The sequence below is a fragment of the Podarcis raffonei genome, chromosome 14, assembly GCF_027172205.1.
Source record: "Podarcis raffonei isolate rPodRaf1 chromosome 14, rPodRaf1.pri, whole genome shotgun sequence".
Taxonomy (NCBI): domain Eukaryota; kingdom Metazoa; phylum Chordata; class Lepidosauria; order Squamata; family Lacertidae; genus Podarcis; species Podarcis raffonei.
The window spans coordinates 20,429-575,152 of record NC_070615.1 but is presented as its reverse complement, the minus strand read 5'-3'; the positions used below and the strand labels follow the sequence as shown (position 1 = coordinate 575,152).

At 45.4% G+C, this 554,724-nt stretch overlaps 8 protein-coding genes and 1 long non-coding RNA gene across 36 annotated transcripts; 4 read left to right on the top strand and 5 right to left on the bottom strand.

The window, feature by feature from the left end:
- The first annotated feature begins 11,243 nt into the window (after positions 1–11,243).
- Positions 11,244–32,537, top strand: DNAJA4 (DnaJ heat shock protein family (Hsp40) member A4). 5 transcript variants are annotated; one of them, XM_053365304.1, is made up of 9 exons: positions 11,244–11,441; positions 13,051–13,233; positions 20,018–20,158; positions 21,032–21,212; positions 22,557–22,661; positions 25,069–25,296; positions 26,863–27,093; positions 29,044–29,144; positions 29,863–30,424. In XM_053365304.1, the coding sequence occupies exons 2-9, from the start codon at positions 13,075–13,077 to the stop codon at positions 30,076–30,078; spliced, it is 1,362 nt and encodes a 453-aa protein (XP_053221279.1). In that variant the 5' UTR covers positions 11,244–11,441; positions 13,051–13,074; the 3' UTR covers positions 30,079–30,424. The 5 variants fall into 5 exon arrangements, with proteins under 5 accessions (XP_053221279.1, XP_053221280.1, XP_053221278.1 ...); XM_053365305.1 differs by lacking the exons at positions 11,244–11,441; positions 13,051–13,233; positions 29,863–30,424 and adding exons at positions 17,141–17,291; positions 32,151–32,537; XM_053365303.1 differs by lacking the exons at positions 11,244–11,441; positions 13,051–13,233 and adding an exon at positions 17,142–17,291.
- On the bottom strand, positions 30,637–53,395 carry SKIC8 (SKI8 subunit of superkiller complex). 4 transcript variants are annotated; one of them, XM_053365308.1, is made up of 10 exons: positions 53,043–53,395; positions 52,931–52,958; positions 51,491–51,596; positions 50,711–50,883; positions 46,590–46,738; positions 38,540–38,633; positions 38,198–38,291; positions 34,786–34,878; positions 31,842–31,920; positions 30,637–31,041 (listed from the first exon to the last, which is right to left on the bottom strand). In XM_053365308.1, the coding sequence occupies exons 1-10, from the start codon at positions 53,052–53,054 to the stop codon at positions 30,952–30,954; spliced, it is 918 nt and encodes a 305-aa protein (XP_053221283.1). In that variant the 5' UTR covers positions 53,055–53,395; the 3' UTR covers positions 30,637–30,951. The 4 variants fall into 4 exon arrangements, with proteins under 4 accessions (XP_053221283.1, XP_053221285.1, XP_053221286.1 ...); XM_053365310.1 differs by having other exon boundaries at positions 52,931–52,953; positions 53,043–53,394; XM_053365311.1 differs by lacking the exon at positions 52,931–52,958.
- A 20,815-nt stretch (positions 53,396–74,210) lies between these two features.
- CRABP1 (cellular retinoic acid binding protein 1) lies at positions 74,211–84,354 on the top strand. 2 transcript variants are annotated; one of them, XM_053365314.1, is made up of 4 exons: positions 74,211–74,394; positions 76,190–76,368; positions 79,390–79,503; positions 83,990–84,354. In XM_053365314.1, exons 1-4 carry the CDS (start codon positions 74,325–74,327, stop codon positions 84,038–84,040), a joined length of 414 nt encoding a protein of 137 aa, XP_053221289.1. In that variant the 5' UTR covers positions 74,211–74,324; the 3' UTR covers positions 84,041–84,354. The 2 variants fall into 2 exon arrangements, with proteins under 2 accessions (XP_053221289.1, XP_053221288.1); XM_053365313.1 differs by having other exon boundaries at positions 76,157–76,368.
- A 9,180-nt stretch (positions 84,355–93,534) lies between these two features.
- SIN3A (SIN3 transcription regulator family member A) lies at positions 93,535–152,675 on the bottom strand. 5 transcript variants are annotated; one of them, XM_053365298.1, is made up of 21 exons: positions 152,608–152,675; positions 127,539–127,760; positions 126,772–126,948; positions 124,199–124,305; positions 122,306–122,594; positions 121,374–121,622; positions 120,573–120,725; positions 119,873–120,031; positions 118,771–118,854; positions 117,927–118,045; positions 117,279–117,489; positions 107,875–107,991; positions 106,922–107,160; positions 104,912–105,095; positions 103,758–104,322; positions 102,289–102,458; positions 101,681–101,854; positions 100,013–100,105; positions 98,232–98,326; positions 97,028–97,340; positions 93,535–96,577 (listed from the first exon to the last, which is right to left on the bottom strand). In XM_053365298.1, the coding sequence occupies exons 2-21, from the start codon at positions 127,725–127,727 to the stop codon at positions 96,347–96,349; spliced, it is 3,918 nt and encodes a 1,305-aa protein (XP_053221273.1). In that variant the 5' UTR covers positions 127,728–127,760; positions 152,608–152,675; the 3' UTR covers positions 93,535–96,346. The 5 variants fall into 5 exon arrangements, with proteins under 5 accessions (XP_053221273.1, XP_053221272.1, XP_053221274.1 ...); XM_053365297.1 differs by lacking the exon at positions 152,608–152,675 and adding an exon at positions 143,488–143,767; XM_053365299.1 differs by lacking the exon at positions 152,608–152,675 and adding an exon at positions 143,488–143,766 and having other exon boundaries at positions 97,028–97,253.
- Positions 152,676–172,082: 19,407 nt separating this feature from the next.
- Positions 172,083–266,356, bottom strand: PTPN9 (protein tyrosine phosphatase non-receptor type 9). Of its 7 annotated transcripts, none has more exons than XM_053364487.1 (20): positions 266,143–266,355; positions 264,110–264,272; positions 258,824–258,986; positions 255,019–255,123; positions 252,403–252,499; positions 250,566–250,663; positions 249,533–249,610; positions 244,986–245,066; positions 212,456–212,599; positions 211,577–211,666; positions 209,383–209,507; positions 208,025–208,130; positions 203,156–203,266; positions 201,593–201,921; positions 197,030–197,123; positions 194,912–194,981; positions 192,123–192,201; positions 190,493–190,643; positions 188,614–188,821; positions 172,083–173,912 (listed from the first exon to the last, which is right to left on the bottom strand). In XM_053364487.1, the coding sequence occupies exons 2-20, from the start codon at positions 264,265–264,267 to the stop codon at positions 173,698–173,700; spliced, it is 2,502 nt and encodes an 833-aa protein (XP_053220462.1). In that variant the 5' UTR covers positions 264,268–264,272; positions 266,143–266,355; the 3' UTR covers positions 172,083–173,697. The 7 variants fall into 7 exon arrangements, with proteins under 7 accessions (XP_053220462.1, XP_053220463.1, XP_053220465.1 ...); XM_053364488.1 differs by having other exon boundaries at positions 266,196–266,355; XM_053364490.1 differs by lacking the exon at positions 258,824–258,986 and having other exon boundaries at positions 266,143–266,356.
- A 2,606-nt stretch (positions 266,357–268,962) lies between these two features.
- On the top strand, positions 268,963–358,688 carry SNX33 (sorting nexin 33). 7 transcript variants are annotated; one of them, XR_008327473.1, is made up of 3 exons: positions 268,963–271,843; positions 278,221–278,278; positions 301,543–301,621. XR_008327473.1 is itself a non-coding variant. In XM_053364483.1 (2 exons), the coding sequence occupies exons 1-2, from the start codon at positions 270,415–270,417 to the stop codon at positions 358,621–358,623; spliced, it is 1,452 nt and encodes a 483-aa protein (XP_053220458.1). In that variant the 5' UTR covers positions 268,963–270,414; the 3' UTR covers positions 358,624–358,688. The 7 variants fall into 7 exon arrangements, 6 of the variants coding, with proteins under 6 accessions (XP_053220458.1, XP_053220452.1, XP_053220454.1 ...); XM_053364483.1 differs by lacking the exons at positions 278,221–278,278; positions 301,543–301,621 and adding an exon at positions 358,601–358,688; XM_053364477.1 differs by lacking the exons at positions 278,221–278,278; positions 301,543–301,621 and adding an exon at positions 311,668–312,155.
- CSPG4 (chondroitin sulfate proteoglycan 4) lies at positions 355,403–479,040 on the bottom strand. Of its 3 annotated transcripts, XM_053364474.1 has the most exons (10): positions 478,781–479,027; positions 384,024–384,187; positions 378,640–382,215; positions 374,932–375,411; positions 372,903–373,079; positions 360,372–360,570; positions 359,931–360,065; positions 359,362–359,528; positions 358,585–358,765; positions 355,403–358,161 (listed from the first exon to the last, which is right to left on the bottom strand). In XM_053364474.1, exons 1-10 carry the CDS (start codon positions 478,875–478,877, stop codon positions 356,201–356,203), a joined length of 7,137 nt encoding a protein of 2,378 aa, XP_053220449.1. In that variant the 5' UTR covers positions 478,878–479,027; the 3' UTR covers positions 355,403–356,200. The 3 variants fall into 3 exon arrangements, with proteins under 3 accessions (XP_053220449.1, XP_053220450.1, XP_053220451.1); XM_053364475.1 differs by lacking the exon at positions 384,024–384,187 and having other exon boundaries at positions 478,781–479,026; XM_053364476.1 differs by lacking the exon at positions 358,585–358,765 and having other exon boundaries at positions 358,005–358,161; positions 478,781–479,040.
- Positions 479,041–524,489: 45,449 nt separating this feature from the next.
- ODF3L1 (outer dense fiber of sperm tails 3 like 1) lies at positions 524,490–549,654 on the top strand. 2 transcript variants are annotated; one of them, XM_053364484.1, is made up of 5 exons: positions 524,490–524,628; positions 537,294–537,463; positions 545,243–545,353; positions 545,993–546,106; positions 548,516–549,654. In XM_053364484.1, the coding sequence occupies exons 1-5, from the start codon at positions 524,516–524,518 to the stop codon at positions 548,998–549,000; spliced, it is 993 nt and encodes a 330-aa protein (XP_053220459.1). In that variant the 5' UTR covers positions 524,490–524,515; the 3' UTR covers positions 549,001–549,654. The 2 variants fall into 2 exon arrangements, with proteins under 2 accessions (XP_053220459.1, XP_053220460.1); XM_053364485.1 differs by having other exon boundaries at positions 524,525–524,666.
- Positions 544,518–553,346, bottom strand: LOC128401436 (uncharacterized). The gene is made up of 2 exons (XR_008327474.1): positions 553,185–553,346; positions 544,518–546,226 (listed from the first exon to the last, which is right to left on the bottom strand). It is a non-coding gene; the product is annotated as an uncharacterized LOC128401436 (long non-coding RNA).
- Positions 553,347–554,724: the final 1,378 nt, after the last annotated feature.

The following is a 554,724-nucleotide window of genomic DNA, read 5'->3' as shown; positions in this document are numbered from 1 at the left end:
ACTGTAATTCCAAGGTCATCTGCATATGCCTCTATGTCTTTTTCCCCACCGTAATTCCTCTAATGGTTTCATCTGCCCTGATGTTTCTTGTCAGGACTTCTAGAATCAAAATAAATTATAAAGGTGATAATGGACATTCCTGTCTTGTTCCTTTCTCTATCTTACAATTATCTGTTACCACCTGATTTACAATTAGTTTGGCTTTTTGATCAGAGTAAATTGCTTGAATCCCTTTCCTAAAGTTTTCTCCAAAATTCATTTCTTCGGGGACTTTTTTTCATAAATTCACATGAAACATTATCAAACACTTTTTCAGCATCTATAAACATCAACGCTGCCTGTTTTTCATTTCTTACTTCCAGGTATTCTATCACATCTATGATATTTCTTATATTATCCTTAATTTGTCTCCCCGGAAGAAAACCTGCCTGATCATGATGTATAAATTCCTTCAATATTGTTTTCATCCTATTAGCCAATATATTGGCAAACAGTTTATAATCGTTATTTAATAGCGAAATCGGTCTATAATTTTTTATTGAGGTCAAGTCTGTCTCTTGTTTTGGGATTAGGGTTATATACTCCTCTCTCTTTCATTCAAAATGAATGAAAATTTCATTCATTGTAGCTTGTAATGGTGCTAATAATTGTTTATTTATTTTTAAATAATATTTGGCTGATATTCCATCCAGTCCTGGCGATTTCCCTGTTTTTGCCCGACTAATTACTTCCAATACCTCTGAAGTTGTTATTGGGGCATTTAGAATTACTAATTTCTCATCTGTTATTTTTGGTAATTTGCTTGCTCTCATATATTCCTCTATTTCAATCTTCTTTTCTAGTCCTGTCCTATATAGATCTGTGAAATTTTTGAAAAATTATTTCCTAATCTCCTTTGAGTTATCTATAAGTTTTTCCTTAACTTTAATTTTACTTATAGTATTTTTCATCTCATTTTTATTTAATTGCCATGCCAACAACTTCCCTGGTTTGTTAGCATTCTCAAAATATTTTTGTTTCTTTTTTAATTTTCCAGTCTAATTCTTTACTAATGATCATTGAATATTGTGTTTGTAATAATTTAATAGCTTGCTTTGTACTCTCTTTATTTGGTTTGTTTATTAACTCTTTCCATTTTTATCAGAGCCTCTAAAATTTCCCTTTTCTTCTGTTCCCTCACCTTCTTTTGGTATGCATTTTGTTGAATAAAAAACCTCTCATCACAGCCTTACTGGCATCCCTAACAATCTGAAGGTCTGTTCCTTTTTTTAAAATTTAGCTCAGAATAATCCCCTAATGTTTTCTCTGTTTTCTCTAACAGATTCTGATTGTCTAACAAATCTTCATTCAATCTCCATCTCAGAGTGGAATGTTTTTCATTTTGCAATTCTAAAATTAATGGATTGTGTTCTTGGCATTATTTCTTTTTCTTTTCTTTTCTCTTAATTCCAATTCTTTAGAGAGCCACATTGCATGACTTCTTGCACTACTTTCGTAGACATGTGAAAAGACTGTAAACTCTCTATCTAATGCAGGGGTCAGCAAGGTTTACTGGCCATGGGCCAAATCACTCTCACGGAGATCATCCGTGGGCCAGACTGGTGCAGCACGAATGCAAAAATTGCATTTGCGCATGTCCGCGGCGGCGGAAATCAATTCTGCGCATGCCCAGACGCCAAAAATTGTGCCTGTGCGGAAGCAATTTTTGGTGTCTGGACATGCACAGATGCGATTTCCGGTATCTGTGCATGCACAGGCACGATTTCTGGCACCGCTTGGTGAGTCCCTGTGCCGCACTGTACTGGTTTAGCGAAGCGCGCGGGAGACTCGCCAAGCAGGCAGCTCGGTTCAGGGGCGGCTCATGGGCCGGTAAAATGGTCTTCGTGGGCGGCATCCAGCCCATGGGCTGCATGTTGCTGACCCCCGATCTATTTTCCCCCCCAATTTTTTTATTGATTTTCCAAAATTTTAAACAGACAAACAAACATAGATCTTAACTGTACTTGATCCAATCTTAGTAACATTGTTAAGTGACTTCCTCAAATCCCCCTGGCTGAATTTCAGTGTATATCATTGTAACAGTTTTACAAAACCAATTTTTCTCAGAAAATTAACTTAATCACTTAACATCTTTCTTTTCTTTTCATTTTAACTTTAAACATATTATTCTCTAACATCACATATTTAAATCCTAAGCCTATCTGATATTTGCAAGTTTTTCCAATTAAATTATCTTAGCATATTTAAGTAAATAGTCTTTGAATTTCATCCATTCCTCCTGGTACTCCTCCTCCTTCTGGTCGCAGATTCTTCCAGTCAGGTCGGCTAGCTCCAAAAAGTCCATCATCTTCATCTGCCATTCCTCTACTGCTAGGACTTCTTGTGATTTCCAATTCTTGGCTAACAAAATTCTAGCTGCAGTTGTGGCATACAAAAACAATCTAACATCTTTTTTGGGCAATTCCATACCTGTTATTCCAATAAGAAAGGCCTCTGGTTTCTTAATAAATGTATATTTCAACATTTTTTTCAATTCATTATAAATCTTCTCCCAGAAGTCTTTCACCTTGGTGCAGGTCTACCACATATGATAAAAGGTACCCTCTTTTTCTTTACATTTCCAGCATAGATTATTACTATAATGATATATCTTTGCTAGTTTTACAGGGGTTAAGTACCATCTATACATCATTTTCACAATATTTTCCTTTAACACCATACATGCAGTGAACTTGACTCCCTTCCTCCACAACTGGGCCAAAAGAGAACTGGGCCAAAACAAACAAGATGAATTTTAAGAGGGAGAAATGTCAAGTATTGCACTTGGGCAAAAAAAATGAGAGGCACAAATACAAGATGGGTGACACCTGGCTTGAGAGCAGTACATGTGAAAAGGATCTAGGAGTCTTGGTTGACCACAAACTTGACATGAGCCAACAGTGTGACGCGGCAGCTAAAAAAGCCAATGCAATTCTGGGCTGCATCAATAGGAGTATAGCATCTAGATCAAGGGAAGTAATAGTGCCACTGTATTCTGCTCTGGTTAGACCTCACCTGGAGTACTGTGTCCAGTTCTGGGCACCACAGTTCAAGAAGGACACTGACAAACTGGAACGTGTCCAGAGGAGGGCAACCAAAATGGTCAAAGGCCTGGAAACGATGCCTTATAGAATCATAGAATCATAGAGTTGGAAGAGACCACAAGGGCCATCGAGTCCAACCCCCTGCCAAGCAGGAAACACCATCAGAGCACTCCTGACATATGGTTGTCAAGCCTCTGCTTAAAGACCTCCAAAGAAGGAGACTCCACCACACTCCTTGGCAGCAAATTCCACTGTCGAACAGCTCTTACTGTCAGGAAGTTCTTCCTAATGTTTAGGTGGAATCTTCTTTCTTGTAGTTTGGATCCATTGCTCCGTGTCCGCTTCTCTGGAGCAGCAGAAAACAACCTTTCTCCCTCCTCTATGTGACATCCTTTTATATATTTGAACATGGCTATCATATCACCCCTTAACCTCCTCTTCTCCAGGCTAAACATGCCCAGCTCCCTTAGCTGTTCCTCATAAGGCATCGTTTCCAGGCCTTTGACCATTTTGGTTGCCCTCCTCTGGACACGTTCCAGTTTGTCAATGTCCTTCTTGAACTGTGGTGCCCAGAACTGGACACAGTACTCCAGGTGAGGTCTGACCAGAGCAGAATACAGTGGCACTATTACTTCCCTTGATCTAGATGCTATACTCCTATTGATGCAGCCCAGAATTGCATTGGCTTTTTTAGCTGCCGCGTCACACTGTTGGCTCATGTCAAGTTTGTGGTCAACCAAGACTCCTAGATCCTTTTCACATGTAGTGCTCTCAAGCCAGGTGTCACCCATCTTGTATTTGTGCCTCTCATTTTTTTTGCCCAAGTGCAATACTTTACATTTCTCCCTGTTAAAATTCATCTTGTTTGTTTTGGCCCAGTTCTCTAATCTGTCAAGGTCGTTTTGAAGTGTGATCCTGTCCTCTGGGGTGTTAGCCACCCCTCCCAGTTTGGTGTCATCTGCAAATTTGATCAGGATGCCCTTGAGTCCATCATCCAAGTCGTTGATAAAGATGTTGAATAAGACCGGGCCCAAGACAGAACCCTGTGGCACCCCACTAGTCACTCTTCTCCAGGATGAAGAGGAACCATTGATGAGCACCCTTTGGGTTCGGTCAGTCAGCCAGTTACAAATCCACTGAGTGGTAGCATAGTCAAGACCGCATTTAACCAGCTTCTTTACAAGAATATCATGGGGCACCTTGTCAAATGCCTTGCTGAAATCAAGGTAGGCTACATCCACTGCGTTCCCTTCATCTACCAGGCTTGTAATTCTGTCAAAAAACGAGATCAGGTTAGTCTGACATGACTTATTTTTCAGAAATCCATGCTGACTATTGGTGATCACAGCATTCCTTTCTAGGTGCTCACAGACTGTTTGCTTAATGATCTGCTCCAGAATCTTCCCTGGTATTGATGTCAGACTGACTGGGCGGTAATTATTTGGGTCCTCTCTTTTCCCCTTTTTGAAAATAGGGACAACATTTGCCCTCCTCCAGTCTGCCGGGACTTCGCCTGTTCTCCAGGAATTCTCAAAGATGACTGCCAGTGGTTCTGAAATCACATCTGCCAGTTCTTTTAATACTCTTGGATGCAGTTCATCTGGCCCTGGAGACTTGAATACATCTAGACTAGCCAAGTATTCTTGTACTATCTCCTTAGTTATTCTGGGCTGTGTTTCCTCTGCTGAATCATTTGCTCCAAATTCTTCAGGTCGGGCATTGTTTTCTTTATCGGAGAAGACTGAGGCAAAGAAGGCATTGAGGAGTTCAGCCCTTTCTGTGTCCCCTGTTTGCATTTCACCATCTTCTCCTCTGAGTGACCCCACTGTTTCTTTGTTCTTCCTTTTGCTACGAACATACCCATAAAAGCCTTTTTTGTTGCTTTTAACCTCTCTAGCAAGCCTGAGTTCATTCTGTGCTTTAGCTTTTCTGACTTTGTGTCTACACGTGCTGGCTATTTGTTTGAATTCCTCTTTGGTGGTTTCCCCCCTTTTCCATTTTTTGTACACATCCTTTTTTAATCTTAACTCAGTTAAAAGTTCTTTAGATAGCCACCCTGGCTTCTTTAGGCACCTTCCATGTTTCCGTCTCATTGGTATTGCCTGAAGTTGTGCTTTTACTATCTCCCTCTTAACAAACTCCCAGCCATCATGAACTCCCTTTCCTTTTAGTATTACTGTCCATGGGATCTCACCAAGCACTTCCCTAAGTTTTATGAAGTTTTATGAGGAACGGCTAAGGGAGCTGGGCATGTTTAGCCTGGAGAAGAGGAGGTTAAGGGGTGATATGATAGCCATGTTCAAATATATAAAAGGATGTCACATAGAGGAGGGAGAAAGGTTGTTTTCTGCTGCTCCAGAGAAGTGGACACAGAGCAATGGTTCCAAACTACAAGAAAGAAGATTCCACCTAAACATTAGGAAGAACTTCCTGACAGTAAGAGCTGTTCGACAGTGGAATTTGCTGCCAAGGAGTGTGGTGGAGTCTCCTTCTTTGGAGGCCTTTAAGCAGAGGCTTGACAACCATATGTCAGGAGTGCTCTCATGGTGTTTCCTGCTTGGCAGGGGGTTGGACTCGATGGCCCTTGTGGTCTCTTCCAACTCTATGATTCTATGATTCTAACCTTTCCCAATCTTCAAACATTATATTATGTCCCACATCTCTTGCCCAATCTATCATCACAGATTTAACTTGTTTATCCTTTGTATGCCACTCCAACAGTAAATTATACATTTTAGACCAATTTTTAACTTTAGAGTCCAACAACTCCGTTTTCAACTTAGTTTTTTCTGAAGCAAAACCATTTTTCTTATCTAATTTGTACAGTTCATTGATCTGGTGGTTGTGTAGCCAATTTATGTTATCTTTAATTTGATCAAATGGTTTTAATTTGTATCCTTTATCTTCCAATAACAGATCAGAGTATTTCAACCACTTGGTTTCCATATTTAACTTTTTCTGGGCCTTTGCCTCCATTGGCGAAAGCCATCTGGGTGTTTTCCTCTCTAAAAGATCTTTGTATTTCATAATAATAATAATAATAAATTTTATTTATATCCCGCCCTCCCCAGCCGAAGCCGGGCTCAGGGCGGCTAACAACAATAAAATAGTGCAACATTCTAAAAACATTTCATTATAAAAGTTAATTCAAATCAAACCGATGGCAACCATTGGGCCAGAGCTCCACGAAGATTGCCAAAGGAGGGAGTCAGGCTGTGCCCTGGCCAAAGGCCTGGCGGAACAGCTCTGTCTTGCAGGCCCTGCGGAAAGATGTCAAGTCCCGCAGGGCCCTAGTCTCTTGTGACAGAACGTTCCACCAGATTGGACCACAGCCGAAAAAGCCCTGGCTCTTGTTGAGGCCAGACGAACCTCTCTGTGGCCTGGGACCTTCAGGATGTTTTTATTTGCAGACCGTAGGTTCCTCTGTGGGGCATACCAGGAGAGGCGGTCCCGTAGGTACGAGGGTCCTAAGCCGTATAGGGCTTTAAAAGTTAAAACCAGCACCTTAAACCTGATCCTGTACTCCACCGGGAGCCAGTGCAACTGGTATAGCACCAGGTAAATGTGATCTCGCAGCGAAGACCCCGTAAGGAGTCTCGCCGCGGCATTCTGCACCCGCTGGAGTTTCTGGGTCAGTCTCAAGGGCAGCCCCACGTAGAGCGAGTTACAATAATCCAGTCTGGAGATGACCGTCGCGTGGATCACAGTGGCTAGGTCAGGGCGAGAAAGGTAAGGAGCCAACTGCTTAGCTTGGCGGAGATGAAAAAATGCCACCTTTGTTATAGCTGTAATCTGCGCCTCCATGGAGAGGGAGGTGTCGAAGATTGCACCCAAACTCTTAACGGACGGTGCTTGCACTAATTGCACCCCCGCAAGAGATGGGAGTTGCCCCCTCAATCCCATATCATCCTGTTCCAGCCAGAGGACCTCTGTCTTCAAAGGATTTAACTTCAACCGGCTCCTACGTAACCATCCAGCCACAGCTTCCAAACATCTGATCAGTGTGTCTGGGGCCGAGTCAGGATGGCCATCTATCAACAGATAGAGTTGGGTGTCATCAGCATACTGATGTCAACCCAGCCCAAAACTCCGGACAAGCTGGGCGAGGGGGCGCATAAAGATGTTAAAAAGCATCGGAGAGAGTATCGCACCCCGAGGCACTCCACACACCAAGGAGTGGCGCGATGACAATTCCCCCCCAAGCGCCACCCTCTGTCCCCGACCAGAGAGAAACGAGCGCAGCCATTGAAGGACTGTGTCCTGGATCCCCACATCGGCAAGGCGGCAAAGCTTCTGGGGGGGGTTTGTTAAATTTTCTAATTTATTGCACATTTCTGTGACCATTTTAGTATTTTTTCCCAATTCCACTACCATCATTTCAGACTGTTTCTGCATTTCTTTCAACATGTCTTTTTAAATTCTGCCAGAAAATCTGCCATTTCTGGAGAGACATGTCTGTCTGGTGTCTCCTGCATAGATCCCCTTCTGCCTGCAGCAGCCTGTTTTCTGATGTTGTCATTCTAAGTTAGTTTACACTGTTTCTATACTAGCCAGTCTTCTGGTTTATTCTCAAAACAATAATTCTTTCAGCTCAGTCTTATCACTCCTTCAAGGCCACAAGTCACCCCTTGGTTGTTCTCACCACCCAGCCTTAGTTGGGAGCAAGCAAAATAGAAAGCAAAATATCAGACAAAGGAATAGGAGCAATTCGGAAATGGAAATACCCTAAATTAACAAAGACAGTTCCATAAAATAATGACAGAAAATAAAGCTAATAAAGTGGGGAAAGTTAACAAAATGATACTGTTTACAATGTCTAGATGGTATGCAGTGGTTGTTAATTAGTTCTCTCAACATCAATCCAGAACCGTCGGTTGAAGGAAAAGGCCGCAAGGACAAAGAGAAACATTCCCCAAGTCCAATTAAATGTAGTCTACTTTCTTTTTGTGATCAATTATTATTTCCTTTCAAAGTTCCAAATACTCTGGTCTTCACCAATCACTTTATTTGGCCTGATTAGTTGCTCAACCTCCAGCTATTTCCAGGCTTTTCCATGGACTTTTTTGTCCAAAGTTAGATGAGTGTTCCCCTCCGTAGGTTTGGGTTTGATTGTGAAGTTCCAGGTAGTTCCAAATAATTCCAAATAGTTCAGTAAGGTATTTTCCAAATCAGAAACTGTGCAAGTTTAAGTTAAAGATCAAAATTATATCCAATATTCCAGTAAGATAGATATGCTAATGAAGCTCAAAAAAAGGATTTCTTACCAGAGCGATTGAAGTGGCTTGTCAATCTTCCACTTACAAATCTTTCCCCAGCAGTTGGAAAGTAGCCAGAAAATGGAAGTTGACTTCCTTTCTAGTTTCCGTTTTCACTGAATTGAAAGAAAGAAATTTCAAACATTTACAGAAATCTTCTTACTGATATTTTTCGGCTTTATAATGTTGGTATGAAAATCCCCTGCTTACAGTGGCAGATTGAGGCTTTGACCCACAGGTTCGCGATGCAGCCATGAGCGCTCTAGACCACTCTTTCCCCGCTACTTGCCTTTCGGTGGTGTTTTTCAGGGGCAGGAGATCGGCGCTCTGCCGGACTTCTCAATGTTCCACAACATAGCGGAACTTGCGGGGGGGGGGCTTGCCTTGGAGCTCTCCCCTCTTTCCCCTGCAGGTCTCTGATCGGACGATCAGATCCACGCTCCCTTCCCGATCGGCAGGAAACCAGAAGAGCAGGTTTTTCATACAGTTCCTAAAAAACTTTAGTTCCCCCAAACCATTGCTGGCCACCTCATGCCTAACCCCTTGCCAGCTGGCTGCAAGTTTTTAAGGCTCAGGCAGCACATCTTTAACCCTCCAACCAGGGTTTCTTTGCAGCCAGAACGCACCATAGCTCTGTTCTGGCACCTCTCAGTGGGTTCCATCACCTTCCAGGTGGCCACTATTACCATTCTGAGAGAAAGAGGGAGGTGTTCATGGTGAGTTCTGGCATCTCTTTTTTTGGAAAAATAGCACTGCCTTCAACATTCCTCTGATGAAAATAGGGACATCCTAAGGAAAAGCAGGATATTCCAGGATCAAATCAGAATCCAGGACAGCTTTTGTAAATCTGGGGCTTTCCCTGGAAAACAGGGACACTTGGAGGGGCTGAGAGCCCATATGGAATTGCCCAGATGTTGTTAGCTACAGCCAACAGTCAGCAGAGATGGGGTGGTAGTCCTGTGCTGCCGGCCACGGCAGAGCTCAGTGGGGGGAGAGGCCAGCCAACCAGCCGAGTCTCAGGGGAGAGGTTGCCTGACAGCAGAGTCCATATACAGTAGGACCTCGGTTTAAGAACAGCCCTGTTTATGAACTATTTGGTATATGAACTCCGCAAAACCGGAAGTAGTGTTCCGGTTAGCAAACTTTACCTCAGTCTACGAACGGAAGCCGAACAGTGGAAGGGGCACCTGTGGTGGGAGGCCTTATTAGGGAAAGCACACCTCGGTTTAAGAACGGCTTTGGTTTAAGAACAGACTTCTGGAATGGATTAAGTTCATAAACCGAGGTACCACTGTACAAGGTCCAGTCCAGTCCTAAGTTCAGGAGTATCTCAGTTCACATAGTCAGACGATCCGGGGGTCAAGAAAGCCGAGGGTCCAACGTCACAAGAAGCATGAAGCAGCAAGAGTCTGGTCAGGAATTATGAATGTTGTTTCAGCAACTCACTGAGACTGGAAACCCTGCTTAAGAAAGCTGGAGCCAGCTGGTTCTCATCAAGAGCAAGAAGGTTGATCAGCAGCAGGTAGAGCCACTTCATCTTCTGCTCCTTCAGGCTGCTGCTCAGCAGGTGAAGCCAACTTCTGGCCATGACAGATGGGAGTTGCATTCCAACAGAATCTGGAGGGCTCCAGGATGGCTCTTCCTGCTCCAAGGCTTTAATTCTGTGCATGTCTTCTTGGAAGCAAACCCCACAAAGCTCACTGGGATTTACTCCCAGATAAGGGTGTTTAGGATTCTATTCCAAGTCTGTATTAGAATGGTGTGTGCCCCCATCAATCTGATTTGGGGCCCAATCCAGCACATGAGAGTGGGGACCTGAAATGATCTGAGCCAACCCAGCCAGGGTCTGAAACCATTGCAGTGGCCTTGTCCGGTGTTCCATAGGGACTTCACACCCACGCTGGCCCACCCATGAGGCAAGGGGAGGCGACCACCGCAGGTGGCAGGATCCACAGGGGCAGCAGATCTGGCCTCCAAGCAATGTATCACCACTGCTGCTGTGGCAGCAACAGCTGCAATGCACTTGCTGGAGGTCAAATAGAGGTGCTGCTGGTCTCTTCCCAATGTTGTTCCCAACATAGATTTTTATTCCCCACCCCACGCCCTGTTCCCGCTGTAGATCATCACTCACCCCTTCTTCCCTGGTGGGGAGAGGGCATCATTTGATAGCCATATGATATGATAGCCATGTTCAAATATATAAAAGGATGTCACATAGAGGAGGGAGAAAGGTTGTTTTCTGCTGCTCCAGAGAAGCGGACACAGAGCAATGGATCCAAACTACAAGAAAGAAGATTCCCCCTAAACATTAGGAAGAACTTCCTGACAGTAAGAGCTGTTCGACAGTGGAATTTGCTGCCAAGGAGTGTGGTGGAGTCTCCTTCTTTGGAGGTCTTTAAGCAGAGTGCTCTGATGGTGTTTCCTGCTTGGCAGGGGGTTGGACTCGATGGCCCTTGTGGTCTCTTCCAACTCTATGATTCTATGATACTATGATTTCGTGGTTTGCCTCAGGTGTCCAAGTGTCTTGGGCCAGTTCAAATTTCTGTGGCTCAAATTTGCATCTCCATCTCCCCCCAAATCACTCTCTCTCTCATCACTTGCACAGGCATTTTTACTATTGAAGTTGTTTTAATAAATTGTGGCTTTGCTACATAGATTTTTTTGGGGGGGACACACTTTTGCTGTGGCAGAGTAATTTGTTCTGCATTAAGTCACTAGACAAGGCAGTATGGAAATATTTTAAACACATAAAACAGACCTCACTCTTTTAAAAAGTCCATGTACACACACACAAACACACATATTTTTAGAGGGTAAAGGAAGCAGCAAATCAGGAGCAACTGTGTTCCTAAGCGACCATAAAGGTCAAAGGGGGAAACATTCCATTCATTCCATTTGACAGTTGGCCAGAGGAAAGGCTGCTGGTGGTATTGTTCAGTGGTCTCTGAAAGGACGGGATGTTTCTAAGCTCTCTGTTGTTTTTGTTTTTCTCAAGCAGATCTTCCGTTGTTTACACCTGCCACAGCTGAATCTCCTATCTGCACATTTGGACAAGATGTCTTCAAGCATTACATTTGTTAGATGAATTCTTACGTAAATACAGGTATGTCCTGTCCTGGGCACCTCTTCAACAAAAGATTACAGCTTACGATTGTTATAATAATAATAATTCAGTCCATAGGAGCCACCTCCTAGGCACTGAGGTCCCTTCAGCCCCCCAAAGTTCATGGGCATTGCCATTCATATGGTATGGGTGTGCCATGTCATGTGATTGATTATGCGGGGTGGGGCTTACCTCTCCCCCCACAATATTTTATTCAGGTTGGCACCCCTGATTCAGTCCCTATACTTAAAAACTGGACATTTTAAAGGACATTTCAGATTACAAGTCAATGCTCAGTCAATGTTCAAGCTCGAAAGTGTGCAAAGGAGGGTGACTAAGGTGATAAAAGGGTCTGGAAGCCAAGCCTGATGAGAAGCAGTTGAGGGAGTTGGGTAGGTTTAGCCTGGAGAAGAGGATATGAAAGCCATCTTCAAATATCTGAAGGGCTGTCACATGGAAGATGGAGCAAACTCATTTTCTGCTGCTCCAGAGGGTGGGATCTGAACTAATCGATTCAGATTACAATAAAGGAGATTCCAACTAAACAGTCTGATTATAAGAGCTGTCCGACAGTGGAACAGACTCCCATGGAAGGTGGTGAATTCTCCTTCCTTGCAGGTTTTCAGCCAGAGGTTGGATGGCCACCTGTCATGAATGCCTTAGCTGAGATTCCTGAATTGAAGGGGGTTGGACTAGATGAGCCTTGGAGTCTCTTCCAACTCGACAAAATGATGGTAAATGATGCTCAGTGCAAGCACTAGTGATGGGCAACTCACTTTCCCTTCAGTCTAGGTTGGAGTAGCTCAGAAATCCCCCTCATCCCAAAATAAGTTTGGTGTATTTTTGAGTCCAGTCTTCTTTTGGAAGTACATCTTAGGAAAGCTACATTACTCAGGTGCCTTTTTGTGCTATCAGTGCAGTATGATGAATGAAAGATGAATCAGCTGACAATTCTTCCTGGGCGCAGATTTGAATCCAAGCCAGAGAAGAATTTAGGAACACATGATAGGACTTGATCCCATATAAGTGTGTATATTAATATTATTTAACACTCCTAAAGCACCTTATTTTTTCTATGCACTCTACATATATTAAAAGACAAAGAAAAAGGAATGCAGAGGGAAGAATGCAACCCTGTGCATGCTTTCCTGGGAGTTAGTCCCAATCAATTGAGTGGGACTTACTTCTGAGAAAACAGGCTTGACTTTAGGCCTGAAATCCTACACCCACTACCCCAAGGGTATGTACAACTGACCTCCATGGGAAACACTGAGGAAACATGCATAATTTTGCTTTAAGATTGCAAAGAACTGTGCACTTATTTGACAGTGAAGATCCAAGTATGTGTTATGTTAGCTATGAATCTGTGTCCTAAAGTGCAAGGTTGTTGTTTTTGTTTCCACAAATTGTCAGCAGGAATAGTGGTGCTGATCCAGATTGGGACCCTGTTGTGGAGGATGGGTTTTTAAAGTGTTTTTTTAAAAAGGTTTATGTGTACTGTGTTCCCAAAATGGATCATGGGCAAGGGGGACACACTTGCAATTTGCATTTGGGGAATAGGTACTTTCATATCTCATCATTTCTGAATGTTTTCCCCAATCTACTTCAGCATATCTAAACAAAGGAACCTGAAATGGAGCCTAAAGAGGACAAAAAACCCAACGGGCAGCCCTCAGAGGAGAAGAAGGCTAATGGGCAGCCAGCAGAGGACAAGGCATCCAGTGCCAATTCTGCAGAGAAGCAGCAAGTGGATGGACAAGCAACCGAGGACAAACAAGCTGATGGAAATGCAGTAAGACAACCTCCTTATATTCCATGCATATTCCTTCCTATAAATCAAAGTTATCCAAGATACTATTTTATAACATGTCAGCACACTTTCAGAAAACTACTTCTAAACTGCCAGGTCATTCTAGCACAAAAGCTCTCCAGATGTTTGATATGAATTGCATTTCACTCCCTCGTGGAAGCCTTTCCTAAATTTCAGATCTGTGCATTCTTGCTCTCTGCTTACTGGGCCAGTTTGAACGGACCTCTCTGCCAAGACAGGCTGCCTGTCACCCGGGCACATGGATCCTATCTCCAAGCTCACCACTGGAGAGCCCTGTGCGGATGTAATGGCAGGAATGCAATGTGGCTCTGAGATGGCTTCATCGCTGCAAGCATTTCTTTGGACTAAACAGAACCATCTCCCCTCTCCTACTCCCTCCCATGCACTGTTTTCGGGGTTCTCTTGACCCCCCAGAGCAGGCCTGGGGAAGACACATGGGACACATGGGAAGGGGGCAGGAGAGTTGCACCAGCAGCAGTCCTTGTGCTGGCTTCCACTAGCAGAACAATGTACCCCAGTAGGTTGTATTCGGCAAAGTGTTACTCAGAGTAGACCCATTGAAATCAATGTACCTGAATAATTTTTATTTAGTTTACATTCTTCCCAAAGGAGCCTACAGTGGCAATTTTGAAATTAGTCATGTTCTTTGATTTCAAGGGGTCTGCTCGGAGTACGACTGACTTTGGAGACATCCCAATATTTCTGAAGGATTTGCACACATAACATCCAGTCAGCCTCCCCCCTCAACACACCACTAACACCCTGCAGATATTTTGAGTACAACCCCCATTTATTTATTTTAACTATTAAATTCATATACTGCCCATCCAAAGATCACAGGGCAGATTACAACATAAAACAAAAATTAAAAACTGTTGTTGTTAGCATCTGTCTGTCTCGGGAGACAATGGAGGACTGCATTTTCAGAGCTAAAGTCAAACCAATGGAGAGTTACAGTGCCTGCTGTGGGTATAGAGGAGGAGACAGGTTTTGTTGCAGCTGGGGAAGAGGAAGGCTGCTGCAGATGCACCTTGGCACTTCTTCTTCTCTCTGCACTCCTCCCAGCGCTCATTCCTCCTCTAGTCCCTGCTGTGGATACGCAGCCTGACCGATTGTCTCCAGGCACTGCGATTAAATCATAACAAAAAAGCAATTCCCCTCCCTGCAAACACATCTTAAAGGCTGTAGATGGTTTAATCAGCCATCAGCTCCAGCTGTTGTCCCAAAACATCTGGAGGGCACCAAGTTGAGGAAGGCTCGTCCTAACAATGCAATTTGTTTCCAAATTGTGTGTCATGAGCTTTGGATTTACATGCATTTGGTGCTGCATGCACAAAACCTTTCCATTGGTTTTCATCCACTGATCTGACCCCTTCTGGTCAGGGCAGTGACCTTCTTGCCCCATTGTCTTCTTGAGGTGGCTCAGAAGTGACAGTCCTCACTCAGCCCTGAAAACTGGGAAGATGCCCAGGACAATGCTCAAAAAAGCCTTCTGTGTGCAAGGGGGTCCAGCTTTAAACTGCAGTCCTATGCTCTCACTTGTCCATCAAACCTGACGGGAATTACTTCTGAGTAGGCATGGGTACGATTGCATTGTAAGGCTGCAGTCCTTTCTCAATGGGGCTTGCTTCTGATTAAACACATCTATAATTGCATTGCAAAAGAAGAGGGAGGGGTGATGTGTATTGCTGATTTGTAGTTTTGGCCACTGCTGCTTTCAAGGAAACCTTTATTTTGTATCATGGATATTTTTAGTTTTATTATTCTGAAGTGTATATATTTCCACTCTGGAACCTTCAGGTAAAGGGCAGATCATTAATCAACCCTTTTCAGGCTTACTCAGTCATAAGCCTTGCTTAACTTCACAAGATGTACTCCTAAGTAACTGCGGGAGGGGGGTGTTTGTTTGTTTTTTAACTGTTTTACCTATTTATTTATTTCCAATGGTCAGCTTCCTTGGATATCTCTTGTTGAGATATCCAACAAAATATTGGATATATCAATATATCCAATATAGAGAACAAATGTTTAATACATTTTAAAATATGAATGTTTGCTTGGAATTGCATCTCATGGAGCTCAATGGAGTTGACTCTCATCTCGAATTTTGTTTTAATTTGCTTATTTATTATGTTTGCATCTGACCCTTTCTCCAAGGAGCTCCGGGTGGCCTACATGGTACCCCCTTCCCAATTTTACCTTCACAACCACAGGGCTGTGAGGTAGATTAAGCTGAGAGGCAGAGAGTGACCCAAGCTCTCCAAGCAAGTATCACAGCCGAGTGGGGATTGGAATTCGGTTTTATCCACCCCTTGTTATCCGTGCAATTCTATATCTGACCTATGTGGGGTGGTGAGAGTGTCAGGTGAGGACCTGGGAGACCCCCCCCCCAGCTATGGGTGACCTTGGGCTGCTTCTCTGCCTAGCCAACCTCACAGGGTTGTTGTGGGGATTAAATGAGGAGGGGAGGACCATGGACTCCACCTGGAGCTCCATGGAGAAAAAAAGGGCAAGATAAATGCATTAAAATAAACCAACCAGCAAATTTTTTTGGCCTGGCTTTCCAGATCCTTATGGTAGTGTAGCCTTTTTAGCCTCGGGTGAGAAGAGCTTTGCGCCCGGGACGGGGAAATGGGAGTCAACAGACACTCAAGGAATAGTTTCAGAGAAAAAGCTTTATTTCGACCATCCGGGCTGGTAGAAGGAGCAAGCGTGATAGATTCACAAAGCAAGCACGAGTTCACAGCCATTTGCACAGAGCATATATTCCCCTTCCAGTTCCCTCCCCTTTCCCATGACGAGTTTCCTGAGCATGAACAGAAAGCTCCTGTCTTGGGACTCTTTTGGACTCTTGGCGCCCTTCCCAGGAAAAGGGGATGAGAAGCCTTGCGTTCAGCGTGTCCAAGATAGGTTTCTTTTGTCTTGCTCTATTGGCACAGTTCCCGGAAAGAAAAGTTTCAAGTTGAATGTACTTTTTGGCAAGGTCAGCTAGCCTGAGAAGCAAAAAGGCATTGTTCTATTCAGCTACCTTTGTTACAGCAGAGCGAAATGCTCCAGACTACTGAGAAAGTAATTTTGGAAAAAATATTGAGGCTTGAGGCCTGATTTGAGGGGGAGGGTGACTTCGGGCCTAGGTGGGGCACCTGTCCTCACCGCCTTCAGTAGGGGGGTGGGGGTGGGGTGACAGCTTTAGCAAGCGAGTGGGACGATTACATCTTCTGATGTAATTATGACACCAGGTGATTGACACCTGCCAGAGGTTGCAGGTCAACCACGTGAGCCTAGGGCCTAGCTTGCAAGCCGCTATGCCTTGGGCCATAACAGGAGACTAATACATTTAATAAATAAATGGTAAGAAATAAGCGGGGCAGTCTCCTGCCGGAGCCCCGGGGGACCAGCCGGCGCGCCCCGCCGGGGCAGGTTCCCTCTCCAGCCAGTCCCACGCGGGAGGCCCCGGGGCTTCAGCTCCTCCGAGAGGAATCACAGCTTGGTGGGATCGGAAGGGACCCCGCGGGGGGAGGCGGAAAGAGAAGGACGAATTGCAAGGCAGCTGTGCAAAACGGGAACTCCTTAGAGCAGCGCTGCTGCCGTCCTCCTGGGCGGAGACTGCGCACTGGGGCGCCCAGAAGCAACGAGAAAGCGGCAGAATCCGGGAAGCGCTCGGCCGCCGGCTGCCATATTAGGCAAGAGGCGGGGGCCTAATGCTCCGCCCTCCTCGCGCACGGCACCGGCCCGATTGCGGCTGCCGTCGCTTAGCAACTCCGCGCGGCCGAGGCGCCCTTTCCGTCCTCGTCTCCCCTCTGAATGGGCGCGGAAAGGAGGGGGCGGAGCCTCCGCCCTCCCGGCGCTCGCCGATTGGTCCCGCTAGGTTTGTCGAGGCTTTAGTCGTGACGTCGTGGCGGCGTCGTTCCAGAAAGTTCGCGGCGGCGGCGGAGCCTATAAAAGGCTCTCGGTCGAGGCGCCGCTCGCCTGGTCGGAGCGCGCGAGGGAGACGCGAGAGAAGCGCCGGCGAGGCTGAGGTGCGGGCGCGGGATGAAAATGCGGGCGGAGGGCGGGCCGACGCGGCTCGCGAGGAAGGACTCGCCGCCGCCAACGCCTTCAGAGCTGCAGGCGCAGCAAAGGGCCTGGGGGGTGGGCTGGATGATCCCTGGGGGCCCCTTCCCCGCTCTCGGCGGTGCCCTGCTCTGGCGCCGGGCCGCGCCGTCCCTCCGGGGCTCGGCGGGGCCTCTCGCCCCCTGCCTCCTCAGGCGTCGCTCTGTGCTGGAAACGGAGAGGGGGAATGGAAACGGTTTAAGCGAGGCATTTATTTGCGTTGTGGATGCCAATAGGCGCAAACTGTTTTTCGTGGTGAAGAGTATTATAAAAATACAGATGAATGAAGAAACAAGAATTGTATCAAGTAGAGCTTGCTATTGGTACAATACGATAATTTCTAATATGCATTTTGGAAATGTTGGGGGAACATTGTGTTTCCGTTGTGTTTTTGAGTGTTCAGAGGGCTTTCTGTAAGTTGCCTTGTAGTAGTTAAGGCAAACACTGTGAGGTAGGGGGGTCCACGCTGTTAACCTCCTGTGGCGGCACTGGGGTTAAAAGAGGACACCTGGAGCCGTCTTGGTATTGCCTTGCATTTACATCAGATATATATATATATTTGACAACCCAGCGAGGTAGGTCAGTACTAATGTGACAAATGGGGACTGAGGAAGAACGAACTGGTGGCTATAGGGATAGTCAAACTGGAGACCTTCAGTTTTTATCTCCCATCTCTAGGAGATGGAGAACAACCGTGGCCCATTTCTAATGTTCAAGAGTGCTTCATTTTTGTTACCATGTCATAATTTATTTTAGCTTACGGCCTTGCAGTTCTCTGTGCAAGCTAGGCCAGCATTGTCGTCCCCATTTGCGGGTTGAGTGAAGTGGCTGAAGCCAAGTGTCTCATCTAAGGCCTTCTAGAAAACTCCAGGCTGAGACTTGAGACATGATCTGAAGAAGCTGCCTTGCAGCAAGTCAGCCCATGAGTCCATCTAGGGCAGTACATTGACTGGCATCAGTTTTCCAGGGTTTCAGACGGCAGTCTTTCCATAACACCAGCTGGAGATGCCCAGGGTTGGAGAATTAAGGACTCTGCAGGCAAAAACAAGCTCTGTCATTGACCTAAAGGCCTCAGTGTCTTAGATACTAGAATACTCTTTAAAAAAGGAGAGCAGCAAACTGATTTTGTCATTTTTAGGTAGTTTCTGTGTCTAGTGGTGTGGGCCTTCTGTTGGATTTTTTCTGCTCTAAGTTGATGCTAATTTGTTTTTCCATAGTTATTTAACCTATAAACAAAACTTTAAAAATCTGTGCTGTGTTGCTATTATGTTCTCTTATCAATGTTTGAAAAAAAAATTTTCCAGTTCCCTCATGATACGGAAGCGGGGGGCATGTCTTCTTCACCTTCTTCTTCGCTACAATATATCCATTTATTTCCAATTGTCAATGTCAAAAGGGACTAAAATCTATAAAATTTATAGAAAATCAACGTGCCAATTTGCTCAATTTCTCTAGGACTCCATGACACCTTCCCTGTCCTCCATAATCCCTCAAGCAAGGTGTCAAGACCCTATTCCTGTCAAATCACTCTGCCAAGCCTTTCCTCCAGGCAATGCCAGGTGGCAGACTATGCGTACATGGACCATTGTCTTCTCATCACCGGTACTCAGGATGTGCTTATCTGCGCATATCTCCAGCTCTGCATATTCCCCCCTCCCTCCTCCGTATGTTATACCTGTGTAACCCAACCTCTTCTTAATGTATTCATTAAATACTGGGATGTATTTTGCACTGTATTCTGGGACATGGAGGGAAGTTTCAAAAGTTCATGTCACCCCTTTCTCGCTGTTCAATCTCGCCTTGAACCTGTTGCGCAATAAACTTGGATCTTCTGCAGTTTGCTCCTGTCTCCGGCTGAGCTTATTTTCCTCCGCAGGGACCCGCGGACTTAGTCCGACGAGCTGGGTGGCAGAGCAGCCTCGCACCCAGATTTTACCGTAACACTCAAGTAGATGAAATGAAATAATGCATTAGATGAAGATGCCGAAATATTTTTAACGTGACTGAAAACAGCATGCAAAATGCATAGTCGCATAGCAACAGCCAATAACCCTGTCAGTGGACTTCCCCTTCTCTGTTCCCCCACCATCCTCAAACCTGCAGGAGAGGTTCTCCCACCATCCTAAGCAGAGTTTGGGGGGGGCCTGCAGGGAGGAGGAGTGGAAGGGTGAATCCTGTTGTACCAGAGGATATCTGTTCTGATAATTGAAAAAAGTAAGGACTGTCTGGGACAATTTTTGTGCTTGTTTAATGTGTTCATTCATTTGCGTTCATTTTGGATTAATTTGTTAAAAGTATACATTTACATAATACAGTAGTTCTGAAGAAAGCATGCTTTGTGTTTAGACAATGAAATGTATGTAGAAAATAATGAAGCATTTACTTTGTGTGTAAGGAAAGAGCATACCTCTTCTAAAATGATTCTTGCCATTTGTATTTTTACAAGTTCTTCTGTCTTAAACCCCAGCTTAAAAAGGGAACATTTGATTAATTGGCAGTATCCAGTTCTGGTTTTTACCATATACAAAGCTTTCTTAGTGCCTTCAAACATATTTGATGACAACCTGCATTCCAGGATGGGAAATTCTTTAGCAAAATGAGGGAAATTTGATGAGTGCTGTCTTCATTCCTTCTGTTTCTTTCATCCTCTCAGGCTGCTGCCATGGTGAAGGAAACGGGCTACTATGATACGCTGGGGGTGAAGCCAAGTGCCACCTCGGATGAGATCAAGCGGGCCTACCGCAAGTTAGCCCTGAAGTTCCATCCGGACAAGAATCCCAGCGAGGGCGAGCGGGTATGGACTTCGGTTGGAGAGGGTGAAGTGGGGGTCTTAGGGAGGCAACTGCAGGTGGGCCAGTTGAGACACCAGCTAGGAGGCACATGTTTTATTATTTAGTTCATGAAAGCAAGTGGCTGGTCTTTTGCAGAAGGAAGTAAACCACTGTGCTTAGTTATTGTAGTGGGAATGACCAACATTTGACACTTACTACTCCTAAAACGAAGACAGGAGTGCCTGACGTGCTCTGGTCCATGGGGTCACAAAGAGTTGGGCACAACTAAACGACTAAACAACAGTCCTAAAACAGGTACTCTATGCACAGGAGTACAGTGGGTGTCCATACAGAGTACACACACACACACACACACACACACACACACACACACACTGTATTCCGGAGATCCTTGCAATATAGATTACATTTTATCCGTCAAAATGATTGGCATTTTGCTAGTAATTTCTTGGGTTCCATCTGAACCCAGGGATGGGAATTCTTGCAAGCAATAGAGCATTTTCCTCAGTGAGTAATGCTGTATATCTGTTTTATTTTCCGTGGCATACTGTGAACATTTCTTATGCTGATCAATATATTATATTATATTATATTATATTATATTATATTATATTATATTATATTATATTATATTATATTATATTATATTGATATAATTTCCTTTACAGCATTTATTTTGGCCTGGCTTTTTCTTATATTAACCACTGCAGGGGGGGGGGGAATACTCTAAAATAGGTGGACGACTGCTTTTGCTGGGTATATATTTACTGAATAGTCTCTTGATGGATGTTCAGGAGTTTTCTTAATCACTTGTATGAAACTTAACTATTGTTGTCTGCTAGCCAGCTATTTAGAGGGTCTCTTTCTCTTCTTAGTTTAAACTCATATCCCAGGCTTATGAAGTTCTGTCAGACCCAAAGAAAAGAGACCTCTATGACCAGGGTGGGGAGCAAGCTATTAAAGAAGGAGGCCTAAGTGGCGGCAATTTCTCTTCACCCATGGACATCTTTGACATGTTCTTTGGTGGTGGAGGCAGAATGAATAGAGAAAGAAGAGGTATGCATGTGTGTTTTAAATACTGCATCAGTTAAAATCTAGTGTGTGAGACCAAAATGTAGAATGCTACTGTAGTATTGTGTCCAAAGCGTAAAATACTTACACTGGTACCTTGGTTCTCGAATGTAATCCGTTCCGGAAGTCTGTTCAACTTCCGAAACATTCGAAAACCAAGGCTTTGCTTCTGATTGGCGTGGGTGCCCTGAAAACAATAGCTGACAGCCGCATCTGATGTTCGGCTTCCGAAAAAGAGTTCAAAAACCAGAACACTTACTTCCGGGCTTTCAGTGTTTGGGAGCTGAAATGCTTGAGTACCTAGGTGTTGGAGAACCAAGGTTCCACTGTAGTTACCAATGGGAACTGCAACTGAAGGTTTCATTCATGAGGCAGCTCTCTTGGCCTTACTGTAAGGCAAAGCTACTATTATTAATGATTGACTTTTGTTGGCCCTGTTGCACCTGTTTTTTCCATTCTGGGAATATGGCAACAATATCTTACTTAGCATTACTGCAGAAATGGCAGCGTGGTTTATCTGAAGCACTGTAACATGAGGTTATCTTTGGAAATGCTTAGATTCAGGTGATAGACCTCAGAACCAAATAATTTGGGGGGTGGGGTTGAACAAAAAAAATGCAAAATTCAAACCAGGATAGTTTAATCAGTTCTTTGGTTTCATATCCAGGAAACATAATAATTTTGAGAGTTTCCCCTTGGGTTTTTTTTGGGGGGGGAGGGTTTGTTCTGCACTTAGAATAGTGTTTAGAATTTGAGGGCTATAGCTATTAATACAATGCATTTGAAAACTGGTTGGTTTAGGGATACATATTTCAACACTGCCCAGTAGTGTCTAAACAAGTGGATAGAGGTAAGTTGTCCAGGGGACCAACTTTATTCTGGTCAATAGCCTCTGCTCAACCTTCCCAAGTACAATTTTTTAAATTATAGCTTGCCATGGTTGCTGGCAGCCCTGGCTGTTTTTTCAAGAAAATTGCCTTTGAGAGGGAGGAACTGCCATGGCCTTCTTCTTTGCCTAGGATGCATATATGATAAAGCCAGATGAGGGGAATTTCATCTTGGTTTTGTCCATGTGTGGCATTACAGATAAGTTAAAAAGAAAAAAAAATTAAATAGCTATATAGGAAGCTAACTTTACAAAATTCTGAAAAGCTAAGCCATATTGCAGAAACAGAGCTGCTGTGTTCCAGAAGCAGTTTCCTCTTAGTAAAAGGTACACATTCCATTCTGGAGGATTGTTAGGCTTGCAGGGAGGTAGGATAAAAAGCTTAAAATGAACATTGGAAATGGGGATCTTGTGTTAAGCATCTGACCTTCATTTTCATTAAGGAAAGAACGTTGTCCATCAGTTGAGTATATCCCTTGAAGACTTGTACAATGGAGCCACAAGAAAGCTGGCGCTTCAGAAGAATGTAATTTGTGATAAGTGCAAAGGTAATGACTCCGTGAACTTGAATATAGAAGTTGGGCTGTGCCCAAAAAGTGTTCTAAAGGCCACTCCTGTAACCTCAAGTGAAAATGCTGAACATTATATGCAGGGATATTTGAAGGCACCAGCTGCCTTGAATACATTAAAGTCAGACACAGAATCATTTTGTGGGTGTGATTACTCAGGAAGTACTTGCGGTGCTCACCAAACCATTCTTAAATCTAAAATCAAGAATGTGCCATTACGTTCTTTCAAATTCACAAACCTTTATTGACGTTTACACAAGATTCCAGTATGGTTCAGTACAATAAAATCACTCTTCAGAAACCTGCATCTAACACTTGAGTTAACATTGTACAGTGGTACCTCGGGTTAAGTACCGAATTTTTCGCTCTATAGGACACACTTTTCCCCCTCCATAAATGAAGGGGAAATGTTTGTGCGTCCTATGGAGCGAATGCAGGGGGGAGGCAGGAAGGAAAAGCCCCCAAAAGCCGCACACAAGCTCCGCGTGGCTCCTGAGGGCTTTTCCTCGGGAGGGACAAGGGACTGACGTGGCCAGTCACTCCCTTCTCCCTCCTTGTAGAAAAGCCCACAGGAGCCGCGCGCTCCTTAAAGGGTGCGCAGTTCCTGTGGGAGGTGGGGTATTGCCATAGCCGCGCACCACCTCACCAGCCGGGAGAGGTGACGCGCAGCTAGGGCAGCAGCTTCTTTATCCGCTCGCCACCTCACCAGCCGGGAGAGCATGCGTGGGGCTAAAGTAGCCATAGCCCTGGGCTTCCCCGGCAGCCCCGAGAAGCTCGCGGAGCAACGGGAAGGCTGCGCACCTTTCCGCTGCTCCCCAACCTGCTCTTTGGGGCTGGCGGTGGGCTTCCCCCCACCAGCCCCAAAGAGCAGGTCGAAAGCAACCTGAAACCTGAAGCCCGACCCCTCTTGCTCTCCAGGCTTCCAAGGTAGCCGCCTGAAGGCGGCTGAATGCACCTTGAACGACACCTTGTTTTAGAGGGGGGGAAAACAAGGGGGGGATATTCTCCTCCTCTCTGCGCAGCGCCTCCTGCCGCTTCACTGGAGGGGCGCTGGGCAGAGAGGGGGAGATTTTTTTTTCTTGTTCTCCCCCCTCTAAAACAAGGTGCGTCCTATAGAGCGAAAAATACGGTACTTAATTTGTTCTGGAGGTCTGTTCTTAACCCGAAACTGTTCTTAACCTGAAGCACCACTTTAGCTAATGGGGCCTCCTGCTACCACTGTGCCACCAGAGCACAATTTCTGTTCTCATCCTGAAGCAAAGTTCTTAACCTGAGGTACTATTTCTGGGTTAGTGGAGTCTGTAACCTGAAGCATATGTAACCCAAAGTACCACTGTATAAGCATTCATGAGTCCTCATTGCATGGTGCAGAAACCTGGCTACTATCTCCATCTTATCCCCATCCTGAGTAAACATAAAGAAGGCTACATTAAATCCATGTGAATACCACTCCCTACTAACAACCAACCGATTATGCGCAGCAGATTCTATTTGTCTGTGCACAGAGGCATAGTCTTTCTAGAAGTGGTATTTTCTAGAATTTCCCTTTTCTTGACCTTAAAGGAACATTTGACTCTATCTCTAGAAATCACTTTTGGGACAAACTTCTGAGGAAGGGAATGGAGAAAAATATACTTTACCTAATTAAGAAGCTTGTATTCTTCTACAAGCTGCCAAGTTAAATTCACTCCCCAAGGGAACTTAAGATCCAAAATCTCAATCCACAAAGGGGTGAAACGGGAAACTTTCTGTTTCAGACGTTTTTGCCTCTGAAACAGGCAAACGGCTAATTTTCGTAACAGCAAACATTCTTTTTAATGACAAAACAAGAATGATTGCTATAAAAAAAAAAAATGAGTCCATAGTAAAAGTGGCCATGATCCTCTTTAAAAAGGTGTTCATCTCTGGTCGATGATACAGGTCAGTTGTGGATTGATAAGTGTATATCACGTAAATTGTGAACTGATGGGATTCCAACTGATCTCCACTTCTCAAGGCTATTGTCAAATATTTGGCAGTCTTATGAAAAGTCATGAGAAGTGAACAGATTGTTCTGTTCAAAGAGTGCACTGGAAACTGTTGAGCAGCCTAGCAATGTTTGCGGACTTAATCAAATAGTTTCCTTGCTGTTGTCCAAACTGTACATAAATATGCTTAGACTTGTTCATTATTTTGAATAATTATGCCAGACCCAGGGAGACGCAGAGCTCAGAGGGAGTAATGTTTGGCACTGAATTCGTAGATAAGATGTAGTCAAAGCCCTGTTTGCTTGGTACGAGAGCTATACACGGATGTTGAGATTGGTAATGAGAGCTTGGTGAGTTGCTGTCTGCCATCAGGGAACTTTAGGAGTTACTGTGTGTGTGCTTATGTATTTCCTTCCAAGGCCTCGGTGGAAAGAAAGGTGCTGTGGAAAAGTGTCCTACATGCAAAGGAAGAGGAGTGCAGGTGCTTGTTCAGCAGATCGCACCTGGAATGGTGCAGCAAATCCAGACTGTTTGTCCAGACTGTAAAGGCCAAGGGGAACGAATAAATCCCAAAGACAGATGCACCACCTGCAATGGCAACAAGGTGGTTAGAGAGAAAAAAATAATAGAAATACACATTGACAAAGGTAAGGATTTCATCACACCCAACCTTCCCAGGCAGCTAGCTACCCAAATTGGCAGCTCACGAGGGAATATCTCTTTGCTCATACCCAAAGCCTGGCCCTCCTGCACATGCCCATTGCTTCCTTTTTCAAGCACGACATTCATGGCAAGGCTTCACTGCCACAAGGCACTAAGGTATCCTAGTGATCTTTGAGGACTGGAATTTCATTGCTCAAGTAACTACATAGTGATGAAAGGAAGGCAGACACATAGGCATGCAATAATTTTTATCTTGCTGTTTGCCCCGTAGGGAACCCACAGCAGATTAAAATAATGTCAGGACTGGTCGTTGTCCTCTTCAGATCACCACACAAATGCTTCTTGTTCTTTTATAACTTTTTATTGTGTATTAACAAAATAATCTTATAAACAGTTCTTAACTATTATTCCTCAGAGTCACTTATTTCAGATACCTTCTGAGCTCTGCTTCTCCGTGACCAGCCACTCTCAAAATGGCGAAGGCGCCCTTCCCTTCGCTTTCCCGCTCTTTTTCCTCCCCTCCTGACTAGAGCTGGCTTGTATCTCCCCTCCTCCGAATCTGAGCTAGAACTTAACCCTTGCCTTTCCTGGGAACAGCCGGTCCCTCCCTGTTGTTCCTCTTGCTCCCTTCTATTAGGTTCACTGCTCTCCTTCCCCCCTTGGGGAATGCTTTCTCCCTCTGATAAACTGAAAACTTCTAACTCCTCCCTGACAAATAAGTCATAAACAGTATCTCAAATATTAGATACAGGTAGGTAGCCGTGTTGGTCTGCCTAGTTTAAACAAACAAAAAATCCTTCCAGTAGCACCTTAGAGAACAACTAAGTTTGTCATTGGTATGAACTTTCGTGTATCTGAAGATAGCTGAAGTGTGCATGAACACGAAAGCTCATACCAATGACAAACTTAGTTGGTCTCTAAGGTGCCCACTGGAAGGATTTTTTAAATTTTGTTTCAAATATTAGAGATACTTTCAAAATTGTCAGTTTTGGAATTTTGATCCTATACAGTATGTTTCAGTTGTTTCAGAAGGCAGTAGTAGAATAGCATGGCACTAAGCGATGGATGGATTTCCCGTTCCTCCACATTTTGAAGCTTTGCTGTGCTTTGTTGCTTAAGTTACAACTTAAGTAGGATAATTAATCCCAGTGTATATAGTTGGCTGCATTTTAGAGTTAATTTGCAGCACACCCTCTTCCTCACACACATTTATAAACACACTGCAGATTAAGCAGTCTTCATGTAATCATACTTAACATTGCATTGTGATTGTGCTAGGATTGTAGTGGTTTTTATCAATACGTATGATTTGTTATAAGGGAAAAGAAGCAAAAGGACAAGGCTGTTGAAACCCTTGGTCAGAAACTTAAAAAGAAGCATTCCTAATGCATCAGTTTTACTTTGGAAATAAGGCCACATAATTTGGAACTTTTGGAAGTATTCCTAACTTGCCATAGGCTAGAAGTTACAGGATATCCATTAATCAGGTTGCTGGCACTGTTTTGACAAATCTTCTGAATGTGATTTCTTTTATGTGTGTTGCTTCATAGGTATGAAAGATGGTCAGAAAATAATATTTCACGGAGAAGGTGACCAGGAACCTGATTTGGAGCCTGGAGATGTCATCATTGTGCTAGATCAGAAAGACCACCCAGTGTTTCAGAGAAGAGGCAACGACTTAATTATGAAAATGAAAATTCAGCTCACAGAAGCCTTGTGTGGCTTCAAAAAGACAATTGATACCTTGGATGACAGAGTCCTTGTAATAACTTCCAAAGCAGGTAGGTGTTGAGTGTCTGGAAGCGGTTGGAGGATGGATGGCGGCTAACAGATTGAGGTTGAATCCTGACAAGACAGAAGTACTGTTTTGGGCGGACAGGAGGCGGGCAGGTGTGGAGGATTCCCTGGTCCTGAATGGGGTAACTGTGCCCCTGAAGGACCAGGTGCGCAGCCTGGGAGTCATTTTGGACTCACAGCTGTCCATGGAGGCACAGGTCAAATCTGTATCCAGGGCAGCTGTTTACCAGCTCCATCTGGTACGTAGGCTGAGACCCTATCTGCCTGCAGACTGTCTCACCAGAGTGGTACATGCTCTGGTTATCTCCCGCTTGGACTACTGCAATGCGCTCTACGTGGGGCTACCTTTGAAGGTGACCCGGAAACTACAACTAATCCAGAATGCGGCAGCTAGACTGGTGACTGGGAGCAGCCGCCGAGACCATATAACACCGGTCTTGAAAGACCTACATTGGCTCCCAGTACGTTTCCGAGCACAATTCAAAGTGTTGGTGCTGACCATTAAAGCCCTAAATGGCCTCGGTCCAGTATATCTGAAGGAGCGTCTCCTCCCCCATCGTTCTGCCCGGACACTGAGGTCCAGCTCCGAGGGCCTTCTGGCGCGGTTCCCTCACTGCGAGAGGCCAAGTTACAGGGAACAAAGCAGAGGGCCTTCTCGGTAGTGGCGCCCGCCCTGTGGAAGCGATAATCATCTACTTGACATTCAGAAGACATCTGAAGGCAGCCCTGTTCAGGGAAGTTTTTAATATGTGACATTTTAGTGTATCTTTCATCTTTGTTGGAAGCCGCCCAGAGTGGCTGGGGAAACCCAGCCAGATGGGCGGGGTACAAATAATAAATTATTATTATTATTATTATTATAGTTGCATCTACCTTGTTAAAGAAAAAAATGCTTAGCAAATGCTATTTAATTAGCAGCTTGCATGTTTCCATTAAGATACTGATTTTAATGAGTTTCTGCTGCAAACCAGTTTAGATCATCCACTGGAGCTGATGATTGGAGACAGAGGATGGACAAAAAGACGAGCTGGTTTCCATGAGATGTGATGCCCACAAACTTAGATGGCTTTAAAAGGGATTGTCTCTCAGAACCCATTGCAGGGAACAACAGTGGGAAAGGGCTATGGCTCCTCATGTTCTGCTTTTGTTTTTTTGTGGTTTTTTAAAATAATTTTTATTAAGTTTACATTTTACTATGATCACAATCCATTAAATAATCTCATCACCAAAAACATTTCTCAAACTGAGCTTCGACTTCCCCCCCATCCCACTCTCTGGCTTTCATAAATATTCACTTACATCTTTGCATTTCTATAACCGCCTATTTACCTTCTTTCTATCTTAATAAAACTTACCTTATTTATTGTAAACCAGCTTCAAATATTAGCATTACAAAATATTTTAACTCAAACCTACAAACATTTTCAGATGTTTACAGTGTTCTTTCATATATTGTATAAATATACTCCATTTTCTGCTTTTGAGCTTTCCAAATATCTGATTGGCTGTGTGGAAGTAGAATGCTGAACCACGCTGAGCTTTTTAGCCCAAAGGGCCAAATTGTCTCCCCTACCCACCCATCTTGAGCAAAGTTGGACAGGAGAGCAGAGTCAATCACCTGTCAGGTACCTGATGTCACAATGACATCTTGCCCGTTTTTTTTGTTTTGTTTTGTCCAGATTGTCAGAAGCCCTTTTCAAAACGTTATTCTCTACAGAGCTTTGAAAGGCTCAAAGCCTGCAACACACTTTGAGCTGAGACAGAACCTACCTAATTAGGCCAGTGGGCCTCAGGTTCCTCACCACTGAGATAGAGACCCTTGTCTGACCCAGTAGGGTTTCATGTATCATTTTGCTGTTGGGAACCTCTCTGCAAGGAAAAAGGGGTTTCGGAAAGCTAACGAACTTAACTGTGTGTAATCACTATTCAAACAGGTGAAGTGATAAAGCATGGAGATGTCAAATGCATCATAAATGAGGGAATGCCAATTTACAAGTCACCATTGGAAAAAGGTTCCCTAATAATTCAGTTCTTGGTAAGTAAGTTAGTTGCTTTTAAACAGTTGTTTGAATCTATCTGCCTACAAGCTGGATGAAGTGCATTTCCAACTGAATGGGCAGTTGTAAAGTCAGTTGTAAAGTAGGTGCCACACAAGCAGCAAAGCGTTCTTGAAACACACTGAACTGCAAGCTCATGAGGCACCTCAACTGTCCCTTCCTGCTTCCTGCTTCAGGGTTTGTGCACATGAAGCAGTAGAAGATTTGTAAAAATGGGAGGGATGTGCCAAAATGTGTTGTTCCGAGGTGAGGTAGGGAGGTGCACAAAGGAATTCCCTCTCCAGCCAGTCATTGTTCAGTGTCAAATGAGCATCACCCTGTTTTCTTGTTTTAATGGCATCTGGGATCCTTTGAATAGCTTTTTAGCAAAGTTTTCACCTAGCTCTGCCACTTAATCTGCTCTTATTTTGGGATTGCTGGCTTGTTTTATATTGTAAGCTATCTTGAGAAAGCCAAGGTGTGTCATCTTGGTAGAAAGCTGAGGAACAAAACGAGAGAGTGCTGGATTTTGTCTGACCCCTCCACACACCAGATTGCCTACCCTGCCATCTATGCAAGACAGTGGCAATAATTCCTGATGGTAGTTAACAAAATCAGCCTTAAGGTATTTGCTTGTGTTCAAGGAGCTGCTGTTCCAAATGCAGGATGTGAGCATAGCTCCACACTAGTTACATTAATGCTGCCTTTTTATTATAGGTTGCATTCCCAGAGCATCAGTGGCTTTCCAAGGAACAGCTACCCTTGTTAGAAGCTCTGCTTCCTCCAAGAGAAGAAGTAATGATTTCAGAAGACATGGATCAAGTTGATCTTGTTGAATTTGATCCAAGAGAGCGAGCTTTCCGTAATCATGGGGAAGCCTATGAGGAGGATGATGAAGGTCCTAGAACTGGTGTGCAGTGTCAGACATCTTGAACTGGAGGTGTAACTGGACTGCTAGTGACAGATTCAAAAATTGGCTTTTGAAGCCACTTGTCATGTTCAGCACAGAGATGCTGAGTATCATTTTTGTAACTATATATTTAAGCGTTCATGCAAAAAAACAACAACCCCACACCAAAAAAATCCCTCTGTAGCAAGACTTGAGTATACTGCAACTTGGTTGAATAAGCACTTCCAGTTTCTCTAAAAATCCCTAATGTAGAAATAATTTTCAGAACACTATTTACATAAAACAGCTATAGTTTCAGCTTAATGGGCTGTTCTCTAAACCTGTTTGCTGTAAAACTGAATTATTGCTTCAAATAAAACAGGACCATTCTGTGTGGTGTGAGGACTCTTAACCAAGAAGGCAACTCTCTCACTCCATCCCTCTGGAATGGGAACTAAATGCTTTCTTGGCTTAGGGAGCTAGGACATACAATAGAAATTCACCAGCTAAAAGCTTAAGAACTTGCATGCAAGCAGCATCTTTTTCTGATTTTTTTTATGCTTGGGTGCCCCCTGCTGGAAAGAAACTCTTTGTATATTGCATATATTTGCAAATTGCAGGGCTCCCCTGAGCACATGCACAGCCTTTATTCTTGTTTGTAGTCACATCTGTGCCGTCCATGACAAGCACTGCCACCCCTAAAACAGAAAAATGTCTAATAGGGGAAATGATACTCCAGTAGCCCAGTTGGCAAATTAAGTAATTTAAAGTAACAAATACATTTATAAACATAAATAGCAAAATCCATACAAACTTAGATATATTTTGATTTGCATTTGTCAAAATCTAAAGGTTTTCTTGACACCTTTTGAAAGTTCCACAGCTTTCAAAAGGAACCCAAATTGATTTAGGTACATTTAAATTGGACAGTCATAAATATGGATTTCTTGATCATCACCAACTGATACAATTTTAGAACCATTTCCGTTGTATTGCACTCCCCAGACCTGTGAACAAACCAAAAATCTGTTAAGATTGATTGCATAGAGTTAGGCAATAGCTTATAACAGACATTTAAAAAATTATAATGATCACAAGTCCTTTTCTTTAAAGGTAATTTATATATGCTGTGTACCGCCCACTGCACAAGAGAAAACCAACCCAATGGGCCCTCAGATGTTGGGCTGCAACTCCACTGTGCCTGACTATGGCTGATAGGAGTCAAACAGTGACAATCGTAAAACTGAAACACAAGAAGCTGCCTCATGTTGAGTAGCAGCAACTCATAGTCTGAGGCAGAGCTTACCTATCGCTTGCTCCTTGATGTGGAGATGCCAAGCATTGGACCTGCATTCTTTGCATGCCAGGCATATACTGCCACCAAGCTATGGCCCCTCTGCCAGCAAAAGCACACTCATTCTGCTAAAAAGGCAGGCCAATGGGATTGTACTTTCAGTCTCTCACACCCCTGTTACCAGCACTTTGCACAGAGGCAAGCTGAGTGGTTCAAGCATCTTGAATTAAAATGCCAGTTTTATTTGGGGGTGGGTGGAAATCTTCCGTTTCAGGTGTTAAGAGAACTCAGTAGACAGCACTAATAGACAATTAATTGGACACACTTCACATTTATTTTATGGAACAAAATTTATATACTACTTTTGTAAGAAAACTCCACATATATAGCAGGAAGTAACCCTTCAAATTTTGGAACATCTCAAGACTAGTTCTATGCAGCCTGAACTAAAGGTTTTAATGTAAGGAAAGTTCCCTAGGCTGCCACAACCGACAGCCACAAAGTTCTATATACCTGATCTTGATGATCAAAGAAGGTATGAGCACAGGTCTTGGAAGGTACATCCCACACTTTCACAGTTTTGTCTGATGAACTGGAAAAGAACAATGATCAACAATTTTGTTCCCTGTTAATACCAACCCACCAGAAATAGGAAATGGCCTCTGCTTCCTGGAATCATCACCATTTGTGCAGTCCACTGGTGTGAGCCTCCAACCCTGAGCTCGCCCTTCCCTCTTTGGGGAATTAAAAAATTGCAAGTCACATCTCTCACTTCATCCCTCCTGAAGCCACGGTACTCACTATTTTGCCATGTTTATTTAGGATATTTCATTGAAAAGTTCCAGGCCTGGTGTACAAAAGTGTGACTAACACCTCCAACCCCAAAGAAAAGCAGAACAGAGCAAGCAAAAACAAAACCACCATCTGAATTGTCTGGGCAAAAAGGTCTTCCCCTGGTATTGAAAAAGGTGCCAGTGTTGGCACCAGACGTGTCCCTTGAGCGGATGCAGAAAAGGTCCTCTTTTAAGAGTGTAGCATACTAAAGAAGATGCTTGGAGCAGGGACTCTGCAGAAAATCTGAAGACTGGCATTAGAATTGTTTTTGTTTCCCTAAGTGTTTATTTGCCATGCATAATGTGTTGTCCATGTGTTGTGCAAGACAGCACAAAGCAGAAGCTGCCATGCTACATAAAGATAAAGGACCCCTGACAGTTAAGTCCAGTTGCGAATGACTCTGGGGTTGTGGCACTCATCTCGCTTTACTGGCTGAGGGAGCAGACATTTGTCCGCAGACAGTTTTTCTGGGTCGTGTGGCTAGCATGACTAAGTCACTTCTGGTGAAACCACAGCAGTGCACAGAAACGCTGTTTACCTTCCCACCGGAGCAGTACCTATTTATCTACTTGCACTTTGACGTGCTTTTGAACTGCTAGGTTGGCAGGAGCAGGGACCGAGCAACGGGAGCTCACCTTGTTGTGGGGATTTGAACTGCCGACCTTCCGATCGGCAAGCCCAAGGCTCAGGTGGTTTACACCACAGCACCACAAAAACTAAGCAGATGAGTAAAGAGTAACTAACTGACCTTAGCAATACAAGATTAAAGACTGCAGTGCATTTAGTTTCCAACCGAGACCAAACTTGCAGAACTCACTGGCCTGACCCAACAAGGCAACTGAAAGTTCAAGCATCCATGTTCCTTCACCACAGCAAAATGCAGTTCACACATTCCACTCGCTGTACACTTCATGACCGGCAGCTATCCAGTTACCAAACAACATGCAAGAAAGTGAGCCCACAGCTTGCAACTGTCTAATGCAGAACCTTGCTCAGTGGCGCAGCATCTGACTTCAGTCCCCAGCACTTGCAGAAAGGGCTGCCAGTCAGTGTAGGGAACCCTAAGCTAAGATAGATCAATGGTGTGAGTCAGCGTAAGGCAATTCCTTTGTCCTGCACAACCCTGCAAGACAAGTGTGGCTCAATGCAGCTGTCAGAAAAATTCTGCATGGCTCATACCCCTGCAATAGATGCCCCTCATTTTGCCATGCTTGAAGCTGACACCAACAGTTATCTTCCACTCACACAAACAAACCCAGGAGAACAAGGGCAAGAGCTTAGGCATGCTGCTAACACCTTGCTGTTTATGGGGAAAGCCACACACTGAAGTACATTGCAGCAGAGTAGAGCAAACCCACACTCAGTAGAGCAAGATCAGCAAGGTAAAGAAACGGAATGCCTCATACATGTTTCTCTGGGCAGCAGACCCCATTTGAGAATTTTTCCTTAGGAATTCTTTGTCATTTATCCCAATACACTCTTAATCAGACTTCTTTTAACGTCAACACATATTTTTCCGTGTAGAAGATGATGTTTTTTTAGTGGGTCGTCTTAAACACGGATAGGGCAGAGGGGGGATGGGCAATTGGTTGCAGGTGCGAGTAGGAGATTGCCAGTGGCGATTGGGTGGGTGATTGGTGGCTGCTGGCAATTGGGAGTGTTGGTCAGGCGGGGGAGCGATTGTTGGCAACCCCCCACCCCAAAAAAGCTGAACAACTCTGGGCAACCCCCCCCCAAATAATACAGTATATTCATTTGTGAAAAACTCATCTTAAAAATAGGGGAAGCAGTTGCATAGGTTGTATTCAACTAACTTTTACTCAATAGTAGACCTATGATTGTAATTAACTGGCCATGACTTAGGTCCATAATTTTTAAGGAGTCTATCTGAGTATAAGTTAGTTGAATACAATCCTACAGTTACTTGGCACCTTTTGAAAATAAGGCTGCTAATTCTTAGTTCTGCCCAATTAAGAAAATCATGCACTCAGTTTTACAACTATGTGAATTTTACTCTATGAAGCTCCATTTATAAACAGGCCTTCCTCTCCACATCCCATCCACATAAATGAACGGTGATGCTGTAACGTCATAGGTTCAGGGAGCAAGTTCAAATCCACACTGAGCCTTGAAGTTCACCAGATGACGAGGGACCAGAGTCTATCTCAGCCTAGCCTGCTTTACAAGGGTGCTCTGCTTACCTCTGTTGTAATTCTGGGGATTCCTCTCATGTGTTATGTGTTTGTAGTCTTGCCCCTTATAAAATTAGTGATTTAAAAAGAATGGCTTGGGGGGGAGGCAGAAGAGAGTAAACCCAGCATAGGCCTGCAGCAGGCAACAATTCCCTCTGCTGGGGGCCACATACAAGCAACAGGCGTGGAAAGGTCAAAGCCCAGTGTGGGTCACCACTTCTCTCTCTCTCTCTCTCTCTCTCTCTCTCTGCACCGCCTCCTTTCCCCTCCATTTCCCCCTCTCCTTGCTACCCATATGAAATTAGGCTAAGTGCTGCTCAACAATGAACCCACCAGTGACATACTCCTTTCTAGAGTTCCATGAAGAAAGTGCAAGATGAACATGTAACGCATAACCCAACCAAATCAGGTCATGTCAACATTCTACATACCTAGAAACGAAATGGGTGTCATCAGGACAAAACGCTACATTTAGCACCCAAGATGCGTGGCCGCTCAGGGTGCCTGCCAGGTTCGCATGCTGCCTGCAGAATTCAAAAACAGGCTCCAGTTTAGAAATACACCCTAACAACAGGCTCTTCAAAATAATATTCCAGGGAACTTCTGAGTTTCTTCAGATGTTTATCAGAGGATTCTCAGTGAAAAGTTGGAGCAATTGTGGACAAGTGTGACAAAACGGTTGCTTCTCATGAATCTTCCTTGCAATTCTCAGCTACCTGGGAGTGATGGGTCCGTTTTACCACATTCTTCATTCAAGGTCCAAGAGATTAGCATTCCGAAAGAATAAAACATATGTGCTAGACTGCATCCCATATTTCCTGCCATGTGAAAGGGTTCACACTTCATGGAGACACAAGCAACATCACTTAGCAGGATATGACTTATCCCTTAATTGAACCTTCCCCAACCTGGTGCCCTCCAGATGTCTGGCTCCAACCCCCATCATCTCTAACTAGTTGCCATGCAGCCTAGGGCTTATGGGAGATGGGGTTCAACAGCCGCTAGAGGGTAAGAGGCTGGGGAAGGCTGCCTTTATCAGTCACATTAATTACAACCTTCGTCTTCCAAAGGAAAAGGGCAAACAACATCAAAAGATGCTTCTTTGCAGAAGCCAAATGGATGAAGGTAAATATTTTTATGGTGGTCCAGGGGGAAAATGGACTCGATGAACCAATACCACCTGGTATAAAGGCAGCTTCCTAGGGGCTGATGGCCGGATGGGAACAAAACAAATCCAAGGAAAAAGAGGCTTTTTGTAGCTATTAGACATGTCAACCAAATAGAACTTCCACATTCAGACATTGAAGGCTGCTCTTGCAGGATACCCAAAGGCATCTGGGTGGCCACCAGTGTTTGAAACTAACTGGGCACCAGGCACCTTCTGTAACAGAGAATGGGCTGATTGTGAGGAATTTCTTATGTCTTGTCGCCGTGTATTGCAACTAATTTAAATTGCTGGCGCTTCTAAGAGGCTGTTGCCTGTTGCTGGCTGCTGCTTGTATCTACTTGCACACGTGAATGCTAATGCCACCCTACATTAGAAAGACATGAGAAAGAAGAAGAAGAGAAGGAGTTTGGATTTGATATCCTGCTTTATCACTACCCGAAGGAGTCTCAAATCAGCTAACATTCTCCTTTCCCTTCCTCCCCCACAACAAACACTCTGTGAGGTGAGTGGGGCTGAGAGACTTCATCGAAGTGTGACTGGCCCAAGGTCACTCAGCAGCTGCAGGTGGAGGAGCGGAGACGCGAACCTGGTTCCCCAGATTACGAGACTACCGCTCTTAACCACTACACCAGAGAAGAGAGAGAAGGCGGCTGCCTGCTGCTGGTGTGTCTCTGCTGCTCAGCTGCATTTGAGTGTGTTTCTCCACCAGACACAGGAGGCTGAGAAAGAACAAGCAAGGGTGGGAGGGTGCCATAGGGGAGGCTTTTATTCAGGATTAAATCTGCACTTCAGAGAGCCTGTCTGAGTGCTGGGAGGGAAGGAGCCACCACTGTGGGAGGAGGGACGGAGGTTGAGATCTCTCCGACGGCAGAGGGAGGGAGAAGAGGTATGCATGTGTGTGCCATTTGGAGAAAAGGGTTGTTTCCATCCCGGATCTGGTGTTTGTCTTCTACTTGCAACAGAACTCCATGGGGCTTCTTCCAAAGTAAAACGTGCATGGGTTGCCTGTGTTTGAATGGCTGAAGCCGTGTGTGACTGTGTGTGACTGTTAAGGCTGGAGTGAACATATGAAGGTACCGTCTCCTCCAGGGTCAGTGCTGCCTGGCCGGCTAGGGGTTGTGTATGTTTTAAAGTATACCATGTTCACTCTACTGCCTCCTGCAGTTTATCTTGCCCACTCACCACCCCACCGTTTCTGCCTTTGGGGAGGAATCCCAGCTTTCTCATGACCTCTTCCTCCCCCCGCCCCACCGGATCATTCTCCTTTTCATTGTCTGGATATTTCCCCCATTTCTTCCCTTCTGACCACCCAGACCCCTTCTAAAGGGACAGTGTTCTGTGTTTGAATCCTGTCTCTGCAGGCTCCATTCTGCTCTCCTCCTTCCTTCCTCCTTTATCTTAAAATGCAATGGCCCCTTTTTTCCCCTCATCTCCCCAACTCTTGTAAGATCCTTCCCATTTTCTTTCAAATCTAGGCCACCAAACCTACCCTATCATGGTGATGGCCTATTTCGTTTTTCTTTCTTTCTTTTTGACTTTTCTGCACCCTAAATTTGGCCTGGCCAGCTTTGTAGGTGAAAATTTAACACAGCCTTTCTTTAGTGGAGGAAGCCATGGGAAGCATGCAGATTTCCTTGCCATTGCCATCGCTATCTAACAATCTGAAGAATGGCCCGCTTCCATATCGATTCTATTGATACTTGTTTTATTTGGTAGTTTTTCTGATGATGTTCTGGCTCACTTATAATTGTTTGTCTCAATTGTAAACTAACTTGTGAATCCATTGGATTAAAAAGCTAGCAAGCAATACATGCACATACACATGCATGCATTGGGCCTCTCTGCCATCAGTTGCGTAGGCTGTAATAAGTGGTGTTGTTGGATAGAACAGAATCAGGAAATGGTAGTTACTCTGGATTTATTTGCCCAAAACACAAAGGTGTGGTCTGGGGTGCTCATTTTATTTTTGATGCTTTCTTTTTAGAATGGTTAATTGCTTCCATTGTTCAAAAGGCCACAAAAGACACCTGGAATAACCCAAAGGAATCAAAACAGCAGCAAAAAGGTGGGGAACCACCACTGTTAAATTTGATTCTGCTTGATGATATACACAATTCATTTTCAGCTTTGTAATTTGGGGGGGGGGGTGGCTAGACTTTCTATTGTTGTGATCATAACCTAGGCATAAGGTGCCATGTGATGCCTAGTTTGTATATCTGAGTTTCTAATCTGTTGGCCACTGTAAGAAACTGGTAACACTAGATTAGGGTTGTCTTCTGGGGCTGTTTGCTCTTTTCTATGAAAGCCAAAGTTTGTCACTGACGTAAGTGATTCAGACAGCCTTCCTCATCCTGGCCTTCCAGATGTTGTTGGATTACAACTCCCACTGGTCCTGACCATTGGCCTTGCAGGCCGGCGCTGACACAGGAATTGGAGTCCAACAACCTCTGAAGGACATGCTATCAACATACATCCTGGCAAGTTTGGAAACTTCCTGTTGGTTTGGGAAACTGAGGAGCAGTTAAGAGGAGATACAAGGAGGTAGAAAGGTGTACAAGAGTCAAGGGAAAATTGACTTTTTTATCTCCAAAAGGTAAAATTTTACCATTACATTACCACTGAATCAGTTTTGAGAGACATTGCCATGCTCTGGACAGAGAAGGATTAGCACTTACACGTCATAAATCTTGATGTAGCCATCATCTGAAGCTGTGACAAGTAATTGGGAGTCTGGGGAGAATGTCAAGGAACGGATTGGCATAGCGTGCCCTGAAATATAAAAGAATCCCACTTTCATCCATGAAGGCCTGAAGGAATCACATCTTGTACTGCCCCCACCCCTGCAACCCTGTTTGACCAGCTCCTTTCCTGAACTGTTTCTGGAAGCATGGGCAGGAGAAGCTCTGCTGGGAACCTGAAAACGAGGGAAGAAAGCAAAGCACAGCCTCTATATTTGGAGGCTTCAGACCACTTCCCAGAGATGGAGAGCAATCTGCTACAAGCATTCCATGCCTTACCTTCCAACGTGTGAAGAAGTTTTCCAGTCGCAATATCAAAGATATTGATAATTCCATCTATAGCTCCACTGGCAAGATATTTTCCATCCGGGCTCTGCAAATAACAGAGAATTTGCTATTTTTTAAAAAAATGCTATCTTCCTCCATCCCCAAGTGCAATCAGGCATAAAGGGAAAACATATTCTATTTAGAGAAATTTACAGACCACCTAATCAAAACAACCACCACTAAGTTGAAATAAAAAGTTTTTTGAAAGCATCTAGAACAGCATAGAAAAGATGCCTGCCTGTGTTAATGTTAGGAAGGTTGCTCCAAAGCATAGACTGGATGAGTCCAAACAGATGAGGAATGAACATTATGTGGCATTTTGTGAAAGTGCAAGTTCCACAGATCAAAGTGGTCAAGTACGCATGTAAGGGGTAAGATGATCTTTCATGTAAACTGGTCTGAAGTTCTCAACAGCTTTATGTAATAAGAGTAAACCTTGAACTTGTCTGAGTAACAAACTGGCACCCAGTGCAAATCTTGAGCTATAATATGCTGCTCTCAACAACTGCAGTATTCAAACCAATGGCAAGGACCCCCCGCCCCGAGTTCTTTGCAGTAATCCAACCTTGAAGTCACCAATGCCTTGAATACTGTGGTCACGTTATAAGAACATTACGTCAAAAGAGCACAGTTGCATCAGGCCACAGTCTAATCAAGTCCAGCATCTTGTTCTGACAATGGCCCATCAGGTGCCTATGGGAAGCCCGAGAGCAGCAGCACTCTCCCCAGCAACAGGGGTTCAGGGGACTTCCGGTCAGCGCCAGCGCTTAATGGCGGATTTCTCCCGGAGCTCCCGGGAGAGATCTGCTTCGTGGGTTCGGGTCCGGCAGCCACGGCGGAGCGAGGACCCTCAAAAATCACAGGCGCGTAGCCTGTGAACCGGAGACTCGGCGGGCACCTTTGCGCCCCCCCGACGTTGTGAAATAGCCTTTTTAAAGGCTACGGAACAGCGGAGGGTGTGTGGAGCGGTGCTGAGAGTCGCTTTCACCCAGCCTGCGAAGTGAAGCCGCGTCGCCATTAGCGGAGAGCGCTGATTTCTTCCGGTGAATTTGGACTAAAAAGAACAACTTTCCGTGAGTAGGATTGAACTTTTAAATCTAATCGGACGCTAAAATTAAGGAAATTGGGCACCGAGACGGACAAGCACTAAAAAGGAAGTCTGCTTTCCGTTCTGTAGCAAGATCAAAGCGAAAGGCATTCAAACTGTAACTTTTTGAAAGGAGAGTTGTGGGAACTAAGAAATCCACCACCAAAGCAAAGAACTCCCTCCCCGAAGGCAGGGGGGGGGGAAAGAAGATTTTACAGTATTTTCCTGCCTGTTTAAAAAGAAATTGAACTGTTTACCGCTGCTCTTAAACCTGGGGATCGGACTGCCGGAGAAAAGGAACCGGCTAAGGACTGTCGTTACAAGAAGGTAAAAAAGTAACTGAAATATTGACTTTGGCTACTCTCAACTTAGAAATACTTTACTTTGTTGCACTGCAAAGTTATATGCAGGACACTATTGATCTGGATCTTTAAAAAAAAAAAAAAGAATATTTGAAAGGGACTTGGAGGGCTCTTGTTTGTTTTTTGGAAAGTGTGGGACCGACTTGAAGGCAAAGAATTTGTTTTACGCCCTCTAGAGGACTTGTGAATAGTTTCAGCAACAAGTGGAATTTAAAACTTGAGAACTTTTGTTTGACAGCTTAAGAGTGTGGGAATGACCTTGAGTGAAAGATTTTGTTATGGCAGATGGTAAAGAGAAAGAGGACTCACAAGAAACAACTTTGAGATCTGGCAGACAATACAAAGTCGATCTTTCTATGCAAAGAAGGGCTTCTGTATCAGGAGCCTCTGGAACCACAGCTGTCCCAAAGGCAAAAGTGAAAACAATGTTTTCAGAAGAAGCACTTGCTAAGGTATTGGGGAAAATAAATGATTCTTTGGAAGAACTAAAAAAGCAAGGTGCAGAAACTAAAGTACAAGTTGCTGAAACAAATAAGAAAATTGAAGAAATCTCTGGGAAAATTGATTTAAATACAAAAAGTATAACTGACCTTGGGAACAAAGTGAACTCCAATGCAGAAGCAATTGGGAGACTACTGGAGGACTCATCTACAACACGAAAGATAGCTGAGGAAGCTAAAGAAATTGCAACTGCTGCCGAGGAAAAGTTCCCACCGGTGTACAGGAAACTAGATGAACATGAGCTGGCACTCTCTATGCAGGATATGCAACGCAAGGAGAGGAACTTAAGGATCAGACTTGTGCCGGAAAAGGAAGGAGACAACTTGGTGGATTACTTGACAAAAGAATTCTCTGACTTTTGGAAGCAGGAGCTGGATAAGGAAGAATTTAAGATAGAGAGTGCATTCAGACTGGGAACAAGGCAGAGGAAGAACAGACCCAGAGATTGCTTAATAACTTTAAGATCAAAGGAGGAGAGAGATAAAATACTGAACCTGCACTACCAAACAACCCTTCAAATTGAAGATTTTCATATTGAGATTTTTAAAGATATTCCTAAAAGTATTTTAGATGCAAGAGGTTTTTACAAGGAATTGGTGACACTGCTGAAAAGGAACTACATACCATTCAGGTGGGAGTTTCCTCAAGGCTTGTCTTTTAAATACAAGGGGAAGAAAAGAAGAATAAAGACAGTGAGTGATAAAGACAAGTTTTTAGGAGAACACGAAGAAGACCTACAGAAAGAGGCGTTTCCAGGACAAGGGCATCCTTCAAGCAAGGGACCATTAGACACGGATACGGAATCACCGACAAAAGAGGAACAACAACTGGGAGCTGTAGGAGGAAAGAGTAAATAGCCCCATCATGGCTCTGCAACTTTTAACCTGGAATTGTAACGGATTAAATATTCCCAGAAAAAGAAAAAATATATTTCATGCTTTAAAGAAAGACCAATTGGACTTGATTTGTTTACAAGAGACCCACGTGACAAGAGCACATAGAAAATTATTAATAAATAAAAGATTGGGACAAGAATTTATATCTTCAGACAGAGTAAAAAAGAGAGGAGTGGTGATCTATGCAAAGGAAAGTTTGCAACCGAAACAAATTTTTAAAGATGATCAAGGAAGATATTTGGCAATTGAAATTCAATTTCAAGGAGAAAAGTTTTTGATAGTGGGAATTTATGCACCAAATGAAGGGAAAGCTGAATTCTTTAAGAAGTTGCATGAGACTTTGATGGACTACATGGATTACAATTTAATTATGATGGGAGACATGAATGGAGTAGTTTCAACAAATATGGACAAAGCACAAAGACAGGTAGTTACAAAAGACGGAAGACTACCAAAAACTTTCTTTGAAATGACTGACAATATGGACTTGATTGACATCTGGAGAACAAAACACCCATTAGAAAGAGAGGGAACCTTCTTTTCTGAAGCCAAAATGACATGGACATGGATTGACCAAATTTGGGTGACTAGCAGTATGGCGTCGAATATAAAGAAAGTGGAAATCTGCCCAAAAACCTTCTCCGACCATAATGCAGTAAATATGGTGATGAAGCAAACAACAACTGGTTCCTTCAGATGGAGAATGAACGACACCTTACTTAGAGATGAGGAGATCTGTAAGAGGGCCCAAAAAACTTTGAAAGATTATTTTGAAATCAACTTAAGGACTAAAGTAGAAAAAAGAATAGTATGGGACGCAAGTAAAGCCGTGATGAGAGGGTTTTTGATACAACAAAATACATTAAAGAAAAGAAAGCAAAATGAGAGGAAAGAGAAAATCTTGGAAAAGATAAAAGAAGGGGAAAGGAAACTAAGATTGAAGCCAAAATCGCAAGAGATTTTAAGAGAAATTAAATTATATCAAACACAATTTATGGAACTGATGAATCAAGAAATAGAATGGAAAATTAAACAAATGAGACAAAAGACTTTTGAATCTGCAGATAAATGTGGCAAGTTATTGGCTTGGCAAATAAAGAAGAGACAAAAACTCAACACGGTAACAAACATAGAAGTGGAAGGAAAGAACATATTTAACCCAGTGGAGATTAGGAATTGTTTTCAGAGCTACTTTAGACAACTGTATACACAAGGGCCGCAGAAAGAAATGGATATACAACAATTCCTCGAGAAAAATGGGCTGAAAAAGATTTCGCAGGAAAGTAAGACAATTTTGAATCAGGAGATATCAGCACAAGAAATAGAAGGTGCCATCCAAAACATGACGTTGGGCAAATCTCCTGGACCGGATGGACTGACTTCCAAATATTACAAAGTTTTGAAGGAAGGGTTGACACAACCCTTGAAGGAAGTCTGTAACGAGATTATGGAGGGGAGAAGGGCACCCGACACGTGGAGGGAGGCCTACATCACGCTTATACCAAAGACAGAGACTGAAAAGACCCAACTTAAGAACTACCGACCCATCTCGTTACTAAATGTGGATTACAAAATCTTTGCTGATATTTTAGCAAAGAGATTGAAAAGAGTTTTGATGGAGGAGATTCATGGGGACCAAGCGGGCTTTCTCCCGAAAAGGCATTTGTCGGACAACGTAAGGAATATAATTGACATTTTGGAGAAGTTGGAAGTGAATATAAACACTAAGGCTGTTTTGATATTTCTGGACGCCGAGAAAGCCTTTGACAACATATATTGGAGTTTTATGTTGAAGAACCTCCGGGGGATGGGGGTAGGCCAAGGGTTTGAAAATGGTATAGGCGCAATATACTCTGAACAGAAAGCAAAATTAATTGTAAATAATGTGGTTACAGAAGAGTTCAAGATTGAAAAAGGGACACGTCAGGGGTGCCCGATCTCCCCACTACTTTTTATATCGGTCCTGGAGGTCTTGCTTAATATGATTAGGAGGGACCAGTTGGTTAAAGGGATTCAGGTCGGAGCTAAACAATATAAATTGAGAGCATTTGCAGATGACCTAGTACTTACATTACAAGAGCCAGAAGCTAGCACGAAAAGAGTTTTGGAAATAATTCAAGAGTTTGGTCAAATGGCAGGATTTAAATTGAATAAGTTAAAGACTAAGGTATTGGAGAAAAATTCAACACAGTTTGAAAAAGAAAGGTTTCAGAATGAGACAGGGTTGACTGTGGTTAAAAAAGTGAAATACTTGGGTATAAATATGACAGCTAAGAATGTGAATTTATTTAAAGATAATTATGAAAAAACTTGGACAGAAGTGAAAAAAGATTTGGAGATTTGGTCAAACTTGAAGCTTTCCTTGTTGGGTCGAATTGCAGTTATAAAAATGAATGTATTGCCAAGAATGTTGTTTTTGTTCCAAGCATTACAAATAATGGATAAGATGGATTGTTTCAAGAAGTGGCAAAAAGATATATCTAAATTTGTCTGGCAGGGCAAGAAGCCCAGAATTAAATTTAAGATATCAACGGATTCAAAGGAAAGAGGGGGATTTGCCCTGCCAGACTTTAAACTGTACTATGAAGCGGCAGCATTCTGCTGGCTAAGAGATTGGCTGCTTCTTGAAAATACAGATATTTTGGATTTGGAAGGTTTTAACAATATTTTTGGGTGGCATGCATATTTGTGGTATGACAAGGTTAAAGCACATAAAGGTTTCAAAAACCATATTGTCAGAAAAGCACTGTTAAATGTCTGGATTAGATATAAAGATTTGCTGGAAAACAAAACCCCAAGGTGGCTGTCGCCAATGGAAGCTAAGGCAGTTAAAAAGTTAAATATAGAGTCGAAGTGGCCAAGATATTGGGAAATTTTGGAAAAGGAAGGGGACAAACTGAGATTGCAGAGTTTTGAGAAACTAAAAGGGAAGGTGAGAGATTGGTTGCACTATCACCAAATAAATGAAGTGTTTAAATTGGACAGTAAAATTGGCTTCCAGGTGGAAAAATCAAAATTGGAGACTGAATTGTTAGAATCCAGTACTAAGAATTTGTCAAAAATGTACAATTTGCTGCTGAAATGGAATACACAAGATGAAACGGTTAAATCAAGTATGATTAAATGGGCTCAGGACATTGGTCATAACATCTTGTTTGCTGATTGGGAAAAGTTGTGGACCACCGGGATGAAATTTACGGCATGTAATGCCTTAAGAGAAAATATTATGAAAATGATCTATAGGTGGTACATAACCCCAGTCAAGCTTGCAAAGATTTACCATTTGCCTGATAATAAATGTTGGAAATGTAAAGAAAAGGAAGGCACATTCTTTCACCTTTGGTGGACGTGCCCGAAGATTAAGGCATTCTGGGAAATGATCTATAACGAACTGAAAAAGGTATTTAAATATACCTTCCCTAAGAAACCAGAGGCCTTTCTCTTGGGTATTGTCGGCCAAGGGGTGTTAAAGACGGATATAACTTTTTTCATGTATGCTACAACAGCAGCTAGAATACTTATTGCGAAGTACTGGAAGACACAAGATCTACCCACTCTGGAAGAATGGCAGATGAAGGTGATTGACTACATGGGCTTGGCAGAAATGACGAGCAGAATCCGAAACCAGGGAAGAGAAGCAGCGGAAGAAGAATGGAAAAAGTTTAAGGACTATTTAAAGAAATACTATAAAATTAATGAAAGTTAGAATGATGTTGGATTGGAAAGTAAACGGTTACTATTAGTAATGGTTAAGACAAGGAGAATAAGGAAGATTAAATCAAATTTAAATTAAAATAAGGGAAGATTTGCTGAATAATTGATTAGAATCTGGAATACAGAAAAGGGAAGCATGAGGAAGTCGGGGAAGAAAGGCATAAGAAATTAAGATATGAAACTGTACTTGTTTCTTGTTCTGTTTTTGTTTTTGTTTGTTTATGTATCTGTTGTGTTTATGTTATGTTTTTGTCGTTATAAAAACTTCTTAATAAAAAATATTTAAAAAAATAAAAGCAACAGGGGTTCAGACCAGAGGTTGTGGAACCCAGAAAAAGTCAGCTATACCTAAGCCTCGCCAACATCAGCCAATTTCTTTCTGGGACAAAGATGAGAAAGGCAGCCCTCTCTGCACAAAGATTAAATATGCCTGTGGGTATATCAAGCAGATCCAGTGATGGGAAAGGCTTCAACCTGCAGCTTGACATTGCAGGTCTCTTACAAATCATCCTGCTTGGGGCTAGTTTGGCAGCATTAGGCAAGTCTGCAGAGCACTAGATGCTTTGCAGTACTGGTCTACACTCCACCAGAGGATATCAGACTCACTTCAACAAGGCACTGATTTTCCTGCAAGAAAACCCAGAGGTGGATCCCTAATCCCTAATCAAGTGCACCAATTGGTCCGGGGCATAAAATGTGCCAACTGCTGATTTCAGGCTATATCACAAGGGTGGTGAACCTTTTTGGCGGTATGGGCCAGATCCTTATCAAGATCAGCCTCACTGGGCTGCCCATACGCCAATCACATGTCATCAAAATGACATAACGTACAAAGTGCTGTTAAAAGGAAGGCCCCCCCCCCCACTTCTGTTTCAGTTAGGGTTCCATGCAAAGCCCTTGAATCAGGAATTTGGGGAAACAGCCTTGGCCAGCTTAGAGTCTTTGGTGGGCAACGACTGGCTGGCAAGACAAAGGCTCCCCACCAGAACATATTCTAGGATCAGCTAGTGGGGACACACCTATAAATCCCATGAAAAAACAAACACTGATTGTTGACAAGTACAGTTATATTCTTGTCACATTCCATTTATCTGGGCCTGTGTTTTAATGTCTCTGGGCACCCATACAATTTTCCTACTGTGGGCCAGATATAGTGTGAAAGCATAGCATTTTATCTGGCTTAGATTTGCACACACAGCCTTGGGAAGAAGAAAACGGAGTAAGAGGTGCTGGATTTGAAAATCTTCTTAAGCAGCACTTATTGATCAGCATTTTGAAACCATTAATGACCTAGCACAGCGGAGGTCTGGGGCCTGGTCATCTCTCCCTTGGCACCACTTTTTAAATGCTAGCAAAACACAGGGCATTCAGGACAAATTAGTAAGTGGTGGAGATAGTAAAAGAGATTGCACCAAAGGCCAATTAAAAGACAGGATTCTTACATATGCAATACTCAGGATGAATTTGCCTCTTGTATCCAAGGAATATTCTTTTTTTCCAGTCTCGACACCAAAAATGTTCACTTTCCCTATGTGGCTTCCTGTTGCAACATACTGGGAGTCAGGCGAAAAAGCGAGTGACCAGGCATCCACTGTGAGAGGAGAAGGAGGGAAAAGTTAATGCTCTAAACTCCAGATTAAATATCCAACACTGATTGAACTGTTCTTATAAGTGCACAGCAATGTTGATGTATGACTAGCTGTGCATGAAAGCAGATATTAGAAGGTACATCCCATTGCAAGCCATTATCATCGTTCACATGCTATTGTGCTCAATATCCTGGTGATGATGTTGAAGATGATATCTGTGTAATGGTTTGAATCATTCAAAATGATTTATATTAATTTTTTAACAACAACTTATTATTATTTATATAATAATATAAATAATATTATTATTTATACCCTGCCCATCTGGCTGGGTTTCTCTAGTCACTCTGGGCAGCTCCCAACTGAATATTAAAAATACAATACAGCATTAAACATTAAAAACTTCCTTAAACAGGGCTGCCTTCAGATGCCTTTTAAAAGTAAGATACAGTGGTACCTCCAGTTGCAGACAGGATGCGTTCTGGAGCTCCAGTTGTATGCTGAGGTTTTCACAACCGGAGGTGCCTGCTCTGTGCATGTGCACATGGCGAAACCTGGGAAAATACTTCCGGGTTTGCCACGTGCGTAACCCTAGGATTCGTATCCAGAGGTGCACGCAACTAGAGGTACCACTGTAGTTGCTCACTTTCTTGACATCTGGCAGGAGGGCGTTCCACAGGGCCGGCGCCACTACCGAGAAGGCCCTCTGCCTGGTTTCCTATAACCTCACTTCTTGCAAGGCGGGAACCACCAGAAGGCCCTGGGAGCTGGACCTCAGTGTCCAGGCAGAAGGAGACAGGGATACAGGACCAAGGCCATTTAGAGCTTTAAAGGTCAGCACCAACACTTTGAATTCTGCTCGGAAACGACTGGGAACCAATGTAGGTCTTTCAGGACCAGTGTTATGTGGTCTTGTTGGCCACTCCCAGTCACCAGTCTAGCTGCAGTCTAGCCGCATTCTGGATTAATTGCAGTTTCCGAGTCACCTTCAAAGGTAGCCCCACGTAGAGCACATTTGTAGTAGTCCAAGCGGGAGATAACTAGAGCATGCACCACTCTGGCAAGACAGTCCACAGGCAGGTAGGGTCTCAGCCTGCGTACCAGATGGAGCTTGTAATCCTTACAAACAATCCAATAAGGTGAGTCAGGATTAGTGATGCTAAATTCTTGAGAATAATCTTTTGGAGAATATTCTCAAGAATATTCTTGATTAATGAGAATATTAGAGAATTTTCATTTAAAATAGAATATTCATTATAATTAAAGTTAAACCATTCTAAGGTGATGGCACCAGTAATGGTCATGTTAAGGTTTGGTATAAGGAAACTCAGTAGTTAAATCATATTTTATTCTTCCATTAGAACATGTATTGTATGTTACTGGACTAGTCAAAAAATCCAATTGGCATGTTAAGGTTTAATACAAGCAAATTCAGTAATAGGCTATCTTGTGCTTCTAATAGCTCTAACACTTAATAACTGTTTTGGTGACTAAAACACAGCTTGATAAACAAAACTATATGCATACATATAAAAATGATAATATATTTCAGTATGTCAATCCCTGGTAAATGGCACCTTGTACCATTGAATGGCACTGCAAAAACCAGTTACTGGCACTAAATAAAAATATAGAAACACCAACTGTTTAAATCAAAGCCACCTCACATGCTGTTACACATAATTGTATAAGCCTAGGTACTTTTAAGTGTATGAAGCATTAAAGCTACTTTCTGTAAAAAAAATAACACTGTATGGCCAAGGGTACAGAATTGTTAAGAATAAGGTCACACCAAAATAGAAAAAAAGGCTATTACATGTAGTTGAAATGCATGTGAATTAAAATGCACATCAGATTAAATGAATAGCATTTTTAAAACTAAAAAATAAATAAAAAATGCTCACATTTCAGAACTGCCAGTGGTGAATGACACAATGCCCAGTAATGTAACTGGATCAAAAAAATCATTATTCATTACTTACACTGGCTTGACTATTTACTAGATTTTTTAAATGTGGGTTGTAAAACTGGTTCTTACATTCAAATTTATAATTTGAGGAGAATATTCTTCAGAGAATTTTCTAGCAGAGAATACAGTGGTACCTTGGGTTAAGTACTTAATTCATTCCGGAGGTCCGTTCTTAACCTGAAGCACCACTTTAGCTAATGGGGCCTCCCACTGCCGCCGCAGCATGATTTCTGTTCTCATCCTGAAGCAAAGTTCTTAACCCAAGGTAATATTTCTGGGTTAGCGGAGTCTGTAACCTGAAGCGTCTTTAACCTGAAGCGTCTGTAACCCGAGGTACCACTGTATTCTCATTCTCGATAATATTCTCCGGAGAATATTCTCACCTCACATCACTAGTCAGGATTACTATCCTCCATTCTGAAGATGGAGAAAAAGAAGCTAAGAAGTGGCTTACCTGAAATTCAGCTAGTGAACTTCATCACAGTGACAAGGTTAAAACTGGGGCCCCTTACTGAATCATCACCAGCTCAGTCACCTTGGAACTGTCCCAATGAACAAACCATCTGAGCAAACATGCAGAGCTCTACTTCCTAATGGAACAAATCACTAACTAACTCCCCATTGACTTCTATGGGATCCACAGCCTGATCCTGTGTCAAGTTATTCAGAAGTCAGTCCTGAAGAGTTTAATGTGATGAACTACAGTCAGCATGCATATGATTGCAGTTAGTTGTGACTAGATTTTTATGGAACATATGACCCTTAAGGTCTTCAACACCAAAATTATAGCTCAATTGCTCTATGAAATTCCAATCTGGCTGCTAGGGTTTACCCAGATGGTTGAGCAAGTGCAGGCAGCTTTCCTTTTTAAGATTTTGCTGTCCCACGCTGTGTACCCTATGCAGCCTTGTGTCTAGAGGGAGGTCAACACAAGGTAGAGACTGTTGCCTGGACGAGATTTCTTCTATGCTGGTTAAATATCTGCCTCACAACAGATAAAGATCCTCTCCTTAGTGAAGTGTTGCTAGATCCCTTTCTTTCCCCAGGGCTACAACAGTTTAACACAAAGGTACAGCAACTTGGGCTGTCAATGGAACTTCTGCATTCAATGTCCCTACCATCTGCCAAGGCTAGGTTGTGGGACAATGAAAGCCAGATCTAACAGTAGCAGCACAAAAAACATGCTCCCCTCTTTACTTTCTTGGGCACATGAAACTAACCACAACTATCTCAAATTTTTGTTTAACCCTCAAGAAAGAAGGGCATTTTCGCTGGCCAGGTTCAACTCAAACCCATCAAACCTCCTTTGGAGAAACGTTCTCGGGCAAGGCGGAGTGAGGTAGAATCTGCCCATGTGATGACCACCTGGTGGAAACTCTTACTTATATGGTTCTTAAATGTAAACTATATGCTGATCTCCACCAGCAATTCCTAGAGCAACTCTGCATCCCCAAATAGAAACCAGAGTCAGTGGTCATACACTTTCTACTATTGGGGAATGACCAGGAGCTCACCAAGTTAGTAGCCAAATATCTTTATCTGGTATTCTGTTGTTGAAACACATTGCAGACGACTGATCTCCCTGGAGATCTAGAGATGTGACAATAGTCTGCTCTGCCTCTCCTTTTTTTTTGGTAAATGTTTTGTGCCACGGGGGAAGTGGTAACTCTGTACTGTTATGTTATGGATGTTTGTATGTGATTCCAACAAAAGGTTTGATGATGATATGTTCACCTTGTAATCCGCCACAAGGTCCTCTTTTATGAAAATAGCAAATACATACATAAAGCTTTAGTTAATGTTTTAAATTAAATATCAACAATAAATCAATAACCTATTAATTACCTTCCTCTCAAAGGGTTCAGAGCAATGTATAACTCTCATATAAATTTCATAACACAAATACTAGAAACAGTATGCTAAAAATAAATATTAACTACTCATTAGAACACTTGCAGCCCTTGAACCGTATATTCTTAGTAGTCAGAGAACTTTTGAACTTTACCAGGTCCAGCATCTATTGACTTGATCTGTTTGCCAGTGTCTAAATCCCAAATACGAATGTGAGCATCTAAAGAACTTGACGCAGCAATGGTACCCGTGTGACTAATATCCACCGAAACTACACCCAGCTGATGACCTTCTAATGTCCACTTGAGATCCAGCTTCTCTCCGTTCCTTTGCAAAATAAAAGGAAACTAAAATTTAAAAACAATACATGTTTCTTCATATGGCACACCTATCACCACATTCTGAAATTCTGTTCTGCATATTTTTCCATTTCCATATTAATTTTGGTTTTCACAATCCATTGCCCTCCCCAAATTTCAGTCTTCCACATGAAAAGGAGATGAAATAATTATGCACATAGAAGTCCCAAGAAAGTCAATGGGAAAGGCCTTAGCTCAGTGGCAAGGATCCCACATTCAATCCCTGGCATTTCCAGGAAGGAAACACCCTTGTCTGAAACCCACTGTCAACACTTTCGAAACCACAAGTTACTAACAGCACAATGAAAACAATTTTTTGCAAGGCTTGCTTGGGTAAATCAAAGCACAGCTTAAAAATCAAATCTGAATTTGTGTTGAACTACAGCGTGTATACACAGGAAACCAAATTATATCAGAGCTAAAAGAAAAAGGATTAGACAAGTTCACAGAAGTTATATCAGCAGCAACTAGCTATGATGCCAAACAGACCAGCACATGTTTACATCATGCTCCTGGCTTCTTGAGAATTCAGTTTAACCAATTCTTTTTTTCTTTCTTTCTTTTTTGGAACTCACCATTTCCAGACTTTCACCATGTCATCCAAAGAGCCTGAGATGACTGTTTCTGAGCCATCGTTTCTATTCTTCCCCCAGGCCACTGACCAGATGGCGTCGTCATGTGCTGGGAAAGAAAATAACTGATTGAAAGATGAATGCAAGATGATTCCAAAAAGGAATGCAGTTTAACAGCTGTGGTTATCTTAAGTTTTACTGGATAACAGCAAGGTGTCACAGATAGTATCAATTCTGCCCTAATATCCATTCGTCCACTCTGGACACAATTTTAGAAGTAGATATATTTCTCCTTTGTTTTACTCAGCTAGTGAGGTGGGGTAGGGGTGGATGGAGTAACAGAAAATCTGGCTCCATATCCAAAGTGTCTTTAAGTTAACATCTTACATTAAAAACCTGATAGTACCAAATTATCGAAGGCTTTTCACCAAAGCCAGACTTTCCTTCTGCAGTGTTGGATGGCAGGTTGAGAGGAGTTCCCTACCAGGACAGACTTTGCTCGTGTGCTCAAGACATCAATTCCATAAAACATATTTTGTTGCACTGTGCAAAATATGAGCAAGCCAGGGCTGAACTGATATTACCCTTGCTGGTACCTTTCCTGGGAAAATCAGAGGCTTACTATATCAGGTTCCTATTGGAAGATTGGACAAACGCTAGAACATTAGCAGTGGCAAAGTTTTTATCGGTGGTTGCAAGAACCAATGATCCCTATATTCTGAACAAAATGCTTGTTTAACTTGGAGGTAGGCTGTATGAATTGTGTATTGCCTTGTAACAATTTGTTGAGTCTCTGGACTGTAATAAAGGTTGATGATGATATCCAAAGTGACTAGGTCTGACACACTATCATTGCTCTAGGAAACTGGTTCCATTGTCAAACTGCTCCTTCTCAAGAACGGTACAACCAAAATCTACTCTCCTGCAATTTAAGCCCATTAGATCTAATCATGTCCTCTTGAACAGCAGAGTTTAAGCCTTTGCCAGCTTTTATTTAGGAAGCCATTTGAAGAGTGTTAGGATGTCTCTCCCACCACCCCGTTTGTCTCTTCTCAAGACTGTACATAACTTCTCCAACCTAGAGACTCCCATCATCCTGACCAGTGACCATGCTGACTGGGACTGAAGGGAATTGGAGCCCAAGAACATGTGATGGGCCAAAGGTACCCTATCCCTATGGTATCAGAAATTATGACAGCTGGATACAAATTGGATTCATTTTTCACACTTTTCCCTTTTCTGATCCTTAATTTTGTGTCTTCATATTTCAAACATACCAGAAATCACGACAACTAGAACATTTCTTTCATAAATTCTTTCTTTCTTTCTTTCTTTGAACAGTTAAGATGGAATTCATAACTTATGTTAAAAGTCTATACCTTTCTCATACATTCAATTTGCCAGCTTTTGTTAATCAGGCACAAAGTAGGATTATTTCCTCACCTTGTTCTTGCTTGAAGAGAATACTGTACTAGGGGAGAAAAAGGAATATCCCTGTTATAAAGTAATAAAATTTAAATCATAAAATTAAAAGTTGTGGCTCTGATACACTTACTTGCGTAGTCATTTCTTCATACAAACTGAGGACACACAGAACTGGTCTGGGGAAGGAAAGAGGGGTAGTCAAACCAAGGTAGAAACATTCCCAGTGAAGAAATAAATGTGCGTAAGATCAAGTTACAAGGAAAGCAATAAAATAATAAACAATGTAGAGAGCAAGAAAACAAGCTACATGTTCTAATTTCACCTCTGCCATAAATTCACTAGGTCATGATTTCCAAGTCCTAAAAGGTTGGTGCTGTGATGTTTTTACTATAATGATCTGTATGTTCTTATATATCAGATAGAGAGATAGATAGCTTCAATTTTATTGTTTAATTGCTTTTTAATGGCTCTTCCCACCCACCCCTCTTTATTTTCAGCTGTTTCTATTTTATCTGTAAGCCGCCTGGAGTTCCTGTCATGGAAAAAAGGCGAGTCCAAAGAAATATAAAAATAGCAGCCGAGGGAGCCGCCGCCGAGGTCGCCCTCTCCCCGAGGTGGCGGAAGGGGAGGCCTTTCCCCTCGGCTTCCCATCCCAGCCAATGGCCCAAAGTTTGCCCCAAGGCGCCCGAGGCAGCAGCGCAAGGGCGGCCGCATCCAGCGCCTCCCCGGGCAAGAGGCCCACCCTGAGGGGGGGAGACCCCCTTCCTCGCTCTGCAGAGGGAGCCCCCGAGGGAGGCGAAAGGGATGTTGCTATGGAAACGCGGCCTAGCAAACCCCGCCCCCCACGGCCGCCCCCTCCCTCGCCTTCCCCGCGCGACCCCCACGCAGTGCTCGCCTCTAATTCAGAGATCTTTGTCTCGACGGATATAGCGATAGTTCAATTCGTCTCCAAGGCTCCCCGCAACACGTCCGGCGCCTCCTGGTGACGCAGACGATGACGCGCCGCCCGCCGCCAGGAGGTCGTGGAGGAGGGCGGGGAAGTCCTGGCAGGCCCCGAGAGGGGCTTCTCTGCCGCCACCTGGTGGGCAGGAGGCCGTTTGCCGGGCGGCGTCCTTTGCGCTTTCCGCTCGCTGCTGCCCCTTGTGGCTGCGGAGAGGGCGTAGGGCTGCTGGCGCCCCGGGGCGCGCGGGGGCTCCGTCGCCAAGCAACTCTTGGCGGGGGGGCGGGCAGCGCGCTTCTGCAAACACAAAAAGGAATATGGGGGCCTCACACGTCCCATATCCTTTTGCACTGACTTTGCTAAGACCATCAAACGTGGTTTTCACCCTCCTTTCGTTTCATTGCCTTCCTGGGAACTTCCAAAACTCCAACCATCAGCCACTCTTTTCCTTTCTTTTCTGCGCAACCGCTAAGCTGAAAAGGTTTGGGGGACAAGCGTCCTACTTTATTTCCAAACACTGCATATTCTGTAGCTTCACACACTTCTCGTGCATGCCCCCCACCCCCTCCCAAAAATGAATGCTGGGAACTGTAGTTTGCCAAGGGTGGTGTTTCTGCAGCCCTCGTGCTAAAAAGCCCACAAAGCTGCCGAGGGAACCTATGGTTCCCAGGATTCTTTGGAAAAAGTCACATGTTTCCCTCTCAGAGCTACAAATCTCAGCACCCTTAACCAAAGACAGTTCTCAAGATTATTGGGGGTGGGGATCATATGGCTTAACTGTTTGTTGGGTGTGCATTAAATGTACAGTTGTGATCTGCCCTTAATGTCAGTTGCTGTGATTTCCTGAAGGCATAAGTATTGTCTTATTAACAAATCAATTCATATCTTAGTTTTCTTAGGAGAAAGAAAGAGGGCGATGCTCCTAATACGGGACTGGCAATTCTCCCCACAAAATATATGAGTGATAGCCAACTAAGTCGGGGAGGGGCAACCTGCTCCCCTCCCAATACTGTTAGACCCCAACTCCTCTTGTCCCTAAGCAGTGGACATGCTGGCAGAGGCGGATGGACACTGGGCTCCAACAACATTGAGAGGGCCAGAGTTTTCCTGCCCCTAAATGAAGACATACTCAGAATAAAACCATTTAAATCAAGGCACTGAATAAGTGCATTTAATTTGGATATATGTTTCTGTGTGTACACTTGTGAACTTGCTAACCCTGGCACAGTTTAGCTCTTCCCTGGACGCTGCAAGTGGGAAGCCCAAGAGTGCAGACTGATACTCCAGCTCAGTCACTGAGGACATCTGCAGAAGCTTCTTTGGTCATTTCCCAAGTTGGTGAGGCTCCTTTGACAACATCAAAAAACTGAGCCTTTAGTGTCACTGGCCCAGTCCTGTGGAACTCTCTGCCACTAGAGATTCAGTAGGTGCTTTCTGTGCTAACTTTAAAATGCTTGCTGAAAACTTTTTTTATTCTGCCACACCCATGCAGAGAATTACAAATACATCCTTCCACAATAGTTAATTGATGTCTGCTTTTAACTGTTTGTAGGTTGTATTGTATGCTTTTATGTCTATATTACTGTAAACCACTTTGATATCTTTTAAAATGATGTACTGGTTTGACTTCACCCTATGTGCACCCACTCTCACACACACTAACACACTTGCTGTCATCAGTCTTTGTTTGGTGTTTTGTTTTCCCCTATGGAAACTTTAGCCTTAAAAGTAGTTCATCATTGTGTTTTGGGATGTGCTGAGTGAGAGCGGAGATGTTCCTACATCTTTTATGACTCAGTTCATCTTTCAGAGTTCCTGAGAAGCCAGGCTTAATTTCATCCCACCCAGAGGGCAGCGAGGTGCCAGGCAGGGGGAGGCAGCGTCTCAGGGGCCAAACATCTGCTCTGCACACAGAAAGCGCAATCCCTGCATCTCCCAGTAAGGCTGGGGATATCCTCTGTCTGAAACCTTCTGTGCTAAGAGCAATAAGGGATCATTGGATTGAGGGCCTCACTTAGGATGGGTTGCTTCCTCCTTGTGCAGTGGATCAGACCTGGAGGACATGAACTGGGAACAAGGAAGGGCGTTTTGCAGGGCCTTGGCTCAAGCAAGCAGAGCTCAGCCCCTCGACTCCAGCATCCGGCTCTCGCAGTGGCCGACCACATCCTCTCCAAAGAACCTGTGTGAGGCTTGATAGGCCAAGGCTGAGCCTCTGAAGCGGGGGGGGGGGGAGTCCTGCGCTTGAGCAGGCCTGATATACCCCCAGGACAAGCTGCTGTAGAAGGCAAAGCCGTCGCCGTGTGGAAAAGCCCCAGAAGCACTTAGCTCCACTTTTCCAGGTCATTTCAACACATCCAAAGAAGGCCCAGCTAGGAATCAGGAGGCACTACCCTTGTGGTTCTGAAAGCAGGTACATTGGCTGCATCCACACCAGGCAGCAAAAGCACTATGATGCCACTTTAAACAGTCAGGGCTTCCCCCAGAGAATTCTGGGAGCCACAGTTTGTTCAAGATTCTGAACGTTCTTAAAGGTAAAGGGACCCCTGTCCATTAGGTCCAGTCGTGGCTGACTCGGGGGTTGCGGCGCTCATCTCGCTTTATTGGCCAAGGGGGCCGGTGTACAGCTTCAGGGTCATGTGGCCAGCATGAGTAAGCCGCTTCTGGCGAACCAGAGCAGCACACGGAAACACCGTTTACCTTCCCGCCGGAGCGGTACCTATTTATCTACTTGCATTTTGACGTGCTTTCGAACTGCTAAGTTGGAAGGAGCAGGGACCGAGCAACGGGAGCTCACCCCATCACAGGGATTCGAACCGCCAACCTTCTGATCGGCAAGTCCTAGCCTCTGTGGTTTAATCCACAGCGCCACCTGCATCCCTTCTTAGGAAGCCCCTGTTCCCTCTCACAGAGCTGTTTAACCATCAATCTCTCTTCCTAGGGAATGGCAGCTCTGTGAGAGGGAATAGGGGCTTCCTAAGAATGCTCCGCCCCTTCATGGATCACTGCCTTGCAGTGGTGAAGGGGCTTGAATAACTCAGAGAAGCTATGAGCTATGCCGTGCAGGGCCACCCAAGATGGACAGGTCATAGTGGAGAGTTTTGACCAAACGTGATCCACCTGGAGCAGGAACCGGCAAGCCACTCCAGTATCCCTGCCAAGAAAACTCCATGGACAAAGACAACAGGCATATGAAAGTTATGACGCTGGAAGACGAGATGCTTGGACAGTGTTCTCGAAGCCACAAACATGAGTCTGACCAAACCGCGGGAGGCAGTGGAAGATAGGAGTGCCTGGCGTGCTCTGGTCCATGGGGTCACGAAGAGTCGGACACGACTAAACGACTAAACAACAACAACAAGAATGCTCCGCACCCTTAACAGCCTAACAGCTGATGTACAGCATAGCGCAGCAGCCACAGCGGCCCTTTTCCTGCACATCCTCCAGCCGACTCCAGAGCTTCAACTCCAGTTGTGTGGAGAGAGAGAGAGCAGGGGAGAGAGCTGGAGAGCAGGGTTAAAATGGGTGTTTGGAGGCTTTTTAGAGGGTGCTCCCCACTTACATGATTTTTGCTTCTGCTTGGGGGCCCAGAATGTGACCCCTGTGTCAGTGGGGGGGGTGCTTGTATCCCAAACAAATAACATGGTGTGGTGTCTGCAGTTTACAGCTCCTCTATTCCAAGTTATGAGGGCGCTCATGATCCTGGGTGGGTGGCTGTTCCTTGTGGTGTTCCTCAGGCAAGCAGCAAAATCCTACACGTTTGCTCAGAAATTGGTCTCCCTGAGCAGAATGGAGCTTGCTTCCTAGTCAACATGTTTAGGATCACAGCTAAAATTGTTTGCTGTGGCTGAATAGGGGGAAAGGTACTGCTGAGTTTTGAAGCTGAATGTTTGGAGATTCAGGACACATAAAAGGAAGCCCTTCTTCATGCAGCACATAACTAAACGAGGGAACTTACTCCCCAGGAGGCAGGGGTGGCCACCAACCTAGGTGGCTTTAAAGGAGAATTAGACCAATTCATGGCTGACAAGAGGGCTATTGATGGCCACTAGCCAGGATGGCTCTGCTCTGCTTCCAATGTTGGAAGCATCAATGCTTCTGAATTTCAGTTGCTGGAAACCATGGCATGGGTGAGAGTGCTCTTGTGCCCAGGGGGTCCCATTGGGGTATCTGGCTGGCCACTGCGAGAACAGGAGCTGGACTAGATGGGCCACTGGCTGGATCCAGCAGGCTCTTTTTGTGCTGTTATGTTCTTATGAGTTTGTCAACATGACCCAGTTTCCCTCAGCCGCAGACTTTGCAGACGCTGCATGAAGCCATGCAGAGCGACCTCGCTGGGATGACACCTGGGGATTTTCAGAAGCCAAAGGATCCAAAATAAGCCATGCATCAAGCCTCCTTTGGCATGAAAGCAAAACAAAAATAGACAACCTCTAAGCAGAAAAATCAACAGTGAACTTTATGCAACCTCTCAGAAATGCACGCAATGTTATCCTCAAGAGTAACAGAACCATTTTTAGAAGACTTACTCCTTCTCCTCACACCCCAAATGTCATTTATTACTTTTCCCCCATGCTTTCTCCAAGGACCTCCAGGCAGCAGACGTTCCTCTTCCCTGCCCTGCTAAAATACTCACAACAACCCTGCAAGCTAGATTAGGCTGAGAAATGCTAGGCCATATCTGGAGTTCTTGGTCCATGACATAGGAATCCAATGCAACAGTTACTCTAGTGGAAGTCTGCTGCCCAACAGCTATCCCTTGGTGTGGTATCAGTTGCCCAGCCATCTTCTGGAATGTGCTTGTCTTTACTTTTGTACCACAATGGTCCACTAGTGCAACAACTATACTGCTAAATGACTTGAAAGTAGTGCTACACAGAATGCAATCCAGTGATCAATCCAGAGTCACCCGCTGAGCTTTAAGACTGACTGGGGATTTGAACTCAGTCTTTCGCAACCTGGTGCCATTCAGAAGTTGTTGGATGCCAGGTTACAGCAGCCTCAGCAGCCAGTGTGGCCAATGGTCAGAAATGAAGGGAGCTGTGAAAGCTGCTCTAACCACTGGGCAGTCTCAACTATGTTTTAACACAAAATTATGCTTTGGTGTTGTCTGAGTGACCATATCCTCCCAGGCTCACCTTCTCCTCCTCTTCTCTCCATTTCCTGTACAGCAAGGAGGAGGAGTTTGGAAGCTTAATTCACAATTTTTTGTTTCATCTAAACCACAGTTCCTTGAGTTTGGCATAACAAGGAACTGTGGTTAGTTCAAACTCAGGAGTGTGAACTGTTGATTCCCTCCTTGCACAAAGAAGAAGAAAGGAAGCTTGAAATCTAAGAATCAAGGTTGGTTTGCATGCAATGGGTTCCATAGTTTAGCAATAACTATAGCTAGTTTCACCAAGTCAGCTCCATGATGCCTGATTTGAAACTGGCTTGTTTTGAAACTACCCAAAGCTCCTGTTAAATGATGATCCCCAGTTTGGATGAAAATGACAAGATGCATTTAAGGGAAAGCAAACCCCAAACCTTCCAAACTCCCCTTCCAAGTCAGGTGGGAGAGAGAGCAGAGAGGGGAGCCCAGCAAAGGGTCATTCATTCACATACTACTAAACTCAGGTAACGTTCCTTGTAAATAAGTTGGGAATTGGGAGGAGGCCCTTCAGATGTTGGTGGACCATCACTTTCATCAGCCCCAGTCAGCCTGGGACCAGGGAGAATGAGAGGGCACCACACGGCCTGCCTCTGGCGAGAGGTGAATAGAATATGATGTCTCTGGAAGAGCACTTGCTTTGCCTGCACAAGCTCCCATGTTCAATCTTTGGCATCTTCAGGTAGGTCTGGAACTGTCCCTTTCCTGAGACCCTGGAGAGATGCTGCCAGTCAGTGTAGACGATACAGAGTTGGGTGGGGCAATGGTGTGGCTCAGTTTAAGCCAGCCCCCTTTGTTGCTACCTGAAAATAATCCATCCATTCACTTCCCATGCCTCAGCAAGGTAGGCAGCTTTGCACAGCAAACTTACATTTCTATTTCTGCTTAACGTGTTGGAGCAGACCTTGCTTTAGGAGGCAACAGACGGCATTTTCCTTTCTGAGTCATGTCACATTATGACGTTGCCATCCAACCTGATGCGACAAGTCCCAGAGTTGCTGCATGCTCTGCCAGAGCCATCTCTTCCCTTGAAGGAATTAAATCATATGGAAAATTATTTCTTCCACCATTTGAGTATGCTTCAACACCTGAATTTTCAGCAGTGTCAGAAAGATAATCTGGATGCATTTGCTTTCATTTCATCCCATTCCCCAGCTAATGGCCCAGTTTACACTGGTTTTCCATTGTAAAAACAAGCTAATGTGAGCTTAGACACTTCAAGTATGCAAGAAAAAGATTGGAACATTCTGCTTTTGAACTAACCACCATACCCTGTTACATCATATTTCAAGGAACTGTGATTATTTAAAACAAGCTAGGATCAAACCATGGTGTGATATTCTAGTTTGTTAACTAATTATGGTTGGAACAAACCACAGTTCCTCAAGCTTGGATGTAACAGGGAACTGGGCCAATGACCTGTCTGGCTATAAGTCCAAGACTCAGGGCAAGTTCATTACTGTGATGTAGATGATGTAGCTACCTCTTGCATCGGAAATGGCCAGATGTGTTGAGCTGCTTTGGTAGCCAGTATCTGCATTTCTATCATTCTGCCATTGAATGGTTTTGAAATGCCCCCCTTTTCTTTATTGTAAGCAGCTTTGAGCATGTTTGTTTTGTGGGAAAGTGGCATACAAATAAAATGGTTAGGTTGGTGGGTGAATTAGAGGATTAGTCCCCTGGAGTACCTCAGTCTCTCCAGCCTTGCAAAGCCAAAGACTGAAAATGATGTGAAGACCCTTTAGCCTGGTGTAATATGCGGTTACTGACTCCTACTTGCCTGCATAAACAGACTTAACCTGAACCCTGAGTTCATGCTGCTAGTGAGGGTGGCCTAACTGGTTTCCAGTAGCTTTTACCTCTTTGCCCTTTTCCCCTGTTTGTGCTTCCTAGAACAAGCAAGGAGTCAGGCGGCCGATGACTCCCAGCTGCAAGAAAAGCCAAGTGAACAGAACTCCCCAAATGGAGATTTTAAAGCCTGTATCTTTGCCAACCCGAAGATGGCACGATCCTTTTTGTAAGGAAACCAAACTTTTCTTTTTAAGTCATTTAGAACCTGTTTCCATCCTTGTTATACTGCCAGCAGATGGAGACTTGTTTGCTGTAACTTCTGGAAACTATCTGATTAAAGCATTCACTTATTTGCAAAACTAAGTGTCTGTGATGTGCATTCTAGCCCAAGTATTTTCATGGGGAACATTAGTTTCAAGGTGGGTGAGGGCAGATGTAAATCTAAGTTTTCATATGCTTGGAACAATCACCATTGTGCTTAACTCTGCAAATGGAGAGTAGGGATCTGTCTTCCAAGCCTCTCTCTCCAACATTGCCACCTAGGCAGCTCTTCCAGGACGGTGGAGTCCAGCCCCTCTAGGTCTGGACAGTGCGCTCAAGGCTTTTGTTGCCTCTAGATCACTGCAGAGGAAACAGCTCTGGCAGATGCCTCTGGCAGGGTCCCTTTGAGCTGTCCAAGGTCCTGCACCTGCATGCTCTCCTCTTGACTTTGACTTCCTTGAGAGCTCACAGAACACTCACAGAGCTCTACTTTAAATGGTTTGGCTTTTGAACGAAGGAAAGGCTTATAAGACACACCAGTAAGTAGAGACAAGAACTTTTCTCTCTTAAGCAAGGACAGAACAGCCACAGAAAACTCCTGGCTTCATCCAAGCTCTGTGCCTTCAGGAAGGACTGAAGCTCAATGGTTGAGGGCTTGCTGTCCACACAGAAGGTCCCAGGTTCAAGTTCCAGCATCTCCAGGTAGGACTGGAAAAGGCTTCTGCCTGAACCCTGGAGTGCCACTGCCAGTCAGTGTAGACAATGCTGGACTAGATAGGCAGATTAATAGTCTTAGACAGCTTCCCGTGTTCCCATTAGTGACTAAGCCATATAAGGACTCTGTCCACACACCTATGGGAGGCATCTTACCATTTCTAAGGTCAAAATAAAGCTATGCAAAATAATTCAGAAGTGTAGAGTTTGTGCATCTAAATGTCAAGCATGCCCCCCCCCCCCGATTGCAGGGAAAGAGACAAGGACCAGCTTCAGACTAAATTCTACATTCTGAGCGTCTTAATCAAGTCATCCAGGATAATGGTGCCTCTTTTCCTCCACTTCCAGGCTGGAGGATGCATCCGGATCCTGTTTTTGTATAGCCAGGGGCAAAAGCTCTGTAGGAGGCCTGCTAACCAGATAAGCTACTTTGCATCTCTTTGTTGCTCCTCTCCCTTTCTCCCACCCACCCAGCACAGCTGCTGCATTTCCAGTGGCTAATTGTAGTCATTCATGATAATAGCAGGGCTGTCTTCAAAAATGAGCATTAACGAGCTGTTCATTAATTGTCATTGACAAGAGTCACAGCAGCCGCTGCAGCCCTCATGAAGCAGCTGAACACAAGAGGTTATTACAAGACGCCATTCTTGCTGCATGAAGACGGTCCCATGGCGACCGTGGTCGGTCTTGGCTTCAATGAAGTTGCAGCTGAAGTCCTCTGGCTGGGGATGGGGGCGGGGGGAGACATATGTGACCATTTCATTGGTCTTTGCTCTCCTGCAATTTCATGCACCTCAACGGTCCTGTGGACCACAGACTGCCCCATGTTCTGCTCCCTGGGCCAAAAGGAAGGGCCATGAATCAGAGAATAAGAGAATTGTACAGTTGGAAGGTGACTAAAGGGTCTTCCCTGCAATGCCAAGTTCAAAGTGTTGCTACTTGCATACCAAGCGCTTAACAACTGGGGACCAGTTCACCTGTGAGACCCCCTTGCCCCATACAGGCCCTCTCAGCTGAAGTGACACAGGTGCATTTGTAAGAAATCAATATTTTAGTATGGTGATACCTGTGCTTTGGAACTCCCTGCCTAATGACATTGCTGTGTTCTTCTCAATGCCTGTTTAGATGAGCTGACCCAGAACAGTTTATTGCTGGTTTTACTATTCTGAATGTTTTAATTGTTTTCACTAATAGTTTTATTGTTTTCTTCATTTTGCAAACTGCTTTGAGGGGGGGTTAAATAAAAAAAAAATACTCAAGCGGTATATAAATTTTATGAAATAAATAAAATTAAAATAAACAGGCATAGCCAAGCCCTGGGTCTTTTATGGAATATAATGTCTAAGAAAAAAATGTGATCCATTTTCACATGCTAAATTGGCTTTCTGGGGAAACTCAACTTTAAAAATTAGGAAAAGATGGGAATATTTAAAAATTGGATGCAAGCGGGCAAAATGAGGAAGATGAATTTTATACGCAGAGTGGTTTAAGAGACAACTATCTATCAGATGCATCCCAATGGCAATATCTGCAGTTACAACATGTTGTAACAACAATGTTTGGACTGGCAGCTTTTTCAGCCTCTGAGACACCAGAGATATTAGAACAATTGATAAAATCATTTTGAACCAAAAAACCAACTATCGTTTTTATAGATATTTGTTATTAATAAATTAGTTCGATATGCAGACTTTGCAAAATGACTGGAATGAAGAATTGATTGTTCCTAGAGTACCTGAGACAGTGTTCCACTGCCAAGGTAGTATTGTTGTTGTTTGTTGTTGTTTAGTCGTTATTTGTGTCCGCCTCTTTGTGACCTCTGGTCCATGGGGTCACAAAGAGTAGGAAACGACTAAACGACTAAACAACAACAAACCTTGGCAGTGGGACACTGTCTCAGCTTCGATAGCAGAGATATTAATGGATCTAAAACTAAGACTTATGCAACAGAAAATAATATTTAGAATCTATTGGATTCCATTATGTTTGTATAAAAAAGGAGTGTCTGGTGTATGTAGCTCTTTATTGGAGATGGAATAAGGATAATGTCTCTTTGAAACATATGTTCTTACAGTGTCCTATTCTCACCAGGTTTTGGGAGAAAGTGTTGGACTGTATAAATTTGAGTGTATGGGAAAACTTAAATGTTTCAGAGGAAAATATTATTTTGAATTATATACCTATTATATGGAAATTGGAAACAGAACAACAAAAATGGATGCTATGCACCCTAACTGTAGCCGAAAGCCTGGTACTGATGAACTGGAAGTACAAAACTATGATTCCCTTTAACCAGTGGTTTAGAGACCACAGCTCTACCCACAGCTCTTTTACAGAATACAGTTGGTTATTATATAGGCATTAGCATATATTGTACCTTCTTCTCTCTTCTTTCATTATATTTTGCACAAACTTTTAAAAACTTTAAAATAACAATAATAAAAAGTCCTGCAAGTACAAACAGGCGACTCTTGATTTCCTGTGTCCCACTCCAAAGGGCATTAGACATCAGAATGTAGGAGCAACCCTGTCAAAATTGCTCTTTTCAGAATATCACAGCCTCTTTGATATTGGAAACCACTCATTGGTTGGTTGGTTGGTTGGTTGGTTTATACTCTGCATTTTTCCTGATGGGACACAAGGTAGCTTATAGATAAGAACAAGACCTGTTAGAAAAGCATAGAAAAATCAATCATTAAAATACAATTAAACATTGATAGAATGAAAACTATATACATCTATAAAGGTAAAGGTACCCCTGATCATTAAGTCCAGTTGCGGACGACTCTGGGGTTGCAGCACTCATCTCGCTCTATAGGCCGAGGGAACTGCCATTTGTCCTCAGACAGCTTCCAAGTCATGTGGCGAACCAGAGCAACACACGGAAACGCCGTTTACCTTCCTGCCGGAGCAGTACCTATTTATCTACTTGCACTTTGTAGTGCTTTCGAACTGCTAGGTGGGCAGGAGCAGGGACCGAGCAACGGGAGCTCATCCCGTTGCGGGGATTTGAACCGCCGACCTTCTGATCGGCAAGCCCTAGGCTCTGTGGTTTAACCCACAGCGCCACCCGCGTCCCTATATAAAAATGTGTTTAAAACATACCAATAATTACAGTAAAAAATATAAAACAGGGATTAGAGATGGACAAATGTGTCAATTTTGGTTTCTTTCAGGTTTTCATTCTTCCAATATGAAATTCAGTTATACCCATTTCTTTTTTAAAAAATGAATTTTATTAGAATGTATAAAGTAAAATCAAGAAGCAAAAAAGATAGAGAAAGTCGGGGGGCAAAGAAAGAAGGAAAGAGGAAGAGATAAAGGAAAGGGAATAGAAAGAAAAATGGAAGGAGGGAGAGAGAGGGAGAGAGAGAGAGAGAGAGAGAGAGAGAGAGAGAGAGAGAGAGAGAAGAGAAAAGGGTGGGGGAGAGAAAAAAGTTAAGAAGCTAAAGAACTTCCAATTCTTCATCTGTCTGCTATATATAAACATTATTCACTTCACCCTCTCCAGTATAACACCTAATAAAGCTACTTTCTAGAAACCATTACCTTCAATTCTCAAATCCAAATGTCATCTTTTCCGCCCACATAGTTCTACCCATTTCCTGATTGTCATGATCAATAGAATTTTTAAAAATTGCAAATCATGCTGAGTTTACAGAGGAATGCCCCATCGCGCTTGTCTTATTACGCACTGAACATGGATGCTTAAATCTGTGCAATTCAAATTGCTTCTAACAACTGAGTTGGTTGGGTTATTATGATTAATTTTTAAGACATTCCTCCCTCCCTGTGGGGATGCAGCAGATCTTTCCAAATGCACAATAATTGAGATAATTGGCTGATGTGGTTTCTAATTAGGATGGGACAATCAGCTAACCTTTCACTGACAAACCTCATTTATGGAGCTCAAACATGAAGGGGCGCTTGGCATTAGATCTGCTTTTTATAGTAGATTATCCTGTTTCATATCTGCATTCTGTTTGTGCCTGGGCTCCAGAAGACAAAATTATTATTTATTAATATTTATTAAATTTCCATACCACCCTTCATCCGAGAATCACAGCACAGTTTACAATATAATAACAGAAAAATGCACAACATAGTAACAAACAAAAACAATGCCCCCTCCCCAGTTTAAAATGCCATAGATTGCTTAATTAGCCAAAGGTCTGGGAGAAGAGGAATGTTTTTGCCTGGCACCTAAAGGCACCCACCCCTAGTTTGGAATGTCACTCCAGAAGGATACCATGGTCGATGGTATTGAAAGCCACTGAGAGCTCAAGGAGAATTAACAAGGGCACATTTCCCCTCTTTCTCTCCTGACAAAGGTCACCAAATAGGATGACCAAAGCAGTTTCTGCACTAAAACTGGACCTAAATCCTGATTGAAATGCATCTAGAAAATTGGTTTCCTCCAAGAGGGCCTGCAAAGATTTCCAGCACTTGATCTGATCTCCATCTCCGCCCCCCCACCTGCTGGACCTGTGGCCTCAAGTGGACTTCCAGACCAGGACCTGCCTGCAGCTGTGCAAGTAGGGCAGGAACCAACACCCTGGGCGGGTAGCCAGCATTGGAAACACCTGCCTGCCTGCCCAAGGTTGGGGCTGCCCCGAAGGAGTTGTCCCTTTGGGGGCTGCCCTTTGGGGGTGGGATGGGGGGTGTTGTTTTATTGAGGATGGGGTTGTTTTAAATTGTTGTTAAATGTTATATGTTAATTTGGATTTTGTATCTGGATTTCACATTAAACATTTTTTAAAAACTTCCCTATACAGGATTGCCTTCAGACAGCTTGGAGGTCAGATAACTCCATACCCTCCAACATTTCTCCAATAAAAATAAGGACATCCTAAGGAAAAGTGGGACATTCCAGGATCAAATCAGAAACCAGGACTGCTTCTCTAAATCAGGGCTGTCCCTGGAAAACAGGGAGACTTGGAGAGCCTGGTATTTGTGGGCTGGGGTATTGTTATTTAGGGGCTTTGCTGGGGAATGGTTTTGGGGTTTTTTGTATATATTAGTATTGTTAACTGTTTTAATAATTTTTATTATGCACCTTGTCCTTTTTACATTGTACTTTACGTTGTGAACCACCCTGAGACCTATGCGTATAGGGTGGTATATAAATTCAGTAAATAATACTATGGTATAAAGGTGGCTTTCGTTGTTTGACCTTCAGTTGTTCTCAAATATTTTGAGGCCACTCCTCCTTTGGTTCCATAAATTCAATCCCTGTGCCCACTCCCCTATCCTATAAAAAACATGAACCAGAATAGCATGTTGCATGACCCACTAAGGAACATAATAACATCATGAAATTCCAAACAGTAACAATTGCATATTGATTCAAAATCCAAATAAATCTATTCAGTTGAATTAATTCAAAAAAACTGATGAACTTGCCCCAGTGACACCAGCTTTTCAAAGCCTGGTAGTCATTTATACCTCCAGCCCTCCTGCTACCCCTTTGCCTCTTAGCAGCCCCCTAGGGACACCACTCACCCGTGCAGTGCTGCTCCTACCTACTTAACTAAATGTCTTCAGGGATATTGAAGGAAGAAGTGCAGTATAATGGTTAGAGCGTTGGGCTTTGACCTGGGAGACCAGGATTCGAATCCCTACTCAGCAAGGAAGCTCACTTGAGGTGAACTTGGGCCAGTCGCTGCTTCTTAGCCTTGCCTGTACACCACCTGGACCTCCTTGAAGAAACCTGTCCTAGCATAGTCTGCAAATTTTTCTTCCCCTAGAAAAGTGGATTCCATGTTTCCACCTCATTCTCAGGGCACTTAAGTTTTTTGTTAGCACTTATTCATATTTCCAGAGAGTGCAAGATCACGCTTCCTTTCACACAGTCCAGAGTCCAGGGATGGTCTGCATGGATGGATGAATCAGCCCCTTCCAGTTTCTCACCATTTCTCATTTTCCTAATCTTAAGCCTTCCTTCCCCACATTTCCAAATCAGTTTGGGTTCATTATTATCATTATCACCCTCATCCTCATTAAAAGCACTCATGAAAATTCATCAGCATTTTAGTGCTAACTTCCTGTAATCTACATGCTTTTATATGCAGATTTGTCTAATATAGCGAAGCTATATTTGTCCAAATAGCAAAGCTATTTCCCCAACTGTAATCTTTATCTTCTCAAATGTTATCTTCTCAAATATATGCATTTTCATGCACACCTAGTCTGAGCATTTTTGTACACACAAAATTCAGAGGAGTGTGAGGTTTGATGTATGTATGTGCTGTAGTCTGCATGTCTTTTTCTGAACGTATAGATTAGGTAGGTTGGCCTTTGGATGCAAACTTATTCAAATTTCTCCACCACCTGCTAGTAGTCTGGGTTCATTTTTTGTTCCTATGGGAGGGTCAGCTGGCAGCATGCTCAGCCAGGCAATGTTGCAGCCTAAATGGCCCGCTCCAAGCCCAGAGCTTTGGCCTGATGAACTGCTGGAAAGAGGCAAATGGAATCCCACTCCAAGGTTGCCTTCCTCTGTACATGTTCCTGGATGAAAGCCTCAATGAACACGGTGGGACTTAGCCCCTGAGTAAACATGCATAGGATTGTGTTGCGAATCTGGAAACGAGAGGATGCAATTTGTTCTTTTTTGTTTTCTCTCTCTTTCTCTCTGTGTGGTTATTTATGACATCAAATGGGAGGGTTAATAATGAAAATAAAACAAGCAAACAAACAGAAAATAAGAATGGGGGAAATGTGCTTTGCAAACAAAAGAGGGAAACTGGGGCATTTGGGTGATGTTCTTTTCCACAGATGTCCCCTGAATGTGTTTTGTGACCAGTGAACCATATGCAAGATCAGAGTAGGATGTTGCACATTGGAAAAGAGAGAGACGAGTCACCTTCCTTCCTCCCCTCCCCTCCTCCTTGCCTGCGACCTTCCAGTCAATTTTGGGAAGTCTCAAGACACAGCATTAAGGGTAGTCAGTTCCGTTTAAACATAGACAGTGTCCTTTATGTTCCCCCAGCCCTGAAGGAGGCAGCAGAATGGTCCCATTTCCTCATGGATTTGTTTTAGGAATACTGGGGTCACTTCTTTCCTTACGGGAAGAGGAGATGGGAAGGTGGGGGCAGGGGCATTACCATATTTGGCATCATCTGAGCCAAATGAAAAAGTAGGGTCTGCCTCCCTCGCTCTGAGATTTCTTCTCCCCCAATTTAGTTTCTGTTGCGCCATTTTTAACAGATGAACAAAGCATTCCTGATGAATAAAATATATGCAGAAGCATTGCAATTTATTTATTTATTATTATCACCTTTACAAGATCACACATAGGAAGATTCGCAGATTCTGGGCGGGGTTGGCTAACGCTTTCTCTGGTGCTTTGAGCGCAGGGCCCCCTGCTCTGCCTGATGCCCCAAATGCAAAACCTAATGATGCGGTGACATTTTAATGAGTGTCTAATAGACCATATGAAGCATGAGTGTGGCTATGCTCTTCCTTCCTCTCCCATCGGGTTACATTTCACCCATTGTCACGTAGGGAGACCCACCGTCAATTTAATTTGGCAGCTAAATTTACAACAGCCATTTGCTTTCCAGATGTATAATTTATTTGTGTCACAGGCTATTTATTAAAATTCTCCTCCAGAAACCCCACCCCCGGCAGCCTTTGCACCTTAATAACTTACACATGCTGTTTTCTTCTGACCCTGCCTCCCCTTCCAGCACGCACACGCACGGGCACACAGCCATCTTAGGCAGTTCCGGGATGGTCAGTCAATAGACACAGGGGGATACTTGGGGTCCCATTATTGGCCGCTGATTTGGATGGATGATGGAGTGTCCCTGGCTCCATCTGTACATATGCTCCTTTCCTTTGTCTTTGAGACACTTTTGGGAAGATGGATGAGATCCATCTGTGGAGGAAAAGGATGGCCTGAGGGGATTCAGGTGAATAAAGAATGGCAGGGAAGGGATAATTTGTGGAAAGCAGAGTGTTCCTAGGGAAAGTGGAAGGGAGGCCATTTGGTGGCCCTCAGAGAGACCAGTATCCAACAGTGGGCATCTTGATAAAGATATAGCTAAAAATTAGATAAATGTCCTCACGCTCCTGAAGAATGGCTCAATGCATTGGTTAGAGGTGGGGGGGAGTAGTGAGAAAGGAACTCGATCCAGTTCACATATAAAAGCAAATCAACCTAATTTGCACCTTCCCAAACAAAATCCTGCAAAATCTGCACTTTTGCAATGCCTTTCTCCAGCCAAGTAATGAGTATAAAAATGCATATACTAGGGGTAAAAGTGGGCCCTTTTAGTGAAAATAATAGAGAGACAATCATTATATTAGGGGACATATAACTGTTAGGTACTGTTATAACTGTTATAACTGTTAGGGACGCGGGTGGTGCTGTGGGTAAAACCTCAGTGCCTAGGACTTGCCGATCGTATGGTCGGCGGTTCGAATCCCCGCAACGGGGTGAGCTCCCGTCGTTCGGTTCCTGCTCCTGCCCACCTAGCAGTTCGAAAGCACTCTTAAGTGCAAGTAGATAAATAGGTACCGCTTTATAGCGGGAAGGTAAACGGCGTTTCCGTGTGCTGCACTGGTGCTGGCTCGCCAGCTGCAGCTTCGTCACACTGGCCACGTGACCCGGAAGTGTCTTCGGATGGCGCTGGCCCCCGGCCTCTTGAGCAAGATGAGCGCACAACCCTAGAGTCGGACACGACTGGCCCGTACAGGCAGGGGTACCTTTACCTTTACTAACTGTTAGGTAAATATGCTTTGCAAAAATACATATAGTAGACAGAACTGCATACAAAAACCTGCAATCAGGAGAAATTTGCACTAAAATGATGATGAATTTTCAAGTGAACTTAAAAAAGCTCATGTGGAAATGTGAACCAAACTTAAGATTTCAAACATGAGAAACAGAGAGAACGCAAAATTGACAGCTTTACTCATTTCTAGTGTTGGTGCAGGGAGAAAGCAGCTCTCTGTGCCAAAACTTCCAAGGGGGAGGAGCGGTTCCATCCTTGATTGACAGCACAATGGTATCAACCGCTATGGCTAAAGTTTCTTTCTTTCTTTCTTTCTTTCTTTCTTTCTTTCTTTCTTCTTTCTTCTTTCTTTTCATAATTACTACCCACAGATCTTGAAGAGGTTTGCAGTAAGGAAAATCTAAGTATGTTATAAAAAATGCTCTTCAAGGGCAGCCCCAGGAAGAGTGCATTGTAGTAATCTAGCTGGGAAGAAAACCTAAGAGAAAACAAGCTTCTGGAAGTCATTAGCACTGGGAGGTTGTTTGGACAGTTGCTGCTGCATTGGTCCAAAGAAAGTAGAGGCCTGTAACACTGTGGAACAGAGCATGGAGATTTGGCTGTGGGTCAGTAACTAACGTCTCCCCTCTGTCATGGATCCAGGCCTGATTGGCACATGTTTCTTGCCTGCTGACTTCATTACTGCCTTTTCCTGTGCGTTGCTCTGCTCTATCCCAACCGCCGCCACCATCATCTCTGCATATATTCTGACTTTCAGAGGATGTCCTATTTAATTAATGGTAATTTCACAGTCAACGGCTTTTGCGTTCTGCATGAACAGGGATAAGCATTGCCAGGCCATTGGGGGGGGCTCTTTCATTATGGTCAATAAGGACATTCATTAGTCATGGAATCATGATTCTATCATCAGATGCTAGGCCTTTGATGCGTGCTTCATATTATGCTCAAGCAAACCCTCTCTTTGTGAAATTCATTTCCCTCTCCACCCAAATCTGTTAGCAATGTTTAGAAAACCAATTAGAGCCATCTTTGTTCTTCTCTCATGCTGCATTACAACTATTTGGCTCAAAGAGGCAGTAAATCTTGACTTGTTGATGAAATGTCCATGCAAAATGCTCTGGTATTTTCCGGGACCTCATATAAGGAACAGACAGATCTCAATCTTGATGTGTGCAGATGATTTAGTGCTCTTCTCTCTTTCCCAATTGGACCTCAAAAATCTTTTGGAGATGTCCAGCAAATACTGTAAACAGGAAAGCCTATCTATAAATTGCTCTATGACAAAGTTCTTCATTTTTGGCAGACATGGATCAGCAGCCTATAGAATAAATTCACTCATTTAAATAACTGGGTGTACTCTTTAATCAATGCCTCTCTGGGAAGTGTTATACGGAGGCAGTGGAAGTCAAAGCACAGAAAACCATAGGAGCTTTCCATAACTGCTTTCCATAACTGAACTCTGCCTTGCTCTTGAATAAATGTCAACTAAGGTATTGGCTCTTCTGGATAGAATCCAGATGGAACCTGTAACTAAACAGAAACATCCAATTTCCCCCCATGTTATCCATTATTGAGAGTATTTTGGAGCTAGTTATCTGACCAAACTCTCAGCTGCTTCCTTAAGAAATGCCTTTATTGAGTTGTGCTTCCAAGTCATGCCTATTGCAGTCTTGGATGGTTTCTACAAGAAGGTTCCATATGCAGGCAGACATTGCATTTGTGGTCAACCTCAGGTGGAACACATCACTCAACATCTGTTAGCCTGACCCAAGAGATTGCTTTCTGAAACCTATGTTCACAGAAGCAAGCGGGTACACCCTGGCAGAAATGGTCCATTTTCTTTTGAGTGACAATAATAGCTTCATAACACAGAGAATGGCCCTCTAAGCACTGACTGCAAAAAAACAAAAAACAAAAAAACAGGAAAAAGGAGTTAGGTAAAATCACTATATATTGTGGTGGTGGTTCAGAGGTTTCATTTATTTGAGTTTGTTGGTGTCTCTGGCAACCTCTGTCTTACATCCTGGATGTTGGCTCATATTATGGATATATCATGATCTATATTTTTTGGTGTGTTAGGGGACGGGCAGTATCTCTGACATTGTGCTCATTCTTGGGGTAGTTTGTCCACCTTTGGCTCCTACCCTGCACTTAGCTCACCTGTGGCTCCTAAAGCTGTCAGCAGCCACACCCTGGGAAACGGCGTTGACTGGCTGACTAATCCAGGTGAGGGGAGCTGATGGGTCTCAGACCTTCAGTGATGTAAGGGCTTCCTTTGTGCGTGAAGACAGGCTCCAGGGGATTGATGGAAGGAGACCATTGGTGGACCCAATGGTCAAGCAGGCGGTTTCTGCCCATGCTGTAGAGGGAAGAGAGGGGCAGAAGGAAAACTTTGATCCTAAACCTCTGCTGCCTTGCAGCTATACTCATTCATGAGAAAGGCTTTGGGAGTAAACCCAAGGAAAAATCTGCACCTGCTGCTTGGCAGGAGATCTTCAGGAGAAGAAAAGCCTAAGGAGTAAACCCTGTGAAATCTGGAGTGGAGTCCCTAAGAAGGTTGGATGGTGCCTTGTACGCTTCCTTCCAGCAACTCCTGCAGCCAAGCGGGTGCCCAACATCTTGCTCTGCTTTCCTTTGGACAGTGAGCCTGGCGGGAGGGTCTGGTGGCCTGGGGAGGTCACTCTGGTGCTGCACACGCTGCAAAAACAACAGAAAAAACAGTGCAGGAGGCAGCACTCACGAGGTTGTTTTATTAGTACTGGTGTTGTGTATTTGTCATGGCCTTTGGCTAGAACAATAAACTGATAATGTAGGTTTGGCAATCCACCCCTATAGCCTTCTATGGGAAGAGCCCTGCTGGATCAGAGCGGGCCAAGGAGCAGGACCTGAGCGAAAGGGCAGCTCCACAGTCGCCATTCACAGCACCTGATCTTCAGAAGTATACACTAACTTTACTTTTATTTTATTTATATACCGCCCTTCATCACAAGATCTCAGGGCGCTTCACAGAATAAAATACAAGGTTAAAACACAAGTGAATAGTTAAAACGAAAACAACAAAACAACAAGCCTCCCACAAACACGTTGAAAAGCCCGCTGAATATGAATCCGCCCAAGGCTTCCGACAGCCAAGGCGGCCCAGAGCCACCAGGGCTAGGAAGCCCCCTTCTGCCCTCTCCTCTGCGGAAAGGCCGTCGAAGTTCGTGGCATCTCTCGGCATCCATGGTCCAGTCCTTGGGGAGGGGGAGGGCAGACACCCACCTCTCCTGCCCCTCCTGGATAGTGGCTTCCCCTCGGCTCCCGAACCTCCCTGCCTCGGTCTCCCAGCTGCAAAGGCAGCCACGATTGGCGGGGGGGGGGCGGGTGCTGGAGAGGAGCGAGCGACTCTCCTTTCGGGGAACCCCCAGGCGGCAGCTCCCGCGCGCAGGCTGCCTGCCCGAATGGCGAGGGGCAAGGGATGATGGATGGGGTGGGTGCTTCTGGGAACGGAGGAGGAAGGCTGCGGGTGGGTAGGTGGGTGATGGATGGGCGGGTGAGGGGAGAGAAGAGGCAGATGGATGGGTGGACGGGAGGCTCCCTGGGGGGGAGCGGGGGGGTGGGCAGAGCGGAGAGGCGGGGAAAGCGCAGAGACACTTGGCCACCTCGCAAGGTGCCTGCACAGAAGAGGGAGAGAGGCAGAGAGAGAAGGAGGCAGAGAGAGGGAGACACTCAGACAGACACAGAGAGAGAAGCGCCCGACGCTGCCTGCCTGCCTGCCTGCCTCGCTCGCCTGCCCTTCCCCTCCTTCGTCGTCGGGTCTCCGGGGCAGCTTCTTCCCCAGCGATGCCCAACTTCTCCGGCACTTGGAAGATGAAGAACAGCGAGAATTTCGACGAGCTCCTCAAAGTCTTGGGTGAGCAAGGAAGTGCAGCCTTGGCCGCTGCGCCCGGCGCTCCGGCAGCGCTTGGAGGGGCCGGGGGGGCCGGGAGAGGCTTGGCCGGGGGACTCCAGGGGGCGGAGGGGTTCACCCATTCCCCCCACCCCCAGAACACCGCCCCCAGGCGGACCCTCGTGCACACGTTTACACGGGAGTCAGCGGCGCATTGGAGAGCGGGACGCGACTGGAGTCCCTCGTGGCCGCCGGGTTCCGGGTCTCCCCGCGTCCGGGAGCGCGGCATCGGATCCGGACTATCTCGCTCCCGGGTCGGGGAGAGTAGCTGCCACGCCCCGTGGGGCTTTACTCCCAGGTAGAAGGTGAACGCGGTGGGTTGAGGCGAGTTTACTCAGAAGGATCGCCGCTGTGCTCACCGGGGCTTACTCTCAAGTAAATGAGCGCGGGGAGGGGCTCAGGGGGGAAATCAGCGCGGGGGGATTCTCTCTCCCTCTCTCTCTTTGGGGATCGTTTTAGAAAGGGGGGGCAGGCTGAGCCTGTGTTCCTGCAACGTTTACATGAACACTTACTTACTCCTTACTTACTCCTGCGAATGGACGGATCTGACAATTTTTGTTTCTCTCGGTTTTTCCACTCTTAACTTCACATTTCCACATTTTTTTAAAAAAAAGTCGTCTTGAAAATTCATCCTTTTTTTACTGTGACTTTCTCCTAGTATACTCATGACTCTACGCTATTCTTGCAAAGCAATTTCCCTTAATACAATGCCTTTTTGTATATTAGATACCTGAATACATGCCTTTTTTACACACACTGGACTCTGGGATTCACCGCTTTGGGTTCAAATCCCCAGTCCAGAGAACCACAGTGCAGATTCCCAAGGATTGCTTGTGTTGTGGTTCTTGTATTGTTTCGGGAAATGGGAATTAAGGCGGTTGGCCTTAACAGGTGGACTGAATTACATATCTGCCCCATCCCCACTTTCCCCAACCCCCATGTCCACAGCCTCTGCTGGCAAGCCATTGGGGAAGGGCCCTAGTTAAGCCTTAAAGTACCTGCCTGGCAGGCAGAAGTTTGCAGGCTCAGTCCCCAGCATCACCAGAGAGGGCGACGAGAGACTTCCTGCCTGGAACCCCAGAGAGCTGCTGCCAGTCAATACATGCAGTACTGAGCAAGATGAACCAGGGGTCTGACAGGGTCGGAAGCAGCGGTGCTTCTGGATGCCAGCAGCTGGAAACCACAGGGGAGGAGAGCGCACTCTTGTGGGTTTCCCCCAGAGAGGCATCTGGCTGGCCTCTGTGTAGGGTTGAGGAGGAACAGCCAAGGGTCATCTAGTCCAACCCCCTTCAATGCAGGAATCATAACTAAAGAATTCCTAGCAGATGCCCCAACCCCTGTTTGAAAACCTCCAAGGAAGGAGAGCCCCCCACTTTCCCAGGGAGTCCATTCCATTGTCAAACAGCTTTTATTGTCAGAAAGTTCTTTCTGATGTTCAGTTGGGATCTCCTTCCTTGTCATTTGAATCCATTGGTTTGGGTCCTCCCCTCCAGAGCAGGAGAAAACAAGCTTGCTCCTTCTTCTGTGTGACAGGACTTCAGATATTTGAGGCTGGCTATCCTGTCACTTCTCAGTCTCCTCTCCTCTGAGCTAAACACACCCAACTCCCTCAACCATTCCTCATAAGGCCTGGTGTCAAGACCCTTGATCATCTGGGTTGCCCTCCTGACCCAGCAGGCTCTTCGTGGTCGTCTTATGTCCTTTCGGCAGTTAACTTTGTGTTCAGCATCATGGTTCCTCCTCCTTGGTTTTTGCCCAGGGGTCAACGCCATGCTCAGGAAAGTAGCCGTAGCTGCTGCCTCGAAACCACATGTGGAGATCCGCCAGGAGGGGGACCAGTTCTACATTAAGACCTCCACCACTGTCCGCACCACCGAGATCAACTTCAAAGTCGGTGAGAGCTTCGAGGAAGAAACCGTGGACAGGAGGAAGTGTCGGGTAATAAATAACCGCTGTGTGTTACTGCCTTATTCATTTAAGGATTTTGTACTCTGTTTCCCCACTCTATCAATTTATTTCACTATAAAAGTATTCCTATACCACCATCTCATAAAACTTCAGGGCAGTGTGCAACAATCAAAAACACTATTAAAAACACAAATGATTATTCAATGGTTGATTTAGCAGCAGCCTAGGACTCAAAGCGGCTTGCAGGTAAGAAAAAAAACCATGCAAAGCACACCATTTAAAACAGGTTAAAACTTCAGAGAATAGACATGCTGAAACAATAGTCACAGGGCAAAACCCACCTGAAATCGAGCCATTTCCACCTCACCAGAGCTGGCCCACCCCTGAGGTGGGTGTGAAGCTCCTCCGTCAGGCAGCGGAGGCACCAGAGGAGCCCAACCCTTGGGGTGTTGCTGCTCATCTCCCCTCCCCTGGGGCAGAGAAGGCAAGCGGCAGTGCCTTGCAGAACAGACTGGCAAGGGTGGGTGTGTTCTGGTGACAACAAAAGTGGGGGTGAGGGGGGGCACGGGGGCACATTCCCCTTTCGCCTCAGGTGGCCAAACAGGATGGGCCGGCCCTCCTCTGAACATCTGGAACTCAGCAGGGACAATGCCTTCCTGATTTGTAACAGGAGGCGGTTCCACAGAGTTGGGCCCACTGCCCAGGAGGCAGGATACTCTGCTATTCATTTATTCGTTATCACATTCTTATCCCACCTTACCTCCAAGGACCTCAAGGTGGTATACGTGGTTGTTGCCACTCCCCATTTTACCCTCACAACAACCCTGTGATGTAGGTTAGGCTGAGCTCCCAGCAGGACACTCAAACAACAATCCCACCTTAGAATTGTAGTGTTGGGAGGTACCCCAAGGTCTATGATTTTATGACTCAAATGTCATGTATTAATGTATAAACAGAGATGCAATTCTGAGCTGGCTTTCAGAGGTGGAAAACAAGCTCTGGCTCTTTCCATCAGGGCTTACTCTGAGTTGTGGGGTGCTGACGTGATTTTCTGGGCCTAATGCATTAATCGTGTTCCCAGCAGACTAGTAGAGACTGCTCACTGCCTCTTTGCTAACCTACCTCACAGGGTTATTGTGGGGGTCAAATGAAGAGGGGGAGAACCAGGCACACCACCTGGGAGGAAAGATGACATATATGCAAAGCTGAGAGGCGTCTTGTCATCTGGGCAGTCCAGGACCTCCAGACACCCTGCCCAGGCTTGCACCCCACCTTCAGTGCTGCTAAGGCAGAGATTTGACTTCACCCTCGGAGATGCCCTCCTTTGCCTCTTGAGACAGACCGATGCCAACAAGAGTTGGCATGCAGTCCAACACTATGCTGCCCAAATCAATCAACATCATCATGGGGGGAGGACTAGATGACCCTTGGGGTCCCTTCCAACCCTAATCCAGGGGTTCCTTGCTCTTGCCATCAGCCACATAAGATGGGTCCTTTAGAGAGTTGGGACAGATTTCTGAGAGATCATCCTGATTCCAGGGGCAATTAAGGACCATAAAGGCATTGCTGATTGGGATCTCTCCAGTCCAGAGCATTTCTTATTCTAGAAAAGTATTACATCCTCAGGCTGCTACATTTTGATGTGCCGGGATGTGTTTTATCTGTTTGTCACTCAGGGGTGCCAACTTGAATAAAATATTGTGGGGACCAGGTAAGGTCCACCCCACATAATGGATGGTATGAGACAGCACTTGAATGGCAATGAACGTCAGCTTTGAGGGGGCCCAGCCCCCTAAAATATTTTGTTGGGGGAGGCAAGTCCCCACAGCCCCACTTTCTCTTTTGTGTTGCGGGGGGGGGGGAGGAGAACATCCTGTTATCTTTTATAGCCTTGAATTGATGAGCCTGGATCACACCGCCCTGCATTTTGTTCTAGTTTCCTCAGCAGCAAAGTGTCCCATGAATATTAGGACAAAGGCATTGCTACCCCCGGCCCCCCCCCCGCCTCGCCCCTCCCATTGTTGTCTCTTGTTTGTTAATCAGAAATTCCTTTCCTTCTGGTGTTAGCCTTTCGTGGAGTCAAGTTGAGAGGTACAAAATAGTGACAATAATAGCCGTTAGGGAAAGTGGATGGCTCCTCATGGATCCTGACATACAAGAGGCCATTTGCTACCATTTCTCAGCTTCGGCTGTTTACACAAAGAAATTTTGCCTGGTTTTTGGGACTGTTTGGGACCACTTTGAATTGCTGGCTGTCTAGTGGTTTGAGTAGCGTGAGGTGACTGGTGGGTTTTAGGGCAGGGAAAGACAACCTCCAGGCTGCTGCACTTGGGGGCTTCCTAGCTGACCCCCAAGCCTCTTCTTCTGGGCTCTGCCCCTCCTCAATTTCCACCTTGGTTGGGGTGTATATGTGTGTGAATAGTTTTGGAAGGCTGATTAGGACCCTACCCTGGCAAGCGGGTGGGTAGAGGGGTCCAATCCAGTTTGGCCCCATGCACCTACCAATTGCACTACCAAAGGAAAAAATAGTTAAATGGATCAGGAGTGCCCTCTGTGACCAATCTGCTGCACTGCTTGGGAAGGGAAGTCCTGGCAAGTGAAGCCTTTTCCTTGCTCTGTTCACTCTCACCTGCATGCATAGCACAGGTGAACCGTAGCAAGGAGGAAGAACAGCTCTAGGATATGGGCAGTGGGTCCCTTGCTCTGGTGTGGGCCTGGCCAGGTGACCTTCACACCTGCAAACATATCAAACCAAAGCCCACCCCAAATCTGTTTCATTCAGCTGGTAGTGGCGCCTCTGTCACTCTCTGACTGAGCAGATGGAAGGCCGCAGAACTGTTTTGGCATCACAAATGAGCAACTATGAAATGGATGACATCCAGTTTCTGTGAGGGAAGGTAGCATTGAGACTTTGATGGGGGCAAGATGAAGATTGAGAAGACAATGCTGTTTAATCTGGATTCTTTAGGCTTGTCATGAAATAATGCAGCTAATCCCTCCCCCCCCCCCGGATGTGCGGATTGTGTGTGGGGGGGTACTCTTTGCTTGCAGAGTTTAGCCACTTGGGAGACTGAAAACAAGATCCATTGCAAACAAACTCTTCTGGAGGGAGAAGGCCCCAAAACATACTGGACGAGAGAACTGGCTGGAGAGGAGCTGATTTTGGTAAGAAATTTTAATTTTACAAGGTTGGGTCTCGATGGTAAGGGTGGGCTTTCCTGGTACATAGAGAAGCCCCCTTTCCCCTGTTGTACTCATGCACTGATGGGAAATGTGTGACCCTCCAGATGCTGGTGGACCCCAATTCCCATCAGCCCCAGCCAGCATGACTAATGGTCAGGGGTAATGGAAGTTGGAGTCCAACAAAATTGAAAGGGCATCATAATGTCTTGGAGCAATACTGCATTTTTGGGGGGGGCAATTAACATGAAAGTCTTTTGCCAAGGGACCCACCAAACCCAGGGTCAGCCCAGTAGGGAGTGGCGGGAGTCCCGCTCCCCTCACCTACAGAATACCCTTTGTTGTAAAAAACCAGACCCAGAACCCTCTGCATTAGAAGTGGCTCCATCATGTCTCTCAAGATCTTCAGTCCTAACCTCCACTTTATTTATTTACTTAAAATATTTACAAGCCTCACTTTCATAAAAAATATAACAAGGCAGAGTACAGCATTCAGACACAATACAACAGCCATAAAAACATCAGAAATACAGCAAGGGGGGGAGGTTGGTTAAAAAGTTAGATTGCAAAAAAAAATATTTTAAAAATTGTCTGCACAGTTGTTGATAAAAGATTCCAAAATGAAAAGCAGGGCTGACTCCTGCTGGACGGGAGTTTCACAGGACAGACAAAGTTTGGTCTTTGGTAAAAGCCAAAGGAACCTCAGCCTACACACACACACACACACACACACACACACACACACCCCGCCACAAGTGCTGCATCAGAAAAATGCTGTGGTTGAGGAGGAGCAAAAGGACTCAGGCGAACCTCCAAGGTCCTTGGAAGCTCTGCTCTTGCAACTTCTGTGTCAGCCATAGAAATCTAAAACCTTTGGGAGAGGGAGTTTTTGCGGATTTTTATTTATTTATTTCATAAAAGTTATATGCCACTTGACTGAAAAGAAAAACACCCTTAAAACAATCTACACTAAAAACAAGAGCAATTTACAACAATAAAACATACCAAAAGTTTTAATATGAAAACATTAAAATTCACACCAGCATTTCTAAGCACCTAAACAAGCATCAGCAGGCAAGTGCCAAAAAGAATACAGTGAAGGTGCCTGCCTAAAATCAATAGGCAGGGAGTTCCAATGTGTAGGCGCTGCCACAATAAAAGATTCGCAGTATTATGTGGCACCTGCAGGAATGCTAATGCCACTGACTGAAGCAGCTGAGAGGGCAAATGTGGGGGCAAGGCCACCTTGTAGGTAAATTGGTCTCAAGTGGCACAGATTTTGGAACACTCTCCCCCCCCCCCACACCCTCCGAACTCTACTATGACCCATTTTCACAGGAAAGAAACTACCACAGGTTGCCAGGTATTTGAATATTGAATGTTTCCTTAGATAAATTACGAATAAGTTCTCCTTCCCCACCCACTACACACACAGACTTTACTTTCCTGATGAAAGCAGCCTGAAGCCAAATTTTGCAGAGTTTGTTCATTTTTAAAAAAAATAGTTTTATTAATTTCCAATATATAACAACCACAAAAAAGAGGCGGCGGGGGGGAATACAAAAACAAAATCCCAACTCTCCCCACTTCTCCCTTCAGAATGGATCGATTTAGTTAAATTTTGCCAAAGTCTAATCTGTGATTTTGGTAGTTGCTATTCTTCAGGGTTATCAGTAAGGTGTTTTATAAAAGAATGCCAATTGTCTACATAATTTGTATTATTCAGTGCATGTAATCTCTTTGTTAATTTTTCCAATACAGCAATAATGAGAGATACAGAGATGGTTCAATCCTTTCCAATTCTGTGCCTCTAGTAGGCGTGCCGCTATTAAAAGAAAAATAATTAGTTCTTCATAACAAAGTTCAGATTGCCCTTTAAAAAATAGTTAACAATCCCAAACTTGAAGTACATTCCACATGTTACAGCTTATTTCTGTAAATCCCCTCTGCCAGGAGGGCTTTCTGTGTTCACACATCCACCACATGTGAAGTGTGGTACCTATACTACTGCAGCCTCTCCAGCACAATGGTGGGGTAGTTTTATTAATATAACTACACCATAATGGTGTAGTAATTTAAATGTATCCAAGTTGAAACTGATTTAGCCCACAAATTATACCAATCCACCTCTGCAATCTCTTTCCCTGGATCAGATTCCCTTTGTTGTTTCACGGAGTTGCATCCTCCAATTGCTAACTCATTAATTATTTGATAGAGTATACATACATACATACATACATACATACATATATAAAATAAAAAAATTCAAAGGATGTTAAAGGTCTTGTGGCATGCGCTTTAATTTTGGTTTGATATGAAATACTTTATTCATTGACCATAAAGCTGTTCCCATTTTTCTCGTTGTTTGTTAGCTGAAGCATTTTCAAATAAATAAATTAGTCAATAAAGGTCTTTCTCTCTCCATTTCTGAATAACAGTCTTTTCCTGTTGTATCAAAATTGGGTGCAGTACAAAAGGTATCAATGGAGAGACTGAGGGAGTTAATGAAGGTGCCCACATCTTCTTGCTTTCAGAGCTGACTTTGTGCATGGATTTATTAGAGAATCAAAAATGTTTTTATTATGTATTAAACACGGTAGACTCAGTACTCTATATATTTCTATCAAACTCCATTTGCTGCCATAGTTTCTCATTTGTGTTGTGTATTATTCCAATTGCATTTTGAATATGACATTTTTATAAATGAGGTAGAGCAAGCTCCCTACCCCCACCCCAGACTGCAGATAGATCACAGCTAATTGTAATCTGGGTCTTTTACCCTGGTGTACAAAGTTTACTATCATCTTTTGCCTTTTAAAAAAATTCTCAGTTGAAATACAGATGGGTATAGTCTGAAACAAAAAGAAAAATTTTGGTAGAACCATCATTTTCACTGAGGACCTTCTTCTCATCCTTTACTTTCCTGATGAAAGCAGCCTGAAGAGAAATTTTGCATAGTTCACAGATCACACCAAGGGGGAAGAAAAGTATCTCCAAATCAATTATCATCCAAATCCAGAGGCTTTTGAGCAGTTTGAAAGAAAGATTCATAAGCCCCCTCCTCTCTCTCTCCCTGAGGGGGAAAAACCATGCCTCAGCTGATTAAAGCCAGTGAGCTGTGGGGCACGGATGAATGAGTGAACATTTTTATAAATGGCATTGCAGAATTGTGAAATTGAACACGGCTGGTGAGAAGGTTCAACACACAGTTTAGAAGCTTTGATCTCTAGTGGCTGTGACTTTTCAGACTTTGTCTCAGCTGAGCCCAACCCTAATCCCTTGAACATTTCCACACCCACCCACCCACAACAATCTTAAGGATGATATAAAAAGCAGAAGTAGCCATGCTGGCAAATTGAAAAATCCATATTCAGGCAACACGTTATCCCAGATCCACATCAATGCAATACCTTTATTAGGTCACTCAAAACATTACAAAATAGGGTGTCGGCTTCGGGGTCCCTGAGAACTCTTCTTGATGTAGCAGCCATGGAGTGTGCTGGCATCTAGCCAATCTTAAGAACTTCCGATGGTCGTTTTCCAGGCACCTGACTTCAGTGGGCCCTTGTCAGGGGCCAAGTCTTTCATGTGGCAGGTCTGCCCTGTGGAACTCCTTGCCAAGTGGGAATCTTCCCTGCTTCCTTTTAAAAACTGTGCTCTTCAGAGAGGCCTTGGGGGTTTGCACTTGTTTTTAACAAGTTTGCTAATATGCTGTTGATGCTTTCACTGATATTGTTGTAGTGCTGTGTTTTCACAGCACCATTATTTTTCTATGAAAGACAGAAAGAAATAAAGGGAGGAGGAAGGAGTTTCAAGTTGCCCTCAAGATGACTGAGAAAAACACACAGTAGTAGCTGGTCCATGCCTGAAAATTCTGGGTGGCATTCAACTAAATTTTACTCAGTCACCCTACTTAAATTAATGGACCCAACCTAGCCATCTTCTTTAATTGCAATTGGTCTACTCTGAGTAAAACTTAAGTTGAATACTGCCCATTAAACCCAGGTGTTAGTCAGATCTCTCTAAGAGGTCCTAATTCTATGGGTTAGCTCAGTATTAACATGGGTGTAGCATTTAGTGACGCGGGTGGCGCTGTGGTCTAAACCACTGAGCCTCTTGGGCTTGCTGATCAGAAGATTGGCGGTTCGAATGAGTGCCCAAGCCCAGAGTCGTTCGCAACTAGACGTAACTGTCAGGGGTCCTTTACTTTTACCTAGCATTTGGTGAAAAGTGCTTGTGTTTTTCTAATGGGGAGCAGACAATGATGATGCTATCATTCCTTGCCCTTTCTGAGCCCCCTTTTCCTCATTGCTCTTGCCTATCCTTGTGCCCCAGTCCCTCTGGGCCCAATCCATGTCACTACCCAAAGCAAGAGAGCAACACCCTGCCACTTCCTGGCAACAGAGGGAGTCTTGCACCCTTTCTGCTGTCTGATTTGCTTGGAAGTGTCTCTTTTTCTGTTCCCCTCCAGACTTTTGGTGCGGATGATGTCGTATGCACAAGAATTTACGTAAGAGAGTGAAAAGTACCAGCCACCATCGAGCGGGTGGGGGATGAAGAGATGGATTAACAAGCAGATGTTGTGTAAGAGAAATCCTGTGCAGTAAACATCCCTGTGTGTGGCCTACAGAGCAGCCTCGTACGTGACCATACATGTCATCTTGAATCCCAGTCGACCAGCCCATGCCTTGGGCTTTTCACTCTGATTACAAACCCTAGTCCCATTAGAATTGTGTCTCTCTGTGTGCTCCTCATCTCTTTCCCATTCTTTTACTTTGTGTTTTGTAGTTTACAAATTTGTATGATTTGAGCAGTAATTAAATTTATTGAACATAATGCCCAATGCTTTGAAAGGGTTCCCCTCCTCTTCTTTTCCCTCAGCACAAGGAGCACAGCATTCCAGCTAGCCAACGGGATGTCGTGGTTATTGTGGATGAGGGTGGCCCCAAGGCTCAGGCCTCTCCTTGAGCTGGAGACCCCTCAAACCTGCAGGGTTTCTGAGCAAGAAAATGAACTGATCAGTCCTAGGAAGCTCTTAGACTGAGTCAGGCCAATGGTCTCCCTAGGATCAGCATTGCCTACTCTGACTGGCAGCTGCTCGCCAGAGTTTCAGGCTGGGCTTTTCCCCAGCCCTGCCTGGAGATGCTGGGGATTGAACGTGGGGCCTTCTGCATGCCAAGCAGATGCTCTGCCACTGAGCCAAGGTCTGCCTCTTGTCCGAAGGCTTTCAGTTCCCTCCAGCAATGAAAACTTCCAGAGTGAACTCTGCAGGGCTTTATCAATAGAGAGGCTAGTGGCACCTTAGAGCAAAGGGTGCCAATGTGGAAACCTCCAGATGCTGCTGGACTCTTCTTCTTAGGCGATTACTCGTAGCTGAGTAAGATTGCCTTCCATAAACACGGTTTTAACAATGAGTCTGTGACTTTGGAGGCCAATTCTGGACCCGCACGTCCTTCCAGTGGGGACTACAACTCCCATCAACCCCAGCCAGCAGGGCCAGGGCTCAGGGATGATGGGAGCTGTAGTGCAGCAACATCTGGATGGCCACAGGCTTCCCATCCCTAGGTTTACCTTGGGCTCCTCCAAACCCTTTGGCTCTGCAACACTTCAGGCATGCTCTACCCCAAACGAGAGACCAGAGTAGCTTATCATAGCCCAGCTGGGTCAGATTGAATGTCCCTCTGGTCCAGCATCCTTGACCCAAAGAGTGTCCAATCAGATTCCTTCCTGGAAACCCACAAGCAAGGAAGGCAACATCTCTCATCACTGACTTCAGCCTCCTACGTCCAGGGAGCTATCACAGCCAACATCATTGACAGACCTACCCTGAAGCGGCCTACTTCCCCATTTCAGAGGCATCTCTGACAGCAGCCATTGCCCCATCTAATGCTGAGCTAATTGTGCCTTGGATGGAAACAGGGTTGGGAACCTGCAGCCCACCAACGCTCACCTTGGGCCTGCAACTGGGGCAGATGGGAGTTGGGAATCCAGCCACGCCTGCTTCCCATCACCGAGGAAGTCTTTCTTTGCACAGTCCACAATTAACTTAAGGAATTTGTTGTCAAAAGGCAGTGCTGGAAACCTGTGGTCCCTACAGACAAGATAATATTTTTCATCCCTGTTGCCTAGAAGATTACAGCTCAGCATTTAGAGTTTGAGAGCATTTAAGGACAAAGCACACTGCTCATGCAGTCACTGTACTTGCCAGGGAGCAGCAGCACACAAGCTTTTTCTGATAGATCCACTTGCTTTTTTCCATGGATTACCAGCTGCTCAATTGTGCTTAATCTCCACAGCTTAGTTCTTGAAAATAACTAAGATGCAATCCTGAGGAGGTAAACTTTAGTCAGCAGCTGGGGGCTTGACACAACAGACAGCCCTGCCATATGAAAATTAAACAAATCCCTGCATGTAGAAATCTATCCCATGAAGAAGCAGCATCCTATGTGTCATGTCAAGAAGCATCCAAGCATCACTGTCTCTCTCACACAGTCTTTTCTCTGGGAATCTCATTAGTGGTACCATGGCAGAGCATTTGGTCGATTTAACAGCAATGTGAAAATGACTATGCAAATGTGAAATGATGTGAATATCTAGAATCATAACATACTTGTTCCCATCCACTGAAACCTTTGCACCTCTCCATGGATACAAAACATACATTTAATCTGTTATCAGTTTCAAAGCCATCCAAAACGTATGCCTCATGAAACAAAATGAAGGAGAGGGAATGGTTTCCTTGGGTAGTTACCCCACCCAAACCCATTTTGTTAAGTGTATTTTATTACTTTTATACATGTGCTAAACATCATTTAAAATACAACAAACAAGAGCAGCTAATCTGTCATCTCTTGAAAGAAGGTGTAATAAATAGCAGCTTAAAGTTGGAACCATACTGAGATCCAGTTTATAATGCACGTTAGAGGCTCTGATCCAGCAGGTCTGGAGAGGTGATTTAGAAACTCACTTTGATGTAGGAGGGCAGGGCACAGCCTTCTGCAGACCATTGTGGCCATCTAGTTCAGTACTGTCTGCACTGACTGGCAGCAGCTCTCCAGGATTTCAAGCAGGGTTCTCCCCCAGCCCCCATAATGGATGCGGGGGTCCAAACCTGGGACCTTCTGCATTCAAAGCAGGTGCTCTGCACTGAGTTGTGCCACTTTCCCACTGTGTGAAAATTGCTGCACAGCTCCTTAAACCGTTTGACATTTTCTCTTGTTAGGGCAAACTGCTGCCTCATCTACTTTTGACCCTGATCCCTTATGCAAGGGGAAGTGCTTCTCCACTAATTCCAAACAATGCTGCATACTAAAACACTCACAATAGGAGTACTGGCCTGTTAAATTAAGTTTGAATTCATTCAGAGTATGTTAATTTATGAATACTTCAGAGACAGCAATTATTAGGGTTTCCCCTCTTTCTTTTTTGCCCAATGCTTGCTGTTAGGATGTCAGCATAATTAGGGGCTAGAAGCAAGCAGCTAATCTTCAAGCATGCTGGAAAGAGGATTGTTTGATGAAGTGCTGTGTAATCGGGCACAGCTCCTAAAAATGCCTAACACCTAACGAGTTTAAGGACTTAGGATACTCGCTGAAAACCACTGCCTGTAATACCCCAACTGCGAAGCACAATGGGACACAGGAAGATGCTGGCTGAGGCAAAGCAGGCAAGGTTTGGCTAGAGTTGCAGCTCTCAGACTTGAATAACATGCTGACAAAAGGCATCTCTTTTTTAACACACAGCACAGAAACAACACAATAAGCCAGGGGTCCCCAAACTAAGGCCCGCGGGCAGGATAAGGTCCAAGGGGCTTGTTTATCCGGCCCGCAGCGACCCCGGCCACCCACTCTTACTGGCGCTGCGCTGTGTGGCTGCCCACTTCCGGGTCAGAGGAGCACTGGAAATAGCTTGTGCGCATGTGCAAGCATTGTGCACATCCGGGTTGGAGGCCCATTTCTGGTGCACATCTGGGTTGGAGGCCCATGCACATGCACACAAGCTATTTCCGGTGCTCCTCCGACCTGGAAGTGCACCAGAAATAGCGTGTGCATATGGGCACGCGCTCCCCCACCCTCCGTGCAATTGGCGCTGGAGACACAATCGCTTTGAGGTCACAATGAAATACACAATCGCTTTGAGGTCCTCTCCCCTAGCATGGAAGACGAAGAGCAGACTCCATTTGAGGATCCCTCCCTCATTACAGTCGATCAGGTATATGAAGACGAGCAGCAAAGTCAGTCCTCAGGGAATGTGCAGGCGACCTTGGAACGGACAGCTCACGGAAGAACCCCAACCAAACCTAAGAGGAGGCGTGTAGTGGTGATAGGGGATTCCCTACTGAGGGGAACAGAAGCAGTGATCTGTGGGCCTGACAAGATGTCTCGGGAAGTGTGCTGTCTCCCCGGGGCTAAGATCCAAGATGTAACTGAACGACTGTGTCAGGGAACTGTCGCACAGGGAGAGTAGGCGGCCACTAGGCGTCAAAGAGCTTCTTTGCTGGAAGAAGTTCAAGAAACGCCCACTGACGGATTCTGCCAGCAATTGAGACAGCCACGGGTGAGTGGCTGTCCGGACAGAAAGGGTTCATTCAGGCAACCCAGCCAGGTGTGGTGCCGATTTACGCACGAGCAACCCCTAGAACCATTACAGACTGCAAGGAATCATAAAACCCACTGACAAATACCCCTTCCTCTTGGTTCATGTGGGAACCAATGACACTGCAAGCAATAGCCTCCAGAAGATCAAAAGAGACGAGGCTCTGGGCAGGAAATTGAAGCAATTAAATGCACAAATTGTCATCTCATCTGTCCTCCCAGTTGAACGACGTGGCCCAGGGAGAGAGGGAAAAATAGTGGAAGTGAACAGCTGGCTTCGCAAATGGTGTAAACAGGAACGGTTTGGATTCTTAGATCATGGACTGCAGTTTCTTGAAGATGGACTTCTGGCAAGCGATGGGCTGCACCTCACAACGGTTGGGAGGAATGTTTTTGCCAAAAATCTCAGAAACCTCATCAGGAGGGCTTTAAACTGACTAATGTGGGGGAGGGAGACAGTGCTCCTGAAGGTAGGAGTCTATCAATTGATGAAGATGATCATCCAAATGTCATAGACCAAATGGAGCTAACAGCACGCAGACCTAGTGGTGGGAGGAAAAAATCCTTAAATAAGAGACACGGGGGAATGATTAATGGACTTCAATGTCTGTACACTAATGCGCAAAGCATGGGAAATAAACAAGATGAGCTTGAGCTCTTGGTACAGCAAACTAAATATGACATAATAGGCATCACTGAAACCTGGTGGGATAAGTCCCACGATTGGAATGTAATAATGGAGGGATACAATCTATTTCAGAGAAACAGACCAGACTAGAAAGGAGGAGTGGTGTTATATGTCAGGGATGTGTATACCTGTGAAGAGATCCAAGATTTAGAACCTCAAAGCCAAAGTGAGAGCATTTGGGTCAAAATTAAGGGAGAGAAGAATAACAGTGACATCATTGTGGGAGTTTACTATAGATCCCCAAGCCAAATGGAGGACATAGATGATGCCTTCCTGGAACAGATGGCCAAGCATGCAAAAGGAAGGGAGATAGTAGTAATGGGGGATTTCAATTACCTGGATATTTGTTGGATGTCAAACTCAGCCAAGAGCATAAGGTCAAACAGATTCCTCACTGGCCTTGCAGACAACTTCATTGTCCAGAAAGTGGGAGAAGCAACAAGAGGAACAGCCATTTTAGATCTGGTCCTAACCAATGTTGATGACCTGGTTAGTGGGGTAGAAGTGGAAGGATCATTAGGCGCGAGTGATCATGCACTTCTGAAGTTTACTATACAGCGGAAAGGAGCAGCCAAGCATACTAGGACTCAATTTCTTGACTTTAAGAAAGCCGACTTCATAAAACTTAGGGAAGTGCTGGGTGAGATCCCATGGACAGTAATACTAAAAGGAAAGGGAGTTCATGATGGCTGGGAGTTTGTTAAGAGGGAGATAGTAAAAGCACAACTTCAGGCAATACCAATGAGACGGAAACATGGAAGGTGCCTAAAGAAGCCAGGGTGGCTATCTAAAGAACTTTTAACTAAGTTAAGATTAAAAAAGGATGTGTACAAAAAATGGAAAAGGGGGGAAACCACCAAAGAGGAATTCAAACAAATAGCCAGCACGTGTAGACACAAAGTCAGAAAAGCTAAAGCACAGAATGAACTCAGGCTTGCTAGAGAGGTTAAACGCAACAAAAAAGGCTTTTATGGGTATGTTCGTAGCAAAAGGAAGAACAAAGAAACAGTGGGGTCACTCAGAGGAGAAGATGGTGAAATGCAAACAGGGGACACAGAAAGGGCTGAACTCCTCAATGCCTTCTTTGCCTCAGTCTTCTCCGATAAAGAAAACAATGCCCGACCTGAAGAATTTGGAGCAAATGATTCAGCAGAGGAAACATAGCCCAGAATAACTAAGGAGATAGTACAAGAATACTTGGCTAGTTTAGATGTATTCAAGTCTCCAGGGCCAGATGAAATGCATCCAAGAGTATTAAAAGAACTGGCAGATGTGATCTCAGAACCACTGGCAGTCATCTTTGAGAATTCCTGGAGAACAGGCAAAGTCCCAGCAGACTGGAGGAGGGCAAATGTTGTCCCTATTTTCAAAAAGGGGAAAAGAGAGGACCCAAATAATTACCGCCCAGTCAGTCTGACATCAATACCAGGGAAGATTCTGGAGCAGATCATTAAGCAAACAGTCTGTGAGCACCTAGAAAGGAATGCTGTGATCACCAATAGTCAGCATGGATGAAAAATAAGTCATGTCAGACTAACCTGATCTCGTTTTTTGACAGAATTACAAGCCTGGTAGATGAAGGGAACGCAGTGGATGTAGCCTACCTTGATCTCAGCAAGGCATTTGACAAGGTGCCCCATGATATTCTTGTAAAGAAGCTGGTAAAATGCGGTCTTGACTATGCTACCACTCAGTGGATTTGTAACTGGCTGACTGACCGAACCCAAAGGGTGCTTATCAATGGTTCCTCTTCATCCTGGAGAAGAGTGACTAGTGGGGTGCCACAGGGTTCTGTCTTGGGCCCGGTCTTATTCAACATCTTTATCAACGACTTGGATGATGGACTCAAGGGCATCCTGATCAAAGTAGCAGATGACACCAAACTGGGAGGGGTGGCTAACACCCCAGAGGACAGGATCACACTTCAAAACGACCTTGACAGATTAGAGAACTGGGCCAAAACAAACAAGATGAATTTTAACAGGGAGAAATGTAAAGTATTGCACTTGGGCAAAAAAAATGAGAGGCACAAATACAGTGACACCTGGCTTTAGAGCAGTACATGTGAAAAGGATCTAGGAGTCTTGGTTGACCACAAACTTGACATGAGCCAACAGTGTGACGCGGCAGCTAAAAAAGCCAATGCAATTCTGGGCTGCATCAATAGGAGTATAGCATCTAGATCAAGGGAAGTAATAGTGCCACTGTATTCTGCTCTGGTCAGACCTCACCTGGAGTACTGTGTCCAGTTCTGGGCACCACAGTTCAAGAAGGACACTGACAAACTGGAACGTGTCCAGAGGAGGGCAACCAAAATGGTCAAAGGCCTGGAAACGATGCCTTATGAAGAACGGCTAAGGGAGCTGGGCATGTTTAGCCTGGAGAAGAGGAGGTTAAGGGGTGATATGATAGCCATGTTCAAATATATAAAAGGATGTCACATAGAGGAGGGAGAAAGGTTGTTTTCTGCTGCTCCAGAGAAGCGGACACGGAGCAATGGTTCCAAACTACAAGAAAGAAGATTCCACCTAAACATTAGGAAGAACTTCTTGACAGTAAGAGCTGTTCGACAGTGGAATTTGCTGCCAAGGAGTGTGGTGGAGTCTCCTTCTTTGGAGGTCTTTAAGCAGAGGCTTGACAACCATATGTCAGGAGTGCTCTGATGGTGTTTCCTGCTTGGCAGGGGGTTGGACTCGATGGCCCTTGTGGTCTCTTCCAACTCTATGATTCTATGATTCTATGACACCGGCCCGAGGCACGGTAAGTTTGCTGACCCCTGCAATAAGCTGCCTTGGAAGAAGGGAGCAATCTCTTCTCCCACGTTAAGCAGCCTCATCATGCATCAGCTGGGGTGACATTCCAAAAGGTCTGTCAGCTCCCACTTTCCATGCTGGCTACGATGAAGAGCAGGCATTGAGGAATGTGAGGTCCTTGGTGTATAAAGGGGGGGTGCTGGTTCCTCAGGGAAACCTGTTCAGGGGGTTCCATATTTGAAGGGAGTCATAAGCTTGGAAAGCTGTCTCAAGAGGCTCCTGACTAAGTGACTCCATCTCAGACTTGGCTTTGGGACCAGAGTTCAGAGTCTCTGTGACTTGCAACTTTGCTCTTGCTGAGCCATCCGGCCTTTCCTCCTCCATGTCACAGTCTTGGCTCACAGTTGGTGTCATGACCCAGGTATGTAAAGTGAGAAACACCCATAACATGAAGTGTGAGAGGGAGCAACAACAAAAACAGGGAAAGCAAAATACTGATTATCAAATATTGCATTTTTTAGATTGTGCACAAATGATTTCACCATAAGAGAAGCAGCATCTATAGACAGAGTCTGGCTTAAAACAAATTGGAAACTTACAACTGAGCACAATCCCTCTTGCTCCCTCCTTTCCAGCTGTTGGGGGCCCTCTGCTGACAGTCTGAAAATCTGCAATAATGAGCATATCCCAGCCCAGTCATTTCCATCCTTGCCGAATATGGAGTCAAGATGGTGACCAGCTTAGTGATGAGGTGCAACAGGGAGAGTAAATGGCTATTATGTGCTGCTTGCTGAATATTAAACCTTTCCATCTAGGAGCGGACACTTTGGACACAAGAGACAGCAGACTTGTTTGTGCTGTGCCAGAAAACTTCCCAGATAAATCTGCCTGGCTGCTACTGAAAACGATGGACCAGAAAATCCTGGTCTAGTACCAAGGGAGGGGGTGGGGAAGAGAGATCTTATGAGTTGAACTGCCCTATGACAGCACCTCCCTATTCCAAATTTTAATCTAGACTAGACAACTACTTTTAATATTTGCAGCTATGGGACCTCCACGTTAGAAAAAACAGGCTAAGAGTGCTGCACTGGAGTGAGAATCTTCCACAGGCTACTTTGTACCTCCAGTAACGAGATTCTACCTTTCAGCACAGCACGTAGCACATCTACACAGATCTCCATTTAGTTGTCTTTTAAGGACGTGAAAGCCAAGTGTCCAAGCTAAAGGCTCAAAAGGGTGGGAAGGGATCTGACTGGGGAGGGACTGCGGAGAAATTCTTCAGGAACCTGTTTCGGTTGCACTTCCTGATTCAATACGCAAACCAAAACACAGTTAATATTTGAAATCTGAACTTCTTCCAATTTTGCAATGCAGTTCCTCCAACCAAAAAAGAAAATTTGTACAAAAAGGGTACATTTGGGGAAAGTGCATACAAAGAGAAAGTCAGTGAAAATAATGTACACAATGCATTTTAGATGGGAAAATTGCTTGCAAAAATGCATGTATTAGGCAAAATCATGTACAGTCAACCATACATCAGGAGAAATGCACACAATTTTGTGTGTGAACTTCCTAAAAAAATAATTACAAAACAAATGTAGAAATGGAACAAACGGAACTTTGAAAAATGAGAAACAGACTGAAACTGAAAATTGCAATTTGCCAATCTGTACTTAGATGAGGCCATACTTCCAATTCTAAAGGGGACAGGCCCCTATCAAACTTCTTCAAATCAGAATCAAGTATACCAGCACCTTTGTACCATATCTGACAAAAGGGAATTACAATCCCAACAACCGAAAACATTTTTGCTCACTGTTGCGCTTGTCTATTGAAGAGAACCAACCCGCTTTGAGCAGTTTTGCACACCAGAGGCAAATGCATGCAAGTCAAGAGCCCAAACAGCACTTTTCAAGTTCACCCAATCAAGACCTCACCAATGTTTTTGGCCAAGTTTGATCAGGAAGGACCACCAAATCTGTACACGAGTAGCCCTGATATTTTAATGGAAATACTGCACTACAGTCAAGTTTACAACATCTGTATAGAAATCACATGAATAGGTGGCAAAAAGGTTCACATTACAGAATACAAAAAGCAATTTAAAATAAGAACGAAAGTATTTTGCTATTTGTACAGGCCAGGACTAGGAGCTTGGAGCTCAGATGTCAGACATCAGGGTTGGGAGGGTCAGGGGGTGGGGAGAGAGAAATGCTGAATTCTGAAATCCTGCTACAGGAAGGGCAGTGGCCTCCTTTATTTTGCAGCTGCAGGGGTTTTTCTTACCCTCAAAAACACTGGGTGAGAAAAAAATCCCACCCTGCTCTACCTGTCTTGTTCAAAATGACACTTGGGCAAAGTGTTTTATCTTCTAACTTGGTAAAAAGGTCTAAACTGATAGTTTAAATATACACAGAAGAGGTACATCTGAGAGGCTGTCGAGAGTGAGGAGCAGGGGAGCAGCACAAGCAAAATGGAACAGGACACAGTAGTGTTGTCATCCCCCTCTTTTAAAAGGGCAAGGGAAGGAGACATGGGTAAGTTAGCTTATTGCTGGCATACCATAAGAACTCCCCAGCTGGGCTCCACTCCTTGCTTTTACCGCTGCAGGTCACATTCCCCTGTGCAAACCTGCCTCTTACTGCAGAGGCCCAACCTGCGCCTCTACACTGTTCTCTTAAGCTACAGGGAAGAGAGAGATACTTGCACAGGTCCTCTTTTTCTCCTCTCTAATTTCTTTGCCTTGGACCGTGACAACACTGTTCTGAGAGTGTGGACAGCTACTTGCTGGGATACCTGGAGAGATGTAAGTTTGGCAGATTTGGGGAGAAGACAAATACCAGCAAGCCATATTTTTAAAGGTCTCTTGGTTTTGTCACTTTGTACAAGCAACCAATGCCTCCTTGGAGGAGTGCACAAATATTAGCTTCATTGCCATCTACAAAACCCACAGCAACTTTTGTTAAAGAGAGACCTTAATATCTTCAGTTTTTGTTCGTGCCATCTATAGTAAAAAAAAATGTCCCTGCTTGTGTATGTTACTGGTGAAACCACAAAAGGCCACCCCTCTTTTTTCCTATGGTCTTGCATGTGCGCTCTCTCTCTCTCTCTCTCTCTCTCTCTCACACACACACACACACACACACACACACACAACACTCTCTCTTCTCTCTCTCTTGAGCAGCTCTATCAAATACTGGTTTGGTATTTAGGATATTTTCTTCAACAATGAGAAGAATCACACAAGAAAGCACAATCAACCCCAAACTAGGGAGCTCAGCAACACTTTCAAAAAGTGCAAATTCTCTGAGCTGGAAGACTAGGTGGATAATAAAAAAACTACCCAGCAAAACAATCTCCCCAAAACAAACAAACAAAAAGAATTTAAAAATTCTGATATATATTATCATTCATATATCACATAGGCTGCTTAAAATACGAGTCATGTAATCCCACTACACACACATTCTCATTCTCTCTCACACGCATATCCTTTTTTCCCTTTCCATGAAGAATTTTTTTTGTTGGGTTGGATGCCTCCCTGCCCGCAATTGGTAGCCATACATCTCTCAGAACAGAGTGAGGGAACCAGCAAGAACACATCTTTCTCTGGTAAGAACCAAGATGTATTATTATTATTATTATTAATAATAATAATAATAATAATAATATTTTTGTATTTTTGTATTTATTTATTTTTTACAAAAAGGAACAAGTTTCCACACAAAGCACTACAATGATAACTCCCTTTGGTAGAAAGTGTAATAAAAATGTCTCTGTCACTCTCATCTGTAGGTACTAAAACCTGAACCTGAAGCCACCTGGTACTAAGGTACACAAGAAGCTAGTATAGTTATACTAGCACATCAAGCATACTTTTTCTTTAATAAAAAACAAAAAATTTTTGACAAGTATGTACATTTATTTACAAAAAAGAGGGGGGAAACCAGTTTAATATAGGTTGTTGCTATTGTGAAAGCTTGTGTTGTCTGTATAGGGGTACTGTGTAGGTGAGAGGAAGTGTTTGTGTGAAAAGCTGGTGCATGGCACTAAGAGAGACTAGTAAACAAGCAGGTTCAAAAAAACAAAAAAAACAAACCCCAAACAAAACGATCGTTCCACTGGCACTGGAAAGGACTGACCGATCTTAAATGGTTTGTGTTAAGTCAGGCACCCAGATAGCAAGGAAGGAACTGGAGAGAAAAGAGAAGGGGGCAGCAAACTCAAGAGCCAATGTTTCCGCCATCTGGACTGCTGAGCCCTGAGAGCCGATGGAAGGTTCCAGAAAGTCTGCTGCCTACTCCTGTTGAAGCTGGGGACTGGGCATTTTGGAGATTCCCAACCAAGATACTCTGGCTGCAAGACTTTTTTTCCTTTTTCTTCTTGGGGAGGGGGTGTTCAAACGCACCACATCTTGTCAGGCTATTCAAAGCCCCCAGTTGTCACTGATGCCCATGTGGCTGGGAGAACGCTGCTGGTGTGTGTACAGGAAAGATGGGCTTCTCTACAGCGACTTGGACACCTCAGCGCCCCTCATGGCATGGAGCATGTGTGTGATCTCAGCCTCTGGGCAGCAGTTCCAGCTTCCGTTTCTCAGGATGGACATTTCCAAAAGTGCCCCCCCGGGGCAACGAGATGTACCAGCTATGAATTAGTCCAGAAGTGGCTGTTGTTATGGAGATAACAGCGAGGGGCTGGGGAGGAGGCGGGAGGAAGGCATCTTCCTTGTTTTCCTTGATGAACCTGCACAAAATGTGCACCCACAACTCGACCTTTTCCTATCCCCCAGGAGTTTAGGGCGTCTTGAATATTGTGCCATATTTGACGCGGTACTTGTTAATGCTCACGAAGTGCAGGTCCTCTGCGTCGCAGGTAGTGGTGCAAGGCACCAAGCCTTCCAAGCCCTCCCCCATTAGCCACTTGCTAGTTTCAGCTGCCATTTCACGGGTCACGTGCTCCTTGGTCCACCTGTCAACCCAGGCCTGGAATCGCTGGTGCAGCCTTTTGCTCACCCTTTCATGGGACTACAAGGAAGGGAGAAAACAAGAGAAAGCTTTAGTGACTGGCATTATGCAGTGAGGCCTTGGTCAGACATGCATGCCTGCTTAGCACATGTACAACCCTCTTTTCCCTCCATGTCACAATCTGCATATAGTCTAATGGACACAGGTTTTCTGCCAGGAAAAGTGGCTCCCATTACACATACTAAGTGTACCATTGAAGTGATCCCCCTTTACTGGCAACAAGGCAAGCCAGTGTATGCAGAATACAGTGAGTTCCCAGTTGATCTCCCAGTAAGATACGGACCAGACCCTGACACCTCTGGTCATAAACACAGTTGCTTTGATGAACAGTGATGCAAGCAGAGGGCTGCAGGGGGAATGAACCAAAACACCACTGTATCCTGGCTGCCTGCAGCTTTCCCTTGAGGAGAAGCCACAGCTGCTCACCCCACCCGCTTTGCTCAGGCCTACCTGATGGGCACGCAACAGAGCAGTCCTCCTGTACATGTAATCCTCCGATTTGATCACGTACACCATCTTGTAGGAGTTGAGCTTGAATTTGCACTCCAGTTTGTCCAAGCTCTCCACGTTCTCCAAGGGCTTCTTGCTGATACCCTCCTTCCCGTCCTTCTCCTGCTGCTCCCGACCCCGCTGACACTTGCGGATCCGCCTCAAGTTCCTGTAAAGCAGAGAGCCCCTGCTGGAATTAGCACCCGCCTCCCTCATCGGGCTGGACGTTGTGGCTCGCGGGGCCTGCTCCTCAAAATCCATCACACTGCTCGTGCTGAATGACGATAAGAGCGTAAGGGATGATTAACACATTTAACGTTGCCGTGGTTGCCTGCATCCTCCTCCACTTGCTGAAAAACTGCTGGGGAAAGGAGCAAATCCCCTCGCAGCAGAGTTCAGCCCAAGCTGAGAGGGGAAGGGTGATTCCCAGGCACTGGCTAAATTGGTGCTTGACCTGCACTGCGGAGGAGAAACTCCTGTTATACATAACCATCCTTTTTTCCTGACCAAAAAAGTGATCTTTGATATGCTACCAAGGCACATTCATTCAAAGAATTGCCACAAAAGCTCATGATGACATTTGCTGGCTAGTTTTTCCTCCTCAGTACAGGCAAGCATTAGATCAACCAGTCCTTGTAACCCACTCCTTTCCTCTTTGCTTGTGCCAAGCACTCGGTGAAGGGCCTTCCACCACAAGGAGAGGGAGACATAGACAGACAGCTACGGCTATTTTTAATGTGTGGATCAGCACTTAGCCACAACCATGGGAGAGCTTCAAAGCTGTTTACAGAGTCTGTGCACAGTGCAACTGCATGAAGCTGAAGCAGGGTTGTCCAAGTACATATTAGTGACCACCCCGATCTGAAACATTTCCTATTTCTGCTTTGTTGGGTTTTTTTTTGGGGGGGGGAGAGCAGCTAAAGTCACAAGAGCAGAGGTCTACAAGGAACTCTCAGACTATTATTATTATTATTATTATTATTATTATTATTATTATTATTAGCAGCAGCAGCAGCAGCAGCAGCACACAACTGCCACCATGTTCTTTCCAGCTGCCAGTTTCCTACAGTGACCCTAGGCAATGGGGCTATGATCTCCAGAGGAAATGCATGCCTCAAAATGACCCATTAGTTCTTAGAGTAATGCGCAGTATCATTTCACTCACCTTGGCAGAAATACTGGCTTCTGGGCCAGCTGTTCCCGTAGTTCAGGAGAGGTAGAATCAGAATTGACATACCGATCCACATAGTCGGTCCAACGCTGAAATAGAACACAGAATAAAGAGATGCACCAATGAGCTCCCTTTAACAGAGGAAGCTTTCCTACGCTGGTACCCAAGGATGAAGGACCATGCACGCAGCCCCACTTCCGAGGAGCTTCCATTCCCCTTCTGTGTCCAGGGCAGCTGCCTACCAGCTTCATCTGGCTGAGACCCTACCTGCCTGCAGACTGTCTCGCCAGAGTGGTGCATGCTCTAGTTATCTCCCGCTTGGACTACTGCCATGCACTCTACTTTGAAGGTGACCTGGAAACTACAACTAATCCAGAATGCGGCAGCTAGACTGGTGACTGGGAGTGGCTGCCGAGACCACATAACACCGGTCCTGAAAGGCCTACATTGGCTCCCAGTACATTTCTGAGCACAGTTCAAAGTGTTGGTGCTGACCCTTTAAAGCCCTAAATGGCCTCAGTCCAGTATACCTGAAGGAGCGTCTCCACCCCCATCATTCAGCCTGGACACTGAGGTCCAGCTCTGAGGGCCTTCTGGCGATTCCCTCCCTGTGAGAAGTGAGGTTACAGGGAACCAGGCAGGGAATGGCTGGGGAAATAATAAATTATTATTATTGTTATTATTGTTATTATTGTTATTATTATTATTGATGCGACACTCATTATTTGTAAAAACAGAGCTGGGGAAACCCTGTCTTATTTGTTTTAGAACAGCAGAGGTATGTGCCACTTGGACTTTAAAGCAGGGATAGAATAATCTGCTTAAAATTACTGTTCAATGGCACAAATGTTACAACATTTATAAGTGGCAACTCACTGATCTTGGTAAGCCAAGATTTTATAGAATTTTGCTAGTGCAAATGCATCTGTAACTTTCAGGATCAAACTTTTGAAGTTTAGTTCCATTTTTTAAAGAACTCACACTCCTTTCCCCTACATTGGTCACAATGAAAGCAGCCTGAACCATTTCATGTTAAGGACAATATATTGCTCTTTCACTTGTATTGCTAAAAATATTGCACTACTCACCCCAAACTTGAGGGACAAAGGGCTATAAAAAGAAATAAAATTAGACCCTTCTGGCTTTGGCAGTGATCTTTGGCAATGCACAACAGTATCTTCTATGAGTAGCCTTGGCACTGAATAATTATGTTGTGTGAACCTAAATATTTTGGAAGGACTTTTTGTTTGCTTTCAAGCCTAAGAATGCATGCAGTCATTGTTCCGCATGAAGACGTCATAGAAAAGCACTGGGCAACTCCAACTAAATATTGGAAATTGTTTGAGGTTCACCTTGTCTTGTTGTTTGTATGTAATGCTTCAAAATGCAATGTTTGGAATTAGGCACCTACCATGGCTAATGTTTTCAGCTTGCTTTTAAAAAATCAGTTATCTAGCGGTCACAAATGTTTCTGACCTGATCAGATGAAGCCTGAATATACTGACTTGCTTGCCTTTGTAAGGAGTTGTGCACACATATAATCTACTCACATTCTGAAGATAAACAGCAGCATCTGCTTATTACTATACACAGAAAAACTATACATGTTAAAATCTGAAAAAATCCACATAATAGAACCTGGACCTATTTTTACTGCACCTGAAGCGCTTTAGTAAAAATGTTCCTTTGTATATGTTCCTTTGATAGTTCCTTAGTATATGTTCCTTTGATAGCTGAAATTAAGAACCACCAACCAACAGCAGTCCTTTTCTTACCTCAGCCTCAACAGGGTCATCAGAGTTCTCCTCTTCTGTGTCAAGCAACTCAATAGTTAGCTGAACATGGTCTCTGCTCTGAACAAACATCAACTGCACAACAGAAGACAGTACTTCAGTAAGGAGCTCAATAATCCTCAGAGTTTTTATTAGGTACCCAAAGCCATATACATGCTATACAGGCTGAACTTGGCCCAGCAATGTAAAGCCACCTTGTTAGAGATCGAAGAAGGTTCAGATAAGCAGAGAGCTCACTTGAAAAGTTCTCTGCTGGAAGTCTACAGATGAGTCAGCCATCTTCACCATAGCAACCATGAATTTTCTTTAGGCTAGCAGCCTCCATCAAGAAACTGCATTATTTTGCCCTTAAGGTGAAAGTGAGGGAATTGCCCTCCCGGCTGCTAAGCCATGCTGCAAGACCAGGCTGGACTGCTGAGTCACTAATCCTGCAAGTCCTTCGATTCACTGAGCAGGGGGGCTGGGCATTGCATTTTTAAATTAGTTCTGTGGCTACACTTTTCTGCTTCTCACTACCCCAGCTGTCTTTCTTCAGTTTCTGCTTGTTTCCCAGACTTGCTGACTACAGCAGGAAGCACTTCAGCTACAAATGATGGAGCTGAGTCCATCACCTGCTTCTCTTCCTCCAACCCACAATTTTGGGTTTGAGGGGGAAAAAGAGAAACCAAAAGCTTTATATCAACTTGCTCCAGCCTGTAGGGACAATTTTTTTTAAAAGGGGGGGGGCATGGAAACTGCTGCAGGGAAGCAATGGGAACACAGAGCGAACTTCAGTGGAAGGAAACATTATATTTAACAGCATTTTGATCTCAGGTGCAAATGAAGCTCTGGGTAGTGTGAGTGCAACTAAAGAATGTCCATGTGCAAGGGAACTAGAGAGTTGTAGAGGAGAAAAATAATTGTGAAGAACTGGTGGAAAAAACTGGGACTTTGGTGGGGCCGCCTGTGTATCTGTAAGGGAGGTGGGGGACAACATTTACTTAATAGAAAGAAAAGTGTAAGGGATCAGGACTATAGTTAAGCCATGCTTAAGTCTGTCTAGTGTAGCATTTGGGAAAGTGATGAAGGTGGGGGAGAAGTGAAAGGCACTCTACTGACACCCAAGAAACCAAAATGAAAATGCTAAGAATAGCAATTCAGGGAAATGGAAGCCTCTGCCCGCACACAGGTGAGGCAGCCACCTTCTTTCTATGCTTGTTCAAAACAGAAAGAGCAGCTAATTGGGATCTGACTAAATACTGCTTCTGCCAGCTTGCGTCAAATGTACTATAAATCATTAGAAAAACAACTACATATATTTCACTAGTTAGGTGCTTGTTTGACGGAGCACAACAGCTTACCTGCATGTGGCCAAGAGCATCATTAAGCAACCACTGCTGCATACAAGCCTATAGCACCTTTTGCGATTTGTCTCTATGGCACTGGAACTGGTAGGTGGTTACGCCAATTGTGGTTGCAAGGGGCGATGGCAGAAGCCAGGTGAAATACCTGGTGAATTGCTCAGTAAGCATAATGCAATTTGGAAACGTGCACATCCTTGGATGTTTTGCTAGCGACAAAGAAGATCGTCCCCATTCCGTTACCCCCACTCTAAGTACATCAGGATCTCTCTTCCTAGCTTTGTAAAGACTCCAAGACTTTTTTTTTTACCTTAAAGCAGTTCTCATCTTGCATTAGCTGCTCAGCTTTGCGCTGGTATGCTGTCTCTACAAGGGACCGAGATGACTGTGATGACAGCAGGCCTCCGGTAGCTCCATTTCTGTTCTCAGCCAGGTACAGTTCTGTCACCTGTACACAGAGTTCGTCGCTCACAATGTGCTGAAGCTGTTGATATATCATATACAGGAGACATTACAATGCTTTCTGGTAACCAAAATTATCAAGTGCAAAAAACCCACATAAAATTGCAGCCTAAATCGTGCCAGAGAGAGAATTAACTACAGCTCACAAATGGCACATCATCCAATAGCAATTCCTTCTACGGGTAACAAGTGTGGGTACAAGTTAATTTTTGTGTAACTTGATAAACCACTTATAGAGGCCTACTTTGGCATTAAGTGCTATATAAATCAATCACTCGCTCAAAATAGTTAAGACAAAAAGGTAACACAACCTCCTGGATTTCTCATCCCCATCTCCTCTGGTAGACAGATGAGGTTCAGCAGTAAGTGACTGAGCCCTGAACTGGTTTTCTAGAGCACAGCACTGACAAGGCCTGTTCTTTCTTGAAAGCCCCAGATCCCCTGTCCCCTCCTCACCTGTCTAACAATACTCTGAATCAGCTTGTCCATGGTGAAGGCAATGTAGGCATGGATGGTGAACATCTCGCGAAGAGAGTCCTCATATTGCGAAGAGTCCATGTTGCCGTCCAGCAGGTTCCGCACCATGTCTAGGAAAGCTGGGTAGTAATCTTCCACATCGATATCCACTAAAAGGGGAAAGAAGGATGCTCCACGTGAGACCTGCTTCTCCCTCCCTCTCACCACCTGGCCATTAAATGTTGATATGGGCTAGTAGGAAGGTGGGAGATTATATTGGAGTTTGAGAAAAAGATTTGGAGGGAGAGACTGTGATGGAGTTTGGCCAATTTTGGGCAGAGTTTGGCTTTTAGATAGTGTTCCCCACTCTACGCAATCACATGTATACATGGAGCATACCCAGGAACTAAGATGGAGACACCTGTCATTACTTAAAAATGCTTGAAGGGGGGTGGCTGGGATCTATCTATCTATCTATCTATCTATCTATCTATCTATCCATGCATGCCAGTCCTCTCTTGGCCACCTATACAGTCATACCTCGGCTCCCGAACGCCGAGCTTCCTGCAGCCAATCAGAAGCCGAATGGACTTCCAGAACAGATTCTGTTTGACTTCCGAGGTACGACTGTATGTGTTTGGGATGTCATATCTTCCTTCCTTATCAGGTAGATGCAGAAGCCCATTTCCTTCTCTTCCCTAATGAGATATCTATTACTCACTGCTTGCTAGCAATGAGTTACCAAGATTTGAATCTTTCCATGTAACTGCTGAAACTTGCATTTTTTTTATATATAAAAAATACTTTGTCCAGTTTTATTCAGTACCCTTTTAACTTTATTCTTGTCTGGGTCCTTCACTGGACTTAGCATTATATCCTCTATTTCTTATCTCTCAACTTAAAAAATAAACAATAGTTTGAACCATTTATTGTTGCTTGGGTTATAATCATTAACCCATCCGGTTGAAATTTTGGGGACATCAATCTCTGGCAGCAGAGGCAAACAAGCAACAGGGAAAGGAGAAGAGCAAGAGAATAGGAGTTATCCCTCTTGACTGCAGAGGAAGACCTATCCAGCATTCTGCTTGCAGACGGTTCAGGAAAGCTTACTGGCTGGACAGAAAAGTTGCAGTCCCTTCCATTCCTTGCTCCCAGAGCTTGGCATTCAGAGCTATACACCTACTGCATCTGGAGCCTCCACATAGCTATAGTAGCTGATAGCCACTGGTGGATAAATTCATTGAGCGCAGAGCTAACACTCATTCTAAAGCCCCTTAAGTTATTGCCATCACTCTAGGTTGTAGCAGTTGACAAGGGCCTTTCTTGGCTGGAGCAAAAGCCAAACTGTGCTGATGGGAAGGAAGATGGCTCTTTACAACAGAAAGCGGCCCCACCACTTCTGCCTTGGCGACCATTGTCAAAGACCAGCACCTGCCACACTAGCCCCAGCCAAGTATGGGTGTACTCACTTGGCTCTTTCAACCGCAGCTGGATGGCAGGGCTGTCACTCTTGTCACGCTTGACACCCAGCACATCCCGCTCCCACTCCCTTTCCCGATTCTCCTCTTCAATCTGCCGTTCGGCCTGGTTGTATATTCGCAGCAACCGCAAGCAGAGGATCTGGTGGAGACGGAGGAAAATGTACCAGTTGTTGTTGACATAGAACAAGTTGTAGACTTCATCCATTCCACGCAGCTTCTGGGCTGCCGTGTTGCTGAAGAGCAGCTTGGCTTTAGGAGGGCTACTACCCCCCACACCATTGTGCTTTTTCACAGCCCCTGAGCCTTCGTCCACATCCATCTCTTCCTCTTCCTCCTCCTCCACATCAGACAGCTCGCCTCGCTGAGCAAAGAGCAGGTCTGGGATGAAGTGATACATGATCTGCTTGATTTTGTATTTGTCCTCTTTCTGGATGCCTGTCTGCCGCTTCACGTGGTGGATAATTAGAGAGGCAGCGTCATCCAGGATCTGTTTATCTTCGTAGGCCAAGGACAGGTGAGGGCCAATGTTATCTTCAGAAGTCTGCTCCTGCCTCTGAAAATCAGGAGAGAAAGAGCATGAAATCCATCTCCACATGGCTCTCTTCTCTCATCAGCTGAAAATCACTGCCTGGGCTGGACAGGAAAGTGCTCTACCCCAGTAAGAATAAAAAGATCTGCGCAACTAATTAAGTTTATACCAGGGGTGACCAACTTCCAAGAGACTGCGATCTGCTCCCACTATAAATAAACTGGCAGTGATCTACCCACTGGATTGGCCAAAGTTGCTGAGCTTTTTTTTAGGGGGAAAGGCCAGAGTTGTTTTCATGTGATCAACCAGGATCAACCCACGATTGACCAGCAGCTCGCAATCGACCACTTGGACAGCTCTAGTTTATACAAAGCCACTCATCTGGAGGCCAGAGCAGACTTCATGGCACCCAAAAGGACCAGTTTCCTTGAAAGCTTTCCCACCATCGGTGCAGCTATTTCTCCTCTCTATCTGAAACCCTTTTGCCCACCTCAGATTATAGTACAGTGGTACCTCGTGTTACAAATGCTTCGGGTTACACAACATCCTTTCCATCAATTGTCAATCAGGATGAAATAAGGTTGAAACAGAGAGGGCAAAGCCTCCAACCTACCTCATCGTAAATAGTCTCAATCTCGCTAAGAAGGCTCTTTGATCTTAAGACCTTGGTGTCATTTTGTTTAAAGTTGATGCCCTGGTGGTCAAGGGACTTCAGGTAGTATTTCTCATTCTGTTCCCGCCATACTTTGTTGAATCCTCTCTGGGCTTCTCTCCACTCCTCCTCTTTCATTTTTAACCTTAACAGAAAGAAAGGCAACATGGCCTGAGAGATGAGTACAGCCACAAGGACTAGCAGGAATAAAGCATCCTGCCTTTGACAGACTTTAACATTCAAGGGATATTCAAGGCATTCGTGATTTGACCACATTCAGCATGGGAGAACACGAGCAGAAGGTGATGTAACACAGAAAATGGGCTACTTTGGTCTTGATCTCTACAGTCATACCTTGGGTTACAGACACTTCAGGTTGCGCGTTTTCGGGATACGGAGTGCCAAAACCCGGAAGTACCGGAACGGATTACTTCCGGGTTTTGGCGCATGTGCATACGCAAAAGTACTGAATCGCAACCCGTGCGTGTGCAGACGTGGTGCTGCGGGTTGCGGACGCTGTGGGTTGTGAACGTGCCCCCCGCATGGATCAGTTCGCAACCCGAGAGTCCACTGTATTATAATTCATGACTAGATCAGAACATTCCAGATTAATCACCATTGTGGATCTTTCCCTGTTTAAAAAAACATTCTCTGCCATGAACGGAAGTTTACCATCCACTCTCCTGTAGCAGCTGCTTTGCTGTAACTTCATTCGAATCCACAGCTAGCATGATGGACTTGGGTGCAGGAGATCCATGTTCCAAACCTCACTCAACTGTGCAGCTCACCACATGCTCTTGGTCTAACCTATGTCACAAGGCTTTTGTGAGGATAAAGCGAGCTAAACCCCATCCATGTATGCCACTTTGAGCTCAGTGGGGGGCGAGATACAAATGTGAGTGGTCACCAGCATTGAGCTTCTCTGGGCCATAAGCAACGTGATGCAAGGGAGGCTGCCTTTGAGAATGGCCTGGAACTTGAGTGACTTTTGAATACAAACTGCAAGCTGGGGCTGAGTGCCCTGACTGCTGCACAGGCTCCTGGTCCACTCCTGGTCCAATTCAAAGTCTTAGCTTTGACTTTATATTTCTTTACAGATTGTGACCAGGTTACCTTGTAAGGACTGCTCTTTTGCATATACCTACCCAGCCAGAGATCTTTGTATGTGACCCTCAACTATGAACTCCTGTCAACATGACAGATGGCATTTTCCTTGCCTAGCTTTGGAATGTCCTCCCTGGAGAAGCTGACCTGGTGCCTTCTTTGGCATCTCTTTGGCACCGGGCCTTTTAATTTATTGTATTGATTAAGTTTTTGTCTCTGTTGTGGAATTTGAGGCTGTGCATATATAAGAAAGAGCTCTTTGACATTGGAATGGTCTCACCTGGGGGGCTGTGGACTCTCATTTCTTGGAAGTTTTTTAGCAGAGGTTGGATGGTCATCTGCCATGGATGCTTTAGCTGGGATTCCTGCACTGCAGGCGGTTCCAGCTCTAAGCTTCTATGATTCTATAATTCTATATATAGTACACACACTCACTTAATGGATATGTATTTTTATATTGCCTTTTAAATTACAGGCAGCCTCCCTTCACACTTGTTCAATATGTGTGCAACCTTATGCTCGTGAATTGTGCCAAACACAGAAGGGACCCTAAAACATCATAAAGATGTCACTGAAACTTCACTAAAAGGGTGGAACGCGGGGTGGGGCATTGCAGGCTTTTTCAATGTGTTTCAATTATATACAGTTTTAACTGGTATTTGCAGTGCCTTGGAATGTAACTCCCACGTAGGCAAGGGTCTACCTGAAATTGCTTTTTAAATTGTGCAATGAATCATCAGTCACACTGAGAACCTTGCTAAATGACAGGACAAAAATGCCACCCAAAAAACCATCATTAAAAAGCAGCACTTGGGGAAACTGAAAAAGGAGGGGGATGAGGGTGCTCCACCTGCATTTCCCAGTTACCTTTTCAACACAATAGGGACTGCGACGGCTGGATTCTTCCTAAGCCCATCAATGATGTCAGCTGCCTTGTCAGCATATATCCTCTGCAATGCCTTGCGATGAATAACTTCTGAGGAGCCGCCCAAAGTGTTGTCCAGCCGGAATTTGGCCTGCTCCTCAGCTGATAAGCGTGAGAGTTTCTTCTGTATCATCTCTAGGACTCTGATGGTCGCTAGGTTGGTCTCCAAGACAACATCCAGCTGAAATGGAGAGCATGCATCAGCCATGGCTTATAGCAATAAACTATAAAAACTATAAAAAATAAACAAATTCTGGCATATGTGGGAATGGGGTTTTTACATATAGTACAAAAGGCTTTTCAACACTGTGTAAGATGGTGGAAACTGAGATGAAAAGCAGAGCAATAGATCCAAACAAAACCCTTATTCACATCCAATAGTCTTTAAATCTAATTTTTTGGTGGGTGGAGGGTGCTATTGTAATAGGTAATTTAATTTCTATGTGAAGCAAAACATCAAACCTATGAGCCTGCAGCTACTCACTTTCAGGAGATGCACATGGCAGCAAGCAAAGTTTTGACAAGTATTACATCTGGGAGGGTAAGATAGGAAGACTATAGCAAACCACCATGATATTACTATTGTGCATTTATACAGCACTGAGTGCTCAAAGCACCTCACATACACAACCATAGTCAATCCTTACAACAACCTTGCAAGGAATGCTGGTATTATTACCCCATATTACAGAAGCAGAGGTGAGTCTTTTAGGCTCCTACTCTGTTTGTTGTGGGAGCAAGGTTCAAATTGGTGGCCTTCCTTCTCACAACCCACACTCTTGGTTAGTGCTTTACACCAAAGCTATCAAGAACTATTCATTCATCAAAGCAGATATTAGGTCAACCTAACATAGTATCACAAGCTTCCCATGACATTAAGCTCTGATATAGCTACCTCAAATCGTTCATCCTCACACCGGTAGATGTGCTCTTCATACTGAGTCTTCTTGGAGCTCACAAACGTGGAATCTTCAGACCAGGATGGAAAGGAGACCCAGGTGTCATTCAAAACCTTAGGAGGAGAGAGAAGCATCTCATTTAAGAGTAGCCAGATACCGATAATTCTAGCTCCTACATAAAGTAAATTCTTACAGATTTTTGGGAACTGTCATAGATGTACAAGAAAGGGCAACAACAAAAGATTTTCTGAATTTTTGATCCATTGGTCAGTTTAGTTGTAAGATTAAAAGTAATAGAAACCATCATGCTTTGAGCAAAACTCAATAGGAGCGCTTGAGCTCCACCTGCAGGACCACAGTAACAGTCATTTCTATTTCTGCCTAACACACTATAACGTGCCTTGGATTTTAAGAGGACTAGAATTTGCAATCCACACATAAAATCACATGACAGTACCTCAGAGTGGCTCTACACTTTATGAGGTGAGCACAGTTGCTATGGATGTATCGGCACTGACACTGGTGTTTCACAAAGTAAATATGCAAAGTGTAGATAACATGCACAGGCCTTTAAACCCAAGTGTGCCCATGCCTGCACTTTATGCACGTTCTATAGAAACCACTCAAGTAACACCAGTAGACACACAACAATAAAATAAGCTTTACTGTACTTGCCAAAGGCCATGACAAAATCATACCAACACTGTGAGGAAAAAGAAGTATCTATATAATTATATATAAAAAGCAGAGCCACTGCCTGAACCATCAAGATCACAAAATGCAAATGCTCGTGTAGAATGGGGGTGTCACACAGCTTGCGAGAGTTTCCTATTTAGGCCTCTGAATCTCCCTTACAGTTTACTGCAATTTTGTCCAGGTTTTTCTTACCGATCTTTCTTGCCACCAGCGCGAAGAGGGCCACGTTATAAGTCACTGGAGCATTAGCATCCCTGAGCAGCCATAGACCCCTCTCTGCCAGGGAGAGACAGCTTTCCTGGACAACCAAGGGATTTAGAAAGTGTCTCCTAGGTTCTGAGTATAGTGGGTACTGTAATAAATAATGCTGGGTGTCCTCCACTCGCAATTGCCCACAAATAAAATATCTATCTGTGTATGGAACCCTATTATAATGTCCATACAGGACAGCAGAGGGATTCCTTGGAAACACAGCTCAGCAAAGGAAGATCCTAATGAAGCTGGCCAAAGTTTAGACAGGGAGTTGGCTCTCAAATGCACCGTTTATAAGAGTAGAAACCACAGGGAACTTCTGAGGATTTGATTACTTGAAAATCCTGTTGAGATTCTGTCCAGTAACACCAGTCCCTTAGTTGACACTTGTCTATGATCATGATCTCATTTAGCTCGTGGAAATGATAGTAATTCAAGTTACACTGAATGTTTGATTTCCACCAAAGTTAAATGTGGGACCATGTCATTGATATAGAAATAAAAAAGTGTACAAATTTGTTTTACTCCACTGGTCAATTTAAAGGGCTTAGACAAGAAATATGCACACAGACAGAAATTAATTTTTGCAACTTGAAGAAAGGTGCATACAGTTTAAGTTGCATAAGGCTGACCAGATTTGCAGTGCAAAGAATTCCTGATTTGGAGGCCTAAAATGAGACACATGTTTTTCTTATCTTAAAGCACTATGTAGATATCAACCCAGAGAAAATAACCTAATAATGATGCATTTTATTGGTCTCCATGCTCAACTCTAACATTCTTTCTAACCTCAATATAGGCCATGTCAAACTTTTTTTTTAAAGGACCCAGTACAGGTAAGATAAAGGTAAAGGACCTTTGGACAGTTTAAGTCCAGTCAAATTCAACTATGGGGTGCAGCGCTCATCTTGCTTCAGGCCGAGGGAGCCGGTGTTTGTCCGCAGCTTGGTCTCTTGAAAATGGGCACCATCTTGCCAGGGTGAGTTTTTAGGTGCATGTAGGCTCTTGACACGATGGAGACCCCTGCCATAATGCCATTTCAGACACGCCCTTGACATCATATGACTTATCTTTCTTTTCCCCAAAAATTTTGTATTGGGTTTTCACAAAATTAAAACACACACACACAAACAAACAAACAAACATATATCATATCCTTATTAAAACTTATCTTCTTAACATTGTTAACTGACGTCCTCATGTCCCCCTAGTTGGGTTTCAATGCAAATCATTTTAACGGTTTTCCAAATAAAAATTCTTAAAATCTTAACTTAATCCCTTAACATCAGTCAATCTTCCCAATTCAGCATTAAACATAATAATTCCTCACATTACTTATTTAAATCCTAGGCCTAGTTGGTAATTGCAAGCTTTTTCCAATTATTTTAACTTGATGTATTTAGCTAAATAGTCATTGAATTTCTTCCATTCTTCCTGATACTCCTCCTCATTCTGATCGCAGACTCTTCCGGTCAGGTCAGCTAGCTCTGAAAAGTTCATCATCTTCATCTGCCATTCTTCCACAGTTGGTAGTTCTTGCGTTTTCCACTTCTTAGCTAATAGTATTTGAGCAGTAGTTGTGGCATACAAAAATAATTTAACATCTTTCTTGGGCAATTCCAAACCTGTTATTCCAAGAAGAAACGCCTCAGGTTTCTTTATAAATGTATATTCCAACTTTTTTTTCAATTCTTTATAAATCTTTTCCCAGAAGTCTTTCACCTTGGGGCAGGTCCACCACGTGATAAAATGTTCCTTCTTTTTCTTTACATTTCCAACATAGATTATCATAGTTATGATAAATCTTTGCTAGTTTAACAGGGGTCAAATACCATCTATACATCATTTTCATTATATTCTCCTTTAACATTGTACATGCGGTGAAGGTGAACCTGACCCCTTTCTTCCACAGTCTTTCCCAATTCTTGAACATTATGTTGTGTCCTACATCTCTTGTCCAATCTATCATTACTGATTTAACTTGTTCATCCTTTGTATGCCACTCCAACAGTAACTTATACATTTTAGACAGATTTTTAGCTTTAGAATCCAACAACTCCGTCTCCAACTTAGATTTTTCCGAGGCAAAACCATTTTTCTTGTCTATTTTATACAATTCATTAATCTGGTGGTAATGTAACCAATTTAACTTATCTTTAACTTGATCAAATGGTTTTAGTTTGTTATCTTCCAATAATAAATCTGAATATCTCAAGCATTTTATTTCCATATTTAACTTTTTCTGGGCCTTCGCCTCCATTGGTGAAAGCCATCTGGGCATCTTCCTTTCTAATAGATCTTTGTCTTTTATCCAAACATTGTACAACGATTTCCTAATTACATGATTTTTAAATGCATTATCGGCCTTTACCTTATCATACCATAAATATGCATGCCATCCAAATACATTATCAAATCCCTCCAAATCTAATACATCTGTATCTTCTAATTGTATCCATTCTTTAATCCAACAAAGCGCTGCTGCCTGAAAATAGATTTTCAAATCTGGCAGGGAAAATCCCCCTCTTTCTTTAGAATCCGTAAGTAATTTCTATTTTATTCTGGGTTTTTCCCCCTGCCAGATAAATCTAGATAAAGCTTTCTGCCATTCTTTAAAACATTTCACATTATCTATAATTGGGAGAGCTTGAAACAAAAAAATCATCTTTGGCAACACATTCATCTTAACTACTGAGTTCCGGCCCATTAATGACAATATTAGCTTTGACCATATCTCCAAATCGCTCTTTATTTCATTCCATAATTTCTCATAATTATCTTTGTACAAGTTCAGATTTTTCCCAGACAGGTTCACCCCCAAATATTTAACTTTTTTCACAAAATCTAGGCCTGCCTTTTCTTGTAAAGTTTTCTTTCATCATTGTCTAGATTTTTCTCTAATACTTTGGTTTTCCTCTTGTTTAACTTAAATCCCGCTACCTGCCAAATTCTTGTATCAGCTCCAGAGCTTTTACTGCACTGGAGTCTGGATCTTGTAATGTCAATACTAAGTCATCAGCAAAGGCTTTTAATTTATATTGTTTGGATCCTACTGTAATACCTTTAATTTGTTCATCTTTTCTAATCATACTTAGCAAGACCTCTAGGACCGAAATAAACAGCAGAGGGGAAAGTGGGCACCCTTGCCTGGTTCCCTTCTCTATTCTAATTTCCTCCGATACCACATTATTTACAATAATTTTAGCTTTTTGTTCTTGATAGAGCGCTTTAATACCATTTAAAAAGTCTTGACCAACCCCCATGTTATCAAAATTATGTAAATAAAACTCCAAGATACATTGTCAAAGGCCTTCTCTGCATCGATATACATTAACATTGCTTTACAGCTCTTTCTTGCTTCCAATTTTTCCAAAATATCCACAACATTTCTAATATTATCTTTCATATGCCTTCCAGGCAGAAATTCTGCCTTGTCCTTGTGGATATACTTAGATAAAACTTTCTTTAGCCTGTTGGCCAATATATTTGCAAAAAATTTGTAATCCACATTAAGTAGGGAAATTGGTCTGTAGTTCTTGACATTGGATCTATCTTGACCCTGCTTGGGAATCAGAGTAACATATGCTTCCTTCCAGGTTTCAGGTGCTTTGCCCCCTCGTACAATCAGATTACATAATTCTACCAGAGGTTGGATAAGCCAGTCTTTCAATATCTTATAGTATTTCGCTGATAGACCATCTGGTCCCGGTGCCTTGCCAAGTTGCATTGAGTTTATTGCCTGTTCCACTTCCTGTCTTGTGATTAGACCCTTTAGTAGGATCTTTTTATCTTCTGGAATCTTCTGCAAACCATTAATCTTAATAAATTGCTCAATTTTTACCAAGCCCTCTTTATCCTTTTTATACAGTTGTTTATAATTTTTATAAAAACATTTCTTATGTCTGCAGGGTTCTCTACAGATTTTCCGTCTGTTAGAATATTTGTGATAGTACTTTGCTTTTGTCTCTTCTTTAATTGCCAGGCCATTAGTTTCCCACATTTATTTGTGGATTCAAAATTTCTTTGTCTCATCCTTCTCAACGTCTATTCTATTTCTATTTACTAACTGTGAATATTGAACCTGTAAGGCCTTAATTCCTTTTTGTATCTGCAGATTCTTTGGATTTCCTCTGAGCTTCTTCTCTTTATCTTTTAATTGGTCCATAATTATATCTTTTCTCTCATTCTGTAACTTTCTCCTAACTGAATTTTGTTGTATCAGAAACCCTCTCATTACTGCCTTGCTAGCGTCCCAAATAACCCTTGTTTCCGTTCCCTGGTTCATATTAAGTTCAAAATAATCCTTTAGGGTTTTTTGGCCTTATTAACAATTGATGTACTTCTCAACAAATCATCATTCATTCTCCACCTGAAGGAACCCTGTACAAACATTTTCAGGTCCATAAAAACTGCATTGTGATCAGAGCAAGTTTTAGGGCAAATTTCCGTTTTTGTTACTTTAGGAACCAAGTCTCTGGATATCTATAAGTAGTCTATTCTCGAAAATACTTGATTTGCATCTGAAAAAAAGGGGAAGTCTTTTTCCATTGGATTTCTGATTCTCCATATATCTGACAAATCAAATTTATCAGTTAAGTCAAAAAAAGTCTTGGGTAATCTGCCAGAATTTTATACCTTTGATCTCTGAGTCCTATCCATCAAAGTAGATGCAACTCCATTCAAGTCCCCAATCAATATTAATTTGTAATCCATATATTCCAAAAGACTTGTTTCCAAATTCATGAAAAAGTCCGCTTTGCCATCATTAGGTGCGTAGATTGCTAGTAACAAATATTTCTCGCCTTGTGCTGTAATTTCAACTGCTACGTGTCTTCCTTCCTCATCTTTAAATGCCAATTTTGGATTCCATTTTTCCTTAATATAGAAAACCACTCCTCTTTTTTTAACTTTGTCAGAAGAAATAAATTATTGTCCCAATCTTTTGTTTATTAACATTTTTCTATGTAGTCTTGTGATGTGGGTTTCCTGTAAAAAATTATATCCAAATTCTGTTTTTCCAAAACATGATAAATTTGTCTCCTTTTCTGAGGAGAGTTCAAACCATTTACGTTCCATGAATAAATTCTCAGCGCCATGATGTCAAATTAAGAGGGTGTAGTCTCCGCTCCAAACAGCAGTGGGCTCTGTAATCCAAGTTCCACCAAGTGCTTTTGCAAGAATCTGTCCTTTTCTCCAACAGTCTTTATCTTTTGCTTTCTTCCTTCAAATTTGAAGGATAGGCCCTCTGGAAATTCCCACCTAAAAAAGATGTTCATCCTCCTCAAGATGTTTGTCAAATCCGTATATTGGGATCTCAGGTTCGAAAATTGGCGTGGGATCTCTTTAAAGAACACCACAGATTTATCCTGGATTTTTAGGCCTTTTCTGTAGTGGTGTCCCAGAATGATATCCCTTTGCTCCTTGGTCTTAAAGACCACTATACAATCATAAGTTATTTTAGTATCCTTTTTGGGTCCGAATCTATAAGCTTTCTCTACCCAAGCTTCCACTTCCTCTTTTTTGAGGTCCCAGCATTCCACAAAAAAACCTATCAGAGACTCCTTGAGTTTTTCCTCTTCCAAAAAAGGGACCCCCCCCCTCAATCTCAAATGCGATTCTTTTCCCTTCAACTGCAGAAAGGCAATTGCATTGGCATTTTCATATCGCATCTGTTCCAAATCTGGCACTCTGTCTCCAGCTGTGCCATCCTTGTGTCATGCGTGGTTATCTCATCTTTTACTTCCTTTAAGTCAGTGCTTAAAAGCTCAATTCTTTTATCCAATTTATCAATACTTGCTGTATTACGATTTAAACCTTCTCTAATGCCACTCAAGATTGCAATCACTGACTCCTCAAATTGCTGGGCTTTAGAGCCACGTCTTGTTTTTTCTGGGCGCATAATAGCTTAGGAATGTCAAGGTCAGTCCCACAGTCTGGCGCAGTGGTGGAAAATAACAATTTCCCTCCACCAGTCCCACTGCAGCTAGCCCAGAGGCTGTGTCCCTGTTCTTTCAAACAGGCTGGAAACCAAAAGCCAGGGTGGCAGAAAGAAAAATCTCTGGAGTTCCCCTTTATTCTGAGGGAAGAAGACACTTTTTATCAATTTAAAGTATAGCCAGGCAGCTCCGGAAAGTTTGTAACAAAATCAGTGGAAATGGAGATTGAATGCTTTCTCTTCCATTGTGAGATCACAATGGAGACTAGTCTTCCCTCCTGGGTGGTCCGCTGCAGAATGGGGAAGTCTCAATCAAATTCACAATCTTCCTAGGTTAAAGTCTGAAACACAAATACCCCCTCTACCCTCGAGGAGGGGGAGTAAAATTGCTTGCAAAGTTTTAAAAACTTTTCACTTCATTAGGGCTTTGGTCTTTGCACACCAATTCTCTCTTTCTCCAACAAAATGGGACCGACCTCCATTTTTAAGTCTCCCTTCTCTTCCAAATTCTTTTCAAATTATTTATTGTAGTTACTTACAGTTCCAAATTTTTAAATCTTTTTTTTCCCCCTGAAGGAATTGGCCGCTCACGATCGCCAGTCTCGGAGCTTCGCTGCTTTGAAGGAAGCGGTCGTTTCCGCTGTGCCACGTCTCCGAATCCGCTTGCTTTCAGGGCTCTTACGAGTTTACCGGGGAGCAGGGGAGTGGCTGGAAGGCACCCGCCGGAACACCAGGTCCTCAGAACGCTTGATCTGAGGTTTTTAATGGGGAACCACAACGCTCTCGTGGTCTCCCCAATTTCAAAACGCTGGGGCTCTTTCAGCCGAAAGAGCCCCCGACTGCCATTATTGGGCGACCAACCAGAAGTGACATCATATGATTTATCAACTCTGAGGTGTAACTCTTGAGGCATTTGTCACTACAGTACCCTTTGAGCGAGTGAAGACTACAATGGTACCTCAGGTTACAGACACTTCAGGTTACAGACTCTGCTAACCCAGAAATAGTACCTCGGGGTAAGAAATTTGCTTCAGGATGAGAACAGAAATCGTGTGGCAGTGGCGGGAGGCCCCATTAGCTAAAGTGGTACCTCAGGTTAAGAACGGACCTCTGGAACGAACTAAGTTCTTAACCTGAGGTACCACTGTATTTAAGGCAGGGAGGGTTGCTATTTGTGGGATAACAACTCCCATTGCCTCAGACTTTTGGGAGCCAGCATGATGTGCTGGTTAGTGTGGAGGACACTAGTTCAGAGCATGATGGGAGTTGCAATCCAAATTCTAGAGGGCCACCGGTTCACGGCTCCTGGCATCAGGGACCGTATACAATATATTCCCCATTTGAGCCTGCTCACATCCTGGGTGCTTGAAATAATGTACAGCTGACTCCCAAGTTGAGTAGTGACCATGAGAGCTTATCTCAAAGATCAGGGAGACTTGGATGGAGAATATAGGGGGCAGAAAAGGCAAATGCATCCCTCAAACACTCTGGTGGTACCAGGGTGGCAAATTATGCCACAAGCACTGTTTGCTCCCTCTCCCTGCCAGAGTCAAAGGACTCTGATACAAGCAGGAGAGGCAAGGGGTGGATGGACATCTCTGCTGACTCCACTGCTGAAAAGCCTCAGAAGCGAACATGTAAGCAGCTGGCTTCCTTATAAATTTGATTAATTTGGCTTAAAGCAGAAGGCACTCTTGTCCATGTGGGAGGTGACAGCAAAAGAAGAGATCTAATGAGAAATCTTTTGTGGAAGAATGAGATCCTTATTTGGACAATTTGGGAAATATCATAGTTAAATGGAATTGCAGGCAGGATTAAAATATGAGCAGAAGAAGATGAATGATAAATTTGTAATGAAGGGAATGTGGAATAGATAAAGGTATAATTGCTGCAGGAATGGGTGGGAATACAAACACCACGGAAGAAGGGTGAGGAGTCAACTTTTAAAATGTGTAGAAATTTGGTGTAAAATTTGATGTTAATTTGTTAAAATTGTGAAAATTAAAATGGAATTAATTGGAAAAGAAATTATGTACATTTTATAATAATCTGGATATTTATTCGGACATATGGACTGCCTACATTAATTTATACATTTAAGTCAGGATTGACAGAATACTTTAATTGTTGGTGCTAGCTGCTGTTTCTTCTTTTCCTGTTATTTTTGCAAAAAGAAAGAAAGCTTACGACTTCAGTCACTTTGGCCAAAGTTGCGCCATTTTCCTCCTGCCTACTTAAGTCTCAGGGTACTGTCATTCCAAGGGCTCTTCCTCTGAACCTCATCCAAGGAAAGAACGACAGCCCAGTGGTAGCACACATGGCTTAAAGGAATGTCCCAGGCACCTCCAATTTATTATGCTGCAGCAAATGATGGGAAAGATCTTTCCCTGAGACGATAGAGAGCCACTGCCATACAGAGCAGACTCTCCTGGGCTAGGCAACTGTCCAAGCTGATGCACAGCACCTTCGTATTTTCCACTAGCATCATTTACTTCAGTATGAAGAATGCTGCCTTACCTCCTTACACAACGGAGTCCGACCAGTGCACTTGGGCTGCTGGTAGCTCTTCGGCAAGGCTCTGTAGCTAGAGCCAAGTCTCTTACAAGAAGCGTAGTCTATTTCCATTGCTATCCCTTCTGTAGCCCGTTCCTTAGGGAAAGTCTCCATGTGTGCAGACTCTTTGTAGCCCAGAAAGTTTTTAAACCAAGTGAACAGCTCTGGGAATTTCCTAAAAAGAGGGGGGGAAATGGGAGAGGAAAGAGAAAAGATTATAGAACTCAGTGGTTGCAGGAAGATTATCTAAGTCTTTTGTCTAAATGATTTACACATTTAGGACACAAAAAAGGACAAACTGCATTGCCATAACTTATTCTTGTTCGGAATTGTGGTTTAAGCATGCCACATTCTGCTGTGTGGATTCAGCACCACAACTATGGTTTGCAACCAACTAGAAGCAGAAGCATCTAATCTCTTCGCCTTGCAATTGGAGGAAGAAGGAAAGCAGGGGAGGGAGCAAGTGAGCCCAATGTTCACTGCAGCTAATTCCCAACTTTCCAAATCAAGTTGACTCAATGCAGCCAGTAAATTCATCTCCTTTGTCAAGCACCCCAATGTACAAACAGCTGGCAATGAATCATGCAGCCAAGTATCATTTATTTCACTTACCCCAAAAATGGAGAAACTAACTGCACAAGCTCAGCTCGGGATATCACCTCCTGATTAAAAATGACCAGGCAACGGAGGAAATTCTCATATGCTTCTGTGCTTCGCAGAGCTTTCCGAACCTTGTGGGAGAAGGAAAAATATGATTAGCAAATTGTTGAGAAAAATGAATGACAACACCGTCAATACACTGTACTTAACACCATCTCTTTGGGATGCAACATGGGAAACAATTCATAAATGGAATAAACACCTATATAAAATTTTACTGATTTAAGAGCTAATGCTCCAATTTAAACAAGCCTTGAATCCACTTTGGTAGACTATTATTATGCTGTTTTAAAGCTGGTTAATCTTAGTATCTGACAAATGAAAATGTTGTTCAGTTGCATCTGAAATTGTTTTTAAACATGAAACTCTTTTTAATAGTTGCAATTGTTTTCATTGCTGAAAATTATAATGCAAAGCCGCCTAGTTCACTGCTACTTTTGTACAGAAGGGTACTTTTTTCAAAATTTGCTGGGGTTTTGCAAATTTTCAAAATGTCATTTAGTCTCTGAAACAGTGGCTTCAAAAGGTATCTAGAAATCAGAGATCTCACCTAGTCAGGAGAAATATACAGCCGGCTGAGGTGTGAAAAGTGGCAGTGATGCAGAAGTTGTGTGAGAAGATCAAAAGCCCCCCCCCCCCATGTTAGATGCTGAGACTGACAGACAGGTAACATCTGGGAGGCTTAAGGCTGCTTTCCTAATGCACACTGATCTGGGAGTAGGACTCAAATAAAAGAAAGCGCTAGGGCTGTTTGAAAACCAATGGCTGCTTCAGCAGATGTCATCCAAAGCCTCACCTTGTCAAAGAACAGAGACTCTGTCCCATGTTTTCCAGCTTCTACCACTGAAGGGTCCTTCAAACTGAGCAGCTTTGGTTTCTTCTGCAGAAAGAGAGAATGAGCCGCAAAAGAGTTGCAAAAACTAGAGTCAAAAGATAATACTTGGGCTGATGCCTATTGCAAAATATTTTAGTTTTGCTAAGCTGCTGCAGAGAAGCCAGAGAAGTGGAGAATGGTATACATTACTGTTGTTTTGGTAGGGTTAAACAATGGTTACTGAAGTCATATGAAGTAGGCATGTAAGAAAACCAGTCAGTAGATACATACTACTAACTCTTCCCTGGGTTTTCATTATCAGCTTGGAAAGGCAAAGCATTAAAATAAGAATGGTGAATTACAAACACTGTTTCATTTGCAACAAGTTAATTGATCAACAAGAGTTCAACAACCTTCCTTATTTGCTGGCATCCGATCCCAGGTCTCAGAAAAGATTATATGACTGCCTCCTCCTCACCCAGGACCTCAACCTTTTCTTGCAGACCTCACACAAGGGCTCCCAGATGCCATGGGACACCTTTACTGGCTGTTCCCTCACTCTCACCAAGGTCAACTCCCTGCTTAAGAGTATTTTCTCCTAGAGCAGCACAGCCCCTCCATTCCCTTCAGAAGAATTTGCATCCTGAAATGTTATTGTAATAAATAAATATTAGGAAGACAATGATTCAAAAGCTCTGATAGGCTCTGATGAACAAATGATTTTCCAGCTAAAATGAGCCCATTTGTAACTTACAACTAAGCATACAGTCAATCAGGGACCGCTGTCCCACTAACAGCTCACTCTGTTCTTGCTTTAGGCTTTATGCAGAAATGCAGCAGACCTTCTGTGACCTTCTTCATGGTCTCCTCCTCCAGCCCAATCCTACTGTTTTCAAACATAAATATGTGCATCTACCAACTAATGAAACACCTTAATGCATCTGATCCAGTGGCCTCTAGTCCACAGAAGCTTAGGCCACAATACAACATTTAAGGGTCACAAGGGACTCTGTTGCTTTCATTGCAACAGACCATTGCAGTATCTGGTATCAGCCTATTGATGAAGATGATGATCAATGCTCACCTTCACTGGAGGAGTTGTCCCAGTTGCGGCATGCCGCCGGATCTGACAGCCATTCTGATTAGGTCTTTGCTGCTTGCTGTTAAGTTGGGGCTTCTTGACTGTGCCCCCATGGTCATTTCTTACAGACTCCACTTTCTCTGCAGTTGTCTTGCTTAAAAGCTTGTTTAAACAACAATGTACAAACACATTTATTGATCCCAGTATCCCATACAGGCAAATGTATTTAATTGTAATCACCCAGGCAAAGCTCGTGAGCTCAAGGAACTTGATATTAAAATGGCCTTGTTAACTGGGGGGGGGGGCAGGGAGGGCGGGCGTAGAGAACAGGACTCAGCTCACATCACGCAAGTATATCCTTTCCAGAAAGGAAACTAAGAAAATTGGCTCTTTGCCTGTGATCCTCTAAAAGGGAATCATAAGACAATTTGTTGTTTAGTCGTGTCCGACTCTTCGTGACCCCATGGACCAGAGCACACTAGGCACTCCTGTCTTCAACAGAAACCCAAATTAGGAACTCTTGCTCTGAAGTCCAATCTATTTTGTTTATTTAATTATTATAATTAAATATCCCCACCTCATTAATTAATCCCTATCCCAGTACTTCAAAAGTTACACTATGCCATAAGGAGTAAGCAGAACAGGATAAGCAATGCTCTCCTTCAAGGTGCCCCGTAAGTAACAACGTTAGGAGCAAACTCACCACAGAGCTGTTTGCATCTGGCAGGAACTGCCCAAACTCCGAGAGCAGATCTTCCTGGTTCTTGAAAAGACGGGCCACCTGGGCATAGACCTCCTGCTCAGTCAGTGCCGGTGTGTAGTTGCCTCCTGCTTCCTTGGCATTCCGCTGCTCTTTCTGTCATGAGATGGAAGAGAAAGGAAGAGCTCAGAGCAGCTGTTCTAACCAGTTTCATTCTCCTGGTTCTTTAAAGAAAATCCACAACACCTAGCATGAGAGCTCAAGAGAAAAGCATCAGATGACAAGATAAAAAGGACACTGGAGAAGTTTCCTTCCTGCCCCTGGAAGGATTCCACGGAGGGCCAGACACTTGAGAGGCACATCTGGCTGTTCTACAAGTGTTGCACCCTTTGTATGACTCATCTCCATTAATGATGGCTTTTAAACAGCATCTCTGGAGAAAATTTCCTGCTCTGCAGGTAGGAACCTTGAAGGTTTGAAGCAGGTAGGTTTGAAGCAAAACTGAGCTAGTGTCAACTGGCTGGGGATTTACTACTTGTTATGCTTCACCCAGTCAGGGCTTTTTTTAGGCAGAACTTGCCGGAACTGAGTTCTGGCACCTCTCAGGTGGGCGCCATTGCCATTATAAGAGAACAAGGGAGGTGTTCAGGGTGAGTTCCGGTACCTCTTTTTCTAGAAAAATAGCACTGCACCCAGTAATCATCTTTTCCTGCTTTGCTTGACAAGCCACTCTTTTCTTCTATATAAAAGTGAATATTGAAAAGGAAAAGGGTGTCATTAAGACTTGTGCAGTTGCCCACTCACCTGATAGGTATGGAGGATCTCCAAGAAAGCCTTGTAAATGTCTGGCTGTCCCTGGAAACGATTCTTGATCTTATTGACGTAGTTGATTGCATGATTAAACTCAACCGGCTGGTTATTCTGGAGGGATGGTGTGGATCCAAGAGAGATTGTCACAGGTGCATGGGGCTGGACTGGTGGAGAGCGAGGGGATGCATAGGGGATTGGGGGAGTCTGCTGGCTGGTTGGTGTATGTGTCTGTAGCTGGGATGGCTGGGAATGAAAAGCAGACACTGGGTTACACTGGTTCCTGAACAGCCACGTATTGAGTGAGCCCTTAGTGAGCCCTCCAGAGTGCTGCTTGACTGTGCTCAAAAGCAAAACAAACGGCAAAACTTATTATTACCTCAGGATGATACAGAGCTTGCCCAGAATAACCATGCAGCAATATAGAGATGAAAGGACCGAGACGCTCATCTACTTCAACTCCTTTCCCAAAGGCAGTGCTATTCCCTTGTGAATCCACCTAGCTAGATCATTTTGTTGTTGTTGTTTAGTCGTTTAGTCGTGTCCGACTCCTCGTGACCCCATGGACCAGAGCACGCCAGGCACCCCTGTCCTCCACTACCTCCCGCAGTTTGGTCAAAAGCTAGATCATTTACACAACACCAACTATGGTATGCTAACAAAACAGAGCTGCAGAAGCTTGGTTGGCCCAGAAATTTTTGTGTCTGAAGAGGGAAATTCCAAACAGATATTGTGCTCGTGCAGTGATTCTTGCACAGATTGTGCCCCAAAGGTCAGCTATCTGTCTCTGACTCTCCACTTTGGCAACATGCCTCCTTGACAAAACCCCAAATCAACCTCACTTTGTCCCTTGAGAGGGCCTTCTCTGTCCGGAAACCACAGGTGTCCCTACTTCTAAGCTAGAGACTACCTGTTTCATTTGAGGTTACCTTGCTGATCTTGGCAGGTGTCGGCTGTGGTGCTGGCTGTGCTGGGGCTGGGGCAGACTGTGCTGATGGCTGAGACTGATGCTGGGGCTGGGGCTGGGGCTGAGGCTGGGGCTGGAGGCCGTGGGTCGGGATCTGATGAACCTGCCCTGGTGTCGTTACATTCACCATGTCATTAGTCTGCACTTCAATTTTGTAGCCAGGAGGCAAGAAAGTGTTGAAACCCATAATCAAATCAGGATGGCCTTTGAACAGCTGAGACACTCGGCTAATCACTCCTGGAGTATCAATGCTGTGAAATCAAAAGACAAGGAGGAAGAGAGAGATCAGGTCTCCTCTGTGGATTTGACACATTTCAGACATGCATAGCACTACATTTAGAGAATGTTGTTAACACACATCCCCCATTATAGCTACTAGCAGAAAATAAGGCAGGCAAGCTGCCAACAAAACATGCTGCTTGGGGAAATAAAAGTAACCAAATTCTTGAACAAGCACCTCTTTCCTTTCCAGCCTGCCCACGCCTGAAGAACTTCTGGAATGGTTCTGCTTCAACTACCCTCTTTAGCAGAAATATGTCATGCTTCTATAAAGAAGAGTGCCTTACCTATGGTGTCACCTCAACTGTGGAATGCCCCTCATCAGGAGGCCCACCTGGCATGACATCACAAGCTGTCAGAGCCTGATGAAGACCGTCCTATTTGTCCAGGCATTTATACTGTAGATGGGTTTTGGAATTGTTTGTTCTGTTTTTAGCTTTTTAAGAATTTATTTTAATGCTTATTTGCTGGTTACAAATTGAATTTATTTGTTTTATGAATTGATTTTATTAACACTTTGGAATTTTTTTAATGAGAGGCAGATAATATTTAATATAAATAAAGAAAATATATAGGCATGGGCATTTCACAATAAGCAAAAAGGTGAACAGGACAAATTTGTCTGATAATCTATTGCTAAAACTCAAGATTCTAAATCTCATGGGGGAGGGGGTGAGAAAGAAGAGTTCTCAGGGATTGTGTTTTCTTTTTCTGCCCCCCAAAAGCACCTACTTCTTTCCCCTTCCCCCAAGAAACAATCTTTATACAAGTATCAAATCTGCAATGATAAGTTAAGTGGCTGTTGGTAGTATTTATCATTTCCTTTTTATTTTGATACTTTGGCAACTCCTGTTTGCTTTATTTTTCTTTGGGTATATTAAAAAATCTAATAAAAATTCATTTTTTTTCTTTTTAAAGTGCAACACCAGAAAGTAAATCATGGACTTCTTAATTTTGTTACGTGCATTTCTTCCACAGTGGAAGTCGATGAGACAGGTTCCAAGTGAGTCTTCAAAAGCAAAAAAGGCAGCTGCAGAAGTGAACATGAAGCATAAAAGCCTCTCCCTGAAAGAGGAGTTTTCTCAAAATACATGAGAACCATATCTAGTGATGCAGCCACTTTTTCACATTTTACTGGTGTTGTCCTATGGCTGCTATTGATTCTCTTCCTATGTATTCAGACAGCCTCCTATCAAGACACTAAGCATGCTCAGGCCCTACCAGTTTCAGCAACTTTGCTATATCAAGCCCATCCAGACTATGATTTGGACCTTGGATAAGGCATACTTAAGAGCAAACTTTGCTTTTTTGGGGCCCACTATAGATGGGGGTGTTAGGCATGAGGGGTTCTAACCAGATCAGGGGCTAAAAAAGGAAGTTTGGCTGCGAGTAGAATTATGAAAACAAGCACAAGAAAAAAACAGCAGGCAAGATAGGACTGTGGTGAATTTAGGGCAGACAAAGGGAAAGATTCAAATGTGTGATATTGTCAGGTATTTGATTTTGACCTTACTAGTGAAATACTACATGGCCCAAAGAAGCATCTGTTAAAATAAAGCACACAGCAGGTTCGCACCTTTGAGATTTAAACTCCTTCATGATGTCCAAGAAGTCGTTGTAGACTTGAGGCTGGCTGCCAAATTGCAGCTTCACTTGGTCAAGGTAGGAGAGGGCATCTTCCACCTAGGACCAACAAAAGCAACTTAGGAACATGTCTTTCTGTCACCATTTTATCTCCATTCTTGCACATGCACAGGGAATGCAACCCCTGAGATACAAAAAAGCAGTTAAGCAAAACTTATTCTTCCACCAGAAAGCAATTCTGCACTGTGTATAGCTCTCTCTTCTGTGAAGCCCAGCCGTACATAAGAGATATAAAGGCCTGGGGGAAAACAGAGAACTGGGAAGAGTGGAGGAGAATAGTCTGTCCCGCACTTCTACCATTTTTTTGGGGGGGGGTGGCCTTTCTGGAGCTTCACATCTCTTGTCATGCAACACAACAGTCCTCTCAAGAAGTGAATAGTGCTACTGCAGCCCAAGGCAAAGTTCCAAGGAGGGGCACAGTAAGGGACCTGACACTACTTTCTTGTTTTACGTTGTGATCGGTGTGGCCGTTTTGTGATGTGCATTTTGCTTTTGCTTTCTGGGGAAATTTACAAATTACAAAGGGTTGGATAAGAGCGCCCAGAAGAGTGATGGATCCAGGGCTTCCAAGCAGGCTTTTAAAACAAATGTCTAGTGGACAAGCCTGAAATTGCAAACCCTTCATAAGCAGGGTGCTGTGCAGAAAAACAATATACTGTACCACAGCCACTCTTCAGGCTGGTTATTTAAGCAATATTTCAGCCTGAGTGAAAACCTGTTTTTTAAAAAGTTTTTTTTCCTGCAACAGCTGGGCTATGCATGTGCTCTTTCCTCAGACTTACGTAACAGTTTTCCTGAGTTCAATGATAGAAACTTTTGTTCACTTTTTTGTTCGACAACCAAGGCACAATTGCTGGTTGGCAAATTCCTTTTAAAAAATGGAGAAACACGCCTCAGAGGGCTTCTCTCCCCGCCCCCCGCAGGCCATTTCTTGGCCGCAGCCAAGAGCTATACCAGAGATACTTTCACAAAGTAATACTCACTGAGCCTGACAGTGGCAACAGCACATGCTGCAGCAGAAAACAAGTACAGGACAAAGAAACACCCCCCAAAAGTAGATATTTACATACATATAAGAAATAGGATGTATGTAAAGTCAGCCTTACTCAGAATAAAAGTTAATGAAAAGGACTGTCTTAAGTTCATTAATTTCAGAGGGTTTACTTTGAGTAGGACTAGTATTGAATACAGCATAACAAAACAACCTATAGAAGAGATGATCAGAGGCTATCAGAGTTCACACATCCCCTTGTCAGGGACATGCCCTCCTTGGCCAAGGACGACAACCATAAAGCTCCCTGGGAGACCTTGGGCCCAACACCATCTCCTAACCTAACCTAACCTACCTCACAGGGTTGTTGTGAGGGTGAAATAGGGAGGCAGAAAACCATGTACACCACCTTGAGCTTGTTGAAAGAAAAATGTGGTATATAAATACAATAATTTGTCCAGGTGAACACGCAAGAAATCAAAACGTCCTAGGCCTGCACAAAATTTTAGTGGGACAGCAAGTGGCCTTAACCAAAAGATTGGGTACCTGTGGCCATCCAATTGTTTCTGACATACAACTCCCATTATGCCTGACCACTAGTGTGGTGACTAAGGCTGATGTGAACCGGAGTCCAACAAGAACTTGGGGGAGGGAGTGTCACAGCCCCTCCATCACTGACTTAAATGCTGTTTGACTTCTGCCTCCCCCTCTGTTGCTGACCTTTATGTAGGGGTGGCAGTGGGAAAGAAACCTTTTAACACCCAAGATATGAGATCCATGCAGTTAGATTAACATCAATGTAAGAAGAAGAGAGAAAACCATAACAGTACAGTTGAAGTTCTTCAGTGTTACTAAACTATTGATAAAACAGGGTATGTATCTTATTTCTGCTATTCCTCAATGTACACCACTATAGCTTATCTGGTCAGGTTTGCAGCAAGGCACAAAAACAAACCTTGACTAGTTATTCCAAAAGCTGCTAGCAAAGACTCATACAAAAACTGCATACCATCCCCTAGATAAAACCAGGATTCTCCTACTTCATGGGTAGGCAAACTAAGGCCCGGGGCCCAGATCCGGCCCAATCGCATTCTAAATCTGGCCCACGGACGGTCCAGGAATCAGCGTGTTTTTACATGAGTAGAATGTGTGCTTTTATTTAAAATGCATCTCTGGGTTATTTTTGGGCCATGGGAATTTGTTCATTTCCCTCCTCAAAATACAGTCCGGCCCCCCACAAGGTCTAAGGGACAGTGGACCAGCCCCCTGCTGAAAAAGTTTGCTGACCCCTGACCTAAAAGTTCTAAATGCCTGAAGCCATACAACACTTTATTTTATATATTTATACAATATGTTAATTGCTTTATGTTACCAACGGCAACCCAAAGCAACTTGCAACCAAGTAAGTGGATATCCACTTGAGCTAACAGCGTAACTTTCTCATTTCCCCAAGCAGTCTGTGCTTCTCTGAAGAAAGGTTAAATGAAACCAAGTTAATCTACCTCAGACCTTACCTTCAGCCTCTGGAACTGTTGCTGCCCCTGCACTGGTGGTGCAGGGGGAGTTGGGTGAGCATGACTCTGCACCACTTGGCTGCCATGAGGCTGGGGTGGGTTGGGATGGTGATGCCCACTATGGGCAGTTGCGAGAGTGGGCCCATGACTGCTGGAGCTCTGCGGCACAGTGGACACCTGGAAAGGAGAGAATAAAGACAAGCCACTAGGGTTAAGCCTTATGCCAGCATGGGTATCTCCAAACAATTGCTCTGGAGGTCACCTGGGAATGATGACTCCAAATAACTTCCATCAAAGCAACATCTGTGGCAAACAATGAACTCATATTGCTGAAGCATCTTTGGTTGTCCAGCCTAGAGCTTTGCTTTCAAGTGCTCCTTTGAGAAAACTAAGCCTGGCCTGGAGTGACATGTCTGAACAACAATGATGCATCCCTGTGCAGAGTCCCCACAGTTGGGCACAGGAAGAGCATGGCTAGAACCCTGTCACCTATTTAAACTGATACACCCATCCCCATTACTGACAGTACCAGCTTGACCAAGAGATTTACTTCCAAACGAACATGCTGAGGATTGCACTGTTAAATGATGGGCCTCAAGACTGTATCTACTTCCAAGGGCAAGGAGGCTCGAGTCTCACACACTGGGAGGTGGAGGAGAGAGAAAACATGCTCTTTATTGTTATGTTATTGTTTGCCCACAGAGCAATGAAGATTGATGAACTTCCTGAGAGGACATAAGCTTAAAAAAACATGACAGCAATTCTACCTGGTAGCTGGGTGTTACAGAGTACTGTATCCCAGTAGCAGATTGCATGGTCTCCGAAACAGATTCATATACAGGAGGTGCTGGAGCAAGAACACGATGCTGGTGTTGGAATGGTTCTGTGTTGCTGGCGATACGTCTCTGCTGTGACGCATACACAGGTGACTCCTGTTCATCCAATCGCCGCTTCATTCTGAATTCATGCTCAGGAAAGCACTATAAAACCTGTTAGAAAGAGGAATGGACAAATAGAAGCAACAAATTGTCAACCTTAACAGTAAAAATTGTATTTCAAAATCAAGGAGACAAAACAACAAAGATTCTAGTTATGCATTTAAACAAAGGCTGCTCTTTGTAGGAATTTAGAGCAGTGTTTCCCAAACTTGGGTCTCAGCTGTTTTTAGACTACAACTCTCATCATCCCTCACGAGCAGGACCAGTGGGGTCAGGGTTGGTGGGAATTGTAGTCCCAACACAGCTGGAGACCAAAGTTTGGGAAACACGAGTTTAGAGGGTATAATGTGACTAGACTGAAGATTTATAGGTGGACAAACATTACATTTTAGTTTCACCTTAAATGTATCATGATAAACTTGACAGAAACTGGATGGCTTCATGAGTGCAGTTATGCCAAACTATAGAACTAAAGCACCATATACAAGATAAATGCTACCATATCTGCTTGTGCAGATCCTAATCCACCCCCACCCCACCCCACCCCACCGGAAGAAAGACCAGTTTCAATCCAAGCTGAGTTAGCAAAGTTCTTCTGAATGGCCTTTGGCAGACCACTCTTTTAGCCTAACCTATTTCTCAGGTTAACCTGCTTTTTAAAAGTTTCCTTAAGTGTTTTTGTTTGCAAATATTAATCTACTTCACAAGGGTTGTCTGCAGTGTTAGAAACTGAGATATAAAAGCTAGGAGCCATAGCAAAACAGATCATACAGAGAGCACAGTGGGACTGAAATTTAGGCACGTGTGGGACAATAACAACTAGTGAATTTCATGGCTGAGTGAGGATTTGAATTTCAACATCATAATATCCTTTAAGAGTTGTGGTAACCAGGATTGTACACAGTATTTCAAGTGCAGCTGCACCATAGGCTTGTATAAGGCCATTGTGATATTTCCAGTTCTGTTTCCAATCCTTTCCCTGATGATCCCAAAAATATAATTCCCCATTTTTACCGCTGCCACAACCTGGGTCAACATCTTCATTGGGCCCTATGACCCTATAATGGTAGGACACCACCAGCTCAGCCCTCAATAGCATATATGTAATGTTAGGATATGTTGCCCCTTGCGTGCATCCCCTTACACTTATTAACACTGCATCAGATTTATAATTTTAATACTCATTCACCCAGTTTGCAGAGATCCCTTTGGAGCGATTTACAGCCTCTTTTTGTTCAAAACTACCCTGAACAACTTGGTGTCATCAGCAAACTTTGCTAACTCATCTCCAGGAAGGAATAGAAAGGCGTTCTGCCTCATGCTGCAGAGCTGGGTTCAAAAAGCAGGTAAATCTCACTCACTGTCACAGGACCAGAACCAAGAACAAGACAAAAATGGTTCTCATATCTATTTCAAGATATAAGAATATTTATTCTACTTGGACTCAGCGTTCAAAATTAGCCAGGCGCTGGTTACATTTTGCGACTGACAACCGGCCTTTAACGAGTCAGTGGAGATGTCCAGGCGCCATTGTTTGGTGCCTAACATCTCCACCTGACTGGTGTAGCTGCAATGCCACGTCAGTCAGTTGGTCTGCGGGGCAGCAGCGCACCAAAAGATACGCCTCTTTTGCTGCTGCACTGCTCTGCGAATCACCTGGTCCGCAGGGTAACATGGCACCAGAAGTGCTGCACAAGCCAAGTGATTCCCCACATCCAGCCAGCCAGTCCAGCTCACTGGGCTTTAGCAGCTCCGCAAAGGCCACCTGGGTCCAGTTTTGTTGGGGCCAAGGCAGTGACTTTTGAGCCCTGGAAGTAGAGGGCTGCGTCCAGCGGGATGCGGACGGTTGCAGCAAGAGGGTGCAGACACCCGAGATTGCACTGCTGGGGATGCTGCTGAGGAGCCTTTGGGGGCTGTTGCCTGGAGCCCCACCAGCGCTGCAAATGCAGACCTAGCTGCTCGTTTTGCTGCTCCAACTTCTTAAGCAGCTCCTGCAGCTTCCAAACATTGGTGTCAGTGCTACCGCACCTCCAAAGAACCCTGTACCCCTCTCGCCCCACAAGGCAGCTCCAGGAGTGCTCCAGTTGCCGCCTACTCCTCCTATTCTCCCTGTGTCAGGTGAAGCTTCCCCCTCCACCCCCTTATCCCCCTTCCCCAACACAACCTGGCCGTGTAGAGGGGGCCCACCTTCCTTAGGCCAGCTCTGCTCTCCCCACCCCCATGCTCAATATGCATTCCTAGAAAAGAAAAGGATGCAGCAGAATCCAAATAAAGGGGGCAAACCTTCCAAGCAAGCCAGCAAAAATATTATTATGGGAAAAAATGAAAGGCAAAGCAATAAAAAAGGCACTCTTAACTGCTAGAGTCATTTCACTTCTGAGAAGCAAGATCACCATTAGAAACTCCTTAAATAATCAGCCAGCTCAGGAATCAGCAGCAGAAGCCCCACAATAAAAACCAGTCCTTTTTCTGTCAAGGGTATGCAGTACAAGCACCTTTTCTCCCCTAGAAAAAAGGCACTGGTTAAAAGCGTGGCACTTGCTTTAACAGCTTCATGGCACCTTTTTTCTAAGGCCCTGAGTAAAACCCATTTAACTGTCCATAACTTGCAGTCTCACAGAAAGGCTGAAGGGGTGGGGTGAAAATCGGCCAGCTCTCCCTTTCTGCCCCCCCCCCCAAGAGAAGCAATCTATTTAACTGTGTGAAAGAGCTTCTTATGCAAATTGTACAACAATGGAAAAGACATCAACAAGCGTCCTGGAAGGCATCTCCTGCCCAGCCAGAAGAGTTCTCTGCACCATGTGCAAACCATGTGACTGCAAATCTCAACTTGGCCACAATGGAGCACTCCTGAGTTGCAGAAAGCGACTGGCAACTGGTTAATTTCGAACACTGGTTGCCTGGGAAAAGGAAAATATGTTCACAAGGCAACTAGTCCACAGAACCATTGTAGTCTGCTATCCACATGATGCCCAGCTAGCCATTCTGGCTCTGAAAGGCACAGAGGACCAACTTTTTTTTACACCTCCCTTACCTGCTAGTCTAAATGAGATTGTTTCTTCCCAAGGATGACCAGATTATGTGGCTACTTATAAACATCAGTGAGGAATGAATTGTTATCCAGACAAAAACTTTGAAAAGGAAAATGAAGAAAAAGAGAATGCGACAAATTAAAAAAACAAAAATAGCCATACAACGATAAAGGTTAGGGCCAGAGGCCCAACTGGACCGCAGTAGTGGATACTTGGAGCTGTCTCCTAGCTACTTTTTCCAACAATGTGAATGCTGAATGTTGACTGTGACATCCTTTTCACAACAACGCCATACAATAGTTCACTCCAGGGATCTAAATTCTCCCCCTTATCATACCCCAGGTGTCACCTGTGGATCATTTAGGCAGTTTAAGGCAGGCTTGCAGAATAATACAGCTTTATTTCAAAGAGCTTCACATGCATTACCTCCCTGATCCTTACCACAATCCTGTAAGGTAGGCAAATGCCAGTCTTCTCATATGGGAGATGTGGGGCTGAGGTGAAGAGAATGTTGGCTTGCCTAAGACCACCTAAGAGGGTTCCACCAACTGGGAATGTCCCAGGCTTCCCCATTCAATAACTGTGCTACACTAGCCACTTCAGCTATACATACACTCAGGTAACAAAGTAGAGATGTTTTTACAAAAGCTGGGTGCTTTTAGTTTTTTTGCCTTAAAGCCACTAATGACAAGTTAAATATGATAGCTTTGCACCTTTTAAGAATTATTTGCAAGGGTGCTCTAAGGCTACCTAATATTTCATGGTATTTCAGAAAGGCAATAAAAAGACTCATTCATGGTTGTGAGCTATTATATCAGTGAGTCAACATATCAGTTCTGTTGAGTGACACTTGAAAGGAATCTTCCCCAAACTGGTGCCCTCTGGATGGTTTGGGCAACATCAGGCCCAGCCAGCACAGAAAGGAAGTGGTGGACATAAAACACAGTGATGATGTCCATCTTTTAATATCTTGCCTTCTGCAACAAATCTGTCCCCAAAAATGATGGGATGTGTATCATGTGCAAGGCAGAACCACAAAAACCAGAGATCCTCTAGTTTGTTGCCTAACCTATGGATGATGATTAAATAAGTCATCAGAAATAACATACAGTGGTACCTCGGGTTAAGTACTTAATCCGTTCCGGAGGTCCGTTCTTAACCTGAAACTGTTCTTAACCTGAAGCACCACTTTAGCTAATGGGGACTCCTGGTACCGCTGCACCGCCAGAGCATGATTTCTGTTCTCATCCTGAAGCAAAGTTCTTGACCTGAAGCACTATTTCTGGATTAGCGGAGTCTGTAACCTGAAGCGTATGTAACCTGAAGTGTATTTAACCCGAGGTACCACTGTATTCTACCCTATTTTTTAAAAGCTTTCCACAATGGAGATTTCAGTTTCCATAATTAATTTTCCTCTTGAAAATATTTATGAACGTTTGTTTTTCTTTCTACACAATCTCCCTAAATGACAAAAATTAGAGACAATATTCACTCCGTTATGGAATAAATTTATTCTCTTTGATTCTTGTCTATTGGAGTTCTATTGGAATTGTCTATTCTACTAGAACTTCATTTGATCAAGCTCTGCAGTTCATACCTGCAGTTCTCAATATCATACCTTTTCGATTTGGGAGACTTGGTCCAGGGATGTTATGTCAGTGAGGGGATATCATTTCTTTACAGGGGAGGCTAGCGTGGGGGCTGGGATTGCCACCATCGAAGGGCATGGGAGGAATGGCGGTGGGGGGTAGATATTATCGGCGAAGGGTTTTGAGATGCGGTGATCCTCGAACCCCTTCCAATCTATGCCCCATCCCAAGGGACGTGGGTAGGGTGAGCAGGGATTACCCACTTCCGTCATTGGCCATAGGCAATAAAACCACCACCTTGCGAGACTTCTTTATCTCGCAAGGGGTTGACGTGGCGTGCGTGACGGAGACCTGGGTGTGCGAAGGTGAAGTAGTCACCTTGCATGAAATGACACCACCAGGTTTCTCCGTCCTCCACCAATCGCGGACTGTGGGTCGGGGGGGAGGGGTAGCGTTGTTAATCCGGGAGGATCGCTCTTTCAGGGCTGTACCATCACCTCCAATCTCCAGCATTGAATGTGTTGGCCTAGTGTGGGGCACCAAGGAGAGCTTGGCTGTCTGGCTGGTGTACCGACCACCTAGCACACCAGCAGCCACCCTGTCAGGCCTGTTAGATGTGGCAGCATGCTGGGCCTTGAAGTTCCTTAACCTACTGGTTTTGGGTGACTTCAACGTCCATACTGATGCCACCCCCTCCTCACGGGCTCTGGACCTGGTGTCTTCCATGGCGACACTAGGGCTCTCCCAGTTTGTTTTGGGTCCCACACCAACAGGCCACACGCTGGATTTGATTTTTGGTGCGGGTATAGATGTGATCACGTCCTCACATGTGGAAGTGCCATGGTCTGATCACTATGCTCTGAAAGCCAGGATTGACTTCCCGCCCCCACCCCGCTTGAGTGGTGAGCCTATTTGGGCTCAGCCGCGAAAACTGATGGATCCTGATGGATTTCGTCAGGCCTTGCGGGACCCTGCTCCCCCAGCGGCTCACTAGACGAGCTTGTCGAGAACTAGAATAACTGGCTCTTGGTGGCCATCAATGAGTTCGCACCTAAGTGCCCTCTGTGACCCCGCTGAATCCCCCTGGTTTGAGGAGCTCCGGAAAATGAAGCGGGACCTCAGACGGCTAGAGTGAGTATGGCGGCGTGCTTGCGACAGAGTCTCAAGAACATCTTATAGGACGCTTATGAAAGCCTATGAGATGGCAGTGAAAGCTGCAAAGATGTTTTACTTCTCAGCTTCCATCCACTAGCTCTCGCCAGGCGCAACTTTTTAGAATAATTAGGTCTTTAACAACCCTAGAGGAACAGCCAAATATAAATACGAATTTGACCCATAGCTGTGAGGCATTTGCGAGCTTTTTTGCGGTGAAAGTCTTGCTGCTCCGCCGTGACCTCCCTGCCAATTTGGATACAGTAACAGAACTGGAGGCCCCTCGACTGTCCCCAGGTCCAATATTGGACCACTTTGATCGGATACTCCCTGCCGATGTAGACAGATTCCTTCGAGCTGGAAGGCCCACCACTTGCCCTGTGCCCATCCTGGCTGATTAGAGCGTGTCCAGACGAGGTGCGGGCCCACCTGGGTGAGATCATCAATCAGTCCCAATCAGGGGACTTTCCCAGGTGAGTTGAAGGAAGCAGTGTTGCATCCGCTCTTAAAGAAAACATCTCTAGATCCTTTAGATCTATCCAATTACCTCCTGGTTTTGAATCTTCCGTACCTGGTAATTGAGAGAGAGGTTGCCGAACAGTTTGGTAGGTTTCTGGATGAAACATCGGCTCTGGACCCATTTCAGTCCAGCTTTCGCCCTGGTTACGGGACCGAGACGGCTTTGGTTGCCCTAACAGATGATCTCCGTAAATAGCTGGATTGAGGCGGGTCAGGACTGCTGATTCTCTTAAGACCTGTCAGCAGCCTTCGACATGGTCGATCACAAACTTTTGGATCACCGCCTTGCCAACATGGAGATTCAGAGCACAGTCCGACAATGGCTGCGCTCCTTTATCTCAGGTCAGGGAGAGAGGGTGGCGCTAGGAAGGGAGTTGTTACCGCGGCACTCCTTGGTGTGTGGAGTCCCACAGGGTGCAATCCTTTCCCTGATGCTTTTCAATATCCTTGCCTAGATTGTCCGGAGCTTTGGGCTGGGTTGTCATCAATATGCTGATAACACCCAGCTTTATCTGTTGATGGACAGCCACCCTGACTCTGCCCCGGACACACTGACCTGATGCTTGGAAGCTGTGGCTGGATAAGCTGCATGGGAGCCAGTTGAAGTTAAATCCTTCAAAGACGGAAGTCCTCTGGCTGGGTCGGGACGACATGGGGTTGGGGGGCCAACTTCCATCTCTTGTGGGGGCTCAATTAGTACCAGTGCCTTCTGTCAAGAGATTGGGTGTAACCTTCGATGCCTGCCTTTCCATGGCGGCGCAGGTTGCGGCCACAGCAAAGGTGGCATTTTCCCATCTCCGCCGTATTAAGCATTGGTCCCTTACCTTTCTCGCCCTGATCTGGCCACAGTGATCCATGCGACGGTCACCTCCAGGCTTGATTATTGTAACTCACCCTACGCGGGGCTGCCCTTGAAGCTGACCCAGAAACTCCAGTGGGTGCAGAATGCTGTGGCGAGGCTCCTTACGGAGTCCTTTCCATGGGATCACATTCATCCAGTGCTTTACCAACTGCACTGGCTCCCGGTGGTGTACAGGGTGCTGGTTTTGACCTACAGGACCGCCTCTTCTGGTATGCCCCGCAGAGGACCTTAAGGTCCACAAATGACAACATTTTGGAGGTCCTAAGTCGCAAGGTGGTTAGATTGGGCTCAACTAGGGCCAGGACCTTTTCAGTACTGGCCCCAACTCGGTGGAACGCTCTGTCACAAGAGACTAGGGACCTGCTGGACTTGACATCTTTCCGCAGGGCCCGCAAGACAGAGCTGTTCTGCCTAGCCTTTGGTTTGGACTCAGTCTGACCCTTATGTTTCCCTCCCCTTACGGTTTTGATCTATGGGCTATTATTAAAATGAAGCTGCATTTTAAATTGTATTTTTAACCTGTATTTTAAATTGTTGCGTCCCCCTCTCCCCCCCCCCGTTTTTATTGTAATTTTACTGGTGTTAGCTGCCCTGAGCCTGGCTCTGGCCGGGGAGGGTGGGGTATAAATGAAAATTTACTATTATACAGCTTCCTACTCAAACATATACTGGTCTTGTCAAGAATTCTTTACACGTTATTATTACTTCCTGTGCAGATCGTAATTGTTAAGGAGAAAAAGAATGCCACTATCTGAGCCCTACATAGGGAGGTTCAGAGAGAGCAAATATCAAATGCTGACAAAAACATAATCACCTTCCTCCAGATGATCTGGTTGTGCTGTACTGGTCTCTGCAAACGTCTTCACTTTAGCCAATTTATCTTGTTTACATATAATCCGCTTGAACATTTCAACAATGCAAAGTGGCTTATCTCTGGAAAGTGATATGCTTTACATTTTAAAATAAAAGGGCATATCCTCTTTATTTTCCTTTTTCAACCAAAGTGCCAATGAGAATTTGAGCCAATGTAATAGGGGGGTTTAAAATTAAAACAAGCTTTTTAGTACGACAATAACATCAAAGTAGCCCAGTGTGTGGCTGAGAGTTGAACTACCATTCCATGAACTAAAGGCTGCCTTTTGTTCACCAATAGAACTGGGATTCAGTAGCAGTGCATTCTGCATTGTTCACGAATTACCTCTCATGCAGCTCTGGGGAATCTCCTAACCCTCTGGAGCAATTTTTCAAGAGGCAAAGGGGCTACCAAGGAAGGGATAGAAAAATGCTGCTGTCCCAAAAGCAGAACTCACAGGATTCATCCACCAGTGGCACCATAATCAGAACCTACAAGCTCAACACTAAGAATGCTAAGCTTCGCATATGCTAAATATTCCTGTTTCTCATTCCAGATCCCTTCAAGCAACTGAAACAATTTTGTCCTAATCTGCATGGTCTAAGCCTCAGGAGGCTAAAGGAAACTATTGACATACATAACCTTCCATTAACTCTGAAGATACATACATGTCAGTTGATAGTGCTAATTAGATTTAGGTCACTTAACTATAGGAAGTGATGCTCCTATGTATTGCTCCCCAAGACACACACTCTCTCTCTCCTTCTGCATCCATTAGAACACATGCTGTTGATTTGCCCAGAGGTTAGGCAAGGTCAGACAGCTGCTGTAATAGTCACCATTCAGAAGTAGATCCCAAACTTGTAACAGGGATTTGGGAATTGCTTGAAAATGAAAAAAGCAAGCAAGCAAGCAAGCAAGCAAGCAAGCAAGCAAGCAAACAAACAAACAAACAAACCACCAACTGTGTTTTTCAAAGGAACAACACAAATTTCTAGTTAAGACAACAAAGAGTAAAATTTCACCCAGAAGATTAAGTACCATAATTTTAAAAATATCAACTTCTAATACTTAAAATGTAGAGATAGAGATAAGGCACACAGTTATAGAACAACGTAGTATATCCAGCATCATTTGCAATACAACTCACCCCAACCTTAGCATGGAAAAGAATTGTAGCATCAGCAATTAGCAGGTGGAATTAGCTTAAATTCAAATGTCATCATTACACAAATCAAACCTTTTTCATCAGCCAAAAGCAGATTTTTTCCATTCCCCATTGCATATTGTCAGCGCTGCCCAAGGTCCCAGCTCACACAAGACCAACGCTGCTTCTTGCTCAAGTTAAAAAGTCTTTATTGAAGTTCAGTCTCATTTCCAGACGCGCAGCGCGCAACGCTACATCTATCCATCAGACCGTAGAAGTCCCATCTGAATCTCCTCCCCCCTGACACCAGCTTAAGATTCTAGCCTTACTCCACCTCTTCCTCTGTTCCTTCTTTCTCTGGGTCCTTCTGCTAGTCGGAGTCTCAGCCCTCCGAGATTCTTCTGACGCTGATTCTCCCGACTCCTCCCCCCCCCCTCTTTCGGGCTTTAGGACCTGGCTCCCAATCCGGGTTTTCTGCTGTCCCGCGCTCCTCCACATTTGAACTTGGCGCGCGCGCGCAGCCTCCCACTTTCCTTCTGACCGTTACACTTGTGTCACTGCTCCCCCTTTCGGGGAGGCTAGCTGGACCTGGCCTTCCCTCCATCTCCCCACTCCCCGATGGAGGAGAAGCTGGTCCTGACTCACGTGACTCTTCCCCCCCACTGTGCTCTGGTGGGGAAACTGGCCCTACTCCTCCGCTACTCCTTTGAGACTCCCCTCTGGTTCCTTGTTTATGGATCGTCCCTCCTGGGATTCGCCTCGCCCTTACCATAGGCGCCCCCTCCTGGGAATCTTCTGATTCGCTGGAGAAGCTCATGGAATCTCTCGGTCCACTGTCATATTCCCCTACGCTCCCCTCTGATTCCTCTCCTCCGCTCTCTATTTGCTCTCTCCCCTGCTCTTCTGCTCCTGAGCCTCTGACACATATGATTTGCACTCACTAGAAAGAATGAACTTTATCCACTGATTTCAAACCACTACTCAGGAAGAAAGATATGTAAGAAATGGAAAGGGGAAAAGGACAGTTTTAAGAGGACACCATAGTCTGGCAAAGTACAGTAGCACATATGAGGCACACTCCCTGATCAGGCTCCTCACAGGGTCCCTGCCATGGGAGCATATTCACCCACTGCTTTTCCAGCTGCACTGGCTCCCAGTGGAGTACAGGGTCAGATTTAAGGTGCTGCTTTTGACCTTTAAAGCCCTTCACGGCCTAGGACCCTCGTACCTACGGGACCGCCTCTCCCAGTATGCCCCACGGAAAGCCTCAAGGTCGATAAATAGCAACACCCTAGTGGTCCCGGGCCCTAAGGAAGTTAGATTAGCTTCAACCAGAGCCAGGGCCTTTTCAACTCTGGCTCCGGCCTGGTGGAACGCTCTGCCTCATGAGACCAGGGCCCTGCAGGATCTGATTTCTTTCCGCAGGGCCTGTAAGACAGAGTTGTTCCACCTGGCCTTTGGCTAGGAGCCAATTTGATTCCCTCCCCCTTTCTTTTCCTTTCTCCTCCTGTGATGAGGCTGCAGTTTAATGTTTCAATATTTTAATGTTGTATTTTAATGTTGTTTTTAAGTTTGTATTCATTCAGCTTGTTTTTATTATTACTTGTTAGCTGCCCTGAGCCTGGCCTTGGCTGGGGAGGGCAGGGTATAAATAAAAACTATTATTATTATTATTATTATTATTATTATTATTATTATTATTAAAAATGACCATTTCCCTAACAGGCATTTCAGACTGATCCAAATATAAGGGCACAAACATTTACAAATTAATCAAGGGCAATGTCCTCCTACTCAAAAGATATACACCAGGGTTTTACAGGTGCAGGTGCCAGATTGCCCTCTTCCTGGCAACTGCATTTGCCTATGTCTGTGAAGTGAGAGGCCACTCTCCTCCACCAAATAATGTGCTTCATGCCACGTAGGGGAGAAAAACAGCTATAAACCTGTATGGTGAAGTGTCAGGTTCAAGCCACTCAGATATAAAGCTCAATAGGTGACATTAACCTAATTCCCTGACAGGGTTGTTGGGAAGATTAAGATTAAGTTGGTGGTGGCGGGAAAATAACCGTGTACCTGAGATTTTTGGAGGAAGGGCGCAACAGAAACATAATAAAATTAAATAACATTCTGAATCTTGTCCTCTGACACAGGCAAAAGAATCAAGAAAAGGGAGGAGTCAGCACCATCCTTTGCCACCCTTAGGCTAAGAGACATGCAATGGCTGCTCGCAGCATGCTTGTGAGTAGCTCCAGTGCTAAGAAGGATCCCACAATTTGCCTAAGTTCCAAAGGGCAGCAAGGAGGGGAAAGGGCTCTTTTTTCACTCTGCACTAGGTTTTGAGAGCAGTCAGTAGCAGTAATACACCTTCTGCCCAGTATGAAGACAACCAGCCTCAATCCCAGGGGTCAGCAACCTTTTTCAGCTGTGGGCTGGTCCACCATCCCTCAGACCATGTGGTGGGCCAGACTATATGGGGGGGGGGCAGGATGAACGATTCCTATGCCCACAAATAACCCAGAGATGCATTTTAAAGAAAAGGAAACATTCTACTCATGTAAAAACACGCTGATTGAGAAGGCAATTGGGCCACATCCGGCCCACGGGCCTTAGTTTGCCTATCCCTGTTCTATCCTGAAGCTCCAGTTGTGAAGCCTCCTGGAAAGTCTAAGAATCACTATCTCCCCTGCAAACTACAGCAGAAGGTTGTCGTTAAAAGGATAAAATGTCACTGTGGAATCCTTGAAGGAAGAAATTGATAATAAGCAATTCATCAGCAATTACCTTATCCCCTCTTGGATATGACCAAAGTAAAGGCAAGAGGCAACATACCAATTTTTTATAACCATTTCACTCATTTATAACTGTGGAATACAGTGGTACCTCGGTTTTCGAACGTCTCCATTGCTGAATATTTCGGTTTTCAAATGCCATAAACCCAGAAGTAAATGCTTTGGTTTTCAAACACGCTTTGAAAGTCGAACATGCCACGCAGCTTCCACTGGGTGTAAGATCCTGAGGCCTAGCTGTCAGCTATTGAGTTTTCGGTTTTTGAACGTTTCAGAATTTGAAAGGTCTTCTGGAATGGATTACATTCAAAAACTGAGGTACCACTGTATGGCTATACTGAAGTAAAATCTGAATTTTTTAAATTTTAAAAATGTAAAGTTTTAATTTAATTTTTAAAAATCTAATTACTTTTAAGTAGACAAAACCAACTTATGTAGGCTGTGGGTCCCAATGCATTTTAGAACACAGTTTTTCCAAATACCGTGGTACCTTGATTTAAGAACAGCTTAGTTTATGAACAACTTGGATTAAGAACGCTGAAAACCTGGAAGTAGGTGTTTTGGTTTGTGAACTTTGCTTTGGAATAAGAACATGTTTCGCTTCCTGTTGAGTGTGTTCCATTTGTAAATTGAGTCCCCCGCTGCTATGGGAAAACACGCCTTGGTTTAAGAATGCTTTGGTTTAAGAACCGACTTCCACAATGGATTAAGTTCGTAAACCAAAGCACCACTGTAATAATTTTTAAAAATTGCGGGAATTTTCAGAGATACAGAAGTCCCCAGCTTCATAGTTGCCGTCCACAAGTTGATGACAGGATGGGGGGCATGAAGCTAGCATGCTCATTCCCATCAGTCTCCCTTGGGTGATTAATAGACCGGGCAATAGGCTGCCTGAATAGGGCTATTGAGAATGAATTATCAGTAAAGAACTTCAGATTTCTGCATGATAAAGTCACAAGTACATATTCAGAGGTCTAAATCCTAGCCTTTTGCACTAGGAGTCAGCAAGTTTGTTTATAAAGCACAAACCCTGTTATATTAATGCAGCTGCACTGAAGTACTTTTACAATCAATATCACTCATAGCAACAAACCACTCTAGATTTCATTAATGCAGATAGAGGCATGAGATTTACAAATCAGAAGCATCAACATACAGTAAGAAATTTATTTCCTGTTTCCAATAAAACTATGTTTGTATGTTTTTGGTGATATTGTAGCACACCATTTGTGTAACTGACCACATAACGGCCAGTAGTAATTTCACATGCTCCCTGATCTAAACCGCCTATAACATCACTCCCCTATATTTTTTTATTATAAAGTCCTAAGACTTTATGTTATTGTTATTGCTTTGTTATAAGCCCACTCAAGCATGGAAGTGAAGTAAACATAAAATATGGCTATGCAGAACTTAGGTCAACATGAAAATGATATTCTATGCCCAACTATCCTGTATGTGCCTACTCAGAAGGCCAACTGAGCTCAGTGGAGCTTCCTCCCAGCGGATTACTCCCAGCCAGTGTGGTGGAGTGGTCAGAGTGTAGGACAGGACTGGACAGACCCAGTTTCAAACCCCAATTCAGCTGTAAAGTTCAAGAGGTGACTACGGACTTGTCGTTTTCACTCAGCCTAACTTACCTCATAGGGACGTTCTGAAGGAAAGACAAGGGAAACTGTATGCTAAATTGAGCTCCTTGAAGAAGGCAAGATGCAGTTTTAATAAAATGAATGAGTATAACACGTATGTAGATTTGAGTTGAGAAGTTTAATATCCTGACCCTATGCTGACCTATCCCTCCATCCCCCACAAAACCAAACCGATAGTAACTAATGACAAAATGCTTTTGGCAGGGATGGAGAACCTGTGGCCCTCCAGATGTTGCACTGCAACTCCTATTAGCCTCAGTTGGCATGGTTAAGAACATCTAGAGATCCACAGGTTCTCCATCCCTGTAAATGAAGCACAAAACCACTCTGCCCTGAAACCATAGCATAGAATACGATGGAACCTTTAAGAGAACTAGTATGATCTATTTCTATAACTGCACTTCAAGTGGAGAGACATGGTTGTATCCATGACAGCAAAAAACTGAATAAATAAATTAAATTCAATAACATTGCACACAACATGTAAAATATTTACACAAGGTTTGAAGAAATCTAGAAACTTACACAGCAATTTTTTCAAAGTGAAAAACAGTCACTTTAAAAAAATCATTTTAATAGTTATGTATTATTTATAACCAACTCTTCTAGATATCCAATTGCATTCCTAAAATAGAGGAAAGTAACTGCCAGCTGGCTGCTCTCTAAATTCCACAACACAAACACCATTATTTTTAAACAGCCACGCTTAAAAATTGCACACTTTCTATTTAAAGAGCATATTTAATGGCAGTGAACCCCATTTAAGCACAACCCAGTGTCTGGAAAAGCAAAATGTGCTGCCTCTGTTCACACTCGGGCATCTGAGGACAAAAGGCATCAGTGTAAGAACTGAGTGATTAAGGAAGGATTCAAAGTGATTGGTTGCATTACAAGGGGCCTCCAGGGTCTGTCACCATCCGCTCTTCTGGCAACAGCCCAACTTCACCCTGATGACCTCGGATAAGGTCCTTTAAAGGGGGCTTTTACGACTGCCATAGCTCTCGCCTGGAAAGCCATGAGGTGGTGCCCAGGCAGCTACTACTTCCTGCAGCTGCTTCTCAGGCACGTGGAATGAGAGGATGGCTGTTCCTGCGCTCCCGAGCTGCTAGCCAGGTTTTTTACCAGCCACACATTGAAGAGCTTTGTGCCCACACTGACAAGAAGAAAAAGCAAATACATCCATTCATTTAGCCACGCTTCCTCATCCACTCAAGCTTTCCCTGCCTTCCATTCCTGAGCACTGGAGCTGAAGTGAAAGTGAGCCATCAGGATAGCGACATTCCTGGGATGTTCTCCCCAGGGAGGTTCGTCTGGCATTTTCATTATACTTAGGTGAAAAAGTTCCCCTTCAAAAAGGCCTTTGGCTGGCTAGCATCCTATATTCTTTTAAATGTGCTTGCAGGAAGGGAGGGGGGATTATTGTTTTGTTCTGTTCTATTTCTTAAAGCATTTTGTGTTTTTATCTACCCGAGATCTACGGATGAAGGGCGGTATACAAATTTAATAAATGGTAATGATAATAATAACAATGAGTCCTCTTGGTCTTACTCCCAAGTAATCGGGGCTAGGCTTGCAGGACAAGCAGCTCTCCTCCTCTTCGTCGTGAAAGTGAAGCAGAATTCCAGGAAGAGTGATAATTTTTGATTTTATTTTATTTTTAAAGGACCCAAACTCCCGACTGCAGCGACCACGGCCCGCAAGAGGGGCCGCATCACCCTAGGCGAAACTACCGAGGGGGGAAGGGGAACAGAGGCGGCGCCGGCGGCCGCGGAAGCGCCACCGGAGAGAGAGAGGGAGGCCCCGCCCACCCGGCGGCGCCCCCCGCCCCCCTCCCCGAGGGGGCGGAGCCACAATGCATCGCGAATAAGCAGGGTGGGGGGAGACTGAAGAGAGCCGGCCGGGAAAGGGAAACTTGGGGGCGGGCCAGGCAGCCAGAACCGCCTAGGATTGGCGGCGCGGGAACAAGAATAGGGGCCGACACCGCCTTAGTGCCGATGACCGAACGAATCGCTTCCACTCCCTCCATCCTCCCTCCCTCTCCCGCTTTCAACGGATGGCGCGCGCGACACAGGCGCGAAGCCACGCCCCTCCACACACTGCGCGCGCACCACGCTCCCCTTCGCCCGCCCGCCACGGGTCTTGTCAGCGCGCGTGCGCGCGCCCAGCCGCTCGCGCCTTCTGCTCACCTCAGCGCCGCCGCCGCCTCGTACTTGCCGTCCTCCTCGCGCTCAAGGCGCCCGCCGCCTCTCGCTCCCCGCCGTTGCCGCTTTCTCCTCAGGCGGCGGGGCTGGGAGCCTCGTCAGGAGCCGAAGGCCAAGCCAGGCCTCCGTCTGCCCGCCCCGCGTCCCCCACACCGAGCAGGGCGGCGAGGCAGCTCGCGGCGGGGGCGCCGCTCGAAGGGAAGCGGGCGAAGGGAAGCGAAGGCAGCAGCAAGGGAGCAGGTTGCCCAGACCAACCGCCTCAGGACGGCCGCCGCCGCCGAGCACTGCCCGCTTCTCTGTTCCTTGGGAAATCCCGCCTCTCCCCTGCCCCCGGGGCGGCCTCCCGCACGGCCATTGGGCGGCGCTGACGCCGCTCGGCCTCCGCGCCAATTGCCGCGCGGCGCTGGCCAGCTTCCGCTGCCTCGATTGGGCGACGGTTCCCAGGAAGGGGATGCGAAAGGAGGGTTGTAGGAGGAAGGGGGAGAAGGCTAAAAAAAATTCCGTATCGGAATCAAAGGCCCGCCCTTCCCGTTCGCCCATTGGATGGCGAAGCACGGCCCCAGGCCCGCTGGTGGCGGAGGAAGCCGTCGCTCGAGTAGGCGGAGAGGCAGCCCCGCCCACCTGGGTGGCTGCAGGAGCCCTTTTGTGGAATGTTTACATCGCGGCTCGTGGCGGCCAAAGCGGCGCAGCGGCCTCGGCAAAGGGCGGCCAGGCGCGCGCGGGCCCCGGCCGGGAACGCGGCGCCGCCAACACGCCGCAGCGGGGCGCGCTTCGAGGACCCCCGGCTGACGCCGCCGCGCGCCAGACAAACGCAGGCGAGCAGCGCCACAGCGCGCGCTCTCGGGAGGAAGGCGGGCGGCCCCGGGGCAACAGGTTGCCAGAGCTACCATACGGCCGCGAAGTAGAAATGCCCGCGAAAAACAGTCGCCGGGAATAATTTCTGAAAATATTGGTGCGCAGAAGGTCCGACAGCTTGGGGTTAGGAAGAACATTTATCAAGTCCCCCTTGTGTTTACGGGGATTTCCAAAGGATTGTTAGCATTCAAGTTTCTAGCCTCTGGCAATAAAGAACTGTTGCAATCCTATGCATTCTTACCTCGGAATAACTCCTGCTCTGTTCAGTGGTCCTTACTTCCAAGGAAACATGTATAGACTTGTACCACCTATTTAAGTCAGTCACAGAATTTAAACTTCACAGAGTTTGATACCCTGAGAATACTCAAATGGATCTCCTGACTGTTTTCATTGTCACAGGCAACAAACCCCAGAAAATATTGAATTCTTAAAAACATTCAGGACACCTTGTCAGCATCATGAGAGCCAATTCCCAAAGAATTGTCCCAAACCAAGTACTGTACACACAAGACCAGTTGAACACAGCAAGCTGCAGTGTTACATACAAATTCAGTCCTCACAATGATCGCTATACATCTGCAGACCAAAAACAAAAACTACTTTGCTTGCTATCTGTCCTCTTTTTAATATATACACTGGGGAAGCACATTTTTAAGCAAAAAGAGAGCCCAGCCACCAAAACAACGCTAAGTATGTTTTAAAAATGTGTATAGTTAGCTTGCAAATGCTCTCCCCCACCCCCAAACTTTAATGCTGGTGCATCATCACACAAGAGATTTATGTACACAATGACTGGTTTGGGAAATTGCAGTCTTAGAAAACTCATTTGCTCTTACATCAGCTTTGCTTTTTTCCGGAGGTAAGACACCTGCCCATCCTAAACCTACATTCATGTACACTCACACCTGAACATCCAGTTTAAAGGGTAGCAACACAACCTGCCTCTCCAAGTCAATGATGTATGTCTTGAGTCGCAGTTCTGATCAAATGAAACACATTATAGAATTGTAGAGTTGGATGGGTCCATGGCGGACTTCTAGTCCAGCCCCTGCAATGCAGGAATCTTTTTGTCCAATGTGAGGCTTGAACCCATAACCCTGAGAGCAAGAGTCTCATGCTCTACCAGCTGAGCTACCCAGGCTCTGACATGTAGGAGTCCATTCCAAACCTTCAGGTGGCATGAGTTTATAGGCTGCTTTTGTAACAAAAACAACTTCCAGAACAGCAAAATTCTGTAAAGTACAGTTTATCTCTCCGTGTATGTATTATTTATTTATTTATTACATTTATATACCACCTTCTTCTTCCAAGGAGCTCAAGGTGGTGTATGAAGTTTGTAACCACTGCATTAAACTAATGATTTTCCAGCTAGGAACTCCTTAGAAGAGGGCATAATGTTTCTGATGCTCCCAGTGCCATGAAAATATACTCAGAACTGTGTGTGAGTGAAAGTATCAAAAGACGGGGCTCAATATGTGTGTTTGTCTACAAAAAAAGAGCACAGGTGCAGCAAAATGCACAGACCACCAGTCACTGGTACGATGAACATTCTCTCCTGCTGTGTGGGTCTGGTTCCATGTCTTAATGCATCCTCTTGCCTATTTATGTATACATATACACACTACAGATGCAAAAGAAAACAGCCCATCTACATTATGGAATGGCAGAAACCACAGAGCAACAAGAAGAAATGGAATTAGGCAGCTCACTACATCCATAAGCCAGACACTTGGCCCACCAAGCTCAGTCCTGTCCACGGACGAGCAGCAGCTCTCCAGGGTTTCAGGCAGGGAGATGCCAGGGACTGAACCTGGTGTCTTCTGTGTGCAAAAACAGCAGCTCTATTGCTGAGCTATGGTCCTTCCACATTTGCATGCTCCCCAAAAAATTATTCTTGCAACTGCATCTTGTAGGGACTTGTTGAGCTGCTTGACATAGAATGGTCAGAAGCAATGTTTTTTCTGGGGGTACTCAAGGATATGCAGTACTGTCACCTATTTTCTTTTTTAAAAAGCACTGGTCAGAAGGGAAATGGGCTAGCACCCAAATCAGGGAGAAGCCTCTCCCACATGTGATTTCATGCAAAGCTTTGGTCTGAGAGAACCAAGGTACAGCTGTAATGGAATGGAGTATCCCGAGAGAAGGCATGGCTGGCTAGAACACTGAATACAAGCACTCCACAAGGCACAATTACATTACAGTTCCTGCTTAAAAACAAGAAGTGATTGTTTACTCCCCTAACCTAATGCTGTGGACATAGCGTATCTTGATTTTAGTAAGGCTTTTGACAAAGTCCCCCATGATGTTTTTGCAAGGAAGCTGGTACAATGTGGGTTGAAAGAAGTATCTGTTAGGGGCATTTGTAGCTGCTGACCAAACCCGAAGAGTACTCCTTGTCATCCTGGGAAAAAGTAACAAGAGCTGTTTGACAGTGGCACAGACTTCCTCAGGGGTTATGGACTCTCCTTCCTTGGAGGTTTTTAAGCAGAAGTTGGATGACCGCCTGTCATAGATGTTTTTGCTAAGATTCCTGCATTGCAGGAGGTTGGACTAGATGACTCTTGGGGTCCCTTCCAACTCTGCAATTCTAGGATTCCACCCAGCTGTCACCAGTAGTTACATATTAAACTCACCCACTCCTTCCAACAATGATATCTGGGCCAGATCAAAGGGCAGGAAGGTGACACAGTCTCTGCTTATGCCCAAGTTCATCACAGCATACATGAGAGGAGGCTGCTTCTTGGATTTCAGATCCACTATTTGGGAGCATGATTTTATCCTGGAAGCAGCAAACACAAGCATTGCCCAAGAAGCTCCAAAGTGGTGCATCATCACCCAACAAATCCCATAATTGTGAAGATGGCAGCCACACATGCTCAGAGCATTGCTTGTCCACACATTTTCCCACATGGATAAAGCTACTAGCAATTAAGCCGCTTCCGTCACCAGGAACACCTCCGACTTGCAGCTGCTGCACAGCAGACGTTCACATTAGCCTGACTCTTTAAAAAAAAGAAGTAAAAATAAATCAGCCAACATGACTGGGCTTGAATTAATAGAAACTCTGTCCCTCAGAAGACGGCGCCTAAGCTAAATGTGGGGAAATAATTATATTCACTTAGCTGGAAACCTCTAGGATTTGATTCAGTGTGATGGCTTTAAAAAGGTAGAGAAAAGTGGACTAATTCATGGATAACCAAGTCTGCCATCAGTGATTGGCCACATTAGCTACATAAAACCTCCACATCTAAAAGCACCTGTGAGTATCAGCTCCTGAGGAGGACCACTGCCTTCATGCCCTTCTCATAAACATGACAGAAAAAGCAGATCGACCCAGTGTTTGAAATTAGCCAGGCACATTTTGCACCTGGCTTTCAACCGCTTGCAACCAAGTGAAGATGCCTGGGCGCCAGGATGGCACCTGTCATCTTAGTCATCTAGGGATCATTGGCTCTGAACTGTTTTCACACACTAATATCCCATTTTGTAGAATTCCGTTTTATCTGCAAAATCAGAATGAATTTCTGGAACCAAATTGCTTTTTCTGTTCTGCCTGAACAGGGCGGAATAGGCCAATATATATGCAGACTGTCCCTCAATCAAGTGACTTTTCTTCTTTAAGTTCTCCAAGCTCTTAACCTAGCTCAAGGTTGGCAGTGAACTAGCCAGATGGTTAACTGAGAATCATAGCCAGCCCATCATATGAAAAATAGGAAAAATGGCAACTATACATTCCGTTTTGGTGACCACAACCTTGGTTTAAGGCAGTGGTTTTTCAGCAAGTGTGCCATGGCACCCTGGGGTGCCTTGATTAACAGTCAGACGTGCCGTGGGCAACACTGCCCTCTGTCCCTCCCTCCTCTGATGCCCTTTCATGTCTCTGCTGCCCAAAGGCTTGCACAGCTGTTTGTTGCAGCAGCCCTGGCTGTTTGACACCTTGGTTATCTATCTAACACTATTGAAAACGCTGGTCCAATTCTGTGGGGGGGTTTCTCCCAAAAGCTGTGTTCTAGACCAGAGCTTTCAAAACTTTTCATGTTGGTGACACATTTTTTAGACATGCATCATTTTGTGACACGGTAATTCAGTTTTACTAGCAAACCGGAGGTTAAACTAACCTCTTTCCAGCCCCGGGAGGAGCGCAGGGAGCATTCGTGATACACACCTACACACTGCAGCCAACACAATGTGTCATGACACACACTTTGGAAAGCTCTGCGCCAGACAGTTGGGATCCAGACTGAGAAAACCTGCATCCAAATCCTTACACAACCATGAAATTCACTGGGTGTTACCTCAGCCTGCAATGGCATCGTCACACAACAGCTATCATAAAGTTACGAAGGTAGGGAAGACACGGATGAAATAATATTGTCCCACTGAAGCTTGTTTAGTTCTCCTAAGTAACTTTTGCCCCAAGCCCTTGATGTTTTATTGCCTCCCTGCACTGTATCGGTTCTGACACCCCAACACCACCAAGAGGAAAAGGAGATCCTTCAAAATTTTGCAGGCAGCAAAAGAAAAATGCTGAAGTCTGAAAGAGAGAAAGAGTTACGTATGATTGTCAAAGACCAGTGGAGCAAGAGTAAAAACCACTTCCTGTTGAGATCAAGGAGTTAAAAAACAACTTGAAACCTACCACTTGAACTTAACAGGGTTGGATTTGACTCCTCATAAAACAGTCCTCTGCTTTGATTTACAGACTGAACTCCAGGAGAATTTACTGCCCCTAAAGACTAGAAAAGATTGCTTTGAAGAACAGAAGACACGCCGTGTTGGATCAGGCCAAAGGCCCATCCTGTCTAGCATCTTGTCCTCCTCGCAAGAGCCACCCAGATGCCCATCAGGGGAAGCCCACCAAAAGGGCATGAGGAGCACTCTGTTCACCTGCAAATCCAGGTAACTGATATTCAGGAGATGCCGCCTCCAAGAGGGTCATTGTAATGGTCATTGTGGCTACTAGCTACTGAGAGCCTGCTCTTCCCCGAGTTTGTTTAAACCCCTTTCCTTTGCAAAGCCTCCATCCAAGTTGGTGGCCACAACCCCCCACTCAGCCACAAAGCTCCCTGGGTGACCTTGGGCCAGTCACCTTCCTCACTAGGTTGTTGTATGGATCAAATTAGGAAGATAACCATGTACAACCACCTTGAGCTCATAGGAAGATAAAGGTGGCATATAAATGCAGTACATAAATAAACAAAGTGTGCTGTGTGAAAAAGTCCTCTGTCTATCCTGAATCCTCCAACCTTTGGCTTCATGGCACAACCCCACTGGGTTCCACTTTCTCCATGAGTTGCATAATTTCATATACAATCGTACCTCGGCTCCCAAACGCCTTGGGAGTCTAACGTTCTGGCTCCCGAACGACTGAAAACCAGAAGTGAGTGTTTCAGCTTTCGAACGTTCTTTCGGAATCCGAACGTCCGCTGGGGCTTCTGCAGCTTCCTGCAGCCAATCAGAAGCCGTGCTTTGGAAGCTGAACATTTCAGAATTAGAACAGACTTCTGGAACAGATTCTGTTCCACTTCCGAGGTACGACTGTACCTCTATAATATGCTCCCTAATACTCACCTTCCCCCACAAACCCCCAAATGTTGCAACCCTCCCCCATATGGGAGTTATCTGCCAGGCTTCGTATTATTATTGTTGTTTTAAAGCAGCCTTATGGGTGAAGACATGCCTCACCTAGGAGCAAAGGATGACAGAGACTCATCAAGTGCCTTCTCAGGGGTCCTGGAGCTGGTGAGGAAACACGGGCAGGCAGGACAAACACTGAGGGGGAAATGAAAGGCGCCCACAGCATTCAAAGGTATTTGGCATTCAAGTCATGATGGAAGAAGGGAACAGAGCAACCAGCAAAGCTGCCTTACATTAAGTCAGACTGTGGGTCCACCAAGCTCAGCAGCTCCTCAAGCATCTCTCCCTGCCCTTCCAGCAGATGCCAAGGATGGGACCTGGCCCTTCTGCATGCAAAGCAACTGTTCTCTCCAGGAACAACTTTTAAACCAGAGCCCCCAAGACACACAGACAGAAGCCACAATGCTGGCTGTTCAACAGCCTCCACCCCTTTTTCTTGTACAAGGAGGAAGATGTGTCCTAGCCCTCCCTGAGGTTCTGCACAAGGCAGGATGGAGAGATGAGCTTTGTTGTGGCAGCTCTTGCAGGAAGGTGGCAGAGAGTCCCAGATTCCTCTTTTGAAAGGCAAAAGCGCCAGGAGCTCTGCTCCATCCCACCCCAAGCCCATCCGTCTCTGGGCATCCCACAAGCTTTCTCCCTGGCCTCTGGGGTTCCTATACCTGCCCTAAATCTGGGTGCTTCCTATCTTTGCGACAGTCAATAGTGAATCTTCCATGGCTCTAACTAACCCCCACCCATACCATTTCTACTCCAATGGGCAAAGAGAGACGCTATTTGAGCCAATGGTATAGCAGAACTGATGGCGAGAGAAACCGGCTCTGCTTCTACCTAGCCTTCGCCAACCTGGCGCCCTCCAGATGCACTGAACTATAACTCCCACATAGTTCCATCTGGAGGGTGCCAGATTGAGGAAGGCTGAAGTACCTGCGATTCCACAGGTCGGATGTTCCCTTTCTGTTTCCTAGAGGCACAAGAGCAGCCCTGCAGGATCAGCCACTGCACCGGACGCCGGGCAGCCAGATTCCTCTGCAGATGTACTGCTTCTGCACATGGAGGACTCAACGGCCTTTAGCGCACCGACCCCTCGTGCAACTCAAGCCTGCCGAAATGTCGCGAGGGAGCACGATCCCTGGGACCGGCTCCTTAGATCGCTCTTATTCTACTCCTCCCCTGCAACCGAATTTCAGTTTCACTTCCGGGATGCTTTCAAACAGCCGTCACCTCCCCCCCCGCCTCTCCGCCCCCCAACCATAACAGGGAAGGAGGCGGAGCCCGTTTTCCGCCCTGCCCCAATCCGCTTCAAGGAGAAAGGCGCGCTCCCTCGCCGCTCCCCTCGGAAATTACGAGTCACATTCCTGACCAACGGCACGATCCGAATTGCGGCGGCGCCTCCCCCGCCCTGGAAGCTCGGCCCTCTTCGACGAGATGGCAGCGGTAGGGGCCATCCTGGCGAGAGCGCGGCGTCCCGCCTCCAAATCCACGCACTTCGGGGGGGGGGGGAGCTGCCCGTCAAAGCTGCGCCGTAAACAACGGAGGCCGCCGTCCCTCTTCCTGCCCAGCCCCGCGAAACGCAGCGCCGTCTACTCCCGAGCAAACGGGCGCGAGGGGAGGGGAGAGAAAGACCTCCGAATGGGCCGCCCTCCCGCCCGCTTCTCTGCCCGTTGCCTTGTTTTCCCAGCACCCCGTTCACACGCACACCCAAAAAGCAGCCAAGCCCCGCGTATGATTTAAGTGATTAAAAAAATAATACGGAGATCCCCTCGGCAATCGCACGCCAGCCAGGTTTTTGTGGGAGGTTTTGCGCCTCCTCTCGTTGTGGGAAAATCGGGACGCCACGTTAAAGAGACTCCCCCCCCCCGTGGGAGCGGGAGAGTTAATGCGAAGGCGGCCGGCGGATCTGGCAAGCGAGCCACCCAGAAGCCAGCCGCGCGAGGAGGAGACGAAGTGCCACAACTCCGCGTTAGTTGCAAGGAGGGCGCCCGCCAGCCAGGCGAGCGAGGCGCGCCATCCCGGCACAGGCGCCACCGGGGGAACCCTCGCCCGCCCGGCAGCGAGCGAGGATGGAGCGCGGCGGAAAACGAAATCGGAAGCGAGACTTCCCCGCGGGGGGGAGGGAGCAGCCGCGGATCCCCAGACACGCGACACACGCGCGATTCGGCCACAGAATGACGCTCCCCGGCTAGTAACAGCCGTCCTCCCGCCCCGCCAGGAAAAGGGGCGGAGGGAGCAGCGTCGAGACCACATCCGGCCCGGGAGCCGGTGCGCGGCGGGCTTCCAACTCTCCCCGCCGGCCCGAGGCCAGAAGCGGGCGCTGCAAGCCCGCCCTCGCCCCTCTGTCCCCCGGCAGCGCTTCTGCTTCGGGGGAAAGAGGGGCGAGGGGGCGCCGAGAGGCGGAGGGTCCCTCGCTCCTCCCTCGGCCGCTTTGGGACAGAGCGGAATCCGGAGCCGCGCCGGAGAGAAGGCGCCGCGCCCGGCGGGCAGGCAGGCAGGCGAGCGAGCCAAGCAACTTCCCCTCCCCACCTCGCGGCCCGGCTCCGCAGCCCCTCCCCCGCCAGCCCCCCGCTTTCCAAAGGGCACCTCGGGGGGACGCGCTGGGAAGCAGCTGTTACATACCCTCCAAGCCGGACGAGGAATCCTGAATGGGAGGGAACGCCCCCCGAAGCGGATTGGCTGCTGGCGGAAGAATCGCGGTGGTTGGGGCGGGGACTGACCCGACACAGTTAGGCCACGCCCCCCGGAGCGCCCGGGCTCCGCGCGGGAAGGCGGCTTCCGGCCGGTGAGCGGCCGAAGGAACTCCGGGAGGCCCCTGGGCTGCAGAAGCGCTTTCCCGCCTGCTGCAAGGGCGTCCAGCTGGGCTCCCCGAGAACAGGAGCGGAGCGGCTGCCGGATCCTCTGCCCACCGCGGCCAAGCAGATGCCCCCGGGGCAACCCGCCGGCAGGATGCCGCCCAAGAGCCCCCTCCCGCCCCGCCAGCAGCCTCTTCCGCCAGTTCGTCGGTGGGGAAAGTGCTGCACTTTCTCTGTCCTGAATCTTTCACCGTTCAGCCTCGTTGGGTGTCCCTGAGTCTGAGTATTGTGAGAGACGGAGAGCAACGTTTCTCGATCCACTTTCTCTGTACCATGCATAACTTTATAAACTCTAGGACTGCAATATCTGATTTTCAACATGATGATATATCACCAATCAAACACCATGATATACTGATATATCATGATGTCTGAAATAATGGAGCTATGTAGAGGCATTGGCTGGTTTCACGGTTTCCCCCACATCATGATTTTTGCATAGCACACCATGATTCACAACATTGCCAACTCAAAAATTATAAAACTAATATTACAATATAGACTTTGAACCAGTTCTGGACAATAGATTGCCCAGTCCTAACACACATTAGGAGGGACGCGGGTAGCGCTGTGGGTAAAACCTCAGCGCCTTGGTCTTGCCAATCGCATGGTCGGCGGTTCGAATCCCCGCGGCGGGGTGAGCTCCCGTCATTCGGTCCCAGCTCCTGCCCACCTAGCAGTTCGAAAGCACCCTTAAAGTGCAAGTAGATAAATAGGTACTGCTTTATAGCGGGAAGGTAAACGGCATTCCGTGTGCTGCTCTGGTGCCGGTTCGCCGGAGCAGCTTTGTCACGCTGGCCACGTGACCCGGAAGTGTCTGTGGACAGCGCTGGCTCCCGGCCTCTAGAGTGAGATGAGCGCACAACCCTAGAGTCTGTCAAGACTGGCCCATACGGGCAGGGGTACCTTTACCTTTAACACCCATTATTATTTTATCACTATTAAATTTGTATGTCGCCCTATACCTACAGGACTCAAGGTGGATCACACTCATTTGTTGTTGTTTAATCATGTCCGACTCTTCATGACCCCATGGACCAGAGCACGCCAGGCACTCCTGTCTTCCACTGCCTCCCACAGTTAGGTCAAACTCATGCTGCTGGCTTCGAGAACACTATCCAACCATCTCGTCCTCTGTCGTCCCCTTCTCCTTGTGCCCTCCATCTTTCCCAACATCAGGGTCTTTTCCAGGGAGTCTTCTCATGAGGTGGCCAAAGTATTGGAGCCTCAGCTTCAGAATCTATCCTTCCAGCGAGCTGGGCTGATTTCCTTAAGAATGGAGAGGTTTGATCTTCTTGCAGTCCATGGGACTCTCAAGAGTCTCCTCCAGCACCATAATTCAAAAGCATCAATTCTTCGGATATCAGCCTTCTTTATGGTCCAGCTCTCACTTCCATACATCACTACAGGGAAAACCATAGCTTTAACTATACAGACCTTTGTCAGCAAGGCAATATCTCTACTTTTTAAGATGCTGTCTAGGTTTGTCATTGCTTTTCTCCCAAGAAGCAGGCGTCTTTTAACTTTGTGACTGCTGTCACCATCTGCAGTGATCATGGAGCCCAAGAAAGTAAAATCTCTCACTGTCTCCATTTCTTTCCCTTCTATTTGCCAGGAGGTGATGGGACCAATGGCCATGATCTTCATTTTTTTGATGTTGAGCTTCAGACCATATTTTGCGCTCTCCTCTTTCACCCTCATTAAAAGGTTCTTTAATTCCTCCTCACTTTCTGCCATCAAGGTTGTGTCATCTGCATATCTGAGGTTGTTGATATTTCTTCTGGCAATCTTAATTCCGGCTAGGGATTCATCCAGCCCAGCCTTTCGCATGATGACTTCTGCATATAAGTTAAATAAGCAGGGAGACAATATACAGCCTTGTCGTACTCCTTTCCCAATTTTGAACCAATCCGTTGTTCCATATCCAGTTCTAACTGTAGCTCCTTGTCCCACATAGAGATTTCTCAGGAGACAGATGAGGTGATCAGGCACTCCCATTTCTTTAAGAACTTGCCACAGTTTGCTGTGGTTGACACAGTCAAAGGCTTTTGCATAGTCAATGAAGCAGAAGTACCGTAGATGTCTTTCTGGAACTCTCTAGCTTTCTCCGTAATCCAGCGCATGTTTGCAATTTGGTCTCTGGTTCCTCTGCCTCTTCTAAATCCAGCTTGCACTTCTGGGAGTTCTAGGTCCACAAACAGCTTGAGTCTACCTTGTAGAATTTTAAGCATAACCTTGCTAGCGTGTGAAATGAGTGCAATTGTGCAATTGTGTAGTTGGAGCATTCTTTGGCACTGCCCTTCTTTGGGATTGGGATGTAGACTGATCTTCTCCAATCCTCTGGCCACTGCTGAGTTTTCCAAACTTGCTGGCATATTGAGTGTAGCACCTTAACAGCATCATCTTTTAAAATTTTAAATAGTTCAGCTGGAATATCATCACTTCCACTGGCCTTTTTATTAGCAGTGCTTTCTAAGGCCCATTTGACTTCACTCTCCAGGATGTCTGGCTCAAGGTCAGCAACCACACCACCTGGGGTGTATAAGACATCCATATCTTTATGGTATAATTCCTCTGTGTATTCTTGCCACCTCTTCTTGATGTCTTCTGCTTCTGTTAGGTCCTTACCACTTTTGTCCTTTATTATGGAAATCTTTGTACGAAATGTTCCTTTCATATCTCCAATTTTCTTGAACAGATCTCTGGTTCTTCCCATTCTGTTGTTTTCCTCTATTTCTTTGCATTGCTCGTTTAAGAAGGCCTTCTTGTCTCTCCCTGCTGTTTTTTGGAAATCTGCATTCAATTTCCTGTATCTTTCTCTATCTCCCTCGCATTTTGCTTGCCTTCTCTCCCACGGTATTTGTAAGGCCTCATTGGACAGCCACTTTGCTTTCTTGCATTTCCTTTTCATTGGGATGGTTTTCGTTGCTGCCTCCTGTATAATGTTGCGAGCCTCCATCCATAGTTCTTCAGGCACTCTGTCCACCAAATCTAATCCTTAAACCTGTTCCTCACTTCCACTGTGTATTCATAAGGGATTTGATTTAGATTGTATCTTACCGGCCCAGTGGTTTTTCCTACTTTCTTCAGTTTAAGCTTGAATTTTGCTATAAGAAGCTGATGATCTGAGCCACAGTCAGTTCCAGGTCTTGTTTTTGCTGACTGTATAGAGCTTCTCCATCTTTGGCTGCAGAGAATATAATCAATCTGATTTTGATGCTGCCCATCTGGTGATGTCCATGTGTAGAGTCGTCTCTTGTGTTGTTGGAAAAGCATGTTTGTGATGACCAGCTTGTTCTCTTGACAGAACTCTATTAGCCTTTGCCCTGCTTCGTTTTGATCTCCAAGGCCAAACTTGCCAGTTGTTCCTTTTATCTCTTGATTCCCTACTTTAGCATTCCAATCCCCTATGAGAAGAACATCCTTCTTTGGTGTCACTTCTATAAGGTGTTGTAAATCTTCATAGAATTGGTCAATTTCAGTTTCTTCAGCACCAGTAGTTGGTGCATAAACTTGGATTACTGTGATGTTAAAAGGTCTGCCTTGGATTCGTATCGAGATCATTCTATCATTTTTGAGATTGCATCCCAGCATAGCTTTCGCCACTCTTTCATTGACTATGAGGGCCACTTCATTTCTTTTACGGGTTTCTTGCCCACAGTAGTAGATATGATGGTCATCCGAACTGAATTCGCCCATTCCTGTCCATTTTAGTTCACTGATGCCCAGGATGTCAATATTTATTCTTGCCATCTCATTTTTGACCACATCCAACTTACTCAGGTTCATGGTTCTTACATTCCAGGTTCCTATGCAATATTTTTCATTACAGCATTGGACTTTCCTTTCGCTTCCAGGCATATCCGCAACTGAGCGACCTTTCGGCTTTGGCCCAGCCGCTTCATCAGTTCTGAATCTACTTGTACTTGTCCTCCGCTCTTCCTCAGTAGCATGTTGAATGCCTTCTGACCTGAGGGGCTCATCTTCCAGCGTCATAATTTTTATATGCCTGTTGTCTTTGTCCATGGAATTTTCTTGGCAGGGATACTGGAGTGGATTGCCAGTTCCTGTTCCAGGTGGATCATGTTTGGTCAAAACTCTCCACTATGACCTGTCCATCTCGGGTGGCCCTGCACGGCATAGTTCATAGCTTCTCTGAGTTATTCAAGCCCCTTCGCCATGGCAAGGCAGTGATCCATGAAGGGGCTCACACTCATAACAAATAGCAAAGGTCCCCAAAATACTGGCAGACTCTAGAAATGTTTCAGCACAGATATTAGCATCTTTCCCAGAACCCATATCTGAAAATGAACAATAAAATTAGTTCAAACAATTGTTTTACTAACTAAGCAAATAAAGGCATATATTTTCATTGGAAAAATGGATCAATGCAGCTCAAAGCATTGCAGGGTTGGGGAGGAACACAGCTAGAAGTGTGCACAGCTTTAATTTAACGTTTGTGTCTATGTCCAAAAACAATTCTTCCAAATTAACCTGCTGAAAGAAAGGTTGGTTTTTATACAAGCATCTATACGTGAACACTACAATCTAAAACCTCTTTAATTACTTATTAATTGTTGTGCCTAAAAGACTTCAATATACAGCAACCATACTCAAATTGTCAAAATATAACAGTGAAAACTCTAATCAATGTTTTAGATATTAGGCAACTTCCAGAGGGAAAAGCCATTGCAGTTGCAACATGAAATAAGAGTCTTGTGATATCTTAAAGGCTAACAGATTTATTGTGGCACAGGTTTGCAGATAAATGAAGTGTTATCCTCAGCTGGCAAACAGATTAGAGTAGATAAGAGAGAGAAAGTATAAAGAATAACATCATGATTTGCGATATATTGCCAGGTCAAAAATTATGAATTTTTTTAAAAATTATTTAATCATTTTTTCGATACAAACAACAACTGCAAAAGACACTTCAACAAAAACCATAATATCAATAATAACACAATTTGACAATTCAGATTTAAATACACTGATATACCTATGACTGCACCTTTTAAACAATATTTTCCCACCTCTCTCTCCTCCCCCCACTTCCCCCCACTATCCGCCTTATCGCTTAAATATTCATTCCAGATTTCTTCATATTTATCCATTCTTGATTTGCGTTGACATGCAATTCGTTCACATGTAGCTAATCTGTCCATATTATCAATCCATGTGCTCAATGGAATCGTTTTGCGGCTCTTCCAATTCATCAAAAAAGTTTTTTTGCTTCTAATATAGCACGATACACCCATTTTTTTGACCCCTTGAAATCTCCCACGTTTCCAGAATATAATTTAAAATTAAATTCAATTCCCCTAAATAACAATTTCTTTTTATTACTCTTACTATAAGTATCCTCACGTCGCACCAAAATGATCCTATCATCAGGCGGTTAATCTTCTTAGAATCATAGAATCATAGAGCTGGAAGAGACCACAAGGGCCATCGAGTCCAACCCCCTGCCAAGCAGGAAACACCATCAGAGCACTCCTGACATATGGTACTAAGTACTATGGTACTAAGTAGTACTAAGTAGTATAGTACTAAGTACCATGGTACTCTGATGTACTAAGTTCACATTTTTACTCCCACATCTCCAGCAGTTGTCTGCACTTGTTATTTTCTTCTGCTATAGTTTTGCTGGAGTCTAGTGGACTCTGAATATTATTTTCTGCTGAATAAGTCTTAGTCTTAGATCCATAGAGGCTAGTTCTGTTGATTTTATACTTGACTCCAATATATCATTTGTTATATGTACCCCTAACTCTTCACTCCATTTTTGTCTATCATATTCTAAATCATATTTCTTCCTGTTGAGTAGGGTTTTATTTAGTGCAAGTCTAGAGTTTTTTGTTTTTGTTGCAGGGATTAAATCTTGTAGCAGCATGGGTGTTTCCAATGCTGCTATAGCCAAACTGCCTTTCCAACATATGTTTCAATTGGATGTATTGCCATTGTGTTTCACTGGTTAATCCACACTTTACTTGTAAAGTCTTATATTCCACAAATTTGTAATTTTCATCAATTAATTGATTCAATGTCAAAATACGTTTTTTCATCCAATTTTGCCAAATTATTACTTTATTTCCAATTTTTAATTTTGGGCTGGCCCATATTGTTAATTTCTCATGCTGATAGGGGTCATCTTTATTATTTTTATTTATATTCATCCAAATTTTTATAGGTGCTTTAATAGTCTCCAGGATAATAGGATATTTCATAAAATTGGAGCCAAGTTTAGTCCACCCTATAAGAGGTTCAAAGAAACTATACTCGAGGGTAGCCCAACTGGGATTCCTGCTAGTCCTCCAGTCATTGGTCTTACTCAGCAGGTAGGCCTCGTGATACAGTTCCCGATTTGGGAGACCAAAGCCGCCCTCCTTAGTTGGCAGTTGCATTTTATGTAGTGATATTTTTGGTGGCTTTGTACCCCACAGGCACAATCTAAATAGTTGATTTATTTTTTGGAAATAAAATTTGGGAATATGTATTGGTAATCCTCTAAGAATGTATAAAAGCTTTGGAACAACATTCATTCTGAGGACGTTAACCTTTCCCCAAAGGGAGAGGTTTAGAGGTCCCCACCTTTATATATCAAAAGAAATCTCATTTATAATTTGATTCAAATTTAAATTTACAATTTGGTCTATATCTGATGAAATCATTATACCCAAGTATTTGATAAAGTCTTTGCACATCCGAAATTGATGGTTTCTATACAATGTAGCCCTTGGCCCAATTGGTAAAATCTCTGATTTTGTCCAGTTTATAGAATATCCCGATATTCTGCCAAAGGTTTTTATTTTCTTCATAATTTTTGGAATTGTATCTTCTGGTTTTGTAATAAATAAAAGGTTATCATCCGCAAATAATAGAATTTTGTAATTATGTTTGTTGTGTTTTACACCCTTGATATGCTCATCCTGAATTATTGCTCTTGTTAATGGTTCCAAGCAGAGATTAAATAGTAATGGGGAAAGAGGACATCCTTGTCTCATTCCTTTATTTATACTAATTAAATTTGAAATTCTTCCATTTGTCCAGAACATTGGGTTTTTCTAAATCATTTTAATCCAATTACAGTATTCTATAGGGAAACCAAATTTATGTAACACAAACCCTATGAATTTTTGTGAATCAAAAGAAGTGCCATGGTCAGATCACTTCCTGGTGCAACTGGACTTCTCTGCGACCCATCCCCTCTGCAGGGAGGTGGGACCAATTCGGATGGTCCGCCCCCGCCACTTAATGGATCCAAATGGTTTCCAGAGAGTGGCAGGGGATGCTTTATCCCATGTTGATGGCCTTTCAGCTGATTCCCTGGTGGCCCGCTGGAATGCGGAGTTAACCAGGGCTATTGACTGTCTGGCTCCGAAGCGCCCTCTCCAATTGCATGGAGCCCGGACAGCCCCATGGTTTTCTTCGGAGCTGAGGGCAATGAAACAATCGCTGAGACGGCTAGAGCGTCGGTGGCAGAAAACTCATTCTGAATCAGACCGGACACAGGTTAGAGCTCAATGTCGAGCCTACCAAGTGGCGATAGCAATGGTGAAGAAGACTTTCTTCACCGCCTCTATTGCATCTGCAGAAAATAGTAGCAGGAGACTCTTTCAGGTGGTCCGCAATTTAACTGAACCACCTTTACCACCGAGGCCTTGTAAAGACCCCAAGATCTCCTGCAACGATTTTGCAAAGTTTTTTGCAGATAAAATCACTCATATTCGGAAGGAGCTAGACACCACTGTGGGAGCAGGGCTGGGGTGGGAGAGTGCTAGAGCCCTGTCTGGTCAAGTTGCATGGAATCAATTTCAATCCATTACCCCCGAGGATGTGGACAGGCTGCTTGGACGCGTGAAACCAACTACCTGTCTCCTTGATCCTTGCCCATCCTGGCTAATAAAAGCAAGCCGGGAAGGGCTGGGTGATGGGCTCTGCGGGGTGGTGAATGCCTCCCTCTGTGAGGGAACATTCCCAGATCCGCTGAAAGAGGCGGTCATTAAACTGCTTCTTAAAAAAACATCTTTAGACCCAGCCAGTATGGCCAACTATCGCCCAGTCTCAAATCTTCCATTCTTGGGCAAGGTGATTGAGCAGGTGGTTGCTGAACAACTCCAGGCACGCCTGGAGGATGCGGACCATTTGGATCCCTTCCAATCGGGATTCAGGCCTCATAATGGGACTGAAACTGCCTTGGTCGCGCTGGTCGATGATCTCCAGCGAGCTAGGGACAAAGGTGAGAGCTGTTTCCTAGTTCTGCTGGATCTCTCAGCAGCCTTTGATACAATCGACCATAACATCCTTCTGGACCGTCTAGAGGGGCTGGGAGCTGGGGCCACTGTTATACAGTGGTTCCGCTCCTTCCTCCTGGGCCATGTTCAGAAAGTGGTGGGGGGGATGAGTGTTCAGACCCCTGGGCCCTCACTTGTGGGGTGCCTCAGGATTCTGTCCTCTCCCCCATTTTTTTAACATCTATATGAAGCCGCTGGGAGATATCATCAAGGGGGTTGGACTGGGTGTCCATCAATATGCAGATGATACCCAGCTCTACCTCTCTTTCAAATCAGAACCAGTGAAGGCGGTGAAGGTCCTGTGTGAGTGCCTGGAGGTGGTTGGAAGATGGATGGCGGCTAATGGATTGAGGTTGAATCCTGACAAGACAGAAGTACTGTTTTTGGGGGACAGGGGGCGGGCAGGTGTGGAGGACTCCCTGGTCCTGAATGGGGTAACTGTGCCCCTGAAGGAATCATAGAATCATAGAGTTGGAATAGACCACAAGGGCCATCGAGTCCAACCCCCTGCCAGGCAGGAAACACCATCAGAGCACTCCTGACATATGGTTGTCAAGCCTCTGCTTAAAGACCTCCAAAGAAGGAGACTCCACCACACTCCTTGGCAGCAAATTCACTGTCGAACAGCTCTTACTGTCAGGAAGTTCTTCCTAATGTTTAGGTGGAATCTTCTTTCTTGTAGTTTGGATCCATTGCTCCGTGTCCGCTTCTCTGGAGCAGCAGAAAACAACCTTTCTCCCTCCTCTATATGACATCCTTTTATATATTTGAACATGGCTATCATATCACCCCTTAACTTCCTCTTCTCCAGGCTAAACATGCCCAGCTCCCTTAGCCGTTCCTCATAAGGCATCGTTTCCAGGCCTTTGACCATTTTGGTTGCCCTCCTCTGGACACGTTCCAGTTTGTCAGTGTCCTTCTTGAACTGTGGTGCGCAGAACTGGACACAGTACTCCAGGTGAGGTCTGACCAGAGCAGAATACAGTGGCACTATTACTTCCCTTGATCTAGATGCTATACTCCTATTGATGCAGCCCAGAATTGCATTGGCTTTTTTAGCTGCCGTGTCACACTGTTGGCTCATGTCAAGTTTGTGGTCAACCAAGACTCCTAGATCCTTTTCACATGTAGTGCTCTCAAGCCAGGTGTCACCCATCTTGTATTTGTGCCTCTCATTTTTTTTGCCCAAGTGCAATACTTTACATTTCTCCCTGTTAAAATTCAACTTGTTTGTTTTGCCCAGTTCTCTAATCTGTCAAGGTCGTTTTGAAGTGTGATCCTGTCCTTTGGGGTGTTAGCCACCCCTCCCAGTTTGGTGTCATCTGCAAATTTGATCAGGATGCCCTTGAGTCCATCATCCAAGTCGTTGATAAAGATGTTGAATAAGACCGGGCCCAAGACAGAACCCTGTGGCACCCCACTAGTCACTCTTCTCCAGGATGAAGAGGAACCATTGATGAGCACCCTTTGGGTTCGGTCAGTCAGCCAGTGGTAGCATAGTCAAGACCGCATTTTACCAGCTTCTTTACAAGAATATCATGGGGCACCTTGTCAAATGCCTTGCTGAAATCAAGGTAGGTGTCAGCGCTGCCCAAGGTCCCAGCTCACACGAGACCAACGCTGCTTCTTCCTCAAGTTAAAAAGTCTTTATTGAAGTTCAGTTTCATTTCCAGACGCGCAGCGCGCAACGCTACGTCTATGCCTCAGACCGTAGAAGTCCCATCTGAATCTCCTCCCCCCTGACACCAGCTTAAGATTCTAGCCTTACTCCACCTCTTCCTCTGTTCCTTCTTTCTCTGGGTCCTCCTGCTAGTCGGAGTCTCAGCCCTCCTCGATTCTTCTGACGCTGAGTCTGCCGACTCTTCTCCCCCCCTCCTTCGGGCCTTAGGACCTGGCTCCCAATCCGGGTTTTCTGCTCCACATTTGAACTTGGCGCGCGCGCGCAGCCTCCCACTTTCCTTCTGACCGTTACGCTTGTGTCACTGCTCCCTCTTTCGGGGAGGCTAGCTGGACCTGGCCTTCCCTCCGTTTCCCCACTCCCCGATGGAGGAGAAGCTGGTCCTGACTCATGTGACTCTTCCCCCCCACTGTGCTCTGGTGGGGGAACTGGTCCTAATCCTCCGCTACTCCTTTGGGACTCCCCTCTGGTTCCTTGTTTATGGATCGTCCCCCCTGGGACTCGCCTCGCCCTTACCATAGGCGCCCCCTCCTGGGAATCTTCTGATTCGCTGGAGAAGCTCATGGAATCTCTCGGGCCACTGTCATATTCCCCTACGCTCCCCTCTGATTCCTCTCCTCCGCTCTCTATTTGCTCTCTCCCCTGCTCTTCTGCTCCTGAGCCTCTGACAGTAGGCTACATCCACTGCGTTCCCTTCATGTACCAGGCTTGTAATTCTGTCAAAAAACGAGATCAGGTTAGTCTGACATGACTTATTTTTCAGAAATCCATGCTGATTATTGGTGATCACAGCATTCCTTTCTAGGTGCTCACAGACTGTTTGCTTAATGATCTGCTCCAGAATCTTCCCTGGTATTGATGTCAGACTGACTGGGCGGTAATTATTTGGGTCCTCTCTTTTCCCCTTTTTGAAAATAGGGACAAAATTTGCCCTCCTCCAGTCTGCTGGGACTTTGCCTGTTCTCCAGGAATTCTCAAAGATGACTGCCAGTGGTTCTGAGATCACATCTGCCAGTTCTTTTAATACTCTTGAATGCAGTTCATCTGGCCCTGGAGACTTGAATACATCTAAACTAGCCAAGTATTCTTGTACTATCTCCTTAGTTATTCTGGGCTGTGTTTCCTCTGCTGAATCATTTGCTCCAAATTCTTCAGGTCGGGCATTGTTTTCTTTATCGGAGAAGACTGAGGCAAAGAAGGCATTGAGGAATTCAGCCCTTTCTGTGTCCCCTGTTTGCATTTCACCATCTTCTCCTCTGAGTGACCCCACTGTTTCTTTGTTCTTCCTTTTGCTACGAACATACCCATAAAAGCCTTTTTTGTTGCTTTTAACCTCTCTAGTAAGCCTGAGTTCATTCTGTGCTTTAGCTTTTCTGACTTTGTGTCTACACGTGCTGGCTATTTGTTTGAATTCCTCTTTGGTGGTTTCCCCCCTTTTCCATTTTTTGTACACATCCTTTTTTAATCTTAACTCAGTTAAAAGTTCTTTAGATAGCCACCCTGGCTTCTTTAGGCACCTTCCATGTTTCTGTCTCATTGGTATTGCCTGAAGTTGTGCTTTTACTATCTCCCTCTTAACAAACTCCCAGCCATCATGAACTCCCTTTCCTTTTAGTATTACTGTCCATGGGATCTCACCCAGCACTTCCCTAAGTTTTATGAAGTCGGCTTTCTTAAAGTCAAGAAATTGAGTCCTAGTATGCTTGGCTGCTCCTTTCCGCTGTATAGTAAACTTCAGAAGAGCATGATCACTCGCGCCTAATGATCCTTCCACTTCTACCCCACTAACCAGGTCATCAACATTGGACCAGGTGCGCAGCCTGGGAGTCATTTTAGACTCACAGCTGTCCATGGAGGCGCAGGTCAATTCTGTGTCCAGGGCAGCTGTTTACCAACTCCACCTGGTACGCAGGCTGAGACCCTACCTGCCTGCGGACTGTCTCGACAGAGTGGTGCATGCTCTAGTTATCTCCCGCTTGGACTACTGCAATGCGCTCTACGTGGGGCTACCTTTGCAGGTGACCCAGAAACTGCAATTAATCCAGAATGTGGCAGCTAGACTGGTGCCTGGGGGCGGCCGCCAAGACCACATAACACCAGTCTTGAAAGACCTACATTGGCTCCCAGTACGTTTCCGAGCACAATTCAAAGTGTTGGTGTTGACCTTTAAAGCCCTAAACGGCCTCGGCCCAGTATACCTGAAGGAGCGTCTCCACCCCCATCGTTCTGCCCGGACGCTGAGGTCCAGCGCCGAGGGCCTTCTGGCGGTTCCCTCATTGCGAGAAGTGAGGTTACAGGGAACCAGACAGAGGGCCTTCTCAGTAGTGGCACCCGCCCTGTGGAACATCCTCCCATCAGATGTCAAAGCGATAAACAACTACCTGACATTCAGAAGACATCTTAAGGCAGCCCTGTTCAGGGAAGTTTTTAATGCGCGGCATTTTAGTGTATTTTTGGTCTCTGTGGAAGCTGCCCAGAGTGGCTGGGGAAGCCCAGCCAGATGGGCAGGGTACAAATAATAAATTATTATTATTATTATTAATTCTTTCAAAAGCCTTTTCTGCATCTAATGACAATATCATAAACTCCTCTTCATCAAATCTTTGTTAATCTGATATTATCTGTAGCTTGTCTTGTTTTTATAAAACCTGATTGATTATTAGGTATCAAGTCTTGAATAATTTTTTGTAATTTTGCCGCCAATATTGCATTCAAAATCTTTGCATCAACATTCATTAGTGATATTGGTCTATAATTTGCACATTTAGTAGGGTCTTTGTTAGGTTTTGGAATAATTATTATTAAAGCTTCATGGAATGTTGTAGCAGATATACCTTTATGAGCTATTTCCTCATAGAAGTCTGGGAACTAGTAGATTTTTGAATATTTTATACCATTCTATAGGAAAACCATCTGGTCCAGGCGATTCCCCACTCCCCATTGTTTCTATTACATTCTCAATATCTGATATATTTAGGGGTGCTGATAGCATATCTTTTTGATATTCTTCAATAGTTGGTATTTTAATATATTGAAAGAAGTTCTCCACCTCATCCTTTGATATATTTTCTGGCCCTAAATATAATTTTTTTGTAGAATTAAAAAAATTCATTATTGATATCTATTGATGAGGTCGCTGCGATATTATTTCATTTCTTATTAAGGGTATTATTTGGTTCACTTTCTTTTATTTTAGACAATTAGCTAGAATTTTTGTCGGTCTTTCTCCCTGTTCCCAATATATTTGTCGTAGACTTAGTAGGCTGAACTCAATCTTTTGAGCTAGTATATTATTCAGTTCTAATGTTAGTTGTTGTATTCTTTCATATGTACCCGTAGATGGGTCATTTGCCATGGGTTGCCATAGTGTTTTTAAAGAAATTTTAATATTATTTTCTTTTAATCTTTGCAGCTTAGCATTGTTGGCAGAGAAGGATATTATCTTCCCTCTGATGTAAGCTTCTGATGTACCTCAGGTTACATACGCTTCAGGTTACACACTCCGCTAACCCAGAAATAGTGCTTCATTTTATGAACTTTGCTTCAGGATGAGAACAAAAATTGGGCTCCGGCGGCGCAGAAGCAGCGGGAGGCCCCATTAGCTAAAGTGGTGCTTCAGGTTAAGAACAGTTTCAGGTTAAGAACAGACCTCCGGAACGAATTAAGTTCTTAACCTGAGGTACCACTGTATATCCTTCCCATTCCATCAGTCTTGACGTTGAAGATTTGGAGTTATTTTTAAAATATATTTGTGTTTCTTGGGTTATATTTTGAATGAAGTTCTTTTTCATTTAGTAATGATATATTAAGATACCATATCCTCATACCTTCCTGGGTTTTAGATAAATTATATTCCAGTATTACCGCTGAGTGATCAGCTATCATGGGAATGTCAGTGTCACATTGGCTACTAAAGGGATGTAATGATGCTGATGTTAGGGGGGGGGGGAATCAATTCTATGCTGGGTATTATGAATTCTTGCAAAATATGTACAGTATATGATTTTTCCTTAGGATGATGCAGTCTCCATGAATCCACTAAATTCCACTGTATCATATATTTATTAATTGTCGCTCTAACCTTTGTCCTTTTTTTCCTGGCTACTGAGGTGATATCCATCTGTGGATCTAAAATTTCATTAAAGTCTCCACCCATTATCAAGTGCTGATAGGATAGAAGGCTTAATCTCTTAAAGCAGTTGTGAATAAACTTATGGTCATCAGTGTTAAAAATTATGAAATTATGATTACCACAATATGGACTTCAAACTGGTTTTGGACATTAGATTGATATATTGCCCAGCCCTAGTTGTGTCTCCTCTTCCTTGCCTTTTCTCTAAACTAAAAAGGCCTCAAACTTCAAACTTTCTTCACTGGGGGGTTCACCATCCCCTTGGTCATTTTGGTGGCCCTTTTCTTAACCTTTTCCAACTCTATAGTATCCTTTTTGAGGAGAGGTGACCAGAACTGTGCACAGTACTCCAAATGTAGTCATACCATAATTGATATAATGACATTATGATATTATTGGCAGTTGTATTTTCAATTCATTTTCTAATGATTCCTAGCAGGCAATGTGCCTTTTTCACATCTGCTGCACACTGGATCAGCATCTTCATTGAGATATCCACTGCAACCCCAAGGTCTTGTTCCGGGTCTGTCTCCTCCAGTTTAGACCCCATGAGCCCCCCAAAATTAAGATTTTTTTGCTCCAACATCCATCACTTTACACTTGTTTACATTGATTTGCATGTGCCATTTTGCAGCCTCTTCACTCAGTTTGGAGAGGTCCTTTTGGAGCTCTTTGCAATCTCTGTTTTAATGACTCTAAACAATTCAGTGTCGTCAGCAAGCCTGGCCACTTTACTGCTCCCTCCTAGTGTGAGATCATTTATGAACAAGTTAAAAAGCACAGGTGCCAATACTGATCCTTGGGTAACTCCACTTTCTACTTCTCTCCATTCAGAGAACTATTGATTTCTTCCTGATCTTTGCAATTTAACCGGTTCCTGTTCCATAATAAGACCTCTCCTCTTAAGGCGTTGCTGAGAGGGGGAACGCTCATCCTCAAAGCAAGAAGCTCCCCCCCCCCCCATTTCTGAACTGCTGTCAGTACATGCTCTTACTTTTTTATTTCTTGCTCGCCCAAAACTATATCCCCACCATTTTTCCCCTCTCGGGTGCCAACACTTCACCTATTTGTTCCTAAACCTGCTTTGCTAGGGATTAAAACCCATTGAGTTTAAAGAGTCCTGCTTCTGAGTAAACACATTAATGATTACACATTTTTTTAACATATACTTATATATGTAAGGGGTGTGTTGAACCGTGACCTGGGAGACCAGGGTTCAAATTCCCACTCAGCAGTGAAGTTCACTGGGTGCCCTTGAGCCAGTCACTGGGGTCCAATTTGGCAAAGGAGGCCATTTCCCCAAACCATGGCCACCTGCCTCTCACCTGAGCACATGGGTCAGGTTGAGCCATGACTGGATCAGCTGTGCAAAGCGAGTTCCCTGTGGGGAGGGCGCAGCCAATCCCTGCAGAAAGTGAAGCCACCTGCCATCAATGGCGAGGCTGAGGTGGGCCACCCTGGCCACCTGCCACAAGGGGTAGGGAAGAATGGTATCTGGCCTGATGCTTAGATGAGTTCCCTTAACCTTAGTTTACAATGAATGGCAGCAGTTCTCTAGGATTTAATAGACTCATAGACCTGTAGAGTTGGGAGAGACCCAATAGGTCCCCTAGTCCCTCCCCCACCTGGAGGTGCAGGCTGTACTTCTGCCTGCACCCAGATGCGTGTGTTGCAGCTCTTTGCAGAGACGGAGACAAACCAACAAAAGACATTGGGATTGCACATGGCACCCCAAGGGCACGTGGAGGTGCGGAGGGGGCAGAGATGAGCCAGCACAACCAGAAATGGTGCTCCTCAATTGCTTCCCTGCCTTACTTCAGGAGGTTGCCGGTCTGGAGAAGGGCTTTGGGCAAACATCTCCATGCAAGCAGGAGGAAATCTACTTTGTATGCAGAAGGTCCCAGGCTCAGCCCCTGCATCTCCATGGAAGGCAGAGACCGTCCATGCCTGAAGCCCTGGAGAGCCTCTGCCAGTCCATGTAAACAGTAGTTAAGCTCAATGGAGCAATAGCTTGATTCTGTGTGTGGCACCTTCCAATCGTTATATTTAAACCATCCCTCTATTTAGAACCACAAGAACCAGGATCTTGATTTATTTTTATGGCAGGAGCCAAAGTTCCCAACGCAGAGGAGGATCCCAGGTTCAGGCCCCTGCCAACTGCAGGTCCAGGGGGGACAACGGCTCCCACTGGAAACCTTGGAGAGTTGCTGTTGGCCATTGTAAGCCAGGAGGGGGAACCTTCGTTGATCTCCATAACAGTTGCTGGAACCTTCAGGAGGGGAGGGTGGTCTTGTGCTTGAATCCTGCTTGCAGGTTTCCCACAGAATGCTGGACCAGAAGGGCCATTGACCTGATCCAGCAGGCGCTTTTATATCCATCTCCTCTGACCTTGACTACGCTGTCTGGGGCTGATGTGGAAGGATGTCCAGCAACATCTGGGAGGGCCATAGGTTCCCTATCCCTGGTTCACATTGACTAACAGGTGGAGCAGAGGTCTGATTTAGTAAATTATTATTACATTCATACAGCACCTTTATCTTCCAAGGATCTCAAGGTGGTGTACATAGTTCCCCTCCTTCCCATTTCATCCTCACAACAACCCAGTGAGATAGGTTAGGCTTCTAGCCTAAGGTCACCCAGTGAGCTCCATGGCTGAGTGGGGATTTCCCTCCCAGGTCCTTGTCCAACACTCTAGCCATTATGCCACATAGTTTCTCACGTCCATCCATATTCCTGGGTTCTAAGGCATATAAGAAGAAGAAGAAGAAGAGTTTGGATTTGATATCCCGCCTTTCACTCCCCTTCAGGAGTCTCAAAGCGGCTAACATTCTCCTTTCCCTTCCTCCCCCACAACAAACACTCTGTGAGGTAAGTGGGGCTGAGAGACTTCAAAGAAGTGTGACTAGCCCAAGGTCACCCAGCAGCTGCATGTGGAGGAGCGGAGACTCGAACCCGGTTCCCCAGATTACAAGACTACCGCTCTTAACCACTACACCACACTGGCTCTCATAGGATTGTAAAGCTAAACACTTGAATTGTGGTTGGAAATGGAAGTGTTTAATTCATTTTTTAGGAAGGTGGAGGGGGAAATCACAGGTACTGAGATCTGGGATTCCATGCCGAGTTATTGATTTCACTTCACAGGCTGGTAAGATGTGGAGGCAACTGGGAAACCCTCTGTGCTGTCAAGAGACAGACGTATTTCATCTTTTGCCATTGCTATTTCACTGCCCCCGACTTGTAGCCATGGGCCAAAGAACTCGGTGGGTGTTTTGGTTTCAGTAATTATGACTGTGATGTAGAGAAAAAAAAGGGCTGCCTCTTTCCTTGCAACAAAGGCAGCAACTAAATATTGGACAAATATAACAATCCTTAATGGAGCTCAGTCAAAGGTGCTGCCAAAGACAGGTAGGTCACAGGATTTGCACGAAGCAGAAGAGTGAGTCATTTTATTGCCAACAAAATGCCTGCAATTTTGAGCTGAGCTTTAACCACCCAATTACCTTGATTTCTTTCTTTTTCTTAAAAGAAAGAAAATATAATCAAGTAAAGAATAGGAGAAACCAGAATCAATGATCCTCTTTCCACTCCAGCAAAGGTGGTGTCTAGTAGGTCTCAATAAATGAGATAAATTGCTTATGTTTAAAGGGCTTTTTGTTGTGGTGCGACGGGTGGGGTGAAATGCCAGTTTGTGAAGGACTTAAAGAAAAGAAGCTGGACTGATACTAGCTACTGCCAAGTAACTCTTGTATGAGAGGAATTTATCTGTTATAAATTTTGGAAAGTTGTTTCTGTATTTGCTATGCATTTGGACTCCTCTTAGCTTTTGTAACCCAATTTTACCTGCTCCCAAGGAGCAGGTTTTTGTATTTTGCTTGGGTACAATTGGATGCCATTTTTAATCAATATGGCAGACTGAACTTTCCAAAAGTGCAATGATTTTGTTTGGCTTCTTAGAAAGCCCGAGCACTGCTGGCAGAGCATTTCCTTTGCATGTAACAGGTTCCAGGTTCAATCTCCAGCAACCGCAGAAAGGGCTGGGAGAGATCCCTTCGGACATCCTAGAGAACTTCTGCCATGGTTTGACTCCTATAAACAGCTTCCCACTTTCCCATCTTCTGTGAGCTGCTTGTAGCACAGTGGGTTTGTAGGAAATGAGGTATGTAAATGATCTGACTGCTTCTTGGCCTTTCAGCTAGGATCATGCAAAAACATTATCTATGCTAATTCATCGGTTCTTACCAGATCCAATACAAATCCAATACAGCCTGGATTTGAGGACTATATATTAACTGGATTTTTGGAACTCGGAGATGGAATAGGGGCTTCCTCCATCTGCTCCACGCATCAATCCAGTACAGTGGTACCTTGGGTTAAGAACTTAATTCGTTCTGGAGATCCGTTCTTAACCTGAAACTGTTCTCAACCTGAAGCATCACTTTAGCTAATGTGGTCTCCCGCTGCAGCCGCACTGCCGGAGCACGATTTCTGTTCTCATCCTGAAGCAAAGTTCTTAACCCGAGGTACTATTTCTGGGTTATTGGAGTCTGTAACCTGAAGCGTCTGTAACCTGAAGCGTCTGTAACCCAAGGTACCAGTGTATTGCAGTACACCTCCAAGAATGGCTCACCAAAAATAAACAAATCAACTATTTTTGAGAGATGTTCAGTGCAAAACTGAAATTGGGAAAGAAACCACGACAGTTTAAGCTGGTACCAGAAACTGACCCACACCAGGAATCTCCCAGTCATTCACATGCTTTAACTGAGGGCCAAGTAATGTTTTTCCAGCTTGAGGAGCATACACTCTCATCAGTTTTTGGAAAGCTGTATGCCAGGCTGGGTGGGGCCAGAGGCAAAGGGGGTGGAGCAAACAGATGCAACTCGGAACTTGCTATGGAAGCCAGGCCAAAGCACTAGAGGAGTCTCCAACTCTCCGCACCCTGCTTCATACAGGAAAGCAGGAAGCACTATCACAGCTCAAGGGCCTGTTCCTGTCAGGCAAAACCAGCGCCGGAAGTATGAGAATGGAGGGGGCCTGGGGAAGAGTCCTAACAGGCAGGCTGACTGGCCCCTGGGGCTTGACTTTCATCACCTCTGCTTTAAACCAACACAACAAATGAGACGGCAGTGAAGGTGTGGGTTGTAGGTATATTTATTTGCAAATACAAGAGAGAGAGGGAGGGAGGGAGAGAAAGAAATCGCCATACAATAGCAAATAGGAACATTTACAGTTATCTCCAATTCGGACTTGATCAAGTTAATGTTAAATACAAAACTGAGAAAGAGAGGGAGAGAAAGAAAGAAAAAGGGGTTGTAAAAAATAAAAAATATGCGCATTCAAAAGAGCTTATTCCAGTATAAAGTTACTGAGGGCAGCTCAGATGCCACCCTCCTCCTCTCCAAGCAGAAATTGGGGTGGAGGGTGGCTGTCAGCCTGCTTTAAGAAAACAGGAGCTCCCAGTCTTGTCACTGGCAGGCTGCGCAAGGAGAAAGAACTGGATGTAGAGAGCAAGAATTTCCCCACTTAAACAAAATTGGCTTTCAAGGTTTTGTCGGAGAGGAGGGGCTGTGGAAGAGAACAGATCTGAGGCCCGATATCAAGTCTCCTTCCTCTACCTCCCTTCTCCCAGATGTTTGGGGGTTAAGCCCCACTTATTTGGCCACTCACATCCACACTGTCCCCTGCTGAGTCCTTCGTACCAACAACTGCCTAGCATTCCTGGCTAGCAGCAAAACTGCAAGTGGGTTCCACATGCCCCACCCCACATCGCAGGAAAAGAGACCCACAGATCTGCACCCCAGCTAATAACCTTTTCTGCAGGCTCAAAATACAGTCACAGGCAAGAAAGGTGAAGGCAGGGGAGAAGAATCCCACTGGGATGTGGCACGGAGGATCCTTGCAGGTTAAGGGTGCATCCTGCTGTGGCAACATCACATGGACACACACACACACCAGGCACTGCGGCATTTGTGTGATATGACATCACAACTTGCACGCAACCTGTACGCCTCTGCACAACAGGTGTGCCCTTGCAAGTGTGTGTATGTTGAAGCTACATCAGTGGGTGAACTGGGATGGCACAGTGGGCAAGACCAACCTTGGGCAGGCTGGGCAGACAAGAACCATTAACATAATTCATAACACTGATGCTGCCACTCAATACAAAAGGTCCCTGTAAGATATTAGGACTCTGCATCGTATTTATGCAAAGAGAATACTGGCTACATCTTTGAACGAGGAGTGTGTATTAAGTACATACAGACAAGGAAACACCTAGATTCAGTGGTGGGCAAGACAGAAATCTTCTTCTATCCTGGCCTTGGATATAACTGGAAAGGGTCCCCTTCTGCATCAGAACCAGGAAAGCAGCACCCCCGCTGTCTCCAGAAGGTGGAGGACACTGACATGGCAAGGAGTTCCATCTTCTCCCTGTTTGCCTCCAGTGGCAAGTCAGGGCCGGAAGTTTGGTTTGTTCTTTTTTTAATAAGGCACAGTTCAATCAAGGGTGCTAGTCTTGGAGAATGCAAGCCTTAATAGCCCATGGCTACTAGTTGTGACTTGAGCTAGCCAGCTAGTCAAACAGAAAGTTTCTGATAGCCTCAGCGGCAGAAAAATTGACTCAAATCAGTGTTCTGGGCAAAGCTGCATCTGAAGATGCTGACAAATCTGGTTTGGTCAAGAGGGAGGAAGGGAGGAAACAGGGTTTGGCCTGGTCCCTGCTGCTCTGTGGCCACTGGGCCAGGATTCCTATTAGCTCTTCTCCTTCCCTGCCCAGGCGTAGGAGGAAGGCAGCAGGTTCTCTCTCTGCGCATGCTCAATAATGGCCAAGTAGCAGAAGTAGTACTGCTCGGGGGTCTGGATGCTGAAAGCTCGCTGCGTCCTCATCCGCACCACTGTCTGCTGCACGTTCAGCGTGCCCACGTCCTGCAGTTGAGACAGGCAGATGTCCAGAGCACAGAAGGTACCTGGGGGAAGAAGATCACCGTAAGCCATACCCAAGCCAGGACCCCTTGGACACTCCACATCCACCTTCCCCCACATCCTGGGGCCCTTGAGGTATTGTTGGACTCCAGCTTCCCCCAGCCTCAGTCGGCATGGACCAATGGTCAGGGAGGGTGGTCCTGCAACACATAATGGCCCTGCTCTGCCTCCACAGCTGGTGGCTCTGAATACCAGTTGCTGGAAACTGCAGGAGGAGAAAGGGTTCCTTTGCTTGGGTCCTGCTTGCCAGTTTCCCTCGGGCATCTAGTTGGCCACTATGAGACCAGGATGCTGGACTGGATGGGCCCGTAGCCAGGGACCACATCCAGCAAGCTCTTCTTTTTATGTTCTTAACACCGGGAGGGCCACAGGTTCCCCACGTTTTGGTTCCCCACCCATGTTCTTCAAACCCTATGACTGATTTCAGCCAAATGTTCATTCATTCATTGTGGGTTTTATCCAATGAAGTGCTAATTTAAAGTAACAAAGGTATACTTGTTCTGCAGCCGAAACGTTTTGCACCAGCAGAACACGGTGATGCAAGAGAAAGATCAAGCAGTTTGCTGCCACGTTTGCCCTGCAACAGAAGCAACAGTCTACTGTCCAATGAGCTTCTGCGAATGCAGCTGCTGAACTGGATTCCTCCACTGTGCAAAACTGAAACTCGCCCATCCACTAGTGCAAGAGCCCTTGCACTCACGGACAGAAAACTCTGGATATAGTCCACTGTCCTGAAAAATATCACACGTATACACAAATAGGAATAAGGAAGCCCTGGCTGCCTCACAAATTTCTTTTTGTCTGATTATTATTATTAATTATTATTATTATTTATTGAATTTCTATACCCGGAGGTCTCAGGGCGGTTCACATAAAAAGATCACAGTATATAAAATAAAAATAAAACCAATAACCCAATAAAAACCCTGAAAAAAAGCCACTACTGAGAAATCCCCATTCTTGTGTTGCCACCCTCCAAACCTCTTGAGGAGGCACACAAAGAAGGGCCTCAGAAGATGATCACAGGGTCCGGGAAGGTTCATATGGAAAGAGGTGGTTCACGAAGTACAGGTGAAACTTGGAAAATTAGAATATCATGGAAAAGTTCATTTATTTCAGTAATTCAACTTAAAAGGTGAAACTAATATATGAGATAGACTCATGACATGCAAAGCAAGATATGCCAAGCCTTTATTTGTTATAATTCTGATGATTATGGGGGTACAGCTGATAAAAACCCCAAATTAACAATCACAGAAAATTAGAATATTGTGAAAAGGTGCAGTAGCTATTCAATCCATAACACCTGCAATGGGTTCAGTAGGAAGCACAATCATGGGGAAGGCTGCTGACCTGACAGTTGTGCAGAAAGCCATCATTGAGACCCTCCAAAAGGAGGGAAAGCCTCAAACGGTGATTGCAGAAGAAGTTGGATGTTTCCAAAGTGTTGTATCAAATCACATCAATGGAAAGTTATGCAGAAGGGGAAAGTGTGGAAGAAAAAGGTGCTCAACAGCAGGGATGACCACAGCCTGGAGAGGATTGTCGGGAAAAGACCATTCAAATGTGTTGGAGACTTTCGCAAGGAGTGGACTGAGGCTGGAGTTAGTGCATCAAGAGCCACCACACAGAGACGGATCCTGGAGATAGGCTTCAAATGTTGTATTCCTCTTGTCAAGCCGCTCCTGAACAAGAAACAACGTCAGAAGAATCTTTCCTAGGCTAAAGAAAGAAAAAAAAGAACTAGTCTGTTGCTCAGTGGTCCCAAGTCCTCTTTTCTAATGAGAGCAACTTTTGCATCTCATTTGGAAACCAAGGACCCAGAGTCTGGAGGAAGAATGGGGAGGCACACAATGCCAGATGCTTGAAGTCCAGTGTGAAGTTTCCAATGCCAAATGCTTGAAGTCCAGTATGAAGGGTTGATTTGGGGAGACATGCCATCAGCTGGTGTTGGTCCACTGTGCTTCATTAAGTCCAGGGTCAACGCAGCTGTCTACCAGGAGATTTTGGAGCACTTCATGCTTCCTTCCGCAGACGAGCTTTATGGGGATTCTGCTTTCTTTTTCCAGAAGGACTTTGTCACCTGCCCACACTGTCAAAAGTAACCAAAACCTGGTTCAATGCCCATGGGATTACTGTGCTTGATTGGCCAGCAAACTCACCTGACCTGAACCCCATAGAGAATCTATGGGGCATTGCCAAGAGAAAGATGAGAGACATGAGACCGAGCAATGCAGAAGAGCTGAAGGCTGCTATTGAAGCTTCCTGGTCTTCCATAACACCTCAGCAGTGCCACAGGCTGATAGCATCCATGCCATGTCGCATTGAGGCAGTAATTGATGCAAAAGGGGCCCAAACCAAGTACTGAGTACATATGCATGCTTCTACTTTTCAGAGGTCCAATATTGCTCTATTTGCAGTCCTTGTTTTGCTGATTTCATTTAATATTCTAATTTTCTGAGATTGTTAATTTGGGGTTTTCATCAGCTGTACACCATGATTATCACAATTATAACAAATAAAGGCTTGACATATCTTCCTTTGCATGTCACGAGTCTATCTCATATATTAGTTTCACCTTTTAAGTTGAATTACTGGAATAAATGAACTTTTCCACGATATTCTAATTTTCTGAGTTTCACCTGTATTACGGTCCTGAGCCGTTTAAGGCTTTATAGGTCAAAACAAGGACTTCCGGTTGACTGCACAGTTATGGCAGTCAAGACCTCTTTCAGCTGAAAGAGCCCTTGCGCTTTGAAGTTGGGGAGACCGTGAGAGCGTTGCGCTTCCCCGAAAAAAAACTCAGATCGGGCATTCTGAGGACCTGGTGTTCCAGCGGGTGCACTTTAGCGACTCCCCTGCTCCCCGGTAAGCTCATTAGAGCCCCAAGAGTGAGCGGGGTGGGAGACACAGCATAGCAGAAACGAGTGTTTCCTTCAAAGCAGCGAAGCTCTGAGACTGGCTAGCTTGAGTGGCCAATTCCTTCATTAAAAAAGAGACTGAAAGTTGGAACTGTAAGTACTTAAAAACTTGATTTGGAAAATTGGGAAGAAAAGGGAGACTTATAAACGGGGGTCGGTCCCCTTTGTGGAACAAAGTAAAAATCGATGCGCTAAGACCAAAGCCTAAAAGGAAAGGAAAACTTTTAAAACTCCGCAAGCAATTTAGCGCCCCCCCCCCGAGGAAAGGGGGCTTTGGATAATTTGTGCTATTTTGGAAATCTATTAATAAGTCTGAGATATCCTCTTTCGGTACCGGACCACCCAGGAGGGAAGTCTAGTCTCCATTGTGACGTCACAATGGAAGTGGAAACATTCAATCCCCGTCTCTACTGAGTTGGTTATAAACTTTCCTGCGATGCCTGGCAACATTTTAAAGTGGATTAAAAGTGTCTTCGGATTCCCTCAGAGCAAGGGGAGCCTTGGAAAATTTTCTCTTTGCCATTTTTGTCATTGGGATTTAATGAGTTTTAAAGATTAAGGAAGCTGCTCCTGATCCGGCTGCAGTGGGATTGGTGGAGGGAACTTGTTTTTCTCCCTTATTGTACCAGACTGTGTGACTGACCTTGACATTCTTTAGCTATGAGTTCAGAAAGAGAAAGGCTGAGACGTGGTTCTAAAGCAGCACCACAATTTGAGGAGTCGGTGATGTCAATGTTAAATGATATTAAAGAAGGATTAGATCGTAACACAGCTTCTATAAATAAGTTGGGGAAATAGATTGAACATTTAAGTATCAACATGAAAGATGTGGACTTCCAGGTTAGCGCCTCCGGTAATGGCTGAATTCCTCTGATCGGGAGGAATTTGCTTCGTGGAAATTAGGGTCTGGCTGCCACGGCGAAGGCGGGGACCCATAAAAAATCACAGGCGGGAGAAGCCTGTGAACGTGGGATTCGGCTGGCACCTTTTGCGCCTCCCCTACTCACGGGAAAACCCGGTTTCGGGGATCCGGAGCGATGTGGGGTGAGTGGCGCGGTGCTTCGAATTGACTGCTTCTTTCATGGAGTCAAGCCGCATTGCTGTTGCCAGAGAGCGCTGACTTTTTCCTGTGGACAATTTGATCTTAAAACAACTACCCGTGAGTAGAACGGAAAATTGGATTTTTAAACGTCTTAATTTGGCACCGAAACGGGGAGGTTTCAAACAGGATGTCCGCCTTCCCCTTTTGTAAATAGACTGAAGCAAAGAGGCTGCAAGCTAAAGTCTTGGAAAGCCTTCCGTAAAGGATTAAACTTCCATCGGCTAAAATCATCAAACCCCCCTTGGAAGCAGGAGAAGAGGGGGAAAATTTTGGATCGTGTAAGCCTGCAGGAGAGAGTGAAGAAAGTCAAATTACCACCGCTCTGAACCTGGAAACGGGCTGCTAGTAAGACTGACGTTTTGGAAATGCTCATTGACTGTGAATAGATCGTTTGTTGACAGCTAGTTAAATAAGAGAAATACATTGTTTCCATTGTCTCCTTCTGCGTTTAAAAAGGAGTAAAAGTAACTGAAAAGTGAAACTAACTTTATTGCTTGAACTGTGCTTAAAAGGATTGATACAAATAGAAATTGTTTCCCCCTAGAGGAAGCCTTTGAAATTGTTACATGAGCTGAGCTGGGGGAATTTCCAACTGCAAGATAAAAAACTGTGAGAATCTGGGATTGACCTTGGAGCGTTAAGAATGTTGACAGAAGAAGCCTTAGTGGTTGCATTATGTAAGATAAATGATTCACTGGAACAGCTCCATAAGAAGACGGATGCGATGACTATAAAAATTGGAACAAAAAGTGACTAATTTGGGACAAAAAGTGAATATTAATACAGAAACTATTCAGGAATCGATACAGGGATCTACTTTGACATGGCAAATTGTGGAGAAGGCGGGGAAGAAAGTTGTTGTTGTTGAACCTAAAGTAGCACAAGTGGAGAGGGAGAGAGCCCCAGCCTTACAGATGCAATTTGATGAATATAAGCTGATGCTTTTTATGATTGAATTTAGAGAAAGTCAGATTTTGAGGATTGGAGCCCCGCTTGGACTGGAGAAGGAAAGTTGGATAGATCCCTTCATGCAGGGATTTACTGACCTTTGGGACCTGGACTTGGGTCAGGAGGAGACTGGAGTTGTGGGGACCACCAGATTTGGAGGAACTTTGAAATACGTCCTGAAATATCTTCTGAATCTTAGTTTTAACTATGGAGATTTGGCTGACTTGTCGAGAAGGAATAAAAACATTGCTAGGTGGGAATTTCCCCGAGATCCACTCTTCAGCATCAAAGGAAGGAAAATAAGAACAAGATCAGGAGAAGACAAAGTAAAGTGCATTTATAAATATGAAGAAGACTTGCAGAAGGGACTTGGAAAAGAGTTAAGAGCCTCGGACAGAAGATCACCAGGTTGATGGACTATATGGAATTGATGGAAATGACTGGCAGAATCCGAGACCAGGGAGAAGAGACGGTGGAAGAATATTGGAAAAAGTTTATATATGGAAATAATGTAAAGTTAATGAGTGTTAGAAAAATGTTGGAATGGAATTATACGGCTGTAGTAGAAATGTTATAAGGAATTAAGCATAAATAAGTACTATAGTATTAATGGAAAATAAGGTTAAAATATGTTAAGATAACCATCTGACAGAAAATAGAGAAAGATGGAAAGGATTTGCTGAAATAATTAATAGAAATGGAATACAAAAAGGGAGGTGAGAGGAGGTCGATGAAACAAGGGAATGAAAGAGAGGGTATTGAGATGGTATGATGTGTGTTTTTTTGAATTGTTTTTGCTCTCGTTTTGTTTAATGTATTAATGTTGTGTTGTGTATTGTTTATATATTGTACTGTATTGTTTTTTCTTTCTTTTGCTTTTTCTTTTTTTCTTTTATTTTCTCCTTTTTGTAAGGTTTAAAAGTAATAAATATTATTTTTTAAAAAAAGAAAGATGTGAAAGATGAGATAAACACACATGATGCAAGGTTGACACAGCTGGAGAATGTTAGAGTGCAGGATCTGGAACGCTTGCAGTACGAAAATGCAAATTCAATCGCTTTTCTCCAATTGAGTGTGAAAGAATCACATCTGAGATTGAGAGGGGTCCCTTTTCTGGAAGAAGATAAACTCAGAGAATCTTTGATAGGATTTTTTATGGATTTCTGGGATCTGAAAAAAGAGGAAGTGGAAGATTGGGTAGAGAAAGCTTACAGATTTGGCCCTAAAAAAGAGACCAAAACAGCTTACGATAGTATTGTGGTCTTTAAGACCAAGGAACAAAGAGATATCATTTGGGGACATCATTATAAAAAAGGCCTTAAAATTCCTGACAAATCGGTGGTGCTCTTTAAAGAAATTCCACGGCAATTTTTGAACCTGAGATCTCAGTACAGGGACCTGACTGACAGAAAGAACATCTTTTTTAGGTGGGAATTTCCAGAGGGGCTATCTTTCAAATTTGAAGGAAGACAGCAGAAGATAAAGACTCTTGAGGAGGACAGATTTATGCAAAAGCACTTGGTAGAACTTGGATTACAAACCTCACAGCCGCTGGGAGCAGAGGCAGCATCCCCATAAGTAGACAATATGGCATTGAGAATCTATTCATGGAACGTAAATGGCTTGAACTTACCCCGAAAAAGGGGGGGAAATTACCATATTTTGGAAAAACAAAATTTGGATATAATTTGCTTACAGTAAACCCACATTACAAGACTACATAGAAAAACTCTAATAAATAAAAGATTGGGCCAAGAATTTATTTCTTCTGACAAAGTTTAAAAAAGAGGAGTGGTTTTCTACATTAAGGAAAAATGGAATCCAAAATTTGCTTTTAAAGATGAGGAAGGAAGACACATAGCAGTTGAAATTACAGCACAAGGCGAGAAATATTTGTTATTAGGAATCTATGCACCTAGTGATGGCAAAGTGGAATTTTTTAAGAACTTGGAAACAAGTCTGTTGGAATACATAGATTATAAAATTATATTGATGGGGGACTTGAATGGAGTTGCATCTACTTTGATGGATAGAACTCAGAGATCAAAGGCTACGAATTCTGGCAGACTACCTAAGACTTTTTTTGACCTAACTGAAAAATTTGATTTGTCAGATATATGGAGAATAAAATACAATGGAAAGAGACTTTACTTTTTTCTCAGATGCAAACCAAGTATTTTCGAGAATGGACTATTTATGGATATCCAGAGACTTGGTTCCTAAAGTAATAAAAACAGAAATTTGCCCTAAAACTTGCTCGGATCATAATGCAGTTTTTATGGATTTGAAAATGTTTGTTCAGGGTTCCTTCAGATGGCGAATGATGATTTGTTGAGAAGTACATCAATTGTTATTAAGGCCAAAAACCCCTAAAGGATTATTTTGAACTTAGTATGAATCAAGGAACGGAAACAAGGGTTATTTGGGGGGCCAGCAAAGCTGTAATGAAAGGGTTTCTGATACAACAAAACTCAATTAGGAAAAAGTCACAGAATGAGAGAAAATATAAAATTATGGAACAACTAAAAGACAAAGAGAAGAAGCTTAGAGGAAACCCAAAGAATTTGCAGATTCAAAAAGAAATTGAAGCTTTACAGGTTCAATATTCACAGTTAGTAAATCAATAAATTGAACGGAAGATAAGAAGGATGAGACAAAGAAATTTTGAATCTGCAAATAAATGTGGGAAATTATTAGCCTGGCAATTAAAGAAGAGACAAAAACATATAGAGAACCCTGCAGACATTAGAAAATGCTTTTATAAATATTATAAACAACTGTATAAAAAGGATAAAGAGGATATGGGAAAAATCGAGCAATTTATAAAGATTAATGGTTTGCAGCAGATTCCGGAGGATAAAAAGAACCTACTAAAAGGTTTAATTACAAATCAGGAAATGGAACAGGCAATAAATTCAATGCAACTTGGCAAGATACCAGGACCTGATGGTCTATCAGCAAAATATTATAAGACACTGAAAGGCTGGCTCATCCAAACTCTGGTAGAAGTATCTAATTCAATTCTGCAAGGGGGCAAAGCACCTGAAACCTGGAAGGAAGCTTATATTACTCTGATTCCTAAACAGGGTCAAGATAGATCCAATGTTAAAAACTACAGACCAATCTCCTTACTCAATGTGGATTACAATTTTTTTGCAAATATATTGGCCAACCGGCTAAAGAAGGTTTTATCTAAGTACATTCACAAAGACCAGGCAAGATTTCTGCCTGGAAGACATATGAAAGATAACATTAGAAATTATGTGGATATTTTGGAAAAGTTAGAAGCAAGAAAGAGTTGTAAAGCAATGTTAATGTTTATTGATGCAGAGAAAGCCTTTGACAATGTATCTTGGAGTTTTATGTTACATTATTTAGAGAATATGGGGATAGGCCATGATTTTTTAAATGGTACTAAAGCGATCTATCTAGAACAAAGAGCCAAAATTATTGTAAATAATGTGGTTTCAGAGGAAATTAGAATTGAGAAGGGAACCAGGCAAGGGTGCCCACTTTCCCCTCTGTTGTTTATTTCAGTCCTGGAGGTCTTGCTAAGTATGATTAGAAAGGATGAACAAGTCAAAGGTATCACAGTAGGTTCGAAACAATACAAATTAAAAACCTTTGCTGATGATCTAGTAGTGACATTATAAGATCCAGACTCCAGTGCAGTTAAAGCACTGGAGCTGATACAAGAGTTTGGTCTGGTAGCAGGATTTAAATTAAACAAGAGCAAAACCAAAGTAATAGAGAAAAATCTGGATAATGAGGAAAGAAAATTATTACAAGAAAAAACGGGCCTAGATTTTGTGGAAAAAGTTAAATATTTGGGGGTGAACCTGTCCGGGAAAAATCTGAATTTATACAAAGATAATTATGAGAAATTATGGTATGAAATTAAAAGAGATTTGGCGATATGGTCAAATTTAAAACTGTCATTAATGGGCTGGATTTCTGTGATTAAGATGAATGTGCTGCCAAAGATGCTTTTTTAGTTTCAAGCCCTCCCAATTATAGATAATGTGAAATGTTTTAAAGAATGGCAGAAAGCATTATCTAGATTTATCTGGCAGGGGAAGAAACCCAGAATTAAATATAAATTACTTATGGGCTCTAAAGAAAGAGGGGGATTTTCCCTGCCAGATTTAAAAATTTATTTTGAAGCTGCTGCACTTTGCTGGACTAAAAAATGGATGCAATTAGAAGATACAGATCTATTAGATTTGGAAGGATTCGACAATGTGTTTGGTTGGTATGCATATTTATGGAATGACAAGGTAAAGGCCCATAATGCATTTAAAAACCATGTAATTAGGTGCAAATGGGGGAAATTGTGTTTCAAGGGGAAAAGTTGATACTTGTTGGGATTTACGCACCAAATGAAAAGAAAGCAGAATTTTATGGCAAACTAAATGAAATAATGTTAGAATACTTAGATCAGAAAGTGTTATTAATAGGAGATCAACACAATACACTTGAATCAAAAAGCAAAACTCATTATTAACAACAATTTATTATTGGAACTAGAGGGTTGGGACAAAATATACGGCTGGCATGGCTATTTATTTTATGACAAAAAAGAACAACATAAAAAAATTACAAATCACATAGTAAGAAAGGCTCTATTGCATGTCTGGGAAAGAACAAAAGGAAAAATTATTGAGAAAACTCCCCAATGGGTTTCACCAGTGGAGGCAACTACAACATTAAAGAGTAATGCAAAAGAGACTTGGCCAACATATAGGGAAATATTAGAAGATGCAGACAGAAATATTAAATTAAAAACTTACGAACAATTACAAACATTTGGAATAATTTGGTTACAATATTATCAATTAAAAGCAACATATGAAAAAGACATAAAAGGGGGGGATTTGAAAATAAAACCTCAAAATTAGAAAAGGAAATATTGCAAAGCGATCAAAAAATACTTGCAAAAATGTATAGATTATTAATGAAAACCACCTCAGAACAAGAGACAAAAGGGGAAAACATGTTAAAGTGGGAGCACGATTTGGGATATGAGATAGATCTGGAAAGATGTAAAACTTTTTGGGAGAAAAACATAAATTTTACTGCGTGTGATTCATTAAGGGAGAATTTCAGAAAAATTCACCACAGATGGTACCTAACCCCTGACAGATTGTCAAAAATAAATAAAAGGAACAACGACAAATGCTGGAAATGTAACAGAACAAAAGGTACGTTATACCACATGTGGTGGACTTGCCCAAAGATTAAAACCTTTTGGGACATGATCCACGACGAAATAAAAAAATTGATAAGGATATCACACACAAAAAAGGCAGAGGCATATCTACTAGGAATTCTAGATAAAGATATCCCAAAAGATTGTTGTTGTTTAGTCCTCATGGACCAGAGCACGCCAGGCACTTCTGTCTTCCACTGTCTCCCGAAGTTTGGTCAGACTCATGCTGGTAGCTTCGAGAACACTATCCAACCATCTTGTCCTCTGTCATCCCCTTCTCCTTGCGCCCTCCATCTTTCCCACCATCAGGGTCTTTTCCAGGGAGTCTTCTCTTCTCATGAGGTGGCCAAAGTATTGGAGCCTCAGCTTCACGATCTGTCCTTCCAGTGAGCACTCAGGGCTGATTTCCTTAAGAATGGATAGGTTTGATCTTTTTCCAGTCCATGGGACTCTCAAGAGTCTTCTCCAGCACCATAATTCAAAAGCATCAATTCTTCGGCGATCAGCCTTCTTTATGGTCCAGCTCTCACTTCCATACATCACTACAGGGAAAACCATAGCTTTAACTATACGGACCTTTGTTGGCAAGGTGATATCTCTTCTTTTTTAGATGCTCTCTAGGTTTGTCATTGCTTTTCTCCCAAGAAGCAGGCATCTTTTAATTTCGTGGCTGCTGACACCATCTGCAGTGATCATGGAGCCCAAGAAAGTAAAATCTGTCACTCTCTCACTGCCTCCATTTCTTCCCCTTCTATTTGCCAGGAGGTGATGGGCCCAGTGGCCATGATCTTTGTTTTTTTGATGTTGAGCTTCAGACCATATTTTGCGCTCTCCTCTTTCACCCTCATTAAAAGGTTCTTTAATTCCTCCTCATTTTCTGCCATCAAGGTTGTGTCATCTGCATATCTGAGGTTGTTGATATTTCTTCCGGCAATCTTAATTCCGGCTAGGGATTCATCCAGTCCAGCCTTTCGCATGATGACTTCTGCATATAAGTTAAATAAGCAGGGAGACAATATACAGCCTTGCCGTACTCCTTTCCCAATTTTGAACCAATCAGTTGTTCCATATCCAGTTCTAACTGTAGCTTCCTATCACATATAGAGATTTCTCAGGAGACAGATGAGGTGATCAGGCACTCCCATTTCTTTAAGAACTTGCCATAGTTTGCTGTGGTTGACACAGTCAAAGGCTTTTGCATAGTCAATGAAGCAGAAGTAGATGTCTTTCTGGAACTCTCTAGCTTTCTGTATAATCCAGCACGTTTGCAATTTGGTCTCTGGTTCCTCTGCTTCTTCTAAATCCAGCTTGCACTTCTGGGAGTTCTCGGTCCACCTACTGCTTGAGCCTTCCTTGTAGAATTTTAAGCATAACCTTGCTAGCGTGTGATAAAACTAACTTATTTCTATACGCGACAACAGCAGCAAGAATTTTGATTGCTAGCTATTGGAAAGAAGACAGCATCCCAACAAAAAGAGAATGGTTGGGGAAACTTTGCGAGTACCTGGAACTAGAAAAACTGACGGATATAATAAGGAGAAAATCCAAAACTATGGTTATGAAGCAATGGGAGTTCTTAAATCATAAATGATTATTTATTTACAAAACCAGGGCTCGGCTGGTTGTGTTTAGAATAATCTTGTGTGTAATATAAAAAATACAAAGTGAGACATTAAGGAAATCCAAAGGGAAAATATGAGGAACAGAGGATCTGACGAACGGATTATTAAAAACGCGTGAGGCAAATGGTGGAAGTCTTTTAAAAAAAACACTTTATTTAAGGTAGATAAGGACAAGATGAAATTATACAATTGAATATAAATATAGATGGGAAATGGCTATGTATAGTGAATACTTATCTACTTTTAAAAATTTTCACTTATGATTTTTTTCTTTTTCTTTCTTTTTTTCTTTGTTCTTTTTTATTTTTTCTGATATCTTATCTTTCATTTCACTCCTTTATTGTGAATAGCATTTTATAGAGGTATAAATAACTGTAAATATGAAAAGAGACCAAGTATTCTCTATTTTTTTCCCTTGGTTATATGTATTTTCTTTTTCTTTTGTATTTTCTTTTGTTGTAAATATGTATGTTTTCTAATTTGTACTTAATAAATAAATATATATAAAAAAGAAGAGATGTAGGACATAATACAATGTTTGAGGATTGGGAAAGATTGTGGAAGAAAGGGGTCAAGTTCAGTGCATGTACTGTGTTAAAGGAAAATATAATGAAAATGATGTACAGATAGTATTTGACTCCTGTAAAATTAGCAAAGATATATCATAACTGTGATAATCTATGCTGGAAATGTAAAGAAAAGGAAGAAACCTTTTAAAATATGTGGTGGACCTGTCCCTTCTGGGAAAAGATTTATAATGAATTGAACAAAATGTTGAAATATACATTTATAAAGAAACCAGAGGCCTTTCTTCTTGGAATAACAGGTTTGGAATTGCCCAAGAAAGATGTTAAATTATTTTTGTATGCTACAACTGCTGCTCGAATTTTACTAGCCAAAAAGTGGAAAATGCAAGATTTACCAACGGTGGAAGAATGGCAGATGAAGAGGATGGATTTTTCAGAGCTAGCTGACCTAACCGGAAGAGTCCGCGACCAGAAGAGTCCGCGACCAGAAGGAGGAGGAGTATCAGGAAGATTAAATTAGTTAAATATGTTAAGTTAAATTAACTGGAAACAGCTTGCAGATATTTAATTGGCTTAGGATTCTATTTAAGTGATGAATTAATATGTTTAATTTCACTTTGAATTGGGCCTGGACACTAATCAGTAGCCAGTGCAGTCGGACCAGGATCGGTGTAATATGCTCAAACCGTCTTGCTCCGGAAAGCAACCTGGCTGCTGAATTTTGCACTAGCTGAAGTTTCCGAACCGTCTTCAGAGGCAGCCCTACATAGAACGCATTGCAGTAATCTAACCTTGAGGATACCAGAGCATAGACAACAGTAGTTATGCTCTCCCTGTCCAGATAGGGACATAGATGGGCCACCAGCCAAAGCTGATGGAAGGCACTCTGGGCCACTGAGACCACCTAAGCCTTGAGCGACAGCAAAGGATCCAGGAGGACCCCCAGGCTATGAATCTGCTCCTTCAGAGGAAACGTAACCCCATCAAGAGCAGGCGACCTCCCACCTATCTGGTCTAGGGAACCTCCCACCAACAGAGCCTCAGTCTTATTTGGATTGGGCTTCTGTTTCTTGGCTCTCATCCAGTCCACTACCAAGACTGGTCCAGCACTTCCACTGCCTCACCTGCAGATGTCAAGGAGAAATAGAGCTGAGTGTCATCAGCGTACTGCTGACAATGTACTCCAAACCTCCGGATAACCCCACCCAGTGGTTTCATGGAGATGTTACACAACATGGGGGATAGAACTGAGCCCTGCAGAAGCCTACATTGAAGGTTCAACAGGGCTGAAAAGCACTCCCCAAGTAACACCCTCTGGGAACGACCATCCAAGTAGGACTGGAACCACTGCAAAGCGGTGCCACCCCTCCCTAGTTCAGAGAGTCGCTCCAGATACCATGGTCAATGGTACTGAAAGCTGCTGAGAGGTCAAGAAGAATTAACACGGACATGTTTCCCTTGTCTGTCTCTCAATAGACGTCATCATACAGGGTGACCAAAGCAGTTTCTGTGACAAAACCAGGCCAAACCCCAATTGAAATGGATCCAGAAAATCAATTTCTTCCCAAAGTGCCTGGATCTGGTCTGCGACCACTCACTCCAGAACCTTGCCCAGGAAAGGGAGATTAGCAACTGGCCAGTGTTATGGTGTTATGTTCCATTTTTGGCCTTAATTGTTTAAAAACAATTAAGAACATCTAAAAACAGCCACACAGCCTTAAGATTAATTTCCAGGTTGCTGGAGGAACAGTACCTGCTGCCGTCAAATGCCTGGGTGAACAGGAATGCTTTGAAATCCTGGCTGAATGTTAATAAGGAAAAAGCTGGGACACACCGTGCCTGGGAAAGCCTCATTCCACAAATGAGGAGCCACCACGGAAAAGGCCCCATCACTGGTCAACGTCAACCAGTCACTAAGGCTGCAGGCAGATTTCTTTCTCCACCTTTCCATTAAAAAAAGCTAAAGCTAAAGGACCCCTGACAAGTCAAGTCCAGTCGCAGACGACTCTGGGGTTGTGGCGCTCATCTCGCTTTATAGGCCAAGGGAGCTGCGTTTGTCCGCAGACAGTTTTTCCAGGTCATGTGGCCAGCATGACTAAGCCACTTCTGGCAAACCAGAGCAGCTCATGGAAACGCCATTTACCTTCCCGCCGGAGTGGTACCTATTTAGCTACTTGCACTTTGATGTGCTTTCGAACAGCTAGATGGGCAGGAACTGGGACTGGGCAACGGGAGCTCACCCTGTCGCAGGGATTCGAATCATCGACCTTCTGATCGGCAAGCCCAAGAGGCTCAGTGGTTTAAACCACAGCGCCACCCGCGTCCACTGAAAGCTTCTTTGTCTTGGCATCCTTACCTGTCCTGCCAATGCCAGCACTGCAATGCACCACAATAGGTGGCCCACCAGGATGGCCTTTGTAGCGTGGCCCCAAGGCACTGACAGCCACCCTCTGCTGATGTTTGACAGCCCCCAGGAAGTCGATGAGAGTTGCTGCTGAGGACGGGACACCATAGTCAGGCCAGCTCACATACTGGAAGTGGGTCACCAGTCGCCTTTCGCGGCTCTGTGGATGGAAGAATGGCGGAAAGGGGAGAAAGGAATGGACCCCACTCTTGCCTGTCCTTTCTCTTATGCCTGTCCCTTTACCTGGACATGCCCCCCCCCATTTCTCACCCCTCTTCTCCTTAGATCAGCAGTGATTGCTTCCTGGAAGGGTCACAATTACTTCACAGGTTGACATAAGCAACAGGCCCCAACTGTATACGCATAATGGGAACCCCAAGTAAATATATTTGAAAGTGTTTGTTTGTTTGTTTATTATTTATTTTAATGCATTCCTATCCCACCTTTTCCTCCAAGGAGTTCAAGGTGGCATACATGGTTCTCCCTCTCCTCATTTAACCCCCACAACAACCCTGTGAGGCAGGTTAGGCTGAAAGTGAGTGACTGGCCCAAGGTCACCCAGTGAGATTAATTGCAGAGCGGGGATTTGAACCCGCGTCTTCCAAGTCTTAGAGCAGCACTCTAACTGCTAAGTCACACTGACTCTCTATGGAGACAATGGCTGCTGAGCAATCAGGGCTCTATTAAATGTTCTCTGTGCACTCAGGCAAAGGCTCTTGTGCTGGCTGACTAAGGAGTTGCAATGTTGCACAACAGTTTAATCAAATGCAAGAGCAGCACTGGGGAAAACTATTTTGTGCAACAGATTGCACAATCTGTTGTGCCACAAAGTTGCCAGCAAGCCACTTACACATTGTCTTGCGAAACAACGTTCCACTGGCAAGTATGCACTATTGCCACATGAATTTAACTCAACACTAAAGAGGGGATGAGTGCCGCACCCCATAGTCAAATTCGACTGGACTTAACTGTCCAGGGGTCCTTTACCTTACCTTTACATTGGCTACAGCCCAAAGAAACACAAAATGTAACTATCAAGATTTCCAGACACTGGAGACTCAGTTCTGCATAGCTTCTGGTCACCACAGAAAAGGCAGAATCAAAGGTGCAAAATAAGTGAAAGCACCCAACTTTTCAGTATTTATTCAGAATGCAGAACCTGGCCTTCCTTGCTGCTGAATTCAGGCTAATTTGGCCCAGAATTCTGAGAGGCCTTGCATAAAGTGCGTATGCTGTGCCCTCGGCCTCCCAGTGACACTTGCGAGTAGGCCCAACAGTTGACTGTCCACAAGGCGTTTTACTCTGCTTTATCAGTAGGAATATTCTCCAGCTGGATACACTGCAGATTCACTGATCAACATATCTAATGTTCACAATGTCCAACATGAATCAGACATTACACACATTGTCCATTTATAGAGTTCCCTGTGTCTGTATTAGGAACACAAACATTCTCAGGATAGTCTGTCCAGGATTCCAGGCAGGGAGGAGTCTCTCCCAACCCTGCCTGGAGTGATTGAACCTGGGAGCTTTTGCTTGCAAAACAGATGCTCTGCCACTCAGCTATGGCCCTTCTCACCAGGAGCAAGTTGCTCCCTAGCAGCCCGCCTTGGTGCTGGGACAACCGACCTGCCTTGTCTTGTGGGGCTCTTCCTCAGGACCAGAACACAATACTGCCTTAGGCAGTGTTTCTCAAACTTGGGTCTCCAGCTGTTGTTGTACTACCATCATCCCTGACCACTGGTGCTGCTAGCTAGGGATCATGGGAGTTGTAGTGTAACAATAGCTGAAGACTCAAGTTTGAGAAATACTTAGAGAAATTTGTGGTTACCTCAAAGTTGTAGATCTCCAGAATGGTTTTCTTGTAATGGTTGAGGTTCTCTATTCCCAGATTGCTGACCGTCAGGTTTCCATAGCAAGTCTGGAAGTCTTTCTCCAATGGCCAGTATTGGCCACACTTCCGTCTGCCTCCTTCTTCCAGCCTTGAACACAAGAAAGGGAAGTTGAAGGGCTAACCGATATAATCAGAAGTCCACACTGAAGAAAGACTCCATGTTTCCTGTGAATGACATCTGCATATCTACCAGGCCAAGTTCAAGCAGTTTGCAGAGGGTCCCTTCCAACTTTACAGTTCAAGGATTTGAATGGTTCTATGGAATTTGTGTGTGTGCTTTTGAGTAATCCTGGTGTATATTTTGCTCTAGGAGGCTTAGTTTGGTCATAATCGAGTGTACATGTCAGGGAAGAGTTAGAGTTAGAAGATTCCAGTTTCCCAGAGGGAGAAAGCATTCCCCAAGGAGGGGAGGAGAGCAGTGTATTGAAGAGAAGAGAGCAACAGGAACAACAGGGAGGGACCGGCTGTTCCCAGGAAAGGCAAGGGTTAAGTTCTAGCTCAGATTCGGAGGAGGGAAGATACAAGCCAGCTCTAGCCAGGAGGTTAGAAAAAAGAGCGGGAAAACGAAGGGAAAGGCGCCTTCGCCATTTTGAAGGTGGTTGGTCATGGAGAAGCAGAGCTCAGAAGGTATCTGAAAGAAGTGACTCTGAGGAATAATATTTAAGAACCGTTTATAAGAATGTTTTGTTAATACGCAATAAAAAGTTTTATAAAAGAACAAGAAGCATTTGTGTGGTGATCTGAAGAGGACAACGACCAGTCCTGACAGTACACTTCTAGAGTTAATGCTAAATACTTTGCTTCTGGTCAAGGAGCCACCATGAACATTTCTGTCCTGGGCTTTTTAGCCTTGTCTACCCATGTCCTATGGGACGCGGGTGGTGCTGTGGGTTAAACCACAGAGCCTAGGACTTGCCGATCAGAAGGTCAGCGGTTCGAATCCCCACAACGGGGTGAGCTCCTGTTGCTCGGTCCCTGCTCCTGCCCACCTAGCAGTTCAAAAGCACGTCAAAGTGCAAGTAGATAAATAGGTACCGCTCCGGCGTTTTTGTGCACTGCTCTGGTTCGCCAGAAGCGGCTTAGTCATGCTGGCCACATGACCCAGAAGCTGTACGCTGGCTCCCTGGGCCAGCAAAGCGAGATGAGTGCCGAAACCCCAGAGTCGGTCACAACTGGACCTAATGGTCAGGGGTCCCCTTTACCTTTACCTACCCATGTCCTATCTGAAGCCAAAGGGGCACATTGGTTGCCAGATGTGAATTTTTTTCAGTTCTCCCACCCATTACTTAGTTTATTGTAGATTTTGATTCCTGAATGTTTTAAAGCATCCTTTTTTACTGATGACTTTCTTGTTTTTTCTCTTTGTAAACCGCTCTGAGGATTTTCTTTCTTTTCTTTTTAACAATCAAGCCATGTATATACTTCATGAAATAAATAAGTAAGTGGGCACCTGAACCTCTGAGCCCACAAATGGCAGGTGGTCAGTTAGTGGGGCACCTGTGCCTCTCCCAGTTCCAAGGCAGAGTGCAGGTGCAGAAAGAAGGTGTGGCTCTGCCTGAACACTCACCTCGTAGTCATGACTATCACCAGCACATTTTGCTCCCACACCATGCGCCAGAAGTCACCATATGTGTTCTCTAACGGCCCTGAAGAGAAGCAGCAGCACAGACAGACACAGATTAAGAAGGGAAAGGAACTGAAGGCCTCCTATTTCTCCTCCGAGGAGTTCCAGGTGATGCAGATGTTCTCCCTCCCCTCATTCATCTTCCCAGCAGCCCTGTGAGGTAGACGAGGCTGAGAGAAGATGGCTGGCCCAAGGTCTTCTGCCAGGCTCCATGGTTGTGTGGGGATGCAAACCATGGTTTCCCAGGTCCCATCTAAAGCCACTAGACCTCATTTAAAGGTTTAACGTAAGGATTCATTCTCCCTGGCATTTCCCCTTCAAAGGACTCTCAGCTCATGAAGCTTTGCTGCCAGCCAGAGAGCCCTGGACTGGGCGGAACAACAGCCTGGCTTGCTAAAACCCAGCTTCAGACAACTCCTCAACCCATGGTTAACTTGCTAAATGCATTCCCACCAAATAAGTACCGTAAGATGTGGTGAGAAAACTGCGGCAACAGTCATCGTCTTAGGGGTCTTTTCCAAAGTATTCCAAGAAGCCCATGGGCAAAAGGGTGCCCTGCTGGAATCCTTGAACTCCAGCTCCCATCACCCCCAGCCCACACGACCTATGATGGGATGATGGGCGTTGTAGTCCAGCAACATCTGGAGGCCCGCAGCTTCCCCAACCTCTGGTTCAAGCCCATTGGCCAAGAGAGCTAAAACTGAAGCTCTCACCTTGGGAGGTCCTGGATGGTGATGGGACAGGGGGGACCTGTGGCCCTCCAAATGTCACTGGACTACAGCTCTCATCATCCCTGACCGCTGGCCATGTTGGTTTGGTGCTAATGGGAGTTGGAAGTGTTGAATGGTTTATTTAAATATTAAGGTTCATTATTGTTTCACAAGATGTGTATCTCTTTAAAGGCCAGAGTAAATATCATGACCTAGTTTTATAGCTGTGAAGCAGTATAGCAGGTGCTGTTAAGTTGTGTTAACTACCCTGGTGAATGGGTCATACTTACAGATTTAATGTAAGAGGAGTTTTTGTTTTTGTAATTAAAGCCAAGCAAAATATATTTTTGCATTTCTTCATTGTTTCCTGAACGTGTGGTCTCCCCAGCACACTTTCTGCAGTGCAATTAATCTGCTAAATATGCAACAGGAAGTTCAACCACATCTGGAGGGCCACATGTTCCCTATCTCTGCATTGAGATGCTGGGGGCACAGCTAGCTCCATTGAGGAGCTGGACAGGGGAGTGGTGGGCTGGGTAGTGCTGCCTGTCCTGGAATACCAGTTACTGGGGATCCCAAGCACACGAGGAAGTGCTGGATCAGCTCCAGGGCCCATCTAACCCAGCACCCTGTTCTCCCAGAATCCTCTGGGAAACCTGCAAGCAGGATTGGAGCACAAGAGCCCTCTCCCCCTCCTGAGGTTTCCAGCAACTGGATCCAAAAACATTATTCCCTCTGGCCAGGGCAGCAGAGCAGAGCACCTCTTCCATGAATTTGTCCAACCCCCTTTTGAAGCCAGCTGGCGAGGGGGTCATCACTGCCTTCTGCAGCAGTAAGTTCCCACAGGTTACCTATGCACTGTATGAAGAAGGACTTTATCTTACCTGTCCTTAATTTTCTAACATTCAGATTTCTTTGTTGTCTATGAGTGTTACAAGAGAGGAGAGGGGGGAAATTCTCTATTCACTTTCTCTATGCCATGCCTCATTTTATAAGCTTCTCTCGCAACACCTCTTACTGGCCTTTCTTCTAAACTAAGAAGTCCCAAATGCTGCCAGCTTTCCTCATGGTGGAGTCACTCCATCTCATGATCCTTTCACTTGCCCTCTTCTGCATGTCTCCAAACTCCACAATATCCATTTTTAGGTGGCGTGACCAGAACTGTACACAGCAAAGCTCTGAACACCTTGGAGTGGGGGGCAGAACTCACTGGAAAGGCACCCTAGGAAGGTGCAGAGAGGCCTCACCTCAGAAGGGATATTGTAGGGATGGAAAAGGTTCAGCAAAGGGCCGCCAAAAAGATCAAGGAGAATGGAGAAATCCCTTTGAGAAGAAAGATTACATCTGGGACATTTTAGTTCAGGAAAAATTCTGAGCAAGGTATACAATGGCAGGTGCATAAGGTTATGCATGGGGAAAGCAGAAAAATAGTTTATTTATCCTAATGTTAGAACTTGGAGGCAGCCAATGAAGCTGAACGATGGAAGCACAGTGCCAAACCATGGAATTCCATGAAATGATGTTGGATTATTGTTTATCTCTTCAAAAATTCTATAAATAAAATTAATAATAAAAAGGAATTCGCTCTCACAAGAGGCCGTGATGGCCCCCAACTTGGGTGGTTTTAAAAGGCGATCAGACAGATTCATGGAAGAGAACAGCAATCAGTGGCTCCTGTCTGCAAAGCCTTCTGCTGCCTCCATGGTCAAAAGGAACAGGCCTCTGCGTGCCGGTTCCTGGGACTCACCAGCCAGGAGAGTGATGTTGCACTCCAGTCCTGCTCCTGAGCTTCCAAGGGGCATCTGGTCGGCCACCATGAGAAGCAGGACACTGGATTAGGCGGGACTTTCGTCTGATCCAGCCAGGCTCTTCTAATTTGAATCTCAGCTTGTGATGGAAAGTGCCACCACTGCTTCCTCTGCAACACGGTCTCTGCAGGAATGCAGTGGCTGCCCGCCCACCCACCCTGCTCCCCTGGCCAGATCACCACCCCAAACACCGATGTGCCCAGGGCCTCCCTACCTTGGGTGCCAATGTATGCATTCCTCTGCTTGTAGCCATCCATGAAACTGGCGTTGATGTAATCTGTCAGCTGGAGAGACGCAACAGGAAAGGTCACCCTGACAGATAGGCCAAAGCAGTGACACCCAAGCAGAGGCACACCATAACACCCTTGGGGGGCGCATGAGTATGTGCAGGGGAGAAAAGGGGGGGGCAACAGCCCATGGCTTTCCTCCTGCACCACTGCATGCCAAAGGCTAAATTGGGCCCAATTCTACGCAGGAAGGAGAAATGCTCCAGAGGGAGGGTTGGAGGGAAACCCGCAGCGATTTAGGGGGTACCCAGGGAAAGGAGAGGGAGGAGAAGTTTTGTTGCACCATCTAAAATGCTTTTGCTAGTGGAGCTGCTTGGTTCGAGACAGTCTGTTGTCTATGAATACATGAACTGGATTAAAAAGCTGCCTTCTTTCAGGCAGAACCTGGTTGGCCCTGTAACCAAGGGCACTTGACTCAGACTGGCAGCGGCTGTTGAGGAAGAGAACATCTTTCGTCTCACCTGATGGTTCTTCTATCTGGAGATGCTGGGGATTGAACCTGGGACCTTTTGCATGCAAAGCAGCTGCTCTACCACTAAGCTCTGAGCCCTTGCCCTAAGCTGTTGTTGGTGTAGCACAATATCATCTCTCTGAATGACAGCCCTTCCCCATTAGCTACTTCCTGACTCTGCATACTGCTTCTGGAGGGTTGCCTGGAAATGTAGAACTCATGTAAATGAACATGAGAGCGGTGAGACCTGGCTGAATTCCCCACTCAGTCACAAAGCTCACAAGGCGATCTTGGGCTCATTGCTGTTCATCTGCTTTACCATCCTGACAGAGTATAATGGCGGTGGAACCAAACACTAAGTAAGCTGTCCAGAATTCCTTGGACAACACAAACGTGGAAGAGAAATGTCTTTAAAAAACAGGGGTGCCATTTCCACAAATGTCATCTGCTCACATTGATTGCAAGCACAGAATTTGTGGGAGGGTTTTTTGGGGGTGGGAAGCATGGCACAAGAACCCCAATTTCTGGCTTGCATTTACTTTGAATAATGATATGCATTTTTCGAACTTTCTGCATGAAGAAACTGACCTCTCTGCTCTGAGTCAGTGCAGACAATAGCACTCTCCCAAACTTGGTGCCCCCCAGATGATCTTTGGTTCCAGCTCCCATCAGCCCCAGCCAGCAGGACCACTTAGGAAGCATGATGGGAGTTGTAGCCCAGCATCCTGTCCTATTGGAATGTGTTCTATGTGGGGCTACCTTTGAAGGTGGCTTGGAAACTGCAGTTGGTGCAAAAATTGGGGGCCAGGCTGCTCACTGGAGCACAAAATATAATAAATAATAATAATAATAATAATAATAATAATAATAAATATTATTTATACCCCACACATCTGGCTGGGTCTCTTCAGCCACTCTGGGCAGCTTCCAACAAAATATTAAACTTTTATTAGTAGTCCATCAAACATTAAAAGCTTCCCTAAACAGGGCTACCTTCAGATGTGTTCTAAAAATCTGGTAGTTGTTTATATCTTTGACATCTGATGGGAGGGTGTTCCACAGGGCAGGTGCCACTACCGAGAACGCCCCCTGCAACTTGGTTTCTCCCAGTGAGGGAAACGCCAGAAGGCCCTCGGCGCTGGACCTCAGTGTCCGGGCAGAATGATGGGGGTGGAGATGCTCCTTCAACCCAAGCCTGACTGCACTGGCTCCCAATTCAGAGTGCTGGTTTTGACCTATGGAGCCTTCTGCTGCTCATGAACCCAATACCTCCAAGACTGATTCTCCCCCTATGAACTGGCCCAGACCTTGGGATCATTATGCAAGGCCCTTCTTCACCTTCAATCTCTGGCCTCCTTTACTTTGTAGGCCGTTTGAATTCTATGTTTTAAAATCAGGATTGACCTTTACTATTGTGCGTTTTATTCATTTAGATTTTGTAAGTTAGTTTGAGTTACCCTTGGGGGAAAAAGAGTGATCAATAAATATAGCCAATAAATACCAGAGGGAACCAGATTGTGGAAGGCTGAGCTAGACCGACAGTCCGATTCAATACAAGTCAGCTTTGCAGAGCCAAAACTCTCAGCCAGCTTACCTCTGGATAGCTGAATTGCTTGGACAGCTTCACCCTCGTTTGGTCAAGGCACGGCACATCCCCATATCTGTTCTTCTCCTGGTTGAAGGGAGACCTGTGGCAAGCAAGAGCAGGCACAGTGAGTACAACACAAGGAGATGGGGAACCTGGCCTTGTGGGGCCTCTGGATTAAAGAAGACACACACACACAAACTCAGGGACATACAAGGAAGCTGAGTGTTGGAAGATTTAGGACGGATAAAAGGGAAGTCCTTCCTCAGGCAAGAGGCAGTGGAGGCCGTCTGTCTAGGCAGCTTTAAAAGAGGATTTGACAAATCCTTGGAGGAGAGGCTATTGGGGGCCACAGTGGCTCTGCCCCGCCTCCGCAAGGCTTCTCAATGGCAGTTGCTGAAGACCACAGGAGGGGAGGGCTGCTCTTGGGCTCAAATCCTGCTTGTGGGTTTCCCCCAGAGAGGCATCTGGCTGGACACTGTGAGAACAGGAGGCTGGACGTGATGGGCCGTGGAGCTGAACCGACAGGCTCCTCTTATGTTCTTCAATATGGATCTCTTGGAGAGCTTAATTCCTGTGCACATTGCCGCATGGGATAAATTTCCCCAGTGTACCTGAAAAATGACAGGATACACCCTGACACTGACCACAGTCAAGAGCTGGTTTGATTGTTCTCTGAGCCAACCACCTGGTGCTCTGCAGGCCACAAACAAGGCTACAAGTGATTGCCAAAGATATTTTTTTTATATATGACTGACAATATGGACTTAGTTGATATTTGGAGAATTAGAAACCCTATGGGAAGAGAGGGAACCTTCTTCTCTGAGGCCAAAATGACATGGACAAGAATTGACCAAATTTGGGTAACTAGAGGGCTGGTTCCAAAGACCAGAAAGGTGGAAATCTGCCCTAAAATCTGCTCCGACCATAATGCTATGAAGATGGAAATGAAACTAACACCATCTGGTTCCTTCAGATGGAGGATGAATGACACATTGTTTAGGAATGAAGAAGTGACTAAGAAGGCCCAAAAAACTTTGAGAGACTATTTTGAGATAAATATGAATACCACAGTAGAAAAAAGAGCAATTTGGGATGCAAGTAAAGCGGTCATGAGAGGATTTTTGATACAACAGAATGTGATCCAAAAAAGAGCCCAAAATGAGAAAAAAGATAAGATCTTGGAGAAAATAAAGGAAGGAGAGAAGAAACTGAGAGCGAAGCCAAAATTGCAGGAGATTCTGAAAGAGATAAAGTTACATCAAGTACAATATATGAAAATGATAAATCAGGAAATAGAATGGAAAATTAAACAGATGAGACAAAAGACATTTGAATCGGCAAATAAATGTGGAAAACTATTGGCTTGGCAAATGAAAAAAAGACAGAAACTTATCACTATTACAAATTTGGAAGTAGAAGGGAAGAATATACTGAATCCAGTGGAGATTAGAAAATGTTTTCAGAGGTATTTTAAACAACTATATACACAGGAAACTCAAATGGACATAGACAGTTTTTTGAAAATAAATGGGCTACAAAAAATCTCTCAAGAAAACAAGTTAATGTTGAATTACAAAATAGCCGAGCAAGAGATAGAAGGGGCCATCCAGAATATGCAATTGGGTAAATCCCCAGGACCGGACGGTTTGACTTCAAGATACTACAGAACCTTGAAAGAATGGATAATACAGCCTTTAAAGGAAGTGTGTAATGAAATATTGGAAGGGGAAAAGGCACCAGAGTCGTGGAAGGAAGCTTATATTACACTTATACCGAAAACAGAGTCTGAGAAGACACAGCTTAAGAATTACCGCCCCATATCTTTGCTTAACGTGGATTATAAAATTTTTGCAGACATTTTGGCTAAGAGACTAAAAAAGGTATTAGTAGAAGAAATTCATAAAGACCAAGCTGGCTTTCTCCCGGGTAGACACTTATCTGACAACACGAGGAACATAATTAATATTTTAGAAAAGTTACAAGTGAATATTAATACTAAAGCAGTTTTGATATTTGTGGACGCGGAGAAAGCCTTTGATAATATTTCCTAGAGTTTTATGAAGAAAAATTTACAGGGGATGGGGGTTGGTCAAGGGTTTGAAAACGGTATAGGGGCAATTTATTCAGAACAAAAGGCTAAATTAATTGTGAATAATGTAGTGACGGAAGAATTTAAGATAGAGAAAGGAACACGACAAGGTTGCCCAATCTCTCCATTGCTTTTTATATCGGTCCTGGAAGTTCTTTTAAACATGATTAGAAGGGACCAAACAGTTAAAGGAATACAAGTTGGGGCTAAACAGTACAAACTGAAAGCATTTGCTGATGATTTGGTATTGACACTACAGGAGCCAGAATCTAGTACTAAAAGGGTACTGGAATTGATTCAAGAATTTGGACATGTAGCAGGATTTAAGTTGAATAAGATGAAAACCAAAGTCCTAGAGAAAAATTTAACAGTGATGGAGAGAGAAAGGTTTCAGAAGGAGACAGGGTTAACATTGGTTAAGAAAGTTAAATACCTAGGGGTTATTTATGACTGTCAAGAATGTGAAACTGTTTAAGGATAACTATGAAAAATGTTGGATGGAAGTGAAAAAGGATTTAGAAATATGGTCAAACTTGAAGCTATCATTGCTAGGCCGAATTGCTGCGATAAAGATGAATGTATTGCCAAGGATGTTGTTTTTGTTTCAAACACTGCAAATATTAGATAAAATGGAGTGTTTCAAGAAGTGGCAGAGAGATATCTCTAGATTTGTCTGGCAGGGCAAGAAACCTCGAATAAAATTTAAGATATTAACTGACGCTAAGGAAAGAGGTGGATTTGCCCTGCCAGACTTAAAACTTTATTATGAATCAGCCGCTTTTTGCTGGCTGAGAGAATGGATGCTTCTTGAGAACACTGATGTGTTGCACTTAGAAGGCTTTAATAATGTCTTTGGGTGGCATGCGTATCTGTGGTATGATAAGGTCAAAGCACATAAAGCGTTTAAAAACCATATTGTCAGAAAAGCACTGTTTAATGTTTGGATAAGATATAAGGATTTGCTTGAGAATAAAACCCCAAGGTGGCTGTCACCAATGGAAGCGAAGGCTCAGAAAAAGCTCAATATGGAGGCTAAATGGCCGAAATAATTGGGAAATTTTGGAACAAGAGGGAGACAGATTAAAACTGCAGAGTTTTGAAAAATTAAAAAATAGAGTGCGAGATTGGCTTCATTATTATCAGATAATGGAGGCATATAATTTGGATAAAAAAATTGGCTTCCAGGTGGAAAAATCAAAATTGGAAACAGAACTGTTAAGACTCCAAAACTAAGAATTTGTCAAGAATGTATAATTTGCTGTTGAAATGGAATACTCAGGATGAAACGGTGAAATCTGTTATGATTAAATGGGCACAAGATGTTGGACATAACATTATGATGGCTGACTGGGAACAGTTATGGACCACAGGTATGAAGTTCACGGCATGTAATGCCTTAAGAGAGAATATAATGAAAATGATATACAGGTGGTACATGACACCAGTCAAGCTTGCGAAAATTTATCACTTGCCCGATAATAAATGTTGGAAATGTAAAGAGACTGACGGTACATTCTTTCACCTTTGGTGGACATGCCCAAGGATTAAGGCTTTCTGGGAGATGATCTATAACGAAATGAAAAAGGTATTTAAATATACCTTTCTGAAGAAACCAGAGGCCTTTCTCCTGGGCATGGTCGGCCAATTGGTGCAAAAGAAGGACAGAACTTTCTTTATGTATGCCACAACAGCAGCAAGAATACTTATTGCAAAGTATTGGAAGACACAAGATCTACCCACTCTGGAAGAATGGCAGATGAAGGTGAGAGACTATATGGAACTGGCGGAAATGACTGGCAGAATCCGAGACCAGGGAGAAGAGTCGGTGGAGGAAGATTGGAAGAAATTTAAAGACTATCTACAGAAACACTGTAAAATTAATGAATGTTAGAATGATGTTGGAATGAATCTATGTGATTTTAGCAAAAATGTAACAAAGATTTAAGAAAAATAGACTGTTAATTGGTGAAAGGAGGGAAAGTAAACTTATATTAAGATCAAGATAAATTTTCAGGATAAAAATTTGAAGAGAGGGAAAGGATTTGCTGAAATGGATAATTGACTTAGAATACAAAAAAGGGAGGTGTGAGGAGGTCAGGGAAACAAGCAAATGAAAGACAAGTTATGGGAAGGTTCGATTTGTTTTTTTTCCTTTCTTCTTTTTTTTAATTGTTTCTATTTTTCTGTTTTTTATTGTGATGTGTTGTTTTGCTATTGTTTAATCTGGTGTTTCTTCTTTTTTCTTTTTGTAACCTTAAAACTTCAATAAATACTATTTCTTTAAAAAAATACAAGTGAAGACCTAAGAAATGTTGCAGAAATTGGATGAAACTGGACATTGGGTGGGGCAAGGAAAGGGGAGTTTCTCTTCCCAAGACTGCGGAATCCTATGGGTGCTCCCCTGGCAAGGGGCACCAGGAGCAATCACCCTCCCCCTTCTGCCACACCTCTTGCCCCCAGTGCCACACTTGAACCCTTACAAGGAGAAGGCAAATGTTCCTGCCGGGCTCCTGCGCCGGATGCCTTCGTACTCCTCATAGATGCCCCGCTTCTGCTTCTGGGTGACGTGCTCCAGCACCTCCTGCACCGTCATGGCCTTTGGCCCCGGCGTGTGCACCGAGCCGTTGTCCCGGGGGGATGCCAGTGGCACCAGAATCAGCTCATCAAGGGGGTCCGGGTGGCCGTTCTGCTGTGGGAGGAACCTGCAGTTCCAGCTGAGGGGATCTAGTTTGAGGGATCCGCCCAGGTACTCGGGGAGACACTCTTGGGGCAGGTGCTCCTTCAGCTCAGACATCTTCACCATCTGGACCTACAAGAGAGGGGGCAGGTGGAAAGGGAGGCACAGCAAAACATGAAGCCTCCGCTGCACTCTGTGTGGGGCTGCCCTGGAAGGTGAGTTGGACACAACTAAACAACAACAACAAAATGCAGCAGTCAGGTGATGGCATTGCTTGCCAGTTTGTTTCCAGGCCCAATTCAAGGTGCTCAGGTGGGTGTTTAAAGCCATAAATTACTCAGCCCCCCTGCCCCCCCGCATACCTGAAAACTGCCTCCTCCCCCACAAAACCTCCTACAAGGTGCTGAGATTGACAGAGGGGGCCCTTCTAGTTGTTTCCTCATCCTCACAGGCACGGTGGGGAGGGGAGACTGGGAGAGAGCCTTCTCTGAGGTGGCCCCTAAGTTGTGGGAGACCCTTCCCACAGAGGTGCACCTGGCACCTTCATTACATACCACATTTTTGGCTCCATAAGACAAACTTTTTCCCTCCTAAAAAGTAAGGGGAAATGTGTGGGCGTCTTATGGAGCGAATGCAGGCAGGAGGCTCTGCTCAGCGCTCCCTTTAAAGAGCCGCGTGGAGCGTTTGTTTAAAAGCCCCCAAGATCCACACACACGCTCCGCGTGGCTCTATAAAGGGAGTGCGGCTCTTGGGGGCTTTTCCCTGAGGAGGGAGAAGGAACTGACAGACTGTCCTCTGTCCCTTCCCACACCTCCCGGAAAAGCCAGCAAGAGCCGCTGCCAGGCTCTGCTCAACGCTTCCTTGTAAGGGCTCCCTTTCGTCCCTCATCCCGCTTTGCTGGGAGGCAGCAGAAGAGGCGCTGCACAGCTCTTGCTCTTGCTCTGCTGGCTTCCCAGTGAAGCGGGAGGAGGGACGGAAGGGTTTAAAGCAAGAAAAGCGAGAGCCGCTTACATGCTCTGCGCAGAATATATTTTTTTCTTGCTTTCCCTCTCTAAAAACTAGGTGTGTCTTATGGAGCGAAAAATACGGTAGCTTCCGGCGAACATTGAAGATGCACCTCTTTATCTTGGCTTGTGACACTTGAGGTGCATATTTTTGGATCCCACCTTATTTCAGCTATTGCAAGTTGTTTTAAACTGTTTTTAATACTGTGTTTTGATTGTTGCAACTTGCCCTAGGAGCTTAGGGGAAAGGGCGGACAATAACTAATAACAACAGTAATAGTAACAACAGTAGCAGTAGGAAGAAGGAGGAGGAGGAGGAGGAGCAGCACGATGGAGATGGTGAACGGTGGAGGCCCACTCACCCTTTCCCGGAGTTTCTCTTTAAGCAGCAGGCTGATGATGGAGTATGGAACTCGGAACCACATAGGAGCACCCACAATGAATACCTTCTTGAGACGGGCTGGGAAGGCTCCCTGAGAAGAGGCAGGGAAGAACAGTTTGGAGGAGGAAATTTATGTTTCTGAATCGCTATCAGCATTATCCATGACAGGGAGCCACTTGACGCACACACGAGGTTTCTGGAGAAGCCTATTGATGGCTATGGCCCAACAGCTCTGCCCTGCCTGACCTATAGACAGAGAAAGTGATGCCTGTGAGGACCAGCTGCTGAGCATCGCAAGGGGACAGAATTGTGATCTTGCGCTCCAGCCCTGCTTGCGGACTTCCCCCAGAGAGGCATCTGGCTGGCCACTGGATGGGCCACAGGGACCTGATCCAGCAGGTGCTTCTTATGAGGCAGAGGCCAATTGTTTATGTTTTTTTCCAGAGTCAGCCCAAGACATCTGGCTGCCTCAGGCAAAGGACCAAATCAAATCTGCCTGCCATGTGCAGAATCTGAAACTTACCTCAGGTGTATCCTCTAGCACACCTGAGGGGAGCAGGCCGCTTTACCGAGGGGAGGGGGCCAACAAGCCGCACCACCATACGACTCTGTCTTCCCAAGGAGATGGATTGCCGGGGGCTCAGCTGCTCCCCTCCAGCAGCTGCTGCCTGAAGTGTCAAAGGCTCACTCAGCCTTATTGCAGGACTATAACTCACTCTAGTCTGACTTGAGAGTAAGCCCACTGAAATTAATGGGCACAACTTAGTCTCCTTAACTGCAATCGGTCTACCCTGAGAAGAACTTAGTTGGAGACAGCCATATAACATTTCAGCCAATGCCTCAAAGTGCTGGTCCAAGAGGAAGGATTTCCACAGGTGTCTCGGAAAGTCGGGCAACTGGCTTGAGCGCCAGCAGCCAAACGGGAATCAATCTGGATTGTGAGCAAGACAGCAACACCCTCTTGCCAACCTTTTTGCTTTCTCCTCCTGTGGCCAACAGAGGGAGACCCAAGTATATGCAAAGATGGCAAAGTGAGGTTTCAGGGCTCCACAGAAGATGAAGAGAAACCTGGAAGGCAATTTTGCAGTCCCTTTGCAACTCCTCCCTCCCTGGCAAACCAACAAGAGAATTTTGTTGGGGGGAGGTTGTGGTTATTGTCACTGCTTTACATGCAGAGAAAAGTTCCCTCCCCAACAGCATTTCCAGGTGTGGCCGGGAGAGAGTCCAGTCTGAAACCCTGGAAAGCTGCTGTCGGTCAGTGTAGGCAATACTGAGCTAGATGGAACAATGGTTTGACTCAGTAAAAGGCCGTTGCTCTTTGCATTTTTGTTGTGAAACAATGAACTAAATAAAAAGGAGTCCTAACAGGGGGTGGGGAGAGAACACATTTCCGCTGCACGGTCTTCCTATTCGGGCTTAAGGGACAGAGAGAGTTTCCATGACATAGGCTCCGATTGCGAACAAGCACTCCACTGCTCCAGGGTAATTAACTGACTCACTTTTAATTGGATGAACATATTTATGGAACCTCAAATGCTCTTTTTTATTTATATTAGTTTAATTTTGGGTTTTTTTGTTTTTTAAAAAAGGTCAATTAAGTAGAGGAAATGGTTGCTTCTGACTTTTCTGGGAAATGGCTTCAAATGCCTTGACTGAACCGCAGGGACTGCTGTCATCCTGTCCAAGGTGATGACCTCTTTGGTTCTGCATTTGTGTTCCATATCTGTGATTTGCCAATTCACCAGCATCTCATCAGCCAGTTGGTGGATTGTGTTCCATGTTAGCCCCACTCAGACTAGACCCATTTAAAAATGACAGGCATGACTGTTCAATAGGCCTAGTCTGGGTACAGCCTTTATTGGATACATCCCCAGTGCTTTAGGCCTTAGTGGATAAACTTGCTTAAATTAAGTACAGTGGTACCTTGGTTCTCGAACTTAATCCATTCCGAAGTCCATTCGACTCCCAAAATGGTTTGAAAACCAAGATGAGGCTTCCGATTGACTGCAGGAGCTTCCTGCACTCAATTGGAAGCCATGGAAGCCACATTGGATGCTCGGCTTCTGAAAAACGTTCACAAACCAGAGCACTCACTTCCGGGTTTGAGGTGTTCGGGAGCCGATTTGTTTAGCAGCCTAGCTGTTCGACTACCAAGGTACCATTGTATGTCCCTTTCTCCAGTTTATGAGGGACCATCCAAAAGGCATGACTAGGTATCTTGGTATTCCAGTGCAGGTGAAAACATCCTCTGCACCACACTGATGTCACTGGGCAAGAGAGGAGAGCTCTCCCACTTCAAAAGTGAAATACCAACAGGATTTTTTTTAAAAAGTAGGCACCTTCTAAGAGTAACATGCTTAAGAGTGTAAATCAACAAGGAAATGTTGCACCATTTGGGACTTTTTAGTCCCAAGAGAAAAGGGAGGTAAGGGAGGCAACATGAGAGAAGTCTATAAAAAGATCAATGACAGGGAGAAAGAGCAGAGAGAAAAGTTTTTCTCCCTCTCCCATAACATTAAAACATGTGGACAGCCAATACATCTTAAGGTTGGAAGATTCAGGGGGCATTAAAAAAGAACTTGGGACAGCTTTAAAAAAGTATTAGACCCATTCATGGAGGAGCAGGCTCTCAATGGCTACTAGCCAGGAGGGTTCTGCTCCTTCTCCTGGCCAGAGGGAATAATGCTTCTGAATGCTGATTGCTGGAGACCACAGGCGGGGAGGGGGCTCTTGGGCCTGGGTCCTGCTTGTGCGTTTCCTGCAGCCATCTGATGGCTGCTGTGGGAACAAGATGCTAGATGGGATGGGCCATGGGCCTCATCCAGAAGGCTCTCCTTATGTTCTTAATCATACAGAATCTTTGATACCTTACCTCTTGGCATAGCTGTCAACTGTCCCTTATTTGGCGGGAAACTCCCTTATCCCAGTGCCGTGTCCCGCTGCTGTCCCTTATTTATGATGTCCCTTAAATTTCCCGGGTTTCAAAGGAAGCAGCTCTTCTCCCTCTCTCCCTCCCTGCCGGCCAGGGAGGAGGGAGGCTCCAACTGTGTTGCTTGGCTGCTCGGCTCGCCCCCCTCCAGCCTCCTCTCACCAGCCTCGGCCCCCGGGAGCCCCGGGCCCTTCTGCCGCCATCCTCCTTGCAGCTGCCAAACTGAGTGTCTCTGCCTGGGGCCTCCCCTCTGCCTGTCGCCGCCACTGCTCCCGCTAGGCTGTACTGCGGCTGTGCCACCGAAGGACCCGGATGAGATGGGCAGCCTGGTGTGCCCTATGAATTGCTGAGGAGCCTTGAAAGGAGAGCGAGGGCAACCATAGAGAAAGCAGTTCAGAGAGAGGAGAAGGAGGAGGAGGTGGAGGCACGGGCAGGTGTTCCAAGGGCTAACCATAGAGGGGGAAAGCGGAGGAAGGACCGCAAGCGCTTCTCCCATAGATTTGTAGTGGTAGACTAGCATAGATGGTCTGATCTGCGGGTTTACTTCGGGCGCTATTTCCCCCCCCCTTCCTCCTGCCCCGCCTGATGGAACTGAGAGCTGCAGATGGAGCACGAGAGAAAAGATACAGAACTGCAGCAGCATCTTCGTAGCTTGGACTTTGTTTTGTGCAAAAAGTGGTTGCTGCTTGTAGTTATTTAATTGCAGTGTTTCATCAGCTGGTGTCTTGAGCAGCAACCTCTGGAAACGAAGGGCTAAAAACCGGCGCTGCTCTCCAAAATTATTTTGCCCCTTTTAACTTTGCATTTCAGCTGGCTGACTAAAATCCCTTATTTTGGCTGCTGATCCCTTATTTTTAAGGCTGCTGGCCCCTTATTTTTGAGGCTGCCGGTCCCTTATTTTCAAATCTGTAAGTTGACAGCTATGCCTCTTGGCTGCTACTATTATGGCTCTTCCTGCCACCATTATCCACATTTATAGCCCACCTTTACTCTAAAGAACTGATGGTGGCACACCAGGTTCCCTGCCCCTCCCAACAACCCTGTGAGGTAGGTTAGGCTGTGAGGCTGCGACTGCCCCAAGGTCACCCAGGGAGCTCTCTGATCGAGCAGGTATTTGAACCCTGGTCTCCCAGGTCTTTATCCAATGGTCTAACCACTAGACATGCTGGCTACTGACAGAAGGACCACCCGACTCCCAGGCCCATCACCCTTTAAGCCTTTAAGAGCAGCATCACAGCCTTCCTCCAGCTGCTTCCCCCTCCCAAGGTAGGCAAGGGGGAGGCCAGAGACAAGGTCAGTCCGGCCCATCCGGGTGGCCTCCAGTTGCTGTTGGACCACAGCTCCCATCAGCCACATCCAGCATGACCACTGCAAAGGCTGATGGGACTTGTAGTGCAACAACGTCTGGAGGGACATCGCAGGCTGAGGAAGACCCAATCCTCGTGGCTACTTTGCCATCTTTCCGAGCCAAGAGCCACCTTGACAGCTACCCCATTTATTTACTCCGTAAAATGCCCCATTCCTGATGCCTCCCCTCATGCCATAATGTTAGGCAAACCAAGGGGAACCTCCGCAATGAGAGGGAGGACAGAACTCCAAGCGACTCCAGGATCCATCCAGGATCCATCCTTGGCCTCCTTCCCACAGCCCTTGACAAGCAATTGCTTAAGGCTTCTGGGCAGGGAGCCAGCGAGAATGAGAGAGGGGAAAGGGGGGTGACAGAAAGAGAAGGGGGGCAGGACAGAGAGAGAGAGAGAGAAGGGGGTCCTGCCTACTGGGGTGGGTGACCCAGTCCACCACTGGTTTCATCCCTGCCCATAGCCAGCACACAGCCGCTGGTAGGGATCAACCCCACAGGAGTGCAGCCCTTGGCAGAAACAGAGGTTGCCCCCCCCCGACACCAATGGCCCTTCCTTTTACCTTCAGAAGGTTCAGGATTTTCTTGCTGAGATCCAGCTCAAAGTTGGTATAGTGGGAGCCTGCCATGTCATATATAAATACCAGGCCATTTCGCTGAGTTTCGAAGCTGGCAGGGGGTAGAAAAGAGAAAGTGTGCACAAATTAGGACTTTGGTAACAGCCCAACAGCATATCCATTGTATAGGAATGAGGACAGAAATGGAAAAATCAGCAGAACCTGAGATGTTTAGGGTGCTGCTTATAGGTTTCTAAAATGACACCTGGTGAATAGGGAGATGTTCTCCCACTCTCATTCCATGAGAGCTCAGGGTCCTCCCATGTTTGGCAGAGAGAAAAGGAAGTATTTCTGCAAACAGCCCAGGATTAATTGATAGGAATCTTCATTGCCAGAGGTTAAGGTGAGGGCAACCAACTCAGAAGGCTTTAAAAGGAGGTAAGACCAATCCATGAAGGAGGAGAGGTCTGTCATTGGCCATTAAGTCATGATTACTACATTGAACCTCCAGGATCAGAGGCAGCAGATGACTGAATACCCTTTGGAGGAAAGTAACAGGGAGAGATCGCTGATGAATCATGTCCTGCTTGTGGCCTTCGCAAGAAGCATCTTGTTGGCCACCATGAGAGACAGGACAAGATGGGCTTTTGGTCCTTGTGATCCTTGAGATCATAAACCAGTCAATGTTAAGTATTTTAATTTAACAGGATAAAGTATGTGCTTAACTATTTGACTGAAGTTATCCAGAATTAACATGCACTCTTCTTCATGACAGAAGTTTATAAAATTATGCATTGCAAGGAGAAAGGGATGGAGGAAAGTTTCTCTCTCTCTCTTATAACATTGAAATTTGTGGGCTTCCAGCTGAATGTTGGGAGATTCAGGGCAGATAGAAGAAAGTCCTTCTTCACACAGCACAGAGCTGAACTATGGAACTCCCTCCTGCAGGGGGCAGTGATGGCCACCAAGGATTAGACAGCTTCATGGAGGAGAGGACTCTCTGTGGTTACGAGCCCTGAGGGCTCTGCTCTGCCTCCACAACTGAAGGCAGTAAGCTCTTCTGAAGACCCGTTGCTGGAAGCCGAAGGAAGGGAGAGGACTCTTGCACTCAGGTCCTCTTTACAGGTTTCCCAGGGGCATCTGTTTGGCCCCTGTGAGAACAGGACGCTGGACTAGATGGGCCACTGGCCAGATCCACAAGGCTTTGCTTGTATTCTTATATGGATCTCATTCTGGGTCAGATGAGAAGGCAACGCTGCAAAAAAAGCTGCACACAGGATGCCAAAGGGGAAAACACACACATTATTGAAGTGTGGTCATCTGAAAGAAGCAAACCTCACAGGGATGGAAAGTCTTCTACTCACCTCTCCACAGCTCTGTCCAGCAAGTAAAAGAGCGCTTGGAGGACCACATGTTGGATGCTTTTGTTGGGATGGTGCAACTTGGCAGTGAAGAGGGCAATCGATGCTCCAGTGGGATCTCGTACGCTCTGCAAAAATGCCAGAGATAAAAGATCAGCAATGAAGCAGAAGAGGGGCAGATCAGTCTCTGCAGAGGCATAAAAAGTCAAAATCCGTTCAAAGCCACTTTGGAATTCTGGCTGTTGCATGACCAAATCCTAGAATCCTAGAACTATAGAGTGGGAAGGAACCATCTAGTCCACCCCCTGCAATGCCCAACATGGGGCTGAACCCGTGGCTGAGATTAAAGAGTCTCATGCTCTACCAACTGAGCTATCCCAGCAGAAGCCCGTGGCACCTGGTGTTCCCAGGGGGGTCCCATCCAGGTACTAAACAGGCCTGACCTTGCTTAGCTTTCGGATCAGATGAGATTGCGCATGTTTTCTACCTGATGGCATGGAACGTTGAGGCAAAGCAGGGGTTGCCAGCCTACCTCACAGGGTTGCTGCAAGGATAAAAAATGTCGACAGGCAGAAGTGATCTACAGGGCCTGAACCTCCTTGGAGGAAAACAAAGGAGATAAACCTAATAAAACAAACATTGCCTTCTTTGATTTTACACTTCCAGCAGGCCTTATTTCCTGTTTTGTACATTTTTCCTAATTTTGCTGGTGTGATGTACCACCTAGACATCATCTTTTCCAAATTTTCTCTGAGTGTGACGCATGCTGTGAATTTCATTCCATTTCTCCATAATTTCGACCACTTTTCATATTCTATATTGTATCCCAAGTCCATTGCCCATTTTGTCATGACCTCCTTTATTTCTTCGTCTTTAGTATCCCATTCCAATAATATATCAGGTGGATCAGGGGAATTTGGTGGACATAGTGTAACTTGACTTCAGTAACGTTTTTGACAAAGTCCCCATGATATTCTTGCAAGGGAGCTGGTAAAACGTGGGTTGAACAAGATAACAGTTAGGTAGATTTGTGACTTGTTGACTGACCAAACCCAAAGAGTAAAAGAGTACTCATTAATGGTTCTTCATCATCCTGGAAAAAAGTGACAAGTGGGGTACCACAGTGTTGTGTCCCAGGCTCATTGTTGTTCAATGTGTTTATAAATGACTTGGATGAAGGAATTGAAGGGATGCTCATCAAATTTGCAGAAGACACCAATCTGGGAAGGGTAGCTGATGCCACAAAAGACAGAATCAGGAATCAAGATGACCTTAACAGATTGGAGAACTGAGCTCAAGCTAACAAAATGAATTTCAACAGGGAGAAATGTAAGGTTCTGCACTTAGGCAGGAAGAACCAGATGCACAAGTATAAGATGGGGGGGACACCTGGTTTACTAGTAGTACATGTGAAATGCATCTAGGGGTCTTAGTGGACCACAAGCTTAATATAAGTCAACAGTGTGATGCAGCAGCAAACAAGTTAATGCTATTCTGAATCAACAGAAGGAAGTCTAGTGTTCAGATCAAGGGAAGTCAAATTCTTGCTCTATTCTGCCTTACTCAGACCACACTTGGAATACATACTATGTCCATTTCTGGGCACCACAATTTAAGAAGGGTGTTGACAAGCTGGAAGGTGTGCAAAGGAGGGCAACCAAGATGATGAAGGGTCTGGAGATGAAGCCTTATGAGGAGCAGTTGAAGGAGCTGGGTATGTTTAGCCTGGAAAAGAGGAGACTAAGAGGAGATATGATAACCATCTTCAAATATCTTAAGGGCTGTCATGCGGAAGATGGAACAAGCTTGTTTTCTCCTGCTCTGGAGGGTAGGACTCAAACCCATGGCTTCAAGTTACAAGAAAGGAGATTCTGACTCAACATCAGGAAGAACTTTCTGATGGTAAAAGCTGTTCAACAGTAGGATGGACACTCTTGGGAGGTGGTGGACTCTCCTTCCTTGGAGTTTTTCAAGCAGAGGTTGGATGGCCATCTGTCATGGACGCTTCAGCTGTAATTCCTGCATTGCAGGGGGTTGGACTAGATGACCCTTGGGGTCCCTTCCAACTCTACAATTTTATGATTCTATGATCTAAAACCACACTATGGAGACATGTGTCCCCTGCCTCCGCAAACAGGAAGCCCAACTTCCACACTTATCCACAGCTCTGTCTGCCCAAGCAAAGCACCTTACTCACCAGGATGGTGAACTTTCCACTAAGCAGCTCTGAGCGGAGAGGTTCCTCATGAGGCTTCAGCTTCACGATCCCTTCCTTCAGCCTGGTTTCCTAGGAGGAAAGAAAACACTCTGTTATTGTCTGCAACCAAGGTGGGGATCCTTCGTCCGCTCAGACCAGTAGCCCTCTGGGTGGGGCTGAGTGGAGCTGGAGTCCAGCAGCACCTGCTGAAAACATTTTTGTTTAGACAGGCCTCCCCAGATGCTTTGAAATGCTGACAGAAATTTTAATCTTTTTTAGTACAGGCAACTCCCCACATGTTCTGGCACATAAGTGAAAATCACGTAAGTGGAAGCACCCTCTAGATACCCTTTAAATCAGGGGTCAGTAACCTTTTTCAGCAGGGGGCTGGTCCACCATCCCTCAGACCATGTGGGGGGCTGGACTATATTTTTTGGGGGGGTGGATATGAACGAATTCCTATGCCCCACAAATAACCCAGAGATGCATTTTAAATAAAAGGACACATTCTACTCATGTAAAAACACGCTGATTCCTGGACTGTTCGCAGGCCGGATTGAGAAGGCGATTGGGCCACATCTGGCCCACGGGCCTCAGGTTGCCTACCCCTGCTTTAAATGCACTCTCTCTGCAAGCCAGATTAAAAATATTGTACCCAAAATAACCGCAATTGGAACTGAAGCTCTGGGACGTGAAAAGTGGCAGCTGCCAAGTAACCCTTCACATCAGCTGTTAGGCAGGGAGGCTGAGCAGCCTCCACAAAGCCCTCTCCTCCGCCCTCCCTGAAGTCCCTTTGGGCTCCTGGAAGGGTCTCCTCATGAGCCATGAGGTCTCTCCAGCTCTCTCCCTCCATTTCTGGGGAGGAATTGATCCCCTTACCCTGTAGGAATGGAAGAGCTCGATCGCTCGCAGGACATCGAATTTCCTGGCCATGAGGAATTTGACTGCCACATTCCAAGAGAGGGGAGACACATTGTATTGGACTGTCCACTTGTTAATCTCTTCAAGGAATTGCTTGGTTGCCTGTTCCGGAGAGAAGAGAAAAGAAAAAGACACCGTTAATTAAAATCATCATCACGGTCCTTCATGCTGAGGTCCCAGGGCAAGCTACAACAATTTTTTTAAAAAATGTGTTGTTAGTTTTAAAAATAAAACAAAACAAGTACAAAACAAAAGGCAATGATCAACAAAAGGCAATCCAAAATCAACCCTCATTACAAAAAAAGAAAAGATTGAATTCACACATCAGAAATTCCGACATGACTTCCAGTCCCCCCATTGTGGTTCCTAAATTACAGTACAACTGCACACTTAACTTTATCTCTCATAGGTTGTTCAGTTGTGTTAATTTTGTAAAATTATCTTATTTCATGCAGAAGTCAATTCAGGCCTGCGAAATAATGTAGATTATTACACTTATTATTACAGATTTCTTGTAGATATTCTCTGTAAATATTCCACTCTTTATTAAATATTTGATCGGTATGGTCTCGGAATCTTGCTAGCTCTGCATATTATAACATTTTATTATGCCAGTCTAATTTTGAGGGAGTAGAATCTCCTTTCCATACTTTAACAACCACAATTCTTGCTGCTGCTACTGCAAAAATAAATTTTTTCCTTACCTTTTTTGGAATTTCATTGCTCATTATAGCTAACAGGAAGGCTTAAGGCTTCTTAGGAAAGGAACATTTAAACATTTTAAAGAGTTAGTTATATAGAGTTCCCCAAAATTCCTTTTTTTTTTTTTTTGCAGTTCCACCACATGTGGGTCATAGTGCCTCCAGCAGATGTTTGACCTAGATTTATACATTTTGGCCAGTTTTACAGGTGTTAAGTACCATCTGTAGAGCATTTTCATGAAATTCTCTTTCTCCCTCCACAACCTTTCCCATGATTCCATTTGGATGTTGTAGCCAAAATCTCTGGTCCATTGTACCTTAACAGATTTTACTTCTTCCTCTTTGACCTCCCAGTCAAGGAGAAATCTGTACATTTTAGAGAGCGACTTTTTTTGTGTTTGTATTAGGTCTTTCTCAAGTCTTGAAATTTCTGTGGAGAAGCCTTTCACAAAATATAAAGCAAAGGAAAGCGTGGAAATATAGGCTGTTGGACCTTTTAAAATATGCCCTTGTGAGTTCCTTCCAAAGTTTTCCTCTTCCCCCAGCACATAAAAAGACCACACATAGCAAGTTATGTGTGGAAAAAGTTGCACAGGCAGTAAAACTTACTTAGTTACAGAGCAGTGAAAGTTCCTAAAGTATTGGTATAGGAACTCAAGAGTGGCTTCTGAGAGCCATGTGGTCTGAGCTGAAGCAAGCAGCTGAGCCTCTTCACACAATGAGCTTCTCAGGTAATAATAATAATAATTTTTATTTATACCCCGCTCTCCCCAGCCAAGGACAGGCTCAGGGCGGCTAACAAGCAATAATAAAAACAAGTTGAATGAATGAAGGTAGACTGAAAGGGGAGCAAAGGTTTAATTACCTAGTTCCTCCAGAGGCAAGCTCACTGCCTTGCCCCCATGACTGACGGGGCCGGGGCCATGCAGTGTCAGTATGCTGTGTGTGCATGCCGCAGGGCATGCTGACGTGTTGTGAGAATGTCTTGTGGCTAGCGCACGTGATGTGACCACACCTTGTGGCATGTGCACATGGCCACTGGGAAATTTTGAGGGCCCTGAAAATCGAGGGGGGCCTCAATCCCCCCAGATGGTGCACCTGTCCCAAGGCGAGGGAAAGTGGACTTAGCTGAGCTTGGCAGGACAGCTTACTCTATGGTATTAACCCCTTCATGCATTGATTAGACTTAAGTATGTTGGTTATATGCTGCGGATTATCCCACACAATTCGCACCAGGCGTTCCTTGAAAATACTTTGTTTAAAAGCAACCAGCAGCTTAAAAAGCTTAAGGCTTAAAGAAGAAAACCCACAGCTCCCAGAGCTTTCCTGTTATCTGTGCATCCTGCAAACACAGAAACCTTTCATTAAGGTCTTGGCAGGTGAACATGAAGGCTAAATGGAACCTTTCCATTCCAGCTGGTCATTCAAATGCTCTCTTTGTAGCCAGTGCTCTAGTTTTCTTTTCTCCCCCTGCCCTCCTCCCTCCCCAACCCCATTTCCTTTTGTGTTCTGTCTTGTATACTTTAAGCCTGAAGGCAGTAGCCATCTTACCAACACCTATATGCCGCTGCACTGGGGGCCCTTTTTATGGGGGTTGCTGAGAAGGGGGCTTGACTGTTTGACTTGTGTGCAAAATGATTTATTTCATTTATTTCCTGCCTTTCCTCCAATGAACTTGACAATATACATGGTCGTTCTTCCACAACAGCCCTGCAGTGCAGCTTAGATTGAGAGATGGTGAGCAGCCCAAGGTCACCCCAGTAAACTGCAGGGCTGAGCATGTATCTGAATCTGGATCCCCTCCCAGTCCCAGTTAAGCACAGAACCACTGTTGGGAGAGCCAGTACCAAAAAGTTGTTGCATCCAAAAAAAATTATGAGCTTCCTGCAGGCAATTGACCGGCCACTGTGGAAAGCAAGAAGGTGATCAAAGTGGCTCTTGTTATGTGCTGGCATGAAAACACAGGGAACTTCCAACAAAAGATCTTCAGCCAGTGAAAACAGAAGTCTAATGTCTGGATTAAAGGAAGTAACAGTACTGTTCTATTCTGTATTGGTCTGACAATACTGGGAGTCCTGTGTCCAATTATGGGCACCACAATTTAAGAAGGATGTTGACAAATTGGAACATGTGCAGAGGGCAGCCAAGATGATCAGGGGTCTGGAAACCAAGCCTTATGAAGAATGGTTGAGAGAGCTGGAGATGTTTAGAGGAGGAGACTGAGAGGAGATATGATAGCCATCTTCCAATATCTGAAGGGCTACCACACGAAAGAGGAACAAGCTTGTTTTCTCCTGCTCTGGAGGGTAGGACTCAAACCAATGTCTTCAAGTTACAAGAAAGGAGATTCTGACTAAACATCAGACTAAACATCAGACTAAACAACTTTCTGACAGTAAGAGCTGTTAAGCAGTGGAACACTCTCCCTTGGGAGGTGGTGGACTAAGCAGAGGTTGGGTGGCCATCTGTCAGGGATGCTTTAGCTGAGTTTCCTGCATTGCAGGGGGTTGGACTAGATGACCCTTGGCAGGGTGGATAAAAATCAATGATTTTTAAATATATATATAATAAAAAATCACATTTTTTAATTTAAATTGGATTTTTAAAATAAAATGCTTTTGGAGGGAAAATCTTTCTAAGGATAGTTTTCTATTTAAGTTACATTATAGTCCTCATCAGGAAATAAGGATTTGCTTTAAGTTTTTCATGTGTGCTAAAATTCAGTCTAAGGTGTGTTTTTTTTAAAAAAAATCATTTAATCAGTTAACAAACATTGATACATATGCTATAATGTTATTGTTTTATTTAAATAAATTGTTTAAATTGTTATTAAGGAAATGATTGTTTTTCTCCTTCCAATAAAGTACAGCAGAAAAGTTGTCCAAATAAAAACAGTTAACTTATTAAACCTCACAATAATTTCATAATTATCTGTCAATGTATTTCTAATAGTGTAACCAAATCCGTAATTTTTGATATAACTGTAAAAACTACTCTGAAAATTTATTATTCCAAAAATTAAACCTTCATCTGTTTGTAAATATTAAGATTATAAAAGCAATTATGTGTCTTTCTGTAAAAAAAAAAAAAAAATTAAATCAAGTCTTAGTGACTAGTGATTTAAATCGTTATTTAATCATACTTTAAATAGATTTGATTTAAATCAAATCCACCCTGACCTTTGCGGTCCCTTCTAACTCCACAATTCTGTGTCTCTGTGATTCTACTTTGCTGCCTCCATTGCATCCTCATTATGTCATCTGGCAGAGCTTTTCCGGGCCTTTTACAGGCTGGCCCAAAGGAGGTGGGAGAACCAAGAGTAGCTCGCTGTGACTCATTTGCAAGGCATTTTGAGGATAAGATCACTTGCATCCACCAAGACCTTGACTCTGCTGTTATAGCAGATGAATCTCATGGGGTGTCCAGAGCACAGTCTAGTCCTGTTGTGTTGGCTGAGTTTCAGTTGTGGCCGAGTTTCAAGGATATGGCCAAGGTGCTCGGATCAGTCAGGGCGATCACTTGCGCTCTAGGCCCTTGCCCCTCTTGGCTGATAAAAACCAGCAGGGAGGGAACAGCTGGCTGGGTCAGGGAGGTGATCAGTGCCTCTTTACAAGACGGGGTGGTCCCCACCTGTTTGAAGGAGGCAGTGGTAAAACCACTCCTTAAGAAACCTTGCCTGGATTCAGAAAAACTAACTACTGGCCAGTTGCTAATCTCCCTTTCCTGGGCAAGGTTCTGGAGCGAGTGGTTGCAGACCAGATCCACACACTTTTGGAAGAAACTGATTTTCTGAATCCATTTCAATTGGGATTTAGGCCCGGTTTTGGCACAGAAATTGCTTTGGTTGCCCTGTATGGTGACCTCTGTCAAGAGAGAGACAAGGGAAACATGTCCCTGTTCATTGTTCTTGACCTCTCAGCGGCTTTTGATAACAGCAACCATGGCATCCTTCTGGAGCGACACCCCTAACTAAGGATGGGTGGCATCACTTTGCGGTGGTTCCAGTCCTACTTGGATGGTTGTTCCTAGAGGGTGTTACTTGGGGAATGTTTTTCAGCCCCATGGAGCCTTCAGTGTGGGGTTCCTCAGGGCTCAATCCTATCCCCCACGTTGTTTAACACATCTACATGAAACCGCTGGGTGGGGTTATCCGCAGGATTGGAGTACGTTGTCAGCAGTACGCTGATGACACTTTTGTCACAGAAACTGCTTTGGTCACCCTGTATGATGACGTCTATTGAGAGACAGACAAGGGAAACATGTCCGTGTTAATTCTTCTTGACCTCTCAGCAGCTTTCAGTACCATTGACCATGGTATCTGGAGCGACTCTCTGAACTAGGGGGGGTGGCACCGCTTTGCAGTGGTTCCAGTCCTACTTGGATGGTCGTTCCCAGAGGGTGTTACTTGGGGAGTGCTTTTCAGCCCTGTTGAACCTTCAATGTAGGCTTCTGCAGGGCTCAGTCCTATCCCCCATGTTGTGTAACATCTCCATGAAACCACTGGGTGGGGTTATCCGGAGGTTTGGAGTACATTGTCAGCAGTACGCTGATGACACTCAGCTCTATTTCTCCTTGACATCTGCAGGTGAGGCAGTGGAAGTGCTGGACCAGTCTTGGTAGTGGACTGGATGAGAGCCAAGAAACAGAAGCCCAATCCAAATAAGACTGAGGCTCTGTTGGTGGGGGGTTCCGTAGACCAGATGGGTGGGAGGTCGCCTGCTCTTGATGGGGTTACGTTTCCTCTGAAGGAGCAGATTCATAGCCTGGGGGTCCTCCTGGATCCTTTGCTGTCGCTCAAGGCTTAGGTGGTCTCAGTGGCCCAGAGTGCCTTCCATCAGCTTTGGCTGGTGGCCCATCTATGTCCCTATCTGGACAGGGAGAGCATAACTACTGTTCTCTACACTCTGGTAATCTGAAGGTTAGACTACTGCAGTGTGTTGTACGTAGGGCTGCCTCTGAAGATAGTTAAGAAACTTCAGCTAGTGCAGAATTCAGCGGCCAGGTTGCTCACCGGAGCAAGACGGTTTGAGCATATTACACCGATCCTGGTCTGACTGCACTGGCTACTGATTAGTGTCCAGGCCCAATTCAAAGTGCTTGTTTTGACCTATAAAGCCTCAAACGGCTCAGGACCACAATACTTTGTGAACCACCTCTTTCCATATGAACCTTCCCGGACCCTGTGATCATCTTCTGAGGCCCTTCTTTGTGTGCCTCCTCAAGAGGTTTGGAGGGTGGCAACATAAGAATGGGGATTTCTCAGTAGTGGCTCCCCATCTATGGAATGCTCTCCCCAGGGAAGTTCACCTGGCGCCTTCATTATACACCTTTATTCGCCAGGCAAAAACATTCCTCTTTAACCAGGCCTTTGGCTGATTAACATCCAATGTAATTTTAAAAGTTGTTGGGGATTTTTTGGGGGGGTGTTTATGTTGTTTTCGTTTGCAGGGGGCCTTCTCAGTAGTGGCACCCACCCTATGGAACACCCTTCCATCAGATGTTAAGGAGATGAGTAATTATATAACATTTAGGAAACATCTGAAGGCAGCCCTGTATAGGGAAGCTTTTTAAGGTTTTACTATGTTTTTACATACGCTGGAAGCTGCACAGAGTGGCTGCGGCAACCCAGTCATATAGGTGAGGTACAATAAATTATTATTATTATTAATTATTATTATTATTATTATTATTTTTATTTTTATTATGTTTTTGTATTGTGATTTTATGTTGCAACTGCCCTGAGACCTGCGGGTATAAGGCAGTATACAAATTTAATAGCAACAACAACAGCAACCCTGCCTGAAAACCTGGAGAGTTGCTGCCAGTCAGTGTAGACAACACTGGGATAGATGGCCCAGTGGTCTGACTCAAGACAAAGCAGTTTCTTATGCTCCTAAATGTTCTCTTTTGGCACAACAATCCTTCCCTAAAAATGCCTATTTCTGGGTAAACAGGGAAAGGTATGTAAAGATGAATGACCCCTGGGTAAGCCAAGACTTCAGGCTTCTATGTGACCCATCTTCTGCAATGCCTCAAAACAACTAGGTTAGTGTTGTCACTACAAAAACATACTTCCTGGGGTGTGATGCTCACATAGTACCAACCTGCTGGGCTTGGGTGCCCTTGTATTGATCACATCTCGGTCATGTTCACACCATACACTGAAAGCACCCTAATGCTATGTCAGTGGTCATGGCTCCCCCCCCCCAAAGAATGCTGGGAACTGTAGCTCTGTGAGGGGTCTCCTGACAGCCCATGGGACACTTAACAAACTACAATTCCCATGACTCACTGGGGAAAACCATGACATGACATGGTGACTGAACAATGGCGCTATCATCCAGGTTCAAAATCCCACTTCTGGCACAAGCTTGCCTTAGGCAAACCTTGGTCTCAGCCCCCATCTTCAACACAGAGGTGCTGATGTCAGCCTACCTTTAAGGTTGCTGTAAGGATTAAAATAATGCACACAAAGCACTCTGAACACTTAAAAGTGCTATACAAATACTAACAAATATCATCAATAAGTTTACTGTACTAGCCAAAAGCTATGAAACATTATCCAGAGAAGTGGGATCGGTAGCAAAATAGTGGTGGTGAGTGTCATGCCCTTTTGCAGAATACTCCATTACATCTGCACGCAAAAAAATCCCTCAGCATTCCATGGTCACCAAGCAAGTTCAGTCCTCACTGAACCACTGGGGATGGCGGGGGTGGGTGAGTGGGAGAGACAATGACTTGGCTTCCTTCTTCTAGACTTCTTTCCCCATCTTTCCACAAACTTCGCACATTTCCCCCAGACCTGCTGCTCCCTCCCTCCTGTGCGTGAGTGAGGCCATTTTGGTTCTATAAGGAATAGCACTCATGGCCTGAACATTGCAAATAGATGGAATCCTGACTGGAAAGGCATGTGGGAACCAGGGCAAGCAAGGACAGAAGAAGAGGGAAAAGGCAACAGAAAAATGGAATGAAAAACAACATGGATAAATTTGCTATGCATGCCAAGCAATGCTGAACATGGGGAGGTGTCTTTAACACTTGAAATCATGCAATGAGGCTAGGCGTTTTTGCTCAGCTCTCATTCTACTAAATGAAGAAAGACATCTAGAAGGTGGAGAAGAAGGTGCCTCTTGCTCCATCAACCAGAAGGTTTCTTCCTAGGAAGAGCCCTTCAATTCCTCTAAAAAGTGTTTGGGACTTTTTAGTTAGAGAAAAGGTGAGCAAAAGGAGTCATGACAGAAGCAGAAACTCACGATATATAAGCGAGGCACCAAATGGCTCCTTAAACCAGGGTTAGTCACCAAAATGGAATGTCTAGTTGCCATTTGGAGGCCAGATCGCTCGAAAGCCGTATTTTTCAATACAAACTTTTGGTTCCTGAAATTCATTCAGGTTGTGCAGATAAAATATCACAGATACAATTCTACAGGATGTGCTGCTAGTGTGTGAAAGCAGTCCAGATGCAAGGATCCCCAGGGATGCACCTTCAGATGGAGAAGACGCCAGACACCATCCTAGTGCCCAGGCATCTTCACTTGGTTGCAAGTGGCCAACAGCCAGGTGCAAAATGTGCCTGGAAAATTTTGAACGCTGGACAGGAGATTATAAAATTTTGCATGGCATGGAGAAAATGAGTAAATAAAAGTTTTTCTCCCTCTCTCATAATGCTAGAACTTATGAACATCTAATGAGGCTGAAGGCTGGAAGCTTCAAGCAAGTCCTTCTTTGTGCAGCACATAGTCCAACTACGGAGGCAGTGATGCTCCCAAAGCTAGATGGCTTTAAAAGAGGGGTAGACAAATTTATGGAGGAGAGGGAGTGGGAAGGCTCCTACTCAGGAGTTGCCGGCAATAATGCTTCTGGATATCACAGAAGGGCAGGCATGAGCGTCGGAGTCTCACACTGATCAGAGGCTACAAAACCATTCCAGATTTGTTTTGTGGGGAGGGAAATGCAGGGAAGACAAAACAAACACACAACTAAAACATGGCCTTGATCCTGACAGCAATGATTGACTGTGGATTTCACTCCCTACACTGACCTTGCCACCAAGCAGATATTGAGAAAACATGCTTTGGGAAAGAGGGAGCCATTTTGCAGCCTGTCATGGCTAGTTTCTCTTGTCAGGGTCAACATAGTCTAGATTCACATCTCCTCCCTCACTGTAAGAAAAGTGGAAATCAGTGAAAAGAAGAATGGTATGATGTCACTGATTCATGGCAGGAAAAAGGCGCCCCCCCAAAAAAGCTCAACAACTTTGACCTGCCCCCCGAATGGGTAGATCACTGTCTTTTTTTTCTCGGAGTCTCTTGCGAGTTGGACACCCCTGGAATAGAACAAGGCATCCTTCCATCTTTACTGGGTGCCTCATTAGTATTAGTAATAATAATGATTAATAACAATTAATATTAATGATATATGTAACATTTACAGCACTCTGATCATTCAATATGTATCACATAATACAAATATGAAATCACTCCGCTAAGGGCTCTCATCTCAACTATCACATCTGCCTAGTGTCACTTTCCTCCTGCTTCCTTCCTTGTGTCTTCCACTGGGTCCTCTAAACCCCTCCCCTCTCTCCTCCTCCCCAATTATCTCATCTGGTCTCTTTGATTAAACTGCAGGGGGGAGGGGCGCCTCCAAAACAGGTGCCAAGTGTCACAGTCAAATGCTCTTAACAATGCAGGCACATCCGGTTCCTTGCAGTTGGTGTGTGGTCTGGGAGTCCAGGGCCCCAGCTGTGTGGCAAAGAGAAGGGAGGAAAGGGGGGGCTGCTTTGACACAATTGCACATCATAAATCTTGATTGAGAAAAGGCATCACAACCAAGACCTGTGGAAGTGAGCCCCAGTGCTTCAATGGGGGGGGCACTTTCTGAGTGTACAGGCCTCAGTGGGAGTCCTTTCATTCATTAATAAGCCTTTGCAATTCTGTTTAACTAAAGACAGAGCACCGTTTTGCCTACAGCAGTTTACTTATGAGGTGGGCTGGCCCACTCATAAGGCAAGGTGAGGTGACCGCCTCAGGCAGCAGGATCCACAGGGGCAGCAAATCTCCTCATTTTTCAGCAGGAGAATGAAGGGAACTGTCAGCAGAAGAAGTCTTGGCCCCCATGGCCAGATCACTGGGTTTCTTTTCCATGAATTGGGAAAGGAGACCTCTCCACACAGAAACCAATTTGAGAAAGGAGGGAAAGGAGAGCTAGCACATGTGTGAGAGAGACAGCGCACACATGTGGGAATCTGTGCATGTGTGAAAGTGTGCATGACAGCATGCATGTGAGTTTGCACATGTGAGTGTGAGAGTGTATGTGTGCATTTGTGTGTGGCTGGGCGTGTGTGTGTGTGTGTGTGTGTGTGTGAGAGAGAGAGAGAGAGAGAGAGAGAGAATTAATGTGTGTGTTGGGTCAACTCACTTTGCACGTGCAGCCCTAGACCACTTTCCTCCACAAAAATTCAGCTTGGGGTTGGGGGTGAATGATTGTCCATCCCTATTCTAAGCTGCTTGGTGCCAACTCTGACATGAACCTGCCCAATTATTAAGATCCCCCCCCAACTTGAGGAGGAGTGGATAGAAACCAAAGGCATCTCCTTTCCAAAGGTAGCTCAGTTGTGCAGTTCTCCCCCCACTCCCAAATCTTCACTCCATATCCTTCTAAATGACTTTTAGGTACCAGTTCAAAATGTTGTGTTCACGCAAGTTTTTAATGGAGTTGAGTATTGTTTCAGCATTCTTCTTACTGAGTCCGGATACATTTTAACACTTTCTGCAGTATCTATTTTGTTTGCACCTTTGCTGTTTTGTTCTTACCATTGATCTGTTTTGGGGGGAGGAGGGGGGGTTTAGGAGGCATGCACTTTAAAATTTGTTGCAAGCTACCTTGAAAACTAAGATGAAGCAGCAGCATATAAATAAATGCTGGGGAAAAATAATTAAAAATATAAAAACCACATCCCAATGGAATGCTTTCCTAGAAATGGAATGCATTTGGGGGCGGGGGCAAGCTGATATCTTTCTCCCACTCCGCTTTCCTTTCATATCCTCTCAAGAATGGCAACTTGTCAAGAATGGCAACTTGTGGCACCCAAAGCCAACTGCCAGGCCCTTTGGAATGCACAAAGGGAAGGTCACAGGGAGGGGGAGGCAGAGAGAAGGAGCAACAGAGTTTTCAGGAGTAGAAGAGGACAACAGAAGAAGACAGCAGGGCATGGGAAAGGGGCAGAGTCCAGGAAGCACAGCTAGGATCTCAAAAGGTCTGAAGAATTCAGAGAAAGATAAATTGCTGGGAGAATTTTGACTAAGGGACCCGGAAGTTATTTATTTATTTATTTATTTATTTATTTATTTATTTATTTATTGTGATGCAGGTGGTGGAATTTTTCCCGAGTGATTCATTTTCCACTGGAATTTTTTTCCAGTTTCATGAGTTCTTTAGTAACTATGAATGGATGTCAATTGCAAATACACGTTGCTTGGCTTCAAAAAATTTAGCTTCATTAACAATAATACAAGTAAATATATGCACACTAAATTAGATCTCTCTTTAGGGTGTCAGAAAAATGTCCTGATGCAACCCCCCCCCCACTCCAATACAAACCACCCTAATTTGCATAGTGTAATTGCACTGGAACTTATCCTAATTTGCATAGAAAAGTTTTTTGGGAAAAACGTCTGGGAATTTTCCAGTGCAATTTTTTTTGGGGGAAACCCCAAAACACAATTAACAACATAACACAACACTCTTTCCCAGGTGGTTCTCTGCCTCATGTTGGTCGGTTGGGGCATCTGTAGCCGGCCCTCCAAAGAGGATCTCAAGGTTTGGGGAATTCAGTGTTTCAGGTAGGCTGATGCCAAGCCATTTAGGGCCTTAAAGGTTAAAAGCAGCAATTGAAGCTGAGCCTGGGAACCAAAGGAAGCCACTTCATCCAACAAAGCCCAGGCCTCGTGAGGCCCAACCACCCTCTGCTAGTCACTTGCCTTGAATCCCTGCTCTGGAGCAATATGGAATTAGTTTACAAGGCAAAAAAGCAACACATGATTTAATTTGCTAGAAGCAGCCAGGATGCTAACAAGAAAATCCAGGAAACATATTACTGCATTTCTGTATTTGACTAGTTAGTGTTTGGGCTTTGGAGGATATACTGAAATTAACATAAGTAATAACAACTTTCAGAAGCTAAGAAATATGTGGCGGTTTAAATCTAGGGCATGTACCTGTTCACTTTTCCAGGATGGAGTAATAATATATGTACATATGTAATATATGTACAATGCAAGTGAAACGAAGCACATTGGTCAGGGTCTGGTCAATGCTTAGATAGCAGATACTAGCAAATAACAGACTTCCTAGTCCAGGGGTTTGCAAACTAAGGGCTGTGGGCTGGATCAGGCCCAATTGCCTTCAGGATCCGGCCCACAGACTGTCTGTGGATCATCGGCGTGGGGATTCTGTTCATTCAGGCTGCACCATTTTCCCCCTGCACCATTCCATTCCCCCCCACACACCGTGGCAGTGCCTCCTCCCTCCCTCCTCCTGGTTTCTCTGCACCCTGCCTAGAGGAGGAAGGGGGCTGAGTGCCATTTTAAGCAGCCCCTCTCTGGAGCCAGCCCCTTCACGCCGCTCATCTTCCCTCTGCCGCTGCCGCCCTGGTGCTCCTGTGGGCCAGGGGGCAGAGCGGACGAGCTCCCTCTGCCTACCCACGAGAAGCAGCGGTGGTGGCGGCAGCCCCTGGGAAGGTAAGCACAGCAGCTAGGCTGGGGAGGAGGACTACTTGCCCCCCTCACCTCTTCTTCCAGCTCCCCCCCCCCCGGTGCCGCTTCTCCAGCCCGCCACAAGGTCTGAGGGACAGTGGACTGGCCCACGGCTAAAAAAAATTGCCGCCCCCTGTCCTAGTCCATGCCACCAAGACTAGATGGCGGTCTCCTCGGGGGGGGGGGGGACCTGCCCTCTTCTACTCTGCAAAGTACTGAGCCTTATGATCAGAAGCAGGGACCTTCCTATCTGGCGCATCCTTAGTCAAGAAATTATCAATGGGGACAGGGTGCCAACGTGAATGAAATTTTGGGAGGTCCAGGTAGGCCCCCCACACCACCACTTGAATGGCAAAGCCCACCAACTTTGGGGGTGCCTGGCCCCCTCAAAAATTTTATGGGGGGGGGTTGAAGAGACCTTGGCCCCTAGGAGAAAATCTGCTCTTTTTCTGGATAACATCTGAAAGACATTCTCCATTTGGAAAGCGTTTTCTGGCTGCTGCTTTTATTGTTTTTTTGTGGGGGGTGGGCAGTTATTGCTGCTCTATGCTTTTTAAAAATATTACATGATTTTACACTGCTGTTGTACATTGCTGGTTTTTAAGATGCTTTGGGAAATTCGCTTGAAAAGCATGGAAGACATTCTTTAAGAAACCTAAACAAAGCCACCTGCAATCGGATGGAGTAATAGCAACAATGTATGCCGCCTTCAGTTCTATCCAAGACAGGCTATAGAAACGCAAGATTAAAAAAACTCCCACAGACCATTTTATTTAAATAAAAGGGTTACATTTATTAGTATAGTATCTTTTTCTCTGCCAGGACGGACAACGTTCACTTTTTCTGCTACAAGTTAGGAGTGTGAAAACTTTAACGGAGAAGAGACGCTCCCGACCGGGGTTTGTGCCTCCCGGCCTTCGCGGGGGTCGCGGACCCCTTTCTGGGGCGCCTCCCGAAGGGATGAGCAACATCCACCTCGCAGGACTCAAGCGCAGCCGCGGCGCGACAAAGGAGGGCCGGATCCTTCCCGGGGGAGAAAGTGAAAAGGGCCAGAAGCAGAAAACGGCGAAGGGCAAAGGGCGAGGCGGAAGCGAGAAGTCCCTGCGAGCGGCGCGGCGGGGAGAGAAGCCCCGAGGGAGCCGCGCGGAGCCCCGGGCAGAGGCGCAGGCGCGCTCTCGGGAAGAAGGGCGAGCCCAGCCCGGCTCCCCGGCTGCCCCGCCCGGGCAGAAAGCGGCCGCGGATCCTGCGCGCTTGCCGGCCTTTCCCCTCCGCGGCACTTCCGCTCCATGTCGCGCTTCTCTCTCTGGCCTCACAGCTTTTATAAAAGGGGTGGGGAATCTAGTCCCCCCCCCCGAAAAAAGAAAACATCACACACACAAACACGGGGCGGGGGGGGGGAAGGATTAGAAGAGAAAAACCAGCTAATGAATGAGGCGTCAATTAATGGGGGCGGCTACCCCCCAAGAGACAACCTTCCCCCTCCTCAAAAGGCACCCCGAGACCAAGAGCGAGTGTGTCCTTGCAGCCCCCACCCAAAGAAGCGAATTTCCTCGCTTGTTAACAACAACTCCTCTTTTATCGGAGGATCCTAGCGGGAGGGGAGGGGGCGCCCCACGGCCCCGCCAGGCTCCTTCTCCGACTAGGCCGCATCTCAGCCCCCCCCGCAGCGCTTCTGATCTCCATGGAAACCTCCCCAGGGGGCCCCACTTCCGCCCCTCCCCTTGAGGTGGGGGTGGCGGGACTTGGGGGGACGCAGCTCCCCCCGCCTACCAAGAACGGATTTCACCCCCGGGAAGAAGAGGGGAGGGGATGCAGGGGCAAGACGGAGCACAGACCTTGGCCCTGGGTTCCCCTCAGTCGGGAGACGGGGGGGGGCGCTGCTTCGCTTCCAGGAATGAGACGACCCCAAAACAGATGGGTACGCAGCATTACTCTAGGCAAATAAATACTATTTATGCATCTCCTTACTCTTTCCCCTCGCGATCCGCGTTGTTGCGAAGCCGCTTAAAAGAGCGCAGCCCAGAGGCCCGAGAGGCTCCCATCGCAGCCCAAGACCTGGGAAGGAGCCCCGCCATCCCGGCCGCCCCGCCCTCCTCCCTGGCCGCGGTCCCCCCAAGCTCTGGGGCCCGGCGAGCTCCTACCTGCTCCTCTTCGGGGCTCAGCTCCGCCGCCATCCTGCCCTCGGGGCGCTCCCAGGACTCGACGCCGGCCAGAGAGCAGGAGATCGTGCAAGTTTTCCACAGCTACCACCCCACAAACATTTCCCAAAGCAGCTCGTCTCCTTTTTCCTCCTCCTCCCACGTTTTTCGGGGGGTCGCTCAGCTCGGGTCGCTCCCAAAGTTGGAGGGTCGCATTCTTCGCCGTCGTTGTTGTCTTCCCTCCCTTTTATGATGCGCTTTTGTAGATATATAGATATATGCAAGTATTTTTCGAAAAGGGCGGTGGGAGCACGGAGGGGAGCGCCCGATTATTAGTATTCGGTGGGTGGGTGTTTTTTGCGCCCCTCTCTCCTTTTCACTGTAACAGGGACGGCGACAACGAGAACTTCGACAAAAAAAGTTCCATTAAAAAGAAAGGTCCTGGAAAACAAAAAACCTCTCCCTTGATAAAATAAGAATGCCAAGTCTGATTCAGCCGCGGTGAATGTCTTCGGGCATTAAACACGCCTACATATGGATCGGAAGGCAAAGGGGCTTAACGGGAAGGGAAGAAGGGGCAGAAAATGGCAAAACTTCCCAGCCCTCAAAGCTTAAAATCCTCTCCAGATTGTGCCGAGATATTCACCCTGCAAAGATCCCTCCTCCTGCTGCTTTCTGGGAGAAAAAGGAGGGAGGGAGGGAGGGAGGAGGAAGAGGAAGAGAGAATCAGTAGGAAGCAACTTCCTTTATATATACTGTATCAGAGGAGGAAGCTTTCACCCCCCGCACCCGTCCTGTGGCCTGGAGGGGGGGTCGTGGGGCCTCCTCCCTCCCTCTCCTTTCTGCAGTGCTTGTTCCTCAAAAGCAGCAGGCAGAGCACAGGGAGGGAGGGAGGAAGTAAGCCCAGCTGACCCGCCCCCCCCCGTCGCAGACCAATCCTGCTTCCTTTGCTGCTTCCTTTCGCTGCCAAGCCTCCCTCCCCCTCTGCTTGCTCCATTCAGAAATTGAATCTCATTCACAAACAGCAGCAGCGGCAACAGCAAGCCGAGGACGAGCCGGGATGGAGGGCTCCCAAGGGGGCGGGGGGAGAGAGAGCCCTAAAAGGCATCGGCAGCAGACAGACAAGAAACGAATACCCACGCAGCAACCTGCCCTGGCAACTCCTAAAAATCAAGGTGGCAACTCCATGCACAAAAGGAGAAAATCCCATTGAAGCCAATAGAAACCTGCTTTTGAGTCAATGTGCTGTAAGAGACACCTTCTTCGCCGTGTGAATCCTACACTGGCTTTGCCTCTTTAGATAAGCTTTTCCTATGAGGTCCTGATCTAAACTTCCCAGCGCCCATGAGAATGCTCTGGCATTGGGAAGGTATCTCCCCGTGGCCCCTTTGTAACTAGACCCAGCTACAAATCCAAGACAGGTTCAAGGTGTTGCTATTAGTAAACGAAGCTCTACCAGATCGCCTTAGCCAATAGATGCCCTCTGGACCACTTCAGTCTGTGGAACTGACCCACATTACAGGTGCCACATAATACCCCTTCCACATTTGTAAACAACCTACCTTTCAGTGTGGCTGCACCTACACTTGGGGACTCCCTGCCTATCAGGTGAGCATCTTCACTGCATTTTTTCCAGCACCTGCTAAAAACATATTTGTTTAAGTAGCCCTACCTAGACTGTCAATGTAGAATGTCAATGTTTTTAGTTTGTTGCTGATTTTCTTTTCTTTTTGAATGTTTCCAAGAGTAATTTTAACTGTTTTTACTTATAATTTTATTGTTTTATTCTTTGTAAACCACTTTGAGGGTTTTTTGGCTTTTCTTTTACAATCAAGTGGTGGAAAAAATCACTTGAAATAAATAATGTGAGCATCACATGAATAGCATAAGCGGGAGCAGATCCTGAGCCCCCTCTGCATCCTGGGCCATTTTGACACATGGGTGGTAGCACCAAACAACGTGACAGGGCTTGAGCTGTGTCTGCAGAGGAAGACCATCTGCATTACCTGCTTGAAATCATTCTAACTATGCCTTGAAGGCTCCCTGTATCTGGCATCAAACATGGCAAAAGAGGGTGGCGTTTGCCCTAAACAGTCTGGCAAGCAAGCAGGGGGGACAGTGTTGTATAGTGGTTTGAGTGTTGGACTAGGACCTGGGAGAGATAAACCGCACCGGGTGACCTTTGGCCAGTCACCGCCTCTGAGCTTAAGCTATCTCACATGGTTGCTAAGGGGGTTAAATGAGGAAGGAGAGAACCATGTACTCCTTGGAGGAAAAGGTGATATGTGTTATAAAATGAATGAAAAGAACGCCTCTGAGGCCTGGCACGCCTAATTAGCCATGAGGGCTGAAGGTTCCCCACCTCCGTAGTACAAGAGACAGAAGCTGCCATAGACCATGTCAGACTGTTTGTCAATCAAGCCCAGCACTGCCCGCTCTGACAGGCAGCAGCTCTCTCTGGTCTCAGGGGTCTTTCCCAGCAGGCAGCACACAGTTGAACCATGGAACTCCCTGCCACAGCACAACCTAGATGGCTTTAAAAGAGGATTAGACAAATTCATGGAGGAGGAGAGGGCTGTCGATGGCTCGTAGCCACGATGACTATGTTCTGCTTCTGCCGTTGGGGCAGCAATGCCAGTTGCTGGAAATCATGGGGGAGGCGAGAAGCTCTTGTGCTCGAATCCTGCTTGCTGGTTTCCCACAGGCTTCTGCTCAGCCGCTGTGAGAACAGGATGCTGGGCTAGAGGGGCCACTGCCTTGATCTAGAAGGCTCTTCTGTTATGAAACCCCTAAGCTGAAGGCACACAATTTCCCATCAGGCCTGCAGCCTGTTCCCTAGAAGGAAGCCTTGCTACGATGTTACGCTGCCTGGCTTTAACTACACGTGTTGCAAATACAGAGCTTGAACAATTCACCAAACGTGCAACATGCCTGCCTTGCAGCATCACAGAGAATTATGGGGTCCGACCACAGCCATTAACTCAATAATGTGCTGAAGTCACCCATCCCAGCAGCGCAGGAGGAGTGTCTGGCTGAATAAAAGGATCTTAGGGGGTTTTAGCAGATCACCAGCTTAACGTAAACTAACAGTGTGATGGTTACAGAAAGGTAGCCGTGTTGGTCTGCCATAGTCAAAACAAAAATTTTTTTCCCTTCCAGTAGCACCTTAAAGACCAACTAAGTTAGTTCTTGGTATGAGCTTTCGTGTGCATGCACACTTCTTCAGATACGAAGGTATCTGAAGAAGTGTGCATGCACACGAAAGCTCATATCAAGAACTAACTTAGTTGGTCTTTAAGGTGCTACTGGAAGGAAATTTTTTGTTTGTTTTAACAGTGTGATGCAGCAGCAAAAAAAGCTAATGCACTTGTAGGCTGAATCGACAGAGGTGTAGTGTTCAGATCAAGGGAAGTCATAGCCCCACTCTATTCTGCCTCACAGACCCCACCTGGAGTATTAACTGACCATACATTTGCTAATATATCTTTGCATTCAAAGGCTAGACATTTTTATTTTTAAAAAACACTGGATACTGAGGTCCTGAGGAAGCTGGATCCTGCAAGGCAGATTCTGCAATTACAGTCATACCTCATGTTATGTTTGCTTCATGTTACGTTTTTTCAGGTTGTGTCCTGTGGCGACCCGGAAGTACCGGAAAGGGTTACTTCTGGTTTCGCCGCTCACGCATGCGCATAAGCGCCAAATCGCGATACGGCACTTCAGGTTGCGGGCTTTACATGTTGCGAATGGGCCTCTGGAATGGATCCCATTCGCAACCAGAGGTACCACTGTATTCTGATCCCACCCACTTTAGTCTACAGACAAAAGCATGCATTTAGTACTCACAGACACATTGACTCTCACATGTACTCTTCACATCCAATAGTTTCCTTTTTGCTGCATGGACAGCTCTGTGTTCTCTCCACACATGTTGACTGATTTGGACCAATTAATTAATAACCCTGTTCTTTCTCAATATTTTTTCCAAAAGTGCTTCTATTACCTGCAATTTTCCCAGCGGATTTTCAATTGTTAGCAAGGTGTCATCTGCAAATAACCTTCTTTTCTCTTTTTCTTTATTGCTTATTCCTTTTATATTTCCATCTTCTCTAATTACATTGGCCAGAGTTTTAATGACCAATACAAATAAAATTGGGGGAAGGGGGCATTTTTGTCTTGTACCTTGGGCTAGTGTTATTTGTTATGTTATACCATTGTTCACTAAGTTATATGCCTTGTTCCTCAAGCATAATTGATTTATTAATCCATTAAATCGTTCTCCAAATCATAAACTTTCTATAATCATTTTTTAATGCCAGCCATTCTACTCAGTCAAAAGCCTTAAAGATATCCAATGCTACTATACCAGTTTTCAATTTATTTCTTCTTATTATATGTATTTTATTCAACACTCTTCCTATTAAACTAGACATCTGTTTTCCTACTAGAAAGGCTCATTGGTTTTTATTTATATATTTATACATGAAATTAGTCATCCTTTTCCCCTACTGATGAGAGAACGGAATGAGTTCACCAACAGAAGCCTCTGAACGGGACGGCTCCACATATTGCTCCACAGTTTTAATTCTTTTAAACAAGCCCTGCTGCTAGCAATTAGGATTTACATCTCAGGCCTCAGCTAAATAACTTGCAACGCCTGGAGAATTATTATGGAAGTGGACATCCTTCTACCCAAAGTACTGTCAAAACAGCTGCTCCCATGTTAAGTTTCTTTTGCTCTCCTCCTGAAGATGGAAAAGCAGCCACCCCAGGCTACCTATCAATTCTCCATCTTGCTCGCAGAGTCCCTCAGAGCCGAGGGAAAGCCTTCTGCTTTTGGTGTAGACAAGTGTTCCAGTTCATAGCGGCCGTCCTGGGGGGCTGTGCTGACACTGGAAGAATCCTCCTTGGCGGCCTGCTGTAGGCTCCTCTTACGCTCCACGATCTGCTGCAGCTGGAGTCCCGCGTAGTCTGGCTTGGCCGTCAGTGGGCAGAGGGGGACAGGTATGCCCAGGATGTCTGGCACCATGTACGGACGGAGCCAGCCCACTAATGGGGTGCTACCAGGGTTGTAATGAGTTTCCTTGTGATAGAAGAGGAGCCCGTCCACCTAGGAAAGAGAACAGAGAGAAACCAGGTAGGCTATACAGTCTATACAGTCCATGGCCTTACATGAGGCCTTACCTGAGCCCGGTCTTGGCTGGGATATAAATAAAATTTATTATTATTATTATTATTATTATTATTATTATTATTATTATTACAGGATGGTCCAGGGGTAACCTGCCTTTTGAAAAATGGGAGAAAGTGCTGTGGGCATCCCACCTCACCTCCTGTTCTATTGGTTAGAAGGAAATGCTTCTTTCAAGCTTAAATCCAACAGGAGAAGAGGGGACCCTATGGGTATGCCTTTGGTGACAATTGGGATATTTTGTGGATTCAAAGCACACCCCTTTTGCTGTGGGAATCAGCTATAGCCTCTTTTAAAATAATGGCAATTTTCTTCTTTTAAAAAAGCCTACACCTTTTTAAAATTTCCACCTTTATTTTATGGAAGTAAATCACACAAACCAACAGAATAAAAATGACAGAAGTACATAAAAACAGTGCAGTATAGCTAGGAGAGACTGCCTATTAGGTTAGTAAAGAACTTAAGACCCTCAGGAAAGGCCAAATTTCACAGTGTACTATGGAGAGGGAGTTCTGTGAGTCTGTCTTTCCTGTATATAAGATAAAATCCCACCAAACGGCACAGAATTTTTCAGGGTCCTCCAGCCCCTGGCAATATATACTGTAATTTACTAACTGCAGCTCCAATTCTACGGAGGCCAGCTTACTGTGCGGCACCGTTGGAAGGACAAGGTGTGATGATAGGCACCTTGCAGACCTTGATACCTTGAGCTCCTTGGATGGGAAACGATAACAGAATCTGAATCAAGTCCTACTGAACTCAGTGGGACTTGCCTGTGAGTAGGCATGAATAGAGCTGCACCGGTTGAACTGAAATCCAATGTGCATTTACCTGGAAGTCTGTCCCACTGAGCAAATATGTTAAAGGTTGTGCTTGTGGAGCAGAAAACATTCTTTCAAGCCAGGGGTGGGCAACCCGTGTTCTCCCAGATGCTGCTGCGCTACAGCCCCCGTTTTCCCAGAGTATTGGCTGGGGGCTGATGGGAGTCAGATGTCCAGCAGGAGCTGGAGGACCCCAGGTTCCCTCCCGCCATCCTAAACTGAAAACTGCTTTGAGCACTTTGGCACAGCATGTAAGTGTTACCAAATAAATAATATGAAAAATGAGGTGCATTGATAGGGTAGCCAAGTAAAAAGAGGATGTGGTGGTGGTGGTGGTGGTGAATCCCCTCTTCTCTACAACTATTACAGCTGCAGAAGCCCCGTCTTTTTCTTTTAATCACCAGGCCACTGTAAGGTGCAATACAGATGTATAACTCTCTTGTGTACGCCATCACATGAGTGGCTTTTCATCAACTAGCCAAAAGTCTCTCTGTAAAAAGCTCCACCCCCACCCCCACACTTGGGTTATTTTTTAAATAGATACATGATTGGGTTTTGTATTTGCAAATCTAACAGCTTAAGGAGAAGATACCTGGATATCTAGTGCTGCTTAGTAATTAAAGCTGCCTGCATAATCCTGCTGGCATGTCCATCTGGCAAGGTCCCCATTGGTTGGGATGTAATGAGAAAACAAAAAAACATTTGCCTCCTTACTTACTTACTTCACCAAACCTTTATTAGACATTACAAATATAGGCCATCATCAAACATCCATATTTTAAAAATATACAAATAAACAGCCATGTAAAATATGTAATAACAAGGGTTTTCATTGGAGTTTCTTCCTACTAAATAGTGCTATTCACCACTCTGAAATACTATTGACAAAAAACTCAGCCACCTTTGCAGTTACTTCCGGGTTAATGTCAGACAGATTGAATCTGATATTTTCACCATGCCGTGATGTTAGACTACCCAAAAAGGGGGATAGCACACATTTGCGTAGCTGATTGTACAATGGACAGTAGAAAAGAATATGTTTTACAGGATCTAGCACATTCAAAGAACATCCACAATGTCTATTATTTCTGGGGATGTTTGAATATCTGCCCTTGACAAAAGCTGAGGGGAAAACGTTCAGTTGGGCTAACATAAAGGCCCTGTGTTGGACTGGAATTATTAATTGTGAAATATAAGTGACCCTGTTATCTGTTGTATTTAAACCATAGAACTTGGGGGAGCAAATTTTATTTACAGCTGACTTGATGTTTCATTTTTCAATGACCCTTAATCTGGATTGACTATTGTGATATATTGCTCACTTGAATTATACATGAGTTCCAAGTCAGTGCCAATAGATCTGATTTTGTTATGTAAGAGTTAGAACCATTTGGATTTATAAAAGTCCTTAAGTCAGAGAGCAGACTCAAGGGTTGGCAACGGAAATGGCAACGCAACCAGTGTTTTCCAGTGCTAGCCCACACCCAATATTCCATTGTGTGTATACCTAGTTCTGCACACATCATCTCATACTTGATTGAACTTGGGAGCCCCAGGATACGTCTCAAGAAACTTAAGTGTATCTTATTTAAATCACTATTATATGCTTGTATCCATATTGGGATCCCAAAAAGTATCTGGGACGACACTTTGGTTTGAAAAATCTGAATATCAGCTGGTATAAATTGGTTAGCTTTCTGAAAAGAAAAGCGAGCTACTGTTGAGGAGGTAAACTTTGCCTGTTTCATAGCACTTACATGATGGCTTGACCAACCTGAGTTGCTCTGGAATAAAATTCTGAGATATCTTTGAATCTTTACTTTACTTGGATTTCTTGTCCTCTAATTTTCCATTTCTCTAATTTCCAGGAATTAGAGAAGATCAGAAATTTTGTCTTCTCATAATTTATTGAAAATGTATTGCTTTCATAATAGGAAACCAGGGAAAGTAAAAGATGTTTCAGACCTATCGTCAGTGATAATAAGGCCACATCATCCGCATACAGTAACAATGGGACCGGGTTTTGATTGATTTTGGGGGCATGTGATTCTACTTTTTCAATGTGCTCTGGAAGATCTGATAAAAATAAATTAAAAAGAAAAGAGGCAAGAATACACCCTTGTTTTACACCTTTCGTATTCGGGATGTTGGAATAAAGCTGACCTTTGGCATTGAGTTTGATTTGGCAAATGTTAAAGGAATATAAATTCTGTATTAAGATCAGCAAATGATGATCAATTCCTAATTCCACAAGCATCTGCCACAATATATTTGCCATTGGGGCAGAGTTGCCTGCAGAACAAGATTAGCTATGCTATTGCTTCTGTCCAATATGGAGACACCATTAGGCATTTCCCAGGCAATAATGCTTATGTGAGATTTAAAAAGCAAGGTCCTATTAAGTCCAATTTTAAAGATTTAGTACCCTACTTTGTTGACCATTGGGTCTACAAAGCCTTTGCCGAAGCCCCATCAGTGCAGTCATTGTGGAATGAGAAAACAGCAACATTGAAATTAATTTTTTAATCCATCACTTTGCTTCTATGTTGTTCAAGACAGTTCTTAAATGCAAAGCTAACTTATGGAATTTCACTGCAATAAGGTGCAATGGTGGCCACTAAGTTCGCGGTTTTTAAAAGGGGATAGGACAATTTTTGTGACATGGGCTGTGGTCTAAACCACTGAGTCTCTTGGGCTTGTCGATCAGAAGGTCCTTGCAATGGGGTGAGCTCCCGTTGCTTGGTCCCAGCTCCTGCCAACCTAGTAGTTTGAAAGTACACCCCCCCAAAAAAGTGCAAGTAGATCAATAGGTACTGCTCTGGTGGGAAGGTGAATGGTGTTTCCGTGTGCTGCTCTAGTTTCACCAGAAGCGGCTTAGTCATGCTGGCCACATGACCCGAAAAAACTGCCTGCGGACAAACGTCGGCTCCCTTGGCCTGTAAAGCGAGATGAGTGCCACAACCCCAGAGTCGTCTGTGGCTGGACTTAACTATTAGAGGTCCTTTACCTTTTAGGACAATTTTATGGAGCAAGTTACTAGCCATAACGGTTCCATAGAACCTCCTGGTTCAGAGGCAGTATACCTCCAAACACCAGCTGCTGAGGGGGCAAAGGGAGATGATGTAGACCCTTGTTGGATGCTTGATGGAGGCATCTAGCTTTCTATTGTGGAAAACAGGATGCTGGACTGGATGAGCCTTTCATCTGAACTGGTAAAGCTCTTACATTTAATAAACAATCAACATTTCCACATCATTTTCAAGTGTTCAAAGCACTTCATATGCAAATCCCCTGCTGTAGCTTCCTCTGGGGGATGTCCCCATTTCTAAAAGTGCATTGTTTCATGAAAATAATACCAGCCAGACTGGTTAGTCTCAAATGTTCTAACTATCATTTTCAGAGGCAGCACCTAGGAAATACTTCTAAGTATCTAACAAATGGCATTTGGGGCACACTAAATTAGAACGCAAAAGTTCTGCAATTCTTGTATCCCTTGAAACTGAAACAATGTCAGGGAAGTGCATGCTGCTGAGTGACCAAATCTTCTAATAAAAATGGAAGGGACAAGTCAAGCCTTGCACTGGCTTGAATGCAACCTTAAACATGCATTTAATAATAATTTAAATAATAATAATTTAAATAATTTAAAGTGTGCTTCCTTGGATGCAAATACTTCCATTCCATTGAGATTCCAGGAGGGTGGGGGTGGGAATTGAGATTTGCATTCCAATGAATTTAGAATGTGAAAAATAGTTGCTGGTACCTCCAGCTTCATAAGGGTGGGGAGGGAGGGGAGAGTGACTGTGTTTTGTATCTTCCTGCTTGCTCAGGCTGAAGAAATCCTTAACATTCCCAGGATCCTCCTCTCCTCTGACAATCAATGTGAATTAAGAGCATCCTGTGCTTTAACAAGCCTTAACTCTTTCCATCATTTCCTCTTGCTGCAATACTGCAGCTGGCGAATACTCCACACCCCTCCTGCTAGTCCCATCTACATACATTCCCCCTTTGGCAGTAAAAAAAGAAAAGAAAAGATTTTTCTATTACCCCTATGTTCAGCTCCCCAAGGGGAACAGAATTTTACAGATAACCTGCTGTGGAGTTTCCTAAGATTTGAGCTTTTGCTACTTTCAGCTAAATTGGCCTGTGCTTTTAAAAGGCAATTTGTGTGCAGGGAAGTGATGACTCTGGAAAAAGGAGCAGCGGAAGCTGGGAAGAAGTTGGGGGGGGGGAATGATGACAAAAGACACAAACTCTCTGCAAGCATTTCTGGCCGGTAAGGGGGGCTCCTCATTCCCGCTCCAGCATTGTCTTTCCTTAAGAGCTCTAGCTCGAAAGAAACAGCTTTGATCAATGCCGCCAAAGCCAGCAGCATCAACCTTAGAATCACAGAATCACGGAGTTGGAAGGGACACCAAGGATCATCTAATCCCAGCCCTTGCAATGCAGGAAGCCTGCCCACACTGTCTCTGGGGGGGCTCCAGCCACCAACCTTCTGGTTAACAGCCAGACCCACTGACACACTGCGTTGGATGGGGGCCCTTGGCAAACCACAGCTTCCCAGGGACCACAGCCAAGACCCTTCCGAGAGACGTCATGGGTAATACCTTGGATTTTGTAAAAAGAAAATGCCCTGTTAGATCAGCTCAGAAGCCTGTTTACCGGGTATCCTGTTTCCCGAAGTGGTCCAACCAGATGCCTCTGGGAAGCCCACAAGCAGAATCTGAGCACAACAACACACTCCCCACTTGCAACTTCCAGCAAGTGGCACTCAGAAGCTTGTTGCCTCCACCAGTGGAGGGAGAGCAGAGTCATCAGGGCCAGCAGCCATCCAAGTCAGTGGCCATCACATTCCTTCCTTCCTTCCTTCACTCAATACCTCCTGTGGAAGCACATCCCGCAGTTTAACTATGAGCTGGGGGGGGGGGATACGTTCCTTTGACTGTCCTGACTCTTTCAACATTCAGCTTCACTGGATGAATACAAAGCTTGTAGCATCATTACAAAGGTTTGGTGTGCATGCTTTAAAGTATGTGTATCAGAACATATGGCGGGGGTGGGGGGTGGCACCTGGCCTGACAGCAACACATGAAAAAAAGATCTAAGGCTCTTAGTAGACCACAAGCTAAACATGAGTTCACACAGGGTTGCAGCAGCAAAAAAAGCTAATGCTATTCTAGGGTGCATCAACAGAAATCTAGTGTCCAGATCAAGGGAAGTCACAGTCCCACTCTCTTCTGCCTTGGTTAGACCACACCTGGAATACTGTGTACAATTCTGGACAACACAATTTAGGAAGGATGTTGACAAGCTGGAACATGTGCAGAGGGCAAGCAAGATGGTCAGGGGTCTGGAAACCAAGCCTTATGAGAAATGGTTGAAGGAACTGGGCATATTTAGCCTGGAAAAGAGGAGACTGAGAGAAGATACTATCAGAAGGCCTCTTCTTGCTTGGAGGTTTTTAAGCAGAGGTTGGGTGGCCATATGTTGGGGTCACTTCCAACTCTAAGATTCTATGTGCATGTAACATACAGTATGTGTTACACCCACACATTCACCACAACACCCATCAACCAGGGTTTAGCACCTCACTCCCTCTGTATCCCTGGCACTCAGTTCTCACGGGATTGTCGGGTTCCATTGTCCCTTTGCACCTTTTAAATTGGATGCTGAGAGTTTTTCTTGCACAAAACAACCTTCATTTAGTCATTTATTTTAAAAAAGCTCAGAACATGTGGCCCAAACAAGGTTAATTGTTTTGGCATCTTATTTCCCATCTGTTTTTGGAGACTTTGGAAAAATACTGCCTTGTATGTACACAATTCAACCAGAGGGGCAAAGGAAGTATTGTCACCCCCTAACCCCCTCTCAAAAAACACACTGTTTCTGTTTGCTACTTTAAAAACTAAAATACTTACAAGAATTCAGTACCTGCACCCCTTAGGTCAAAACTATACAGCTATGTCTTAAGGCAGCCTTCCCCAGCTGGCGCCCTCCAGCTCTTGGACTCTGATGCTCCCCAGCCCATGCTGGTTGCAGTCCAAAACTAAAGGGGACAGTTGTTTAATGCCTGCATGGTTATCCTGCATCCCCCATATGGAACGGAAGATGGTATAGACATGAGGTTGTTCATATTGCCAGCCCTTCTCCAGTTCAGACACTGGCCAGACCAAAATCTGCTTGCTTTCAGGATGGGGGCTGGCTGTACCATGCGCTTTTGGACCTTGCCCAACCACAGCCTTCTCCAACCAACATTTCACACTGGACCTCCCAACAGCTGGAGCCAGCTGGCTTGGCTGATGAGAATTACCAGGATGGACACTTTCAACCCTTCTAAGTGCATAAATCAGTTTCATACTATTTATACTGTTTGGGACACAAACAAAGAAAAACGCTTCCCAAAGTGGGGAATGCCTGCTCTCTCCTAGCTTTTTTAAAAAAAGAAGACTGAAGGGTTTCCCACTTGGTCACTCCAAAAGGAAGAGGATCAAACCACACTCTCCCGCCTCAGTGCCCCCCCAAGATCAAGGCATTTAGGGAAAGTCCCCGGAGAGCAGCAGACTCTAGAGGCTCAAAGGCACTGCCTTTGTTAATAGCCTCTCCACTTTTCAGTAGCCCAGATTATTCCATCCTGTGAAGCTGCTCGTGTTTATTTAATGCACCGTCTGCCTCCTTCCCACTGACTCACGGCACTGACGCCAGCTGAATCAGGAAGGATGGATGAAGTTACTGTTTGTCTAAAAGCCTGGGGTCTGACCGGCAAGGAGTAGCATCAGCACTTTGCTCTCTGGACAGCCAGAGGTTCCAGACTCTCTAGATGAGACAGAAGCAGCTGAGCTGCGAACTGGGGCAGCAAAATGGCCATGCGTGAGGCATGCTTAGAGCCAGACATGATGCTGGTCTCAAACCAAGGAACTGTGGGTGGGGGTGCTTTTGTTTTAAAAAGGGGCTCCTCAGAGACACATTTCCATCGCCACAAGCCATGCAAGTAGGGATGTGGCAGTGTGTGTGGGGGGGTGTCCATGGCCCCTTCAGTTGTTGTTGGACTGTAGCTCCCATCCTCCCTGACGGTTGACCATGCTGGCTGAAGCTCATGGGAGTTGGAGTCCAACACGATTTGGAGGGTCCCCTATGCCTGCCTTACACCACCTAGGTTGCAGTACAATATGGAGCTCAGTCAGCTGACACTCTCAGCTGATTCCCAGGGGCCAATCAGGTTCCACCAAGCATTATAAAGCCACAGCCTCAGCCCTTGCCTTGCTGTCTTTCCGCCAGCGGCTTGCCTTGCTGGCAAGGACTTTGCCTGGCTGAGCAACAGCTCCCTTTGGACCCTGGGCTACACTCTGTGCCTCAGCCCCTCCCTCTGCAAAATGGGGAATACTACTGTATTAATGGGAGCAAAAGAGGACGGGCATCTAGTACTGCTGAGGTGTTCTGGGAAAAGGTTCCAGAATTTTGGATGGCTCAGGGCAACCGACACAGGGCAGTAAACGCTGCAAGAGGACACGAGAAGAGTTCTGCCAGATATGAGACGAGAGGCCCATCACGTCCACCTTCAGGAAGCCTCCAAACTGGACATGAGGGGGAAAGTCCCTTCTTGCTGTTGCTCACTAAGCCACAGGTATTTCAGTGGTACAATGCCTCTGGATAGGGAGGCTCCATTTTGCCTCCATGCGCAGGGACCTAATTTACTCTGGAAACAGCCCTGTTTCTCTGTGTTTACTTTAGTCTGTTTCTCATGTTTGTGTTAACATTGTTTTTTTCTTTTTGCAGAGAGAAAAATCAAACACATAGTAACACAATCATACACTGAACAATAATCATCATTGGAAATTAGAAGTTTCCAAAATGATAGAGAAGGGGGGAAAGTAGGATAAATAACCTAATTATCTGTATTATCCTAATTATATGCACTGCACAACTCTTAATAAACTAAAGGGCTGAGTATTATCCTGTACCTATTTTTGGTGCATCATGAACATGGAGCATTTCTCTACAAAACTGATGCATTGACTTGTTACATGCAATACTCTGGAAAAGTCACAGCTTTTCCCCAACCTACAGATTGCTGTGAGATCATAACTCCTAGCAGCTCTGACCACCATGGCCAATGCTCAGGGGATGATGGGGCTTGTAGTCTACAATGCTTGTTTTACTGTCTGTGTTTAAAAATATCTGCAAGCTTCAACATTACTGCACACCCCAGATCCCACTCATCCAATTTCTCAGTGATGGCAGGTCCCTCTGTTTCCACTTATGGCCAATCGCCCGCCTGGCTGCCGTTAGTAACAAATCATCATCTGTCCATCATCCATGAGTACTTTCTTTCTTACACTGCCAAACAATGCAAACAGCAGGCCGAATGACATGTTATAGCCTGGAATTTCCCAGCTATGACCCCACACCTTTTCTTACTAATTACACATTCCCGAAAGAGACGTACCAAGCTTATTTCTCGTTAACAAAGAAGTCAGGGATCTAATTTGTTCTCATGCAAATGGTGCTGAGTTTGTTCAGATGCAGAAGACACCAGGCAGTTCCTATCACAGGAGGGAGGTATGGCTTGGCTGCGACGGAACGGGCTCTCTCCAGTGGAACATAATCATTCCTAAACTAACTGGAGCTAGAGATTACCAGCATTCATACAACATACGAAGCACCTGCTGGATCAGGCCAATGGCTCACCTGTTTCCAGCATCCTGTCTCCAGTGGCTGACCAGATGCCTGTGGGAAATCTGCAAGGAGAACCTGAGTGTAAGAGCCCCCCCCCCCCCGTGGTTTCCAGCAACTGGCATTCAGAAGCATTCCTGCCTGACAGGGGAGGCAGAGCAGAGGCATTATGGCCAGGAGGCATGGATAGTCTTCTCTTCCATGAATTTGCCCAAACCTCTCTGAAAGCCACCCAACTTGCCTCCTGTGGGAGTGAGTGCCATAGCTTAACCATGTTCTGTGTGAAGAAGTCCTTTTATCTGGCCAGAACTGTCAGTATGTCTTGAACCGTCTGAATCTCCAGCTAGAGCTTAGGACAATGCTAGTCTGAAACTGCTAGTCTGCATGAAGACAATACTTTATCCTGATGTTAAATGGACAAATGGTCTATTCATCAGGATAAAGCAGCTTCTTTCTATGTTCCACTGAGCCAACAAGTGCACGTGCCCCAAGGAAAAGGAAGGGGCAGAGCCCACTTGAGCTTGCAGGAAATCCCAGATCACCAAACCATGCTTTGCAGGTTGGGCAGTGCTGTGATGTCCAACATCTATAAGTCACCCACACAGCCAAGTGTAGCATCATATTACTGAATCAAGTCATTAACAAAAAGGGAGCCTTTGCTCCCAAGCTAGGCTTAGCTGCACTAAACTTAAATGAGGAAGAACGGAGTCTCCGTTTGTGTGTGTGGTCAAAATGGGCTTCCATTGGCCAAGTTCTGCTGGCACAGCTGCATTTCAGTTAGAACATGCAAGGGACTCCTCAGCAGTTTCCTTGGATCCTGGCCAGCAACTCCGGCGCCTCCCTTGGTCCCAGGATGGCTTGGAAAGCGGGGACCTGCCAAATACTGCTCAAATCCAGCTACTGCTACACCAGCCTGGTCAGAATCTGCAATGTTCAATAGCTGGGGCTGGAGACTCTCCACTTGGATTTGGAGGATCATTCTGATCTGAGCTCTGCCAGTTGCTGGAGCCATTGAGGGCTCCATTCTACATGGAAGTACATGGAAGCAGCACACAGTTAAACTATGGAACTCCCACAGGAGCAGTGATGGCTACCAAACTGGATAGTTTTAAAAAAGAATGAGGCAGAAAGGGGAAGATTGATGGTCCAGGTTCTTGAGCTCATTGGCCAGTCAGTGAGTCTCTCTGTGAGTCGGCGTCTGCGCTACGTCTTGAAGCTGGAGCAACAGGGAGACCACAGGAGGGGAGAGGGCTGCTCTTGTGCTCAAATCCCGCTTGCAGGTTTCCTTGGGGGCATCCGGTTGGCCACTGTGAGAACAGGAGGCTGGACCAGCTGGACCCCTTTGGCCGGATCCAGCAGATGCTCTGCTTTGGTTCTTAAGAGAGCTGCATCTCTTATTGCTTCACTTTCTTTCACTAGCAGCAGCAGCAGCAGCAGCAGCAGCAGCAGCAGCAGCAGCAGGAAAATAGGCTTCCTCCTGCTTGCCTCGCCTTGCAAGCAAGAGGGGAGGGAAAGGGTGTTTGATTCCCTGAGACTCAGTCAGAAAGGAAGAATGTGATCTGAAGGGAGGGAGCTGGAGGACAGGCAGACTTGGAACGTCTGGTTCCAACATGTGGCACAAACAAGTTGTTAAGCCCTCTTGCACAACAACAGCATGGAGTCTGTAAGCAAATCCAACACATTTCCACTTCCTAACCTGATGCCTCTGGGAAGCCTGTCAGGGCAACGGCCCTCTTCACCTGAGGTCCCCACAGACTGGTATCCAGAGCCTGCTCCCTCTGAGTGCTGGAAGATTCAGGACAGATAAAAGGAAGTCCATCTGTGCACAGTGCAGAGTTAAACCATGGAACTCACTCCCACAAAATGCAGTGATGACCACCAACTTGCCTGGTTAAAAGAGGACTAGATAAATTCATGGAGAGAGCTGACGATGGCTCCTAGCCACCATGGCTATGTTCTGCCTCCATGGTCGGAGGCAGCCATGCTTCTGGATTTTTATTTTATTTATATACCACCCTATACCTGGAGGTCTTAGGGTGGTGAATGCCATTTGGTAGAGATCATACGAGGGGAGGGGGCTCAAGTGCTTGAATCCCACTTGCAGGTTCCCCACAGACATCTGGCTGGCCACTGTGGGAACAGGATACTGGCCTAGAGGGGCCCCCATGGACCGGATCCAGCAGGCTCCTCTTAGTGCTTCTGTCCTCTAAACCTGGACGTGGCATAGAACCATCATGACAGCAGCGACTGATGGCCTTATTTACTCATTTGCTTAGAGAACTGTTTTACTCACTCTTAAGCCCCCCAAAGGCTCTCATGACAGCAGCTAAGTAATCCCCAACAGAAGAGCACTCAACCTCTTTTTAAAAACCTCCAATAAAGAAGAGTTCACCACCTTCTGAAGTAGTCTGTTCCACTGCCAAACAGCTGTTACCATCAGAAAGTTCTTTCTAATGCTTCTTAACAGTTTGGTCCAGTGGAGAGAATGAGTGCTTCTAGAGGGCAACAACATAAAAACCACCTCCTGAGCTGTAGCCGATGCCTGTGCCAGCCCCAGCCATGTTCGCGAGTGACTGACAGCTGCCATCTGCTCCCCATCCACATGGTACTGGCCCATTTCTCTTCCTTCCTGCTAATCCGAATATTTGTGGCACACACATTCTCTGCTCCCTCAAAAGGACAGGGTCAGATCTTTGGGGCTTAAGTTAAAGGAAGGCAATTTCAGCAGAACATTGGACAAAACTCTGAAACCGTAACAGCAGCAGGACATCAGAGCCGACTCCCCTTGGGGGCAGGCTGGCTCTCCCTCGCTTGGACGGTCAAGCACAGGCCGGAAGCCATACTTGGGGGTGCCCAATCACAGCTCTGAGCTGTCTGCATCAAGCAAGGGGTTGAGGGCTTTTTCAGTCCAAGGCCTGCAGTCCCTCCCGGGTAATCTTTTGCATCCTCCTTAAAGCCATCCAAATTGGTGGCCATCACTGCCTTCTGTGGGAGTAAGTTCCATTGCTTAACTATGTGCTGCATGAAGAAATACTTTTTTATTGATCCTAAAAACTTTATTAATTTGGGGCAGTAAGCAGTATTGCTTAGCTGGAACCTGTTGCCCCTGGGGCTCCTACTCTCCAGGTTCTTTGGGGGGTCTTCTCCACCAGGAATACAAGTCTTGGGGTTGAAAGAGACAGAGCTGTGGTGCCAACAGATGACTGCTTACCTCAAAGGGGAAATCTGTGGCCAGAACCTTGCACAGGCTTTCCGGTGTGCAGGAATAACTCTGCAGTCCCACAAATTTAAACTGAAAGGGAAGAAAAAGAAAAAAAATAAAGATCAGAACTACAAGTCCTCACATCTGAGCCTCTCCCATTCATCTCTCAATGGCTGAATGGAACCTCCAGATTCAGAGGCAGTGTATCTCTGAATCCCAGTTGCTGAGAAGCTGCTACCCACAAGGAAAGGGCTATGCTCCCCTCACTGGAGGAATCCTCTTTGGTGGGTGACCTGGAGCTCCCACAGCAAAGCACCTTAGAGGAGCAGCCTGTGTTGAAGAACCAGGGGGCATGCCAGAGGGACCCAGCTCTCCCACTGGAGAGCCTTCTGATAACCTGTGGCTGAGCCATGGGCTATGTGGCTGGAGGGCCACAGGTTCCCCATCCAGATGGGCTTGGACTCCCACTCCCACCAGCCCAGCCAGCATTATGATGGTTATTATTGTTGTTGTTGCTATTATTATTATTAATAATAATTTAATTTATACACTGCTATAAAATAAATAGATGGTGAAGATGGGTGTTAGACACAGAACATACACATGGAGTTGGGGACCCACATTCCTTTCTTCAACAAGCCTTTAAACGGTGTTCAGCTCTCCAAAGTTTCCCAGAGAAGCAGTCAGCTGGCAGTGGAGAGGAAAATCCCAAGAGCCATTTCTGAAATCTTTCCAGACCAGAAGCCCTGTGTGGTTACAAGGGGGAAACCGTATCTTTGTGTGTGTAAACCAGAGAAAAGTGGGGGTTGGAGTGTCCAAGAAAGAGCATAGCTGGCAGGAATCCTGAAGAGGAGCACCCTATGCTGCAGCATTTTGTTGCAGCAATTAGTCCAGGGGTCAGCAAACTTTTTCAGCAGGGGGCCAGTCCACTGCCCCTCAGATCTTATGGGGGGCTGGACTATATTTTGGAGGGGGGAAATGAATGAATTCCTATGCCCCACAAATAACCCAGAGATGCATTTTCAATAAAAGGACACATTCTACTCATGTAAAAACATGCTGATTCCCGGACCATCCGCAGGCCGGATTGAGAAGGCAATTGGGCTGGATCCGGCCCCTGGGCCTTAGTTTGCCTACCCATGAGTTAGTCCTTCAAACATAAAAGTCATCCACCTGAGACTAATGTTCTAAGGGGCTCTTTAGCACACTGTGGGTCAAATCAAGCAGTGTTCCTTTTCTTCATCAAAGCCTTCTACAAACTGAAACCTGGAGAGATGTGCTATTTGCTAAAGTTTCCCTGTACAGAAGGCAGACAGATTCTGCCCCTGCCAGCTTCTCCTGCCCACAGTATAGGCACCAGGAGAATGCCCCCCCCCCAAAGAAGGTAGGTGGTTTCTGTTTACATCTGCCTTTGTAACAGGGAGATTAAAAGCAGGGATGAAGTCAGCTAATACCCAAATAGTAAGGAAGGAGGCACACACAATTTAATCTTCCGGAAGGTTTGCCTTATGCCCAGAAGGTGATATTTCACCATTGGGAGATGTTACTGTGTCCAAGATTGGCAGGTCCAGGATAAGCAATTCTTTACTGAATTGATCTACGTCATATACACTGGGGTGGGGAACCTCAGGCAGGGGGCCAAATCCTTCCCAGACCTGTAGCCAGAGGAGCTGCTTTATAGATGTTTAATTTCTTCTTTGCAATGAGAAGAGAACAAAATTGTATACCTTGCAACTAGGCTGCTGCATTGCTGGCTGGCAGCTGCTTAGCAACTGGAAATAATACTACTACTAGTAATAAACATTTAGACCTCCTGCCTGGCCCCCGGAAGTCCCCCCAGGCCATTCCCCTCACTGTTTCTGCTTTGTACCCAGAGTGTTTTTTCCTGGCTGCAATGTGTCCTTGAACTCTGATCCCGCCTCTTGCTTGTCTGGATGAATGATGATAATGATGATGATGATAATAATAATAATAATAATAATAATAATAATAATAATAATAATAATATATTATTTATACCCCGCCCATCTGGCTGGGCTTCCCCAGCCACTCTGGGCGGCTTCCGTTTAGGGCTTTAAAGGTCAGCACCAACACTTTGAATTGTGCTCGGAAACGTACTGGGAGCCAATGAAGGTCTTTCAAGACCAGTGTTATATGGTCTTGGCGGCCACTTCCAGTCACCTGTCTAGCTGCCACATTCTGGATTAGTTGTAGTTTCCGGGTCACTTTCAAAGGTAGCCCCACGTAGAGCGCATTGCAGTAGTCCAAGCGGGAGATAACCAGAGCATGCACCACTCTGGCAAGGCAGTCTGCGGGCAGATAGGGTCTCAGCCTGCATACCAGATGGAGCTGGTAAACAGCTGCCCTGTACACAGAATTGACCTGCGCCTCCATGGACAGCTGTGAGTCCAAAACAACTCCGAGGCTGCGCACCTGGTCCTTCAGGAGCACAGTTACCCCATTCAAGACCAGGGAGTCCTCCACACCCGCCCGCCTCCTGTCCCCCCAAAACAGTACTTCTGTCTTGTCAGGATTCAACCTCAATCTATTAGCTGCCATCCATCCTCCAACCGCCTCCAGACACTCACACAGGACCTTCACTGCCGTCACTGGTTCTTATTTGAAAGAGAAGTAGAGCTGGGTATCATCCGCATATTGATGAACACCCAATACAAACCCCCTGATGATCTCTCCCTGCAGCTGCATGTAGATGTTGAAAAGCATGGGGGGAGAGGACAGAATCCTGAGGCACCCCACAAGTGAGAGCCCAGGGGTCTGAACACTCATCCCCCAACACCACTTTCTGGACACAGCCCAGGAGGCAGGCACGGAACCACTGTATAACAGTGCCCCCAGCTCCCAGCCCCTGTAGACGATCCAGAAGGATGTTATGGTCGATGGTATCAAATGCCGCTGAGAGATCCAGCAGAACTAGGAAACAGCTCTCACTTTTGTCCCTAGCCTGCCTCTGGAGATCATCGACCAGTGCGACCAAGGCAGTTTCAATCCCATGATGAGGCCTGATTCCCAACTGGAAGGGATCCAAATGGTCCACTTCTTCCAGGCGTGCCTGGAGTTGTTCAGCAACCACTCACTCAATCACCTTGCCCAAGAATGGAAGATTTGAGACTGGGCGATAGTTGGCTATATTGGCCGCATCTAAAGATGGTTTTTTAAGAAGGGGTTTAATAACCACCTCTTTCAGCAGATCTGGGAAGGCTCCCTCACAGAGAGAAGCATTCACCACCCCACGAAGCCCATCACCCAGCCCTTCCCAGCTAGCTTTTATAAGCCAGGATGGGCAAGGATCAAGGAGACAGGTGGTTGGTTTGACTCGTCCAAGCAGCCTGTCCACATCCTCGGGGGTAACAGATTGGAATTGATCCCACACAACTTGACTAGACAGGACTCTAGCACTCTCCCGCCCCGGCCCTGCTCCCACAGTGGAGTCTACTTCCCGAATCTGAGCAACTTTATCTGCAAAAAAACTTTGCAAAATCATTGCAGGAAATCTTGTGGCCCGTACTGGGCCCTGATGTAGCAGGTGGTTCCGCTAAATTGCGAACCACCTGAAAGAGTCTCCTGCTGCTGTTTTCTGCAGATGCAATAGAGGCGGTGAAGAAAGCCTTCTTCGCCGTCGCTACCGCCACTTGGTAGGCTCGACATTGAGCTCTAACCCGTGTCTGGTCAGCTTCAGAATGAGTTATCTGCCACCAGCACTCTTGCCATCACAGCGATTGTTTCATTGCCCTCAAATCTGTGGAAAACCACGGGCTGTCTGGGCTCCATGCAATCAGAGAGGGTGCTTCGGAGCCAAACAGTCAATAGCCCCGGTTAACTCCACATTCCAGCAGGCCACCAGGGAATCAGCTGAAAGGCCATCAACATGGGATAAAGCATCCCCTGCCACTCTCTGGAAACCATTTGGCTCCATTAAGTGGTGAGGGCGGACCATCCGAATCGGTCCCACCTCCCTGCAGAGGGGAAGGGTCGCGGATGACAAAGAAGGGTGGATGATCCTGTGTAGAAGCTAGCACACGGTGCAAAAGCAAAGTCTATAGCTTTGTTCTCTGCACACTGTTGCCTCTGGCCCTGCCCACCAGCAGCATGTGGCCCTCAGAAAGCTGCCCAGAAGGGAATGTGGCCCTTGACCTGAGAAAGTTTCCCCTCTGATATATTGCCACAGCAAACTCTATTCTCCATGTGCCTGCCAGCCCTTGCGCATCCAAAACCAACCGCACCCAAGCACAAGGAGAAGGCATCAGCGAGTTTGCGGGTAAACCCAAAGGTATGCAGAAGCACCCACATAAAAAATAATAATTAAAAAATATTTAGGGAAGAACACCCTGCACCGCAAAAAAAGAAAAAAAGCAGATTGAAGGCTGAACATGCTGGCTGGTGGCAGGGGGAACAGGACAGAACACCAGGGATGGGGAGGGTAAATGGAATAGAGTATCCTGTAAGGGGGCCCTGAACAGGAAGACTTCACAGCAGATTATTTCCTTGCAGGTCTCACTTGTCTAGAACATCCACACTTCTGGGCAAAAAGGACTTACTGGATTAAGACGGCTTTTCTTTCCCAGGCCATCCTCTTCCTGCATTTTTGAATGCAGCCAATAGAACCTGAAGTCTGTCTGGGGGGGGAAAGAGAGGAGGAGAAGGAGTTTGGACTTGATATCCCACCTTTCACTCCCCTTAAGGAGTCTCAAAGCAGCTAACAATCTCCTTTCGCTTCCTCCCCTACAACAAACACTCTGTGAGGTGAGAGACTTCAGAGAAGTGTGACTGGACCAAGGTCAGCCAGCAGCTGCATGTGGAGGAGCGGGGAAGCAAACCCGGTTCACCAGATTACGAGTCCACCGCTCTTAACCACTACACCATGCTGGCCAGGAGGGTCATGTTAGGGGACTAAATGATAAGCAGCAGCCTCAAGAGCTCTGCCCTGAATATGGGAAATCCATCTGAATTTCTATGAGCTCCGCATGGAACAACCCCAAAAGGAGGCAACACAGAAGCTTTGTAGAAGCAGAGCAACTGCTTCTGCTCTGGATTGTGAAGCAAACTATCATGACTTCAATAGAATCCCTTATCTTGCTAAGCTCTTTTGTTGGTTATAGATTAAAAGAAAGTATATGGAGAGGTGGCCAAGACAAACAGGGATCCACTATTTAGGGCTAGTCTTGGTCGCCATGCCAAAAACCGCAGTCAGCTGAACATCGGAAGCTGCAACCAGCGCAGAATGCTGCAGCATGGTTGCTGACAGGAGCGAGGCCCTGTCAGCGTATTAACACCTCTGCTCAGAGATCTGCACTGGCTGCCAATTTGTTACTGGGCCATGTTCAAGGTGTCACTATTAGTATTTAAGTCCCATAATGGCTTGGGTCTACTTTGCTCCCAGAATTGTTTTACCTCTTATATGCCCCCCATTAAATAAAAAAAAATAAAATTTAACTATGGGGCAACATCTCCAAAAACACCATTACAGGTGAGCTTTAGCAGAATCCAGGAAGTGTCTCAGAAAGGGAACAGAGAGGAGGAAACAGCTGCCAGGGATGCAAGCCAGTGGCAGGACCAGAGGCAAAAAGGTACCTGGCAGTCGTACACAGGGTGTCCCCGCCAACACATCACATCGAGGATGTAGTACATCTGCTGGGCCTCGCTGTAGATGCAGTCCAGGATTGTGTATTCTTCACACAACAAGAGGCAAGAGATTAATCTCGGCCAGTGGTTCCCGAACTTCTTTGGGCCACTGTCCCTTGCTTCCATACACTTATCCCCAGTGCTCCCTACCCTATAACAGGCATTATTCAGAATAGTTGTTTGCACAACCACTAAAGAAGAGAATTACACAATAAAATTCAAAATAGGAACGAATAATTGCACATTTAAAATCCAGTTAAAACTATTTGCTTTAGTTAATTCAGCCAAACTAAGGAAAGTGATCCTGAAGTTGCAAGAAAACAATGTTATAACAATGAACAATACAAATATGAAGAAACTTTGATCAAATTTACTCTAAGCTGTATAAAGCTCAAACAATCTTTGGGGGGGGCAGGGTCGGATAGATGATTACTTGCAAAAACAACATCCAGCAAAAATCTCAGACTCTCCCAAAAATAGATAAATAAAAATCAATGGCCCTTTAACAATTCAGGTGTTATGCGATGCTATTAAAAAATCCAAGAAAGAAAAGGTACAGCGGCCAGCTGCTAAATATCAAATTTTTGAAGAACTTCTACAACCCTTACAACAAGGACAATGAATAATATACTCATATACCAGATAGCTAAAAGAGGCCAATATCCCACTTATACCTAAAGAGGGACAAGATTTGACCTCAGTAAAAAAATATCAGCCAATCTTATTACTGAACAGTGACTATAAATTATTTGGAGTGATTTTGGCAGCAAGATTTTTTTATTTTTTACAAGACTGGTCATGATGTATAATTTTTTTATATATTTATTTATAGATTTTTACCTAAAAGACAGTTAAGAGACAATGTCAGAAATATGTTAGATATTTTGGAGTATTTGAACTGTCAGAACAAGAAGCTGTATTGATTTTTTGGGATACAGAAAAAGCTTTTGACATTGTGAACTGGGAATTTCTGTTTAGAGCTTTGCAAGAAATGAACTTTGGAGATTTCATTAAATGGGTGAAATTGATTTATTAAGCAGAAGACAGCTCACATAATTGTTAAAGGAGAATTAACAAAACCTTGTGAGATACAGAAGGGAAGAAGGCAAGGGTGCAACTGTCACCATTGCTTTTCATCTTGGCTTTGGAAGTCTTGCTTAGAGATATTAGACAAGATGAGATAATTAAGGGGATAAAGATTAAAAAGGGAAACTACGTTAGGAGTTTTGCAGATGATCTGATGATAGTTCTGGAAAACCCATTACAGGGAGTGGAAACTCTTATGAATAAATTAAAGGATTTTGGCATGCTAGCAAGTTTTAAGGTTAATCATTAGAAAATGAACATTTTAATAAAGAATATGACTACAGAAGAACAAGACTTTGACAGAGAAAACTGAATTTCAAATTGACAAAAAGTAAAGTACTTAGGTATTAACCATAAGAAATTTGAATTGTATGTTGTTTCAAAATAATTATGTTAAGACGTGGGTGGAAATTTAAAAAGAGATGTTAAGATGGAATAAATTATAACTGTCCTTGTTGGGTAGAATTTCTGCGATAAAGATTAATATATTGCCCAGAATGATGTTCTTGTTCTAAACAATACCTGTTATAGCTAATGACTTATCGCTCAAGCAATGGCAAAAAGAAAAGAAAAAACCCATGGAAGGTGGGTAATGAATGGTACACGAAAGTTGGTTTTGAGTAAGGACCTGGAGTGTCTCTTTCAAGCAGATCTTTGCCCATTGGGAGATTGCAAAAAGGGAGGGGAATCAAGAAGTTACCTTTCCCTGTTGCTGAAGTACGGCGACTCCCACCTGGCAAAAGAGAAGGGAATCGGTTGACACAGAAACCGCTTTTGGTGTAAGCTGCAGTGGAGCCCTGGAAGGAGAGAAGAGAGGGAGGAGGAGGAAGGGATCAAGAACAAACAAGAGTGATTTCCCCCCCCACTGTAAAATGACTTCCTAAATTGTATACTCCAAGTAGAGCAGGGGGGAGGCCCCCAAACCCCACATATATTTTATTATGTTTATATCCTTCCTTTTCTTCCATTGTGGAGCCCAAGGCAGTATTGCATGTGGTAGTAGTAGTAGTACTACTAATAATAGTAACAACAACAAGAATAATTGTACCCCACCCATCTGACTGGGTTGCTGCAGGCACTATGGGTTGCTTCTAACATATATAAAAACATACCGTATTTTTCGCACCATAGGACGCACTTTTTCCCTCCTAAAAAGCAAGGGAAAATGTGTGTGCGTCCTATGGAGTGAATGCAGGCTTTCGCTGAAGCCTGGAGAGTGAGAGGGGTCGGTGCGCACCGACCCCTCTCGCTCGCCAGGCTTCAGGAAGCTATCCGCTAGCCGTGGGAGACCCAGCTCTCCCACGGCTAGCGGAGCGCTGCATTAATCCCGAAGCTTGGGGCGTGCGGAGCTCAGTGCGCCCCAAGCTTCTGGGTGCCGGCAAGGTCTCCGCTAGACGACTAGACCTTGCTGGCACCCAGAAGCTTGGGGCGCGCTGAGCTCCGCAGCCCCAAGCTTCGGGATTAGCGCTCCGCTAGCCGTGTCTAGGCTGCGGATAGCAGCTTGCTTCCCGGAGCGTCGGGCGCCCTGAAAGCAGAGCGCCCGGCGCTTCGGGAAGACATCCGCAGCCTAGGCAACCCTGCGGGAGGTCCCGCAGGGATGTCTAGGCTGCGGATAGCAGCCTGCTTCCCGGAGCGTCGGGCGCCCTGAAAGCAGAGCGCCTGGTGCTTCGGGAAGACATCCGCAGCCTAGGCAACCCTGCGGGAGATTCCGCAGGGATGTCTAGGCTGCGGATAGCAGCCTGCTTCCCGGAGCGTCGGGCGCCCTGAAAGCAGAGCGCCCGGCGCTTCGGGAAGACATCCGCAGCGTGGGGAGCCTTGCAGGAGTTCCCCGCAGGTCTCCCCACGCTGCGGATAGCAGCCTGCCGCCCGGCGCGAGGGGCGCCCTGAAGCAGAGTGCCCCTCGCGCCAGGCAGACATCAGCCAGCCCCACAAGCTCGGGGGACAGCAGGGAGGCGCAGCGCCACTATCCCGCTGTTCCTCGACCTGGTTCGGTTTCCCTGACCTGCTTTGGGGGGGGAAATAAAGGGAAAATTTTTTTCCTTTATTTCCCCCCCAAAAAACTAGGTGCGCCCTATGGTCCGGTGCGTCCAATCGTGCGAAAAATACGGTAACAAAACATTACACATCAAAAGGCTTTCCTATACAGGGCTGCCTTCGGATGTCTTCTATAAGCCAGATAGTTGCTTATCTCCTTGACATCTGGTGGGAGGGCATTCCACAGGGCAGGCATGACTCCCAAGAAGGCCCTCTGCCTGGTTCCCTGTAGCTTCGCTTCTCGCGCGGTGAGGGAACTGCCAGAAAGCCCTCGGCGCTGGATCTCAGTGTCCAGGCTGAATGATGGGGGTGGAGACGCTCCTTCAGGTTTTCAGACAACCGCCTGTTCAGACCCAGAACTGCTTAGCTTTAGCCTCATGTGCCCTTAGACCAGCTAGCTTCAACCTTTTCACACTCAGGACCCACTTTCAACCCAAATATGCATTTGGGGACCCATTTCTTAATCTTTTTACCATATATTTGCATGGTGGTAGTACTCCTATTGCGACCCACTTTGGATCAGGCTGTAACCCACTAGTGGCTCCTTCCCCACCAGTTGAAGACCATTACTTGAGACTGTACCTTGGAACTGTATTACTGTTGGAACTCATTGCAGCGATGGCTGCTCTCATTTCTTTTTTAAAAAAGAAACATATTAATAGAAAATTATGGTTTTTTTAACAGCAGGAGTGGGGGACCTCAAGCCCATGGGCCAGCTCTGGCCTGCCAGGCCATTCCTGGCAAGCCATGCCAACAGAGGCCAAGTGGATGCTGGAGGAAGGATGGAGAGATTGGCTCCTCCCTCCGCCAGCTTGCTGACTCACCTATATGGAATTCTTTGTCACCTACAGTGATCATGCAAGTTGTTAAAAACAAGGCTGGGATCACAAAAATGTTAAAGGCCACAAACACAATGCACAATTAAACAAACCTATCAACAAAACAGTAGATAAGAAGCAGCAGGGAAAACAAGTTCTTAGAAATCATCAAAATACTTTTTAAAATGGAGTGTGTTTTTTTAAAATAAAAAAAATGCTCTGTCAAGCCCTGTTAAAATGCAGCCTGTTCAGATGGGGCGAGATGGAACAGATCCATTTCGTAGTCTTGGAGGAGTTTCACATGCAATAAGCCTTTGGACATGGATGCGAGAGTTGCCTGATTTCAAAGGTTCCTCAACCCCAGCTTGCCAAGCTATTAGAATGCGGCAGGAAGACAATTTACAAAGCAGCAAAATAAAAACTCTTCCTTGGTTTGGCTTGTGGTAGAAGCCACGGTCTCTTACCTGAGATGCCACAATAAGAGCCCTCTTCCCCACAGGGCACACCACCAGCAGCCACTCCTGCACCAAATCTGGGGGCACGTCAATCAGCCATTCAGACAGCATCAGCTACAAAGGCAGTAAAGAAAATTGTTCACTTGTAGCACTGGGGAAAACAGCAAATGTCACAGCCTTCCCTGGCCTGGTGCCTGCCAGACACTGTAGGACTACCACTCCCATCAGCCCCAAGCAGCATGGCCAATGGTCAGGGATGATGGGAGATGCAGCTGGAAAAAAGTGGAGGCACCAGGCTGGGAAAGCATGGCGCAGAAGGAGAAATGCAACCAGAAAACTTACTGGTTAAAGCCAGGCCTGAACAGCTGTCAAGGCTATGAGATGGCCATAACCCAGCGGCAGAGCACTTGCTTAGCATGCAGGAGGCCTCAGGTTCATTCTCCCCTGGAAAGGACTTCCGCCCAAGAGCCTGGCAACCCAGTCAGTACTGAGCCAGCACTGGATTGATGATCTGAGGATACCTTCTCTGTTCCTCTTTATTTTTATTAATCCTGGCCCAAAGAGCCACTAGATGCAGCAAACCGCAGAGCTGCCACAATGAAGCAAACCGCAGAGCTCTAGGCACCTCTTGGGGTTTGAGATGGAGGAAGCTGCTGTGGTCAGGAGTGTTGAAGTTTCAAATTCCAAGAATGAGGGGTGCTAAAAAGTTGCAATGTGGCTCAGGAATTCTAAAGATACTTTGGTAAAACTGATTGGTAAGATTCATTGATTGATTGATTGATTGATAAGATTGACTGCTTGATAAGTAAAATATGTGTAAAATTGCATAGAAAACAAAAAAACGATCGCCAAGTGCTTGAAGTTTTATTATTCATTATTATTGTTGTTATTATTAATCACTTTTCAGAAGGTAAAAGTAAAAGTCTTTCATTTTCTGAAAGCTGTTTATATGCTTCTTAATCAAAGGTAGACTTACTAAGCTAAATGTTTTCCAATCACAAAAATAATTGCAAGTGTGAACTCACACCCAAAATCATATTTTTAAGATCCCTCACTGAAGAAATGTGCAAAAATTAAGTTTCTCCCCCTAAAATGACAATTCCTGCCTACTGGTGTAGCTCTAAGCCAGGATTCCTCAAACTCAGCCCACCAGAGACTACAATTCCCATCATCCCAGACCACTGGTTCTGCTACCTAGGGATCATGGGAGTTGTAGGCCAATAACATCTGGAGGGCTGAATTTGAGGAAGGCTGCTCTAAGCCACTTCCTTGGCTGGCTGGCAAGAAGGGAGAAAGAGAAAGCTTATCGCTCAGCAAAGGCTGATAAGAAAGGCCTCCTTTTGCAGAGAAAGTCATAACAAGCTGGCACCTGCTTATGGACAGCGTTGAAACAGAAGGTGCTTCCCAAACCAGTGGAATTAGGGTAGAAAACTTAAAGAACCCTGGCTGCATTTGTCCCTAGAAAACTAAGCAAACAAAGTAAGTCGAAGGCCCTCAACAGCCCTCAAGCCAACCAAGGCTTCCCTTTCGCCTTCACCCCAAGGGCTCACTGAGTAAGCCCTGCACTGGCAATTATGAAGGACTCTTCAAATTTAAAATGCTTTGTTGCTTCAAAGTTGCCATGAAACTTCAGCATCCCAGGAACTCTTATGTTGCAGGGCTAGAGGGATTTGAGGATGGAACCATCCGTAGGTGGAGACTAGCTTTGTCCTCGTGGTTTGTGGGCTTTTGCTATCATTTTCATATGGCTTTTTAAAAAGTCCTTTCCTATTTATTACACTGAGTATTATATCATTCCCTTTTTGTGGTTCTTTCTTGCTAAATTACTTCAGAACTCACAGAAATGATTAGGATAATTTAAAATGCAGGGTTTGATTTTCATTTTAGTTTTAAAAAAGCAAACAACCCTGCATTTTTGTAAGTCATCTGGAGACTATTTTTTATTAGGAGACTCATAAATGAAATAAAATCAATAAATGAGAGATAGTCACATTAATATCACATAAGGGTCATCCCTCAAGTAGTTTATTGTTTATGTTTATTTCCCCACTTTTCCTAGGTTGACCATTGTACATGAGTAAACTCTTTAATTAAGCATAGAACTGTAGAGTTGAAAGGGTCCTCAGGGTCATCTAGTCCAACCCTTGCAATGCAGAAATCTCAACTGGATCTCAGTTTCAGTTACAACTTTCAAGCTGTATAAACACCATACATTTAAAGAACATCCCCCTTAACTCCAAAAAGAACAATGGGAAATGTAGTTTGCTAAAGGTCCTAGGAGTTCTGTGAAAGGCAAACTACAGTTCCCAGGGTTTTAAATGTATGGTGTGTACATAGCCTGAATCTGTGGCCCTCTGCGGTTCCACTTTCTCTTTCTATAATGCTCCCAGATGACCATAATTCCATTGCTTGTACTCAAAGCCACAGAGGAGAAAAATCAAATAAGGTTGTAGTCAACCAAGTTCTACTCAGAGGAGATCCACTGACATGAATGTACTCAAGTTAGTCATGTCCATTAATTTCAATGGATTTCTTCCAAGTATTCTTAGGATTCGATATAACCCAAAATCTATTAACATTGTACCAACTATACAAAAAAACAACAACAACCCACTCTCTTAATGGTGGTTATTATTTCTTAGATTTATAATCAGTCAGACAAACTTATTTGCTAAAAAAAGCTTGATCACTACAAAATACCAGATTGAGAAAGTTATAGTCTAGCACATGTGACCCCAATATACTAGAATTTTTTGTCTGATTTTCAGGGCACCTAGAGCAAACAGAGCACAATTTATCCCTAACAATCAATACTTAGCAAATTTCTTTCCAGCAATTCAAAAAGAAAACTGTCCAAAAATCCTATTTAAAACCCTACGGTAGTTATATACAAGGAGCAATATAACAGTATATTAACAGTATATTCCAGTATATTCCACCTCTGCTTGGTCACAAACACATTAAATGGTGCTGGATTTATAGTCATTCATCAATAAACATTTCCTGGAGAGCTTACAACACAATATAGAATAGCATTAAAAACCAATGGCAAATGACATGAAAATATTTCTTTCCCTAAAGAAAGGAAAAATTGTTCACAACCTGGATTTAAAATATAGTGTGAAAGTCTATGCTGACTATATGAATGCACCTAACATATTAATTAGGACCGTATCAGCAAATAATAGAGGAACTGAAACCATGCATTGTCCAAGAGAGGTACAAATCTAGTTCATTCCAATACCAAACTAATTGGTTTGATTGGGATTGTAAAAAGTCTCCATCAGTTGCAAATATGCCAGAAAAGTCAAGACAAATCACTCTCCAAAGATTATCAAGGAATTTATAAATAAGAAACACAGGAAGCAAATTAGGGATAAGAAAAGCGCTTTTCAGAGACACTTTTGGCTTAGCTCCTCTCTCTCTCAATATATATAACTCAACCTTTTGGGGGGGAATTAATTTATAATTGTTTGAACAGAGATAATTTTTTATTAAGTTCCCAGTTTGTCAGATTAGATTGGGGGAAGTATTTGTACCTCATCTTTTTAATTCTGACCCTCTTCCTCAGGTAGATCAACCATTAGGTTCTGCTCTCAGAACCACAAGTCTACAGCCTCCTGCCTCTACTCTAAAGAGCCAGAAACTTGAATTCACATTTTGCTAACAAATAAGGCTCTGGGGAAAATTATGTCCCAGGAGGGAAATAATCAGAATGATACCTCATATAAACAAAAGCAACAAGGGCTGGCTTCTATTTGGAGCCCAGTTTTCCCCTTGCTCAGTTTTCCTCTCTGCTACCAGTCCCCCTCACCTGGTTGGCGTAGCGTTTTGGTAGCTTCGTCCCGACTTCCATCTCCATGTCTGCACTGTCTGCACCTGCCCTCTCCTCGTCCTCCTCCTCCTCCTCCTCCTCGGTGCCTGTCCAATCATCCTCTGCCAGCCTCCTAGCATGGTTGACATAATCCAATCGCTTACTTGTCAGGAGAAAGAAAAAGAAGGAAAGATTTGAAATTTCCCACCAACTTAGATAGGAAAGAAAATTCTTTATATCCTTTTCCTGCTGCCCAGTAACAATAGCTTTCGGGGTGACATACAAACAAAACAGTAATATTTTATTTAAAATATATATACAAAAATAAAAAAATCCAATAATACAAGGGTAAAAGACAAAACAAAACAAAATCAGTAAACAATGCAACTACTGTATTAGAACAAACCACCATTCCAAAGCAGAGATAGTAAGGAAAATGTCACAGAACAATAAATTAAGGAAGAAATGCAATAGCCCTAAAGCGATCAATTCCATAGTTAAAACCATTATACTAAATCCACTGTGCAGCTTTTGTATGGTAGCATCCTGCCTTCATAAGTCTGCCTGTCAGGCTGACACTTTCTGTCTCATCTGAACTTTTCATTAACATAGGATTGCCATATTTCAAAAAGTGAAAATTCAGACAGAAAAGTTGATCAGCTTTTTTTTTCTTTCAAAATCTTGAAATTTTTTTTAATTTTTTTTGCAATCCTAATTAACACTGATTTTGATGTCTTGCTATGGTCTGTTGGTTTCAATCTGAGCTGACCAATTTTATTCCATGCTGTGAATTTAAGATCTTCCCTCCACAATTTTTGCCATTCTGACGAGTTGTATATTATGACCTAGATCTCTTTCCCACTTTACCATGGCTGATTTTACCTCCTCATACTTCACTGACCATTCTAATAAAATTTTATACATTTTGGACAGTGTTTTGTTGTCATTATATATCATCTCTATCTATCTATCTATCTATCTATCTATCTATCTATTATCTATCTGTCATCTATCTATCATCTTTTAAATTTTATTCAGTTTATTTACAACACGTATACACACACTTGTCAAACTGAACATAAAAATAATAATACAGAATCAAGAGAGAAACAAACAAGACATAAAACAAAACAAAAAAGTACAAATAAAACATAACATATGAAAACTTATACAAAACAAATAGTCACACACACACACACACACACACACACACATTTCAGTTCTTCTTTTCTTCCATTTGATTTAATCCTCAACATGGTTCTTTTATCGTTTTTGGTAAACCGTCTCCTTTTTAGTTCATTATTACTCCTTTTTCTTTGTTTTTAACTTAAGTACCATAAATTATTCTGCAGAAATCAATCAAAATAAGTCCAAGTATTAATTTGAGGGCACTGCTATTAAAAATATTCTCTTTGTTTTACCCATTCTTTTTGGAAATTTTGTTTGGTTTGACCCCTAGTTGCCTCTGTCAATCTGGCCAATTTAATATAATAAAATAATCTGTCTTGCCTTTATTTTTATGTCGGGATTATTTCTTTTTTCCAATTTTTTGGCAATTAGTGTTCTCGCCACTCCCATGGCGTAAAGGAATATTTTCTTATTTTCTCTGGCAATATCTATGTCTAGTATCCCCAATAAAAAAGCTTCTGTTTTCTTAACAGTTTTGTTTAAACAATTTCTTTAACTCTTCGTACACTATATCCCAGAAGCCTTTGATTTTATCACATGTATGTATGAATGTCCCCTCTGCTTTGTTACACCTCCAACACAGATTTGATTTTGTTTTGTGTATTTTACATATTTTGGTTGGTGTTAAATACCATCTGTAAAACATCTTTATTAAATTTTCCCTTATCACTTCACAAGTCATCATCAAGTCACTTTTGAATCTTGAAGGTTCTTTACTAAAGCCCTTTTTTATCTTGTTTAAATAAGTCACGTATTTGGTGGTATTGTAACCAATTGTTGACTTTACTTCTTATTTCTTCAAAATTTTTGAGTCTTAGTTGGTTGCCTTCTTCACAGATAATTTCTTTATACGTAACCCATTCAACCATCTTGTTAATTTTCTTTACTGTCATGGCTCCCATCGGCAACAACCACCAGGGTTTCTTTTGTTCCAGGATACCCTTTTTTGTCCAGACTGCATATAGAGATCTTTTTATTACATGAGTCGTAAAATCTCTGTGAACTCTCGCCTTATCGTAGCATAAGTAAGCATGCCAGCCAAACAGTTGTTAAAACCCTCTGTCTAATAAGTTGGGACGCGGGTGGTGCTGTGGGTTAAACCACTAAGCCTCTTGGGCTTGCCGATCAGAAGGTCGGCAGTTCGAATCCCCGCGACAGGGTAAGCTCCCATTGCTTGGTCCCAGGTCCTGCCAACCTAGCAGTTCGAAAGCACGTCAAAGTGCAAGTAGATAAAAAGGTACCGCTTCAGTGGGAAGGTAAACGGCGTTTCTGTGCACTGCTCTGGTTCACCAGAAGCGGCTTAGTCATGCTGGCCACATGACCCGGAAGCTGTATGCCAGCTCCCACGGCCAATGAAGTGAGATGAGCGCCGCAACCCAAGTCGTCGTGACTGGACCTAACGGTCAGGGGGCCCTTTACCTTTTTAAGTCTAATAAATCAGTACAGTGGTACCTCGGGTTACATATGCTTCAGGTTACAGACTCCGCTAACCCAGAAATATTACCTCGGGAACTTTGCTTCAGGATGAGAACAGAAATCGCACAGCGGCAGCAGGAGGCCCCAAGCGAATGTAACCTGAAGCGTATGTAACCCGAGGTACCACTGTATGGGGAAGCTACCAGAATCATGGGAGGAGGCCTATATAACCTTAATCCCTAAGGGAACATCAGTTAAGAATTACCGACCTATATCTCTCCTTAAAAATGACTATAAAATATTCGCAGATATAATAGCAAGTAAATTGAAACGTATACTGAAAGACTATATTCATGAGAACCAAGCAGGATTTCTCCCAGGAAGCCATATGAAAAATAATATGAGATATGTAATAGATACTCTAGAGCTGGGGTATCCAACTGGTTGACCACAGGATGATCGTGGTCAACCGTGGGATCCTTATTGCGTTGTTTAGAATCATGTCTCCGCCCCTCCCCCTTTCCCTGCGTCGCTGTGTTTGTCTGTTAGCGAGTGTGTTGTTGGTGAGCGATTTATTTTAATTCTGCACACTTACTGTTTAAAAAAGGGGCAACAACTTTGACCTGCCCCCCTAAAAAAAGTTCAACAACTCTGAACTCCCCCCCCCGGGTAGATCACTGCCAGTCCCCCCCCCCCGGGAGTAGATCGCAGTCTCTTGGGAGCTGGACGTCCCTGCTCTAGAGTATCTGGAAGTCACAATCGAAAAACAGGTGGCACTGTTATTGATTGATGCAGAGAAGGCATTTGACAACGTCTCCTGGAGGTTTGTGAAAAAAACATTAGAAATGATAGGAGTGGGAGAATTTTTTTATAAAGGTATAAACGCAATATACTTGCAACAAAGAGCTAAACTAGTTATAAATAACAATCTAACAGAAAAATGTAATATAAAGAGAGGTACAAGCTAGGGGTGTCCTTTATTCACATTGTTATTTATATTGGTGTTGGAAATTCTGAATACGAACATTAGAAAAGAAAAGAAGGGGTATAATAAAGGGTATAGTTGTTGGAAACAAGACCTTCAAAGTAAAAGCCTTCACCAGTGACCTGACTATAACCATGGAGAACCCAAAAGAAAGTGTGCCAATAGTGATAGAGAAGATTACGGAATTTGGGCTAGTTGCAGGCTTTAAACTTAAGAAAGAAAAAACTAAAATGTTAGTCAAAAATATGAGAAGAGGATAGAAGAGAACTACATCATCTTACATTTCAGATACAACAGCTAAAGGCCAGAAATCATAGAATCATAGAGTTGGAAGAGACCACAAGGGCCATCGAGTCCAACCCCCTGCCAAGCAGGAAACACCATCAGAGCACTCCTGACATACGGTTGTCAAGCCTCTGCTTAAAGACCTCCAAAGAAGGAGACTCTACCACACTCCTTGGCAGCAAATTCCACTGTCGAACAGCTCTTACTGTCAGGAAGTTCTTCCTAATGTTTAGGTGGAATCTTCTTTCTTGTAGTTTGGAACCATTGCTCCGTGTCCGCTTCTCTGGAGCAGCAGAAAACAACCTTTCTCCCTCCTCTATGTGACATCCTTTTATATATTTGAACATGGCTATCATATCACCCCTTAACCTCCTCTTCTCCAGGCTAAACATGCCCAGCTCCCTTAGCCGTTCCTCATAAGGCATTGTTTCCAGGCCTTTGACCATTTTGGTTGCCCTCCTCTGGACACGTTCCAGTTTGTCAGTGTCCTTCTTGAACTGTGGTGCCCAGAACTGGACACAGTAATCCAGGTGAGGTCTGACCAGAGCCGAATACAGTGGCACTATTACTTCCCTTGATCTAGATGCTATACTCCTATTGATGCAGCCCAGAATTGCATTGGCTTTTTTAGCTGCCGAGTCACACTGTTGGCTTATGATAAGCATTTAAGAATTGATAAGCATTTAAGAATTTAAGAGACAGCAGCTGACATGTTGCCTGCAGACAATTATATATATATTTAAAATATATTAACTATTATCTTTCCTGAGCGACAGGTGAGTGTGGCAGGTAACTGAGTGGCAAATGTGTCTGCTTCTTAAATTCCCCACTCACTGTCTTCAATATGGCAGTAATGGTACTTGCCTGCTTTACAAGGTTGTTGTACAGAGTAACAAGAACACAATGAGATATAGTCAGTGTGAGCTCAGAGCCAATCCATTGAAACGAATGAACATTATTCATTTAGGTCCATTAATTTCAATGGGTCTACTCCAAGGAGAACTTAGTTGGATACAATCCAATGTTTCATAAATAATTTGCTTCCATGGCTCCTTTTTATGCCGCTTTGGGAGATTTATAGTTGCCTAATTATGTGGAATGACTATGATTAGCATTCTTTCGTTTTGAACGTGGAATTTGCATTCCCATGTTATATTGATGGTTTGGTTTACATTGCTTGGTTAGTATTGGACCTGAGAGCCCAGGATTCCAGCCCCACTCATTCATGAAGCTCACCAGTCTCTGTCTCTCAGCCTCACCTACGTGCCAGGGTTGTTGTGAGAATAAAATGGGAAGAAGAATCACCATGTGTGCCACAGTGGGCTCCTTGGAGGAATGGCAGGATAGAAATTTAATAAATAAATAATACCCGCAACAACATGGAAATATAGCCATTTAGAGATGCCCCTTACGTTTTCTGAAATGCAAGGAGCTGCCGTCGCCTCTCTGCCTGCTCCAAGGAGCTGTACTTGGATTTGTACTGTGCCAGCCGGGGGTGTGGTGCTGCTGTGCTGTTGAGGTCCTGGGAGACAGCAAAGCTGAAAGCGAGAGCTTGGCTCAGCTCCTCCATTGTTTCTGTAGGCGAGACAGGGGAAAGAAAGCCAGACCAAGACATTTAGGTACAGCAGAATTAATTTGGTTCAGCTCAGAGTAGGTCAAGCCAATGCAAACACAACCAAAGGTCCATCTAGTCCTGCATCCTGTGGGAGTGGTCTAGATGATGCTTGGGGTCCTTTCCAACTACAGTGGTACTTCTGGTTAAGAACTTAATTCATTCTGGAGGTCCGTTCTTAACCTGAAACCGTTCTTAACCTGAGGTAACACTTTAGCTAATGGGGCCTCCCGCTGCCACCGCGCGATTTCTTTTCTCATCCTGAAGCAATGTTCTTAACCCGAGGTACTACTTCCGGGTTAGCGGAGTCTGTAACCCGAGGTGTTTGTAACCCAAGGTACCACTGTATACGATTCTACGATTCCTACAGTGGCTACCCAGGATACCTCCAGGAAGCCCAAAGGCCAAAGATGAAGCTCACAGCTCTTAAATTGAGAGGAAGACTGCTCTGAGCCAGGAATGTCTCATACCTAGGGGCCAATGTGCCCTTCAGAACTCTGTCTGGCCCTTGTCACTCTCTCCAGGCCATGCCCCTTACTGGCCCCAGAGTTTTTGCCTGGCTGAAACATGTCCTTGAACTCTGATGATGCCACTTGTTTCTCTGGATGGAGGTCAAAGGTGTGTGTGAAGAAAGCAGCCTATTGGACCAAAATTAGATTCACTCTCATTGCTCCAATGGCCTTTTAGTCCATAAACGTTTATACGGCGATGAATCTGTCTGCTTCATCAGGTGCTGAAAGTCTTGTCTTTAATGGACTGAAATCTGCCAACTAGCTTGTCTCTGCGTCTCTGCTAACTAGCTTGTCTCTCTTGTCATCACCAAACTCAGCATGAGGATTCCCAAGTTGGGGCAGCCTCTTCACCCACATTTGGATGCCAGGTGCCATTTTGAATCAAGATGGGAGACCAAAACATGGCCTGGCATGACTTCGTCCTTTTTTTGGCATAGGTTCATCTGCCTCTCGAGATGCCGCTGCTGAACTTGCATGAGACGTGGTGGTCTCTATCAACATTTGGACGCAAGGCACCATATGGAGTCCAGACGGCGGCTGAAACTTTGCCTGGTTTTTTGGCATAGGCTTGCCCACCTCTCAAGGTACCATTTGGCAAGGGCTCCTAAGACAGGAAACGGGGCCTGTCCACACTTGGGCTCCAAGCTGAATAAAGGCAGGGGACCAAAGCGGGACTTTGGCTTCACATGATGTTGGGGGTGATGGCAAACTCAGGAATTACACTCCCTACTGAAACACCGGCCTCTTTGGGGGCTCCTGGAGTTTCCTGGGCAGTGGCGGGTGGGTAGACCTACATGTAGGTAGGGAGCGCCCGGCACTGCATCACCATCTTTATTCTCTCTCTCTCTATACAGTGGTACCTCGGGTTACATACGCTTCAGGTTACAGACTCCGCTAACCCTGAAGTAATACCTCGGGTTAAGAATTTTGCTTCAGGATGAGAACAGAAATCGTGCAGCAGCGGCGCGGCGGCAGCAGGAGGCCCCATTAGCTAAAGTGGTGCTTCAGGTTAAGAACAGTTTCAGGTTAAGAACGGACCTCCAGAACAAATGAAGTTCTTAACCCGAGGTACCACTGTATGTAGGAAATAAGCCCCAGATCCGAAGTTAACCCCTTCCGACTGTGATGACACGCCCTGGGGGGCTTCCCAGTCGCGCAGCATCGCACCCCTCTGAGGAAGCCTGGTCCGTCTCCCGGCCGGGGCTCCGCGGCTGGGCGGGGGCGGCGCTGATGCTTCTCGGCCGCCCGACATCCCCGCCCCCAGGCTGCGCCTCCGCCGCCCCCCGCCCGCCAAGCCGCCCAGTCTCCCGCCGGAGCTCACCTTCCCCGCTGGACCATCCAAGGCGGGAGGCGGGGTCTCCCAGGCACCCTGACCAGGCGCGCCTCGCTGCCTCCCGGCGGGACTCGAACCGGCAGAGTTCAGGGCGCGGAGCGAGCGGCCGACCGTCACGCGCCCGCGGCCTCCGTCTCACCTCGGCCAACCGGCTTCTTCCCCGGAGTTCGCCGCTCGGCGAGGCGGAAGGGCGGGGCCAGGAAAAGCCCCGCCCCCAGCCCGCCTCTCCCCGCCTTGGGGGGACGCATGCGCTTTCTCCGCCCCGCCCCTCGGCCGCTTGCTTAAGGTCGTATTTCCAAAAGCGCTTTGGTAAAGGCGGAAATGAAGAGAGCGCCTGCCCCAAGGAGACAGCCAGCTTATAAAATTGTGTACGGCACAGAGAAAGCGTCTAAAGAAAAGATTCCCCCCTTTCTAGAACCTGTGGACATCCATTGAGGCTGAATGGGGGAAGATTCAGGACGGATAAATAGAAGTCCTTCTTCACAAAGCACATAGTTAAACTGTGGAACTCCCTTCCACAAGAGGCAGCCGTGGCCACCAACTTGGATGGATTTCATAGAGGATTAGACTAATTCATGGAGGCTATCAGCGGCTACTAGATGTGTGGCATAATGGTTAGAGTGCAATGGTATCCTGGCTGCAAGGCCATGCACCATTCATTTGGGAATAAGCCCCATGGGGCACAGACGGACCTCTGGCTGAACATGCATAGGATGGCACTGCCTGGCAGTTGCTCCCCCAGAAGCAGAGCTAATATGAAATGTGCTTTTGCAGGCATCCACATGTGACATTCCTGACTGGCATTGTGGACCTTATTATTTTTATTGCGTCATTTATACTGCACTATCCATGCATATGACCCTTGATAAAGTCCCTGGGGGCAGCAGTCTTTCCTGATGGGATTGCAATCTAAAATAGCTATAAATGAGAGTTGGAACAACCAGATGCAAATCAATTCTGATAATCATATTTACTGCAACAGACTGCAATGGATGGAGGTGAGTATCAAGTTATTGCCCCTCACAGCAGACTCATTGAAATTAATCTGCACACCCATTAATTTCATTGGGTCTACTCTGAGTAGGACTCTCTTTGGATTTAACCCCTCACCTGGGAGGTTTGGGTTTAAATCCCCATTCTGTCAGAGAGCTTGCCTGGGCCCGTCATTCTCTCTCTCATGGCCTAGACTACCTCCCACAATTGCCTAGCCGTGTTGGTCTGCCGTAGTCAAAACAAACAAACAAAAATTCCTTCCAGTAGCACCTTAGAGACCAACTAAGTTTGTTATTGGTATGGGCTTTTGTGTGCATGCACACTTGTTCAGATACCCACAACTGCCATAAGGGGAAAGGGGCAGCAGGAAGAGCATCAGCTCTTCATCAGCATTACAGGGTGGGATAAAACCTGCAGCACAATGTTGCAGCGCAGAGTGCTCTTGCTCAGGGTGCCAGCTATGCCCCTTTCCAGGGTGCTTCATTCCACCCCACCAGTCTTCTTTGGGGCCCTCCCATTATTCAGTAAGCAGTCCATGCCCACTGAGCATGCTCATTCCTCATGGGGTTGGTTTTTTTATCCCCTCATGCCCTTTCCTTAGACTGCAACCCGTTCTCTGACCTGCACACTAATTTGGGAGCGAGCCACACTGAACACAGTAGGACTTCCTTATGAGAAGACGTACATTGGATTACTCTGGTAGGGTGTTTTTTGTTTTGTAGACCTTGGAGTCTGCCCCCCCCAGCTTGCTGATGCCTCCTTCTTATGTGGGAGGGGTGCCATTTTGTCTACACAAGGAGCCACCCTTGGCGCATCAGTTCTTTCTTTGCATATAGGATTAGCATGCACCAAGCCAGTCTGACCTGAATCCCTAAAATGCATTTCCTTGGAAGCAAGTTCCACTTAAATAAACAATACTTCTATCCAAGTGAGCCTGAAATCCGTATAGGATAGAAGTATTGTTCTAGGTAACATGGTTACCTAGATGTAAGCACAACAGGGCAGTGAGTACCACTAACAAACAGGATCAGGCTGTACAGCTACAATCTTAACACAGTATTCAGTGGAACTTCAAAATAAGTGCAGGATTTTCTCCAGGGGTCTGCCTTTCACGGATGCAATCATTCAGTGTTTGGACTGCAGGTGCACAAGCAAATGAAAGACATGCGTGCCCCTCCATATTTCACTCATTCCCTGTGCATAGAAAACCACAGGGAGCCCAATTTAAATGACTGCTTTCAATTAAATGTTCCCATCCCATGTAATTCCTAAGCAAAGTCTGTGTTAATTGGCTGGAATAACTTAAAAGCAAAACTGAAAAGCTGGAGTCTCCATACCAGCTACGTCAGTGGTCAGTGAGGGTGCGGGAGGACCACTTTTTCTTAAAGATAGCCGTGGGTCACCTGAACAAAGCTGACAGGCCCCCGGTGTTCTGTAGAGCACAGCTTGCGAAATACAACTCGCAGCTCTCAGCTGGCTGCGGATGATGGGAGTTGTAGCAGCAGAAGACAAACAAGAGGTTGTGTTTTCGTTTTTCTTGAAGTCCGCCTGACGTGGACTTGGAGGAGCCTGCCGAGCTTCCCCGGGAGAGCGGGCGCGGCTCCGGCAGCGGGCTGCAGAGGGCAGCCGCGGTCCTCGCTGCCTGCCGGGGCGGCTCTGGGTCGCGGCTGGGCGGGAGCGTGCGCGCGTGTTCACGGCGGCCAGCCGGCGCCCCAAACTTCCGAGGCTGCCCGGCTCCTGGCGCGCGTAAAGGAGCGCGACCGGGCGCGAGAGCAGCGCTGCGCCCGCGACGAGAAGGCGGAGGCGGCGGAGGGTCGGGGCCCCGGGGACCTTCGGGGCTTGAGGCAGCCTCGCGGACGAGGGCCGCCGGGGGGCCGGGCGAGGGCTGCTCCGCCTCCCCGCAGCCCCGGCCTCGTTCCCGGCGGAAGTGGCTCCCGTTGGCCCGGATCCTGCTCTCGGCGCAACCAGCCGGGCTCCGTCGCAGCAACTCCGCGGAAACTTTCGGCGCTCGGCCTCCCCTTGCGCGGCGGGACGGAACCCGCGCTGGCCCGCCGGCCCGCCCGCCCGGAGGCTGCCCTTGACACTTGGACTCCGCGGGCGCCGGGAAGCGGCGACCGCCTCGCGCGAAGGACTTTCCTGCCCCGCTCTTTCGCAGCGCCCCTTTCTCTCCTCGGACGAGGCTGGCGGGATCCGCTCTGAAGGAGTCCAGAGCAAAAGGCACCTGCGGCCTTGAAGGGATTTAATGCTCAGCTGGCGCAGCGGAATCCCTGGAAGCGAGGAGATCTATTTGGAGAGCTGGGGGGGGGGCAAGAAAGTCGCGTTGCTGCGTGGAATCCTCCTGCCTTTTCGCCCTCCCAAGGCCTGCAAAGCAGCAAACTACTTCTTCTGGTTTCTATTTCATTTTCTTCCCTCCTGGCAAAAGACATCAACAAGTCCTCTTGAACTCTCTGCTTGCCCCGTTGAAATAGGAGGGGCTGTGCATGTTTGTGTTATTCTGAGGACTAAAGGCGTGACCCATTCAGTTTTGGATGGACTTGCGGCTTTTAATTCCCCACCCCCACCCCTCTGGAGGGTTGTGGATTTCGAATCAGACCCAAAAGGCTTGCAAAGGCTTGCAAAACATTTTCAATCTGTAATAACAACAGTAGGGTTTTTTCAGTTGTTCTTTTTTAATTCTTCTTGAAGGCGTTTTTCCCCCAGCACCATGATCGTGTATTACGCTGGATTTACTTTCAGATGAAATTGAGCAAAATTATTTAATTTTAAAAATATACATACATTTTGAAAGAGAAACTTTCCTTACCAAAGCCCTATCTTGGATATCACTCACCTAATGGGAGACTGCTAACTTTTATGGATACCTCAGGTTTGGTTCAAGAATAACTTGTTTGCAAGATAAAATCAACACAGGACTGACAGTTTTCTAAATTATTCATGGATCTGACCAAGTCCTGTATAACCTGAAAGGGGGGCAGGGGTTGACAATGCTGTTTCCTTTGCCCTGAGCGGGTCACCCTTGACCAGGGCCTGCCGACTTGTTGGACCTGATAAACCTCAGGACTGATTCTGAAGAAAGAGACAAATTGTTTTGGTCTTTTCCAGGAAAGCCTATGAAACCCCTTTGATTTCGCAAAAGTGTTTCAGATTTTAAGGCACATGGCAAGTGCTGTGCTTAAGTAGGGACTTAAGTATTCAAGGAACAACACCAGTGCTTGTGGTGAGGAGACCTTTTTGTGTCAGCAGCGGGTTGTGCCACAGTGAGCAGCCATGGCAATGAAAGCCAGAGCTCTCTACAGCTTCCGCAGCGAAAACAAGGAGGAGATCAGCATCGAGGAGAACGAAGAGCTGGTCATCTTCAGTGAGAACTCGTTGGACGGGTGGTTGCAGGGGACCAATAGCCGTGGCGAGACAGGCCTCTTTCCCGCGTCCTACGTGGAGATCCTTCGCTCCAGGACAGCCTCAACTTACTCAGACTATTCCAGCAGCCCAGCCAGGTCCCCTGGAAATGGCTCCTCCTGCTATGGGACCCCGTCCAACACCAGTGTCTCCCACCAGGGCAGCTTCGAAGATGACGATGACGATGACTGGGATGAGTGGGATGACGGCAGCACTGTGGTGGAGGAGCCCAGGAGCAGGCCTGGCACCAATGGGCACCCGTCCCCGCACCTGTCTTACCCTGGGCCATACAATATGGGCTACCGGCCCAAGCCTTCCTTGGAGAGGCAGGACAGCATTGGGTCTTCCAAGAGGGGCAGCGTGGTGGGGAGGAACCTCAACCGCTTCTCTTGCTTTGTCCGGTCTGGGGTGGAGGCCTTCATCTTGGGCGACGTCCCCATGATGTCTAAGATCTCAGAGACCTACTATATTGACATGGGCCCCAGTGGGCCCCAGTGGAGGCCCAGTCCGCACCCTCTGGTCTGCTCCGTGGAGGATCCCACCAAACAGACCAAGTTCAAAGGCATCAAGAGCTACATCTCCTACCGGCTGACGCCCAGCAGCACCAACTCGCCAGTCTACCGGCGGTACAAACACTTTGACTGGCTGTACAACCGGCTGCTGCACAAGTTCACCGTCGTCTCTGTGCCCCACCTGCCCGAGAAGCAGGCCACGGGGCGCTTTGAGGAGGACTTCATTGAGAAACGCAAGCGGCGGCTGATCTTGTGGATGGACCACATGACCAGCCACCCAACACTGTCACAGTACGAGGGCTTCCAGCACTTCCTCACCTGTGGCGATGACAAGCAGTGGAAGCTGGGGAAGCGCCGGGCAGAGAAGGATGAGATGGTGGGCGCCAGCTTCCTGCTGACCCTCCAGATCCCGACGGAGCACCAGGATTTGCAGGACGTGGAGGACAGAGTGGACACGTTCAAGGCCTTCAGCAAGAAGATGGACGACAGTGTGCTGCAGCTGACCAATGTGGCTTCTGAGCTGGTGCGGAAGCACCTGGGCGGCTTCCGCAAAGAGTTCCAGAAGCTGGGCAACGCCTTTCAGGCTGTGAGCCAGTCCTTCCAGATGGACCCTCCCTACAGCTTCAGTGCACTCAACGGTGCCCTCTCGCACACGGGCAAGACCTACGAGGCCGTGGGGGAGATGTTTGCTGAGCAGCCCAAGAACGACCTGTTCCTCATGCTGGACACGCTTTCCTTGTACCAGGGGCTCCTCTCCAACTTCCCAGACATCATCCATCTTCAGAAAGGTAAGTGCAGAGCGCGCAGCCATCCAGGAGGGTGCTGCCAAGTGCACCTTAGGGGCAAAACACTGCTGGGGAGGAGGAGGCAACCGGTGTGGCTCGGGTGTTGCGTTCAACAACCGAGTGAGAGGCCGTCTGTAGTGGTGCCTCCTTGTAGCATCTCAGAGTGTGTGAAACGTTATTGTGTGTTGCTGCTACAGGACCATTGGCTCGCATGGTGCTTTGCAGAGTGGAGGAAGTCGGGTCCCGAGGGGCTTACGATCTACAACCTGCCCCCTCTCCAGACGCTTGGGACTACAGCTCCTCTTAATGGGGCTGATGGGAACTATAAGCATAAACATCTGGGAGGGCACCAGGTTGGAGAAGGCTGTTCTTAGGAAAGAATCGAAACCCAATGAGGAAGGAACATGTAATTCTTTCACTTATTGTTATTTTATTTTAAAATGCTTGTTGCTGATTCCTTGAAAATGGTGTGCAAAAGATAAAAACATCCAATAGATGATAGAAACAATGAAAAAACCCTCAATAATGCAAAACAGAACCATACAATCTACTCTCCGTGGTGAGCAAGCAGGTTTGCCAATCCATATTGATGGCAGAGCAGAGACAGGGAGGAACATGGACATCTCCAAATGATGCTGGGCTCCAGCTGCCCTCCCTTGACCACTGGCCATGTTGACTGGGCCTGATGTGAGTTAGAGTTCAGCATCTTCTGCATCCCTTGGAGTAAGCACGGAGTCTCAGGGTGTTGGTCCAATAACAAGGGTGACATATTTATTCCACTTAACTCTGCACCAGGCTGGGCTTCCTGTGGCCTCCCAGACATTGCAGGTCTCACAACTCCACTCAGCATCAGCCAGCTGGAGGGGGAGTCTAGCAACATCCAGCGGGGCATAAGTTTCCTACATAAGATTCCCCCCCCCCCCGTAAATTAGAATTTGAACTTACTAGCTTCCCCCGGAGACAATTCCTGAACCCATCAGTATTTCACAACCAGACTTCTTTCTTTTCTTTTCTTTTTAAAAAAGAATTATTTCTGCCTGAAAAATATTAGAAGCCTTTCCATAGGAAATGGGCCCTGGCTCCTTTGGGATTTAACTGTTGGAACTGATCCCACTTCTAAGTGTAGAAGCCATTTGGGAGTTACCATGGCATTTATTGCTTCCCTAAGGCCAGACAATAAGTGAGAGGCAGGAAGCATAAGCAAAGGATTGTGGGTATTTTTTGGACTCATTCCCTTGAGGAAGGGGGACCATTTTCACAAGGGACACTTCCTTTTATCACACTTACACTAGGCGTGTCTGCTTGGAAGCAAGTCCCAATGAATCCAGTGCTTTTTTCTCACAAGCTCTTTCTTGTGTGTAGGTAGCCTTAAGTCAGGTTTTTTGCACCACCTGCCTTGGTAAATCTGCTCTGTGTTGGTTTGTTGCTGTGGGGCCTCTGCAACTGATTGCCTAAGTTGGTTTGACAGCATGCCATGGTTGGAAGCCTTGCAGCTGCTCATGCTGCAGTCTGGTTTCTGTGAAGGAAAGGGACGTTGCTAGCTTGGCTGGGGTTAACACCCTCATGCAGTCTCAAAAGACAGGGCAGCTTTGCAGAGCAGGACTGGGAGGCTAAGCGGGAAGAAACCCTGTGACAAGGAAGAGGAAGGAAGGGTGCAGAGGATGCATTGGGCTGATGACACTTGTTGGACACTGACCACTACACAACCACCGGCTCACTACTTCAGTGGGTCTGCTCTGAGTAAAGCTGACTCAGTGTAGTTGACTACATTGATGATGGAGTTTACCTCTTGGGGTGAAGTTAAATCGCTGTGTTAGCAGTGTCAAAGTGACCTTCCCAGGCACAAGTTTGGGCAGTGTGCCTGGAGGTCCTGGGCTGCCCAAACAACAAGACCCCCCCCCCCCCCAGTCTCACTGATGTGGTCCAAAGGAAAGCAGAGCAAGATGTTGGGCACCATCTTCGCTGCAGGAGTTGCTGAAGGAGGCATCCTTCAGCTCCTAGAATTATTCAGCCCTTAGAATTATTCGTGGCAAAGGCTTTCAAGGATTAGAGCACCCTCCATTGGACGCAGGAATCATTATCTTCAATACACACAGGAAATAATGGTAAATGGTTAAGGCAGGGAGGGGGAACCTGTGGTCCTTCAGGTATTGCTGTACTACAACTCCCAGCTTGCATGACCACTGACCATCTGGCCTCTGGGGCTTTTGGGGGTTGACATCCAGCAGCACCTGCAGGGTCACAGATTTCCAGTCCTTGAAGCAGCGCTGAAAGGTGATGAAACTCCTTTCATCACCGTCTGTGATGTACCGTCTGTGATGTTTCAGTACAAAGTTCAGCTGCAAGATAAGCACCCTGACCTTCACTGCAGCCATCACTGACAATGACACCATCTTCCTTGCTGTGGCATTTTGGCAATTTCACACCTGTAAGTGGGAGAGACCAGCTTAACTCAGACTGAGGCCTAAGCATATAGAAACCAACTGGCAATTTCTTGCTGGGAATATTCCTTGGAAGGTCTTTCATTGACCTTCCTGTCAGCAGCTGAGCATCTGGAGGGTCTGAACTGTTCTCCACCCAATTCCTGAATGCTGAATTTTTTGAACTGCATGCAGTGAGTCCAGCAAAGGAGTCTTGAGATCTCAAAACACACATTAGGGAATAGGGAAGGGACCCTAGCCCAGCACTAGAAGCTAGGACACCTGCTTGACATGCAGAAGGTTTCAGGTTCTGTCCCTGGAATGTCCAGTTTAAAAATTTGACTTGCAGGTGGGAGGAAGGGCTTCTCCTGGAGCCCCTGAAGAGCTGCTGCCAGAGTTGGCCCAGACATGAGGCCAGTGAGGCTTTAGAAGCCCCCTAGGTGACATTCCTGGGGATGCCCCGCCTGCCCTGCCTCCTCCACCACTGATTTTAGACAAGATCACAGCCATGTTGGGCAAGATCTCACCCAAAATTGGAGCGAACTTGCCCAATATGGGCAGAGGTGGCGATGTTGCTTCTTCGCCAGCAGCGGAGGGGGCAAGGCACATGGCAGTGGCAGAGCAGGTGGTTGCAGGAGCCTCAAGCGGCAAAATGGGACGTGCTGCTCCGGCTGTTGCCAGTCAGAGTAGACAATACTGACAAGTACCTGGCCTGGTCTGAGTGGTGGTGCCTGGGGCCTGCTGGGGAAAGCAAAGAGCCCAGCAGCAAGTGGCACCAGAGCCAGTGGCAGGTGGAGCCTCCCCATCCTAATTTTGTCTCCATCATTGTTGTGTTTCCACAAAGTTGGCTCTGGGACCAAGGAGGAGGAAGGTGACTAGCAGGGCCATCCCTCAGACCAGATGCAATCAGAAGGCAGAGAGCTGGGGGGTCTGCTGAGGGCAGAGCCTCACTTGGGGCCAGGAAATTCCCAGGGAGAACACTGAGCATAACAAGGTCAGGAACTGAGTGTGGCGCTGGGGAAGAGCATCTCTGGGGAAAGGGCCTGGCCATCTGACTGCTGCACACTTTTCTTGGCGGGCTCACAAGGTGACCTGTGGGGCCTCTGTGGTGATGGCAAGTAGCACACCAGCCCTGCCGTGTCTCCCTTTTTGAGGCAGAAGCCAGGAAGGATGGGAATGTTAGACATAGCTGTGTTTCCACCCAGGTAAAGGCTGCAGGATCAGGCCTGTGGGGTGGCTATATTGAGATGGTGGTTGTGTGATGCAGGGATAATTTTTACACCTGGAGTTTCTTTTCCTATGCTATGCAGATTGTGACCAAGATCTCTACATCTCTAGCCGGAATGTACCATTTCAGGACTGGCGCAGGATGGAGTGCTTTTCTCGGGCCCCTTTCCCTGCCCCAAATCCCTTCCATACAGAAAAAGAGTCTGTCAGGGAGGAGGGAATGCAGCCCAGCTTTCATCTTGATCTGCTAGTTTTCTGTGACTGAACTCCTAGGCATACCCTCAGCAGGCCTTGCTCCAGAGGGAGGGTGGCCCACCTGTTCTGGGACTCCCAGCTCCTCTCAGCCCCAGCCAGCATGCCCAATGGTCAGGGATGATGGGAGTTGTAGTCCAGTAACACCTGGAGGGCAGCAGTTGCCCCGCCCTGCTCCAGAGTAATCTTGCATAGCATTGCACTGGTGAATAATCTGAATCCAGTGGGTCCTGCAAGCCTGGCAGTGCCACTCTCTAGTGTGTCATGGGCCCCCTGGGCTACACAAGGAATGTCACTGAGCTTTGGAAATAGGAGGCAGGGATGCTGTTCCCATGTTATACAACTACCGCCCTGTGATTTTGTGCTCAAGGACTCCAGTGCAGGCTCTTTCTCTACTCACATGCCCTAATTGCCCTCTGATTCAAAAAAAGCATGGCATGGGCTGAAGTGCAGTAAAAGCAGATCACTTGGATGAAAACTGGGACATGTATGCTAACATCCCCTGTATCTGATAGATGGGGAGCCTCCCTGTTCCCTGCCCCCATAATGTTCTCCCGGAGGCTCTGCTGTGCCTGTTGTCTACATTTGCTGTGTCTGCCCTGCATGGTTTTAAAAGTCAGCCCTGCTTTATTTCCCTCTTCCCTGAGGCCATAAAAGAAACGCAAAAAATAAATCAAAATAAACAGTGCATGAAATGGCTGATGACAAAACCTACAGGCTGTCAGGACAGGCAGGAGATGGGTCAGCCGGCATTAGTTGCCTCTGCGGCAGCAGCAATAGCAGTGCACAGAACAAGGTTCGGATAACTCTGAGCAGCCTTCCCCAACCTGGTGCCCTCCAGAAGCCCTCCCAACATAGCCCAGTGGTCAAGGTTGATGGGAATTGTGGTCCAACAAGGCCTGGAGGATGCCAAGCAGATGGAGGCTGTGCTGAAGCACAAGATGATGGCTTGAGCAACCCTCCTTTGCTAGCTGACAGGCTTTTAAAGATCTTTGTTTTTTCCTTGGAGAGAGGCCAGAGCAAGGGAGCTAAGGTGGCACTTGCAGATGAGGCCAGACTGCAACTCCCATGATCCCTGACCCTCAGCCATGCTGTCTGGGGCTGATGGGAGTTGGAGTCTCACAGCTTGTGGAGGGCACCACGTTGGCCCTCTCTGTGCTGGAGAAACACAACTGTCCTCTGCTATGGGCTGCTGAGCCTGGCCAGTATTGGAAGTGGCAGGTGGTGGATTTAACGTGACCATTTAGAGACAAAATGCATCCTTCCCCAAGATCTTTCGCAGAGTTTTGCAGGGCATGCCTACTCAGAGGTAAAACACATTGCACCCCAGGGACTGGCTATTGCATGTATTCTTGTTTATTAAATTTGTATATTGCCCTCCATCCACAGATCTCGGGGTGGTTTGCAACATGCAAGATTATGACCTTAACTTCTGGCAGGGCTGGGACAGGGCTGTGAAATGGGAAGAGCAGCAAGCCTAGGCATTGGCCTGAATGATAATTTAAACAAGGCAACTTGAAATGAGGAATAAAATGGAGACTTTTCAGGTGGTTGTTGTTGTATAGTCGTTTAGTTGTGTCCGACTCTTCGTGACCTCATGGACCAGAGCACGCCAGGCACTTCTGTCTTCCACTGCCTCTTGCAGTTTGGTCAAACTCATGCTGGTAGCTTCGAGAACACTATCCAACCATCTCGTCCTCTGTCGTCCCCTTCTCCTTGTGCCCTCCATCTTTCCCAACATCAGGGTCTTTTCCAGGGAGTCTTCTTTTCTCGTGAGGTGGCCAAAGTATTGGAGCCTCAGCTTCACGATCTGTCCTTCCAGCGAACACTCAGGGCTGATTTCCTTAAGAATGGATAGGTTTGATCTTCTTGCAGTCCATGGGACTCTCAAGAGTCTCCTCCAGCACCATAATTCAAAAGCATCAATTCTTCGGCGATCAGCCTTCTTTATGGTCCAGCTCTCACTTCCATACATCACTACTGGGAAAACCATAGCTCTTACTATACGGACCTTTGTTGGCAAGGTGATATCTCTACTTTTTAAGATGCTGTCTAAGTTTGCCATTGCTTTTCTCCCAAGAAGCAGGCGTCTTTTAATTTCGTGGCTGCTGTCACCATCTGCAGTGATCATGGAGCCCAAGAAAGTAAAATCTCTCACTGCCTCCATTTCTTCCCCTTCTATTTGCCAGGAGGTGATGGGACCAGTGGCCATGATCTTCGTTTTTTGATGTTGAGCTTCAAACCATATTTTGCGCTCTCCTCTTTCACCCTCAATAAAAGGTTCTTTAATTCCTCATCACTTTCTGTCATCAAGGTTGTGTCATCTGCATATCTTAATTCCGGCTTGGGATTCATCCAGCCCAGCCTTTCGCATGATGAATTCTGCATATAAGTTAAATAAGCAGGGAGACAATATACAGCCTTGTCGTACTCCTTTCCCAATTTTGAACCAATCAGTTGTTCCATATCCATATTTTTCAGGTTGAGGGATCAGCAAACAGGAAGTTCTGGATAATCAGGAGCTGTTGGAGCATATGGAGTTAGTATTTCCTATGCCTTGCAGCAGATGACTTCTTTTCCACAGTGGGAATTCTTTTTATATATATAATTTTTTATTGGTTTTACATAATTTTATACATTTTAACTTTAACCATTTCAAAACATTAAAATAAAAGTTCTTGCCATCTCTGTATACTCCATCAATTTAGTCTGCCATTCTTCTCTGGTTGGCCCTTCTCCCTCCTTCCATCTCTGGGCTAGAAGTATTCTTGCTGCCGTCATTGCATACATGAAAAGCTTTTTGTCTTCTTTTGGTATCTCTTCACCTATTATACCTAACTAAAAAGCTTCTGGTTTTTTAACAAAAGTTTTCTTAAACATTTTCTTTAACTCATTACTGTATATATCATTTCCCAGAAAGCTTTTACCACTCCACAGACCACCACATATGGTAGAAGGTACACTCATTCCCTTTACATTTCCAACACAGATTTGAACTAGTTCTATACATTTTCGCAATTTTACTCAGTGTTAGATACTAACAGTACATCATTTTCATATAGTTGTACTTCAACGAACAGCATGCAGTAAATTCTAAATCCTCTTTCCATAACTTTTCCCATAATGAAAATTGGATATTGTTTCCAAAGTCTCTTGCCCAGTGAATCATCACTGTCTTAACTTCTTCATCTTTTGTACAGTGGAACCTTGAGTTGCAAACATAATCCGTTCCGGAGGCACGTCTGCAACTCGAAGCGTTCGCATCCTGAGGTGCTTTGTCTGCGCACGTGTGGCGCGATTTAGCGCTTCTGCACGAGCGGTGGAAGTAACTGTTCCAGTACTTCCGGGTTGCTGCGGGACGCAACTTGAAAAAACGTAACCTGAAGCGGATGCAACATGAGGCATGACTGTATACAATTCTAAAAGTAATTTGTACATTTTTTAAAGTACTTTCACATTATTTTGCAACAGATCTATTTCAAACCTCAACCTCTCTGTATCAAAACCTTTTTTCTTATCTACTTTAAAGACGTTATTTTATTGATGATACTGTAACCAATCTGTTAGTAACTCTCTTATATCTTCATTTTTAGTTGATCTTCTGCTTCTGTTAACGATTCTTTATAAGTGGCCCACTCTCCTCTCATATTCAATTTTTTAACCGAAATTGTTTCCAATGGAGAGAGTCACCATGGTGTTCTCCGCTCCAATAAACTTTGGTATCTATCCCATACCCCATAGATTGATTTTCTTACCAGGTGGTTCAGGAATCCCTTGTGTACTCTCGTTTTTTCATACCACAAATATGCATGCTACCCAAACCTATTATCATCACCATCCACGTCTAAAGATCTGGGGTTTTAAAAAACAAAATCCAATCCTGAAGCCAGAAAAGGCAGGACGCTTCATAATATAACTTCAAATCTGGCAAGGAGAAGCCACCTCTTTCTTTAGAGTCTGTCAGTAACTTATATTTTATTCTTGGTCCAGTCCCCTGCCAGATAAATTTAGATATTGTTTTTTGCCATTCTTTAAAGTGCCCTACCACACTGATCGTGGTATTGATTGAAACAGAAATAGTATTCTTGGTAGCACATTTATTTTTATAGCTGATATTCTTCCCTAAAATGATAAATTCATCCTTCCCCACACCTCCAAGTTTCTCTTTACTTCTTTCCACATAGGTATGTAATTATCATTAAATTTATTAATATTTTTTGAAGTTAACTATACCCCTAAATAGTTGACCTTTTCCCCCACAGTTATTTCTATGATCAATTATTTAGATTGTACTGTCATATTTTTGACCAACATTTTGGGTTTTGTCTTATTAAGTTTAAAACCAGCAACTTGTCCAAACTGCTGAATCTTTTCTAGTGCCTTTGTTGCACTAGTCAAAGGTTCTTCAACTGTTATCACAAGATTGTCCGCAAAGGATTTCAATTTATATTCTTTGTTCCCCACCGAAATTCCTTTCACTCCTGCTCTTACAGTTCTCGCCAGGACTTCTAGGACTAAAATACCGGTAAATAATAATGGCAACAGGGGACAACCCTGTCTAGTTCCTTTAGTAATGTCACATTTTTCACTAAGTACATTGTTAACAATCAGTATGGTTTCTGCTCAGAGTATATAGCACCAATTCCTTTGAGAAATGATTCTCCAAATTCCATCCTTTCCATAGTCCATGAAATATTGTCAAAGGCCTTCTCCGCATCAATAAACATCAAAGCTGCTTCCTTATCATTCTTGGCCTCCAGATATTCTATTACAGTGATGCCTCGGTTTAAGTCTGCTCTATCGGTCGTCCATTCCGTGGCACATCCGTGGCAAACCTGGAAGTACTGCAATGGGTTAATTCCGGGTTTTCCACTCACTCACACACAGAAGCGCTAAATTGCGCTTCACGCATATGCAGAAGTGCAAAACTGCTCCACACGCGTGTGCAGAGTGACGCTCTGTCGAGCGTCCGGGGCTCCAGAACGGATCCCGGACTCAAAACGAGGTACCACTATATGTCTATTATATTATGTTGTCTTTCATCTGTCGGTAGTGCACATATAAAGTTTCCATATAAAATCTTACAAATTGTTTCCTAATCTCTTTTGGATTATCTATTATTTTGTCTTCTACTTTCAATTTATTAATTGTATTTATACCTTTCTGACGCACAGCGTAAATTAATAATGCAGAGTCTTCTTCAGTAAAAGAATAAAAGCTTTAATGAGTTAAAATAAACTTGTTTGCAAATAACAGCATAGTGAACAGAAGATTAAACTAGCTTCAGAGCATACACAGAGTTTCCACGGAGCACAGGCTTCACAGAGCACAGGCTCCACCACACACATAGATTGAGACACTGCAGACACTGACTGAGTCACTGAGTCTGCCTGCAAGCAGATACAATACTTATACAGGGAATGAGTCATCCTCAAGATGAGTCACAGTGATTCAGCATGCTAAATGATTCTGAAGCTTTTTAGCATTTCACATTTCTAGACTCCTTTACTGCTTCTCCTCTCAAATACCTTTGTCACATGACACCTTCTTCCTTAATTGCCACACTAAAAGTTTCCCTGGTTTATTAAGAAATTCAAAATTTTTATGTTTTATCAATTTTTCACCCACTCAACTTCCTGATTTATTAGCATCGAAAATTGGGTTTGTAACATCTTAATACACTGTTTTATCAGTTCGTTTCCGGGTTTCTTAATTAATTGCTTTTCATAATCAACTCATCTAATAACTCTTTTTCTTCTCCCTTGCCTTTTTCTGCAAGATGTTTTGTTGTGTAAAGAAACCTCTCATCACTGCCTTACTTGTGTCCCAAACCACATTTAAGTCCGTACCATGATTCAAATTCAATTCAAAATAATCTCTCAGGGTTTTTTGAGCTTTCTGCAAGGTCATTTGATTATCTAATAGTCCTTCATTTAGCCTCCACCTAAATGGTGAGTTTTCTTCTCTTCTTAATTCCAATAAAATTGCATTATGATCCTAAAGTGTCCTTGGTTGTATTTCCACCTTTCTCGTTCTTAATGTTAGTTCACTGGAAATCCATATTGAGGCTATTCTTCTAGCAAATTGATTTGGGTCTGAGAAAAAAGTATATTCCCTTTCCAAAGGGTGTTTGAATCTCCAAATGCCCGTTAATGTAAGATTTTCCACCAGATTAAAAAAAGGTGGCAAGTAGTCTCCCATCTTTCGAATCCATCTTTCTTATTGTTCTATCTATATCCAGGGACACTACCCCATTAGTGTTACCCATAAATATTATTTTCTGATCTGTAAATTCAAATAATTTTTCCTCTAACAGTTTATAAAGTTCCGATTTTCTTTCATTCGGTGCGTATATTCTATTACATTTATTTATTTATTTTTGCCTTGTGATGTCATCTGTTTGGCTATCATTCTTCCCTCCTCATCTTTAAAAATTTGCTGCGGGTCATATCTGTCTATACATAAATTACTATTCTTTTTTGTCTTATCTGATGTTATGAATTCTTTTCCTAATCTTTTATTTGTTAAGACTTTTCTCTGTTTCCTCGCTATGTGTATAGCGGTCTTGTATCTATACTTCCCATTGGAAAGATTGTACTTCCAGAGTTCAAGTAAGTCTTTATTTCCAAATTATAGCTCCCCCTTTATGTACAGGGATGGGAGTTAGTCCTTCTTTATTTTCCAACCCTGTAAATTATTTAGTGAAAGTTATTTGGCAGCAAAAGAAAAACAAAATGCAATCCGCTACTCTAGCACTTGTAGAAAGTCCCCATGCAGAGTAGAGCTCATCACAGCCAGGACAGACCTCCTTTTTTCACCCCATCTTTTTTGCCAATTATAATCCAGATTTTTTTGCCAATTAATTAATCCTTTTGGCTTTTAGCTTTAATTTACCAGAGAGCTTGCAGCTTTTTTGCTTGGAGCCTGAGGCTTCTCACCACGGGGTAGCCAATGGATCCTAGCACTCGCGGCTCAATCTCGCCCTTCTTCCCTGCTCTTTATAGGGCGGATCGGGGGCAAGAGAGCTTGCTAAGTGCGCAGCCATATCCCCAGCGCCCAAAACATCCTTTCGGGCTTCTTCCAAAGGCACACAGCGCCTTTGTGTTTCCCCTAAATCCCTTGCGGCGATCGAGTCTGTCCCAGAGAACTAGACTCACACTCCAATGCGATCCGCAGCAAACCGGAAATCCACGGTGGGAATTCTGTGTCCATGTCTCAAAGCAGTTTCCGTGTGGCTTAACCTGCAGTGTCCTCACAATCCCCAATGAGGATGGAACAAGGATGGCCAAGTTGGGAGGGCGAGAAACTGGCTGTTTCACAGGAACATTTCTGGGGAATTAAAGGACCTGAGGCCCTGTTCCCCCCAGCATAAAAATTTGCATATGCAAATTATCTGTAGAGATGCCTCTGGCAGATTAAAGTGAAGGGGAGCAGGGACTGTACTTTGCCCAGCTGTAAAATAAGTAAAACAAAAGAAAACAAAACAAAGTTTTTAAAAGGGAGGAAAGAGGCAGCAGATCTGAGGCCTTAGTACAGAAGTTCTGGAGCTGCCCCTGTTTGCTAGCTTGTTGAACCAAGCCAGTCTCTCTGGAAGCTTATTAGTGCTCTGATCTCAACCCCTTGTTGCCTGCATTTCGCTCAGCTTTCCCTGTGGGAATTTTATTTATTTGTAACATAATTAATTTTATTCATATCCTGGGTTCCCCCTCCCTTCCAGCTGTTAATGCATGCAGATGCAGAATAGCTCACAAACTAAGTTAATGGAAGACTAGAATTTAAAATATAGTACAATAGAGAAGTACCATCCCAGTTTACTTTCAGGATTGCCTTACCCCAGACATGCCCTTTTGATCATGTCAGTCTGCAGAACTGGTTACAGGTCCACATCATGCTTGCTCCACACTCGTAAGAAGTCAGTCTTGTAGTGGAATAGCACCTACACTTTGGAACTCCCTGCCTGTTGACATTAGGCAGGCATCCTCACTGCAACCTTTCAGCACCTGCTTAAAATATGTTTGAGAATTTTACTTTTTTGATAATTTGTAAACAGCTTAGAGGTTTTCTGTAATCAAGCAGCATATAAATTTTGTTATATAGGTTAAATAAATAAATAAATGTAACAGTCAGGCATGAAAGCAGAATTGAAACAAGGGATCTGAAAGGATTCCATGACACCCACTGCCTTGCCTTTTGGTTTCATTACAAAGAGCAGCTGTCTCTGTGTGTGTTTGTGTCTGTGTGAGAGAGAAACAGAGACAGAGGCTGGCTGAGACTTATCTCCCTGGAACTGTGCCCAGGCATTGAGAAAAAAGGCAGAAAGTTACACAGAGATCAGCAGCTCACAGGGGCACATGGGCATGGTTACACAGAGAGCTTGTCACCGCACAGGCAGCATTGTGGTGGCTCTTGGTGCCAAGACCTGGCGAGGCTGCCACGCTCTGCAGGGGGGGCAGAAGGAGGGCCTTGCCAGGGGCCTTTCCAGTTCAGCTCTGCTTCCCTCAGATTGGGGAGGCTCTTGTCCCAGGCAGACACTGTAGTAAAAGCATAAGAAGAGCCTGCTGGATCCAGCCCATGGCCCATCTTGGCCAGCATCCTGTGCTCACCGTGGCCAAGAGCCCTCTTCCCTCCCTTCCAGCAACTGGTTTTCAGAAGAATCCCAGAGCCGAGCCATCGATAGGCCTCTCCTCCACGTAGGAGATGGACAGTATATAGTCCTAGGCATGTCTGCTCAGAATAAAGTCTTCATGAGGTCAAAGGGCTTATTCACAGGAAAGAGGGATCCTTGTATGGGAAGATGCCAAGAATTTGTTGAACCCTCTTTGAAAGCCCTCCCAGTTGGTGGCCCTTCCTGACCCCTGTGGGAGGGAGTCTCATAGATCAACTGTGTGCTGTGGAAAGAAGGGCTTTCTACCATCTGTCCCAAATCTCCCAACATGCAGCTTCATTCTGGTGTTGAGGGAGAAACACTTCTCTTTCTCCACTCCTGGCAAACTTCTCACATGTCCCCTTTTTAGTAACAAAAAAACCCCAAACACTGCAGCTTTTCTTCATAGTTGCTCCATCTCCTTGATCATTTGGGTTGTGCTTTCAGAACTCCAGCAATGAGTTTTATATCCATAGTGTCAAGGTGGCAATGTTTAATCCACAAATCAATTAGACATTTGCATGTTTACTTGGGAATAAGAATGCCAATTTATGTGTGTTTAATTGATAAAGGCTGCATGCTTACATAGAAGTAAATCTCACTGAAATCAGTACGACTTAATGCCTAAATAAATCTGCATGTGATTGTGATTGTACGATTTCCTTGAGTTGTCCATTGGGTTGTATTGAACAAGACATGCTCAAAGCAGACCCACTGAACTTAATGGACCTAAACTAGGAATGGGCATTAATTTTAGTGGGTCTACTTTGAGTATGACTAAGCTGGATACGAAATATATCAAATGCATTCTCCTTTTTTGTAATCTTTAAAACAACCATAAGGTAGACCAGTATTATTGATGGCAGGTGCAAGATTTTTTAAAAAAGAAAAAAGGACTCCCAAAGACCCCATTTCAGACTAGTTTGCAGGGTTGTAGTCCCCACTGAAAAACTATTCCACACCCACTTGCTTGGGAGCAAGCCCCATTGAAATTAACATGATTATCATCTTAATGCACATTTGGGGTTGTGCTGTTACACCGCAATCCAATATGCATCTACTTGGAAGTAAATAACGCTGAGTTCAAGGGGGCTTACTCCCAGGTAAGTGGGGGCCCTTTTTGGTTAATAGGAATTTCAGAAAAGTGCCACTGCAGCCCTCCATATAGATGGACTATGCAGAGGCGGAGCTGCCTGCTCCGGCACCCAGAGCGGCACACATGCTGTGCACCTGGGGGTGGGGTGAGCTGCCCAGGGGGCGGGGCGGCGATGTCACCCCCCCCAGGATAACACCTGGGGCAGACCGCACCCACCGCACCCCTTTCCTCCACCAGTGGGATTACGGCTCCCATCAGACACAGCCCTCATTGCTGATGGTTGGAGATGATGGGAGTTGGAGTCTCAAATCTCTGGAAGGCCCGAGCTTGGGGAAGGCGGACTTCTTGGACCGGACCCAAGCCATTCCAGTCCAGGAAGCTTGCCAGCAGGGCATAAAACAACCAGCCATGAAAGGTAGACTGCTTTGGAAACTGGAGGTTCCATTTGGACTTCTGGGGAAGAAAGATGGCAGACTAAGTTATCAGCTACTGGTGATCCCATTGGCAGAGATAATTATGCGGTGGTCAGAGGTAATCAAGGCATAATTCCCTTTTGAGATAAGAGAGGAAACCTCAGTGTCTCGGAAGAAGATGACAGCACACTGGAGACAAGGACGTTTTAGGGTTTTTTATTTTTCAAAAAATCTTTATTAAACATATTTCACAAAATTATACAACAATATAATATATTACAATTTATATCCCATCCCATACAACAAAAAAATAAAGAATGCAAAGCATTTAAAAAGACCTAAAGTAGACTTCTGAATGTTCTCAAAAAAACTGAATTACTCTTGTTATATTTTACACAGTTTCATACTATTCTCGAAAGTGGCACCGGCCCTGTGGAACGTCCTCCCACCAGATGTCAAAGAGAAAAATAACTACCAAACTTTTAGAAGACATCTGAAGGCAGCCCTGTTTAGGGAAGCTTTTAATGTTTAATAGGTTATTGTATTTTAGTGTTTTGTTGGAAGCCGCCCAGAGTGGCTGGGGAAACCCAGCTAGATAGGCGGGGTATAAATATATTATTATTATTATTATTATTATTATTATTATTATTATTATTATTCATAAATCTTTTTGATAAAGAAAAATAAAAATTAAATAGAAACAATAAATTTACTTATATTATCTGTACATTGCAAGACTCATTCAAGATCTGCCAGGAGGTTTTTGCTGTCACAGTAATTTTTAAGATACTCCTTGAATATAATCCATTCTTGATTTACTTTTTGCTTCTAATACCCTCTTACCCTCCCTGTCATTTTTGCCATTTGCAGATATTCTAATAGTTTAACTTGCCATTCTGATTTTGTAGGTGTAATTTCATTTTCCCAATACGTTGCAATTAAAATTCTGGCTGCGGATGTTGCATACATAAAGAGAGGTCTTACTTCTTTTTTTATTTCAGTTGGCATTATCCCTAATAAGAAGGCTTCTGGTCATTTTGTGAATGGGATTTTTAACATCTTTTTTAGTTCGTTATTTATAACGTCCCCAAACTTCCTAATTTTTCCACATTCCCTCCACATATGCATAAATGACCCTCTCCCCTCTTTACATGTCCAACAATTTTCCAATCTACTCTTATACATTTTGGCCAGTCTGGCTGTAGTGAGGTGTCACCAATATAACATTTTCATAATATTTTCTCTTAAATTATAGCACGCTGTGAAGCTGACATCTTCTTTCCATAGTCTCTCCCATTGGTTCATATAGATATTATGGCTAAGGTCTCAGGCCCAACTTACCATTCCACTTTTCACTTCTTCTTCTTTAGTTTCCCACTCGAGTAGAAGATTATACTTTGGAGATTATATTTTGGAGATATGCTTACTTTTGGCTTGTACTAATTCTTTTTCTAGTCTTGATGTTTCTTTTTCAAATCCTGTTTGTCTATCAATGATCCACCTCTTGTTTATTTGAAAGTATTGTAGCCAATCCGTCACATACCTTGTAATTTCATCAATTTTTTTCAGGTTAAAATTATTGTTATTTTCCTCTAATAGCATTCTATACATTGCCCAATCACCTTGTGCATTTTTTCTTTTTACTGCCGTGGCTCTATCAGGGAGGTCCACAAGGGGATTTTAGGTTCCAGTATTCTCTTATATTTGTCTCAGATTTTATGGAGTGATTTCTAATTATATGGTTTAGAAACCCCTTGTGTACCTTAACTTTCTCCTAAACCATATACGTGTGCCAACCAAACCTGTTGTTGAAGCCCTCTAAATCTAATAAATCTGTGTCTTTAAGTATGATCTACTCTCTAATCCATGACAGCCCAGTCGCAGCATGGTATACCGTATTTTTCGCTCTTTAAGACGCACCAGATCATAAGATGCACCTAGTTTTTGGAGGAGGAAAACAAGAAAAAAAATATTCTGAATCCCAGAAGCCAGAACAGCAAGAGGGATCGCTGCTTTCGCTGCGCAGCAATCCCTCTTGCTGTTCTGGCTTCTGGGATAGCTGCGCAGCCTCCATTTGCTCCATAAGACGCACACACATTTCCCCTTACTTTTTAGGAGGGAAAAGGTGCGTCTTATAGAGCAAAAAATACGGTAATTCAAGATCAGGTAGAGCAAAACCCCGCTCTCCCTCTGGTCAATAAGAATTAGATGTTTTATTCTTGGCCTTTTACCATTCCATTTAACCTTGCGATGGCCCTTCTCCAGTTTTGAAAACAATTCATACCTCCTAAAATGGAATGGTTTGAAATAAAAAAATCGTTTTTGGTAAAACATTCATCTTAACTGCCAATATCCTACCCCAAAGGGAGAGGTGAAGTTTGCTCCAGATTTCCAAATTTTTCTTAATTTCATTCTATGATTTCTTGATACAAGTCTATGCATTTAGCTGAGAACCAAACTCCTAGGTATTTTACTTTATTCTTAATCTCTAGACGTGTGCTTTCTTGTAAATCTTTCTTCTCCTCTAAGCTCATGTTCTTAACCAGTGAATTAGTATTTTATAGTTTAATCTAAATCCTGCTTGTTTTTGGAAGCCACCCACAGTGGCTGGGGAAGCCCAGACAGATGGGCGGGGTACAGTGGTACCTCGCAAGACGAAATTAATTAGTTCCGCAAGTCTTTTCGTCTTGTGAAGCACGGTCAAGTTGCAACTGCACCTCTTCAAGCGGTTTTAAGAAAAAGGAAACAAACTCGCAAGACGTTTTCGTCTTGCGAAGCAAGCCCATAGGGAAATTCATCTTGCGAAGCAACTCAAAAAACGAAAAACTCTTTCGTCTTGCGAGTTTTTCATCTTCCGAGGCATTCGTCTTGCGAGGTACCACTGTATAAATAAATTATTATTATTATTATTAGAGGCAGCCTTGCCTTGTGCCTTTTCTAATCTCTATATTTTCTGTGGTAATGCCATTAATAATCAATCTTGCTTTTTGATTTGTATAGATGGCCTCAATTCCTCTCTCAAATCTCTCTCCCAGACCCGTTAATTTTATCTGTTTTTTTATAAAACACCAAGAAATGTTATCAAAGGCCTTTTCAGCGTCTATTAGCATTAAGGCCATTTGTTTATCATTTCTAAATTCCAGATATTCTAAAATATCAATAATATTTCTGGTGTTCTGTTGGAATTGCTTCCCCGAGGCAAGGAAGTTTCCAGGGGGTGGGTGAACATCTTGAGCAAGGAACTTTCCATGGGGCCCACCCTTTCAGGGCACCAGGTCAGCAAACCTCCTTCTTTTAACAATTTTTAAGACTGGAAGCAAATAAGAATGGGATTTTCTGTCTGCCAGTTAATTGCTACTCAGAAAAGAAATGGGCTGCTGGGAGATGATAAAGCACTTATTAACAGGCATGAGAATGAACCAAAACGCTTAAAGTCTGAACCTGCTTTAAATCTTCAACATATATTGTCTATAACTCTCCATTGCGAGCATGCTTGTTTGCTATGAAAAGCAAAACTGTGTTTGATTCCTGTGTGAAAGGAATGTGTAAGCAGACACAAGTTCTTGGAAGCAGAGACTCCCAAAGGGTGTGTGACTAAACAGAATTTGGTAAAAATAATGCTGTGTTGATTTTTTTTACAATGGCTACTAGATGAACAGCTGTCAGAATTAAGAGTCTAGATACGTGGAATTCTGAGAGAGATCAAACTGGAGATACTTCAGATGGCAGAAAGCGCGGGATCTGCCCGAGGAGATTTGGATCAATTTCTGCCTGCACGTGAGGCAGCAGCAGGTGATGGTGTGGACTGCCTGGAGGACTGGAAAGACAAAGAAAGCTGTTGAGATGCCTGAAGAGAGAAATAATAATAATAATAATTTTTATTTATACCCCGCCCTCCCCAGCCAAGGCCAGGCTCAGGGCAGCTAACAAGCAATAATAAAAACAAGTTGAATGAATACAAACTTAAAAATTAAAATACATTAAAATATTGAAAATGCAGCCTCATCACAGGAGGAGAAAGGAAAAAGAAAGGGGGAGGGAATCAAACTGATTCTAAGCCAAAGGCCACCGGGAGCCAGTGCGGCTGGAAAAGCACTGGGTGAATATGCTCCCATGGCAGAGACCCCGTGAGGAGCCTCGCTGCAGCATTCTTTACCCGCTGGAGTTTCTGGGACAGCTTCAAGGGCAGCCCCGCGTAGAGCGAATTACAGTAGTCAAGCCTGGAGATGACCGTCGCATGGATCACTGTGGCCGGGGCGGGAAAGGTAAGGGACCAACTGCTTGATGCGGCGAAGGTGGAAAAATGTCGCCCTGGCTGTTGCTGTAACCTGCGCCTCCATGGAAAGGGAGGAGTCAAGGATTACACCCAAACTCTTAACGGAAGGCAATGGCACTAATTGGGCCCCCGCAAGAGAAGGGAGTTGGTCCCTCATCCCCATGCCATCCCGACCTAGCCATAGGACCTCTGTCTTTGAAGGATTTAGTTTCAATCGGCTCCCACAAAACTATCCAGCCACAGCTTCCAAACATCTGGTCAGTGTATCCGGGGCCGAGTCGGTGTGGCCATCCATCAGCAGATAGAGCTGAGTGTCATCAGCATATTGGTGACAGCCCAGCCCAAAGCTCCGGACAGTCTGGGCAAGGAGGCGCATAAAGATGTTAAAAAGCATTGGGGAGAGGATTGCACCCTGTGGCACTTGCCACACCAAGGAGTGGTGCAACGACATCTCCCTCCCTAGCACCACCCTCTGTCCCTGACCAGAGATAAAAGAGCACAGCCATTTACGGGCTTTGCCCTGTATTCCCATGTTGGTGAGGCGGTGGTCCAGAAGATCATGATTGACCATGTCAAAGGCTGCTGACAAATCTAAAAGAATCAGCACGTTAAAAACTTCCCTGAACAGGGCTGCCTTAAGATGTCTTCTGAATGTCAGGTAGTTGTTTATCTCTTTGACATCTGCTGGAAGGGCGTTCCACAGGGCGGGCGCCACTACCGAGAAGGCCCTCTGCCTGGTTCCCTGTAGCTTAATATTGTATCCCTGTAAAACGCTCTGTGGAAGCACATACTTTGTCACTGGTTATCTCTATGGCACAATCTCCCAAACTTGTACTTGATACAATGCATGTGGAGAGATGATTTCCAGAGCCCATGGGTAAAAAATTTACAACTGAAAATTACGGCAATGGGAATCTCCCCATCCAAATTACTAGAGCAGGATATAGTTCCAGCTAAAAGAACAGTAACCTGTAAACTAGAGGAGATGGACTTGCAGCAGAAAATGGTCTTGGGCAATGGTACCTGCTCACCTCTAAACCTTGGTTTATTACCCCTCTTAAGGCTCCCAAACTATTTGAATTCCTTAACTTCTTCGGCTCATAGATATGCCTTTGTAAAGGCAAGATTCAACACCTTCCCATTGAACGTGCTGAGAAATAGATTCTCCAATGGACAGATATCGCTCTTATGTGATTGTAATTGTGGGGCACCGGAATCGTTGCATCACATAATTTTTGATTGTGCTTTTCACTCATCGGCCAGGAGCAAGTTTCTTGCTCAATATCTAAAGGGAATTGCCGATGATACGAATGAAGCCAAACTGAGATATCTATTAAATGATGATGACCCCCTAAGATCACTCATGATTGCCAGATTCTTGATTAGCGTCCTATCCCTAAAGAAGAGAAACGGACTCCTGTGCGACTCGGATAATCTCTTTAAACTATGATCTATGTTTTAGGATGTAATTAGGTGATTTCACCATTGATGTCTTCTACTAATTTATGAGTAGAGGGCGATGTTTATGTTACAAATTTATTGTAATGTATGATGTTGGTCTTTTGTTTTTGTTTTGCTTTGGTTCTTGTCTGTTTTTTGTAAGTTTTGGCGGTTTTAAATTTGGAGGTTTAAGTACATTATGTTGGTATGGGAAACTGTCGTGTGATGGGCCAATGGCCGTAATAAAGATCAATACAATACACCTTGTGGCAGCAGATTCCATCTCTTCCCTATGGCTGGTGGGAGCAGAGAAGGAGAGAATTGCAGACAATGTGGGCGTCTCTCCTGTTTGCATGCCTCACTAAGGTGACACACACATGGAATCTAAACCACACCTGTGGATTGAAGGTGGGGTTTGGAGTAGGCTGACACTCCCGTGAATCAGGGCAGGGGAAAAGGAGAAGTCATGTTTGAGCTCAGAGGCAAGAGCTGCCTTGTTTCCCACTGAAAAGCGAGGTGGGTGGTGATCCGTGCCAGATGGGTTTGAAAAGGTGGCCTAGGATCATAACCACAGCCAATTTATTGGTGCGCTGCATTTCCCACAAATCCATTTTGCTCACAGCAGTTCAAATCCAGTTTGGCAGTTTTGAACTTCTGAGCTTTGCTTATGGGAGACAAAATAAACATGCTGAATTTAGATCACTCTAGGGCACTGGAAAAATTCCCCATGCAAATCTCCCTAGTTTGCATAGGATTCTCTTCTGGAAAGTTTAAGGTCAAAATGTTCTGGGAAATCTACATCACATCACGGAACCTACTTTATTGTGAGAGTTATCTAACACAGTCCGTATATTTCATGTTCCAAAGTTCAATTGTCTTTTACAACCACTGCTGACCCCACTGGGCGTGGTAATCCAGTCAGGGAAAAAGGGAGGCAGACCATGTTTAGGGCACCTTTTCAGGGTGAGCAGAGTGGATCCTAAAAAGGGCTGCTCAGCCATGGATACAGCTGCCAAGCTGTATTATATACAGCTGCCACTCCAATTGGAGAACAGCCTTCACCAAAGGTGTCATGGACTTTGAAGACATGCAAACTCGGGACAAAAGGGAGAAACGTGCTAAGAGCAAGGCAAACCCTCACCGTGATCATCAACTGCCCAGAAACCTGTGTTCCCACTGTGAAAGGTAGCCAAGGGGTCATCCAGACCAAACCCCGGCAGTTTTAGAAATCCCCCCGTCCCGCCATGGCCATCAGTGAAACCTTTGCGGCTGTGTGAGTGCAGGGGGAGGGAGCAGAGGGCCCCTCCAAGTGTCGGTGTGCTACAACTCCCATGAACTCAGGCCAGCATGGCCAACTCTCAGGGATGATGGGAGTTGTGGTGCAGCAGCATCTCGAGGTCTCTGGAGCTTGACCCAAACTCTGCTTTCTGTTCTGTAAGATGTTCTTTTTCTGCTGAAGAAAGGCAGGAATCGTAAGCAGGGGTGGGGTGGGGGTGTCATGAGCCAGCTCCATAACTGCTTCCTGGGCTGCCACAATGGATTATATAACCTCCGGTCAGCAGTGAGGGAGGACATGAACTCCTAGGGAAGCAAGATCCTGTTTACTTGCACGCAAGTGCCAGGAGGAAAGGGAAAGGACAGCTGCCCCCACCCCGTATTGCTTTACCACAAAATGCAGGCAGAAATTCAACAGGTTCAGTAGGAGGCTAAGTGGTCAGACTGTGGATTCAGACTTTCCCCAGAAAGGCACACAGAACAAAATAGGAAAATCCTTTTTTAAAAGTTATTTAAAAAACAAGATTAAACATACTTAAAAGTAGGCACAACTCTTATGTGGTTCAGACAAGAAAATAACAACATTGTAAAGCATCGCTAGCTAAACATACTGTATTTTTCGCTCTATAGAACGCACTTTTCCCCCTTCAAAAATGAAGGGGAAATGTGTGCGTCCTACGGAGCGAAAGCAGGCTCCCTGGCTTCAGCAATAGCAACGCGGAGCCTCCAAAGCCTGCGCTCCGGAGGCTTCGCGTTGCTTTCGCTGAAGCCAGGAGAGTCTGGTCTTTGAGGCTGGCAGTGGGGGAAAGCAGCGCTTCCCCTCACCGCCAGCCCCACAGGCTCAGGGGGCAGCGGGAAGGCATGCGACGCCTTTGCGCTGCTCCCAGACCTGGTTTGGAGGCTGGTGGTGGGGAACGCAGCGCTCGGTCAAAAAGCCCACAGGAGCCGCGCACTCTTTAAAGGGTGCGCGGCTCCTGTGGGCTTTTGCGGGAGATGGGGGAATTCCCCCACTTCCCGCAAAAGCAAGTAGAAGCCACACGCTGTGCGGCTTCTGCAGGCTTTTCTACGAGGTGGGGGAATTCCCCCACCTCGCAGAAAAGCCCGCAGGAGCCGTGCAGCCTTTAAAGAGTGCGCCGCTCTTGGGGGCTTTTCCCCAAGGAGGGAGAAGGGATTGACTGGCCGAGTCAGTCCCTTCTCCTTCCTGTGGGCTTTTATGGGAGATGGGGGAATTCCCCCACCTCCCGCAATAGCAGGGAGAAGGTCTGGGAGAAGTGCACAGGCTGCGTGCAGCCTGTCCGCTGCTCCCAGAGCTGGGGGGGGTATCATATTTTTTTCCTTGATTTCCCCCTCTGAAAACTAGGTGTGCCCTATGGTCAGGTGCGCCCTATAGAGCGAAAAATATGGTACTTACAAAACGAGAACACAAGAAAAGTTAAGACAGTTCGTAAAGTTCTCGGCTGAATCCGCATCTCAAGAAGACAACAGGAATTCTTCGTCACAAAGAACACGCATATGAATGACGACTGCCAACAAGGTGGTGAATCTGGCAGAAGGGCGGATGGATGCTGCCCGCTTGCAGGCTCCTTTACTAAGGTTTTTATCCTTAAAACCCCATGTTTAATCAGACCCCAAGGACCATTCAGAATTTCTAATTAATTCAAAATTTACCAATGGTCACCGAGTTGGATAATAACTCAGCTTGTGACTGCTGAAGCTTGTTTGTACTCAAAACCTTGGGATCAAAGGGTTTCTCCCAAACTTCTCACAGACACAGCAGATCCTCCTTTCTCCTGTAATGAGGCTTGATAGCCCTTATTCACACAGGGACAGCACTTAGTAACCAGGTGTTAAATCACCACTAATCAACTGGAAGTTTTCCTTCCTGCAGATGTATGAGATAAGTATTCACACTCTCAGAGCCAGTTAGTCTACAGTTTTAAAGCAACAGATGTATATTTCCCATAAATCATTTGGCCTTTGGTTTTCCCACAGTGCTTTTCTTCAGCTTGACCAAAGTTTGCCTACTGAAAGTTCCTAACTTCACTACACCATATTTTATTATAATTACAGTATTCACTTATCACCTGCCCTTCACCCTACTGCCCAGGGTCTGCTGCAGCATTAAAACACAATATTAAAAACAGGAACACCATTTCAGATAAAATCACAGTGGACTTTGCTACCAAACTCTGCCATTTTGTCCTCACCCACAACCACTTCAAATTTGGAGATGACCTGTTCCTCCAGATCAGCGGCACAGCAATGGGCACCCGCATGGCCCCCCAGTATGCCAACATCTTCATGGCAGATTTGGAACAACGCTTCCTAAACTCCTACCCACTCAAACCTCTCTTGTACCTATGATACATTGACAATTTTTTTTATTATCTGGACACATGGTCAGCAGACCCTGGACACCTTCCACCAGACATTCAGTGACCTGGACTATGCAAGAAATATATTTTCTGGACACTACTATAAAAATACAGGATGGGTGCATAGACACCACCTTATACTGAAAACCAACTGACCAACAAACATATCTACATGCTTCCAGCTACCATCCCAAACATACCAAACAATCAATTGTATATAGCCAGGCTCTATGATACAGCTGCATCTGTTCCAACTCTAGAGACACGGATTCTCACCCAAGACTTTGGCCACCTCATGAGAAGAGAAGACTCCCTGGAAAAGACCCTGATGTTGGGAAAGATTGAGGGCACAAGGAGAAGGGGACGACAGAGGACAAGATGGTTGGACAGTGTTCTTGAAGTGGCCAGCATGAGTTTGACCAAACTGCAGGAGGCAGTGGAAGACAGGAGTGCCTGGCGTGCTCTGGTCCATGGGGTCACGAAGAGGCGGACACAACTAAATGACTAAACAACAACAACTAAACATGGGTGGCACTGTGGTCTAAACCACAGAGCCTAGGGCTTGCTGATCAGAAGGTCAGCAGTTCGAATCCCCGCGATGGAGTGAGCTCCTGTTGTTCGTTCCCAGCTCCTAGCAGTTCGAAAGCATGTCAAAGTGCAAGTAGATAAATAGGTACTGCTCCGGTGGGAAGGTAAACGGCATTTCCATGCGCTGTCTGGTGACTTCTGTTTCAGTGTATCTCAAGAAGTGTGCATGCACACGAAAGCTTTTACCCAGAACAAACTTAGTTGGTCTCTAAGGTGCTGCTGGACAATTTTTTAATTTATTATTATTAAAACAGTTTAAAAGAACAACTTGAAGCCATAAAAGTAAGGCCTGTCCTCAGGTGCCCAAGGCCAGGGTGAGAAGCCATCTGCAGCATCCTCCAGAATCTGTCGCTGTGAAGGCACCAGACTCACTTCTGTGGGTCCCACACTTCAGGGGCCACCACAGAGAAGGCCCTTTCCCAGCCCGCTCCCACTCCCTGGAGCCAGTGAGGGTGGGAGAGCAAGCCTATGCGTTCAGTGGGCTTTTGGGGTATTGCAGGATTCTATTTCAGACCTCTTCTATATCATATTCTCTTCTCTGCCATTCTTCTCCTAGGACAGGGCTGGGGAACCTCTGGCCTTCCAGATGGTTCTGGCCTCCCATCAGCCCAAGCCAGCATGCTTAGTGGTCAGAGAGGATGGGAATTCTGGTCCAGCAACATCTGAAGCAGTTCCCCACCCATCTAAGGTTGACAATTTGTAAAGAAGGGCAGGACGTGGGTATTTCCAACCACATATTCTCTTGGCATCTTGCTAATGTAAACAGTGACATGCTGGTGAATTAATAGAATTAATAGAGGTAGAGGGTATCCTAGTGGCCATCCAGTCTGGCCCCTTTCTTCAATGCAGGAATTCTGCAACTGCAGCATCCCAGACAGGAGGCCATCCAGCCAAGGAGAGGCTCCCCAACCCTGACTGTTAGGAGCTGGATCAGTCTTACTCCCAGGTAAGTAGGGTTAGGGGTAGGATCATTGCTTTTACAATGGTGCAGTTGGGTAAGCTTAAGCTCTGGGTTTGATGGGGTGTATCCAAATACCTTAGATCATGATACCCATTTATGCCAATGGGCCTATTCTAAGTACAACTAGCATTGGATGCAGCCCAAGGAACTTAGATGGTGGCTTTTCAACTGTGATCTGTATTATGTCAGCTCTCAGCCCTGCTGCCTTTGTGGGGGCTTTTCTATCCCTGCTGCCACCTGGGGCAGGGGCCTGCCCCAAAGTCCTATACTCAGGAAAGACCAGGAGGCAGGAAAAGTCATGGTTTCCTGAAGTGAGGCAACATTCTGTTGGCACATGGGAAGCGTCGAGAGTATGCAGAATCTTGCTGAATCTTTTTGTCTAGACACTTATTTTTGACATTTAGCTGCTTATTTTTGGAATAGTTTCATTTTGTTCTCCTTCAGACTGGCAGAGGAAGGATTTGAGGAGCAAATTAAGCTTGTCTACGTAGGGATTTGGGGGCTGGCTTAATTTGGAATTGGTCTGATTATCTGCTTTCTGTTCACTGAAAAAACCCCAAGTCCCTGTGAAGATAACAAGAGTTGGAATAAAGACAGGCAAGATTCAATCCAGAGAAGATTTGGCTGAAGAAAGTAGCTGGAGAGGAGAGCCAAATGCCCAAGAATTTTTAACCAGGTCAGGAAGGGTGTTGCCCCAAATGAGACTGAAGGGCAGCCAAGATTGGGCAGAACATCCTCCACGGAAGAAAATAAGGACGTCCTCCTGGCACTCCTGTTCCCACACCAAGGATCACTCTGCAAGCCCCATTCTCTTCACAGTTAAACCTAATTGAAGGCTTGGTGGCTTTGCTGTGCCTCCACAATGGAAGGCAGACAGGCTTCTGAACCCCAGGTGCTGGACGCCGCAGGAGGGGAGAGTTGCTCTGGTGCTCAGATCCCGCTTGCGGGTTTCCTTTGGAGGCATCTGGCTGGCCCCTGTGAGAAGAGGCGAGTGGACAAGGTGGGGCATCCACAAGACTGCATCATAAGATGGCAATCTTTTCTTATTTGTGAGTTAAGTCCTTGGGAATAAGTACCATCAAACTCAGAGGATCGTGCTGCACAGTTACCTGGTTTGCAGTCTTCAAAATCTAACTACCTAATACCAATAATTTCGAGACAGAATAAATTCGTTGGTGCAAATGCAGATGTCATGGCAATAGTGGCACAAGTTTTGCAAGCAGATGTGAACGGGTGCATGCAGTGAGAAAACCCAATCAATTATAGATGGGGAGTACATTGCAAATGACAGCAGGTGGCCTGGTTTCTGCACTCTTCCAATGCTATCCCTTCTTTTTGTGCCCAGAAGATGCGGTTTTATGCCTGAGTAAGTCCGAAGGGTGGCCACTGTGCAGCAGCGAGAGCAGAAGGCAGTCCGCTGTGCCTGCCTCGTGTATTAGGCAGTCCATCTGAATTATTTATTGCCAAAAACTGGGTTATTTCTTCATTTGCATTAGCGTGAGGTGGCAGCTGAATAGTGAGGACTCTTGGCTTCATTCTTTATAGATTCAGAATCTTGTGAACACGAGGAGAGTCCTGCTGAAGTCCGTAGTGGCTAACGGGATGCCTCTTGCTTGCTTGGGGGCTGGCCCAAGACATTTTGTTGCCTGAAGCAAAGGATAAGATGGTGCCTTCCTCTCCTGCATGGATCTTCTTATGAGACCAGCAGTTAAATTTTATTTGTGATTATGGGGCAACATCTTCCACTGTACCTGAGGGTTGCAGACTTGCTTAGGGGCCCCAGAGCAAGCTACTTGAGGAGACCCTGGGAAAATGGAGACGGCTATGGCCCCCAGATTCTCATTCTGTCTAATGGTAGGGCCAGCCTTGTTCTTGGCCTTGTCTTAGACCAATAGTCCTTTTCACTTGGGTGGCATTGATGTTAGCCAGCCTTCCAAGCTTGGTGGTTGAGTCTCCCCCCAGTTATAAGTCATGGTAATCTGAGCAAATAAAGAACCATCTCCCTATCTCATGCTGGAACTGCTTCTTTAATTTACCCCAAAAGAGAGCATGAGAGATGTTTCCTGTAAGAGCTTCATCCATTTCCATATATCTGGTGATATTTCTGGGCTGTGTGTGCTTAAAGAAATACTAGAAAATATATTGGCATGCTCACCCCACTTCTCCCAGCTAGCTAGGAGATTAATTAATTAATTAACTGCTTGATTGTAAAAAAACAAAAAAAAGCAGTTTACAGAAAAGATATGTTTGAGCAGACCACATATAGGATTCCACTGTTAGTAAACTTTAGATCAACCACAGTTTTCTAGTTTAGATGCAACAGGAAACTATAGTTAACTGTAGCTTCCTGGCTTTTTTGCTTGCGTGGGCAAATGCACAAAGCTTGTTTATATCAAAGGTTATTGATATGACAATCCAAATGTGGCCCCTCTCTGACTTTCCCAGTCTGTCTTGCTTGAGGTCAAACTGCACTTTTAATTATTTATTTCCACACATAAGAACTAGATTGCATCATGCTTAGCTTGGAGAAGGGGGACAGTGATTTTAAGGAAGATATAAGGAAGTCAAGAAGTCAAAGCAAGATCAGAACACAGAGCAGTCTTTTTGCAACCTTCTGGTTCCAAAATTAACTTAAGCCAACAAGAAACCCTGACCTGTTAAGGCCATGGTAAATATTGTGGTAATCATTACTACCTTGGAATGTGAGACGGTTTATTTGAGATGGTAAAAAATAAAATAAGAAATGGGCCCCTCAGCAAGGGCGGAATGGCTAATTTTTATTTTTTTTACAAGTCTATAAAATAAATGTGCAATTTTATTTTTATGTTAAGAATAGATATGATAATATTTGTACTTGTTGAGAATATTAAGATCCTAATGACTAATATCAATAATATCAACACCCCCATGATTGTAGTCAAACAAACCTTATACTTTAAATGTTAAACTTGTACATGTAACACAACACAATGTGCACTATATAACTTTGTTGCATTTGCACAGTGTTCACTTAGAAAAACATACAAATGCAACTGTTCATAGTAAGATGTGTCTGGGCTGTCACACTGTCAAAGTGCAGAATCAAATATCCGTATAGAGTTGAAAATGCTTGGTTCACAGCACAAGTTTACAAGAACGTTACTCAGGATTGTGCATGCATTGGACATTAACTATACAGTGGTACCTTGCAAGACGAAATTAATTCGTTCCGCGAGTTTTTTCTTCTTGCGAATTATTTGTCTTGCGAAGCACGGTTTCCCATAGGAATGCATTGAAAATCAATTAATGCGTTCCTATGGAAACCGCTTGCCGGGCTGGCAGTGCGGAGAAGGGCTTTTCTCCCCACTGCAAGCCTTCAGAACAGGTCCGGGAACAGAGGAGAAGGCGTGCAGCGCTTCTCCTCTGTTCCCAGGGCTTGCGGTGGGAGGAGGGTTTTTCCTCCCCATCGCCAACATTCAGAACAGCATTCTGAATGTTGGCGGTGGGGAGGAAAACCCTTCTCCCACCGCAAGTCTTCAGGACAGGTCCGGGAACAGAGGAGAAGGTCCACCGCCAGCCTTCAGAACAGCCTTCCGAAGGCTGGCGCGGGGAGGAGGTCTCTCCGCCCCACCGCCAGCCTTCGGAGGAGCCTTCCGAAGGCTGGCGGGGGGAGGAGGTCTCTCCGCCCCACCGCCAGCCTTCGGGGCAGCCTTCCGAAGGCTGGCGGGGGGAGGAGGTCTCTCCGCCCCACCGCCAGCCTTCGGGGCAGCCTTCCGAAGGCTGGCGGGGGGAGGAGGTCTCTCCGCCCCATCGCCAGCCTTCGGAAGAGGTCCAGGGACAGTGGGGAAGACGCGCTGCGCTTCCCCGCTGTCCCCGGAGATTTCCCTATGGGCTTTCATCTTGCGAAGCAAGCCCATAGGGAAATTCGTCTGGCGAAGCACCTGGAAAAACGGAAAACTCTTTCTTCTTGCGAGTTTTCCGTCTTGCGAGGCATTCGTCTTGTGAGGTATCACTGTATATTCTGTTGAGAATTACATAAAACCTGCCAGATAGTCAGGCACCAGAAAATTGTACCAGGTCCCCACACCCCGCTGTCATTGGCCCTGATAAAAATGTGCCAGGTATCCACTTACAATGTTTCTCAACCTTGGGTCCCCAGCTGTTGCTGGACTACAACTCCCATCATCCCTAGCTAGCAGGACCAGTGGTAAGAGATGATGAGAGTTGTTGTCCAACAACAGTTGGGGACCCAAATTTGAGAAACACTGATAGAGGTATTAATACCCAGTTTATTCTGCAACCACTGAGCGTGCTCAGTCCTCATTGGACTGTTTTCAGACTGTGTTCCCATTTCTGCTTCTGTAAACCTCAGGTTTCCCTTGGGCCTGGGTGTTCATCAGTTTTGTTGAATTAATTAAATAGCTTTAATTGGATTTTGAATAAATGTGCAATTAATTGTTACTGATCTGAATTTTACTGTGTTAATATCTTCCTTAGTGGGTCATGCAAACTGCTATTCTGAATGATGCTTTTATAGGGTTTGATAGGGGGCACTGGGGATGAACCAAAGGGGTGGGGGGGTCGCCCAAAATGAAGTCGGGAACCACTGGTTTAAAACAACTGTGCATTCATAAAATCACATCCAAAGCAAACGGTGCCTTTTAAAGGGGGAGACGGAGGATTATGAGTGGGGTACCCTCCATCTAATGGTGTTGCCTTTGCCTGCTGTCTCTCTCTGCCCCGCTCCCCCCGGCAGGTGCCTTTGCCAAGGTGAAGGAGAGCCAGAGGATGAGCGACGAGGGGAAGATGGACCAGGAGGAGGCAGACGGGATCCGCAAGCGCTGCCGCGTGGTGGGCTTTGCCTTGCAGGCGGAGATGAACCATTTCCACGAGAGGCGCATCTTGGACTTCAAGAGGATGATGCAGTCATACCTCAAGCAACAGATCATCTTCTACCAGAGAGTCAGTCAGCAGCTGGAGAAGACCTTGCGGATGTATGACAGCCTCTAGTACCTCCTGGCTCTCATTTGCCTGGCAGGAGGATGAGCTGGGCTTGCATTTTCCTCTGTGCCTGGACAAGAGTACATATGGGCATGAGAAGTGTGCCTTCCTACCATACAGCCAGGCTTGTACTTTTAAGGGGGTTTAGGAATGGGAGGGTGAGGTGGAGGCCTCATTGCCAGGTGGACTTGGGTGCCTTCAAGGTCCCTCAGTATGCACACAATCAAAAAGGGAAGCTTGCAGCACCAGCAACCCAACTCCATGTTGTAGCTTCTCTCTTCGTCCGAACTGAACGGAGAGGCAAAACGGCATTCCAGCGAACACACCATCCTGTCTTCCTCTGCTCAGGGTTTGCTGGCTTCCCAATCTGCATTGTTTACAGAGGAAGTGAGAAAATATGTTTTGTAGACGAATTGGAAACAGAACTTTTGTCATCTTGGAGTTTATTATTTGTTTTCTGCTGCTTCTCAGGCTTGATCTTCTAGAGTTTTCTCATCCTAATTGTGCCCAGTTCCCCACTGAATTGGTGAATGAGATCAGGGTTGTTTGCTGCTTCTCACAACAGTACTTTCTAGATAGGTTGTGGTGAGCTTAAATAAGTGTTTTTTTTAAAGGCAGAGGGATTGGAATGTAAATTTTGGTGCAACAGAATGGATCTTTTTGGGAAATCACACAAACACACAAGGTATCAGCACCTTTGTATTTTTTTTCTAAACTGTCCACAGAGATAACTACAGGATTATTATTTTTTGTATTCTAAAATCAAAACAATACTTGGGAACCACAATTTTTATGTTCTGCTTGGTTTGTTACTTAAAGTGTATTTTGGGGCAAAATTCAAAGGGTCCATTGTATCGTCATTAATTAGTTTTTAAAAATGGGTGCAGGAGCTTTTGTTTATGGTGAACTGGGGCAAAGGATGGTCTGAAAAAGGCTCAGACATGTTGACATGCTGCGTTGCCTTGGCAGAGGGAGGCTGCACAGGGCAGGAATCCCATTTGACTCTTTGTACTCATGCTAGTGATATGAAAGGGTGGGTGGCCCCTATTTCTATCCTGCTCTTCCCCCTCACTTCCCAGGAGCTGCCAGCCTGTGGCTGGAAATGCAACCAGCACAAGCCCTGGCTGAGGAGCCTTTGCTCATAGCCTGGGGACGAGACTCGCCCTTGACATCTTGAAGATCATAACGCACTCCCTGAACTCGGGATGTTGAGCCCATTCTGGACAAGCTCCCGAGGGCCACATTTCAGGGGTGGGCGGAGCCAAAGGCAACAGTGGGCAGAGGAAACATGAGGCTGGTTTCTACACACTCCTCTTTTATCCTCCACCCAAAGAAGTAAGAGGCAACATGGGAGTTCCAGGATGCAATACATGCAGGAAGGCGGGGGGGGGGGGCTGGGAGAAGGGGGGGGGCTGGGGAGAATCCCATGTGTCAGATAAGTTCCCCACCCACATCAAAGCATGCACATTGATGCATACGGATTACATGACCCTTTGATTCCCTTCCAACTCTGTATAATTCTATGATTCTGTGAACTTTTTCAGGGTTCCTGAGAGCATGAAATGAGCTGGAGACAGACAGTCTGATCTGAGCTTCAGCCGAACACCATGCATGCCTCTCCCTGCCCCCATGTCATCAATGCACATTCTACAGCTTCTAAGAGGCACTTGGACATACTGAAATGCCTTGTAATGAGAAAGGCTTTTGGTCCCTGTGGCCCAGTATTGTGGACTCTGATTGGTAGGGTCTCCATAAGGGCAGTAGCTCCGTGGTGGAGTGTCTGCCTTGCCTGTCCAAGGTGCCAGGTTCAATCTCCAGGTTGGACCAAGGATGCCTCCTGTCAGAAACCCTGGAGAGCTTCTGCCAATCAGTATTGACAATATTGAGCTAGATAGACCAATGGCCTGACTTGGTATAAGGCCATTTCGTATATTCTCATTAAAGTGTGGTCATTTCCAGCTGTCCCACTTGAGAGCCATCTAACTCAGAGAGCCTTTGGCCTTGACAGTGCCTGGGGCTGATGGATTTGAGAGTCACAGGTTCGCTATCCAGATGTGCTTGGACTCAAATCCATCAGTCCCAGCCAGCATGACCAGGGATGACAGGAGTTATAATTCAGCAGTTACTGGAAGGCTGCAGATTAGCCACCCCTGTTCTAACTGCAAATGATTGAACCTGGGGCTCTGCATGCAGAGCATGTGCTTTATTGCCAGGCGAGATGGTACTCCTGTAACCACCTTTTGCATTTCCTGTGGCTCACCAAGCATAGTCAAGCATATTCAAGTGTGTGTTTTCTCACCCTTGCAGAAGCTGTTGCAGCATCTGAATCCTCCCCAAATGTGGATTCTGAGCAGGTGTGGTCAGTAAGAAAGTGGGAGGGGCAGAGAGGGGTGGGGGGAAAGATTACATATTTGCAAATACTTTGGAAAGGGGAAACAGAGGCAGATAGGTATGTCTGTGTCAACCTTGATTAGCAAGCCTGGACTTGACATGAAGAGATTTCAGAATGGAAAGGATTTGGCAGCAGTGATGGGAGGCCTCCGGCCAGATAGGGGTGCCCTGCGGTCACACCCAGCCGATGAACCAGAGATTCACCTTCCTCGCTGCAGTGGATTGGGAAGCAGGTCCTTGCTGCGGGAACAATGATGTCGAAGTTAAGGAGTGTCCCTGTTTTCATTTGCAAAAAGTTGAAAGTCCGAGTCACATGGGCAGGTGAGGTGGGAGTGGGCGAATGCAGGAAAGGGAGCAACGACAGGAGCAAAGAGCTACGGGTGGAGCGTGACCTCTTGTTATTCAAAGCTACTTCACAATTGTACCTACAAGACAGGATTCTGAGAAGAGGGGTGGATGTCCATGTCCGTAGGTATAAATTGCTTCCAGGCAGGCGCCTTTTCTTGGCTGATTGGGAGGATGTCAAAGTTAGTGGAGTTAGTTACTGTCAACACTTGCTGGCTGATAGATTGGCCTGGTGCGTGGGCTTTGTTTTCTCAGGGAAATATTGAGAATAAATTACAGCATAGAAAGGAAACCAGGCCTGGCTTGGACTTACTCCAGAGTTTCTCGCGGTACCAGAATGTTGTTTTAAGCCTTGAGTCAGTAACTCCTGCTGCTGAAAAATGCAGAGAAGCAACAAGTAATTTGCTTACCGGTGTTCTTATTGTCAGCATTGTGATTTCCATGTCATTTTCATAAACCAGGCAGACCCAATGTGCACCAGTTCTGCAACATGAATTTCCTGTCCCAGTCAAAATACCACACAGCCCTGGCACAGTGCTTATGCCTGGACCTCTGACGCATGAGGCCTCTGGAACAACAAGCTTCCTTCTACTTGTGCTCCTGTTTCAGATCATTTAGCCCCTTCCGAAAGAAGAGTTTCAAACTTCTGTAATCATGAGAACTAGACACTTAAGCCAGCAAACAAACCTCAGATCGTCTCGCACACTTTGATTGCACACTTTGGATTCTAAGACAGTGATGGGCAGCCTCTGGCAGAGGCAGATTTAGGTTCAGTTGCATGGGGCACAGAATCTCATGGGGCCACAACTATGATGTAGAATGGAAGACTAGAGGCCGGGGTGCCAAATTTTGGCATCGCACACACGGCACCACTGAAATTTGAGACCCCGAGGTCGGCCACTGCCCATGGCTCTTTGGATGTTGCTGCAATGCAACACCCATCATCCCTCACAAATGTTCCTGGGTTGCTCTGCTACTTTTGCCTGGCATGTGGCCCCTGGAAAGTTGTCCAGAAGGCAGTGTGACCCTCAATCTGAACCCCCACCCCATCCCTGGTATAGGATGATGTTGGTCTCCAGGATCCTCAAGTCTGAGCCAGCATGGGCAATGGTCAGGAATGATGGGAGTCCAACAACACGATGGGTATACAGGGTATTCTGTGTTTTTGTTTCATATGTTTATGTTGTGAACCACCCTGTGATCTTCGGATGAAGGGCGGTATAGAGTTTTAATAAATAATGATGATGACATTAATGATAATATCTGGAGGGCCAGAGTTCTACTGCCCTGATCCAACCAGTCTTCCAATATAGCGTCCCTTACAGAAGTGTGTGTTTCCAGGGGGGATGGATTTCTCAGTGGATTTTTGCTAGCAGCAGCAGGGCAGGACCCTGGCAACGTCCCCTTCACCTGCTGCGTAACTAAGTAGCTATGAGGAACTTGACAGCTCCACCTCATATTTTAACCCTGCCAGCTGGAAGGCGGGCAGCCATCTCTGATTATGTTCCCTTCCCTGTCCTCCATATCATCAGACCCAGTTTCTGATACGATGGCTGGGATTTTGAGCTGGGATTCACTAAGCTTCATTCACAGAGGTGGAAATTGCGGCCCTCTGGTGTTGTTGAACTACAACTTCCAACAGCCCCAGCAAGTGTGACCAGTGGTTGGGGCCAATGGGAGCAACATCCAGCAACATCGGGGGGACCATGCAAGTTGCCCCATATATTCCAGCTCTGCTAACCCTGGAAAGAGAGAGAGAGATGCAGAGCACTGAAGCATCACCTACCCCTGACTACAACACGACAACCACTGTCGCAATTTCACCAAGCAACACGGACACAGTCTCACTCCAGAGAGGTTGACCTGCTCCAGGTTGGGGTTTGCAGAGGACAAGCTTTGATGGAGTCCAGGGTAGTTTGCAGGAGAACAGGACCATGGTTAGCTCCCTGCAGAGGTGGCATCTAAGAGCAGAAGAGCAGGTGTTGCTCTGGCAATAGACTACAGGCGACTTCCCACTTACGTGGGGGTTACGTTTCTGGCCCCCTGTGCAAAAGTGAAAGCATGTAAAGTGGGGAGCATTCTCTAAACATTCTTTTAAAGTCCTCTGCTAATCTCGTTTCAATCCATATCAAAAAATACTATATCCAAAAATATCCACAACTCAGATTGAAGCTATAGGGCTGGCCAGAGGCCGGAGGATGTGAGGGACAGTGGCTGCTTCACTAGAGGTGCCAGCTTGTGAGGGTGATGGGGGGGGGGCAATCTCTAGAATCCCAACCATGGGAACTTAGCAACTTCATTTAAGGAAAGATTAGAAAAATTCATGGAGGTGCTATTATAGGCACCTTCAAATATCTGAACAGCTGTCATATGGATGATGGAGCATGCTTGTTTTCTGCTGCTCCGAAGAGTAGGATGGCTTCCTGACCAAACATCAGGAAGAACTCTCCTTCACTAGAGGTTTTTAAGGAGAGGTTGGATGGTCATCTGCCAGGAATTCTTTAGCTGAGATTCTTGCACTACAGGGGGGTGGACTAGATGAGCCTTGGAAGTCCCTTCCAGCGCCAAAGCCTGTGATTTGTTCTCCATCCTCCTAGTCCATTTTCCTTCTGTGATGTGTTTTTTTCTTGTGTGTGTGTGTGTGTTTTTAAAATTAAGCCTGAGGGTAAGGACCATTAATAATAAAGCAACGTGTAAGTTGCTGTGGGAGCATTTTGGGGCTTAAGAGTGGGATTAATAGTTGATACAATTAATACAGAGTGCAAATAAGTAAATAATAAGGCTATCTGTGGCCTTATTATTTAGTCATTGTGGCTAAATGCTACCTCCAGATTTAAATAACATAAGCACCTAGTAATGTAAGAGGAGCCTGCTGGATCAGGCCAGTGGGACCCTTCTAGTCCAGCATCCTGTTCCCACAGTGGCCAACCAGATAGAATTGGAAGGGAAGCCGAGAGTCATTTTGTTCAACCCCAGCTCAGAAATCTCCATGAATTTGTCTAATCCTCTACTGCATTTTGTGGGAGTGAGTTCCATGGTTTAACTCTGCACTGTGCACAGATGGACTTCCTTTTATCTGTCCTGAATCTTCCAGCACTCAGAGGGAGCAGGCTCTGGATACCAGTCTGTGGGGACCTCAGGTGAAGAGGGCCGTTGCCCTGACAGGCTTCCCAGAGGCATCAGGTTAGGAAGTGGGAATGTGTTGGATTTGCTTACAGACTCCATGCTGTTGTTGTGCAAGAGGGCTTAACAACTTGTTTGTGCCACATGTTGGAACCAGACGTTCCAAGTCTGCCTGTCCTCCAGCTCCCTCCCTTCAGATCACATTCTTCCTTTCTGACGAGTCTCAGGGAATCAAACACCCTTTCCCTCCCCTCTTGCTTGCAAGGAGAGGCAAGCAGGAGGAAGCCTATTTTCCTCCTCCTCCTGCTGCTGCTGCTGCTGCTGCTGCTGCTGCTGCTGCTGCTGCTGCTAGTGAAAGAAAGTGAAGCAATAAGAGATGCAGCTCTGGAGACCTTCTCTTAAGAACCAAAGCAGAGCATCTGCTAGATCCGGCCAAAGGGGTCCAGCTGGTCCAGCCTCCTGTTCTCACAGTGGCCAACCGGATGCCCCCAAGGATACCTGCAAGCGGGATTTGAGCACAAGAGCAGCCCTCTCCCCTCCTGTGGTCTCCCTGTTGCTCCAGCTTCAAGACGTAGCGCAGACGCCGACTCACAGAGAGACTCACTGGCTGGCCAATGAGCTCAAGAGCCCAGACTGCTGAGCTGATATCCCTTAATCATCTATAGAGGGCACTGGGCTGTTGCCATAGCAACTGGCTTAGTTAACATTGCACCTGCTGGCTTATCTGAGACTGGGGTGATTCGTGTCCATGAAAAAATAGCCCTATCCTCTATGTCCAGCTGCTCCTATATCTCTCTGAGATGTCTGGGATTGAATTTGTGGCCTTTGCACAAAGCAGATGCTCTGCCACTGGGCCATGGGCCTCCCCCCAAGTCTTCCTGGGAAAGGGTCACCAGTGTCCCTGCAGTTTGCGATGGTCTTCCAGTGTCATGCAGGTCACAAAGAGATGTTTCCTATTGGCATTTTTTTTAAAAAAAGACCCATGAACAATGGGGTTCCACCAGCTGCTCTGCTGCCTGACCGTATTCCTCCTGGTCTCTTCCTTATCAGGTCTGCTTCCCTCCACCTTATCATCAGTCTTGCTTTTCTACTGCCAGAGGCTGTCGCTTTGCTGCAAGACAAGTCCCAAGCAGAGCTGGGCTTTTCCATGGAGGTTGCTGTGGAGTCCTCGAGTGGGGAATGTGGAGCCCTCTGGACATTGTTGGACTACAACAAGGGAGGAGGGAGAAATTAAATTACGTTCACTTTTGAAAGTGAACCTGCCAAAATTGTGTTTTCCAAAACACAACCACCCTGAAAAAGTTTCCAAATTTTGCAGTGCAGTTTTCCAGCCAAGTTCTGTGGGGCATGTTCCCATTTCAGGTCCTGAAACTGAGTGGATTGGGCAGTTGGGTCTTACTTAACACTGGCAGTGAGACAGGATCCTCCATCCACCTGAGGGCAGAAGGCAGTTAATCTGGTCCTGGTAGGTATTGGGTCGGTTGGGGGGGTTTCATGTCTGTTAGATGTTCTTGGACCCAGCTAGCACCAGCCCCAGCCAATGGCATAGAATCATAGAATCATAGTTGGAAGAGACCACAAGGGCCATCGAGTCCAACCCCCTGCCAAGCAGGAAACACCATCAGAGCACTCCTGACATATGGTTGTCAAGCCTCTGCTTAAAGACCTCCAAAGAAGGAGACTCCACCACACTCCTTGGCAGCAAATTCCACTGTCGAACCAGCCCAAGACATTTTGGCACCTGAGGCGAACCACAAAATGTCGCGCCCCCCCCCCCCCCCGGGAAGAAGGAGTGAGGGCAGATCAGAAACAAGGGGAAAGTAGACCTCTGCATCAGGATCTGCTACCCATGTGGATCCTGTCACCTGAGGAGTCACCACAGCTTGCCTCATGGGTGGGCTGGTCCTAGCCAGTGGGCAGGAATGATGGGAGTTGGACTGTTGGTTCCCTCACTTTCTCATTTTGCAATCTTAAATTCAGTTCTCCACATATTTGCAGCAATGTGCAATTTTTTAAAAATACCCCTTGTGAGTGAGACATGGTCTGAATGCACAAGTGTAGCCATATGTCTGTGGAGCTGTATGCGGGTTTCCTCTTATGCAGGATGGCTTCTGAGCATACCAAGGCTGCCCAGAAATGGCATTTTAATAGGGAATTCCTGGCAAGGTTTAACTTCGGGGTGTGGGTGGGTGTTTTTGTTTTGGTCTCTGTAATGGGAAGGAAAAGGGAACTACCTTCTTGAACCTGAGAGCAGAAGAATAGCCTGCTAGATCCAGCCAAAGGGGCCCATCTAGTCCAGTCTCCTCTTTTCTCAGTGGCCAACCAGATGCTTGTGGGAAACCTGCAAGCAAAATTCGAGCACAAGAACAGCCCTCTCTCCTCCTGTGGTTTCCAGCAGCTAGTATTGTGCATGTATGAAATATAAATTCTTCACAAACTGATATTGTGCCAGCCTGTGGTAGAAAAATAGCCTATCTGTTCCCTCACCTTCCTGTTTTTTGTTTTGTTTTTTACATTTCAACCCTGAACCCACTTCCCCCTCTCAGCCTGGCAGGGCTTTCAAGGAGTGGCTGGCACAGCAATGAGATTGCTCAGATGGCTCCTGATGCCATCATGCGGCTGGAGTAAAACCTGCCTCTGAGGACTCCGTGCTTTCCCTGCCGGCTACAACAGTTGCCAGCTGCTGCTGCCATATTCCATGCCTTAACACTGGAGGAAAGGCTCTCCCATGCTGCCAAAATCCAGCTGAAAACCAGCTCAGACCCAAGATCCCAAATGGAATGCCACCCAGACATCACTAGGAATGGGACACCTTTTTTGTAAGGGGAGGGGAGGGGGTAATAAACGCAGAGCACTGAGCAAGCCTGCTTCCATTTAACATTCCTCCCTGTTCTTTGTGGCCTGGCTTTGAAGTATGTGTTTGATTCCCCCCCCCCCCCGTAAGTTCATGCTGTACTGCAATGACTAGGCAATGCAGGAAAGGAAGGAAGGAAGGAAGGAAGGAAGGAAGGAAGGAAGGAAGGAAGGAAGGAAGGAAAGGAAGGAAGGAAGGGGTGGTGGTTGCATCTTACAGCATTTTTCAGCAATTGTGCTTTATGGAAAAATGGGTTATGCCTACATGGCTGGGTTCAAGAGCTTTGCAGTCCTTGGATTCCACACTGCATTTGGGAAGGAGTTAAGTTATTTCTTGCATCATGATCTCCAGGTCCCAGAAGTGAGCTAAACTGAAAGGCAAACTAAAGGCTATTTTTGTTTGCACCACTCTAATTTTTAACCCTGGAACTTTCTCTCCCCCCCCCCGCCTTCCTTCTTGTAATGGCTCTGTTAATAATTCAATAAAGCTGACATAGCAGGAGACGTAATGGCTCTGTTAATAATTCAATAAAGCTGACATAGCAGGAGAGAGCTGAAAAGTCCCCATGGCTTTGTGGGAATGTTCAGGGAGGCAAGAGAGGATATATTGTTTAATGATATCCTTCCTAACTTGTGTTAGCTAGTTCTATATCTTAGCAGAGTTTAAACATCCCCCCTTTTTAAATTTGCCCAGCAGTTAGCTTGTTGCAGGCTCGTCTGAGCCTCTCTAAATAAGATTCCTTGTAAGATCCCTTCTTGTCCCTCTTAAAAAGAATAGACACGACAATCTTATTAAAGTCAATATAAAAGTAGTTTACTCACATTCATTCAGTTCACAGTTGGATCCCAGAAGGCAGACTTAGGTTACAAAACTATATACACATGTGGAACTAACCCATAAGGGAGTTAATTCCTAAGTGACTGCAAACAGGCAGTCACTTTTGCTCACATATAGAGAGAAACAAAACTGAGAAAAAGAGAGCAAGAGAAGAACGTGTGCTCCTTCTTGCCCAGATTAGGCCACACCTACTCTCTGGTCACATGCAGAGGAAGTTTGTCCCAGCTCAGGAGAAAACAAGAAGTTTTCTCCTGGCTGGTACAAAGCATCTCCTAGCATATCCATTCTAGGAATGTTGTACTTGACTGCTATGTGTTTCACATCCCACAGGCTTGCGAAGAGACCCTCCACAGAGCCTGAAGAGGATGTCAATGAGCCCAAAGTCCAGAAATAAAGTTTTTAAAAGCTGTAAAAAAGAAAAGATTTCAAGGGCTCCAAAATGGGAGTTCTCGCTGCTGCTCCGCTACCCCCCACAACAACAGCTGTTGGGTGGGAAGCTGTATCACAGGGGGCTCCTCACTTATGTGCATTTCTCTTTTGCTTGCGGGGCCCCAGAACGCAACCCCCGCATAAGTGGGGAGTCAACTGTATTTCAATAACCATTGAACCTGCTCTATCGGAGGCTTATTGCTTCCTTGAACAAACAAGGGTTTTTAAAAGTGACTCCTTGGGTCAGCGTATAAGGGGCAATATAACAAATAAAGAAAAATATCTTCCACCTGCAATTGTGCACATATTCATAATCTATCTGCATTTGGTATCCTGTTTGGCATTGCTTGACATCACAACTCAATAAAGGCAGATCTTATTGCTACTGACATTTTAATTGCAAACATTAATATTGTGCAGCTTGAAACAACTGAATGCATAAAACTGACTCTTTTTGGAAGGAAACATTGTCTGAACCCATTAGCTATTATTCAAAATTTTACTTGCAGAACTTTCTTCAAAACAGAACAAAAACATCAAATATGCATCCACATAATTCCATAATACATGTGCTTATCTTAGAAATAACTTTTAAAAGGACTGTGATCAAAATTTGGTCTCTCTCCGATTCCAGCCTCCATTGCAGCCTAAGGCTGTGTGATCCTGAAGAGCTTCATTAAATCTCTGCTTCCACAGAGCCTGGGGAAAAAGACTCCAGCTACGACCCTTCCAAGATGGTGATTTGCAATTCAGCAACCTCTCATTCGATCTAAAGTTAAACACCTCATCAGAGAACAATAACAGTTAGTGATGAACCCATCAAGCAGCTCAGCAAGCTCTTTTGCTCTTCTTTAGCTTTAACGGAGTCTTCTAGTTAAATACACACAGGCATTCTCCATTTCAGTGTGAATTAAACAATTATACTTAACCATTGAGACAAGTAGCTGACTCTAATATGCTCTGTTTTCAGTACAGTGGTACCTCGGGTTAAGTACTTAATTCATTCCGGAGGTCTGTTCTTAACCTGAAACTGTTCTTAACCTGAAGCACCACTTAAGCTAATGGGGCTTCCTGCTGCCGCTGGGCCGCTGCTGCACAATTTCTGTTCTCATCCTGAAGCAAAGTTCTTAAACCGAGGTACTGTTTCTGGGTTAGCGGAGTCTGCAACCTGAAGCGTATGTAACCTGAAGTGTATGTAACCTGAGGTACCACAGTAAAGGGAAATGCAGGACACATTTAGATGATTTAATCACTTGTAAATCCAGATCAAGGGAGTTGTAGTCCCACCCGCTTTCTCACCCTTGAGATGCAGCCATCATCTCCACAGACCAAAAGGTTTGAAGCTTTGTGTATTCTAATGGTTTCCTTTTTGAGGAGGTGGGGGAATGTTGCCTCTAATGCATCTTACAGAGTGCTGCTCTGCATCCAGCCTTGCTTGTGGGTTTCCTATTGGGGCATCTGGTTGTCCACTGTGAGCCAGATGAGCCCTTGAGCAGATCCTGAAGATCTCTTTTTAGGTTTTTAAGTCCATATATCAAGTCTCACCCCTTGACCCCATCAAGCCCTATTTATCTCTTCTAGACAAGGGATCTGTAAACGGTGTTTCCGTGTGCTCTGGCACTCATCACGGCCCTCCCCGTGCTAGTAGTGGTTTAGTCATTCTGGCCACATGACCTGGAAAGCTGTCTGTGGACAAACGATGGCTCCCTCGGCTTGAAAGCAAGATGAACTCCGTACCCCATAGTCACCTTTGACTGGACTTAACTGTTCAGGGGTCCTTTACATTTACCTTTACCTGTGACAAAAGTGCAAAACATGTTCCTCAGAGACAGGCTAAGACATTGCTGTATTTTAGATGGCTATTGTTATTTTTATTGTGATTGTGATTGATTAAATTTATTAGTCACTTTTTGCCACTGGAACTCAAAATGACTTACAATATTTTAAGAAAGAAAACAAACACATACATTAAGACTAGCCAACAACAGCAACAACCACTAAATTAAAACATCCCCCCCATGCAAAAATGCCATCAATAGTTAAAAGCCAAAAGGCCTGATTAAAATGGAATCCTTTTGCCTGGTGCCTAGAGATATGTAATGATGGTGGCAAGTGAGATTGCTCAGGGAGAGCGTTCCACAAGTGGGAAGCCACCCACTATTCTTGTGTTGCTACCATCCAGACCTCCCAAGGAGGGGACACACAAAGAAGATGCTCAGATAATGATGGCAGCTCCAGGTTGTTACATATGGGGAGAGGCGGTCCTTGAGCTATGGGGGGTCTTGAGCTGCATAAGATTTTATAGGTCAAAACCTGCACTCTGAATTGGGTCCAGAACCTAACTGGTAGCCAGTACAGTGTTGTAACCTGCTCTGGGACCTTAGCGTCCAGAGTCTTGGGTCTTTTAAAATTATTATTTTGTAAATAAGTGGGAATTCAAGTGAGCGTCCATAGAAAGCTGTCTAACCAAGACAGACCATTGGTCCATCAAACTCCTTATTGCCTGCAATGACTGGTCGGGCCTCTCCAGGGTTTCCTACTGGAATCACAGAGACCTTGGAGATCATCCAGTGTAACCCTCTTCTCATTGCAGGATCTGCAATACAGGATGCAACTACAGCATCCCTGACAAGTGGCTGTCCAGCCCCTGCTTAAATAGGTCTAACAATGGAAATCCCAACACCTCTTGAGGCATTTGCTGTGTTTTTTAATAGCTCCCACCATTTGGAAGCTCCTCTGAATACTGAGCTGAAATCCCCACCTCTGAAATTCCCATCAACTGGCTCTTGCCTTCACCTCTGGAGCAACAGGGAACAAGCCTGCTCCATCATCTGCAGGGAAAACCTTCCACATGTTCCCACCGTCTTTACCCACTGATGCTGCAAATCGACTCTCACTGTCTGCATGCAAAGTATTGCATTGAGCTGCAGGACAGGTAGAAAATCCAACAGGGAAGTGGATCCAAATGTATAGTGAGGATGGACAAGCCATGCTCCACCAACAGCTGCCATTGCCCAAATCCAGCACATGCTCTTGCCCTGTAGAACCCAGACTACGTTTGCCCCAATACTTTAGACCTATTTCAACCTCTTTTGCATCTTGTTCTAACTATAGGGAATATGTGCAAGAAATTGTGTGTGCTCCCAGGAGTCCAAGGAGGAAGCCAACAAAACTCTGGGGAAATGGCACCTAGACAAAAACCAGGGGCACCAGGGGACAAAAATCAGTCTGCTTTCTTCCCATGCCTTTATCAGCAGAAATCAGCTGGTGGAATTTTTCACCATGGAGAGATGAAGTTTATTGCAGGGAGGGGAACCTGTGGTCCTGCGGATGCTGCTGGATTCTGTCAGCTCCAGTTCCTGGTGAAGGATTATGGGAGTTGTAGTCCAGCAATATCTGGAGGGCCTCACCTTCCTCCACACTGTTCTATCATTTTGTCGGCTGGCCAATTTCTCCCTAGAAACAGAAGAGCAGAAAAGACCCAAAGGCTGTAAGGCATGTTAGGCTGAGAGATGCCAGACACACTTTGGTTACCCCATGAGCTTCAAGGCTGAGCGAGAACTTGGACCTGGGTCAATCCAGTCCTGGACTGATGCTGCAGCCACTACTCCAAGACATGGGTGAGGAAGTACTACTAGAACCTAAATACCATTTTTAAAAATCATCACAACAACCCAGTGAGGTAGGCTAGGCTGAGCGAGAGAGGGACTGGCCCTCATTGGTCTCTCAGCTTTGGGACCGAATGGCGTTTTGTAATCCCATAATACACAAACTTCTAAGAGGCTGCCTATGGTTCCCTGAGCCAAACTGGCTCCTTCCTTGTGATGATGAAGGGAGGCCCCTGACTCGTAGCAACACCTCAGTCTTGCACTGCCTCCTATTTAAAAATAGTCTTTTTGCATTCTAAATTTAGGACCTGGAGAAAGAGTTTGGTCAATTGGCTGAGCCTCCAAAGAGGCAGCAGTTGGCCAGCAACTAAGTGGGGCAGTGATGGGGCAGAGAGGCAGACAAAAAGGAAAAAGCAAAGACCTCCTATGTGTGTGTCCCCCCCCCCACAGTAGAGCTTTTGCGGCTTGGGGTGGGGTGGAGACAGAACAATTCCTCCTGCACAGATGGTTGCTGCAACCCTGCTCACACGCTGCCCTGCGTGCAACTCCCCGCCTGCCCCCCTGCACTGGATGATCTTGGCATTTCATCACATTCCTTCAGGAGCCGAGATCCACTGGTCCAAAGCCTCTGGGAGTCAAGACAGCAAGTTTTCTCTGGCATTTAGCAGCTGCATTTATTAAACCCTGCGGCTGCTCTTGGAGAAAGTGAGAGAATATCCCTCAGAAATATCCCCCTCCTGAACTCTTGAATGGTACTCATCAGGCCTGGGACAACCTCTGCTCCAGTAAAAATGGGTAAAAGCCCAACATGTCTGGCTTGATAAATTTCTCCTTTAAACAGTCGTGGCTCCATCCCAAAGAATTCCAAGAGCTGTAGTTTGCCGAGGGTGCTGAATCCCACCCCCTGCCCAGAGCTACAATGCTCAGAGTTCCAAGGTAAGAGGGATTGGCTGTTATGTGACACTTCCTTTTATGTGACACTTCAGTGTGTACCCAGAACAGAATCTCTAAGACCGTTGGTTTTCAACCTGTTTGCCATGGCACCCTGAGGTCAGTTGAGGAATGTTCAGGGAAGCCCTGGGGGACTGTCCTCTCCTTACCTTGCAGCCCATTAATTTCCCAAAATAAAACAGGAGCAAAAAAAAGGTGGGGAAACACTTTTGCACGACTGCTTATCTTCTTAAAATCTCTCCCCCCCCCCCAACAAAAATCCTTCCCAGCTTCAGTAACTAACAGTTCCCTAGTTTTACATAAAGGGCTTGATAAATGCAAGAGAAAAAGCAAAGTATCTTGATGGTGCATGGGCCTGGATATGTGTGTGTTCTATAGGGAGGGATTTAAAAATAACCCTGAAAGTGGGGAGTGTCTGCTGTGTTTTTCTCTCCTTCTACCCTCAACATCCTTCCCCCCCTCTTCCTGTCTCCCTCTCCCCCCAGGCAACCCCCTCTACTTTTTGACAGCCACCCAGCTTTTTGAGGACAGGGAGAATCTTGCAGGAAAGGACCATGTCTGCATGTGTGTCCTGTGCTGTGTGTTTCACGCTTTCCTTCCCCGCAATGACAAAATATTTCTGCTTTTAATCGTAATCTTGTTTTGCCCTCTCCTCATTAATTTCAGGAAAGGCAGGCTGGGGCTGCCAGCTGGAGTGCATCAGCTCGGCCCTGCAGAGCAGTGGCATTGCTTGGGTTCCCATAGGAATGTGTGCTCCCACTTGCACATGCACCAAAAACTGCACCGAAAGGGGGGGGTGCAGAACGGGCAAATCCCCGCTTATGCATGTCTTGTAACGGAACCTCAGCGAAAGTGGTTTTCACAGGGGAGCCGCAGAAAGAATGTGGTTGGAGCCATAGACTCATAAAGGTTGAAAACCACTGCCTAAGACAGTTGAATGGTGTCTTGTATGCCTCATTCTGGCAACTCCTGCAGCCAAGCTGATGCCAAATGCCTTTTTTCCTGTGGACCACATCAGTGAGGCTGACAGGAGGATCTTTTTGTCTGGGCAGCCCACAACCCCCAGACACATTGCCCAGGCTCATGTCCCAAGAAGGTCACTTTGGGACTGCAAACACAGCAAAAACAATGCAGGAGGCAGCATGCGAGTTATAAGCTCCATGTGATTGGCCTAAGGTATGAGCACTACAGGTTGCCTCTGTTGGTGGGAGAGATTGTTGTGTCTCACTGGCCTGCCTTAAACTGGGCAGCCCCCAGCCAGTGAAGTGCCAGCCCACCATGGTCTGCCTGCTTCTGTGTGTGTGCCAATTTTGTTCTCAGCCCAAAGAACGCACATGGCAGATATTGTCACAGGGTTAGAACGGGACCTTGGAGGTCCTGAAGGCCATCTCTTAGCAGGTGGTTGTGCAGACTTTGCTGAAAGCGCTCCCGTGACTTGCCATGTCTGAAGCAAGTGCATAATAGAATAATAGAACTGAAGAGTTGGAAGGGGGGAGCCAAAGTGTCATCTAGACCAACCTACTGCAATGCAGGAATCACAACCACCTCCAGCACATTTCCTTCTGAAGAAGGCCTCTTAAATATCTCACTTGGATGAGATATAGTGGCTCAGGGGTTGGACACTGCATGCAGAAGGTGCCAGGGTAGCCCTTGGTAGCCCCAGAGAGCTGCTGCCAGGCAGTGTAGACAATACTGAGCCGCATGGGCCAGTCATTTGACTCAGTAAAGCATCCTCCTACGTATGAGCAGGATAGTGACTCTCAGTCATCAGCTTTCTCTGCACCCAGGTGCCTGGAAGAAACACATTATTCTGCTTTTTCCAGAAAAGAAGCAAAGCACAGCAAGCTTGGCACAGGAAACTGGGGTGGTGCTGGCCCATGATGCCAAGTTGCACAAAGGATGTGCAGAGTGCCTTGGGCAGGGCTGGACCAAGACATTTTGGAAGCTGCAGCGAACCACAAAATGGCACCCCCCCTTCGCCACCAGGGAAGAAGAAGAGAGTGAAGACCTATATCAGAAAGGAGCAACATAATATCTACATCAGGACCTGCTGCCCCTGTGGATCCTGCTGCCGGCCCTGGCTTTTGGGCAAACGAAGGTGGCGGGTGGCTGGGATCTCATGGGCATTGCAGTGCACTCTGCTGCCCTAAACACATAAGACCCCCACCTACCCTAAGTTTCAAAAACACCCCTATAGAAGATTCTTCAGTTTCCTTTCGTGTGCAAATCAGAGAGGATTACTGGTATCTAGAGCCGCTGGATGGTCCCTAAGGAATTGCTGATATCCTGCTGTTGCCTCCAGGATTCATTTATCCTCAAGAGATAGCTCAGTCAGTAGAGCAAGAGACTCTTAATCTCAGGGTCATGGGTTTGAGCCCCACATTGGGAGAAAGATTCCTGCATTTCAGGGGGTTGGACTAGATAACCCTTGTGGTCCTTTCCAACTTTACAGTTCTATGATTCTAAGGGAGTCATGCCTCAGGGGTGGTGGTGAGGCTTAGTGGGGGGAGCCTCAGTGCTCAGAGATTGTTTTATAGAGAAATCTGGGGGCCCAACATTGCTATCATGTGAGGAATTTTAAGATCCTGGATAATTTAGTGTTTTGTCAGTGAAGTGTGTGAGAAGACACCTTTGGGGCTGCAGGGGAATTGGTGATTGGTGGATTTGCTGGATTTAGAAGGCTTTAACAATAGATATGGATGGCACGCATACCTGTGGCTCAACAAAGAAAAGGTGCATAAAGGTTTCTCAAATCACATCATCAGAGGACCAATATACAAGGTCTGGGAAAGGAATAAAAAACTTCTGGAAAGGAAAACACCCTGGTGGCTATCACCGATCGATATCTTAACAACTAAAAAAATAAATATGGAAGGGGAAAGATTGACTTATGAAGATCTATTGATAAGAACAGAGAATGGATGGAAATTGAGAACATATGAAGAACTAAAAGATAGATTAACGAGCTGGTTGCAATTTCACCAAATAAATGCATTATGGAACGAAGATAAAAAGATAGGGATGAATGAAAAAAATCTAAATATCAGACAGAAATACTAGAAGGTAAAACTAAGTTTCTATCTAAAATGTATAACTTTTTGTTAGAATGGGATACCAAAGATGAAGAGATAAAAGAGGTAATGGTAAAATGGGCAATGGACTTCAGATACAATATAGAATACGATAATTGGGTGAAATTATGGAATAAAGGAATGAAATTCACGGCTTGTGTTATGCTTAGAGAAAATTTGGAAAAAATGATGCACAGATGGTACATTACACCAGTGAAATTAGAAAAAATGTATAAAACCGGAAATAAAGCCTGCTGGAGATGTAAGATCAAAGAAGGGAATTTTTACCATATGTGGTGGACTTGTGAAGAAATCAAAAAGTTTTGGGAACTCATATATAATGAATTAAAAAAATATTTAGATATACCTTCTCTAAAAAACCGGAAGCCTTCCTATTGGGAATAATTGGGGATGAAATTAAAAAAGAGGATCAGACATTATTCCAATATGCGACAGTGGCTGCCAGGATATTAATAGCACAAAAATGGAAGAACCCAGACACCCCAACTGTCAAAGATTGGCAAATAAAATTATTTGAATATGTGGAATTAGCAAAAATGACACAAAAGATTAGATACCAAAAAGGTACAAAGTTTATTAGTGATTGGAGTAAATTTATAACATATATTGAAGGAAATTTTAGAAGCTTAAAAACCACAGCAGGTATAACATAAATCTTACAACGTGTAGATTATTAATGATGAAACTGCAAAAAAGGAAGATTTACTAAGAAGCCCGAAATCGGGAGGGAGGGAGGTCAACATGTATATACAGGAGGGATATTAATAAGATGATGTAATCAATGAAGGACTGTAATAGAAATTTATGCCAGTTTACTTTGTTTAACGATGTTTGTTTTACTTTTGGTTTATTAAGAGAAAATTAATAAAAAAGATTTTTTTTAAAAAATATGCCCTTGTTCTGAATACAGTAGAACATTTATTTGCAACCATAATCTGTTCCAGAGGTTCATCCAGAGGTTGAAATGGGTCGCTGGGAGAGCCACTGTTGTGAGCAGGCACGGGCGGCGATTACCTGCTTCTGCGCATGTGCGAACGGCAATTGCCCGCTCCTGCACATGCGCAAATGGTGGCAAATCTGCCACTTACTTCTGGGTTTGCCGCGACTTGGAACGACCGTAAGAAGCGGTGGTGGTAAGTAGAGGTTCGATTGTAGTCCAAAGTTTTTCTCTTCTAACCCAGAAAAAGACCACACATTTGGTAGGTTAAAAATGGTTTACTTACAAAATTTCCAAAGGTCAAATTCATGTGCTTTTCCATACAGCATTCAGAAAACATTGCCCAGGCAATAAAACTTCTGCGTAGACATGGTTAAGGCTACATTTGTTAGTCCCATTGAACTTAATAGTACTTACATCTGAGTAGACATAAATAGTACAGTGGTACCTCTGGTTGTGAGGCATCTGATCAAGATTTGTATTTTAAAATGAGCTTAAAAAAATATATTTGCAAATGTTTGTATCTTTCATGCCAGGCATAAAGCAGCTGGCAGCTGTTCATTATCCTCTTAAACAGGGCCCCTCTGATTTGTATTAGCATTAGCAGGAGACGAGTGCCTCAGGGTTGTAAAAGGAAATTACAGGCTAGGAGCAAAAGGTCACACTGACCATACAAATTACAGAATACAATCAAGCTGCAATTAAGTTGGTAAATAGTAAGAATTATTGTGCCTCCCATTAGAGACTTGAGCCACATTTTCATAAGGTTAAAAGGGCAAATAGAAACAGCAGCTGGACTAGGCAAAGCAGCTTTCTGAAACTGCTTTGAAGCTTTAGAGAACTTAGAATTTAGCTTAGCTTTTACTAAGTTCCCTTTCTTCTAAAAAACTATATATGTTGTGTATGAAATATATTGGCTTAAATGTAATTATGCAAAGGATTTAGAAAGTAAGAAATGTTAGATTCTTATGTTAGATTCTTATTTCATAGAATCATAGAATCATAAAGTTGGAGGAGACCACAAGGGCCATCGAGTCCAAACCCCTGCCGAGCAGGAAACACCATCAGAGCACTCCTGACATATGGTTGTCGAGCCTCTGCTTAAAGACCTCCAAAGAAGGAGATCTTTCATAGATGGTGTGTGAGGAGGTGAACCCAAGATCTCTGTTTAAGATAAAATTAGAACCATTAGCCATCTGTTTTGCAGGGAATAGGGCAAGAGGGGCCAAAGGTTATCTGGTAATTAAGGTGCCTGGTCGAGGTAAATGTAAGATATATGACTACTTGTCTGCCATTTATAGATAGAAGGAAATATAGCTCTTTGTCTCCCATAAAAGGTAATAGGAAATGGGTGTATCTTTTATGATTGGTTCTAGCAAACAGCCAATAGGAATTTCAACCAGGCTGATGGGACAGAGGCAGCCAAAGGAGGAGCAAGGGGGCTGGGCTGAGGCAATATAAGTGCTGGCCATCAGGGCTGAAAGGGCAGAGCTTTGGTAACCATATACCACTGTGTCTCTCATTTATTTGTCTGACAAATAAATTATTATTTTAATTTCTCTATTGCTGCGTTGAATATTTCATTCCAGCTAAGCGTTAACCACAAGCAGGGTGCTACAGTTGCGGATGGGATCCGTCCCAGAGCTCCGGTCAGATCCCAAGGTTTCCGCAACTGGAGGTTCTACACATGCATGAGCGGCGAAACCCGGAAAGATACTTCCAGGTTTGCCACTTTTGCAACCCAAAGGTTACATTACCCAAGGGACCGGGTGGCGCTGTGGGTTAAACCACAGAGCCTAGGACTTGCCGATCAGAAGGTCGGCGGTTTGAATCCCATTGCTCGGTCCCTGCTCCTGCGCACCTAGCAGTTCGAAAGCATGTCAAGTGCAAGTAGATAAATAGGTACCGCTCCAGCGGGAAGGTAAACGGCATTTCCGTGTGCTGCTCTGGTTCGCCAGAAGCGGCTTAGTCATGCTGGCCACATGACCCGGAAGCTGTATGCTGGCTCCCTCGGCCAATAAAGCGAGATGAGCGCCGCAACCCCAGAGTCGGTCACGACTGGACCTAATCATCAGGGGTCCCTTTACCTTTACCTTAATGTAAGCCGAGGTTCTACTGTTGTTGTTGTTGTTTAGTCGTTTAGTCGTGTCCGACTCTTCGTGACCCCATGGACCAGAGCACGCCAGGCACCTCTGTCCTCCACTACCTCCCGCAGTTTGGTCAAACTCATGCTGGTAACCTCGAAAACACTATCCAACCATCTCGTCCTCTGTCGCCCCCTTCTCCTTGTGCCCTCCATCTTTCCCAGCATCAGTGTCTTCTCCAGGGAGTCTTCTCTTCTCATGAGGTGGCCAAAGTACTGGAGCCTCAGCTTCACGATCTGTCCTTCCAGTGAGCACTCAGGGCTGATTTCATTAAGAATGGATGTGTTTGATCTTCTTGCAGTCCATGGGACTCTCAAGAGTCTTCTCCAGCACCATAATTCAAAAGCATCAATTCTTCGGCGATCAGCCTTCTTTATGGTCCAGCTCTCACTTCCATACATCACTACTGGGAAAACCATGGCTTTAACTATACGGACCTTTGTTGGCAAGGTGACGTCTCTACTTCTCAAGATGCTGTCTAGGCCTGTCCTTGCCCTTCTCCCAAGAAGCAGGCATCTTTTAATTTCGTGGCTGCTGTCACCATCTGCAGTGATCATGGAGCCTAAGAAAGTAAAATCTCTCACTGCCTCCATTTCTTCCCCTTCTATTTGCCAGGAGGTGATGGGACCAGTGGCCATGATCTTCGTTTTTTTGATGTTGAGCCTCAGACCATATTTTGCGCTCTCCTCTTTCACCCTCATTAAAAGGTTCTTTAATTCCTCCTCACTTTCTGCCATCAAGGTTGTGTCATCTGCATATCTGAGGTTGTTGATATTTCTTCCGGCAATCTTAATTCCAGTTTGGGATTCATCCAGCCCAGCCTTTCGCATGATGTATTCTGCATATAAATTAAATAAGCAGGGAGATAAAATACAGCCTTGTCGTACTCCTTTCCCAATTTTGAACCAATCAGTTGTTCCATATCCAGTTCTAACTGTAGCTTCTTGTCCCACATAGAGATTTCTCAGGAGACAGATGAGGTGATCAGGCACTCCCATTTCTTTAAGAACTTGCCATAGTTTGCTGTGGTTGACACAGTCAAAGGCTTTTGCATAGTCAATGAAGCAGAAGTAGATGTCTTTCTGGAACTCTCTAGCTTTCTCCATGATCCAGCGCATGTTTGCAATTTGGTCTCTGGTTCCTCTGCCTCTTCTAAATCCAGCTTGCACTTCTGGGAGTTCTCGGTCCACATACTGTTTGAGCCTTCCTTGTAGAATTTTAAGCATAACCTTGCTAGCGTGTGAAATGAGTGCAATTGTGTGGTAGTTGGAGCATTCTTTGGCACTGCCCTTCTTTGGGATTGGGATGTAGACTACTGTATTTCAAAAAAACAAGTATGCAGAACTTTAAGCAAGTCTGGACTCCCCCCCCCCCATTTTTGTTTAGCAATAACAAAATAATGAAAATAATAGTTTTGAAAATCCACAGAGTGCAAGTCTTTCTGAGCTTGAATGTGGCAAGGAGGATTACATCAGAGACAAGGTATGTGACCCAGCTGGAAAGTAGCCGCAGGCTGTTACACACACCCTCGCCAGGGCCTGAGTTTGGTGAGGATATTTTCTTGAAAAACCTTGAAGAAACAGCCCCTTTCTTTGCACACATAGATAGACTGGATGCAAGGGCAGACCTTCATGTCCACAAAGGATCGCTTTGGCGGTGCACAAACAATGGCACTAGGCACATGCCAGCCAGCTGAGGGGGAGGAAGGACAGTCTAGGGGCCCAAACCTTTCTTCTTGTTCCAAAATCTTCCTTGTAAGAAGAGGGAGCCATAGTCAGGAACAGACACGCATGTCAGCTTCAGTTTCTCTCCCTTTCTCATTCTTTCTTTCCACATCAGTTTGCATTTTTCTTCTTCAAGACCTCATGAAAATTCATCAACATTTCAGTGCACACTCCTCCTAATATTTTTGTATGCAGTTTTGCCATATGTACCCTTTTTTATAACCAATGGAAGTTCTGGTGACCTTACTCTTTACCAAAGGTGTCCTGGACTTTGAAGAATCACAAACTCAGGGTGGAAAGGAGAAACGAGCTAAGAGAAAGGCACGTTTGGTAAACCCTCACCGGGATCAACTCCCACCCAGAAACCTGTGTCCCCACTGTGAAAGGACACGTGGATCCAGAATTGGCCTCCACAGTCACTTACTGTTAAGACCATTTTCATGAATGACAATCTTAGTCGGCTCATCAAAGAAAGAAGATCCCCAGCCAGCATAGCTGACTGTCACAGATGATGGAAGTTGGAGTCCAGCAACAAATGGAAGACCACCAATTGCCTGCCTCTGGTGTTGGTGTTGTTGGGCACCCATCTTTCCTGAGACACAGTGGAGCATGACTCCGGGGTTCACAGCCAAACCACTGGAGAACCACAGTGCCTGTTGTGGCTGCAGTAGGATTGTCATATTTCAAACAGTGACAGAATTTTTTTTTTGAGCTTTTTTTTTGGGGGGAGCGCAAAGTTGTTTTTTTGTTTTGCCCAAAGTTATTAAGCTATTTTGGGGAAATCAGCAACAGTGGCGCTGCCAATACAAGCTGCCATACACCCGGATTTTCCCAGACATTTGGCCGATTTCCACCTGGATACAGCTACCGATTACACTATTCCAGATATGTCTGGAAAAATCTGGACATATGCCACCCCTAGGCCTTGGAGACTGGGAACTCATAACTACAGCCTCCCATGTTGTTTTTGCTGCGTTAGCCTGGGCAGTGTGCAGAGAGGTCCTGGGCTGCCCAGATGACAAGATCCCCCTCTTGGCTTCACTGATGTTGCCCAGAGGAAAGCAGAGCAAGACGTTTGGCAGCAGGAGTTGCTGGAAAGAAGCCTCCAAGGCTTTAGGGATTCCACTCTGGATTTGTGGAAGGTTGACTCTCACTATAATCCTCTTTGCCCTCTCTCTCTCTCTCTCTCTCCTGCCCCCCCTCAATTAATTAAATCCCACTTTGCACTCTCCTTCCCCTTCTTCAGTCTCTCCCCACACCTTGTCTCATCGACTCTTCACCCAGCACCCTGTCCCTCTCTTGCCTCATCCTCCTTCTCCTCCCAGCCACCACCTGCACCAACCATGATCACCTCCATGGTTTGTCACAGAAACAGCAGAGGCTGCTGCCTCCTCCCCTTCTCTCTCTCTCTCTCCCTCCCTCCCTCCCCTACCCCACAGGCATGGAAAGAGTGAGCAGAGATGAAAGACAAATGGGGCTTGCGCTCACCAGCTGCTCACAGTGCAGTGAGGCAATGGCATAGCAGCGCATCCAGGGGGAAAGTGTGCATTGCGGGGCAGTCAAGGGGAACAGGACAACCTGTGGACAGAGAGCAGCACCTGCAGCCCCAAACAAGGGCCTTCTTTTCCTGGCGGCTTCCACCTCCTGCTTTTCACAATCCCCCTTTCAGCCATGGGTGCCTGCTTGCTGTCCCCACCTTCCATTTACCTTGTCACAAGATTTGAAGGGGAAAAGGTACTGTGTACCAATTAAGTACTTCCAGAAAAAAAGCACTGGGTTTACTCCTTAGCCTTATCTTTTCCCAAAGATGTCTCACAAGGCAGCTGCTTTGGATTTCTCCTTGGGGTTTACTCCTGAAGCCATTATCACAAATGAGAGTAGCCAGAGGCACCACGCTGACCCACAGAATGAGGGGGTCCGGCATATGTTGTGTGTGCATGTCGTTGCGTCACTGGAGGAAGCCAAGCATCCTGGAGGAGCCAACTGCTGAAGTTGTGATGCACCTTGAGATGGTGCATGCGTCCACATGGAGGAGGCCCAGCCCCTTTCCAGCCAATCTTGAGGGGGCTGAAGACATCTTGGTCCCCTAGAGTTGGCGCGCCTAAGCATAGCTGCAAGGCAGTGGCGGTTTACCTCTGGCATAACCTTCTGAGATTTTACTCAGGAGCAAGTCCCATTGCATTCAGTGGGGTTTACTCCCTCGTAAGTGTGCCTAGGACTGTAACCTAAATTATGGAAGTCATGGCCACAAGGCAGGCCTCAACTAGAAGCTGGCCTTTAGTGCTGCTGGCCCAGAGGGAGGTCCCTTGTCCAATTTGCTGGAAGCCAATGAGTCCGGCTCTGAAGGACCGTGGGACCTGATTTTCTGAATGAAACCCACAGCAGTTCATGGTTACAGAGAGGGCAGGGTTTTTTAAACATCTTCTGTGTAAATGTCCCTCAGGCTATCACAGCAAATAACTGCAGGAGAGGAGACACCCAGCGATGTGGCCTACTTGGGAAAGATCCAGTGGTTTCTTTCTGGGTTGAGCTGAGTAGCAATAAATACATGTGGGAATACAAAGGAAACTCTGCCCTCCAAGCACATTGGATTACATGGTTTGGAATCTTTAGCAACTAGGAAAGCAAAGCCCATCTCCTCCTGCTTGAAAATGTTTGTTGGGTTTTCAGTAATAAGTAAATGCATAAGCAGGTGATGTTATCTGTTCAATGAAGTCGCACCATTCTACTCCCCTCACTCAGCAAGCAAACATACAAAGAAAAGGTATAACAAATATAGAGTTCCACACATCTGGAATTTCCCAGACATAGCCAGGATTCGGTCGTCAGAAAGCTCAACACTTTTTGTGTCCGGATTTTCACTTTTTGAAATATGGCAACCCTGACAAATAAGCAAGCTAAGAAATTGAAACAAAGCTAAATCCAGCTCCCTCTCCACCAGCAGACCCTGTGGCTGTAAGTGTCATAAGAATCTGCATGTCCCGTTTGTCCTTAGCAGGTAAAGGTAGCAAAGAAATAATAGCCTACATGCAAATTATAATACATCCAAAAATATATTACATTATCAAAAGAGCAATTTACTTCAAGACATCCAAACCATCATATAAAGTGGTACATCTGGTTACGTACTTAATTCGTTCCGGAGGACCATTCTTAACCTGAAACTGTTCTTAACCTGAAGCACCACTTTAGCTAATGGGGCCTCCTGCTGTTGCCGTGCCACCGGAGCACGATTTCTGTTCTCTTTTTTTCCCCCTATAATAATTTTTTATTCATTTTCCAAACATTTTTATACAATCAACTCATATTAACTCTCACATTCATCAATTTTTTACTTCCCTCAGTTTCTCTGCAAATCTTTCGTTAAAATTTCTATTGTTAACGCATTTCTGAACTTATTATTGCCTTTAACCATTCCTCTTCCTTTCTCCTACTTTCTTTTTTACAATATTTCTTAATTTTTCACAGAGACTCTTCAAAACCAACAAGCGTTGTCTGTGCATCACATACGATTTCTGTTCTCATCCTGAAGCAAAGTTCTTAACCCGAGGTATTATTTCTGGGTTGGCGGAGTCTGTAACCTGAAGCGTATGTAACCTGAAGCATATGTAACCCAAGGTACCACTGTGATGTGACGTAAATCATTAGTTTTATCATTAACAAAGGTGGCTGTGCAAAGTAATCATTCTGTACTTGTTCCCTAATCATTTTTCAATTTAATGGACGTTTTTCCACTAAAGCTAATCTCCAGACTCTGCTCCTAATCCTGGCTGTCCCCACAGCTCCATAGTAGATTATTGCAACACAGTGTACATGGGGCGGACTCTGAAGACAGTTTGGAAACTGCAGCTGGGGTTGCTCATGGGGCAAGACAGAGTGAGCATATTTTTCTCTCTGCCTTGTAATACTAGAACCCCAGGCCAACAAATGAAGCTGAATATTGGAAGATTCAGGACAGACGGAAGGAGCTACTTCTTCCACATAGCAGTTAACCATGGAATTGGCTCTGTTACCACAAAAGTTAATAATGGCTGCCACCTTGGATGGCTCTCAAAAGAGGGGGGCAGACAAATTAATGGAGGACAAGGCTAACCATGGCTACTTCCTGTTTCAGAGGCAGCTGAACCCCAGTTTCTGCAAATCATGTGGGGAAGGGGCATTGGCGAAGAGTAGGGGGAGTTAGCAGGGGCAGGAGCCCCTTGTTATCTATCATCTATCTATCTATCTATCTATCTATCATCTATCTATCTATCTATCTATCATCTATCTATCTATCTATCTACTATCTATCTATCGGCCAACTAACAGGAAGAGTCGGAAGGAGCCTTCATCAAAGCCAGGCCAATGCACTCAAAGGCAAAAACAAAAAAACAACAATGCATGGTTTGATTTCAAAGGCAGATCAGATCAGATTTCCACATCAAATGTGATCTGAATAACTTCTCTGCTGGCTATGGCGGAGTGGTGCGGCTGCCTCCTGGCTCCCAGAGTTGGAGGTGGAAGTTTGGAGCAGGGTGGAAACTGTCAGAGGAAAGCAGATGCAGGCTTGGCATTCCAGGCAGGTGGCCAGGACCTCGGTCTGGTTTGCTGAACAGGATTCATTCCGGAAACGATCAACAAGAGCTGCAGGGGTTGTTTGAGACCTGCTCGATACGTTAATAGACTCCAGCTGCCAGGCGACTCTGTCCCCTCCCTCCTTCAGCGAAGCCGTGGCAGAAGTTCAAACCAGGGGATGACAAGAACTCACTAGCCTAAATTTCCCAGATGCAAAATTCCACCACTGGCATGTTTCAAGGAAAAACTAACCTTCTTTAGGATCAGACACAGTTTCTAGCTTTTTAGAAGTTGTCTTCCTCTGAGAGGGTGGCCACTTTTCAGCATCACCAGGAAACGAGGACCAAAAGAGAAACAGGGGTTCCTAGATTGAGAAATAGGCCTAAGTTTGCAGACCCTCCAAGGGTCCCTATTTTCCAGGGATGTCCCTAATTTGGAGAAGCTGTCCCCGTTTCTGATTTGATCTTGGAATGTCCCACTTTTCCTTAGGGTGTCCCTATTTTCATTGGAGGAATGTTGGAGGGTTTGCGTTCATCAAGGGATGTTCATGGCAGTGAGGTACCTTGGACCCGGGTCTCCCTAGGCCTAGTTCAACTCACTCATCTCGGTGCTACTTTTTCTAGAGAGTTGGAAGTGGCTAAATAGAGTGAGCATGATGAATTCTCATCCCATTTGCACCCTTCCTAAACCAGTTTTCATTTCTGCATTGCTGTTAATCCCTCCCAAAGGTGCTTGACAGAGGCCTGTCTCCCAGTTCTCTTTAAAACGGGCTATCTCCAGGCTCCGTAGCAGGGTGGGGAACCTTTTTCAGCCTGAGAGCCTCATTTATTGCTCCTCAAGAGGGTTTACCAGCCCCCCACCCCCAGGACTGGTCTGAATTATCTAGATTTGGCTGCCCCCACCCCCCGGGAGGGTTTGATTCTCCATGTGAATGAGAGCACCTTAAAAAGTTAAGAAGGTTGTGTGTGCAGCTTGCAAAATTCAGCCTGGCAGGAGCTGGTGCAAATGATGGCATAGAGTCGGGAGGGGGGGCTTCTGCATTTCCTCTTCCCATCTCCCAATTAACCTCCATTGCCAACAATTATTGCATAGATTCTTTGGGGCATGAAATATACTCGGAGTTGAGAGTGGATTTTATGCTCTTTATTCTGCTCATAGTGGTGAGGAGGAATGGAGTTCCCCCAGAATGTCTGCCGTATATACATTATTTATACAATGGGCCCCACATGATTGGCTATTTCCAGGATTCTCCTGTAGGCCAATCAGGTTGCGGATTCCTTTCCACCTGGAGCTGGATTGGGTGGCTCCTGTGGACCAATCAAACTGCTGCATTTGGGATCCGATTGTTCTAGGACCAATCAGACTGCTGCCTTTTGGATCCTATTCAACTCAGTACATAACAGGGCACGTCCCCTGTGACATAACGTTTCCGAGCACGATTCAAAGTGTTGGTGCTGACCTTTAAAGCCCTAAACGGCCTCGGTCCTGTATACCTGAAGGAGCGTCTCCACCCCCATCGTTCAGCCCGGACACTGAGATCCAGCGCCGAGGGCCTTCTGGCGGTTCCCTCATTGCGAGAAGTGAGGCTACAGGGAACCAGACAGAGGGCCTTCTCGGTAGTGGCGCCCGCCCTGTGGAACGCCCTCCCATCAGATGTCAAAGAGATAAATAATTACATGACATTCAGAAGACATCTTAAGGCAGCCCTGTTCAGGGAAGTTTTTAATATGTAACGCTGTACTGTTTTTAACACTGATTGGGAGCCGCCCAGAGTGGCTGGGGAAACTCAGCCAGATGGGCGGGGTATAAATAATAAATTATTATTATTATTATTATTATAACCAGGGGCTGCTGCTAGGTTTCATGTTTGGGCTCTGAAATCTCTGGGTCTGAGATGCTCCTGAGCTGACAAACGCCACTGTTTATGGCCATGTTCCAGCCAGCTGAAGGGCCAGTGAGGGGGGCGAGGGCCATGCTGAAGGATCTGGAGGTCACAGCTGGGCCAATTTCCACAAACTTCTAGCTTCTTTAGGGAGCGTTTAACAGAAGCCCCTTTCCTCTTCCTGCTTTCTCCTAATGGCATGCTGTCTTGCCAGACTGCTGTAAAGATGCATTCCTTGTTGCTAGCAACACAATGCACCGAGGTTCATTCTGTGGCTTCAAATGCTATTTTGGATTGAGATGTTTTGCTGCGGTCTGGTGGAAGCAGTGGGCTGCAAGGCAGACTCAGAGCACACGTCAATGCTTTTCCTACTCGGAGAGTCAAGAAAAACACATCTGGGCAGCATTTAACAGGGAAGATTTCTTTATGCAAGTCCCATTGAAATGGCAAATTGCATGTGCAAGAGATGCACATAATATATACACAGACAGGAATCAGAAAGTCCATTGCACTCTCTGTATCTGTGCATACCATTATGAGAGGCAGTGTGGAATAGTGGTTAGAGTGCAGAGTGGAATCATGAAAATAGTATGCAAAAATGCACTACATGAGGGGAAATTGCTTTGCAAAAATATGCAAAATTTCATAGAGGTAAGTATAAATCAGGAGGAATTTGCATGCAAATGGTGATAAATCACCATGAGGAAAGAATGAAAAAATAATAATAAATAAAGATTGCAAGCTGATATGGAAATATGAAGAACTGAAAGTCTGGAAAAATGAGAAATTTACGTGTGTGTGTGTGTGTGTGTGTGTGTGTGTGTAATGGGCAGATTCTCCAATCCCTTCTTCAACTTTGCCCTGGTTCAAACTGAACGAAGTTGGAAATTCTCAAAACAGATGCTCCGGAATTCACCCTGGGACAGAAAGAAATGACTTTGCTGCGATCGCAGGGAGGTTGCTTTAAAACTTCCCTTGCTGCACTTAAAATATAATGGCTGTTTCCCATTTAAGTGCTCAAACAGGGCTGCACCTCAGCAGCAGGGCCCCTACTTGGCACACAGGAGTCCCAGCTTCAATCCCTGGCATTTCCAGGTGGGATGGGAAGAAGCTCCTGCCTGTAACCCCAAAAAGCTGCCAGTCTGAGTAGACAGTATTGAGCTAAACAGACTAAATGGATGACTCGCCACAAGGCATATGTTTCTTGAGGTGCTGCTGCTAGAGTCTTTCCAGAAGACCCAGTCACCAAGACTCACACGGATGATCACTAAAACATTCACCAACATTTTATTGGGTTCCTGGGCTGGAGCAGCTCCCAGTATTTCAAATCTGGATCAGAATTTCTGAGCGTGGCTCTGTCTGAACATAAACATGTTTCTGGCTTGCTGTCAGGAGACCATCACCATCATCATTATTATTATTTATACCCAACCCATCTGGCTGAGTTTCCCCAGCCACTCTGGGCAGCTCCCAATCGAGTGTTAAAAACAATACAGCATTAAATATTATAAATTTCCCTAAACAGGACCGCCTTCAGACGCCTTTTAAAGATAAGATAGCTGCTTATTTCCTTCACATCTGAAGGGAGAGCGTTCCACAGGGCGGGCGCCACTACCGAGAAGGCCATCTGTCTGGTTCCCTGTAACGTGGCTTCTCGCAGTGAGGGAACCGCCAGAAGGCCCTTGGCGCTGGATCTCAGTGTCCAGGCTGAACGATGGGGGTGGAGACGCTCTTTCAGGTATACAGGACCGAGGCCGTTTAGGGCTTTAAAGGTCAGCACCAACACTTTGAATTGTGCTCGGAAACCTACTTGGAGCCAATGTAGGTCTTTCAAGACCGGTGTTATGTGGTCTTGGCGGCCACTCCCAGTCACCAGTCTAGCTGCCGCATTCTGGATTAATTGCAGTTTCCGGGTCACCTTCAAAGGTAGCCCCATGTAGAGCGCATTGCAGTAGTCCAAGCAGGAGATAACTAGAGCATGCACCACTCTGGTGAGACAGTGCACAGGCAGGTAGGGTCTCAGCCTGCGTACCAGGTGGAGCTGGTAGACAGCCGCCCTGGACACATAATTAACCTGCACCTCCATGGGCAGCTGTGAGTCCAAAATGACTCCGAGGCTGCGTACCTGGTCCTTCAGGACCCCTGTTCAGGACCAGGGAGTCCCCCACACCTGCCCACCCCCTGTCGCCCAAAAACAGAACTTCTGTCTTGTCAGGATTCAACCTCAATCTGTTAGCCGCCAACCATCCTCCAACTGCCTCCAGACACTCACACAGGACCTTCACTTCACTGGTTCTGATTTAAAAGAGAGGTAGAGCTGGGTGTCATCTGCATACTGATAAACACCCAGCCCAAACCCCCTGATGATCTCTCCCAGCGGATTCAAATAGATGAATCACAGAGGGAAACATTCACCACCCCGCAGAGCCCATCGCCCAGCCCTTCCTGGCTTGCTTTTATTAGCCAGGATGTGCAAGCATCATAGAGACAGGTGGTTGGTTTCACTTGTCCAAGCAGCCTGTCCACATCCTCAGAGGTAACAGATTGGAATTGATCCCATGTAACAAGACTAGACAGGACTCTAGCAGTCTCCCGCCCCGGCCCTGCTCCCACGGTGGAGTCTACCTCCTTCCGAATCTGAGCGACTTTATCTGCAAAAAACTTTGCAAAAGCATTGCAGGAGATCTTGGGGTCCCTACCAGGCCCCGGTGACGAAGGTGGTTCCAATAGATTGCGAACCACCTGAAAGAGTCTCCTGCTGCTGTTTTCTGCAGATGCAATAGAGGCGGTGAAGAAGGCCCTCTTCGCCATTGCCATTGCCACTTGGTAGGCTTGACATTGAGCTCTAGCCTGTGTCCAGTCTGATTCAGAATTTTTCCACCACTGGCACTCTAGCTGTCTCAACGATTGTTTCATTGTCCTCAGCTCCAGGGATTGTTTCATTGTCCTCAGCTCCATGCTTGGAGCCAGACAGTCAATAGCCCTGGTTAAATCCGCATTCCAGCGGGACACCAGGGAATCAGCTGAAAGGCCATCAACTTGGGATAAAACATCCCCTACCACTCTCTGGAAGCCAATTGGATCCATTAAGTGGCGGGGCGGATCATCTGAATCGGTCCCACCTCCCTGTAGAGGGGAAGGGTCGTGGAGAAGTCCATTTGCACCAGGAAGTGATCTGACCATGGCACTTCTTTTGTTTCGCTTTTACTTAGTGTCAGATCACCAACATCCACAGAGGTAAACACCAGGTCTAAGGCATGTCCGTGGCTATGAGTTGGACCAAACTTATTCAGGGACAGCCCCATGGAGGCCATGCTTTCCACAAAGTCCCAAGTGGCCCCTTGTAAGGTTGTGTCGGCATGGATGTTAAAATCCCCCAGGACAACCAAACTAGGTGTTTCCAGGAGCACATCCACCATGACCTGAAGCAGCTCAGGCAGGGAATCCTTGGTGCAGCGAGGAGGTCGGTACACCAAAAGGAATCCTGTACTGCCCCTATTGCCCAACTTCCAGAACATGCACTCAGAAAACTGGGTCTTCCCAATGGGATGCCTGGCGCAGACTAATGACTTCCTAAAAATCACTGCAACGCCCCCTCCCCGCCCACATGACCTGGGTTGCTGTGCGTAAGAGAAACCTGGTGGACAAGCAGCTGCAAGGACAGGCCCATCTGCTTCATCCAACCAGGTCTCTGTCACACATGCCAGGTCAAATCCTCCATCTACAATCAGGTCGTGGATGACAGTGGTTTTATTCATCATTGACTTGGCATTGCACAGCAACACTTTCAGGTCAGGCAACACTTTCAGGATACAGGCTGATTCCAGTATCTTTCCGGTCAGGACCAGACCTGGAGGCAGGGATAGTCCTCAAACAACAACTAAGCCTGCCTCCTCAGTAATGACATGGTCTGGTCTTAGCGTAACTGCTCCTCCTGCCCGTGATCACTGAGATCGGGTGTCCCAATACATCTCCCCCTGTGGAACCTGCCCCAGCCATTCTAATCGCTGAGGCCCACTCCCAGGCAGCCCTGACCCTTTCCCCTTAAAAAGCAAAATACAAACTATACAGTAACTTAACAAAATAATGAAAGTAAAACAAAGCAAGAAACAATTATGCTAAATTTAAACTATTCCCCACCCCAACTAAACATTTATCCCACCCCAAGCAGAAAGAAAATAATAAAATAATATATTATTGTAAAAAACCACCATTTGAGGTGCAGCTAATTAAGAACACTTAAAACATTTAAAACCATTTTTGCCACTTGCTGCAGGGAGCTGCTCAGAGTATGTGTGAGTGTAGACCCTGCCGCTTGGGCCCGATGGAATTGGCTTGCAGGGGGGAGCGGTCATTATAATGAGAAAGACTGACATACACCTACACATGCACACCCCATTTCTCAGTAGGCGGCTGCGCATCCTATTTTACAGAGGACCCTCTTCTCTTAGGAGTGCTGTTGTGGAAGAATTAGGAGGTAGGTGAGTGGGCTTGAAGCTGATCACCAACAGGAAACAACAGACTGGGCAGTTGGCACACAAGTCACCAGGTCACTCCAGTGAGATTTGTTATATTTCTGATTAAACTATATCAATTATTTCTAAATCAGCATCTATATAGCATGTGCAGATTTTATGCTGATGTGCAGCCTTGGTTTTTGGCAATGCATCTCTCGTCACCCTGTCCTTCACTAGTGCTAGGCACTAAAGTGGGTTAGAACTGGTGTTCTTGAATGCTGGGCTTTGAATGCTGATAAAGAAATAATACCTCTGAGCATGTACAAAGGCCACATATTTTCTTGCTATGGAATAGCATTGGGTTTCCAGGGTAATTTGTCTCCCTCTAAAACTAGACTCTGGGCCAGTCTCTTGTCCTGCATTAACTGCAGGATGTGGGATGTAATCCTCGTAGCAGTCAAATACAACATTCCTTGTTTGCCTAGAGTGGACACAGACACTCAATAGAGTGTTACTCCAGCGAAGGTAGAATTTCCTGTTACACCTGGTCTGGAGCATCCTCCCCCTGAATGTGATTCCCAGACTTCCAGATTCCCAGACTATCCATCTTTAACCTCTTGAGCTGACCTCTCTATCTCTTTGATGTCGGATGGATATTTTCAGATTGCATTCTGCTTACAACTCTCTCTTCCTCCTACTTCTCTCTTACTCAGGATGGGAAGACATCTTTACCTCCAAGAGAACAAAGGAGCAAGCATGGCTGCCTTGTTCTTCTCTACGCTAGTTACCGGTAGTTCAACTAGAAATATAAACTTTTCTATCCAAGTTATGTATTTTCCTACAATAAATAACTTTATTATTTTCTTACCTGAAAGCATCTCTCTCTCTCTGTGATTGCAATAAGTAAGTTTTCTATCCAACCAAAATTCACTAGCTTAAATGCTACTCACTCTGCATACTAAAAGGGTTTAATTTGTCCAGTCAAATCTGCCACTGATTTTGTATTTTTTTCTATCTTTGTCTCCATCCCTTCTAATTTCCGTTCCAACTTTTTCCACTGTCTTTTATATCTTTATTTATTTCATTGAACATTTCTAAAGTTTCCATTTTGAGATCTGGGTCCTCCTTGTTGTTGTTTTTTGCTACCATTCTGCACCTCTCTCTCTCTCTCTCTCTCTCTCTCTCTCTCTCTCTCTCTCTCTCATTGCAACAAGTAAGTTTTCTCTTCAACCAAAATTCACTAGCTTAAATGCTACTCACTTTGCATATTAAAAGGGTTTCTTTTTTTAAAAAAAAGATATTTATTAAAATTTTCCATTGTAATACATTAAAAAATCAAAAAAGAAAACACAAAAAAGTTTAAAAACACATAGAATTCACAATCCTTATTTTCAATAACATATTTCCCTGACTTCCCCACACCTCCCCCTCTTGTATTCCAATTCAAATTGTTGGTTCAACAAGTTCTTGTCCCTAATTTTTAACCTTTTTATATTTTATATTTAGTTCATTTTGAAAAACCAATTTTGCCTTGTAAACATCAATGATTATAAATCAGTGCTTATTCTTAAAACCTTTTTCTAAAGTCGGCCTAAATTCCCTTCCACGATTTCCTCAATTCTCATACAAATAACAAAACAAAGTAAAAGCAAAACAAATTATAATTATACACCCTTTGGATTCCCAAACTCCACCCCCCCTTTCCCGGTTCCAATCCCCAACAGGCGTCCATCAGTCAATCTACTATCAGCCTGGAGACCTCACATCCGAGGCTCTTAATTCTCTCTCAATTCCTCTCTGCTGGTTTTTTTTGATAGTCCTTGGTATTAAGCACCAAATCTCGGAGAAGCTCTAGTCCAATAGGGTCCATGTTTCTTCCAGCCAGACCTCCATACTTAAAAGTGGAGCCTGAATCTTGTTTCTTACTCCTTTCAAAACCAAATGTCTCCAAAGCTCCAACTTCCACCTTAATCAAATTTGTAATCCTTAGGTCTTCAGATCTCCACATAAGGAGATCTCTCCATTCTTCAGTCTCCAATTCAGACCAAATTTTCACCATCAAGTTCTTATTTTCCTTTGTAGCCATCATGTCAGGCCTCTGGCTCTCCTTTATCATCTGCAAAGTTGCAGCTCCTCCTTCCTTTTCCTCAGGAACAACATATATCTCTTTCTTCACACTCTCAAAACTCTCAAGTTTCTCTTCTTGTCCAGCTGCATGGGCTTCCTGAGTCAATTCCTTATCAAATTCAATGGATTTGTTTACTGTTAAGTCCAGAGTTGCAACATTTGTAGCCAAAACATCAATTTGGCCTTGTAGCTTTCCCAAGAGAACAAAGACTCTGTCCAATTTAGCTTGAATTTTCCCTCCTTCAGCCATTCTTGTAATGTCCCCAAACCCCCTCTAGAGGGATTTTGGTTACTTAGTATTCTTTCCAGTTCAAATCCAAAAATCAAATTAGTTTGTATCAGTTCTTCCTTGTTTTCAACAAAGTATAGTCAAATTGTAACAAATATAGCCAGCAGAAGCAGCAGAAACAAAGTTCTCTTTTTCCATCTTGACAGCTAATTTGACAGCTGTCAAACTCTTCAATACCTTCAACAGGCTCTCTCGCGGATCACTCCCGGGTCCGGGGGGGGTGGCACTTCAGCTCCCAAAATTAGCTCTTATCCTCCAGTAAGGTTTCTTCTAGTGCCAAATCATGAAATTAATGTCTTTTGCCCAATAATAAAAGAAAAAATTCTCTCGACCTTAGTTAGCAGGTCCTTGCTTTAGATTGTTTACTAGACGGGGAGGCGGACTTCCTGTTTGCGCCTTCCCCGATTGTGCCTAATTCACAAAAAAAAATTCTTTAAAAATCCAATTTCCATACTACTCACGGGTTGTTATTTTGAAGTCCAAATCACAAGAAGAAGTCAGCGCTCTCCGGCCATGGCAGCGCGGCTTCACTCCGCAGGAGAAGCAGTCGACTCTCAGCACCGCGCCGCTCACCCCGTCCCCCGTTCCGAAGCCTTTAAAAAGGCTCCTTTGCAGGTCGGGGGGCGCAAATGGTGCCCGCTGAGTCACCAGGTTCACAGGCTTTACCGCCTGTGATTTTTAGGGGTCCCCGCGTCGCCGCAGCGGTAAGACCCTAATCCTGTGGAGCCGATTCCCTCCGGAGCTCGGAGGGAATCCGCCATTAGCTGCTGGCGCTAACCCGGAAGTCCCTAAAAGGGTTTCAATAGGTAATTGCCCCTGATATCCCACTACCTTTGCTGGCCAGTTAAGTGCTCTCATCAGCACCTTAAGGTTGGTTGAGCTTGGTTGCCATAGCAACTTCAAAGTGATGGTGCTCACCAGGAAGGGGGTAGGCATTCCCTCCCAACCCCACTTCTGGCACCAGTGTCCCAATCTCTGATCAGCACTAAGCAGGCTCCTATCCTTAAATACGCTTTCTCTCAAGTCCCAAATGAACTTGCAAGTAAGCATGCTTAGGAATACTGTACAAGCATTAGTTTGTTTCCAGCTTATGATTATGTGAAAAGTGCCCGTGTGATAGGAATTTTGAGGTCTTAGATATATGGTAATGTTCATAAGTGTACCAACCAAGCATGTACATAGATCAGCACAGGAAGACCGACCTGGAACCATTTTGATTCCTAAACTGAGCAAATGTTTTCTCTGCAAGGTCAAAGTGGGAAACCTCCCCATTGTCTCTTTCCTCACAAATTCTGTCTCAAGGGCACATTTAAGATATGAATAAGGCGTTAGCCTGTGACATGGCCCAGGAACTAAGTATTTATCATTACAAAAGACTGGCCAGGCTCCCCAGGCAATCCAATCAAGTAATCTGCAAGACAGGAGATAAACAACGACAGGAGAAAGACAACATTCAAATTTCTGTTTTAGACCGCCTTTTCTGTGATGTAGGTATGATGTATCTGAGGGGGTGGTCTTAGGTTACACCCCTTCTGTGATGTATGTATGATGTTTCTGGGGGTGGTCTTGATCTACAGGATGGCAATTTCAAAAGCCTTTATAAGGCCTTGCACGCCATTGTTCTGGGTTCCTCTTCCTTTTCTGCTGGTGAGGGGAGCACCCTGTTGCAACAGATCAATAAAAATAAAGCTTACTAGCTGCTTTGCTTCTCAATATTCTCTGGTTATTTTCTCCTACCAATAGGGAACCTAATGTAAGGACTCTATATGGGCTCTTGGATACCCCGTAAGGGAAAAGGGCAATTTTTGTTTACAACACCCGTTCTTCAAGTGACCACAGAAATCCAGCAATAGAGAGCATATGAGGAGGGGAAACTACTTGTTGGTGCCTACTTCCAACAGAAAGGTCTGGGGGTGAGCCATGCTGCAGGAGATACCGAGTGGGGAGGGGAGAGGAATTTCATGACGTTCATTTTCCTAGTCATGTACCTGCTGCTTCATGGCTAATTTTGTTCTTTGGACACTTAGATGACTTGGAATTGCTGTTACACACTGTGAAAACCACCCCAAAGGGGCCGTGAAAAGATGAAGCATCCTATATCTCGAGCTTCTTTTTGCATTCCTCTGTGGCAAGCAGCTGTTAAAAAACAACGGGGGAAGCCTTTCCCTATATAACCACCTCACGTGTGCCCATGTGCAGATGGCATTTGTAGGGCTGAACCCAAGTTTCCAGTCCCTTACAGCAAAGTGAGATTCCAACAGCTGGGAAAAGTTGTCAGCAACAAGGGAACAAAAAAGTAGCTACTGACAAATGCCTTCTTTTATACTGGAGGCAAAAAAATAAAAATAAAAATACAACCCAGCTAGAAAACTAAAAGCCAAATGAAATGAAAATATTTTAAAGGAGTTGTTCCCACAGTCTTCAAAGTACATGGGTACATGGTCATTTTGCTTTGTGGGGGCAAGGGGTAGGAAATCTGTTAATTTGGTGTAATTCTTCTGATTTCAAGCTCAATGTATCACATTTCTGCATCAGTTTACATTTTTTGTTTTGTTTGTTTTTTAAAAACCACATGAAAATTCACCAGCAGTTTAGCATTTCTCCTCATACACACACCTTAGTGCACAATTTTGCCTAACATAAACCCTTTTTCAAACCAATTTCCCATAATATAATGCATACTGTTGTTACTGTTGCCTTGTAGTTGAGCTCTGTATAAGCAGGTTGGCTGAAACCTTCAGCCCAGTTCTTTTCTGGCCTGTGAATAAACAAGAGCTGTTTGAAGAATCGCTGTGTTCACCCACAACTTAACACTGGCGATGAAGGTGGGATTGATGGATATCAGAGCACAGCCAGACGCGGCCACCCTTGTGAATAAGCAAGAGCTGTTTGAAGAATCACTGTGCTGTCTGATATGTTCACCCACAACTGTGGATGAACAAATGTGACACCTGGCATAGGTGAATCAACACCAAAAAAAACTTCCTGTCTGGGGTTTTTTTCAGGGTTTGCATCCTCTCATTTGGACAACTGCCCAAGAGATTAAAATTCTGGGTGACTGGCAGCCCCAGCTGAGGGACAGGGTGATCTTTGCCAGGGTTCTCTTGCAGAACTAGGGTGAGGAACCCCTTTTGGCCAAAGCACCACTGTCGCTTCTAGAGCAGGTTGTAGCAGGTTTCACATGGCAAAAGTGGGCAGAGCAGTGAATGTAAAATTTTCTTTTGCTCAGGCTAGTTTCAGCCTACAGCCCTCACTGCCCTCCATCCAAACAACCAGCAGGTGTTCTCGGAGCTCAAGCAGGAATTCCAGCCAAGCAGAAACACTGAACAAAGTGGGGGCAAGGAGGAGGGTGGGGAGAGGATGTGGTTTAGGGCAGGAGAGGGCTGCAAAGCGGCATTCCCCACCCTGGGCTAACAGACCACGAGGGAGGGTATCATTCAGCGGTGGCTGGTGGCATTGGTGGGGGCAGATGTCCCCTCCCCAAGTCAAGTAAAACAATAGAAATACTTAACTAACTGACCAATCATGTCGGTTCTGCCCCCACCCCACAAAAACCCTGGCTATGCACAAGGCTGGGAGCCCAACAGCCAACAGCGCTAGAATCAATGAAAGGCAGAGCCAACAAATTCGTGTTTGGTCCTGTTATAAGAATTTTAAGGTCTTATATATAAAATAAATGTTCATAAATGTACCAAGCAAACACATACAAATATGTAAGCCACATGTCTGAAACCCGTGGAAAAGTCCTGAAACCATTTTCTCTCTCCCGAAATGACCTCAAATATTTCTCTGCAAGGTCGAAGGAAATGGAAAATCTCCCCATTGTCTCTTTCACAAATCCTGTCTTAAGATATGAATAGGGTGTGAGCTTGTGACCTTGTAGTGATATTGGGAAATCTCAGTAGGTTAAAACTTTGGCTCATGTAAAAGAGGAGCATTATGGGAGAGCCAAATGCTATAGAATTCTGGGAATGTATAACTGGTTCTTTAATTGCAGACTCTGTCTCTAAGAGTGCGAATAAGTTATCTTCTTCATCTGCAGGAAGGAGGCTCCTAGCTGATTTGTAGTCTTGACACATGGCTGTCTTAGATGCAGTTTCTGTGTGAAAAGGGTTATCAAGCTTAATTTACAACTCAAAGAATCTGGTCTGGCTCTGGGAATGCTTTTAATCTTCAAGGCCTTTTGATAAACAGGATTCAGCTGTCAAGTCTCCTAACAAGCCTGAGTTATTGTTCTTCCATGTAACCATTGGCAAATTGCTAATTGATCTAAGGAAGTGATTGGCTTTTGAGTTTTGAATCCACGAATTACTAATTGATCTAAGGAACTGATTGGCTTTTGAGTTTTGAATCCACTCGGCTTCAAAGGGGATAAAACCTTAGGAAACTAACTTCGCAGCACCCCATCTTCTCAAGCAGCAGCCCACCTCGCCTGGTACCTTGCCATGTGAGGCCATTGTTATGCAGAGGGCCTGCCCTGATGCTGGAGGTGTGGAGTCAGCCGAGAACTTCTTTGAACTGTTTAGTTTTGTACTTTGTTCTCATTGTGAGTATGTTCTGTAGTTAGTGATATTAAAAAATGTTTTTATTTTCTGTTTGGGATTTGTAAGAGATGTGCCAACTTTTATGTTCTGAATAACCTTTCTTTTTAATAAATTTTGGAAAAAGGATTTCTTTCCTGTTTCTGTCTTTTGTGCCTTTCTGCCGGGGAAGCTGAACCAGTGCTTAATCCTTTAGTCACCTACCAGAGCCTGTTGGATTTCTGTCTGTGCCACAGTAAAGTGACACAGAGTGGAGCAGCCCGGTAAAGCTGAAGAGTAATCTTTTTCCTTTAGGTTACTTTTCGGGGCTGTTCTGAGATAAGGAAGTGGTGGCAGCAAACTACTGTTTTGTTTTTTGTTTTGAAAAAGCTTTCGCGTGCCTGTCTCTATTCCAGCCGGGTCCTGCCGGATTTGGGGGATGAATTGGAGAGGTGGAAAGGGCGCGCGAATGCTACAGACCTGGATTCAGGAATTGAGTAATCATAACAAAAGAGTGGCCAGGATGCCCAGGTAAACAACACACCCAGATTTCTGCCCCTTCTCTGATGTATTAAGGGGATGGTCTTGGGCTACACTCCTTCTGTGACGTCTGTATGATGTTTCTGGGGGTGGTCTTGGACTCCAGGGTGGGCAATTAAAAATGTCTATAAAAGGGCTTGCGCGCATGGCTCAGGGTCCATCTCCCCCTCCTGTGTGTGTGTGTGTGTGTGTGTGTGTGTGTGAGCACCCTGTTGCAACAGCTTTAATAAAGATCAGGCTTACCAGCTGCTTTGCTTCTCAATATTCTCTGGCTGGTCTCTGTTATTTTCTCCTAGTGATAGAGAACCTACAAAAGGACTCTATGAGCTCTTGGGTACCACATAAGGGAAAAGGAGTGGCTTTTTTTCTCATAACAGTCCCCTTTGTTCTCACAAATGAATTCTGCGAGGGGCAACATTGCAGGGGGCTGGGGTAAATGACCCTCAAGGGTTCTATGATTCAAGGAGAAAGAAGCTGATAGGCGTTGCCACCCCTGGGCGGGTTGTGAGGGCTGGCTGAAAGCAGACTGAGGCAAGTGGGTCAGGGGCCCTTTGCCTCAATAGACCGGCTGCCACCGCTATCCTTAATTTCTGTGCCTTCCTTGTTTTGTTCTGGAAGGCAACTGAGAATGTGCTAGAGCTGATGCCTCACAATTTGGCTGAGGGTTCAGGACGAGGGTGAGGTCTTTGGGCTGCTTCAATATTTCCTTATGAGGCAGCCGCTGAGTCACTGAAACATACATTTCTTTTTGCCAGGAAGCAAATTGCAAGCAACCTTTGTCTCTGGAGGGAGCGCAGAGGCTGGGTGGAGTTGTAAGCCTGGGCAGTTTTTTCTGCCATCCGTAGTCCTGGATGGGCAGAAGGGCAATTACCTTTAAACTTTGAGCCACCTGACAGCTCCCCCTTCCTGGGTTACCTGCAAGTGGTTGATCATTCAGCCTTTCAGAAGGAAGTAGCAAGAGAAGTAGTCAATGCATGGTTATTTAAGATTCTGCTTCCCACTCAGTTTTATATAACCCCTTTGTTGCAGGGAACAAAAGCCACCTCGTGGTTAATTCTCTCTCTTTCTGCTTGTCTCTCAGCATATTGTTGTGCTGGGATCAGGGGAGGCTGGCAGGGGCTGGATTAGAAGCCAGAGACAAAAGAGGTCCTTCTTTGGGGGCTTTTGAGTCCTGTGGGTGGGGATAACTCCACCCTGAGCATGTTACCAGGAAAGACCACGTAAGAGTACCACAGCATTTTCCATTATTAATGTAATTTAATTTAATGCATTTACCTTTTTCTCCAAGGAGTCCAAGGTGGTGAGGCATCTGATCAAGGCCTGTATTTTAAAATGAGCTTAAAGATATATTTGCAAATGTTTGTATGTTTCATGCCAGGCAGAAACCAGCTGGCTAAGTACTCTGGCAGTTGTTTATCTTCCTGCTCAAGGGCCCCCCTGATTTATAGCAGTAACAGGAGACAAGTTTCTCAAAGTTGTAAAAGGGAATTACAGGCTGGGAGCAAAGGTTATACTGACCCTACATATTACAGAATACAGTCAAGCTGCAAAAACACTAATTAAGAGTTGGTAAATAGTAAGATTTATTGTTTAACAGAAAATAATACCATGTGCCTCCCATCAGACTCTAGCCATATTTTCCTAAGGTCTAAGGTATAATGAGAGAGTTAAAGGGCAATAAATTTTGGGACGAGCTAATGGGAAAAGCAGCTGGCTGGGAAAGGGGGTGTAAACTGAAGAGGCTTCTTTTGAAGCTGTTTTTTACTGAGTTCCTCTTTACTTTGCAAAGGCCTTTTCTTCTAAAAAACTATCTATGTTATGTATGAGATTTGTTGGCTTAATGTAATTATGCAAAGGATTTAGAAAGTAAGAAATGTTAGATTCTTATTTCATTGATGGTGTGTGAGAATGTGAACCCAAGATCTCTGTTTAGATAGTATGTAATACCATGAGCCATCTGTTTTAGCCATTTGTTTTGGAATGCAGGGGCAACAGGGGCAAAAGGTGATCTGGTAATAAGGTGCCTTGTCGAGGCAAATGTAAGATATATGGCTACTTGTCTGCCATTTATGGATAGAAGGAAATATAGCTCTTTGTCTCCCATAAAAGGTAATAGGATATGGGTGTATCTTTTATGATTGGTTCTAGCAAACAGCCAATAGGAATTTCAACCAGGCTGATGGGACAGAGGCAGCCAAAGGAGGAGCAAGGGGGCTGGGCTGAGGGAATATAAGTGCTGGCCATCAGGGCTGAAAGGGCAGAGCTTTGGTAACCATATACCACTGTGTCTCTCATTTATTTGTCTGACAAATAAATTATTATTTTAATTTCTCTATTGCTGCGTTGAATATTTCATTCCAGCTAAGCGTTAACCACAAGCAGGGTGCTACAGTGGTGTTTATGGTTCTCCAGCCGCTCCTCATTTAATCCCAAAACAATCCTGTGAGGTAGGTTAGGCCGAGAGGCACTGACTCACCCAAGATGAGCTGCTTAATAATTGTTATGGAAATTACGGGGGGGCACATCTTTAAAGTTAAATATTACAAATATTATGCCTGAGTGTATCCTTTCAACTTGGCAGCTCAGGGAAGTTACCTAGCTTTAAAAAGAATATAAAATCATTTCCTTTGCCTGTTCCCTCCATTCCAAAGCTACGGTATTTTCCCCTTGAAAAAAGACTCCAGGAAATTCCCAGAGGTGACAATTGCTGGGCTCATTGTTAGCCAAAGGAAGCCAAATCTCATCACCTGACTCGCCTCAGGCTCCAGACATGCAAAGGAACTTCTATTGTACTTTTGGGTGGTGGGTACTTAAGACATATTTGTCTATGCTCATCTTATACCTGAGTCTTGCCCTCCCATGTCTGCTTATGCTAATCTTGTACCAAGGACTTGTCTGGACATGTTTGCCAAGGTTAACCCCTCCCCTTTTGTGACATGTCAGTGATGTAGCAATGATGCTGTACGAACTGTATTCTGGGATATGGTGGGAAAGTTTTAAAAGTCTTTGTCATCCCATCCTCGGGGTTCAAATTTGCTCTTTGGACCTATTGCGCAATAAACTTTGGTCTATAGCTATTTGCTCCAGTTGGCTGGACTCCTTCCTTTATTCTGCAGGGACCCACGGGCTCTGCGCGATGAGCTGGGTGACTGAGCAGCCTCATACCTAGATTTTTCCGTAACAATAATAACGATGATTTTATTATTTATGCCCCACCCATCTGGCTGGGTTTCCCCAGCCACTCTGCGCAGCTTACAGCATATATAAAACACAGCAAAACATCAAACATTAAAAACATCCGGATACAGGGCTGCCTTCAGATGTCTCCTAAAAGTTATGTAGTTCTTTATTTCCTTGACTCCTGAAGATTTAGGGTTCCACAGGGATGCCGAGTGGAGATTTTAACCCTGGTTTATCCCAGATCCAAGGCTGACACTCTAACTCATGGGTAGGCAAACTAAGGCCCGGGGGCCAGATCCGGCCCGCGGACAGTCCAGGAATCAGCGTGTTTTTACATGAGTATAATGCGTCCTTTTATTTAAAATGCATCTCTGGGTTATTTGTGGGCCATGGGAATTTGTTCATCCCCCCCCAATATAGTCTGACCCTCCAGAAGGTGTGAGGGCCAGTGGACCGGCCTCCTGCTGAAAATGTTTGCTGACCCCTGCTCTAACCACTAGGCCACGCTCGCTCTCATGAGGGGGATGGAGCCCTAGAGGCTAGGTCTGCTGTATTGCAGCTAGGGATGGGCAGATGTGTCAATTTCTGTATCTCTCAGTTTCACATATTTTAAATCTTAAATTCAGTTCTCCACAGTCCCACACCAGATTGCATTTTTTAAAGAAGTCCCTTTTATCGTAATATACACATTTTTGCATAGTAATTTCCCCTAATGTAATGTATTAGGAAGGGACGCAGGTGGTGCTGTGGGTTAAACCACAGAGCCTAGGACTTGCCGATCAGAAGGTCAGCGGTTCGAATCCCCGTGACGGAGTGAGCTCCCGATGCTCAGTCCCTGCTCCTGCCAACCCAGCAGTTCGAAAGCACATCAAAGTGCAAGTAGATAAATAGGTACTGCTCCGGCGGGAAGGTAAACAGTGTTTCTGTGAGCTGCTCTGGTTCGCCAGAAGTGGCTTAGTCATGCTGGCCACATGACCTGGAAAAACTCTGCAGACAAAAGCCAGCTCCCTTGGCCGATAAAGCGAGATGGGCGTGCAACCCCAGAGTCGTCTGCGACTGGACTTAATGGTCAGGGGTACCTTAACCTTTATTTAATGTATTAGGAAACTCTGGTTTCTTAAGGGATTCTTGGGGGAAAGTCATGTGCTTTAAATTTGCATTGGATGCTGTAGCAGATCCAACCGCTAACCACCAATTAATAAAGGAGTGGATTCACCCTGCTCACTGCCAATTTAATATAGCGGACCCACCTCACGGTACACCAATTAAATGAATTTCTACCATTTACCACAGGCTATCTTGTGGGGGACTTGTGTGAGGGAAACTTCAATTCAGGCAGGAGTTGATCAAACAAGAAAAGCTTTATTTCCCAAAAAGAGGTTGCTGAAACAAAGTTGGGTCAGGAGATGCGTTCTTTCAGGTAGTTTTTATTACTTAAACTAAATATAAGGACATCACAGGCTTAAACACAGTAGTATATGCACAGCTTTTCTTAAACTTCAGTTGCTAAAAATCAGTTGTTATACTTCAGGTAGATGTTCCGGTTTCTAGAATAGGTGGTAAAATGTTTAACTCGGTTTCTGTTCCTTCACTCTCATTCCTTTACTTAATTATGACAGGTGTCACAGTTAAATACTTTTGCCACAGCACAGCTTCCTTCACAGTTTATTCATTTGGTTCTTGACCAAGGGGCCCATTTCGTCAGTTCCCCTCTCTCTCAGCAATGCCACTCCTGAGGTATTTCCAGTTAGTGTAACAGACCTAGGGGATTCCCCTCAGCCCTGGTGACTGGCTTGGGGATCTTATTTTCCTAGATCTCTCCCCTCCTGACTGGAAGGAGATCTGGGTTTAGTCTGCCTTCCCACAGCTTCTTCCTCTCCTGGCTCAGACTCAGCCCTCCAGGGAACTCCTGTCTGAATACGTTCCCCAGACCCTCAACTCGCTCTTCCTATCTGATCTAAGAGGCTCCTTCCTCTGGCCATAGATATTCTCCTCAGAGCAGATGTTCCACTCAGATCAGAGCCAGTTCTCCTTCAGTCAATTCCAGCCCAAGTTATTGAGCTTTTCTGGGGAAATCACAGGCAAAGTTTTCATAGAGGGCATCTGCTGGGAACCTCAATAAATTGAGTACTTTTAATCATGTTTGTGCTGCCCCCACCTTGGCTGTCACTATCCCTCAACCTGAACCCTGTCTCCCCTCTCAAATCCATCCCCATCCAACTGTCTCCCTCAGAAACGGCTCCTATTATTTTCCCTCCCAAAGCGCTGCTCTGCCTCCTCCCCTCTGGCTAGCCACTCAGAGAGAGGCTCCAGGCCCCTGGTCCCCAGACTCTGGTCTGGCTCTGCTGTCCATCACAGATACGCTTGAGAGACATGGTGTGGATGAGACCAGTGTGAGAAGAGCAGGACAGATGTGGGGAGAGAAAGACAGCCTGGCAAGGTGAAGACTTCAAGACACCACCAAAAAAGAGAAAACACATCACTGAAAGCAGGGGTGAACGAAGGCTAACCGACACCTGTGGCAGGGCAAACCTACAGCTGCACACACATTGCACCGCTCCGAACGATGCGTGCGTGGCATCACTATGTAGGGCACATGTGCAACGTTGCTACGTACAGCGTATGCGTGCGACACCGCGCATGTGTTGTGCATAGCGGTTTGCCGCTGGTGCTGCTCAAACACTGTACAGATGGTGGCGGGATCCTCTGCTTGCAGCTGCACCTGGGGGTGGCAGTGCGAGCACCCTGTGGGGTGCCTTCTTGTCACCCCTCCAGACATGGCACCCGGGGCGCACCACTCTCCCCGACCCCCTTGCGATGCCACTGTACCTCAGAGGGCTGATGTGATATATAGAAATAGAACGTGTAAAGCTGAGCCCATGGCCCTACTCGGCTGGTTGTGTGAGAGAACTGAAGTTGCAGATCTCCTCCCTCTTGACAAAAGAGAAAGAATGTGGGATTGCTTATCATCTGGTCCAGCTCGTCTTTCTTCTTTCGCCGCCATTTATTTACATTCCCTTTCTGTCAGCTGAGAAACAGAAACCGAGATGCATCTGAAGCACAGTTCGCCAGAGTGCAGCACAAGAGAACCTCTTTTGAAATGGAACAGCAGGCATTACATTACATAGTTTTGAGGCATCTGATCAAAGCCTGTATTCTTGATCAAGGTTTATATTTTGATCAGATTCCTGTATTCTAAAAATGAGCTTAAATTCACAAATGTTTCTTTCGAGGCAGGAAACCAGCAGGCAGCTAGCAAGCTCTTAGACAGAGGGCCCCTCTGGTTTATTGCGGTCATAAAAAGGCTGAGGTCACTGACCATACAAATTACAGAATACAATCAAGCTGCAATTAAGTTGGTAAATAGTAAGAATTATTGTGCCTCCCATTAGAGACTTGAGCCACATTTTCATAAGGTTAAAAGGGCAAATAGAAACAGCAGCTGGACTAGGCAAAGCAGCTCTCTGAAACTGCTTTGAAGCTTTAGAGAACTTAGAATTTAGCTTAGCTTTTACTAAGTTCCCTTTCTTCTAAAAAAACTATATATGTTATGAAATATATTGGCTTAAATGTAATTATGCAAAGGATTTAGAAAGTAAGAAATGTTAGATTCTTATGTTAGATTCTTATTTCATAGAATCATAGAATCATAAAGTTGGAGGAGACCACAAGGGCCATCGAGTCCAAACCCCTGCCGAGCAGGAAACACCATCAGAGCACTCCTGACATATGGTTGTCGAGCCTCTGCTTAAAGACCTCCAAAGAAGGAGATCTTTCATAGATGGTGTGTGAGGAGGTGAACCCAAGATCTCTGTTTAAGATAAAATTAGAACCATTAGCCATCTGTTTTGCAGGGAATAGGGCAAGAGGGGCCAAAGGTTATCTGGTAATTAAGGTGCCTGGTCGAGGTAAATATAAGATATATGACTATTTATTTGCCATTTATAAATAGAAGAAAATATAGCTCTCTGTCTCCCATAAAAGGTAATAGGAAATGGGTGTATCTTTTATGATTGGTTCTAGCAAACAGCCAATAGGAATTTCAACCAGGCTGATGGGACAGAGGCAGCCAAAGGAGGAGCAAGGGGGCTGGGCTGAGGCAATATAAGTGCTGGCCATCAGGGCTGAAAGGGCAGAGCTTTGGTAACCATATACCACTGTGTCTCTCATTTATTTGTCTGACAAATAAATTATTATTTTAATTTCTCTATTGCTGCATTGAATATTTCATTCCAGCTAAGTGTTAACCACAAGCAGGGTGCTACAGTTTCTCAAATACCACATTTGCAATATAACACTCTGATGGTTGATATTGTGCAAGTCCCTGAATGGATGTCTGTCTCTTTCCAAGTGTGTGTGTGTGTGTGTGTGTGTGTGTGTGTGTGTGTGGTGGATGAGGAGCTAATGGGACCAGTAACAGCTTTTTTGAGGGGTGGGGATTAATTGAGTTGGAGGGGAACGCCTTTCACCAGTGATCTACCTTGAATCCAAACATTCAGCATGGGAGTCTCCTATAAGTGTTTTCATCCTTTTTGTTCTGTCTTCCCTGCCCCTCTGTGTACTTGGTGGCAGTTAAAGGCTCTTTTCTACATACACAAAACCACTACTTACACTACCAGGGCTGGCGCAAGACTCCATATCTCTATCTATCTCCTATTACATATGTTCTTAAGGATGTTGCCACACTGCAGTTCGTGTGGCTGCTGACAGGTGACTCTTTGAACAACAGCGTGAAGACAATCCCAGCTCTGAGCTGCTGGAAACTAGCGATGGACCATGTGAGTGATGCTGGTCCCACAGCTATGCTCCTGGCCCATGTTTAAAGTGAAATGAAATAAAATGTGCATGGCTGGAACGTGAGATCTGCTCCACTGAGCTTATACAGGTATTAACAGCGTTGTGGCTCTAGCTGGTGTCCTGCACCTGCTTTTTTTGTATTTTGGTTTCCCACCTTTGTGATGCATTTGCTCCTGCCCCCCCCCCATGCAAGCCTGACATTTGCCACCTGAGGTAGTGGCCTTATTTTGCCTAATGGTGGAGCTGGCGCTGCACAGCAAGCCCATGTGCTAAGCAAGGAAACATTGCAGAAGCTGGAGAGGGCTCCAATCTGTGCCTACCTCATTTCCAAAGTCATCTGGATTTCCTCTTCTTGCAAAATGTGAAGGTCAAATAACGCTGCTCTGCCTCTTCCTTTGAAGACAAGTTCCTGCTCCCTCTGAGAAATTTTGACATGACCATGCGTTTTTGTTAAAAAATAGCCCATTTTTATTCCAGGCATTCTTTACCTTGTTATAAATTACTCAGTCCATGTGAAGCAACATCTGATAGACTTATTTTCAGGGCTGGATTTAAGTCTGATGAGGCCCTAAGCTTCTGAAGGCAATGGGGCCCTTTACTTACATCATAGGAGCCTACACAACACAAAACACTCTTGCTGTATGTAGGTTTTATTTTATTTGTTTTTTATCTTATATTTTGGAAATGTACATCCAGGTTTTTTTCCTTTAATTTTTTTGGGCCCCAAAAGAGTGGGGCCCTAATCTATAGCTTGTTTAGCTTATACATAAATCCAGCACTGCTTATTTTATTTTTAAAAAACCAAAATAGTCAGGTTTAGCTTTTAGGCATGGCTTCCTTCTGTCAGTCTCTTGTATTCTTCACCTGCCCACAAAAATCCATACTCTGCTTCACGCTGGTAGCAAGAAGGGATATTTCCATATCACCAGTGCCTTCAGAAAACAAAACAACAAAATCTCATGATTGGGGGAATGGGTGGGTTCAAAGGCATAGGAAGGGGGGGCGGTGGGGGCAATCCGCCCCAGGTGTCATCCCTGAGGGGGGTGACAAAATCCCCCTCGGTGCCGATCACCCCGCCCCCCGCGGCAGCTCACCCTGCCCCCGGGTGCATGGCATGTGCGCCGCTCTGGGTGCCTGAACGGCTAACTCCGCCAATGGAAGTTACTGGAAGCAGGATTAAAAGAAGGCTTTTTTTCCAGCTGGAACTCACCAGAACGCAGTCCCAGCATCTCTCAGGTGGGCACCATTGCCCTTTGAGAAGAACATTCAGGGTGAATTCCGGCATCTCTTTGTCTAGAAAAATAGCACTGAAAAGTGTGTACAGTTGCATGATTTAAGCCCTATTTGCACCATGCCACTTTAATCAGTCATGGCTTCCCACCAAAATCCTGGGAGTTGTAATTTGTGAAGGGTGCTGAGCATTGTTAGGAGACCTCTGTGTGTCTCTCAGAGCTCCAATTCTCAGAGTGGTTTAACAATTGATCCCTCTTCCCTAGGGAACTTTGGGAATTGCAGTTCCGTGAAGGGAATAGAGATTCTCCTAACTCCTCTCAGCACCCTTAACAAACTAAAGCTCCCAGGATTCCTTAGCAGGGGGCGGGGCGGGGCGGAGCTGTGCCTGTGACATCATAGCACTTTAAATGTATGGGGCAGTTGGGACCTGTTTGCCTCTCATTGACTTTGAGCCTGAACCACATCTAGCTTGTTATTTATCTCAATTGGGATTGAAGCAGGTTTGGGGAGAAATTCATCAGAATCCAGTGTTGCATAAGAACTGACAGGATAGATAAGGATTGAGACTAATGTGTGTACACCAGTGGTGGGAACATGAGTGTGGCCAATATTTTTGTTGGGGGAGGGGGCAGAACGGATGTGATTGGTCAGTTAGTTAAGCATTTCTATTGTTTTACTTGATCTAGGGTGGGTAGTACTCGTACCAATGAAGCTTCATGTGATGGGAAAGGAGATGCCGACTAAACCTCAGGAAGAACTTTCTGACAGTAAGAGCTGTTGGACAGAGATTTTAGAGTTGGAAGGAACCTTAAAGGTCAACAAGACTCCATGCAGGAATCTTTCCAGTGTAGCATCCCTGGCCACATCCACACCATACATCTAAAAGCACATTTAGCAGTAATGCCCGTTGTTTAAAGAATCCTGGGAACTGTAGATTCCCCACCACAGAGCAACAATTCCCAGCACCCTTAGCAAGCTACAGTTTCTGGGATTCTTTAAAGGTGTGGTGTTTTTGGTCTGGTGTGGAGATGCCCCTAAAGATAAAGGTGAAGGTACCCTTGACCGTGCCCCTAGCCTCTATTTAAACACACCCAGCAAAGGAGAGGCTTTCCAAAATGGCCCGTTCCATTGGGAAACAGCTTTGTTAGGAAGAATCTCCTAATGTTTAGCCAAAATCTTATTTCTTACTATTCCCACCCATTGGTTCTGGTTCTGCCCTCTGGAAGAACAAGCACAAGTCTGCTCCATCTTCTCTGGTGGCCTTTTGGCTCTTTGAAGGCAGACATCATATTTTCCTTTAGCTTGTCTTCTCCAGGCCAAAACATGACCAGCTCCTTCATCTCTTCTTCATAGGACCTTTTTGCCTAAGGAGGCCTTACCCACAGCCCATGTCTGAAGCACAATTAAAGCATATGACTTCCCCAAAGAATCCTGGCAGCTGCAGCTTGTTATGGATGCTGGGAATCATAGCTCTGTGAGGGGCGAACTACAATTCTCAGGATTATTGGGGGAAAGCCATGTACTTTAAATGGAGAGTATGGATGCAACCCTCAATCACATGACACAGCACCCTAGTCAGAGTTTTGCGGGGCAGCTTGTTCCTGTGTTACCCACTCCAGAAAACCCAGAAATTTTGTGATAAACCATATCCATAACTGGGTAGGGAACCACTGTAGGACAGCCAAAATATAACTACAGCCTAATATAGATGCAAAGCTATGCCATTGCATTAAATGGTTAATAAAACATAATGAAATTTGGCTCATAGGTGGGACACTTAAAAGCACGAGGAAGCTGTGCACTAAGCTATAGGTAGAATGTTATAGTGCCACAAAAAGTGAAAGGACTAGAAAGCTGATTTTTAAAAAATGAAACTGGAATATTCAAGGATGGGCCTGGAATCTTCAAGAAGGAACCAGGTCTCATCCAACAGAGTCCTAGAACAAAACGCATCACAGTTCCCTCCCTCCTCCTGGAATGTTAATTGGCAGGAGGGGAAACCCAAGAGCACAGTGGGGTCATGTGCCATATGCCATGTTTGTTTCAGAACACGTGACTGGAGCAGAGAGGAGCAGATGGTGCTTCGGCAGCTGCTTATGATTCTTAGCTTCACCCCCAAGAGGGCTGTTGAAATGAAGGCACAGCCACACCATACATCTGAAGCACTCTTATGTGACTTTAACTCCCAGGCTTCCCTCCCATTCCCACTAAAGAATCCTGGGGACTGTAGCTTGTGAAGGGCAGAGAGTTGCTAGGAAGTACAGTTCCTAGTACCCTGAACAAGCAAGAAACAATAGCTGTTTCAGAAGTGGTATCTCTGAGTACTTTAAATGCATTTTGTGGATGGGACCTAAGTGTGCATGGGCATTTCTGTACACGTGCCCCACTTGAGGGAAAGTTGTGCCTGATTAAATCACTGAGAATAGGGCTAGCGCAAGTGATGTCCCTTGCATTCCACACACTGGTCAACTGGACTAGCAATTAAATCTTAACACTGGGAGCTTGTCTAGCACGTTAGCAGTCATGCAGAATCCTGGGAGCTGTACTTTGTTAAAGGTGCTAGGAACTGAAAGTTTGTGAGGTCAGTACCCTTACAAACTACAGTTCCCAGGATTCTTTGGGGGAAGCCATGACTGCTCAAGCACTATAGGAGTGCTTTAAATGTATGGTGTGGGTATGACTTGGGAAAACACCCATGTCCTCTGGCATAACTGAGGCTTAGGGGCATGCCTGGCAAGCCTTATGGCACAGACTGCTCTGTCCTCCAACTCCTCGCCACCATATCCTGCCTTCTATGATCTGCCACCTGAGTCAGGACTAACTCAGTCTGCCTTACTGTAGGCTTGGCTCCAGCTCAGAAGCTCTAGGCAGGGAGAAACAGGAAAGAAAGGGCGGCTGCCTGCCTTTCCTAGCAACCTGGTTTTCAAAACCATGTGGACTCTTGTCCCATGAAAGCTGATGCAATTGTAAATGTTTGCAACCATTAAGGAGACGGCAAGAGTGTGCTTATTTATGGAAGCGATGAAAAGCGGCAGCCGTCTGAATATGACCCTTGGATGAATGGAAAAACCCACACAGGACTACAATTGGTTTCAACTCGCTTATGGAGACTATCAGAGGTCACAAAGAAAAAGGAAAAATATGTGAAGCAGCAGCAACAAGATGATTGGATCCCTTTTGGAACTTGAAATATGGGTACCCAACAAAAAATTTAAAATTTGGCTTTGTAATTTGGAATTAATGTGATTTGATTTGATTGGTCTGTTAATAAAAATTAATTTTTTTAAAAAAAACACCATTAAGGTGTCACCAAACTTTTCCCTGTGCTGTTGCTGCTGCTTTGTCTCTTAAACTACAGCGGAGTAGGGGGAGAAAGTCACTTTTGGATATTGATTTTGTCCCATGGTTGTTCCCTGTTGTTGGTTTTAATCACATGTATTTGGGGCGACAGCATAATCCCACCCCTGTCTCTAGGGCTGCCAGGCCAGGATATCTCAGTGGCTAAACCTGAGACCTAGGGATGGCCCTGGTGATGTCACAAGTGCAGCCCAGTGCTCCCTCACACCACTGATCCCTGGAGATGGAGGTTGTACATTGACAATAAAGGTATTATTATTTTTAATTTGGAGAGGCGAGGAGGGATGAGAGGGGAGCGGACACCCCCAGAGAGTCTGCAAAAATGTCCCACCAGTTTCTGCTGGGTTGAAGCTTACAAGCTGCACACAAAGTCTTCTTAATAAATAACATTTTTTTTCAAAAAGCACTCTCATCCCAATTATTCTGTGACACCTTCACGCTCTGAAAAAACAGGATTCTGAAATCTGCATAAATTAGATAAATGTGTATGCTTTCTCTTGTTTTGCATAATTTATCTGGCAGCACTTAGTATTCTGCATAATTTATTTGAGCTTCTGCTAGTCACGAGGAGGAGCTATGTGAGCACACTGAAGCTCCACTCATGAATCCTTGGAAACCGCAGTTGGTTCCTCTTTTGGGTTCTAAGATTTCCATATGCTTTCAAGCACATTGTTGCATTGATAAGAACTTTAAAACTGCTTTTAAAAAACAACAGAGGAAAGCTTTGATTGTCAAGAGGAGAATCTGCAATTTTCTATTCTCCCTTGAAAAATGTACAGCCTTGTTAGGGTCTCACTTATTTCATTCCAGGAGACTTCCCTGCCATTGAGCCAACATCTTTGAGGAAAACCAGGTCTGGAGAATCAGGAAAGAATTTGACCTGTGCAGGAAGGGCTTCCTTGAATCTCAGGGACTGTGTCATATATAAATCAGGCAACAGGAGGAGGCAGAGGAGGAGAAAGAGGTGAGATAATCTTTAGGAAACCATGCAGCCCATGGCGCTCCACCTCAAGACAGGCTATTTTGTCCCTCGCTCCAGTCCTCAGACCCAGTACTGACTGTTTTTTAAGGCTGTGTTGGGTGTCCTACAATATTGGAGCAGTTCTGGATCCTGCTGGCCTCCTGGCCCTATCCCCTTTGAGTTGGGTCCTGCTCCTTTGGCCTCCAGTGTGTTGACTGTTGTCAAAGGGATGCCTTGGTTGGGGTCAGTCTTCCGGAAAGTCTCCTGGTCAACCAATGTACCATTTTTGTATTTGGGGGGTGTGGCTTGGACATTGTGCTTGCCAGTCTTGTTCCGTTTGTGGAGGTAGAACAGTAAGGGCAGGATCAAAGCAAGAAGCAGAAGGATGAGGCAGATGGGGAGAATGATGCTGAACATATTGGCTTCAATGAAACTAAGGAGTGTGCTCCTTTCCGTAGGAAATGCACTGGTGACTGTTATGTGCCCAGCCCATGCTGTTGGACGAACATGTGTCTCACTGGAGTTATACTCAGTGTTTTCTGGCTCTGGGCGCCTAGTTGTCAACATCTGCAGAGAAGGGGTTATGCTTTGGGTTGTGGGGTTTTGGCCCCCTTCTTGGAAATCAGGCACTTTGAGCAGTTTCACTCCATAGGCTGTTGAGGAATTGAAGGCCTCGGTGATGTATGCCATTGATTCCACAGCAGGGGGCACCCCATCAGCCACCAACTCAAACAGAAAGCTGTCCTGCTGGAGGTTTTCCTGAGAGTCTTCTCTTTCCCATATCTCCACCCCAACTAGCCCTCCCTCAAGATCCTGCTGGGTGAAGGCATCAGTGGAGACGGGCGGGTTCCTTTTGTCTCTCGAGAGTTTCACAAAATGGCTCCCTTGGGGTGCTCGGAGGATTTTGAAGGCTGGGATGCTCTTGGTCCTGCTGCCCAGTTCACTTGCGTCAAGGATGTCGGTGTTGAGCTGGACGGTGGCTCCTCTTGGCCAAAGGATATCCTGTTGGGTTTTGACCAAGGCCTTGACCATTACATTCACAATGCCTGAAATGTTGACATCTCCTGCTGTGGCAAGGAACTGGAATTCATCTTTGGGGGAGATGAAGTCAGTGAAAGTAAATGTCACTTCTCCATTGTCCACTTGGCTCTGTGAAAAGTCCCTCACGGGCTTTTGGTTGACATTGACCTGACCAAACTGTGGGTCCCTGATGAGTCTATAGATGGTATTTTGCTGCTCTTGGCCTGAGGCCCCCAGAAGGTGCTTGCGAGACAGGAAGGCCATGTTGACACCCTGTGGTATCTCCAACGGGATTTGATTTGTTGCCCAGGTGGTTGCTGGAAGAACTATGATTTCCAAAGACGTTAAGATGGGTGGATTGTGTCCATCGGAGATAGCAAGGTGTAAGACTCCAGAAGAGTCCGTTCCATTGGCGATGAACCTCAAGTGCCCTGCGTTGATGTCTGCTTGAGTAAACTGGGTAATTGCCACCTGCGTAGCATGGATATTGACTACAAAGCCACTGGATAACCCAGAAAGGATCCTGTACTTGATTTCTTCAGGAAAACTGTCAGGATCCATGGTGTTCAGTTGTTCCTGAGAAAGCATTGCAGGGGAACCCTGGAGGACCTGCAGAACCTGGCCTTGGGTGAGCAACACGGGTGGCATTTCATTTCTGTCACTCACTGTGATGTTGAACATCCCAGAAATGACAGGCTCCTCCCCTTCTTGTGGGGGCTGAATAGATCTCTCTGTGCTGGGCCGGAGCCAGGCTTTAAAGCTGAAATGATCACCCAGGGTGCTGGGTCCATGGTGGGCATATTCCAAGTCACCTGCAGCAAGATCAGACTGGAGGAAGTAGGGATGCTTTTTATCAACTGGTCCATCGGCAACGGACAGGGTCCCATGGCTGGGTAGCTCCGTCACCAGAAATATCACATCATACGATGCTCTTCTGGAGACAGGTTCTTTAGCAAGAAGGTTAGAAGCATCTAGTAATGAGATGTTGACCACTGCACTTTGAGCTTCTGAAACAATGAGGCCTGGGAGACAGTGGGAGAAAAAAGAAAAAAGAAAAAAACATGATTACAGAAAGGTTGCAGCTCATCTGGAAAGTAAAATCAAGAGAGCAATAAGAACATCAGAAGGGCTTGCTGGATCAGGCCAATGGCCCATCTAGTCCAGCATCCTGTTCTCACCATGTGGTTCTCTGAGAATTCAAAGGATTTATTTCTAGCAAATGCCCCCTCATCTCCCCAGATTTTACTAGAACTTAGTCATCTTTATGCACAGGGACATCACAGCACATGCCTTTCCTAGGAAGGGGCAAACCTTTCCTTCACAACAGCTCTCTTTGCTGTGATATCTGCTTTGCAGGGGGTTGGACTCGATAGCCCTCTGGGTCCCTTCTAACTCTACAATTTGATGATTCTATGTGTGTTTTGGCATCTTGACTCTCCTTTTACCTTTGTTTCTCCACAGAGTGGAGCTGTGAGGACAGCTGATGTTGAAGGAGACCAACACACCAAGGACATACAGGTTTGAGATCATGGAGGGAGAAGAAATTCGGAAGTGGAAAGTGTCCTCAAGAATCCAGAAAGGTTCCTGTGGCATTTCATGCTGATATGATATTACCCCAGCATCCACCTGATTGGATATGTGTAAGAAGGAAACTGGGTTAGGCACTCTGTGAAAGCAAACCAATAATGTCTTTGTATTTATTTTGAAGAAGAACATACATTTTAATAACACACTGGGAAAAATGAAAACCTGAACCAAAACCAAAATAAAAATGCACACACACAAATAATGTATTTGGTTAGTTTCAGTCACACTCCCTGCAAAACATGATTATTATTATTGGTGTTGTGGGGTAATAACATTTTATAAAAATATTTGTTTTATTAATAAATATCATGTTATTGTCCTTGAGGTCTTTCTAACCTTCCCTTAAAGGTAGGAGGTTAGTAAGAATTTCAGATAATAGTATCTCTTACTGGAGTCTTTTAAGATATGAAATAATTTTTTGCCACTTAATTGAAAATGAATCTTTGTTTGTCCTCAAGTATACCTTGATTTTTGAGTTTTTTCCTGCAGTAGCTATAGACCAGTCAACCCATACTGTCCATGTGGACAATGGCCAGACTCAGTTTACTCAGTAAACATTGCTTCCTGTGTTTCTATTCAGAATCAAGGTCTGATACCATGAGGGACATCAAGAAAGAAGCGGCTAAGACTTCTACCTCGTCTTGGGTGAAGTTGCTCAGCTGCCCTCTGTCCTCCCACTTCTGGCTGTTCACCAATTTGCCAAAGCCTGGAGGCTGTTCTATGATGTAAGAGAGCGTCTGGGCTTCTGCCTCATCATTGGTCACTGCTTTCAGGTTCTGGCTCCTGATTGGCTGAAGAGAGCCTGGGAAAAAAATGGTTAGGAGGAGCTGAGCATCTGAAGGTGGTGTAGTAAAAGCTTCACCCACAGTTTCACTCCTAAAGAAACAAGAAAATTGTTCCCCCAAAGTTTTGAGGGGTTGTGTGATATTCTTTAGCATTGCTGGAGGTGGGACTTGAGGATCATTGGGGTCCGTTCCAACTGTACAATTCTATGATTCTGTGTAAATTATGGAAATTTTACAGAAAAATTTGTGCACATTAAAATGCTGGTGAATTCTCACAATGACTTTTAAAAAATGCAGTCTGAGGTGGGGAAGTGGAGAGGTGAGCTTAAGTTTAGAAAAAAATGAGAAACTGAGAGAAACACAAATCAACAGATTAGCTCTATCCATGCTCCCATGTAGTTGCCTTGCAGATAACTTACCCGGACACACGATCAGATCTCTCTTGCTCTCCAGAGTGATAACCAGTTTCTTTTTGGCCCTCACAGCAAAGAAGTGCCCGGGAGACATGTTCTCCCCATCAGACAAGTCAAAGGAAAAACCTCCATCCAGGGACCCTGTAGAATGAAGCCCTGGATGTCAGGGTCTGGGAGAAGACATTCCTGCACTTACTTACCTACTTGGTGGTGGAGAGCTGCAGCACATACTTTGCCTTCAGAAAGTCTCAGGTTTAGTCCCTGGCATCACCAGGTAGTGGAGGGGAAGACTCCTCTTTATAGGCCCAGAGAGTAAGTGCTAGTCAGTGTTGATAGTCCTGAGCTAAGATGGACCAACGGTCTGATGAGGTATAAGAGAGCTTCCAATGTCCCCATGCCCCAATTTCCCCATCCACCCAGCTTGCTTTACCTCCTTCTGCTGCATACCTTCATGGATGAACTGAACAAGCTGGCTGTTGATCTGGGCCTGTGTGAACCGTTGGACCGAGGTGGTAGGCGATGGCTTCAACACAACCTTTCCATTGATAGGTGTCCTGATGGAATAAATGACTTCCTCTGGAGGGCTGTCTTCATCTTCACTGCTGAGGTGTTCAGGAGTTATCTCTGCTGTGCCACCCTCTTGCATCTGGCAGGAAGGGTCCAGAAATCAATGGAATGGATTGCCAAAGAGCCATTCTCCTCATTGTTGAGAACCTGTTCCACATTCCACCACCACTAGAGGGGTTGTCATAAGAACATGAGAACCTTCTGGATCAGGCCAAAAGCCCAGCTAGTCCAACATCCTGTTCTCACGGTGGCCAACCAGATGCCTATGGGAAACCTGCAAGTAGGACCCGAGCACAAGAGCTCTCTCCCCACTTGTGGTTTCCAGCAACTGGCATTCACATACAGTGGTACCTCGGGTTAAGTACTTAATTCGTTCTGAAGTCCGTTCTTAACCTGAAACTATTCTTAACCTGAAGCACCACTTTAGCTAATGGGGCCTCCTGCTGCCGTCGCACCGCCACTGCACGATTTCTGTTCTCATCCTGAAGCAAAGTTCTTAACCCGAGGTACTATTTCTGGGTTAGCGGAGTCTGTAACCTGAAACGTCTGTAACCCGAGGTACCACTGTACCCCACAAGTGTCCTGAAAAATGGGAACATCCTGTTTTTCCCCTCAAGAGCATGGTGGCTATTTTGGGTATTGTGATCTCTTGTGATTTTGTGCTGAGATCTCATCCAGCCAAAAATGCTTTTTTTAAAGGCCATGATATTGTGGAGTGTGGGATATGAAACATAAGAGCAGTTAAGTACAACATCACTAGAGTGGACATAAAAGGGGATGTCTGGACCAGCCAGTCGGAACTTCCTGTTTCTCCTGCCTGGGACAGACTTCCTCTGCATGTGACTAGAGGTGGGCGTGACCTCACCTGCCCAGGTAACAAAAAAGCAGGACTGGTCCGCCATCTCTCTCTCTCTCTGACCACATTCATCGAAGAAGCAACATCTGCTTAGCCTAAGATGCTCTCTTGGCTTGCAGCCAAGAGAGGACAAAGGAACTGTCTTCTTACGGGATAGTTTCCAGGTGTATATTACTTTTCTAACTTAAGTCTGCTTTCTGGGATCCAATTGTGAACAGAATGTGTGAGTAAACTCTTTTTTTGCTTTTATAGAAGACTGTGTCGTGTCTATCTTTTTATGAGGGACTAAAGGGGAAATTACCCAAAGGAAAACTTATTATAGGCTTGCTTTAGCGAGCCTAAGCAAACGCATCTGCTGTGCAAGTTTAAAAAGGGGAATGTTACTCTGCTAAATTGTAGAACTTGTTAAAACAAGTTGGAAAGGATATAACCAAACAATATATCCTCTCCTGCATCCCTGAACATTCCCACATGGAGCACTGCAAAACATGCCCTGAGAAAAGTATGTCTGTTAAGCTCTGTGATCTTGTGCGGGTCTCATGACTCGCACGGGAGTATGGACAGGAAGATGCACATCCTGGTTATTAGACGCAGCATGTTGAAGGGAATGCATTCAGAGGCAGAGTAGCCCTTGATAGCCTTGTCCTCCATGAATTTGCTGGCCTATTTAGGCCCATTGACCCATTTGGATTTTCAAGCAAGTGACGTGGAGGGCATCCCCTCTGGTCACTTTTTTCCAGCCTCTGCAAGATCTGCTACCCCAGCTGCCCTGAGATACAGAAAGAGAAAACACACAGATTACTTTTCCAAAAGACTGGGGTAAAACATTGAGTATAATTAATGCCTGGATGACATCCGTGAGTCAGATCCTCCAGGGAAGCCAGGGAACCATTGTCATCCTAAGGGTCTCACTCCCTCACACGAGGGAAGAGCATCCAGCTTCACGGCTTGAGGTGAAACGGAAAGTGCCGCTTTGTGCTCTGTCCCATCTACCGCTGACTTGGGGAAATCAGCTTGCAGAAATCAGGTGAGAATTTGCCCCAAACAGATGCGGTATTTCCCCAAATTGACACTGATGGCAGAGGCAGTGGGGCGGTAGGAGGCAACTGTGGGTGTGCTGCTGGAGGGGACTTCTAATGCCTGAAGCAGTGGTCTCCTCCTACCAAATGTCTGGGCCAGCGGTGGGCAGGGCATGAGGCAAAAGTGAGCAGGCAAAAGATGTAGCACTTGCTTTGTGCATTTGGGTTCATTCTGGCCCCACAAAAGTCAGAGGTTTCAAGGACACATTTCTAGCCAGGAGGGGAGAGGGCTGCTCTTGTGCTGGCAAGCTTACCATGGGGGCATCTGGTGAGAACAGGATGCCAGGCTAGATGGGCCATTGGCCCATAGTGCTTGAAGAGGGAGCACTGAAAAGCCAGCAAGGGAATTGAAGAATCCCAAGGGCTAGGCTGAGAGGCCTGGAAGGCCACATTTGGCCCCAGGCCCGAGGCTCCCCACCTCTACTCTTGGGCTTGCACTGAAGAGGCTTCTAGTCTTGCACTTGGACGTGGGGCTCACAGGGCACTTTGATCCCATTGTGCCTCTCTCTCAACAACAAAGCAGTGTTGCCTAGTGGCTATAGTGTTGGATTTGGACTGAGGAGATCTAGGTTCACAGCCCCGTTCAGCCAGAAAGCTCACTAGGTGATGCTGGGCCATTTTCCATATCTTAGCTCAACCTAACTCACAGGGTTGGTCTGAAGTTAAGCTAGGCAAGTGAGGAATAAGAGCATTGCCTTGGACTCATTAGAGCAAGCATAGACAGTCCTTTCCCTTTCCCCCTGAGAGCCACATGCAATGTGGTTGGGGGCTTCATGGCACTGGGGGTAGTTGGTGGTGGAAGGGACCTGAAGGCCAACAACAGAGTCACACACACATAGTCATTCTCTCTCTCTCTCTCTCTCTCTCTCTCTCTCTCTCTCTCTCTCTCTCTTTCTCTCTCTCTCTCTCTCTCTCTCTCTCTCTCACACACACACACACACACATTTGAACAAAAACACATGTGTGCTAGGCCACCTGTATGGGTTGCATTGCTGAGGGTCAATGCCCGTTGTAGCAATTTTAAAGTGCTGTGCTAGATGCTGCATGATATTTTTAATTATATTTTTATTGATTCTTTTGTTTCTTGTATTTTATTGCATTACAATTTGCATTTCATGCAATTCAAATTTTCATGAAATAAAATGCAACATAAGAAGCAATAAGAATAAAAATGGAGATCCATATGACTGTTCCAGCCAACGTGCCGTGGGCCACCGGAATGAAGTGCCGTGCACAACTGGTGGCCCACAGGCTGCAGTTTGGGATCCACTGCCTTAGCCGAGTAAGAACAAGGATGAAAATGTAATAAAATGTTGCCACTGAGAAAAAAAGAACAAGGAATTCCCACATGTGTCACCCCAAATACATTTCTTTTTCCTGATGTTAAGAAAGAATCTCAGCCACAGAATGAATCTTGAATGGCTACAGGACCTTGAACACATTAAATAATAAAAACAAATAAACCCTGACCCTAAAATGCTCCTGATTAGCATCTGTTAAACAATGAGATCATCTGCTATGAGAACATCAGTTTGGTCTGTCACTTTGGATTTGTTATTTCTTCAAAATACTTCCACCTCCCCGCATGGTTCTGTTTCCACAGCCTCCCCCCACATGACAGGCCCACCTGGGATTCTGCCTTTGTGCCCCCCCCCCCTCGCCCAGAGACACAATCCTGCCCGATCTTTCTGCTGGCCTCAACTGACTTGTCCCACAACACTCAGCCTGTGAGTGCTCTCCGGAGAAAAAGCCTAGGGACTCTTTTTCTTCCAATTGTGGAGACGGTTTTTTATTTTTGGAATCTGCTTGGAGCTGAGCACCCTGGAGAGAGTTTTTCTGTATGAACAAACTCCACTCAGTCCCGCTGTAATGCTTGCTAATGCACAGAACTGTGGCACATCTCTCTCTTGCATTCCTGCAGCCTTTATCCTTTCGCTTGGGGTAGTATCTAAATGTGTGCTGTTGCAGGAATTTATGTATAGGTTGGGGGGGGTCCCCCTCCAGCAGATATCATGCACATGCAGCCCACTACCAAAACTAACACAATCACTTTTGTGACTTTTGTGATTTGTCCCCACAAAACACTTCATCACGGTTTCTTCCTATCTATTCAAAGGGCCTTTGCTGCACGATACCAAATGTAAGAATTCACTGATAAATGTATCTATGTACTGGGATGCGGGTGGTGCTGTGGGTTAAACCACAGAGCCTAGGACTTGCCGATCAGAAGGTCAGTAATTCAAATCCCCACAACGGGGTGAGCTCCTGTTGCTCGGTCCCTGCTCCTGCCAGCCTAGCAGTTCGAAAGCATGTCAAAGTGGTAAATGGGAAGGTAAACGGCGTTTCCGTGCGCTGCTCTGGTTCGCCAGAAGTGGCTTAGTCATGCTGACAACATGACCCGGAAGCTGTACGATGGCTCCCTTGGCCAATAAAGCGGGATGAGTGCCGCAACCCCAGAGTTGGCCATGACTGGACCTAATGGTCAGGGGTCCCTTTACCTTTACCTTTACTGGCTCACTGGAACACCAGAAATTCATATAGACATGTGAGCTCAGCTACTCAGCAGCCCCTCTGACTAAGTGATAATCCCTGGCATCCTGATATCTGAGTGCCAGACAGGTAGCCATTCCAGAAATAACAAACCCAGATGAAGACAAAAGGGTGTGATTAACTTGGCTGCGAAACAGGGAAATGTAAATATCCTTTTTGTTACACTTGATGGGTGTTCGGTGGAGGGCAAGGAGAACCATGGGGCAGGGTCCAAGATACTCAGATTACTGCTACCAGACCTCCCCTTTCATGATGTAACCGTGATGTAGTTTGGGGGGGTGTAACATGGGGATTAAGGATGCGGGTGGCTCTGTGGGTTAAACCACAGAGCCTAGGACTTGCCGATCAGAAGGTCGGCGGTTCGAATCCCCGCGACGGGGTGAACTCCCATTGCTCGGTCCCTGCTCCTGCCAACCTAGCAGTTCGAAAGCACATCAAAGTGCAAGTAGATAGATAGGTACCGCTCCGGCGGGAAGGTAAACGGCGTTTCCGTGTGCAGCAGCTTCTGGTTCGCCAGAAGCGGCTTCGTCATGCTGGCCACATGACCCAGAAGCTGTACGCTGGCTCCCTCAGCCAATAAAGCGAGATGAGCGCCGCAACCCCAGAGTCATCTATGACTGGACCTAATGGTCAGGGGTCCCTTTACCTTTAACATGGGGATTAGCAGCTAATAAAAGTTTAGGGGCTCTTTTGTTTGGGGCTTCCATCTTGTTCTACCTTGTGGCAGGTGGGAGTCCTGTCGCGGCAGTCTTCAATAAAGACCAAGCCTACTGGCTGCCGTTTTGCTCTGGTATTCCTGGCTGGTGTCCTTGTTTTTTGTCCAAGGGAGCCCTCAGATTTCTCCGTTAACAGTGCCAAGTCAATAAGGAGTTTGCTGGAGCTATGATGACTTTTGATACCAACTTATGCATTATTTTAATGTGTGTCCCCCCACTTGTTGTTTAGTCGTTTAGTCGTGTCTGACTCTTCGTGACCCCATGGACCAGAGCACGCCAGGCACTTCTGTCTTCCACTGCCTCCTGCAGTTTAGTCAAACTCATGCTGGTAGCTTCAAGAACACTATCCAACCATCTTGTCCTCTGCCGTCCCCTTCTCCTTGTGCCCTCCATCTTTCCCAACATCAGGGTCTTTTCCAGGGAGTCTTCTCTTCTCATGAGGTGGCCAAAGTATTGGAGCCTCAGCTTCACGATCTGTCCTTCCAGTGAGCACTCAGTTAAGAATGGATAGATTTGATCTTCTTGCAGCCCATGGGACTCTCAAGAGTCTCCTCCAGCACCATAATTCAAAAGCATCAATTCTTCGGCGATCAGCCTTCTTTATGGTCCAGCTCTCACTTCCATACATCACTACTGGGAAAACCATAGCTTTAACTATACAGACCTTTGTTGGCAAGGTGATGTCTCTGCTTTTTAAGATGCTGTCTAGGTTTACCATCGCCTTTCTCCCAAGGAGCAGGCGTCTTTTAATTTTGTGGCTGCTGACACCATCTGCAGTGATCATGGAGCCCAAGAAAGTAAAATCTCTCACTGCCTCCGTTTCTTCCCCTTCCATTTGCCAGGAGGTGATGGGCCCAGTGTCCATGATCTTCGTTTTTTTGATGTTGAGCTTCAGACCATATTTTGCGCTCTCCTCTTTCACCCTCATTAAAAGGTTCTTTAATTCCTCCTCACTTTCTGCCATCAATGTTGTGTCATCTGCATATCTGAGGTTGTTGATATTTCTTCCGGCAATCTTAATTCTGGCTAGGGATTCATCCAGCCCAGCCTTTCGCATGATGAATTCTGCGTATAAGTTAAATAAGCAGGGAGACAATATACAGCCTTGTCGTACTCCTTTCCCAATTTTGAACCAATCAGTTGTTCCAGTTCTAACTGTAGCTTCTTGTCCCACATAGAGATTTCTCAGGAGACAGATGAGGTGATCAGGCACTCCCATTTCTTTAAGAACTTGCCATAGTTTGCTGTGGTCGACACGGTCAAAGGCTTTTGCATAGTCAATGAAGCAGAAGTAGATGTCTTTCTGGAACTCTCTAGCTTTCTCCATAATCCAGCACATGTTTGCAATTTGGTCTCTGGTTCCTCTGCCTCTTTTAAATCCAGCTTGCACTTCTGGGAGTTCTCGGTCCACATAGTGCTTGAGCCTACCTTGTAGAATTTTAAGCATAACCTTGCTAGCGTGTGAAATGAGTGCAATTGTGCGATAGTTGGAGCATTTTTTTGCACTGCCCTTCTTTGGGATTGGGATGTAGACAGATCTTCTCCAAGCCTTTGTCCACTGCTGAGTTTTCTAAACTTGCTGGCATATTGAGTGTAGCACCTTAACAGCATCACCTTTAAAAATTTTAAATAGTTCAGCTGGAATACCATCACTTCCACTGGCCTTGTTATTAGCAGTGCTTTCTAAGGCCCATTTGACTTCACTCTCCAGGATGTCTGGCTCAAGGTCAGCAACCACACTACCTGGGGTGTACGAGACATCCATATCTTTATGGTATAATTCCTCTGTGTATTCTTGCCACTTCTTCTTGATGTCTTCTGCTTTTGTTAGGTCCTTACCACTTTTGTCCTTTATTATGGTAATCTCCGTACAAAATGTTTCTTTCATATCCCCCCCACTAGCTTGAAATAATTCCATGGAATTTTTTGCAACAAATCCTCTATCTTGCCTATTCTTTTTTATATATTTTTAAAAGCCTGTAGTTTCTACCAAGCAGCTAGGAAAGATGTCTCAGACCTTGAATACTGGAAAGACTGCCTCCTTCCCTAGAGACCCTCTTGGGTGAAGAGATTGGCAGCGGGGGCGTTTTGGCAGTTCCTCTGTCCTCAGAGACTTGGGACAGGGCCTTCTTTGAGATGGCCCCTGAGTGGTGGAACTCCCTTCACCACGGAAGTGCACCTGGCCCATTTGGTACACAGCTTCTGGCAATGCTGAAGATGCAGCTCATTCCTTTGCCTTCTGACACTGGTGATTGTTTTAGGACCCCCCCCCTTATTTTATGATTGGAAGTTTCTTTAAACTGTTTTAAATAATAAACTATTTGAATGTTGTCACCTGTCCTGGGTCTTTAGGGTGAAGGGTGGGTAATAAATCAGTGCATTATTCTACATTCCCTCTTGGTCATTTTTCTGAATCACAGGGCAAGAGGTAAAGTTCTTGTCAATGGCCACCCTTACTTATGATTGCCTGAAATTGCTTTGAAATACATCATATGGAGGTTGCTTTATTTACCAGTATTTTATCATATGCAGCTTGTTTTATTTCCTATTAAATCTCTCATCATACCATTAAGCTCTGTTCAATTAAAACAACACACGGGTGATTCGTTTCAGTTACAGACCTGAGTCTCTGGTTAAGCTTGACTCCCCGTTCCACTGGGTTGCTGCTGAGAGAACGTTCCTTCACTGGAGGATTTTAAACCGAGCTTGGATGGCCACCTGCCAGGAATTCTTGAGCTGTGATTCCTGCATTGCAGGGGGTTGGACTAGATGACCCTGGGGACCCCTTCCAACTCCACAGTTCTGTGATATTGGAACCTTGAACCTTGGCTCCAATGAGTGCATTGCTCGTATTTGGCAGGACGTCCACTGACCTTGATCACATCTCCAAATTAACAATCATGAAACCTGGAAAGCAAGTGAATGATGTGTCCATTTGGCTTCCAGGCACTTAACTTCTAGGAGCCATGAAGGAGGACAACAGTTGCACTTCACTCTAAAGCACCCCAAAAGGAAAACATAGGGCACAAAACAAAGAAAGTGATTTAGAACAGGTATCAGTAAGCCAGGGCTGCTCTTGGTCACAAGAGACAGTTAGAACATATTTTTGTGGGTTTGTGGGGCTCCGTCTGGATGATGCCCTGAGCCCTTTCCCTGGAGTCCTGTACCCAGTGAGGGCTAGAATCTCATAGAGGATTCTATGGCTGAACTAATCAGATAAGTTTCTTTGACCTTACATGGCCACTTAAGTGTCCCCCCCAATGCTGGCCCACCCATGAGGCAAGGTGAGGCAGCCGGCTCAGGTAGCAGGATCCACAGAGGCACCATATCCTCTGTAGATCTTTATCCTCCCCTAGTCCTTGATGTAGATCTTCACTTACCCCCTTTTCCTGGGGGAGGGGAGGGGGGCACAATTTTGTGGTTCACCTCAGGTGCCAAAGTGTTTTGTGTAGGCCCTGTCATCAGCATCCTAAAAGAGTGAGCCTGACTGCAAGAGCCCCCTAAGTGAGGGGGCCCTCCAGGCTCATGGGTAGACCTGCTTGCTCTTTGCTGGCTCCAAACCTGAGACTAACGGACAAGCAAGATCTGTTGGAGTGTTGATGCTGTGAGCCCCTCCATCCTATGCTCAGGTTGTATAACCTGCTCTATAAGCTGAGGGAGCCGGCATTTTCCTCAGACAGCTTCTGGGTCATGTGGCCAGCATGACTAAGCCGCTTCTGGTGAACCAGAGCAGTGCACGGAAACGTTTCCCGCCAGAGCAGTACCTATTTATCTACTTGCACTTTGACGTGCTTTCAAACTGCTAGGTGGGCAGGAGCAGGGACCGAGCAACGGGAGCTCACTCCACCACAGGGATTTGAACCGCCGACCTTCTGATCAGCAAGCCCTAGGCTCAGTGGGTTAGACCACAGCACCACCCGCTCAGGTTGTATATGTGTGTATTTAATTCTGTAAATAAAACTGTATCTCCTTGAGACACCCCTCCCCTTCATTTCAAGCAAACTGAAGCTCAAAGATTAGGGCTGTGTGTCTCTCTATACCAGGGATATGTACCCCCCCATAAAAGCCAGGCCTTCCCATTGCAAATTAATAACAACAATAGAATAGGAAATAGCTGGTGGAGGATGGGCTGGCTGAGGAACTGTGCATTTGCTGTTACTGGGAAATTGGAAGGGGGGGTGAGAGACCTCCCTCCCCCCATGAGTTGCGTCTCCACACCATAAGGCACTGGCAGAGGAAGAGGAGTGCGGGGGAACACACCAACCATGGCAACGTGATCACAGTGGGGTGCCATCGCGGCTGCCCCCCCGCCCGCACTGGGCACCATGCCCCAGCAGGCGGTGCATCATGCCCCCAGGACACACACCAGCCCTGCCCCTGCCTGCTCTCCACACACACACCCCGTGCCAGAGCATGAAGCTCTGCCACTGCCATAAGGCAAAGACAAACAGTCTCTGCTGCACAAATTCACCCACATATGGACCACAGAGAGGTATTTCCTTGCCTTTCACCCATCAAACCAAATCCTCTAGTGTCAAGAGAAAATAACAGCAACATCTCTGCAAAGGCATTGAATCTGCAAGGGGAGCTCAGATCAGGAGCCTGCAACTCCCTGCTGAGCCCCAACAAAGGAAAACAGGGAAAATGTCACTACCAAATGTTGCAATTCACTGATAAATGTGTCTATATACTGGCTCAATGGGAAAACTTTATAAATGCATAAGAAATCACTCATTCTATCAATATTCTCAGTTCCAATGGCATTTAGGACCCAGGGAAGTGAGGTATAAGGGGAGGGGTGAGTGGGCCCCAAGAAGTTTCAGACAGATAACCACCTCAATCACAATGCCAGCCTGCCCCATAGTGGGATGAAGCTTGGCCAGGGAACTGTAAATACTTTCCTTTGTACTGTGATGGAATAAGTGTGAAAGACTGTATTTGAGTGACGGGGCATGACTGGATGTCAGGTTCTACCTGAGACCCCATCTTTTCTGTGGCATATCTATGATGTCTTGATGATGCATCCTGAGATGTATTATGGGAAACTTCGGGAAACTTTAAAATATTGATGTAACCATTGTTTGGGGCTTCTGGCTGCTTTGACTTTGTGGTAGTGGGAAATCTTGTTGCAACAATAAAGATAAGGCCTACTGGCTGCTGTTATGCTTCTATCTCCTGGTGAAAGTGTCTTGCCCGACCTGAACCTATGGGAGTCAAGGTTAGGCGATTGTGGGGTGCTCCAAGGACTCCCTGTTACATTACAGACTGGTTATACTTCTCTAGAGTCAAGAACTTTCCACCATCAGTGGAAAAGTCCCCACTGGTACAGGCGCTTTGCTGGATCGTGGTGGTTGCTGTATTACATAAAACTGCACGTGTCTTCACAACCTGCCCTTGCAAGCTGGAAGCCATAGCATGGATGTATGCTGCCATCCTGTGGCAATGTTGCAGTATGGCAAGAGACGGAAAAACAGATGGTGTTTGCGGCATCCAAGGAAAGAATGCAAAAAGGCTGTCTCCTTTCCTGCTTCACCTCCCCACCACCAAGCACCCATCCAATGCCTCACTTGGCGTCAAGGTCTAATGGAAAAACTGCAGCAGCATGCTGCCTGCTTTCTGCAGTCCCACCCTTTCCTCTCCCCTGCCACAGCCAGCAACTAACTTGCTTTAGCAGCTAGATCTCAGAGCTGAGATTCATACGGACACCTGCTTTCAGACTCTATTTTCTCTGCTAATGCTGAAAACAGAGGTCGGATTCTGGTGCCTGGGAGGGTGGGGAACCTGTAGCTCTTCAGGCATTGATTAACTACAACTCCCATCTGTTGAATATCTGCCTGTCCGGTACGTTTCCTCTGCGCAAAACCTCTGCGCAAAGCCTCTGTGGGAAACCTCTTCAGGCAGTAGCAGAGCTGAGCAGCGGTAGGAAAGTCCACACTGTCATCCCTCACCGCTGGCCACACCGGGCAAGCAGCTGAACACAACAACATCTGGAGGGTCTCATGTTTATAATTGCATTGAGATTCCACATTTCCTCCAATGAGTTGAAAGTGGCAACCACAGCTCCCCCCCCCCAATATTAATTTCACAACAACCCTGTGAAGTAGGTAAGGACATTGTTGATTGGCTTCTTGGCCAAGTGGGGGATTTGAACCCTGACTTCCGAGGCTGCAGGCCCACAATCTAACCAATATACCATGCTGGCTCTCACTATAGGGAGTGATCAAAAGCTAACTTGAAAGGCTTAGGGCTGTGGGATAAGGAATGGTCCAATATCTTTTGCTGCTTGTGGTAAAGGACAAGATGGTGTCACCCCTGCCATCCCATATACAGAATCTGACTGGACTGGCAGTTGATGCTGCAATCCTAGTGACTGGATAACATCCTTCAGTTCCCTGGGGGCAGCAGGCTAACGAGAGGGCATAGATTATGCCACATGGCATGCACAGCTCTGTCTTCCAAAGGAATGGTGCTGTGTATATGTCTGTAGGATCAGGTGGAGCACCTGGGGAGGGCACTGTGCCACCGGCAACCACTGTCTGAGGCAGCCCCCTCACCCTGCCTAATGATAGAGCCAGCCCTGTGTGGTTCTACGTTCTCCTTTCCCTGCTTGGCCACTTGAGTTCTGTTCCTGCACTCGACTATTGCAGGCTGATAATGAAGGCCCTGATCATCCTAAGGGCATTTCACACCTGATACTAAAAGCACTTTTGATTTGAAGCTCATTTGCCACATTCATGTCCCCTTACAAATATTGTCAGTGAGACGCAGAGTATGCCAAAGATGTGCCTTTAAAACTGAACTCAGAGTCCAGCACACTCTTAACAGTCTATACCATGGGTAGGCAAACTAAGGCCTGGGGCCAGATCAGACCCAATCACCTTCTCAATCCGGCCCGTGGACGGTCTGGGAATCAGCATGTTTTTACATGAGAGGAATGTGTCCTTTTATTTAAACTGCATCTCTGGGTTATTTGTGGGGCATAGGAATTTGTTCATTTCCCCCCAAAAAATATAGTCTGGTCCCCCACAAGGTCTGAGGGACAGTGGACCAGCTCCCTGCTGAAAAAGTTTGCTGACCCCTGGGCCTCTACAGTTGTATGTTGAAACAGGATTGTCCCTTGGCGCCAACCTGGCTGAGATTTCTGTTCAGCTCCTCACCCCAGCATCCTCAAATGCCCCACCCCCACCCCTTGCTTTGGTTGACAAGGTACCTGCAGTCCCATGTTGACCATCAGCACCGGTGCCTCGTCATTGCTTGGGAGAATGTCAATGTAGACTGTCCTGGGTTGGCTCTCTTGGTTGTGCTTGGAGATGTTGGCGACCACTGTGAATCTGTCAACCAACGACTCACTGCCATCATGCATGTATTGAACAAGCTGATGCTCCACCTGAATGCAAAGAGGACACAGACATTTGTCTGCAACAGGTCCCAAGTTCTATTCCCAGTATCATAGAATCAAAGAATTGTAAAGTTGCATGGTACCCCAAGGGTCACCTAGTGCAACCTCCTGCAATGCAGGAATTGCAGCTGAAGAATCCCTGAGGGATGGCCATCTGACCTGTGTTTAAGACCCCACTGCTTTCTGAGAGGGGCCCTTTTGCTATCAAAGAGCTCTTACAGACAGAAAGTTCTTCCTGGTGTTTAGTTGGAATCTCTAGTCTTGTAACTTGAAGCCATTGGTTTGGGTGTCTCCAGGGCAGACTGGAAAAGACCTTTGGCTGAAATCCTGGAGAGCCATGGCTGGTTAGTGTGGGCCAGGGGAGGACAGAAGAGCCACAGCTCAGTGGCAGAGGACCTGCTTGGAATGCAGAAGGTCTGAGGCAGGGCTTCCCTTTTGCCACTCTTTTTCTAGGAACACATCCATGCTTAAAAACTCAGTGTCCAAGCTTTTTGTTTTCCTAATCCCCAGAGCTCTAGACTTCAGGAGGAATAGAGGGACAGGGATTTTTTATACCTCATTAACTAACAATAGCAAAAACTAAAAAGCATTCCTCCCTACGTTAGGTCACTAAAAGTTATGGGGGGAAACCAGGAGTGGCTATTTGCTTGAAGGGATTGTGAATTCAGTTTTGGTACTGATCAAAATTCCTGAGCTTTTCAGAGACAGCCTATTCTCTAATTCTTAGCCTAGGTCCATGCTTCTGAGCCACTATTTTCTACCATGCTCTGGCTTGTGGATTGCAGGTTTCTTGTGCTTAGGGGACCCCCACCCCACTTTCAAAGTCCTAGTCAGGCAGCTAAGCCAGGAGGTTTATGGAGTCTACCCCATAAGTCTGGAGGGTTTTTGTTTGGCTTGCTGAGCTACAAGTTGTGCAGGCTTGGATTAGATGGAAGGATTTATGGAGCAGAAGGTGAGGACACCATACAAAACAAAACCCCTTCCTCACTTTCCAGACTGTGTTTTGGAGCTAGAACTTGAGAAAGAGAGCACCAGTCAATAATGTGCCTCCCCCCCCCCGCAAGATTAGGGGAAAGGCTGGAGCTCAGTGTTAAGCACATGTGTTATATGCAGAAGGTCCCAGTTTCAATCCTTGGCATCTCCAGGTAGGGCCCTCTGCCTGTAACCCTGAAGAGCAGCTGCCAGTCAGTGTAGACAATACTACACTGGATCAATAGCTTGGCTCAGGCCCCATTTGCACTATACATTCAAAGCACCACAATGCCACTTCAAACAGCCATGGCTCCCCTCACAGAATCCTGGGAACTGTAACTTGTTAAGCGTGATGAGAGTTGTTGGGAGAGTACTATTCACCTCAGAGAGCTACAATTCCCAGAGTTCCCTGGGAGGAAGAGGGACTGATAGTTAAGCCACTCTAGGAATTGTAGCACTGGAAGGTGGACAGGAGCCTCCTAACAATTCTCATTGCCCTTCACAAGCTACAGCTCTCAGGGCTCTTTGGGGAAGCCATGGCTGTTTAAAGTGGTAAAATACAGCTTTAAATATCTAGTGCAGATGGGATTGCAGCACAAGCAGCTTTCTATGTTCCTAGAGCTGGCACAATGCAGTGTTTATGCCTGCAATCCTATCCACAGCTTCCTGGCAGTCAGCCCTACAGAACGCAAATGGATTTACTTTTGAGCAGAAATGTAGATGCTTGCCCTGTAAAAAACTATGCATTTCTATGGAATATATGTAGCATTGGGGCTTTCTTCTGAGTAAATCTGAAGCATCGCACCCATGCATTGCCAGAAACACCAACAGGACTTCAGGTTAATGGTAGATGTTGCTGCCTTCTTACCTCAGACCAAGAAAATGCACTTAGGCTGCCCTCTTCGGGTCTCTCCACCTTCTGGAAAATGCCATGTTCTGGCGGGTCAACGATGACAAACTCCACCTTAAGAGTCGTGAAGTAAGTGCTGGGGATATTCAGGATGTCCACGGAGAGCACCTGGGAGCTCCCTTCAGTCACTGTCATGTTGTACACCTCCAGTGGGAAAGAAATAGGAACGATCTCCAGGTCCACCACAACCCCTGCCAGGGCATCCACCCCGTTGGCTGTGATGTCAACGGTGAACTGGTCACCCTGTATCTCAGGGCTGGAATGGAGGTAGAGAACTTTGCCTTCATTGATGTCCTCCTGGGTGAAGGTCTGAATGGGATCCAAGCTGGGAGGCTCATCCGAGGTGAGGCCATGAGATAAGGCCACCAGGAATCCTGAAAGTGGGGAGATGGTGACAGTGTAGATGATCTCCTGGGGAGGGATCTCTTCATGTTCAACCTGTAAGATGGATGACGGTGGAAAGAAAATGTGGTCAACATTCCTCCCAATCAGGAATGCGAATACCAAACCATCACTTGTGGTCCAGTTGCTGTAGTTGACTGATGCATCCTATAGGATGGGGGTCACCAATCTTTTGGGGCTCATGGGCCCATTTGCAAACTGGATAAACTATCATGGGCACCATGCTCAACCCTCCCACGTAATTAGGGTTATAATAAGTCTTTACACCTCCCCTATCCAAGCTTAATGGGGGTGATTGGGGGCTCTTTTTAGCATCTTAAGCTTGTGTAATGGAAGTTGTGTTATGATTTTAAGTAGAGAGCCAATGTGGTACAGTAATTAGAGTGTTGGACCAAGACCTGGGAGACCAGGATTCAAATTTCCACTTGGCCACGGAACTCACTGAGTGACTTTAAGGCCAGTCTGCATCTCTTAGCCTAAAGTACCTCTCAGGGTTGTTGTGGAGATTGAAGAGGAGGGAGAGAACCATGTATGCCACATCAAGCTCCTTGGAGAAAAAGGTGAATAAAATAAAAAGGAGTAAGTTGTATTAAGCTTTTACCTGTGGTTTTGTTTAAACACCACAGTATTTGATTGATGGCTTGTTTTATTGATTGTCCTGCAAACTGCCTTTTGACCACCAATGGTGAAAAGTGGTCTGTTAGGGCTGGAAATAAATAGAGTACATAGGATGACTGCCTATTTTTTAAATATAATTTAAAAAGGACAACATAATTAATCTGCAGAATAAATATACACCTCCTGCTTTGCAACTCCTAGAACAGCCCTCACAGTCTCCCAAACTCAAGGACAGAGAACTAGGAACAGCATAGGTAAAGGTAAAGGACCCCTGACAGTTAAGTCCAGTTGCGAATGACTCTGGGCTCATCTCGCTTTACTGGCTGAGGGAGCCGGTGTTTGTCCACAGACAGTTTTTCTGGGTCATGTGGCCAGCATGACTAAGCCGATTCTGGTGAAACCAGAGCAGCGCACAGAAACACCATTTACTTTCCCACCAGAGCAGTACCTATTTATCTACTTGCACTTTGATGTACTTTCAAACTGCTAAGTTGGCAGGAGCTGGGACCGAACAACGGGAGCTCACCCCGTCGCGGGGATTTGAACCACTGACCTTCTGAGCTTGCAGGGCAGCAGCTGAAGAAGGAGCAAAAAGGGTTTTCTTGTGTGTGTGTTTCTTGTGGCTGATTAGTTGCTCTCCCTGTGCAAAGGTCAGAGGGGGCAGGGTTTCTGTTGAGGTAGGTGATTAGCTGTGGGAGGAGCTTATCAGAGCTTGCAGGGCAGCAGCTGAAGAAGGAGCAAAAAGGGTTTTCTTGTGTGTGTGTTTCTTGTGGCTGATTAGCTGCAGTTTGATCCATCTTTTAGATTTAGGGGAGCTAGTCTCAAACGTTTGTTGGGGGAGACCTAGGGTTTTTTTTGGGGGGGAGTTATTTGTCCTGTCTTTACGCTTTTTATGATGGAGGACCGCTGTAGTCACCACCAACGACACGTTCTCAAGATGGAGGGTGAGGGAACAGCCGCAGTCGCCTGCGGTTCCTGCACAATGTTTGCCATCTTGCCAAAGGTTGCAGGCAGCTTTACCTGCAGCAATTGCATGTTGATTGCCCTCTTAGAAGACAAAGTCCAGCAACTGGAGGAACGTGTAGCTATGCTCCAAAGAATTAGAGAGCTGGAGCTCTTCTTGGAAGCAACAGAGCACACCGTCTCCACCAAGGAGGAGACAGGGGACTCCCCTGAGAAGGCAGCTAGTTCACCAACACAGGAGCCAGATATATGGAGAAACGTGACTCAAAGAAGTAGGAGGCCCAGGGTTTGCTCTGATCTTCCCAATACCAGGGAAGATTCTGGAGCAGATCATTAAGCAAACAGTCTGTGAGCACCTAGAAAGGAATGCTGTGATCACCAATAGTCAGCATGGATTTCTGAAAAATAAGTCATGCCAGACTAACATGATCTCGTTTTTTGACAGAATTACAAGCCTGGTAGATGAAGGGAACGCAGTGGATGTAGCCTACCTTGATTTCAGCAAGGCATTTGACAAGGTGCCCCATGATATTCTTGTAAAGAAGCTGGTAAAATGCGGTCTTGACTATGCTACCACTCAGTGGATTTGTAACTGGCTGACTGACCGAACCCAAGGGTGCTCATCAATGGTTCCTCTTCATCCTGGAGAAGAGTGACTAGTGGGGTGCCACAGGGTTCTGTCTTGGGCCCGATCTTATTCAACATCTTTATCAACGACTTGGATGATGGACTCAAGGGCATCCTGATCAAATTTACAGATGACACCAAACTGGGAGGGGTGGCTAACACCCCAGAGGACAGGATCACACTTCAAAATGACCTTGACAGATTAGAGAACTGGGCCAAAACAAACAAGATGAATTTTAACAGGGAGAAATGTAAAGTATTGCACTTGGGCAAAAAAAATGAGAGGCACAAATACAAGATGGGTGACACCTGGCTTGAGAGCAGTACATGTGAAAAGGATCTAGGAGTCTTGGTTGACCACGACCATGGTTGACCACGACAAACTTGACATGAGCCAACAGTGTGACGCGGCAGCTAAAAAAGCCAATGCAATTCTGGGCTGCATCAATAGGAGTATAGCATCTAGATCAAGGGAAGTAATAGTGCCACTGTATTCTGCTCTGGTCAGACCTCACCTGGAGTACTGTGTCCAGTTCTGGGCACCACAGTTCAAGAAGGACACTGACAAACTGGAACGTGTCCAGAGGAGGGCAACCAAAATGGTCAAAGGCCTGGAAACGATGCCTTATGAGGAACGGCTAAGGGAGCTGGGCATGTTTAGCCTGGAGAAGAGGAGGTTAAGGGGTGATATGATAGCCATGTTCAAATATATAAAAGGATGTCACATAGAGGAGGGAGAAAGGTTGTTTTCTGCTGCTCCAGAGAAGCGGACACGGAGCAATGGATCCAAACTACAAGAAAGAAGATTCCACCTAAACATTAGGAAGAACTTCCTGACAGTAAGAGCTGTTCAATAGTGGAATTTGCTGCCAAGGAGTGTGGTGGAGTCTCCTTCTTTGGAGGTCTTTAAGCAGAGGCTTGACAACCATATGTCAGGAGTGCTCTGATGGTGTTTCCTGCTTGGCAGGGGGTTGGACTCGATGGCCCTTGTGGTCTATTCCAACTCTATGATTCTATGATTCTAAGCCCTAGGCTGAGTGGTTTAGACCAACTTACTAGCAAATAGTCATTCTTGATCTCCACAGCTTCCCCTTGGAGAATCCGTATTCTCTCATGGTGAACAAGGTTTAGCGGGCTAGGATGGGGGTCCAGGACTATCACGATCTTCAGCACTGCGTCAACAGCCACCTGGTTTGCTTCGACAGAAAAGTGGATCTTGTCTTGGGAATTCCTGCTCCCATTGTGCTGGTAAAGAACCTCTCCTGCCAGCAGGTCCCTCTGGGTAAAAGAGGACACTTGCTGCCCACCTCGCAGCATCATGCCCCATCTGGGTGGGGCTACTATGCGGAAGAGAATGTCTTCATCAGTCCTGACATCCATGTTGGTCTCCAAGCTGAGGATGGAGGAGTCAATGGTCCCTTGGTTGCCTTGGTGGATGACTAAGCCTGTGGAGCTGCTGATTTTGAGGTAAGGGTCTGAAGCCTGCACTTCCAAGAGAGCTGCCACCTGATGCAGGCCATCAGAAACCTGGAACTGGATCCATCCCCTGTCAGCTCCAGAGTGGACAAAGAGGATTTTCTTCTTCCTTAGGTCATCCTGAGTGAAACGATAGATTTGCCGGCTTCTGTTCTCGACAGCGATAATGCTACCAAAAAGAATGTCCTTCCTTACTAACACTATCTGGGTATCTGAGAAGCCTGAATCCTTGTCAAAGAAGGCGATATCATCAGTGGTCATCAAGCGCTGCCCATGCCGCACCACATTAAAGACCTTGTTGACCAACTGGAATGGAGGGTGGTTGTTCACAGGCTGAATAGAGACCCTGAAAACGCCTCTCACGTCCTCAGCCTCGAAGTCAGAGCTTCCCTCTTCCTGCTTGATGGCCACAAATGGAATGTCGTCTTCCAGGGTCTCTGAATGATCATGCTGGTAAACAAGGCGGCCTTGGAGGATGTCTTCATTGGTGAATTTTGTTATCACCTCCTTGCTGGCTGGCACATGCTCAAGTGTCCTCCAGATCAGCTTCCCATGGGTAGGGCCATCTACTACCTCATACACGTAGTTCATGCTGTTCGCACTCTTGACGAACAGGTGGTCCTTGGAGATGACAGCCTGCCCTCCTTCCAAAACAGACAGAAGGACATTGGTCAGGATAGGGGCATCCGGGTCCCCCCCAACCTGTATCCTGTAAGTATATATGGGGGAGTATTGCTCTCCAGCCATGACACGGAATTGGAAAGTGTCTTCAGTCTCCTTTGAGTCTCGGATGGTTGCGCTGTAGCTGAGCTGATGGCTTTGCAAATCATCTTGTGTGAAACCGAAGCCTTCAGTCAGCCTTGTGCCACGAAGCTCAAGGTTCCCCTTTCTGGGTGGCTGAATTATGACATAGTGGAAAGGCTCTGAGCTAGAGCTCAGCTCCTCTAAGGCTGCCCCCAAATCAGCAGAGGTGATGTTCCTCTCTTTCTTATTCATCATCTGGAGGGGGATCATGGTCTTCATCCTGATGGTGGCCCTCTTGATCCTAATGAGGAAGGTGTTGTTTCTCAGAGTCTTCTGACCCACTTGGACCACAAACTGTAGCTTCTCAATTGTATCTTCTGCGTGGTGATCTTCGTCTGTGCTGAAATATTGGATGCGCCCTTGCTCAACATCCTGCTGGTAGAAAGACTCCACCCTCTTCCATTCTCCACCCAGGCTCCCTTGCTTTTGGATCTCACCGTACTGAAGGGGCACAGTCAGGCGATACAAGATGGGCACTTTCTGCTGTATTGCATTGGTCTCTACAGAAAGGTTGGCCAAGGTGATAGGAACCGCACCCCCTTGCGAGACAAAGAGGCCTGTGTTGTTGCGTACCTGGATGTCTGGCTCCACAGCAACCACCCTTAAGGTAGCCACTGGGCTCATCACCATACCATCATTAACTTGGAGAATGAGGGTTGATGTGGGCCCATTTTGGTGGACATAGACCACATGACCAGCTTCCAAGTCCCTGCAGGAAAACTCCTCAATTGGGACTCCAGGGTGGAAGTCATATTCTATGTAGCCTTCTTCCATTCTCTTCCCACCAAGCAGTTGGAATCGTAAGCTGTCACAGGGGGTATCATCATCAAGTGCACGGACAATGTCTGGGTTGAGATGCTTGCGCGTGTGCTCCAGAATGACCATGCGATCTCCCTGTGGAAAGACCACTTCAGGGGGATCATTGGCTGGACTTATCTTTATGGGTAGCAGATAGATCTGGCCTTGTTGCAGACACTCTGGGATCCCTTTCCTGGCAGTGACAGTTACCTCCAGCAGCAACTGATCCATTGGTCTCTCAGAGCCATCATGAACGTACTTGACTTTTCGATTGGTGATGTCCAACAGAGTGAATTTCCTTCTGCCTCTGGTCCGGGAGATTCCTAACTCCAGTTGCCCATGCCTTGGGTCCATGTTGATGCTGAAAACCACCTGAGACTGCCTGATGTTAGCGCTGTTCAGGTCAATGGTTGGCTGGGTGTGTCGCCACTCCAGAAAAGCCATACCTCCTTCAGCAACAACCAAAGGGCTGACATGCAGCAATTTGGTGAAGTTAGCAAAGACTGGGGGGAGGCTGGCATCAGGGCGACATGGTTCCATAACAGGGCCATACCAATGGTCAGGAGCAGAACTTGTGGGGGCCTCATCCTGCTCATATGCGTCATCGTAGTCAGAGTACTGCTCCAGTTTCCTGCAGCCGGCTGTTATGTCCCTTGTGATGAGAGCATCTTGCAAACTCCTCTTCTCCTCATTTATCCTCAGGTCCTCCAGGCAGCCCACAAATGAGGTGTTAGAGAAGCTGTTTCCAGACATAAAACCCAGCCCACGCTCTCTCATTCTCTGGGCAGCCTTCTCATTCAGACCTCCCAGGAAGAGTGGCCCTTGAAGATCGAGGTGACTGTGGATACCCTTGTTGGAGGTCTGTGAGGCATAGTAGTCAACGAGGATCTCAAACTTCCGGACATCCATGAGGACCTTGACATAGTGTTCCTCCTCATTGCTGAGGTAAACATTGTTGTGGAGCACCACGACACCATTGCCCTTCTCCACCAACCCTCTCAAGCGCCCGTCAAAGATCTCCAGGTAGAAGAAGTCATTCTCAAGTCCTGACTGATAGATTAGAGGGGCTTGCTTGATGCTTGTGGTTATTACAAACTCAATGGTCCCTTCATTCCTTGCACTCCAGCTGGGGAGCGCAATATAAGAGTTTGGTCCCAGAAAGCCAAGGGGATCATTGGGCCCAGCAGAGAACTCTACACTGCACCCCTCTCGGATGTTGTGGGATCTCTTGGTGCCACTGCTAGAAGCCAGTGCGGACAGGACATCACGATCGTTGAACGTCACCATGTGGAGGCAGCCCCTGAAGGGCACACTCACTCCGATGAGATATGGCAGTTCCAGGCTCCCTGTTCCTCCCACATAGAGGCCATAATTGATGTTCAGCTCCTCAAGGGGTCTTGGAATTTCCACAGAGGTATTGAAAAGGCCATCCACAATCAGGGTCATCCACCCATCGGCCATCAACAGATCAACATCGTGGATGGTGAGGTTACTGAGATGTGGTCCTGCTGGGGACTTGAGAGTCAGTTCTTCAGAGCCCAGGTCCATTCTGGCCTACAAAAGGAGAAGGCAAATCAGAATCATTAGAATCATTTGTTCATTAGAACTTTCTGAATGTTCAGTGTGCCTTATGGTTGTTATCTCTTTGTGCCTTATGTTTGTAACTCTTTTGACAACTCTGTAAACTAGGCTAGTGTCACAATCTCAATGCTGCAAATTGAGTGAGAGTTTATGCCAGGCCATGTGAGGAATTCATTTGTTTTAAAATTGGCCTTTGTGATCTAAGGAACTTCTTGTGTGGATGCTGGCTGCAGAGGGAACTTCTTTGGCCCAGAAATGGAAGACACTACAGGACTTAAACCTCTCAAGAATATGTGGAATCTGGCCATGGAAAAGAAAGCAACTCACAAATTACCTGTTTCTAAAGGATCAGGAACATTTCTAAGCTGTTTGGTGGGATTCCATTTCCTATGTGTCAAATTAGATACAGTATATAAAAATATTCTTCTCCCACCAAAGTATGAACTCTGGCTTTGTGCTGTTCTCCTGGGTTATGTTTTGTAACCTTGATTATGTTTTTTTGTTTTGTTTGTAATTTTGATGTTACATTAATTAAAACCTTTAAAAAGTCCTTCTGCTCTCTATCAAAAGTTTTTTGAGTCCTCTCCAGTCCAGTCTTTAACTGAGACCCTGTTATGCTTCCACTGACATCATTGCAAGTATGGCAGAGTTCAAATACCTTCCCTCAGAGCCCACCTGCAAGCCTCTGAACACCTGCCACATGCTACCTTCCCATTTACCGTGGTACCTCGGGTTAAGAACTTAATTCGTTCTGGAGGTCTGTTCTTAACCTGAAACTGTTCTTAACCTGAAGCACCACTTTAGCTAATGGGGCCTCCCGCTGCCACTGCACCGCCGCTGCACGATTTCTGTTCTCATCCTGAAGCAAAGTTCTTAATCCGAGGTACTATTCTGGGTTAGCGGAGTCTGTAACCTGAAGTGTCTGTAACCTGAGGTACCACTGTATTTACCTAGCAGAAGTGACAGCAGGGTGGCCCTGCAGAAAGCCTCTCTGTAAGGCTTCCTTACCTTTCCTGGCATGCAGAACAACAGCTTCCCAAGCCACAGGAGCCCTGGGAAATTCTGGGGAGCCTGGGGTTGCCTTTTGAGCTGAGTTGGGAGGCAGAGGAAACCATAAATCCCCTGCAGGAAATTGTGCTTCTGAAGTGAATGACTTTCAGCTATGGATGAAGCAAGCCTTCTCTGCCACCAGCTACCCCCTCCTCCTTTTTGAGATCATGGGGTGGTTATTTTTCTGGCTTGAAAATGGAGGATATTGGCAGGAAGGCTGAGAGCACTCCCAGACCATCACTAGTTTCAGGTGGGATTCAATCACATGCTGGCAAATTCAGGTTTCACAATTATAAGTTGATTGGAAGGTCTTGCCCAACAAAAACCCACTTCCTAAAAAAATTAGACATTCTGGAAAGTGTGGGACAAGACTTGGCTTTGATGAAAGGTCATCTAACCTCCCTGGAAAGAAACCAGAATGAATGTTCATTAAATAATCAATGTAAACAAATGAGGATGATTGCTCAATAAATGGGGTCATCTGGAAGCCCCCCTGGTATCAGGATTGATTGATTTGTTTGATTTCTATGCCACCCTTCCACCCAGGAGGAAATGGAGCTGGACACAAAACCCCAGGGAGCTGTGCCTGCTCATAATGGGCAGGAAGTGAGGGACCCCAAACTGGGGAAATTCATGTTCTGACCAAATCCACTCCCATCGCTAGCAACAGCTGCACAATCATTCAGTAAAAACTGTTGTGTGTAAAAGCTGCAGGAGAACATCTCGCTGACCTGTAGAATGCCAGCCCGGAGCTCCAACAGTAGATAGTCCTTCTGTCCTGCAGCCAGGAAGAGGAGTCCATTCTGCTGCCGGGTGTAGAACTGCAGATGAAGCTGGATGGTGCTGCAGGAGCTCGCCAAGGGCATCTCTACATAGCCGTCCCCAAAGAAGGACACTGAAAGAGAGATGTTCTGCCGTCAACTCTCCTGGCCTGCAATCTTCCAATCTTCCTGCACAGCACTATGAACCTGGTGCCATTTCATATGATTAGTAGGAGAACCACAGGCCTAGCCTGTGGCTTTCATGGACATGTTCTACTGGGAATATGTGAAACATTTGCCATAAAGTATCAGTCTCTATGCTAGACTAGGGGTGGGCAACCTGTTTTCTCTCTTGGGGGTCAGATTCCCTGGGGGGTAATCTGGTAGGATGCCCACATGGGGCCAAAGCTAGTGGGGGCAGGGCCAGAGTCAAAAGTGGGTGAAGCATCTCTCTCTCTCTCTCTCTCTCTCTCCGAGCCCTTCTGAATGCCAGTTGGTGGAAACCGAAGGAGGGGTGGGTGCTCCATGCTCAGATCCTGCTTCTAATTTTCCCATAGGCAACTGTGAGAAAAGGACACTGAACTGGATGGGCTATTGGTCTGATCCAGCAGATACTCTTCTTAATGTTATGATTATGATCATTATTATTTATTAAATTTGTCTACTGCCCTTCATCTGAAGATCTCAGGGCAGTTCACATCAAAAAAAGAAAGAAAAAGAAAGAAAAAACCCACAAAGTACATAATAAAAACAAGAACAAAATTACCAAGTTTACCAAGTTTTATTACGGCAAAAGCCAGTGACACTAAACACCACAAGATCAAACAAAAAGAAATCAACATCAACATCAACAACAACAACAACAAAAAAGGATTACACAAGGGAACTTCGCAGTGTGCCATTCAACAGAAGAGATTTACGCTTCCTGATTACTAAAGTGCAAAATTTGGCCACCTCATATGATATTGAGCTTGAGGAATCTTCCAGAAGGTATTTTCGTAGAATTTTGGGGGAGGATTCCAAATAATGTTGTAGGGGTATGAATTTTGATAAAAGTGGCAAAATAAGTTGAACTCGCTCTTCACTATAAAATTCGCAAAATAGAAGGATGTGTGTGACAGATTCTACCTTATTAGACATACAGGGGCAGAGGCGCGCATGCATTGGTACCCACGTGAATTTGCCGTACAGCACTGCTGAGGGCATTGTCTCAAAGCGGGTTCTAGAGAAAGCCCATCTATAAGCTTCGTTAGTGATTTTAGTTAAGTAAGGGGCAGTTGCAAAATTAGGCCAGGCTTTTAAACATCTATACGTCTCCGGGAGTAGGGCGTCTTCTTGTTGTAATTCGAAATCGTAAAGTCTCTGAGTGATAATTGCTTTTGCCTTATTCAGAGTTCCCAAAAAAAGGTTTTCAGGGTTTAGGCCAATTTGTTTGATCTTATTAGTTATTTGCATAAGCCAAGGAGGATAGGGAACTGCGGCCAGGAAGCAAGGTAACAGTCCCTTAGGATTGTAATGGATTTTCAGCCAGAGGGATATTGCTTGCTCCCAGACTTTTAATTCCACTCTGGGCAGTCCTGCCTCTTGCCTTAAGACTGCATTAGGTGTACACTTTGGGGTAGCAAATAATGATCTTAAGAATTTTGATTGTACTGTTTCAAGGGTCTTAAGGTTGGCAGAGGGGCTAATTTGAGAGCCATACAGGAGTTGGGCTAAAGATTTTGCCTGAAAGACTTTTAGGGCCATCGGGAGGAAGCCAGCTCCTTTCCTTCTGAATAATCTAAGGATGGCATTTGCACTTCTTCCTGCTGATATAGCTGATGTGGTCAGGTGTGTTGACAATTTGGCATTATAAGAGAAAGTAATGCCTACGTATTGGAAGGTCTTAGTCTGTTCAATGGCGTTTCCCTTTACGCTCCAATTATCTTTCCTGTAGGAGCGGTTAAACTGTACAATTTTGGTTTTGGCAAAATTAATTGTTAACAGTTCAGTGTTACATTGGTCACTAAACTTTCCTAAGGCACGTTTCAAACCCACTTTGGTTTGAGAGAGAAGAACAGCGTCATCCGCATACATTAAAACTGGTACTTTTCTGCCGTTAGAGAACACGGGGGGGTGGGTTTCGATTTCACGGCAACATGTGACCAGGGAGTTAACATAGATGTTAAATAAAAATGGGGCTAATAGGCATCCTTGTCTAACTCCTCTTTGAACTGGGATTTCTTTAGAGAGTCTGCCGTCCTGTGCGAGTCTTATCTGGAGGGTATTGTTCTCATGAAGCTTAATCATCAGAAGTAATAACCTTCTGTTAATACCCATATTGGCCAATTTGGCCCAGAGCCTACCCCTGGATACAGAATCAAATGCTGCCTTTAGGTCCACAAAGGCCGCATACAATGATTTTTTCCAATGTTTCACATACTTATAGACAAAATAATCTAACACTAAGCAGTGGTGGAACATCCAGATGTAAACCCTGCTTGTCAAGAACAAAATTAAACAATAATGCCGCCCTCCCACAAACATATTTAAAGGACATAGACAGTTAATCAGCCAAAGGACTGGTTGAAGAGCAAGGTTTTCGCCTGATGCCTAAAAACATATAATGAAGGTGCCAGTGATGTTAGGTCAGGACATTATGTGTCTTGCCCCAGTGAACAACCTGGCTGTTGAATTCTGCATTAGCTGAAGTTTCCTGTCAGGAAACTGCCATCAGTTCAAGAGGGAGAGAGCAAAACCCAAATGGATTATAGGGAGCCTCCAGGGATCGTGGGAAGTAGCTCCTCTTCAATGGAGGAGAGTAAATACGCCTCCAGTGGAGAGGAGGTGCAGGAGTCGGAAGTGGCGAGGCAGTCCCAGGACTCCTTGCCTGGGAGAAGCGGGAAGGAAAGTGGTCCTCCGCTGCACACGCCCTCTTTGCGCAGAAAGCATCCACAAAGAGGGGGAGACGCAGACTGGGCGTCAAGAAGCTGCTTTGCTGGGGAAAGTTTAGGAACCGCCCACTCATGGATTCTGCCAGCGATTGAGTCAGCCACGGGAGAGTGGTGCTCCGGACAGATAAAGTTTATTTTGGCAGCAAAGCCTTGGCTTTGCTGCCAAGTAGGGAGATATTTGCCTGCTTGCTCTCGAGCAACCCCTTGGAAACATAACATTTCCGAACCATCTTCAGAGGCAGCCCTATGTATAACGCATTGCAGTAATCTAACCTTGAGGTTACCAGAGCATAGACAACAGTAGTTAGACTCTCCCTGTCCAGATAGGGGCATAGATGGGCCACCAGCCAAAGCTGAAGGAAGGCACTTGGTGCCACTGAGGCCACCCGAGACTCTAGCAACAGCAATGGATCCAGGAGGAACACCAAGCTACATAGCCACTCCTTCAGAGTGTGACCTCATCAAGAGCAGGCAGCCTCCCATTCATCCACTCTTGGGAACTGCTGATTAACGGTGCCTCAGTCACTGCTTGCCTGGGCTGTGTGCCCCTTACCTGGCCTGCTCCACCATGCCTCGCCCTATCCTGAACCACTGTGATTGCCCCCCCCTGCCCAGCTCCTCTCTACCCACACATTTCCTATGCCCTTTTATTTAAAACAACAAAAAACACTAAATTATACCACCCATAGATTAAAAGTTATTTAAAAACCATTTTAAACAGCAAGGGCAGTAAAACTGAAATATACTCAGAGTCGCAAAGTGATTTCATGCTCTTTATTCAGCTCATAGTGGTGAGGAGGAATGAATGAATGTCCCCTCAAGGTATCTGCTTTATATACATTATTTACACAATGGGCTACACATGATTGGCTAATTCTGGAATTCTACTGTAAGCCAATCAGGTTGTGGATTCACTTCTATCTGGAGCATGATTGGGTGGTTCCTGCCAACCAATCACACTGCTGCATTGTTCTAGGACCAATCAGACTGCTGCATTCTGAATCCTATTGTTCTAGGACCAATCAGACTGCTGCCTTTTGGATCCTATTCAACTCAGTACATAACAAAAACCAATAACAGAGCCCCCAACAGGAACCCCTAGACACTGCTCCAACCCAATAGTTTGTTCCAGCTTTCTGTAGCTGGAGTGAGACCAGGGCCCCCCTCCCAGACCAGATGGAAAATGCCTTCCAAGCAGGGAGCAGGATCTCCAGCACCAGCAGCTGATGTTCCTCTGCCTCCCCAGGGGCCTCTTTGTAGCTGGAGTCAGTTTTAAAAATGTACCTCTAGAACCACACCCAATTTTGCCTGTGGACCTGCCTGCCACTGGCATTTTGCCTCAGAAAGGTCCCCTCCCCCGAAGAATAGTGGCTGTACATTTTGCCTCATATCTCAGGTTTTACAAATGCTAGCATCTTACTCTTTTTAAGAATATAAAAGCTGAAAGTCTTGGGGTTATTGTTCACCGGGGGGGGGGGCTGCTCCTTGCAAACACCCATGCCTAGGGAACCTTGGGAATTGTAGCTTTCTGAGGAAACTAAACATCTTGAGAAGGATCAGCACTTCCACACATGGCAGGATGGGTGTCGCCCGGATTTATGTGGGGAGGGCAGGACACCCACCCGCCACTTCCTCTGTCTGGCTCAGTCTAGCAGATTCAGAATGAAATGTCTCAACAACAGTTGTTTTAAATTTCTTTCTTTTGACCCCAAGTACTCAGAAATCTTCCTACAATTTCTACTTTTAGTTAAGTATGCTACACTCAGGCACTGCAGTTCCACGGCAAGCCAGTTAAAGAAGCCTAAAAACAGTGTAAGGCTGCCCAGGAGATTTACCTATAGTTAACAAGTTATCTGCATGATCCTATGCATGTTTCCTTATAGGTAAGTGTCACCATATTCTTTCTACAGGGTTTGGATTTCCAGCAGTAAATATCTGCAGCACCAGAACATAGGTTGCGGCAGCCGGGGTGGGCAAACCGCCGATGCCACTGGAGCACCCCGACCCCGACCCAAGCAGGTCTGTGTCCATTCAGGGGGGGAGCCTAGCTGGCCAACACAGCCTTGGGTGGGTGAGACCTCCTGATGTCTGTGGAGAAGAGCACCAGGCCAGGCTGTGCTGGGGTCACCCATGGCACGTCTCCCTCCACCTGTGCCCAGTTACCATGGGTGTGGGCTGCAGGGATCCCTGTGGAAGCTGGCACCACGTTGCACTCCCACAAAATTTTGCACCTGGGGCCACAGTCCTCCTGCTCCCCCCTGCTATGCCCCTGGATATTTGTGATCCTTGCTCCCCAATTATTTTCAATTTTTAAAAAACGACCATGAATATCAAGGCACCCCAGACCTTGCAATACCAATTACAAACGCTAGATGGGAATGTTAACTGTTCAATATCACTCTCAATCTCCCTCCAGCTTCTTTGCTGTCACCTGTCCCATCTCAAAGAGCAGTTTAGCTTGCAATGAAATGAGTTTGTTAACTGACTAAGGGCTCATTCACCGTTCTGCTTCTGCTGTGCCTAGAAAGCACGGGTCCAAAAGGTGTTCCCCTTGCCTAATAGGGAAAACCCACTGTTGAGTGATAAATGGAAGAAATGGCAACCTGAGGAGAACCCAATAGCCATTTGCTCCGACTGTGTGCTCAAGAGCAGTTTTCCCTGGGGAAAAGCACAAAAGGAAATGTGGAGAAACCCTAAGCTGACAAAAGCCAGACCTTGCCTAATTTCAAGACATAAGAAGAAAGGATACCCCAAGGAGTGCATTTCACAGATGGGTATTCCCGAGAGCCCAGGAAGGGATGGTGGGACCCCTGGCTCTCCAGATGTTAGGACCACAGCTGCCACCTCCCTGATCATTGGCCTGCTGGGCTGTTGGGATCTGAGGTCTGACACCTATAAGGGCACAGCTTCCCCATAGGTAGGCTAGACGAAAGAGCTTTTAAGGGGGGTGGGGGAAGCTCAGGTCGAGGAGTGAAATATGGCCCCAGAACCTCCCAGGCCAGCCCTTGAAACTCTGCCCCAGGTCTGCTCTGCAATCTCCTCAAGTGCTTAATCTGCCTGGAAGGTGTCCTTGAACTGGGAAAATGCCTCTTGACTGCCTGGATGGAGGAGGAAGAAATGTGGGTGGGTGTTTTCATCCTGGAGAAGAGTGACTAGTGGGGTGCCACAGGGTTCTGTCTTGGGCCCGGTCTTATTCAACATCTTTATCAACGACTTGGATGATGGACTCAAGGGCATCCTGATCAAATTTGCAGATGACACCAAACTGGGAGGGGTGGCTAACACCCCAGAGGACAGGATCACACTTCAAAACGACCTTGACAGATTAGAGAACTGGGCCAAAACAAACAAGATGAATTTTAACAGGGAGAAATGTAAAGTATTGCACTTGGGCAAAAAAAATGAGGGGCACAAATACAAGATGGGTGACACCTGGCTTGAGAGCACTACATGTGAAAAGGATCTAGGAGTCTTGGTTGACCACAAACTTGACATGAGCCAACAGTGTGATGCGGCAGCTAAAAAAGCCAATGCAATTCTGGGCTGCATCAATAGGAGTATAGCATCTAGATCAAGGGAAGTAATAGTGCCACTGTATTCTGCTCTGGTCAGACCTCACCTGGAGTACTGTGTCCAGTTCTGGGCACCACAGTTCAAGAACGCGTCCAGAGGAGGGCAACCAAAGGGGTCAAAGAGGACGTTAAGGGGTGATATGATAGCCATGTTCAAATATATAAAAGGATGTCACATAGAGGAGGGAGAAAGGTTGTTTTCTGCTGCTCCAGAGAAGCGGACACGGAGCAATGGATCCAAACTACAAGAAAGAAGATTCCACCTAAACATTAGGAAGAACTTCCTGACAGTAAGAGCTGTTCAATAGTGGAATTTGCTGCCAAGGAGTGTGGTGGAGTCTCCTTCTTTGGAGGTCTTTAAGCAGAGGCTTGACAACCATATGTCAGGAGTGCTCTGATGGTGTTTCCTGCTTGGCAGGGGGTTGGACTCGATGGCCCTTGTGGTCTATTCCAACTCTATGATTCTATGATTCTATGAAGTAGCAGGCATTTGTCCAAGCCAACCCTCCCTCACAAAGTTACTGTTAACAGAATGGTACCTGTTCACCACACCTTGAGCTGAGATGCTCCAGCAGCTAATGCCATTGCTCCTGCTTTGGGTTCTGTCCCGTCCCCCTCCCCCCACTACTTCACTGACCAGAGCAAACAGGATCCTTTAAGTGGTCCATTTGTAGTCACTCAGCCTGGTATTCAGCCAGAGCATGACACTGTCAGCACACTTGTTACTGAGGCTGAATCACACTCCCTGTAATTTTATCCTCATCTTCCTGACTCAGTTTCATTATGTTCCTTGATGCGGCATGAAGAGAACAGGGAAGCTCTTGGGGCTGCTTTTCTATGTCTATGTCGTTTTTCCTGACACGGTATCTGTTGTGCTGTGAGGAAAGTGGCAGGCCGCAGCAACAAATTATATAAGTCATTTCCAAGGAGAGGCACGACACCAAACATTCAGATATCCTGTGCAATCTCTGTCAGTGATGGTGATGCTAATAGTCAGAGGGATGCTGGAGGGCAGAGCAGATGCACTGCATGCAAGTGCTGGTTGCAGGCTTCCATTAGCTTCTAGTTGGCCATTGTGAGAACAGGATGCTGGACTAGATAAGAACATGGAAATGTAAGAGGAGCCTGCTGGAACAGGCCAGTGGCCCATCTAGTCCAGTATCCTATTCTCACAGTGGGCAACCCCGTACCTGTGGGAAACCTGCACACATGATTCGAGCACAAGAGCCTTCTCCCCTCTTGTGGTTTCCAGCAACTGTGGAGGCAGACCATTGCCATTGTGAATGTCTCTTTCTAAAGCCACAAGCTGGGACAGGGCAACGGGAGCTCACCCCATTGCAGGGATTCGAACCGCCAACCTTCTGATTGACAAGCCCAAGAGGCTCAGTGGTTTAGACCATAGCACCACCTGCGTACCAACCCACGCCAGTGCAAGTAGATAAATAGGTACCGCTGCAGCGGGCAGGTAAGTGGTGTTTCTGTGCACTCTGGCTTCGTTCACGGTGTTCCATTGCACCAGAAGCGGTTTAGTCATGCCAGCCACATGACCCGGAAAGCTGTCTGTGGAAAAACGCTGGTTCCCTTGGTCTGAAAGTGAGATGAGCGCTGCAACCCCATAGTTGCCTTTGACTGGACTTAACCGTCCATAAGTCCTTTACCTTTATCTTTTACCTCTAAAGCCATCTAAGTTGGTGGCCAACACTGCCTCCTGAGGGAGTTCCATAGCTGAACCACGGGCTTTGTGGAAAATAAAACCCCTAGGTGGCTGTCACCAATGGAGGCTAAGGAAGTCAAAAAACTTAATATGGAATCTAAATGGCCAAAATATTGGGAAATTATAGAACAAGAAGGAGGAAATGTGAAATTACAGAGCTATGAGAAACTGAAGTCTAAAGTAAGAGATTGGCTTCATTATTACCAGATAAATGAAGTATTTAAACAGGACAGGAAAATTGGCTTTCAGGTGGAAAAGTCAAAGTTAGAAACAGAATTGTTAGAACCCAATACCAAGAATTTGTCTAGAATGTACAACTTGCTGCTGAAATGGAATACACAGGATGAAACGGTTAAATCAGCTATGATTAAATGGGCACAGGACATTGGTCATGACATTATGTTTGCTGACTGGGAACAGTTATGGACCACCAGTATAAAATTTACGGCATGTAATGCCTTAAGAGAGAATATTATGAAAATGATTTATAGGTGGTACATGACCCCAGTCAAGCTTGCAAAAATTTACCATCTGCCCAATAATAAATGTTGGAAATGTAATGAAACTGAAGGTACTTTCTATCACCTTTGGTGGACGTGCCCAAGGATTAAGGCCTTCTGGGAAACGATATATAATGAAATTAAGAAGGTGCTTAAGTGTACCTTTCATAAAAAACCAGAGGCTTTTCTCCTGGGCATAGTGGGCCAATTGGTGTCAAAGAAAGATAGGACATTCTTTATGTATGCTAAAACAGCAGCAAGAGTGTTACTAGCAAAGTATTGGAAGACACAAGAACTACCCACACTGGAAGAGTGGCAGACGAAGGTGATTGACTACATGGGACTAGCAGAGATGACGAGCAGAATCCGTGACCAAGGGAAAGAGACGGTGGAGGAAGATTGGAAGAAATTTAAACTTTATCTTAAAAATTCTTGTGAAATCATTGAGTGTTAAAATGTCATGGGTAAAGAATAGCAGTTTTAATGCGGGTGAAAGAGGAGAGCGCAAAATATGGTCTGAGGCTCAACATCAAAAAAACGAAGATCATGGCCACTGGTCCCATCACCTCCTGGCAAATAGAAGGGGAAGAAATGGAGGCAGTGAGAGATTTTACTTTCTTGGGCTCCATGATCACTGCAGATGGTGACAGCAGCCACGAAATTAAAAGACGCCTGCTTCTTGGGAGAAGGGCAATGACAGGCCTAGACAGCATCTTGAGAAGTAGAGACGTCACCTTGCCAACAAAGGTCCGTATAGTTAAAGCCATGGTTTTCCCAGTAGTGATGTATGGAAGTGAGAGCTGGACCATAAAGAAGGCTGATCGCCGAAGAATTGATGCTTTTGAATTATGGTGCTGGAGAAGACACTTGAGAGTCCCATGGACTGCAAGAAGATCAAATGCATCCATTCTTAAGGAAATCAGCCCTGAGTGCTCACTGGAAGGACAGATCGTGAAGCTGAGGCTCCAGTACTTTGGCCACCTCATGAGAAGAGATGACTCCCTGGAGAAGACACTGATGCTGGGAAAGATGGAGGGCACAAGGAGAAGGGGGCGACAGAGGACGAGATGGTTGGACAGTGTTCTCGAAGCTACAAACATGAGTCTGTCCAAACTGCGGGACGCAGTGAAAGACAGAGGTGCCTGGCGTGCTTTGGTCCATGGGGTCACGAAGAGTCGGACACGACTAAACGACTAAACAACAAAGAATAGCAGATTTGCAGCGATAAAGGATTGGATATGAGGAAAGAAAAGGGTTAAAGAAAGGAATTAATAAGTAATTAAGACCAGGGGTTGCTGAAAAAATTTAAAACAAGGATGCAGAAAAGGGAGGCATGGGAAGTCGTTGAAATTGGGTATATGAAAATTTTTTTTATGAAATTATACATGTTTATATGTTTGTTTGTTAGTGTTTGTTGTTTGTATTGTCTTATATTATATGTTGAAAAACCAATAAAATTTTATAAAAAAAAAAAGAGCCACGGGCTTTGACCTGATCTAGCAGGCTCTTCTTATGTTCTTGTAGTCCAACAACATCAGAAGGGCCACAGGTTGCAAGCATTTTTGGACTCTCTTTGGGGTGTGTGGCTACAGAGGTTGCCTTAATGAGCTCTGGAACCTGAAAAAGTACTGTTGCTTCTACACAACAGATTTTGTTTCAGAGGAAGGATTTCCTTCCCTCTCACACATGTTGTCAACCCCACCACATAATGAACCAAATGTAATATTGCTGCATTTATATTCATTATTCAAAGACGGGATGAAATGGCTCAGGACCACAATACCTCAAGAACTGCCTCTCTCCATATAAACCATCCCAGACTCTGCACTCATCTTCTGAGGCCCTTCTCCATGTGCCTCCTCCTCAAGAGGTCTGAACAGTGGCAACACAGGAACGGCCCTTCTCTGCAGTGGCTCCCCAATTGTGGAATAATCTCCCCAGGGAGGTTCGCCTGGTGCCTTCATTATATGCCTTTAGGCGCTAGGCAAAAATGTTCCTTTTAACCAGGTCTTTACTTGATTTGATTGATGTGTTGGGTGGTGGGTTATTGGGTTGTTGTTTTTATTTTGATATGCATTTTGGGGTTTTATATTCTGATTTTATTCTGTGAACTGCCCTGAGACCTAAATTCAAATCATCATCATCATCATCATAGAACACATTTTGTTCTTTGGCTAAGCCATTAATAGCATTTACATTTCCAGCTAAAGGGCATACACTTACGATTATCTTATCCATGATCAGAACACCCCATCTTTTATGACACCAATCTCATAAACTGAGAGAGGATTTGGGTTGGGGTTTTTTAATATATACAATCCTCTGCATCTCTGCCAACATCCCAGATCCTATATGAAACCACATGAAATCAAGACTTCTGATACTGTCGAGCTTCTACAAAAACAGCATAGAAGTTGATATAATTTTCCGGGAAGCAGAGTGAGCAATGGGCTGAACAGACGATTGGAACACCCCCCCCCCCACCCCCACTTACATCTTTGGAGCAAGCCTTCGTTTGAAAAGGTGAGAGATGACACTGTCATCTTGCCTGGACTGGGTTACTTTCTTTTTGACTTTCTGCATGTCCTCATAGATCCAAATTCCTGCCTGTCTATTTGCTGAGTCCTGCTTCTCCTTGTTCTCTGGAAATGCAGAAGCTGCACAGGAACTTTCCATTGCTTGGCCTTGCTTCGGTAGCTAACACCCAATCTTTCAGAGGGATTTTTGAACCCTAACCCACCCAACCTGTAGCAGGTAACATGCCTTGGAGGTGTTCGCAAGCAATGCTCTCAGCTCGTCAGCCAGTGCGCTTTTGGCCAGCATGGGATTTTGCCATTGACAGCCCAAACAAGTCCAGAGATTCAGAAGTGCTTCAGATGTTGCACACAGAAAGTACATTATGCCACACTGCAACCCCTATAGGATGCTTGCACACAGGCATATTTTGCCACATGAATGTGCAGCCTCCCTGCGACCAATGCTGCCCAGATTTTACTATCCCAGAGATGGAAAGAAGACATAGTACCATTGTACAAAGAATGGCAGATTAAATTGATGTGTATGCTGAGATGGCAAAAAAGATCAGAAGAATTAGAAACCAGGAAGACCAACATTTCAATAAGGAATGGGGAAATATATAATTTATCTTAAAAATCATTGTAAACAATTAAAATTAGAAAATTAGACAGAAAGCTGTCTGTGGAAAAACGCTGGTTCCCTTGGTCTGAAAGTGAGATGAGCGCTGCAACCCCATAGTTGCCTTTGACTGGACTTAACCGTCCATAAGTCCTTTACCTTTATCTTTTACCTCTAAAGCCATCTAAGTTGGTGGCCAACACTGCCTCCTGAGGGAGTTCCATAGCTGAACCACGGGCTTTGTGGAAAATAAAACCCCTAGGTGGCTGTCACCAATGGAGGCTAAGGAAGTCAAAAAACTTAATATGGAATCTAAATGGCCAAAATATTGGGAAATTATAGAACAAGAAGGAGGAAATGTGAAATTACAGAGCTATGAGAAACTGAAGTCTAAAGTAAGAGATTGGCTTCATTATTACCAGATAAATGAAGTATTTAAACAGGACAGGAAAATTGGCTTTCAGGTGGAAAAGTCAAAGTTAGAAACAGAATTGTTAGAACCCAATACCAAGAATTTGTCTAGAATGTACAACTTGCTGCTGAAATGGAATACACAGGATGAAACGGTTAAATCAGCTATGATTAAATGGGCACAGGACATTGGTCATGACATTATGTTTGCTGACTGGGAACAGTTATGGACCACCGGTATAAAATTTACGGCATGTAATGCCTTAAGAGAGAATATTATGAAAATGATTTATAGGTGGTACATGACCCCAGTCAAGCTTGCAAAAATTTACCATCTGCCCAATAATAAATGTTGGAAATGTAATGAAACTGAAGGTACTTTCTATCACCTTTGGTGGACGTGCCCAAGGATTAAGGCCTTCTGGGAAACGATATATAATGAAATTAAGAAGGTGCTTAAGTGTACCTTTCATAAAAAACCAGAGGCTTTTCTCCTGGGCATAGTGGGCCAATTGGTGTCAAAGAAAGATAGGACATTCTTTATGTATGCTACAACAGCAGCAAGAGTGTTACTAGCAAAGTATTGGAAGACACAAGAACTACCCACACTGGAAGAGTGGCAGACGAAGGTGATTGACTACATGGGACTAGCAGAGATGACGAGCAGAATCCGTGACCAAGGGAAAGAGACGGTGGAGGAAGATTGGAAGAAATTTAAACTTTATCTTAAAAATTCTTGTGAAATCATTGAGTGTTAAAATGTCATGGGTAAAGAATAGCAGATTTGCAGCGATAAAGGATTGGATATGAGGAAAGAAAAGGGTTAAAGAAAGGAATTAATAAGTAATTAAGACCAGGGGTTGCTGAAAAAATTTAAAACAAGGATGCAGAAAAGGGAGGCATGGGAAGTCGTTGAAATTGGGTATATGAAATTTTTTTTTATGAAATTATACATGTTTATATGTTTGTTTGTTAGTGTTTGTTGTTTGTATTGTCTTATATTATATGTTGAAAAACCAATAAAATTTTATAAAAAAAAAAAGAGCCACGGGCTTTGACCTGATCTAGCAGGCTCTTCTTATGTTCTTGTAGTCCAACAACATCAGAAGGGCCACAGGTTGCAAGCATTTTTGGACTCTCTTTGGGGTGTGTGGCTACAGAGGTTGCCTTAATGAGCTCTGGAACCTGAAAAAGTACTGTTGCTTCTACACAACAGATTTTGTTTCAGAGGAAGGATTTCCTTCCCTCTCACACATGTTGTCAACCCCACCACATAATGAACCAAATGTAATATTGCTGCATTTATATTCATTATTCAAAGACGGGATGAAATGGCTCAGGACCACAATACCTCAAGAACTGCCTCTCTCCATATAAACCATCCCAGACTCTGCACTCATCTTCTGAGGCCCTTCTCCATGTGCCTCCTCCTCAAGAGGTCTGAACAGTGGCAACACAGGAACGGCCCTTCTCTGCAGTGGCTCCCCAATTGTGGAATAATCTCCCCAGGGAGGTTCGCCTGGTGCCTTCATTATATGCCTTTAGGCGCTAGGCAAAAATGTTCCTTTTAACCAGGTCTTTACTTGATTTGATTGATGTGTTGGGTGGTGGGTTATTGGGTTGTTGTTTTTATTTTGATATGCATTTTGGGGTTTTATATTCTGATTTTATTCTGTGAACTGCCCTGAGACCTAAATTCAAATCATCATCATCATCATCATCATCATCATCATCATCATAGAACACATTTTGTTCTTTGGCTAAGCCATTAATAGCATTTACATTTCCAGCTAAAGGGCATACACTTACGATTATCTTATCCATGATCAGAACACCCCATCTTTTATGACACCAATCTCATAAACTGAGAGAGGATTTGGGTTGGGGTTTTTTAATATATACAATCCTCTGCATCTCTGCCAACATCCCAGATCCTATATGAAACCACATGAAATCAAGACTTCTGATACTGTCGAGCTTCTACAAAAACAGCATAGAAGTTGATATAATTTTCCGGGAAGCAGAGTGAGCAATGGGCTGAACAGACGATTGGAACACCCCCCCACCCCCACTTACATCTTTGGAGCAAGCCTTCGTTTGAAAAGGTGAGAGATGACACTGTCATCTTGCCTGGACTGGGTTACTTTCTTTTTGACTTTCTGCATGTCCTCATAGATCCAAATTCCTGCCTGTCTGTTTGCTGAGTCCTGCTTCTCCTTGTTCTCTGGAAATGCAGAAGCTGCACAGGAACTTTCCATTGCTTGGCCTTGCTTCGGTAGCTAACACCCAATCTTTCAGAGGGATTTTTGAACCCTAACCCACCCAACCTGTAGCAGGTAACATGCCTTGGAGGTGTTCGCAAGCAATGCTCTCAGCTCGTCAGCCAGTGCGCTTTTGGCCAGCATGGGATTTTGCCATTGACAGCCCAAACAAGTCCAGAGATTCAGAAGTGCTTCAGATGTTGCACACAGAAAGTACATTATGCCACACTGCAACCCCTATAGGATGCTTGCACACAGGCATATTTTGCCACATGAATGTGCAGCCTCCCTGCGACCAATGCTGCCCAGATTTTACTATCCCAGAGATGGAAAGAAGACATAGTACCATTGTACAAAGAATGGCAGATTAAATTGATGTGTATGCTGAGATGGCAAAAAAGATCAGAAGAATTAGAAACCAGGAAGACCAACATTTCAATAAGGAATGGGGAAATATATAATTTATCTTAAAAATCATTGTAAACAATTAAAATTATTAGTAGGGCTGGAATGACACTTGTAGTTTAATGTTGGACTATGGTTGTAATGGAGTTTTAATAGAACTGGATTAATAAAGAAGATGCAGGAAGAAAAAAGTCTATGAGAATTTATGGAATTCTCTTTTTGTTTTTGGTGTTTGACAATTGCTTGTAAATTTTAAAATCTGAAAATTATTTTTTTAGAAAAATAAGAATGTGCAGCCTCCCAAAACTCCATGTATGCATGTAGTGAAGTATAAACTGGGTTACAGCGGCCATGGTCAAGTGGTCGCAGGACTTCGGGTATGCAATAACTATGTCCCAGTGGGAAAATTTGTGGGAAAATAATTGGAAGTTCACAGCTTGTTATACCCTAAGAGAGATTTTTTTAAAAATGCAACATTGGTGGTATTTAACACCTTGGAAACTTTCTAAGATGTATAAAAGTGTCCCAACCGACTGCTGGAGATATGGGGAAAAACCAGGCACATGTGGTGGCAATGCAAGAAAATCAATGCGTTTTGGAAAGACATCCACTTAGAATTGCAAAGAGTGTTAAAAATCTCCTTTGATAGAAAACCAGAAGCTTCTGGGAATTACAGGTTTGGACATTCCTAAAAAAAAATAAAGGATATCTTTTTATATGCCATGGTTGCAAGAGTTCTAATTGCCGCAAATTGGAAAGCTGATAAACTTCCATCTACGCAAGAATAAATAAAAAAACCTGACTGAATATGCGGAACTAGAAAGCTTATCTGAAAAAATAAAGAATAAACCAAAACAGACATTTGTATCAAAATGGGAAGTCTTTAAAATATATTTGAAAAATATTTACAGTAGCTTAAATTCCATTGCAGCATTTGACTAATTTCAGTAGTAGCTTTAAGAATGATGTGAGACCTAAGACAAATTAAGAATTAGTTAAAATATAATGATACTTTGTATCAGCAGCAAGTTGTGTGTAATTGAATTAAGGAGTAGACGGGAGGTCCGGCTTATAGTTAAAAGATTATTTTTTGCTTTAACATTTTGTGTTTTTTAGTTCTTTTATTACGATTTCTACTTGTTTTTCGTTTGGTAATGGTGTAACTGGTGTTTGTTTTTTGTGTATTAATAAAAATTAATTAAAAAAGTATAAACATATGCAGGCATCATGCATGATGGCTGATGTAACATTTCCAATGTCAAAGTGTGTTCTACAAGAAGCTACTCTGGTGCCTTTGTAAGAATCTTGGTAATGACAAAGTGTCAGGGGAAAGAGTTTGGCTCAGCAGAAGAGCATCTGCTTGAACCTGTGACCTTCTTCATGCAAAGCAGGTGCTCTACCATTGAGTGACAGCCCTGTCCCAACTGGTGTAGCACAGATATGGATTAGATATCAGAGGCTCAGGAGCAGAAGCGCAGGGGAGAGAGCAAATAGAGAGCGGAGGAGAGGAATCAGAAGGGAGCGTAGGGGAATATGACAGTGGCCCGAGAGATTCCATGAGCTTCTCCAGCGAATCAGAAGATTCCCAGAAGGGGGCGCCTATGGTAAGGGCAAGGGGGGTCCCAGGGGGGACGCTCCATAAACAAGGGACCAGCGGGGACTCCCAAGGGAGCAGCGGAGGATCAGGACCAGTTCCCCCACCAGAGCACAGTGGGGGGGAAGAGTCACATGAGTCAGGACCAGCCTCTCCTCCAGCGGGGAGAGAAGATGAGTCAGGGGTAACCACGCCCCCATCGGGAAGTGGGGGAACGGAGGGAAGGCCAGGTCCAGCTAGCCTCCCCGAAAGAGGGAGCAGTGACACAAGTGTAACGGTCAGAAGGAAAGTGGGAGGCTGCGCGCGCGCGCCAAGTTCAAATGTGGAGGAGCGCGGGACAGCAGAAAACCTGGATTGGGAGCCAGGTCCAAAGGCCCGAAGGAGGGAGGGAGAAGAGTCAGGGGACTCAGCGTCAGAGGAGTCTAGGAGGGCTGAGACTCCGACTAGCAGGCGGACCCAGAGAAGGAAGGAACAGAGGAAGAGGTGGAGTAAGGCTAGAATCTTAAACTGGTGTCAGGGGGGAGGAGATTCAGATGGAGCTTCGACGGTCTAAGGTATGGACGTAGCGTTGCGCGCTGCGCGTCTGGAAGTGAAACTGAACTTCAATAAAGACTTTTATACTAGAGAAAGAAGCAGCGTTGGTCTTGTGTGAGCTGGGACCTTGGGCAGCGCTGACAAGCACCTCCATAAGAATGCCAGTCAAGATCCTCAATTACTCAACACAAAACAAACCTGTTTTCATCTGATATATATTGGAAGAGGTACAGAAACAGATGGGGAGCAGTGGGGGAAGTAGATGAAGACCACAGAAGGCACAAGCTTTTCTCGCAACTGGACTGTCTCTTCAGGGCTATCTAACGCCAACTACTTTATGGGAAAGGACTTCATATGTGCATCAGTGCTTGAGCGGAGCTGGTGGCTGTTCTAATTCATTCATTATTATATTTAGTTACTGCTTTTCACTTGCAAAGAGGTCCCCAAGTGACTTGCAAATTAATAAGATACTGATAACACGAAGGAAACTAAAAGCACATATAACGATAATAATAAAAAATAAAAATACCTACTAAATGTGCATCCATCTCTACCTAAAAAAAGAATAGATTTTGTCCTACAGACAAGACCCGGAAATATATCTAAATGTCCTCCAAATTAATGGCCCAATGCCTGCCTGAACAGAAATAGATCCTGACATGCAGCAATGGCTGGGAGCCCAACAGTAGGTGGCGCCAGAACCTATGACAGACAGAGCCAACTAAGTCTAGCTTTGTCACCATTCTCCCCTCTGCTGAGTTTCTTTCTACAAAGTCAACAGTGAGACCAAGGAAGAGAAGGAGACTGAGAGCTGCTTGTAAGAAAGAAGATAGGGAGATGGGAACTGGCTGAGGGTGAACTGTTGGGGCAGTGCCCCATCCCCCATAGCGGTATGGCCATTATGCTGTTCTGGGTTTGGGGAGTCAGTCTCAATGATGCCCTGAGTCCCTTCCCATTCTCAGGGTTCTCTACCCAGTGTGAGTGTTAGAATCTAAGAGAGCAGTGGTTTTCAACCTTTAGGAATCCACAGTGCCTTTGACCAACCACATTCTTTCTGCGGCTCTCTTATGGAGCAACTTACACTGGCTTTCCATTGTGTCTAAGTAGGGATTTTCCAATTCCATCCCACCCCCTTTTTGGTGCAGTTTTTGGTGCACGTGCAAGTGGGAGCACACATTCCTATGGTAACCCAAGTAATGCCACTGCTCTGCACTCCAGCTGGCAGCCCCAGCCTGCCTTTCCTGAAATTAATGAGGAGAGGGCAAAACAAGATTATGATTAAAAGCAGAAATATTTTGTCATTGTGGGGGAAGTAAAGCGAGAAACACACAGCACAGGGCACACATGCAGACATGGTCCTTTCCTGCAAGATTCTCCCTGTCCTCAAAAAGCTGGGTGGCTGTCAAAAAGTATAGGGGGTTGCCTGGGGGGAGAGGGAGACAGGAAGAGGGGGGGAAGGACATCGCCTGGCTGTGGGGTGTGAAGGCCGCTCCCCACAAGGCCCTTTCCACCTGGCCAAGCGGGTGAGACTCAGACTCACCAGCCCTACTGAAGAGGCTCCTGGGATCAGGTTTCCAGATTTTTTTTCAAAGAATCCAGGGACACTTTTTTTTAAAGAGAAAAAAAAGTTATTTAAAAATAATGATTAAGAAGTAATATCTTCTCTTCTGTGGTCTCCCCTGTCGCGTGGCCTTCCTCTGGGCCTTGGCCTGCTCTCTTGGAGTACTAGCCACCGTGGAGTAGGCTTGAGTCGGGCTTGGGCTCAGCCATGTGTTCTTGCCCTCCCGGTGCTCTCCTATCTCTCCTCCTCAGCGGCGGCAGTGGCGCGGCAAGGTCGGGGCTCTCCTCTTTTTTCTCCCTCCTCTTTCTCTCTCCTCCTTCTCCTTCTCCTCTCCTCCTTCTCCCTGTGTCAGCTCCGGGGTTTTCTTGACCCCGGAGCACCGCTTGGCAGTTGGCCGGGTGCTCTCGCTCCCGGCTTGATTTGGGTCGGGGGGGGGTCAGCGGTTCCCCTAGTTGACACCCCAGGCACCCCCAGTTCGCCCTCAGCAGTGGTGGCAGCAGCGGCAGTCTCAGCAGCCCGGAGCCAGCCTGGTAGCGCAGTTGGCTCTGGCTGTCTTCAGGAGCTGCTTGCTGTCGTGGCGTCCGCCATTTTGCCTTGCCAGAAGTCCCCATACGATGTATCTTGTGCTGTTGACCAATCATGCAACATTCATTCCCTACTAATAAATCTACAACACTTAAAATATAAATCTGAGAACATTAAATGGATTCCGGGGACATTCCAGGGACGGATTTTGTCCGGGGACAGATTTGTAAATCCGGGGACTGCCCCAGGAAATGGGGACATCTGGTAACCATATCCTGAGAGACTAGAGGGACATCGCTATGCCTGATAACAAACCCTAACTATTGGATTCTTTTGCCCCATCTTCTTGTGCCTGCCAAACAACTGTGTGATGCTTATGATAATATTGTATTCTCTTGTTAATTATGCTGTTTTAAATGTGCATTTTATATTTGACTTCACTTAACAATTTTAAAAAAGTTTAAGATTTTTTTGTTAACTTTGTGTTAAATATGTATTCTGTAGTTGACTTGCTTTGTAATGTTTTATTTTGAAATCTTTAAGATAATATTTTAAGTTATGTTGCTTTGATTGTATAATCTATATTTGACTTTCTTCGGATAATGATAAATAAAAGGACATTGGGGGTAGAAGGATAGAGAAACACAGCAGACACGCCCCACTTTCAGGGTTACCCTGACCAATCATAGGTGGGCCTTTCCTTCACCCCTATCTCCTACCTGTTAGGTAGAAGAACAATACGGAGAGGGGGCATGTGAGTGAGCTGAAAAGCAGGCTGGAAACTGGAGGCACAGAGACCTGCTTGCTCTGTGCCAGATCTAAAGCTGTGACTAATGAAGAAGCAAGATCTTATGCTCAGGTTGTATATATGTGTAAATAAAGCCAATACCATCTTGCCTGGTTCCTGTCAACCTAGCAATTCGAAAGCACGTCAAAGTGCAAGCAGATAAATAGGTACCGCTCCAGCGGGAAGGTAAACGGCGTTTGCGTGTGCTGCACTGGTTCGCCAGATGCGGCTTAGTCATGCTGGCCACATGACCCAGAAGCTGTCTGCGGACAAACGGCAGCTCCCTCGGCCAATAAAACAAGATGAGCGCCACAACCCCAGTCAGCTATGACTGGACCTAATGGTCAGGGGTCCCTTTACCTTTACCTTGCCTAGTATTGCTTGCTCTGACTGGCAGCAGCTCTCCAAGGACCCAGGAAGACCCTTGTCAGTTGCTTCCTGACCCTTTTTTTTAACAGGAGGGAATGAACACAGGACCTTCTGCCTGCACAATATGTGTCTCCTCTTCCTCCTCCATCATCACCGACATTGGAATGCACAGGGGAAAGGCTGTAGCTCCGTGGCAGAGCATCCACATTGCAGACAGAAGGCCTTGGGTTCTCTCCCCAGTGGCATCTCCAGGGATGCTCCCCCTGGAAATGCTTCATACACTTTTGTCGCTTGCACTGTAAGGGGACAATCAAGAGTTCTGCAGTTTAGACTGCTTGTGTGTTGCTCTCCTCTAGGTGGTCCCAGGTCTCCACTGCTGTGTTCCTGAGCTAAAAATACCATTCATTCCCAACTCCAAGCCTCCCTTAGGAAATTACTTCCCTCCTCCTGGTCAGAGTAAGAGACAGGCGTCCACAGTGAAGGGAGAGAAGAGATTCCCATGTCATACTTTCCACGCTCCCAGCCAGCTGCACTGTTCTAGATACTTGTGTTTTTCTTTTTTTAACCAGCTTTGGGGCTGGAGGCTATTCTTTCTTCTGTTGTAATGGCTCCAGGGATGGAGCCAAAACTCTGATGCAACATAGCTGACATGCTATTGTTTCTCCAAAGAAGGCGTGCAGGCAAGTGGAGGATGAGTTGAGCCCTAGAGCCTCTCCAAAGAAAGCTGTTTGCTGTTAGTTATTCTATTTATTACATTTCACAGGAGCATAGAGAGACAGTGTTGGGAGGGACCCCAATGGTCATCTAGTCCAATCCCCTGCAATGCAGGAATCACAGTTAGCTTATACCTTTTTTCTCTGAAGATCTCAAGGTGGCGTGCATGGTTCCCCTCCTCCCCACTTTATCCTCACAACATTAGGCTGGTTTCATTATTTTTACTTTTTTGAAATAAGTGTTTATTAGATTTTCAAGTACATACAGTACAGGGATTTGTTGAATAAAGTGTGCTGATACAGTTGCATTGCATCATTATACTTCCCCCCTTAGCAGACAAATGTGCACAAAACCAGTATAACATACTAGCTGAAACAAAATGAGCACCCCCCTCCCACCTGCAGACCAGGAGACAGCAACCCTCCAGGCACGCAAGAGGCATTGTCAGAGTTCAAGGGCACATTCCAGCCAGGCAGAACTTACCAAAGTAAGGTTGCAGAGCAGGACTGGGAGGGATGTGGCCCTAGGAGAGTCCCAAGGTCCAGCTGGAAAGGTCTGCAGGGTGGGTTTGCCCACCAGGCCTGAGGTTGCCCATTCCTGATACAGAATATTGAAAATCTGTCATTCCCGCTTGGAAGCTGTCATTTTGGTGACTGGGTCAGGATCATGCAGCTGGGGCAAGGTTGGGGAGGCTGAGGCATGGGGGCCAAGTGGGTCCCTAAAGCACCAGCCTTTGGGGCTTTCCCCTGTGGCCTAGCACCTCTCCTCCGCAGGCCATGGCCCTTGCTGTCTTTGCTCAGCACCCTCAAACAGTGCTTTTGCCTGGCTGCAGTGTATCCTTGCACCGCTTGCAAGGATATGGAGGGGTGATTGTGTGTGTTGCAGAAACATCTGGCTTGTGCATGGCTTGTGCAAAGGTGAAAAGTAACTTCCATTGCAAACACGCACACACACCCCACCCTCCAATTTAGCAAAAGGACAGCATCGACTTCCCTTCAGCAATGAGTGGCAGCAAAGGTGGTAATTGGGAGCATGCTCCTGTTCCCCTCTGTGAAATTACAGAATCAAAGAATTTTTAGAGTTGGAAGGAGACTCAGAGATCATCTGGTCCACCCCTGCTCAAAGCAAGAACATGAGAGCTACAGCATCCCTGCCTCTCTTGGATGGCTCTTACCATTGGGAAGTCTCTCCTAATGTTTAGCTGAAATTTGCTTCCTTGCAATTTAAACTCATTGGTTCTAGCCCTGCTCTCTGGAGCAAAGGAAATTGGAGAGCATTGAATTCCTTAAACTACAATTCACAGCATTCTTTTGGGAAAGCAACAGCAGAAATTATCAGAGCTGTCATCAAACTGCAACCCACATGATAGATCAGCACCCTCATCAAACTACAATTCTCAGATTCTTTGGGGAAATCCAAAGCTGCTCAACTGCTCTAAAACCCATCTACATTTCCAGTGCCTCTATCCCCTGGGCAATTGGGAACCTGGTTGCTTGTCTCTCTTCTTTTCCATCCAGTCAGCGGCTCACAAATCCTTTTTTTTTAATATAAGATATTTATTAGAGTTTTCCATTTTATACAAACAAAGAGAAAAAAGTAAAAAGAAAAAATAATAAAAACACCTAAAGTTCACAACTTATTTTTCAGTAACATATTTCCCTGACCTCCTCATACCTCCCCTTCTTGTATTCCAGTTCAAATTATTTGTCCAGCCAATCCTTTTCTTATAGCATTACAGTTAAAAAACACCTTATTTTCTATCCAACATCTTAAATTATTGTGGCTTAAACTTTTACTTATATAAAAAAGAACCATTTTTTCATATTATTTCATACCATTACAGCTAGAAACCACTTAATTTCAATCCAACATCATTCAACATTCATTAGTATTGCAGTATTTCTGTAAATAGTCCTTGAATTTCTTCCATTCTTCTTCTGCCGACTCTTCTCCCTGGTCGCGGATTGTGCCAGTCATTTCTGCCAATCCCATAAAGTCAATCAACTTCATCTGCCATTCTTCCAGAGTGGGTAAATCTTGCGTCTTCCAATACTTTGCGATGAGTATTCTTGCTGCTGTTGTAGCGTACATAAAGAAAGTTCTATCCTTTTTTAACACCAATTGGCCGACCATGCCCAAGAGAAAGGCCTCTGGTTTCTTCACAAAGGTATATTTAAATACCTTTTTCAATTCATTATAAATCATTTCCCAGAAAGCCTTAATGCTAGGGCACGTCCACCAAAGGTGAAAAAATGTACCTTCATTTTCTTTACATTTCCAACATTTATTATCGGGCAAATGGTAAATTTTTGCAAGCTTGACTGGGGTCATGTATATCATTTTCATTTTCATTTTCATTTTCATTTTCTTTTCATAATATTTTCTCTTAAGGCATTACATGCCATAAATTTCATCCCAGTGGTCCACAACTGTTCCCAGTCAGCAAACATAATGTTATGTCCAACATCTTGTGCCCATTTAATCATAGCAGATTTAACTGTCTCATCCTGAGTGTTCCATTTCAACAGCAAGTTATACATTTTTGACAAAATCTTAGTTTTGGGTTCTAACAGTTCTGTTTCTAATTTAGATTTTTCCACCTGGAAGCCAATTTTCTTGTCCAAATTATAAGCCTCCATTATCTGAAAGTAATGAAGCCAGTCTTGCACTTTGTTTTTTAGTTTCTCAAAACTCTGCAGTTTCCATCTATCTCCTTCTTGTTCCAAAATCTCCCAATATTTCGGCCATTTGGCCTCCATATTGAGCTTTTTCTGAGCTTTCGCTTCCATTGGTGACAATCACCTTGGGGTTTTATTTTCCAATAAATCCTTATATCTAATCCAAACGTTAAACAAAGCTTTCCTAACAATATGATTTTTAAATGCTTTATGTGCTTTGACCTTGTCATACCACAAATATGCATGCCACCCAAAAACATTGTTAAAACCTTCTAAATCCAAAATGTCTGTGTTCTCAAGAAGCAGCCAGTCTCTCAGCCAGCAGAACGCTGCTGATTCATAATAAAGTTTAAAGTCTGGCAGGGCAAATCCACCCCTTTCTTTTGCATCAGTTAATATCTTGAATTTTATTCTGGGCTTCTTGCCCTGCCAGACAAATTTAGAAATGTCTTTCTGCCACTTCTTGAAACAGTCCATCTTGTCCACAATTTGCAATGTTTGAAACAAAAACAACATTCTAGGCAATACATTCATCTTTATAGCTGCAATTCGACCCAACAAGGAAAGCTTCAAATTTGACCAAATTTCTAAATCTTTTTTCACTTCCATCCAACATTTTTCATAGTTATCTTTAAACAAATTCCCATTTTTAGCTGTCATGTTGATCCCCAGGTATTTCACTTTCTTCACAACAGTTAAACCTGTTTCATTCTGAAACTTCTCTCTTTCAGTCGATGTTAAGTTTTTCTCTAAAACCTTAGTTTTTGACTTATTCAATTTAAATCCTGCCACTTGACCAAATTCTTGAATTAGTTCTAAAACTCTTTTGGTACTAGATTCTGGCTCCTGTAACGTCAAAACTAGGTCATCTGCAAATGCTCTCAGTTTATACTGTTTAGCTCCGACCTGTATACCTTTAACCAACCGGTCCCTTCTAATCATGTTCAGCAGGACCTCCAGGACCGATATAAAAAGCAATGGGGAAATTGGGCATCCCTGTCGTGTCCCTTTCTCTATCTTAAATTGTTCCGTAACCACATTATTTACAATTAATTTAGCCTTTTGTTCAGAATATATTGCACCTATACCATTCTCAAAACCTTGGCCTACCCCCATACCCTGTAAGTTCTTTTTCATAAAACTCCAAGAAATATTGTCAAAAGCTTTCTCCGCATCCACAAATATCAGGACTGCTTTGGTATTTATATTCACTTCTAACTTCTCCAAAATGTCAATTATGTTCCTCAAATTATCAGATAAATGTCTTCCCGCTTGGTCCTTATGAATCTCTTCAATCAATACTTTTCTCAGTCTCTTAGCCAAAATGTCAGCAAAAATTTTGTAATCCACATTTAGTAAGGATATGGGACGGTAGTTCTTAAGTTGAGTCTTTTCAGTTTCCGTTTTCGGTATTAGTGTAATATAAGCCTCTTTCCACGATTCTGGTGCCCTTTCTCCTTCCAAAATTTCATTGCAGACTTCCTTCAAAGGTTGTAATAACCACTCTTTCAAAGATCTATAATATCTGGAAGTCAGCCCATCTGGTCCTGGAGACTTGCCTAGTTGCATATTTTGAATGGCACCTTCTATCTCCTGGTCAGATATTTTGCAATTCAACATTAGTTTGCTTTCTTGTGAGATTTTTTGTAATCCATTTGTTTTCAAAAAACAATCAATGTCCATTTCATTCTGTGGCCCTTGTGCATATAGTTGTTTGGAGTACTTCTGGAAGCAATTTCTAATCTCATTTGGATTATGTATGTCTTTTCCTTCTACTTCCAAATTTGTGATGGTATTTAATTTTTGTCTTTTTTTCAATTGCCAAGCCAATAATTTCCCACATTTATTCGCTGATTCAAATGTCTTCTGTCTCATTTGTTTAATTTTCCATTCTATTTCCTGATTCATCAATTCCATATATTGTACTTGATAAAGTTTTATTTCTCTCAAAATCTCCTGCGACTTTGGCTTTACTCTCAATTTTTTCTCCCCTTCTTTTATTTTCTCCAAAATTTTATCTTTTTTCTCATTTCGACTTCTCTTCTTTATTGCATTCTGTTGTATCAAGAACCCTCTCATCACAGCTTTACTTGCATCCCAGATTACTCTTTTTTCAACATTTGTTAACATATTTATTTCAAAATAGTCTTTCAAAGTTTTTTGGGCCTTCTTATATACTTCTTCATCTCTAAATAGGGTGTCATTCATCCTCCATCTAAAGGTGCCGGTTGTTGTTTGCTTCATCTCCATCTTTACAGCATTATGGTCAGAGCAAGTTTTGGGGCAGATTTCCACTTTTTTTTATCTTTGGTGCCATTCCTCTAGTAATCCAAATTTGGTCAATTCTAGTCCATGTCATCTTGGCTTCAGAGAAAAAAGTTCCCTCTCTCCCCAGGGGGTTCTTAGTTCTCCAGATGTCAATCAAGTCCATATTGTCAGTCATTTCAAAGAAAGTTTTTGGTAGTCTACCATCTTTGGTGACTACCTGTTTTTGTGCCTTATCCATGTTTGTAGATACGACTCCATTCATATCCCCCATCAGGATTATATTATAGTCCATATAGTCCAAAAGGGTCTCGTGCAACTTCTTAAAAAATTCAGATTTCCCCTCGTTCGGTGCATACACCCCTACAATCAAAAATTTCTCTCCTTGGAGTTGAATTTCAATTGCCAAATATCTTCCTTGTTCATCTTTGAAAATTAATTTCGGTAAAAGTTTCTCCTTTGCGTATATCACCACTCCTCTCTTTTTGACCTTGTCAGACGAAATAAACTCTTGTCCCAATCTCTTGTTGATAAGTATTTTCCTGTGAAGCCTCATTACATGTGTTTCCTGTAAACATATCAAGTCCAATTGTTCTTTTCTTAAAATATGAAAAACACCTTTTCTCTTTCGAGGGGAGTTAAGTCCATTACAATTCCAACTTAAAAGTTGCAACGCCATGGTAAATTACTTAGTTTTCCCTCCAACTGCACCAAGTTGTTGTTCTTCTTCTGTCGGTGGTTTGTCTTTCCCTGGGCCAGGTAGTCCAAATGATAAGTTTGCTATGTCTAGAATTCCTTTTCCTGATGCGTATGGCTCCTCGCCAAACTCCGCTTCCTTCTGTAGGTCCTCCTCGTGATCTTTCAAGAACTTGTCTTTATCATTTACTGTCCTTATTCTTATTTTCTTTCCTCTGTATTTGAAAGACAGACCTTGGGGAAATTCCCACCTGAAGAGTATTCTATTTCTTCTCAGTAGAACAACCAGATCTCTGTAATAGGCCCTTACATCCAAGATATGTTTAGGTATATCCTTAAAGATCTCCACAAATGTATCTTCAATTTCCAGAGTTCTTTGGTAGTGCAAATTTAAAATTTTATCTCTTTCTTCTTTTGTTCTTAAGGTGATCAAACAATCTCTTGCTTTATTCTTTCCTTGTCTTTTGCCAAGTCTAAATGCACTCACTATCTTGAATTCTTCTTTCCCCAGGTCCTGTTGCCAAAAATCTGTTAGTTCCTTTGTAAGGAAGTCTACCAGATTATCTTTCTCACTTTCAGGTACTCCTCTGATTCTTAAATTTCTCTCCTTTCTTTGTAATTCTATCATAGACAGTGTCAGGTCGTGTTCTTCTAATTTCTTATATACCGGTGGAATCTTTTCTTGAACGACGGTTGCAATTTCCTTAGCTTCCTCTGCTAACTTTTGAGTCGAGGCCGATTCCTCCAATAGTTTTTCGATGGACTGTGTATTAGAGTTTACCTTCTTTCCCAGTTCATTAATACTTGTAGTGTTCAAATCAATTTTTGCTGAGGCCTCAGCTACTTGTTTATTTGTCTCTGCAACCTGTTTAGCTAATTTTTCCAAAGATGCATCAATCTTGCCAAGTGCTTGAGCCAATAACTCTTCAGATGACATAGCTTTTGGCTTTACTTGCGAAGCAGCAGCTCCTGCTGTGCCTGCTGCTCCGGATGTTGAAGCCCTTCTCTGGTGTATAATATCTGTCTTGTATTGTCTGCCAGACCTGGTGATTTTTTCCTGTGTCAGCTCTATCTTCCCTTTTCCATCTGCCATAACACTCTCATGCACAGCCCAAGGTCAGTCTCACGCCTGGAAAAATTTGTTTTGAAGAGGAATTTTCCACAGCTTAGTTACTTAGTGGCTTAGTTGTTATTGCAACATAGTCTCCTCTAGGGGGACACACTTCCAACTTCACTTTGCAACTTTTAAAACAAATATGGTCCTTATAAGTCCCCAATATCTCTTAAGAGCCAGACTTTCAATGTCCTTAAAAGTTACTTTCAATAGCAGTACTAGAGACACTGTATCTTTCTTTCAGAGTTAAATCAAAATTCTTTACCCTTAAAGTGTTGACAGTTCATCCCGGTAATCGGCTTCCCTGTCATAGGCAGTCCGTTCCCAGGTTTTAAAGGCAGTAGATAAACCTTTACTCCTCTTTTCTTGCAGGATAAATATTGCTCAAATTTCACCCCTCTGTCCCTGCAAACAGGGGGGAGATCGCATTTTTGGTGCTGGATTTTAAGCCTTTAATTAACGTCTTTCAAAGTTGCAGCTTTACAGTCTCTTTGCTTTGATCTATTTACAAGACCGGAAAGGCAGACTTCCTGTTTGTACCTTTCCCGTTTCAGTGCCAAATTTACTATTTTTTCTCTCAAAATATTTGCTTGATCCTACTCACGGGTAGTTGTTTTAGCTTCCAATTGTCCAGAAAGAAATCAGCGCTCTCCGACTATGGCTTGCGGCTTCACTCCGCGAAGAGGGTAAATGACTCTCAGCCCCGCGCCGCACACCCCCTTTCCATTCCAGAGCCTTTAAAAAGGCTCTTTCGCAGCGGGGGGGGGCGCAAATGGAGCCCGCCGAGTCTCCGAGTTCACAGGCTTCACCGCCTGTGATTTCTTCGGGTCCCCGCTTCGCCGCAGCGGCCAGACCCAGTCCCCGCAGAGCCGATTCCCTCCGGAGCTCAGAGGGAATCCGCCATTCGTCGCTGGCGCTGACCGGAAGTCGCAGCGGCTCACAAATCCTGAGAGGTGTCTATACTCTTGAAGAAGAAGAAGAAGAGGAGGAGGAGGAGTTTGGACTTGATACCCCGCCTTTCACTCCCCTTAAGGAGTCTAAAAGTGGCTAACAATCTCCTTTCCCTTCCTTCCACACAACAAACACCCTGTGAGGTGAGTGAGCCTGAGAGACTTCAGAGAAGTGTGACTAGCCCAAGGTCACCCAGCAGCTGCATGTGGAGGAGCGGGGAATTGAACCCAGTTCACCAGATTACGAGTCCACCACGCTTAACCACTAAACAAGGGATTGCTCCTCTCCTCCAGTTTAGCCAACATCAGACTTGGCTGCAATGGGGGCAGCAGATTGGGTGACGGTAGGAGGAGAAAACTCAAGCCACACATCTCCCTCCAGCTGTGGTCTGCAAGGTGAGTCATTCCTCATGGTGAAGGCACCAGGCACCGCAAATAACTCCCTAACTTGGACATTGCCTGCCGTGTTCTGGCAAAGAAATAATTTTATGAGCTCCAGAGTATCAACAGGTAGCTTGGCTTAGTTCTAGAAGCCTGTACAGCTGTTTGTGCTTGGTAGGACTTTGCCTACCAAGGGATCCTTAATGACCTTCCGCATTTGGAGAGGGGCCCTAGCTCAGGAGCAGGGCACATTTTTTTGTATGCCCAAGGTCTCATGGTATTGTTGAATGCTTTGCTTACACTTTTTATAGGACATTTAAAGACTGCTGTAGGAACGGGGAAAGAAATTTGGCTCCGTTCACAATTGCACAATTGAACCTACCTAGTTTGTACTTCCTAAAGCAGGATGCTAACCAAAATGCAGCCACCCTGCAAAGTCCACACTTTTCTATAAAGAACTTGCAATGCAGTTCTCCAAACAAAAACTGCATACACATAAATGTGTATATTAGAGGAAAGTATACAAGAAAACGATGAGTGAAAATAATAGTAAAAATGCATTATATTAGGGAAAGTATTTTTCAAAAACGTATGCATCAGGAGAAATGCTGATAAATTTTCTTGAGGGCTCTTTTTTTATTGCAATCCATTGCAGAAATGTGGTGAACTGAACTTAAAGGAACGGGGCTGTCATATAGCAATTAGGATCTTCATTGGTTTCATTGTGTTACTTATTTTTATTTATTTATGAGAGTATCTATAAACCACCAGCTCATAAAAAGACTATGTGTGCAATAAAACCATCGAAGCATCATAAAATTACAATATCATAAGGGGCAGCTACTCCAACTGGTTCAAAAGTTGGCAGCCCCAAACCCAGTCAATCTTGTTTGAAGAACAAGAAGAGACATTTTTCTGCCTGCCATTCTCATTTAACGGCTCTCCTGCAGCCTAGTACTGACTGCTTGATAAGCCTATCAAGTCAACTGTAGCCTTTCAGTTGCTACCCAAATTCTAAATTCTATCTCCCTCTTGCTCAGGGATGGGGAACCTGTGACTACAACATTCCTGACCACTGACCATGCTAGGTGTGGGGCTGATGAGAGTTGGGAGTCCAACATCTCTGCCTTAGCTCCTTACAAATCTAGTGAAATTGACTGGGCCTTGTCATCAGCAGCTAATGGTCTAGTCCACGGGTGTCAAACACAAGGCCCGCGGGCCGAATCCGGCCCGCCAGACCTCGTCATGTGGCCCGTGTAGCCGCCGCCGGCCGCCAGCCTTCACCTTTTATTCTCGCTTTTTTTTTTTGACACAAGAAAGCTGCCTCTTCAGCGCATGCGCGGCAGTCTACAAGCCAGAGAACGTCTGCCCTCTAGCAGTGCCGGCCATTCTACACGGGAAACCTCCACTTTACATGCATTCAGGAAACCTCCACTTGTTTTTATATTGAGCGCATGCCATCCTGTGATGTGACAGATCCAATGGCTGCCTGAACAACCGGCCCTTTGAGGGTGACCAAACTGCTGGTGCGGCCCCCCGATGAATTTGAGTTTGACACCTCTGGTCTAGTCAATTACATTCACCCCTCAACAGAGAAATAGGCAGGAAATGCTGAACCACAGAACATTGCTGAAAGGCCCTTGATACATGGATAAGCATTTATCCTTTCACATTTGAATTGGGAAGGGAAGCTGTTTCCATTCATTTATTTATCACCAGCATTTCTACACCACTCAAAGCCTTCCACAGACAGGTTATATGTATGTTTTTGAAACAGTTCCATACTTGCCCCTAGGAGCGAGGTGGGGGGAAAACAAACAGCAACTTTACTCCTCACAGGCACTATCCAATAAATGCTTGTAATGTGCATATCAAAGCATATGCATGTCTCGAGCAGAAATGCTGGTCCCATTTCCGGAGGCTACTTTTGGTTTTCTAGCACTACAACCTATCCAGCAAAAACAGTTTCACCAGAGACCATAGTAGGGGAGAGAATGAATACATTATTAAATGCACCCCAATCTCTCCTGTGCTTACCTAGGGTTTGGTTTCCTTGGAATGAAGGTAAGTGGAGACTGGTATCTTTAGGGTATATGGTTTTATTTATGCACACATATATGCAACCTGAGCACAGGATGGAAAGCCTCACAGCATTAACACCCCAGCAGATCTTGCTTACCAAAAGGTTTCCAGGGAAGCCGCAGCAAACAGCAAGACACCTCTCTATCTCTCCAGCTTCCAGGATCAGCCAAAACTCACCCCCAGCACCACAGCTGCCTCTTGGCCTGTTGCTCCCCATCCTAGGATGATGTGGCATCCAGCCAGATGTGGAAGGTGAAAGCCTCCCTCAGTTGTCTCTATGGCAACAGAGCTTAAGATGTGTACAGCTCAGGGACTGGCTTGACTAGTTCAGCAAAGCTTCCTCTTACAAACAAACACTGGTTTGGAAGGTGTTCCTGGGTATCACTGAGACTGACCCCACCACCAGCAATATGTATGACAAGCAACAACACCACAACACCATCTCCAACTCTTTGAAAATCTCTCTGTACAGAGCTTGATTCTTTCACCCTGCCTGCACCTCTCCAGGATGTCATTAGATTCCTCACAGCTTTGGGAGAAGTGCGACTGCAAGAAGAATAGACACATCCAGTTCGAGTGCAAAATTACAGTATTTTAATTATTACAGTATTTTAATATTTTTTTGGAAGCCGCCCAGAGTGGCTGGGGAAGCCCAGCCAGATGGGCGGCGTATAAATAATATATTATTATTATTATTATTATTATTATTATTATTATTATTATTATTATTATATGGCCTTCCCTCAAGGCTTGTGCCACAGTTAACAAACAAGCTGAAGTGGATTGCTTAGTGGCCTCTGGCAGCTCCCAGCTCCTGCACACTCCGCGTCTGCTTGGACAGAGGCAGAATTAAATCCTTTGGCAGCTGGCCGACAGGCTACAGAAGCCTGCTTTTTTACAGTTGGAGTGGGGGGAGCTGAGAGAGGAGGTGGGGGGAGAGTGTTTCCAAAGGCCTGCTGCTGGCTTTTGGTAGGAACTGATGCTGCTTTTAAAGGCTACCAGGGTGAGTAATATTTTGTTATTATTTACTGTAGCTTCATAGCTAAGGAGGACAGCTTCATACATGGGTGAGGAACCATTTCCAGACCAAGAGCCATGCTCAATCCTTATTTGGCTTGTTTCCTTCCCTCCCTTCCCTGGGTTATTTTTTCTACAGATTTTTCAGTACTTCTATTAAAAAAAACCACCCTGCTCCTCCTCACAAGCCCAATGATCCTTCTCTCTTATGTACTTGGTGCAGTTTGGGCTACAGAAGGGCCCATGGACTGAGGAGCTGATATCGCTCTTGGTGGAGAATATGATTGCAAAAACACCACAAGGCTTCTGGAAAGTCTCTTCGAATGGAATTCAGTGCTGTAAAAGGCTGCTTGTCCAATGAAAACATTGTTCACAAGCCATTTGCTGCATCTCTTGAGCTATTTTCCTGCCTCTGTTGCACCTCCCACTCAGTCATTAGGGTGCACTAGGATCAGATTTTGGAATGGGTGGAGTGGGAAGTTATTTCTAGTCAAGCTGATCCTGCAGAATTGGGTTTTGTAGCGCTGTTGTCTCAGGCCAACACTCTGAGGCCCATTTCCTGTTGCTATCGAGAGCCTAGAATTGAGAGCCCATCTTGGGACTGGGCCACTTTTCCCATGGGGCTCACAACTATCTAGGGAAGGGGTGGGTGGTAGCAAGGAGGAAGCCAGGGAAGCAAAGCAGAGCTGCCAAGGATTGAATGAAAATGGGGGTGGGAAGGTCAGCTTGAGGTGAGCCTGATTGCTTGCAGATGGTCCCATCACCAGTGGCCAAGGGGAAACCCCAAGCCTCTCATCTCAATCTTCTTTCCTGCACTTTGATTTCCAGACCGCTGCTCTTTCTTTCTCAGATTCTGTTCATCCACTTCCTAAGAGCTCCACCGGGCCTTCATTTTCACACATTTCCTCCGGTCTTTCCCTCACTTGATTTAATTATGAAAAACACATGTGAGGCTCTCACACCGAGTTTGTGGATCTGGTTAGGATTATGAAGGTTTAGAAATGGTGCAAGGGGAGGGAGGGAGGGAGGGATCACAGTTCAGGCCAATGTAGAGCAGCAACGATATAGCATCATAGAATCATAGCATACCGCTCAACAGTCCTGATTTAAGCAGGACACCCCAGAATTACAGAAGTCAATACTTCTGAATGGATTCCAGAATGTCTTGTTTTTTGATCTGGTGCCCTGGCATGAGTCAACCGGCTTGCGCCAGTGCACCGGACTGAAAGGTGCTTGTTATTTCGTCTTGTAGTCTCACAGGATCAGGACCAAAATGGGACATCCTAATTTTGGTCAGCAGGATGTTGAAGGGTATGTCATAGAACCGTAGAGCTGGAAGAGACTTGTGGATCATCTAGTCCAGCCCCCTTAAATGCAGGAATCACAGCTAACAAATCCCTGACCAAGCTCTGTTTAAAAACCTCCAACAAAGTTGCTGGGCATATGGACAAGCTGGAAGGTGTGCAGAGGTGGCTGACCAAGAGAATCAAGGGTCTGGAAACCATGAGGAATGGTTGAAAGAGTTGGGTATCTTTATCCTGATAAAAAGGAGAATGAAAGGTGATGATAGCCTTCTTCAGGATCTGAAGGGCTAGCCCTTCAGAGCAAGCTTGTTTTCTGCTGCTCTGGAGGGTAGGACTCAAACCACAGCTTCAAATGACAAGAAAGGAGATTAGGAAGAACTTTCTGGCAGTAAGAGCTGTTCAATAGTGAAACAGACTACCTCTCCTTCATTGGAGATTTTTAAGCCAAAGCTGGATGTCATGGAGGCTTTACCTGCATTGCAGAGGTGGACTAGAGGACCATTTGGTATCCCACCCAACTCTATGATTCTGTGATTCTATTACCTTTACCCCCACCCCCACAAGAAACCCTGACGATACCAGAACTTTCTGCACACAAAGGCAGGTGTTTTGTTACTTAGTCAGGCCTTCCTATTCCTTTTTTTTTTCAGCAGATGATTCTAAATTCTTTTTATGAACTCCATGTCAGGGTGGGGGGACTCCACCTGTTTAATGTGGCAGCTAGACTGGTGACTGGGAGTGGCCGCCGGGACCACATAACACCGGTTCTGAGAGATCTGCACTGGCTCCCAGTACGTTTCCGAGCACAATTCAAAGTGTTGGTGCTGACCTTTAAAGCCCTAAATGGCCTCGGTCCTGTATACCTGAAGGAGTGTCTCCATCCCCATCGTTCTGCCCGGACGCTGAGGTCCAGCGCCGAGGGCCTTCTGGCGGTTCCCTCATTGCGAGAAGTGAGGTTACAGGGAACCAGACAGAGGGCCTTCTCGGTAGTGGTGCCCACCCTGTGGAACACCCTCCCTTCAGATGTGAAGGAAATAAGCAGCTATCCTATCTTTAAAAGACATCTGAAGGGAAGTTTTTAATATTTAACGCTGTACTGTTTTTAACACTTGATTGGGAGCTGCCCAGAGCGGTTGGGGAAACTCAGCCAGATGGGCGGGGTATAAATAATAAATTCTTCTTCTTCTTCTTCTTCTTCTTCTTCTTCTTCTTCTTCTTCTTCTTCTTCTTCTTCTTCGAATCATAGAATCATAGAGTTGGAAGAGACCACAAGGGCCATCGAGTCCAACCTCCCCTCTTCTTCTTCTTCTTCTTCTTCTTCTTCTTCTTCTTCTTCTTCTTCCTCCTGTCTGCCTGGCTCCTGATAAAAAGCACAGGTGATATACAAATGGACAGGCTCAAAGCAGTCTGGCAATCCAGACTCAATATCTACTACACATGTGTTTCAGCATGTGATTTTAGTTTTCCATTTCCACAAAAATGAGCCTAGAGCACACACACACTATGAATTCCACGAGCTGCATTTTCTCTTCATTTTACGATGAATGCTAAGCGAGAAACACATTTTGGGGTAAATAGAAATACATTCCAAAATAGATTTGGGGGCTAAACTAAATTTGGGGGCACTGGGCGGATCTTTGCACCCTGGCAGCGCATATGCTAAAGATGGTCCTGAAAATATTTATTTATACTAAATGATTTTTGTGGGCTTAGGCAGGAATTGAAATATGTACAGCCCATTGGAAATGAAGAAGGGGGGGTGAGATAAACTGTTTAAATATTTTAATTATTGAAATGGAATTAGGAAATGTATGTTACATTAAGCAGTAAGTAAGGGAAGGAAGAGGAACATCACTGAAACAGGGTGGGAAGTCAGCTTTTACATTTGTATTAAATTTGAATTAATTTGATGTTAATTTGTTAAAATGTTTGAAAATCAATAAAAAATTATTTGGCAAAAAAGTAAAGAAAAGAGGAGACTGAGAGGAGATGGGATAGCCGTCTTCAAATATCTGAAGGGCTGTGACATGAAAGATGGCGCAAGCTTGTTTTCTCCTGCTCTGGAGGGTAGGACTCGAACCAATGGCTTCAAATTACAAGAAAGGAGATTCCGGCTATACACCCGGCTATACACTTTTTGACACTAAGAGCTGATAGACAGTGGAACACTCTCCCTTGGGAGGTTGTGGACTCTCCTTCCGTGGTGGTTGGATGGCCATCTGGCATGAATGCTTTGGTTGAGATTCCTGCATTGAAGGGGGTTGCAACACACCCCTTGAGCACAGGACCAAAGCCAAAGAAAACCCCCAAAGATGGGCAAGATGGGGCATTTATCTCCATGGAGTGTTGCCACCTAGCTACATGGGATATTGCTTAAGGTCCATCAATATGAAAGTCCTAACCTTTATGGTGGGTTGTTGCTGTGGGTATGCTGAACGTGCAGGGTCAGGAGGCTAACTCTGACACCTGAAAACACAAAAAGGCAGAAACAAAACAAACTGCATTTTTCAATCATTGGACCTTCCTGCTAAGTGAAAGCATAGAACACTGTTGAGAAAATGTTTCTCCCAAAGTGCTAGAAGGCCACAAGTAATTTAGTAAGAGAATGCAATATGCGTTATTTTTATGTGATATCCTATGTCCAACTATCACAAGGAGAAGGGGACGACAGAGGACGAGATGGTCGGGCAGTGTTCTCGAAGCTACTAAAATGAGTTTGACCAAACTGCGGGAGGTAGTGGAAGACAGGAGTGCCTGGCGTGCTCTGGTCCATGGGGTCACGAAGAGTCGGACATGACTAAACAACTAAACAACAACAAACAACATGTCCAACTATGTGCACTGCTACACTTGCAAATAGCCTTAAGAGGCCTGACATGCAAGTCTCTTCAGGTTTACACAAAAACATCCATTTACAACATATGGTTATTACTTATGGGGCAATTTATTTTAGTAAAAATTATAGCCCCAGAGGGGGGAATGTTATAAGAATTCTAAGGTCCCAAAGATAAAATAAACATTCATAAATGTACAAGGCAAACACATACATAAGTATATAAACCATGTGTCTGAAATGGTACAGGAAAGCAATCCTGAAACCATTTTGACTCTCCCAAACCACTTTGGTCTTGCGCAACAGGGTGGGCAATTTCAAAAGTCTATATACACCATTGTTCTGGATTCTCACCTCCCTCTTGCAACAGTTAATAAAGATCAGGCTTACTAGCCGCTTTGCTTCTCAATATACTCTGGTTGGCCTCTGTTATTTTCTTCTACTGATAGGGAACCCACTTAAGGACTCTATACAGGCTCTTGGATACCCCATAAGGGAAAATGAGCAGGGTTGAATGTGCTTCAGGTTGAGTGCTTTCGGGTTGCGCTCCACAGTGACCCGGAAGTAACGGAGCGCGTTACTTCCGGGTTTCGTCGCTCGCGCATGCGCAGATGCTCAGAATGACGTCACGTTCATGCGCGGAAGTGGCAAAACGCAACCAGTGCAGATGCGACCCGCGCAGACCCACGTCTTACGTTCTATTCAGGATGCGAACAGGGCTCCGGAACGGATCCCGTTCGCATCCCGAGGTACCACTGTAACACCTTCCAACTTCACAATTCTATAATTGTATGAATCTACAAGTCTTACAACTGTTTATACTGCCATAATTTAAATGTCAACTGTAATACCAATTTAGCATGTAAACAGAGAAGACTACTCCATCAGAACACGTTAACACTTTAACAAGGCATCACCAGCAGGAAAAATAGGAATGGAATTACTGGTGCCAAAAATGGGGTTTGTTATGGAATCGGAATTTGATTGCTGTGAATTCAGATGCACACTGAGGGCTCATCCAGACTTCCTTTGTGCTGCACTTTCCAGGCATAGATCTGCACTTCAAGCTTCGTGCCCGAGTTTGTTTGTTTTTCCTTTCTCAGGAAAAACCCACATTTTACCACTGAATTGGAGCAAATGGGAATCCACTGAAAACCCAATTGCCATTTGCTCTGATTCAGCGGTAAAACAAGTGTTTTCCTGGGGTAAGCGCAGGGCCAATAGAACCCACACAAATTCAGACACAGAGCTTTAAATCTTGGACCTGTGCCTAGAAACACGGCACAAAAGGAAGTCTGGATGAGCCCTGAAATGAACTCCAGTTCCCAGACTAATGTGTAGATTGGAACATATTTATCCTTTAAATTTTGTTTCTCCAAATTTAGTTCTTAGCTTAAGAAACACACCAAAGTGCATTTACAATGCACATTTTCATCTAAATATGCAAACACTGAGAGAAAATACATATGCAAATTCATATCTGGTTATAAAATATGCATGTAAATGTGATTTTTGTGTGTGCAGTTTTATTTTATTTTAAGGAATCCTAGATTGATGCAAACACAGGATAGAACAGATGTATGAATGAATTACCAGCAGCTGCTAACCCTGATGGCTCTGTGCCACCTCCAGCGACAGAGGGCTCTGAATGCCAGGTCCTGGGAATTGCAAGTGGGGAGAGTGCAGCTGCCCTGAAGTCCTGCTTGCGGGCTTCTGGTCAGCCTCTGTGAGGTCAGGAGCTTGGACTTGAGGGGCCTTTGGTCTGATCCAGCAGGGCAGAGCTTTACAAACTGTGTGTCATGACACAGTGGTGTGCTGACTACAGTGTGTAGGTGTGTTGTGCAAATGCTGGAAAGGGGTTAGTTTAACTTTTGGTTTGCTAGTAAAACTGAATTACTGTGCCGCGAAATGATGCACATATAATAAGTGTGTCCCCAACATGAAAAGTTTGGAAAGCTCTGCAATAGGACTTCTCTCATGTTCTTAACAAACTGACACAGACCAGAAGCAGAACAAAGCATTGATTTGGAAATTATGGGTGTGTTATATTTAATGTGTGTGCTTGTGTGTTAATGGAGGGAGGGGCTGGTAGGTGTGCCAGAGAAAGTAATACAAGTCTCGTAAGAGTAAACAGGACTCATCAAAAGAGCTCTTTTAAGCACCACCAGAGAGCATGGCAGAGCTTATTCCAGGAAAACAACACCCTCCCTGCCCTGAAAGAGTCTGTATGTTCCCCTCCATTTCCTGCTGGAGCCACACAATTTTCTTAAGGTGGAAAAACACGCTGAGAGCTGGGCCTCCATGATGCTCTGAACAACTGTGGCCTTGTCTGTGGCAGTGTTTGCAGAGCAGGCCGTGGACTGAAGCGGCCTTCTTATTTCCTGAGGCCAAAGGATAGACTGGAGGTCCCTTTCAAAGGAGAGAAGGTGGTGACGAAGGCCTGTGAACAAGGGAGCCTTGTTCCAGCCCCCCCAGCAGCCATTCCTGGACACTCTGCCCTTGTTGAACCTGAGTGGCCAATTAATCCTCCAATCCAGCCACCACAACACCCTCCTCTCCCTCCCCTCCAACAGCACAACTGGGCTTTGTGTGGGTGGTCTACACCTTGAGGTTGAGGGAAAGGGTGGGACAATCAGGACTGTCATAAGAACCTAAGAAGAGCCTGCTGGATCAGGCCAAAGGGTGCCCATCTGATCCAGCCTCCTGTTCTCACAGTGGCCAACCAGATGCCCCCATGGGAATCCCACAGGCAGGATCTGAGCCCAAGAGCCCTCTCTCCCCTTCCATGGTTTCCAGCAACGGGAAGCCTTCCTTCCTATAGGAACTGTCTAAGGCTTCCCATGTCTGTACGAGCAGAGGCTCACTGAAACCATGGGCAGAACTGGCCCAGCTGCTGGGCAACAGGGACAACTGTCCCCAGCAAACAATGTTCAGCAGTCAATAAGAACATAGTAAGCTGCCTTATACTGAATCAGACCATTGATCCATCATGGATCAGCAGCAATGGGTCTTCAGGGTTTTAGGCAGGGAAGTCTACCAGCCCTGCCTGGAAATGCCAGGGATTGAAGCTGTGACCTTCTGCTTGCAAAGTAGGTGTTCTATCACTGACCTACAGCCCTTCCCCAAAGAGAAAGACTTGTCCATCAGATAGGAATAAAGTATTTCTCGCCTCAGCCCTCTCTGGAGTGTGGAGTCCCTGCCATTTGCCTGACCATGCCCAGCCTGAGTTTCATTATTACTGGCAAACATGGAGACCTTAGATTTTTCTGTTAGTTTTTCTAGTAATCTCCTCCAGTTGTCCTCTCCTCATCACCTCTTCCTTTTGCCTCTCAAGAGGTTTTTTTGTGTCTGTGTGCTGTGAATCCCTCTCTGGAGAAGAACAAGGCATTTCCTAAAAGCACAAAACTCAAGGATGACTTTTCCCCCATCATGCTCAGGCCTTTTTTATAGGGTGGTTTCAGAAAAGTTCATTTGCAAAGTGGTGACTTGTATCTTCCCCATTGGTTTCTTTTTTTAAAGAACCCCAGGTGGGTGTCTGCATCTCAGTGGGGTTACCGTACGGAAGGGGGAGAATTTTGTCTGCATTTCAATAACTACCTAAAATTCATACCATATGAACCAGTATGCAAACCAAAACACAGGTGTCATCTCGTAATGTTGTGATGCAGTTCTCTAATCAGATGTGTACATTAGGGGACAGGGTGCACCAAAACACGTGTATTTCTTAAGACGACATCCAAACGTGTTAAATTATGGAAAACTACCAGCAAACATGTGTCTATTAGTCAAATCAGCATACACACGTAGGGCAAAGCACTTGGGGAGAGTGCAGAAGAGAGCTGGTGAGGGGCGTGGCCTTGGGAGAGGACGTGTGGGGAAAGGGTCATGGGCCCCCTAGAGAGGATTGGTGGGCTTCCCCTGGGCCTGAAGTTCCCCATACCTCTCTTATGCCCCGTAAAAAGAACAACTGCCCCCTCCTGCACTACACACTGCAGCACGGGGTGTAGTCCATGTTGTCTACTACTACGGTAATCATTGCATTCTGCACAGGGCTTTTATGACTTTATGGTGTGGCCTATAAATTTGTTTAATAAATGAATCAATCTAGCCACCTTAACACTTTCCTAAACCCTCAAAGGAAAAGAAGCCTGGAAAAGTTCTCATACAATTGATATGTTTCCTGCCCTGGACTCCTTCCAGTGGAAGGGTGGGATATAAGCATCTCCCCCCCAAAAAGCATAAAACTGGATACCAATTTGCACAACATGCATACAGGAATTTATATGCAATGATGCATTTTTTCCACAAAAAATACAGTAATTCAAATAGAAATTGACCAGAGCAGGGAAGTCACTATTGGTGACCTCTGGTATCCCTGCTCAGTTTGCTGCCCAGATCCTGCTAATGGTTTCATGGGCGACTTCAAGGCCCCCTCTGTTCTCCGTTCTTTATCTTTATCATCTTCAAACCAGGCTTAACTGGACAGTGCTTCAAACAGAGGGCTGTCCTTTGTAATGCAATCTAATTTAAGGTTACCAGATTTTTTTCAATGAATTCGGGGACACATTAATTAATTAATTAATTACTACACGTTCGGGACATTGATGCTGCAGCAATGGCTGTAGCAGAGGGGCGGCCACCGCCTTGACCTCAACCGCCACATTTCCCCTTCCTCCAAGGCTTCTATCTCCTTTCTCCATGAGCCTGGGCAGCCCCTGAGTTGTGCGGTGGGTCAGTCATGGAAGGCGGAGAAGAAAGGCCAAGAGTGGTGGCGGCGAGGCTCAAGGAAAAGTGATGCCTCCCTTCCATAGCTGTCAACTTACAGATTTGAAAATAAGGGACCAGCAGCCAAAATAAGGGACCTGCAGCCTCACCTGTTCCAGGCACTCCAGTCTTCCTGTCCTCCTGCAGTCTGGTCAAACTCATGCTGGTAGCTTCGAGAACACTGTCCAACCAACTTTGTAACCAGAGGTTCAACTGAATAGAATCTGAATCACATGCACCACAAGGCCTATGCAGCCTCAACTTAAGATGGCTCCCCGGCCTGGCTTTGCACTGCAAAGTTTGCAGCAGCACGTGCAACAAAATGGCGTCCAGCATTCAAAAAACCTCTCAGCTTGCATTAACTAGCCACACACAAGGCATGCAAGTTCCACCTCCCAGTCGTTCTTAGACTTTTTATTGGGTGAGCAACACAGCCAAGCAACACAGCTGGAGCCTCCCTCCTCCCTGGCCGGCAGGGAGGGAGGGAGAGGAGCTGCTTCCTTTGAAATTTAAGGGACATCATTTAAGGGACATTTAAGGAACATCCATCAATAAGGGACAGCAGCGGGACATGGCGCTGGAATAAGGGACTGTCCCTTCAAATAAGGGACACTTGACAGCTATGCTCCCTTCCCATCGGAGCAGCCCCAATCCCATTCCTACTTGCATGCAAGCAGGAGGGGGCGGGGATCCCTCAGCCGGGAAGGGAGGCTTCCCGTTGCCTAACTGAGAGATCCCTGCCCACTCCTGCTTGCATGCAAGCTCTGATAGGCAGCGTGAAGCCTCCCTTCACAACTGAGAGACCCCTGCCCGCTCCTGCTTGCACACAAGTAGGAGTTTTGAGGCTGCTCCGATAGGCAGCATGAAGCCTCCCTTCACAGCTTAGTTGCTGGGGTCAGGGAAGGTGGAGGCAGCCCGGAAGCTGCATCTTGGAGCCCCTGCACCACCATCATATGGGGACTTCCCAGCAGCTCCTGAAGCCAGCCAGAGCCAACTGCTCCGGGCTGCTGAGACTGCCGCCGCTGTGTTTCCTGGGGACATTAGATGAAATCCGGGGACATTCCGGGGATCAAATTTGTCCGGGAAATTACTTGCAAATCCGGGGACTGTCCCCAGGAAACAGGGACATTTAATAGCAACAGGCAGAGAAAATTCTCCAGCATGGACTTCTGTCAACCTACCGAATAAGAAAATTTATCTTCTATCTCAAAAGAGGTAGAGAAGCTTCTCTGGTAGAGGGCAGGATTTGGAGCAGGCGATGAGAGCGGACAAGCCTTGAGGCTTCATGGAAGAATCTGTAACTTCATGCATGGAAGCGAATAATGTTTCCATTATATATTAAAGGTCGGAGGCTCCTGAGCAAAGGAATTACTAAGCTTTTGTGGCAGATACAACAGGCTGGGGTTCTTTAAGAGAACCAGGATGCAGGGAGATGAGAGGAAATGATTGCATTAGTAACCCCATCTGGGCTGAGAAACCCATTAATTTTCTCTCTCTCTCTTTTGCAAGAGAGAAAGAGAGGGGAGGTAGGAGCAGGTTCTGGTGGCAAGAGAAATATTTATGTTAGGAGAAGCACAGCAAGCAGCTGTGGAGCACAGACAGACCCTCCTCAGGCCGTGTGAGATTGTGGCCATGGCAGCTGAGACATGGGATCTGCCTTCCAGCCAGTTCTCCCTTTTGGCTGCCCTACTGACTTCCTGCTGGCCCTTTCAGTGGGGACACAGCAATGCATTCCTCACAGGGTGACTGGGAGCAGCATGCCATAATGAAATGACTTTATAAGGTAGAAGAAAGCTCCTTGGGCTCTGAGCCAACCAAGCTTGGGGCCAAGTCCTGCTGTTTGCGATTCCTCTGCAAACCGTGTGAATGCTTCTGGATGAGAAGGGGTCCGGATCCTTCCCTGACTCTCAAGGAATGAAGCTGCTAAAGATCTGAGAAGAGATGAGGAGATTAGGGCTGGAGAAGTGAGAGGATCAAGGAGCTGGAGAGTTGGACTATTTCACGGAGAACCCAGCTGTCTTAGATTAAGGAGAAATTCAATTGCATTCACTTTTGAAGGTGAGCTTTCAAAATTCACACTTTCTGAAACAATATGCAAATTGGAACCCATCCATCCATCAAAATTCAGACTTCTCTCAGTTTTGCAATGAAGTTCTCCAGCCAAGTAATGTGTACAAAAATGCATATATTGGGGTAAAGTTTGCCTTGAAATGCATATATTGGTGAAAGTAGCATGCAAAAATGTGTATATTAGGGGAAATTGCAAGCACAATATTTATTAGGAGAAAGTTGGACTAAAATGTTGATGATTTTTCATGAGGCTTTTTTTTAAAAAAAAGAAGCAGCAGATTGGGGCAGAATTTAGGACTGGAAGAATGAGGAACTGAGAGAACTGAAGCTGACAGGACACTCCACGCCTAACTTAGCCAACACCTCATTCCAATTTCTCTGCCCCTTCAGCCTCTGCATACATGACGCCTTTACAAAAAGCCACGCCCACCTTTCTATTAAGAAAGCACTCTATTTGAGAGCACTGATCTCCAGCTTGGGACCTCCTAGTGCAACCGGGGCACTACCACCATGCAAATATGTGGTAAATGATTCAGAAACTGGCCCCCAAATGCATGCTTGGGTTAAAAGTGGGTACTGGGTCTGAAAAGGTTGAAAATACCTGTTCTAGGGCCAGCTATCGCCAGGCAATACATATTTGTGCCACATTTGCACATGCTAATTCTGCCTCTGTGAAGCTGGTGCCCTCCAAACCTTTTGGACTACAGCTCTTGCCAGTCCTAGGCAATCTGTCCACAATGGTAATTTAGAAATAATTACTATAATTTAAATGCTGCTTGCCTCATGCTGGGTCTTGTCCTCAAAGAGTGGTAGTGATCTTGCTTGCCTGGAGGATAGAGACTAGTATGTGTCTGGGCACACCCATATTCCCCACAGCATAGCACTGGTATCTGGCCCCTGCTCAGTGAGGCAAAGTGGCCCTCAGCCTGTAATATGGTCCCCACCTCAGGTCAACACCATACAGATGGGGTCATTCCCTCACCTACCTTGAAATGGTGGGGATTGAACTTCGTACTTTCTGCATGCAAAGAAGAGGCTGCATTGCTGAGCTTCGTCTGCCCACCCAGTTGTGCCTCATAGGGTTTTTGCAGCCTCAGCCAACTGACCTGGCCAACTGAGGAGCAGCACAGAATTTTGCAAGTTGTAGAGAGTTCATTAGCACAGCCCAGACAAGGCATGGTGCGGGGGGATTTGATCCCGAGGCCAAGAATCCCTCTCTGGGGGTGCCCGTCACATGTGAAGGCAAGGGAGGGCAGTGTTCATGTCACACTGGAACAAAGTGATCCCTGCTGGCTCAGCTGCCACAAACACTTTGCCTGCAGAGAGGAAAACTCAAGAAGGAGAACTCAAGCAGGAGAAAAGAATGAACCAATAAATCTCAGCTTTTTGTTATTCATTTAAAAGCAACTCCATTAATGTGTAAGAAACTCTTCGGGAACTGAGCTAATGAGCTGGGATTTCTGATGCAACAGCTCCTGAAAGGTTCCATTTTAACCAAACATCGCCTTGCCTTTACCTGGGTAAAGAGTACCCAGAGTCACAACAGCTTGCTCCACTCAACACATCTACATATTTGGGCACAGCTTTCTGTTTCTAGAGGTTAGGGGTTCCAGACAGAGTGCCACCCAGCATTAGCCATCCAAGTTGGTAGCCATTGTGGGAGGGAGTTCCATGGGATAACTATGTGATACAGAGTTAAGAACTTTATTTTATCTGTCCAAAATCTTCCAGTATTCAACTTCATTGGATATCCACAAGTTCTAGTGTTATAAGAGAGGGAGAAACACCTTTCTCTGCCCACTTTCCCCATGTCGCCTCTTATTCCCCTTTTCTCTAGACTAAAAGGGCCCAAACATTGCAACCTTTCTTCAAAGGGGAGTCACTCCATCCCTGTGATCATTTTGGAGGTGCTTTTCTGGGCTGAGGGATGGGGTAAACTGAACAGCACTCGTGGGTGCTGTTCCATTCAAGCCTTTGCAGCTCAGCATTATTTCTTCCCTGTCCTCCCCACAGGTGGCCAAAGTACTCCCTGGCCTGCTTGCGGTTTGACTGAATGGCAGCAATGTACTGAGTTAGACGCCACTCCTTCACACCTCTCTAGTTATCCTGCTGGTGCGGTACAAAGCTTGCATTCAGGAGGTGGTTAGCAAAAGGGGCTGTGCATGTGTCCTTCCCTCAAGCAAATCAACACAGCGCTGACATGCTGTGGTGTCAGCTCCCTTCTCAAAAGAGCCCACTGAAGTCAGGGTGAGCGGCTCCCTTCACAGCTGGTGCCCCTTCTGTCCCTCCCATTTGTTTTCCTGCAGAAGGAGAGATGGAGGGAGGGAGAAAAGGGAGTGACAGAAAAGGCCCCAGCCAAACCACAAACCTATGTTTTTCTTAGTTAGCTTTGTGAGATTCTAATTTCCTTCTTCTCCCTGCACAGAAATAAAATGGCTGCATAAAATTAAGAGGCCTGTGTGTGTCTTATAATGCAGTTTTTTTCTATTTGAACCAGTTGGACCCAACAGGAAGGAAGGAGGTGGCCACCATCCCCCCCCACATCTCCACAATGCACAGACTTAGCATAAAAGGACTCCCTCAGTCATTTTGATGGTGACATTCTAAGATGGTTGAGTAGGAGTCTGTCTTATGCATGGCAAATAATCTGTGAGGGAGCTGGGAAAGGCAACTCAATGCAGCCTGTCCATACCCTAGATGAGATGAAAATGACTACATAGGAACCTAAGAACAGGCTGCTGGATCAGACCCATCCAGTCCAGCATCCTGCTCTGTCAATATCCAGCCAGATGCCACAAACAGGAGTCGATCCCAAGAGCACTCTCCTCCCTGTGGTTGCCAGCAACTAGTATTCAGAAGCATTTCTGCAGAGGAAAGACACCATGACTATTAGCCATTAAAAACCTTCTCCTCCATAGAATCATAGAATTGTAGAGTTGGAAGTGAATCATTTGGTTCGCGTCATAGCCTCTGACCCTCTTTTATAGCCATCCAAGTTCGTGGATGTCACTGTTATGCACTCTGACCACTTTTCCACATTGGGGAGTGAAGGGTGAAGGGTTATTGAAATGGCCATTTGTAAATCCAGAGAGCAGTAGTTGGTGAGCCCAGAGAACTCAGGGGTTGGGACTTTCAGGCTCAGGGTCTGAATATGCCCCCCACCCCGTCTATCAGCCTCGCCCTTGAGAGCCTTTGCTAAGTTGTGGGCGAACATATCAGACGACACAGCGATTCTTCAAACAGCTCTTGTTTATTCAAAGGTCAGAACAGAACTGAACTGAGGAGCTCAGTCAGTCTGCTTATATAGAGCTCCAGAACAACGTAACTGTAGCAACTTTCTAAAACTATCCAATCACTGAACGTCACTTTCGATCCTTCATTTGCATACAAACTATCCAACCACTGAACGTCACTTTTGATCCTTCATTTGCATAACTATCTACAGTATCCCCCTGCTGGCCTAGGGTGAGAACTTCAGTACATAACACCCCTCCCCACCGAGATAAGGCGTTAGTTACAATTGTAATGGTTTCCTTATATACAGCACTACACGTAATGGTTCAATTAGGCACAAAAGCATATCGGTTACATTTTACCTACTTCCATTAGACCGGCAGTATTACATGTCCAACAACATAGTCCTTTAAATAAGTTGGGCGCTTGGAAACTCTGCCAGACCGCCAGGGACTGGTACCCAAGTCCGGGGGGCCACCCAATTCTTGCTGAGGCTGTGGCGCGACCCTAGGTGGCGTTGAAACCAAGTCCCTTGGATCCGCTGCTGTGTGTGGAACCTCCGCAAGTGGAGTTGGCGGAATGTCAGGCACAGCAGTGGTCTGAGTCTGTGGTAAGTCTGGCAGACCCTCTGAAGTGGCTTGGTTCAGCTCCACGCCGGCAGTTTGCGAGAGAGGTGTAGGTGGAGCCACACCAGTGTCTGTTCCGGAGCCACGAGTGCAGTTGGGGGCATCATGGTAGTGTCCAAGTCCCCAACCCTGCGCCTAAGCTGGTCTATGTGACGGCGCCACAAGCGTCCGTCTTCGAGTGCCACCTGGTACAAGCGAGGTCCAGTGACTCCCACTACTGTGGCTGGCACCCAAGGAATGTCCCCCACAAAGTTCCAGGCAAAGACCTGGTTTCTTGGAACAAATGACCGTGGCGCATTGGCACAGCCTGGGGGTTTGGCCACGGCAAAGTCTGGGTGCAGCCGGTCGAGCAGGGACCTGAGGCGGCGGCCCATAAGCAGTTGAGCAGGACTCCGCCCTGTGGCCGCATGAGGGGTGATGTGTTGTACAAACAAGTATTCGGCAACCTGCTCGTGCCAGTCTCCCCGGTCCAGGCGCGCCAGTGCCTCTTTTGCCGAGCGCACCATTCTCTCTGCTTGCCCATTGCTGGATGGATGAAATGGTGCCGTTAGGGCATGGTGGATGCCCAGTCCCAAAAGATACCGCTCAAAAGTGCCTGACGTGAACTGTGGTCCGTTGTTGGAGACAAGAACATCAGAACACCCATGCGTCGCAAAGAGGCCTCGCAGCACCCGGATGACGGCCTCGGTAGTGGTGGAGGGCATCAGGGCCACCTCCAGCCATTTGGAATAGGCGTCCACGACTACCATAAAGGTCCGGCCGTGAAAGGGGCCGGCCAGATCAATGTGCACCCTCAACCAGGGTGTCTTGGGCGTCTCCCAGGTGTGTCCCTTAGCTGCCGGTGGCACCGGCCTCGATTCTTGGTACGCTTGACAGGCGGAAACCCAGGAAGTGATGGCATTGTCCATGTTAGGCCACCAGACGTAACACTGAGCCAACGCCTTCATTTTGACGATTCCCGGGTGGCCAACGTGCAGGGTCTCCAGGACACGTTGTCGGAGTCTTTGGGGAATCACGACGCCGTCTCCCCACAGCAGACAGCTGCGATGAGCCGAGAGTTCATGCTGTCTGGTTGCGAACGGCTGGAACTCCGATGCAAAAGGCCCTTGTGACCACCCCCTCCACACCCAGTTGAGCACACGGCTGATGGTGCGATCTTGGGCAGATGCGGAGGCCACAGTGGCAGCCGATACAGGCACTGCCAGAAGATCATCAATCAGGAGGAGCAATGAAGCAGGAGCCGGGTCTTCCACAAACGCTGGAAGAGGGCAACGGCTGAGGGCGTCAGCATGGTCAATCAATTTCCCCGGGCGATGGACGAGCAGATAGTGGTAGGCAGCCAGGAAAACAGTCCATCGCAGCATGCGCGGCGAGAGGACCGGTGGAGTTGGACGATCACTGGCGAGGAGGCCCAGGAGTGGCTTGTGGTCAGTGATGAGGTCAAAAGGCCTGCCGTAGAGGTATTCATGGAACCTCTTCACTCCAGCCACAAGTGCTAGTGCCTCCTTGTTGAGCTGGCTGTAATTCTGTTCAGTCAGAGATAGCATTCTGGAAAAGTAGGCGAGTGGTGCTTCTCTTCCGTCTTGAAAACGGTGACTAAGGACAGCGCCGATGCCAAAAGGTGAGGCGTCGCAGGCAAGGACCAGCGGCCTGGCTTCAATGTACTGTATCAACACACTGTCCAATGAAAGGAGAGCCTTGACCGCGTTGAAGGACGCCGTCTCCCGATGACCCCAGGTGTCTTTGTGCTGAGGAGTCAGTGAAGAGGCTCAGCCACCGTGGCTTTGTGGGGCAGGAACATGTTATAAAAGTTCAGCAGTCCCAGGAACGCCTGCAACTCCGTCTTGTTCTTTGGGATGGGGGCCTGCTGGATAGCGCGGATCTTGGATGTGGTCGGGTGAAGGCCGGAGGCGTCGATAAGATAGCCCAGGAACTCCACCTGTGGAACGGCGATCTGGCACTTCTCCCTCTTTACCTTGAGCCCGGCCTCCTGGAACCTGGTCAGCACGGTGCGGAGGCGCTTGAACAGCTGCTGGTGTGAGTCTGCAGACACCAAGACATCATCACAATATGGTACCATGCCCGGAAGCCCTTGCAGGAGATGCTTCATAAGGCTTTGGAAGATGCCAGGAGCCACACTCACCCCGAACTGCAACCGGCAGCAACGGAATGCCCCTCGGTGGGTCTGGGCTTCAGCAGGGGCATCATCAACAGGCAGTTGTTGATAGGCTTGGGCAAGGTCCAGCTTAGCGAAGACCTTACCCTCACCCAGGGAATGCAGCAGGTGTTGGACAACAGGAACCGGATAAGCGTGCTGCTGTTGATAAGCGTGCTGCTGTTGATCGTGCACTTGTAGTCAGCGCAGATTCTCACCGACCCGTCTGGCTTGACAGGTGTGATGATGGGGGTTTCCCACTTGGTGTGGGAACTGGCTCCAAAACTCCTTGGGTGATCAGCTTGTCCAGTTGTTCATCCACCTTAGCCTTGAGAGCAAAGGGAACCTGGCGTGGCTTTAGCTTGATGGGGGCGACTTGTGGATCAAGGCTAAAGGAGATGGGCGTACCTGTATAGTGCCCCAAAGTGCCGTCAAAAACCTCGACAAAGTCTTTGACCAGACCTTCAGTCTCTGTGTTAGAGATGCAGTTGATGCTGGTGACTTCCAGGCCGAGGGCATCAAACCAGTCTAGCTCTAGGAGGCTTGGCCGCTGACCTTCGACCACCACCAGTCGGAGCAGGCCCGAAAAATCCTTGAGTTGGTGAAGGGGGGGTGTCAGACGGAGCCGATCGGCAGACCTTAGCGATGTGGCCCCTTCTGGAACATGTCCGACAGATGGCATCTCTGAATCGACACTTGGCACGGGAATGGTTGCCTCCGCAGCCGGCACATTCCGGTTGGCCCTTGGACTTCTGTTGGAACTTCCTGCACTCCCGTTTTGTCTGGTGCACGTCATCGTCTTCACTGAAGGATGCCTCATCACTGCTGGCCTCTTCGTGATGCACTGGAACTGGCTTCCTAGCAAGAGGCGGGCTGCTGGCCTTGCGGATCTCCTGGGTGGAGCGTTCAGCAGCTTCCGAGGCCACGGCCTCCTCAATGGCTTTCTGCAGCGTGAGGTCTGGCTTGGCGAGGAGACGCCGTTGCAGACGGATGTCCCGGACCCCGCAGACGATTCGATCCATCAGGGCATCATCTAAGTCTCGGAACTCGCAGTGCATTGCAGCCTGTCAGAGGGCGGCAGTGTAGTTGTTAATTGACTCCCCCTCTGCCTGGTTCTGGTGGTAGAACGCATGGCGGGCAGCAATCTTGTACTGCTTTGGCGCGTAGTGGTTGTGGAGCTTCTCTTGAATCGTGTCTCATGGTGTTGCCTGGACTGCTTCAGGCGCAATCAATGCTCGGGCCATCTCAAACACCTCAGGCCCACAGAGGCTGAGGAATAGGCCCCACTTCCATTCATTTGATACTGCTGTCAGCTCGTTGGCTTGGAGGTAGCAGTCGAACCGAGCGAGGTAGGAGTCCCATGATTCAGAGGCTGGCGCAAACGGCAGTAGAGGCACAAGTGAAGCCATGATTCCGATGCCGGTGTGAAGGGCGATGGATGGAACACAGAACAGTCAGCTCTGAATTGGTTTTGATCAGTGATTTTGCTCAGTGATTCAGCTCAGTTCAGAGGATGGCCGCATCTGGCTGTGCTCTGATGTCCATCAATTCCACCTTCATCGCTAGTGTTAAGTTGTGGGCGAACATATCAGACGACACAGCGATTCTTCAAACAGCTCTTGTTTATTCAAAGGCCAGAACAGAAGTGAACTGAGGAGCTCAGTCAGCCTGCTTATATAGAGCTCCAGAACAACGTAACTGTAGCAACTTTCTAAAACTATCCAATCACTGAACGTCACTTTCGATCCTTCATTTGCATACAAACTATCCAATCACTGAATGTCACTTTCGATCCTTCATTTGCATAACTATCTACAGTATCCCCCTGCTGGCCCAGGGTGAGAACTTCAGTACATTACAGGTGGATTGAGGATAACAGAGGGGTATGCGGATGCGCATAGGAAGTTGCCAGTGGTGTAGCAGTTAGTGTGTCGGACTAGAACCTGGGAGAGACAAGGGTTCAAATCGCCACTCAGCCTTAAAGCTCACTGGGTGACCTTGGAAGCCTGTCACTTCCTTTCTCAGCCTAGCCTACCTCACAGGGTTGTTGTGGGGAGAACCACATGTGCCGCCTTGAGCTCCTTGGAGAAAAAGGTGGGGTATAATTGCAGTAAATAAACAAAATAAATAAAAGTGGTGTTTATGTGTTGTCCTGGCCACCTTGCCTCTGCCTACCACCAGGTAGATTGACTTGCAAATTTGAACTGAACTGATTTTCTTCCACATCCCTGCCCCACTGCATTCTTATACAAAAATAAAAGGAAAAGAAAACAAAGTCTTATGTTTATTGTGAGGGTACCCCCCATACAGTTGCAATCGAAATTATTCAACCCCCATTGCAAATCAGGTTTATTATCAAAATTTACAGACTTTCAGCTGTTTGCAATGAGCAAGCCAAACTAATGCAATTGAAACAGCTCAATACAACGGATGCTTCTATTTGTTCCCCCAAATTCAGCTGAAATTGCAACTTACACTGCCATGTGTAAGTGTGATTTATTAAAGGTCCCTTTATGGGAAAAGGTCATGATAGAATATGTATTAATTGGAAACTTTAAAGAGTGGTAAGGCCCCAGGCAATGACTATATTGCCCAGTTCCCACCCGGTAGAATGCTCACCTATCAGATGTCCAGGAGATATATTTTTTAGGAGACGTCTGAAGGCAGCCCTCTATAGGGAAGCTTTTTAAGGTTTAATGTTCTACTATGTTTTTATTTATGCTGGAAGCCACCCAGAGTGGCTGGGGCAACCCAGTCAGATGGGCCATGTACAAAATTAATAATAATAATAATAATAATAATAATAATAATAATAATAATAATTTGAATTACAACTTTTAGCCTCTCTCGTTCCTTTTTTTCTAGAAAAATAGGTGCCGGAACTCATCATGAAGTTGTTACATAAGTGTCACACATTTTAACAACAAAAAAGAGGTACCCTTGAGTACCCCCTGAAAAAAAGCAGTGGCCACTTTCTTCACAGAGGTAAATAAGTCAGGTAAAATGCCAACCACCTGGAAGCATGCAATTGTGGTCCCAATCTATAAGAAGGGACAACCCACCAATCTTGGTAATGACAGGTCAATGAGTTTGCTTTCCATAATGGGGAAATTATATGCCTACTTTCTTTGCATCAAATGGTCACTGATTATTGAATATAATAATATAATGCGAACTACTCAACATCTGGTCACTGTCATTACACAGAATCATAGAACCAGTAGAGTTGGAAGGAACCTAAAGGATCATCGAGCCCAAGTGCCTGCAATGCACTCACTCTGTTGTCCAACAACCTTGCCAGGGTAAGAGAACAGAGGATGGTTTGCCTACTGAGTCCAATTTGGACTAGGGACACCTTGGCTTACAATTTTGCAGCTGCATTTCTTACTAAGAAGATCAGGCACATTGGCAAAAACTTCACAAACCTATGAAGGCTGGTCCAAGACATCTTTATGAGGGCAGTAGAAAGCCTAATGCTGAAGGCATTTCCTTCACCGTTTGGCTTGGCAAGAGGGAAGGACATGGAAACATTGATGACACAGCAAGGATGATCACATGTATCTTGGTCTCCTTAAAAAATCATTACAGCAACTTATTACAAATTAATAATGGGTGATCTAGGGATGGGGAATCTGTTATCTTCCAGATGTTGCTGGCTTCCATCTGTTCCAACCAGCAGGACCAAATGTTCATTGGGGGTGATGGGAATAGAGTCCAGTAACACTGAGAAGAAAACTCATGATCTGTCCCTGACATGAACAGATAAAGACAGATAAGTTCACATTTTGTCATATCATCTGGTTAGGATTAATAATACTGTATACAAAAAATGTTTTCTGTCCTATCAAAATACTTAATGGCGATGGCACAAAATATTCAATTGATCCACTTTGGTTTTTCCTCAGTTTCTTATCCTCCCCCTGGTATCTTTCGTTTCCCACATCTCTGCATCAGTTTGTGATATTTTGTTTTGTTAAAAAAAAATCTCATGAAAATTCATCAGTATTTTAGTGAATCCCTCCCCCACCGCCCCAATATTTGCATGCTCCAGCTCTGGAGGGTAGAACTTGAACCAATGGCTTCAAGCTACAAGAAAGGAGATTCTGACTAATCAGTAAACACTTTCTGACAGTAGAAGCTGTTCAACAGTGGAGCAGTCTGTCTCGGAAGGTTGTGGACTCTCCTTCCTTGGAGGTTTTTAAAATAGAAGCTGGATGGCCATCTTTAGCTGAGATTCCTGCATTGCAGGGGGTTGGACTAGATGACCCTTAGGGATCCCTTCCAACTCTACAATTCCATAATTCTATGGACAGATCTGTGTGTCCTGGGGCAAAGAAAGAATTTTCTGGTGCCAGCTTCTCTTTCCAGAGCTCTGTTCCCTAACTAGAAAAAGCTGCTTTCAATTAGCTGGATTGAAAAGGGTAACATTTGTGGACATCTGTGCTATAGCAATGTTTAAAAAAAAACAGAGATCAAACAAGCAGACACGCCAGAATGATCCTGTCCATGCAGCTGTAGGTATTGATCTGTGGCTGCAACCTAGTGCACTCCAAATTAGGAATAAGCCCCTCGTGCTTCTGAGTTCACATGCATTGGATCACATGGTGCAATGCCCTAAATGACTCAGGAGTTTAAAAATGCACAGCAGGTTGCCTTATGCAGGGTTAGAACATCCATCCATCTTGTTCAGTTTTGTCTCTCTCCAGAGTTCCAGACAGAAGTCTACCTGAAGGTGCTAGGGACAGAACAGGCTTGAGCAACCCATGAGCGGCATGGCTCTTCTATGAAGAACTGAGACCTTCAGGCCCAATGTGCACTTTCCTGGGAGTAAGTCCTATTCAGCACAGGGCAACTGACTTCTTGGCAAATGCTCATAAGAGACAGGCACCTTCATGACCCCTTGCAATCTCTGAAGCAGCCATGTTGTTCCACTAACATTGCACCTCCTTTATTTCTTCCACTGTCTTTAATTTATTTTCTCCCTCCCCCACCCTGCATTAATTTCTAAAATAGACCTACACATTTATTAGGCAAGGTAAATTATTGGTAATATAATACACTATTTAGGAAGCTACCTTATAGCAGTTCAGAAAGGCTTTGTACATTAGGTGAGAGCTATAACTGAATGATAGAGGACCTGTTTTGCATGCAAAAGGTCCCTGCTCTGGGGGATGGCAGGAACTCTGAGGTGAGCAACTGCTGTCCTAGCCCAATGTTTATGCCAGGGAATGATTGGGTTATGAAGTATTGATTTCTGAGGCATAGCTCCACATTCCTGTTTGCACATTCTGAGGACTGACCTTTTTGATGCACAGAACCAGAGTTCTGAACATGACCTTGTTTTTCTGGCAACATCATACTCCCAAGCACAACTCAGATGAAAATTGGGACTCCTTGCAACACCAAAATCCCACTGCTTTTGATAACTCTCTGGAAACTCTCCCCCCCCCCCAACTTGGTATAGCACATAGCTGAATTTCATTTACTTTGCATTTGCATTTCATTTACTTTTACTCTGAAAGCACTTTTATTCTACCACTTTTAAAATTTCTTTTTCTCTCTGTTTCACTTTTTTTCCCAGTCTTAAGTCTGGTTCTCCACCTTTCCACTCCAATTTGCATTTTAAAACAAGTCCTCATGAAAATTCATCAGCATTTGGATGCAAATTTCTCCAGTATACACATCTTTGCATGCAACTTTGACCAATATATACATTATTGGCAAAGCATTTCTGCACATTCTTTCCCCCTATATATGTATTTTGCCCATTTGCCCTGATGGAGCTGCCTCCTCCACTGGGTAGAACATACTTGTTTGATGTGCATGAGAAATGACTTGGCTGTTCAAACCCACAAGGATGGGGTATAGAAGAGCCCATATGTGTTGAATGTTTTTCTCTGTTTGGGACAGTGTGCCTGATGAGGGTTGCTGGATGCTTTGCTGGCCCTGGCACATAGCATGTTATGCATGTCGAGAAAGAGGAAAAGAGAGACAGGGCCTCTGCTGAAACAGGAATGAGATTCTATGACTCTCTACAGTGGAACAAATGTACTGCATGTACCAATCAGAAGCTCACCAAGGTCTGCCTTGGAAGCCTGTATCCCCCCAAAACAGTTGTGGTTCACCAGGACGAGATGAAGGAATTTCAGTTGCATTTCAGCAAAAAGCCTCTGGAGGTAGTCCAAGTTGGAAAGGAAAAAGCGGAAGGAGATGGAGGGGAAGAGTCTGGCTCTGAAAGGGGTCTTTGTGACGTCTGCTGCAGGGTGACTCAGACTCGTTCATCGCTGAGGCCTGCCAAGGAGAGCTTGGCCTGGAAAGATTGTATCAGCCCCACAAGATGTGGTTTCCAAATTCACCCACCACTTTCCCTCCTTTCTATTTCACTGCAAGGATTTCCGGACTCCACCCTACGCTTGCTATTCCTCACACCCACAGTTTTCTCTCTCCAGCATCTTCCTCTATTTCTCTGGGTCACTATCTAGGTCCAGCCAGATTGTGGGGTGGGGGGTGACATACCCTCCAACATTTCTCTGATGAAAATAGGGACATCCATTCCGTAATGATAATTTTACTGTTTATACACTACACATCTTACTGGGTTGCCCCAGCCACTCTGGGCAGATTCCAACAAATATAACACATGATAAAACATTAAACATTAAAAAGCCTTTCCTATACAGGATTGCCTTCAGACGGCTCGGGGGTCAGATAACTCCATACCCTCCAACATTTCTCCAATGAAAATAGGGACTTCCTAAGGAAAAGCAGGACATTTCAGGATCAAATCAGAAACTGGGACGGCTTCTCCAAATCACAGACGTCCCTGGAAAATAGGGACACTTGGAGGGTCTGGAATGAATCCACCCTGCACCAAGTGTCCCCTTCCACAAATGGGATACGCAGAGTGCAGTGCATTTTTTAAAAATTGACATTCTATATTATTTCATGAATTTACATGTTGCCTTTCCTCTAATGTATTACTCTTCTTGTGTCAAAAAAAGATATAAAAGGGAAAAATGCATTACAAAAGCAACAACCATTCAGTATAGATGCACAGGCATAAGTAAAAGAGCCTCTGATATGAAACATTTCTACTGGTATCTCCAGGTAGCACTTGATCAATAAAAAGGAGCGCTGGCTTTCTTAGGAAAGCTGCCTTATATGGAGTCAAACCATTGTTCCATTCAGTTCAATTACGGTATATCTACACCAGGGATGGGGAACCTGTGGTTTTCCTGATGCTGGACTACAACTCCTATCATCCCTAGCCATAGGTTCTGCTGTTGGGAATCATTCCTAGCCCTGTCTGGAAAACCTGGGGATTGAATTCAGCAAGGCATTTGACAAGGTGCCCCATGATATTCTTGTAAAGAAGCTGGTAAAATGCGGTCTTGACTATGCTACCACTCAGTGGATTTGTAACTGGCTGACTGACCGAACCCAAAGGGTGCTCATCAATGGTTCCTCTTCATCCTGGAGAAGAGTGACTAGTGGGGTGCCCCAGGGTTCTGTCTTGGGCCCGGTCTTATTCAACATCTTTATCAACGACTTGGATGATGGACTCAAGGGCATCCTGATCAAATTTGCAGATGACACCAAACTGGGAGGGGTGGCTAACACCCCAGAGGACAGGAACACACTTCAAAACGACCTTGACAGATTAGAGAACTGGGCCAAAACAAACAAGATGAATTTTAACAGGGAGAAATGTAAAGTATTGCACTTGGGCAAAAAAAATGAGAGGCACAAATACAAGATGGGTGACACCTGGCTTGAGAGCACTACATGTGAAAAGGATCTAGGAGTCTTGGTTGACCACAAACTTGACATGAGCCAACAGTGTGACGCGGCAGCTAAAAAAGCCAATGCAATTCTGGGCTGCATCAATAGGAGTATAGCATCTAGATCAAGGGAAGTAATAGTGCCACTGTATTCTGCTCTGGTCAGACCTCACCTGGAGTACTGTGTCCAGTTCTGGGCACCACAGTTCAAGAAGGACATTGACAAACTGGAACGTGTCCAGAGGAGGGAACCAAAATGGTCAAAGGCCTGGAAACGATGCCTTATGAGGAACGGCTAAGGGAGCTGGGCATGTTTAGCCTGGAGAAGAGGAGGTTAAGGGGTGATATGATAGCCATGTTCAAATATATAAAAGGATGTCACATAGAGGAGGGAGAAAGGTTGTTTTCTGCGGCTCCAGAGAAGCGGACACGGAGCAATGGATCCAAACTACAAGAAAGAAGATTCCACCTAAACATTAGGAAGAACTTCCTGACAGTAAGAGCTGTTCGACAGTGGAATTTGCTGCCAAGGAGTGTGGTGGAGTCTCCTTCTTTGGAGGTCTTTAAGCAGAGGCTTGACAACCATATGTCAGGAGTGCTCTGATGGTGTTTCCTGCTTGGCAGGGGGTTGGACTCGATGGCCCTTGTGGTCTCTTCCAACTCTATGATTCTATGATTCTATGATTCTATGAATCCAGAACCCTTTTCATGCACAAAAACATAAGAACATTCTGCTGGATCAGGCCGAGGGCCCATCTAGTCTAACATCCTGTCTTCAGAGCAGCTCCTCAGATGCCTGTGGGAAACCAGCAAGCAGAATGCAAGCAGCAGCAGCAGCAGCAGCAGCAGCCGCCACCATCTGACTGGATTGCTGCAGCTACTCTGGGTGGCTCCCAACAGAATATTTAAAAAACAATAAAACATAAAACATTAAAAACTTCCTTATACAGGGCTGCCTTCAGATGTCTTCTAAAAGTTGTTTAGTTGTTGTTGTTTATTCAACTTATACACCGCCCTATACCCAGAGGTCTCAGGGTGGTTCACAACCAGACCACAACATATAAAATCAAACCAAAACTAATAACCAATAACACCCCCGCCACAAAAGCCATATTCTAAAAGAATGTTGGATGTTAAAAGGCTGCCCAGGAGGACTCCCCTGAGTGAGTGCCTGAGGGCCCTGCTCCTTCCTGCCACTTACCATCTGGCCTGCGGCGGGGCCTGAAGCCTCATAAGGACTGCGTGCTGCGTGCTGCCTGCTGCCCAGGAGGACTCCCCTGAGTGAGTCCCTGAGGGCCCTGCTCTTGCCACTTACCACCTGGCCCAGGGCGGGGCCTGATAGGCCTCACTAGGACAGTTGTTACTGCCGGAGGGGCACAGAGTGTTTTTAAAATGTTTTTAAAAATTTTCTTTTGGATTTTTTGTATGTGGGGGGTGGGGGTGGGATGGATGTTTGGTTGGGCTTGGGGAATTACCGTATTTTTCGCTCTATAACACGCACCCGACCATAACACGCACGTAGTTTTTAGAGGAGGAAAATCCGTAGGCATGCCACCCGTAGGCATTCCCTCCATAACACGCACAGACATTTCCCCTTACTTTCTAGGAGGAAAAAAGTGAGTGTTATGGTGCAAAAAATACGGTATTTGTTTTATTTTGATGTTTTTGTAATTTTTACATTTTTTTGTTTGTATTGTTTTATTGGTTTTGTTTATTTGTTTAAGGTGTTATTTTGTTCTTAGGGGGAGGGGTCAGGGCTGCCGGGGAGTGGGCCCCAGCCCACAAAATGGCTGGGGCATGTTCCACAGGGGGGGATGCACTGGGACAACCGATCTCGGTGATCACGGGTAGGAGGAGGAGTTACGCTAAGACTAGACCATGTCATTACAGAGGGGGCAGGTTTAGTCGTTGTCTGAGGACTATTCCTGCCTCCGGGTCTGGTCCTGACCGGATGGATACTAGAATCAGCAAGGGATACCCACATGACCTGAAGGTGCTGCTGTGCAATGCCAGGTCAATGATTCATAAGACCACTGCCATCCATGACTTGATCATGGATGGAGGACTTGACCTGGCATGTGTAACAGAGACTTGGTTGGATGAAGCAGATGGGCCTGTCCTTGCCGCTGCTTGTCCACCAGGTTTCTCTTACGCACAACAACCCAGGTCATGTGGGCGGGGAGGGGGGGGGTTGCAGTGATTTTTAGGAAGTCATTAGTTTGCACCAGGCGTCCTATTGGGAAGACCCAGTTTTCCGAGTGCATGTTCTGGAAGTTGGGCAATAGGGGCAGTACAGGATTCCTTTTGGTGTACTGACCTCCCAGCTGCACCAAGGATTCCCTGCCCGAGCTGCTTCAGGTCATGGCGGATGTTCTCCTGGAGACACCTAGCTTGGTCGTCCTAGGGGATTTTAACATCCATGCCGACACGACCTTACAAGGGGCCGCTTGGGACTTCGTGGAAAGCATGGCCTCCATGGGGCTGTCCCTGAATAAGTCTGGCCCAACCCATAGCCACGGACATGCCTTGGACCTGGTGTTTACCTCTATGGATGTTGGTGATCTGACACTAAGTAAAAGCGAAACGAAACAAGTGCCATGGTCAGATCACTTCCTGGTGCAACTGGACTTCTCTGCGACCCATCCCCTCTGCAGGGAGGTGGGACCAATTCGGATGGTCCGCCCCCACCACTTAATGGATCCAAATGGTTTCCAGAGAGTGGTAGGGGATGTTTTATCCCATGTTGATGGCCTTTCAGCTGATTCCCTGGTGGCCCGCTGGAATGTGGAGTTAACCAGGACTATTGACTGTTTGGCTCCGAAGCGCCCTCTCTGATTGCATGGAGCCCGGACAGCCCTGTGGTTTTCCACGGATCTGAGGGCAATGAAACAATTGTTGAGACGGCTAGAGCGCCAGTGGTGGATAACTCATTCCGAATCTGACCGGACACAGGTTAGAGCTCAACGTCGAGCCTACCAAGTGGCGATAGCGACGGCGAAGAAGAATTTCTTCACCGCCTCTATTGCATCTGCAGAAAACAGCAGCAGGAGACTTTTTCAGGTGGTTCACAATTTAGCGGAACCACCTGCAACATCGGGGCCCAGTACGGGCCACATGTTCTCCTGCAATGATTTTGCAAAGTTTTTTGCAGATAAAATCGCTCAGATTCGGGAAGAAGTAGACTCCACCGTGGGAGCAGGGCCGGGGCGGGAGAGTGCTAGAGTTCTGTCTAGTCAAGTTGAGTGGGATCAATTCCAATCTGTCACCTCCGAGGATGTGGACAGGCTGCTTGGACAAGTGAAACCAACCACCTGTCTCCTGGATCCTTGCCCATCCTGGCTTATAAAAGCTAGCCGGGAAGGACTGGGCGATGGGCTTTGTGGGGTGGTGAATGCTTCCCTCCATGAGGGAGCCTTCCCAGACCCGCTGAAAGAGGCGGTTATTAAACCGCTTCTTAAAAAACCATCTTTAGATGCGGCCACGATGGCCAACTATCGCCCAGTCTCAAATCTTCCATTCTTGGGCAAGGTGATTTAGCGGGCGGTTGCCGAACAACTCCAGGCACGCCTGGAAGAAGTGGACCATTTGGATCCCTTCCAGTCGGGATTCAGGCCTCATCATGGGACTGAAACTGCCTTGGTCGCACTGGTTGATGATCTCCGGCGGGCTAGGGACAAAGGTGAGAGCTGTTTCCTAGTTCTGCTGGATCTCTCAGCGGCGTTTGATACCATCGACCATAACATCCTTCTGGACCGTCTTGAGGGGCTGGGAGCTGGGGGCACTGTCATACAGTGGTTCCGCTCCTTCCTCCTGGGCCGTGTTCAGAAAGTGGTGGTGGGGGATGAGTGTTCAGACCCCTGGGCTCTCACTTGTGGGGTGCCTCAGGGTTCTGTCCTCTCCCCCATGCTTTTCAACATTTACATGCAGCCGCTGGGAGAGATCATCAGGAGGTTTGTGCTGTGTGTTCATCAGTATGTGGATGATACCCAGCTCTACCTCTCTTTTAAATCAGAACCAGTGAGGGCGGTGAAGGTCCTGTGCTAGTGTCTGGAGGCGGTTGGAGGATGGATGGCGGCTAACAGATTGAGGTTGAATCCTGACAAGACAGAAGTACTGTTTTTGGGGGACAGGAGGCGGGCAGGTGTGGAGGATTCCCTGGTCCTGAATGGAGTAACTGTGCCCCTGAAGGACCAGGTGCGCAGCCTGGGAGTCATTTTGGACTCACAGCTGTCCATGGAGGCACAGGTCAAATCTGTGTCCAGGGCAGCTGTTTACCAGCTCCATCTGGTACGTAGGCTGAGACCCTATCTGCCTGCGGACTGTATCGCCAGAGTGGTGCATGCTCTGGTTTTCTCCCGCTTGGACTACTGCAATGCACTCTACGTGGGGCTACCTTTGAAGGTGACTCGGAAACTACAACTAATCCAGAATGCGGCAGCTAGACTGGTGACTGGGGGCGGCCGCCGAGACCATATAACACCGGTCTTGAAAGACCTACATTGGCTCCCAGTACGTTTCCGAGCACAATTCAAAGTGTTGGTGCTGACCTTTAAAGCCCTAAACGGCCTCGGTCCAGTATACCTGAAGGAGCGTCTCCACCCCCATCATTCTGCCCGGACGCTGAGGTCCAGCACCGAGGGCCTTCTGGAGGTTCCCTCATTGCGAGAAGCAAAGCTACAGGGAACCAGGCAGAGGGCCTTCTCGGTAGTGGCGCCCGCCCTGTGGAACGCCCTTCCAGCAGATGTCAAAGCGATAAACAACTACCTGACATTCAGAAGACATCTTAAGGCAGCCCTGTTCAGGGAAGTTTTTAACGTGTGATATTTTACTGTATTTTTGGTTTCTGTGGAAGCCGCCCAGAGTGGCTGGGGAGGCCCAGCCAGATGGGCGGGGTATAAATATTATTATTATTATTATTATTATTATTATTATTATTATTATTATCATCATCATCAACCAAAGGCCTAGTTAAAAATTATTATCTCCTTGACATTTGATGGAAGGGTGTTCCATAGGGTGGGTGCCACTGCCAAAAAGGTCTCTGCCTAGTTCCCTGTAGCTTTAGTCCAAGTGGGAGATAACCAGAGCATGCAGCACTCTGGCGAGACAATCCATGGGCAGGTAGAGTCTCAGCCTGCGTACCAGATGGAGCTGGTAGACTGGAGTCAGAATGAACCTGCACCTCCATGGATAGCAGTGAGTCCAGAATGTCTCCCAGCCTGTGCACCTGGTCCTTTAGGAGCACAGTTACCCCATTCAGGACCAGGAAGTCCCCCACACCTGCCCACCTTCTATCCCCCCAAAACAGTACTTCTGTCTTGTCAGGATTCAAACTCAATCCATTAACCTCCATCCATCTTCTAACCGTCTCCAGACACTCACACAGGACATTCACCACTGTCATTGGTTCTGATTTAAAGGAGAGATAGAGTTGGGTATCATCCACATACTGGTGAACACCCAGCCCATACCCCCTGATGATCTCTTCCTATAGCTGTTGAAAAGCATGGAGGAGAGGACAGAGCCCTGAGGCACCACACAAGCTCAGGGGTCTGAACACTCATCTCCCAACATCACTTTCTGGACATGGCCCAGGAGGAAGGATTGGGACCACTGCATAACAATGCCCCCAGCTCCCAAACCCCTTAAATGGCCCAGAAGGATAGCACGATCAATGGTATCAATGTTGCTGAGAGATCCAGCAGAGCCAGGAAACAGCTTTCACCTCTATCCCTAGCCTGCCGGAGATCATCAACCAGGGCAACCAGTCCCATGATGGGGACTGAATCCAGACTGGAAGGGATCCAAATGATCCACATTCTCCAGACATGCATGGAATTGTTCAGCACCCACCCATTCAATCAATCACCTTGCCCAGGAATGGAAGGTTTGAGACTAGGTGATAATTGGCCATAATGGCTGGGTCCAAAGTTTTTTTTTAAGAAGCAGCTTAGTAACTGCCTCTTTCAGCAGGTCTGGGAAGGCTCCCTCACAGAGGGAAGCATTCACTGTCCTTAGGTGCCCATTGCTCGCTTTTATGATCCAGGATAGGCAAGGATAAATGAGACAGGGGGTCGGTTTCACCCATCCCAGCAGCCTGTCCACATCCTTGGAGGGAACAGGTTGAAATTGATCCCATACAACTTGACTAGACAGAGTTCTGGCACTCTCCCCCTTGGCACTGCTACCACAGTGGAATCTACTAGGTACCTCCTTCTGAATCTGAGTGTTAAAATCTGCAAAAAAAAAAAAACCTATGCAAAATTGTTACAGGAGATCTTGGAGTCCTTACCAGACGCCAATGGTGAAGGTGGTTCAGTTAGACTATGAACCACCAGAAAACTGTTCCCAAACTGTTTTCCACAGATGCAATAGAGGCAGTCCTCCTTGCCACCACTTGGTAGGCTCAACGCTGAGCTCTTACTCATGTTTGGTCTGATTCAGAATGCGGGTTTTTTGCCACTGGTGTGTTAGCTGTCTCAATTCATTGCCCTCAGCCCCAGGGAGAACCGTGGGGCCATCCAAGCTCCATGTAGTTAGTTTCGGAGCATGACAATTGATACCCCTGGTTAACTCCACATTCTAGCAGGCAACCAGGGCATCAGCTGAGAGGCCATCAACATGGGATAATACCCCATCCACTCTCTGGAAGCCATTTGGATCCACTGTGGTGGGACAGACCATTCAAATCGGTCCCAACTCCCTGCAGAGGGGAAGGGTTGCAGAGAAGTCCAGTTGCACCAGGAAGTGATCTGAGCATGGCACTTTTTTTGTCAGATCTTCCACAAACACCAGAGCTAAGGCATGTCCATGGCTATGAGTAGCACCAGATTTGTTCAGGGACAGCCCCACCCCATGGAGGCCATGCTTTTCACAAAGTCCTGAGTGGCCCTTCTTTCGGCATGGATGCTAAAATCCTCTGGGACCACCAGATTAGGTGTTTCCAGGAGAGCACAATCTGAAGCAGTTCTGGCAGGGAATCCTTGGTACAGCGGGGAGGTCGCTACACCAAAAGGAATCCTGTACTGCCCCTATTGCCCAACTTTCAGAACATGCACTCAGAAAACTGGGTTTCCCTTATAGGACACCTGGTGAAAACTAGGAACTTCCTAAAATCACTGCAATGCTCCCCCCATAAAAATAATACTCTCCCTCCTGTGGTTTCCAGCAACCAGTATTCAGACACATTGCTGCTCCTGACCATGGGGGCACAGCAGAGCTATCATGCAGAGAAGGTGCTCTCTCACCAAGCAATGTTTGTTTTTTTTCTGTACATATTATGTTGGTAGCTAGGCAGAGGAGGTTCTGTACATATTATGTTGGTAGCTAGGCAGAGGAGGTTCCCAGCCTATTTTATGAATACACCCAGGGAGAGAATAATGAACTCAAATGGAGCTATCTGGGGGCTTCTGTGCTCATGCGAGCATTGCTGTAGCAGCCATGCCTGTTTCTCCCCATCCCGCCCCACCCAAACACACACAAAATCGTGCACTGCAGAGGTTGGACTAGATGACTCTCATGGTCCTTTCCAATTCTGCAGCTCTATGATTCTATAATGTTCCTGCTGCTTTGTCCAACTTCTCCTGCATGCAAATGAAGTGACCATTTTTAATTTGCCTATGAATTAACATACATAAATGAGTCATGGTTGGATCCTGCCCTGCCCCCAAACCATGAGGTGATGGCTTAAGCTGCTCATTTGAGATGTGTGGATTTGTATCTTTTAAAGCCATTGGATGAGAGAGGGAGGAAAAAATGTCATTCTCTGGGAAGAGAAGTTTCCTGTTCTTAACTAATAAAAAGAGTTCAGAACAGTCCAGGAGGCAAAAGCTTTTAAGTTTCCCTTTGGCTGACCCAGAAGACCACTCTTTCCCAAAGCAAAAAGCAGGAATACAATCAGCATTTGGACAGGTGTGGGAAAGAGGGAGCCATCGGTGGCAAGAACATAAGAAGAGCCCTGCTGGATCCGGGCAGTGGCCCATTGAGTCCAGCATCCTGTTCTCACAGTGGCCACTCAGATGCTTATAGGACACCCCAAAGCAGGACCCAAGCACAAGAGGCTTCTCCCCTCTGACAGTTTCCAGCAACTGATATTCATAAGCATTGCTGCCTCTGACAGTGGAGGTGCTAGGGATAGATATACCAATGTTTTGGCTTTGAAATAAGGCAGTTTTGTGTGCTTAGATTTTTGTGGGAGAGGCTGTAGCTCTGTGATTCCACACATGTTTTGCATGTAAAAGGTTCCAAGTATTTGAGTCAGAAGCAGAGTGAGAAAAAACTTGGGAGTGCTGCTGCCGATCCGTGTAGATGCTGAACAAGAAGGACCAAAGGTTTGGCTCACTGAAGCATATGAAGTGCATTGCTGGGTCAAAATCAAAGGTCCCACAAGACAAGGGCTGGGAAACCTCTGGCCCTCCAGGTGTCATTGGACTACAACTCCCAACATTCCCGATCTCTGGAGTGCATGAGAGCTGTAGTCCAAAAACATGCGGGAACCACCATGCTGCATATCTCTGCCCTTAGATATTAACCAACAAGACAAAAAGGGCAATTGCTACCCCAGCCATGCTCCAAATCAATACAGCATTTCCAACAGTGGAAATGCCTTCAGGAAGTTATCAAGAAAGGCATGCATGAGCAAACTCCCAACTGGCATGGATGAAAAAAAGAAACAACTCATTCCTATTATTGGTGCAAATTGATTGCAAGTTTGGAAAGCAAACAGGCTATTAAGCCTCCACAATGAAATCCAGAGGTCTCCTTTGCAAAGTGTTTGCATGTCTGGATTTAGCACACCTCATTATGACCTCTAGCACCGCTCATTCTTATTTCCGGCAAAGTTCCTCCTAATTCACTATCCAGAAGGGCATCTTTGCAACTGATGCTTGAATCTGCTCTCATTTCAGTGGGTGAAGGGTTATGAATCAGTGGTAAAGCCTCTGCTGTGCATGTAGAACGTTCCAGGTTCAATCCCTCAAAAGACCTGTTGCAGGGAAGGGACTGTGAGCAACAACCTGAGAGGGATGTATCTAGGACCCAAGTGAAACTGTTCAGCTTCCTTTGTTATAGGAATCTGCCTTATACTGAATCAGACTATTGGTCGATCTAGCACAATATTGTCTACACTGACTGGCAGCAGCTCTCCAGAGGGTCTCTCCCAGCCATACCAGCAGATGCTGGGGATTGAACACAAAGCAGATGCTCTACCATGGAAGTGTAGCCCTCTGACTCAGCTTTCTCTGTTCCTAGGGACAGCTCTCCTCCTCCCCAAATTTCTTAGAAATATGTGCAGGCCACAGAAGTATTATGTGGGCATTTTAGTGGTCTTGGACAATGAGGTGAATTTTGGAGATGAAATTCACATGTGTTTCTCCCACTCCTTGGCTTTTGACTGCCATTTTGTTTTCTCTAAAATGATGCTGAAAATCATTGTTCTGAGGGGCGTTCTGGGAAAATAAAAAGGCAGCCATCAGTTGAGGAGCTGAAGACCTGTGACTTTTGCCCCACCTCCAAAATTTGCTTCCCCACTGCTGGAAATGTAAAAAAAAGAAAGAAAGTTGGTTTCACTCTTCCCCTTTAACCCCCCCAATTCACTGCAAATTATAGCAATGTAAGGCCTGAATTCACCATCATCCCTAACAAAGGCTCCCCTTACACTTTTCTTCTTGGTGTTTGTGATGATTTCAGATGGTCATTTCCAAAGTGCAGTTTATACAGAAATGGCACAAAAGAGGCAATTCACCTCTTATTGAAATGTAGTCAGTCCATTTTGGAATAATTTTTCTTTAAAAAAAAAATTACCAACCTAGCACTTGACCAAATGCAATGTACTCACACATTTTCAGATGCTGTGTAAAATCAAAGAGGAAAAGAAAAACATACTGGGGGGCGGTATCTTTGTAAGAAACTGTGGAATGGGAAGACATGTTCCATTTCAGAAGGAAGAAATTGAGAAAAAGTTCTACATATGTAAATATACATTATCAGGTGGGGGGGGGCATACACACACACCCAGATCCAGTAATGGTAATGGTAATGGTGGTGGAGGAAAAATAGAAAAATGGGTGGGGTGTATAGAATGATCATTGTCAGAGCTCAGTAGAGATGTATGAAATACCTGGGAAGGTATTCCACCTTGAAACAGTTCCCCAAAGTACAACTCCCATCAGGGATGATGGAAATTGTAGTCCCAAAACAGCTGGAAGCCGAGTTTGGCCATCACTGCGTAGCCGGACCAATGGCTTGCATTACTATTGTGGATGATGAAAACTTTAGGTACATAGGAACAAGGTTGGCCTATCCATTAGGCAAACTGAGGCAATTGCCTCAAGTGGCAGGTGTTGGGAGGCAGCAAATTGGTTGCCCACCTTGGGCTGCTGGCTGTGCTGCTCCTGCTTCAGCTGCCTTCCCTGTGAGGCTGTCTGCCTTCTCTTTGCTCCCTGTCTCTTGTGAGGAGGAGCCAAGTGAGGCACTGTCAGAGACCAGGCTGAGGAGCACAACTCTGATGAGGAATGGTGGGAGCCTGCCCCTCCCCCTGCTCAGGGCCAGGATCCTGAAACTCCACAGGACCAGTGGAGTAGTGCTGATTTGGAACACTGGTTTGCTGAGGGTCACAGTTCGAAAGCTGGGCAGAACTGGGAGGTGAACAGCAAGAGGAACGTGAAGAGAGTGAGCTAGCAGACTATCTCTCACTGGAAGACGTGCAGCCTCTCAGTCCCAAGGCTAGGAGATTAGATAAGGTAACTTCACAAAAGGCTCAGTTGAGAGATCAGGTGGCTAGGAGACAAGAGGACGGAGGTGACTGGAGGGAAGTGGGAGGAACCTTAATTGGGAGCACCTGCACTCCAAGAATGGTTGCTTGTTCATTAAACAGTTCTGTTACTGGTAAGAGACTGCTTTCTCTATGTACTGCTTATCTGTGGACAAGGGGGGGAAAGCAGAGCCCCTGAAGCCTGACAGGCACTCTGGGTCTGACAAAAGTGAGATTGTCTGTGCAGGTCTGTTTCCTCAGATCATAGTACTTTCCCGTTAAGGTTAAACTAGAAAACGTAACTAAATTAGCAAAAATGAAAGTATTCCAGAACATCTGGAGGGGCTAAATTGGTGAAGGCTGAGATCAGCACTGCAGGCTTGCTTTGGAGAGAGCATGCACACATCTCTTTTGGAAAAGTCCTGGGATAGCTTCTCTTTCCCTGAAAAAAGAGTGGCCTTCTTTGCCACTGCGGTTTTGTAGGAGAGGTTTCTCATGTTCTCAGGAGCGAGATGCACAGCCCAGCCAGCTTTTCCTTCTGTGTGGAAGAACAAGATGGGAGTTTGTGTTGAGTGAACACACACCCAGGCTGCCTCCTCTCTGGAACTATAATATGAATGTATATTTAGAGAGACAGAGGGCTGTGGAAAATGGGTGTCCAGGTTCCCTTGGGGAGAGATAAAGAGACACATTCCTAATATGACAACATTTCTCCGCTGTCCTCTCCTCAGCCACCCCCGCCCCAGTTCCCAGAGGAAAAAACACTGAGCCCTGAAATTCTGTGGGACAGGATATATAAAACCAGGCTGCCGGCAAACTGGAGTCAGGCAAGCATGGTCTGTTTTAGAAAGACAGGCAAAGAGGTGAACAAAAGAATTTATCCCCTGACCCCTCAAAAGCTGGGAGAACTTTTATTTCCTGATTTCTCACATTCAGTTCATTGGTGGGAAAGACCCGCATTTCATTAATACACAATCTATTGGCAACCAGCTTCGAATCCCTTGCTCTCAAGAGTGTCATCTCAATGCTCTATCTGTCTTAGGCCTCATCAGCTTCAGTACCTCTGGTGCAGGCAAGATAATAGTAATTTAAATATAATACATTAGCCAGGGTTGGGGGTTTTTTTTTGGGGGGGAGCCTTTTTAAAAAACTTGTTGCAACAGCTCCGCTGGCTACAAGTCTGTTTCTGGGCACAATTCAAAGTTCTGGTTATGACCTATAAAGAGCTACATGGCTTAGTCTGGGCTATCTGGAAGACTGTGTTCTCACATACAAACCTGCCTGGAGATCTTCTGGGCAGGCCCATTTCTCAGTCCCATCACCCTCACAGGCACGTTTGGTGGAGATGTAGGGGAGGACCTTTTTGGTGGCTGCTCCCAGACTTTGGAACTTCCTCCCTAGAGAGGCCAGCACCAGACTGGCTCCCTCCTTGATGTCTTTCTGCTGGCAAATGAAGACTTTCTTGTTCCAACAGGCTTTGAGCTCTGACTAGGGTTTTTTGGGGTTTTTTTAAGGAATGGACCTTTAATAGTGCTGTGCTATTTTTATCATCTGTATTTAATAAATTTGTTTTTAAAAATCTTTTGTTACAGATTTAATGATAATGTTTTTAGTTTTTAGGTTTTTTGTATTTTACTTCTCTTGTTTTAATTTGTGTAGCTGCCTTGAGTCCTGGTCTGGGGAAAAGGCAGGATCATAATCATAATCATATCATAATCATAATACCCTGAAGCAAGGGACCTTGTCAATTTCTATAAAGTCCATTAACTAGGATTAAAATGGCACAGAACAGGGGTGGGTAAGCTTCAGACTCATTGCATCTCATTGAGCCCTCAGTCCTTTCACACAAAAACCTGCTCCTTAATTCTAGCAGACAAATTATTAGATGGGGAAAAGTCATTTGCTGTTGCTATTGGGAGTCAACCCTGAGATTTTCCAGGAAATCCTGATCTGCCTTCTACCCATCCCCAATATAGAATCATGAGATTCCAGAGCTGGAAGTGACCTTAGAGCTCACCTGGCCTAACCTGCCAATCAGCAGGGATGCTGTCATTGCATCCTGCTGAAGAATTTTCTTGAGGAAATAACAAATTCCTGTAGAAATGTGGAGAACTGAATTTTAGATTGTGGAAAAAAACCAAGAAACAGAGAGAGCTGAAATGGACCCACCCTTCTTTCCCTAACCCACATCACTCCACCGCAAAAGAAAAGTAGAAACCAGTGCAAATTAAAAACGAGAGCAACAGCACACAAAAGCCACAATATTCTCAACTCAAATTTACAGCTGACTCATGACCCACAAAAGCTGGCCTTGGAGATGATATGAGTCATGGGGGCTTCCAAACAGGGAACATGCATTTTGAATGTACCCATTATTTTCTTCCCTTGCAGCCCTGCCTCACCCAAATCCTTGTTCCAGCTTTTATTGCACAGAGCTGCTCAGAGGGGGTTTGGCTTCTGCCCTCGTTCATGCTGTTGGCTGCTCTGCACTGCTGCCAATGGCTGCTGGGTGTCGCTGGGGAAGTCTCCAGTAGCATTGCTGGAGCACGGGGGGTGGGGAGAATGACAACAGGGTCTGGGTCTTTGGAAGAAGGAGGGATGGAAAGTATGTATTTAGTTCAATTGATAGATTTTTTTTTAAAAAATCTGCCTTTTCCTCTACTGGGAGAAAGTTTTGAAAAACATATAGTGGGCCAGGGTGGGGAACCTTTCTCAGCTCGAGAGCCACATTCCCCTATGGGCAACCTTCCAGGGGCTATGTACCCCTGGTGGGAGGAGCCAGAAGCAAAGGTAGGCAGAGCAACAAACATACATTTTACCTTTCCTTGTGTGGCTAGTTTCTACATACGCTCACACATCCAAATGTATCCTCCATGCATCCAGGCAAGCAGAAGGTGTAATTATAGGAAGCTGCCTTCTACTGAGTCAGACCATTGGTCCATTGCCTGTACTGACTGACCGAAGTTCTCCAGGGTTTCAGGCAGGAATATCTCCCAGCCCTACCTGGAGTTGCTGGGAGCTGAGCCTTCTGCTTGCAAGGCAGGTGCTCAGCCACTGGGTTATGGACCTTGTCAGATCTCGATGGCATATTTCATCCAGGCAAGCACACTCAATGGATGCCAATGAGAGGTGTGTCCTGTACAAAGCCAAGGGGGTTGTATGTGTGTACACATCTACATAACACGTTTAAATCACAAAGCTTTCCCCTCCAAAACCTTGGGAACTGTAGTTTAGCCTGCACAGAGCTGCAGTTCCCAGCACCTTTAACAAACAACATTTCTCGTGATTCTTTGGGGGTTGGGGAAAATGCATCAAATTTGCTTTAAATGTCTGGTGTGTACGCAGCCTTTAAAAGAAGCATCCAGTTAGGCACTGAGGGAAGCTAGATACCAGACTAAGTAGACTCTTGGTCTGATCCAGGATGATTCTCCATGTATTTTTATGGGCAAAAGAGGCTGGCAGAGAAGGGTCAGGCATTCACATGCACTCTGCTCCACCTCTGCTTCAAAGCAACGCCCCTGCAGGTGTTTTGCAGGGAGAAGGGGCTACCTGGGACTCCTGTACCTCTGTCCATAATGTACTATACAGTTTGCCTTTTCAAAGCCCCCTCAAAATATTTGACCAGAGATAATGCTAGGAAAAAATAACTCCATTATTTTCAGTGGGCATGTGCGCATCATTGGATACTGCTTCAGTTATAGCCCCTTCAACATTGCTTTGTCTCTAGCCTTGCATTTACACAATGTACAGAGTTGAGCAGCCAGACACCTTCCTTTCCCCAGGTCTAAATTATATCTCCAAAAGTTCATTTCCTTCTCTCTTATTTAAAACCACATTCTTTAATTGGTGCCGCGTCATGTTGCTAAGCTGATAAGAGTTGTGGGATCTCTTGACATATTGCAGCCAGAGGCTGTTTAGTAAGGGGTTGGGGGTGTTTGAAAAGCGGTATTTCAATCTTGGTACAGCAGATGAATCTAAATCATGGAAACATTTCTGCTATCTTTCTCCCCCGCCCCCACAACTTTCTGTTAGGTTGAATTTATGGGAGGCAGTTTGAGAACCAAATCTGATACAGCAAATAACATAGGGAAAAGAGAAAATTATATACCTCTTGCTAGAGTGCTGAAGGCAATGGACTTTCTCTTGCCATAACAAATGGGAACAGGAGCATGACCCATTCTTAAGGCTCAGATTATTGTCAGGAGGGTTTGGGGCTGTAAATTATATGCTGAGCTAGTCTAGAAACCAGCCAATATATAAACCAAATAAAGCTTTATCATGTAGCAAAAATATTGCCTTACAACATATGGTAAACATCCAAACAGATTCAGTGGGACACTACAATGTATTCATAAAAGGATCATCCCTCCACCTGTTCTAGGGATACCATAAAAATGGCATCAAAATGGGAAATGGTACCAGAAATTGCATCAGTTTGTGTGTTGATCCACAAAAAGGAACAGGAACCAGGCAATCAAATACACAAATTCCTAATTTTAAGTGCATTGGACTTATGTGATTTCAACCATATGCAGTTGAAGGTGGGCTGGTTGAAGTTGTGCAAGTCCCAAGCAAGGTGGAGAACCTCAGTGCTCCTTTTGTGCTAGGTCTGCTGGGGTTACCTAGTGATAAATGAGCTTTTAAGGGGGCGGGCAAGGCTCACTCAGCACGCTGGCTCTGGAAGACCCTGGGATGTTCTTGTGAAATCTCATGGGACAATCCAAGTTCCTGAGAGACCTCAAGCGAGCATCCCCAGCCTTCCAGAGGGGCAGGAAAGAGGGAGAAACTGAATTCAGTTTACATTTAAAGATGAAACTATCAAATATGCACTTTCTAAAACAACATGAGAACTAGCATGCAGCCATTCCTCAAAATTCTCACTTATATGAACTTTGCAATTCAATTCTCCAGCCAACCTAGCAAATTTGCATGAGGATTAAAACAAAACAACAACAGCAACAAATACCAATTCTGGTAGAAATCTAGAGAACTGAATTTAAGATTGGCGGTGGGTGGGGAGATGAGACACTGAGTGAACTGAGGTGTAAACTACCATTTCCAGAATTCTTTGGGGAAGCCACATGCAGGAGGCTGAACTACATGATCCTTGGGGTAACCTCCTACTCCATAATGCTCTGGCTCTATGAAATGTATGGAATGGATGAGACATGAGAGTTTATCCACATTTACCTTTTGCATTGCTCTTTCCAGGCACAGTTCTGTGTCTTAACTTTTTTTTTTTAACCCACTGTTTAGCGCTCAATCAGAGCAAATGTCCATTTGAGTATTCTGTGGGTTGCCATTTGCTCTGACTGAAAAAAAGGGTGCTTGGACACAGCTTTAAATTGCAGACTGTGCCTAGAATGAACTGAGAAAAGGTAACTGTGGACAAACCTTTAGTATTTGTGGTGACGGGGGGAGGAATTGGAGTATCCTGGGAAAGGGCATAGCTGGCTGGAATGGGACAACCACATGCTCCTTCTGATGGTGACATTGTATAGAAATAGGCACTGCTTTTTTCTGGGGGGATGCAGTGGGACGCATTCCCCTAAACATTTTGTGAATCTAAGTTTGGCCTCATTGAGGGGCAGTATTTCAATATGAGCAGGAAAATGAGAGTACCCCTAAGCAATTTTTTTAAGGAAAAAAAAAGCACTGGAAATAGGGGAGGGGGCAGAAATAGGGGAAAGCCCCAGGTCCAGTTCCCAGCATCTCCAAGCAGAGCTAGGAAAGACCCAATTTTTCATTCCTAGAGAACCACTATCAGCCATTGTCCATAATCCTGAGCTGGATGGACCATCAGGCTGACTCATCCACACTTCCAGTTTCCCAACTGCTTCCCCCCAAGGAAACCTGCTGTTTACTGCTGAATCAGAGCAACATCAATTGAGTTAGCACTGAAGAGTGGGTTTTCTGGGAGAAAGTAGCAGGGCAAAGGCAAAAACCACTTGGACTTGGTTGGACCAATCCTTTTTAGGCATGGGATGAGTGGAAGTGAGGCTGAGCCCTCAGTGTAAGGCATCTCCATAGCTTCTTGTTCCTAACTTCTTCTGGCTTTGCATGACCTTCCAACTGCTTAAATGGATGTCTCTTTTAACCGGCAGAATTTTCCCATTCCAAGGTGTAATAATAATAATAATAATAATAATAATAATAATAATAATATTTATACCCCACTCATCTGGCTGGGTTTCCCCAGCCACTCTGGATGGATTACAACACATATAAAACCACAGAAAGACATTAATAATAATAATAATAATAATAATAATAATAATAATAATAATAATTGTAGGGACTGGGAACAATGCTTGAAAAGAAAAAGCCAACAGAATATAAATAAACCACATATACAAGCTAAAGTATAATGCAATCCATCTGTTTTTCTGTAAAATCATAAACTAGTGACTGTTTAATACTGGCAGGGGAATTTTCCCCTGGCTAGTGTACATCTTGCAACATTTATAGAAAATGCTTAGGCTTGGACTGGCAACTCTCCAGGGACAGGGAAATCTAGAAGGGAGTGAATGCCACTTGGTGATAAGCAGAGGGCAAGACTGCACCTCTGGGAGATCCCCAAAGAAAGCGGGGACTAGACAGGCCAGGAATAAATATGTTGACCAGAAAGTCTGGATAAGGCAGAGGTAGGAAACCTTTGGTCCTCCAGTGCCCATCAACCCCAGTCAATGTGGCCGATGATCAGGGATGACGAGAGATGTAGTCCAACAGCATCTGAAGTGCCACAGGTTCTCCACCCTTGATTTAGATCAAACCCACTTGGCAATCCTAACCAACTGCACCCCTCTGCTTCTGGTTCACCTCTGGCTTTGCCCATGCTATCAATGTCTATCAGCCATGGTGACTATCTTCTGTTTCCACTGTCAGTGTCAGAGGCAGTGAATATCAGTAGTTGGGAATCGTAAGTGAGTAGAGTGCTCTTGCACCTTGGTCCTGCTTTTGAGCTTACTAGACACATCTGGTATTTATCTGTCTATCTCTCTTGGGCAAAAGTGCAAATTCTTGAGGTCAGACAGTGCCCCAGTCATGTCTTTGCCTATCTAAGCTGGTCAATTAAAACCCAGATACAAATAATAGTAAAGATCATTCCCAGATTAAGCCCATATAGATCCTGGTTAGGAACATTCAGCTTGCAATTAATTCACTTTCTGTTGCTAAAAATAAGAGTGAGATAAACATATCCCAGCTAGATTCCCACGATATCTGGTTGCTGTCTCACACCATTTCTTTTCCCCACTGTTTCCCATCAGCTGGAAACTCTTCAGCTCCCTTAGAACTCCAGTCTCAAAAACATGTGGTGCACTGAGGGGGCAGGCAGAGTGAGAAGGAACTATAAATCACTTTGATTGTTCCAAGTAGCACAGAAATTTCAACCAGTATCACGGCCCATTGTTTGGCAGGAGCTTGCCTAACCTTTCATTCTGCAATGAGCATAAGCTGGAGTTTTAACAAAGCCATAAGGCCTTTTAAAAGAAGCATGCCAGCCTGCACAAAAAGTCACCCATTTGTAAAACCATGAAGGCCTAGGAATAATCATCTGCAGTAATAATTCCAACAGCAACAGAAGAGTTGTACATAAGAAGATAAAAATTGTGCATGTGCGTATTTTATAAAATAGTGGAGGGTAAACAGGGCAATAATGTGAATGCCATCTCCCCAAACATGCTGCTCTCCAGATGCCAGGAGTGCCAACGACTCCACGACCATGGGTGCCTGGGGCCGTGGGTGCCATGCAGCATACATGGCCCTAGCACCGAAACTCCCTTTTCCCTCTTTCATTTCCCATCATCCTCTCATTCCACCCACCTGCTGGGATATATCTGGGATGTGGTTTGGCAGAAAACTTGAACTTGTGAAGGGTCTTGTAAGGAAGGCGGCGGCAGCGGCAGCAAGGTCACCAGAGGGCTGGTGTGTTTAACATTATGTCCTGCCAGGTCTCTTAGGCACCCCATCACCAAGAGACAGGCCAGGGGCCATGATCCATGAGGAGGAGCCTCCCTCCCGCTCCAAGAGACGTGCTACTCTGATCCTGTGGCTTTTCCTGGGCTTGACTTGGGTCCAATAAGGACAGCTGCAGCGTGAACATCAGACCAGGGATTCTCAGAGACCCATCCACCCCCCATCATATTCTATCAGCATCTTCAGCCCTGCCTGTGTGTTTGAATCCCCAACACGATTAGAATTGCATGCAGGAGAGCAGGAGCAGGCATGCTAGCATCAGGTCTGCTGTCACCCTCCATGAGCTGGAGGGCTGAATGTCTCCAGCGGGGAGCCTGCTCTGCTAACGTAACCTCCTTCTGGAGTTTAGAATCTTGGGTTTTGCATGAGTTGAGATGGGGTATCCATTGCAAACATTCAGTCCTCCAACTTGTGGAGGATGATGGAGGACTAGCATGCTCACCTCTGCTCTCCCACGCGTGATTCCAGGTGGGTGGGGAATCTGAATACCCAAATAGGTATTTGCTTACTGCTCCGTATTCATGCTTCAGTAACAGCTGAGGGTTGAATTTCCTCTTGGGAAAAGCATTCAGGGGCCACAGCCCCCAACGCCATGTGCACCCTATATGCAGACACCACATTCTCTTTCTCTCTCACACACACCAATTACACAAACCATTCTCTCCCCTACAACCACAGGTGCCAACTCCCCCATGAAGAGACCGGGCACCCACAAATTTTGGTGCCAGGCCCAGGCACGCTACATGGCCATAGCTGTCAAGTGTCCCTTATTTGAAGGGACAGTCCCTTATTCCAGTGCCATGTCCCGCTGATGTCCCTTATTGATGGATGTCCCTTAAATGTCCCTTAAATGATGTCCCTTAAATTTCAAAGGAAGCAGCTCCTCTCCCTCCCTCCCTGCCGGCCAGGGAGAAGAAGAAGAAGAAGAGTTTGGATTTGATATCCCGCCTTTCACTCCCTTTAAGGAGTCTCAAAGCGGCTAACATTCTCCTTTCCCTTCCTCCCCCACAACAAACACTCTGTGAGGTGAGTGGGGCTGAGAGACTTCAAAGAAGTGTGACTGGCCCAAGGTCACCCAGCAGCTGCATGTGGAGGAGCGGAGACGCGAACCTGGTTTCCCAGATTACGAGACTACCACTCTTAACCACTACACCACACTGGCTCCAACTGTGTTGCTTGGCTGTGTTGCTCACCCAATAAGAAGTCTAAGAATGACTGGGGGTGGAGCTTACATGCCTTGTGTGTGGCTAGTTAATGCAAGCTGAGGGGTTTTTTGAATGCTGGACGCCATTTTGTTGCACGTGCTGCAAAGCCAGGCCGGGGAGCCATCTTAAGTTGAGGCTGCATAGGCCTTGTGGTGCATGTGATTCAGATTCTATTCAGTTGAACCTCTGGTTACAAAGTTGGTTGGACAGTGTTCTCGAAGCTACCAGCATGAGTTTGACCAGACTGCAGGAGGACAGGAAGACTGGAGTGCCTGGAACAGGTGAGGCTGCAGGTCCCTTATTTTGGCTGCTGGTCCCTTATTTTCAAGGCTGCTGGCCCCTTATTTTCAAATCTGTAAGTTGACAGCTATGTGCATGGCACCCACAGTACTGGGCACCCAGAGTCGCAGGGTCAAGTTGGCACTCCTGCCTAGAACCCTTTTGTACCCATGACAGTATATTCCCTTACTAAAGTTAAGCAGTTCTGGGTTTAGTGAAGACTACCCAAGAACTCCATGTACACCATTTCAAGTACCAAGGAAAAAAGACTGGATTTAATGGTGTCCATATGAGTGTCCACATGTTGCATCCAATGAATGTACAATCCTAGTACAAAATAGCAAATCAGCAGGTATCTACTCTTTCACACAAACATGAGCCGAGCACCTGCGTAGACACTTCAGTACAACATGTGAACAAGCCTTTGGATGCCGGCAAATGCCCAATATCGCTATCCTCTGGATTCAGCCCTGCTTGTGAAATATGTGACCTTCTACAACTTCTTGAGTTTTAATCCATTTTTGATAGCATTCAATAGCTTACAGATGCTTCAGGTTACAGATGTTTCAGGTTACAGACTCCGCTAACCCAGAAATAGTACCTCGGGTTAAGAACTTTGCTTCAGGATGAGAGCAGAAATCGTGCAGCCGCGGCGCGGCGGCAGCAGGAGGCCCCATTAGCTAAAGTGGTGCTTCAGGTTAAGAACAGTTTCAGGTTAAGAACGGACCTCCGGAACGAATTAAGTTCTTAACCCGAGGTACCACTGTACTAGAAATTTTCATCAAGAGGAGGAATTGAGATTTGATGTATAGCTGGAAAGGACATCAACCATTACTTCATTATAAACATGAGTTTGCAAAAGCTTCACAGATACAGAAGAAAATGTTTAGATTTTGTTTTCCTGGTATGTCTAATTCATTTTGTTATGAGCAATACATCCAGGTGCCTGAGAGCTGTTGCCGCCAGTTAATCTAAACAGGAGTCGCACTTTCTCATTCTGTATAACAGAAGTCTCTGTTAAAGGCTGGCCTTGTTCTAAGAAACTAAGATTATTGCAAGAGAAGGCACAAACTTCTTGCTTGTTTCTTCCCTAATATGTAATGAGTGGACCTGGAAGAAGAGTGCTAACAAACCCTGCCCAATTCCAAACAGTATGGCAGACTATGTGCTGCTGAAAAGTGTTAGGGATTATGGACAGGAAAAAAAACCCTACAACATAAAGAGTGAGCAACATGTGGCCCTTCAGCTTAAAAAAATATCCTAGAGGAAGTCATGTCTGTCTGTTTGGAATCTTGAGCAAGGTCTTTCCTGTTAGGAATGGGGTACGGATGTACCACAATATTTTGTTGCAGTTCCCATTTGTCAACAGTATCAGCAATGATCATCCTGAATGTTCATTCCTGGCAGGATGCAGTGAAACCACTGAGCCTCTTGGGCTTGCTGATTGGAAGGTCGGCGGTTCAAATCCGCACGATGGGGTGAGCTTCCATTTCTCTGTCCCAGCTCCTGCCAACCCAGCAGCTTGAAAACATGCCAGTGCAAGTAGGTAAATAGGTACCACTGTGGCGGGAAGGTAACTGGCATTTCCGTGCGCTCTGGCACTTATCACAGTCCTCCATGCACCAATAGCAGTTTAGTCATGCTGGCCACATGATCCAGAAGAGCTGTCTGTGAACAAACGCTGGCTCCCTCAGCCTGAAGCAAGATGAATGCTGCATCCCATAGTCACCTTTGACTGGACTTCATTGTCCAGGGGTCCTTTACCCTTTACCTAGGCAGTTATCTCAATGACTTCAATTTTTCACACAGCAAGGCCAGTTTTATATCAAGTTTAAATGTATGCCTTTGTGAGCAAATTTTGTAGCTTCTGCTAAATGGCTCGTGGCCACAATACCTCAAGGAGTACCTCTCTCCAGGTGAACTGATCTGATATGGAGTGTTCTCCCAAAGGAAGCTTTGGGGGGATTGTTCTTACTGCATTGTGTATTTTTATATTTTTATACTGTCCTGTGATCCTTGGAAGAAGTGCAGTATAGAAATTTAATAAATAAATAAGCTACCATGGATGTCCCCTTATACCAAATAATTATTGATTCCTCCCCTTATGAGGAATGGTACAAAGGACTGCCTTCGATGCAGGATTTTGTAGAAGTACTGCTTACTGTTCTTGGCAAGTGGTTGAGCTGTTTGATTAAGAGCATAAGAACATAAAAAGAGCCTGCTGGATGGGCCATTGGCCCATCTAGTCCCAACATCCTGTTCTCACAGTGGCGAACCAGATGCCTGCGGGAAACCTGCAAGCAGGATTTGAGCACAACAACCCTGTCCCCTCCTATGGTTTCCAGCAACTGAAATTTAGGAGCACGGCTTCCTCCCACTGTGGAGGCAGAGCATACCCATCGTGGCCATCAATAGCCCTCTCCTCCACCAAAGGAGCTCCAGTGTAATGAGTTCAATTGCTTTACCGTCTTGCATACCTGAGATCACATGGAAATATTCTGAAAGACCAGAAGTACGGCTGAGATCATGGCTCACAGCAAAATCAGACCAACATCAGACTAGTGGTTGGAGTGATGGCCCTGACAAAACAACGAGTAGACTATCCTCTCCTGGCCCAGTGGTAACATTTCATTTCACCCCTCCTGGCCTGTGGTTTAAGGGAAGCCACGCCTGGAATCAATCCACTTCAGTAAGAGGATATACAGCAATGCCTGTGCAGTATTTGGAAGTCATGCCAACACTCTCCAAAAGAAGTGAGAAACACTGACTCTATGTCACTGGTATGTGCACTGCTGGATCGAACGGCCTGGTGATATTGTATATTTTGGAAATGATGAGTGCCGTACTATGGAACATCTACGGTTGGTGCCAGAAGCCAAGTCAACGGGTATATGGGCAACAGTCAGTCTGGCTCAGTCTCTTTTGAGGAAGAAAAGGAGAAAAGGTCACAGTTAGAGAAGGCAGGTAGATGGTGTCGGCTGGTATCCAAATCAGGAAATCTCTGTTCCAAATCTTGCCTCTGCCTTGAACTCAACAGGTGAACTTAGGCAAACAATTTATTCTCTGCCTTAATTTTGCCATCTGCAGTATGATGGATAATGACTCTTTTATGGGATTGTAGATAACAATTACCGTACAACTAAATAAATAAATAAATAAATAAATAAATAAATATTTATACCCCACCCATCTGGCTGGGTTTCCCCAGCCACTCTGGGTGGCTTCCAACAAAACACTAAAATACAATAACCTATTAAACATTAAAAGCTTCCCTAAACTTTAGATGTCTTCTAAAAGTTTGGTAGTTCTTTTTCTCTTTGACATCTGGTGGGAGGGCGTTCCACAGGGTGGGCGCCACTACCGAGAAGGCCCTCTGCCCTGTAACTTGGCTTCTCGTAGCGAGGGAACCGCTAGAAGGCCCTCAGCGCTAGACCTCAGTGTCCAGGCAGAACGATGGAGGTGGAGATGCTCCTTCAGGTGTACTGGACCGAGGCCGTTTAGGGCTTTAAATGTCAGCACCAACATTTTGAATTGTGCTCGGAAACGTACTGGGAGCCAGTGTAGGTCTTTCAAGACCAGTGTTATATGGTCTCAGTGGCCACTCCCAGTTACCAGTCTAGTTGCTGCATTCTGGATTAGTTGTAGTTTCCGGGTCACCTTCAAAGGTAGCCCCATGTAGAGCGCATTGCAGTAGTCCAAGTGGGAGATAACTAGAGCATGCACCACTCTGTTGAGACAGTCCACGGGCAGGTAGAGTCTCAGCCTGCATACCAGATGGAGCTGGTAAACAGCTGCCCTGGACACAGAATTGACCTGTGCCTCCATGGACAGCTGTGAGTCCAGAATGACTCCCAGGCTGTGCACCTGGTCCTTCAGGGGCACAGTTACCCCATTCAGGACCAGGGAGTCCTCCACACCCGCCTGCCTCCTGTCCCCCAAAAACAGTACTTCTGTCTTGTCAGGATTCAACCTCAATCTGTTAGCCGCCATCCATCCTCCAACCGCCTCCAGACACTCACACAGGACCTTCACCGCCTTCACTGGTTCCAATCTGAAAGAGAGGTAGAGCTGGCTATCATCCGCATACTGATGAACACTCAGCCCAAACCCCCTGATGATCTCTCCCAGTGGCTGCATGTAGATGTTGAAAAGCATGGGGGAGAGGACAGAACCATGAGGCAGCCCACAAGTGGGAGTCCAGGGGTCTGAACACTCATCCCCCCCCCACTTTCTGAACACGGCCCAGGAGGAAGGAGCAGAACCACTGTATAACAGTGCCCCCAGCTCCAAGCCCCTCTAGACGGTCCAGAAGGATGTTATGGTCAATGGTGTCAAACGCCGCTGAGAGATCCAGTAGACTAGGAAACAGCTCTCACCTTTGTCCCTAGCCAGCCGGAGATCATTGACAAGTGCGATCAAGGCAGTTTCAGTCCCATGATGAGGCCTGAATTCTGACTGGAAGGGATCCAAATGGTCCGCTTCTTCCAGGTGTCCCTGGAGTTGTTCAGCAACCGCTTGCTCAATCACCTTGCCCAAGAATGGAAGATTTGAGACTGGGCGGTAGTTGGCCATATTGGCAGCATCTAAATATGGTTTTTTAAGAAGCAATTTGATAACCGCCTCTTTCAGCGGGTCTGGGAATTCTCCCTCACAGAGAGAAGCATTCACCACCTCACGAAGCCCATCGCCCAGCCCTTCCCGGCTAGCTTTTATAAGCCAGGATGGGCAAGGATCAAGGAGACAGGTGGTTGGTTTCACTTGTCCAAGCAGCCTGTCCACATCCTCGGAGGTAACAGATTGGAATTGATCCCACGCAACTTGACTAGACAGGACTCTAGCACTCTCCAGCCCTGGCCTTGCTCCCACGGTGGAGTCTACCTCTTCTTGAATCTGAGCGACTTTATCTGCAAAAAACTTTGCAAAATCATTGCAGGAGATCATGTGGCCCATATTGGGCCCCGATGTAGCAGGTGGTTCCGCTAAATTGACTGGTGCAAACTAGTGACTTCCTAAAAATCACTGCAACCCCCCCCCCTGCCGCCCACAAGCCCTGGGTTGCTGTGCATAAGAGACCTGGTGAACAAGCAGTGGCAAGGACAGGCCCGTCTGCTTCATCCAACCAAGTCTCTGTTACACATGCCAGGTTAAATCCTCCATCCATGATCAAGTCATGGATGGCAGTGGTCTTATGAATCATTGGCCTGGCATTGCACAGCAGCACCTTCAGGTCATGTGATTCCCTTGTTGATTCCAATATCCATCCGGTCAGGACCAGACCTGGAGGCAGGGATAGTCCTCAGACAACGACTAAACCTGCCTCCTCTGTAATGACATGGTCTGGTCTAGGAGGAACGTAACTCCTCCTCCTACCCGTGATCACTGAGATCAGTTGTCCCAGTGCATCCCCCCTTGTGGAATATGCTCCAGCCATTTTGTTGGCTGGGACCCACTCCCCAGCAGCCCTGACCCCTCCCCTTAAGAACAAAATAAAACCTTTTTTTAAAAAACACACAATAAAACAATACAAACAAAAAACTGTAAAAATTACAAATACATCAAAATCAAACAAATTCCCAAGCCCAACCAAACATCCATCCCACCCCCCACCCCACATACAAAAAATTCAAAAGGGAAAAAGAAAATTTCAAAACATTTTAAAAAGAACTCTGCGCCCCTCCGAGTCCTCCTGGACAGCAGTAGCAGCAACCGTCCTTATGAGGCCTGTCAGGCCCCGCCCTGGGCCAGGTGGTGAGTGGCAGGAGTGGGGCCCTTAGGCACTCACGAAGACTTTGGACACTTGGAATCAGAGGAGTCTGGTTCATTAGAGCTAGTGGGACATAGGCACACCAACCTCAGTCTTCCCTCAAGCTGCCACTGTAGCTTACAAAGCTCCTTACTTACAAGCAGTCTAGGGGATGACACTGGCTCTCCGTTTCCTCCTCAGTTTCCGTGTTACCTTTGCAGAACTGAGCAGGAAGGAGGGGGGAGGCAAGACTAGGCTCAGCCCATCATTGTCTCTGGTTCTCCTAGCCATTGGCTCTGGCGCCACCTACTGTTGGCCTCCCTGCCTTTTACCCTACCAGTCCTAATAATGAGCACCAGTCTCCACTGCTTGAAATAGCCAGACAAATGATTAAATATTTCTCAACCAGATTAATCTATTGCAGGGGTAGGAGACTTGTAGCCCTCGAGATGTTGCTGGACTTCAGCTACCATCATCTTTGAGAATGGTTATGCAGGCTAGGGCTGATGGGAGTTGGAGTACAACAACATCTGGAGGGCCAGAGGTTCCCCATTCCTGGAATTCTGAGAGGTATCAAAGCTGGTGACAAGCATTCAAGATGCCCATGAATTAATTTGAGGATTGCTCCTCCAAGGTTTAAATGAACTTAAAAGTTCAGGTGATGGAGAAAGGGGAAGAATGTGAACTTTGTAAAAATTGCATGCCATTTTAAAAAATATTTGTGAAAAACAAAAAACAATTTCTTAAGTATTTGTTCTCATTAGAATATCTACTGTTGACCCACAAGAAACTGAGCACTCAAAACTTGATATTTGTCAGAAGCTTATGGCTTCTGTTTCTAGAGTGGCAAATTCTTGCAATTTATTGAAAACCTTTAGAGAAGCCATGGGTGGGTTGAGGAGCAGCTATATGGTGTGGGCCACAGGATTTTCTGGGCTCAGTAGAAAGAACTTTGACTCTCCTTTTCTCTCAGAGTTTCCACGAGCTCAAAACAAAACCTCACACACAGAGATGGGTGGTTGCCAAGTGAGCATCACACAAACTGTACCTTGACACTGAATTTCAATTCTGTTTCCCTGACTGTGGTAAATTTTGAGATGGAGAATGAGGATAAAACTGCATGAGATGCAGTAATTCAATGACTGGAAGCCCTGATGCCCTTTTGTCTAACAAAAAAGCAGCTCTGGGGTCAATTTAGAGCTACCATGTTGTGGGGAGGGAGAGGAGTCCTAATCCTGTGTCCACTTGCTGATTCCCAGACTTAAATTGCCCTTGGAAACTGTGAGCAGTGCTCAAGTTTCCCTCTTCATCAGTCATGGCAGGGATGGGCAAATCTCAGACCTGGAGGCCAAATGTGGCCTTCCAGGCTTCTCAATGTGGCCCTCAGGACTCTCCAGAGGCCATACTCTTCACTGCCACCAGCCTGTGCCCACATCAAGTAATCCCCCCCCCCCCGGCTGGAATGTGTCATTGAATTGTGATGGTGCCTCTTGCATGTGTGTGTAGAAACCTCTTGTGTGAGAGTAGAATCTAACCTAACGTACAAGGGGAAAAGCCACTTCCATGAGTCCATTCACTTTTTGGCCACATTCATAAGGCATATTTAAGGCCCTATGATACCACTTTAAACAGCCATGGCTTAGGGAGCTGTAGTTTGTTAAGGGTGCTGAGAAGTGTTTGGATATCGCTTTTCACCTCCCAGAGCTACAATTTCCATAGTTCCTCATGAAGAGGGATTGATTGTTAAACCACTCTGGGAACTTTAAATGTATGGGGTGAATGTGACCTTTGCCTCTGGTCCAGTCCATCGCTGATATGTGGACCCCAGAAGGTTGCTTACAAGAGAATGTGGCCTTTGGGCTGAAAACGTTTCCTCATCTCTGACTTATAGTAGCCTTTTATGTGTGTGGAGGGATTTGGACGGGGGACGTGGTGCAGGAGCAAAGAGAGAGACTCTGTCTACACACAATGCCGGTGCTAGTCATGCCCCACTTTCCCTCTGCAGCTGGGTTTTGTGAAATAAAATGACATAAATATCTACAATACTGGAACTTCAGCGTCACACACAGTGTGACCTGCATGTGTGAATATTGAGAGGGACAGTTTTGTATGAAAACTGGGGCAGGAATGGATTTATGAGGCTGTCCAAGTGGTGACCTGCAAAATTGGTAGCAGATCTTGAATAGCAAAGCACTGATGACAGGTAAGTGTTAAATATTCTATAATTCAATGCCATTAATTAACATTAATTAATGTTATTTACTATTATCTGTATGATTATAGATATACTGTATTTAATAGACATCCCTAACATAAACAATCTGATGTTCATACATTAATATATAAATAACATTTGTGCTATTTACTCACTGTCCTCTCAAATATAATGAATCTACATTATGTTTCAAAAGAAAATACAGGGTTGGTAATCAGGCTCATTAAACTGATAGCAAACATATTTATTCAAATTTATAGTTTATTCTATTCATTTCTTTTAAACACCGGGATGTAGCAAATCCAATATTTCCATCATTGAAACCATTTCCCAATGGCAAGAAAGACATGTCAATGATACACAAAAAGTGATAGCAGTATGTTTCCCCAAATAACTGGGACAAAAACCAGCTTATTTACCAGAAATCTTAATATATTTCAGCAGTTGGTGCAGATATTAATTCATAATTCACACATTTTTAGTATTCATCAGATCATTTTTCAACACACAATGTAAAGGGCAATGAGTATCAAACTCTGGTCAAAGGGGTTAAATTCTTCAAATAATCAGCCACAAATAGCACTTGAAAAAATTAGTGTTTCTGAAGCCTCACTCCAAGAAGATGGTGGTGGTCTAGGATCTCCAAAACTCACTAAGCAACAGCTCCTGTGATTCCTGGGGGAAGTTATGGCAGTTCAAAGGGTGTAACACCTCTGCCCCCAACATATGCTTTCAGTGGAGATAAAGCCTTTGCCCTCCTCTGTCTGTGTTCAGCTGGGAAGAAGAATCCTCTGCCCCAGTTAGGACAAAGCATGGGGAAACTGGCAGACCACACATTGGCAGAAGGATGGTGACTGGGTGGGGAAATCTGAGCCAGTCTTCCCCAACCTCGTGCCCTCCAGATACAGCCAGAATGGGGCTGATGGGAGTTGTATTGCAGAACATCTGCATTGTGTTCCAAAACAGTTTGGGGAAGGCTGATCCAAATGCTTCCTTGCTCTCGTCCTTGAGCCAGACCTGATAGAACCATTCACAATTTCAACCTTAAGCAAAGTAGTAGCAGGAACAACTTGTGCTATCACAGAAGTTGCCAAAAAGGGGGGAAGATAGAGTCTCTACTGAGAATCAAACTCCTTTTTAGAGATCAGAGAGGGGATGGGAAGAGCGGGTCTCCCTTCCTTCTGCACCACTGGAGCAACAATCCAGGCAAATGGGTGGAAGAAAGGGGGAGGGAGAGAGGAAGGCAGGCAAATAAGTGGAAAGGGAAAATTCTGATCACACCTTGTGCTGAACCCACTCTGAAGTAATTGTGAGTGCATCATCAGCGGAGCATGGCAGATTCTGAACTGGACTCAGAATCAACTGAGGGAACGCAGTGGATGTAGCCTACCTTGATTTCAGCAAGGCATTTGACAAGGTGCCCCATGATATTCTTGTAAAGAAGCTGGTAAAATGCAGTCTTGACTATGCTACCACTCAGTGGATTTGTAACTGGCTGGCTGACCGAACCCAAAGGGTGCTCATCAATGGTTCCTCTTCATCCTGGAGAAGAGTGACTAGTGGGGTGCCACAGGGTTCTGTCTTGGGCCCGGTCTTATTCAACATCTTTATCAACGACTTGGATGATGGACTCAAGGGCATCCTGATCAAATTTGCAGATGACACCAAACTGGGAGGGGTGGCTAACACCCCAGAGGACAGGATCACACTTCAAAACGACCTTGACAGATTAGAGAACTGGGCCAAAACAAACAAGATGAATTTTAACAGGGAGAAATGTAAAGTATTGCACTTGGGCAAAAAAAATGAGAGGCACAAATACAAGATGGGTGACACCAGGCTTGAGAGCAGTACATGTGAAAAGGATCTAGGAGTCTTGGTTGACCACAAACTTGACATGAGCCAACAGTGTGACGCGGCAGCTAAAAAAGCCAATGCAATTCTGGGCTGCATCAATAGGAGTATAGCATCTAGATCAAGGGAAGTAATAGTGCCACTGTATTCTGCTCTGGTCAGACCTCACCTGGAGTACTGTGTCCAGTTCTGCGCACCACAGTTCAAGAAGGACACTGACAAACTGGAACGTGTCCAGAAGAGGGCAACCAAAATGGTCAAAGGCCTGGAAACGATGCCTTATGAGGAACGGCTAAGGGAGCTGGGCATGTTTAGCCTGGAGAAGAGGAGGTTAAGGGGTGATATGATAGCCATGTTCAAATATATAAAAGGATGCCACATAGAGGAGGGAGAAAGGTTGTTTTCTGCTGCTCCAGAGAAGAGCACACGGAGCAATGGATCCAAACTACAAGAAAGAAGATTCCACCTAAACATTAGGAAGAACTTCCTGACAGTAAGAGCTGTTCGACAGTGAATTTGCTGCCAAGGAGTGTGGTGGAGTCTCCTTCTTTGGAGGTCTTTAAGCAGAGGCTTGACAACCATATGTCAGGAGTGCTCTGATGGTGTTTCCTGCTTGGCAGGGGGTTGGACTCGATGGCCCTTGTGGTCTATGATTCTATGTGTAGTGTAGTGGTTAGAGTGCTGGACTAGGACCTGGGTGGCCTGGGTTCAAATCCTTGCTCAGACATGAAGCTTATTGGGCCATTCGCTGTCTCTCAGCTGAATCTGCCGCAGAGGGTTGTTATGAGGCTAAAACAAGTTATTTCACTTGGAGTTCCTTGGAGGAAAGGTGGGATATAAATGCAGGAAAAAGTAGATCATTTTCCAGAAATTCCAGGCATGGAAAGGTGAACTCTCCTTGATCCTTGCCCATCCTGGCTTATAAAAGCTAGCCGGGAAGAGCTGGGTGACAGGCTTCACGGGGTGGTGAATGCTTCTCTCTGTGAGGGAGCCTTCCCAGACCTCCTGAAAGAGGCAGTCATTAAACCGCTTCTTAAAAAAACAACTCTGGACCTGGCCAATATGGCCAACTATCGCCCAGTCTCAAATCTTCCATTCTTGGGCAAGGTGATTGAGCAAGTGGTTGCTGAACAACTCCAGGCACGCCTGAAAGAAGCGGACCATTTGGATCCCCTCCAGTCGGGCTAGAGGGACTCCGAGCTGGAGGCACTGTTATACAGTGGTTCCGCTCCTTCCTCCTGGGCTGTGTCCAGAAAGTGGGGGGGGGATGAGTGTTCAGACCCCTGGGCTCTCACTTGTGGGCTGCCTCACGGTTCCGTCCTCTCCCCCATGCTTTTTAATATCTTTATGAAGCCGCTGGGAGAGATCATCAGGGGGTTTGTATTGGGTGTTCATCAGTATGCGGATGATAGCCAGTTCTACCTCTCTTTCAGATTGGAACCAGTGAAGGCGGTGAAGGTCCTGTGTGAGTGTCTGGAGGCGGTTGGAGGATGGATGGCGGCTAACAGATTGAGGCTGAATCCTGACAAGACAGAAGTACTGTTTTGGGGGGACAGGAGGCATGCAGGTGCGGAGGACTCCCTGGTCCTGAATGGGGTAATTGGGCCCCTGAAGGACTAGGTGTGCATCCTGGGAGTCATTCTGGACTCACAGCTGTCCATGGAGGCACAGGTCAATTCTGTGTCCAGGGCAGCTGTTTACCAGGGCAGCTCCATCTGGTACGCAGGCTGAGACCCTACCTGCCCGTGGACTGTCTCACCAGAGTGGTGCATGCTCTAGTTATCTCCCGCTTGGACTACTGCAATGCGCTCTACGTGTGGCTACCTTTGAAGGTGACCCAGAAACTACAACTAATGCAGAATGCAGCAACTAGACTGGTAACTGGGAGCAGCTGCTGGGACCACATAACCCCAGTTTTGAAAGACCTACATTGGCTCCCAGTATGTTTCCGAGCACAATTCAAAATGTTGGTGCTGACCTTTAAAGCCCTAAACGGCCTCGGTCCAGTATACCTGAAGGAATGTCTCCACCCCCATCGTTCTGCCCGGACACTGAGGTCTAGCGCCGAGGGCCTTCTGGCAGTTGCCTCACTGTGAGAAGCCAAGTTACCGGGAACCAGGCCTTCTCGGTAGTGGCATCCACCCTGTAGAACGTCCTCCCATGAGATGTCAATGAGAAGAACAACTACCAGACTTTTAGAAGACATCTGAAGGCAGCCCTCTTTACAGAAGCTTTTAATGTTTAACAGACTACTGTATTTTAATACTTTGTTGGAAGCCACCCAGAGTGGCTGGGGAAACCCAGCCAGATGGGTGGGGTACAAATAAAAAATAATTATTATTAAATTATTACTATTTCTAAGTCAGATGTTGTGCGTGGGTGTGGCCACTGGCAGAGGAATGGGGGGTGGGGGGAGCGCACTGCCCCCAGCACCATCGGGGAGGGGGGTACCATCGCAGCCGCCCCCTGGACATGCGCCGCACACCCCCCCCCACTGGCAGAGGAACAGGGGCGGGGAAGCACATCACCCCCAGCACCATCGGGGGGTACCATCATGGCCGCCCCACAACACGCACCACACACACCCCACCGCACCAGGCGCCACGCCCCCAGGACACATGCCACGCCCGCGGGCTGGACGCCACACCCCCGCTGGCGACGTGCTGCAAGCCATGCCCCCACCTGCTCTCCGCTCCCAGTGCCGGAGCATGCAGTTCTGTCACTGTTCCCCACCGCGCTGAGCGCCATGCCCCCAGGAAGCATGCCACGCCCCCAGGATGCACGCCAGCCACGCCCCCAGCGGTGCCGGAGCATGCAGCTTCACCACTGGGTGTGGCCAAAGTCAGTGGTAGGACACCTGCTTTGCATGCAGGAAGATGGTTCAATCCCTGATAATCTTCTGGAAGGGCTGGGAAAAAATCCTGTCTGAAAGCCTGGAGAGACACTGCCAGCCAGTGTTGGCAACAATGAACTTGATGGTCTGAGTCAGTATAAAACAGGTTTAGGTGGGTGGGTGCGGGGAGAGAGGGAGAGAGAGAGAGAGAGCCTGCATTATGGGCAACAGGTGGAGAGTATGAAAGCCAAAGCTATCTTTAAGGAAAGGCGCTGCTGAGACTCTCTGAAAGGACCCAGAACCACATGGCCATGTCATGCTGCTTCCAAGATGGATGAGGTTGCATCTTCTCTTGGTTGTAGCTGCCCTGGCAAAGTCAGAGGAGAGGATGGAAGAGAAACGAGGACAGTAAAAGGGAGGCAACGGGACAGCCATATGCCAGCAGTGCCAAGTTATGCAAACTGTCATATGGGAAATCATGGGCACTGCACTTTGGAAATTGTTTGGCATTATATGTCCCTGTTTGCCTACTGTCTTGCAATAACCCACACAGAAGGAACATGGGTCTGTTCAGTCTGTTTGTTTCCATCCTGCCCCAGCAGGGTGCTACCACCTCATCTCATTTTTAAAAACCGCAACATTACTTCTTTTTAAGCATGTGCAAGAAGACATCTATTTCTGATGTATAGGCTCCAAGTGCCGTTGTTTATGTAGCCAAAATGGCACCACCCACACAGAACAGGCAGGTATGAACAGGCTGGACTTTCCAGAAATACCCAAAACTATTTTGAAAACTATAAAGATGAAAGAAAGAAAAAAAAGAAAAAGAATAAAGGGGGGAAAGAACATTATACTTCTGAGCAGCTGCTTGAACACAGGAGATTGTTCTGAGTACCAGAACTAAGCAGAGCTCATAAGAATTCAAGGAGAGTCCTGCAGAATCAAGCCCAATTGTTGTTGTTGTTGTTGTTGTTGTTGTTGTTGTTGTCATCCCATCTTTCTCCCTGACAGGGACTCAGGCAATCATTAAAAACAATTAAACATTAGCAGACTCTCTCAATCTAGCTATGCAGATCATTCCAATAAAAACATCACAGCACCAGTCCTTTCCATAAAAACGTTCAGTTCTCCGAAGCATACACCAGCTGGCAGAAAGACAACAAGCGGGGGGAGCTAGTCTAACTTCTCTTGGAAGGAAGTTCCAAAGTTTGGGAGCGGCCCCTGGAAAGGCCCTCTCCTGTATCCAAAAAAAGCATTATTGTGAGGGTGGCAGGACCGAGAAAAGGCTCCTTTAAGGCCAGCATCCTGTCCTCACAGTGGCCAACCCATGAGAAGCATGCAAGCAGCACCCGAGTGTAAGAGCAATTCTATCCCCCAGCAGCGGAGGTAAAACATAGAGGTAATTTTAATCTGCTTAAGTATTTTAAGTTTTGTAAGCTGGAAAGTAGGGTTGTACATTTTTCTTGATTTTATGGCTTTACCTTTTGTAGACCACTTTGAGGTTTTTTTTACAATCAAGAGATGTATACATCTAAATGAATGAATGAATGAATGAATGAATTGGTAGCCATTGATATCCTTCTCTTCCATGCATTTGCCTAAACCTATCCTAAAGCCTCCCCCACCCCTGAAAAACAGTGCACACAACCTCTTCTGCTTAGCTTGTCACATATAAGGGATAGATGGAATAAGCTCTTTACCATCTAAGGCAGGTTCCCCATAATAAGCTCACAGAGCTTAATGAGGCTATATTATAGGTAGTTTGGTACAAACCTCTCAGAGTCTGCAAAAATCAGAGATTGGAGATAGCTTGTGTATATTAGGAATACTTTTTAGATTCAAGCTAGGAGCCTGTAACAAATAACATGAGTGCTCAATTCAAAATTTCTCCCCATCCCTGGTTTTGGTCCTTGTTGCTTTCTGACAGTTGCAATAATTCAGTGACAGTAAAAATCACAAAGGGGAGAATTTCTATGACAGAGGCTTCTCCAGTCTGGTGTCATCCTGATGTTGTTGGACTACAATTCCCATCAGCTATAGCCAGCTTGGTCAGGGATTATGACTTATGGTCTTCAAACAAAAACATCTTGAAGGTCCCAGCCCACAGAGAGGTTAGGCTGGCCTCAACTAGAGCCAGGGCTTTTTCGGCTGTGGCTCCAATCTGGTGGAACGCTCTCACAAGAGACTAGGGCCCTGCAGGACTTGACATCTTTCCGCAGGGCCTGCAAGACAGAGATGTTCCACCAGGCCTTTGGCCAGGGCACAGCCTGACTCCCTCCTTTGGCAATCCTCAAAGAACTCTAGCCCAATGGTTGCCATTAATCTGATTGGAATTAATTTTATAATGAAATGATTTTAGAATGTTTTATCATTTTACTGTTGTTAGCCACTCTGAGCCTGGCTTCGGCTGGGGAGGGTGGGATATAAATAAAATTTATTATTATTATTATGTAAATTGTAGTTCAGAAAGCCAGGAGGGCACCAGGTTGGTGCAGCTACTCTAGAACTACCCTTGGCCGGGGTGACCAAGATGGTGTCCTTTAGATGTCCTGGAGTACAAGTCTCACTGTCTATTGGCCTTGCTGACAGGGGCTGATGGGAATTGTAGTCCAGTGGCTTCTGAAGGTCACCATGCTGGCTATTCCTGATGTATACTTGGCAATCACTCCTTTGGGCCACCTAGTCTCAACCAACTTCCGCAACATTGCTCCTCCTGACCTGAAGCCTTGTGAAGTTCTTTTCCTCTTAGATTAACCTCTTCTTGACTAAAATGTCTGTCTTCTCTGTCTTTTGCCTCAAGTCACATACCATTCCTTCAATTTCTGTTCTCTCCTTGCCTCTGGACTTCCCATGTCATAGAGGCATAGAAGCATAGTGCTAGAAGGCTCCCTGAGGGCCCTCTAGTCCAGCCCCCTGCAAAGCAGGAATCTCAACTAAATCCTTTTGCTTCTCTGATTCCCAGGGACTTCTTTCAAGTCCTCAGGCTGCTTAAAGAAATTCATGTGAGGTTTTAATCTCAACCACACTAACAACTTCCGTTGTCCTCACAGAGCCTGTTGCTCTGCTCCCCAAGCAATCAAACATTCCAGTCCCATCTCAGTCAATTAATATCAAACATTTCACTGCCACTAGTACAATGTGATAAGAATGTACCATATTTTTCCATGTATGATGCCCCCATGTATAAGACAACCCCTATTTTTCTTGAACCTTAAATTAAGAAATCAATATTTTAAACATCAAACAGAATGACTTTGAAATAGCAACCCCAAGATCGCCCAAAGTCATTGCCTTTTTGGGGGAGATCGCTGCCCTGCAGCCCCCATGCCACCCTGCACCCCCTACCATATATTAGAACATCAGCTGCAGTCACCCTGTAATGGTTCACTGAAGTTCACACACTGGTTTATGGAAGTGGATTGGCAGTTCCGGCAGCTTCTTCACAGCAGCCACGGGAATGTAACAATATTTAGCAAATCTAACAATATTTAGCAAAAAACATTGTCTTATACATGGAAAAACCCAGGACCCACTCTTAACCCACACATGCATCTGGGGAGCCATTTCTTAATCTTTTACCAATGGTGCCTCTGCTGTCACCCAGCATGAATCAGGCCACGACCCACTAGTCCATCCCGACCCACCAGTTGAAGACCAGTGATACAGATAGATTTAATTGATTCCTCCAATGCAAAAGATGCATATGGGTCATTGCCAAAGAGTCACTACTTCTATAAAAGAGAAGAAAGAACATGTGGCCATTGGGAATTCATAGTGCCACAACCATCAGAAATCCCACACAGCCTTTAGGTACTGGCCACACCCTTTAACTTTCCTCTGCACAACCACAATGTGCACGAACATGCTCCTTTTAAAGTCCTGACATCCATTGGGAGTCCTGCACTGGACCCACACTGGAGAACTAGGTTCTGTAGCTCATAGCACAATTCAGATTTCTGGGTAACTAGTGTAAGAGTTTTTCGCAGGAGCCTGCAAGCCATAATCAGCTCCAAACATCAAGTCATTCATAAGCAAGGCTCCTGTGTGTGAAAGCCCTACACAAAATGCACACTGCTGGCACTGTTCATTTGCTACCACCAACCATTTATGGGTGGCTCTGGTGGCTTTTAGTCGGCAAAAAAGGGTAAAGCTCCAAGCTGACCCTCAGCAGGAAAAGATGCTTGGGAGTTTTGCACTCTGATTGGTCTCTCTGTAGGAAGATCTCGAAAAGATGCTGCTGCTCCATCTAGTCCCATCTCTTGGTAGGCATATCTTGCCTTTGAGGTTGACTTTTCCTTCCTATCTCATGAGCAGACAGCTAAGTAGACCCAGGTACAGCTCAACCTAATGTGTTCAACCAGTGAGGCTGTTGCACAGCTTCACATGCAATCAGCTTGCTATTATTGTAAAATTTCTTAGGGCAACTTCTTCAGGATCAAACATAGCCAATTCAACAGACACAAACAGATTTACCAAAGGATATGGCTCCGGCAGATAACTCATCTCATCCATCAAAAGAAGCTGCACCTTCAAGGACGGTGCCTACTGTCTCTCACTCTGACAACCCCACATTGAAGCATTTCTCATGTCTTATTCAGATCATCTCCAAAACGAAACCCTGACCCAAGCGCTTGAATAATAGAGGCTCTGGAAGTTGTGACTGAGACCTGTCAATAACCTCTCTGTCTGCTTTCCTAACACAACTCCTAAACATATTCCTTCACTGATCCTGTGGCTTTAGGACAAAACTACATGCTACAGCAATCCACTGAGAGTCCTTTTGCATGCATGCTTGTTATCCATGCGTCTCAGTGACAAATGCTCCATATACGCCCCCCCAGACAAACAAACATTTTCTCCCGAAAAAGTGGCTGAAACTTCGGAAGGAGAAGAGATTGGGGCTTACCTCCAGACTCTGGGTTTGCATGGAGTGGCAGTGTATGTAGCAGAAGCTGGAACATGGGCAGAAGCACAGGCACCACTGAAGGAAGGCTGGACCTCATGGTATTGCCTGGAATGGGCCAGAGAGCGGCACTCAGACCATTCCCTGGACACTGAGAAACAAGCACGCAAAGGAGGCACAAGCTACAGACACAGCCTGTCTGTTTTCAATTGAAGGTTCGGCTACTACTATATTTAATAAGCTTGCAGCTGAGGGAGGGGTGTTCTGAAGTTCCCCACCAGTCAGAAACAGGGCTGGGTTAAAACAGATACCTCTCATGTTACAAGTCAGTTCCCCTTCTTAAAGGGCTAGTTCTTCCCCCTCCCCATTTCCCCTTTTAGAAACTCTTTGAATATCTCCTCCTTCGCCTCCTTCCCTCTCTGTCATAACTTTTTGGGAACTGGCCAGGCTTTCAGCTCTTTGTTTTTCGGCATGGTTCTTTCTGACATGGCTGTGTGAAGGAACTCAGGGAGGTTGTTTGAGGCTACAGAGAGATGGTGTTTGTCTATACATAAAGATAGGGCTGGCCCAATAAGTTTTGCTCCCTGAGTCAAAGGGCATGGTGTACCATGGGACTGGCAGTTGAATCTTACATGAATGCTGGTGATGGGAGAGCACCCTCTACTTCACCAGAGTCAGCAGTTAACAGTTAACTTTGTGGGAGCCAGGAGAGGCCATGTAGCATGGACAGCTCTGTCCTCCAACAGATGGGAAAAGTCAGGTAGCTTAGGATGGACTGCCAAGAGCCTACTGCCCCTGCCTTTGCCCCTCAGCACCTGCCACCTGAGGTGGTTGCCTGACCTTGTTTAACAGTAGAGCTGACTTTGCTTTAAGACTTGGATGGCCAGATTGCAAACTATGGGAACACAGGAAGCTACCTTAGTCAGGCCAAAAGTCCACCTAGCTCAGTGCTGTCTGTTGACTGCCAGTGGCTTGCTAGGATTGCAGTGTGCTGCCTGGAGCTGCTGGGACTCTATATGCAAGGCAGATGCTCTACCACTGTGCTACAGCCCTGCTGGTTTCCTTTAAAAGTGATGAGACATTCCAACCAGTGACTAGTCAGGGGCTACTTTCTTTTAAATGGAGGCAGATTCAATAATTATGGGAACCCCCACATTGCAATCTGCAATGGTACTGAAACAAGTTTAGCCCCTCATCTGAGTCAGGGGAGGAGCTGTCTGACCTGGTAGAGTCAGATGCCTGTGTTCCTATCTGTTCCTCAAGAACTAGACTTTAGAAAACATCCTTTTCCTATAAATGAAGATGTACACGTTCCTGTTGTGGAACTATTGTTGATATGCTGTTCTTTATGGGTGTTTCTAAAAGACATGGCGAATCTGGTAATGAGATCAGGTTCCACAGTGGCAGCAGTGGCAGTAGTTGCTGGAGTGGTAACTGGGGTCCTTGCTAGAAAAATAGCAAAAAAACATAGAAGCTTGCCTCATTCCGTGTCAAACCATTTGTGAATTTGGCTCAGTCTTGTCTGCGCTGTCTGACAGCAGCTCTCCAGGATTCTTAGCCAGAGAACATTCCCAGCCCTACCTGGGAATGCTCAGGATTGAACCTGGGACTAATCTGCATGCAGCACAGATACTCTATCACTAAGCTATGTCCCTTTCCCCTTTAAGGCAACTGTTTGCATATTGGGGCCACATAACCATCCTGTTACCTAAGGTGCAAATAACTAGACAACACCCAGCATATTGGTTTGAGATCAAATAAGGCCACAACTTTACTGCTTACAGATGTGAAGGTTTGGCCATAGGCATTGTGGTAAGCAACTTCGAATGTCACTCCTGCCTGTCCACTGGGAGTGTTTCTGTTATGTAGTAGCTTGGATCCTAGAACAATAGGCAAGTAGGATCCTAGAATGCAACAACTGATTGGCTTGCAGGAAAAGACCAATCAGGCTCCAGGAGGGAAGCAAAATCAGCCAATCAGACGGAACTCATTGTGTAAATAATGTATATAAAAGCCTGAGGTTTGGGGGGCAATTCAATCACTGTTTTACAAGCTGCAATAAAGAGCATGGAATCACTACAGGACTCCGAGTATTTTTCAGTTTCTAAGGGTGAAGCCAGTGGGTGGCGGATGCCCTATATCCTACGTCAAATTGGGCTGTCCCCCAAGTGGTCTCCATTGGAGGTATGGTATGGCCCTAGCCCCCAGCTGGGCATCAGACAGGAGCCACTTCTCCCAGATCCTTTTATCAGGATACCCTTACCTGTGGAGAGGCAGGCAGAGGCTACAACCTGCCCTTCAACCTAGACTAGGCTTTCCCAATGTCTATCCGCCTTACAAAGTTGTGACAGTTGCTATGAGGTAGGTGAAATTCCAAATGGTGGAACCAATTTTCCAGATGAGAAAAAAATCCTGCTCAGCCCCCAAAATACGGCAAACGACATTGTCCACAGCAAGGTCATACCATCCACAAAAACCTTAATCTGAGAGAGGGAGGGTGGATGGGAGAACTGAAATGGTGAGAGAGAAAGGCCCAGGAGGCCAGGAATTTATCCTTGCCCTGGGCGTGGGGCCAAGCACAGATATTGGTCAGTTGGCCCTGCGTTCAATTCCGATTTAGCCCAGAGGAGGCCCAGACCCACCCACAAAGCTGCCCACCAGAGAAGAGGTGAATGGACTTAATGAATGCAACATCAGTGAAAAGAACTGGATGTGTAGTGTATTAAGGGAAATGTCATTCTAAAAGATGCACAATGGAGTTTTTTTTCCTCAAATGAAAAGCAATATACGGTATTTTGAAAAGGAGAGATATATGCAAAGGGAGGCAGTGGAAACTCACCCCATGCAAATGGAGCGTGCAGGGTCAAACATTGAAATCTGTGAAATTTGGCTCCATTATAGTTTTCCAAGGGGTTGTTTGGGCATAGTCCCTGGATACTTTTGTATGCACAGTTTCAGGGGATCAGATCACCTCCAAGAAAGAATCTGTTGTGTTTGCTTCTTTGGAGTGATGCCTCCATGTGTATAGTACAATGCTGTATTGTCAAACAGATGCTTTTGCAGCTGGATCTCCCCAATAACTCACTCTAACAAGCTTCCTGTTCCAGCCTTCATTTTTCACAAGCATCACCTTCTTGTCCAATATTCATAGTTCACATTATGCTGCTGGCCCCTTTGATTAGACATTTTCCAGAGTCAAAACCTTGTTTGCTTTGCTTCCCATGGAAGGAATCTTAACCTTAATGTGAGTTTCTCCTCTCGTTGGAGGCCTGCAACACCTCCTGCTTTAGCAGCGGTGGCAAAATTTAATTAATGCATTGCTTATTTTTCCTTCCAGGTAATTAATAGCATCATAAACCTGGCTTCCTAAGATGTTTATGAGCACATCCCTATGGTTCCAGTAAATTCATTACTTAATTCCATTAAGACACTGGGGTATCACTTTTAACTGAGATTTGCTAATTCTGGAGAGAGCCAATTTCACAAAATATTCATTTTCTGGCTTCTTATGTGTAGTTCTCCAATTGATAGCACTGCATTGCTACTGAGCTGCTTTTTTAAATCCCCACCTTTGGATTATTGTAGGGAAAGTCCTAAACTCAAGCTTGGCCTGCAACAAAGTCCCAGGTAACTCTAGTTAGCACTGGGAAAGGCTTATGTTGCAGAGGTGGGGGACCATTTCCAGCCCGAAGGTCCTATTCATTTCCAGGCATATTTATGGATGCCACAAGGCAGTGGTGGGTGGGGCCAGAGGGAACAGAGGGTGGAATAATATATGCAGATTTTGCCTTTATGCAGCGGGCTAGTTTCCACACACATTCACACAGTTCTCCATCCTCCACCCAGGCAATCAAGAGGCATTGCTCTGCAGTCAGAAACAAACTAAACACCAGGAAGAAGGCAGATTTAAAAAAATTTAAGGAACTACTGAGAGAGATCAAAGAGAAGGGAGTCCAAGATGGATGCAAGTTTCTTAAAGTGAAATATTGAAGGCCCAAATGGAGACCATTCCAACAAGAAAGAAAAGAGGGAGGCATCTTAGGTGTGGCTGCATAAGGAGCTTACAGAGGACCTGAAATTTATGTATAAGATGTATAAGAAACGGAAGAAAGAGGAAATTATAGGAGGAGAATTATACACAAGTAGCCAACAGTTGCAAGGGGAAAGTCAGACTGGCTAAAGCTCAGAATGAGCTCAGGCTTGCAAGAGAGGTTAAAAATATTTTTTTTAAGGTTTCTTTGTCTATGTCTGAAGCAAGAGGAAGAACAAGCAAGTGGTAGGTCCTCTGCATGGAGAAGATGGAGAAATGCTATTGGGGGACAGGGAGAAGGCAGAACTACTCAGCACTTATTTTGCCTCTGGCTTCACCCAAAAGGAAAGTGATGCCCACCCTGGTGATAACAGAATAAATGATCAAAACAAAATTTTTTTTCCTTCCAGTAGCACCTTAAAGACCAACTAAGTTAGTTCTTGGTATGAGCTTTCGTGTGCATGCATAGGCGCCGACTCCATGGGGCTTGAGGGGGCCCGAGCCCCCTCAAAAATTCGTTTGGGGGGGCTCCGCCCCCCCAATAATCTCCGGCGCCCCTCCAGCAGAGCGCCATCGCCGCCCCTCCCCCAGCCCAAAATGCACAGGGGGGGCGGGCTGCATGCCTCCTGCCCTCCCTCCCGAGCAAAAGCTCCACCCAATTTCCTTTGGAGCTGATTAATAGGCGCAGCACGCTCTCCCCTATTCGCTCACGAGGAGGCGGCGCCACTTTATTTGCATATTCATGAGCTTATTTATTATTCATGAGCTTTCCCGGGCCCCCCCAATATTTTTTATAAGTCCGCGTCGCTGTGTGCATGCACACTTCTTCAGATACATGAATAAATGTCATTCTTCAGAATAAATGATGTAAGTCTGCTTACCTTAAATGGTCAGGCGGCATGGCAGCGTGGCCACCGGCCTGGTCAGTGATCCAGCAGCTGACTGGGGAGACTGCAGGACTGCCTGCAGACTGGTCTTTGGCAAGCAGGCCTGGGCCTGGGGATTTCCCAGGAGGAAGGCCCAACCAGCCCATGGGTCTTGCTAGGATCTACCTGCTGGGGAATAAACTGAAACAATCACAGCACTCCTCAGTTTTTTCTATCAGATCCCCCACCCTCACCATTTTCATATGCTTTTCTTTTATGCTAAGACCTTACTATAGACATTGTCAGCTGCTGGACAGGGATTTTTCCACTTGGCAAATTGGCACCAGCCATTTAGTTTTCACCTGCCTCATAGCAATTGTCACAACTTTGTGAGGTTAGGCATTGAGTAAGCCTTAGTCTTGGTTGGAGGTTGTAACCTTTGCCTCTCCCTCCTCTGTTAAAGGGATCTGTGAGGTGTTGCTTGTGTCCCATGCCCAGACAGGCTAGGGCCATAGAACTCCAGTGGGGATGCATCAGGGGGTACCCCTATTTGATGTAGGTCATAGGACCCCCCATGTTGTGGTTTCCCTTTAGATGCATTCCCAGCAGATGGGCTGGAGTTAATGTAATGGCTTCACCCAATGCCCATGCCAAACCGTTCACATCTGTATCCAATAAAGTTGTGGCCTATTTGAACCCAAAATCTATATTCTGCTGCCTTGTATGGTTACTTTATCACATAGGGAGTAACTGGGCCACGGGGCTTTGGTACAAAAGGAGGGAGCTGCAGCCTAAGATAGGAAAAGAGGCAGTAAGGGAACACTTTGAGGTCCTCTCCCCTAGCATGGAAGGATCTCCATTTGAGGATCTCTCCCTCATTACAGTCGATCAGGTACCGTATTTTTCGCACGATTGGACGCACCGGTCCATAGGACGCACCTAGATTTGGGGGGGGAAATAAAGGGGAAAAAATTTATCCCCCCCCCCCGCCAGGCGCGGGGCTGGGGCGGGGGAAGCCTGAGCTTCCCCCTCCCCCAGAACGGGACCCAGAGCCATGCCGAAGCTGTGCGCAGCTTTGGCATCGCTCTGGGAGCTTGCGGGGCTGGGGGAGGAGGAAGCCCTCCGCCAGCCTCCAAACCATGTCGGGAGACAGCGGGATGGCGCGCTGCGCCTCTCCCGCTATCTCCCGAGTTTGCGGGGCTGGCGACGGGGAGGAGCCGGCTTCTCCCCCCCGCCAGCCTTCTAGCCAAGTCGGGGGACAGCAGGAAGGGCGCACTGCGCCTCTCCCGCTATCTCCCGAATTTGCAGGGCTGGTGACGGGGAGGAGCCGGCTTCTCCCCCCCGCCAGCCTTCTAGCCAAGTCGGGGGACAGCGGGAAGGGCGCGCTGCGCCTCTCCCGCTGTCTCCCGAGTTTGCGGGGCTGGCGACGGGGAGGAGCCGGCTTCTCCCCGTCGCCAGCCTTCTAGCCAAGTCGGGGGACAGCGGGATGGTGCGCTGCGCCTCTCCCGCTGTCCCCCGAGTTTGCGGGGCTGGCAAGGGGAGGAGCAGGCTTCTCCCCCCCGCCAGCCTTCTAGCTAAGTCGGGGGACAGCGGGATGGCGCGCTGCGCCTCTCCCGCTGTCCCCTGAGTCTGCGGGGCTGGCGATGGGGAGGAGCAGGCTTCTCCCCCCGCCAGCCTTCTAACCAAGTCGGGGGACAGCGGGAAGGGCGCGCTGCACCTCTCCCGCTGTCCCCCGAGTTTGCGGGGCTGGCGAGGGGAGGAGCAGGCTTCTCCCCCCCGCCAGCCTTCTAGCCAAGTCGGGGGACAGCGGGAAGGGCGCGCTGCGCCTCTCCCGCTGTCCCCCGAGTTTGCAGGGCTGGCGACGGGGAGGAGCCGGCTTCTCCCCCCGCCAGCCTTCTAGCCAAGTCGGGGGACAGCGGGATGGCGGCGTTCCGCCTCCCCGCTCTCCCCCGAGCTTGTGGGGCTGGCGGTGGGGCTCTCCTGAAGCCTGGAGAGCTAGAGGGGTCGGTGCGCACAGACCCCTCTCGCTCTCCAGGCTTCAGCGAAAGCCTGCATTCGCACCATAGGACGCACACACATTTCCCCTTCATTTTTGGAGGGGGAAAAGTGCGTCCTATAGTGCGAAAAATACGGTATATGAAGACGAGCAGCAAAGTCAGCCCTCAGGGAATGTGCAGGCGACCTTGGAACGGACAGCTCACGGAAGAACCCCGACCAGACCTAAGAGGAGGCGTGTAGTGGTGATAGGGGATTCCCTACTGAGGGGAACAGAAGCAGTGATCTGTGGGCCTGACAAGATGTCTCGGGAAGTGTGCTGTCTCCCCGGGGCTAAGATCCAAGATGTAACTGAACGACTGCAAGGAATCATAAAACCCACTGACAAATACCCCTTCCTCTTGGTTCATGTGGGAACCAATGACACTGCAAGCAATAGCCTCCAGAAGATCAAAAGAGATTACGAGGTTCTGGGCAGGAAATTGAAGCAATTAAATGCACAAATTGTCATCTCATCTGTCCTCCCAGTTGAACGGCGTGGTCCAGGGAGAGAGGGAAAAATAGTGGAAGTGAACAACTGGCTTCGCAAATGGTGTAAACAGGAACGGTTTGGATTCTTAGATCATGGAATGCAGTTTCTTGAAGATGGACTTCTGGCAAGCGATGGGCTGCACCTCACAACGGTTGGGAGGAATGTTTTTGCCAAGAATCTCAGAAACCTCATCAGGAGGGCTTTAAACTGACTAATGTGGGGGAGGGAGACAGTGCTCCTGAAGGTAGGAGTCTATCAATTGATGAAGATGATCATCCAAATGTCATAGACCGAATGGAGCAAACAGCACGCAGACCTAGTGGTGAGAGGAAAAAATCCTTAAATAAGAGACACGGGGGAATGATTAATGGACTTCAATGTCTGTACACTAATGCGCAAAGCATGGGAAATAAACAAGATGAGCTTGAGCTCTTGGTACAGCAAACTAAATATGACATAATAGGAATCACTGAAACCTGGTGGGATAAGTCCCACGATTGGAATGTAATAATGGAGGGATACAATCTATTTCAGAGAAACAGACCAGACAAGAAAGGAGGAGGAGTGGCGTTATATGTCAGGGATGTGTATACCTGTGAAGAGATCCAAGATTTAGAACCTCAAAGCCAAAGTGAGAGCATTTGGGTCAAAATTAAGGGAGAGAAGAATAACAGTGACCTCATTGTGGGAGTTTACTATAGATCCCCAAGCCAAACGGAGGACATAGATGATGCCTTCCTGGAACAGATGGCCAAGCATGCAAAAGGAAGGGAGATAGTAGTAATGGGGGACTTCAATTACCCGGATATTTGTTGGATGTCAAACTCAGCCAAGAGCATAAGGTCAAACAGATTCCTCACTGGCCTTGCAGACAACTTCATTGTCCAGAAAGTGGGAGAAGCAACAAGAGGAACAGCCATTTTAGATCTGGTCCTAACCAATGTTGATGACCTGGTTAGTGGGGTAGAAGTGGAAGGATCATTAGGCGCGAGTGATCATGCTCTTCTGAAGTTTACTATACAGCGGAAAGGAGCAGCCAAGCATACTAAGACTCAATTTCTTGACTTTAAGAAAGCCGACTTCATAAAACTTAGGGAAGTGCTGGGTGAGATCCCATGGACAGTAATACTAAAAGGAAAGGGAGTTCATGATGGCTGGGAGTTTGTTAAGAGGGAGATAGTAAAAGCACAACTTCAGGCAATACCATTGAGACGGAAACATGGAAGGTGCCTAAAGAAGCCAGGGTGGCTATCTAAAGAACTTTAAACTGAGTTAAGATTAAAAAAGGATGTGTACAAAAAATGGAAAAGGGGGGAAACCACCAAAGAGGAATTCAAACAAATAGCCAGCACGTGTAGACACAAAGTCAGAAAAGCTAAAGCACAGAATGAACTCAGGCTTGCTAGAGAGGTTAAAAGCAACAAAAAAGGCTTTTATGGGTATGTTCGTAGCAAAAGGAAGAACAAAGAAGCAGTGGGGTCACTCAGAGGAGAAGATGGTGAAATGCAAACAGGGGACACAGAAAGGGCTGAACTCCTCAATGCCTTCTTTGCCTCAGTCTTCTCCGATAAAGAAAACAATGCCCGACCTGAAGAATTTGGAGCAAATGATTCAGCAGAGGAAACACAGCCCAGAATAACTAAGGAGATAGTACAAGAATACTTGGCTAGTCTAGATGTATTCAAGTCTCCAGGGCCAGATGAACTGCATCCAAGAGTATTAAAAGAACTGGCAGATGTGATCTCAGAACCACTGGCAGTCATCTTTGAGAATTCCTGGAAAACAGGCGAAGTCCCGGCAGACTGGAGGAGGGCAAATGTTGTCCCTATTTTCAAAAGGGGGGAAAGAGAGGACCCAAATAATTACTGCCCAGTCAGTCTGACATCAATACCAGGGAAGATTCTGGAGCAGATCATTAAGCAAACAGTCTGTGAGCACCTAGAAAGGAATGCTGTGATCACCAATAGTCAGCATGGATTTCTGAAAAATAAGTCATGTCAGATGAACCTGATCTCGTTTTTTGACAGAATTACAAGCCTGGTAGATGAAGGGAATGCAGTGGATGTAGCCTACCTTGATTTCAGCAAGGCATTTGACAAGGTGCCCCATGATATTCTTGTAAAGAAGCTGGTAAAATGCGGTCTTGACTATGCTACCACTCAGTGGATTTGTAACTGGCTGACTGACCGAAACCAAAGGGTGCTCATCAATGGTTCCTCTTCATCCTGGAGAAGAGTGACTAGTGGGGTGCCACAGGGTTCTGTCTTGGGCCCGGTCTTATTCAACATCTTTATCAACGACTTGGATGATGGACTCAAGGGCATCCTGATCAAATTTGCAGATGACACCAAACTGGGAGGGGTGGCTAACACCCCAGAGGACAGGATCACACTTCAAAACGACCTTGACAGATTAGAGAACTGGGCCAAAACAAACAAGATGAATTTTAACAGGGAGAAATGTAAAGTATTGCACTTGGGCAAAAAAAATGAGAGGCACAAATACAAGATGGGTGACACCTGGCTTGAGAGCACTACATGTGAAAAGGATCTAGGAGTCTTGGTTGACCACAAACTTGACATGAGCCAACAGTGTGACGCGGCAGCTAAAAAAGCCAATGCAATTCTGGGCTGCATCAATAGGAGTATAGCATCTAGATCAGGGGAAGTAATAGTGCCACTGTATTCTGCTCTGGTCAGACCTCACCTGGAGTACTGTGTCCAGTTCTGCGCACCACAGTTCAAGAAGGACACTGACAAACTGGAACGTGTCCAGAGGAGGGCAACCAAAATGGTCAAAGGCCTGGAAACGATGCCTTATGAGGAATGGCTAAGGGAGCTGGGCATGTTTAGCCTGGAGAAGAGGAGGCTAAGGATGTCACATAGAGGAGGGAGAAAGGTTGTTTTCTGCTGCTCCAGAGAAGCGGACACGGAGCAATGGATCCAAACTACAAGAAAGAAGATTCCACCTAAACATTAGGAAGAACTTCCTGACAGTAAGAGCTGTTCGACAGTGGAATTTGCTGCCAAGGAGTGTGGTGGAGTCTCCTTCTTTGGAGGTCTTTAAGCAGAGGCTTGACAACCATATGTCAGGAGTGCTCTGATGGTGTTTCCTGCTTGGCAGGGGGCTGGACTCGATGGCCCTTGTGGTCTCTTCCAACTCTATGATTCTATGATTCAACCTAGTGTTGATCACTTCTCCTACTTGGGTAGTTATCTTTCCACAAAGGCTGACATTAATGCTGAAATCCAGCATCGCCTGAGCAATTGGGAAACACTGGCCTGCGAGTGCTCCAATTGGATAACAGCCTTTACCAAAGGTGTCATGGACTTTGAAGATGCTGAAACTCAGGATGAAAGGGAGAAACATGCCAAGAGGAAGGCACGTTTGGCAAACCCTCATCATGATCAACTCCTGCCTAGAAACCTATATCTCCACTGTGGAAGGACATGTGGATCCAGAATTGGCCTCCACAGTCACTTACAGACTCACTGTAAGACCGTGTTCATGGAAGATAATCTTACTTGGCTACAAGTGATTGCCTAAGAAAGAAAGAGGTGCATTTGTAGCTGGTTGATTGACTGAACCCAAAGAGTACTCCTTAATGGTCCCTTCTCATCCTGGAAAAAAGTGACAAGTGGAGTGCCAAAGGGTCCTGGGCCTGTTTGTTGTTCCTTGTCTTTATAAACAACTTGTAGGAATTGAGGGGATGCTCATCAAATTTGCAGATGACACCAAACTGGGAGGGGTAGCTAATGCCGCAGAAGACAGAATCAGCTCAATATGGAGGCCAAATGGCCGAAATATTGGGAAATATTGGAACAAGAAGGAGATAAGTTGAAATTGCAGAGTTTTGAGAAATTAAAAGATAAAGTGCGAGACTGGCTTCATTATTATCAAATAAGAGAGGCCTATAATTTGGACAAAAAAATTGGCTTGCAGGTGGAAAAATCAAAATTGGAAACAGAATTGTTAGATCCCAAAACTAAGATACTTTCAAGAATGTATAACTTGCTGTTAAAATGGAATACGCAGGATGAAACGGTTAAATCTGCTATGATTAAATGGGCACAAGATATTGGTCATAACATTATGTTTGCTGACTGGGAACAGTTGTGGACCACCGGTATGAAATTTACGGCATGTAATGCCTTAAGAGAGAATATTATGAAAATGATATACAGGTGGTACATGACACCAGTCAAGCTTGCAAAAATATATCATTTGACCGATAACAAATGTTGGAAATGTAAAGAAAATGAAGGTACATTCTTTCACCTTTGGTGGACATGCCCAAAGATAAAGGCTTTCTGGGAGATGATCTATAATGAAATGAAAAAGGTATTTAAATATACCTTCCTGAAGAAACCAGAAGCCTTTCTCCTGGGCATAGTTGGCCAATTGGTGCCAAAGAAGGATAGAACTTTCTTCATGTATGCAACAACAGCAGCAAGAATACTCATTGCAAAGTATTGGAAGACACAAGATTTACCCACCCTGGAAGAGTGGCAGATGAAGGTGATGGACTATATGGAATTGGCGGAAATGACTGGCAGAATCCAAGACCTGGGAGAAGAGTTGGTGGAAGAAGATTGGAAGAAATTTAAAGACTATCTGCAGAAACACTGTAAAATTAATGAATGTTAAAAATGATGTTGGATTGAAAATAAGTGGCATTAGCAACAAAGTTAATGAGAATATGCAAAAATGAATTGAAAATGGATGAAAATATAGAGTTATAATATGTTTTTTTTTTTATAATATTTTTTATTACGTTTCTTTCCAAATTTTATACATTACAAACAAGGAGTTTACAAGAAACCATTTTTTTTTTTTTTTAACAAAAATCCCAAATTGGACTTCCCCACCCCTTCCGATTCTGCGTTCTTTATATTAACAATGTCAGCAATTTGTTACCTTATGTCATACCTTATTGTAACTTTTACATGTTATGTATCTATATTCAATGTATTATGTCAGAATTTTTATACCTTTAAAATAAACGTAACATGTTCAATTTCATATTATCTCCTTTTCTCTTTTGTCACTTAGTTTACTATTTACTTAATCATAATTGCTAAAGCGTATCATTTTCAAATCATGCACCGTCTTAAGATTCATACAGTTTGTAATACTTTTGCAAGTAGTCTTTAAACTTTTTCCAGTCCACCTCAATTATTTCTACATCCAAATCTCGGATTCTGCCGGTCAGTTCAGCTATCTCCATGTAGTCCATCAACTGCGTCTGCCATTCCTCCAGCGTGGGTAAATCTTGTGTCTTCCAGTTCTTTGCGATGAGTATTCTTGCTGCTGTACTAGCATACATAAACAAAGTTCTGTCCTTCTTTAACACCTTCTGGTCTACCATGCCCAACAGGAAGGCCTCTGGTTTCTTGGGAAAGGTATACCTAAATACCTTTTTCAACTCATTGTAAATCATTTCCCAGAAAGCCTTAACCTTTGGGCATGTCCACCAGAGGTGAAAGAAAGTCCCCTCTGCTTCCTTACACTTCCAACATTTATTGTCAGACAGGTGATGTATCTTAGCTAACTTGACTGGGGTCATGTACCACCGGTATATCATTTTCATAATGTTTTCCTTCAAGGCCGTACTGGCCGTAAATTTCATTCCGGTGTTCCATAACCTTTCCCAGTCTTCAAACATAATGTTGTGTCCAACATCCTGTGCCCATTTAATCATAGCAGATTTAACTGTCTCATCCTGTAAATTCCACATAAGCAGCAAGTTATACATTCTAGATAACAGCTTTGTCTTTGGTTCTAACAATTCTGTCTCTAGTTTCGACTTTTCCACCTGGAAACCAACTTTTTTGTCCATTTTGAAAACCTCTTGAATTTGAGCATAATGTAGCCAGTCTCGCACCTTATTTTTTAGTTTGTCCTGGCTCTGCAACTTCCAATTGTCTCCAATTTTTTCAGTCAATTCCCAATATTTCGGCCAGTAGGCCTCCATATTGGGTCTTTTTCGGGCCTTGGCCTCCACTGGAGATAGCCACCTCGGAGTTTTACTCTCTAGTAAGTCTTTATATTTCATCCAGACTGCAAAAATTGCTTTTCTGACAATGTGGCTTTTAAACAATTTATGTGCTTTAACCTTGTCGTACCATAGGTATGCGTGCCATCCAAAAGCATTATTAAAACCTTCCAGATCTAGGACATCGGTGTTTTCCAACAAAAACCAATCTTTCAGCCAGCAGAAGGCTGCAGCTTCATAATACAACCTCAAGTCCGGCAGGGCAAACCCCCCTCTTTCTTTCGAATCTGTTAATATTTTAAACTTTATTCGGGGCTTTTTGCCCTGCCAGATAAATCTAGATATATCCTTCTGCCATTTTCCAAAGCAATCCACTCTGTCCACGATCTGTAAGGTTTGAAACAAAAATAACATTTTCGGCAACACATTCATTTTTATAGCTGCAATTCTTCCCAACAAGGAAAGTTTCAATCTTGACCAAATTTCTAAATCCTTTTTAACTTCCAACCAACATTTCTCATAATTATCCTTAAATAAATTCAAATTCTTGGAGGACAAATAGATCCCAAGGTATTTCACTTTTTTAACCACATTCAGTTCTGTTTCTCTCTGAAACCCCTCTGTTTCTGTAATTGTTAAATTTTTGGTCAGAACCTTAGTTTTTTGTTTATTCAACCTAAATCCCGCCACCCGACCAAATTCAGATATAAGTTCGAGAACTCTTTTTGTACTGGATTCTGGCTCCTGCAGTGTCAAAACTAGGTCATCTGCAAAAGCTTTCAGTTTATATTGTTTCACTCCGACCTCTATCCCTTGTACCAACCGGTCCTCTCTGATCATGTTCAATAGCACCTCCAGGACTGAAATAAATAACAGAGGGGATAGAGGGCACCCTTGTCGTGTCCCTTTTTCAATTTTAAATTCCTCCGTCACCACATTGTTCACTATTAATTTAGCTTTTTGTTCTGAATAAATTGCATGTAATCCATTCTCAAACCCCCGTCCCACTCCCATCCCCTCCAAGTTCTTCTTCATAAACATCCAAGATATATTGTCAAATGCTTTCTCCGCATCAATAAAGATTAACACCGCCCTTGTGTTCCTGTTAGTCTGCAAGAGTTCTAAAATGTCAATGATGTTTCTAGTGTTCTCATATAAATGTCTACCAGGGAGAAAGCCAGCTTGGTCTTTATGAATTACTTCATTTAAGACTTTTTTAAGTCTATTTGCCAAAATGTCTGCAAATATTTTGTAATCCACATTTAGGAGTGAGATGGGACGGTAGTTTTTAAGCTGAGTCTTTTCAGATTCTGACTTAGGTATCAATGTGATGAAGGCTTCTTTCCACGTTTCTGGTGCCCTCTTCCCATCCATAATCTGGTTACATACCTCCAGCAAAGGTTGTATCAAATAGTCCTTCAGAACCTTGTAATATTTGGAGGTAAGTCCATCCGGGCCTGGAGATTTGCCTAGTTGCATATTCTGAATGGCACCTTCAATTTCCTGTGTGGTTATTATAGAGTTCAAGATTGATCTTTTATCTTGAGTTATTTTTGATAGTCCATTTATCTTTAAAAATTGATCTATCTCTGATTCTTTCTGGGGCCCCTGTGCATACAGTTCTTTGAAGTATCTGTGGAAGCACCTCCTAATTTCTTCTGGTTTCTGTACGGTCCTTCCATCAATCTCTAGATTTGTTATCGTGTTTAGCTTTTGTCTTTTTTTCAGCTGCCAAGCTAGCAGCTTTCCACATTTATTTGCTGATTCAAAAGATCTTTGCTTCATCTGTTTTATTTTCCATTCAATCTCCTGATTGATCAATTTTGAGTATTCTGCTTGGTGGAATTTAATTTCTCTCAGCACCTCCTTGGACTTTGGTTTGGTTCTCAGTTTTTTTTCTCCTTGGTGTATTTTCTCCAATATTTTGTCCTTCTTTCCGTTCCAGAGTTTTTTCTTGATTGAATTCTGTTGTATCAGAAACCCTCTCATAACAGCTTTACTTGCGTCCCAGATCGTTCTTTTTTCAACTGTAGTATTCAGATTTATCTCAAAATAGTCCTTTAATGTTTTTTGGGCCTTTTTCACAATCTCTTGATCTCTTAGTAGTGTGTCATTCATTCTCCATCTGAAGGAACCGGGTTGAGTTAATCTAAGTTCTATTTTCAAGGCGTTGTGGTCGGAGCATGTTTTTGGGCAGATTTCCACCTTTTTAGTCTTGGGTGCCAGCCCCCTGGAGGTCCAGATTTGGTCGATCCTTGACCAAGACAGGTGGGCCTCAGAGAAAAAAGTTCCTTCTTTACCTAGGGGGTTCTTTGTCCTCCATATGTCGATCAAATCCAGATTGTCAGTCAGTTCGAAAAAAGTTTTGGGCAGTCTGCCATCAGATGTTAAGTTTTGGTTGTAAGACTTATCCATATGTGTAGACACCACTCCATTCATATCTCCCATCATTATGATGTTAGCATAGTCCAGATAGTCCAGCAACGTCTCATGCAGCTTCTTGAAAAATTCTGATTTCCCGTCATTTGGGGCATAAATTCCTAATATCAATATTTTTTCTCCTTGGGTTTGAATTTCAATTGCCAAAATTCTTCCTTGTTCATCCTTAAATAGAAATTTGGGTATCAGGCTCTCCTTAGCATAGATCACCACTCCTCTTTTCTTTACTTTGTCAGACGAAATAAATTCTTGGCCTAATCTTTTATTTACCAAAACCTTCCTGTGGAGCCTGGTCACATGGGTTTCTTGTAGGCAAATAATGTCCAATTGTTCTTTCTTCAATATGTGAAATAACCTCCTTCTTTTCTCCGGGGAATTTCCGCCATTTATATTCCAACTGAGTAGCCGCAGAGACATCCTGAACTATTCTGCTACACCTAGAGCGGTGTATCTTCTTTCTCCTCTGGTTCCGAAGGTGCAGGTATTGCTCCACCTGGGTTGGGTATAGGCCAATTAGCTGCTGCTTCTTTTTGGAGGTCTTCTCCGTGGTCGTGCTGGAACTTTTGTAAGTCCTCTGGTGATCTTATTTTAACCTTCTTCTGTTTGTAAGTGAATGATAGCCCTTGTGGGAACTCCCACCTATAAGGAATTGTGTTGAGTCTCAGTAACTTAGCCAAATCTGAGTAGGTGGCTCTCAAGTCCAATAACTGTTTAGGAATATCTCGATAAATTTCCACCCTTTTCTCTTGTATCACAATTGAGTTTTTGAAGTGTAGGCCTAGTATTTTGTCTCTCTCCTCCCTTGATCTCAAAGCTATTAAGCAGTCTCTGGATCTATCTTTTCTTACTAATCTTCCCAACCGAAAAGCCGATACAATTTTAAAATCAATTTCTTCTTTTAAGTCCCAGAACTTTGTAAACTCTGTTGTCAAAAGTCCTTTCAAATCCTCTTGTTCAATTTCTGGGACTGCCCTTAGTCTAAGGTTGGTCTCGCGATTTTTCAATTCCACCAACGAGAGATAGGTTTGTTGGTCCCCTATCTGTTTATGAAGAGGCTTGACTTCCGCTTTAACTTCCTCGACTTCTTTTTTAGCTGATGTTGCAATTTGAACGGCTTCCCCTGCCAGTTTACGATTCTCTTCTGTTGCTCCTTGCAATTTTTCAATTGCTTGAGTATGTTGGGAAACCTGATCTGTCAATTTCTGAATCGAGGATGTTGCTTGGTCAATTTTTGTTGATTGGTTATCAATTTTTTGATTTATTGCTGACAGTTGTTCCAAAACTTGTTTCAGTACTGCCTCAGCTCCTCCTGCTGCCATATCTTCCTCTTCAGATTTTTCAGGCTTTTCGGTTTCTACTTTTTGTGTCGCAAGCACAGCTGGAACTGATAATCTGCGTCCCTGAGTTAAAGTTGTTTGCAAAAGCTGTGCTTGCTTTTTTGCTTTCTCTTTCTCCTTAGCTTCCCTAGCTTTGGCTGCTCTTGTCTTTCCTGTGCCACTCATCAGTCAACGTTCAAGGTCAAGTGTTGTAATCCCATGGGAAAGGCAAGTCCAGAATTAAAAACAGTCTATTGAGAGAAGGTAAACAAAAAAAACTTTCCCAGGCCTCTGTGTTCCCAATGTCCTCTAGGGGGAGTGCCACCAAAGTTTTAGTAAGAAGAAGGTAACTTTCCACAATTAAAGTCTCTTTGTTCCAACTTTAAAAACAACCTTAAAAGCAAATTAGTTCCAGCACGCTAAAAAGAAAAAAGTCCTGCAGAGCCCTTTTCAACATATAACAAAGTTCCAGCAAGGTGCCTGCAATTGTATCCACTTCAGCTAGATGAGCTCAAAAGTTACAAAAGTATCTGGAAGCTTGCAACAGTTCCGCAGTTTAAAGAACTTTACCCGGCCACCCGGGAATTTGGGGTTAGAGTCTTCCCTTGCCCATGGGGTGTCCGCTCCAGGTCAATTTTATGCTGTATTTATTCTTTAAAAGTGAAATTCAAATGTGCACGAAAGTCCCGATTTAAAGCTTCAAAGCTTCCCTGTTCACAGCGCTTTCCGCTCTTTAGACCGTGTGCTTTGATCTTGAAAGCAGTGTCGGAAGACGGACTTCCTCTTTCTCGTCTCCCGTTTTTAGCCAAATTTTCCGATTTAATTTGTAAAGTCTTAGGTCCTTACTCACGGGTTTGATGTTTCAGCCCGATGTTTCTTGGAAGAAAGGTCAGCGCTCATCCGTGACAGCCGCGCGGCTTCGCCTCCGCAGAAAGAGCGATGAACCCACAGCACCGCTCCCCCTCCTTCACTCCGGAGCCCCTTACGGGGTTCCTTTTGTGATTTCGGGGTCGCTCCAGGTGCCCGCCGGGTCCCACGGCCACGGACTCACTCTGCCCGTGGTTTGTCTTGATGGGTTGCCGCTGCGCCGTCGCGAGCAACCCTTTTCTGCGGTGCCCCTCTTCAGAGCTCGAAGAGGTCCGCCATCACGGTTTTGCGCCGCCTTAGAGTTATAATATGTTAAGATATAGAGTTAAGATAAATGAAAGAGGGTAAGGATTTGCTGATTTGATTATTTAAATGGGAATACGAAAAGGGGAGGTGTGAGGAGGTCAAGGAAACAAGCTAATGAGTTTAAAGTTACAAAAAATGGATTTGTTTTTAATTTTTTTTTATCTATTCGTTTTTTGTATTTTGTATTGTTATTTTTCTTTTTTCATCTTTTTCTTTTCATATGTTCTTTTGTATTCTGTAAACCTATGTTTTTGTAAAATTTCAATAAATATTTTATATAAAAAAAAAACAACAGAAGACAGAATCAGAATCAGAATTCAAAATGACCTTAACCAATTGGAGAACTGGGCCCAAGCTAACAAAATGAATTTCAATAGGGACAAATGTAAAGTTCTGCACTTAGCCAGGAAGAACCAGATGCACAAATAAAAGATGGGGGACACCTGGCTTACTAGCAATATATTTGAAAAGGATCTAGGGATCTTGGTGGACCACAAACTGAACATGAGACAACACTGTGATGCAGCAGCAACAAAAAAGCTAATGCTATTCTAGGCTGCATCAAGTATAGTATCCAGATCAAAGGAAGTAATAGTACCACTATTCTGCCTTGGTCAGACCACATCTGGAATGCTGTGTCCAATTCTGGGCATGCGCCATAATTTGAGAATGTTGGCAAGCTGGAACATGTGCAGAGGAGGGCAAGATAATCAAGGGTCAGGAAACCAAGCCTTAAGAGGAGTGGTTGAAGGAGCTGGGTATGTTCAGTATGAAAATAAGGAGACAAAGATATGATAGCCATCTTCCAATATCTCAAGGGCTGTCACGCGGAAGAGGGAGCAAGCTTATTTAAGTTACAAGATTCCAGGTATCAGGAATAACTTTCTGATGGCAAGAGCTGTTCAACCATGTGTCAGGCAGCAGTGGATCCAACCCCCATAGGAGGTCGGCAGGAACGGAGAAGACAGTTCTTACCAACTGCTTTTTATTCAATATTCACAGAGAGAGGCTTGGAAGTGCAGCCTCTTGGAATAATGGCATTGTCCCGAGTGAAATCTCCACCCCCTCCCTCTCTCCTTTCATGTGCCATCACTATGTGTGCTGAGAAGTGCCCTCTACCTCTGAGCTACTCTGCTCTCCTACTTTCAATGCTCTCCAGGTTCTGGGAGGGGGGTCTGAAATGCTTTCTAAAGACACTGTGTCTGTCAGCTGTTCCCCCTCTGGTGCTTCTTCCTCCTTTCCCATTATTTCCCAGCTTTCCCCCTCATCTGCCTCTGAGCAGATGTTGTAATTCTGAACTGTCTTCTTTTTCTCTGGAAGAGTCAGGCTGAGGAGGCAGTCTCCACCATTCCTCCTCTGCCCAGTCCCTGGCACTATAGAATGGACTTCCTTATAAGGTGGTGTACTCTCCTTCCTTGGAGGTTTTTAAGCAGAGCTTGAATGGCCATCTGTCATGTATGATTTAGTTGAGATTCCTGCATTAGACTAGATGACACTTGTGCCCCTTCCAACTCAACAATTCTATGATTATATGATTCTAAATTTTGGTGAGGTCCAGACTAAACTCCCAACATAGTTGAAGAACATTTGATGCATTGCGTATTATTTCATTTAACACAGTGCTGCCAAGGAAGGAAGTGAGCAGCAATTAATGCCACAAGTGATCAAGAAGTTTCCCACCTTCCCCAAGCTCCACTTGGTGACTGATCTTGTGGCTTCTTCAGCAGCGAGCTACACCCAGCTAAGACTGCTGAGTCATTCTCAGCTGAGCTCTCTACCATGGTTGACTCTGATTTTCCTTTTATGAGGAAAGCAGGCAAGCTGGGAATTTCTTCTGTGGAATTTCAACTGGGCCTGTGCTATCTTGAGCTGCTGGGAGGAGTCTTGGAGCTCTGAAGGGTCAGTTTTCAAATATAAGCACATCTCTTAATGAAAAGCATTTGCCATGATCCAACCAGGAAGATTTGTGTGTGCAACTGAACTTGCACCTTCATCATAATGCAGTCAACTTGCAACTTGTGCACTTTTAACTTGATCACAATTTTGGTGGCCGGCCAGCTGTAATTACCCAAATTAAATGCATACAAGGCAAAGAGCTTAAAGCTCTGGGCAGGTCATGTGAGATCTTGTAGGACCCTTGTGAAAACTCAACAAGGCCCCCAGAGCCCATGCAAGACCTTAAAGGTAAAGGGACCCCTGACCATTAGGTCCAGTCGTGACCGACTCTGGGGTTGCGGCGCTCATCTCACTTTATTGGCCAAGGGAGCCGGCGTACAGCTTCCGGGTCATGTGGCCAGCATGATTAAGCCACTTCTGGTGAACCAGAGCAGCACACAGAAACACCGTTTACCTTCCCGCCGGAGTGATACCTATTTATCTACTTGCACTTTGAAGTGCTTTCGAACTGCTAGGTTGGCAGGAGCAGGGACCGAGCAACGGTAGCTCACCCCATTGTGGGAATTCCAACCGCCGACCTTCTGATCAGCAAGCCCTAGACTCTGTGGTTTAGACCACAGCACCACCCGCGTCCCTGTAATGCAAGACCTTACCAGAGACCAATAAGCAAGGCAGAAAGCTTAAAAGCACTTGACCTTGCATAGGGGCAAGGCCCATTTGGTGCACTGGCTCCAGAGAATTAGGGATGGTTGGCAGGGGTGCAGTTCCAGGGTTGTTCTGGCTATACATGGTTTTGGTTTTACATGCAATCCATGGAACATAACCTCTGTACAAATTGCAAGTCATCTGCACTCATCAGTGTCATAGAAATAGTTAACATCTGCAGTGCCACAGGTTCCCCATCCTCAGCTTAAAGAAATTACAGGTGGTGGTGGTGGTGGTAGCCCTAAAGCGAGCAGGGCAAGTGGCTGGGTGCTGGGAATCATAAGCAACATCTGGAGGGCCACATGTTCTCCATTCTGGCTTTACAGTTTTGATAAAAACTGCAGCCCACTCATCAGCAGAATGTCAACTGAGATTCAGCTTCACTTAAGGAGAATTTATCAGGCTTGCAAATTGCCGTGACAATTTAATTTTGTCCTGAAGCTGATTGTTGGCCAGCCTTCTATGTGCATTTGCCCTCCTGCTGTACAGTGGAGATGTTGTGGCCCTTTGAGTGCAGAGTAGCACAGCCTTTGCCCTTCCCATCATTATGACCCTTGAAACCTGATAAAGCTTGTGTTGAAAACAACTGTCCCTCTTCATTAAGGCAGAAAGTTACTGCAAAGCACATCTGGGACCAGTTAATACTTATCATCACTCTGCTTAATCATGAGCTCAGGTACTGAGCACTGACTGGATTGCAGCCAAAATGGGATTGCTAAGAAACCAAAGAACAGCATATGCATGATCGAGAGAACCACACAGTATGCAGGAGTTTGCAAAAAATAATATAATTTTATGTCTGTTTTAAAAGGACCACTATTTAGAAACACCTCACTAAGAATGATGTCAATTGTCAATCTTTCTTGTTGGAATTGTCTGCATTTGGGGCTTCAATATTTCTCCTTTTAGAAACTCCCATCCACCTTGGACTCCCTTCTCTCTGAGTATTTCTGACCATGGGTTCTCACCCAGTAGCTGTTGATATTTTCACCCCCTCCCATTGCAAGAACCTCCTGATATGATGTTTCAGAAAGGAGGGGGTGGAAACTGCTCTTCACTTCTTCCGCTCCTGCCTGACTCTGTGTGCAGTCTGTGTGTTATCTACGTAGTGATTAGATGGCTGAGAGAGAGCTGTAACACTCATGCAAGCCAGTAGCTCTCTAGTTCCTGGTTTGCTATTAGAAATAAAAGAAGTTATGCTTCACAGCTAGCTTCCATGTTGTTTATACTCTGCTGAGGTTGGTGCTCACAATGCACAGTTGTGAGTCCATTGCACTGAGACCTGCTTTCCAGGATTGGAAGGTCTTTGAAAGTGCTCCAGTCGCCTAGCCCAGTCGGGGCAGAACCAGATATTGAGCCCAGTCGCCTGCACCGGCTCAAAGGCATACTGACAGTAGCTCCTTACAATTTTTGAAATTGGCCTTCTTAAAGTCCAGAGTGCATGTCCGACTACACTCAGCTTTCCCTTGCCTCTGTATCATGAAACCCAGGAGGACTTGATCACTTCCTCTCAAGTTTCCAAGTACTTCCAATTCATTGATCAGTTCTTCAGTGTTGGTGAGGTCCAGGTCCAATATAGATTATCCTCTTGTTGCTTCTTCCACTTTATGGCAATGGAGGAGGTTTTGTTTTGTTTTTCGTTTTGTTTTTCGGTTTGTTTTGTTTTTAAGAGAAGAAACCAAACATACTGGAAACTATTTTGAATCAAGAAGGTGGACCAAAATGTGACTGTGGCATGACTTTCCCTGATTTTTCACGTTATAGGTCCCAACTCACAAACTGCATTATCCACTTAAAGAGCACAACATATATTGTTTTCTACAACTTCCTGGGAAGCCCCAAGCACTCCCCACTAGCATCACTATAAATTGCTCAGCAGATGCTGGCAACCCTCTAACAGTCTAAAGCACAGAACAGCAAGACCTTGGGTTGGAGAATAAAAGGATATCACTTCAGTCACATCCACACCATACACTGAAAGCACTATTTGTCAGGGACTGGCAGGGCTCTGATGTGTGTTGGAGGCAGAGCCTGACCGAGAAGAGTGGTATTATAAGAATTATTATAACAGATGGCGAACCAGCCAGGAGCTTTGGTTGCCCAGATTCTGGGGGTGAGGAAGGACTTGTGATCCAGCATGCACCAGGCCATCTTGTCAGGAGGAGCCACCAGTCCTCCAATGATCCCAGTGGGGCTAACCAGATGAAGCAAAGCTCGATAGGGCCAGTCAAGAGATCCCGGGATCGCCAGGAACAGTGCATGCAGAAGTGAGTATGAGAGAATATAAAAGGTTCTGGACACTGACAGCATCAGCAAAAAATCTTTTCTCTCTCTTTACTATCCTTTTCTACTCTTAACTTGGACTTTGGTTGCGGCAAAGCTGTCAAGGCATAGTGATGAAGCAGAACCAAGTCCCGGGCAACAGTCCTTACGTCTAACGCAGCACTAAGAAGGAACCGACCCTAGCTCGCTCCTGCCAATCTGTGCAAGGAGTCTGAGCGTGCTGACTCTTTTCTATCAAATTAGGTAAGAAACCCCAAGAATTGGCTCCGGCTGTTCTTGATAGTGACCCAACTCTGTTTCCTTTCCCTGTTCCTGTACAGGCAAAGCGCTTGCGTCAAAAAGCAAGGTTGCCTTTTCCATTTCAAAAAAACTCTATCCAAGACATTACCACCTTGGCATTGCACTTGCAAGCATCTGAGGGCAGGTGGACTTTTCCTTTTTTAAAAAAAAAATCATTTTTATTTATTTTTTCAAATAAAAAACATCCAATATATCCAATCATAATACTCCAATTAAAATAAAAAACTAAAATAAAAAAGACCAAATTATAGTCCAAATTATAATTATTAATTTTTCAGAGCTCCCCACGGTCTGGATCTCTGAAGTATATCTCCACATCTCAGTCCTGCCTCTCCCTGTTGTTTCCATATTTTCCACATCTCGATTTTGACGCTTTATAATTCTCCATTCCTGAATCCACGATTCTCAATCATGTCAAACATCATGTACTTTCATCCATCGAATACAGCTTTGTTAATATATATTTTTCCAACTGTCTTTTTATCAGCGCAGCTTCCCCTGGCTCCATTCCAATCCAGGATGTTGTCCAAGTCTGTTATCTGAAGTTTAATGGTGCAGCAACTCCCATTAATTGTCCAAATCTTCCTTTTGAGCTTTATTGAACCAGTACCTTTCAAGTTAAATTGTTAGGCAAAACTGTTTGCAATATTACAATGTAGATAAACTGTATTCCACAAATAGTGGTCATTTGGCTATCAATCAGCCTTTGGAGACCGCACTCTCCCCACCCCCGGGTCCTAGAGGGAGGGCTGCTAGACACAACTTAGCCTTCTCTCTCGCTCATAATAAATATAAAAAACTTCTGCAAACAGCTGCACTGTATATTGTTCCAAGTTGTTATCTCAAATCATTGCAAAGTCAGCCAGCACATAACTTCCCTCTAAGAAAGGGAGGAATATATTTTTTGTGTGTCATATTAGCAAGTGCCATCTTGCCTCCTCTTCCATCTTTATCAAGTCTTTCAAGTAAAGCTGCACAATTAAATGCCTAATTATAAATAGAAGTCCATCTGTACTCTTTTTTTAGAAAAAAATAAGTTCTTAATGAGGCTTGACATTGAAAACCAATTGTTGATGTTAAGTAGAGAGAGAAAAAACATACCAAACACCTCCGTTATCCAAACACCATTGATGAGAATCTTTTTGATGTCTGAGTTTAAACCCCCAGGGACTGTACACTTCTGCAGGTTTTTTTCTTAAGCTTCTTCGATCCAGTCCATGTCTGTTTATTGTCCAAATCTTTATTTTTCAAACAGATGTTCCCGCCTATGAGAATGGCATCGGAGAGTGCCAGCCGTACCGTGCTCTGCGACTCAGTGTCCTGCCGCTTGCACCTTGATGCAAGTCGGCATTCTTGGACAATCTGCGGGTCTACGAGACAGTCCTCCCCCAACCTGGGGAGTCTGCCAGGGCTAATTATCCCCATATCAGCCCTGAATTACCGGCACGGCTGGGGTCCGGTCATATGGGAGTCAGCCATTTCCCACCACCGGAAACAGGAAGCTTGCAGGCAGTCTTTTCCTTAGTGCTGCTTCCTTAGGGAAGTTGCTATGGGACCCTCAGCCATTAGACCCTCAGCCGCACTGACAGCTTTGTAGCCAGGAAAGGCCAACGGCTGTGCCACCTAGTAGTTAAGCTCAAATGAACAGTGGGCAGGTTATGGTGTCGACCATGGGATCCTAGATCCGGGAGTTTACGTGTCCAGGGTTAAGATGAGTACCGTACCCTGACTGCAGTATAAAGGCCAGAACAATTCAAATAATGTGTGCACCCCAGTCAAAGGAATTCCTTTCTCAGACTCCCGGTGAAAAGGAAGCCAACATATGGCTTACTTCCCACCTGGACTCTGACAGCCCCTTCAATTTATGCTTAATAAACTTTTTTTTCTGTGTTTAAATTGGCCTTAGAGGGAACATCCAGCAGCTGCTTGTCTTAAATGTGCAGTTATCTCCAGAGAGTAAAAAGAGAATGTGTGTCTTTTTTTTTCTATAGTAACCCTTTTTCTACGGTAAAGGGGGACAGGATGAAGGACAAGAAAGAGCTGTAACTTTGAAAATGTTTGCTTGTGTAATAAACAAAATCTGCCCTTATTCCCTTATGGGGGGCACAAGAGCCCTTATAGAGTCCTTTGTAGGTTCTCCATCAGTAGGAGAAAAGAACAGAGGCCAACCAGAGAATATTGAGAACCAAAGCAGCTAGTAAGTCTGATCTTTATTGAACTGTTGCAACAGAGTGCTCCCTTCACATGCAGGAAAGGAGGAGGACCCAGAACCAAGGTGTGCCTGCCCTTATATAGACATTTTAGATTACCTGCCCTGGAGCTCAAGACCACCCCTCCATACATCATATACATCACAGAAGGGGTGTAACCCAAGACCATTATTGTGGTCTAATATTATTGTAAGGGGGGGGAGACCACCCACCACAAACATCATACCTACATCATAGAAAAGGTGGTCTACAACAGAAATTTGAGTGTTGTTGTTTTTCCTGTCTGTCAGGTTATCTGATAATGCCTTATCTAATTGCCTTTCCTGGTAGTCTGCCTATTCCTTTGAAATGGTGATTACTAAATTCCTGTAACAAGGAAGGTTTTTTCACCTCCTCCCTCCTTGCAGAGAAACATTTGGTCAGCTTGGGAGTCAAAATGGTTTCAGGGCGGTCTTCCTGTCCTGTTTCAGACCTGTGGTTTATATATTTATGTACTTGTTTGCTTGGTACATTTATGAACATTTATTATATATCTAAGAGCTTAAAATTCTTGTAACAAATAGCTTTAATAAAAATCAGACTTATTAGCTGCTTTGCTTCTCAATATTTTCTGGTTGGTCTCTGTTCTCCTACCGACAGAACCTACAAAAGGACTCTATATGAGTTCTTGGGTACCCCATAAGGGAAAAGGAGCAGGGTTTTTTCCTCATAACAGTGGGGCAGTGATTTATGGGGTTTGATGCCAGTCAAGGCAGGAGGCTGAAATGGACTGGTTGGATGCAGAGGAATGGTGGAAGGAGCCAGCTGTGCTGAGAGCTGGGGGAGCAGGGGTCAGAGGGAGAAGACTGGGGAGACAAAGTGTCAGAAGCAGGAGAGGAAGGGGGCCAAGAGGCAGGCATGAGGCAGGCTGGTAAAGAGTCAAGTGTGTTTCTACCTCCTGTTGCCACAAGCACCAAGCTCTCACTTGGTGTCCCAGAACCAGAAGTGGAATGAAAAGGCCAGAGGAGAAGTTGGCTGCACCCAGGAGCAGTCTCTGATTGCTTGGGGAAAGCCCTGGAGAGGAGGGGTCTTAGATGGTTGTGAGGAGGTGGAAACTTTCAGTCTCAACATCTGATTTGAATGGAGGAAGAGCACCAAGAATGAGTTGCTCTGTTCATTAGGCCTGACACTCAACCAAAGCTATTGGTACAAATATCGGGTGTGTAGTATTCTGGCACACGCCCCCACCTTCCTCACCTGCCCTTCAGTCCAGCAAGACCCGGCTGAGAGAGAGAGGGGTGTGTCGAAGCTTTTATTTTCAGGACAAAACACAACAGAATGGGTAGTTGCTGCCACCACTCCCTTGTCTGGGGATAGCCCAGAAGAATAACCCAAGGATTATTCTTATGCTGCCCCACCCTGCATTGCTTTACCACAAATACAGACATAAATTCAACAGGTTCAGTAGGTGGCTAAGTGGTCAGACTTTGGATTCAGATTTTCCCCACAGAAGGCACACAGAACAAAACAGGAAAAATCCTTTTTTAAGATTTATATAAAAAAACAAGATTAAACATACTTAAAAGTAGGCACATCTCTTACAGGGTTCAAACAAGAAAATAACAACATTGTTTAGTATCACTAGCTAATATACTCACAAACGAGAACAAAAGTAGGCTTAAAGGTAAAGGTACCCCTGCCCATACGGGCCAGTCGTGTCCAACTCTAGGGTTGTGCGCCCATCTCACTTAAAAGGCCGGGGGCCAGCGCTGTCCGAAGACACTTCTGGGTCATGTGGCCAGCGTGACGAAGCTGCTCTGGCGAGCCAGCACCAGGGCAGCACACGGAAACGCCGTTTACCTTCCCGCTATAAAGCGGTACCTATTTATCTACTTGCACTTAGGGGTGCTTTCGAACTGCTAGGTGGGCTTAGGATAGTTCAAAAGTCCTCGGCTGAATCTGCATCCCAAAACGATAGACAGGAATTCTACATCACAAAGAACACTCATATGAAAGTAGAGAGCATGACAACTGCTGGCATGCTGGCAAGCCGGGCGGATGCTGCGCGTTTGCAGGCTCCATTCCTAAAGATTTTATCCTTGAGACCCCACGTGTAATTGGACCCAAGGACCAATCGGTTCTTCTGATTAATTTAAAATTTACCAATGGTCACATAGTAGGGTGATAACTCAGCTCGTGACAGCTGAAGCTTTTGTTTGTTCTCAAGACCTTGGGATGAAAGGATTCCTCCCAAATTCCCAAATACACACCAGATACACATTCCTGCTGTGGTCAGGTTTGATGGCTCATTCACACACAGGCAGCATCTTAGATAACCAGGTGTTAAAACCCACAAATCATCTTGGAAAGTTTCCTTCCTGCAGATGCATGAGATAACTTATTCACACTTCCAGAGCCAATTAGTCTCCATTTAAAGTAACAGATACACATTCCCCATAAAACCTTTGGCCTTTGGTTCTCCCACAAGACTTTTCCTCAGCTTGACCAAAGTTTGTCTAACTAAGATTTCCTAACATCACTACAGGGTGCCTCCCTCTCTCTCTGCCAAGCGGTGGCAAAAGCCCATGGGGTTCCAGGCACTCTCCCAGGGCTTGTGCTCCTTTGGAGAATTGAAGATGTCATAGCTTTAAGAAATATGATTTAGTCAAGAAATATGATTTATGATTTAGTTTTATTTACACTTTCAGTCTGCATGGAGGGAGTCCAGATCTTACAGCATGGTCATCTCAAGAGGGGTTTGTTCACTCCAACCCAAGGCATTTATCCTAATTCTACTGTTCCTAAAAGCTGTTGTTGTTGTTGTTTAGTTGTTTAGTCGTGTCCGACTCTTCGTGACCCCATGGATCAGAGCACGCCAGGCACTTCTGTCTTCCACTGCCTCCCGCACTTTGGTCAAACTCATGCTGGTAGCGTCAAGAACACTATCCAACCATCTTGTCCTCTGTCGTCCCCTTCTCCTTGTGCCCTCCATCTTTCCCAACATCAGGGTCTTTCTAGGGAGTCTTCTCTTCTCATGAGGTGGCCAAAGTATTGGAGCCTCAGCTTCACAATCTGTCCTTCCAGTGAGCACTCAGGGCTGATTTCCTTAAGAATGGATAGGTTTGTTCTTCTTGCAGTCCATGGGACTCTCAAGAGTCTCCTCCAGCACCATAATTCAAAAGCATCAATTCTCCGGCGATCGGGGGCCACCAGGGGGCGCATTGGAAGATGGCCGACAATAACATCTCTCCGACCCACACGAGGTAATTAAGAGGCTGCTATGGGAAGTATGCAGCCTTTCTTGCCCCCCCCAGGGGATGGGGGGGACTGCCTTGCCAGCGGTGTCCATAATGCACCCCCGGATTTGAAAGAAGGGGGGGTGGACACTTGGCACGAAGCCCTCGGTGAAGTCGGCTCTTCCTGACGCTGTCTCCAATTAGTGCACTGGTTCGCATTAGCTCGAAATATTTAATTGGAAATATATAATTGGAAAGAAGCTATTGCACATACATCAAGTGAAGATCGGGAGTAAAGACTGCTGATTAATGGGATCTCTGTGAGTGGAGCGACGGGCATGAAAATAAATCAAGTCAAGAATCAACATCAAGAGACTGGTATGTTGGAGTGAAACGGAAAGGGAGGGGAGGAAAAAACTTTTCTTTTTTTGCCTTATGTGAGTACTAATAATCCTCCCCTCCAGACAGAGAGAAGAATTGTTGCTATTATTAATCACAAGCAGGAGATTAAGAACTGTGTGGGAGTGAATTATTGATTGAAGAGAGGACTGGTGGAAATACCGGGGAATGAAAGGGAAGTTTTATGACGTAGTTAAAAAATGGAGTTTTGTGAAGACAGGCTTGCTTAAGGTGGTCGAGAGGGAGGAGGACCAGGGTCATTGGAATGTGAATGTATGGTTATCGGAACATCATCTTGACCTGGCAGAGCCCTCTGAGATATAGATTAGCAAGCCTGTGAATCAACGGACAGACAGTGGGAATGTTTTTAACGGAGGTGTGGAAATGGCGTCTGTCCTTTATGTGATATGATTTTTGGAGAGTGTAAAACCCACACAGGAGATGTTTGTCTTTCACCCGCTTGTGAAGATTATCAGATATCACAAAGAAAGGAATATATGATAACAACAAGAAGATGAAGAAAATAACAAAAAGACTATCTGGACAGAACTGGATAGAACTGTTTGATCAAGGTAGCAGCAAGAGTGATGTTTTGACCCCTTTCGGAACTTGAAGTATGGGTACCCCCAACAAAAATTTTAAAAATCCGGCTGTATAATTTGGATTTAATGTGATTTGGAATTAATGTGATTTGATTGGCCTGTTAATAAAAATTATATTTAAATAAAAATTCTCCGGCGATCAGCCTTCTTTATGGTCCAGTTCTCACTTCCATACATTACTGGGAAGACCATAGCTTTTACTATACGGACCTTTGTTGGCAAGGTGATGTCTCTACTTTTAAGATAAGCCTCCTTTATTTGCTTGCATTCTAATGGTCAGTTCTGTTGATGCTTTGAAGTACTAATGGTTAATCCCCTCAGGTATCACCTAACAAAGGAGTTCCCCTGACTTCATAAGCACTTGTTGATTGACTGGTACACACTTAGGCTGGTTACCTAGGTTAATTAATTAAGTCTTCACATGCTATTTGCTGATACATTCCAATACACCTAGATCTTGATTACATTTTCAAAGTTTGACATGCAGTCTTCACACCCCCTCTTTCATGACCCCCTTTCTAATACACATTGAGACTGTATTGCAACATATCCCAGTTACAGTATAACATACAAGTTCCAATTAAATCCTAGTATTTACTGTATCTAAACATTTAGCACCATAGATCTATTACATAAGTAGCTCAGCGACGCGGACTTATAAAAAATATTGGGGGGGCCCGGGAAAGCTCATGAATAATAAATAAGCTCATGAATATGCAAATAAAGTGGCGCCGCCTCCTCGTGAGCGAATAGGGGAGAGCGTGCTGCGCCTATTAATCAGCTCCAAAGGAAATTGGGTGGAGCTTTTGCTCGGGAGGGAGGGCAGGAGGCATGCAGCCCGCCCCCCCTGTGCATTTTGGGCTGGGGGAGGGGCGGCGATGGCGCTCTGCTGGAGGGGCGCCGGAGATTATTGGGGGGGCGGAGCCCCCCCAAACGAATTTTTGAGGGGGCTCGGGCCCCCTCAAGCCCCATGGAGTCGGCGCCTATGAAGTAGCTCCATCTTTCAACTGTGTGATTACTGACTGGCAGGCTCCTGCAACAGAGTCAGGGTGAGAGGCATGAGAAGGGTTTGAGCACTTACAGAATTACAAGCCTGGTAGATGAAGGGAACGCAGTGGATGTAGCCTACCTTGATTTCAGCAAGGCATTTGACAAGGTGCCCCATGATATTCTTGTAAAGAAGCTGGTAAAATGCGGTCTTGACTATGCTACCACTCAGTGGATTTGTAACTGGCTGACTGACCGAACCCAAAGGGTGCTCATCAATGGTTCCTCTTCATCCTGGAGAAGAGTGACTAGTGGGGTGCCACAGGGTTTTGTCTTGGGCCTGGTCTTATTCAACATCTTTATCAACGACTTGGATAATGGACTCAAGGGCATCCTGATCAAATTTGCAGATGACACCAAACTGGGAAGGGTGGCTAACACCCCAGAGGACAGGATCACACTTCAAAACGACCTTGACAGATTAGAGAACTGGGCCAAAACAAACAAGATGAATTTTAACAGGGAGAAATGTAAAGTATTGCACTTGGGCAAAAAAAAAAATGAGAGGCACAAATACAAGATGGGTGACACCTGGCTTGAGAGCAGTACATGTGAAAAGGATCTAGGAGTCTTGGTTGACCACAAACTTGACATGAGCCAACAGTGTGACGCGGCAGCTAAAAAAGCCAATGCAATTCTGGGCTGCTTCAATAGGAGTATAGCATCTAGATCAAGGGAAGTAATAGTGCCACTGTATTCTGCTCTGGTCAGACCTCACCTGGAGTACTGTGTCCAGTTCTGCGCACCACAGTTCAAGAAGGACACTGACAAACTGGAACGTGTCCAGAGGAGGGCAACCAAAATGGTCAAAGGCCTGGAAACGATGCCTTATGAGGAACGGCTAAGGGAGCTGGGCATGTTTAGCCTGGAGAAGAGGTGGTTAAGGGGTGATATGATAGCCATGTTCAAATATATAAAAGGATGTCACATAGAGGAGGGAGAAAGGTTGTTTTCTGCTGCTCCAGAGAAGCGGACACGGAGCAATAGATCCAAACTACAAGAAAGAAGATTCCACCTAAACATTAGGAAGAACTTCTTGACAGTAGGAGCTGTTCGACAGTGGAATTTGCTGCCAAGGAGTGTGGTGGAGTCTCCTTCTTTGGAGGTCTTTAAGCAGAGGCTTGACAACCATATGTCAGGAGTGCTCTGATGGTGTTTCCTGCTTGGCAGGGGGTTGGACTCGATGGCCCTTGTGGTCTCTTCCAACTCTATGATTCTATGATTCTATGACTTAATGAACTGTTGAACTTAATGAACTTAATGAACTTAATGATGTTGACCTCACAGAACTACAGTTCCCAGCACTATTGAAGTCCTGTTAAAAGTGCTTTCAGTGTGTGGCTGGGGAGATGACTTCACTCACTCATTAGATTAGATTAGATTAGACCACAACTCCCATCACACCTGACCATTGACCATGCTGGCTGGGGCTGATGGGAGTGAGAGTCCCAACCACATAAAGAGGGTGTCATTTTGGCTACCTCTGCTGTGCTATAACAGAAGACATAGGCACATTCAAAGCAACATCAGCTTAGCTGTTTCCACCTGCCTCCCTGGGCTCAGCCACCCACCCACCCAGTGCTAGCAATTGGCCATGAGGCTAGGCTAGTGAAATGCTAGGTGTTACCGGAAAAATCCGAGGGTTCCCTTGGACAAAAAGTAAAGACACCAACCAGAGTAAATTGGAGCAAATCAGCAGCCTGTAGGCTTGGCCTTTATTGAACTGTTGCAACAGGGTGCTCCCCTCACTTGCAGGAGGGAGAAAAGACACAGAAAAATGGTGTGCAAGGCCTTATAAAAACTTTTGAAATTCCCATCCTGTAGGTCAAGCCCACCCCCAGAAACATCACGCATACATCACAGAAAGGAGGAGTTGAGGGAGGGGTGGTGGTGGTAACCTGAGTGTCCTGTCACCTGGCTGGTTCCCTTCTCCCCCTCCCCATGAGTCATTTTCAGAAGACAAAAGGTAGCCGCAGTTTCCTGCCCCCTGAGGGGGAATCCAATCACTGTTCTTTTGTTATAGTCTGTGTTGAATCCACTCGTGTATGCAGTCCGTTGTGTTGTTGATGGTCTTCTGTCTAGGACCATCAGGGTTGGCATAGCAACTGGGCAGGGCTCCTGTGGATGTGCTGGTATGCTCAAGGGATTATGGTGGCCTGTATCAAACCTTCCCCATTTTGTAGTCCTTCCTTCATGGAGTAAAATAAAAGTGGAACAGTGCAAATCCGATGTATGGTTGATTTTCTATGAATTTATAACAGAAGCGTAGTGTATGTAGTGTGTGAGTGTGTGTGAAGTTTGTAGAAACTGAATGATTGGGGGGGGGTTCCTGTTACATAGGTATAGGGTCAGATATGGGCCTTGGAAGTGAATAAACAACACCTGTTGCATCCAGCTCTCCTCTTAACCAAGCCCTGTATGGTCTTCATTTAAAGGCAGCAGCCAGCCCTCCAGAAGGGAAGGCAGCTCTCAAGAAGTTTGTTCTCTCTCTCCAGACAGTGGATTTCTTTGCCTTGCCTAAGCTGCAGCTTTGTTTTTCTTTCTGACTCAACATCTGGACCGATGCGGGGGAAGAGGCAACGGTGGCGGATTTATGCTGAACTGAAAGTGATTCATTGGAGGTCTCCCCACTTTGCCCCACCCTTAAAAAGGATGTTGGCAACCAGCCCTCCAAGTCAAACATCCCTATTTTGGCTGCAAGAGATTGAATATATTTGGCAATCCTCACTTTGCAGGGCTTGGGGATTCTTGGTATTTGTCGATCTTACCACCCCCTTTCTAAATGGGTGGGATTTATTTTTTATTTATTTTTTAAAAAGCATCCTCCATGCTGAATAATTACACAAACTACTGCCATACAATTGCTTTTTCCAACATGCTACCTTCTAGATACTTTGGACTCCAGAGTCCATCTCTTTTCTTCCTTTTGACATTTTGTAAAATAAATAAAATAAAACTCAGCTGAACGTTAACATCCTCTTTGTTTGACCAAAACGAAATTAACAACTGCCAGATTTGTAAGGGTGATGCTAAAGGGAGATGGGGAGATTGGGGAAATGAGAAAATATGCATGTGAAATGGTTTTAAGCAACCTTTTCTTGATTGTCTTAATTGCAATACAAACATGTCAATCTAAATTTTTAAAATTAAGAAACTCAACTTTTCTCAGCAATGGTTTTTGAAATAAAAAAATTAAGGTTTATATATATATATATATATATATATATATATATATATATATATGTGTGTGTGTGTGTGTGTGTGTGTGTGTGTGTGTGTGTTCATAAATGTACCAAGCAAACATGCACATAAATATATAAACCATATGTCTGAAGCAGCACAGGAAAACAGCCCTGAAACCATTTTGACTCCCAAACTGACCAAATGATTTCTCTGCAAGGTCAAGGAAAATGGAAAAACCTCCCCATTGTCTTTTCATTCACAAATCCGGTCTTAAGGGTATGTCTGTGTATGAATAGGGTGAGCCTGTGAACTAAGTATTTATCTGTGAACTAATGAATAGGGTTGGCTCAGGAACTAAGTATTTATCATTACAAAAGACTGGCCAAGCTCCCCAGGGTATCCAATCAAGTAAGCATTAACAGGTAACCTGCCAGACAGGAGGTAAACAACGCACTCAGATTTCTGTTGTAGAACACCCTTTCTGTGATGTAGGTATGATGTATCTGGGGTGGTGGTCTTGAGCTACACCCCTTCTGTGATGTATGTGATGTTTCCAGGGGTGGTCTTGGACTCCAGGGCGGGCAATTTAAAATGTTTATATAAGGGCTGGCACACCTTGGTTCAGGGTCCTCCTCCTGCTGCGTGTGAGGGGAGCACCCTGTTGCAACAGTTCAATAAAGATCAGGTTTACTAGCTTCTCAATATTCTCTGGTTGGCCTCTGTTATTTTCCCCAACCGATGGAGAACCTGCAAAGGACTCTATAATGGCTCTTGTGTCCCTTACAAGGGAATAAGGGCAGATTTTCGTTTATTACGTTTTCAAGAAGGAAAGTAGGCCATACAGGTCTTCCATCAGTTTATGCGTGGCAATGCTCCCCACCCCCTAATATCCAACGGTAAATGTAAAACACAAAGCAAAAAATAAATACAATTCTTGGCTAGCAAAATTTCAGGGGCAGGGGGATTCCTACATGCCACCCACCATGAGCTTTTCATGTGCAGCCTTCCACCTCTACCAGCTACCTATGTGCCCCACTTGCCTTGCTCATAAATAGGCCTCTGTTCACAAGCGGGTTTTTGCTCCTGAGGAGGAATTAGTCTGGCTCAGACTTTCCTATGCTGGAACCCTGCAGATATTGTTGGATGTCAGCTCCCATCATTGCCACACCGAATGGGGCAGATAAGAACTGTAGTCCAAGAACACACTGTAGTCCAAGAGCGCACTAAGTTGACAAAGGTTTCTGCTCAGCATTCTATCCACCTACCATGGTCCCAGTCCTCCCTGGCTTGCTCCCCGCACTTGCTCAGTTTTTATTTATTTTTAATTTATGTGGAGAGTTTCATACTCTGCTCCTTGCTTAAAATAGACACCAGGGGGTGGTTTACAAAAAAAGGGCAAAACATACCTAAAGCATAATTAGCAAAATAATTCTCACTAACAACATAAAAAACACAATTAGACATCAGCCTTGGCAAAAGGAAGCATCTAAAATATTATAAAAAAGTTGGGGCAAGTCACACCAGTGGATTGGTCATTCCACTGCCACATGTGCCATTGCTGAAAAAAGCTCCCCAGGATCAATACTTTGCATATCCCCCAGACCGAGTCTCTGTTCATTGCATGCTACAACCTCCCAACCCGTGGAACGGGACTAGTAGCTGATTCTTTCAGCAATTCCAGGGTGTTTGCATGTGTAAAAAAATAACGCTTTGCAGTTATTTATAAGCTGAGTCATTTATAACCTGAGTCATTAGAACAGAGATGTGCCAATACTACTGTTACTACCACTACTAAAAACAACAGAATGGTATTGATTGTTTCAATTTATACATTTGTTTATTATTAAGCATCTAAATGTTGTTTTTAGGTGTCCAAAGCACTGTGCTGAATTATGTTAAGACCACAGCAGCCCTATAAAGTAGAGCAATATTTTTATCCCCGCATTTGGGGGAGGGGAGAGAGAGAGGGAGAGAGAGAGAGAAGCTTTGCAAGGGCTTCCTAGTACATTTAAGGCAGATGTGAGATGTGAAAAATAATACTGCTGAATGCTCAGGTAGGATTTGGGAGAAACCCTGTCAGTAAACCTGAGCTAGAATGGACCAACAGGCCTGACTCAATAAGCCTACTTCCTTCGTTTCTGGGTTTAAAAAGGGGGAACAGACCCTGAAAAAGAACCAAACTATGTGAAACATGTTGGGCAGCCACCTGGCTTGGTTCCCCTGCCCCTGCCCCATAAATTGTGCCACAGTCCAGTTCTCAAGGCTCTCCCTCAATTTATCTGGCATGGCCTCCTCCTCCTCCTCCCACCCCTTTACTCCTGAAAAGTCTTGTGAAGCGGCAACTGAATTTGGAGAGGTGTGGCTTGGCTGCTATGCCAGGCTGTTGCCTGTAGAAGTGTCTCTGGGCCACACAGTTTTCAGAGCTGCTACAAATGCAAACTATTTTGAGAGCTAGCCAGTTACATGAGCCACACACTTAGATTGCCATAAAAGGGATTTTTTGGGTGTGTCTGTGTGTACTTTTATTCTTGCAGTGGTCACCAGCAGGCATTGCAAGAGGTGCCTTTGAAAGAGAGCTTGTTTTGTAGCATTTTGCTGAAATTCTGCACAATATTTGTTTTTAGCATTATTAGCACAATATTTCCTGTCACCTCAAACACCTTCCCATCACCGTGGTGTTACCCAGCTTTTTATAAAGGTTGGGGAGGGAGTTACTCCCTCCAGCACACAACATACAAATGTCCCCACAAAATGCTTCATCACACAATTTTTTCCTAGCTCTATTCAAACGGCCTGTAACAATTCACTGATAAATATTTGTCCTCAATAGGAAAACTTCAGAAATTCATATAACATCACTCCAGTGTCAGATTTACGCCATTCCAACGTTGCTCTATTCAGGAAGGAAATGGCTACAAAGGGGAGAGCTTGGGAGTCATAATCCCTGTCAGGTGCTCAGGAGCAGAAGCACAGGGGAGAGAGCGAATAGAGAGCGAAGGAGAGGAATCCGAGGGGAGCGTAGGGGAGTATGACAGTGACCCGAGAGATTCCATGAGCTTCTCCAGCGAATCAGAAGATTCCCAGAAGGGGGCGCCTATGGTAAGGACAAGGGGGGTCCCAGGGGGGACGCACCAGAAGCAAGGGGCCAGCGGGGACTCCCAAGGGAGCAGCGGAGGATCAGGACCAGCTCCCCCACCGGAGCGCAGTGGGGGGGAAGAGTCACATGAGTCAGGACCAGCCTCTCCTCCAGCGGGGAGAGAAGATGAGTCAGGGCTGACCACGCCCCCATCGGAAAGTGGGGAAACGGAGGGGAGGTCAGGTCCAGCTAGCCTTCCCGAAGGAGGGAGCAGTGACACAAGTGTAATGGTCAGAAGGAAAGTGGGAGGCTGCGCACGCGCGCCAAGTTCAAATGTGCAGGAGCGCGGGACAGCAGAAAACCCGGATTGGGAGCCAGGTCCTAAAGCCCGAAGGAGGGAGGGGGAAGAGTCAGGGGACTCAGCGTCAGAAGAGTCTAGGAAGGGTGAGACCCCGACGGGCAGGCGGACCCAGAGGAGGAAGGAACAGAGGAAGAGGTGGAGTAAGGCTAGAGTCTTAAACTGGTGTCAGGGGGGAGGAGATTCAGACGGAGCTTCGGCGGTCTAAAGTTAGAGACGTAGCGTTGCACACTGCGCTTGTGGAAGTGAAACTGAACTTCAATAAAGACTTTTATACTAAACAACGAAGCAGCGTTGGTCTTCTGTGAGCTGGGACCTCGGGCAGCGCTGACAATCCCTAAAACATGAACCCATGTACTCAGCAGCCCCTCTGGCATCCTGACACCTGGGTGCCAGACAGGTAGCCATTCCAGAAATAATAGCAAACCCAGATCAAGGCAAAAGGGTGTGATTAACTTGGCTGGGAAACGGGGAAACGTATCACTTGATGGGTGCATGGTGCAGGTCAAGGGAAGGGTGGGGGCAAGCCCTGATGCTCAGGTTACTGCACCCAGATCCTCCCAAAGTGTGATGTACTTAGGATGTAAGTGTGATGTAGTTTTAGGGGTGTTACTAGTAACTTTTGGAAACTGATAAAAGTAAAAACCTTCCTTTGTTTAGGACTTCTTCCTGCTTCTCCCATGCGGTTCGGTGGGAGTCCTATAGCAACACTTTTGAATAAAGATGAAACCCTACTGGCTGCTGTTTTGCTCCTGTTTTCTTGTCTTTGTTTGGCAATCCAAGTGAGTCCAGGAATTTTCCTTTTACAAATGGCAACCTCTGTCTGTTCAGGCCCAATATTCATCCTCTTAGATGGGCCATCAACACCATTCATCATGCATACCCTCCAACATTTCTCTGATGAAAACAGGGATGTTCTTTTCTGTAATAACAATAAATATAATATAATATAATATAATATAATATAATATAATATAATATAATATAATATAATATAATATAATATAAATATAATGTAATGCAATATAATATAATAGGTTATTTATACCTCGCTCATCTGACTGGGTTGTCTCCTTTAAAACATAAACATTAAACATTTTTTAAAAATCCTTACACAGGGATGCCTTCAGATGTCTTTTAAAGGTTGTCTAGTTACTTATCTCCTTGGCTCAGGGGTCGCCTAACTCCATACCCTTCATCATTTCTCCAATGAAAAATGTCACGTCCTAAGGAAAAATGGGACATTCCAGGATCAAATCAAAAACTGGGATGGCTTCTGTAATTCTGGGACTGTCCCTGAAAAATAGGGACACGTGGAGAGTCTGGTCATGTTAACACCTTTATCCCAGGTGAGGTCTTGGCTTGGAAATAAAGCTTAGCCTGCATTTTTCCACTGGCCTTCAATCTTCTTTAAACGCCCAATATTCAAAATCTTACCATTTATTAATTTCTTGGGTATTGCCCTTCCAGCGGAACTGGTGCAAGATATACTGCTGCCTGACCTAAAGGATTTGATAAAGGCCCACCTCACCCCTAGTCCATGTACAGAGGCAGCTGAACAGACAGGTAGCTGAATCTTCCTTCCACTGCCCTCTACTACGTTTGAGGGCAGCAGGCTAGCTTAGGCCATCTGGGATGCAAGCCTCCATTCTCCAACATCCAGTTGCCACTGCCTAACTCCACAGGCTCTCTGCCCCGGGTGTCATACCTGAGGAGGGGTGACATTGCCGTGTCACCCCCCTGGCACGCTCACCGTGGGTGGTGGCGCCCCTGTGCTCACTGCCCTGCCCCATGGGACGCTCACCGTGCTGCTTCCGTGGGCGGCTCCCCCCCCCCCCCCGGTGCACAGATGTGCACCACTCTGGGTGGTGGAGCAGCTAGCTACGCCTCTGCCTGACTCACAGCATTTGCCACCTGGAACAGCCATAAAAATGTAAGATCAGGTCCATCTAGTCCAGCATTCCATTCTCACAGTGGCCAACCAGATGCCTGTGGGAAACCCACAAGCAGGATTCAAGCACAAGAGGCCCCTCCCCTCCCGTGTCTCCAGCACAGGGAATTGAGAAGGACTGTGGAGGCAGAGCAGAGCCATCCTGGCTAGTAGCCATCCTTCATGAATTTGCCTAATCCTCTTTTAAAGCCATCCATGCTGGTGGCCATCATTGCCTCTTGTGGGAGGGAGTTCCACAGTTTAAGTATGTGCTGCATGAAAAAGTACCTCCTTTTAGGTGTCCTGAATCCTCCAGCATTCTGCCTCATTGGGTGGTCACCTCCCTCTACTTAACAGTAGGCTCTGCCCTGTGGGGAGAAATTTCATGATGACAAAAGACAAGCTCAGGTTACCTTTCGGGGTGGCCAGGATGACATAATAGCAGCACAGGACATTTCAGCTGACAGCTAGAGCGGGCATAAGACAAACAGACTGCTGCGTTGATATTTGACAAGGTGACCACAGCTGTGCTTATCTCCATTTCCATTCTTTGGCCACATAGAATGGTGTCGGCTTCCTTTGTTTCTGAGATACATGGTACAAGTGGTGAGGCAACACATGCCATGGTCACATTACTTTGTATCAGTCTGAGCATCTGTTTCTTTGGCCTTGACTGTCATTGTCAGCTGAAACCACAGTAACAGGCTTTCCTGGGCTGTGTCCTCATGCTACACCCCAACCCGCAATGGTCTGCTGAGTCTATCTTGAGCCATCATGAAATCAGGCTCTGGTCACTTGATCAGATTATCAGTACACAAACATGGAAAATTCTCTCTTCAAATGATAAATCTCTTCACCACATATTTATGTATTTGAGGGGAAATCATTGTAGCTCAGTGGCATGAAGAAGGTCCCAGGTCCCTTCCCTGGCATCTCTGATTAAATAAGAGCTAGGGAAGAACTGTCACTCCCTGAGACCCCATCAGGGCTATGCGGACAGATATTCTGTTGTTTTTTAAATCATGATATTTATTGAGTTTTCCATATTTCATTTCATTTTATAATACATATCCCAAGCTTACATTACTACTCCAAGCGAGTATCGACTTCCTTCCATCACTCTTTATGACTTTCCTATTATTTTAACATATTTGTCACATTTCTATAATCACTTCTTTACCATATATACGGTAATCATTTAACAATCACCCTTTCATTTGTAAATTAGCTCCTTCTTTCCACATTACAAAACATTTCACGTTAATGTTACAAACGTTTTTAGGTGTCTTTCAAATAATTTATAAATTTGCTCCAGTCCCTTTGAAATCTTTCAGCGGGTCGGTTCCTAATTTTCTCTGTCAACTTTGCCAGTTCCACGTACTCTACCATCTTTATCTGCCAGTCGTCTAGAGTGGGGAGCTCTTGCTGTTTCCATCTTTGGGCCAGGAGGATTCTTGCCGCCGTTGTGGAGAACATGAATAGGTTAACATCTTTTTGGTGGATTTCCTCGTCAATTAATCCTAATAAAAATACTTCTGGCTTTTTACTATTTATAATGAATTTAAAAAGGTATTGACCTTTTTAAATTCATTATAAATAGTATCCCAGAAGATTTTAACTTTGGTACAAGTCCACCACATATGTAGGAAATTCCCTTCTTCTTCCCTACATTTCCAACATATTATGCCCCAGATCCTGTGCCCATCTTATCATCACACTCTTTACCACCTCATCCTTTGTTTTGCACTCTAGTAGTATGTAAAGGGAATTGGGGGTTGCTTGTGCGTAAAGGGTGCTGCAGCTCTAGGCAACGTTGCCTGGCTAAACCTTTCCCTGGCTGGACAGCCCTTTCTCCATGGCTGTGTCAGTCGCTGGCAGAATCCGTCAGTGGGCATTTTCTGAACTTCTTCCAGCATAAAAATTCTTTCACCCCAAGTCTCCGCCTAGCCTCTCTGCGTGGAAGTCTCCTGCGCAGAGTGGGCGTGCCCAACGGAGGTCCTGGGCTCTCCCCGCTGCTCTCTGTGGAAGAGTCTCGGAGCCCTCCCTCCGCAGTCTCCCCTTGCTTCCTGGTGTCCCTCCTATTTCCTTCCTCAAAGGAAGTTTGCTCTCTCTCCCTGCTGGTCCCTTCTCCTGCATCGTTAGGGAGCCTTACCTCCACTCTAGGCTCTGATGGCAGTTCCCTGACATAGTACCTTATACATTTTTTGATATAATTTTCTTATTACTACCCAGCAGTTCTGTCTTAATCTTTGATTGGATGTTACTAAAACCATTGCTTTTATTGTCTTTCTTAAAGATATCTTGTAATTGGTGGTATTGTAACCAATCGGTTAATTTCCCTCTCAATTATTTGAATGATTTCAACTTTAATTTACCATCCACTTCCACCAATAGCTCTCTATTGTTCCTTTCCCATGTTTTTCTTTTTTACTGCAAATGCCTCTAATGGTGAGATTTTTATGTCTAGTCCATACCTCATACAAGGATTTTCTAATGATGTGGTGCAGAAACCCTCTGTGAACTTTTGTCTTTCCATACCACAGGTAGGCGTGCCACCCGTATCTATTATCGAATCCCTCTAAATCTAGTACCTCCTCATTGTCTAATGCTATCCAATCACGCAACCAACAAAAACAAGATGCTTCATAATAAATTTTTAGATCTGGCTGGGAGAATCCACCTCTTTCTTTTGCATCAGTCAGGATTTTATATTTGATCCTAGGTTTCTTTCCCAGCCAGATATATTTAGAAATACATTTTCGCCAGATGTCAAATTGTTTCGTTCCACATATAATAGGAATGGTCTGGAATAAGAATAACAGTTTCGGGAGCACGTTCATTTTAATAGCAGCAATTCTGCCCATCAACGATAATTTCATTCTGGTCCAAATTTCAGGTCTTGTTTAATCTCTGTCCACACCTTTTCATAATTATCTTTATATAAGTTGATGTTTTTTGTCGTTTGCCATACCCCCCAAGTATTTTACTTTTTTTTGCAATTGTTAGTGCTGTTTTCATTTGTAACTCTTCTATTTCTTTACTATCCATGTTTTTTGTTAGTAGTTTCGTTTTGCTTTTATTAAGTTTAAATCCAGCAAGATGACCATATTCTTCTATTTTTTCCATTGCCTCAATTGAACTATTTATTAGTTGTTTCAACGTCAACACTACATCATCTGCAAAAGCTTTATATTTGTATTCTTTTAAACCAATTTCTATACCTTTTACTCTTTCGGTTTCAGTTATTTTTTTCAGCAGAACATCTAGTGTCGTTATGAATAATAATGGCAATAGCAGGCAGCCCTGCCTTGTCCCCTTCGTTATCTCAATTCTTTCCGTTAAAGTATTGTTAATTATTAATCTAGCGTATTCTTCGGAATAGATAGATTTAATTCCATTCAGATATTCTGAGCAAGTATCGAGGCAGCTTCTTTTGTATTTTGTGACTTGATGCAAGAACCTTCCCTCTCAGTCTCAGTCACCTCACTGCTATGCTAGGAAAGTGATACTGGCCTACCTTGGAAGGCTGTTGTAAGAAAAAAAGTGGGTTTTTAAAATTGTACCCATGGTTTTTCAGAACATATGGCTTGTCTAACTGATGCACTTACCTAAACTCACCTTTTACATGCCTTCTGAGGACATCAACTTTTATTTTTCTTCCATGCTGCCCCCAGCAAAGGAAATCTTTGTGTTTCATTTGTGTTCCTTTGCATACTTCTGTATCTGTATTTTATTTTGTTGTACTTAGCTTTGGGGGGAAACCCTTAATAGACAAATATACAATGTTTAAATTGTTATATTGAACCAAAAACAGAGGTGCCACACTACTGGCAATTGCAAGTGTGAGAACATTGCTGGAAATTAGCATGTTGAATCCTAAGATCATCTGGGGTGCATGTCCAGTGGTTGTTGCTTCTGCTCGGATGAATTGGATAAAATGATTCTAGGGTAATTAAATGTTGACCTACATACAGTGGTGCCTCGCTAGACGAAAAGAATCCGTTCCGCGATTCTCTTCGTCTAGCGGTTTTTTTGTCTTGTGAAGCAAGCCCATTGACAGCTTAGCGGATTAGCGCTACAGCTGTCAAGCGGCTTTTCGCGATCAGCTGTTAAGCGGCTTATCAGCGGAACAGCTGATAAGCGGCTTAGCGGCTTAGGAAAAGAGCGAAAAAAGCGAAAAAAACCCGCGGGGGGACACAAGATTTTTTCGTCTTACGAAGCAACCCCATAGGGAAATTCGTTTTGCGAAGCGCCTCCAAAACGGAAAACCCTTTCGTCTAGCGGGTTTTCCGTCTTGCGAGGCATTCGTCTTGCGGGGCACCACTGTATCCATTTTTCATTTTCATATACAGTGGTACCTCGGGTTAAGAACTTAATTCATTCCGGAGGTCCATTCTTAACCAGAAACTGTTCTTAACCTGAGGTACCACTTTAGCTAAAGGGGCCTCCCACTTCCGCCGTGCAATTTCTGTTCTCATCCTGAAGCAAAGTTCTTAACCTGAGGTACTACTTCCGAGTTAGCAGAGTCTGTAACCTGAAGCGTATGTAACCTGAAGCGTCTGTAACCCGAGGTACCACTGTATAGTTATTGTGTTCTATATAATTTTAAGTATAATTCCCCATACAACAAGTGAATAGTAAGAGAACTCATACAAGTAATGCTGACACAACCCCTCACACACACTACCGTATTTTTCACTCTATAAGATGCACCAGACCATAAAACGCACCTAGTTTTTGGAGGAGGAAACAAGAAAAAAAATATTCTGAATCCCAGAAGCCAGGACAGCAAGTGAGATTGCAGTGATCCCGCTTGCTGTCCTGGCTTCTGGGATAGCCACACGCAGCCCCCGGCAGCGGGATGAAGGCTCCTGTTGCCTGGAAGAACCTGCGCATGGCTAAGGCTCCCCCAAGACCCGTGCTCCCTTTAAAGAGCCTGTGAAGCGCTCTTTCCCCAGGGAAAAGCCCCCAAGAGCTGCACACAAGCTCCACACAACTCTTTAAAGGGAGCACTGACCAGAGCCTCCCACCTGCATTCGCTCCATAAGACGCACACACATTTCCCCTTACTTTTTAGGAAGGGAAAAGTGTGTCTTATAGAGCGAAAAATACGGTAAGTAGAATAAGAGAAGCCACCCGACCCCACCCCGCTTGCCACTCCCCCCTCTCCCTCTTTTTTCTTTTTCTTCTTCTTCTTCTTCCTAATTGTTTAAACCAATTCATAAGAAGAGTTTGGATTTGATATCCCACCTTTCACTCCCTTTAAGGAGTCTCAAAGCGGCTAACATTCTCCTTTCCTTTCCTCCCCCACAACAAACACTCTGTGAGGTGAGTGGGGCTGAGAGACTTCAGAGAAGTGTGACTGGCCCAAGGTCACCCAGCAGCTGCATGTGGAGGAGTGGAGACGCGAACCCGGTTCCCCAGATTACGAGACTACCGCTCTTAACCACTACACCACACTGGGCTCTCAAGAACTTATACATTGATCACTAATAATGAAACATATGTTGCAGATATTTTTCCACAATTATTATGCTATTTTTGTGACATACAAATGACATGAGAAAACTTGTATAATGTTATTCTTGTTTATATAAGCCAATAAACACACACACACACACACACACACTTTTTGTTTCATTTTAACTGGGATGTGGTCATTGTTGCCCAGGCAGCCTGTGCAAACACCCTTCTCTGAGCTCCTGGGAGTGGGGGGAGGTTAGAATACAAATGCTGCAAATAAAACAAAAAAATGGAACAAAAAAACAATGAATACTATATCATATGAAGGCAAAGGAATGGGGAACATGGTCTTAGCATGGGCATAGCGGGGACTTTTTTAGCGGGGCAGAACTGACATGATTGGTCAGTTAAGTATTTCTATTGTTTTATTTGATAGGGAGCAGCTGCCCTCTGTCCCCGCCCCCCCTTAGCTATGCCCATGGTATTTTGGGGTTGTGGCTCTCTCTCCCCCCCCCCCCCCGTGGCTGGTAACTTGCAAGGAAGGAGGACTTGTATTAGCAGCACACAAAGAGAGAGAGAGGGAGGGAGGGAGGGAGGGAGGGAGGGAGGGAGGGAGAGTATTCTGCCAGAACCATGGTAATATGGAAATAAACAAGTCTGGTTCCACACTTGCATCAGCATCGCCTGGGCAACCTGGGAGCGAATTGCAACATGAGGCATTGTTTATGTTCCAAAAAGGAGGGGGTAGAGGAGGAAATGGAAAGCTGAGTAACATCCCCACTCCTTATTTGAAATCTACATCCAGATTTCCATTCCATCCAGAGAAGCAGCATCAGCGGTATGGGTGACTGACACAACCAATTACTACTTTGATTGGTAACTGAAATCCTAAGACCTTTGTTTGCTGTGTATTAGCATGATTAGGGTTAGGGAGCATAGCAATGCAAAGGCCAGTTGCCACCTCTCTTAGAAACGTGGCATTGCAGCCCCTCCAAAGAATTAGAAAGACACAGAAGAAATTGTTTGTTTTATCCAGATGCTGCCCCACAGACCATGCCACTAACAAGGAGATGACAAAAGGCATCATTTTTGTGCCCTGTATTTAAGTTTTATTCCCCACCCCCTCCAAAGTGCTCAGGGTGAGGGATCAGGCCTGGTCTCATGCTCTGGAGGTGGTGCTCCCTTCATTCTGCTCCTCTATCCTGAAGGGCTCTGGGATTGGGGTGGACACAGTTGTGGTTTTCCAGGGAGGAAGGGTCAGACTTATGCTTGGAATGTCTGGAATCAGTATTTTGGTACCTGGAAAAGGGCAGGCGGCAGCCAAATATAAGCAGGATATAAATGTAAGAAAACAACTAGCTAAATAAATACTCCCCCTTCAATGCCATCTAGGTCTTCAGCTGGCGGGTCAGGACTTCCACCAATACTTCCACCATGCAAATATATGGTCAATGATGAAGAAATGGGTCCCCAAATGCATGTTACTGAAAAGGTTGGAGATCCCTATCTAGCCTTTCGTCCATCATAGAATCACAGAACTGTAGAGTTGGGGAGGCCCATGAGTGTCATCTAGTCCAACCCCCTGCCATGCAGGAATCTTTTACCCAACATGGTGCTCGAACCCATGACCCTGAGATTAAGAGTCCCATGCTGCACCAGCTGAGTTATCCTAGGTTCAACAAGTCTTGTGGCAGCAAATTCCACACATTAATGGTGAGTGTGCTTTGCTGCCAACAAATAAGAATGTAAGAACATAAGAATCTGTTGGATCTGGCCAAAGGGCATCTAGTTCAGCATTCTGTTCTCACAGTGACCAACCAGATGCCTGTGGGAAACCTGCAAGCAGGATCCAAGCACTCTCCTCCCATGTTTCCAGCAACTGGTATTCAGAAGCAGGACATAGTCATCCTGACTAGTTGCCATTGATAGCTTTATCCTCCTCTGTGAATTTATCCAGTCCTCTTTAAAAGCCATCCATGTTGGTGGTCAGCACTGCCTCCTGCGGGAGGGAGTTCCATAGTTAAAACTAAGCGCTGTTTATTGGGGCTTTGCTTAATGCTATCAACACACATGAAACTATTTCCCCAACTCCTGCCTGCTGGTTCCCCTTGCATGTTTCTTTTGGTGTGTTTTCTACATGGCTATTTTGCTATCAATCATCTCTATTGTTTTCCTTCTGCTGTTTGGGATCGTGCTACTGTTGCTTGAGCTGCTTGTAATTATATTTTATGGTTGCAATTTCATTCCATGTTGTTCATTTTAAATTGTTCTGAGCTGCCTTGGGGACCTTGTTGTTGAAAGGCAGGCTGGGGGGGCAGTAAAATCAGGGGTGGATAACCTTTTTTTTTTTTTAGTGCAAGGGCCATATTTGATAACCATCTGAGGGCCATGTACCAGTGTTGAATGGGGTTAGAGACAAAAACTGGGTGGAGCAACAGGAGGGACTCTTTGTGCATTAGGCTATAATCCAGCTCCACATATCCCCCAAGTTTCTATACCTACCCCTGCCCCCATCTTCATCCAGGAAAGCAAGAGGCTTTGATCTCACATTCCAGCCAGGCAAAAGCACTTGAAGAGGGCACAAAGCAGGGGCAGGGAGGCTTGTGACCTGGAGAGAGTGCTAATGGTCAGAGAGAGAGAGGTCTGGTTGGTGGCATGTGGCTCCTAGGCTGAGCCTCCCATTCCTGGTTTAAGTAAACAAAGGCACCCAGACCTCTGGATTCACCCTCATTCCCTTAGCCCTTACAGTGCAGGGGCTGCAAAGGGGCTCTTCTCTGTCTGTTGTTGGACTAAAACTCCCATCATCCCATGGTGACTGGGGCTGATGGGAGTCGGAGTCCAACAAGCTCTTGGGATGTTGGCTACCCTGGCCTAGGGACATGCCCTTAAATCACATAAACAAGCAGCAATCTCCATTCTTTTAGCACTTATGGTCCTTATGTGGCCAAAACAGCACCATCTGTGCAAGACGGAGGGCTCAGCAAGCCTGGAGAAAATGGCAAGGTTTGAAGATAGGATAGGATAGGATAGGATAGGATAGGATAGGATATGATCCCTCAGAGGAGAACACTCCTCCCTCCCCAAATAGCCCAATGTGAACTTAGCATACTGTCAGGGAACTGCCATCGGAACTAGAGGAGGAGGCGAGGCTCAACAGCTTGTAGGGCAGCGGCTGAAGAAGGAACAAAAAGGGTTTTCTTGTGTGAGTTTCTTGTGGCTGATTAGCTGCTTTCTCTGTGCAAAGGTCAGAGGGGGCAGGGCTTCTGTTGAGGTAGGGGATTAGCTGTGGGAGGAGCTTGTCAGAGCTTGTAGGGCAGCGGCTGAAGAAGGAACAAAAAGGGTTTTCTTGTGTGAGTTTCTTGTGGCTGATTAGCTGCTTTCTCTGTGCAAAGGTCAGAGGGGGCAGGGCTTCTGTTGAGGTAGGGGATTAGCTGTGGGAGGAGCTTGTCAGAGCTTGTAGGGCAGCGGCTGAAGAAGGAACAAAAAGGGTTTTCTTGTGTGAGTTTCTTGTGGCTGATTAGCTGCTTTCTCTGTGCAAAGGTCAGAGGGGGCAGGGCTTCTGTTGAGGTAGGGGATTAGCTGTGGGAGGAGCTTGTCAGAGCTTGTAGGGCAGCGGCGCACGCCTAGCGGCGCGCGCAGTTTGATCCATCTTTTAGATTTAGGGGAGCTAGTCTCAAACGTTTGTTGGGGGAGATATAGGTTTATTTGGGGGGATTTATTTGTCCTGTCTTCACACTTTTTATGATGGAGGACCGCTGTAGTCACCCCCAACGACACCTTCTCAAGATGGAGGGTGAGGGAACAGCTGCAGTCGCCTGTGGTTCCTGCGCAATGTTTGCCATCTTGCCAAAGGTTGCAGGCAGCTTTACCTGCAGCAATTGCATGTTGATTGCCCTCTTAAAAGACAAAGTCCAGCAACTGGAGGAACGTGTAGCTACGCTCCAAAGAATTAGAGAGCTGGAGCTCTTCTTGGAAGCAACAGAGCACACCGTCTCCACCAAGGAGGAGACAGGGGACTCCCCTGAGAAGGAGGCTAGTTCACCAACACAGGAGCCAGATATATGGAGAAACGTGACTCAAAGAAGTAGGAGGCCCAGGGTTCGCTCTGATTGTTTAGAAATACGCAATCGCTTTGAGGTCCTTTCCCCTAGCATGGAAGACGAAGAGCAGACTCCATTTGAGGATCTCTCCCTCATTACAGTCGATCAGGTATATGAAGACGAGCAGCAAAGGCAGTCTTCAGGGAATGTGCAGGCGACCTTGGAACGGACAGCTCACGGAAGAACCCCGACCAGACCTAAGAGGAGGCGTGTAGTGGTGATAGGGGATTCCCTACTGAGGGGAACAGAAGCAGTGATCTGTGGGCCTGACAAGATGTCTCGGGAAGTGTGCTGTCTCCCCGGGGCTAAGATCCAAGATGTAACTGAACGACTGCAAGGAATCATAAAACCCACTGACAAATACCCCTTCCTCTTGGTTCATGTGGGAACCAATGACACTGCAAGCAATAGCCTCCAGAAGATCAAAAGAGATTACGAGGCTCTGGGCAGGAAATTGAAGCAATTAAATGCACAAATTGTCATCTCATCTGTCCTCCCAGTTGAACGACGTGGCCCAGGGAGAGAGGGAAAAATAGTGGAAGTGAACAACTGGCTTCGCAAATGGTGTAAACAGGAACGGTTTGGATTCTTAGATCACGGAATGCAGTTTCTTGAAGATGGACTTCTGGCAAGCGATGGGCTGCACCTCACAACGGTTGGTAGGAATGTTTTTGCAAAAAATCTCAGAAACCTCATCAGGAGGGCTTTAAACTGACTAATGTGGGGGAGGGAGACAGTGCTCCTGAAGGTAGGAGTCTATCAATTGATGAAGATGATCATCCAAATGTCATAGACCGAATGGAGCAAACAGCACGCAGACCTAGTGGTGGGAGGAAAAAATCCTTAAATAAGAGACACGGGGGAATGATTAATGGACTTCAATGTCTGTACACTAATGCGCAAAGTATGGGAAATAAACAAGATGAGCTTGAGCTCTTGGTACAGCAAACTAAATATGACATAATAGGCATCACTGAAACCTGGTGGGATAAGTCCCACGATTGGAATGTAATAATGGAGGGATACAACCTATTTCAGAGAAACAGACCAGACAAGAAAGGAGGAGGAGTGGCGTTATATGTCAGGGATGTGTATACCTGTGAAGAGATCCAAGATTTAGAACCTCAAAGCCAAAGTGAGAGCATTTGGGTCAAAATTAAGGGAGAGAAGAATAACAGTGACCTCATTGTGGGAGTCTACTATAGATCCCCAAGCCAAACGGAGGACATAGATGATGCCTTCCTGGAACAGATGGCCAAGCATGCAAAAGGAAGGGAGATAGTAGTAATGGGGGACTTCAATTACCCGGATATTTGTTGGATGTCAAACTCAGCCAAGAGCATAAGGTCAAACAGATTCCTCACTGGCCTTGCAGACAACTTCATTGTCCAGAAAGTGGGAGAAGCTACAAGAGGAACAGCCATTTTAGATCTGGTCCTAACCAATGTTGATGACCTGGTTAGTGGGGTAGAAGTGGAAGGATCATTAGGCGCGAGTGATCATGCTCTTCTGAAGTTTACTATACAGCGGAAAGGAGCAGCCAAGCATACTAGGACTCAATTTCTCGACTTTAAGAAAGCCGACTTCATAAAACTTAGGGAAGTGCTGGGTGAGATCCCATGGACAGTAATACTAAAAGGAAAGGGAGTTCATGATGGCTGGGAGTTTGTTAAGAGGGAGATAGTAAAAGCACAACTTCAGGCAATACCAATGAGACGGAAACATGGAAGGTGCCTAAAGAAGCCAGGGTGGCTATCTAAAGAACTTTTAACTGAGTTAAGATTAAAAAAGGATGTGTACAAAAAATGGAAAAGGGGGGAAACCACCAAAGAGGAATTCAAACAAATAGCCAGCACGTGTAGACACAAAGTCAGAAAAGCTAAAGCACAGAATGAACTCAGGCTTGCTAGAGAGGTTAAAAGCAACAAAAAAGGCTTTTATGGGTATGTTCGTAGCAAAAGGAAGAACAAAGAAACAGTGGGGTCACTCAGAGGAGAAGATGGTGAAATGCAAACAGGGGACACAGAAAGGGCTGAACTCCTCAATGCCTTCTTTGCCTCAGTCTTCTCCGATAAAGAAAACAATGCCCGACCTGAAGAATTTGGAGCAAATGATTCAGCAGAGGAAACACAGCCCAGAATAACTAAGGAGATAGTACAAGAATACTTGGCTAGTCTAGATGTATTCAAGTCTCCAGGGCCAGATGAACTGCATCCAAGAGTATTAAAAGAACTGGCAGATGTGATTTCAGAACCACTGGCAGTCATCTTTGAGAATTCCTGGAGAACAGGCGAAGTCCCGGCAGACTGGAGGAGGGCAAATGTTGTCCCTATTTTCAAAAAGGGGAAAAGAGAGGACCCAAATAATTACCGCCCAGTCAGTCTGACATCAATACCAGGGAAGATTCTGGAGCAGATCATTAAGCAAACAGTCTGTGAGCACCTGGAAAGGAATGCTGTGATCACCAATAGTCAGCATGGATTTCTGAAAAATAAGTCATGTCAGACTAACCTGATCTCGTTTTTTGACAGAATTACAAGCCTGGTAGATGAAGGGAACGCAGTGGATGTAGCCTACCTTGATTTCAGCAAGGCATTTGACAAGGTGCCCCATGATATTCTTGTAAAGAAGCTGGTAAAATGCGGTCTTGACTATGCTACCACTCAGTGGATTTGTAACTGGCTGACTGACCGAACCCAAAGGGTGCTCATCAATGGTTCCTCTTCATCCTGGAGAAGAGTGACTAGTGGGGTGCCACAGGGTTCTGTCTTGGGCCCGGTCTTATTCAACATCTTTATCAACGACTTGGATGATGGACTCAAGGGCATCCTGATCAAATTTGCAGATGACACCAAACTGGGAGGGGTGGCTAACACCCCAGAGGACAGGAACACACTTCAAAACGACCTTGACAGATTAGAGAACTGGGCCAAAACAAACAAGATGAATTTTAACAGGGAGAAATGTAAAGTATTGCACTTGGGCAAAAAAAATGAGAGGCACAAATACAAGATGGGGGACACCTGGCTTGAGAGCACTACATGTGAAAAGGATCTAGGAGTCTTGGTTGACCACAAACTTGACATGAGCCAACAGTGTGACGCGGCAGCTAAAAAAGCCAATGCAATTCTGGGCTGCATCAATAGGAGTATAGCATCTAGATCAAGGGAAGTAATAGTGCCACTGTATTCTGCTCTGGTCAGACCTCACCTGGAGTACTGTGTCCAGTTCTGGGCACCACAGTTCAAGAAGGACATTGACAAACTGGAACGTGTCCAGAGGAGGGCAACCAAAATGGTCAAAGGCCTGGAAACGATGCCTTATGAGGAACGGCTAAGGGAGCTGGGCATGTTTAGCCTGGAGAAGAGGAGGTTAAGGGGTGATATGATAGCCATGTTCAAATATATAAAAGGATGTCACATAGAGGAGGGAGAAAGGTTGTTTTCTGCTGCTCCAGAGAAGCGGACACGGAGCAATGGATCCAAACTACAAGAAAGAAGATTCCACCTAAACATTAGGAAGAACTTCCTGACAGTAAGAGCTGTTCGACAGTGGAATTTGCTGCCAAGGAGTGTGGTGGAGTCTCCTTCTTTGGAGGTCTTTAAGCAGAGGCTTGACAACCATATGTCAGGAGTGCTCTGATGGTGTTTCCTGCTTGGCAGGGGGTTGGACTCGATGGCCCTTGTGGTCTCTTCCAACTCTATGATTCTATGATTCTATGATTCTATGATTCTAACAGCGATGCTGGAGAGGGGCCAAGCAGGGAGAGAGGCAGGTCTCCGGCTGGGGAAGAAAATCAGCGCAATACCAGGGATAGAGGGGGGCCGATGGGGGAAGCAGAGAGGAGGCTCCAGGACTCTTCGCAGGAGACCAGCGAGGAGAGCACAGGTCCTCCACTACCCACACCCACCCTGCGCAGAAGACTTCCGCGCAGGGAAAGTAGGCGGCGACTTGGCGTCAAAGAACTTCTTTGCTGGAAGAGGTTCAAGAAACGCCCACTGACGGATTCTGCTAGCGACTGAACAGCCACGGAGAGAATGGCTGTCCAGACAGAAACGGTTTAACCAGGCAACCTAGCCCAGAGCGGCGGTAACTTACGCACAAGCAACCCCTAAAGCCATTACAGCAATCCGTCAGTCCCTGAAGTTGCTTGTGCGCAGCGACAGGCAGGGGAGCATAATGAGTCAAACCGGAGAAGCCAGCGCCACAGAGCGAGCAGCTGGAGTGCAGAATCTGGTGGAGAGGAACCGAGATTTAGAACAGCATGTGGCTCTGCTGACGGCAAGGCTGGACGAACAGAGGGCTCAGGATACCAAGGTCAGACCCACCCCCATCGCAAGGAAGGTACCGGGGCTGGTGCACAAGTTTGGGGGGAAGCCCCAGGACTACAATGCGTTCCGAATGGAAATAGAGTACGCTTTGGAACTGCAGCATGATGACTTTGCGGATGATGGGGAGAGGGTGGCCTACATTGTGGGGCATCTGGAGGAAGGGGCACGGGAATGGATCAGGCCCCTAATGGCAATGCAAAATGCCGCCTTGAAAGACGTCAGGAAATTTTTTCAGGCAATGAATGCAATGTATTCCAGTGAAGTGGAGCAAAATGTGGTTCGACAGCAATTGATGGGGTGCAAGCAGGGGAGCCAATCTGTTAGAGACTACTGGTCGCGCTTTGCGATGTTAATCCACCGGCTTGGGTGGGATCTGGACGCTGAACCCATTCAGCTGTTGTTTGAGGAGGGGTTGTCCCCAACTGTCAAGGATGAGCTTTCCCGCGCGCCCCGCCCACAGTCGATGGACCAGCTGTCCAAGGCTGTGCTTGCGATTGGCGCAAGACAGGAAGCGCGGGCTCAGGAGAAGAGCGAAGAGAGAGGGGAACGTTACCATGACTACCGCATTCCTGAAATACCGAGGCAGCCTTCCCAGCCGGCTGAGCCAATGGAAATAGATAGCGCGCGCACGCACGAGGTTTCAAACTCCACTGAAGGGCGCAAGAGGGAGGGAAAGGATTGGAAAACCCACAAGAAGTGTTTCCTCTGCCAACGGCCAGGACATTTTGCCAGGGTCTGCCCTCAAAGAAAGGCCTGGCAAGGGATGGTGGGAGCTGCTGGCTGTGAGGGGAAGGGGGAAACGGATCAGGCCCAGAGAAATGGCCAAGCTTGGCTGCCAATCAGTGGCGGCAGCAGCCAAGCCAACAACCAATATAAGTGCCCCAACCAGACCCTCCCAGGGGAGCTATAGCCATAGAAGTGGTGCTAGAACTCCCAAATGGGCACCCAGTCAAGGTGAAGGGGCTGCTGGATTCAGGCAGTTCCTGCAATTTCTTCAGCAAGAGCTTCGCTCTAGAACACCAATTCCACCTGCTGCCTCTGGATTTTCCCTTGCAAGTGACAACCATCGACGGCAGGGAACTTCTGGGAGGGGAGGTGACGCACCAGACCCCGCCAATGAGAATGAGGGTTTCCAGGCACACAGAGACCATTGCCTTTCACGTAGCCACACTGGCAGGACCCCCAATAATACTGGGAATGAGCTGGCTGGCACTGCATGATCCAGTAGTGGCATGGCATCAGCGGTCAGTCACCTTTGGGTCAGCTTACTGCTTGGAACACTGTATGGGGGGGGAGCCCCAAGGATGACAGTGGCCAGGGTGGCTGGAGTGGCTGTGGAGCCAAAAGGGAAGGTACCACCCCAATATGCTGACCTGCAGGAGGTCTTCAGCGAGAAGGAGGCGGATAGACTACCCCCCATAGGCCCTTTGACTGCCAAATCAACTTACTCCCAGGGGCTCAGCTGCCGGTGGGTAAACTGTATGCCATGTCGGACAGGGAGATGCAGGAGTTGCGGGAATTTATTGACAAGAACCTGAAAAGAGGTTTCATAAGAGAATCAAAGGCGGTGGGGGGCAGTCCGGTGTTCTTTGTGGACAAAAAGGATACTAATAAGCCCAGGCTCGTTGTGGACTACCGGGGCGTCAACCTGGTGTCAGAACCCGTGACCTTCCCAATGCCCAGGATTGACGACATTTTAACACAGGTGAGGCAGGGGAAAATTTTTACCAACCTGGACCTCAGGGGAGCATACAATTTGATTAGGATGAGGGAGGGGGACGAATGGAAAACCACCATGTTCACCCCCCTGGGAGCCTTTGAGTACTTAGTTATGCCCTTTGGATTACAGTCGGGCTCCGCCTGCTTTCAAGCTTTCATGCACCACATGTTGGGGTCCCTGCTGTACAAAAACTGCGTAGCCTTCTTGGACGACGTCTTAATCTATTCTGACAATGAGAAGCAACATGTCAGAGACGTCAGGGAAGTGCTAAAGAGACTGCAGAAGCACCAGTTGTGGGTCAAGCTGGAAAAATGCCAATTTCATGCAAGGGAGGTCGAGTTTCTGGGGTACAAGTTGTCAGACAAGGGCGTAGCTATGGACCCCAGCAAGGTGCAGGCGGTACTGGAATGGAAGGCCCCCAAGACCCGGAAGGACGTGCAGAGGTTCCTAGGGTTCAGCAACTTCTACAGGAAGTTCATCAAGAACTTCGCCCATTTAACAGCACCCATCACAGATTGTCTTAGTAGCAAAAAGAAGTTCGTCTGGACGGAAGGGGCCCAGCAATCCTTCGAAAGCCTGAAGGAAGCGTTCGCATCGGAAGAGCAGCTCCTGCACGTGGATCTGGAGAAGCCCATGAGGCTAGAGACCGACGCGTCAGACAGGGCCATAGGAGCCGTACTTTTGCAGCCAGGAACCCAGCAAGACTGGAGGCCGTGCGCCTTTTTCTCGAGGAAGCTGAGCAAGTCGGAGCAGAACTACACAGTGTATGACCGCGAACTGCTAGCTATCTATGCAGCGTTTCGCCAATGGAGACATCTGTTAATAGGGGCGCGGCACAAGATCCAGGTTTGCACGGATCACAAGAACTTGGAGTACTGGAGGACTGCGCGAGTACTCAACCAGAGACAGATTCGATGGGCACAAGAGTTCTCCAAGTTTTCCTTCGAGATCCGGTATGTGCCGGGAGAGGAGAACGTTAGAGCCGATGCTCTCTCCCGGAAGCCGGAGTACATGGAAGGAGAGGGACTGCCGGAAGCCCGACACATGTTCCCCGAGGACAGATGGGTGTGGGGGGGAGTGTTGGTTGGGAAACAAGAACTGGCCGGTCTCACCAGGGACGACGAGTTCGCCCAAACTAAAATCAGGGAACTACGGGAAGGAAGGGAAAACCATGGAGAGTTTGAGGAAAAGGAAGGGGTACTGTACTATAAGGGAGACCTTGAGGGGAAGGGTACTCAAACAACTCCACGACAACCCAACAGCAGGGCACTTTGGTCAGCACAAGACCATGCTGCTTGTCACCAGGCAGGTCTGGTGGCCAAGGGTAAGGGAAGATGTACGGGAGTACGTACGGGGATGCGACCGCTGCCAGAGGGCGAAGGGGGAGAGGGCGGCCCCTGCAGGGTTACTGGAACCCTTACCCACGCCGGGAAGACCCTGGGAGGTGGTGTCCATAGATTTTATGACAGATTTGCCCAAATCAAGGGGGAAGACAGCAGTCATGGTAGTAGTCGATCTACTGACAAAAATGTGCCATTTCATAGCTTGCTCACGTGCGGTGACGGCAGAGGAAACGGCCAGATTGTTTGTGGATCACATCTTCAGGTTGCATGGGGCTCCCTCCAGGGTCATCTCAGATCGCGGGAAACAATTTACTTCAAGGTTCTGGAGGAAGCTCATGAGCTTGCTGCAGGTCGAGGTGGGCTTCTCGATGGCAAGACACCCGGAAACCAATGGGCAAGCGGAACGAGCGAACAGTATACTCCAGCAATACCTACGCTGCTACGTCAGTGAGAGACAGAACGATTGGGTAGAGAAACTAGCGCTGGCTGAATTTGCGTACAATAACGCTGAACACGTGTCCACGGGAATGAGCCCGTTCATGGCCAATTATGGGTGTCACCCCAGGGCCTTCCCAGGGAGGGGGGAGGAAGGGTGGAGCGTACCTGCAGCAGAGCAGTTTGTGGAAGAAATGGAGGCCTTGCACCAGCAACTCCAGATGAATTTGGAGCAGGCCAAGGAAATTTACAAGAGGCAGGCAGACAAGCACCGTCGGGAAGGGGAGACCATACGGGTGGGAGACCGGGTGTGGCTGTCAACCCGAGGGTTACCCTTTAAGGGAGGGTGCAAGAAGTTGCAGCCGAGGCGGCTGGGACCTTTTGAGGTAACACAGCAGGTGAACCCCGTGGCATTCAGGCTCAAGCTGCCTGACAGCATGAAGTTACACCCGGTGTTCCATAGGTCCCTACTCTCTCCGTACAGGGAGGGGCGGGAATTCCCGGGACGGGAGAAGTCACCACACACCCGCAGGTAGAGGAGAGGGAACACCACAACCAAGCCATGGAAATACTCGATTCCAGGTGGCGAGGGCGCAAGGTGGAGTACTTGGTAGCTTGGGAGGGAGAACCCCGGTCAGAAGACACGTGGGTTCCCGCGGAGGCAATCAATGACGGGTATCTAGTGGAAGAGTTCCACAGTCGGTTCTCACACAAACCAAAACCACCAGCGAAATCCTGGGAGGAGCAATTTGGCACCACCGACGATGAGGAGGACTTTGAGGGTTTTCCTGCCTCCGAAGAGGAGGGAGGAGAAGCGTCGGAGAGGGAAGATTCAGACTGGGAGGCCCACCCCGCGGGGAGAGATCAGAGCGGGTGGGAAGCGGGTTTTGAATCCTCTGAGGATGGCGACAGCTCCTTCCGGGGATTCCCTGCATCATCGGCCGAGGACAGGGACAAAGTTGGATCCAAAGGTCGGGCCGGGGGTGGAGGGGGTTCTGGGGGGGGGAGATGGATGTCAGGGAACTGCCATCGGAACTAGGTGAGGCTCCACAGTGATGCTGGAGAGGGGCCAAGCAGGGAGAGAGGCAGGTCTCCGGCTGGGGAAGAAAATCAGCGCAACACCAGGGATAGAGGGGGGCCGATGGGGGAAGCAGAGAGGAGGCTCCAGGACTCTTCGCAGGAGACCAGCGAGGAGAGCACAGGTCCTCCGCTACCCACACCCACCCTGCGCAGAAGACTTCCGCGCAGGGAAAGTAGGCGGCGACTTGGCGTCAAAGAACTTCTTTGCTGGAAGAGGTTCAAGAAACGCCCACTGACGGATTCTGCTAGCGACTGAACAGCCACGGAGAGAATGGCTGTCCAGACAGAAACGGTTTAACCAGGCAACCTAGCCCAGAGCGGCGGTAACTTACGCACAAGCAACCCCTAAAGCCATTACACATACTTAGTGGAAATTGAATACTGTTTGGGGTGGGGTAGAACGGAGTAGCTGGAACCCTGAGCTGCAACACTCCATGGTGCAACATTTTATTGCAGGTTGGACTTGAATTCATTCATTTACTTTCATTCCCCAGAGCACTGGTGACACATACGACTCCCCACTGCAGTGGGCACACTCCAATGCTGACTTCCAGAGCCAAAGGTGCAGCTCAGCCTGTTAGTTGTCTTTCTGGTATCTCTAAGCATCCAGCCAGAGTGCCGGCCTTCAAGAAGCAGTATGCATCCATCAGTGCCAAGTATAAAGGTGAGCTGTGGGAATAGATGGGGCAAGAGAGAGAAGGAGATCAGGAATACAGAGGTACCCATATCTTTGCCAATCTGGATGTGTTCAACAGCATTGTTGAAAGACCCTCTGGCATCTGGTTAGCCCCTGTGAGAACAGGATGCTGAACTCGGTGGCTGGCTGGCTTGATCCATCAGGGTTCCTTTTTTGTTCTTGTGGAAACCAAAGAAGGAAACTGATCTACATTTCTCTTTTTTTTTATAAGATATTTATTAAGATTTTTTATAATATCACAATAAAATAAAATAAAAAACAGAATAACAAAAATACAGAATAACAAAACTTTTTTTAAAAAAAGAAAAACACACATACATTTTCAATTACTTATTTTCTTTTAACTTGTTTCCCGGACCTCCTCATACCTCCCTTTTTTGTATTCCACCCCAAATTGTTAGTTCAGCAAATCCTTACCATTATATTATTACCTATTTTTAATCCTTCTATTTTTTTTTCCATATCTCTTAAAGCACTACAGCTGGAAACCACTTAATTTCAATCCAACATCATTCTAACACTCATTAATTTTACAATATTTCTGTAGATAATCTTTAAATTTCTTCCAATCTTCTTCCACCGACTCTTCTCCCTGGTCTCGGATTCTGCCAGTCATTTCTGCCAATCCCATATAGTCCATCACCTTCATCTGCCATTCTTCCAAAGTGGGTAGTTCTTGTGTCTTCCAATACTTTGCAATAAGTATTCTTGCTGCTGTTGTCACATACATAAAAAACGTTCTGTCCTTCTTTGGCACCAATTGGCCGACAATGCCCAGAAGGAAGGCCTCTGGTTTCTTCAGAAAAGTATATTTAAATACCTTTTTCATTTCGTTATAGATCATTTCCCAGAAAGCCTTAATTCTTGGGCACGTCCACCAAAGGTGAAAGAATGTACCTTCAGTTTCTTTACATTTCCAACATTTATTGTCGGGCAAATGATATATTTTTGCAAGCTTGACTGGGGTCATGTACCACCTATATATCAGTTTCATAATATTCTCTCTTAAGGCATTGCATGCCGTGAATTTCATACCTGTGGTCCACAACTGTTCCCAGTCAGCAAACATAATGTTATGTCCAACATCTTGTGCCCATTTAATCATAGCAGATTTCACCGTTTCATCCTGAGTATTCCATTTCAACAGCAAGTTATACATCTTTGACAAAATCTTAGTTTTAGGTTCTAACAGTTCTGTTTCTAATTTTGATTTTTCCACCTGGAAGCCGATTTTCTTGTCCAAATTATATGCCTCCATTATCTGATAATAATGTAGCCAATCTCGCACTTTGTTTTTTAGTTTCTCAAAGCTCTGCAGTTTTAGTCTATCTCCCTCCTCTTCCAAAATTTCCCAATATTTTGGCCATTTGGCCTCCATATTGAGCTTTTTCTGAGCCTTCGCTTCCATTGGTGACAACCACCTTGGGGTTTTATTTTCCAGTAAATCTTTGTATCTTATCCAAACATTGAACAATGCTTTCCTGACAATATGGTTTTTAAATGCTTTATGTGCTTTAACCTTGTCGTACCACAAATATGCATGCCAACCAAAAACGTTGTTAAAACCTTCTAAGTCCAAAATGTCTGTGTTCTCAAGAAGCAGCCAGTCTTTCAGCCAGCAGAATGCTGCTGATTCATAGTAAAGTTTAAAGTCTGGCAGGGCAAATCCGCCTCTTTCCTTTGCATCAGTTAATATCTTAAATTTTATTCTGGGCTTCTTGCCCTGCCAGACAAATCTAGAAATATCTTTCTGCCACTTCTTGAAACAATCCATTTTGTCCACAATCTGCAATGTTTGAAACAAAAACAACATTCTAGGCAATACATTCATCTTTATAGCTGCAATTCGACCCAACAAGGAAAGCTTCAGGTTTGACCAAATTTCTAAATCTTTTTTCACATCCGTCCAACATTTTTCATAATTATCTTTAAATAAGTTCCCATTTTTTGCTGTCATATTAATCCCCAAGTATTTTTTTTATTAAATATTTATTGGTATTTTCAACAAACATATAACAATCAAAAACAAAAAATAAACAAAATAAAAACAACACAAAAATACATAAAATTCAAGACTTAACAAAAAAAAAGAAAAAACACATAAAGTTTCAGATACTTATTTTCCTTAACCTTATTTCTCAGACCTCCTCACACCTCCCCTTCTTGTATTCCAATTTAAATTGTCAATTCAGCAAGTCCTTAACTTATTTCTTCACTTTAGCTTGAGCATTTGTTCTAACATACTATTATTTTACTTTACTTCTTTTTTCCATTCCCTCAATTTATTTTTACCAGCCTTATTTTCATTTAATTTTAAAAAAACCAATTTTACCTTATCAAATTTACACATCAATACTTATACCTCATTAATTATTCTTAAACCTTTTTCCTAAAGTCGACCAAAATTTCCCTTCCACGATTTTCCCAATTTCCATACAGCTAACAAAATATAAAAAACAAGGCAGATTATACTTATGTACCCTTTGGATTCCCAACCTCCACCCACCCTTTTCCCGGTTCCAGTCCCCAACCAATATCCATCAGTCTTTATGTTATTTAGCCTGGAGATCTCACGTCCGAACCTGGAGATCTCACGTCCAATATATTAATCCCCAAGTATTTCACTTTCTTGACCACAGTTAAACCTGTCTCATTCTGAAACCTCTCTCTTTCAATCGGTGTTAAATTTTTCTCTAAAACCTTAGTTTTTGACTTGTTCAGTTTAAATCCTGCCACTTGACCGAATTCTTGAATTAGTTCTAAAACCCTTTTAGTACTAGATTCTGGCTCCTGTAACGTCAGTACTAAATCATCTGCAAATGCTCTCAATTTGTACTGTTTGGCTCCGACCTGTATACCTTTAACCAACCGGTCCCTTCTAATCATGTTCAGCAAAACCTCCAGGACCGATATAAAAAGCAATGGAGAGATTGGGCACCCCTGTCGTGTCCCTTTTTCTATCTTAAATTCTTCCGTCACCACATTGTTTACAATTAATTTAGCCTTTTGTTCAGAATATATTGCACCTATACCATTTTCAAAGCCTTGGCCTACCCCCATCCCCTGTAGGTTCTTCTTCATAAAGCTCCAAGAGATGTTGTCAAAAGCTTTCTCCGCGTCCACAAATATCAAAACTGCTTTAGTATTTATATTCACTTCTAACTTTTCCAATATATCAATTATATTCCTCAAATTATCAGACAAATGTCTTCCCGGGAGAAAACCCGCTTGGTCTTTATGAATCTCTTCCATCAATACTTTTTTCAGTCTCTTGGCCAGAATGTCAGCAAAAATTTTGTAATCCACATTAAGTAACGATATAGGACGGTAGTTCTTAAGCTGAGTCTTTTCAGTCTCTGTTTTCGGTATAAGTGTAATATACGCCTCTTTCCACGACTCTGGTGCCCTTTTCCCTTCCAAAATTTCATTGCAGACTTCCTTCAAAGGTTGTAATAGCCACTCTTTCAAAGATCTATAATATCTAGAAGTCAGCCCATCTGGTCCTGGAGATTTGCCCAAATGCATATTTTGGATGGCACCTTCTACTTCCTGTTCAGATATTTTATAGTTCAACATTAATTTACTTTCTTGAGAAATTTTCTGTAATCCATTTATTTTCAAAAATTGGTCTATATCCATTTCTTTCTCAGGCCCTTGTGGATATAATTGTTTAAAGTACTTCTGGAAGCAGTTTCTAATCTCGGTTGGGTTATGTATGTTCTTTCCTTCCACTTCTAAATTTGTAATAGTATTTAATTTTTGTCTTTTTTTCATTTGCCAAGCCAGCAGTTTCCCACATTTGTTGGCTGATTCAAATGTCTTTTGTCTCATTTGTTTAATTTTCCATTCTATTTCCTGATTCATCATTTCCATATATTGTACTTGGTATAATTTTATTTCTCTCAAAATCTCCTGCGACTTTGGTTTTGCCCTCAATTTCTTCTCACATTCTTTTATTTTCTCCAGAATTTTGTCTTTCTTCTCATTTTGACTTCTCTTCTTTATTGCATTCTGTTGTATCAGAAACCCTCTCATAACAGCTTTGCTTGCGTCCCAGATTACTCTTTTTTCTACATTGGTGTTCATGTTTATTTCAAAATAGTCTCTCAAAGTTTTTTGGGCCTTTTTATATACTTCTTCGTCTCCAAATAAGGTGTCATTCATCCTCCATCTGAAGGAGCCGGATGATATTTGCTTCATCTCCATCCTTAAAGCATTATGGTCGGAGCAAGTTTTTGGGCAGATTTCCACTTTCCTTATCTTTGGTGCCATTCCTCTAGTTACTCATATTTGGTCAATTCTAGTCCATGTCATCTTGGCTTCAGAAAAGAAGGTTCCCTCTCTTCTCAAGGGATTCTTCGTTCTCCAAATGTCCACTAAATCCATATTGTCTGTCATCTCAAAAAAAGTTTTAGGTAGTCTCCCATCCTTGGTGACTACCTGCCTTTGTGCCTTGTCCATGTTTGTAGATACTACTCCATTCATGTCCCCCATCAAAATCATGTTATAATCCAAATAGTCCAATAAAATCTCATGCAACTTTTTAAAGAATTCAGACTTCCCCTCATTCGGTGCATAAATTCCTACGATCAAAAATTTCTCTCCTTGAACTTGAATTTCAATTGCCAAAAATCTTCCTTGTTCATCTTTAAAAATTAATTTCGGTAATAGTCTCTCCTTTGCATATATCACAACTCCTCTTTTTTTAACTTTATCCAATGAAATAAACTCCTGTCCCAATCTCTTGTTAATGAGTATTTTCCTGTGTAGCCTTGTTACATGGGTTTCTTGTAGGCAAATCAAGTCCAATTGTTCCTTTTTTAATAGATGGAAAACACTTTTTCTCTTCTGAGGGGAGTTAAGACCATTACAATTCCAACTTAAAAGTTGCAGAGCCATGGTGGGGTTACTTTACTTTACCTCCAACTGCTCCGAGTGTCTGTTCTTGTTCTGTCGGTGGTGTCTCTTTCTCTGGGCCGTGTAATCCAAAAGATAGGTTTGCTATGTCTAGTATTCCTTTTTCCAATGCTCTTGGCTCTTTTCCGACTTCCGCTTCTTTCTGTAAGTCTTCTCCGTGGTCTTTCAAAAACCTGTCTTTGTCATTGACTGATCTTATTTTTATCTTCCTTCCTTTATATTTAAAGGATAGTCCTTGGGGAAATTCCCACCTAAAAAGAACTCTATTACTTCTCAGCAGGGCAACTAGGTCACTGTAGTTAAGCCTTAAATCCAAAAGATGTTTTGGGATATCCTTGAATATCTCCACTCTTGAGTCATTTGATAGTGCAAATTCAAAATTTTGTCTCTCTCCTCCTTTGATCGGAAAGTAATCAAACAGTCTCTCACCTTATTCCTCCTTTGTCCTCTTCCAAGTCTAAATGCACTCACTATCTTAAATTCTTCCTTGCCCAAGTCCTGTTGCCAAAAATCTGTAAATTCCTGTGTAAGAAAGTCAGCCAAATTATCTTTCTCACGTTCTGGTACCGCCCTAATTCTTAAATTCTTCTGTTTATCTTTCAATTCAATCATAGACAATGTCAAACCGTGGTCCTCCAATTGCTTATATACTGGTGGTATCTTCTCTTGGGTGGCAGTTGCTATGTCTTTTGCTTCTTCAGCAATCTTTCTGGTCGAAGCAGATTCCTGCAGTAATTTTTCAATAGATTGTGTATTAGTAGTAACCTTCTGTCCCAAATTATTAATGCTTGTAGTATTCAGATCAATTTTAACTGATGCTTCAGATACTTGTTTATTTGTCTCAGCTACTTGCTTGGCTAAATTTTCCAAAGATTCATTAATTTTTCCAAGTGCTTGTGCTAAAACATCTTCAGATGACATAACTTTTGGTTTAACCTGTGGGGGAGCAACCCCTGGTACTCCAGCTGCACCAGATATTGAGGCCCTTCGCTGTTGTGCAGTGTCTGTTCGGTATTGCCTGCCAGACCTAGTAGCCTTTTCTTGCACCGGCTCTAGTTTTGCTTTTCCATCTGCCATAACACTCTCATGAGAATCCAAGGTCGGTCCCATGGTTTGAAAGGTTGTTTTGAAAAAGAATTTTCCAACCCAGTTGTTGTTGTAACAATGTCAACCTCCTCTAGGGGGACACAGTAGCCAGAACTTGCAACTTTTAAAATACAAATATAGTCCTAATAAGTCCCCCAATTCACTTAAAAAGAAAATAACAGTTTCAGTCGACTTAAAAAGTTACTTTAAAACCAGAAGTCCAGAAACACTGTATCTCTTTTGCAGAGCTAGCTGTCAAAAGTCCTCTGCTTACCGATAGGCTTTCCACTGAGCAGCTTTCCTTATCTGGGGGCAGTCCGTTCCCAGGTTTAAGGCAGCGGATTTTAGCTTCCCTTTCCTCTTATTTTGCAGGTAATTAAGCCACAAACTTTCCCCCCTCCACTCCTGCAATTTGGAGGGGAGACCACCTTCTTGATGTTAGGATTGGAGCCTTTTTTAAAACGTCTTTCCAGGCTTCCGCTTTACAGTCTCTTTGCTTTGATCTATTTACAAGAAAAGAAGGCAGACTTCCTGTTTATACCTTCCCGCTTCGGTCTCAAATTAGCTTATTTTAGTCCTTTTAAATCCAATTTTTAGTCCTACTCATGAGTAGTTACTTTGAAATCCAATTGTCCCAGGAAAAAGTCAGCGCTCTCCGATCACGGCTGTGCGGCTTCGCTCCGCGGAAGAAGCAGTCGACTCTCAGCACCGCGCTGCTCCCGTCCCGCTCCGGAGCCCTTAACAGGGTTCCTTTGCAGATTGGGGGTGCGCAAATGGTGCCCGCCGAGTCCCCACGTTCACAGGCTTCCCCTGCCTGTGATTTTTGAAGGGTCCCCGCTTCGCCGCAGCGGCAAGACCCGATCCCACGGAGCTAATTCCTCCGGAATTCAGAGGAAATCCGCCATTAATCGATGGCGCTGACCCGGAAGTCCTGATCTACATTTCTCAGTCACCATCAGAACTTTCTTCCAAGAGTACTGCTAGCATGTGAGACAGTGCATATTTCCTTGTTAATAAATAATAATAAATAATAAATTTTATTTATATCCCGCCCTCCCCAGCCGAAGCTGGGCTCAGGGCAGCTAACAACAATAAAATAATACAACATTCTAAAATAATTCATTATAAAATTAATTCAAATCAAATTGATGGAAACCATTGGGCTAGAGTTCTGTGAAGATTGCCAAAGGAGGGAGTCAGAATAATAATAATAATTTTTCCCCTTTTGTTTTCCTTTTCCTGTGGCTGGTATGTCACCACTGCTGTTGTCCTACCAGGGTAACGCTTGTTTAAAGGGGATGAAGGAAGGGGGTTGGGAGATTACAGGCAGAGCATAGGTAGTTGAGTAAAATGGGAAATCTTCTCTGGCTTGAATTATAGTCCGAGCCACAGAAGAATTCAGGTGCCTTGTAATGCTCACTTCCTATTGCAATGCAAATATCCTGGCCCAAGGCTAGCGAGATTTTACCAGAGGGAGAAGAAAAGTATGTTGTGGGACTTCCATCAGCCCCAGCCAGTCTGGTTCAATGGTCAGAGATGATGGGAGTTGCAGTGCAGCAACACCTGGAGAGCTGTAGCTCCACAACCCAATATATTATTCAATATATTATTCAACACAATATATTATTCCATTTTGTCCTTTTACTATTACCCAGTGTGGCAGCTCATAATCTGCAAATGCTAATGGTTCCGGGTTGTCTTCCCATTATTTTATCCCCCTCCCCCCTTGTGGTTCTCTTGCAGGGCCAGGACCTGGGAAGTATGGTAGGCAGCCTCTCACTGGCATTAAGGACCATGACTTCACCAAGTATGCTGAGCCAGCCTACACAATGCGTGTGAAATCCAGTGAAAGATGTAAGATGCTGACAAGTTGGGTTCTGTGTTATTTGGGTTTTCCCAACAGCATTAACTGACCCACAGGGTGAAGCTGGCTAAACAACTGTTAAATCTGCTGGCAAAACATTTGAACAGAGATTGACAACCTGTGTTTTTGGGACTCTCTAATTATCGGGGCCACAGTTGATGGGACCTAGGTGATCCATGATCAAGAGCTGGGTGGCTTTCCAAAGTTTCCATTCCAACTGGATCAATGACACTGCATGTAGGTGGCTAATGTAGTTGCTTCTTGACTACAACTCCCATCAGCCCCAGTCAGCATGGTCAAGAATGATAGGAGTTGTAGTCCAGCAAGGGCTGGAGGGTCTTATACTGCTGATTTAGGGCGCTTCATAGTAAAATTATGGCTGCACCAAAATCAGGGTTCTCAGTTGTACAGCTGCGGACCTTAGTGGGAAGAGGATGATCTACACTTAAGCCATGTTGAAGGATAACAGGAATGGAGGTGCAGGGGGGCGGAGCTTAACATATTCACTGCTATCTAGCTAGTGGGTGCCTTTAATTGATATTGGACAGGAAGTCAGTCATTGCAACCAAGCTAAATAGCTCAGAATCCACACCATGCCTCATGCAGACAATTCTTCTTTCCTTTGCAAGTGATCTCGATCACGGAGAGTCCTGGGCCCTGCTACTATGTGGACCCAAGCATTTCCCGTCTAGGGATATGGAGACCAGTTTCATTCCGCATGGTGCAAGAGAGAAAGCGGCCATGTAAGTTGAAAGATGAGAGATACTATGATGGTCAAGATGGGGCTGGAGTGGCATCTGTGCAACTTTGTGATGAAAATGTTTCTTTCTCACCTTGTGCAAAGAAGGCTTGTTGGTCAATCCCTGAACATGCAAGAGAGGGAAAGAAAAAGAATGAGTGTGAGTGAATGAGCAGGTGTGTTATGCATGAAAATGGATGTGTGGGAGCATTATGTGTGGAACTGTGGTCTTAAACCACTGAGTCTCTTGGGCTTGCCAAGCAGAAGGTTGGTGGTTCGAATCCCTGAGACAGGGTGAGCTCCCCTTGCTCTGTTCCAGCTTCTGCCAATCTAGCAGCTTGAAAGCATACCTGTGCAAGTGGATAAATAGGTACTGCTCCAGCGGGAAGGTAAACGGCGTTTCCATGCACTCTAGCTTCTATCACAGTGTCCCGTTGCACCAGAATGCTGGCCACATGACCCAGAAAGCTGTCTGCTCCTTCAGCCTGAAGCGAGATGAGCGCCACACCGCATAGACGCCTTTGACGGGACTTACAGTAACTGTCCAGAGGTCCTTTACCTTACATTTACCTTTTACCTGCATGCATGTGGATTTGTGTATGAATGACAGAGAGCAGGGGTAGACTTTGGTAATATGGTTTTCTAAGTGAGGACAAAATTTGGCACTTCCCCCAATATATTTTATTTCCACAGTAATTCCTTTTGGTACAGTTGCTTTTTAATGGGGTTTATCAGTAGGTACCCACATGAATATAAGTATTTTTATTATTATTATTATTATTATTATTATTATTATTATTACTACTACTACTACTACTATTATTATTATTGCTACTACCAATATTATTACTATAATTATTATTTTATGCCCCCTTGGCTCAGCACCCTGAGCAGGGGAACAGCCTGCACTGCCCTAGATCTGGCACTACAGAGAGAAGCATATGAAAAAGAGACAGGTGGCCTCACCCTCTTTTTTTATCAGCCACACTCACTGTTTGTCCCAGCCCCACTGGTTTGCAGGCCCTGGAAGGTTGACTGCATGGGAGTGTTGTCCCTAGGCTGTAAAAGTTTATTCACTCTTTGATAAAAAAAATATTTCTGAGTAGGGGGTGTCAAGAACCAGACAGAAAAACCAGCTATGTACAGAGACCTTACCTAAGTGGGCTGTTTGATGTGGGAGATTGTCTGGGCTGATATCAAAGTGTAGTTTAAAAGGGTCTGTGACGCCCATCCATCCCTCCATTCATTCCGTGTTAGTGTGTGATCCCTATTGCTTTCCAGCTATTGGCCTTGACCGAGTGGGGCTGCTCTGGATAAAGGGGCATTCAAGGAACTGGGGGAAATATAGTTTTCCTGATTGGTGTTCCACCAAGTCAACTGGGTTGAAAAACACTTTTTACCATTAGGGTGTCTAAGTGTCCTACTTTACAGAGGGCAGTCCTCTAGGCAAAGGGTTCTTCCATGTGCTTTATATATTAATAGTAACACCTTGAACCTGGCCTGGTAGCAAATCAGCAGCCAATGCAGATCTTTGAGCACAGGTGTTATATGCTCACAAGGTCTCACTCCTGCCAGCAATCATGTTGCAGCATTCTGGTCAATCACGCTGGAAGTCTCATCTTCCTGATGCCAAGGGACCATAAGATGTTGAGCATGTGGCTGATGAACGGACAGACAGGAGAGCCACCAAAAACAGAATAAGGGAAAACAAGAGGGTTATGTTGCTTTAGAGTCATAATCTAGGAAGTAGTCTGGAGGGTACCTATGGAATTAACACTTAATGACAGTGAATTGCAAGGGAAGATGTCATGGAAGAGATTAATAGCAGTGCACTCTTAACTCCACAGGTGATGCACTTAGTTGGAAAGGCTGCTAGGAGAGGAGATTGGAGGACAATGCCATGATTTTAAAAAGTAGGGGGGGGGGGGTTTCAGTCAAGGCAAGGAGGATAGTGCCTCTTCCTCCAACATCCTCAAAGTCACAACAGTTTACAAATGATTCAGCTTAAGAACAAATAGAATTCTCAAATTTAGAGAGTGAAAGAGAGAATATGCAAGGCTTGTCATCTACAAGGAGTAGCAGAGTATTGTAGCAAATACATGGGGAATGCTTTTCCCTTTCATTTGAGAAACATCAATGGCAGATTAGGATCTACTAATAGATCAATAAGTGGGGGTTTTTTTACTCCTAACATTAGCAAGTAAAACAGCAACTTAAAAAACAAACAAACCCTGCATGGCAGATTGCTCCTTCTCTTTTAGCCTCAATGTTTCTCACCTGTCAGATTTTACGTCCATCATTCCTGCCTCCTCCTGTGCTCTTGTAGAATATGATGTACCCACAGGTTTATCCACATGCTCGACAGTGGGGAGCACCAAGTGAGGGGTGTCACCTATCTGCTCTTGGCTTGCAGTTATATCTTGTACGCCTGCCCCAAATGAGTATTACGTGGAGAAGATACACCCACTTGAAGAGTCGAATGCACCAGCGTACACTATGGGCCTTCGAACGCACTACTGGGTGAGCAGCCCAAACCCAGCACCCAACCAATACACCCTTCCACAGACACTGGGTCCAAAGCTGCCTGTCAAACCTGCAGCTCCCTGCCTCTCAATGGCATCCAGTGCCTCTGTGTGGGGCTATGCTAAAGACCTGGTGAGAGGGCCTGGCCCGGCAATGTATACCATACCTGAACCAGATGTTTACCTGTGCCACCAGCCATCCTACAGCATCTCCCAAAGGTTTGCTTCCTCCAGCAAGAACTATACACCAGGACCCCCTGACTACAATGCGGAGCTGGTCACCGCCGACAAACCCAGAGCCCCACGGTTCAGTCTTGGGATTCGTCACTCTGAGTATTCTCATGGCACACCTCCAGTTTGTTTACTCAAAGAGTGAGGGTGGACTCACAGGCCACAGAGGTGACTTGCCCCTTTGGGTAGACCCACCTCCAAATAATTCCATTGTGACACAGTGTCAGGAAGCAGGTGTAAATAGCTTGTTTCAGAGGGAGAGATTCTGATGAACTTTGAACACGTTTGGGCTATGCCAGGGTCAGGTAATTGGGGAGGGGGACTAGATAGCTCTTAGGAAAGTCCTCCTTTGTGAGACAGGGGGTCTGCCTTGGTTCTTGGCAAAATCCTTTCTCTATTCTTCCCCTTCCAGTGTGCATTACTAGTGTTTTATTTTTATTTCTAAGGAACTGGCTAGCATAGGGTGAAGTGTTTCTCACTCCACCACTTAATTCGCTTTCTGTTGCAGAAGATTATTGGGAAGAAGGCTAAGATGCTCTTTTTGCTCATATAAGAAACAGTTTTATAATTTTATAAGTATTACCTTTTTTTTTACAAAGCTCCATAAATATTTATTTTTCTTGCTACTATTCTATTTACACTGAGAATGAAATGCAAAATGAGAGAGCTGTTTTTAATATTGTGTTTTACCAGTGTATATTGAAGAGCCTTCCAAAGAGTGAATTTATAGGGCAATCTATGTAACTTGCTTACATGTTACTTGCTTTGCGGAAGTAAATAAATAAATAAATCCAATTTAGATCGCAGTTTTGGATTTTGTCAGCTTGGGATGACTAATGTACCTTCTAACATGCCTATCATCAAACCACATTCATTATGCTCTCAATTGAAAAATGTAGGCTACATTGATTATGTTCATGAGCTCTGTGCATCCTTTCCCCCTCCATAGCCAGGTGATTCAATGTATGAAAGGGAGAGTGAGACTGGGCTGCTTAGGTATCGTTTTCTATCCTAACCTCTTATTTGCTGAATGCAGCACCATTTCTGTTCTGCTACAGTTTGTCTCCTGCCAGCAAATATGTTATTTGTCTTGTTGTCTGCTGGTGGTGAAATTATGGCACTTCACACCAGTCTCGAGGTTGAGGGTGCCTCCTGCCCACAACACATACACAGAATTTCCACTAAGAGAAATGCTGGTTCTTAGCTCTTTCCTCCTAATCTAGATGAGCACCACAAGCCAAAAACCACTTTCTTGGGAAGAAGACTCACTGAACTCACTCACTTCACAATAAGAATGCGTAAGAACCAGGCTCTAAACTGCCTTTTTTCAATGTATTATTTATCCTGTAATAGGAATGTTTTCCCACTATTCTATTCTCCTATAAACCAGATGGGAACTAAGCTGACCTCCTTTCTCTCATTTGTTTGCTGCTCTTGCTCCATGTATCATTTTTACAGCACTTCCAGCCAACTTTATCCAACCTCTTTGCAAGTGCATGAGTGAAATATTATTATTAATATTAATAATTCAATTTTTATATAATCTTTTAGCAAAAGATTTCAGGGTGGTGTACAACATTAGGAACACATTACAAAACATCAATGATAAAACATAATAAAAACATAGTAAGAAGCATACTGACAAACAGTCTAATAGTAAAGGTAAAGGGACCCCAGACCATTAGGTCCAGTCTTGACCGACTCTGGGGTTGCAGAGCTAATCTTGCTTTATTGGCCGAGGGAGCCGGCGTTTGTCCGCAGACATGTGGACCAGCATGAGTAAGCCGCTTCTGGCGAACCAGAGCAGTGCACGGAAACGCCGTTTACCTTCCCGCCTATTTATCTACTTGCACTTTGACGTGCTTTCGAACTGCTAGGTTGGCAGGAGCAGGGACCGAGCAACGGGAGCTCACCCCATCGTGGGGATTCGTGGGGACCTTCTGATTGGCAAGTCCTAGGCTCTGTGGTTTAACCCACAGCGCGTCCTTAAAACATAGTTTTATAAAATTAAAACATAGTAAGAAGCATACTGACAAACAGTCTAATAGTAAAGAACCATAACAGTCCTTTCTTGCACTTTCACAGGCCATAGATTATTTACTAGCCATAAACTCTGGTAAACCGGAATGTTTTTATCTGATGTCTAAAGACATGCAATGATGTCTACACCACTTTGTTCGCTACCCAGGAGCGGAGCCACACTTTAAATCAAACATGGGGCCAAGGAAATGAACTCAAGTCCAGCATCCAGGAGGGACTCAATGTTTATTGTAACTATTGCAATAGGGCAGAGATCAACTTAACGTGGTTGTCCTCTGCCATGAGGAGAATTAGAACAAGGCTTATACAGGCAGCACACAAAGAGCCATAAAAAACATCTAAACAAACATCCTTCTACATACAACAGGAAAGGTTACAGGTCATGAGAAGTAAAGCACACATGGCTCCTTATTGGTATCCTCACCCCCACAATAACCTTGCAGTGGCCTACATGTGCCCAGGCCTTTGGCCTCAAATGTCCCACTTCTGTCACCATTGCCCTGGCAACCAGGTCTTCATCAGTATTGTTTACATTCCAGTCCCTATTTCACTTCCCTTCATTCCTGAGCCATCTCAAAAAGTTTCAAGGAGATACTTGGATTTACACTTTGATGCTAATGAGAACCAGTTCTTTTTTCTATAAAAATAGGAGCATGTACTTACCACGAAGTTGTTACAGTAAGTGCCACATTTTTAACTACAAAAAAAGAGTTACAGGTACTGCGTATCCTTGAGTAACCCCTGAAAAAAAAGAACTGAGAACAACATCCTTAATGACCATTTGTACCATTCTCAGGGTAGATAGGGTTTCTTGTTTATGGCCTAGAGAGCATAAGGTTGTAAAATGCAGGCCACATGAACCTCACACAGAAAACAAATATTTCCCTTTCTGCATTCTATCCAAGAGGTGAAATGCAGTTAACAGTGAAACAATGAAGAACTACACACACACACACACACACACACACACACACACCCCTTGGGTCTCTAATTCTTATATTAGCACCAGGTGAGCTTCTCTGGGGAAAGCATTCCATATCAGGGACCCACCATAGAAAAGGTCCATTCTCTTGTTGCCACCCTCAAAGTCTTTCTGGGAGGAGTGGCATAGAGAAGGGCCTCAGAGACTAGAACGGTGCAGGTCTGGATCAGTTTGTATGGGGAGAAGTGGCCCTTAAGGGTCCTGAGCCGTGTAAGGCTCAACATTAGCACTTTGAATTGGGCCTGGAAACTAATCGGTAGTCAGTGTAACTGTGCCAGGATTGGTGTTATATGCTCAAACCATCTTGTTCTGGTGAGCAATCTGGCCATTGCACCAGCTGAAGTTTCCAAACCATCTTCAAAGACAGAATTATGTATAACATGTTGCAGTAAATCAACCTAGAGGGTACCAGAGTATAGGCCACAGAAGTGAGGCTACCCCTGTGCAGATAGGGGCGTAGCTGGGCCACAAACTGAAGCTGGCAGAAGGCTCTCTGTGCTACTGAGGCCACCTGGGCCTCTTGGGACTGGGAATGATTTTCAGTGTTGGCAATTTTGATCTAGATGGACTAATGGTTCTGATATAAGGCAGCTTCCTATATTCTGAGAAATGACAATGGATTCCAAAGCTGTGGCATGAGCTGCTGTCGTAGAATCCTAGTTCTGTAATTTGAATGACTGCTAAAAATACCAGAAAATTAAAGTTTGGTTCAATTGTTGGTCTTACCCTTTCCCCATACTTAATATAGGCTGTTCACTTTTTAAAAAATAATGCTTTTACAGCTCTGTATGCCAACCTAGCAGTTTGAAAGCACGTCAAAGTGCAAGTAGATAAATAGGTACCACTCCGGCGGGAAGGTAAACGGCGTTTCCGTGAGCTGCTCTGGTTCGCCAGAAACGGCTTAGTCATGCTGGCCACATGACCCGGAAGTTGTACGCCAGCTCCATCAGCCAATAAAGTGAGATGAGCGCCGCAACCCCAGAGTCGGCCACGACTGGACCTAATGGTCAGGGGTCCCTTTACCTTTATGTTTATCTTTTTAACCATTAATTCATCAAACACCTTTTTTAAATGTGTGCATGCGTAAAACTTCTAAAGTCTGGAAAAGGAAAGCTTTCCATATGTAAGACAGCTTCCAAATTAGCCTCTGTTCTTAAAATGCATTTTTCTTTAGTCTTTGGTAAAATTTAGCATGGTAGGTCATTAGCAGCATCAAGGTAAAGCCTATTGGCCATGACCACCTGGCAGATTATTTTGGGACCTAAAAAGGAGCTATCTTAAGAAAGGTAATAAATTATACATTGTACCGGGAAGAGACGATGACCGCGTTGGGGCTGGGGCAAGAGGTTTTTGAAAAGAGCCCCCGGGACAAGGAGGAGATCGAAGCAAGCCCAGCGCCTGTGCCCCGAGCTCGGTGGGTGGGCAGTCCCTTCTTCGAGCTCCGGATGTGAGGGAATAGTAGAAGAAGGAAGAAAGCGCCGCCGGCACCATTTCAGGAGAGGGAAATAACCACGGAAGTGAGTCCATTTTGGAAGAGGGCAGAAAGCGCCGCCGGCGCCAATTTAGTAAAGGGACAAAGCTAGCGGAAGTGCCTCCATGTTGGAAGAGGGCAGAAAGCGACGCTGGCGCCATTTTAGGAGAGGGAAATAACCACGGAAGTGGCTCCATGGTGGAAGAGGGCAGAAAGCGCCGCCAGCGCTATTTTAGGAGAGGGAAATAGCCAGCGGAAGTGCCTCCATGTTGGAAGAGGGAAGAAAGCGCCGCCGGGACCATTTTAGGAGCGGGAAATAACCACGGAAGCGACTCCATTTTGGAATAGGGCTGAAAGCGTCGCCGGCGCCATTTTAGGAGATGGAAATAACCAGCGGAAGTGCCTCCATGTAGGACTCCATGGTGGAAGAGAGGAAAAAAAGCGCAGCCAACATCATTTTAGGAGAGGGAAATGATCCCAGGGACGCTGTAAGCAGCAGTTGCTCTGTTTCCAGTCAATAAAATTTGATTGCAAGGTGTGCTTCATGGCATAACTTTCACGTGCAATAGAGGCCTCGATGCAGTGGCGATACATAAATATCTTTAAAGGTGCCACTAGAGGGCGACACCTAACAGCAATCACCTTGTGGTCCTGCGAACACCAAGCAAAATACTGAGAAGCAAATTTATTAGAAACCCTTAAACTAGTGTCTTGTCATTACTGGGAGGGGATTCCAATTTTTGTGCTTCTGATGGTATCGTGTCATATTTATGTCTGATAATTTCGAAAAGCAAGCAAACCACCCCAAACCAAGGAAACCACCACAAACAGAAACTACTTGAAAAGAACCCAAAGAAAAAAGCAAATTCATTAGAAACCCTCAAACCAGCATAAACTGATATGCAAATATTGCGTGCATGTTATGTTTCTAGTTATTTTGCTTTTCCTTGTGTTGCGTGTTCAGTTTAGGGTGGTTCTGCTTCTCCTCAATGATTATGATGTTTTTTTCTTTGGTTTGGGTTATTCTGCTTCTATCGTGTTTTGTGGAGAATTTGGCATTTTGGCGATGGCTTTTCACCATTTTTGTGTCTCCTCCGGTGTTTTGTCATTTCTGGGGTGGGTTTCCAATTTTTGCCCTTCTGATGGTATTAGTGTCATATTTATGTCTGATAATTTTGAAAAGCAAGTTTGTTGTTGTTGTTGTTTAGTCGTTTAGTCGTGTCCGACTCTTCGTGACCCCATGGACCAGAGAACGCCAGGCACCTCTGTCCTCCACTGCCTCCCGCAGTTTGGTCAAACTCATGCTGGTAACCTCGAAAACACTATCCAACCATCTCGTCCTCTGTCGCCCCCTTCTCCTTGTGCCCTCCATCTTT

Excerpts from the sequence above, each read along its gene's own strand:
- CRABP1 (XM_053365313.1), top strand. The coding sequence starts at position 74,325 with ATGCCCAACTTCTCCGGCACTTGGAAGATGAAGAACAGCGAGAATTTC. Across the intron at positions 74,395-76,156 it reads CGAGCTCCTCAAAGTCTTGG|CATCATGGTTCCTCCTCCTT; the intron begins GTGAGCAAGGAA and ends CTTTGTGTTCAG. Across the intron at positions 76,369-79,389 it reads TGGACAGGAGGAAGTGTCGG|AGTTTAGCCACTTGGGAGAC; the intron begins GTAATAAATAAC and ends CTTTGCTTGCAG.
- SKIC8 (XM_053365308.1), bottom strand. Across the intron at positions 51,597-52,930 it reads TCTCTTCAAGCAAGAACAAG|CACATGACGACGCCATCTGG; the intron begins GTGAGGAAATAA and ends TTTCTTTCCCAG. Across the intron at positions 50,884-51,490 it reads ATGGTGAAAGTCTGGAAATG|GAACGGAGAGAAGCTGGATC; the intron begins GTGAGTTCCAAA and ends TATTTTGCAAAG.
- ODF3L1 (XM_053364484.1), top strand. The coding sequence starts at position 524,516 with ATGTTCCAAAAAGGAGGGGGTAGAGGAGGAAATGGAAAGCTGAGTAAC. Across the intron at positions 524,629-537,293 it reads CCAGAGAAGCAGCATCAGCG|AGCACTGGTGACACATACGA; the intron begins GTATGGGTGACT and ends TTCATTCCCCAG. Across the intron at positions 537,464-545,242 it reads CATCAGTGCCAAGTATAAAG|GGCCAGGACCTGGGAAGTAT; the intron begins GTGAGCTGTGGG and ends GTTCTCTTGCAG.
- SIN3A (XM_053365298.1), bottom strand. The coding sequence starts at position 127,727 with ATGAAGCGGCGATTGGATGAACAGGAGTCACCTGTGTATGCGTCACAG. Across the intron at positions 120,032-120,572 it reads CAGATGCAAACAGCTCTGTG|CTTTTAAGCAAGACAACTGC; the intron begins GTGAGTTTGCTC and ends TGTTTAAACAAG. Across the intron at positions 101,855-102,288 it reads TTCAGAGTATTGTTAGACAG|CTTCAGCACATTGTGAGCGA; the intron begins GTGAGGAGGGGA and ends ATATATCAACAG.
- PTPN9 (XM_053364487.1), bottom strand. The coding sequence starts at position 264,267 with ATGGAGGAGCTGAGCCAAGCTCTCGCTTTCAGCTTTGCTGTCTCCCAG. Across the intron at positions 252,500-255,018 it reads CTCTTATTGTGGCATCTCAG|GGCTCCACTGCAGCTTACAC; the intron begins GTAAGAGACCGT and ends CTCTCCTTCCAG. Across the intron at positions 173,913-188,613 it reads TGCTGGCATTGGCAGGACAG|GTACCTTCTGTGCTCTGGAC; the intron begins GTAAGGATGCCA and ends TTCTTCCCCCAG.
- CSPG4 (XM_053364474.1), bottom strand. The coding sequence starts at position 478,877 with ATGAGGTCCAGCCTTCCTTCAGTGGTGCCTGTGCTTCTGCCCATGTTC. Across the intron at positions 373,080-374,931 it reads GTGCATTTTCTTGGTCTGAG|GTGGAGCATCAGCTTGTTCA; the intron begins GTAAGAAGGCAG and ends CTTTGCATTCAG. Across the intron at positions 358,766-359,361 it reads GCAACTTCACCCAAGACGAG|GTGGATGCTGGGGTAATATC; the intron begins GTAGAAGTCTTA and ends ATATCCAATCAG.
- SNX33 (XM_053364477.1), top strand. The coding sequence starts at position 270,415 with ATGGCAATGAAAGCCAGAGCTCTCTACAGCTTCCGCAGCGAAAACAAG. Across the intron at positions 271,844-311,667 it reads CATCATCCATCTTCAGAAAG|GCTTGCGAAGAGACCCTCCA; the intron begins GTAAGTGCAGAG and ends CACATCCCACAG.
- DNAJA4 (XM_053365304.1), top strand. The coding sequence starts at position 13,075 with ATGGAGCCTAAAGAGGACAAAAAACCCAACGGGCAGCCCTCAGAGGAG. Across the intron at positions 13,234-20,017 it reads AACAAGCTGATGGAAATGCA|GCTGCTGCCATGGTGAAGGA; the intron begins GTAAGACAACCT and ends TCATCCTCTCAG. Across the intron at positions 25,297-26,862 it reads AGAAATACACATTGACAAAG|GTATGAAAGATGGTCAGAAA; the intron begins GTAAGGATTTCA and ends GTTGCTTCATAG.